This window comes from Cheilinus undulatus, linkage group 13, assembly GCF_018320785.1.
Source record: "Cheilinus undulatus linkage group 13, ASM1832078v1, whole genome shotgun sequence".
In the NCBI taxonomy this organism is placed as follows: Eukaryota; Metazoa; Chordata; class Actinopteri; order Labriformes; family Labridae; genus Cheilinus; species Cheilinus undulatus.
Genome location: NC_054877.1, coordinates 16,264,861 through 16,752,312, shown reverse-complemented (window position 1 = coordinate 16,752,312; position 487,452 = coordinate 16,264,861). Strand labels below are relative to the sequence as shown.

General features: G+C 39.0%; 17 protein-coding genes across 24 annotated transcripts; 11 read left to right on the top strand and 6 right to left on the bottom strand.

The window, feature by feature from the left end:
* Positions 1-1,330: 1,330 nt before the first annotated feature.
* LOC121520781 (peptidyl-prolyl cis-trans isomerase FKBP1A-like) lies at positions 1,331-6,253 on the top strand. Its single transcript, XM_041804397.1, has 4 exons — positions 1,331-1,578; positions 1,665-1,712; positions 5,093-5,205; positions 5,511-6,253. The coding sequence occupies exons 1-4, from the start codon at positions 1,542-1,544 to the stop codon at positions 5,634-5,636; spliced, it is 324 nt and encodes a 107-aa protein (XP_041660331.1). The 5' UTR covers positions 1,331-1,541; the 3' UTR covers positions 5,637-6,253.
* A 5,370-nt stretch (positions 6,254-11,623) lies between these two features.
* arhgef18a (rho/rac guanine nucleotide exchange factor (GEF) 18a) lies at positions 11,624-38,529 on the top strand. Of its 3 annotated transcripts, XM_041802323.1 has the most exons (22): positions 11,624-11,771; positions 20,433-20,492; positions 21,252-21,322; positions 22,985-23,123; positions 23,512-23,618; positions 24,405-24,545; positions 24,917-25,167; positions 27,192-27,317; positions 28,296-28,413; positions 28,554-28,805; positions 30,674-30,750; positions 30,945-31,126; positions 31,260-31,315; positions 32,850-33,029; positions 33,299-33,445; positions 34,138-34,250; positions 34,336-34,401; positions 34,508-34,555; positions 34,755-35,240; positions 35,654-35,978; positions 36,588-36,692; positions 37,654-38,529. In XM_041802323.1, exons 4-22 carry the CDS (start codon positions 23,056-23,058, stop codon positions 37,806-37,808), a joined length of 3,003 nt encoding a protein of 1,000 aa, XP_041658257.1. In that variant the 5' UTR covers positions 11,624-11,771; positions 20,433-20,492; positions 21,252-21,322; positions 22,985-23,055; the 3' UTR covers positions 37,809-38,529. The 3 variants fall into 3 exon arrangements, with proteins under 3 accessions (XP_041658257.1, XP_041658258.1, XP_041658259.1); XM_041802324.1 differs by lacking the exon at positions 21,252-21,322; XM_041802325.1 differs by lacking the exons at positions 20,433-20,492; positions 21,252-21,322.
* A 1,080-nt stretch (positions 38,530-39,609) lies between these two features.
* On the bottom strand, positions 39,610-58,560 carry sppl2 (signal peptide peptidase-like 2). Of its 3 annotated transcripts, none has more exons than XM_041802930.1 (15): positions 58,451-58,560; positions 55,350-55,466; positions 54,579-54,761; positions 54,351-54,440; positions 53,949-54,088; positions 50,477-50,619; positions 48,943-49,039; positions 47,868-47,984; positions 45,999-46,080; positions 45,819-45,893; positions 45,677-45,739; positions 45,439-45,538; positions 44,956-45,033; positions 44,026-44,186; positions 39,610-43,252 (listed from the first exon to the last, which is right to left on the bottom strand). In XM_041802930.1, exons 1-15 carry the CDS (start codon positions 58,496-58,498, stop codon positions 43,058-43,060), a joined length of 1,689 nt encoding a protein of 562 aa, XP_041658864.1. In that variant the 5' UTR covers positions 58,499-58,560; the 3' UTR covers positions 39,610-43,057. The 3 variants fall into 3 exon arrangements, 2 of the variants coding, with proteins under 2 accessions (XP_041658864.1, XP_041658865.1); XR_005992749.1 differs by having other exon boundaries at positions 43,124-43,252; positions 43,911-44,186; XM_041802931.1 differs by lacking the exon at positions 44,956-45,033.
* A 3,285-nt stretch (positions 58,561-61,845) lies between these two features.
* Positions 61,846-73,170, top strand: dapk3 (death-associated protein kinase 3). The gene is made up of 9 exons (XM_041803957.1): positions 61,846-61,909; positions 62,672-62,781; positions 66,071-66,431; positions 68,426-68,555; positions 68,704-68,752; positions 68,850-68,876; positions 68,985-69,137; positions 69,220-69,265; positions 71,323-73,170. The coding sequence occupies exons 2-9, from the start codon at positions 62,720-62,722 to the stop codon at positions 71,854-71,856; spliced, it is 1,362 nt and encodes a 453-aa protein (XP_041659891.1). The 5' UTR covers positions 61,846-61,909; positions 62,672-62,719; the 3' UTR covers positions 71,857-73,170.
* Positions 73,171-74,868: 1,698 nt separating this feature from the next.
* phc3 (polyhomeotic homolog 3 (Drosophila)) lies at positions 74,869-91,688 on the bottom strand. 2 transcript variants are annotated; one of them, XM_041803890.1, is made up of 15 exons: positions 91,582-91,688; positions 88,812-89,010; positions 87,949-88,104; positions 87,792-87,863; positions 87,545-87,703; positions 87,277-87,366; positions 86,847-87,066; positions 84,235-84,836; positions 84,017-84,143; positions 83,455-83,738; positions 83,064-83,223; positions 81,006-81,117; positions 80,235-80,364; positions 77,586-77,835; positions 74,869-76,044 (listed from the first exon to the last, which is right to left on the bottom strand). In XM_041803890.1, the coding sequence occupies exons 2-15, from the start codon at positions 88,971-88,973 to the stop codon at positions 75,890-75,892; spliced, it is 2,679 nt and encodes an 892-aa protein (XP_041659824.1). In that variant the 5' UTR covers positions 88,974-89,010; positions 91,582-91,688; the 3' UTR covers positions 74,869-75,889. The 2 variants fall into 2 exon arrangements, with proteins under 2 accessions (XP_041659824.1, XP_041659825.1); XM_041803891.1 differs by having other exon boundaries at positions 83,455-83,735.
* Positions 91,689-93,129: 1,441 nt separating this feature from the next.
* prkci (protein kinase C, iota) lies at positions 93,130-146,937 on the top strand. Its single transcript, XM_041803744.1, has 18 exons — positions 93,130-93,450; positions 112,472-112,593; positions 113,416-113,505; positions 116,419-116,469; positions 118,328-118,413; positions 118,727-118,864; positions 118,996-119,050; positions 122,997-123,049; positions 125,657-125,830; positions 130,031-130,128; positions 132,056-132,142; positions 132,435-132,570; positions 132,705-132,792; positions 138,473-138,598; positions 139,006-139,085; positions 139,409-139,498; positions 144,868-144,983; positions 145,105-146,937. Exons 1-18 carry the CDS (start codon positions 93,368-93,370, stop codon positions 145,190-145,192), a joined length of 1,761 nt encoding a protein of 586 aa, XP_041659678.1. The 5' UTR covers positions 93,130-93,367; the 3' UTR covers positions 145,193-146,937.
* Positions 146,938-161,564: 14,627 nt separating this feature from the next.
* Positions 161,565-200,408, top strand: skila (SKI-like proto-oncogene a). Its single transcript, XM_041802952.1, has 8 exons — positions 161,565-161,688; positions 162,969-164,258; positions 184,848-184,943; positions 185,624-185,712; positions 188,146-188,288; positions 192,249-192,619; positions 194,474-194,704; positions 196,032-200,408. Exons 2-8 carry the CDS (start codon positions 163,137-163,139, stop codon positions 196,290-196,292), a joined length of 2,313 nt encoding a protein of 770 aa, XP_041658886.1. The 5' UTR covers positions 161,565-161,688; positions 162,969-163,136; the 3' UTR covers positions 196,293-200,408.
* Positions 200,409-203,980: 3,572 nt separating this feature from the next.
* On the bottom strand, positions 203,981-205,782 carry gpr160 (G protein-coupled receptor 160). Its single transcript, XM_041803011.1, has 2 exons — positions 205,751-205,782; positions 203,981-204,989 (listed from the first exon to the last, which is right to left on the bottom strand). The coding sequence occupies exon 2, from the start codon at positions 204,932-204,934 to the stop codon at positions 203,981-203,983; it is 954 nt and encodes a 317-aa protein (XP_041658945.1). The 5' UTR covers positions 204,935-204,989; positions 205,751-205,782.
* Positions 205,783-215,550: 9,768 nt separating this feature from the next.
* Positions 215,551-232,969, top strand: nadkb (NAD kinase b). Its single transcript, XM_041804143.1, has 12 exons — positions 215,551-215,706; positions 216,720-217,013; positions 217,115-217,198; positions 217,767-217,896; positions 220,501-220,609; positions 222,044-222,129; positions 222,766-222,868; positions 222,975-223,132; positions 227,770-227,869; positions 228,166-228,323; positions 230,154-230,236; positions 230,653-232,969. Exons 2-12 carry the CDS (start codon positions 216,721-216,723, stop codon positions 230,810-230,812), a joined length of 1,464 nt encoding a protein of 487 aa, XP_041660077.1. The 5' UTR covers positions 215,551-215,706; position 216,720; the 3' UTR covers positions 230,813-232,969.
* Positions 232,970-235,165: 2,196 nt separating this feature from the next.
* On the bottom strand, positions 235,166-254,583 carry sec62 (SEC62 homolog, preprotein translocation factor). The gene is made up of 8 exons (XM_041803097.1): positions 254,500-254,583; positions 250,274-250,382; positions 249,222-249,327; positions 248,655-248,868; positions 244,636-244,731; positions 244,497-244,557; positions 244,286-244,405; positions 235,166-239,849 (listed from the first exon to the last, which is right to left on the bottom strand). The coding sequence occupies exons 1-8, from the start codon at positions 254,533-254,535 to the stop codon at positions 239,293-239,295; spliced, it is 1,299 nt and encodes a 432-aa protein (XP_041659031.1). The 5' UTR covers positions 254,536-254,583; the 3' UTR covers positions 235,166-239,292.
* Positions 254,584-257,119: 2,536 nt separating this feature from the next.
* samd7 (sterile alpha motif domain containing 7) lies at positions 257,120-265,328 on the bottom strand. The gene is made up of 8 exons (XM_041804357.1): positions 265,226-265,328; positions 262,489-262,612; positions 262,179-262,303; positions 261,991-262,072; positions 259,941-260,617; positions 259,743-259,858; positions 258,619-258,729; positions 257,120-257,359 (listed from the first exon to the last, which is right to left on the bottom strand). The coding sequence occupies exons 1-8, from the start codon at positions 265,326-265,328 to the stop codon at positions 257,120-257,122; spliced, it is 1,578 nt and encodes a 525-aa protein (XP_041660291.1).
* A 17,335-nt stretch (positions 265,329-282,663) lies between these two features.
* Positions 282,664-284,785, top strand: LOC121520699 (apolipoprotein D-like). The gene is made up of 4 exons (XM_041804274.1): positions 282,664-282,786; positions 283,019-283,140; positions 284,329-284,417; positions 284,544-284,785. The coding sequence occupies exons 1-4, from the start codon at positions 282,667-282,669 to the stop codon at positions 284,783-284,785; spliced, it is 573 nt and encodes a 190-aa protein (XP_041660208.1). The 5' UTR covers positions 282,664-282,666.
* Positions 284,786-287,235: 2,450 nt separating this feature from the next.
* LOC121519733 (apolipoprotein D-like) lies at positions 287,236-294,546 on the bottom strand. Of its 2 annotated transcripts, XM_041802584.1 has the most exons (6): positions 294,396-294,530; positions 294,240-294,261; positions 288,708-288,841; positions 288,453-288,574; positions 287,678-287,766; positions 287,236-287,576 (listed from the first exon to the last, which is right to left on the bottom strand). In XM_041802584.1, the coding sequence occupies exons 3-6, from the start codon at positions 288,825-288,827 to the stop codon at positions 287,332-287,334; spliced, it is 576 nt and encodes a 191-aa protein (XP_041658518.1). In that variant the 5' UTR covers positions 288,828-288,841; positions 294,240-294,261; positions 294,396-294,530; the 3' UTR covers positions 287,236-287,331. The 2 variants fall into 2 exon arrangements, with proteins under 2 accessions (XP_041658518.1, XP_041658516.1); XM_041802582.1 differs by lacking the exon at positions 294,240-294,261 and having other exon boundaries at positions 294,396-294,546.
* Positions 294,547-303,551: 9,005 nt separating this feature from the next.
* Positions 303,552-306,490, top strand: apoda.1 (apolipoprotein Da, duplicate 1). Its single transcript, XM_041804223.1, has 5 exons — positions 303,552-303,644; positions 303,822-303,951; positions 305,474-305,595; positions 305,710-305,795; positions 305,881-306,490. The coding sequence occupies exons 2-5, from the start codon at positions 303,835-303,837 to the stop codon at positions 306,114-306,116; spliced, it is 561 nt and encodes a 186-aa protein (XP_041660157.1). The 5' UTR covers positions 303,552-303,644; positions 303,822-303,834; the 3' UTR covers positions 306,117-306,490.
* A 1,973-nt stretch (positions 306,491-308,463) lies between these two features.
* On the top strand, positions 308,464-321,245 carry LOC121519663 (COP9 signalosome complex subunit 9). Its single transcript, XM_041802466.1, has 3 exons — positions 308,464-308,644; positions 311,394-311,466; positions 320,634-321,245. The coding sequence occupies exons 1-3, from the start codon at positions 308,549-308,551 to the stop codon at positions 320,669-320,671; spliced, it is 207 nt and encodes a 68-aa protein (XP_041658400.1). The 5' UTR covers positions 308,464-308,548; the 3' UTR covers positions 320,672-321,245.
* Positions 321,246-330,601: 9,356 nt separating this feature from the next.
* Positions 330,602-338,580, top strand: and2 (actinodin2). Its single transcript, XM_041803010.1, has 5 exons — positions 330,602-330,674; positions 334,116-334,160; positions 336,386-336,549; positions 337,067-337,963; positions 338,173-338,580. Exons 1-5 carry the CDS (start codon positions 330,602-330,604, stop codon positions 338,578-338,580), a joined length of 1,587 nt encoding a protein of 528 aa, XP_041658944.1.
* Positions 338,581-387,923: 49,343 nt separating this feature from the next.
* On the top strand, positions 387,924-482,657 carry LOC121520506 (RNA-binding Raly-like protein). Of its 2 annotated transcripts, none has more exons than XM_041803983.1 (9): positions 387,924-388,039; positions 423,428-423,702; positions 467,702-467,777; positions 474,469-474,516; positions 475,288-475,481; positions 478,890-479,003; positions 479,200-479,357; positions 481,260-481,297; positions 481,979-482,657. In XM_041803983.1, exons 2-8 carry the CDS (start codon positions 423,447-423,449, stop codon positions 481,290-481,292), a joined length of 879 nt encoding a protein of 292 aa, XP_041659917.1. In that variant the 5' UTR covers positions 387,924-388,039; positions 423,428-423,446; the 3' UTR covers positions 481,293-481,297; positions 481,979-482,657. The 2 variants fall into 2 exon arrangements, with proteins under 2 accessions (XP_041659917.1, XP_041659918.1); XM_041803984.1 differs by lacking the exon at positions 387,924-388,039 and adding an exon at positions 388,357-388,464.
* Positions 482,658-487,452: the final 4,795 nt, after the last annotated feature.

Sequence of the window (487,452 nt, the reverse complement as noted above, 5' to 3'; positions counted from 1 at the left end):
TTCTTCAACAATGGCTTTCTTTTTGCCACCCTCCCATAAAGCTTTGACTGATGAAGAACCTGGCAACAGTTGTATGCAGAGGCATTCTTCTCAGCTGCTAAAGCTTTTAACTCCTTCAGAGTAGTCAAAGGTAGCCTCTCTTACTAGTCTTCTACTTGTACAGTCACTCAGTTTGTGAGGACAGCCTGATCTCGGCAGATTTACACGTGTGCCATATTCCTTCCATTTCTTGATGATGGATTTAACTGAACTCCAAGGGATGTTCAGTACCATAGGATTTTTTGGATCCATCCCATGGTTTATACTTAGAACCTTTTCTCTGAGTTGCTTGGAATAGTATATTGTCTTCATGGTGTAATGGTTGCCAGGAATACTGATAAACCAGTGACTGGACCTTCTAGAAACAGTGTCTTTATACTGCACTCAGGCGATCCTCATTTCACTAGTTGTGTCTTTTTTATCTTGTTACTGAACTTTATATCTTTAGAATATGTTTGATATATTTGTTATACTCTATTGTTTATCATGCATTTTCCTTTATCTGCTTGAGGTCATTGTAAATGATGTCTAAATAAAGATTGTACATATTTTTGTTTAACTGACACTACTTTGTAGAAATATGTTTTCACTTTGACATTAAGGGGGGGTGCTTTTTTTTTCAGAAAATCTTTTTTATTATTTACCATGACTAATTAAAAAAATAAAATAAAATAAAATAATAACAAATTTTTTAAAAACAATACAAGGTTAATCATTCAATGGAGTAAATACTTTGTATAGGAACTGTACATCTTTTTTTTTACCCAGTGTGTTGATGATTCAGAACACCCTCTGTTTCATTTTTGTTGTCTTGTGTTGCTTATTTATCTTCTCAGGAAAAAAAAAAGAATTAATCAGGTTACGCTGAAATGTCTGAGAAACGGAGCTAAAACACTAAAAATGAACCACAAAAGATAATGGTGCATGTGTGATGCATTGCTCTTACATTCCACCATTGCTTACAGGGGGAGTGGACGGAGCCATTTTTACCTTTCAGAGGGGCGCTGGTCTGATCCAAGCAGTGTTTTTTTTTTTTTTTTTAATATATGAATAAGTTCGTATAAGTAAGCAAGTGTTTGAACGTAAGTCTAGGTGGTAACTATTTCAAAAGCACTAATTGTTGATAAGAACTGCCTTTTATCATTCTGTTCTGGGAAATTCGGGTACTGTGGCACCCCCGCAATTTATCAGCACCATTTCCCTCAGTACAACGCCCCAGCTCCCTTTTCATCTAGGCTAAAAACTATTATATAATTTACCTGACTGTTTCTGTTTAATTTAAACGGAACCGTCGTCAAGACCCCAAAAAACAGTGGCAGTTCAACAACGCACCGCGTCCGGGCTGAAAATCCACCACAACTATGTAACGCTATGCATCATACGCGAGACATGTTATAGTCCTCAGAACGAACCAATCACGTCTCATGTAACTGAACCGTTTATCACAGAGAGCTCGTGCGCCAGGAAGTGTGTGAGAGAGGGAAGACTGCTCGAGAAGAACAATGGGTGTTGAAGTGCAAACCCTAAAGCCTGGAGACGGTTAGTGTTATATTTTTCAACAACATGATATGCAGAAGAAATTTCCTCGTCAATATGTTAAATTTATGTTGATTTTTCCATTTTAGGAGTGAATTTTCCGCAGAGGGGGCGGACGGTTACTGTCCATTATGTTGGTAAGACAACGTTTTTATTGCCGCCTGACTTAAGTATTTTTAATTTATCTCTTTATTGTAAAATGAAGAACATTTATTAAATATGAACCAGCCGTCTGTTATGAGTAGCGTATTTTTTAGACTAACCCCGTCGTCTTGCATTTGAAAAATGGCGTATTCATGTTCTTGCAGTGAAAGCTAAATGAGAGGGTCCTCTCGTGTCTAAGCTGTGATATAAGGCCAGGCTACTGCTTCCTTAGCTTAGCACAAAGACTGGAAACAGGAGATGGCCTGGATCCGTCTAAGATAAATAAAATGTGAAAACCAGATCACCGTTACACCACAGATGAGTTAATTTATGGGAGGCCATAGTAATTGCCAGAAATTCCCAGAATTTCACTAGCTTGGACAAGGAAAGGCGTCCCCTCTCCCCCCATTATTGTCACTTAACTTTACAAGCTAGTCGTACCCATGCTGTAGCAGTAGCACCATAATGGATCTAATGGCGTGGATCTATAACGTGGTATCATACGCTCATGCCCATATTTACACCTGCTTCTTCGGGCGATTCAATGCTAGCATATTTAGTACCAACGACTGATTTCATTTTAAGATGCCTAGCTTGTCATGACCGTGTTAGAAAATAACCTGGTAAAGATACAATAGAAAAGAGTGCAATATACTGAAATCTGGATTGATGAATCTTACTTTTAAATGTACAGAGAAATTATCAAAAATTAGACGACTACTGATCTTTCTTTTTCGAAGTAAATCTTGCTTTCATTCATTTAGTTTACCAATATATTATTAAGACATTTGTTCTATCTGTGCTATAATATGGTGATGTTATTTAGGACCACTGCTCAAATTTTGCATTAATACCATTTCGAGTAATCAGACAAGTGCTAAGCCTTAATGATATGTATGAAAGCACCCTTGCTCTCACTGAAGTGGAGGAGCGGACATGATTATGCCTATGAATGTCTCTTTTTCACCTTGAAACAACGCAGACAGCTCAGTTGATGGGCAAAAGCATTTTGTGCTTTGAAACAATTCTCTTTTATCATTTTCTTAAGATGTTTTCATTTCCTGTGGTGCTGCAAGATTTGGTAATTATGTGCCATTGCGATTATACTGGACAATTTTGTGATTTGCGATTACAATATAATACATAAATGCTACAAAGTGTCTACTTGCTGGGTCATCAAGGAAAATTTAGAGAATAATGATAATTTTAAACTGTGTATTTCTCAACTCAAAGCATGCTAAGTAACAAGAAATACAAAACCTAGAATTTTTACATTACTGCTTTTCAAAAATAAAGTTACTTTATTAAATAAAGGCACTTCTATGAAGTGCAGAACTGGAAAAGTCGTGATTTTTGTTAACATCTGACAACACAGGAATGGCAGCCTGTCGTGCTTCAGGTCATATGACTTGACATTGCACATTCTGAGGATGTGACTATTGTTCATGTACATCGCCATCATCGTTAGATACTAGGGCTGTCAACAGATTAAAATTTTTCATCGCGATTAATCTCACAAATTCCATAGTTAAATCACGATTAATCACAAATTAATCACACGTTTTTGTCTGTTCTAAATGTACCTTACAGTACTATTTCTCAAGATTTAAATACCCTTATCAACACAAGTGGACAAAAATGCTTTCTTTATGCAAATGTTTGTTCATGTCAACAACCCAAAACAACAACAGATAAAGTCCAGAAAATTCTCTAGTCTGAGCTCAAAGATACTGAACGCTGCAAAAATACGCTGAGAGCATAACATGGTAAACTCAAGCCCAGCAAGCCACAGCAGATGGAGATACTGACCTTAATTTAACATTACTGAATAATACCACAATGTAGAGTCAAACTTTAGACTTCTAGAAGTTAAATCCTCTGTTCTCAGCAGCTGAACACCGAACAACAGATCTCATCATCACACATGGACATAAAGAAGTCAAGTCTCTGCTGAGAGCTCAGCAGTAAGGCACAGACACATATAATGGTGTTTCACTGTTCTGATGTGAGTAAGGTGGACACATCTGCCTTGCTCAAGAGAAAAAGCAAGTAATTACTTAAAAAATGTATGCTATTATTTATCATATTTTTACTTTCAAACTAAAAAATTTAGTCCAAATGTAAAATTAATGCTGACAGTAAGAAATGACTGAGAAATTTTAAGGTGTACAAAGAGGACTTAACCATCTCTTCATTCTTTAGATCATAGAAGAGCTACAGATTTAATCTAAAACCATTTTTCTTCCTAAATAAAGGAGACCTACAGTCTAATAATGCTTTCAGCTTATATTATGATACTCTACAGAGATCATTCGTTAACCTCTGCTCCCCTGTCACACAAGCCTCTGCTGCTCTGTCTCCTCGTCCTCATGATGCAGCTGTACATTCACCATGCATCAGACCATCTCCTATAGGGACTGCAGAGTCTTTGACAGTTTTGCAGCATCTTGATTGACTGTTATCTAAATTTGGCGTTTATTTACAGTTCCAGTTGATCGTTTCAGTAAGTTTAGTTTTTTCCGAATACTTTCACTTTCAAGCAAGAGCTGCGTGGGGATGAGAGCGGACCTTTAGGAGACGTGATTGGACCAGTCAACAGTAAATAGCACAGCTGTGGTGCCGGTTCATGGCAGATATTATAGCCTAAATAAATGAATAAATCATACTGGCCTATAAATGCGTCAGTACAGCGGGAAATGCCCGGTATGCCAGATAGCGAGTCCATCCCTGCAGAGTTGTCTCAGTGTCTCCGTTGTAAACAAATCCAGCATGGCGAAGGGGGACGGCTCTCTGCATTAGCGGTGTGCATGGCCAGTGAGTGGTGTGGGCTATATAAGACTCTACGAACTTCCTGTAACTCCGTTCATGTCGACAGTAGGAGAAAATAACTTCAGTCTTATCTGACACGATCTGAAAGCTGAACCTGTCATTCAAAAGTCTCTGTCCTTTATCCATTTCTGCTCACTTGTATCGCATCACGACAGCGCAACTTCCTGGTCTGGCAAACTACGGGATGGGTCGAGGGTCATACAGAACGAGCATCCGTTAATTGTGCGACAAAAAAAGTAGCGGCGTTAAAAGTAATTTGAGTTAACGCGATATTAACGCTTTAACTTCGACAGCCCTATTAGATAGATTATTCAGCCCTATGGCTTGAGTTTACTTGTCTGTCTTTCTGTTCCCTTTATATTGGCACCTTTTGAATGAGGGCTCTCCCTCAGTGTTCTCCAAGGGTTTGAACAAAAAAATTAACAATGTTAACTAAGTTCAGTCCATTTATGTTTAGAGTTTTACAAAGCAAGTAAGACAAGTATCGCCATTTGTGGAAGATTGACTTGCTATTTCTAATAATTGTTTTAATGTCATTTAACAGGAACACTGACAAATGGAAAAAAGTTTGACTCCTCCAGGGACCGGGCAGAACCTTTTCAATTTAAAATTGGTAAAGGTGAAGTCATCAGAGCCTGGGATGAGGGTGTAGCTCAGGTAAGAAAATTAGTTTAAGGGTACTCCACAAATTATTTACACATTATGATGAGCTTAATTATCTCAAGGTACTGTTTTGCTGAGATTTTTACTTTCTCCTGCAAAATGTATCAAATTGAAAACATCGCTTGTGCATCAAGATTTCTAAACCTTTGGTACTGACACTGACAAATGTCACTTTGATTTAACCCTGGGTTTCTCATCTTTATGGCTGTGTTTGTCTAACTGTGCCACTTCAACAGAGATGCCAAAAAGCCATTCAGTGTTTAAACATAAACACAGCATGTTTCTCATCTCCTCCACAGATGAGTGTTGGTGAGGTGGCCAAGCTGACCTGTTCACCGGACTACGCCTACGGCTGCAGTGGATACCCACCTGTCATTCCACCAAATGCCACTCTCATTTTTGAAGTGGAACTCCTGGCTGTTTGAGTTGAAGCTAATTTATCCAATTTTTACTTTCCACCCACATCTGACACAAATCATTTCGTCCAAAGGTGTTCCAGTAGCATTTTTGATATGAACAAATCATTGTAGAAAGAATTATTAAATCTTTGTTTGTTACATGAATTGGTTTATCAGGATATAAACTGTGTCTGAACCAGTGGCACTAAATTGGCAGAAATCTTAATTGTTCTTAAAGGTTGATCAGGATGTCTCTAAAATGGTGTGGCAATGATTATTAATGTCAAAAATGCATGTCAGACACCTAAATAAGAACAGGTTTTCTCCAGTGTCATGCCTTGTCTGTTAATTCCTCAGTAGATTTGTTGAGTTGATTGCTTCAAACTGACGCCCTGTAAACAAGCATCTCATGTGAAATTGTTTATGGTTTCATTTTTTCACTGCTACAATTTTAAATCCCCAACCCTCCCACTATTATTCTTTAATCTCTTTGTCATAGTTAGAGGCCTGAAGTGTCCTTGTGTTATGGCATTTTGCTTAAAATTTGTTTTGTAATGTTTTGTTTTTTTCATCATGTCACAATCCTTGGAAATTTTCGTATTGGTGGGTATTGCACTCTTTGATTAAAACAAGAAGATACAATATTTACGTGTCACTCCTCATTTACATCTTATAAAGAGGTTGTGATCATAAACTGCTGTACTGGATTATGGAATATTAGATTATTCAGGAACAATAAACTGTATTTGAAGCTCATTCCAGTGCTATAGGCTTCTAAGCCACTTGCACAGCTGAACAGAAGAAAATGTTGGTCTGTGATAATGGCATGGTTGTTTAACTTAACCTCAGTAAATATTTGCAGTGTGGGTAATGCAATGCCATGCCTTTTGGTGCAAATAAATAATAGCATTTTCATGTGATCTGGATTATGTCTGTGGGTTATTAGCAAACCGCAGATGTCTGCATAATTTACACCTAATCTCAGCAGCTAAAAGTTTGGCAACTTTGGTTTCTGCTTCACTTTTGTTGAATTAGTTCTTTAATCCTCACCATTTATTTGATACTTACAAGTATTTTTAATGGTTTCATTTCCTGACTATTTTCTCAACTTTTCTCAGACTGTTTTGAATAAATAAAATGAGCAAGGCCCAAAAGTTTTAATTCGATATTTGTATACAGGTGCATCTCAGGTATTAGAATATTATGTTAGAAATAATTTTTTTTCCTGTGATTAAATTGCAAAAGTTAAGCTTCCATAAGCTTCCTTAAATTGTAGATTTATCTGATACAAAGTGAAATATTTTAAGACTTTTTAATCTGGATCTCTGCTTACAGCCCACAAAGTCCAAAATCCACTTTGTCAAAATATTGTAAGTGTTGAAAATTTCCATTTGCAAAGGGTTCCTGAGCTTTTATGTCCTTACTCTGGTTCATGCTGACATGATGGCTGTCCAGAGGAAAATCATCATCCTCCTCCACAAAGAGGGTAAGCCACATAAGGTCACTGCTGAAAGGGCAGGCTGTTCTCAAAAGCTGTATCAAAGTATTTTCATGGAAATTTGTTAACCCAGCAGTGAGGAATGGCGACCTCTGCTGGTGGTTTGAAATAAAAGATGCTCATCTTTGCTGGGCTTTATCTTCAGAAACCAATCAATAAGAAATGTTATAATTTGAACATTCCCATTGATGGTTGAAATATTTTACTGAAGTGTTGATATAAAGCAGTGTTTCCCAACCATTTTCCTTTCGTTCCTTCCTTCTGTTATCATTGTAGGTCTCAAATAACTTTATGTGCATATCATTATTTTTTGTTTGCGGGGGGGGGGGGGGGTAAGGTATATACTGCATATACAGCATCAAAATGCACAGTTATGTGACTTTCATTGCTTAAATCTGAGATCAAAGCAGTGAGTTCTTGCGCTAATGCTTCAGTCCCACTTCTAAACGACTGCTGTAACTTCACCGTGCCACCAGATGTCGCTCTGATAGTACCCCAAACTTTTGAATCTTTTATGGCACAAATGGAGAGAAAGCCTCAGAACTTCACGTGGATTCATTCAACCACTGTTTCTTTTGCACTTTTAAAACTATTCAGTGGGGTGAAAATGTGATATAATTACTTAAAGTAATTTACTTGGTATCTGTATGTTTCTAGAAGTATCAGAACTGCACCATGTGGAAGTGTTGAGACTCTCCTTCTGTTATCATCTATTGGGTTCATGTATTTATATTTATATGGTTTAACTTTAAACTGAGATTCAATTGTATTTTTAGGGCAAGTTTTAGACTAAAACCTTTGCCTAAGTCCCTAAGTCAGATAAAAAAAATTAGATCCCATGCTGTGTCAAGCATGTTTCCATACTGACACAAACTATTGTCTGTAATTATCATTACTTTTTAAACTGGTTTGATTTTGGTATTTTCTCCACATTCCTACAAGTTGTTTAGAGCAGTTCTTATCTGGTGGGTTGGGACCTGAAGTGGCTGATGGCAAGTCATGAATTTGTACTTAGGGTCTGGCTTATACCTGCGAACATTTAGGTTTCAAAATACTAAAAAAAAAGAAAAGAAAAGAAAAGAAAAGAAACCCTAAAAAGATGCATCTATCTTTCCAACACACTTTTTAGTACTTGGCAAAGCACCATGATGCACAAGCTACCAAGCACAGGGTGCAATTTTTCAAAATCAGTGGAAAATTGTGAAGTGTGCCCTTTTATTTCAATCTGCAATTAGCAGTGAAAATACTATTTCACTCTGCTAATGGTCATGAAAATGCTAGCATTCATGCTGGCAATGTGCTCTTATATTTCACTCTGCTAATGGTAATGAAAAATAATATCAGTTATGTTGGCAGTTTGTTTTTCTAGTGTTTCGATGTGAATGAAAATTCACAACCTGACCGATTGAGGGTTCCTTTGGTCTTCAGGTCTGCCTTCACCCTACAGAGGGTTCTTTGGCCTCCAGACGGTCTCCATCCTACAGAGGGTTCCTTTGGACTTTGAGTTCACCTCAATTACAGGGGGTTTCTCCTGCTTTCAGCTACACCACCATCCTTCAGCAACTTCACAACACTATATAAAAATAAAAGCAAACTTTAAAAAGTGTGTCCAATATGGGTTAAAAAAAAGTCAAATGCAACCTTGCAATTCTAAATATTTATAGACCAGTCTTACCCTAAGCAACAGTCAGAACATATCTGTTTGTAGTGAAGAAATCTAAGAAATGTGTAAGCTTTCATTGTGGCCATCTAGTGGAGACATAGAGGAATTGCTATAATGAGGAATCGGTCTCTGTTGCATTCACTTGCTCCTAGTAATCATCAGTTGCACATTCAGTCAGAGAATTACCATTATAAAGAAAGTCAATATGTAAAAGTGATCATATTGTAACTAAGTAAATGTTCTCTTCCAACAACTGGTGTGCATTTTAATGTCACAAATTTCAACCTGGAATATTTTGATATTAAACAAAAAAATTAATTGCAGTAAACTTCCTTGTAGCAGTTTTTTTTTTATCAATGTCTAGTTCTTTTATGGAGAGGGAAAAAACACCCTTCACCCATGCTTTATGAACATAATAGTGATTCATTAGATCACAATACAAGTTTAACACTTGATTTTTAACAAGCAAAACTAACTCCTCACAGGGTTGCTGTCGCTGGATTGATAGATGAAGCTAACTCTGACTGGTTAAATGAAACTCAAGTGTTTTTTTTAAAGCAAGAAGCAAAACACTATTTAAATTAAAGATTGTTTGTGATTTGCAATGTTTGTCTCTTCTTCCTGTTTGGAACAGCTGCCCCTCAAGTCCATCAAGCTCCTGAAGTTCACAGGTGACAAAACCTTCATCTGACCCATTTCTAGTGAGGAAAAGTCCGCCTACAGGTGGGAAATGGGCCATCTGGTGACCTTTTAGTAAGGGTGCTGCCACCCATGCCTTTACCCTCTGTGACTCCCCCATTTTCTTCTGTGGATTTTTTCCATTTCCTGAGGACCCCCATCACCCAGGACCTCAGGGGAGAGCTGAACATAGCTCCCTCATCAAGAAAGCTCAACAGAGGATGTACTTCCTGAACCAGCTGAAGAATTTCAACCTGCCAAAGACAATAATGGTGCACTTCTACACTGCCATTATAATTAGATCCATACTTCCATCACAGTTTGGTATGCTGCGGCCCGGGCAAAGAACAGGAACTGCAGCATATGATCCGTTCTGCAGAGAGAGAGAGACTCTCAATGAAACCAAGAACCAGCACACAAAAAAAGCACATTTATACGGACTAAATGAGTTGCATTAACTCACACCAGACTCTCTGCTGTTTACAACTGCACATCGTGTTTTCTATATCCTTTGTAGAATGAAGTATAACCTAATCACCAGTATATCACCACATCTGTACAGTTTCTCCTTTTTTGCACCCTTGTACATATTTTTGTGATGTTTATATACTGTATATTATATTTTTATTTTGCCACTATATTTTTCTAGAATAATCCATTTAAGTTAACTTTATTGAAAGACTGTCAAGATCAATCTCATTAATCATGATTAATCAAGGTCCATGGATAGTGCACTATTTTATATGGCAATTAATCACATGCTTTATTCTCCCTTACTTTGGTCGAGCCACATCAACACATCCTTGCAGCCTTAGTGTTGTAAAATAAGTCCACTTCTGCTCCCAAGGTCTCATTTCTGTTTTTAAAAAACACAGCTTAGTGGACAGGTCAAAAGTCTTCTGTAACTTGTTATATCAAACATTTACCTTTTTGCTGTTCCCTTTTATTCTACAATATTACCCATTGGTACCTTATTTCCTTTTCAACCTATAACAAGTTTATTTTTCCATGATCACATTCACATGTTTGACCTCCCTGTGAAAGCAGGTCTGTATCCAAACAGGAAGCCAATTACTCCTTGTTTAAAAAACAAAATCCAAAATAACACAGAAACAGTTCTGAATTTAAAATAGTGGAATTCTAAAATGTGATTTAAAAAAAGGGTATGATTGATTGCAGTTAACCACAGAAATTCTGAGATTAATCGCAATAAAAGCATATTTTGACAGCCCTATTTTATTTCTAATTTTGGCCTCTCATTTAGATATTTTAACTTCCACCCCCAGAATTTAAACCTTTTTTTAATTTTATTGTTTTTACCTTTTTTTTGTTTTGTTTTTTTTTTTCAACATTTTTACTCCCCCACCACAACTTTTTGACTTTATTCTAGGGTTGCTTAGATTAATCTCATTATTTGTGATCAATCAAGGTCGAAATTTGTGCATTTAAAAAACACACTCTCATGTTTATTCTCCCTTACTTTGTGTAAGCCACATCAGCAGCTCCTTGCAGCCACAGTGATGTAAAATAAGACCACCACTGCTTTTAATGTTTCATTTCTGATTTTTAGAAACCCGGAGAAAGCTAAGTTGAAAGGTCGAAAGTAATCTGTTAACAATGATCATTTTCTGGTTTTCAATCATTTTCAACCATTTTCCTCTCCCTTTTAAATCCATAACAAGTTTCTTTTCCACTATTCAGTTCAAGTTTCCATGCTTGATTTGACCTAGTTTAAGACAGTAGAAAAATATACAAAATGATACAAAAACAGTTTTGAAAGCATAATAATGGAATTATACAATGTGGTTGAAAAGGATGCCATTAAAAGCAGAAACAACAGAAATAACAAATAATAATATTTTGGCTACCCTAGTTAATATTTTTACACTTATTGGGATATTTTCACCTTTTCCTATATTTTCCCCAATATTGTGCCCTTTCAGGGTGTTTCCCCTCAACATTTCTTATATATTTACACATTTTCCCTTCATTTTTTTTTTTTTTTTTCTTATTTTCTTCTTCATTTTTCGATACTAATACTCGGTAATATACGAAACGTTTGTGGACGCTCAAGTTTCCGAGCATCAGATGAGCCCGCGAATGCAGCCTTTAAATTAGGGAGGAGGCTGGGCCCCGTATGTAATCACACATCCCTCCTCTTCAGCTCCATGTTTTCTTATTCGTGCACTTGTTTCTCCTGAGACATCCTCACTGTCTCTCCCTTTCAATGGAAGTTGACAACACACCTTAGTTCACCCTATTGTCTTTGCCTGGATAGAAACTAAAAGTGCTTCTTTCTACCGCTGTTTCATTTCAACACAAGGTAAGATTGATTATTTGCTTGTTTAATTATTCAAACAAACTTTTGGGTCCTAATAAATAACCTTCACTTCGTTACGTCATTCTTAAATTTGGCTAAAGCGAGCAAACTTGATAAACACGTCCTGAAAACTGAATTTGTTTTGAGTCACTTGCTGCCCTTTAAGTGTGACTTCACATGTTAGACTGACACATTTATTCTCCTTTTAGTGAACTCCTGCCAGCTTTGATTAGCAGAGCCAACTCTGCTGGTCTGTTGGGCTTCACTGTGGTTTGAAGTTGACTGTAGAGACAGTTTTGTGGATTAGCCAAAGTAGGAAGCGTCTCCGTATATCAACAGTCAGCCTAGTGAACGTAGGGAGACATGTTGGAGTTATCACCTGTTGCCACTCCTGTCTTTACCTTTGACTACACACCGAACCTCGGAAGCTCTTGTATTAAATGGTAGCTAGTCTGACACTTGTTCAGAGAGTAAAATTATGAATCTAGGTCATAAACTATCACCTTCAGGTTAGCTATCAACACCTTTGCATTCCTTAAATTCCCCTTCCGCTTTTTAGCACACAAACCTAATGCCCTGTTGTCCAACCAGCTGTTTTATATAAACGTCTTTCGTGAATCACCAGTGCGGTGTCGGTTACTAGTGTGCTGTTGAACGCGGATTGATATGAAACCCACCTTTGAAATGAACGTTTTCACTGAAAGTAGTTCGCGATGACAGTAATGACTTCCACGACCGATATATTAATACACCTTAATGTGTAACGTCGAAATCGAGGTTGACAAGAAAAATAATAATAATAATATAAAACTAAATATTTATGTAGACCTCGGTTGAGTTATTCGTTTAAAAATATGTAGGGTGTATATATAATGTGTTTAAAGTTGTTTAATTTTGCTGAATCAAATTAATGCTGGCATCCAGCACACCTACTGATTTTCATCATTACCTGTTATTACCTGTTGATCTGTCAAACAAAGATGTTAGCAGTGTGGGAGTGTTGCACCATGCTGCTTCTCTAATTGACATAGCTGACAAAATTCAGACTTCAGGTTAATCCCAGTGTTAAAAGAAATGCTAACCTAGAAGTAAAGAGGCAAGTAAAGTGCTAAATTTTAAGAAACATTAAGTGCATTAAAGCTGGTATGATGAACCTCAAGTGAATATTAAACACATCATAGAATTAATGGATCTCTCTATATATGAACTACAAAAGCATACAATATCTGTCCAACAGTTTTTAATGCTTAAAACTTCTTCCAAATCACTTACATCTGTAGTCTTCAGACAATCTGCAACCTGCCTAAACAACCTTTTCATACCTTTTTCATCACGATGATTATTGATTGGTGATATGTTGGACTTTGAAAGGAGGCAAAACACTAAACACTACCATAAAAAGTACAGGACAAAATCAGCAAAGAGACGTGTCGTTATGTCCAAATGGCTCACGAAATTTGACACCATAACTGTCCTTACAAGAACTTTAAGCTGTGAAGCTTTTTATTGTCCATTAAAATCAATTCATCAATTAAATCAAACAGGAAAGCACAAAAGGAGTTAAAATACTGTGATAAAGAATTTTCCAGTGAATGACTGCTAATTTGTATGGATTTGAATACATTTGTCATGTAATAGTCAGTTTATCAGTTATTAAAAATTTATGCAAACAGAGTTAGTAATTGTCTACTTAAAAATGGGATTGATGATTTAAAATAGAGTGTATAATAGCATGTTTTTTGTGTTATAATTGATAACTGAGTTGGAATCCAAGCCACATATAAATAACATTAACACAAAAATATCAAAAGATCATGGCTGGACTATATAAAACAAATATCCTTAATCAGAAGTCATACACATTTGCCGTTCTCTTTTAGTTTCACACATGAATTACTTAAGGAGTAAGGGGTAACACACAAAACCGACTCTTATTCTGTTTTCAAACCACATCAGAGAGCTATAAGAAATGTAAATCGATCAAACTTTATGAATCAGCCAAGGCACAATTTTTTATTCATCCATGTTCCCTTAGCCTTGATTATTTATTTGAACGGAAAATGGCACAGATGATGTACAAAGTAAAACAGCTTACTTCATCGTAATATTAAGAGGCTGTTTGAAATGAGAAAGAGGTAGACTAAACTGGTGGGAACCGTTTTTTTTTTTAAAATAAATCAGCAATAAAAACAAAACCAGAGATGTGTTTCTGTCGGAGGGTTAACTTATGGGACAGCTCTGACAATTAATTAAAATAGAGATGCACAATATTTTTGGCATGACATTGGTGTTGAGAGATATTAGCTCGAAAGTAAATAGCCAAAATAGGCAGATTTATGCATTTAATTGGTGTATTTGCTGTAATTATTAGCCTATATTGGCTGTAATTATCAGTATGTATGAAAACAATGGTGGAGTTTTACACAGGGGCTACATCCCCTCAAGTCTTTTTCATTGTTCATCCTCCTTCCTTAATCTTTAAAGTGTGTTTTAAGGGCTAGAATTTTAGGCCTAAACTACATTTATTGGTATCAGTGTCAAATAAAATGAACTTGTAAACATTGTCATATTAGATATCAGCAAAAATCCACTATTGTGCATTCCTAAATTAAACATTTTTTGGATAAGAATAATACTTATATATATATATATATATATATATATATATATATATATATATATATATATATATATATATATATATATATAAAATGTGTGTGTGTGTGTGTGTGTGTGTGTGTGTGGAAACATATATGGAAACTCCTGGTTGCTCTAGCTTGGATTACTGATATGAAGCTTTATTTTCATTTTGATCTGTGTAATGCTTGAATGTTTCTTTGCTCCGAGGTGTCATGGTGTAACTCAAACCATATAGTACAAGAATTGCCTTACAGAAGTTGATTTGTAAAAAGGGTTGCCATAATAGGCTTGAGCTGGGCCTACAACTTTTTCGATCAGCTCAGTTCCTCATTGTACTTTATTCATGATGAAGGTAAAACAATTATGTAAATTATTGGTGATAAATTGTTGATACTGATAAAAATAAACTAACATTTTGTACAATATGATTTATACAATGTGACTGTCAGAAACATGGTTTATCATTTTTCTTTCCTATATGGCAGCAAAGACTTTGTTTTTAAAGTCTTGTAACCCATCAAAGTTTTGCATCTTTTTCTTGCTAAATTCAACATCACCTCAATCTACTGCATGCACTTCAAATAAACTGCATTAATACAAATGTACTAATAGCAACCTAAAATGATGAGAAAATCATAATTAAATCAGATTTTAAAAGCTTTCATGATAAAATCACACAAGTTGTAGCCCAAAAAGGACCTTGAGGCTAACCAGTCATTTACATGAGATGCAGTTCATTCATTATGAATGACACTGTGATTTATTTTCTTGCTAGTATAATATGTAAATTGCAATTTAACTGTCTCTCAGGCTTCAGTCTGTCACTCCTCTACCAGTTTTGGGACTTGGAAGGGCTTGGATTTACTATTTGACAGTGAAAAACACACAGGCATGCATTTACAACACACAGATGAAAACACAGACAGGACTTAGAAGTTAATGAGTAACTGTGTCAAGGCTGCATGATATGATGGTAACGTAGAAAGTGCATTCAAGATCTGTAACTGTGAGAAGGCAGCTGTTTTAGCCATGTGTTGTTCCTGCTTTTGACAAATAATACCTGTGTGATGATGTGAAACAAATACAGCCTACAGGGTTTATTTGGAACAAGAGCATCGCGGCTCATTGGTTTCTTTTGTGTTAGTCAGCTTTTAAAGCCTCTTCAGGCTAATGGGTCTAGTTTCACGCCTGTTAACTGTTGTTGTTGGCCTGGTTTCACTTCACTTACTATGACAGAATATCAGCAACTCTCACTTGTTTTAATAGTATTGTTGCTGCAGTGTTAAAATGATTAGTGCCTGAACGGCTCCCTAAGTGACACTTCTTTCCACAAATACAGTGTTTAGCACCTTTTCTCCTCTCTGTCCGTCCCACGCAGAAGACCTGCCAGACTCGCTTGTCTTGTTTTGTCTTCTGCAGAGAATGACCTGTATTTCATGCTTCTCTCTTCCATGTCCGCCCAGTGTGGGTGAATCATCTGAGGTGTGACTGTCACTCACAACAAGGGGCTGATCCACACAGCCCTACACTGTGGCTAATAACATACAGCAAGGCTCAGAAATAAGTCCCAAAAGAAAATAATATGATTCAGGTGGCTGGGAAAATTAGTTAGGCAAGAGGTGTAAGAAACATGCTTTTTCATTTTATCTGTAATCTATAGCATTTTATGAAGACATGTTTTAATAAATGATGGCAAAGTATGGGGAATATTTTAGTATTTTGTTCTACTTTTTTTTTCTTTGCAGGTTTTTAATTATCAGTTGGGACATTGAGATTCTCCTCAGTAGCCCAGTTTTCAGTTGCATGAAACTGAATGGTTAGAGAGCAAAAAAGATCTAAACATTTTGGAGATTTTGAGTTGATCAGAACTGAAATAAACATTTTTTGTTATAGCTCAACAGCTTAATCAGCAACACTTTCTATTTTGCATATGAATGCTGTTGGCCTTGATAATAGCAGTGTCAATCTTAAAGCTATCAGCCGTTACACTTTATGGTTCAGGCTATCAGAGGTGTCAAAAGTATTCACATTCATTACTCAGGTAGAAGTATAGATACTAGGGTTTAAAAAGACCTCTGTAGAAGTTGAAGTATCAACTCAAGCCTTTTACTCAAGTAAAAGTGTAGAAGTACTGGATTCAGAAAATGTAACGATTAGAAGTAAAAAGTGGACTGAAAAATAATTACTCCAGTAAAGTATAGATACCCAAAATTTCTACTTAAGTAAGGTAACGAAATATTTGTACTTTGTCACTTGACACCTCTGCCATGAAGATTTTTCCACAGTCATCTGTGTTCCTCAGATGATTTTTTTTATTAATTGCAGAGATTATTTGCAGAAATACTCATATTAATTTAGATGAATTCCTATGATCCTGACCCCATCAATTTTCATCCATTTGCACCATAAGGCCCAAATATGTGGTTTAAATCAAGTATTTCATTATGTACACCCCATTCCACATTATTATGCAAATTGGATTTTAGTGTCATAAACATTTAATTTTTTGTTTTTCAGTTGTACTCTTTATGGTGTTATATCTCAGGGCTCTCTGGATCACTGAAATCAATCTCAGACACCTGTGATAATTAGTTTGGCAGGTGAGCTCAATTAAAGGAAAACTACATAAGAAGGATGTTCAACATAATTAAGCAGGCCGCAGGTTTCAAACAGTATAGGAAAGAAAAAGGATCTCTGCTGCTGAGAAGTGTCAAATGCCAATGCCTTGGACAAGGTATAAAAGCCTTATATATTTTCAGAAAAATTAATCGAGATCATCGTACTGTGAAGAAATTTGTGGCTGATTCAGAGCACAGACAAGTTCATGCAGATAAAGGCATAATGAGGAAGGTTTCTGCCAGACAAATTCATTGGATAAGAGAGCAGCTGCTAAAATGCCATTACAAAGCAGCAAACAGGTATTTGAAGCTGCTGGTGCCTCTGGAGTCCCACCAACCTCAAGGTGTAGGATCCTCCAGAGGCTTGCAGTCGTGCATATACCTACTATTTAGCCGCCCTAACCAGTGCACACAAGCCGAAACATTTGCAGTGAGCCCATAAATACATGAAGACTCATTTTGAAACAGTCTTGTTTACTGATGAGAGCTGTACAACCCTGGGAGGTCCAGATGGAATATTAGTGGATGGTTGGTGGATGGCCACCATGTCCCAATAAGGCTGTGATGTCAGCAAGGATGTGGCGTAGTCATGTTTGGGCCAGAATCATGGGAAGAGAGCTGGCAGGCCCCTTTAGGGTCACTGAAGTTGTGAAAATGACCTCGGCAAAGTATTCAGAGTTTCTGACTGACCACTTTCTTCCATGGTACAAAAAGAAGAACTGTGCCTTCTGTAGCAAAATTATCTTCATGCATGACAATGCACCATCTCATGCTGCAAAGAATCCCTCTGTGTCATTGGCTGCTATGGGCATAAAAGGAGAGAAATTCATGGCGTGGCCCCCATCCTCCCCTGACCTCAACCCTATAGAGAACTTTTAGAGCATCCTCAAGCTAAAGATCTATGAGGGTGGAGGCAGTTCACATCAAAACAGCAGCTCTGGGAGGATACTCTGACATGCTGCAAAGAAATTCAAACAGAAATTCCAAAAACTCAAGAGTTTAATGGATGCAAGAAATGTGAAGGTGATATCAGACTATCCTATGTTAACATGTAACTTGGCCTGTTAAGATGTTTTTGATTCAAATAGCTTTTTATTTCCATTATTATGACCTCCTAATGCTGCAAATTCAACATGTTACCATTTTCAGTTATTTACAGCCTATAAAATATTTAGAAACTGTTGTGTGTAATAATGTGGAACAGTGCATTTTGAGTTTTTATTTTTGAAAAAAAAAAGTTATCATTGGGAGGTTTGTTTAATTGAATTTGAATCATGCTCTAACAGTTGATGACTTGGAAACTACACTGACTGTCATTTGCACTGACTATTTAGGAAAATCAGAGAAAAATATCATTTGCATAATAATTTGGAACGCGATGTAGTTTATTAATTACCTCACAGTTTGGTACAGCCACTTGGAATGATTAGTTGTGTCTTTGGTTAACCGTACTTTTTGTTCTCATTTGTTTAACACTAAGGATACATTTCCACCATTCTCGGTTGTACTTTCACTTTCACCATGGTTTTCACAGAAAACATTACAACAGCAGTATTCAGCATTGTAGTTGTGAGCATACTGATGTAAGGATTAGGCTCAAAGCGTGATGACTTCCCTGTGACACTCTCCTTGTTTTGTTTCTTGATTAATGTCCCACGTGATTAGAATATTACTATTCTAATTATCACAGTTGAGCTCAGTCTTCTCTGTAATGAGTGTTTGAGGTTAACCAAAAGAAAAACAAAAGAACTTAATGCATTAAGATAACAGCCAGGTCAACAGGTCATGATATGATTGAAAGTGCAAGAAAAAGGAGCATACGCTTCATTTCATGTGAAATACTGCAATGCCCTTTATGTTGTGTAATCATTTTCATAACTTTTCTGTAATGCATAGTAAGTCATTTCAATACTGTTATTTTCATTACTGTGCCATTAGGGATGACGGTATTGATGTTTTTCTGATATATGATATGCCTTTGTTTCTAAACTAATTTGATCTGATACTGAAACGCCCATTTTTATTGTAGAGAGCATCAAGTGTCTTCTGTGCAAAGAGAGGCTGGGTTAAGCAGATCTTAGAAAGGAATGGAGGAGTAGACAGTCTTGTTAGTTGTCTTACATTTGGGGCCTCGTTCAAAATGTTCAGGCGTCCTTGAGTGTGTGGCACCCAAGGGAAACATCAACACCTGATGGTAGAGTTGTACATTTTTGATCTTTAGGCTTCTATATGATGTATACTTCCAACACGTACAGCCGACGTGACTAAATACTGGCAGATAATGTCATATCTGCAAGTACCAATATTTAACTTTTTAAGCTAATATCTGAAAAATATCATGCCAATAATATTGTGCATCTCTATGTGTAATGCTTGTTTTGTATTATTACAGTTATTTTTATGTGCAGTATTACTCTTTGGGATTAACTTTATTTTTTGATTACCAAGCGCAGTATTCCTTTTCCATGTTGGGCTCTGTCTGTTCTTTATCATGTGAAATATTTCTTCATGTCATTGTTAACTAAAGGAGCTTTGGTCTGTGTCTAAGCAGTTTAATGCCAGTATATTATCATATTTTTTTACTCTCTTACTTATTTCTCTCTATATATATCCCTATTTTCAGGCAGTGTTCTTCCTGTATCCACTTAATTCTTTATAATACACTTTAGACTTATGATACTGGATTTATTTATAAACACAATTTATTTAATGGTTAAAAACACCATTTATTTCTTGTAGTAGAACTGACCTGTTATTAAAATAAATGATTAAATAGCAGGTTTATATTGTGATTCCCTAAGACAACACTGACAAAGTGCTTAAAATAACAATAAAAACATGTTTTTCTGAACTGCAAGAAATTAAACTAGGTGTAATTCAGAACTAAAGTTTTGCTAAGTGTTTCTCCAAACACTGATATATTGCTTCTGTGCTGTGTATGTGTCAAACACTTGAGCTAGAGGCTACTAGGAGCTACTCTGATCAACAGTAATGTGTATGTTTTAGGTGTGTTACCTGAGTGCTACTTTGAAACTCTCTCTGTTAAATAGAAAGGCTTTGATGAATTAAGATTGTAGGAAATGGTTGTTGTTTGTTATCAGTTGACTTGAGGCAGTTTTATTTTCATGTCACTTATATGTTGTTTTAATGTTAAGTGTATTTTGTCTATAGTTAAGTCACACACTTGGTTGTTCATGCCTTGTACACAACAGCTGATCAGCTGATGGGTCTTGTTGACCCCCAAGGGCCCGTTAGCATTTACACATTTACAGACCCTCAGAGACAGCCAGCTAGGTCGTCTGGAGCCAGGGTACCTTATATGAGACATGCTGCTTTCTGTTGGGGGCTGCAGCAGATTTAGTCCTTATTTCACAAGATTCTTCTCCCCTTTGTGTGTGTGTTTTAGTGGCACAGAGACTGTAGAGGACGTCACAGCAAGCATTAAGGAGAAGTATATGTAAACAAGGTGAGCCATTCTTTTCTTGGATATTGTTTTATTTAAATAATAAAATAAAAACATAAATTAGTGCTTATAAAGTTTTATTTGAAGGAAGTATCAGGGTTGATAGAATTTTGCACCTGCGTGTCATAGGGATACATTACAGGGAGAAACCTGATTAGGGCATGTGAAGATATGATTTGCTCTTGTCAGTTAGGACAAAAACAAAATCACACCAGTAAACTGTGGCATGAGGAGAATCCTCACCTTCTAGAGATCCAGACTTCCTGGTTATAAAAAAAGAAAATCCCCTTTCCCACTGCCCGCCCATTCTATCTCACCTGTCCATCTAGATACTTGCCATCTTGTATTGAAACTACTGATAATGCCAAAATAAAATGATTAAATTCTCAAATATTCCAAGTAATTACTTGGTAATCAAACTTAATCCTTAAGTCCATAAACAAAATAACAAACAAATAACTAAATACAAAAAAATCAAGTTACACAAAACAAAGTAAAAAGTTCCAACAGCCTGATTACATAGCTTATATCTCATGCGTTTTATTTTATGAGAAAACAGAGAATTTAAATGTATGGTATCTTTTGCACCTTTGCCACATTAACTCATGTTGTTTCTGGTGTTGAAGCAGTCCTTTTTGTTGTGTCTTTACCTTAGAGCTGGTTTGACTTGAGTTTCCTCAATTTGTCAAACCAGTTCCCTCTGCTTAGGGTTAGATTTCCATTGCTGCAGCCTGTTGTTTAGATGTTTTCTTTCTCTTGTAGGTACGACTGTCTGTTTGAAGGCTTGTGAGTCAGCAAAGTGGGGCAAAGTGCTTTCAGAAACAATAATAAAGGTGTGTTTATTATTTGTGCTGAAAAGTGAGCTCTTAATCCTCACTTAAGATCCAAAGATTGACTTTTAGTGTGGTGCTGCATGATTATCTTTGTATTGGCTCTGTATCAAGATCATCCGTTTGCCTTCATACTGTACAACCCCCCCAGAATATTAATTGTAGTTATTATTTTATCTATTGGAATGGCCTTGTCTAATTTAATGAATTATTTTTTAACCCTGGACAGTGCAACACAGGTCATTTACTAAGTGTTGATTTAAATATGAAGTGCATATTTTGCATACATTTGGTATTAGCATCAGCTGTCAGCCAAACAGCCAACTAGTCTCTTAATTACAGCCAGCTGCTTCTTATTCCTGTAATTGACTTCATGAAACTGTTTGACTAACAAGTTGTGACTCACTTGTCCTAGACATTTTAGATCAATTTTTAACTACCATCAACTTAAATTTATTTTAGAATTTCCTTTAACATAAAACGTATCTCCTTACTGTGATAGGAATCACTTGTCAAGATTAATCAACTTAATCATGATTAATCAAGGCCACAATTAGTGCACTAATTTCTTAAATCTCAGGATTTATTCCTCCTTTCAGCACACTTTTGTTGAGTCTCTTCAACATCTCCATGCAGCCACAGTGATGTAAAATAAGTCCACCACTGCTCCTTAATGTCTCGTGTCACTTTAGAAACTCACAGACAGCTCAGTGGACAAGTCTGAAGTCATCTGCACCTTGTGTTATTAAACATTTACCATCTTACTGTTCCCTTATTTTCCTGTTAAATCAATAACAAGTTTCTTTTTCCATGGTTAAGTTCATGGCACAATCTTCACTCTACCTTTAAAAGCAGGTCTGTATCCAGACAGGGAGACAGCTACGTTTATTTAAAGACAAAATGGCACAACAGTTCTGAATGCAGAACAGTGGTATTTTAAAATGCTATAGAAAGGGTGCGATTAATCACGATTAGTTACAGACATTCGAAGAGCAATAGGGATTAAAAAAATGTATCTTTTGTTAGCCCTGCTGATAAATCCGTCTGTCATCCAAGGTTTCTAACTTAGGTTTTAAGATCTGAAAGTCTTGTTTTTTAATTTAAGTGTTAAAAGGTGTAAACACAGTTATCTCAGGAGATTGAATTTTACATTAAAGCTTCAAGTGAGTTACATGTATGAAGGAGTAAAATCATTATTAATAATTGGTTCATAACTGTATTTTCCTTATAGATAAATTACAATGATGATTTTTGGCTTAACTATTTACCAAATTGCAGGAGACTGAATGCTGGATGCTCAATATTCCCTGGGGAAGGACCCCAGCCGCCCTCTTTTTACTTGTGCCACCCTTTATACCAGGAAACGGGGGACAAGCTTTTGGTTCCTCATAGCTAGCTACTTTTTTCTTCAGGTGGACTACTCCATATGTCTGGAAATTCCTGATTGAATACCAACTTTAAAAAAACCCACACAAAATAAACCATAGTAGTTTGTTCTCATTATTTTGTCCAGAATAGCTACACTAAAGAAAAACATTCTATTCAAATTAAATTTTGTTGCGTTTTTCCAATTTTAGTTTTAAGTTGCTTACAAAGTTTTTGTCTACATATCTGAAAGTCTGTTTCTCACTCCTCTCTTTATCTCTCTCTCTCTCTCTCTCTCAGAGCTTTGAGGAGGGGAGAGCCCTTCTCCCCCGTCCTCATATGGCCTCCCTGCATGCTTTCTCAGTTCAGGCATGACCGTCACCCCTAAAAACCTCAGTGCTCAGCCTGGTTCCTCCTCTCTCAACGACATAAGTTCCAGGTTGGTGAACAACCATTTCAAGAATATGACACAACGCTATGTGCCTTAGATTTCCTCATAAATGGTTCAGATCATTTTCAAGCTCAGAGTTGACAGCTGACATAGATACTGAGTGACACCTTTTTCTGGTTTTGTTGTTCACCTGATTGAGGTGTTTATTAAAAAATGGAATCTGACTCATGTGAGGGCTTTGGTTGATGTCACTGGTTTTCCACTGATGACATCAATGCTGTGAGTTAAACTCTACATCAGATGGATAGATTTAGGTCTGATAGAAGCTCCAGGGCTGAATTTAGCTACAGCACTGAGGGCTTTATTGTGTCAGTGCGTGTTTGTGCCCTGACATCACTTTTACCTGCTGAGCTTTATCTCATCACATACCATTTAGATCCGGTGCAGTGCAGATGGATGAGGTCGATGCCCTGCGTTTGAAGCTCTCCAATGAGGACTCTGTGTCACTGGCTCCTTCCCTGGCTGAGCCCATCAACATAGAAGGTCAGTTTGTCATTTTAACAGGATGAGAAACTGCTGAAAGCTCTTTTTGCGATGTTGTCACAACAAAACTTTGTTACTTTGTGTAAAATATCAGATGGTGATCTTTTGATATTGATTGCATGATATAAAACTTTTGTGAGGTTTTATCTTCTCCCTTGAAACATGTTATTTTGGACAAACATGCCAAGTAACCTCTCATACTGTTGAGCTATTTAAGGTCATCATCTCGTAAAATTCTCATTTAAAAGTGGTTAAAATTTTTGATGCAAGTAACTTGAAATGTGGCATACTAGTATAGATTTAATTAACTTTAGAGCAGCGGTGGGACAAAATGTCAATATGGCTATATGTCACCATCCTGTGTGATACAATTCTCAAATCCCTGATGCCAATAATGGGCTGCATGGCAGCATCAAGCCCAACAAATAAAGGGGATTTGAGTTGTTTTTTTCCTCTATTTTCAGAAAATTATATCTGTTGTTTAAATAAAAAGACTCTGGATAAATGAGATTCTGTAATATAAGACTAGGAGATAAAAATCAGCCCTAATGTTTATTAAGTTTTCATGTCGCTATAACAACGAGAGATGGCTACTAAAGATAAACTTGACTTTTAACAAAAATCCTTCCCCAGGATTTTGTACTGAGTGTAACAGCAGGATAATTCTAAACCAGGAACCTCAAACCCAAACTTTATTTAAACATAGTTTTAAACAAACCATGCATAGGCAGTGAGAGATCACACTACTAGTCCACAAAGCGTAACCCTTATTTATGCATCTTTCAGGTCCCCATTATGCTGGGCTGCGAGAAGACCTCGAATCAGATGCCCATAACCTGGAGGCTGAGTCCTGGAGCCTGGCTGTGGACCAGAACTACCTGAAGACTCTGAGTAAAGAGGCGGTTAAGAGACAGGATGTCATCTATGGTAAACAGTTTTTCCAGTAGCTACATAATGTATTAAATGAATGTAAACTGAAAAATCTTTAGACAGTGAAGCAATGATTGTAGAGGAAGTTGTATTATACTACTGTAAAAGTAGAGTTGATGGTTGTTACAGTCCTGACGGTGATCAGGCCTTTTTACCTCTAGGGATTTTTTCACTTGTAAACACAAACTAGCTGTCGCTAGCTAAGCAGCTTCCCCAAACGTCCATTTTATGGCCAAACTCTTTGCCTGTTTGTTTGTTCAACCAGGGGTATACAGATGTTGTTGTTTTTATATCCCTCTCAAATTTTTAAACCTGGACTTCTTTCAATCCTGTCAATAAATGGATCACTGAAACTCTTTCATTTCTAGAGTTTATGCAGACAGAGATGCACCATGTTCGCACCTTGAAGATCCTCCTCCATGTCTACATGCACGAGTTGAGGCAGGCTCAGCTGATTGAGGAGTCCAGGCTGGATCGGCTCTTCTTTGGGGTGGAAGCTCTGCTGGGTCTCCATCAGCGATTTCTAAACTACCTCAAAGTGCGCCAAAGTCAGAGTCAGGAGGAAGAAGGCCTGAATAACTACCAGATCACACAACTGGGGGATATTCTCATCTCTCAGGTAGGGTATTTAACGTATTTGAAACAGATAAAGGGGATTCCAGGCTCTTGATTAAAATGGGGACTTTGTTTAGGGGGCAGGCTTCACCAGAGTCAGATTGATGTTATGTATATTAACTTTAAATCTAAGTGTATGAAGTTAAAGGGAGTGCACATTTGAAGCTCTCTTTAAAAACATTAATTCTCTTCAAACAGATTGTACAACAAATTATAATGTTCTCACAGCAGATCATTAATTTATATTGTACCTTTCAGACATTTTTTTTTCTTTTTCTTTTTTGAGATTTTTGGGGCATTTTTGTGCCTTTATTTGATAGAGGAGTACAGTGGAAAGAGTAGGAAACAGGGTCGAGAGCAGGGGAGAGACATGCGGTAAAGGGCCTCAGGCCGGATTCGAACCCAGGCCGTCCGCGTACGTGGGGTGCCCACTAGGCCACCTGCGCCCCCCTTTCAGACAAATTTAATTGTAGTTTAAAGTGCTTTACAAGCAAGCGTACATTTATTCCATCATACACACCTTGATCTAGATTAGTTACCTCTTTACTAAAACTGCACTTTGTTTAAAAAAAGTCCAAGGTTTGAAGGATGAAACTCCATTGGAAAAACAATGCAGCCCAATGACATCACTGAGCAGAATGCACTATACAGAAAGTGAGATAAAATACTGAAAACCACAACATTGGGGTGCAGGTGGCCTAGTGGTTTAAGGCTTGCCTCATGCACACGGTCAGCCAGGGTTCAAATCCAGCCTGTGGCACTTTCCCAAATCTTTCCCCAGCTCTCTCATCCCTGTTTCCGACTCTGTCCACAGTCCTCCTCTATCAATAAAGGCATGAAAAGCCCAAAATAAATCTTGAAAACCACAACATTATTTAAAGTGCTAACTGGTGATACAAAATAAACATAAATGTTCATAAATGTAATTCAGTCACTTTGAAAGTGAAATTAGATTATAATAAATCAGATAAAATAATATTTGAATTTTAAAGTACTTCCTAAATTTATAACAACCCTTGAATCAAAGCATGTAGGTGTCTTTAACACTCTGTCCACACTCTACTCAAGTTACATATAAATATAATATATATTATTTGTAATAAAATGTGATGCTTTGTTTACATTGTATTGCTACTCTAAAATTCTGGCTGCCTGCTTGCTTTTTTATCTGTCATAATTATGTCCCAAGATGCAACACTGACATTATCAATATTGCGACTGGCACAAATGCAAGAACATGTTTGCTTCCTCAATTATCAAATGTATGATGGGTTACATAATTGTGTCTGTTGACCACCTGCTTAGCTACCTTAAGCTCTTCATCCTGTTTATTCATCCACTTTTCTCCACCACCATAGCTTGCTCTCTCTGAATATGCTGACAGCATGTACAGGTGTCTATAGGAATGGCTGGTATGTCTGAAACGCACTCTCAGGGACTGCTGATTGGTGTGTTTGCTTCATCAACCTAGGAATGGCGGTCTTACCTTCTTGTGGAGTTATTTTGACATCTGTGGTCAGACATTTTTCTGAGGCAACATAATGAAAGATTAAAGATCTGATACAGTTTCCAGTGACACTTAGAAAGTAAACAGAGGATTATGTTTCACATTTTTAGCTGCAGGCACTGTCATTTGACTTTAAGTTGTTTTTCTTTTTTTTTTTTTTTTTCTTTTTTTTTTTAAACAGAGTTGTTTAAGTCAAACCAAAACAGCTGTGCAATATAATTGGAATTCACAAAGTACAAATCTGTGCAGAAAGTAAACCTCAAGAGTAAGTTTGTAGTGAATTGGACTGGTTTGGGGTGCTTTTATGTAAAATCTAATGCACTTTGACACATCAGAGTAGGCGCTTCTTAAAAGTCTTATCTTAATGTTCTTATCAGTGTGATTTTTGTCTACAATAAATTGTCTAATTTTTTGGTTTGTACAAAAGTCATACAGTGTAGTGCCTTTCAGGGTTGGTAGAAGAATGATGCATTTATTGAGATCCTCCATATATATGTTGTCCGTTTTCTTTTGTCTCTCAGTTTTCAGGTGCAATGGGAGAAGGAATGATTGAGTGTTATGGTGTTTTCTGCAGCCATCACACTGAAGCCATCAGCTTCTACAAGGATCAGTTGCAGAACAACAAGAAACTACAGATTCTTACACGGGTAATAAACTTAAATTGACTAGTCAGTTTATTTTCAGGGATGAGATAGTGTTCAGGAGCTGAGAGCACCAGCTGAGCACATGTCTTGGTGTAACGTGACACTCAACTAAGAGCGCCAGCTGGACTTAAGCCCTGTTTGACTTGCACATGGGTGTAACTTTAACGCCTAGCTTGAGGCCGGTTTAACTTCAGAAAGTCAGACTTAAACAATGTAATATGAACAAAAAAACATAATGGTCAGAGAGAGAGAGGGAGTCATATAAGATTAGACAAACCTACAAAAAGTTTAATCAGAGTAAGTCAGTCTAAAGGCTTTGTTTTCACAGGTAAACCCAGTTTTAATAAACTGAATAATCTCCCCTCAGCAACAGCATGCATCAAACAGAAACATGGAGCTGTCCCGGCCCTGTGGGTGCTGATTGCTGAGAGTGTGTGCCCACTTTAAAAAAAAATCTCTTCCACTACTCACTGACACTCAGAAACATTGATGCAAAGAAAACAGTGATACACTGTCGCGTTAAGAAAACTTGTGGGGTGCTGACTTGATTAAAAGACTTAGAAATTCAAGATAGCAGAGCATGGGAGGCATGAGGGGTGTTTTTAAACACCATGTTTACTTGCAACACTAATTGCCCAGTGAAGATACAGATGAAAGTGCACAACCGTTGTTAGCGAGGCTAAATTTGAGTCTAAAAGTCTGTCATGGTTAAGTTACTTGTTAGGGATAACACTGACTTGATTTACACCCTGTTGGTGCACTCAGCTCCAGGACTCATGGCTTCAGGCCTGTGTTTGTGTTTTTTGGTCCCAAAGAAAATACGTAAGTATACATAAGAATGACGTGTATATTATGCAACCCTGTCTAGTAGACACAGTACAGCAGTGGATGTGATGATCCAGACAAATTGATACTCTTGAGAGGATACTAACTGTAATGTTGCACGTCTTGAAAATATGAATCTTTTATTTTCCTATACAGAAAATTGGGCAGCTGCCTCTTGTGCGAAGGTTAGGAATCCCTGAATGTTTTCTGCTGGTGACTCAACGCATCACAAAATATCCCATCCTGGTGGAAAGAATCATACAAAATACTGAAGGTAAATTATCAACACTCAGTCACCTGCATATGAAACCAAAGAAATCAAACTGCCACCTGCATCAGTAGAACTAGTGCAAACATGAAGGGCTTGTATTCGTCGGCCCAGCCTGCTAAATCTATGTTTTATGTTCTCTGCAGAAGATACAGAAGAACACCAGTCTCTGGTTCAGGCTTTGACTCTGATCAAAAGCACAATCTCCGAGGTGAATGATCAAGTCTGTGAATATGAGAAAGAAGCTCGTCTGAGAGAGATTGGTCTTCGTCTGGAGCCAAAGTCTCAGGGCCGGCTGAAGGACGGCCGGCTGTTACGCAGGGAGGATCTTCTCAAGGGAGAGAGGACGCTGCTGCATGAAGGCACTTTCACCTGGAAGACGTCTGGTAAACAGAAAGGTTTGTGACCACTCTATTGACACTATCAAATTTCAGGAACATAAACCATTAAGATACATGTTTTCAATATGACACTGAATGTCTTTGTGGCAAATATCATCACGATCTGTTGCATTTCAATTAAGATCTAAAGAACATGATCCTGGGTTTTCCACTTTAAAGTTCACATATTATTCAAAATACACTTTTTCAGGCTTTTCTAGCTACAGACACAGAAACGGCTCGTTCTGAGCACGACTAAAACACAGGGGTTTTTAGACATGCAAAAATCCAATACTGGAATTTTTTTTTTCAGCAACAAACTTCACAGGCATGTTTTCAGGACCGCTGAGACCAATCTAAACTTGTCTTAAAGGGGTAAAATATGTGACCTTTAAGGACTAAAGCCTTTGTACATGGGGCATACAAACTAACCACTAGACCAGGCGTTTTCAACCTAAACCATACTAAATCCATAAAAAATAGCCTCCCTTTTTAAAACATGTTAGAGTATCTTAAGTTGTATAGATGTAGTATTTGTATTGGTATTATTCAAATTCCCCGGGCACCTAGACATGTCTCAAGATTCACAAGTGCGCCTTGCCATGCCATTTGAGAAACACTGCACGAGGGCATTGCTGCCCCATGTGCAGAGGCTTTAGACCAAGAAGAGGGAGACTCAGGTAGTCTGACCTGTGAATCCCTTCACGAATGTAATTCCCAACTGTCCCTCTTGCCAATTTATGACCTTATCCACTGTTCTGTCTCTCCAATAAATGCATAAAAAGCCCCAAAATAAATGAAAAAGTCTACAGAACATGATGAGGTCCTCTAAGAACTTAATAGCTTGAAAGTAATGATACCAACAAGATAACTTTCACTGTGGTGTCCCCATCCTTTCCTGCTGAATATGTCACAGACACAAGTGTTTTATGATGGTGCCTATATCTGTTCACATTTCTGTCTTATATATTTGATTATTAACGGCTGTTATTAAAGGAAACTCAGTGTGACTCCACACCTGGCCCACTGTCTGTGTTGCCTCAACATTGAATCAATACCATTTCATCCAACATTATTTGTAGCCAAGGCCAGATGCATTGTGTTTTTGGGTTGTCCGTCTGTCTGTCCATCCATCCAACCATCCAGGCCATTCTTCGGAAGTAATATCTCAAAAACCATTTGAGAGATTTTCTTTAAACTTTTCACGAATGTCCACTCTGACTCAGGGATAAACTGATTCGATTTTGGAGGTTAAGGGTCAGGGTCATTGAGCCTATTGTGCTCTCCCCTTTCTTGTAAGATTTGAGGGGACTATATGACCACAGACACCAGCCCAGCCCCTCTTCTTGTACTTGTCTGGCAACTGTATACCTGGGAGAAGCAAACAGTCAGCTGTTTTTTTTTTTTTTAATTTCTTCATGAATAATAAATATTAAAATGACAGATTGCTATGGTTGCATTTATTACTGTCCAAAAGGCAAAACAAACCATACTTGAGTGTTATTCAAAAAGTTATAGACAGGGCTCTGGCAAAATCTGCAAAGCAGCTTCAAGTTGAATTTTGAACCCTAAAGTTTGCTGATGTATTAGTCGGTGTAGAAATATATGAATGTCAGAGAGATGATGCAAGTGTCTGCTGATTAAGCGGATTCAAGCTTAGAGTGACTACATTGGTTGTGTTTTCCTTTGTTTTAATTCAGCACATTTTTTATAGAAATGGGAATATTAACAGGACCAGACTAGCAGCATATTTTGTCCTAACTAGTGTCCTAAAGATTTGCAAACACTCAAAATGCAAGGTCCTCCTTAAGTGGCTTCTTGTGTGAAAAGATGTAGCACTAATTTGTTTTGATTGAATCCTGAAAAGTTCTTATGTGTCCCTGCAGATGTCCTTGCTGTTCTGCTGTCAGATGTGCTCCTCCTCTTACAAGAGAAAGATCAGAAGCTTGTATTTGCTGCGGTGGTAAGTTCTGACTAATTGCATTAAATCAAACTTAAAATGTTGCAGTCAATCAGCATGCTAATGAGCATAAATGTGTTAAACACTTCTGACACTGACTGATTTTCTGTCCACCATTTTACATGATATTAAACAAATCATACACGCTGACTGATGTTTTTTTTAGTCATAATAACACCTACTGTATTATAATGCAGGATAACAAACCTCCAGTGATCTCCCTTCAAAGGCTGATAGTCAGAGAGGTCGCACATGAGGACAAAGCCATGTACCTCATCTGTGCGTGCACCACCAGCATGCCAGAGATGTACGAGATCCACACCGGCTCCAGAGAGGAACAATTCACATGGACGAGAATGATACGAGAGGCTGTGGAGCGGTAAGCTGAAGACTGCAGAAGCATGAAATAATGCTATATGGTGCCAATTAATATAGTGGAGCAGAAATGTAGTTCATATATTGTCTTGAAATGATACATGATGGACGATACTGATTGAGGTGTCGGTGTTTAGTTATCCAGAAGAGGAGCTGTATCGTGAGCTGACTTTAAAACTCCAACAGTTTCAAGGTAAGAGAATCAAGAAACTCAGCCTTTTAACTTAAGCACACATAATGATAAATATGATAATTATATATATATATTAGACACCCACAGACTACTTCATTATTCCCTCTATGACTGCACATTAATGCAAATATGTAATCATCCAATCCCTTGGAAGCAACTAGTGCATTCAGGCATGTAGACATGGTCAAGACAAGGATCAAACTAAGCATCAGGATGAGGAAGAAAAGTGATTTAAGTGCCCTTGAATGCCCCATGGTTGTTGCTGGTCTGGTAGGCTTTCATGTTTATGTTCATACCTGACCCTACCAGTTAAATGTCCAAGCAGAAATGGCAACTCAACAAACCAGGAAACAATTCTTACATCACTTATTGCCTATTTTGGTGAGCCTGTGTATACTCGTTCTGAAAGAAGTGGAACCTAGTGTGGTTTTCTGCTGCTGCAGCCTATCTGCTCTGAGGTTTGCTGTGTTGTGTGCTCAGAGAAGCTCTTCTTGGTATTCATAATATTATTGGTATTGGTATTCTGTATTCATAATAAAGCTGTTGCTGAGTGTAAAATGTATATATAGGACGTAGAGTGCTTTAAAAATGGCAAAATAAATATTTTCTAAGATCAAGCAAAGCAAGGATTTAGAAATGGCAAACGTATCAAAAGACATCAAATTAATTTGAAATAGTGCTAATAAAATCTAGATGAAATGAGGAAAACTCAGGAAAGATTCTATGACACTGCGTTTCAGTATGTTTTGAGGAGATGTAGAAGGAGATCACTGACATGGCTCTGAAAAATCTTTATGTAACATTTTATTGTGGTGATTGCCGGAAAATATCACTGACAGAATGTGTCATAAAATCTGTAAATGACATATGCCAGGGATGGGCAAATTTTCTATTAATATTTTATCCACAGACAGTCCAGATGTGTGTCTAAGATCACATGCCTGTGATTTTTATGCTGTGTAAAATTTAAGGTATAAAGAGGCCCTAAAAAATGTTGTACTTAAATGAAATTGAAATATTAAAGTCTTAAAATGCCTAACCTGTACAAGACCTCTCACTGTGAACCCAGGGAACCCTTTGTTTTTATGAACGGGTTTTTTTTTTTCTTGTCCCTATGATTTAAGCTTTTTTATGTAAATGCAAGAATTTCGTGGATGATTTTATTGTATTTTTGTACTTTAGTGGCAATTGGATTGGGACTGGGCTGGTTGAGACATTAACCATGATGTGATTAAGGCCCAAAATTAACTTGTTAAATTGCTAATTAGCCATTAAAATTCAGTGATGATTGATGATTTAAAAATGTAATCATTTGAAATCCCTAATCTTGACATTAATAAATATGAATTAAAATTCGCTTTAGAATCCCAGGGCAGCTGCTGCCAGTCAGCTTTCCAGATAAAAAAAAGTTCACAGAATTTAATTATTCAAAGTAAATTATCGTCTAGACTCTGTTAGAGGTGGAGTAATATTTATAATTTAATATTTCCGTCTAAAATTCCTGTTATTAATCAATATGTTGTTTATGTTTCAGATATTCTAAAGATTAGGGATGATCAGATAAAACAAAGTCTGACAGAGAAGCAGCAGATCTTTGCTGCTCTTTATGAAACGGTGACGGAGCAGGAAACGCCTCACAAAGGTCTCCTCCTGAGAGGAGACATGACTGACCTCCAGCAGGGGGAGACACTGCTCAAAGGAGCCATCGATGAGGGTGAGAGCTGAGATGCAGTTATAATTTAATTTTTCAAGAGTTTGCTCCTGTTTTATCAATCACTTTTCTAGCATAAAGGCAGTATTTTGACTTCTGCTTGCCTTGGTTAGGAAAATGTCATTTGAATGTCAATATTTGTCATTCTGAAGATATAGGCCGATAAAGTGAAACTTCTCTGTCCTGTTTTCCCTTGTCAGCTAAGACAACATCTCAAGGCATGGATGTCATTTGAACTAGAGATTAAGAACATTTTTTACTTTTGTTTGCAGTTGAAAACCTGCAGAACCTGCTTTTCTCAAGGATTAGAGACCCAAACCTTTTAAATAATGAGAGAAAAACACAGGAGGGGCTGCTTCTCAGGAGGTCACAGACTGATGGAGTGGATGAAGATGGGCCTGCTGCAAGCGCCATTACAAGTAAGTCGACGTAAAGCTACCATGCTAGTAACATTAACATGAACATCAACTTTACATGCATAACTAATGATGAGCTTTAAAAAAAACGTTGTATGTTGATGCTTTTTAATACAACATTTTGACCGAGGTAGTCTTTGGATTTTATTTTTTTGCTACATTTATTACACATCCAATCATTCATCCTTGGAGTTTTACCATTTCTATCATAAATCGATTTAACAAGCCTTATTGGTTTGAATGTAAAAATTTGAAACAAACTTGAGATAATTGTTCCTGCTGAAAGGTTTAACACTTAGTGAAGATATACTGTACCTTAACCCAGTTTTACCCTTAATATTGGCTTCAAATGGCTCCTGCATAAAAAAAAAAAACACAACTAATCCTGGTGCCAACATTATATATGAAAAGATAATGGTAAAGAGAGCACAGGAGAAAATAGAAAAACTCAGAGGAAAGTCTGAAGACAGAGTGAAGGAAGAGGACAGGGTAAGTAGAGCCAAATTATGGTGTCCTGTTGGGGCTAAAACTCACCCCTGCCAGATCGGACAGTTGAAAGGCAAAACAGTATTGCCAAAGCATCATAAAATAAAACGTAATACTTTAAGTTGATCTTTAATTAGAAGATTGAATGCACCGTTCTCTCATCACAACTTCAGACCTAAAAGTCCTTAAGAAACCTTTCTTTTTGTCAGATGGAGACGCAGCTGATTGTCCTTTAGACAGCGAGGATTGTCCAGGGTACAACAGTCTCATTACTGGTGACCCTCAGCCACGGGAAGTTTACTCTGAGGGTCTGGAACAGTCTGTAAGTAAGACAGGTGTCAGTAGACCAAACTTTTTTTATTCTATCATGACATACAACACATTTTAACTGTTTATGTTGTGTCAAGGCTGATGATGAGACAGATCTTTCAAACTTCAGTTTAACTCCAGGATATTTGACCTGTGAGACAGAGGTAAGCCCTTTTAAAATTAAGTTTTCTTGTATTAGCTCTCTCATTTCCATCTGTATGATACCTGTAGAGTCACTGACATCTGTCACTGCTCTCCTGTTTTCTGTAGGTGTGTGACCGGGTGATAATGCTCGCTCAAATGCTGTACAGTTTGCAAGTAAGACATTTAAAACCTCTTTAAAATACATTTTTTATTTAGTAAAACCTCATCTTTTGAAATTTCCTTCAAAAGTGTATGCTTTTGGTTTAATTTGTGAGACAAAATGTTTGATTCATGAGAGGAATGATCATACAGTGATGAACTATATTTAGATTTCAAATGATACACAGTTATATATAAATTCTTCATTTTGCAGGCAATAGTGGCCCAGCAGGACAGCCAGATTGAGCTGCAGCACGCGTTTCAGTCAAAGACCAGGCAGCCTGCTCGTCACTACAGCAGCGTGCTGTTGGAGCGGGAGAAGCAGCGTAACCTGGAGAAGCAGAAGGAAGAACTGAACAATCTACACAAACTTCAGGCACAGCACCGAGAGGAGCAGCAGCGCTGGGAGAAGGAGAGAGAGCGGCAGAGGATCCAGGTTGAAACACTGGAGGCTCAGCTGCAACAGAGGGAGGACGAGTGCCGAAAGTGGGAGGAGAAGCTCAATGAGGAGAAGGCGGAGCTGGAGAGGCAGAAGGGTGACTATCAGCAGGACCTGGAGAGACTGAGAGAGTCGACAAAATCTGTAGACAAGAACAAGGAACGTCTGAACCAGGAGAGGGAGCGTCTGGAGCTGCTGCAGGAGAAGATCAAGAAGAGCCTGCAAAACCAGGGACATGCCAACTATGATGATCCTTCACAAGTATGGAAAAAGATTGTATTTATTTAAAATGATCATGTTTTTATCTTTTTACTTATTTTACATATTTTAAATACAGCATATATCCAATAAAAGCTTTTTTATCACAAATGACAATCTGGTAAACTCAGAAAGGTCTGACTAAGAGGTTTAAAGTCTTTCTAAGTTACAAAACAGACTTTATTAGAAGCAGACATGTTGGGAAAAAATGACTGTGAAGTTCACTAACAGACTATTAAAAATTTTATCTTAAATGTGTAAAGATATAATGAAAAAGTGTTAAAATGTTGAAATAAAACACGTCATCAAAGAGATGATCCAGAGTAAGGTTGCACATGTAAAAACCTAAGTTGAGTTCAGTTTAAAAGCCTGAAATAACAGAGTAAACTGTTAATCATTTTCTATCTGTCCTCTAGTACTGGGGTCTCTCCAGCTACCAGTCGTTCAGAGGAAGCATCGTGAATGGAGGAGGGAATCTGATCTTACCTCCAAAGCTTCATGTCTTACCCCCCTCCTCCTCGGACCCCAAAGAAATTCCTCCAAAGGTTCCCCCTCGGAGGGAGAGCATCAGTCCTCAGCCAGTCAAGCCCGATTTGCCCATCCAGCTGATCAGCACCACCAATCAGGTGCACAAGCCTGCAGCCCTGCAGCAGCAGATCCCCACCAAGCTGGCCACTGTGTCCAAGGGGAAGGAGAAAGGCTTCAAGACGAAGAGCTCCCACCACAGAGCGCACAGTGCAGGTCAGGACTCAGATTTGTTTAAATCAGTGGTGATGTTAATGATACTGTGAACTTCCAAGATTAAAGCTGAAATGATGGAGGGGAGTAAAAATGTTGAGAATAAAGTTGAAATACAGTTTTGAGAAAAAAGTCGAAATTTTGACGATAAAGTCAAACCTTATCAGACCATAACAAACCGCCCTATCTCGATGATCTCATGAAACTATACGTTACACAGTAATTGTCTACGATCTGTTTTTTGTTGAAGTCTATTAAGTTTTTACGTTACTATCAATATTTCAGCGTAATCGTAAAGAAGTATTTCAGCGTTTTTCTCCTTCACCCTTAGCCCTAATCCTCTTCCATATACATTTTTATCATGCATCAGTTGTTGTTATCAGAGGACATTAACTATCAGCACTGAATTTGAATCAAAAAACTAAGGACAAGAAATTAATTCATTTAAATTTATTTAACCAGGAAAACCTCATTGAGACTAAGAATCTCATTTACAAGAGTTAACATTCATATTCAAAATCTGTCATGATTTCAGTATTTTTGCACTTTCAAAGCTAGTTAAATACAAACTACCACCAAAAACTAACCCTGGTCCTGTCCTGCTACATCCAGCCAACATTGACGTGAATCAGGTGCTGCCCATCAGAGTGAATGGAAAAGAAGGAGGAAGCATGAGAGCCAAGAGGACCGCCAGTCCCCAAAAAAGACATCAATCAGGTACGGAAAATTAAACAAAAATAATGAAAAGATCATCTTTTTGTTTATGAGAACTGTTCCCATTTTCTACATTCTGGTTGCTATTTTTAACCTTTATTTAATTAGAACAGACCTCACTCGAATTTGAAAATATGTTTTCCCAAGAGTGTCCTGGCCAAGTCAGGAAGCAGTTACTGAGTTTCTAACAAACATGCAAACATGATACAAAATACATGATATATGGAAAAAGATGACACAACAAGTACAACAGCAAATATTTGTCAGAATCAACCACAATCAAAAATGCATTAGATGGATTATCTACAGTTGGATTTACCTGCTTCCAAGTTGTTTCAGATCAATCTAAAAGGACAAGCTTCAGGACTTCTTTTTAATCGAAAGTCTGTCTTAAAGTTTATCTTTTAAAGTCATGCATTGTTAGGATAACATCAAAAATAATATTACGTGCCGAAAAATCTTTGAATGGCACAGTTTACTTTTTTTGTGAAGACATTGTGGTCTGCTTGGATTTACATGGTTTATGGAAAAAAAAATGTAATTCAGACTCTTCCTTAGAAACAGATAGAAAATAATATCAGTATGTTCTTTAGGGTTGATGAAGGTCGGTTTGGGGTCATGAATATTTGAAGTACAACTCTGGGCATTATTAATTTGCTGGCAATAATTCCATGATGTTATCTATAGAATTCACAAGACTGTTTCAGGAAAGGGGTTTGGATGTTTTCTGTATTTTTTAGATAAATGCAAGAATTTTTCCTTTTAAATAATTATGGCTTATTAGCGACGAGGTGATACAAACTAAAAAAAAAAGATGAGTGAGAAAAGCCTGATTTATGTGATGCTGGCAACAAAAAGAGAAACCTTAAAAAGATAATGTGACGTTTGTGCTTGAGAAGATACTCTATGTTTCTACTTCTAGGCCCACTGTAACTCCATTTGTTTGTCTTCTTCCTCACTTCAGTTGCCTCCAATCTTCCAGCATCTGTTCAAAGCATGAGATCTACTCAATCCTTCAGCACACACAAGAGGAGCAGCAGCGATGCCTCACCTCCTGCCCCGCCTCCTTTCCCAGAAGACATTCTTGAACCAGCCAAAGAGAAGGTAATCTTCCTTTAACCCTAAACTACAGACTGGAGTTTGGATGAGGACTGGTCCATCACAGAGACTTTTTTAATCACGGAGAAACAAAAGAAGCTGCTGAAAACTCTGATTATAACTTCATGACATCACTTTGTGTCTGCTATGAAGAGAACTGTTTCCATTAGGAGAATTTAACACTGGAAAAGATTTGGACTTGACGAAAAGACGATGACGTCTGATGCAGAGGTTGCACAAGAATTTAAAAAGCTTGGCCTGTTTGTATATTGGGATGAGAATATTTTGAAATGAAGATGTCTCAAAAGCAAAATATCTTGCCAAAGACTTCAAGAGAAGATATTTTTAAGCATTTTTATTTAAAATGAATGTAGGTTGTCTTTAAACCATCTAGCACTCATGTCTTATTTCTTTAACTGACTTTTAAATTATAAACAACAGGTACAGGGGGAGGAAGTGGAATATTTTTCTGATGTTTGCTTCTGCTGTGTGCCAAGCACAAAGGTTTTGTTTTTGAAGGAATCAGACAGACTTGTAATGCATTCTGTGGTCCTGCACCTCTGTTGTAATGTAACTATATATACATGAGGTATGTAGACGAGACTGGCTGTTTTTGTTTGTAAATAGAATCAGCTGACATTCCCTGTTTATTCATGTAAAGACTGTAAAAACAAATCACCCATTTTATCTTTTGTCCAATGTAAAATTTCCTCCAAAATCCAACTGATGGGTCATGGAATAAAAAGACGATTGACTTATATGAAAGATGTTTTTTTAAAATTTATTTTATGTGACTGAGGAAATCCAGAAATGTTTTTATAATACTTTGAAAGAGACTATAAACTACAAGTGATTTTATGGTGTATTCAGATGAAATCATTTAATTTCAGAGCCTTGTATCTTAAATATAACACATGCTTTTAAAATTAAATAATTTAACAATATCTAATACAGGGATGGCTACTTAAGTAATCAATAGGGCCACACTGGTTTTAGACTCACTGCCAGTGGGCCAAAATTGTTACAAATATTCAGATACTCTTGATTAATAATTTTAAAAAATGACCTATAATTTTACCGAAGTAAAAATACATATTGTTCCAAATTATGCCTGAATCAACACTTTTTTTATACTCAATAATAATGCTTGATTTAATGACCTAAACACAAAAAGTCAAGAGTTTCCAGGATACATTACCCTGAAATTTCCCTGAAAGTGTCAGAGTTGTATACGTGACAAGGGCTTGAGTCAATCACTGGAGGAGTGGGGGAGGGGGAAGTAATAGGAAAATTTCTGTGTACAGTCTCTCATATCAGCTCAACTCCACTGTCTGTGTTCACACATGCAGTGTGTGAGTTTGGTGCAAGAGTAAATGAAGCTTTTCAGTTAGTGGTTCTTACTGTAAACTAACTTTTCACTAAGCATTAGGCATCTCACCTAAATTTTATCAACTCAAACAATATTGCCTTACCCTACATCTGGTTTGAGAATATATCTATACGTACATATTGCTCTACTGCAGCCTGTCCCTGCCAGTAAACAGAAAAGCATGCAGTGTACCAGATAGTGACTCAGTATGAAGAGGCCTTTACATTGAGTGACTGAGCTGCAGTCACAAAGCAGCTCTTTGTCAGACTGCTGTTCATTTGTAGAGCCTGAACAGCAGCCGACCTCTTCACAGCTGGAGGGGCACGATGAAAAGGCACATTCAAACTGAAACACCACTGCAGGCGGCTGAATTAGATTTGGCATCAACACGTTTGAACACAGACACAAAGATATGAAAACAGCCTTTGAAATATATTAATCACACATCAGATATGAGATACAATGTTTATTTATTCCATATATTCCTCCATAGAGGCATTAAAAACCACTTGGTGACGACAAACTATACTGGTGAATGGATAATCTCCTGGACAACACTGTTATTGAATCAGCGAGGGCACACATTCAGACCACTAAACGCTTCTCAGTCGATCAAATTGTTTTTACGTTTTGACCTTATATGTCTACACGAAGGCAAGATCTTGGTCAAAAGGCTGCTTACACATGAGAATAACACCCTTGGGTCAGAGAAACCAGGATGGATATAATTATATGGTGTTTCCTTTTTCTTTAAAACCATTTTAAAGAAAAGATTTATACATAAACGTATATAGACATGAACCAACACATTCTGTCAGCTCATAAATTCCAAAAAATTGTGCAAATGCTTCAAACTAACTAACCTAAAGACATCATAACCCATTATTCTCTTCTCAGCTCACACGTTAAACTGCAGCACATCAGCATTCAGGGTGCAGTACTCCTGTTTATCATAAAGCAACTTTGACACATTCGGCTGCAGCCCTGATTCAATGTATTTAAGGCCAAAACAAATTCTTAAGACAAAACGAGTAACGGCTGGGGGTTCAGATCTTCAGTGGCCAAGTTTTAACTGTCGCACCACCAACAATAAATACAAAATCTGAACTGTAGAGTTATACACTGGTTTTATATAAGAGGTATTAATGTAAATCATAGCATGCAAAAGAAAATACAGCAAAAGAAACATAAGACATAAAAATAGAGCTTTGGCTCAGTCAACAACCACGATAGCACCGCATTTTAAAGGGTGAGACTCTTTGCAAGAGAAATAAAGAGCTGAAATGGCTTCTGTTCTGTGCTTTTCAGAGTAAAGGTCTCAGTATGCTGAACAGGAAGACCTTCCAGCTGCCTTTGAACCTTTTTACGTATAGTTCATCCTAGTCTACAAAAGCAGGCTCTGTGCTTCACTTTCATGCGTACTTGATGTGGACAGCTATTTGCCTTTGGACACGGCAGGTGTCTGACAATACACACTAAGTGATCTGTATCACCTGCAAAGCATGCTTGACCCTCAGAGTCCAGTTTGTCTTACTAGTGTGACTGCTCAGTGCCTTGCCTAAGCATGGTACGCTTCCTAGACCCTGGCACAGATGGAAGAGATGGGCTTTGGCATGTTTCAGTTCCTCATATGTGCACAAGCACAGACATGGACAAGGCTGTGCAGCACAAACACCACCTGGAGTGTTGGAGGGCTGTAACTTACAAAAACTGATCTAACTAATCAGCTACCAAGTAAGTAAAATTGCAGTCATGCCAGTGTTCTCTGTGTTGTAGACTCTGAAACCACATCTCTTCCTGTTGGGCACCAAGGCCAGGCCAGCAGGGGACTGAGGAAGGGGGATAACCATCTTTTTGGAGAGATCACTGAACCTCTTCTGTGTTTATTGAACAAAAAAATCATTAGATACCTGCATTTTGAGCAAAGTTGAACTTATAAACTCACCAGGAGGCCACCATGTTTTGGTCTGCATTGGTAGTGTGATGTCATCTGGCCACAGAGCTCCTCAGCCCATACTATGTCTATGCAGTTTTGGCTGTTTCACAGCTGTTTCAGCTGAATACAAGACATGCATCTTGTCTGTGACATGGATAGATTTTCGGTTCTCTTGCATGTTAACAACTTTAAGCTGTTGGACTGCCCATGTAATCAATGCATCTCATGCCAATGATATGCATGGCCAACGCACAGAGAGTTTTAAGAACTGAGGTCTCACCTATTTCACCTGCAAACTATGAGTGGTTATTGGCCGGCTACTGCATTGAAAAGTACAGGCAGAGGAGTGGACCAAAACATGACAGCCTCCTGGTGAGTTTATAAGAGCAAAATGTAGGTATCTAATGAGTTTTTTTTTGTTCAATAAACACAGAAGAAACACATGTATCTATCCAATAAGGTGAAATTATCTGATAATGTTGGGTTCCTTTTAAAGCTTCTGTGAGGAATTTTCGGTTTGTGTTGTTTCAGCAACCCCTTTGGAGCCATGTCTTATCTTTTACTTGCTTTTGTCCTCTACCTGAGTGAGAGGTACTTCTAAACAAAAATACTGCCTTGCTTTCCTTCATCAGTCAAATACATCAATCATGAGGAATCTCTGCCTTGGAAAATAAACAAAAATAATGCTGTTGCAGCAGGTTGTAGCTTCGTCTGACACCTACCCCACAGCAGCAGTGTTTATAAGCTTTAAAAATTACTTTTGAAACAATAATTCTCGTGGCTGATAGTCTCTGTTGCTCTTGTAGGCCATAAAGAGATAAGTTTCAATTTCAGCATGTTTCATAACCAAATAAAACCTCTTATAGTAGCTTTAAAAACATTTCTTTAGGCATACTGAGACCTTTGAGGCTCTGTAACACTAGGAGTGTGGCTATGAGAAAAACAAAACACGTCCATAATTTAGGTTACATAGGGATAACTTGTCGAGCTGTTGTGTGGACTGTAGTAGATATCCACAAAAAAACTGCTGGTTTCTTAGCATTGATCTCTAACTGGCATGTTGTTCTCAAAATTAGTAAAAAAATATCCCAGAAGTATTAAAGCTCAAACAGTCCATTCAACATTTGTTTGTACCACTGAAACCTGTCTCTAAACTGCAGAGCTGCAACTATTTATTACTTTCATTACTGATAACATTGCTTTAATTTCATCTTAATTTTCAGAAAAAGAGGAAATACCCATGCAGATGTGTATTTTTTGTTTTACAGTTCAAAATTCAATTCAGTTAATTTTGTTCTTTATGAGCAGGAAAGCTTTCCTTGGGGAAGTACACTCAGCCAATCTTTGGCATTCTTTGCTTTAAAAAACATCTAAAAATGTGACTAAACTGTCAAAATAACTGCAGGTTCTGTAGCTCATTGCAGCTCTATAACTTCGTTCTTTGTGGAGCATCAGAGGAGGTAAAATCAAGGTGAAATAAGCAACACTGTTGACAAGTTATGATAGCGCCAAGTAAAAAAAAGGCGCCTAATTTGGTTTTTAAAAAGTCTGCTTCTATTAGTAGTTTTACTGAATGAATAAATAATGCTGTTTGAATGCTGCTGTGACAGAGCCTTCAGGGCTATTCAGCCTCAACTTAGAGTCATTGCAGGTTTTTTGCAGACAGATTGTGTACTTCCAGATTTGGCCTTCAGTTTCCCTTTTGATGTTCAGGACTAGAAGTTGTCAGGGCCGTGGTTCAGGTTTGGTACTTGTGTCTGTCAGTTTAATGCCTCGACCCCGGTCCGGTCCCAGTGCCCCGCCGAGCCCGCAGTTCAGGAAACAGACCTCTCTGCTGCTCTTCCCTTCGCACCAAGTGCAAATAAAAGTCCGTACTGAGGAAAAAATGTCCACTGACGGAGACACGATGTAGATAAAAAATCTAGACAACAAATAAAACATGAAATGAAAGTATTGAATGCTGTACTAGTTGTCCTTTCTGTCCAATTTGTCTTCCTCCTCGTTCTTCTCAGCTGTTGGGGTTTCCTGAGGTGGGGGCAGGGGTGAGTCTTCGCTCTGATTGGCATCTTCTTCGGGTTGTGGCTCTGGTTTTGTCGAGGGTCCCTCTGTCTGCGGTGCTGCAGTTTGTGTACAGTTGATGGGTGCGAGAACTATGGCAGGCTGCAGGGGACAAAAGAAGGGTTGATATAAGACTGCTGAATTGTTTGATTGCAGAAAAAATGTAACAACCACAGAAAACTAAAGAGCTGCAGACAAAACAAAGAATATACAGTCATTCCTCTGTCCACAAGCTGATTTAAAAACAAGTTAACCTTTTTGTTTTTTATTACATCCCCCCATTATCACAATTAAAGGAGCCTTTATGCTCTATGTTGTCAGAGGTATTCCTGTACATACAAAGTTAAAGAACAGGGAAGCATATCAAAGAATTCCCACAGAGGTTAGTCCCACTAAATCACAACACATGCTAACCTAAATTATTTAGAAGGTGACACAAACTGATCTACATCACTATTGGCACCCCCAGATAGCTTCAAAGATTAACCACTAAAGAATCAAAGCATCTACTCTGCAGGGAAACAACAAAAAAGGAACCTTAAGTACAATAAAGGTGTTTAAATGGTAGTGTATGAAGTAGCAAAGCCCAGATAGAATACCTGCAGTGACATTCACAGACAGCTGAGCCCTCAGCAGCAGACTAGCGCACACCCACAGTAAAATAAAAGGCCAAGAGGCAGCGATGGGAGGGGAGGCAGGGGACAGTAAAACAGAAAGAGGCGGTTGGTAATGGATGGAATTATTTAAAGGGGTTACTCAACTTAAAATTCTACTTTACTCTGCATGATATTTAACTAGGTGTGTTTCTGTTTTTTTTTTTTTTTAAGTCTTTTTCTTTCTTCGGCAGTAGGCGATCATATCAAACTGGTATTCACCACAAATCCACTTCCAGTCCAGAACTGGGACAACTCCCTGCGCCACAGGGCTACAGTGAGGCTGGTGAGCAGAGTGCAAGGCACCAGGTAGAGCAGGGCCGGCTGACCCATCTGCATCACGGCCAGGGCCACGAAGGTGATCAGTAGGCCAATGCCATACGCTGTCAGGACACAGAGATAGCACAAGGAAGGTCAGCATATGTACGAGTTTCGACCAAACAACACCCTAATGATAGAAAATTCTGCTGTAGAGCCCTAAGAGTTATTTCTCTCAGGATAGTGAAGTTCTTTTAACATCCTCTGAACTTGACTAATTTATTTGTGTTTGGGTCATTTTTGTACCCTATCTCAGCCCTAATTTCACCTCTAATTGCATCTAGATTTTCAGCGAATTCTGATGCCTTTGTATTTTAAATCCCAGTTAGATCTACATACATGTGGTTTTAAGTAGACCTTTGCAGGAAGATCTGCTTGTTCTGAGGGTGGTTTACTTTTTACTTTTCCACATAGGGCCAGAGGTAGGTTTGGATTTTTTTCCCCCTTAATAAATAAAATCATCATTTAGAAACAACATTTTGTATTTACTTGGGTTGTCTTTGTGAGATATTAAAATTGGTTTGATGATCTGAAATATTTAAGTGTGATAAATATGCAAAAAAAAATCAGGTATCACAAAGGGGGGCAAATACTTTTTATGGCGCTAAAAGTCATCTAGACAGGAAGACTGTAAATGTTCTTTATATGTTGTTTGGATCTGGTTTTTTTTTTGCTCCACACCAGCAAAATGTCCATCTTTCTTCCAGACAACAACTTATATTTCCCCCTCCACCCTCCCCTGTAATGTTCATCCTGTCTACACAGGGCCTAACATTACTCTGAATCACCATTTCAGCGCATCTATTCCTCCCAACCCCACTGCCGTATACGTACCGATTGTACAGGCCACAAAGTAGATCCTGGAGGATTGTGTTAAAATGTCAAACCTGTGGCAGTACGCAACCAGCAGACCTGACAAAAAAGATAAAGCAGATAATCAAATTGATCTAAAAAATACTGCTTCACTCAATAACATTAAGCTGTTCAAAGGAACCAAAGTGAATCTTATTCTGAATTTCTGAAGCCTCAGACAAGCTTAACTTAATTAAATGTGTCAAAAGCATTTTAGAAAAAGATATAATGGTCTGGTTTTTAGTTTTTTACAGCACTAAATCCTGTAATAGATGATCAAAAAGCATGAAAAGCAGCCATAAACCATGTGGCTGTCTGGCTTATTTGTTTACATAACTGAGCTTAATTTCAATGTTATCCACTCCTGTAAAAGTCTTAATGGGGTGACTGTGTTGGCTAAAAAAATGCCTGTTGTGAGCTTTAAGCAGCTTAATTTCCTTATGATGTAATGACACAGTTAATTACCTGGTACTAAGATATCACCGAAGCCCAGCAGGGAGAAAGGCCGGTCACACAGGGCCAGAGGAGAGGAGTTTAACCGTGGCACTTTGAGCACCATGGGGAGCTGGAGAAACAAAAACATTAGTGTTACTGTCAACATCTTTTCCTCCGGGCTTAGAGCAGCATTAGAAGTAGGAGTTTCCGTAGTTGGACTAAACTCCACCCTCACCCATGTGGAAGTGGAATTTGAAAACAAACTTACCTTTTCATGCGTGGAGGAGTCAGAGGGGCCAGCCGCTACCTCCACCATTATACTTTCACCACTCTACAGAGGAATGATCATAGGTTTAATATAACACAAAGTAACAGAGAGTAAGCATCATGTTTGAGCAGAAAGGGCGTACCTTTGTAAAGAAAGGTGTAATAAATACGAAGAAAACATCATACACAAAAAGCACCGAGAGTAATAAGGTGCAAGCCTGAAAAGCAGAGACAGAAGAATACATCAGATGTGTTTGTGAATTAATGCAACTTTTCATCAAAACAAACATTATCCAAAGTGTTATTTTCATGTAAATAACCACCTTAAATGTGGGGAGTCTGACTGTTTTGAGCATGTAGAGACAGAAGGCGATGCCCAGGGCGTCCTGTAACACCCACGCCCACCTGGAGGACACATAACCAGACTGTGAGTCAACCTGCACCATCATCATATTATGTAGCTACTATACACCAGCACATACTGACAGAAATTCTCTATTACATCACCTCACACAACAAGTGCTTACAACACAGAACACAACAAAAAAAACTTTGTGTTTAGAAATCATGTTTAGAAAATGTCTTTTCCAACTAGAGCAGTAATCTTTTTAATTATGTTAAATCATTAACCATTGTTATGATCCTTTGAATTATTAGTGACATGTCTTGAATTTACCTGGCCAACTGAAGCAGAATCACACTGTTAAAGACAACAATTTAGAGCCGGTAAGGTCTAATTAAAGTCAGTCTGGTTGAAGGTTTAACTTGAAGTCCCAAGTATGACCTCTCTTCTTGTTTCATATGTGCTGAAAGTCTGCTATGAATCACCCAATAAGACACAAGACACATGTGGTAAATGTGCCATTAGAGGCAGTCAATGAGGAAATATGTTACAGTCTGTTAGATTTATCATTGTGCTGGTTCAGTCTGAAAAATCAGCAAGACTGAAAATAAAAAAACCCTGACAGACACCAGGCTATTCTAGACATATTTCCCTAGGTATCAAACTTATTTTAACTTACTTAATGATTTTTTTTCTAAAAATAAAGTTTGAGACCAGTGCTTACCAAAGTGTGGGCCAAGGCCTAGAAGTACTGTAGGTAGGCTGCAAGAGCTCATTTAAATAACCGAAAATCACAGATATAAGAAATAAAACGAAATCACATTTTAAATGATCAGAAAATACTTGATTATACGTTATTCCTTGAACACTCATAAATAACAAAAATAGAAAGAAGTTTTAACTCACGTCACCTTTTTAATCATTTATTTTGTCTGATGAAAACAACCAGAATCATGGTTTAACTGACTGGTGACACTTCATTAAACATTTTACTATGCTGTTTGCTTTCCAGTTTTAAGAATTTATCAGCGTCTTCAGAGACATTAATGCTACTTGGAAAGAGTTTGCTGAGCCACAGAGAAAATTTAAAAACAAAAAATTTAAGTGACTTTGCAGATGCCTGATTAAAACAAAAATAAATGGCAGTGGCTCATTAATTTCCGTTTTGACTCCATCACACTTTCCAAGTGTTTCTAAAAGGAAATAATTCCCTGTTGATGAAACAAAAATACGATAAATAAAAGTGATATTTGATTCTCACGTTATGGTTGTACAAGGGTTTTGGTGGGCCAAGAAGTTTTTTCAGGTCTCAAATTGTGTTGCATCATACTGATGTTTGGCAAAGGGTGACTGACTCGATTTGAGGCTTGTCACGACCAATTATCTGTACAAGTAAGTTTGTCAAGTGTGTAATGTGTCATTACAAATATTTTACTACTTCCCATTAAGTCAGAGCCTTCCTGATCTGGATTCATAAAAATTATTGTACATAAATATTAAGATATTTGATACTGAAGATAGGTCAGGGTACCTCTAAATAGCTACAATAATTTATGACAGTGAGGAGACCTAAGGCATCCTCAAATGTTACATATTTTTACATCTTAGAATCATAAACAGAACTGTTCCGTCTTCTGCCAGGACTACATCTGCATTCTTTCTTTATTTTTGCTAGTGTGTGCATCCAGAGGTCTCTCATGTTTTTAAAATCCTCTACTGTACTGCCAGCTTATCTGGTGAACCTTACAGTTATAAAACATTATTGTAATATGTGAACAAAACACAGAAACTGTCAGATTTTCTCTGTACAAGCATGACTGACTGTGACAGAATTTCTCTTTCCACTTACTGGTCTTCATTGCGAAACACCATCCAGGTGATGCTGACACCGATGCAGATGGCCGACAGCAACAACATGCGGATCTGCGGCCGTTTGTGCAAGTACGGCAAGTTGTTCTCTGGAACCCTGTGGTAATAAGATCCAGACAAAGACATCTAACATCAGCAGCATTAGGGCTATAATTTCAGGTTTAACACTGACCTATTAAAATGATACCTCTGCAATTATACCTTAAGGCCCTATCTTTATCTGTCAGTGCATTAGTTGTTACTGTAAGATTCACAAATAACTTAGAAGAATGCTTCTGTATACTTTGGACTTTAAAATGAGCAAAACTGTATTGAACCCATGTCCAGAGGTCGGAGTAACAGGGATAGTGCTTAAAATGATTTTGGTTCTGGATAGGTTAAAGTAGAGCAGGCCTCTGAGGTAGGGCACTTTCAAAAGCTATCATTATTTTAGCCAATTTTTAATCATTTATTTAGCATATTTAATACATTTATTGGTGTTAATTCTTGCTTTAAAAACTTGATTTGTCTCATTTTTGTACTGATTTTCTATTCTTTGTTTTTAAACAAAAAATTTTTTAAAAAATACATCTTTCTGCCTTTTGAATGACAAAAAAATCATTCGAGGTGAGTCTGCTTGTCTGGCATTATGCAATTTGTTGTTCCCAAAGTCCAAAATGAGTTAGGAAAGAAGGCTTTTAGGTTTTCTGCACCATTGACTTGGAACTGTCTGCAGGCTGACTTTAAAGTGCAAAACTTGGTGTCTCTGAATAATTTTAAATCCTCAATGAAAACTCTTGAAACCAGACTTTCTATTAAATAAAACTCCAGTAGGAGTTTTAAGCAGCAGGCCATTTCTTCTTTCTCTCTTATCCATGCAATCTCTTAATAACATTTTTTCAAATTAGTCTGGGTTCATCTTGTTTTTTTCTTCCACAATGAAGGGTGACATTTTATAGAAGGTTCTTGGATACCACCCTAGGACTGCTTGAAAAGGTGAATTTAAAAACAAATTATTACATTAACAGTCGATGTTTGCACAGCTAGCACTACAAAACCATGTTGACGTATCTCACCTGCATTTGCAGAAAGGGAGTCTCCTCACAAAAGGCCACAGGCAGCTGTGGAGGCCAACAGAAGAGGCCACACAAAAGATGGCTATGACCCAAATGGCTAAACAGTGGAAGAAGAACCAGATTGATGTATATTATCGCATTAAATCCACTCAATTGCAACTGAACAACAATACTTTTAAGGACTTTGTCTTCGACAAAAGTGGGTCCTTAAACATTTGAATAAATGTTTCAGTTTCATCACCGTGTGGTCAGTAACTGAATTACAGCTTATCAGGAACAATAAGCAGTCAATCGTCATCCGCTTGCTTTCTTACCCAAGCCTCCAAGTTTACTTTACAGCATGTCCAGTCGTTATATAAAGCAGGTTCACACACATTTAGACCAGCAACAACAACCTCATTATGCTGGACAAAAGCAGCATCTTTTTACTCTGAAGAGTTCTGCGTTAAAGAAATCACACATTTTAATACACACTGACTTTACAAAGCAACACACTAGATTTCTAAATTTTGACAAAGAAATCAATTCAGATGCGGGCTGCTGTTGTTGTGCAGTGCACTCTTGATAGTGATGTCAGATGGCTGATTTGTTCTTCTTCCTGTGGAGTGTTATCCTTTAATGCTGTTCTGTTTTAACCTAAGAGAAGTTTAAGTTTAGAGGACAATAAAGAGGAATGTAGATTAAGGTATGTACATAAAGATGTAGAAGGCCATTATAGCCTTTTCACATAACTATCAAGAGAGCAGCCAGCACCTCCATGTCCAAGGCCATGGTTCTTTGTGGATTATTTCTCTGGGTGGGGAGTGAGTCTCTGCCTAAAAGTGAAGGAGTTCAAATATCTCAGGATGGATGAAGAGATTAATGGAAGGATGGATGGATGGATGGATGGATACAAAGTGCATTGCACAAATGGCAGCCAACATGTGAATCTGATTTCTTTAATTCTTAGAAATCTAGTGCATTTCTTTGTACGACATAAATATAAAAGACACTTCTATGGTCAGTGTCTTATTATGCAGGGTTGCCTTTAACAGTGGAATAAAATGGAGGAAGTAAAATCTCACTTTGTCACCAGTTTGATCAGATGTCCTTGGACAATGCGGACCTTGAAAATACTTCAAGTTGTATTAATACAGTTGCTTTGTTCACCAAGTTAAAATGGAAGAGGTGAATGGAAGTCTTGTGAGTACTACACTTGTGTTTTTGCTTGTTTTAAATCTGATGTGGCTTAAGAGGCCTTTGTCATAGGAGAAAAACATTGCTGGTTAAGTTTACACAACCTGCTGTATCCCAGACGAATGCCTCACTGAGTCGTGCAAGACCACAGCAAGAAAGGGGTGAATGACTGTACGAGGCTTACTACCAGCAATATATACTGAGCAGTCACGACTGAACCCAAAATTTATCCAAGATTCACTTTTAAGTGGATCAGAACAAAGTGCTTTCATTTCCTGTGTGTCTTAAAGCAAGTACAGCTTTTGAAGTGTTATTGTAATAGTGTATAGATCAGTGTGCATGTCTGTATGTTTCATACCAAGGCGATCGTAGAAAAAGTAGAGTAGCACCAGCATGCTGCAGCACATGACCACAAACACACAGATCATTATTGGTGTGACATCTACGGTCTCCTCGTCCTGCTTCTCTGCACCATCGTCCCGCTTGTGCTTCATGTAGCGTCTGCAAAACGAAGATTCAGATATGTATGCTGACACAAAGGGGAAAAATCAAACATTTCTTACACTCATCACTTAAGATAACTGCACTTTAATCTTGTTGTAAATGCTTATTAAGTAAAATAATCCTGTTGATTTTGTATTACATTTTAAACAGTAGTCACTAATGGTTGTTGATCTGCTAAATCAGCATGCATGAACATCTGACCATCTTCTTTCAATATTTACCATCATTTGGCTGCTTGGCAGTCATTTCCTTCCTGAGTTCAAAACACACACACACTAATTTTCCAAACAGTCATTTTCCTCAGAGCCATGTGCGTCAGACACCCCACATGACTGTGCCCTCAGTCACCTTGGCAACTCCATCAGGAAGGATAGACTCGGACGGATTGGCTTAAACCAGTGAGTCACTCATGCAGCCTCAAAATAAACAACAATGCCCTTTAGTGGAGTTGCAGCCGAAAAAATACAGCCTTCTCGGTTTGGTGAGAAGAAACCGATATGAATTCCTTTGTGAGAAAAAGACTGAGCTTGAAGTTTGTTGCCAAGAAAACAGTGACTAATTTTCCCCAGAGATGGCTTGCAGGATAAATTAACTTTGATTTAATTTTAGCAGTCAGCACTAAAAGGATGGTATGTGAAGTCAAAAGGAAACTCTTTGTTCAATGTGAAAGAAGAGTGGTAGAAAAGACAAAGATGGGTAAACTGACCACCATAAGTAGAACAATTATTGATAATTAATGACTGTGTTTAGTCATTAGTTTAAGTACATGTAGTCACAGTGCAGATGAAAAAAAAGGAAAGGTAGTATTCTCTGTTCTATAAGGGGACAGCAGAAGTCAGTCAGTAAGGACTGGATTTAGAGTAAGGACATAAATCCAGATGGTTGCTGGTTCAAGCCCTGGTTGGAGCAAGTCTGGAAATCGGCCAGGTAGCTGGAGAGGTGCCAATTCATATCCTAAGCACTGCCAATGTGCCCAAGAGCAAGACATCAGACCCCCAACCACTCAGGCAGCATTCCTTGAAACACAACAGCCCCCACTCTGATGTCTCTCCATGAGTGCATGTCTTGGATCCTTTTTGTGCATGTTTATGTATTCAGCAAGGGAGGCACAAACTTAGTTTTTGTTGGTATTTGATATTGATATTTTTTCCAAACTCATTTTATCTGGTAACAACACAAATGCGCATGCCGTTTTATTGTAAAGTGTCTCTTGTGCAAAGAGAGGCTGAGTCAAGAGGAGCTGAGAGAGGAGTGGGGAAGAAGACAGTCTTGCAGTTATTTTCCATTTGGGGCTTCATTCAAAATATTCAGGGCTCATGGTGGGCCTCTTTGAGATTGTGGTGCCCCATGAAACCACCAATATCTAATGATAGAAAGTTCCATATCTGGCAATGCAATTTTAACTTTCTAAGCTATTATCTACCAATACTAATATCAAGCCGATAACATTGTGCATCACTATTTTCAGCCTACTGTATTTGTGTGTAGCATGCTCAAGAACAGAGTGTAAAAACTGAATTTCCCCTTCAGGAATTAATAAAGTGTGTCTTTTAGGGCTGTCAATAGATTAAAATTTTTAATCATGATTAATCTCATAAATTTCATAGTTAACTCGAGATTAATCACAAATTAATCACACTTTTTTGTCTGTTCTAAATGTACCTTACTGGACTATTTCTCAAGATTTAAATACCCTTATCAACATGAGTGGACAAAAATACTTTCTTTATGCAAATGTTTGTTCATGTCAGCAACCCAAAACAACAACAGATAATGTCCAGAAAATTCTCTAGTCTAAGCTCAAAGATACTGAATGCTCCAAAAATCTGCTGAGAGCATAACATGGTATACTCAAGACCAACAAGGACAACAAGATAGAGATACTGACCTTAATGTAAGATTATTGAATAATACCACGATGTAATGTCTAACTTCAGACTTCTAGAAGTTAACTCCTTTATTTTTCTCAGCAGCTTCACACAGAACAGCAGATCTCATCATTAAACATGGACATAAAGAGCATGGTCAGTTTTTCTGAATACTTTCACTTTCAAGCAGGAGCGGAGTGTGGATGGGAGAGGGGGTAAACAGACCTTTAGGAGACGTGATCAGACCAGTCAACAGTCAACATAAAGGGACAGCTGTAGTGCCGGTTCATAGCAGACATAAATACATGAATAAATCATGCTGGCCCTAAAGTGAGTCGGCCCAACGGGAAATGCCCGGTATGCCAGATAGCGAGTCCATCCCTGCTTGCAGAGTTGTCTGAGCGTCCCCGTTGTACAGCATAGCTAAGGGGGCGGCTCTCTACATTCGGGGTGTGCTCAGCAAGCGAATGGTACGGGCTATTTAAGACTCTACGAACTCCTGGTAACTCAGCTCATGTCGACAGCAAGAGAAAATAACCAGTTTTATCTGGCATGACCTCAAGGCTGAACCTGCCATTCAAAAGTCTCTGTCCTTTATCCATTTCTGCTCGCTTGCACTGCATCACAGCGCCACTTCCTGATCTGCCAAACTACAGGATGGGTCGAGGGTCACACACAACGTGCATGCATTAATCATGCGACAAAAAAATTAGCGGTGTTAAAAGTAATTTCAGTTAACGTGATATTAACCCATTAACTTTGACAGCCCTAATGTCTTCTATAAATTACGCTTTATTTAAACTCCCAACAGGCACTGCACATGGCAGCTGACCCAACCTACAAGGTTCCTATTGTAAGGGAGGAGCTAACAATAAATTTGAGCAGGAAAGCTGCTTAGTTTTGTTGAAGGTGACTTGTACCTTGTCATACACTCCACTGTGAAGAGCAAAAGATGGCATTCTTGGATGAGCATACACTATATTGCCAAAAGTATTCACTCACCCATCCAAATAATTGAAATCAGGTGTTCCAATCACTTCCATGGCCACAGGTGTATAAAATCAAGCACTTAGGCATGCAGACTGTTTCTATAAACATTTGTGAAAGAATGGGTTGCTCTCAGGGGCTCAGTGAATTCCAGCGTGGTACTGTGATAGGATGCCACCTGTGCAACAAGTCCAGTCGTGAAATTTCCTCATTCCTAAATATTCCAAAGACAACTGTCAGTGGTGTTATTCCTTCTAAGTTATCACTTCAGTCACCTTGATTGATAACCAATCAGTCAAGTCAATGCACAAGTTTATGGCTTAGTGTGACACAGTGACCATGTAAAAAAACAAAAAAAAAAATCCTGTAGTCTGACCTCGGCTTAAATCTGTTTTTTTTTTTTTTTTTTTTTCAAACCTGTGGGTACCTTTGATTTCATGTTCACTCGCTCTCTTCAGTGTCCCCACTTACTTCTTGCGATCTCTGCTTCCAGCCCAGTAACCTCCCACAGCAACCGTTCCTACGGCCATCAAAAAGATAATCACCATGTTGTAGTCCAACACCGGCTCATTGGGCGCATACATCGCGACCAATCTTCCTTTCCCAAAGGTCTGCAGGAGTGAGAAACGCATAAGTTTGATCAGGACTGAAAGTGCTGTTCACTCTTTACTTAAGAAAACTCAGACAACAAGCTCCTCCTGGCAGATTATCATTAAACATGTATTATTTAAAATTTGGAAGAGATCCATTTTGTTTTTCTGCTTGTCTTCACACATTTATTGAGCTTTACCAACATGAGGAATAGAACTGGTGCAGCAGGAGCCTGCTGGCAGCCAGATAGCTTGTTAGATCAGTGAGTAGTTATCCTCTCACCTTGCTTATGTCCAGCATATCAGAGTAACTGAGCAGGGCCACAGGAATGTCAATCTCCTCATACTGAGTCTTGTTTCCTGCTGGTGGTGTCTATATTTCAGAAACAAAAAAAATATAAGTAAGCATGGATTTCTGTTCACTAAGCTGCCAAAAGCAGTTCAACCTTGATGTAGATGAAGTGAATATAAATGAGAGCGTTAAGATGTAAGAAGTTATAGGCAGGGTTACCAGTCTGTCCTTGCTGACAATGAGCAAGCCCTTGGCGCCATTAATCTGAGCCAGTCGGACTTTTTCGTAGAAAGTGCAGTTGCCTCTCATCACCATGGGGATGCGGTTTGGGAAGCCTCCCTCTGGGACCTCAGAGGCTGAACACAGGACTGATGTTGTCAAGTCATGGATCTGGAGACGTGACTACAAGACCAAAGGGAAGCAGGATCTTTAATGCCTGAAAATTAACCTTAGACAAACACTTGTATTGCTAATGAAAAAATACATGTAAATTCTATTTATAAAAAGGTCATATGCCATAGTTTTACCCATGTATTCTGTGAATCACTTAAATTGAGCTGAGACTTGTTACTAAAAGAAAGACTGAAGTCTAAACAGTCTGGTCTTTGATAGTGGATATTTGAAAATGTTGCTGTGTTTAAAATGCATGTGCTAAACTCCTGCATAAAACTGTTCTATACCCATTACTCAAAAACACGTAAACAATACAACTGATGCAATCTTATTCCTGTAGAGTGTATTTGACATTTACAGCAGGATCTGAAAGTAGGTATGCAAATAGGAATCCTACCAGGCACTGAAAGCAGAGATCAGATTTCGGCATCCTTTACAACACTTCCTGACAACATTTTATTGATTACTAACAAAGTGCAAACTGTGGTTATCCCCACTGTTTTCTGAGGCTGTAAAGCACTTTCTAAGCATTCTTTTTTGTAATCATCATTACAGTTACAGCACACAAAGCCTTGGCGACATCTCTCATTTCCTTACCGCCTTGTTGAGGTCCTGAGGTAGACGTGCCCACTGGGAGTTGAAGAAAATGCAGTAATCCTTGCCTTTGCTTTTACCCTTGTCACTGAAATGGGCCATGCCGTATTCTCCCACCACCTGCCAACACAACAACAACAATGTCTGAGTAATTCTGCATGTCTGAGAAATGTTCAGGATTTTGATTTTTGGACCACAGACTTGGAAGAATTTCAGCCGCATAAAAGAATTTACTTCTGTTTCATCTGAAGTCCTATCTCAACACAACAGTCAAGAGTATCAGGAAGTTGTAGTGTAGGCCTATTTCTGCTCTGCAGAACCATGTAAAATACAAAATTCTCTTGTAAACAGTCAGACACTTCTGGTCAAAGTAATGACCCCTATTTAAAATGAAGACTTTCTTATCCTGTTGCATTTTTTAACAGGCATAGAATCATCACATATTTTTAATAATGAAGCTTAAATTTTAGACTTGAGTCACCTCCTAAAGGAAATTAATGGGTTGGCCAAACTGCCTGTAAACAAAGGGGGTGAGTGGCTGTTCAAAAGATTTCAGTAGAAGAATTATCAAAACAAAGTTGGCTGCTCTACAGGAAATGCCTGTAAACAAGTAAAAAAAAAAAAAAAACTCAAACTACAGCCTCAGTAATGACAATGATGTTTAATTGACACCAGTATGAGAGAATGACTTCGGCACATGCCAGCAGTCAAATATTAAGTTAACATTGGCAGTGGCAAGTAAACAATGTTTGATCACCCAACTGCAGATTTCCTTCTTTTATAAAATATCCATGAAGAAATTCTGAAAACAAGGTAAAAAAAAAAAATCACCATGTGCTTTAAAATGATACAATCTGTTGTTTCATTATGATACAATAAAAATTATGAATTTATTTGTAAAGCACTTACAAAGCCAAGCATTTACAAAGTATTCTCAGGTGTGAAGAACTTAAAATAGGAATCAATACACACAAAACAAAAACAAAAGACTAAGACCAAAAAGAATCCAATAGAAAAGCCATATCAACAAAGCCCAGACAGTAAAAGAGCCTGAAAAACAAACAAACAAAAGTTTTAACCTTAATATCATACATCACAAGAAAATATGATTATTACATCTGTTGCCAATATCCAATATCTGAATTTTAGACAGTTCTGATAACAACGCTGATATGTAAATGTAGTTTCAGCCCCCCCCCCCAAAAAAAAGTGAAGTGTAAGGAAGGATGATAAAAAAAGAAAAAGACTTAAGATGGCATAAGATGACATTGGTCCAGCCTAAAATTCCACCAACGTATTTGCTTGCACAGCTAATATTTACCTCCGCCAAGGAGGTTATGTGATCGGGTAGGTTTGTTCGTTTTTTGTTTGTTTGTTCGTTTGTTTGCAACATAACTCAAAAAGTCACGGACGGATTTTCATTAAATTTTCAGAAAATGTCAGAAATGGCATAAGGAAGAACTGATTAGATTTTGGGACTGATCCGGATCACCGTCTGGATCCATGAATGTTTTTAAAGGATTCTTCACTACTGGGAGATAGGGCTAATGGCGGAGGCCTGCGCTCTCTGAGTGCTTTTCTAGTTACAACTGATATAAAGAGATTTTTATACCCACAATATTGGTTGTAAATAATAAGTGCTATTGTGATTTAAGATGTGATTTTTTTTTAAGTTCCTCATCTTATGTATTTTTTTTTACCAACACAAGAAATAAGCTGTCCTATATTACAACCAACACAATATTAGATAAATTAAACTGTGGCTGGGCAATTCTGAAAAATATCTGATTTTGATTATTTTGACTCACAGAACCATTTTGATATGAACTGTTGTACTAAGGGGAATGATCAAATTTTGTCATTCTCATTTTGATTAAGAAAAATATCTACAAACATAAGGAAAACAGATTTTATCTATGCAATCCTAAATAAATGACACTTAAATGGTTGCATGATGTGCAGGTCATATCATCTCTAGTGCTTAAAAAGTTTTTAACTGATGTTTTGTCTCACATATTAATGAAATATTGCTCCTTCTGCAATTTGAAAATGCAGCAAGCCATATTGTCATTTAATCTAAATTTCGGTTAATTGGCCAGCCCTAATTCCTATCAGATAAAGCATCAAAATGTGCCAAATTTTCAAAAAACTGCATATCTTCTGTCACTTTTTATCCAAAAGAAGCCATGAGAGCACTGAATAAATTGCAGAAATATATTGACAGTGGTAAAGTACTGAAATATTGCCGATGTGTTTGTGCAATTTAGACAGTGCACAGAAGTTTGCGTGCAAGTTTTAGTACCTAATCACAAGAAATGCTCACTATTGGGTGCTTTGGGCTTCTATTTTTGTTGCTGTGATTGACACAGTTACTGACATCATTAAAGTGTTGTGTGTGTTGTATTACGATCAGAAATAAAGAATAAAAAAATACAGTTTTGATTGTTGTAATACAACCTAACCTTACCACCTTTATATCGGTACAAGAAAACCAAAGAACAGTAGAAAGGAGGATAAATGGTTTCAATATAGGCAGCAGCACAGGGCCAGTGGTTTAGTACTGACTCCCGTACTTTATGTACCTGTTTATAAACCTTCTTTCTATGTGTATGAACAGAATTATTCTACTGTAATACAGACCACAGCTGCATAACTAAACTCTAACCCAGTGGGTCAAAGTACAGCTGATTTCAATATTTACTAAAGGACTGCAATAAACAGAGACATATTTCAATCTAAGGTTGCAAAATTCAGACGCATTAACACTAACTTATCGACCCTTATGTGAGTTGTTAGCTAACATTTCACGGTCCAATGTCTGCCTGTCGAAACCTAAACACAGGTGTCATGGACCGTGCAGTGGATTCAAAGATGGGGTGAATCAGCCGTAATCCTGCTAAGATAATGTTACATCAAAAATGTGAGTGATGTGTGGGTTTCTAGGGCCCCGCGGTGATCTCCGCAAGCTAACAGGCATAGCATTTAAGCTAATAATCCAGAACACGGCAGTAAGAAAACACAGTTTGTGTATCTGTGACGAGCCTCAATACAAAGTGAACGCGTGAAGGAGCATTTTCTGAAGAAATACACTTGGTCTCTCTCACCTTGTGGATGAGGAAAGCGGTCCAAATCAGTGTTTCAGGGACCCTCATGATGCCTAGCTTGTTGTTGCTTCCCCCATCGACCAACCAACCGCTCGGCTCGAGCCCCTCACACGAACCCCCACCAGCTGTTTGTCGAAGTCACGCCCATTTTCGCATTAGGGGTGTTTCATTGGCTGACGCAATCAGGAGCAGCTAAAGATTTGTGTTAATTGGTCCATGTGAAAGTCAGTCAAACAGAATTACAGTCCCTAGCTTTAACTTCATTAGATAAGTATTTCTAAGATAGTTCTGATCTGTTTTGAAAGTGTATATTGAAATAAAGTCACAATAAAAGTTTTCTTGATGAAGCTCTGAAATATGAGTTACAGAACAGATGGACAAATTCCATGTACATCTTAAGTGTAAATTAACCCTTCAGTATCGTTCAAATTTTGCTCCCTTCCACTCTAAAAAACATTGAAATTACTCCAGCCCCCCCTTCATATATTGTATAGAAATAACTCACCCTTTGTGTGAAAATTTATCAAGAAAAAAATCATGTCATATGCAATAGCACACACAAAATGCACAAAAAAAACAAAAAAAATCACCATATGGACAAAAATGTCCAGAGTAACACCAGAGCTTCATGTTTGTAATCAAACATTTGTGAAGAATATCTCAAGTTGATCATATCTGATTTTAAAAGACATTAAAGAAAGAGTTCACACACAGTAAGACCAAAAGCATCAATACCATTAAGTATCAGACAGTACAGTTTTGAGTGAAATACAACTTTGTGATAAAAACCTTCATTACCTGATAGAACATGAGGTATTGCAGGAATAAATTAATGTCAGTTTCTTTTGTATTTAAACATATTTTCTCTGTTTCATTTTTTTTTTCAATTCTACATTTCATTTAATTTATTCACATTTTTGACGCACTACTACACAGATATGTGCGTATTACTTGTTTGCAGTTGCTCCAGTGTTGTGTTGCCATCTCAGAAAGAGCAAGTTAAATTTTCATCAAATCAAAAACCCTCACTCCCCACATTCGTGGAACCACGTGACTTGTTGGACTCTTGCAGTCAGTTTCTTGCCAATTAGGCTGGCATGGCTGCAGTTGTGCTTTCTATCCCTTACTCTGTATTTTCGCTGTAATTACAGTTTACTGGAAAGCCTCCAGTATGTCTGCTAATCTGCAGCTTTTTGCTGTTCATTTGAACTTCGATTTCACTTCATTTCAGAGGGATGTATTGTACTCCTGACGTCAGTTTAATTGTTGTTTTAATAAATAATGTTGAAGTGTCAGGGTTAAGCATATAACACCTTTTTTTTTTAAATTGCTTGTCTGAATGATTTTGCTGGATGAACTGTTGTCAGACAAAACAAGTATGAAAACCAGCTGTTTTACTAGAATAAATGGAAACTTAACCATTATAGATTATTCCCATCTCATTTGATGCTTAGGATGTATCATTGTGATACGATGTATAGCTAGTCTGAGGGGCTATTGCATAGAGTTCAGTCACTTTTGATACTGTATTTGTGCAATGATATGTATAGGCAAAATGTCTACTTTAACTTAGATATAATTTTTTTTTAACGACTTCAAGGTACTAATAATGGAGCATTTACTGGTTTATTTGAAGAGTCTCACAACTTTCATTTCATTGGTGTATTTCCTCCCCACTTTATATTACCCATTAATTAATTTCTAACTAAATAACCATTTGATATTCCCCCAATTCATCTGGGATCAAGAAACAAATTAAAGAAAATGGAAATAATGCATTCCGTTGTTGGACAGGAGTTTGAAATTTGACTTTAAATGGAGAGAACTATCCTTAGTGCTAACCATTAGTGCTGTCCATGTCCATAACAAAGATATCACCTTTAAATACAAAACAGGTTATCAAAATATGAATGTTGTCTTATCAGAATTATTATTATATAACAGTTATTTCAGAGTGACTGCCTCACTCTTGGTGTGCAAGCAGACTGTCGTCAGTCTCTCTTAACTCTGCTCTGTTGCAAGCTTGATCTTGTTTTTCATTGACGTACTGCAGCAGCTTGATTCACTCGGCATGATGTCACTCCATATGGTCCCCCTTCTGCCCAATATTTACCTGCGGCACGCGACACATCACCGGAGCTGAGTCGATCTTTGCCTTCAGAATAAAAGTCCTTATTCGCGTTTGTACAATGAAGAGAGAGAAGATCTTCCACTCTTTGGTCGTTTATATTCAGTTGCACAAGCAGGAAGAGGCTTGATCCACTGTATCCTTGTGATAATGTGTCATTGCACCCATATTTAATCTAATACAGTTGTCAACTGGTGTAGACTCACTCAGGAGCCATCGCTACTTCCTTAGTGACAAATTTCTGGCATTTTGACCAAAGTTTCAACATTTTCAACCGCTCTTAATTTATTCAAAGGCATGTGCTGCTGTTTTCATTGGATACACACACGAAAAACAGTATTTTGGTATATCAAAACACAACATTTCAGCTCTTGCCTTTGAAATTATTCAACGTATGCTGTGGTGTGGCAGTGGTATCATACTCTCATGTGACAGCCATTTCCTGCACAGAACACACTGATGATTTTGTCCCAAATTATTAAAAAAAAAAAAAATCCTGAAAATTAGCAGCATAAAATCATCATTTACCAGCTGGTGGCATCTGTTGTATTGAGAATTAGCTACAACATCTGCGACCCATTACTAATGACTCCAATTTATGTCCCAATCCACCTGTTGAGAATCAGAGATATAAAACACAATACAGGCATAAGACCTGTTTGTGTAGACTTGTGCTTGTATTTACATCATTGATTGGGTTTGAGTTTTTCAATGATTTATAGATGTACAAAAGTGTCAGCTTAATTAAGTTGTTACATTATGACTCAGTAAAAAGAGTTTTTTCTTGATATGCAATAAATTAATCATACTTTTGGTTCTCACTTAACATATTGAAGACAATTTACCTTCCCATGCAATCAATAACTTTGCTCTTGAACCTTTGTCAATATTTGATTTGAAGACAGGACAGTATCAGAGTGACAAGAAGCATGGTAAATGGAAACTGTAAGATATTAAAACATAGATCAACATTTTGTGGGTCAACTTTTGCCTATTAAAGTCTGTAAACTGGAATATAACAACTCAAAGTTAAACTAATCATACTACTAATCATATTACCAGTCAAGAGCATATTTATGCTAACAAGTAATGTTTGGGAGATTTTTGAGTGCATTAGAAGCAAACACAAATGCAGAAATCGTCTGCAACTGTGTTACAGTAAACAGAACAAACGAACAGTAAAAACCTCAGAAATCCAAGTTATCACGATTGCGCTTTTATTTTGAAGAAAACCGGAAGTTGATGCTTCGCAGTGGCTACATTGACACTATAGACTCGGTATTCACTCAACTACTTTGAAGAGGAATGCAGCACTCGTAGCCAGCCGTACTGTAAGTACACTCCATGCAATACCTTTACACTTAATTTTTATTCGCTGTCTATTTTTAATTGTTATTCATTTGTGGTGGATTTTAAATCAAAAAATACTCGTCATAAATAGGGGAAGACGGTGTTTATACTGTACGTTAATGTTAGCTAGTTTCTGTTAACCAGCTAAGCTAGCTGTCCACTGTCGCCGGTTATTTCTTTATTTCTTCTCTCTGTGCCTTCAATCTCGACGGTTTTGATATATTTTATATGTAGCCAGGGCTTTTATTTCTCCTTTACCTCTGTGTTGTTATTATTATTTATTTTTCTCACGTAGGAGAACGTCTGTTGGCTACGTGTACTATTTTTACAGTACAGCTTTATCACTGCCCGTCATTCTGTTATAAACTACAGTCATTTATCGATCTGTATCTGTAATCGATAATGTATGAAGATATTAAATAGTATACATAGTTAACGTGGGAAAACTACTGTGTTGCATGGCTGAGTCCCAGACCCTTTAATTGAGTCAGATAGCTGGTCTAGAGCAGGAGATGATGTAAGTAGGACTGGTATGCAGAGGTCTGACATCAGCCAGAAAGTGTCTGAAAAACTAAAGCTGTGTTGACTCGGGCCAAATAAGGAGGAAAAGAAGCCCAGGTATTCAGGGTTAGAAAGTGGTAATAACTAAGGCTTTTATCACACTTTAGATAACGTGGTTTTGTTCCCTCTAATCATGGTCAGTATCTAGTGGTGGGTTGACATCTTTCTCCTTTTCACTGCAGTGAATCTCAAGGTGTTAATCCCATCATCATTATTCCAGTCAGCACATCATGGCTGGATTCAGGCAAGAGGATGTCGAGCTGTATTATGAGATGGGAGAGGAGCTGGGCAGGTATGTTTGCAGATTTATTGTCTCTTTCACCTCTGACAAAACACCTTGGAAAGTAAAACGTCTATTTGATAGCCATTCTTTTAGACAGGACAATGTTTACGCTGGACTTTAATCATGTCCTTGATATCCCTGTCAATGATGAGTTATAATACTAATGTGAGTGTACCTAAAAGTGTTGAAGTAATTAAAAATCAGCAATTTCTGAGTCTGTATTTGTTTTTTGTTTTGTTTGTTTTTTGTTTGTTTTTTTTTTTTTGTAGATCTGTTTTCAGAGCTTGTTGTTTCTCATAGCATGAGCATAAAATGTACTCAAATCCTGCAAAACTTCATGAGCTGTGTTTAAGATGCATTTTGAGAAGTAAGAGCTGAGAACCATTTGAAACATCAGATACAATAATGGTCGAAACATGTGTTTGCAGCATGTCAAATATTCATTTTTGTGCTTGGTGGCTTGTGAGCAAGTTTCCATATGTTAGTGCATTAAACTTTCTCCACCTGAGCTGTTGGTTTCTGCAGTAATGCAGCAAAAGTGTGACGTCACTGACTTTCAATGTGCCTTTCCACTTCTGCCGTAGTGTAGGAGAGAGTGCTGCGCTGTGTGTCTGTGTGTGTATGTAGAGAGAAATTGCTAGTTAAGCATACATTTTAGTACATTTAATTATCTGCACTATCATGTCATATGAAATCATACCTATTTATATCAACATTTCTTACATAATTTTGTTGTCATGTCTGTCTCCTTTAAACAAGACTCTTAACAAAACCCAGGCTGCACATATTTGTATTTTCGTTGTTTACTGTAGTAAAGACTGTTTCATGTTGCAAGCTTACCGTTACAACATGATGGGTCTGTTTTCCAGTTTATTTCCCTGCTACTTTGAAAACTAAGGACATTTAAATTCCAGCTATTTTCATAACTGATTATGCAATACTGCACGTTTCTCTGCCTGGGGGCCTGGACATGAGGGTTCTTAAGATTACAGCTTAGACCTCCTTGGTACCAAGTCATTTAACGCCCCAGACAGAGTCATTAACATTTCCTGAATTAACTGACCAAGATGTTGCACACAGTGTTTTTTATGAACTTTACTGTGTGTTAAATGTTATTAGCAATAAAGTGCACAGAACTTGTTGATATTAAAAGTAGGGATGCACTGAATGTAAAAATGAGTGCTGCTGCTGATACAGATCTTTGAAATAACAATTAAGGTGATGGCTGCTACCACTGTTTTTTTACTACTTCTCTTGGTGTAATACTCCCACATTGCCAATGTCATCTCACCTGTTTGACTATTTTGTCCAATTTTAGATCTCTCCTTTGAATCAGCTGTTAGGTGTGCTAAATGCATTTAATTGATTGGACATAACAGATTAATCTGCTACTAACACATGCCACATTATTTTCCCTTGGCTGATGTCTGTCCAAAGGGCAGATACTGATGCTAAACCAATGAATCTGTGTGTTTCTGATTAAAAGACAGTGACTAGATACTGTCTAGTTTTATTTTCATTTTGTGTGAAGCGGTGTTAATTTTGGCAGCTATTTTTAATTGTAGTCTTAGTCTTTCGATGAAATGTCTTCTAGTTTTAGTCACATTTTAGTCATTCTACCCTTTTTAGTTTTAGCTGACAAAAACTCAAAAACATTTTAGTCCAGTTGTTATCCACAAAAAATCTTCACGGTTTAGTCAGTTCTTTTATTCCAAGCATTTATTTTCTTGCCTAAATCTGGTACCAAATCATGGTAGTGTGTTCTCTGCACTCTGCCAAACCTGGGGTCCCTGCTTTCTACAGCTGAGAGGCAGAAGAGATACAGATGCATTGTTTTTGGCAGATTTACCTACAGTGGAGAAATATGGATTTTGAATGTCTGATGAAAACTACATTACGTTTTAGTCTAGTTTTAGTCATCTTGACGAAAACTAAACTTACTTTTTGTCAGTTTTAATCATCACTGATCTATTTTTGTTAGTCTTAGTCTATTTTTTTTCATGGAAAAAAAGGCTCTCAACATTTTTAGTCATAGTTTAAGTTGCTGAAATTAACACTGGCATGAAGTCCTTTCCTTCATGTCTCTCCCCCTCTCTCTCATCCTTGTCTGACTCTATCCACTGTTCTCATCTCTGAAATAAAGCATAAAAAGCCCAAAAATAAATCTTGAAAAAAATAAATAAGTAGGTCGGAATGAGATTTTGCCTTTATTAAGTGGCAAAATGAAGGCCATAGTCTTTGAAAAGGAATCACGACTAGAAGATTAAGATGATGTAAGTAAATTATATGACTGACCTAATCTGAACTTTTTTGAATGGATGAACAATCCAAAATTATGTGTTGAAATGGATGTGGCAGTGTGAGCAGCAGCTTTGCCGTCCTCTAGCATTTTCTTTTTGGTCTTTTATTGAGTCCCCCTCAATTTTGTTTTACTGATTGTAAAAAATCAGTAAAATTTTTTGGAGGTTGTGAAACAATCAGTAAAAATTTACTGATTTTTACTGACTGTTTCACAGCCTCAAATTAAAATGGGTAAAAGTTTAACTAATGCTGTTAAAATCACAGGATTAAAAATTATGGATCTTGAGATGAACAGATAATTCCATAAATAGCTGATTTTTTTTTTTTTTTACTCGCCTGCTTGTAATACTATCTACTGATTAATTGTCCGTCCCCTCCAGAATCAGACTAGTTAATACTCCATGGGTTTTCTCTTACTTGCCAGACTGATCCTCTTATCCTTTGATTAAGACTGATCCTTTCATCCATTTATCAAGTCTGATCCTTTTTCATCTTATCCAGTGTGTTTTTCAAACATTAATTTGTAAAAGTTTAAGATCTCAATTAGTATTTAAGGTTTTATAATTTGTTAGTTTTGAATCAATGCAGTCTGTGTTATTTAAACAAAAGCAGAAATAATACGTTTGAATACCTTAACTGCAAAAAAACTTCAGATCTTCTGGCAGATTTAACCAAAAGCTGCTGCATGCAGAAGAGAGTGCACTGTCTGAATTGCACAAATACGTTTGCAACATGATTCTGGATGGTAAGACAGAGTTTGAGTTGGGTTTTGTTGCAGTTGTGGTTTTCAAACAGGTATATTGATATTGGTTTATTACATCTGTGTGACAACCATGGTTTGTTGTTGTGCATAAGCTTCAAAACCAACCAGCCAAAGTTGGATTAACAAAGTTGATTGGTGAATTAAAGGACTAAACCTTTATAACAACATAAGGCTGGATAAAAAAAGCCAAGCAGCTCTATATTTTTCTTATTTTCTTCTCCATCCTCTCTACAGTGGACAGTTTGCCATCGTTCGTAAGTGCAAGGAGAAGAGCACAGGCGTGGAGTACGCAGCAAAGTTCATCAAGAAGCGGCGGCTGTCATCAAGCCGGCGGGGGGTGAGCAGAGAGGAGATCGAACGTGAAGTCAACATCCTGCGAGAGATCCAACACAGCAACATCATCACCCTGCACGACATCTTTGAAAACAAGACAGATGTGATCCTGATCCTGGAGCTGGTGTCCGGAGGAGAGCTGTTTGACTTTCTGGCTGAAAAGGAATCTCTGACGGAGGAGGAGGCCACACAGTTTCTCAAACAGATCCTGGATGGCGTTCAATATCTTCACTCCAAACGCATCGCTCACTTTGATCTCAAGGTCAGTAGTCTGTATGATTAAGGAGGCATCTTTATGAAGCTCAGGGACAGCAGTCCTAGTTCACATGTTAGGGAGAAGTTCTGGTGTGAGATATTTACTGTTCTCTGAGTTTGCAGGGAGATTTTTTGCCTTTGAGAGACAGGTCAGGGTGGTGGATCATGCTTTTTTCTTGTTGTGAAAAAGTTATCTTTGTACTAATACAATTTAGTATGCTACAAGTCAAGTATTTGTAATAAAAATGTCAGATAATTTTGATAAAAGTTTTAAACCATTTAAGAAAGATTTAAAGCTGCACAAAATAAAAATAAAATCAGATTGTAAAATGCAGTTAAGGCTCCTCTATGAAAGGTGTTATAGAACAAAAATAGAAAGACATTTATCAACCAAATATTTGCTGTATGTCTCTTGTCACTGTCTTGATTCATGTTTAGCAATGCTGTTGGCACTGCCTTAGGCATGATCACAGAGTTACACATTCATTTTAGTTTCTACAGTTTTTACATTGAAGTGATGCCAAAACTGAGAACAATGATGATGGTACAGCACTCAGGGTATTGTAGCACATTCCAGTTTTAGGTTTTATATCACTGATTAAAGAAGATAAAATAGTTAACATTATCAAGATCATTATGGTTATTAAGATTACTTTGAACAGAAACAAATAGTCTTTGTTTTAGATTTACCAAACTGAAGAGTTTACCAAGTGAATCATGGATATTTATGAAGTCCACATATCTAAAGAGAGAGTAGTTGGTGAAATGAGAATTTAAGCAATCCTTCAAACTAAAGAGAGAAATGTTAAGGCCCTCAATGGGCTCTACATCTTATTTAAAATATATAAGGTCATGTGCTAGCTCCTTTAACAAAACAGTTTTCCTGATTATGATTCAAATCCTGATATGAAGCTAATAAAAGTTTGCTAAATCTTCTGGTGTACCTTATCAAGTGCTGATTTTTCACATTATCCTCTCCAGTAGAAAGCCAAGAAAGAATGATATGATCCTGTTTTAGGTGTGTAAATGATCTTTTTTTCATCTCTAAATTGCTCTAATAATCAGGATTAGCATCTTGTCACAGTACGAAGTCCCAGTCTGACAGAAAGCACCAGAAGTTGTGCCCAGATTTCATGCAAAGTATCGTGAGAGCTAGGACTAAGGTGAATAATTGCCATCTACATGTGCAAGAGAGACATCCACTAGCATTCCCTCCTAGTAATGTACTGATCTCATTTTAAAAATGCAGATCACCTTGTATGATTATGAAATACTGTGTGAAACATTGCAAAAGGCAAGTGATGCTATTTGTGCATCTTTATAACATGCCAATGATAAAATTCTATCAAATGGGCAGAAAAAAATTAAACATACGGAAAAGAGGCAAGGCAGGATGTCTTCCTAAGTGCAGCGTCATTCCGAAAAAAAACATGAGTTCAGGCCAGCAGAGGACTGGGGAGTGGGGGTAGTCATGTCTGCACTCTGTGGTGCAACTGGGTCTAGTGGGAGTGGGAGTAAGTGAGTAATGTCATGTCCAGTACCAATATGCACTAGAATGAAAGGAAATAAGATGAAGTCATTATACACAGCATTTTTCCTGTGTTGCTTCTGTAATTTTTTGAAATATTTAAATTTTGGTCATTATATACACTCATGTACTAAAGCATTTTGTAAGTTAAAAAGGATGTTGTGATGTATAGCTCACAACAGTAAATACTAAAAAAAAAAATTAACATCTTAAAAGAGTATAAAACTCAGATTTTGATACATATAATCACATCTAATCACTTTAATAACATAAGAAACTTTTTGTCTTTGCACTGCTGAAACAGTAATTGATCAGGTAGCTACAGACTTTGATCACAATAGCAGATCTAAAGAAGTAGTTAAGTACCAGTGTCCATTTAAAGATCATATGTTTCCCTTTTATAGCTCTCTTTTTGACTTGTGCACTGCATTTAAACCTTATTTTGTCATTGTAAATGTTGTTTTCTCTTTCAGCCTGAGAACATCATGCTGCTGGATAAAAATGTCCCTAACCCCAGAATCAAGCTGATTGACTTTGGGATCGCTCATCAGATTAAAGCTGGAAATGAGTTCAAGAACATCTTTGGAACGCCAGAGTTTGTTGGTGAGATCAAGTTTCCTTTCTTGAATGTCAGGGTAAATTTTTTTCCACTGTGTGCCCGAGCTGGCAAGCGAGTTAAACCCTGTAAGTGGATGTTACAGATCTCCACATCTGGTTTGAGTTTAAGCGTTCATTCCTCTTTGCTTTACAGCGCCAGAAATAGTCAACTATGAGCCACTTGGACTGGAGGCAGACATGTGGTACGATTTCAACTTCTTTTGTTTATTTGTTTTTGTCAGTCTCAATATTTTCACTGGCCAGCATTTCATTCATGCTTGGTCCTTTTCTTCTTCATAGGAGTATCGGAGTGATCACATACATCCTGTGAGTAAATTTTAACATCTCAAATGACCAGCACTGACCCTTTTAGCAACACAAATCACTTACCCCCTCATGTTATAGATGTCATAAAGCATATTTGTGTTCCTGTAGGTTGAGCGGAGCTTCACCTTTCCTTGGTGAGACCAAACAAGAGACCCTGACCAATATTTCTGCTGTCAACTATGACTTCGATGAGGAGTATTTCAGCAACACTAGTGAGCTGGCTAAAGACTTTATACGTCGTCTGCTGGTCAAGGATCCTAAGTATGCTTTTTTTCAGATTTTCAAATACAAATGAGGGTATCTGATTAGTCATTTTCTTACTGGTGGGTTTTTCTCTCTGCAGAAAGAGGATGACTATAGATGACAGCCTTGAACACCCCTGGATCAAGGTGAGTCTTTTATTAAGCATTTCATTTACGTGGTGATATAGTCTCATATTTGTAATCAAAATATTAATCAAAGGAGTCTACTGAGGTGTAGATAATCTGCATCTGATCTTATAAAAGTGCTGAAAAATGCAGCAGTGCGTCCATGATTCAACAGCTAAACTCAACAGATATCAGAACTTGAGCGAAAGGAAATTTAGCACATAAAAGTATACAGAGCACATTTATAAATGCTTTTTTCCTGTCCCTTATGCCTCCATTCATGCTCATTCTGATCGGGCTACACATGATGAAGTCCTGTGCTACTTTTTTGCCTTTAAACTGCTGAGACCGGAGGTTTTGTTTATAATGCATTTTTAAGTTTCTCCCACTCATTTTGGATAAGTAGGACATTATAAGTTCAAAACATTGTCTTTTAACAGGAACAGTGTCTTACCAAAAATGATGTCTGCAAATCTCCGGAAGGTCCAGTTTTTCAGCTGTTCTTATGCTAAAGATAATTGACTTCCTGTTTAAATACAGACCTGCTCTTATAGGTAGATTAAAAATTATGATATGAACTTAACCATAAAAAAAATTTTGTTGTACATTGAAAAGAAAATGGGGAGGACAGTGAAAAGGTACATTTTTGATAACACCAAGGGAAGATGACTTCTGACTTGTCTACTGAGTGGTCTGTGAGGGTTTAAAGTGAAATGAGACATTAAGGAGCAGTGGTGGACTTAATTCTGTATCACTGTGGCTGCAGGGAAATGCTTACGTGGCTTTACCAAAGTGTATTGAAAGGGACAATACATCTTGTGATTAAAAAATTAGTGCACTAATTGTGGACCTTAAATAATCGTGATTAACTTGATTAGTCTTGACAGCCCTAATCCAAACAAATTACCTAAACTTCTATGGAGTTGCAGGACTATCATCTCAAAAATTCCAACAGCAGGTATTAATACTATGTTGTAGGGAAGCCAAAATGTAATGTCCTCATATATCCCTGCAGGGTCTTAGATCTTAGGAGGTTAAAGTGATGTTACGTCAAGGCAAGGTGACACTGCTGGCAAAGTGATATTTTTGCTTATATGTGACTCAGATCTGACCTCTTCTGACTTATGAAAGGCAGAAGTCACATGAAAGATGATCTTTGAAATTTTAGCCACCTTTATAAAAGTTGCTAAATCAGACATAGGTCAGCACTTAGGCAACCTCAGTCTGAACAACCAGGTCAGAATCGATGCACCTCTGACATGAATGATATGAGCTGTGCTGGCCAAGTCACCAGCTACAGGGGTGTGTTGTAACTGACCTGTTTGTTTTTTTTGGAAGCTTATCATGCAGTGTGTTACATCTTTGTTTTTCTTTCGTCCATGAAGGTCAGTTCAGACATGACTGTTTTATAAGGGAATGTGATATAGGCAACATTTAAGGGAATGTGAACAGCCGAACTAAAAAACAAAAAAAACACTGAACTTAACAATAAAGCTTGCAGTGTGGCTTAATCTTTGTTTTGGTACACCTGGTAAATTTTTTTCCTAATGATATAAAAATACACATTTCTCAAGATTCAAATATATTCCCTTATAGTTTTAGTTGGGGTCTTGCTTTTATTGTGGCTCTTAAATTATTTTCATTCTGATATTTTGGGTTAAAGCTTCATCCATTTCATTCGTTTTAAGTGTTTTTTTATCACCTTAAAGAGCTACTGAAGACCTGCTCTTTTCTCCATTGTCAAATAGAGGTAGACTGATAAATCTGTGGATTTTACTCACTGCAGATGCATCTTTTAGGTGTTTATGAAGGCTGATAAGTATCAAAATGTTGAATGATAGTAGCTGTGCTAATGTGATGCCAAACAGTTTCACATTGTATAGTTTTTAATTGGAGAAAAAGGAGAGACCTTTCTAAAACATCAGTTTCTGTTAAGTTGGCTGACATGTGTACTTGTTTTTTTATGGTTCAAGTAATTAAATAATCTTTCAACAGTTGTTGTAACCAGCTTTATAAAAAATCCAGTATCATTCAAAATTTCAGTCCTTATTAAGACTTTTAATTTTTCCCCCCTCCAGGTGATTAAGAGGCGAAATGTCCGCCAGGAGGAGCGAGACCACAAGACTGAGCGCCGCCGCCTGAAGACCACTCGTCTGAAGGAGTACACCATCAAGTCCCACTCCAGCATGCCGCCCAACAACACCTACGTCAACTTTGAGCGCTTCTCCCAAGTCCTGGAGGAGATCACAGCAGCAGAGGAGGGCCTGAAGGATCTGGAGCGCAATCAGCGCTCATGCAGGGAGGACGTGGCAGCACTCCTGTCTATCTATGAGGAGAAGGAGGGTTGGTACAAGGAGGAGAACCAGAGCATCTCCAGCGACCTGAGCCACATCCGCCAAGAGCTGCAGCGCACTCAGGCCCAGCGCAAGAAGAGCCAGGAGGAGACGCGGCTCACCATGCAGGCCGCAAACATCCTCAAGCGCAAGTTTGGGCGTCTGGAGAATCGCTACGAGGTGCTGGCTGAGCAGGTGGCATCTGAGGTCCGCTGGGTGGAGGAGCTGGTCAAGTCTATATCTGTGGACAAAGACGTGGGCTCTGGGAGCATGCCCTGAGCAGAGCTGGAGGCCAACAATGACTCAATGATCTTAAAGTATCGTCCTGCCCACCTTCTCTGCTTATGTGTCTCTGCATGGTGGAGTTTGAGTGGGTTAGTCCTCATCATAAGCTCTGCTGCTGCTGCTACCTCCCATCAGGAAAACACTCACCCTTTTTTTGTAAAACTTGAGAGAACCAGCAAGAAGCAGAGAGGTAAAATGCTAAACCCATTCCCTGTTGAAAAGGCTCATTCCTGTGTTTTATACATTTATTTATAATTTTAGAAGATTTTATGTACAGTTATTTCCCTCTCTTGCCTCAGATTACACCTTTATTTGCAACTATTTCAGCTCTTTTTTCAGTTGTCAGAATTTAAGATGGAAATTACACTCAGTCATTTTCTTTATTCGTTTATAACATGAATTTGTTTGAGAAAGCCATACATGTCTTCTCATTTTCTCTTGCCTCAGGTTATCAGCCAGCTTTGTGATGAACCTTAACAATATGTAGAAATGTTGTGAGGTTTACACAAAGTTCAGGGGGAGTTATTTATCTTTTTACATTTCATATTCAGATGCAGCTGATATTTTCCCTTACTTGATACGTCAGGAAGTATTTAGACTCTGAAGAATTGAATAAACCATCAGCTCAAAAAGAAGAAAGATTTAGGTGAATGCTTCATTTGACGGGTTTGGGATTTCTTGACAGTTTCCAGGAAACAATCAGATAGTTTTATAGGAGTTTTATATGCTGTTATAGCTCTCCTACATACAGAACAAATTAAACTGATCCTACCAGGAAACTTAAGAAGAATTTATTTGGGATTTAATCTGTATCAACAGGCCCTTCAAATAAAGCACGTTCACCAGATTGAGAATGTATGAACTCATCTCTTCAGTGCCTGTAAACTGATCAACCTTATTGCCTCTGCGACCGCTCATCTGTCATCGAGTTAATGACATTTCTATCACAATGATATCGCTAAATGTCTTAAACGCAACTACTTTTGCACAGTAGCCTTGTATACCAAATAGTGTGCATGGAAACCTTCTGTATAAACTCTTCTAGTGTTTTCATCTCGACCGTCCCTGCACACGTTAAAAACATTCCATCGATACCTTTTACATCCAGGCGACACATTCCCCACGTTTAGCATAGAAACTGTATGATATATTCAGTAGTATTTTCTGTAGAGAGATGTACTCGTTTGCACTTAAATGATTGTAGCAATGTTCCAAAATCTATTTTAACCCGTCTCTAATGTGTAACAGAGCTGTAAAATGAAATGATGTCTGAACTAGTTTCAAATAAACAGTCATCAATGTTAAACAGATTTATTCATGTGTTATTTTGTGAATGATGGGTTATGTTACTACAGCTTCATTCTGTGATTGTTTTCTGCAGTTTCAACAAAAATAACTTTATTGTATTATTTTATCTGTCAGTCAGGGGGTTTTAGGGGGGGTTGTGGAAACTTGTAAAGAAGGTTTTGGGGACAAAATTAAACATCAAGTTAAAAAAAAATTTCAAATAACATTTAAATATACACTATGTTTTTTGGTGTTAAAAGTCTTTGAATATCGAAATCTATTTGTCTTTCATCCTTGCCAGTCTTTCATTTTGCATGTACTGAATTAATAAGAGAAAAACTCTCAAAGATTTACCGCTGCCATTACTGCTAAATATTATTTATATAGAAATGATAAAAGCCTGTTTACAAAAGAAATGCACTAAAATAATTTATATGATCATAAAATGATTAAAAATATGGAAATATGTAGGCTGTAAGGCTATTTGGGGGGTCCTTGGCATAGCACAGTTTTGCAGCACAATCCTAAACATAAACATAAAGTAAATACTTAGTGGGAAGTCATAAACTCTTTATTAAAGCAAGGTGCTCCCTCTAGTGGTGGCCCACCAGAATACACTTAAAAACGTGAAACAAATCCTCTGAGAGTGCTGGCCAACATGGTCAGATAGATAGATAGATAATTTTTTCCTTTTTATTGATTATTGAGGAAGTAGTGTGGGGGGGGTGGGGGGGTATTGAAAGGTGTTCCTAATGTTTTGTTCCTATTATTTTGCTAATGAACCAGGCAAAATATCAAAGACACCTTTAAATAAAATACACTACTATGCCACCACCACCACTTGCTACAACTTCATAGATGAATATAAAGTAAAATAATTAGCTGTCTGACCATGTCAACAAAAACTGTAAATGTTAAAGCTTTATAAGAGGAGAAATAATGATGGGGCCGATGCATAAGACTACATAAATGGCCATCATGCCATAGCTCAACGGTGTATTTTGACATGATTTTGGAGCCTTATGCAGTAACTTCAGAACAAATGTTTGTGGTTTTACAGATGCATATTTACACTAATACTGTAAATACTTTATGTATTTAAATTTTGGAGAAGTGTAGATTCCTCATAAATAAGGACAAAAAATAAGGACAAGTCTTACAGAAAGGCTGTGACATCAAGCTTGTGCAGGAGAAGAGGAGGGAAGCTGGGTTTCTCTGAGAGGTCGATAGAAAAGTTTCCCTGTCTGATTTTGCATGGGTATACATTTTTTGGTATACTTTCAATTCATGTCATCAGTAGTGCTTTCCAAAGTTTTAATTAGGATAAGATATAATAATAATTTATAGATGAAATCAACGCTGCTGTTTCAAAAGCTTTGCTATTTAAAAGCACAATATTTCCAATCATTATAATACGATTAGCATCATATCTGTTATGCAATCCTGCTCACATTTGCAATAAATATTGGCCAATTAGTTTAAATACCAATTAACTGATAGCACCAGTTATCATTTATTAAAAAACATATGTATCTGCTGAATTTACTTCGCTAACTTTGATCAGGTTAATATTCAGTGCACCTCGACAGGAGGGATTTTGGCAACTTTAGATCAACCACACAACAGGCTGAAACAGTGAGGTGTTTTACTAGTTTATTTAATTTAGTATTAATAAATAATTCATAAATTACAACATTGCCATCAGTTTGTGTCCAGGATTCATTACAACTGTGTGCTAATTTAAGGTCAAATTTATCTAATTTAATCCATAAGATATGAGGCATGATTTATTTTGTAAACTTTGTGACTGGAGATGCAAAGGTAGAGTTCTTTTCTTTAAATTCAAATGTACAGAAGCCCTGAAAGGAAAAAAAACTGTTTCTGAAGACTAGGATGACAGATGTTTTGTCATCTGAGTTATGACTCAATAACTAATTTAAAAAACAAAAAAAATGTTTGAACTTTGACAAATGTATCCGAGAGACATGTGAGGGTTTATTTCCCCATGTTATTTGTCAACATTTTTTTTTCATTGTTGATAGCAAGTGAAAAACATTTGTACCTATCATCATTTAATCTGATCTGATAAGATACTTGGTTTTTGATTGTCCATGTGAAAAAATACCCTTTAATGTCAAAGAGCACATGTTCTGTTTTCAATACTTTAAATTAGATTTTAATGCAAATGTTTTAATTTTTACCTCAGGCTACTTCTGTAGTTTGAAATTGTAGATGCACTGAAGTGTGTGATAGAGTGGAGTTATGCACGGAGCATCTCTCACCTAACAAAGATCATTCTGTCATGTTCAGTCATAAAACAAGACAAAAACATTACTTAAATGTAGAATCTTTTTTTCTGGTTTTCCTCTCGGGGCTTCCATACAAATGTTAAATAAAACCCTTTTTAAACCATTTTTTAAACAAATGGATAACCAGAGTCAATCTACAATCACTACAATATTTTGATAAGAGGTGATAGCAGGAAATGTTCATGTGTGCAGAAATCAGCTGTGGCAGTGTGGAGTCATCTCTGGAGGCGCCAGGAGTGAAACTTTGGCAGTGCACGGTCTGGAGAAAAAAACTGCATCTGTGCAAGTTATTTTAGTTCAACATGATTCACTCCGTTACAGAATGATTCAGACAACATGAACAATGACAGAGCTTTTTATCCCTGCAGGATAAAAACACAGTCCTTCTTGTTTTCTTGATTCTGGCTCTAATCAAGAAACCATGAATTTTTCTATGCATCTTTCAGGGAATTTATGTGAGCACAGAGCTTCAGTGCTGGCCCCAGTTTGACGTTCATGGTGCTGACCAGGTGATCTTCTGTGAGGAGCAGAAGAGCCTGTCCATCGATCTCCTGAGAGCGGAACTCCTCGGCTACATCCTGACCACCTGGAGAAAAGAGAATGTGGATATTACATATTAAATTCCTTCTATTGCTAAACAGCAGCCTGCTCCACAATTTCTGGGTAATTGAATTACCTTTTCAGTTAAAAGATTTGGCAGCATTTACAAACCCCAGTTTTAAAAAAAGTTGGGGCATCGAAAAATGTGAATAAATCAGTAAACCTATCGAACTTATATTATGACGAATACAACACAAAGACAAGATGTCTAATGCTCAAATGTTGTGTGCACACATTCTAAATTTGATGGCTGCAACATGCACCAGAAAACCTGGATCAGGGGCATCTTTACAACCTGTTACATCAACTTTGGGACTGAAGACGCTCATTGTTGGAGTACTGAATGGGGAATTCTTTCACATTCTTGCTTGATGTACATCTTAAGTTGCTCAAGAGTGTGGTATTTCCATTTTGGCATTTTGTGCATTATGATATGGCACACATTTTCAATGGGAGATAGGTCTGGACTGAATGCAGGTCAGTCTAGTACCTGCCCTCTTTTATTGTGAAGCCATACTGTTGTGAATTGTGCAGATTTGTGGCTTGGCACTGTCTTGCTGAAATAAGTAGGGATGGCCCTGAAATAGCGCCATCTGGATGGAAGCATTTGGTGCTCCAAATCCTGTATGTTCCTCTCAATATGAATCATGGACTTCACAGATATGAAGACATTGGCAGTAATACACCTTTACACCATCACAACAATCTAGATGGTCCTTTACCTGTTAAGCCACAGAGGACACAACAGCCATTATTTCTAAAAACAATTTGAAATGTGGACTCATCAGGCCACAGCCCACTTTTCCACTTTAGGTCAGTCAATCTCAGATGAGATTGGACCCAGAGAGTTTGGCAGCACTTATGCATGGTAGATTGTTAACTTTTTAACTGAAGTGTTACTGAGCTAACATTGTAGTAGGCATCACTACTTTTAATGCAGTGCCACTTGAAGGGTCAAAGGTCAAACACATTTAATGCTGTTTATGGGCCTTACCCATTGCATGCAGAGATTTCTCCAGATTCTCTGAAGCTTTGGTTGATATTATGGACTGTAGATGGTGAAACCTCCATATTCCTTACAAATGTGTGTTAAGGAATGTTGTGACTGATTGTTGGACTATTTGCCCATTTAGTCTTTTACAAAGTTACACTGTTGATTTTAAACAACTTAGCCTTTCAAGAGTGCTTCTTTTAAATACATCATTATGGTACTCTCACCTGTTACCAGTTAAACTACTTACCTGTGGAATGTTCCCAGTGTTTATTTTAGGATTCCACAACTGTCCCGGTCTTTTCTTGCCATGTCCCAACTTTTTTTGGAAAATGTTGCCACAGTGCAGTATTTGCGTTTGATATTATACTGAAGTGGATTATTTGGCACAAACAGAAGCATCTTCAGTGACTTATGAGGAAATAAATGTAAAAGTGTGTCTTTAGGTGTGTAAATAATAAAACACCACCTGTTTCTGTTTTTTTAATGTACCACCTGTTCCAGTGTCAGAAGCTGTGCTCATGCAGCAGCAGTACCTGGCAGGGAGTTGATAAACGAGAACACTTGTTCCACGTTCCACTGAGACGGACAGTCGACGTCTTTCTCTCCATCAGAAACGTTGATTGTTTCCATCACCGTCTGCTCTCGCTCGGTCTGTCTCTCCCTCTCTCGCCATCTCTCGGCCTGTTTCCGGAGCCTGGTTGTCATGGGAACCGGAGGCTCATATTCCTCTTCCTCTCTCTGTGAGCTCTGCTGGACCTCCTCTGAACTGAAAGTCCTGGAAGTCTGAGGAGCACAAAGATGACCAGACAAATATTTAATCTGCTGTGTGATTAGGGAGTCTGTTTACCTTTTACATGTAATTCCACTGTTAAATTCTGTGGTTAAAAAATGTTTCAATGTAAAATATCATTACAAAAAGATTCAGTCAACCACAGGCTTTTGACTGATCATTTATGAGGGGTAAGTTTACCGTAATATGATGTCGGCTGTGAAGGAATTTAATCAGTCTGCATTCGAAGTATCAATATTGATTTAAGAATAAACATTTCTATATTTATTTTTCAAATTGAGGTCTTACAGTATCTGAAATATTTTACATTTTCAAAGACAGATAAATTCTTTATTTGTGTAATTGTAATGGGACGTGTCTTGTCATGGTGGCTGTCATTAACCTTGTAAAAGCTGTATGTAAAAGCTTTCTGGAATATCTGGAGTGACTGATGTATTTCAGAAAAATTATCAAAATATCCTCAAATGAATCTGAAGTTTCTTTCTGAAATTTCCCTCGCATTTCCTTGAATGCTTCTAAATATATATCTGTGAAAAATTAGAAATTCTCCAAGTTTTCCTGTGATTCAGCCACGAATTTGGATTCGCACGACTCACTTTGCAGTCGGGCCGACATTCAGTCAGATCGGGCATCGTTTGTCGTGCTGTGTACATGGGGGTACGATGGCCAACTACAGCCTGACTGTGACCCGACAACCTGCTCCTGACTGGCCAGGAAGATTTCTGGCATGTTTGATATTTTGGTCGTACAACCCTAGACACTTCACAGTGAGAGCAGAAATGGGAGCAGAATAAACAACTTTGGGGGATTGTTTTTCTTTGTAAGAATGACTTTTTGATGCACCCTGCAATGATAAAGGAAATAAATGAGCAGTAAATATTCCTATCCGTGGACCTGCAGCTGACACAGAGGTGATGCTGTTTGTGTGTTCGGGACAGAGAGAGGTAGTGGGAGAGAGAGAGCGAGAGTGCGTGAGAGAAAGCAGGAGAGATAGAGGGGGGAGAGAGAGAGAATATGACTGGAAACACTTCACCCTCAGACCCTGAGACTTTTTAAAAAGGAAACTCTGCAGGTTTCTGTCATAGTCCATCCTGACTTCAGTCGCACAGTGTGAGCACTCAGATCGTGCACGACCATCAGATAGTACAGTGTTAGCACACAACTCATGCACAATCGTTGTGCGTCGTAAAGGATTCAGTCGCACAGTATGAGATGACATTCTGCCATGACTGTCGTATGGTCGGCTTGAAATCGCACAGTGTATACCTGCTTAAGTCCGAGCTAATCACTCTACTCTCCACTCCACTTGTATACAACCACTCACAACAAGTAACCCTTTCTTCATAACTCTCACAAACTCATGCCAGAGCAGGTCAGCAGAGGAGCGAAAAGCACCTTTTCTGTCATGGAAAAGTTTTTAGTTTTGCCATCTGCACTTGTTTGAATAAAGAAATGTTGCCCAGTTTTGACAAAAGTCTGAGCTAATCGCTCTACTAGCAGCCATTGTGTACAAGCATTCACACAACAAGTAACCCTTTCCCCCATCACATACTCATGCTAAAGCAGGTCAGCAGAAGAGCGAAAACATCTTTCCTAACATGAAAAGCTTCCAGGGTTGTTTTTATTCTTTATTTCATGCATAAAACTTTGTCTGGTTCTAGTAAAATGGAACACAATGCTAAAGCTATATCTGAGGTATTTACCACAGTAGAGGCATCCATTACAAAGAAAATGAAATTTCAAAGAAAATAAAATGAATAGACAAAAACATAAATTTCCATTTTTATTTACCATAAGTAAACCCTTTTATGACTTTTTAAGTCTTTATAGTACATTTCAATAACTTACTTTGTCTACAAATGTTTTTCTAACTTCATTACCTTACTTTTAAGCTAAACCATGACGACTGCTTTCTCTTTAGTTTCCTTGTACTATTTTTAAAAGTTATCAACTTCACCCTGTGGATACAAATTAATGGGTTGTTGTTGCATAAGTCAGTAGGGCTTAAAAAATCTTTGTGTTGGGGAAGGCCAGAAGGAGTCACAAGATGAATTTCGCATTGTACAGAAAGTAAAGAGCCACAAGAAGTGTTTATCATAATCCCTACTCTTCTTTGTCTGAAGGATGATGAATTTATCTAAACATATCACCTGAAATTTGTCAAATAAAGCCAAAAAAGAAAAGTCAGCACTTGAGGCATCCCACCATTTTGAAAAAGGATTCCCATTTTATAAAACTTCAAACATGTATGCATATTTCACTGCTCTCCTTCAGAGCTCTGCTGCTGCAGGATGCAGCTGTTCCCCCGGGAGCGGCTCATCTCAGAGGACCAGTGATCCCTGCAGCACCTCAGCATGTCGCTGAGTGCAGCAGGTCACTGATGTTAACTGACCTGTCTCAGAAAATGTTCTCTGGAGGCTCCATTGACTCTGCTAGGGGGTCGTCCTCTCCTGCCCATTGGCCTGTGACCCCAGCAGCCTGCTCTCAGCGAGCTGATACGCTTGGTGCAGCTCACACTAAACCTTAACACAGACACATCAAAATATTCATAAACACTCCAATGCTTCATACAGTCCAGTGCAGATGATCACTTTGTGTTGTGATGGCCCTGCAGTCACGATGTCATTCATGAGGCCCTGAAGCCTTTTGGGACTGTTTTCCATTATTTACTCAGTGCAGATACAGGGTTTTGTTGGATCTGGACTCAAAGCTGTCCTCTCTTTAATGCCTCAAGAAGTCTCAAAGGGAAATCTGGTGCTAATTATACTCATGAGACTCTGTCTTTAAACCTAAATGAAGCCAAATAGATTCAAACTGTCAGATTACATGTTTCACAAACAATGAAATGGGCATTTTGAGAAGTAAATAAACAATAAAAACAACACAACATTGTTGATCATTATTAATACAAGTTATGCTCTTTATGGGCAAAATCCTGCATTTTTATTCATTAGATCCCAACCAAAATCTAGTGCCTTGCTTAAGGCCATATTTAGTCAGTCTGGGGTATTACTCATCATTTTTACACATAATATTCTAGAAATTGTGGTAAGTTTCCACTTAGGCACAATCCCTGATCAACAACAAGTTGAAATGCCCAAGCATCATAGCTGCTTTTCAAAACAATTATATTGAATGTGTGTGTGTGGTGTTTGAGATTCACCTTCGGACACATGCCATGGAGCAGAAGCGCTTGGAGCGCAGAAACGTGTTAGCATAACCTCGACTCCCACAGAACTCGCACTCCAGCACACCTGATGCACTCTCCACCAGATCTGCAACATTACGGGACCAGCCATTAGTCATACACTTCTAAAACACAAAGACACAATGGCCCAACTTACTGAAGACAGCATAACATAAAGAGAAGGACATTAAATGGAGTCCTACACAAATTAGCACTGTAAGATGAAAGGTAAGATGTAAATTGAATGTGAAATCAATAGAAAGAAAATGCAAGGAGGTCAAAGGGTCTTTGGGCATTTTTACAAAGTCTAGCTATTCAACTGGAATCATTTTGCAGCTATGGAAAAGGCACTGTCTTTCAGCAGTTTTTAATGTGGTCATGGCATGATTAAAAATAGCTTTATAAACTTTAAAAACATAGACCACACCTCAAACACATCTCATTTCTGTTGCCAAACATATTTCTCTGACTCTGCTTTTACTTTCACATCGCTACCTCCCAAATCCCTTTATTTTAAACTTAATTCCCTCTAGATACAGGAACCACTGTGGTTGGGACAAAGGGACAGTTTTTCTACCCAGTCTCGATGCCTCTGGTTTTCTACATTAGACCAAGATCAGTGGGCACCAGCCAGTCATCAGTCTCCTATGTCCACGTAACCTCAGAGACCCTAAACCGTCACCCTGTCATCCATCCATCCATTCATCCCACAACCCTTAACTAATCCCTTTATCCCTACATCCCACAACCCTTAGCCCATCTCTTCATTCCTCCATCCTACAACCCTCACCTCATCCCTACATCCCACAACCTTTACCTCATCCCTACATCCAACAACCCTTACCTCCTCCCTTTTATCCCACAACCCTTACCTCCTCCCTACTCCCACAACCCTTACCTTATCCCTCCATCCCCCAACCCTGACCTCATCCCTACATCCTACAAGCCTTACATCATCCCTTCATCCCACAACCCTTACCTCCTCCCTACATCCTACAAGCCTTACATCATCCCTTCATCCCACAACCCTTACCTCCTCCCTACTCCCACAACCCTTACCTCATCCCTACATCCAACAATCCTTACCTCATCCCTGAATCCCACAACCCTGACCTCATCCCTACTTCCATAGACCCTTACCCTAATTCCTTGATCCCTACATCCCAAGACCCTGACCTTATCTCTATATTCCATGACTTACCTCTTCCCTTTATCCATTGACCTATACCCTCATCTCTTCATCCCCCAACCCTGACATCATCCCTTCATCCAACAACCCTTACCTCATCTCTCATCCAACAACAACCCTTACATCTTCCCTTTATTCCTTGACTCCTCATATCTTCATCCCTCCATCCCCGAACCCTTACCTCATCCCTCCATCCCACAACAACCCTTACATCATGTCTTTATCCCCTGACTCTTCATATCTTGACATTGTGCTCTGTGATTTGCAGTTTGTTTGACCTGTGTTTTTTTAACTGTAATATTTCATGTCTGTGACTCTGTTCATTGTGCTGCTGCCCTTCTTGTTCAGGACACTCTTGTAAATTAGATTTTTGATCTCAATGAGGTTTTCCTGGTTAAATAAAATTAAATAAAATCTTCATCCCTCCTTCCCACAACCCTTACCTTATCCCTTCATCCCATGACACTTACCCTCATCCCTTAATCCTTTGTCCCTAACCTCAAACCCTCAGCTCTCAACTCTTACCCTCATCTCTTGATCTCCCCATCCCACAAACCTTACCTTATCCCTTTTTCCATTGACCCATACCCTCATCCCTCCATCCCACAACCTTTTACCACATCTTTACATCCCTGACCCAGTGCAATGATGCAGCTACAGATGTAATGTGTTTTTGTATGTTTTCTTCTCTTAGCCCAAGAAGTCTGAGGACACATTCTGAAGATGTTGTAAGCAGTGTATTATGTGAATCAACCCTTATATCTCTAGGTTTTTGGAGAGAGGATTTACAATTTTTCCCTTTGAAATGGTCACCTAGGTAAATTCACACACAAAGACCACCTTACCATCTGCAGTAGTTTCGTCATTTTCCATCTCAGAGTCCGTAGAGTCAGACAGGTCAGCCTCCAGTGGACTGTCATCTGCCGTTACATTGCCATTGGTTTGAATCTCCTGGGATTCAGGCAGGGAAGCCTGCTGCTCTGATAACAGCGATGTGGGAAACACCTGCATTAAGAGGTCAATTTAGACAATAAAGTTTTAATCACAGATATAGAAAAACACAAGCTTTTAGTATAAATAGTCAGAAAATAAATTCTGTTTATAAACCAATCTGATAAAAAGACCTAAACAGAAGAAGACAGTCAGTGCTGCTATCCATCATATTTCATTAGTAATTTATTTTCATTGATTCAGTGATGCAAAATTTAATGTTAATAATAAATGAGAAGTATATACCGGGAAAGGCTCCAGACCCTCTCTAATAACGAAACCCTCTACCAGGTGTGTGAGAACATGGGCTGTGAGGATCTTGTCAGGGCTCACTGAGGGGCTGTCTGGGGAGGTAGGAGGCTGGCTGGGGCCTCGGACTGCTGCTGGGAGGATGGGAGGAGGCAGAGGAGGAGATGGAGGAGGAGGGTTGATGCTGCTGCTGTTGGTAGCGCTGAGCTGGGACAGCTCTTCAACAGCTGGTGACTTGATGACTGAAGAACTGGATGTGATGAAGGAGTAGTCCAACACTGCTGTTAAAGACAGGAAAGATAACAGAGTGGGGGGTTTATAAAGCAAATCAGTAGTAGGTGAATTAACCAAAATCAGCTTTACTGTCCAGAAGTTTTGTTCAGGTTGCCTTGTTTCAGTAAGGTTAGCTTACACCTGACTGCAATCAATCCAACAAATAGAACAGGTTCTTATCTCTTGAGATAGATTTGGTTATGCATTATTGCTTGATTGATAGATTAGTTCCTGGTTGTAGGTCAAAGATTAAGGGTCAATAGGTTCTGTTTGCATCATATTTCACCTGCACTGTTATGCTCTGCTGGAGGCACAGGTGGAGGTATGGCGGTCCCTTCTCTCTGCAAACTGTCAGAACAATCATCTTTCTTCTCTGATGAGCTCAATCCATTCACTTTGGATGTTTGCCCAGGCTGAAATCCAAACCACAACAGACTCTTAATCAAAATCACACCCACTGATGACGAATGCTTACAAATCTGAACTACAAAAATGATCACTTACTGATGGGGTTTCGCTTGGTTTGACTGGATGAACTTTTAGGTCCACAGCCACAGTCTGAGGAGGAGGAAGGTTCTGGTAGGGCATCTGGACAAGAGCCTCAGCTACAGGCAACTCCTGCTCTGTCAGCAGCACCTGTCCTGACTGGACTGCTAAGGCCTGGACAGAGTGCAGAGAGAGCCTCTGGAGGGAGGCAGGGGGATTATGGGAGAGCCTGGGGAGAACCAGAGGTGGAGGGGGAGGCGGGGGTTGATTCAGCACTTGAGGAAATGAGGTCCGACGCTGAGGAGCAGCCACCAGAGGAGGAGGCTGAGGTTGGACAGCTGCTGCTGGGATTGAGGTATGAGTTGATGATGCAAAAACGCTGGTAACAGAAGAAGATGAAGAAGAAGCTGGGGCGTCATTGTTAGTTTGCGATTGGGTGCTGTTTGTGGTCAGTCTTTTAATTGAAAGAGAGAGAGGGGTGGAGTTGGTTTCTGGAGGTGCGACTCGGAGGGCGATGGGTTGAAGTTGGCGGTGTTGTTGAGTTCCTCCTGTTGTCTGCTGGAGGATGAGCTGGTGCTGGCCTGGCTGACAGGACAGCTGCTGCTTAACCAGAGAGTAAGCTGAAAAGAGAAGTGAATGAGACTATTACAGAGATAGTCATTGAACAGCATGTGAAAGAGTCTGGGAAGGTGTTTGACATAAAGCTTAACCAGGCAAAGTTAATATGACATCCACATTTACTGGTCAATTTCAGTCATATTTGGGACATGGTTTAGTGGTTGATATGAAAAGTATTTGGGTGTCTAATGTCCTGGTTTGGTGTGGTTGTGTCTTTGACCATTCCACATCAAAGGCTGTTGTTTCTAAGTAAAATCTTGACATAGTGAACTCTTGTTGTGAAGTACAGACTTTTTTTAGTTTATGACAGCATGAATAGACTGTGATGTCCATTGCCTGAAATTTGACTTAGTTTGTTCAAAAACGCCAAACATGTTATTTACATTAGAAGGATATTACTTTATTTTCATGTCGGGTCATACTGTACCATACCATATATTCTGTATCGTATTGTATCGTATCGCATCATATCGTCACACAGTCCCGTAGCACCCTGTATCGCATCATATTGTATCAGTCTTATTTTATGGTATGATGTAGTATGGTAGAGTATGATATTGTATGGTATCCTTTGGTATCTTGTTGTATCGTATCATACTATATCATACATACAACACCATACCATACAATGTCATGCCATACCATACCATACCAAACCATACCGTACTGTACCATACCGTACCGTACCATACCAAGCCATACCATACATACCATACAATGCCATGCTATATCGAGCCATGCCATACCATACCATACCATACCAAGCCATGCTATGCCATGCCATGCCATACCATACCATACCATGCCATGCCGTACCATACATACCATGCCATACCATGCCATACAATGCCATACCATGCCATGCCATACCATACCAAACCATAACATAACATAACATAACATAACATAACATAACATAACATAACATAACATAACATAACACACACAAAATCCTATCATGAGGTATCGCAACATATTGTAGAGTATAGACTGTGCTGTCCATTGTCTGAAATTTGACTTAATTTGTTCAAAAATGCAGAACATGTTATTTACTTTAGATGGATATTACTTAATTTTCATGTTGGGTCATATCGTACTATATCATATGTTCTGTATTGTATTGTATCGTATCGTATCGTATCGTCACACAGTCCCATAGCAGCCCTTGCATCTATCATGTTGTATCATTTCTTATTTGATTGTATAACAAAGTATGGTATAGTATGGAATCCTATGGTATCTTATTGTATAGTATCATATTATACAATACCACACCATACCATACCAAAGCGTATCGTATTGTATCGTATACCATACCATACCATACCATACCATACCATATCATACCAAATCCTATCGTGAGGTATATTATCTCACTGTATTGTATCATCTCCACTGATATAGTATCATACCGTCCTGTACCGGCCCGTGCCACGTCATATTATATCGTATCATTTTATTGTATGGTATGGTATTGTGGAGCAGAGGTTAGCGCTGTTACCTCACAGCCTCTGTGCATGCGTGGGTTCTCTACAGGTACTCTGGCCTCCTCCCACCACCAAAGACATACTCATTAGGTTAATTGGTGACTCTAAATTGGCCGTAGGGTGTGAGTGAGAGAGTGACAGTGCCTGGGTGTCTGTCTCTATATGTCAGCCTTGCGGTAACATATATTATTTCATCACACTGTACCTTATTGTACTGTATCATACTACATAACTTGCACCATCTTGATTATACTGTATTGTGTTGTATCATACTGTGCTGTATCATGTCATGTCTAATTGAATCATATTGCTCTGTACCTGTACTGTAATGCTTCAGTAATAAAAAAAAAAACATCACTTGTGAAGTCCACTGTCAGTAAAGGTTCACTATTGTTAACAGATTTTACCACAAGTGTTGAAAGAGTAATAGTTGATTCCGGTTACAGTGACTTACTACTTGAGCCTTTCACACGTGGTCTTTGTAATCTTTCCCTTAATCCTAACGATTTGAACACATTAGCTCACCTGGTGTTATAATCTTAGCTCCTGGGGACAGTTGGGAGACACCAGCAGGTCCTGTTTCTGTTAATGTGTCGGTCAGCTGGTTAGTCTTGGGAGCACAGACTGATGTCTTGGATAAGGTGGTTGCTTGAGACTGGGCAGATGGCTTTAAAATCACACTGTGGTGTGATCTGGCGGTGGCCAGAGCGCCAGGCAAATGGGCATGTAGGGCTAGATTCTGCACCTGAATACATGAAGGCAGAAAATAACTGTTTAACAAAGACAAATATATTCTCAATCATTTAAAAACCCGAAGAATGGTCTTTACCCTGTTCTTACCACTTTTTTTTTTAATTATAGATGTGACGTATATTCAAATGGTTTACTTAAGTCTATAATATTTGAGGTTTTGTGGCATGGCAGGTTAATCTTTTTTTACAGAGTCAGTTTTTACCTGAGAGGAGGTAGGTAGTGACGAGCAGGAGGTGACAGCTGGAAGGTCTGACTGAACTGCAGCCAATGGGGCTGCAGGCGTCAGGATGAGCTGACGAAAGAGAAGCAAAAAGGGGACAGATATGGCAAGTGGCTTTGAAAAAATTTAATCAGATAGAGACGAAAGCATAAAAAATGCATTCAGCAGCGAGAAAAATAGGGCAATCAATGCATGCAGTTCTATAGACCCAGTGTGACAAATAGCAAGCAAGATTTGAAAGGCTTTTCACCATTTGAGTGCGGAGGTACATCTGAGCTTGGCTACAGTTGGAAGGTCTGCTTCCCAGAAGCATGGCCTGTTGGGATATGGAGGTTGCTGCACTGGCGGAGTTAGATGTTTGGGTTCGACCAATCAGCTGGGCCGTTACTTGGGATGATGGAAGTGTTATCTAGATTCAGGGACAGTATGAGGAAGGGAGATGTTGAGGTTATATTTGTGCACAGAGCTGGATTATAACCTGTCACACTAATACTTACAGATGAAGCAACAGGCTGGTGAACCAAACCACTGCTAGATGATGAGGGTGACTGTCTCTGACGCACTGAAGCCTGAAAAAAAAAATGGAATGAATGTTACATATTATAGCTCATGTTAAAATAACTACCCATACTACACAGGCAACATCATCCTGACCTGCTGTATTGTGGCCAGACTCTGCAGGTGGGGGGAGTGCGGGTGCTGCTGCAGGGCTGCTGTCTGCAGCATGAGGTGCTGCTGCTGGGCTGCGTACATATGATGCAGGTACTGGGCTGCCATGCTCTGAGGTCTGTGGATGGCGTGCTGGATCACCTATTAAATCACATATTTGATACATCAAGCACTTAATTTAATTGAGGTCCAATATCTGACACTCAGTTTCCTCCCTATGAAGTCAAGCAATGGCTACAGGGGTTTAGAACTCTATTATTCAGAGTCCTGGGTACTGTCTACTACTTGGACTCATCTCAACTCACTAGTGTATACAGAAGCATAGCCCAAGGTTCTGACTTTTACCTGGATTGGATGCTGCATATACATATATCTATCTATCTTTATATATATATATGTGTGTGTGTGGGGGGGGGTGTGTGTGTGTGTGTGTGCACTATATGGACAAAAGCATTTGGCCACAGCTGTTAATTGCTGAATTGTGTACATTTTCCAACTTGTTTTTAGCGTCTTGATGCAACATCATTTTTTTCTGCTATGAACCTGACAATAAAGGAATGTTGAATTTTTTGCTTGAAATCATATATGATCATATTGTAGGTGCTTTTGACTACTTGAATTACCTTTGTGTGACATGAAATCATTGATACAGTGCTCCCTGCTACAATCAGTGACATGGAATCCTCTCAAAACAAAAACAAATGGCTGCACCAGTCCATAATACTCTCTATTTCTTGGGCTGTCTTAAAGTTCAGTACCTGCTGTTGCCCATGGATCTGTCTATCCCCTGGTCTTTTTGTTCAACAAATGAAACAGTGACTTTAAAGTCCCTAGGTACTGTCTATTACCTGGACAGCCTGTCTGTCTGGTGAGATGATGCTGAGGGAGGTAGAGGGCGCCGGGGCACACATGGTGCTGCTGCTGCAGCTGACTGTTGCCATGGTTACAGTAGCTGATGTGGTGGGGGTGGTGGTGACCACAGTCCTGTTAGCATCTGACTGTTTCTCCATCTCCCAGGTCACACACAGATTCAGGGGTAGGTAGATACTGAGAATAAAGGATGGATAGAAATTTGATAATAAAAGATCAAATAAATATGATTTAAATGCTCTTGAGTCAGGCTGATAGTGTTGTACTAATTTCAGTCATCTGCAATTTCTGACACAGGTTCCAATCCAGCCTGTGGATCCTGTCCCACTGGTTATTTTTCCACTCTATGTCTCATTCATTCCCCATTCCCTACTCCATCCACTGTCCTATCTAAATAAATACAAACCAGAAATACAAAACTTTAAAAAAGCACTTACCTGAGCTACTTTATCATGTTCTGTCCTCCTTAAATCATCAACATGCAGTATGCAACAAGTAAAATAGACCTGCCACAATTTTTAAGAGATATGATCCAGAAAATAATTCTTGATAAAAAAATATTTACACGAAAATCACAAATTTTCTTTTTCTTTCTTAAAAACTTTCAGAGAAAAGCAAACAAGTTTAAACTGATATCACAGTAATTGAGGTTTTCCACCAAAAGACATACATTTTTTTAACACAGTGGTGTGAAAATATAATCAGAGGTGGAGCTAGAAACCATAAACAACCAGGACTAGCCCAGGTTTAGAAGGGTCCACAGGTTATGAAATGTAAATTTAGTCCCTATAAGACAGTTTGATTCACTATTTTTAAGTCATTTATCATTTAAATGCAAGTACACACTTTTGTGCAAAGAAATGTGAACATAATTAGGGCAAAAATGATAGCTCCACTTCATTACATTATTAGACATTATATCTAATATCTGATTGTCCTTAAACTGTTTTTATCATCTGAAAATCTTAATAAAACATGTTAAATATCAATGATTTTTAGTTTTGCCTCTCATAAAGGGCAAAAAAGACCAGTTTTTTTCTTTAAAAAAAGGCTACAAAGCACAGGCAGGATTGGAATTTGGTGTAAAAGTTGTAGCTGGCATGAAATTTTTAAGAACATGAAAAACAAAAAGGAAGGTAACAGTTACGGTGTACTCCTGTGGTTGTAGACAATGTTTATATTTATGACAATATGTAATAAAAAAGAGCTTGGGAAAAAATACATGGTTATGTCTGATTGTCCTAAAAAAAATCCATGTCATGTGATGCATCAGCAAGGTCCGTCCAATAGTCATCATCTAATATTCATGTCTTTTATTCACCTGGAAATTCAGGGCTTTTGAGAAAACATTCTGACCTTCAGGTTCAGTCGGGGTCACTGATCTCTGACACCCTGGTTTTGGGGGTGGCAAGCAGGACAGTTTGGGAACCCCTGCTTTAGAGCTGTGGTACAATGGCAAACAACTTATGTGCAAATATAGCAGATTTTTAAATGATGAAATTATATGTATCATGGGAGGAGTTTAACACAGCCATGCACATTCACAGTTAGGCATTTGCAGACTTACATTTTAAGGATTTTTAAAACACTACTACTTCATGATTTCAGCATAAATCTCACCAAATGACCATGTTTTCATTTCAAATGGTACCAATCTTATGCATATATTTCTTCAAAAATGGGTAAAATACCAAATGTGAAACCATTTAAAAAATACTCTCTGTGATTTGGAAGGCATCTTGTGACCTCCTCTTAGTGTCTTGCGACCCTTCCAGGGGGTCCGGACCCCCACTACCCCCACCACTGCTCTAAAGAACCTTAGCTCTTTACATCACATCTGCAAAATTATCACTTTCAATGTCTCAGTTGAAATTTGTCAAGGCTCTTCTTTCAAGATGTTTACCAATCGTATTCACTTAAAACCATTTCTAAATTATCAACAATTTTTATATTGTTACCATTTTAATATTGCTTGCTATTTTTTGTTCTGTCTACTGTTTAATAGATCCCCCTTATTACACAAGTTGAGAACAAACTGATTCTGGTTCTTTTTCTGTTCTAAAAGTTATTCAAGGTTATAAACACAGCACTTGTGATTCTGAACAGTGTGCCATCAGTAGATTAGCATACATGTAGATTGTGGTATACAAATAAATATTTTTAATTCTTTCTCAATACCATAGAGATCATATGATCTCTAAAATGTCTGCTTGCATATTTCAAACCATGGCTCTACAAATTACTGAAACAATGTCATTTTAATGACATTTTCAGGTATAATACACTATTTTGAAAGATGGTGACACAATGGTCATCGAGAAGTATTAGCTCATCTATGAAGCCATTAAACATTAGTGCATCAATGCAGCAAGGTTTCGTTTATACTTGTATTGGCTGATACATATTACAATTCTGTTCATAGATTTTTAAGTTTATCAATCTTTAAAGGGAGTATTAAACTTAAGAAGTATCCCTGTTTTCACGAGGCTGAACACTATTGTCTTTCCTGCTAGGAAAGCTTGAATATTGATCACATTTTGCTGCAGAGCCGCGTTTCTCCAGCACACATTAGGGTATTCTCGATAAACCCCAACCTTTACAATCAGCCTAATGTTGACTCTAAGGTCTATATATGATACTCAGATAATACATTCAACAGTCAGGTTGTCTGTCCCTTAGCCTCCACTGTCTCTCTCTCTCTCTCTGCTCTTTATGCATGCGCAATCATTCACCTCTTGTCGGCGTTACCTGCCCGTTGTTGATAGACATGAGCCATCAGGAACTGCCCGTAGCCCGGCACATTGTCCCAGTCATGAAGTCTACATGCGTCAGTGCTGTCTAAGATGGAGATAAAAATAAGCATCGGACGCTGTATAGAAGGCGATAGCCTATATATTAATAAAAAAACAGATACAGCACCGCTCACAGTGCGGGAGGACCTTCCACATCCAGGGCTGCCCGCTGCGCTCCTGCTGCGGGGGGGGGGGTCCCGGGGATGTAGGCTACACTAGGCTACAACAGGTTACTATATGTGTTTATGCGCCTTACAAAACCGATCGTTACAAAAACGGTAGTAATCAGATAATTTGTATTAAAATATGAGGACCGGATTTTGACTTTCAGAGCTTTAAAGAGAGAACAGATACCAAAAAAAAAGCCTAAATATTAAACAGCTCATGGGCTGACAAGCATTTGGATATACGTGATCTATTATTTCCATAAACATCTATGTCTGTAAAATAGTACATTTAAAAAAAAAAAAAAAAAAAAAAATATATATATATATATATATATATATATATATATAGGATCAAATTATGTCTGCAGAGAAATGCTATAGCATTTCTCTGCAGACATAATTTGATCAAACTTTCGTCATAAGAATGGAAATAATGTGTGATAAAACTACTAATAATATTTGTCAAGATCCTACATGCAAAATCAAAGCAATAGCCTAAGTCCAAATCCAAATTTATGATCATATTTCTTTTTTCAATGTCGCCCTTTATTGCACGACCAAGCAGGCATTGACTATGGAGGGAAAGAAAGAAAGAAAGAAAGAAAGAAAGAAAGAAAGAAAGAAAGAAAGAAAAATAATATTCAATCTATAGACTGAGTTTAAACATTACAGATATGCCGAGTGGCTGATGGAAAAGTAGCACGTCAGGACAGTGGAGATTGAATTTATAACTTCTTTCATGTTGCTTTAAATGTTAGATATAACATCATTTGGTATTTTGTTAAATCAAGTGGTTAATCAGAAAAATAAAGATATTTAAATCAATGTAGAATACATTTTTTTGTGGTAGATCATCCAGTTACAACTTGTGCTCCCTTTATTTTGTTTACATGCCCGTTACGTTTACTAGACCCCTTTCATACGCCTACGTTAGTACGCAGTAGCTCACTAATTTCTAAAAATACTTCAAATAAAAAAGAAATGCATTTTACTTTTGTCACGGGTCAGTTTTGAAGTTATTTCCGAATCAAAGCACTTGAAAGCGCGACATGTCTTGAGGGTCTTCGTGATGTCTGAGCTCAGATGTTTGAACGTAAAGGCAGCACTTACCCACACGAAGGCATCGGTTGGTACAGTCGGAATGCTGCAAATGTTCAATTTAACTTTTTGTTGAGCCCCTCCTCCACATATTGGTTTGTTTAAATGTGTAAGTAGGAAAAAACACAGTGAAACGATGCGTCTAGATGATATGGATGAGCTATCTTTATTAACGTTAGTTTAGAAGTTGATATGTTTGTAAGCACCACCCCAAACATTCCGATAATGGACTCGTCCGTCGTTAGGCCTTTGCAGTAGGGAGTTGTTTGGCGGACCCCGCAAGTTTTTCTTTACTTTAGATGTTATTTTTGTTTCTCTTACGAAGGTTAAGTTCACCATTTTTAACCCCGTTGCCCTCGTTTGTTACCCGGTCTGTCGACCGACTGTACCAACAAAGTGTTTTGGGCGTGGTGTACAACTAGAGAGCCCTAGAAGGAAGGAAGGCATCGGTGACTCGGACTCACCGCGGCGGAGCTTATGATGCCGACGTTGCGGGACAGCACCATGTCCCACCCCGGCGAGAATTCCCACCAAGTCCGGGTGAAAGCTTATTATAAAGGGTGAGTAACCCCATTTTCTCCCACCATATAACAATTCCTGTTGATAAGTTTACTAGAAGCAGTTTCAGACTTTGAAAGATGGCTAACCACTTAGCTAACATTAGCTGAAACAGCTAACGGCTTGCTAATATTGGGTACCAGGTTTAGGTAAACTTGGCCAGACAGACAGGTGAAACTGTCCAGACGCATTGTCAGCGTCAAGCCGGACTCTCTATGGTATTTAAGGGATTTACAAGCTAGATGGTGAAGCTGTCAAGAGGGTTATATTCAATCAGAACCAGTTGTTGATCGTGCTAAAATATCTATTCTGGCACAGATTTGAGCCAGTCTTCTAGCTCTGCTAGCAAACAGAAGCTAGCAGTACTTGTTAGTTATACTATATGGCATTGATTATAACTGATGGATAATGCTTGTTTGGGTAGTCAGATCTAATAAGATTTACAACCACGCAGGTAGTTTAGTCACTGATTAACATTATCATCTTATTAGCAGTTTTAGCATGCCGTTACAAATTAATGCTATAGCATCTAGGGATGGACAAATGTCAACAGGAAACCACAGGAATTAAAGTATCATTACTAGTATCGATTCTTACCAAGTAGTTCAACTGCTCAAGTTTCTGGAACAAATCAAGTGTTTTGTTGTTGAAAATCAAAAAGCACTAACCTGTTTTGTGAGCTAATGCTTAATTATCAGTGACAGTAACCATTGATAGCCATCTCACACAGACTGATACCAGAAAAATCCCCCTTTCCCCCTCATATCTTTACTTAAACTCGTGACAGGTCTGACCGTTTCATCAACTTTTTTATTCAGTGATGGAATTCTCAGTCTATGAAATGTTAAAAGATTTGTAAAAAAAAAAAAAAAAAAAAAAAAAAAGCACGGCATAACTTTAGAAGGATTAACGTCTGTTATCAAGTTGTTTGTCTGGTTCAGCGCTATCAGATTTTGAGTTTAAAAGTAAGGGACACTTGGCACCCTGCCCTTATTGATACACTGCTTTGATCAGTTTCTTTTCACAACTGCTGCTGGTATATTTTAGTCCAAGAAAGCTGTTTCTGTAGTGCCTTGCTTTAACTTAAGTGAAGTGTTATGCAATCTTGACACAAGACAAACATTAATGTACTGTAGAGGGGGAGGCTAAGCCACATTAAACCCAGCAGAGGTAGGTCAGCTGTTGTAGTTTCTGTTTGGATTTGTTGATGGAAATCATTGATCACCCAGCTGTTTTCATACCACTCCCTGCCCCTCGGTCTCTGCCCGATGAAGCTAGTGATTGGAGCCAGGCCAAGACTTGAAAAACGTGAAGTGCAAGTCGCTTTAGCCAGACCTGTTATATTTCTCAGAGGCTCTGTGACACACCCCAAGTACTCTGTAATGTGTGTTGATCATTAGGTGTCATTCAACAGAACAAAACATCTCAAGTATTCATGAGGTTGCGGCTAAAGAATCTGTGCTATGTTGCTGAAGCGGGGAAATAGTCTCTTTGTCTGGCTATTAGGATGCATTAAACCAGGATGTTTAAAGAGTAGCTAGGGTTTCCCTGCAGGAGTTGGAGATGAGAGTCTGAGGGTTAGATGTATTGTATAAATAGCGAGACTGAAAAGCTGGGTGTCACATATCAGCAGCGTTTCTTCACTCTTATCAATCCTAGCAAAATTAAACATTGTAAACCTTGTAAATGAATTGAATTGAAATTGACAGTTTGAAATTAATCTTTCAATTTCAAACTCTCAAAAAATGTTATTAATACATAAAGTGATTAATACATTAGAGGTAAAACTATCAATTAATTAATTGACTAATTACTTAGCTTAAAAGTAGTTAATTCATTATTTCTATGATCCCCAATTAAATATTGAGGAACTATTTTAATTGATTTTAAAAATGATTTCCAACAATCGAGTAGCAAAAACCACTACAAGCTGTAGGCTTCCTTTTACACAAATGGCAGCATATGTTCTTTTACAATTGAGTCCTTTTAAGTTTGAGTCTCTACTCAGACAAAACAAGATATCTGAAAAAGATTATATGAAGTCCATGAACTTGTAAGTGGCATATAAATTGTTTGATCAAATGGCAAACTAGTTTGAAATAAAAATAATTGAAGTTGCAGTGATTCTTTTTCTTCAGTGCGAGACAAGGATCCCAAGAGTCTGCAGGTTTGTCTGCCATCAGTACACCACAGTTGCTCATTATATCAGTTTGAACTATTTCTGTGTTCCAAAATGTTAATCAATGAAAACACCATTTTGAGCATCCTTCAAACACAAAAACTCATCCAGACAGTAGATTAAACTTGGCTCTCTTGATGTCTGTACTCTGTGGTATTGTCCCAGCTCATCTATTTTCAGTAAAGTGTCATTTTTCAGTCCATTCTGTCTTATTTGCATGTCTATGGTTGGTCAGCGCCAGCAGGAGCAGCAGTCTGGTGTCAGCCTGTAGTAGTCTCGGCCTGTCACAGGCTTGTCTTCATCTTCCTCTCATTCAGGCTGACGGTCAATAGAGAGGGTCGTAAATGCACTGAGCACATGACTAGAGAGTGACAGGGATGCCAATGTTGTACGATGTTTATAGCAGGATTACAGAATAAGTGTGGGAGGTGGTAGATCTGGGTGATATGACTTGAAATGTATTTAGCATTTTTCTTTTTTTCTTTGTAGTAACTGCATTATATTGCAGCATCACAGAAAGGGAACGTGCATGTTCAAGAGCCTCCTTTTCTCCCTAAAACAATTTGATATATAGTTCACTCATGTCTGTGTAAAAGATCACCAAGAGATGCTTTGAAAAGTCTGTGTGTTCAGCTTTCACTGTGTTTTAGCCTGTAACTGAATCTGCATGGTTTTAAGTTTTATTCTTGTTTTCTCCTTCTCCTTTTGGTAGGCTGCAACAGAAAACAAACCATTTCCTGTTAGTTTTCCTGCATCTATAATTTGGTGGTGGCCACCACTGCCTAATTTCATACCACTACCAGTCCTCATCAGAGTCAACCATTTGGTTTTATTAAGAAAACCATCTTTCAAGGGCAATATTGGATGATATAGACACCTCTTTCTGTAATATTCCATATGCAGTGGTGGTGCGTTTGCCTCTAGACAACAGAATTGTCTTTTCTTTATTACACATTTACTACAAATACTATAGTTGCTTGCTTGTTGAGCCAGTATGAACAACACATGCATGTACGATATCCATAAACTTAGCACAAAAAGTACAGAAATTTGTGTTTGGTAGATTATTTCTTTGTTATAACAATGCTTCTTGGCAATAAATCTTATACCGTCAGAAAGCCTGTTTATTTCCCTTTTAAATGGTGCCACATTTGTAAGGAACATGCATTTGTTGGATGAGCAGCAGAGCTGAGTATGTGGGTTGGGCCCATAAAAAAATTTGCCATAACTTCTCTGCCAATGCCAAACAGCTTATTTTGCTGTTGCTATTGACTCTTTTCGTGAGCTTCTGATACCCCCAGGTGCTGCCAATCAGGTGCCAATCAGGACGTTCCTCCTCCTGAACATGTGGAGGAACGTTATGTTCAGCAATGGGTTCAGATTCTGCCTACGGCAGTTGGATTGTAGGGTCAAAGTATGGAGAAGATTCAGAGAACACTATGCTGATTGCTGCATTGATAGAGTAACATCTTTTGGTGGAGGCAGTGTGATGGTGTGGGGCAGTATCTCCCTCACTGGAAAAATGAGGCTTGTCATCATTGTAGGCAACCTCAATGCAGAGAGAAATCAAGATTCTGCAACCACAGTCTGGGACTGAACTCTATCCTCCAAGATGACAACGCTCGCCCCCACAGGGCAGGGTTTATCAGAGACTACCTCCAGAATTTGGGAATGGAGAGGATGGAAAGGCCTGCCAGCAGTCCTGACCTCAACCCCATTGAACACTTGTGGGATCAGCTTGGGCATGCTGTTCGTGCAAGAGTGACCAACACAACCACATTGACTGACTTGTGACAAATGCTGATTGAAGAATGGGATGCCATCCTACAGCAGTGTGTGACCAGCATGAGGAGGAGGTGCCAGGCTGTTGTGGCTGTGTAAGGTTCTTCCACACGCTACTGTGGCTCCTGTTTGTTAAATTACTAAGTTGTTAAATTGCCAGTATGTCTTGTTTCTTCAAACTTCAATCATCTAGTCCACCAAACATCAAACAAGAGTCAGTGGCAGAAAAAGCTGTTTGGCATTGGTAGATTTGGCAAATTTTTCATGGTCGCAACTTTACAGCCACTTCTTTGACCAGCTACACCATGCTTCCTGAATCATCTTAGACTTAAGAAAAGCAAATTATGAGTCAAAACACACCTTTGTATAGATGTTTGCACACATAAAACTGAGAAAGGAGAGAACACACGTTTACCTGATCACTATGCTGTAATTCACCTTAATTGTAAACACTGACACCTGCTCTAATACAAGGAGGAGGTGGTGCTGCTGGGTTTCTAAACACGTTGGTCCACCTGGCTCTGCTATTAAAACATCAGAACGAAACATGCAGAAGACTCGAGGACTCAGTCTGAGGCTGTCTGTCTAAAATCAATGTGTTATGCTATCATGGTTTAATGATGAGTGGCATCAGTCTTTTCTCATATGTGGGATCTCTACACTGCACTTGTCATCAGAAAATTTCCATGTACATGGGGTATGATTCCTACACTTTACAAAACTCTGATTTATATCACAGTTTAAATGATATAACAGGCGTGGAGGCAATCAATATCACAAATTACTCAGTCATGCATACCTCCAAGTGTCATCTAGTCAGATGAAGGGAGACTAAAGTCGTGAGGAGTCTTGTACTGAGCTAAGAGGCTAGCTGAGCCCCTATAACATATAGAAAAGTCCTCAAATATGCTTTAGTTGAAACAGAGGTTTACAATCAACAGAATAAACCTTGTGAGGTGTGCAACAGAGTAATGATGTGCCTGTGCTACGAGTAGCGCTTAATGTTAGCCACTGTAGCTAGCTCCAGTGTCTGCGTCAGTTTCCTTTCCTCCAGCCTATGTCGTTATTTAATCTACATTTAAAAACTCAAAACTGTTACCAAATGAAGAGCCGTTTGGGAGTCAAACAGCCTGCTCTACTGAGCTGAGCTTAATGATCTGGATCTTTTAAGACAGAACGATTTCCTGTCACAGTGAGCAGGTCAGTGAGACAGACCTCAGCTGAGGAAACACGGTTAAAACCAGAGTTTAATGAGCTAAACCATGAAAAAACTGTAGTGAACCAAACTGGACTGCTTGGTGGAAACAGGTCACACATGAGCAGCTCATGAAGGGTTTAGATGGAGGTTTTTAAAAAAAGTCCTGCCTCCTGTTGTTTCTCTGAAATTTTTTAAACTTTTTTTTTATTCTTGCCTGAATATTTCATTACTTTGGAGACATGAAGTAGCTTAAGAATTAAGAATGTCAGTATTTTCACACTTTGAATGCTTGGCATAGATACAAAAAGCTCTAAACATGGCCTTTTTAGCAGCATTTCTCAATGTAGAAATCACTTCTTGCCCCCAGTCCCCCCAGGGGATGACCGCAGATGACTGCTGCATGACGTCATCTGCAAAGAACTTATTACACTTAAGTCATAGTTTTCAGTCCTCACTTAAACCCCTGCAGGTGTACATTACAACCATTAAGGAGACACTAATGCTTCCGACTGAGAGTGTAAGCTTTCCTTTAACTGCCTGTATAGGTTGCCTCTCAGCTTGCTCTTGATTATCTGTTATGTATGGCTTCCTACTGCATGTTTACACAGTGAACAAACAAAAGCACAGAGATTGATGAACTGCCTTTATAAACCTTGATCCTGATCCTGCTGTTCAACCCTACATCCCCCTCTTAACCATACGTTGTGCCACAAAGTGAGGTACCATATCTCTTTAAAAGCAAGGCGATACTACAGTCTAATAGTGAGGGCATCTTCAGTGTTTGCCAAGGAGTTGGTCAGGTTTTTAGCCAAATATTTGTCTAACTGGAGGAATGTGTTGATGTGTGCAGAGGACAGCAATGTTCAGACACTTCCTTTTTTCCTTGTTTACCAGTCAGCTTACTGAAATGTGTCTCTTACGATTTTTTGCACAGATTTTTAACTTTTTGGGAGTAGTTCTGCAGACAGAGTGAAATAAGATAAAAAATTATGCATACATTTTTTTAAACTGATTCTGTTTTTGTATTTCAGTGTCTGTGTTTCATCATGACATGGAGGTAAAAATCATTGTTTTGCAGACATGCCAACACAGAATTGAACAAGGCTTCTTCGGTGCCAGATCTGCTTCAGGATTCCTGCATGAGGCATGTTGTTTGGCAGGAAACTGAGATAACACCGGCCCGACGGAGCAGCTCAATTATTTTACTCTTTTGAGGGAGCTGCTCCTGCTTTTCAAAGACTGCCATCTGCATCAGTGCTTCAAGGCTAGGCTTTGTTCAAAATATGGGAAGCAGCCCTTGTCTTGCCATTTACTTATTCTTTGAAAGCCCCTCAAGCACTGGAGCACAAAGTGACACACACACCCCCCACCCACCCTTCCTCTCTTCATCCATGATTGTAGCTAACGAGTAACACAGATTCTCCACAGCTTCAAACATGTCAAGAATCATCTGTGTTGTAGTGTCTACACAACCTGCACATTGTGTGTATTATAGCACAAGTATTGGCATACACGCGTCTGCCAACAGCGACCTCGTCTCAGGCTCAGCTTGAGTGTTTGTTTGGTGCTACAGTGCTGCATGGAGCGAGACGCCCTCCTGTGTCGCACCACAGGTGGGCCGTGTTGCCTGGAGACCACAGCATCCTGCAGTTTGCGTCTCATTCACCCTGACCTCCCGAGTGGGGGGTGGAGTTGGACGGTGCAGGTGTTTTTACGAGATTAGGTGAGCCTTTGTGGCTGTTTTGGTAACTTCGGCTTGTGGATATCTGCATGTTATTTCTGTGTTTGTGTGTATTTGCTTTTTTGCGACTCTGGAAATCCGAGTGTCCACTTTGGTTGTGCTAAGGTGTTTCACGGGGCACACTCATGCGTGGCACTGCTGACAGGGAGATGGATGGTCCTGGGTGCTCATGGAAGCCCAGAGAGGCACTCAGGCCCTTCTCCCTGCTTGAGCACTCACCAGTGACGAATGGCTTCATGCTGGGCAGATGGGGCTGCAGAGCCTCTACTCGCGGCAGTTCAGACGCCAGGGGCACAGGCCAGCCCTCCCTGCCTCCGCCTCCGCCTCCTCCTCCTCGTACTCCTCCCTCTTTAATTTAGCTGTACTGAAGGACGGAGCGGAGCAGAGGAATGCCAGGTCCGTGTGGAATGCCACTTCCTCCCAGCTACTCAGCAGTGACGAGCTCCAGTTGCTCTGTGCAGAATCCTTCTGCCTTAATCACCCTGAGGAATCCATTCAGCTCGCCTCTCTTTGTCACTCCTTTTTGAATAGAATCATGATTCCTGTTTGATGGATGTAAGGCCATGTTTCATTTTAAATGATTTGAATATGCAGTATTGCCCAATGCATTTTTTGGGTCAAAGGCAGCAGAGATGTTACCATATAGTCAGCTTGTCAGCCCTGTTGGTTAATGTGCAGTTGTTATTTTACTTTACTGAAGTTCACTTCTTATTACGGCAAATGAAACAGTTATTTTTACTTTTGCTTTAATTGTTCTTAACAATGAAACTGTAACCAGAACAATCTGATGAATAATGACTCAGAGGGATTCATCATTAATCACAGTTGGCATTGTCACAATATCAGATTTTATAACTTCAATATCACTCTAGTAAAAGTCCCTGCCACCATATTTGAGCAATTTAGACAGTACTCTCTCTCTCATTCACCTGTGTCAGCTTTTGGACAGAATAAAATTTGAAGGTTGTATGTTTCTAAGATTGATTATGTCTTTGTTTTGTCAGTAATTAGTCAAATTATTAAGATTGTATTATTTTAAAAAGTGGTATGAAGGGTTGTCGAAACACCAAACATTTGACAATCTTATGCCATTGATAAGTTACACTGGCCACACACTAGACAATTTCTAAAGCTTAAAAAGATTTAAAAAAAAAAAGACCCAGGAGACCACAGATATAGGGCTTAATATAAACAGCTTTTTAAAATTAAAATCTTCTGAAAACATATGAGACGACTAAGCCAGACCATGAGATCAAACGAGATCTCACAGAAATTTGCCTAATCAAACGTGACTTCAGTAAACTGAAGGAAAGAACTGAAAAACTGGCTGCCCTTCATGTTCATCAAAAATATAAAAACATGAAGGAAGATATTGGTAAAATCTTACCTGAAATAAAAGTATACTAATGTTCACGTCTGTGAGTTGTAAAAGTACATATCATCAGATTGGTGATGCTCAGTCAGTCAGTCTGTCAAACTCTATTATATAACACTTTTCATTCAAGACAATGTAAAACAAAGTGCTTTACAAACAGATAAATAAAAGGAAATATGACCCTAACCCACTTCACCTAACCCTCTAAAAGCCAGACTAAAAAGGTGGGTCTTGGGTTTGCCAGGTCTACTTTCTCTTACTGATCATTTTGGGTATTCTGTCAGAGGGAATCAGATCTAGAGTTGTAAATATCAAACGTTTGATATTTATGATTCAAGATCTGGCTCTATTGTTGCTATGTTACAAAAAAGGAATCCTGATGTCCTCAGTAGAATCTGTAACATTGTTTCAAAGTAGCTTTATGTCTTTCATATTTCTGTATTTCAAGGAATTACACAGAAGACATACAGACCATGTAAAGGAATCCTGTCTTGAAACAGACAGCAGCTGCACACCTGAAAACTATCCTAAAAAAGACAAAGACGAGTCAAATTGGTTTCTCCTCCACTATTGTCAAAAGTCCCAGCCCTTCTTAAGTTTGTTGGCAGGTGAGGAGACATTGACAAGCACAGTAATGTTTCAGAAGTGGAACGGTATTCAACTGAGAGCGCTCTAAGCACAGTGACAAAAACAGCTGAGGCTACGGGCGCTTTTTCAACGACTAAATTGGTTTTGAATTAAAATTAGTGCTGCCACGGTAAAAATGCAATGGAAGCAGGCCCTTATTGAGGATTGTTTGGACTAATAATTCTTGGTGACAAGCCTTCAAATGGCGACAGCCCCCTCAAATTTGGCCTGAAGTTGGCCCTGAATTGTGTAGTGTACAGCCAGCTTCATCAAAACAAATTAGGAAAATGTGGCATCACAAAGGTAATCCTGTAAAATCAGTTATATTTATTTGTATTAACTTTTAAGTCGATGTATTGACCAGACTCCATGCCTGTCATCTCATCCATCTTGCAAAAAACAATCTGATATGTTTTTTCCTTTCTGGGAATTGACCAAACAGTGCAATTTTAGGAGATCCAGGTGGTAGCTACAGGCGTGGTTTAAGTACTGCAAGCCTGTAAACAGTGGCTGCCGATGAAGTAATTAGCTCTGACATAGCTATAGAAATTGTTTTTGATAGAACTGGGCAGCCTTTCTTTCATAGTGTCAAGAACCGAACTGAAATTCGTTATGAAAAAGATATTTTTGCCCTTTTCCTGATGGGCGTCAGTATGAGTTTGATTCACCAACCAGCTCCACTGATGAATTATAAAGACTGTCTGTCAGTTTATATAAATTAGTTTACTTCCTAAGACTGCATGACTGCTACATCTTATGTTGTGCCACTCTGATTTGCCTGTAATGAATGTGACAGACAGAATGTCTGTCCAATCACCCTTTGAGATTATTTTTCAAAGGTTCTGCCTTTCCCAAACAGACTATCAACTGTTTCCTGGATGGATGAGAACATGCAGTGTTACCAAATCACTTTTAAAAGTTAGATCATGACCCTGTTAGTGTTAAGAAAGTAGATTCTTGTCTTCCTTGGACATAAGTTTTCAGGCCAATACTTCAAATGATAGTCAACACAGATAATCAGGAATGAGTTAGCACAATGAAGATAACAAAACTTGTTACTGTCAATTAATTAGCCTGTTTTTTCCTCTATTGCTTCTGCTGCTACCTTATAATAAGTATCAAACAATCCCCAGCACAATTTACAAATCAGGATAATGAATAAACTCTAATATGAGCAACAACAGCAACAAATCCTCATTCTTTATCGGATAAATCCGCTGAATGTTTGGCCTTTTTTGGCTGTAGGAAAAACTGCAATTATTATTTGAACACCAGCATAAGTGGAGATCGGTTACCAGAAAAATAACAGTTTTAGAGTAAGTTTTTACTTGAGCAAAATTTGGCTTGATTCATTGATTTTCATACAGCTTCAGCTTCTTTGTAAACTGAAAAAAACTGTGTGAAAGTATGCTGTGTTACTTCACCTGATTTATTTTAATCACTTTGAAGTGTCTTCTGTATTACTTGCATCGCTGCAGCCATTAGCGGAGCTTGTATCTGTGTCAAAGAGGATGTTGTGTGAGGCTACTGAGACGTGGCTAAACTTTAACTACAGTGTAGACTCACAGTGTTTAATGAACACCCACAGCTCAGGTCCTGGTGCATGTGACACAGTTAAAGTCACCTGCTGGGCAGTAATGCGCTGCCTGCATGCTCTGAAGTCACACTGTGGGAATCTTTTCGTTTCACATTTGTGTGTTTATGCACTCTTTATCTTCTGACGTTATCAGGCCTTTAGGAGGAAGTAGAGCTGGTCCTGGATCAGACTGTGGGAGGGAAGCTGACAGTCTTTTCCTCCTCCTCCTCGCAGGCGGTGATTAACACCAGCAGGATGGAGGAAGAGGGTGAGAAAATACAAGGAGGAGGAGGTGGAGGAGGCATCAGTCTCAGCCTTACGTCAGTTTGTTCTTAATCAGAGAGCCTTATTCGTTCACTATGTCTGATTTTCAGCCAACAGTTTAGTGTCTGCTGTGTGGAAGTTTTATATTTAAAGCTGTACTCTTGTTGAGTCTTGACATATGTGAGACCCAAAATAACAGCAGTGGATAGAAGTGGGACAAAATATTTACGCAGCAATATTTTGCAACCTGACCTGTGGGATATCATGATTGTGTCGCTGGTACCAATTATTTCTGTTCCACTTAAAAGTAGGAGACCTGCTCGTTTACCTCATGTCATGACTCACTACACCACAACTCCTCATGATAGAGCTAATGACATGAATGAAGCTTACTTAAGTGGAAGTTGATTGCTTAAAGAAGAAGTTGACAGCTGCATAAAAGAAGAAAAAAAATGGCATATGACAGTAAATACAGAAAATTCAGAGATGAGGCATGACAATGATAATGTATACTTTATGAGTTTGACTTTTTAAGGAGAATTTTGGATTCTTAAGTTAACCAGATATCATGATGTATCATTATATGATTATCTTGCAGTGGATCTGCAGAATTGCTGTATCAGGATAGAGGTTGTTTGCAGGATGATGTCAAGCCACCGTAGAGAACCCAGGTGCGAGGCAGGAAGTGATCTCTGAATAGAGATGTGCTGACAAAATGCCAGAGTTTTTGCTTTTTAGTACAGCTTTGCCAATAGGTCAGTTTGGGGGAAGAGAAAGAGCTACTTTTTAATCATAAATATAAAAAGATGCACAATATTATCAGCATGATAGTGATATCAGTAGATAGTAGCTTTAAGCAATTATTGTCAGTATCAGCAAATATGAAAATTTTTATTTACAGCAGATATATTGGCTGTGCATATTGTCAGAATGTAGTCAATTTACAAATGAGTTTGTTGAGTTAAAAGCAGAATAAACACACCTGCCTCGGATGAAGTTTTTTCCAACAATATCTGATTCTTATTTTTTGTTCTTTCTGTCGTTTTAAAGAAAAATCATTATTATTATTTTTTATAACAGGGCCAACTTTTATTCTGCACCACAAAGCTCACTGGATATGCAGTGATGTTTTTAGATTTCAAAATAAAATCATAAAGCATGGTTTTACTGTCTGTTACAATACATTTTCCATATAATGTACATGTAATACAAAGAAATGCTTTTTTTTTTGATCACTGAATGACTGTTATTATTTGCTATTTTTGTCTGTTTTTAAATCCAGTTAATAGATTGCCTTATTGAAAGGTAAATTCTAGTTCATAAAAGACTTTGTGTTCTGTATAATAAGAATGATCAGTATATTGATACTGATATCAGCTAGAAGAGTTTGGGATAATCTAGATACTGGGAAAAAATGTCTTGCATCGCTAAAGAAGTCTTTAAGGTTTCAAAAAGCTTGCAGAAAACAGCAGCAGACATGGATGAAAAACCTCTTTCTAAAGCTGAGAGAATCAGAGTTAGATGACTCTTGTGTATGCAGTGATCACTTTGTAATATATAAGGCTACAATTATTTATCCACTTAACTTTAGATAATAAAAATCTAAACGAATACAGACCAGAGTAGTAAGGATGCACAATGTTATCAGCTTAATGTTTGTATTGCAAGTATTAGCTAAAAAATTAATCATCTGTCTCAGCAGATATGAACATTTTCTTCTAATATTTACAGCCAATTTATCAGATGTATGTATCCCCAAAATAAATCGTATATCAGTCTTCAGTATCAGTGAAGTATACAAGGGCACGATCAAACATAGGTGGTTGCACATCCATGAGCCCTGAATGAAGCCCAAAACATAAAACCACCACCAAACCCTGCTTCTCTCTCACCTCTGCTTGACTCAGCCTGTCATGAACTGGAGACGCTTGATGTATTTTAAAATTTAAAAAAGGTGTTTATATAGCGGTGTTGGCTAAAATGAGTCTGGGAATATTGGCGTATTGAATATTCCAATAGAGTGGCAATATGTGCTGATAGTTTGTTCTGCATCTTGTTTTTTGCATCTAGATAATATAACTGAATCAATATTGATTCCTCAGCAGAATACTCATCTGCACAAAAACAAGACAGCAGTCATGCAGTGCCGCTTTCTATCTGAGGTCGTAGACCCAGCCACGCATGAAATAGTCGAAAACCTCAAGACTCGTGTACCCCCTCATCTACCAAGCTGTGTAGGAGGAGGTTTGCAGGGCTAAGCAATTTGTGACATGGATCGCCTCTACGCTAGGCGTATCGGTCAGCCTGTGGGGAAAAAGCACTTTTCTCTAAAGTGCAGGGATCACACCCGGTTTATCAAAAAAATATCTGATGATACAATCTAGAGCTTTTGTGTACTAACTTTCCCCATTCCCAACAATTCCCAAGTGGTGTTTTCACTTCCTTTCATGTGCCATTAGGAGCACCAAACTGCAAACAAGCTGTTGTCAAAATTGTGGGCCACATATTGTATCGCATCATATTGTATCCTGAGTCAGCTTGTGATTCCCACCTCTTACCATTAATACAGAAGGCTGATTAAAAAATCATAATTTTATCATCATCATGATATAAACTTTCTCAATTAACACATCTGAAAAGTCTGAATATATTACTCTAAAGAAAGAAATGTTTTATGCAAATGAGCAATGCTTTCTCTCTGCACATTTTACTGATTAGAAAGACAGTTGTCAGCTTTCCTCAGATTAACTTGAGCTAATTTAGTAGTGAAATAAAACTGCTGCTGGATTGATTTAGATTTAGCAGGTTGTAGAACAGTAGCACAAAAGTACAACAATATCTGCTGTGCAGCCAAATATTTATTTTCTGCATTTCACATTGTTATCGCATCATTAAATAATGTAATCATACAATGTTTATTTTTCTCATATCATGCTAATGTGTAAATATTACAGTCTGGTGCCGTCTTTGTATGTTTGCTGCTCATCCTACAGTGACCTACACTCTGTTTGTTGTCCTTGGACTTGTTCTGTAGACGTCCTTGAAAGTGAGCGCCATCGACTCAGTGTGTTGAGATTTTATCACCCAGCTGTAAAGCTCTCAAGTCGATGAAAAACCGGGTCCATCTTTGACGACAGCCGTAAAAGGAGCGACTTTTTCATCCTTGTGGGTTACTCTGTGGCTGGTGGGACGTATTTTACACATTATCCCCTCTTTACCTCCCTTTTTACTCCCCTCTTTACCGTACTTATCCCCTTGTTTCACCCATCCTGTCTCCTCTGATCCCACACATGAGCTCAGACTGCTGTCGCCTGCAGACCTGTAAAAGCTAATGTGTGCACCATCTCCATCCCCCTTTGCTGGGTTGTAAAACAAAGCAATGGCTGGCCAGAGGACTGAGGACAGACGACATCAATCTTCTGTGCCGCCATGAAGCAGGGATGGACAGATGATCCCAGCCACGGGGAGATCCTCTCGGTCACCCACCACTAGGCTCCTTATCTCCTGTCTCTCCATAATGTTTGTGTGAGCTGAGGACCTGGTAGAGAGTGATGGACTTGTTGATTAAAAGCAGTAAGCTGTGTGTTGAGGTTTTTTTCTCTGCTTTCAAGGAACTGATGGTGTGTAAGTGGTGGACAGTGATCCTTAACCACAGCGGTCACTACATGACTACAGCCGCCATCTCGTGTGATTCATTCTGCTTGACTGTGTGGCTCTGTCCCTCGGTATTTCATGGTCTTTCTCACTCTTTATTTTGCTCTTTTCTTTCTCACACCCACAATCATGCTGTACGGATGAATACACACGCTAATGTGACAGACTGAGAGACTGTGACTCACATACAGCCAAGTTTGGAAAAAAACTGATGCTCCTGTCCCTCTTTCTCTACCAATCAAAAGCCTGTTTGACTTCTTTGGTTCAGTGCAGCGGAAAGTGAGAGGAGTCTTGTCATTTATGGTCAAATGACAAATGCTGAAACAATCAGTGGATTAATCAAATTATACAGACTGTTCTCTGGCACCATCGTCTTAAACGTGATATTTTCCTCTTTATTTGCTCTATAGTTGTATTTTTTTTGTATAAGCCTTGTTTATACATCTACGTTGAATACTCTGTGTCCTGAAACCTTTGCAGAGGCCTGGGCATGTCACCAGCATGCACCTCCTCAAAATATATAACATGCATCCAAACGACGCAAACTCCAAGCCCTGTCATTAGCCCGTTGGGTACCATCAGGTGGTTGCTAGTCTCAGGTATATTGTGTGCACTTTATGGTGAGATAAAAGGCTGCAGACAGCATCACAACTTGTTAAATCTATTTGCTGCCTGCAGCCCGAAATATCAGCCGTGTGTTTCCTCACCCGTGTTTCTCTTAGTGCAAAAATTACCCCATCATCTCAGCCGATTCAGTAGGACACTTCTCCCCTAACGTCCTCTCTCTTTCGTCTTTGCAATGACTGCAGAAAAATCGACTGCTGCTCAGTTTTTATCAGCTCCTACTCCAACATAGTATATTTCATTTGCCATGGTTTACTGAGCACAAATAAGAAGGAAATATGGCGCCAGTACCAGGAAACAGAGCATTGTGGAGCAGCATGGACACGTCAACGCTTTAATGGCAAAGATTCGAGGCAGAAGTAATAGCATGGCTTGGTTTGGGGAAGTTATGACATGAACTCTGTTCACCTTGATGACATTTTCTACATTGATCTAATGGAGAAAATGTAACAGTCACACCCCTTTTTGGGTTTTTATTTGTTTTGCACTGAGGAGAGGCTTCTGTCTAGCCACTCTGCCATAAAGCCCAGATCAGTGGAGAACTGCAGTGATGGTTTTCCTTCTGGAACTTTGTTCCATCTCCACACAAGATCTCTGGAGCTCAGTAAGAGTGACCATCAGGTTCTTGGTCACCTCTCTTACTAAGGCCCTTCTCCTCTGATTGCTCAGTATGGCTGGAGAACCAGCTCTTGGAAGAGTCCTGGTTGTGCCAAACTTCTTCCATTTGAGAATTATGGGCCACTGTGCTTTGGGAACCTTGTGTCCTGCAGATTTGTTTGTAGCCTTCTCTAGATCTGTGCATTGCAGGCAGTTCTTTGACCTCATGGCTTATTTTTTCACTCTGATATGCAGGTGTGAGGCTTTCTATAGAGAGGTGTGTGTCTTTCCAGATCATGACCAATCAAGGTGTAGAAATATCTCAACAAAAATTGGGAAAAATGGGAGGAACCTGAGCAAAATTTCAAGTGTTTTTGCAAAGGGTCAGATTACTTATGTCAATGTGATATATTTTTTTTATTTTCATTACCTCTGCCAAGGAGGTAATGTGATCGACACGGTTTGTCAGTTAGTTTATTAGAAACATAACTCAAAAACGTATGGGTGAATGAAATTTTCAGGAAATGTCAGAAATGGTATAAGGAAGAACTGAATAGATTTTGGGAGGATCACTGTCTGGATCCAGGAATTTTTTAAAGGATTCTTTACTATTTGGAGGTAGGGCTAATGGTGGAGGTCTGCACTCTCCAAGTGCTTTTCTAGTGTCTTTTAGATTTGCAAATTGTCCTAAAATTCGGTGTTCACTTTGTCATGATAGGGTACTAAGTATAGATCAATTAGAATAAAAATGAACCTTTTTTGACTGTAGCATCAGGCTGCAACAGAACAAAATTGAAAAACATTTGGGGGGACAAAATACATTCTTAATGCACTGTTTATCAGTTTCCAATGTTTATCTGTTGTGTTGTATCAGTTTAATGGATCTTTATTTGAATGTGCATCCCTGTTCAAGCTTTATGATAATGATTTTATGACTTCCAAAATACAGCTCTGAAAACAAAATAACCAATGATTTTCAACAAATAAAATGCCTAAAAGAGTATATTTGCCTTGTAAATTGTGGGCAAGGTTATATGGTGAAACCTGTATTGTTCATTCTATTTAAACACAATCCCGTTAATTATAGAGAGCTGCAGAAAGATATCATTTTGCAGTGGTGTCTATTTTTTCATTACATTGTACCTAACTGTTTTTATTTTACAGAGTTTTTTGGAAGGCCCTTTTTATAAAAGCTTTAAAACACAGGCAGAGTACATTTGTCATGTGTACATGCTTGTCAGTTATGATACATTTAAAGAGGAAGAGTACCCTCTGTCTGTAGTTCTCAAAAATGACTAGAATATAAGTATTTAAATAAATATTAAAGTAAATTCCTTGTCTAAAATTACAGTTTGAGTTAATATTAGCATTTGTTTCTTTGACACATGTTTTGCCCTTTTCTAAGATGTACTATAAATGTATTGCTTTTGAGCAATCTCATCACTGTAGGCTTTTTTCTATGTATTCTTGCTTCCTTGCCTATCAGCCTTGGATTTCTGCACTTACTGAGTTTGCTTTAAGAGTTTACCAGAGTCTTTTATCAGAACAATTTCTTTGCAAGGCAATACAGTGTCTTGCAAAGAAATTGTTCTTTGCAAGGCAATACAGTGTCTTTGAATTGCTTTTAGTTTATAATCTGGTTGAATAACTGATAAACGGTGAGTGAAACAATGTAACCGAAACACGAAATGAAATTTTACTCTCGACATTAAGGAATAATAAAGCCGAAGTCAGACTAACATTTTCAGCATGATAAAAGCTCATTCTGACGATTCTAGGGATAAACTCCTGATATCATTTGAGTTTAAATATTAAGCCAATGTTAAAATTTATGGTGAAATAGGCAGATTAAAAAATTAATTAGCAGACTTAATATGCAGGGGAAGGATTATGATACGTTCATGGTCAGTTCAGTAAAAATGACAATTGGGCAAATTCAGGCTGAATAAAATGCTATGATCTGTTCAAATGTCACATCAAGAAAATGAAAAATTCAGTTTTTGACAAGAAACTTAATGAATACAGATATTTAGTCATCAAGACTATGAATACAGTCGTGCACATTTACATGCCTATGCTCATTAATGTTAACTGTTCCTTTCAGTAGATAAATAGATAAAATGAAGATGAACAACATGTTTTTTTTTTTTTCAGCAGTATAGAATAGATATAACAGCTGGAATCATGACCTTTGAAGCTTTTATCTCAGACTTTATTCAGCTTATATCACTTCTATTTAAAATGTGATTTCGTTTTGTCTTTCCCCAAACAAAGAAGTATTGAAAAGGACTCAGGTTTTGCAATCTGCAATTTTTGGGGTTTCTCCTGTTTACAGTGGGATAACAAGGCATCAATCAGATTTGATGGCATTCTTAACATTATTAGCCTGCTGGCTTTTTCTACTTAGCTGGAAATCACAGACACCTCCTACTCTGTCGAGATGGATATGTGAGGTCATATCGTTCCTCAAACTAGAAAAAAAAATAGATGCACAGTTCAGAGCTCAGTGAAGAGATTTTTAAAAACTTGGCTCCCCTTTCTGAAATATTATCCAAACCAATTTGATGCCAACACCCTAGATTAGTAACCTCATCATCTCTACCCTACCCTCTCCCGACTTTCTCTCCTCTCTGTTTTTTTAATTGAAGAATATTATTCAGTCTTTTTATATTTACTCATTATGCTGTTACTACAAATACGATGATCCCATGTGAAACTATGTAACATTTGTTTACTATAACACCAAAGTCAAAAACAGCACACAGGAAAGCTTTTCTTTTACTTTTGTTTACCCCCCCATCTATTACTTTATGCTTGATTGTGATTACTTTATTACATTGTACGACCAACAACTCAATAATAGTTGTTATAAAAAAGAATATCGAGATTTTTAAATGCAAGCTGAAGACTCATTTATTCAGTCTGGCTTTTATGTAGTACTTTATAATTTTTATGACTATATGTGCCATCACAATCATTGTTCTGTTTTATTCTGTTTCTTATCTTAGAACATTTTAAATCTAATTTAGGGTTTTTAGGCTTTTATTTAACTCTAGTTATGAACATATATGTTTTTAAGTCAAGTGCATTAATCTCTAAACCTTTTCACTATTTTACTTTTTTGTCAGTCACTTTTGTACCGTCCTGTAAAGCACTTTGAACTGCAATTGAATTTGTTTGAAAGGTGCTATATAAATAAAGTTTGATTGATTGATCGATTGAAAACGGTTCTATGATTGCCTACTCTGACATGGTCACCAAAAAATCCTACCCAGGCTTTAGGGTTAGCTGGTTGTACCTCAGTCAGATATTATTTAACTGATACAAATACAGATTCCTTTAATTGGATTGGTGCATCCGGTGTTATCACAAATGAATAACTACATACTTCATGTTATTTCTGCAGGGACATCATGATCACTCATTTTGAACCGTCCATCTCATACGAGTGTCTGTATGGGGAGGTTAGGGACATGTGCTCCATGGACAATGACCAGCTCTTCACCATGAAGTGGATCGATGAGGAAGGTATGTCAGTCAGATTTTAAACCTCTTCACCTTGTACTGCTTTCTTTCTAACTGCTCTCTAAGACACATATCTAAAACATTCTCCTAAAGTACAGTCATGGTTAAATGTGACATCAATAAAATGATCAAACAAAGTATGACTTTTTTTCCCTTGTTAGTTAAGAGAGATTTGAGCCCCCCTACTCCCCCAAATCAATTCCTTGTTGTCAGACATTTAGTCAGGCAGGAGTAACAGTGTCATAGGAAAGATGGAGCCGTCACATTGCTCTGCTCAGGATAAGGTCAGCCTGCCCAAACTCATTAGCCTCAGATCAGCACCCACTGGTGGCCACACACAGACAATCAGCAGAGTCATTAGCCTGTCTGAGAAAGAAAAGCTGCTTGATGGTCATTATGAAGCACTCTGTTCAGTGGGAGCTGTCTCACCTATGCCCCCGTCCATGGAAACCACACTGCTCTGCAATGTGAACTCACATCATTATCACCTTAATTAGAACATATACATGCAATTAATTAATACTTTGTAACCCTGGCTTAAACATCACCAACAGCTTTGGGTTCCTGTGATGTGCTCAAGAACTGAAAACTTTGTAATGTAACTTTTCCAGTCAAAGAGAAGCAACAAACCTCACTTTTGCTCTTAAAATTTTTTCTCCAACCGTACATCAATCCTAAAGGAGAAATATAATACAAGAAAATGTAGGATTTACAGAAATACAGTTTTGAAACAATTTTTGTTTTCCATCCTGTACCACATTTTCACTGTAATCTGTATTTTTATGTATATTGTGGTGGTTAACATCTTGTCTCCTCCACTGTTAGGTGACCCCTGCACGGTGTCGTCTCAGCTGGAGCTAGAAGAAGCTCTCCGTCTCTACGAACTCAACAAAGACTCAGAGCTGATTATCCACGGTGGGTCGAGTGTAAAATGTTTCACAATTTATTTCATGTATTTTGATTGAGAATAAGTCTGTGATCACACCAGGGTCTAGACCAGTGATACTCAATGCGTAGCCACATGCAGCTCTTTGTGATGACTTTTGGCTCTTTTAAGTCTTATTTGGAAAAATAATTCCCCCAGAAAATGTTAAAAAAGGGAAATTTTTACCGCAGAAATAATCCATTGCAATTCACATCAATCAGTTTGTTTCCCACTCTTACACAGAAGTCTTTAACTGTTAGATTTAATTGTCTGCCTTTATTTTTGCTCTGGATATTTTCTATAGGATGTGTGCATGAAAGAGCATGAAAGATAGATTTCACTGATTCTTCAGAAGAAATGGACCAAACATGTTCTGATCTTGACTTGGTACTTTTGTTTTACTACATTAATTTGAAGTGGATATTTTTGTTGGTTGAGGTCTCAGCTAACAGTTGTTCTAACTCAACATTTTTATTTTCAAAATGACTTTTTTTGCCATTGTTGTTTTGGTTTTTGTCAATTCTGTCAGACACACTAAAATGTATTTGATTTTTTTGTTTATTCAAGATTAATTTCACGTTATCAGTTATCTAATACTGATATTCAGTAATAATATTGAGTACTAAGATGTATTTTCACTTTTTCTCATTTTGTCACTCATTTGAAATCTCTGATCTATAAATTTTAAGATTTTTTAAACTTAATCTCTGATGTTAAACATATTAAACTAATCTTTTTAAAATAAATAAGCCACAATTGAATATAGATTTGCTTCTATTTAAACAAATAAGAAGAATAAAGTGAACAGAGGATGATGCATTTTTTGTAAAGTGAACAAAACCATCTGACGGGGTCTGATGGAGATAAAATGTGATGGCTTAAACTATCCTTTAAACACAAATAATTATCTAAATTGACCATAGATAAAGGAAATTAATGAAGATAAAAGGTGAAGCCAAGTTCTCTGCATTCTCTGATTAACATGTATATTTTAGTAATTATTAGAGCCACACTCCCAGGTTTTTATTGTGGCTCTTTTCAAGGTTTTTTCATCAGTTTGGCTCCTTGGTTGAGCAGGGTCAAGTAAAACTGGTCTAGACTCTATTTGGGACTTTTGAATACTGGTCATGTTTAAGCTACTGTATACAATTGAAGAGCAGAGCTAAAGCAAAATGCAGTGTTCATTTTGTCAACCAAAACTACGACTAAAAGTTCTCCTAGACAAATCTTTTTTTTTCCATGAGGAAGATAAGACTTAGACTAGCTAAAAACAGATCTTTGATGACAAAAACTCTGACAGAAAGTAACTTAAGTTTTCATCAGCAAGACTGAAAAATGAGTACTGAACTGTTTGACATTCAAATTCCATGATATTTCTCCACTGTGCATATACTGTAAATGTTAAAATACAAGTAGAGGATGAAGTATGTCAGTATTTTTTAGTACATTTAAAGTAATTTAAATATTGATAGAGCATTAACATGAGTGCTTTACATTTATATTAATTTTGAATATGGTAAATTACTCAGTTAAAAGAATCAATACTTAAGTGTGAGGACTTTTTATTGACTTAAACTGGACTAAATTTGAAATGGCTGCCAAAATAAATACTGGCATGTACTCTTGGTAGTGTGTTTAAACAAAACTAAATGGTTTAAAGCTGGGATTCCACCAACAAGGTTTCATGCCTATTTTTGATTTGCAAATAACAAAACCACGTTTCAAAAAAAAAGAAAATGTATAATCATATTGAAAAAAGGGTGTTTTACGTTTAGAAGAGGGTGAAGAGTTGGTAAAAAAATATGATGAAAATTCAACTTTTTGCAGTGAAAAAATTTAGGATTTAAAAAAAATGATGTCTAAACGGTTGAATAACCACATATGATTGTTTCTAGAAACCTTAGAGCATAAAGGTTTAGAAAAAAATGTTAAAAACTCTCAATTTTTGCCAATAAAATCCTCCTCCTTTTTTTTTTATTTCACCACATCTTCTAAAATATAAGCTCTGCTTCTTAGCCACTCTTCTGCAGTTTTTTTTTTTTTTTTTTTTAATTTCATTTTTTCCCATTAGTAGCACCACCTGCTGCTCAACATGTTGACTCCTAATACTTGCACAAAAGTAGATGGAAAGATGGGCAAATGTGCTTTTTGGGGACAAATTACTCAAAATGTTTTTACATTTTGAGAAATTGGATGAAAAAAGGATGGGAACCACTAGCTTATCAGACACTAACCTGTAAAATAAAGAACATCAGCTGTTTGACATCGATCTATGTTTCCCTGAGCTGGTTCACAGCTTTGTCTGAGCTTAGAATTCTTGACAACTTCATGAATCTGGAGGTCAGGGCTAACTCAGACGATGGGCGGGGGTTCTGTATGTGGAGTAATGTGCAACACTTGATTGACAGGCTGTTTGCGTAAAAGCATGTAACCTTAGGGTAGGGGAGCCAGGGTCTGCTGTGTGGTTAATATAAAGTTTTAATCAAATCAGAGGTGAGGGGTCGAGGGTATGCTTGATGCTAAAGTGACAGTAGAGGATGAACAGTGGAAGGTGGATAGGGGTCAGGTATGGAGGAGAGGATGTGACTGTGCCAGAGGGAGGGTCTCCAGGTCCGCTCGTTAATGAGCTTGTCAGCTGAAACCCACGCCTGGCCTCTGACTCATGCTGCTCCCACTCTAGCTTAATTCATCTTTTTTTCTCAGACATGTCTTCAAGATTGTGTCTTTTCTTTAGCTACTACGTCATACACAAAAACACACTTGCAGCGTCATAAAAATAACATGAGCGAGTTTAATGATGAATCGCCTGAGGCGGCAGGTCTGCTACAGGTTGCTGTGGTGACACACAGAGTTAGAGTCTGAAATAAAGTTTGACATTAAGTGTAACTTGTTTTTCTTTGCAGTGTTTCCATGTGTACCAGAGAAACCTGGCATGCCCTGTCCGGGAGAAGACAGTGAGTCAAATCTTTTTTTTTTTTTCTCTCAGTGTTCGACATTTGATATAAAATTTTATTCCCCTTTACATACATAGATGCATTTTAACCTGTTTAGGAAACAGGCTGAATTCTATACTCATGGTCAGCAGGAGCTATAAAAGCAAATTATATCAGGATTAGATTAAATATTTCTATACAGTTAATTGAGGCTGGGCAATGAATCTAAATTTTGATTAAATTTCTGTATGGCCTACTGCAATTTTCAAAGCACAGAGGGTGAAATATTTCTTTAATCTGAAATGCATGTTAAAATACCAGTTTAATACAACTTTTTGCAGCAGAGATGTTGTGCCCTAAAAATCATGCTAAAAATAAGGTGTCAATTCCTTCTAGAATAGTGTGCAAAATAATTGCAGTTCGCTGTTTTTCAAAATCATTCACCCCTACTCTAAATACAATAAAGATTGAGCACAGTTTATTTAACACAGGTAAACATCGACCACCAAATCACTTGTAGCCTATAGACTACAGGAAATATTGGATGAAGGTGAGGGACATCAGTGGTTTTGTTCCTGAAGGGAGCTGTTTAGGCCAATGTGCATTGGCTGCCATATTGAACAGAGGCTCACACTAAATTGAGCCAGCTGAGATGGCTCTTGCCTTAGAACAAACGGCTAATTCGTGCTTTCTTCACATCAGTCACATCAGCCATATGCCCCTGCACCGGCATGACATCTTCATGCGTCATTTTTGTCTCCTAATAGCATGAAAACAAAGCCTAATTTTTGCATTGCAATCACTTTGTGTGAAAAGGTGTGCTTTTTCAGCTCTCTTTTAGTTTTTGTTTGATGTCAGAACAGAAAATCTAATCATATGAATCTGAAAATAGATTTAACACATGATGAACTGTATTCCATACTGTACAGGATTGATTGTCTCATAACTTCAGTTTCATGACAAACAGCATTTGTATTCTGGGTAAAACACTACTTTTTAGCCTATTGTATGATATTTTACCACAGTTTAAGACATTTCCCAAATTTTAATGCTTTAAATGGCAACGTCATAATATTTTTAAACGGCATTTTTAAAAATCATTTTTTGATTTTTTTTGTTTATTTTTGAGTTTCTATATCAAATACAATAAGTTAAAGTAAGAAAATAGTTTTAATTTCAGAAAGTTGAGGTTGTGCTAAAAAATGACACAAAACATATGCATGGTAAACATTTCCTGAGTGTTTTATATCGTCAAAAGAAAAGTATTAACAAAATGGAAAAAATAGCCTGTAGACTATTTGCATGGATGGCTAGACACAAACTGACGCAGAATCATAACGCTGAAACATCTGGTGCATTTAAACCTAGCGCTGGCTTTCTCCTTGCTGCAAACTGATATTCACCCAAAAGCTAGGGGAGCAGTGTCTTCAAAAATCACATTTGTAGCATGTTTTAATGGAAGGTACAGGGGATGAATAATTGTTAACAATATGGAGGACCCCAAAGAGGAGCTGCCGTGTTTACTGTTGTTGCTAAAACAAAAAAGGAAGAGAAGATGGTCCGTACGGCCGCTCAATCAAGAGAGGCAGGACAAGGGGGGAAACCATATACCGCAAGAGGTTTGTAAATATGAAGAAAGCACTTGTTCTGGAAAAAGATGTTTGTTAAATTAAATTTTGACCGTCAGGTAATTCTAGAAATAAATACTAAAATGAAATGAAAATTCATCATACAGGATAATGAAGTGAAGGCAGTGGTCGATAGCTGATGCGTCCTTAAAATAAAAGTTATTCTGTTTTTGATTTCACCATAATGTTCAACAAGAAACACCACAAAAATGGTAAAGTAGGACTGAGTCTACCTTTTACTCCTCCCACAGAGTCAATATATCGGCGTGGAGCACGGCGCTGGAGGAAACTTTACTATGCCAGCGGTCACGCCTTTCAGGCCAAACGCTTCAACAGGGTAAGATGTGGTTGTGGTCTCATCTATGATATATTGAATATGATATACTTTCTAATTTTTTGGATGACCACATAATTTTAATGGAGGTGATTCTGCAGCACATTTCAAAGCTTAGAGTCTGTATTTAAAAAGTGAGACTTCTACCATCTCTCAGTAATCTGTCTTGTATTGATTGAAGGTGTTAGGAGGATGTGACATGAAACAATAGCCTCTGATAATCTTATCTTTCACCAGCATGTTCAGTAAGCCATCACAGCCTCTGACAATCTCCAGGGATATAATGTGTCTTTTGTTTGTGATGATGATTTTTCAGAGAGCCCACTGTGCCATCTGTGCAGACCGGATCTGGGGTCTGGGAAGACAAGGCTACAAATGCATCAACTGCAAACTGCTGGTGCACAAGAAGTGCCATAAACTGGTCACAATGGAGTGTGGCCGACCGATGATTCAGGTGAGGAGGACTGTGATGATTGACTTAATGTTGTAAAGTGGGTCACTTTCATCCATGACTCACACACTTTAAGACTGTATTCTGTGTGTGTGTGCTGATGAAACTGAATGATGGATGTTGTTGTCGTCCAGGAACCAATGATGCCCGGTCCACCATCAAGTCCATTAGATCAAACTGAACAGCCAGGTAACACACAAACACACACTTACAGCAGTATATACACACACTTCTGAAAGTGTTCACCAATGGTTATCAGATATAAGATACCCTCCTTTTTATCAATAGTCTATTATTTTTAAATGTTGGATTAAAGAAAACACATGAAACCTTGACAAATGAAATTAGAGGCTTTTTGTGCTGTATTAAGTTTTTATAATGTTAGTGCTGGGTGGTAAGCACTCCTGTTTGAATTTCATCCAGTTAGCACAAAGACTTACCCCTAAAACCCTCAGGATCTGTGTGCGCAGTATTCCGTCTGTGCCATGGTTTTGCTCCATCTGATGGCACGTGTACCTGCCTTCTTAATCTGTTTCTTAATCCAAGTCCAGCCCAGATTAGCTTGATTGCAAATTCATACATAAATAAAGAGAACTACATCCAAACATGATTGAGGTTGACCTTATCTGTCGGAGTATGATTTGCTGTTCATTTACCTCCTGTTTTAACATAATATTGACATAGTGATTGGATATATGATCAACCATCTATACATGGTGTTTAATTTTGAAATTAGATTCTGTATCTGTCTTCCTGTTTGGGTTGATCTGCTCTGTTCTCTTTGATTTACGCTCAAAGTGTCTTTGTCAGAAATAGATTCAGCGTGTATTTGACCAAAGCAGAGCAGACGCAGTTCCCTAGGGACAGATTGGGGTGGATTCTGTGGAAACACAAGCATCGATTAAAAAGGGCCCAATCAGCTTTGGAGTACATGGAATGGATGAAACACTGCCTAGATGGACTCTGTAGAAATAGCAGGATACATTGACTCTTCACCTAACAGTGTATGACCACTATTTAAAAAAGAAAAAAAATGGTTTAAATGATAATGTCAACAACTTGCACAAAAACACCAAAACTAGGAGAGGGTGAACTCTGACTTTTCTTGCAAGTGTGTAACACGATATCAGAGTTGATCTGTTCTTTTGGAATAGTTAAATCTTCAGAAACTGTTCACATATATATTGGATTTAAAAATATTTGTAAGGAAACTTTTTAATGTGTCTACAAATTACTCAAAAACAACAACACATAGCTTTAAAGAGGCATTATTAGTAATGGTACCTATAAAAACCCAGCCCTAGGAGGTAGCTAATTTAGCTGTACAACAATGAGTTTGAGAGAACACGCTAGTTGCAGGTTTTTGGTTTTTCAAGTGTAATTTACATTAAGTACCCAGAGCTGGAGAATCCGTCCAATGTCCAAAACTAGCAACACATTATTATCCAAGTGGATTTTAGTCGTTTGAAAGACTCTTTTAATCTGCAGTTTTTGCATTTCTGCATTTATGATACAAACTTACCATGAAATGTAGGGAATTTGTGTTTGTTAGATGGTTGCTTTGTTGTAACAATGCTTCTTGGCAATAATTCGTATACCGCTGGAATTTTTGGAATTATTTCCCTTTTAAATGGTGCCACATTTATAAGGAAAATGCATTTTTAGGAGGAGCAGCAGGGCTGAGTATGTGGGTTGCACCTATGAAAAATGTGCCAAATCTTCTCTGCCAATGCCAAACAGCTTATTCTGCTGTTGCTATTGATTCTTGTTTTAAGCTTAAGCCATAAGGCACTGACAATGAGGTAACAATGAGGTGCATGATTGTTGTTCATTGGAGGCAATCGCAATGCAGATAGATTTCAAGATTAGATTCTGCAACCAGTGGCAATCCCATATCTTCATATCTGGGACCAAACTCTATCCTCCAAGAGTGGAGTTTATCAGAGGCTACCTTCAGTATTTGGGGGTTCAGAGGATGGAATGGCCTGCCAGCAGTCCTGACCTCACCTCCATTGGACCCTTGTGGGATTAGCTTGGACGTGCTGTTCCTGCCAGAGTGACCAACACAACCACACGCTGATTTGCAGCAAATGCTGGTTGAAGAATGGGATGCCATCCTTCAGCAGTGTGACCAGCATGAGGAGGAGGTGGTGTGGCTGTGTATGGTTCTTCCACATGCTACTAAGGCTCCTGTTTGTAAAATGAATGAATAGTCAAATTGCCATTATGTCTTATTTTATTCTGCCTTCAAGCATCCAATCCATCAAACAAGAGTCAATGGCAGAATAAGCTGTTTGGCATTGAAGATTTGGCACATTTTTATGGGTGCAACCCACATACTCAGCTCTGCTGCTCATCCCACAAATGCATGCTCACTTACAAATGTGGCACCATTTAAAAGGGTAATAAACAGACTTTTCAGAGGTATATGATTATTTGCCAAGATGCATTGTTACAACAAAGAAGTAATCTAAAAGTTCCCAATTTTTCACTCAGAAATATTTCACAACTCCAGAACATTCCATGTCCAGAAAGGAGCAGGGAGAAGAAGAAATCTTATTTAACCTGTCCCTTACTCAAAACACAAGTGTTCCACAGCTGATCTGCCATGATACAAATAGTGAGAAACCAATATTACAGTAACATCCACAGGAGACGCAGACTACACCTGCCCTCAAAAAACAACATATTAATTGCCAATTTCATAAAGTCTAAGTATTCTCTTTTTAAACATTGTCTAATACTGAGATATATTCATGCAACTCTTCATGTCACTCTGTTAAGGATTCCAGTTTAACTCCAACCACAGAAATACACATCTGCTTTAAAGTTGTCCGTTCAAATTGATGCTTAGAATGACATTTTCTTCTATGTCCCTTATCCTCTGAACTAAAAATAAACAACTTAAGCAAATTTTCTACTTTCTGTAGCCATGTTGCCTGTCTGTGTTCTTTGGCAGCAGTCAGAGGTGTGCAAGAGTGTCAGAAAATGTTACTTAAACTGGTATAAGCAGCGAATCCAATGGGGAGCAGATTTGGTGTACTAGGAAGGATTTGCAGCAGCAGAGTGTTTCTGCAATTAACTCTAAATATACAGACACCGAAAAATGAAGAAACCACTACAAAGATATGTTTTCTCTGTTTCTAGTCTTAATATGTTTGTGTATGAATAAAATTAATTTCATTTTCTAGATGAATTCATCTAATTTGACAACTGATTAAAGAAGATGCAGTGTTTTGCAACCCAGAAAATTTCTTTATTTATAAAAACCAGAATACAAGTTTTTAACAGAGGAAGAGCACAGAAATCAGCCTGAAGCTGAATGTTTATTAGGGTTCGGTTAAAAAAATCTGTGTTTATTCATGCACCAAAAGAAAGTCACTGGTGATTTCAAAAGCTTCTTTGGAAATTGCGGAGCCTTATGAAACAATGGATATATCAGACTTTGAAAACGCACACAAAACTTGTTTGTGAGTAATTGTGGGTTTTAGATTTTATGGGATTTATGGGATTTACCATGAAGAGTAATGAATAAATTGATAACACTTTCTGTGCAGAATAAATACACGTAGCCTCCAGGCCTTGTTAGTTTAAGTACATCAGAGGCCACCCAGACTAAAAGCTGCGTTTGGGGTTTACATACAGCAGCAGACTTAAGTCCAGTCAGGTGGTTTGGAGGCTGACTGGAATGAAAGAGCTTAGGATTGTTGATTCTATTGTTAGCGAAGCTGTTGAAACCACTTTATGATGTTTGCAGGGCAATTTATACAAACTTAGACAACTCAGAGCCTCATTTGAAATGAATCTATGCTATAAATAAGATGGCTATGCTTGTTCTCTTCAATAATGTACAAATAACATTGTATTTATATATATATATATATATATATATATATATATTTTTTTTTTTTTTTTTTTTTTTTTTTTAATATATTCCAGTTTTATCGCACTGTTCACGGATGTATAAACGGGTATTTTCTAATGAAGCAGTGGGTAATGCCTCAGCACGGCGGGGCTGTGAACAAAGCGTGTGACTGTCTCTCACCTCCTTTTTCTCCCTCTTCTCTCCTATTTTTTCCTCCCCTGCCTCCCCCTCTCCTTCTGCCTGTCTGTCACTTACTCCTCTCTCTCTCAGGCCCACATAAAGACCCCAGAGAAAGCTTGCCATTCGACGGGGTAGAGAAAGAGGTGAGAGAGAAATCTTTTCAAACGGTGTTGATGTGTGACTCATAGTCTGTCAACCTGTCACTATTGTCTGGATAGATGAGTGTGCGTATATGTTTATAAAGAATATGAAAACTGGGGGAAAAGAGAGAAGAAGAAAGTCACCTGTAATTGGAAACAGGCCTGTTTTTCCCTCTGGAACATTTGGGTGATTTTTTCTTCTTGCACCTGCTGTGCATTGTGTGATATAAGGCACATGCAGACGTAGGCACTGTAGCTGTGCTGTGTGGGTATTGATTTCCTTTGCTGGAGCTAATAAAGTAACCTTTTATCACAGCTCTTAACACCAGAGGCTGATTAATGGCCAGGGATGTAGTTTAAGGTTGGAGGAATAGTGGGGGAGTTGTTTGGCCGAGCAGGAGAGCTGGCGATGGGAATGAAATGGATCGAGTTGGACACAGATAGACGGAGATAAAAGAGGGAGAGCCAAATGATCTTATCTTTGGGTGCATGTCTGTCTCTGGAGACGGGGGGTTGTCACGTAAAGGGAGGTTAGATGGATAGGTGGTGGAGAAGGTTCACTGAAGAACAGATTACAGGAGAGGAAGATAGGTGAGAAAATGGTGGAAGTGTAAGTCAGGTTTATCTAGAAGTTATACAGCCTGAAGTCCATCAAATCGAAATGAAAACCATTATTAATCAAAGTACAGGGAACATTTTTGTATATGTTCAAGCCATGTATACACTAAAATGATCCCCTGACAACAGAACCATTTATTGGTTTTGGTTTCAGAAAGGTCACATATTAAGATACAACTTTCTGATAATACCTGGTACTCACATGGATCCACAAACATGACTAAAAACACTGTAGTATGCACATGTGGACAAAATGGTTGGTACCCCTCTGTCAAAGAAAGAAAAACCCACAGTGACAACAAACTAATGAAACTGGCCTGGACACAATTGATGGTACCCATAGAAAATAATCAATTAGCATCACTGGTGTCTTCAAACTTGTAATCAGTTAGTCTGCCTATTTAAAGGGTAAAAGTAGTGACTGTGCTGTTTGCTATCATTCTGGGTACCACACTGACCATGGACCACAGAAAGCTGAGGAGGCAGTTGTTCCAGGAGGTTAAAAAAGGCAATAATAGACAAGCATGTTAAAGGTAGAGGCCATAAGACTCTCTCCAAGCAGCTTAATGTTCCTGTAACTACAGTTGACCATATAATTCAGAAGTTTAAGGTCAACGGGACCATAGCCAACCTCCATGCACGTGGCCGAGGAAAATTAATGACAAATTGAAGAGACAGATAATACAAATTAGAAAAGCACTCAGAGAGCGCAGACCTCCGCTATCAGCCCTATCTCCAAATAGTACAGAATCCTTTAAAAAATTCCTGGATCCAGACGGTAATCCAGATCACTCCCAAAATCTAATCAGTTTTTCCTCATGCCATTTCTGACATTTCCTGAAAATTTCATCAAAATCCGCCCACAACTTTTTGAGTTATGTTGCTAACAAACAAACAAACTAACAAACGAAAAAACCCACCCAATCACATAACCTCCTTGGCGGAGGTAATGATAACCAAAGAGCCCAGATCAACCTCCAAAGAGTTAAGAGGTGAACTCCAAGGTCAAGGTACATCGGTGTCAGAACGCTCCATCCATCACTGTTTAAGCCACTCCACTGTTAAAAGCAAATCATAAAAAAGTGAGACTGGAGTTTGCTAAATTCATATTGACAAGCCACAAAGCAGAATGTCCTTTAGACAGGTGAGAAAAAACTGGAGCTTTTTTGAAAAGTCACATCAGCGCTTTGTTCACAGACACAAAACTGAAGCATACAAAGAAAAGAACACTGTTGCTACTGTGAAACATGGAGGAGGCTCTGTTGTGTGTGCAAAGCAGCCGCTGCTTTGCTGCATCTGGCACAGGGTGTTACCATCATTTTTGTCCAGGACTGTTTCATTAGTTTGTTTTTTAAAAGGATGATGTCAAACCACAATTCAAAAGAAATGTCCGATTTTCATTTGATAATTTTCAGTAAATGTTTATCTATTATTACTTTTGTCAGTTTCAAGTTATTTCAGTTTCCATGGTGGGTTTTTCTTTCTTTAACAAAAAACATTTTGTCCACGTGTACACATGGTTGGCCAGTAGCTGATTTTGTGTGATTTTGTCATGAAATAACATGCGTGTGCATACATACGCATCCTTCCATGGAGTGGTGACTAAGCCACATGTATAAAAACCTTCTTGCGTATAGCTTTTGATTGGAGCCTAACCTGCATACATGTAGGTCTCTGTTTTCAGAAGGGACTCCTTATTGCTGTTTTATATGGCAAAGACAATGGAGGCACATGCAAAAGTTTGCTCACTAGAACCCATTTTCAAAACTTTGCATTTTTTTTGGCACCAGAAATGTTGTTGTCTAAACGGACATCTAAAACGTGACAAAAGGTCACCAGTTTGGAATCAAATCATTGTTCTTCAGTGTAAGACAGATTTACAAGTGACCCAAAGGGAATTGGAAAGCAAATCATGAGAAATCATTGCAGCAATGACTAAACGTTACCCTCAGTATTTGATATATCCTTTACTCTGTTTTTACTGGTCACCAGGCAGCCAGCAGAGATACGGGGAAATCGCCTTCCAGTCTGGGCCTGGCAGATTTCGATCTGCTGAGGGTGATCGGTAGAGGCAGCTACGCCAAGGTGCTGCTGGTGCAGCTGAAGAAGACAGAGCGCATCTACGCCATGAAGGTGGTGAAGAAGGAGCTGGTCAATGACGATGAGGTAAACAATAATGACACCATCAGAGTCAGATTGTTCACAGTGACAGCCATAGGTGAGGCTCTGCAGACAGATGGTGGTTTCATGATAAAATGATGTAGTTGCTTTTAATGAAGTAGTATAGGGCTTGCCTCTGATAGTCTGCTCCATTTTAGTAAACGGTTCCAATTTGGAACAGCAGCCTCAAATGTCTTATTCACAATCTCTCTTAGGTACAGGCTTCTACAAAGAAACCAAAACTGGTGAGGTATATAAATCAAATCCTAACATTTGTTAACAAGACTGACTGAACACGGCAAACAGCCATCACTAAACCTTGGATTTATTAAGACTCAGCTGTTCCAAATTATGAATACGCTTCAGCAAAAACACAACTAAACAAAAGATCATCCACGAATTTTGTGCTTGAATATTTACCCAGCATACATCGGGTTAAAAAAACAGTTGTAGCAGTTTTGATGACTGGAGAATGACGAGTGCTACTGTCACTGTTGCTGTGATCTGCAGAAGTGCAATAATGAGTTCACCTTTAGGTTTTGTTAAATGTGTCACAAATGCAGGGAAAGTCTGCAATTAGTTAAAAAGTTACTGTTTTCCTTTAGGAGATTTGCATTACTCCACAGATTTCCCAAAGAGCAAAGCCAGCTCTTGAAAATGATGGTGAAAGTATGGTGGATGATTTACAGATTTAATAGGAACACTAAAGCAGTGGTTCTCAACTGGTGGGTCGGGACCCAAAAGTGGGGCACGGAGCAGTTTTTAGTGGGTCGCGACAAGGTGTCTGACCAAAAAAAAAAAAAAAAAAATGGTGGCGTAAGTCCTGAAGTCCTTATTGGACATGCATTGATACCTTTTATTTTACCCTGTTTTACAGTGACATTGGGAAAATTTAAATGTTTGATCAATATTTCAACTAATTTCTCTCCTGTTCTTGCAAAAAAATGGCTACTTTTCCCATGATAATGAAGTAATTTCACAAGTTTTCTAGAAAATTGGCAAAATTGACACATAATGATGGGGAAAGAGGTATAAAATTTGTCAGTTTTATCCCTTTTCTTTTTTAATATCAGGTGTTTTGGTCCAATTATGCTCCAAACGGCAACATATTCAATTAACTTAACATGCATGGTTGAAAATGTATTGGAAATTGGGCCGCGATCTGTCATAAGACAGATTGGTGGGTCCTAAGGCCGGACCACTTGAGAACCACTGCTCTAAAGGATCTGAATTTAATTTAAAAATGTCAGTTTTTCTATAGCATTGTTATGACTTAAATGCTCTATAAAACAGAAAGTTAGAACAATAGGATAGAATACAATGAGAGGATACAATATGACATGACACAACACAATAGAATAGGATATGACATGATATGAAGTTGTAAGATATTACATAAAACCATATGGTTCAATGGTATGTACCTGTGATATGTTACAACACATGCTAGGATATGATGTGAAAGGATACGAAAGGATAAATGACCTACAGTATATGTTATGATTTGATACTATACTACTACACTGCAAGATACGACATGACACAATACAATAGGACAAGACACAAGATGTTATGATATGACATGACACAACACTACACAATACGATAATACGATACGGTAGGATATGATGTGATACAGTCTGCATTTTTGTCACCTTGGAGTAATCTGCCTCAGACTCCAGTGCTGCCCACATTGAGCTGACTCTACAGTAGAATTGCTAACAACAATGAGAAATGAGAATTTGTTTATATTGTCATTAAGAGCTTTAAAGCATTTAAAGAACATGTACTTAATTGAATGCTTTGTGATTAATTTATCTAAATCATCCCAAGCATTGCCTCACAGGTGAACTTGCTTAGTTTGCATTGCTCCTTTTTCCTTGTGGGTTATTATTTATTTCACAATTTCCATTGTTACTTTTTCTTCGCCCCATTTTAGTCAAACTGCTGTAATCTGCTTATCTTGCTTGCAGTTCTTTTTTCCCCACACACACCTTTCCCTCTGCTCTCTTGCTGCACACAGCGGCTTGCTCTGCCTTTCTCTGTCCCTCCCTGTCTGCATGCTTTTGCACCATGGGCAGACTTTAAATCATCATTGTGGTGTCTTTCACCAAGGATTTATTATCATAGTCACAGGTGAGCCAATGTGTGTATTTTCTGATGGAAAGTATCCACACCATCCAAAGAAACATGGTATTACCTTATCTGAATACATTCACAAATATACAGGTGCATCTCAAAAAATTAGAATATCATGAAAAAGTTCAATATTTTTGTCACTCTTCTCTGAAAGTGAAACCCATATATTGTATAGACTTGTTACACATCGAGTGAAATATTTCAAGCCTTTATTTCATGAAATGTTGATGATTATGGCTTACAGATAAGAAAACCCAAAATTGGGGAGCAGGTGGCCTAGTGGTTAATGTACGCGGGCGGCCTGGGTTCGAATCCGGCCTGAGGCCCTTTACCGCATGTCTCACCCCCACTCTTGACCCAGTTTCCGACTCTATCCACTGTCCTCCTCTATCTAATAAAGGCACAAAAAGCCCAAAAATAAATCTTAAAAAAAAAAAAAGAAAACCCAAAATTCAGTGTCTCAAAAAATTTGAATATTACATAGGATCAATAAAAAAGGAAATGTCAGGCTTCTGAAAAGTATGTTGATTTTTATGCACTCAGTACTTGGTTGGGCCTCCTTTTGCATGAATTACTGCGTCAATGCGGCGTGGCATGGAGGCGATCAGCCTGTGGCACTGCTCAAGTGTAATGGAAGCCCAGGTTGCTTTGATAGTGGCCTTCAGGTCATCTGCATTGTTGGGTCTGGTGTCTTTCATCTTCCTCTTGACAATACCCCATAGATTCTCTATGGGGTTCAGGTCAGGCCAGTTTGCTGGCCAATCAAGCACAGTAACACCATGGTCATTGAACCAGCTTTTGGTACCTTTGGCAGTGTGGGCAGGTACCAAGTCCTGCTGGAAAATGAAATCAGCATCTCCATAAAGCTTGTCAGCAGAAGGAAGTGTGAAGTGCTCTAAAATGTCCTGGTAGATGGCTGCGTTGACTGTGGACTTCAGAAAACACAGTGGACCAACACCAGTAGATGCCATGGCAGCCCAAATCATCAATGACTGTAGGAACTTCACACTAGACTACAAGCAATGTGGATTCTGTGCCTCTCCACTCCTCCTCCAGACTCTGGGACTCTTTTAGGTCCCAGTCATGCAAAAGGAGGTCCAGCCAAGTATTGAGTGCATAAAAATCAACATACTTTTCAGAAGCCTGACATTTCCTTTTTTATTGATCCTATGTTATATTCTAATGTTTTGAGACACTGAATTTTGAGTTTTCTTATCTGGAAGTCATAATCATCAACATTTCATGAAATAAAGGCCTGAAATATTTCACTCTATGTGTAACAAGTCTATATAATATATAGGTTTCACTTTCAGAGAAGAGTGACAAAAAACATATAACTTTTTCATGACATTCTAATTTTTTGAGATGCACCTGTACATTACCCTCTTAGTGAAACCATCCCTACAAGACAGACAAGTGTAACAGTTCAGCACCTCCATTTATTAAGATGTGTGGAGGTTAGTTAATTGTGCCAGCATCAGTCTTCTGTCACTGCCATGTATAATTAATACAATTAGTGCAGTCAATGGAGGCTGTTATTTATAGCATAACGAACACATGTCTCATGCTATTGAACATCCATCGTGTTTATCTCATCTGAAACACTTTGAGCCAAGTTGACAGACCTCTTCCAAGCCATCAGTCTCTTTAAGAAGGTGCAGATAAACCATCATGTCATCAAAAATTGATCCTGATGTACACATGTAGCAGCACAGCCACAGGCACTAGGGGTAGTTAGCCTTGATTAGATGCACTTAGCGTGATTGACAAATTGACAAGCGCCTCTCGATCAATGGTGAAGTGTTCGTCTGTCCCTGCCCTGTCAGCGTGAGCAGCATCCGTGTCCAGACATATTATCACCAAGCCATTGATAGCGGCCGCCTCCTGCTTCTACCGGCTCAGCCCTTTTCTCCTGTACTACGCCTCCATGCACAAAACGCAGCCTTTATGTGTACAGGATGGTCGATAAAGCACCATGCTTATTCAGCTTTTCTAAGTTCAAGGGTACCATGACTGAATTATCTCTGATGTACTTTTGGGTGTGTTCTTTGTGTGTTTCTGTTCCAGGACATCGACTGGGTTCAAACAGAAAAGCACGTTTTTGAGCAGGCCTCTAATCATCCCTTCCTGGTCGGCCTCCACTCTTGTTTCCAGACAGAAAGCAGGTGAGAGCTTCTTCCTAGTGCATGTCCCATGATTTCATTAATGGATACCCCTTGTCACAATAGGTTATATTCCAAAGAGAAATGTAAGCTGTTTTGTACCAATATCATAATTCAAAACATTAAAAATGCTTTTAAAGTGGGTTGGAGAGCTCTTTTCTTTCAGTGGGTTGTGAATGTGAGCCTGGGGTAAAAATAACTCTAACAAAGACTCTAAGGAAGCCCTAAGCATACATACAGTACTGTTCAGAACTTTAAGGCATAGAGACACTGGCCTAGGGTACCATCTGGGCAAGTAGTCAGACTGGATGAACCCCCCTGATGATGCTGTGTATGTCCCAAGGACCCGAAACTCTCGTGGTCTCCAGGCGTATTACCAGGCATATTACCAGGGGTGAAAAGGTCTGGGCAAAAGAATTCCATTGAATTTGACCTTGGCTGTCGAGTAACACACGTACCAAGCTTGACTGTGTACTCCCCTCTGCTCCAGGCAATAGCACATCAGCCCTGTGATGAATCCTTAGCGCCCTACATGCTTAAAACGTATGCATTTAACTGTACATTGGTATAGTTCAGTTCACATTTTTGCCATGTTATCAAGTATATTTTGGTTATTCCACCAAGATTATCTTGAGTTTTCCTGACCTATTAACTCCATTATCTCAGTATAACAAAGCCAATTTTCCCATGATGATGTGATAATTTCTCAAGATCTCCAGAAAGCAACCTAACACATCATGGGGAAATGGAGTAAAATAAAATGTATGCATGCTAGAGCTGAGTGATATGGCCTAAAATAAGTTTTTTTTCCCACACCAAAAGTGATATACAATTTTAATCAATTTTCTTTCCTGCTTAATATCTCAACATGTATGAAAAAGAGAGGAAAAATGAATAAGTCAACTAGTTTAATTAATCAAGAAGGTGTCATCAACAGTTTGTCGTCTCACAGTAAGAAGGTTGTGGGTTCAATCCCCAGCTCCTGCAGTCACACGTCGATGTGTCCTTGGGCAAGGCACTTGACTCCAATTTGTGCCCACTGCTGCATCAGTGGCGTGTAAATGGGTATGGAAGCATACAAATGGTATTAGCTAATACTGATGGCCAATTTTCATAGCAAGAAAAAGTCTATACACACATCCTAACCTTGGTTAGCAGGTGCTGAGCCGAAAAAGAGACTGATAAAAAACAGAAAGACCAACTGTTGGTGCAATAAATAATTGTGTTTTTGGAGCCCTGCAGTATGCGAGATGTCTTTCTGTTCTTTATCAATTCTCCATAGCAACCTCTGCCATCAGTGAATGAAAGTGTGAGTGAATGGGTGTGAATGGGTATGTGAGCCCTTTACAAACTCAAGTCCATGTACCATTTAAACAGTTCTGAGCAGGCCACCTGTGGGGGAAGCATTACAATAGTTCTGCTCTTCACTGCACTCCTGCTCATTGCATTTGTGTATTTATGAGTATTTAGAAGAGTCTGGAAAAAAGTTAATGGGTATAAAAATGATCCGCACAGTATGTTTCTTGTTCTGATTAGGCTTTTTCACCCACTTAGCTTCAACTGGTCAAACCTGGAAAGGTGCGGTAAAAGAGGTTCAAGAGTCAGTTCTGAGAAAAGAAATCTTGTTTCTTTATTGATAGATAGAAGTTAATTCTGATCACAAAAATGTTTTTGGTTCCCTTCAAGAAAGCAACATCGGGGGACTAGTTTAGCTCAGCTGGTAAAGTAGGTGCCTCATGTACCAAGACTACAGTGCTCGCTGCACAAGTCATCATTTGATGCACATCTTCTACTCTCTCTTTCCACACATCCTGTCCCTCTTAAGCTTTCCTGCCAAATTAGGACTAAAAAGCCCTTTAATAATCTTTAGAAAAAAGGAAATGGTATCATTTTTATGAGGAGAATATCTAACATTTGCTTCTTTTGACAGACTGTTCTTTGTTATCGAGTACGTGAACGGTGGAGATCTCATGTTCCACATGCAGAGGCAAAGAAAACTCCCAGAAGAACACGCCAGGTAGAATAATGCTTGCTGCCACTCTAAGTACCTTTATATGCAATCTTACTTCCACTGCTATGTTAAATGTGAAAATATGATTTGAAACAAGTGATTTCCGATAAACATTTTACAAGAATGAGAGATTATTCTGTTTTTAAACCATTCCTGAAGCAGCATTAGAACTGGGTCTCACATAATTTTGTGCATGCAAACATGTCCCACTATTCCTTTTCCTTCCCCAGGTCATAATGAAATAATTTAATGTTTTTGCAGTCATATGTTTTTAAGCACACCTGAATCTGTTTTTCAGATTCTACTCGGCAGAGATCAGTCTTGCACTTAACTACCTCCACGAGCGGGGGATCATCTACAGAGATCTGAAGCTGGACAACGTGCTGTTGGACTCTGAGGGACACATCAAACTCACAGATTACGGCATGTGCAAGGTGGGCTTTGTAGTTTTGTCTGTATGATGAAGACCCAGCCTCTTGTAATTATAAACAGCACTTTTAGAAATTATTTGTAGCTTAACAGCTTTCAGATATAATTTCACAATTTATAATGGTTTTGTTTTTTACAGGAGGGCTTAAGACCAGGCGATACAACAAGCACTTTCTGTGGTACCCCGAATTACATCGCCCCTGAAATACTGAGAGGAGAAGATTACGGTGAGATTTATGAAAATCACTTATCAGAAATGACAAAATTTTCTTGCTGTTTAAGCCAGTATTTGGTAATATCTGGGATGATGCTAAACTCAGCCGCAATTATGGGTATTACTCTAGTGATGTTACCTCACCTAGGTCATCTGTTCAGTTTAAAACAAGTCAGGTGAGTGAAGAAAGGGTTTTCTGGGCCTAAACTAATGTTTAAATGGACAATTTAGCCTACATAATAGGTTTTAACAGTTTTTTTCTTTGTTTCTTTATTCTATTATTCTGGAACACGTCTTACAAATTCCAAGTCCTTGACCTTTCTCAAAGATGCTTTTAGATTCCTACACTGCTGACATTTTTCTCAATATCAGCCATCAAAAAAACATCAGAACAGGTGATTTCTGCCCAAAAAAGTCTCTCTAGACCAGCATTTACATGTACTAGAAATCGGCATTAAATTTTTGCGACATAACAGGATACATATTAGCTACAAACATTGGTGCATGCCACCTTTAATGCCAAAGGGGCCTATTTGTCAAGATGGCTTACACTGGCTAAAAACGATGTGTAAATGATGCATCAGTACATCCCTACAATTTGGTTTAAATATAGGAAAAGGAAAAACAGGATGAAACTATGAAAGATCTCTGTAGTGTATGGGATGGTAGCGTACCAGTGTGTCACCAGTTTTGTTAAATAATGTGCTGAAATATTTAACCAAAATTTGTGTATATGAAATAGATACAAAATTAATGGGCATGTGGCAAATGTCCCTGCTTGATAGATTGTATTAATTTTGCAAATCAAAACACCCCATGCTTTAGTGCTTAAAGGTAGAAATTAGTCAAGTTTGTGTCGTTTTTATTGAAAAAAAATTTTAGACACTGAAATTTATGAGGTAAGATAATAAATTATTACTTACATGTTTTACTCCCTTTTATTCAAGGAGCCACCAGAAATGAAATATTTCTGCATTTTCACTTTGAGTTGTGAGTGTTCGAGTCTCTCCTGTTGCTAAGACACTGAAGGATCTGTTATATAAAAACCTTTTTGTTTCTCCTCACACTTTTTTTCTAAACAATGTTTCTGATGTTGTGATGCTCGTCTCCTTTTCAGGCTTCTGTTTCAGGTTTTGAACTTTAATTAGACTTCACGACATTATGCAGTATTCCTATTTATCTGTTGACAAAAGCTCTTCCTGGCTTTGTTGCGGTTGTTGATGTTAAATCTGATGAGTTATAATGGAGGACTTTTATTACTCTTCTACTTTTAACCTCTGTTTTTATGAATGCTTTTGATACCACAAATAGGTTATGTAGACCAAAATGAAAAATAAATGACAAACTTACAGGTGCTTACCAAGGGAAACATTGAAATGATCATCACTGATACTCTGTGATGATGTGCAGAGAAAAATAACAAGCTGCAGTCACTGTGTGGTGTGGGCATGATTGCTATAGTGACAATGAAAACCTTTGCTTGGCACAGTTTCTGTGGAGTAATAGAAAAATATTTTTGTGGATGGTAATCTTTAAAACATTTATTATGAAAGTACTTGTTTACCATGTTTTTATTCCTCAAAATTTGGTTAAAATATCATCCTTTTACCTTGGAATTTTTCTTGTGTTACAGTTTAAAAGGCTTACATAGTTATAATTTGTATTACAGGATTCATGTCATCATATCCTGAGTTTTCCAGCTGTATTTAAATGTTTTTAGATGCTGGAATACTTTTTATAGTATAATTCATTGATGCATACATGAAGAAGAAGGGGGAGGAAGGCCTGGGAGATTGTGAATGTGTGGTGGTATGAGTATGCATGTACACGAAGTGTATTCATATACCTAAAGATATATTCATTTACCTAATTGCTGCCCTGCTGCTGGGCCATAACCTCCTTTCTCCAAAATCACTTTTCAGGGAGTAAAAAAACACACAGCGTTGTCCCCAAATAATCTAACATCTTTTAGCTTCTTTTTGACTCTTTTCTTGGTTTAACATTTGTAAACCAACTGACAGATGTAAAGGGCAACCAAAAGCACTGATTTATGAAAAAATAAATAAAATAATGAAAAATGGAGATATGAGGTTATGGCCCAACACCAGCGTTATGCAAGTTGGGCAGAGCAAAAAGACAATTCTGAATTTTTCCTCATATTTTGAAAGGAATGCACAGATACATCAGTTTAATATTTTTCAACAGATTTTGGCCCTGGTGACAAACATTGGCCCTTTGCAAATAATGTGGCATGAACAGGTATCAGTTACCAGTATTTCTCTGTTCATCTGTTTATCAATTTAATGCTGTTGTCTAGTACAGTGGTTCCCAACTGGTTGAGCATCAGGACCCACCGAGAAAATGTGACCCAGATTTTCAGAGAAATCAATTCACTCAAGTTGACTTGATGACAGATGTTGCAGTGGGGAACTTATGAGACAAGAGAAAACATGTTTGACAAGCACATCACTTTAGAAGGACATGCAAGTTTACATTTTATTTTACTCAGTTTTCCCGAATGAACAGGGAAATTCTGGTAATTTCTTGAGGACTTGCGTCATTAACTTCAGAAAACCAGCTTTTTTATCCTTTGAAATGGAAAAAAAATGTGTGTACATTTTTGAGAAAAGATGAAAATGTAGCCATAGTTTTCTTAGTTAATAGACTTTCTGCCGCATATTTAGGGGCTCGGGACAACAACACGAGCCACGCTCCTCCTCATAGCAAAGCTATGGGAGGAGCGTGGCTCGTGGCTATGCCACGAGCCACTATTGTTCTTCCGTTTTCATCTTACGGACAAAAATTCGCCACGCTACTCCTCCTAGGGCTTTGAGAAAACCCCTGCAAATTATACATCAAAACGTGTGGTTTGTTCCCGATCGGTGTGCTATGACTTTTCTAAGAGATTCGCCAGTTTTTCGCAAAGTTATTTGCAAAAAACTGCGAAAAATGTCCCATCTGAAATGAATGGGGAGAGAGACAATGAAACCCCAAAAATAGGGTTTTTTACCACCCCTACTGCTTCGCCATACTTTCACCTACAGAGATCATTCAAACTTTAAAACGCAGGTATTTTTGTCTTGTCTTCAGGAATGTCTTTGTTATGAGGATGGGGTTTACGGTGTTCGATAGGCAAGTCTTCAAATCTCCTGTGCGTTGAGTGAAAATCATGAAAAATCACCCTGCTAGAGTGGGTGATGTCATCACCCCAGAGTGTGAGAGAGCCAACACATCAACTGAGACTTTTGCGAACAACTTGCGACTACGGCCACAAATCTAACACCACACACATAAAAAATATATCAAAATGGAGGAAATCTTGTCCCGCTACTGTGGAACCAAGAACCAAAGCCATATCATGTGCAGTTTTGGCGTGAGAGGACCAACTGTCCCAAGAAAATGGACATCTCGGCCATCTGCTGCAATGTTACCGAATCGGATCCATTTCATTTCAAAGTCAAAAAGATGCCCATTTTTAGATCACCCTCCTGGCCTCATTTCTTGCACAATCAACACCAAAATTACATCACAGCTAGTTCCAAGCCTGCAGATGCTCCCGCCGAAATCCGTTTGATGATACCATTTACGGTTTTCGCACACGGAGAGGAGAAAGAGACTGTGTTCACAAGCAAAAAGCTCCCAAAACTACTCTCTGCTGCCTCAGGTGTAACTGATCTGTAATCAGTGATGCGTAACCATGCAGGCATTAATTACCATGGCAACAGCAGCTCTGGTGCTTTGATGATGTCATCCTTGATTGACACACAGATACAGCCCTCAATGGGCTCTGATCACGAACACACATGTAGCTGTTCTAATAAAGCAGCCCATTTAAACAATGCTTTAACAGGATGGTGGGTGGCTTCTCATCCACATACAGTCCCCCATAAAGTCTTTGGCGACTGACGTCGCCAAAGACAGCCACACATATATCCCATATGAAGTGAATGGGAGAGATTGTTCATTTGTATGTGTGTTAGTGCGTGAAGCACGCATTGGTGTGTGTTTCTGTGTTCTCTTGACTTTTGTGACATCAATCAAAATAGCAACACACAATCCTTTCTCAATAAAAGTTTTTAATGTGTTCAAATGGAGCTGGAAATAACAAAGTTCATCTCTTCTGCACCTGCTCTCATCAAGACCTTGACAGGAACTGCATGTCTGTATAAAATTCAAATAAAGGACTCTATTTCATAGGGAGGGTCAACACCACCAGGTATGTCAAGAAAACAGCTGAGGCTCAGTTGCCAGGTGATCAGCATCAGCTAATCAGGCCACATGACTAAAACACATGAATGAAGTCTCCTGTCATGTACAGTGTTTCTCAACCATTTCACCGTGTCATTGTCCAGCTACATGCTGCTTCAGCTTGGACTTGGACATGACCTTGTAATGACAAGTCGGCTATTGTCATAAATGGCCTTGCGATGAAACCGGCACCGCCCCCCGAGCCCCTCTCGCGATTTCCGCTTGAGGAAATTGTCTAGTTTTCTTAGGCACACATTCATGACTCATTGGAAACGGCTTCATGACCCACTGTTGGTTCCTAGCCCACCAGTTGAGAACCCCTCATCTAGTACACCTAACTACTGAAACAAATAAAAGATTTTTTTCCTGTTCTGAAGACGTCACCTATTGGACCAATTCTTATCAGCGTTCACAGTCAAACACGGGAGAAAGTGTTGGTGTAGTGGAGTGTTAAGTCCAGTTTGTACCAAAGATTAGCGTCAAGACAAGTAGAAACTCTCTGCCTTTGACGGATCGCTCTACAACTTTCTTAAATTTGTCCGTTCATACACTTAAGACCACAGGAGACAATGAATAATTGCTATTGACTCTCAGAGTGACTCAGTTTATTATGATTTATTTCTTAAGTTACTGTGCAGTAAACCTGCCTCTACAAGGACAGTATTGCAGTTTTTTCTGTATCTTTGTCATCTTTGAAATGCAAAACATTAGCCTGATATTTCAATAAATATACAGTATTAACACAAAGAGATATAAGATGGGAATAATATTTGTTTTCCACAGACCAATTTAGCTACTAAAGCCTTGAATTTCTTATTTATTAGAGAACATTGCACAAAGCTTCCTGCTTACAAGCACAGTTGATTGAGGCGGGTTGAGGGGGATTGACAAGGGTATTTATCTGGCTGAATTTTTGGGGGGTAAAAAGTTAAAAAAAAAAATTTAATGATTTCCAAAATTGTAAGCATGATTTTTTTTGACAAAGTATTCTACTTTGTAGTATTTATCAGCATTTATAGACCATCAAAGCAAGATTTCCATTTCACATTTGTCACTTGCAGCATCCAAAAACCAGCAGCTTGAAATGTGATGAACTGAATCACAGGCAACAACATCAGACTAATGCAAACTGCAACTGTCCTCTGTGTAGTTCTAAAACTGTCTCATTTTGTTGCAAATCTGTGGTCTGAATTGGGCTTGACACCAAAAGAAGTGGTGAAAAAACATCACTATCAGCAACGGTATTGTCGTAATTCTCTCAATCAGTGCATCTCTTTTTTCTCTCTCCTCTGGCACTGTTCTTTGTTGAGGGTCATTATAGTGTGATGGTGTTATCATTTGGTAAATGTTGAAGGTTTCTTTTTTGCCCTTTGTCCTCTATACCACACAATGCTATTTTCAGAAATACTTCTAGTAACGTGCTGTGGGTGTATTTGTTTCTCCAGGGTTCAGTGTGGACTGGTGGGCGTTGGGCGTGCTGATGTTTGAGATGATGGCAGGCCGGTCGCCCTTCGACATCGTTGGGAGCTCTGATAACCCAGACCAGAACACAGAAGACTACCTCTTCCAAGGTAACAAACAAACACCCACACACTGCTGAGGTTCAAAGCCAGAGGGAAAAAAAAACTCAGTGGAAGCATGCACCACCTTTGCATTGACACCTTTCTAATTGCTGCCTCTCCTAGTACCAGACATATGCCATCTGCTGCACAGAATATGTGAATGACAAAATGAAAGTTTGTAGATTTGAATACAGCTGAAGAACAAGTCAGGGTTTCTGTTTCAGAGGAATTACCTCTAGAACACTTGAGGTAAAGCCATTCACACTTAACTCCAAGGCTTTTGGTTAGCCTATATCTAGTATCAGAATATCTGCCAGCGTTACACATACAACTGCAGTACTATCGCCTTGTCATTTCGGCCTCAGGAGGCCATCTGTCTTACCCTTTCTCCCCTCTTTTTCTCTCACCTCCTGCAGTTATATTGGAAAAACAGATCAGGATCCCCCGCTCGTTGTCAGTCAAAGCCGCCAGCGTCCTCAAGGGATTCCTCAACAAGGTATAAAGGGGTCAGATGGGTCTGGATCAATCTCAAACACTGCTGGCTGCTTCTGGCCCCTGAGAGTGACATTATTACAGTTTCTGTTGGAGTCAAACGCCATCACTCGCTGTCTCTGTGTTCACTTTCCCCCTCACACCTCTTCCATCATTTTTCTTACTCTTTCTCTCACCAAAACCCACTTCTCTTTTTCACCTTTCTTGCAAATGATCCCCTTTCTCACCCTTTCCACCTCTCCTCTCCTGTCGTCTGCCTCCTTGTCTCATCTCTTGCACCATCATCTCTCGCTGCCTCTCACCCTCCTCTCACCCTCACTCCCGCAGGATCCGAAGGAGCGTCTAGGCTGTCACCCTCAGACAGGCTTCGCAGACATCATGGGTCACCCGTTCTTCCGAAACGTCGACTGGGACCTTGTGAGTCTTCCTGTCGTATTCTCTCCATGTTCTCATGCCTGTCTCTCCTTCTCTCTGTCTGTCTACTTCTGGAGGTATCTTGTTCATCACAATTTTCATCACACTCTAAAATGATGGGAGTCGTTGCATGCCGTGCCAAATAGGTCAAAATCAATCCATATATTGACTCTGCAGGGAAGGGAAAAAAAAACAGAAAGCTGCTGCTAGACAGCAGAAGGTCAATTTTAAGTGCAGCCATGTCGTCCTCCCTGTGCTGCCCTGCGGCTGGAGAAGCTCTGTCGGAGCAGACGGTTGTTAGTGATGGGATCATGTGGTTACAGACAGACAGGTTGAAATAAACTGACCAGGCAGGAGACTGCCAACAGCACAGACTGATGGACCAAGATGGAGAAGGAGGAGAAATGTTGATATCTTGTTAAAAAAATGTTATTTTATTCATCTCTAGTTTGTTAAAACAGATTACATTTGACTTTCATTTCAGTTTTGGCTTAATTTTTCCTGATTGCTTCAGCAGCACTAATAACATTCAGTGGATACATGATGATAACATACTTAAAGTAAAGCCATATGAAGCATTGAAACTGAGCATGATTTTCATGGTACAAAAAAATACTCTGAATCTATGAAAATGTAACAGTTTTATAAAATCACATTAGGGTTATTTTTAAATTTGTGACTCAAAGTTGCCCATAAAATACTCATTGAGTTTCTTTATGTCATTTCAAAATATGAAGAGATATTTTTCAAAGATATTATGTTTAGGCTTTAATTACTTATTCAGATAAGTCAGTGGATAAAGTCAGAAATCAGGGATAGACAGAGGGGGTCTAACATCCAGGAAAGGAGTCATCAGCTGGACCAGAACCCAGGCTGCCTTTTCATCTTATAGTTAGCTTTTTTTACTGATCATCACTTCAGCCCTACTACTTCTGCTGACAGAGTGATAGATAGCATGGGAGGAGCATGGCCCTGGGATGCTGGGGATCATTGTTCAGCTCTCTGGAGGTGTTTTAGGACTAACTGAGCAAAACAGCAAAGTAGGGTTCCCACTTAACCACCCTGGCAAAGTGCTGTCCATCGGTCTGTGTGGTTGACTTGTGGGTGCCAATATGAAAGGCTTAATTAGGTAAAGGGATTTCTTTGCTGTGCGTCTTTCCTATCTGTAGGACACAAGTACGTATTTTATGTCTACCTCAAATGTGCCACTACTTCAAGGATATAGGTTAATTAAACGAAAATGAACCTTCCAGTCCCGGGGGAAGCATCATTGTCAAATATTACCCTTTTACTCTTATAGAGTTGCCTGCAAGAAAAAAAAAGAGCTAAATCCCAGAACATCAGTGAAGTCAACCTGACTAATTGAACATTAGATTGATGTTGAAAAACTAAAGAAATCTGGTATTAACCAAAAACTAGTGTTAATATTGGTAGCTATCATTAATGTAGTCTTAAATACCGATCACATGGGACTAGAATTACTGTTGGACCAAGGTAATACCAGTCCTGTGTGAGTATACGTTTTAGTTTTTACATTAAAATTACTTTCAGTTTAGTCACAAATTTAGTCATTTTTTACATTTATAGTTTTGGTTGACAAAACCTCAAAATATTTAGTCCAGTCTTAGTCAATAAAAGTCCTTACATTTTAGTCTATTCTGTTAGTCAAGGCATTGATTTACTTTTTGTTATTTGATTAGCCATATTTCACTAATATAAAAAGGCTAACTCTGTTTCAGATAACTGTCAAATCAACTGTCTCTCCAACCATTTTTTTTGTTTCTTATTTTTTGTTTGAACATAAACCAAAAAAATACAATGTCAGTATAACATATTCACATGCTTTTGATATGTTCCTATTTTCATTTTAAACTCCAGATGGAGCATTTACTCGTTTTTAGTGCACGCATACAGTTTATCACACAAAACCGACAGGTTAAGTTGACAAAAGACTATGAAGGTGGCAAAATAAAAATAAATAAATACGAAGAAATGGCAAAATAATCATGTGTAGGGATGTAAGTGGCCTTAACTATATTACATCACGCAAGCCCTCTTGCAAATATCTGCAGTAGTAGAGGCATACAGGTGCCCATCTCTTTAAACATTTTGGCGTCTAAAGCCATTTGGTGTATGTGATTTTTTTTCCATTTCATATAAGTTCAGTCCTCTCTGGAGCCATACATTATAGGAAGGGGGTTCCAATTTTCATGCACTAATTGCGATACATTTGATAGCTGCTGTTTATAGGATTTGGAGTAAATATGCATCATCTCTGTTAACATTTTCGGGCGTTCACCAAGGAGGACTACTGTGGGAATCTTTTGGTATTTCATGATAAATTTCCGACCTGTTTTCACAAGGAAAAATAAAATAATTTTGCCAAACTTTCCAAAATGACAAATTTAATTTCATCTTCGGCTCAAGCATAACAGCAGTTCAATTAAGTATCAAGTTGCATGGTGTTCTGATTGTCTAGAGAGCCTTTAAAATAGTCATAATAATTTTTTTTGCTGTTGTGGATGACATTGTGTTTGATATGATATGATCTGAGAGGAAGCAATGACCTTTAATTTAATTTTACACCTTCTTTTTAAAAAGTACATATAATGCAAAAAAAGGAGAAAATTGCACTGTGATTTTTTTTTTAAGTGTTGGGTCAGTTCCAAAATTAACAGCTGCATATCAAGAGTTTGCTAAAAGTTCAGACAGGTGTTAATGAGCAAGCACGTTTCTTCTCAGGCAGACAGACAGACAGACGTGACCTCAGCAAATGTACAGACATGCACTGCTGGATATCATGACTGACAGACAGATAGGGCAGCTCGCCAGGGATCTCCATGACCTCTTTTTCCCTGTTTGGTCTGGAGCAGAGGCCCAGCAGTCGGTCAGAGTGTCTGGAGGGATCAGCTTACACCCCTCTCTTAGCCTCGCCCCCCTCCCTCCTCCTCACACAGACACTATCCTGAAAGTTTCCCATGCAGTCTGTGTGCTTGCCTGCAGGGGGCGCAGTCGTTGGCTTTCACACCAGTAATGTAACAGTAGATTGACATGGACAGCACAGGGAGAAATGTAGTCCAAGGCACAAGTGTCACGTAGCTTTAAGGTACTGGTTTTTAAAGGAAATGTTATGTTACTCAGGTGTTGTTTCTATTAATGGAAGAAGATGAGATGTTGGGATCTTAAGGTTTTTACCCTTGTGGTATTTTCACTACATGTTGCACAAAAAGTAACATCCAAAGCTAACAGTTATTTCCGGTATTTCCTTTAAAAGTCAGTTTTCTAAAACATGCCTTCAAAGATATTGTTTGCAGTCTGAAATTAAAGGATGATTCAGCATTGTTGAAAATGACAAACAGCCATAAAAGCAGGCTTCAAATCCAAACACATTTGAGAGAAAGCCCAAAAATGTTCAATATTTTTGTGAAAGGAAGCGTGAATATTAAATTATAGTGTGAGTGCTGAGAATTATATTTATGATAAAGATATTCTAGTGTAAAAAAAGGCTAAGTAGTCACAGTTTCTAAAGCTGCTGTGATGATGATACACTCTGAAATAAATACTGATCTCTATTTATGACCTTAGGGTTGTCAACTTTTTCAGCGCAAAATGAGGAAAACATTTTATTTATTTACTGTGGAACAGCATAAGTAAGAATTTGCAGTAGTGTTCTCGAAAGAAATGTGTATTTGATCTGTAGTTTTACTAAAACATTATTACTTTATTTCATTTTAAAACACCACTCTTTGTCCCAAGTAGGCTCCTTGACTGAAAACCTGTCACAGACCTCCATCTGAGAATGATTTTAGATATATTTATTACAGAAAATGAATAAAACCATGACAATTGTGCATCAGTGAGGCAGCATGCTGTTCTAGGTCATGCTCTCCTCCATAGCCTCTGATGGCACAAATTTCATTGACTTCTTCCAACTTCTTGTTATGCTGTAGCTGCATAGTCTTCTCTTTTCATGGGTTTATCTATTTTTTATCCAAACACCAACATCCATTAAACCAAACTTATCTAAGCAGGGTTTGGGCTTCTAATGCCTGATGCTGTAGGTTTATCTGATACACGGGAAGGGGGCTGTGATTCAATTACAGGCGGCACTTGATGGGTGTTATCGGTGCATAAATGGGTACTGGCTCTGTCAGATCTGATCTCAGGGAAGTAACTTCAACATATGGGACAAAAGGGATCCGACTTGAGCAAAAAAATGTATAACAAAAGGTGTTTAGGCTAATATAGAAAGTTAGCAAAAGAAATCATCAGCTTTAAGATTTTTTTTCTGTGCAGCCTTTTTGATGCCTAAAACAGCTGCCAGGGTGTAGGTGTTGAAGGCTGTTGAAGTAGCCGTATTTTTATTTGTTGTCTGTTATTTTCCACAGCAGTGATTCTTACTGAGTAATTTATTTGACTGCTCAGTGAAGCCCAGGTGGGATTTTTGTTTAAACAAAAAATAACATTTCTTGCACGTGCATGGGAATAAGTCTGCCAAGAGAAAAGACGTGCCACTTTATCCACTGGAGGTGCCAAAGTCATCAAAATTAAGTGCATTTCAGTGACAGCACCATAATGAAGCACCGCTATCACCGCCTCATTACACACACATTGATCCACAGTCCAAACCTGGCATGTGGAGCAGAACTTGCCACATGTTTTGCTATTGAATTCCACTACATTAGAAAAAGTTTGATAAACCTTCTTATTTGTTATAACGTCATTGCAGTCAGTTTAGTTTTATCCTAAATTTTCAGACAGTATCTTGATAAATGTATATGGTTCTATGTGTGTGTTAGTTTCAATTTACCGTATGATTGTCAATTTCTTTGTGATTTTTTTTTTTTCATTCTGAGTAAATATGCTTTGGCAACAATTGTTTTGACCAGTCATGACAATAAATCATTTTTTTACTTGGAACTTGACGCAAAAACGTGATATTTGGTGTCCCTGATAGTCAATTCACATTGTATTATGGCCCTGCAGGAGCGCCAGAGAGCACAACACAGCGGGAGCTCCACATACACTCACTGTCAGACAAGCACATATATGCAGTGTTGTGACCCCCTTTGGGCTCTGCTGTTCCCTTCTTAACTCTGTAGCTCCTCTGTTACTACCTCTGAAGCTGACACAGGGGTGAGGGTGCGAGGGTGTCTTTTACAACATTCATAGTGAAGGCAGAGCATCACAGAGGGAGTGCCTGTCTCACCTTCAAACAGTATTGTGTATCAGCCTAATAATATCACTCATGCCTCATGCAGTAAACCTATCAGCCTCTCTTAGATGGATTTCTGACTCTGAACATGTGTTTTAATGTTGGGATGAAAATGTGAGCTTGTTGTGTCTGATTCCTTCACTGTTTGTTATTCCAGCTGGAGCAGAAGCAGGTGGTCCCTCCTTTCAAGCCCAACATCTCAGGGGAATTCGGCCTGGATAATTTTGACGCCCAGTTCACCAACGAGCCCATCCAGCTCACGCCTGACGATGAGTGAGTTATCCTTTTAATTTCTACCTTTTTCATCTGCTCATCTTAAATAGTGGATGTTGTTCTCCTTATATTCATACAATTAAAAAAAATATCTAACTTTCTTTTTTTTTTTTTTTTTAAGTGATGTGGTGAAGAAGATTGACCAGTCTGAGTTTGAAGGCTTCGAGTACATAAACCCACTCCTGATGTCAGCGGAGGAGTGTGTGTGACACAGCTCCTGCGCTCACACACTCATCATTCCCACACAACACACGCATACACTCACACACTCTCTATCATGCACGTGTAACGTGGCGTCTCAGTGTCTTCAAGCTGCATGGTTACGAGACAACTTGACGACATCAACCTTCTGTTTGAGGGCGACACATGCACAGTAGAACGCTTATTTGCCAAAACCAGACTCACACTCAGCCATTTATAACCACTTGCCCTTAAAGCCTACCTTCTTTCTTAATTATTTTTATATCATGTAAATCTGCACTGATATCAATCTTCTCATCGGGGCCTCTTTATCAGTAGCCGACGAGGCTACAAAGTTCTTCCAACGTTGCTGTACACGAGAGGGGCAGGGTGGGTCGAGACACGGCCCCCTAGACATGAACTGAACATCCTCTCCTTCCAGCTGGTGGGGTCATTTGGATGCATATTTTATTTGTACATATATGAATCTACTATTGAGGTTAAATGTTAGACAAGGCCTTTTTAGCTACAAGCCACAGTCGGACGAAAGCTGACAACTTAATCATCATAAGTCATCTTGATTTGGCTCTGTGGCGACATCCCTTCTGTAGAGGAAAGAAGAATCATAACACTAGCCTTTAAAAAAAAAGATAAAAATCTATATATTTTCTCATTTTTTTAATTTAACAACATAGCAGTCATTATATATGTTGTTCTGAGTGTTTAAATGTCCAGCCTGAGTTTCAGAATGAACAAGATTCAGGCTTTGTTGCTGTTTAAGATCGATACAACATCTGGAAACAGAAGGTGTCTGCTTTGAGTCCCTTCGCCCAGAATGAAGGAACATGAACAGCTGTGGCTTCCAGGCGACACTAATAATGAGTTACTGCTCTCAAACTGTGAATGAAAGAGCTCGCTATGCAGGGAAACGGGCTGGAAGAGTAGAACACAAACGCTGGAGCACAGGTGAAATGTTGCTGTGCAGGCCATCCATGAAATAAACATTAACACAGGACCAAAAATAAACATTTTTCTCAAAGATGTCTTGCTGGTACGAGTTAAAGGTACAGTAAACAAAAGGAAGATGTGCTGTTCTAAGTCATAGAATTTATATATTCAGATTTTTTTCTGCTCATTTTTAATACTATGCCTTTCTGAAACATGGTCTGTTTTCTTTTTTTGTACTTTCTTCATTCCATGTACGTCTTTTGTTGTAAATCAGAACACTAAATGATTGTTTAAGAGTTCTTTCAGCGGTCCAAAGCCATGACACAGTGCAGTTTTTGAGACTAAAATGTGGCTTTTAAACCTTAAGATGTTCTGCTATTCTCCATTTTTACCACATCTAATCTACTGTTTACTCTCTGAATAAGTTTTTAATCTGAAAGTCCTTCAAAGTACATAAAGGCACCGTAGAGCTTCTCTCCTCCTTCGGACCATATCGACACTAAGTGATGGTGCATTAACTTCACACTCTCGTCCAAATGAAGCTTCTCTAAAATATTTTTTGGGGATCACATGGTGACCAGAGGAACACTTTCATCTGTTACATTTTACTTTTGTTCAATTGTCACATTTTTTGTAAATCAGATTCGATTATGTTTTTTTAATCACTGCATTGATTCCAAAATGTTACTGGATGAACCCAGTGGAAACACTACTTGTTGTATTGGTTGTGTTTTGGGGTGTTAATCACCCAGAGGACTCTGCTGACCTTTGTTATTAGTGTGCAAATGAAAAAAACACAGATGGTAAAATAAACATTTTATTTCTCTCCTTGTGGTAATATGTGCTTGTGTCAGGTTTTGTCTTAGCTGTGCTCATTATTACCCATGTAGCCTTCTTTAAACAGCTGTGTAAAGAGAGAGCCTTGGAATATGACCCTGAAGTTATCATAGCAATGCCAGAAGGGCTATCTCAAGATCAAAAACAGAATATTGTGAAGCGTTTGGCTTTTTCTAGATAGGAGGTTACAAAAGACAGAAAGGCTGCACAAAAATGCTCTTGAATTGCATTATGGGAATTGTAGGCTCCAGTATCTCTGGAGGTGCCTTTACAACAATGAGTTGAGATCATGAGAAAAACTGCATTTTTACTGGTTTGGACTTTACATTTATACGAAAAATTTATGAGTGCATTCAGATTCTACAACCCTAATTCCTTAAAAGCTGGGGCGCTATGTAAAATGTAAATAAAAATCCAATACAGTGATTTGCAAATCTCATAAGCCTGTATTTTATTCATGATATAAAATACAAAAACAAATCAGACATGGACACATTTTACTATTTCATGAAACATATTTGCTCATTTTTAATTTGACGGCAGCAACACATCTCAAGAAACTAGGGATTAGGCAACAGAGGTTTGGAAAAGTTAGTTATACAAATGAAAAATGGCTGGAAAAGCATGTTCAATTAACTAGGTTAAATGTCAGCAGGTTAGTAGCATGAGTGGGTATAAAAGGAGCACTTTTGAGAGGCAGAGTCTCTCAGAGGTAAAGATGGGCAGAGGTTCACCAATCTGCAAAAAGAGTCTTAGAATTGTGGTACAATTTCAGAAAAATGTTCCCTAATGTAAAATTGTGAAGACTGAGTTCTCAGGCATACGGTCAATATTGGATGGTTGTGATCCTTGACCCCATAGGCGGGTCTTCATTAAAAACAGGCGTGATTCTGTGCTGGAAATCATTGCATTGGCCCAGGAATTCCAGAAATCTTTGAGTGTCAACATAATTCACCATGCCATCCTCAAATGCAAGTTAAAGAAGAAGCCATATGTGAACATTATCTAGAAATATTGCCATCTTCTCTGAGCTAAAAGCTAATTAAAAATGGACTGAGGCAAAATGGAAAACTGTTCTGTGGTCAGATGAATCTAAAATTATAGATTCATTTGGAGACCACAGACGCTATGTCCTGCTTACTAAAGAGGAGAGGGACTATCCAGCTTTTTATCAACACATAGGTCAAAAGTCTGCATCTCTGATGGTATTAGGCTGCATTAGTGCCTATGGCGTGGGCAGCTTACACATCTGCAAAGACACTGTCAGTGCTGAAAGTATATACACTATATTGCCAAAGTATTCACTCACCCATCCAAATAATTGAAATCAGGTGTTCCAATCACTTCCATGGCCACAGGTGTGTAAAATCAAGCACCTAGGCATGCAGACTGTTTGTACAAACATTTGTGAAAGAATGGGTCACTCTCAGGAGCTCAGTGAATTCCAGCGTGGTACTGTGATAGGATGCCACTTGTGCAACAAGTCCAGTCGTGAAATTCCCTCGCTGCTAAATATTCCACAGTCAACTGTCAGTGGAATTATAACAAAGTGGAAGTGATTGGGAACGTCACCCATGAAGTGGTAGGCCATGTAAAATGACGGAGCAGGTTCAGCAGATGCTGAGGTGCATAGTGCGCAGAGGTCACCAATTTTCTACAGTCAATCGCTACAGACCTCCAAACTTCATGTAGCCTTCAGATTAGCTCAAGAACAGTGCGTAAAGAGCTTCATGGAATGGGTTTCCATGGCTGAGCAGCTGCATCCAAGCCATACATCACCAAGTGCAATGGAAAGCGTCAGATGCAGTGGTGTAAAGAACACCACCACAGGACTCTAGACCAGTGGAGACGCGTTCTCTGGAGTGACAAATCACACTTCTCCATCTGGCGATATGATGGACGAGTCTGGGTTGCCAGGAGAATGGTACTTGTCTGACTGCATTGTGCCAAGTGTAAAGTTTGGTGGGGGGGGGGGTTATGAAGTGGGGTTGTTTTTCAGGAGCTGGGCTTGGCCCCTTAGTTCCAGTGAAAGGAACTCTGAATGCTTCAGCATACCAAGAGATTTTAGACAATTCCATGCTCCCAACTTTGTGGAACAGTTTGGGGATGGCCCCGTCCTGTTCCTACATGACTGTGCACCAGTGCACAAAGCAAGGTCCATGAAGACATGGATGAGAGAGTTTGGTGTGGATGAACTTGACTGGCCTGGACAGAGTCCTGACCTCAACCCGATAGAACAAGTTTAGGTTAGTGGAAAGCCTTCCCAGAAGAGTTGAAGCTGTTATGGCTGCAAAGGGTGGACCAACGTCATACTAAACCCTATGGATTAAGAATGAGATGTCACTTAAGTTTATATGCAAGTCAAGGCAGGTGAGCGAATACTTTTGGCAGTTTAGTGTAGATGTTGTCGAGCAACATCCACGTCTCTTTCAGAGAAGGCCTTGCATATATCAGCAAGACAATGTTAAACCACGTACTGCATCCATCATAACAGCACGGCTTCACAGTAGAAGAGTCTGGGTACTGAACTGACCTGCCAAGAACTGCTAATAGAAAATGATGCAAGTCAACCAGGAAAAAGAAAAGATTTTATTTATCTGGTCAATCCACGTGGATAAAAAAACACCAAACATGATCAACATCTGGCTTCTTGTGAGCAAAAGAACGTTAATAGCGTAAATTGAGTGTGCTTACATAGTGCTTTATCTAGTTTTATAGTCACTTAATGTGCTGTGACACTACATCTCACATTCACTCAGTCAGACTTTTATTTTGATACCCTGTGATGTCAAAGAAAATGTGGAAACTAAATGCGGGGCTAAAGGAGTAAGCTGTGAGGAAGAAGCTCAACAGTTGCTCTCACTAATTCACACTTATTCATACAATGATAGGAGAAGAAGTTATTTAATGCGCTAATCTATTACTAATCCCACTCTAATGGATTTACACCACCTGGTTCACTGTCTCATCCAAGGACACTTCAACACGTAGACTGCAGGAGGTAACTATAAAGATTTTTTAAACTCCTCTAAGGAATTTTCTTTAATGGTGACCTCTTTGGACAAACTGGTATGTTGTTACTTTGCTGGTCTTTTTGATATGTAATATGGGTTTTCAAACTGTAAAATTACTCTAACCAGTGAAATAGTCAACCATAATCCCTGTACAGTAGTGATTTGGATTAGAGGCCAGATTCCCGGCCTGAGTCCAAGCCCAGCCCAGATGTGGCCTGTGGCCTGTAGCCAGGACGGGTGTGTGGGACGCTCTTGGAGTCATTCGTGCAGGCCAGCCACTCCTTGGAGGGTTCCCCACTGTTCCAAGTTTTCTCCATTTGTGGATAATGGCTCTCACCATGGTATGCTGGAGTCCAAAGAAGGTGAGTACTTTTTCTCACTTATTTACTCTAACATGAATTTTACTACTCCTGTTTAGTACATGATTATTTCACATTAGAATGTTATAAAATAAAAGCATTATTTTATGAATAAAGCTCAGCGTTAGATCATGCAGAACATGGCAGTCATACACCCAGCTGTGATCAGCTGTCAGCCAGCTGATCCCAATTATCCCCTCCCAGCTCCCACAGCCTATCACAACTCCTTGTCTCAGCAAAGCAGTGTATTTGAATATGACGTACTTCTCACTAATCCTTGGTGGCATTAATGCCGACACTGCTGCTGGAAAAGCTTAACCTCCTCCACCCCAGCCTCCTCCTTTATAGCATAAATCTTGTTGCACCCTCATATTAAGAATTCATGCTACTATGGATTGATTGCTTTTGAACTGATTTTATTGTATTCAGTACGCATTGTCATTAATGTATCCATCCATATATGGGTTTCTAGCTATGTGTTCTCAGAAACTTTTTAAATTTACTTCAAAAATAAAAGAAGCATTTATAATGCAACTTTTGGGTATGAATTAAGTCCTAGACCTAAATAGTTTTCCTGCACAGAGCAGACCTGAGCTCTCAGAGTCTTTCCGTTGTCTGGATGGGGGGGGGGGGGGGCTGAGTCATTAAGCTTTAGCTTTTCCACTCCAGCTGCCTATATGTGTGTGATTGCTGGTCATGTGACCCCTGTGTGGCTTTTTTAGAAGACCCTAGGCATGCCTGGGGGTGAAAAGGTCACTGACACCATTGCTCCCCCCCTGCTCTGCCCTCACACAGCTCTGAGCGTTTAGAGGTGAAAGAAAAAAGGGTTGTGGAAATGATGATGTGTCAGAAATAATGAAATGGATTGATTTGTGCACTGCAATAACTCGCACAATGGTGGATAGAAGCCCATTGTGTGAGGCTTATGTCACATCCTGCACCACTAAACCATTGTATATTGTCTCAATCGAAGCAGATTTTGTGGAAAATTACTCCCCTTGTATGCCTGCACGAGACAAAAACAGCACGGCCGCACACAGGACGAGGATAAATGTCTTTGCATAATTCTGTATTCCCATGATGGCGTGTTTGACATTGTTCCTGCGCCCTCTGAGGTGGAGAATGGGGGTACGCCTCCCCAGGCACCGTGGCTCAACATCACCTTGTGGAAGATGCAGGGGAGACTAACCTTGTATAATTAATGATGTTAAAATGGAGGAGGATCTGAAAAACATCCTATTTTAATTGCTCTTATCTTGTTGGGTGTTTTATTCCGTCCCTGAAGGGATTAATTAAGCTGCGAGAAGAATCATACTTGCTGCTAAATGCAAACCCTTAGTAAAACACACACTGCAGTTTGAGGTGGCACAGTCTGCTCCACATTGCTGTGATCTTGACGCTGATACTGAGTTAATGAGATGTTTTATATGTGAACATCTGTAGTCAAAAATTCTTTTTCTGCTCTGTCGGTAATACAACATATTGCTTTAAAGAGGAGAAAACTCAAAAATACCTTGACTTAACCAGAGAGGATTCACCAGAATTACACCACTGAAAGGGCAAAAGAATGGCATAAAATTTCACATGGATCACTATTAAAACTTTATGAAATTTTAAAGAAGAAACCCCAGTCTATGTCTCTTTTGGTGATAAGATATAAGGTCAGAAAAATGATGCTCGATATTGAAAAAAAGACTGTTTTTTTTTTTTTGGTTACTTGATTTTTTAAAATCAAAATGCAAGTTGTCTTTTTAACAACCAAAAACAGCCTGTTAGCTTCTTCGCCTGCTGTGTTAAACCCACTAATGCTAGGGACACACTACAAGACAAACGTGCATATTTATCCCTCCCACCAAAGTCAGCAAACACCACTTTAATTGAATTATTAGTAATCACAGTGGTCAAATTGAGAACATCCAATAATGAGTAACAATTTGGCCTTTTGGCATTGATGCATTAATGCAGCTCTCTTGGAAATAAAAGTTAAATGAAAAATAAAAGTTAAACTTTTGTTTTTACTTTAGCTCATCACTTTTTTTAACCATCAAAAAGAAAACATTTAATTTCTCTATTTTAAAACAAAAATCAGTAACCAATCAGCTTTTGATTTCTAAAATGTTTCCTAACCTTATTTTCATTTACCAAAAGAGACGCAGACCAAACACATACTGAAAAAGGCAACCACTCTACAAAAGTGGGTTATTTTCAGTTGACTGCTAGCAGCATTTGGAAATCCCCATGATGATGTATCTGTCTGACACGTTTTGTTTTCACAGCTCAGTTTTTCCTTTTGGTATTTATTGTCAAAGAAATGCTCCAAAAACTTGAACATACATTTCTGGCATGCCATATGCACCATACTCTCTCCTGTCTTTCCTTTTTGTTCAGATCCTTTCCTTTAACAAATCCAGTGTAAAATATCTCAGACTTAATTTTCCATCCTTGTTTTAAAACTAAAGATTTGCACACACCAATCAATTTATTAGGTATACCTCTTCAGCTGCTCGTTGGTAAAAATACCAGCTACTTGCATGTCAGCAACCGATGTATTTAAAGTCATTTAGTCACATAATTCAACTTTCTTCCCTTTTTTTCATACTTAGTTTCAACTTCAGCATATGGTCTTGACCATGCCAACATGCCTTAAAGCATTGGTTACTGCCCTATGATTGGCTGATATATTGATGAGAAGCTCGACAGGTGTACCTAATAAAGTGGTCACTGAGTGTATTTGTTCTAAATTCTTTATTTCCTTTTCATTTGACAAACATTTTAGAGATAAATAGAGTTAGATTTAAAACTTTAACATATGACTGAAACTTAATGAGGTGACAAAGAGTTATAAGAAACCTGTATGACAGTTATCATCAACTGGCAGTCCGGGGGCCACATCTGGCCCCCCTCATCCTCCCATCCGGCCCCCAGAGCGTCAGGAAATTGAAAATATGTGCAGAGGAAAAGATATGTTGTGTGTGTTTTATTTTTAAATTAGGTCAAACGGCTGTTAAAATATCTCCAAAAACAATTGAGATTAAACAGTTTCATCAAGATGACTTTATGTTTCATCAGTTTTTTTCAGAAAACCACCTGTCAGACATTACTGGCAAATATGATGCATGTTAAACACAAATTTATCAGTGAGTTCCTGATAAAACTGCCACTTTTTATGTCAACTTTTGACTTCAGGAACATTCAGCTTAAATATCTTAATCACCCCCTTGTGGCTGGCTGTGAAAAATAGGACTGATCTCACTGTTAGAGCCTAACAATTACAAATATTTGAATGAAAATCAAAACATATAAACATAATTTTTTTAATGAGAGCATTTTTAAAATTTTTTAGTTCTTTTAAGAGATCAACCCCCAAAGTGCCTGTATAGGAAAAACTAGCCCTTGTTCAAATGTAGTTGATGACCCCTGCTGTATGAGTTGTTTACATGCAAAAGTCATCACGTGCAGTGCAGACAAAGATAGGGGGTCACCAGATGCCTAAAAAACCTAAGAATATCTTTAAAATAATTTTAAATTTTACATTTTGCCCATTTTATGAAAATACATGCATAAAATTAGTGAAATGTCAAATAAAATTTGTTTGATTTATTGGTGATATCATGTGTGATGCACATGTGTTTCATCAGTAGCATTGGTGCGAGCATCCTGAATAATAGTTGCTTAATTTTGGAGTGGAAAAGTGTGTCAAACTGTTATTGGGTTCTAAAGGTGAAAGTATTATTTATGCCCCTATTATTTGCCACTTTTCATCTGATTTTGCACAATTTGGATACATTTTTGCCTTTTTTTACCCACATTTTCCATTATAAACCAATTTTGCCAACTTTTAACCCATTTACATCACTTTCCCCCACCTATTTTAACACATTCTTTCCACAGTTTTGGTACATTTTTTGTCAATTTCAAACCCTTTCCACTACTTGTCTCTGCCTGTTTTTGCCACTTCTAAACAAAGTCTTGAAACTTCATGCCTATTGTTGCCTCTGTCAACCAATTTTGCCACTAGTAACCTCTCTTTACCACATTTACCACATTTCACTATTTGTCATGCCAATTTTTTTTTACCAGTTTAACCCATTTCTTCCACTTTTTAATTCCTTTTTTACCACTTTTTTCTGCCCATTTATGCCACTCAAACCCACTTTCAGCTAAATGCCTTTTCCACCATTATTTTTGGCCATTTCTAACCCATTTTAATACTGTTTTTAAGAAAACGGATTTATATCTTTAAGAAGGCTTTATACTGCGGCATAAGCAAATAATAAAAAGTGTGTTGGTTTGATAAGAGTGGTTATTATTTAGGGTAAATATAAAATATAGAATATATATCCAGCATAACTTTACAATGGATCATGATTTTGCTGACCTCCATGGGCTCCCAGTCTAGCTGGGTCCCAGAAAGCTCTCCCCTTTATCCCCCCTTATGGGCAGCCTATTCTTGAAAGTGCATGGCTAAGTTCAACCACCTTCAGGTACAGTGGGGGTCCCCGGTCTCTGGCCCCTTTATTTGGGAGTCGCGGGCTGAAAAGGTTGAGAGCCCCTGATCTAGAGTATCAGAGGTTGAAATGAGGAACCATATTTAAGATTTGTGTGTGCTTGTTGCTTTCTTTGGTATATGTCTGAGGTATTTTTCAAACTTTAACATAAACCTTTTTTGCAGCCTCTTCCTGAAAGAGTTAAAATTTCTGGTTACTTTGATGATTCACTGAAACAAGTTCACAATTTCTAGGAAACAAAGTTTGATGTCCACAACAATAGTACGTCATGGGAGACTTTAGAAACCTTCAAAGCCATGACAGTGTTGTAGATGTCAACACAGCCACTGACATTTGAGCAATATCATTCAACATAACTTTGCCTCATTTGCAACTTTAGAATACTTTATACAATTTTACTTTAGACAATTAAGATCTGAAACTTCTGATGAAGACTGGAAAGAAGTTTGCACTGGTGCTCATACTAACTATATCCATCTATACAGCACCAATGCAGACAGGCCTCCTGTACAGTATGTCACCAGAATATATTCTGTGATATCAAGCCTTCTTTTAGAGAGGATAACTGGCCTATAAAAGGCAGTCAGGACGAGAGTGTTCATGACTGTATTTCATATCTAATGCTATTGTGGAGAAAAAAAAAAAAAAAAGATTGAAGTGAACATAATTTAATTTTACCCTTAAACTAAAATTAACTACTAGTATAAACAGATGACAACTTGTTGAAATTAGTACAATGGGAATAAATCTGAAGATATTTCTTTAAAGGAGGACTAAAATCTGACACCATCCAATGAGACAAATGAACTGAACGTTGGCCATGAACTGTCTGACACCTCACACTGTGTTGGTGAAGGTGTGTGACCTCCGAGCAGCTCTTCAGCAAGCATCATTACCCCATATTACAGACACATCCACTGAACAACCACGCAGATATTTCGATATTTCCTCATTGATTCCAGACAGGATGTATGAAAATGACTGTGTGAGGTGTCTGCCCCTAGGGTCCACTTAGCAGTGAGTCCAATAACACTTAGACTGAGTCTGGTTTTATCAATGTGCTGCTAGACTGTCTGTGAACCCACCACTGCAAATACTAACTATATATACCTCATCCTATAGCTTTGTGCTTTAGCCCTAATGAACAATCAGTGCTGGTCACAATAAAGCAGATATGAGATTAATTTAGTCTCCACAGTACAGAGAGTGATGTTATTACAGGAAAATCAATGTCCCTCTTGTTGTTCTCGGGGGCTGGATAGGGTGTACGCACATCTGCTCTCATAATACAACTGCTGACCTTGCTGTCAGAGAGCGAGCCAGAGAAAGAGAGAGAGAGAGAGGCTGCAGAGAAACGTCCAAGCGTGTTGTTTATCAAAGCTTTATCAAGCCTGTGTGTGCCCACGGAGGTTTGACATCAGACTGTGGGTCAGTCAGCCAGGGTGCACTGAAAAAAAAAAAAGAAAAACTGCATATGTAGACAGGGCATGATAACCTTTACAGATCAAGATTTCAGCTATGAGACAATAAATCATATTTGATTCAGACTCAAGATGAAGACATGGCTTAGGATATCAGCCACCTGCAGATGAACATGAATGATCTATAACTCATAAAATCTCATTATTGACCTCCTCATACTCAGATTTTTATTATCTCCCACCATCACTGACAGCACAATGGACCGCTGAATGACCCCTTGCCCTTTTATTCAGTGGATAGGTCCATAAAAAGAGGCGGGGGGGAGGGGATGGACGCAGAGAGAGAGAAGTAGGAGCTTCACTTTTGCCCAGTTTTAGTTTGTCCTCGTTTACACAAAGTTGATGGAAAGCCCAAAAAAGGGATGGATAAAGATGCTGTCATGTCAGGTAATGACAGGACAAGAATGAATAAGGCTGTCAGTGATTCATTCCAAAAAAGTGTAAGAACATGAAAAAATGTCTAAAAGATATTACCTTAAAATGACAGGTTTTACAATTTCAAATGATTTACAAAAATATATATATTAATGGAAGAATTTTCTGATATTTTACTACAGAGAAAAAAAATATTAACAACGAAAAAACATGTCTAATATTCAAGTCTTCAATAGATGAGAGGGGTCTGGCTGCAGACCATACCTCTCTGACTGCCACCCTCACAGACCGTTCATTTGAGATGCAGTCTTTTCCAGAAAGGAGATGCATGCTAAAACTTCAGGAAAAAAATAACATTAAACTATTGGTTAGGTTAGAGTAAGGGTAAGGGTTAAGGTAATGGTTAGGATCCCAAAAAGTGAAAGTTTAAAAACCTTATTACTAAATATTTAATAAAGCAGAGTAAAAAGTCTGTTAACAAGGAAAAAGCTTGTCCTCCATGAAAACATTGTAACATAGCAAGCATGCTATGTAAGCTATGTTACCTACGTAGCTTATGTAGCTCAGTTAGCTGCATAAGCTACGTAGGTAACATAGCTACATAGATAACATAGCTAAAATAGCTACAGCTAAGCCCACAAAGTGGCTACGTAATCTACGTAACTACGTTAGCTTTAGCTACATTTGCTCAGGCTCACATTGCTAAAGCTAACTTAGCTACTTTGGCTTATGTTATAATGTTAACTATGTAGCTAGTGTAGCTATGTTTGCTTTAGCTAAATCCCATCACCGTTCACGTATCTCGTCTAAAAGGGCTCTATACATAATTTATCCCTGATTTAGGCCTCTGACCTTTTTCTGTTTTATTTATGAAATGCTGCTTAGTCTGTAATGTTTGATATTTTTTCACAAATGTAACTGCCAGACATTCATGAATAAAGTTGAAAACTTAATATGCTGTGCTGGCATCAGATGAACAGTCTGTTAGAGTGACCGTGAGAGATGTATAGTCAGGGGCAAGACTGTTTTGTGCAATAAATAGCAACAAAATAAAAAACAAAAGTATCAAAAAATTAAAGTCCTTTTGCATATTGTGGCCCACTTGATGTTATCATTCTACTGGATCTGGCCAGTGTATTGATGGATATCACTTTAAAGCACCTGTGAAGAACCCTTTAGTTTGTGGAGGTTCTGGTGCCCCCTGTTGACAAAAAAGCCTTAGCTAATCCTATAGTGAGTCAGTTATGGTTTAACAAAAAAATAAAGCTTAATTAACCTTTTTTAAGGCTTAGAGTTATTATTTGCTGTGAATCCTTGCTGTGGAAAATATAAAAAAGGTGATTTAAGCAGCATGTTTTTCATCATTTTATCTGATACCTACCACACAGTAGTGGATGGCGTTAATATAAACAACAGAGAAATGCCCAACCTTGTTAATGATGGTCTTGTTTGCTTTTGTATCAGTGTCAATTTCGGTCTGTGTTCTAATGTTGGACATTCAAAAGTTGTAGCAACTTTCAATTCGACAGCTTAACTTATCATATATCATAATATAACATGTGCTATTTCATATTTCTTACTTTTATTATAATCTTAATGATGATTATGATTGTAATCTTCAATGCAAACACTTTTCATGTTATCCTATGTAAAGGCTGGAATATATGTTACAATGTTGGGGTGTATCTAGTAAAGTGGTGTAAAATAGAGGTATTAAAGTAGGCTAACATAGACTTTACTGTAATGCTTGGAGTCATCATTCAACTACTAAATTTCAAATATTAAAGGGGACATATTATACCCTTTGAGGACAAGTTTATATTGTTCTCAGAAGACCCCAAAACATGCCTGTGAAGTTTGTTGCTGAAAAAACACTCTAGTATAGGGTTTTTGTATGTCTAAAAAGCCCTCTGTTCCACCCCTTCTCAAAACAGAGAGAAGGTCTGTCTGTGTCTGTGGCTTTAAATTCAATGAGCTGTCCGACTCCGCCCTTGACCACACCGCTTTCAGGTAATGGATGTGATACTCCTGATGTTACAATGTTACAGACACTTTTATCCAAAGTTAAGGCCCTGGCTGGGACCCAAACCACCAATCTCCCAGTCCCAAGTCAGTATGGTAACCCACTGAGTATCCAGCAGCTCATCCGACAGCTGAGTGGAGATCACAAGAAGAGGGTAGAACTTTCTTCAAAGCGGGGAGGGCTGACCTAACCTGGGGGCAGTGCTTACTCCCAACATTAAGTCATGAGAGGGAAATCGGAGAACGGCTTGTTTCAGCACACATTTTCTGAAAGGTGGAGAAAGAGAGGGTGGAAGGGAATGGATTATTCTGTTACTTGAGGGGATTGTGGACAGGCCAGCGGCACATATATTTGTTAGAAAAGCCTGAAAAAAGTGATTTTTGCATAATATGTCCCCTTTAAAGCTCCTGTGGATAACTTTTGAGTTATGTTGATTTTGGCGCCCCCCTTGGACTGAGCAGGGCAATCAGGCTTTCTGATGATCTTGATCTGTACAAGTTTTTGGAGCGGTTAAAAAATTAAATCTAATCTGATTCATAATGAACCTTTTCCGTGGACAATTTAAAAAAAAAAAGCTGTTGCTATTTGATGATAATCTGACACCTACCCCACAACAGTAGGGGTAACAGGCATACAAAACAAATATAAAGAATTTATCAGCCTTTGCAGTGGTCTTGTTAGCTTTTTGAGTCATAACGAGACATTGGTATCAAATTCAGTCTGTTTAATTATTAGCTAAAATAAACACATCATGGGAGCTTTAATGTAGGGGGTGAAAAGGGTGTGGCTAGTTTAAGTGTTTTATCTGATTTGCAGCTTAACCTGTGATAACATAATAGCCTTAATGTATATCATTTAACCTTTCTTTATCTTATGACACTTTAAATCTGCAATGCAGCCTCTAGGGTTAGCCCATCTTATCTATGAGGTGGAGTATGCGGTTAAATATTTATTGAATTATACATAAAATTAAGATTCTTAAATAGGCTAACATATGTGCTACAGCGCGTGTTTTAATCTGCAGTACTTGGATTGATCAGTCAACCAATCCAATAACGAAATTATGAAAAATATCGTTGCAACATGGTGGTGAACCTCTAAAAATGAACGCCGCTCCAGTGTTACTATCCTCTGTCTGACATGTATTTCTACCTCGAGCTGCTCTCGGCTTTAACTACAGCTGGAGGAAACAAATCCCTCTCAGGCTGTGCGAGACAGACAGACAAGCCGACAGACAGGGAGGCAGGCAGACAGACGAGAGACACCCCCGCATAGTTTCCGTCAGCCGGGTGACGTCTCCGCCTCTCAGCCCGTGTGCAGTGTGACGTTGCGGGGCTGTAGTGGAACCTCTAGCTGCATCTTGTTGACGGTCCGCCAGGCTTTTCCAGTACGGAGAAGACCACAGGCGAGTGAGGACCGATCGACACGCAGCGTTCAGGCAAGTCCCTTTAACCTTTGATAAATTGCATGACACACGGATAGGAGATTTTCTTTCAAATCAACGGTAGGTTTAATTTTATTAGCGATTCCCAGCGTGTAACGGTTAACGGTCGAGTTTTGAATTCTTGTGTTCAGTCGCAGCGGACGGAGAGGAGGAGGGGGCGAAGCTAACATGGTGTAGCCTGCTGTATCGCTCTCTATTTGGGGGTTAGCTTGCTGTGAACGTTAGAGCTCTCGGTCCTCTCGGTTAGCCAGATTTAATCGCTTCATATAACAGGATGACCTACGTAATATCAAAATGGGTTTATTTTCAGTGCTGTCAAAAACGCTGTGTGTTGGTTGAGCCGAGGTTGTCAGTCTTTTTTTAAATATCGCTCTCATTGCTGGGGTTATATTAGCCTGCTTGTGCTCTTGAGAGCTGGGTTAGCCTGTTTCATAGTAGCGATGTTTTGTTCGCGAACGAGTCGGTCTTTAGAGTTGATTCTTTCGTGTCAACTACAGGAGTTTCCGTTTTTATTTTAATGTTATTTTGTAGATCGAATTAAGGGGTGATCTTTTCTCCACACCACTCCACCACGGGTACATCACACACGGGGGATTGGTGCTTGATGCTATGGCATTAATGGTTTATGTCAGGGGTGTGATACAGTTCAGATGGTAAGCTGGTTTCAACCAGCCCAGTGTCTGTTTCAGATTGACAGGCCATTTGTGTACTGAAGATTAAAATCACTTAACTCAATGCAATAACTTTATTTGAATTTCTGATATTAATGGCATTATTTGATGTAAATTGATAATAAGTAGAATTCAAGAATGATACATGTGCCTTTATCCATCCTAGGCCACAACATTTCTTTAAGTGGTTGCTGTATCACATTATAAAATTGTACCGATAAAATAGCCGATAGTCTTGTCTTATTGCTGAGTTGAGTCAAATGGTCCGGATCACTGAAAAGAGACTGATTTCCCATCACTCCATAGCCCGCTGTGCCGGGGTAAGCTGGACGTTGCTACGCTAGCTAGCGTAATTAGTATCACCCGTTCAAAGACTGTATTTCTCCGTGGATTTCGGGAAAATACGCTTGGTTTTAGGGTTTCGCTGTACGATTATGTTGATTCCAGTTGTCATATATCCTCTTAGTATCGTTATGATAAATGTTACATTCAAATGCGTAATTTTTAATGGCTTGTTAGAAGCGATTTGACCGTTGGATATATCGGTACTGCACCCTGTATTTGTACATCTGACATACAGGCTGCTGCGGTTGTAGTTAAACCCTCACCGTGCCGTAACCAGGTCGGTGTGTGCGTTACGCTCGACCGCGGTGCCTTCCCAGACCAGACTGTAGTGTAGACAGTGAATGTCATTATCAGCGCTGTCTGCATACCAGTGCCGTCGTGGCGAGCCAGCAGAGGAGGCGAGGTACAGTTTGCAGTCTGGAGAGGAAGAGGAGGAGGAGGGGTTGTAACTGAGGATGGAGCAGAGCAGGAGCAGTATAATGTGCAATGTCCTTGCAGCAGCGAAGGAAGGATAACAGAAGTGAGGCATATTTTCTACAAGCTATGAATGGTTCTGAGTTGGTTTCGATGAATTTGATTTAGCATAGCACTTCAGTGCGTCTGGGATATCAACGCGAGCTGGTTGGAAATCTCTGCAACCTATGCGAAGTCTAAAGCATAAGAAATATTAGGGAAGAGCTGCCGCCACCTCCAGCCCCATTTATCTCCCCCTGATTTAATTTTGTTGTTTTCCGTTTCTGTCAATCCACGGTTATATTTCCAATGAAACGCATGTAAACGCCAACTGATGTCGGAATATATCTCGGGGTTTGCACCGCTGCAGCTTTTCAGTCGGTGAAAAACACAGGATGCCGAAATAGGCAAAACATGCAAATGAATTCACTGAGGTCATCTAACCTAATGTTTTTTTGACACGCTGCACTCTCTGTTTTTTGTAAACAAATGAGACAAAAATGCATGATCTTACAATTTCTACCGTTTAATAAATAATGTGTTTTCAACCAAATCCTCCGGTGCCATACTGCAGCAGTGTCCATTATCGTCAACGCAGCGTTTTAAATTGGGGATACCATCTTAGTGTTGTTTAGCTTATTTCAGTAGGTTTAGTAATTCCACTGTAGTGCACGTGAGTAAAAAAAGGGGAGAAACACTGCTTTCCACAATGCTGCATGTCAAGCTGTGAGAGGATTAAGAGTGGGGGGCGACTGCTGTTAAAGCCTTCATCAATTGTTTTTCATGGAGTTGATGGGGTCAGCATGGGGTAAGCAGACCTAGGGGAAGGCACAGTGTGGCAGGGAAGGGCACTTTCATTTGCAAAGTGAAATGTTTCTTCATCATTGTATCAGCTTTACATTAACAATGTAATGAGAGTGGGGCAGGGTGGTGGGGAATTTCACTTGGCTTGTCATGTCTGGTCAACTGGTTTCGCTTGTTAGAATTCTCACTTTGTGCCAGAGTTTGTTTGTAAAACCTTTGGTAAAAACCTGGATGTAAATTTCCTCTGGGGTTCAATTACAAGGGCTGAAAAAGCCTTGTGTTTGTGTGAAGTATGGTAATAGCCATTTGGTTTAGTGGTCCATGCAAACAGCCATTGACCTCCTCAGCCCCCCGGCTGGGACAGCTGCCATAAAACATTTAAACTCCTTATGGATATTTCCTTCTCCACAACATATTTATGAGATGATTTTCAGTTTTTTTATTCAACAAGAGGCAAGGGATTGATTGACTGAAGTTAAGTTGTCATGGAATGATTGTTCTGCCTACACTGTTTTCTAAATTTCCTTTCTTTTTGATGTTCAGGTAGCGGATCAGAACGTACAACAGAGCCAAACCGGAGTCATCATCATGCATGTGTCTAACTACCAGAAGATTTGTGTCATTTGAAAAGACTTGAGGAGAGTAAAAAGACTCAGAGGAATACCAGAACTCGGTCAGCAGACACCTACAACAATAACCCAGTACTTAGACATGGCCAGCACCCAGACCAGTTTGAAAACCCCTTTCAAAGACTTGACCTCATTCAAGGGCAACATGAAACGGCTTTATAGAGAGCGACTGGAGGACGCGCCCATCAAGAAGCGAGTGATGGCAGAGATCAATCTGAAGCGTCGCAGCCTAGACTCCCTCCCCAAAACTCCAAAAGTGAAGAGGGAGCACATAGAGGATCTGCACCACAACTCTGACATGGATCTGGAGGGCCGGGCTGAACTGCACGTGGTGGGCTCTGCTAAAGCCCTGGACCTGAGCCCTGGGCTCAAGCACACACTGGCTCAGTTCACCCTCAGCAGCCAGAGCTCCCTGGGGGGCCCGGCTGCCTTCTCAGCCCGTACCGGCCACGAGCATCACGCAGCAGGCATGCCCCCCCTTCCCTCCCCTCCTGTTCTTGGAGGGGGCCCTCTGCTGGTTCCCTGTGACAGCTCCACTGAACTCACCCACTCACTGCTGGAAGGAGAGTCTATCTCCTGTTTTGTCGTTGGAGGAGAGAAGCGTCTCTGTCTGCCCCAGGTGCTAAACTCTGTGCTCCGTGACTTCTCGCTGCAGCAGATCAACACGGTGTGCGACGAGCTCTATGTTTACTGCTCGCGCTGTGACGCCGAGCAGCTGCACATCCTTAAGGTGCTGGGCATTCTGCCGTTCAACGCACCATCCTGTGGCCTCATTACGCTGACGGATGCACAGCGATTGTGCAATGCTCTTCTGCGTCCTGGGGCAGCTCTGCCTGCTGACCCCAGTGGTAAGCTGTCGAACCAGGGTCTGCTGAAGGAGAGTGAATCCAGCTTCCAGGTGGAGCATCAGTGTCTGGGGAAGTGCCAGGGTCTCTTTGTGCCCCAGTTCTACACCCAGCCTGAGGCTCCATGCATCCAGTGTGTTGAGTGCCAGTTGCTCTTTTCACCACAGAAGTTTGTCATGCATTCACACAAGTCACCTGATAAGAGGACCTGCCACTGGGGCTTTGACTCTGCCAAGTGGCCCTGCTACCTGCAGCTTGCCAGGAAGTACCAAGGCACACCTGAGGAGCCAAAACTCAAGCAGCTTCTGGACGAAGTCAAAGAGAAGTTCCACTACAAACTCAAGAGGTCGCTAGACAAAGTAAGAGCATTTCTCAGTATTACACGTCTCTTTGTCTTTGCTTAAAATTAAATGTTGCCCATCATAAATCTTGAAAGAAATCCATTAAAGTTATTTTCCTTTAAATTTTAAACCTCTTTAATTACTTGGCTGGTTGGCCCTTCTTCTCTTTTGTGATCCAGTTTCATGTTCTGTGTATTCAGCAGGCTTGGCTAGACTACCTCATGGCTGGTGTTTTCCTAAACTAGTGTTGACCTAGTATGTGTGAAAATGGCCTGGGACAGGTGGTGACATCTGCCTGGCCAGGTCTGATCAGAGGAGGTTGCGCCAGCTGGCCACAGCTGAAGGGGAAGTGCATCATTTGTCCTGTCAGGTCACCTGGAGGTCATTGGGAATGTCACAGAACAAAAGGCCAATAAAGATGGCTCAGTCACAGCTCTTTTAACCCCTCTATTCAAACTACATATTAGTGGTTAATTGTTGGCTTTCATCTTACTGGAAAATAAAATACCCTAAGTAACACCTTTGCCTCTTTTTGCACATTCTTAAACAATTCTAAACAAATTTAGGTTGATTTTTTTGGCCTATTAGACAGAAAATGTCCTTTGTTGAAGAAGTATTTGAACAAATGATGTTCCAAGTTGTTCAGAAACTTGGATAACATGGTGAAAGCTTATTCAAGAAAAGGCCATAAGTAGTTTTAGATTGCTTTGAATTACAACGAGAGTCGCCCCAATAGGTTTCAAAACTTTTGTGATTCTAGTATAAATCAAATTTGATACCCGTTTTGAAACTAAGCCAACAAAATAGCTGATACTGACACTGAAATATAAACACCTTTTTATAGTAAAAACCATCAAGTGTCTCTTGTATAAAGAGAGGCTGAGTCAAGCAAAGTTGAGAGAGGAGCAGGGAAGTGGACAGTCTGTTAGCTGTTTTATGTATGTGGCATCATTTGAAATGTTCAGGGCTCACGGTCGGCCTTCAGCAGTGTTTGCAACCACCTATACTTGATGATACAATCGTACATTTCGGGTTGATATATGATTTACACTGCTGATATGTACAGCCACTATTGGCTGTAAATATCTACAGGAATGTTCATATCTGCCAATACCAGTAAAATGCAGCTAATATGTGGCATCCCTAGTATTTTGGTACCAAAATGCAACATATGCGATATATATATATTTTTTTTCTTATATACTGGCTGTTAATAAGACTAATATAACTGGTATTTGTATACAATATTGATTAAATGATGATTAAAATGTTACAAAAGATCTAACGTTTTAATAAAGCATTTGCACCTTTTGATACTTTCAGTCATCAAGTAAAAATAAGATTGCATCTTTGTGGAGAAAAAAAAAAATATATCAAAGTATGGAAAATGTTCACGACCTCAATAAATACAGCAGCATACTTCACAACAGTTTTACCTCCAGGGAAAATCTGGAAAAGATTTGTCTTCATTTCATTAGCAAAAGTTACCACAGGAAGCCAGAATACTGCAGTCTTCCAAAGGATTTATGATGATTAATGATTTTGGCTATTCTTTTTGCTCTTGTTGTGTAAAAAATGTCAGTGCAGCGTCTGTGGCACAAGGGCAGAAGCAGGCCTATTGTAAAGTCAGCATTCGGTGGGAGGAAAAGCTCTAGATTGTTTCCCTGCCATTGACTGGTTTTATGTCTCATGACCTCCCTCTGACCACAGTTGACTGCCCTTGTGTATTGTTTTATGGCCAAAGGGAGGCTTGTGGGTTTTGTCAGTTTGGTGATTTTTTGTGGAATAGAAGAAGGGAAGCATTGGAAGGTGTACCTGCTTTGAGAACAGACAGAAAGGGGCTCTACCTCATTTACTGGTAAGGTTTATTTGTGATTGCAGTTCAGCAGGTGAACTGAAAGGATTGCAGTGTGTATTCAGAAGTTTGAAAAGGAAACACAGAGCACTGATTATGTATTGTTTATGTGTACCTGAGTTTAAGAGATGTTTTGCTTTTTCTGGTCGACTTGGCCGGTGAGTGTGCCGGAAATACCGTCTGCTGTTTCGTCTAGCGTCTCCACCACATTCCTGTCTCGCCTCTTCCCAAATGTCCTCCTCCTTTTCCTCTGTCTCGGTTTAAAGGTATGCATCCCTACAGATGCTGACATTGTTACACCACAGAGGAAAACAGCAGTGTCAGACACTAACAAACAACAATGCATACAAACCAGACACAAACATGTATAAAAAAATCTACCAAAGGTGGATGATGAGTTCTACACTCTATATTGTGTCTGTGCCTGTGTGTGAGACACTGCCATCATCTGTGTGCGTAATAAGGTGGTAACTGGCGGCTAGTATGACACATCTTTGTCTCACACTTTGCCAGGCTCTCAGGAGCCGCTGTCTCACCACAGTTTCAGGTGCTGCCTTCTCTCTGAGGGTTGATCTCTCAGTCTATTTGTTTCTGTTATTTTTGTTGTTCTTTTGGCAGCTATGATCAGATTTGACCTTGTTTTTTTATTTGTGCAGGTGTGGCTTGATGGTAAATGGTGTTTTCGAGTTAACTGCAGAAGTGAGAACAGCAGAAGTTGTGAGGCACATGAAGTCAGAAAAGATCTAAATCCTGGAAACACCAGTTGCCTGTAAGTCTGCAGGAAACAGGTGATTTTTTTCATGAAAAGAGGATGGCAGTGGCACTACATCCCCTAAACCTGATCAGATGTAAGGTTGTGTGAAAGGTCAGTGGGCAGAGAACAAAGTGACCTGACGGTGCCCTGACCACCGTTTCCCCCAGTTATGACCCAGGGGCTCCCCTCTAAGTCCAAGCACTTTCTGTTTGTGTGTAATGAAAGTGTGTTTAACTGAACAGGAAGTGAGGCAGACGGACATGTCTCTCACCCTGAACATCCTCCAGACTCTCGGTGTCCAGCCGCCTCCACTGCACTGGCTGTGTGACTCATACTTTCCACGTCCCAGTGGATGTTACTGGGAGGCCGGCCAGGCAGCTTGAAGTCACACATGCTTTTTAGAAAGATTGCTCGCCCCTGTGTGTTGGTCTAACCCCGACTGCAGACTCTTTTCCCTAAGGCCCTTATTTACACACAGTGTCAATGTGCACGTTTACAGGCAGTTCATAGTTTCACCCCAGAGCTCTGGGACTTCTAAAAGAGAAGAGACACAAACAAGGGAGCCTTCTGGAAGTTTTTTCCCACTTTCTCCAATGGCTACTAGTTCCATATCCTGTTAGGAGTGTTTGGATTGTGAAGGTGCAGTTAAAATCTCCAGGACTTGCTCTCCATAAACGGTGCTTTGTGCCTCAAGGCACTGCTACCCTGTCTACTGATCCCTGCTGTGTAAATAGAGCTCACTTGACAGACGCCACCAACAGACAGTTACAAGCTGAGGCCTTATCTCAAGAGTTAGTTGAGTATCTGACAGACAATGACTTCATTTTGCCTTCAGGGTTTGTGACAGACACTTGTACTTTCCGTTGAGACATCATCACGTGTCGTCATTAAATCAGGGTGAATTTTTGTTCCAACATGATTAGTAGACACAAACTCTCATTGATGATTGATTTTTTTAAAGTTTGCTGGATGATCACATGGCATTTCATAAGGCGTTCTCTAGCAATTCAATATATTACAAATGTCTGTATCCCTGGTACTTTCTGTCATGCTATTGATTTCATCAACCAGAGTCATGACCTTTTCTTCATTTTCATGTCTGAGCGAGCTGTTTCGAAATAAGAAAGAACACCATGACCTACTATTTTAGTGAAGTGTATTTCCTGTCTCTAGCAAACAAAACAACAGTGAACATAGCTGCGTGTTCCTGATTTGCCTCGGCCTTGTTTGTTGCGTCGTGCTGGCCCAGAGTCAGAAGTGTCAGACAGAGAGAACAGCCTCCCTCTGTCTGTCTCCCTGGCTGGGCTGACACAGTGGCTGCGGCACAGACGGCAGACAGCTGCATCTCTCTGGCTTCCTCTATTTGCTATTTGGAAACCAGTGACTTCATTACCGCAGACCAGTGCAGCTGCACTCTCTGGCTGTCTCCTGGGCTGTCTGCTCTGTCTGTCAGTCTGTGTTCTTGTCAGTCATTCTCTTGGGCTGTATCTAATTGGATTTTGGCAGGCTTGCTAATAGTTCACTGTGCTGCTTTTTTGCTCTCTTCTTACCTCCTCTTCCTCTCCTCCATCTTGCCATCAGTTTTCCATCTGCCTTTTTTATTTTTGCTAAAGGTCTTCCTCCAACTTGACTTAAAGTCTTCAATCTGCTCTTTCCTTTTCCATTCATTCCTCATCATCTTTTCTTTTTTTTCTATCCCAGACGGTTCTGCTGTTGCCCACATGTGTCTGTAAACAGTCAATACCCCCTGGGCCCCAATCAGCGGACAGTAACAAAGTAAGCAGGCAAATGACCCGATAAGTCGATCGTTACATAAGCAATAAGACCACTTGTGTGCGTCTGTGAGCCGGATGAGAGGGAAGCCAGTGGCTATTGATCGGGTCTCCGACCTTGATGGATGTGGCGAGTTGTCGGGTGACACAGACACTGAGCAGAGGAGGATGGGCTGAGAGAGAGACAGGAGGCAGAAGAAGGAGAGTGAAACAGGGAGACTCAGTTACGGGGACCACAGCTGGTGTTGCATAAGTTCCTGTCTGTGTTCAGACATGTGCAATAACTCCCAAGTTAACCTCAACTCTGCTTCTGCTATTGACAGTCTACATTTTTGTAACTCAGAAGGCCAGACAGACAGAATAGGGTCTCTGTGGTCAGAAACACAACATTCCCCTAGGGGAAGTACTTGAGTAAATGAGGCTATGGCAACAAAGAGAGAAAGAAAGAAGATGAGAGACCGGTAGGCCTGGTTGTCTGAAGTTGTCTCAGTCACAAACTGCTCATAAAACAGACCACAGCCATTAGGTTGTTACAGAGAATGGGGCCCCAGCTCTTCTTCCCAAGAGTTGAAAATTAACCTCCACAAGACCTGAGCTGAACCACAAATGTAGCCTGGAACAGCCCCTCTTGGTCGTCCAATCACATGAGGGCTGTCTCACATTTCCCCAGCCAACACTCTCCCTTGCCTTCCACTCCACCCGTGCACATATTTCTATCTCTGTCTGTATGTCTTTGCATTTCCTACAGAACAATTATCCACTTATGCTAACTACACAGCGTCTTCTTTGAACACTCACTGGCCCAGAGTAACCTACAGTCTAAATGTGTGTTATGGAGCTCCATGTGGGAGACTGTCTGTGCTGCCTGTGCACAACAGGCTGTGGCTTAGCCACTGTTTGCCGCCTGTTGTAAAGGGCTAAATGGGGCCCCACAAGGTAGGAGGGGCTGAGCTGAGGGGCCTCTGGTATGTCACCATCAGGTCAGTGCCAGTATCACAGCTCCATAACAGCACTGCAGCACCCTGGAGGAACGCCAGAATCAGTACTCCTCTGTGTTCAGCTTTAACAGAAACAATTGTCAAGTTTCAGAACATACATTTGACAATGGTCTCATCACTCAGCCACACTTTGATTTACTTGAACCCAAATTTAAAAATGTGATGTTGGTGGGTTCCAGTTTCCCACCGCAGCAGCAGCAGCCTGTTATTTCAGACTGTTTCCTTCGCCTGGCCTCCTTTCCCACATCACCACCAGAAGAAGACAGAGATAGTGCACTGGCGTGGGACTCCTGTGAGCTAGAAGCCGCTACAGCCGGCAGTAGAGATAGGTTTGTTCAGATACAGTGGAGCCTCTGCCACGTCTGCCAAGTCTTATAGACTAAACAAACTGGCTGAGCCCCTCCTACCCAAACGTCCTGCAGGCTTTAAAAGAGTCGTGGATTGACAGCCTGTTTGCATGTTCGCTGTGCTCTGGTTCTCTCCCCTTAGGGCGCCAGACCAGTTTGTTGTAGGAAAATGAGAAGAGTGAAAGAGAGGGGGATATAATGGGCTACGAGTTCAAACAGGACTGTAAGAGGAGAGGGGCTTGGATCCTAACACGGCTGAGTAGCTTGCCTGGCTTGTTGCATGAGAGCAGAATAATGAAGAGTCTTGGTATTAATTAATCGATGTGTTGATGAGAAGATTAAGTGTCCACTGTCTGGTTTCCCTGGGAGACAGTCAGACAAACAGGTTGTGTGTGTGTTGGGGGCAGGGAGTTGGAGGCGAGGGAGGTGTACTGTAAAGAGGCTGTGGGAGACTGCCAGCCTCTGCGTGTTGTGTGCAAGCAAATAGCGTGGTGCGTTTGCATTTGAAAGACTCCTCTGTGCCGCGTTCCCGGTGGGAACGGTGATTAATGAAGATATAAATGGAGAGACCCAGTGACGGCGCTATCCATAGGAGAAGTATCTACACAGCAGATGAACACACATTACACACCATATAGGCACTTAGACTCCCCCTCTGTCATATTTTCTCCCACAGCCACAGTCTTTCAGACAGGGAGATAAACACAGGATATCAAAGGCGTGTCATGAGTCCCGCTGGGCTGCCACCCCGCACATCTACAACACATTGAGCCCAGCCACTACACTGATCAATTATTCATGGTGCAAACAGTGAAATCAGGGGGAAATAGTCAGCCTGCACAATTAAAGGAATCCCCATCTCTCCACTTTGCCAGCAATTTATTTGCATGTTTAGTAATGGTTCCTCGTTTCCATATGGAAGCATCTCTGTTTGCATTGTGTACACTTAGGTGCACGTTCTCCTTTTTATTAATTAGATTGCTGCATGTGGTTAATTGCACACAAGCAGTGTCATCCAAGTAAATTGTTACTTTGGCCCATGCTTGTTTTGACCTTCAGCCTACACACCAGATGAAAGGAAAAAAAATCCAAGAAAACCACAGTGAGATGCTAACCTGCCAAGCTTTGGAGGTGATTACTTGCCTGCCCTGGAAGTCTTTTATTTGCAGCTTCACCTTTGCTCCACTAACATCAAACACCCTCCAACTGTTTCTTTCCCTTCCACTGCTGGCGGCCTCTATACCCTGTAAATCCTCATCTCACTGGGGGCCTGACTGATGTTGCTCAGGGCAAAGCTGTAAAGTTTGCAACTGGGAAACAGACCACATTAGTGAAGGTGAAACAAATGACATTTTGCGGTTCCCCTGGTCTTCCATATCTCTCTGCTTCTGCCTTCCCTGCCAGTGCTGATGTGTTTATCTTGCAGCTTATTCCCACCTGCAGTGCTGCCGCTCATGGGAATCATCCGTCTCCCTCATATTTCTTTAGGCAGACAGACACGCTCATGCAAACATACAGCCGTCTTTGCCTTATGGCCCTCAAGGGTCCAAACCAGCTCATCAAGATCCCGTAAATAGGAGACAATCTCCCTCTGGATCCTCAACACCCTCTCTACTACTCTTCAAATCATAAACTAAGTAGTAGGCAATCCTCAAGGTCATTGACCTCTATGCAATTAAATATCTGATGACTTTCATGAAAGGTATATTGTGTATTTTTTACTTGAGTGTACTTCAGCTACAGTGCCTCATTAAGGGTTGCATGTGTTGAGACTGGTGAGTGTTCTTCAGCATCCTTGCATGCAAGCTAATAGGGAAGTCCCTCTTAAGTGTCCTTAAGCATCAGAGGGGTGTTTTCAACTTGTGTCAGGCATGTAGCACTGGTTTTGCGTGTCCAGCTCTTGGGTTGTGATTTTCTCTTATGAAAACAGCCTTGCAGCCAGGGGATTGGAGCATATATTACTACTGCCCTTGACTTTATTCTTTTAAAATAAAAAGAAGCTGGCCTTGTGGTTAACAGCCTGGCTAAATTATAACCAGTTCCTATGACAAGCAGCTTTGTTATCCCAGACATTTTCTGTGTCATCACTATCAAAATTTGGAGGCTGAGACACATCCTGATCCTGAATGAGGCCATATGTACAGTAGTTCTTCAGAAGTCTGACTCATGATGAGGGAAGAAATGTAGCCTTCAGGAGAATGATGGTGAAACTTTGGCATGGTTACCTTTGCTGTCAGCTGCACTGGCAGACAAACAAGCACGGTTAAAATATCAAATCTAAAACTGAAACTGTCTTTGAGTCCTAAGAAGTGTACGACAAATGGCCAGACGGTGACGTGAGCCGTTTTAACATTTCCATATGATGACAACCCTTATTAGAAAGATGACACACAGTAGCACGAGATCCTGTGCAGATGACAAAGCCCACAGTTCCACGATAAAAGGAGGTCAAACGGGTCAAACACAGCCAGAAACACAGCCAGACACACAAGACACAATCACCGCCACCGTAAGCCACTTCCTCCCGTCACCACGCCAACCCCCCTATCCTGCAGCGTGAGTCACTGTGCTCCATCAGCCCTGCAGTCTGCTTTCAACTCATCAGCGTCACTGTGGAGCCTGGACAAAGATTTATCACCGTCCCGCTCTGTTTGATCTACGCCCAGGTGTGTTCACTTAGAGCTCTGACTCAACCGTAATGACATTTACCAAACTCAGCCACGCTAAACTCAGGCTGCTGTCTGACAGAGACCATTTTAATAAAAGAAGTCTGGTGATCAGGTGGAGGGACTGTAAATTCACCTGCCATGGATTCTCATGTGTTCTTATCTTCTCAGGCAGGATAGTTAATAAATAGCCACCTCTGACCACATGCTTGATTTCTATGCGTGGGTTTTGAAGTCAAAGTTTTTCTCTTAATAATATACATTTTAAAGATTAAAAGTAGATGTATCTCGTGAATTCTGCAGCCCACAAGCTTTGTTAAAGAAGCAAGCAATGGTCTTCAGAGACTTGTTTTGAAAAGCAGAGTTGTCACAGAGAGAAAAAGAGAGTCATGGTAGCTGATGGATTTGCATTACTGGAGCTGTGTCTGTGTGTGTGTTTGGGTGTGTGTGCGTGTGTGTGGGAGAGACAGGCAAGCCCGAGGGGCCCGGACAGCAAAGCCAAGCTGCCCATGCAAAGACGAGCAGTCGAGGCTTCAAACAAGCTCCTGCATGTAATATGGATGAGAGCAGAGCTCCCTGCAGAACAGTCAGAAGACCCAGGGCTGGATTTAACTGTCTTGCTTTCCATGTGTCTGTGATATATTCAACCCTGCAAGGCGTTTTTGGCCAGGTGGAGCCTTCTTTTTGTAGGATTGGTACCGTATCATAGGTCAGCTCCCCTTTACCTTCACCCTTTCTCAACCCTTCATTCTGTCTTTCCCCATCTTATTCCTCTCCTCCTAGCCAGCCTTGTTGCAGACGGCAAGGACTGAGCAAGCATTGACATTTACTGCAGTATTCTACATTACGGCAGAGCAGCCTCCCTCTCCCATGCTGGGGTAGAAGTAAACAAACTACAGATCGATAAATGACTGCATACTACAGCCCGTGAGGAAGGGTTTAAGTTGGGGCCAACTCCAACTCCTGCATTAAAACAGCATCACTTATACACTGCCTTATTAAACTATGCTTTCTTGAATCTTGAATACTTGATTTTTTAGTGTGCAGCACTAGAATTGAGTGTTAATTTTTACAAACTACAAGGATATAAGAGAGGAAAACTAGCCATGAGATAGAAACCGAACTACATATGATGATGGGTGATACAAATAGCATTTGAAGCAGGTTTTTCTTCATATTTTGATGCATTTTAGCGGATGCTGGGTAAGGCACTGTCTGGGTTGGGCAGTGTCTCCATTTTGTGTTTTCTCTCTGTAGTGATAGCAGAGCATTGCTGGCTTGCTGACAGCCTCTCTCGGCTTTCAGTCTGCTTAGCAACGCTCATCCTCTCTCTGCAGCTCTCTCACTTCCCCCTGTCTCCAAGCACTCTGAGTTGTTTCCAGCATCCGAATAGTGAGCCGAGTTCCCTTATATAGAAATCAAGGCAGCCGAGTTGTGTTTCGGTGCTGAAAGCACGCCTCTTTCTCTTCCCAATTGCGGATTTTAACTAGTAACACACCTCCAACCTGCATCTCAAGGACTGCTAGGAAAGTTTCTCTTTCCTTTTTTAAAAGATGGTGAAAACACGCACAAACTGGCCGAGATAAAGCTCAAGTGATGATGCGTACAGTCATCCACAGACAAGGCAAGAGCCCACTGGCCTCATTTTCAGTCGACGCTTCCTCCTGGGAGAGCAAAGTGTGTCTACTTGTGTCTGTGTGCTTATTTGTGCACGGCAGTTTGCTTGCGGTGAAACTACGTCATTCTCTCCGTCCTCCTCCTCTGCTGTTCAATGCAGTTGTTTTAAGGGGTTGTCTGTTAACTTTCGTGTGCAGTTTTATCTGTGTCTGCTTCCCAGCCTGGTTGACTCACATAGGTGAGCCCCGACAGCCCTGGTAATTAACGCTCTGGGGGCACTAGGGAAGGAAAGTGGAGCACACATACACACTGAGCTGCCATGCTGGAGACGGTTAACTGCATATGTATATGCAGCTAGTATGCTCTCTTGCACATGGATGATTTTTAAATGCCCTTCACTGACTCAAACGCTCTGCCATTTCCTTCTGCATATAAACAGCATATGCACATCTCTGACTACGTATATCAGCCTGTAGTGCTTTATGCCAAGCCTGATGACATAAAGGGTGGGGAAGAAGGGGGGGCAGGATAGATTAAGAGTCATCATGGCGTCATAATCTCGCTTTGAAGACAGAAATAATGGACCGGGTAAAGAGAATACTGCCTGTGCTGAAGTTGCACTGAGAAGAGGAAATTTCAGTTATAAATATGTCATCCTACATGCTGTGCCTGTCCTCTACAAGGCTTTCTCATAAAACTGCATGATTAAAGCTTAAATTATCTTATTTTGCAATATACTTTGTCTGTTTGCAGCCATTAATCACAGTACATGCCGTTGACGATTTGATTAGTGTACTTCTAGGCTCTGGTGCAAGAATTGAGCTGCTTACAGTTACAGCATACAAGTGAGTAATGTTTCATTAAGTTCCCATTATGCCTGGCAATATTGATCCGTAAATCATAAAGTATGTGACAAGTTTCCATCTGAAGTTAGCAGAGATCAAGCAGATGTCTTTGCTCATTGAAACACAGAAAACAGCTGATTTTAATTCAGATGTGAATGTGGACAGATGAAATTTGTTTTAAAGGTAAAACCTGGAATAGTTTTCTGGGGTTTTTCCTTGATAAATGACTCCAAAGATTAACAATCAGAGTAGTTGTTGATTAATTTTGAAGCTATCCAATCAGCACTAATTGTCTCAGTAACAATTAGGGCACCTCCATGCATAAAACCCCTCAATCATATGCCCATTTAATTAAGTAAGGCACCTCAGAGAAGATAAGTAATCTGGGATAACAAATTTTGAATGATTTTGAATTTTAAAGGAAAAGTATTTGATTGATGGACATTTTGATTGCTTTTGATTCATTTTGTCAATTTGCTAGAGTGTACCAGTTGTAGCCCCTGAAAATCCGATGACATTTGTTTTCTAAGCCATCCGTGTTAAGCTGTTTTTAACTATTTCTCAAACTAAAAAAGACATCACACAAGACACCGGGGAATTTCAATTCACATTTAATATCCAGCCATCATAACACTTAACATTCACCTCTGTACAGTATGTCTGTGATGTAAAGAAGTGGGTAACCTTTGCCTGCTCAGTATATTCCAGTCAGACAATTTGTCCATTCATGAGGCAACATTATTACAACCCTGCTCATGTACTGCTGTGAATATAGACTGAAAGCTGCCGCCTGGGATTTGACTGTGAAACATGAGAAACAGAGGAGGAGGGGAGGTAGAGAGATGAATAGAAAAATTGATCGAGAAGGCTTAAAGAGACGTCATTTTCTGTGAAGGATCATAGAGAGAGACTGGAGCTGGTTTCCAAATTTAACTCCTGTCAGTGGTGAAGCTATAGAAGGTGAACAGATGGGGGAGATTCCGTACAATCACAGTATATCTCGCTCCATTTTCTCCCATAGTCCTGTTTTCTATGGCAATCAAGGCTCTGGTGTTTGTAAAATGACTGACTGTAGCCGTAAATGTAGGAGCTCAAAAACACGCTGCAAAGGGTGTGTGTGTGTGTGTGACGTGCATGTGATGACTGTCTAGACAGCATGCCCATGTGGCGCAAAAAATGTGCCCGAGGCCTGCAGCCAAAGCAGTTCAGGAGTGAACTTACCCTTATCTGCTCTGTGTGTGTGTGTCTGGCATGACTAGTCTGGCTGATGCTTATCAGTGTGCTTGTCTGGTTCTGTTCTTTCTGTTTAGTGTTTGGGAAGAGGGAGGAACAGGTGTGTGTAACTGTGTGTGTCTGGGGTAAAGGCACAGACAGACAGTCGCAGGCTGTCTGTTTGTCTCTTCATCTGTCTTGGCGGTCTGCCTATTTTTTTCCTTCCTGTTTACCTCTGTCACCTGTTTGTCTAACTGTCCACCTGTCAGTCTTCACCAGTTCCCTGCTGGGTTTTATACAGCTTCTATCTTTGTTCAAGGCTGAAGTCAAAGAATATACACACTGACAATGATCTCCTGAACCATACAGTAAAAGTAAACTCAATTAAGTGCTAAGTAAATGGTGAATCCATCAGAGTGATAAAGAAATGTACATGTAGTATTTCATTGAGCAGTTTTTCTGACTCTTAATCTGTGAATGATTTCACATCTTATTTCTGCAAATTTTAATTGCCTTTAGCCAAATTGTCCAAAGTCAAGGAAACACATTCTGTGAATCAGCTTAAAGATTTATAATTCTGGTGTTTTTAGCCTATTAATTTTGTGCATCCCTATTCAAAAGACGATGGTTTTTACAGCGTCTGCTAAATAACACTGTAACATCATACTGTGGAAACTTTAGCAATATGTGACACAACCTTTAGAAAAACAAGAACAACAAGGCATTGTTTAATTTCTTTTATGTTGTGATGACTGTGGGGACCCATAATCGCACTTGACTGTGAGCTAGCACCAATGGATATAGAAATACAGTAAAATCATTGCCACAAATTTAGCCAGCCCACGAGTCCTTAATATCATTTTATGCTTTAAAAACAGTCTTCGGGTCTAAGGCGCGACCCATGTACATGGGCGGCCAGGGTTCGAATCCGGCCTGTGGCCCTTTCCTGCATGTCTCTTCTCATTCTTGTCCTATCTCACTGTCCTCCCCTGTCAAAATAAAGGCACTAAAATGCCCAAAAATAAAATTTAAAAAAAGTCTTCAAAATATCATTTTGAGTAACTACAACCCTCTTTTCTTATTCTCTTGTTGATGTATAAGCAACAATCAATGTAGGACTCAACACATCTATTTCCATCCCATAGGAGCCTTTAATATAACTTAAGAGAGGCAATTTCACAGCAAATCACCAGTCAAGAGCTGAACGTGACGTCTCTGAAACCAAACCCAGTCGTCACGTTTCACAGTGCTGTGTTAATTACTAAAAAAAGTGTATTCCTTTAAATGCCCCACTTTACAGTCTGCTTCCCCTGTGGGCTGTTATTGATTTGGCTGCTGAAACAAAGTGCGGCTCCCAGTCCATGGATAAATGGCTTATTGGATTAAGACCTCCATATAAAGGCCTCTGGTGCGTGTGGTGTAGGCAACGGGCAGGTGGGATCACTACAGCACCAGTTAAACACTTAGAAACTAGATCCTAAAGACAGACTTAAAGCTCAGGCAGCACATCTACACTGCAGATCGCCACTTTTAAAGTCCCTAATGAGTAAAAGTTGAATGGAAGATCAGAGAAGACAAGGGGCTCTTTAAGTTTCTGTATCATTTTGAAACTTCAGTATAGAGCAGTTGAATGGTCTCTAGCCAGGAAGTATAGGTATCTACATAGCCGTAGCCTGATCTTTGACACAGTTGACGACTGCAGCAGAACAGGATGTGGTCTAGAAACAGACAGGGCGTGACTGACTGTCTCTGCAACTATGTGTGTGAGTATGTTCCTCCTTTCCTCCCTCGCTGTCTGAGACAGAATGAAAAGACACCCAAATAAAAGCTGTTTACTTCCTCCTAAGAGAGGAAAAAAAAGAGAATGAGCTGCATTACTCTATCCTCCTCGACTGCCCACCACCAACCCCTCCTCCATCCATCCTCCTCCTCCTGAATGCCAGCCTCATGAATGGCTCAGAGGGGGAGGAGGAGGAAGAAGAAGAAGGAGGTTGAGGGGAGGATGGGTGGTACAGTTATGTTTCGGGAACCCCTCTGTTTCTGTCCCATGAGTGAGATTGTGGCACTCGCCTGGGGGTTGTTTCCATACACGACTACTGATGCCTGGGTTTCAACAGATGTGAAGACAATTGGGCCCTACAGTGTTTATGTTAAAAGGACACAGAAGGGATTCAAAATAGATTTTGATAACACAACCACACACAAAAACACAAGGCCTGCTGCTCTGGGATGAAAGGTCAGAGTCGAAGTTTGTGCGCTCTTTATTGTGCCCTAGATAAGATTTGCCATCAGGCTTGTTGAGACTAGTTGTGTTTGTGTAAGTGTGTTATATCCTGGACAGGGCTTTACACTGTTACCATTTTGGTAGCTAATTCTAGGAAAGGTCTACTCATGCAAGGAAGGACGCTCATGGCAAAATGCTTGCCTGCAGGGCGTTAGTTTGTGTCTATTTGTCAAGGATTTTTTATTTTCCCATAAACCTTTTTGCCTTAAAATTATTAAAAAATGCCTGAGCATATTGTAATAACAGTTGCTCTAATGATGATGTGTCTCCTTGATGATTTCAAATGTTTCAGCATCATGTAAGCCTTAAAGTAAAGCAGCACCTTTTACATGTTGCTTGGTTTAATCAGAGCGGCATGTAAAGTTCATGATTTGTTTGGAAATGTTTGGTTGTTGTTTTTACAGATCATTATCCCAACCGAGTTCCCTCTGCTTCTAAATTTTTCAAACTAAGTGCCGATTTGCTCCATGGAAAACACAACGCTTTAGTGTGTACATGCTGGGGGGGCTGGGAAGCAGCGTATGTGTTTTATAATACATGTATGGAGACGACATGTGTATTTATAGCGTGCTGCTCTGTGTGAGTGTGTGCTTATCTGCTCTGAGACGGCAGTCATCTGGTGTGTCCATGTGACTGGAGTGGAGGAGGAGATCTTGACCTCGGACTTGTTTGCACTTTGCATGGCAGTGTGTCAGACTTTGTGTGTTTAGTTACTTTCAGTTCATATAAATTACATGAAGAGGAAGTGTGTCTTTGGATTTGAGTAGAGGCAGGCATGAGCTGAAAGAGACTAGCTTATATCTTCTGCTGCAGAGATGCTGGGTTTCTGTTGAATTTTTTTGTAAGCCTTCAGGTCTTCATGAATGATATGGTTGTGCTTTTGCATGCAGTAGTGTCAATTTGGCAGCTATTTTGAATTCAGTCTAGGTCAGGCAAAGTTTTAATAATATTTTAGTAACACAAAGATTGAAGGTATTTTAATCCAGTTTTAGGCCTTTTCCATACCTTCAAAAACGAAGGTTTGTCTATGCGTTTTGACCTTCCGTAAACACACATATAGCATACGTGCAGATGGGGAAAACAGAGATGTTGGCCTGTAACGTCCCACTCAATGCCAGCTTCTCCTCAGTTTGTTGTCATGTTATCACATTATTACTTTTGTTCCCATACCAGTAGTGTGTGTAGCCAAACTTGCTAACTTGACTTTAAATATGGTTACACATGCATACACAGCTGCATAAGTTGATGAACAGAGACACCTGAATGGCCTATGGAGCTCACTGGTGCTTCATACAACCCTAGAGAAACACAAACCCCACAGCCAATGTCTGCAGTTTGGACGAGACCCAGTTCTGGTTGATGTGACAACTTTGAAAATAAGATTGCCAGAGGCGCAGATGGACTAGTGGTTTAAGGCGTGCCCCATCTAGGGGGCGGCTGGGGTTCAAGTCCAGCCTGTGGCCCTTTCCTGCATGTCTTACCCTAACTCTCTCATCCCCTCTATCAACAAATGCACCAAAAGCCCAAAAATAAATCTAAAAAAGAAGGTAGGCATCATGGAGGAACAGCTAGAGTGCGTTTTTGCATCTTTATGTGGACAAAAGGGATTTTTAAACAGTGCATGTGGATGGTATTATTTTTGAATATGTATGAGGAAAACCTCGTGTTTTAGAAACACCTGCCTACATGTGGATGAAGCCTCAGTCAATAAAGAGTCTATACATTTTAGTCAGTCTTAACTTTTAGTCAAAACAGTTGTTGTCTTTGAAGCTATTTGATGAGCTTTATGGTAAAACGGATATAAATGTGAAACACTCATATTAATTAATTATGCTCTCTACCCATCTTTACTTGTCTTCAGAATAAGGTATGCATGATATGTGATTTTCCCTGATTCTGATATGCTGATATTTAGAAATGAATTTTATCCCGTATTAACATCAATGTTGAAATGTAGCCCAGGCCTAAAACTTCAGCCCTAAAACAAACAATTTGAAGTTTGAGGATGTACAAATTAATACATGTTGGTCCTTAAAACAGACTTTAAGGTGCAAGGAATGAGGATGAATAAAGGAAGACTTCAGCTGATGTAGGTCAGTTGGTCAAGCCTAAATTTCCACAAATATATTTCTTCATACAGCCAGTATCTACAGCTCATATAGACCATTTTTTACTGCCAATATAGCCTATTGGTTGTAAACATCAGCAGAAATGTTCAAACCTGCCAATAACAATAACTTACTTGTTAGGATAATATCTGTCAATACTTTTATACATCCCTGCTTCTGATTATGGGCACAGTGGAGGAGTATCCTAGATTTTGAATGTCCCACAGTCCAGCACTGACATATAAGTGTCATTTTAGTCTCCTTGATGAAAACTAACCATAGTTGACCAACATTTTTAGTCATAGTTTTAGGTCGACAGAAATAACACTGACCAGCACAATTAATTATAAAAGTTTCATCTGTAGCTAAGAGACTGAAAAACACATCACATTGTAAGTATAAGGACTTTTTTTCATTGCTCTTCAAAGAAGCATTCCCAGAAATGTCAGCATCCATTTCAAATACCTCTTTACTGTAGGTATACCAGCTTAAAAAGAAAAAGAGACTAGAGGCAACTTGTTTTTTCACCATGTAAATTAGATGTTAGTGCTTTGCTGAGAGAAGCACAGATGGAGGTCATGGTGAAAAACCACGGCCACAGCTGAGGAGCATTTACTCTCCTCCGCCTGCGCTTCCCAGACTGTGTATGGTAATGTACGGTCATGGATGTCTGTGTAGTAGAGTGCTGCTTGTTATTGTTGGATTTAACAGCACTCAGGCTACACATACACACACAGAAAAACACTTTCTGCTCCATTAATGCGTCTGCTTTAGAAATGTCACGTGTGCTAATGGTCTGGGGACCAAACTAAGGCTCTGGAAATGGGTCATTAAAAAAGTTCACATGGCTCTGTGTGTCTAGAGCTGTACGTTTCATAGCTGTGTAGTTGCAGCGGCAGGCAGACTGCTGGTGATTAGGAACAACAGGGCAGAGTTCAGCTGAGCGAGTGTGTGGAATGCTAATCCACATTGTCATAAGGCGAGCTTCAGCCTGACAAAGGGCTGGAGACTTGAGGGGTGAGGGGCTGTTTGTGTGTGGCTCAGACCCAGATAAGAGAGGTGCTTCATTATTGTAGATCAGGACGGAGCAGCAGCATGGTGTGTGCTAATAAAGCAGAGGGTGGTGGGTAGGTGGTGGAAAGGTGCGACGGGTAGGAAAGAGAGAGAAATGGGGGACGGGGAAAACAGCTGTGATGAAATGTGCAAACGTTTGCACCTGAACACATTTATTAAGGAATAAAGATCGCAGAGCTGCAGGAATAATGAGCAGGAGTGTTTGAGTGGATGTGTGTGGACGGGTGGGTGGTGGGCATTCAGCTGTCAACTGTCAGGAATTACAGGGAGAGACACAGGCAACCATTAGTGGAACATGCATGTGTGTTTTATATGTGGACACATTCACCTAAAGCACAAACACTCTCATGTGCGACATGCTTTCAACTAAACAGTCTAAGAATGTCCTTTTGTACACAAGCATGCAGACTGGCACAGAAAGCTACCTTTTAATGAGCTGTCAGTTGTCTCATCAGTGGAGCATCTGCTGCCATGGGGGTCAAACAGATGAAAGACCTCTGGATGACCTGGTGTTAATGTGAGTTTGGCTTCATGCGTGCTCCCTCTGCCTCCCTCTACTCAGGTACAGAGGGGAGATTCTAAAGGGGGATATAACAGTCAGTCAGTGCAACACATTCAAACAACCTTGATACAGGGAATCCAGCCAGCGAAGACCCAGCACTCCTCTGCACCACTGCAGTGGGTTTATTGTTGTTTTCTGTCAATTCAACCTTCTCTCTATCTCTGCCCTGTCCCATCACCCCCGCCTCCCCTCCTCCCTCCTCTTCAGTGCTGCAGTGCTGCCTTCAAGAGTGGAAAAAAAAGGAAAAAACACCAACCACAAGCGCTCATAAATGGACAAGCCCCTTTCTCTATAGACACCCACAGAAAGACACACCTGGCAACGCATATGGCTTCAGCCTGTTAGATTTGCATGCACAAGCTCATTCACCCATGCCTTTGTAAATAAGGGACTCTCCCTCACATACAGTACACATGACTTAACAGCCACAAATCAGGACTAGCTGTAGTTGTTTTGTTTTTATTTGAGACCTAACAGAAGCTTGAACAGATGTGGATGCAGTCAATAAAGTAACCATGATAAACTGCATATTTTACTTTGACTTATGCCTTGAAATTACCTTTTTTCAGTCCAAACTGAAAGTGTATTTTTTATGTTGTATTATATCTTAGTTTAGCTTAGCAGAATGACTACAAAAGCTCAAAAGTTTTCGATGGCTCTGGTTATGGAAGTAAAATCGCCATTCAAATCCTCAAGTGATATTCCTTGAAATCCTTACATCAACATCGTTAACCAAGGAACTGAGCTGACCAGCTACCCATGAAGTTATGGCGATGAAACTCGGCACAAAAACAGGACTGTTAACATATTTTTTGCAAGGATAAAGCAGCCATGTATCCCACAATCTATTGTGAGTTCTTTTGTTGATTAGTAATGATAGTTTTTCAAACTTTTAGGCTGTAAATGGACTTTCTTTTTACATTCATTTCTGTAGTTGACATAGTTTGCTTCTTTCTAAGGCGGCTTGTATTGTCATCAGCAGCAGCCGACAGTTGTCATTTCCAGATGCCCTTAACATTTCCGCGGTTACAGTAAAAAAAAAAAAAAAAAAAAAAAAAACCTTCTGTTTTATGTTCCACAAGCAAAACAACAACACCGGTGTCTAAAGTGCACGTACTTGTGCAACTAAAAAGGTGTGCATAAGTTAAAATGTAATGTTTGGTCATTAAAAACAAGAAATTTTCCTGTATTGTGTGCGTAGGACTAACAGTTTTATTGCTGTGGTATCAAAAGAAAGCTAATGATTTATAAAAACAACACTGCCAAAGGCTTTCACAAACGTGCTGCAAGGCTAATGTAACCATCAGGCAATTAATAGCAGGCTCACTGTAATCAGGTTTGTTTTGATGCTGTTTAGTAATGGTAATGACGGTGTCCCATCCAATACTATGCAGAGAAAAATCCTTAGGTCCAGCTGATGAAAGGCTCTTTGTTCATTATTCACCATTAGTGTGTATGTGTATGTGTGTATGTATTCTGAGAATAAACGTTTATAGATGCCTTTAAAAGCCTTGTAAGTCAATTATTGATGCTTGCTACAACCTCTATATCTCTTTCTCCCTTCCTTCTGCCTCCTCTATATTTTCTTTTCCTGTTTCCTCTCCTCCTCCCACGTTATCTCCTCTCCTCCCTCCCCCTCTCTCTTGTCTGTCTCTTTCTCTCTCTCGTCTGTTGCTGTGGGCAAGCTAACGGTTCATATTTTGCAGCGCTGGAAAGTCTTGTTGCTCTGGTGCCTGTGCTACCTGTCGGTTCAGTTGAAAGTGCGTGTAGTGTCAGGCCTGTCTGCTGCAGATAAGCATCAACTCCATCAGCTTGTGGCCTCTTGCTGAGCGTGTCCTGGATTTGCACAAAAAGACACACATAGATACACACAGAGACACAACTAGAGGCAGTGCCAGCAGTATTTACTGAACACACATGGCTCAGAGGACGCAAAGCTGACACAATGAATCATAAACATTCAACACAAAATACGTCTCCACGTTGAGCGAATGGCTGGCTCCTACTGCGTTTTATGTATACCAGTGAATCACACACACGGAAAGCACATGACAGGCCATGTTGTAGTGTTGTTGACTACCGGTTAGGCTTTTCTTCTGTTTTATTCATAAGCTTTCCTCAGTGGGCTCATTCAGCCTCTACTCTTAGCTTTTCCATTTTCCTGCTTCCTTTTTTCTCCCTCTCTGTACCACAGGCCATAGCTCACTTGTTCTGTTCACTTTTAATGCCATTTGTCTCCATTTTCTATCTCTTGGATGTCATTTGTCTCTATTTCCTTTCTTTTAAATGCCATTCGTCTCCGTCTTTCCCCTTCTGTGACCATGGTAGTAAATTTTCCTTCACTACTTTCTTCCCTCTCGTTCCCACGCTCCCCAGACAGCGTCGGTATATCATTTTAATTGTTAAGAGTATCCTATCATACGTGCTAAATGCTACTCTCAATCTCGATTGTGTTTCACTTGTGTTGGCCTGTCGTCCTAACCAACCCTCTCTCTTTTCTCTCTGTGTTTCAGAAAGCAGTGGAGGAGGAGGAGAGCCAGGTGAGGAAATCCTCTGCAGGACTCTGCTCCCCTGCCAGCAAGTTACCAGACTCTGACCCTGCTAGAAAGGTCAGTGGTCGGTTTCCCTCCATGTATCCATCCACCCATCCCTCCATCACCTCCCACTGCTCCAACATCCCCATCTTCTCTCCCCGTCTCCCCCTCTTCCTCCTTTACACACAGGTCATCTCTTAGGGTCACTTCCCCCCACCCTGACTGACAGACACACCCCTCCTGTTCAGCCATTCATAGCGGCACACTTCTCCTCTCTGACCTGTCAGGAAATATACTCATACTGCTGCTGAAAGGCTTTGCTCTTCGCCTCCCCCTACCGCAGCACACATACTAACTTTACAAGCACACACAGAGAAGAAGCTCTTTATCATGATTATCTTTTCTCTTCCAGCGTGCACACACACACACTCAGCTGATGGCTGATGGATGATCCCTCATCCACATGTACGCATGCATATATTAGCTTTATTAGATTATGGCTCCAGGAGCGCCATGTGCAGTACAGCACATTCCCTTCTTCTCCTGCTGCGTCTTTCCATGCATTCATATATTTATGCATGTCTCTATATGTGTGCCTGGGCATGCTTCTGATTACTATTCTGACATTTCATCCAGAAATTACATGAAAAGATCAATAAAGGTGGATGGAAGAGCTTTCTTTCTGTCACACAATGGCTTAAGAGGCAGTGCCATTTTTGTGGGTTATTTATGTGTTGTGTTGTTGTTATTCACAGGGGAAAACATCTCCACCCACTCTAGTCTTCAACCGCCTTTTCTCTGACATCAAGGAGGAGCCAGGACACCCCACCCTGGTCCATCCCAGGTACTACACCTTATTAACTATGATATATGTTGCCACCAGAAGCCCCATTTCAGGGCTGCAACTATCTGTTATTTTAATGATCTGTTTATCTCCAGGATATAAGCTTCAGTTTACTGTGAAAAATGGCAAAGATGGCTGTAACATGTTCTTATAGACCAAGCTGACGTCTCAAAATATCTTGTTACATTTGACAGTATTCACTCAAATAAATTGTTTTTAATCTAAGCATAAAAAATCCTTACATTTGAGAGGATACATCCTAAGAATGCTGTTAATTTGCTTGTTCGATGACTCTAGGGCTAAAATTGTTGTGAAAAAATATGAAATTAGAATAGGTTCAGTTTTAAGCGATTTTAGTTAATAATAATAATAATAATCGTTATTTGTATAGAACTTTGTAATACAAGAAATGAAGTGCTTTACATGACATAATTATTAAAATAAAGCAGACAGATAAAAGACAAAGTCATACAAAGAAATAAGCAAGCAGTATGAAAAGAAAAGAGTAACAAGAAAGATAAAACAATCATAAAGCCAGAAAATCGACCATCGGTTGGAGATCTCTTCTCTTGTTGTTCTTGAGAATAAGGAAAGATCATATTTTACTGTACAACTCCTTAGTAACTACTCAGTACTTTAAAGTAAACTAAATTATATGGTCTTTACTTTTACTTGAGTAGATTTATAGATGAGTACTTTTTCTTTTACTGTACTTTTACTAGAGTATAACAATCAGGTACTTTTTCCACCTCAGGTAAAATGAGGGACTGACTGATCTCCTCTGTTAGGCTATTCCAAAGTCTGGGGGCTAGTTTAGTGCTGCCACTAATGAGTATTTTATGTTTATGGTTAGTTGGGTTGCATAGATTCTGATGAAAGCTTCTTTCGCTATTTGAATTTATTCCACTTCCCTCAAGGATACTTTAACTGTGCAGGATTTATTATTACAGGGTATCGTTAAGTTTCAGTTTGACTGAAATGTCTGAATAAACCTGAAAATGAAATCCCCATCTCTAATTTGCTGCTACTGCACTCCCTCTTCACTCTATTTGCTCTCCATCCTTCGTCACGTGTGCCGCTCCTCTCACTCCCTCTTTAGCCTTCGTTTCCTCTCTTTTGCCTCTCTTTTCCTCCCGTCCTCCCCCCCCCCAGAGCGTACCAGCCTGTGTTTGGATATGGCGCTCTGATAGCTTGCACAGTAATCTGACCCAGATTAAAAGATGGAATTAGATGGTTTAATGGCGCCACAGCTTCATGTGACTGCCTTGACATACTGACTATGCGGAGGCGCGCAGACGTCAGTCCAGACAAACTGGCAGGATTAGAGATCTGGTCACCTACCGGCATCACATGACTGCCGCTGTCTAAAACCAGTTACAACTTGCACAGACCAGTTTGCAGCATGCCTTTTTTGCATTGCAGCATTAAAAGTATGAGAATTTACTGCTAGTCAACATCTACAGCACTTAACATCATATTTAGGTTACTACTGACATCCATTAGCAGAACATTTGTCAAATACAAGGCAGGCTTACATTATTCAATCACATCTTAGGCGTTTCATGTAAAGGAGTTTCAGATTCTCACTCAGGCGAGCAGGCAGCGCTTCATATTACATCCAGAAGAGAGAGGAAGCAAGGCTCGGCTGCTTTAGTTTTTCAGGCAGAGCCCCACTGAGCTGTCATGCTTAACCTAGTTCACAGCTCCAGCTCCAGCTCTGTCTGGAGGGGACTGCTGGTGGGGGAGGGGTTCAGAGCTCCTCTTCTCCTCCCTTCTCTCCTCTTCTCTTCTTTCCTCCTCTCCTCCATCTGCTTCTCTATCTCTTTGACTCTCTCAATTTCTCTCTCTCTTTTCTCCCTCCATTTCCCGCCGTGCAGCTAGAAATAGACCAATAGTGTTGGCTCAGTGGCTTCAGTGCATCTCCAGGCTCTATCTCTCTCTGTTACTACCTGGACATTTGTGATAAGCCCAAGGTCTGTTCAGTCTAAAATCCTGTAAACACATGATAAGAAATATCCATATTCCACACTGTGTTTTTCTGCCCCTGTCTTCAGATGGGGCACTTATTGTGGACAACAACAGCAACCGAATCACTCTTATTCTATTACTCAGATTTGGCTCTGTTTTATTGTAGTACAGGAGGTAGAAGTGCTATGTGAGTTATAGCATACGTATATGCTGTTGTTTATGTATATCTGCATCAGGAACACCCATAGCTTGTAACATTTTATGGTCTTTCTTGCAAAGGTGGGAGTACGTAAAAGGCAATACTGCTAGCATCACAGTTTGAATGAAACTCAAAACAGATGTCCGATTCTTTGTGTACTGAAACAGCAGCAGGAAAACTAGGATTAAATGTGGTTTTTTATATGTTTGCATAAATAAAGATTTATCTACAACTGAGGCCGTGTCTTTTTGTTTTCTCTCTTCTAGTTACTACCTATACACCTACGATAAGATGGTGGCTCCCAACGTGTCTCTGCGGAGAGAGGCGGAGATGAGCCCGGAGATGCTCGGAGCACTGCTCAAACACCACTACAGCCGCAGAGTGCTGGGCCACGACGAACCGCCCATGGGTCAGTAATAGGGGTGGGAATCACTAGTAGCCCCACAATACGGTATTATCACGATACTTGGGTCACGATTTGATATTATTGTGATTTTAAATATTTTGCAAGACAGTGAGTATTGGGACACAATATATTGCAATATATTGCGATCTGTACCATTTCTTCAACTGTTTAGCTGATTTAGCATTAGTCTTGCCCTCATGTTTTTCGTCTTTCCACAGTATTTTATTTTCATGTAGCACTTCTTGCAAGCCTCATGTATCATGTCCATCTCTTTTGTGCCCTGCTTGCATTCCTAATGTCCTTCCTCTGGTGCTGCCATGTTTGTTGTACCAACTTTGTCCTGCTGTATGACCATCACTCTGTCAAGCTCACAGGGCAAACATATTTTTCTATTAGCAATTAATTAAAAAAATCGATACTTGGTGAACAACACGATACGATATATAGCCAGACAAAATATCGGGATACTATACTGTATTAATTTTTTCTCCCACCCCTAGTCAGTAATGAGACACATTACTAAAGGGATGATTGTTGAGTTTATTCTATAAAGTCTAACTCAAAACTGCTTCTTCTCTGATTTTAAATTATTTTTGCCTTTCCAGTTTGAAACTTAGGTGAACATTTACATGAATATCTCTTGTTTTGATAATCTCGTAATGAATTCATGATGAACAAAATGGTCCACAAACAACTCTTCTTGCAAAATATAACTTAGATGATAAATTCTGTTGAAACAGAGGGGCTATGGTGTAGAAAAGTCCTCACAAAAGGAGTTGTAGTTATTACAGCTGGGAGATATCACTCGAGATTTATTCCATGTTTTTTTTTTTTTTTGCCTCTTAAGGCAATGGCATTATATCGTGGTATTACTATTACTACTATTACAAAATTGAAGAGATAATGCATTAAAATGTGTAATGAGGTGCTACAACCCTCCTTCTCCCCCTAAAGCAGTCCTTTGATGGCATCATTAACTCATGTCTGAGCAGTACATCACAGAAAGAAGATTTTAAAAGTCTTCTTTGAAACTGCACATGTAGTTTTTAAGTTTCATTTCTGTTCTGCTGCGATGTGTGAAGCTGCCATTGATGACACCACATTTCCTGATGTGGGTGTTCACAACTAAAGCACTCAACCAAAATAAGTAACAACTATGAACTTGTCAGAAAACGAGTCTTTAAAGTTATCATGAACTTAACGTAGCTTGAGCAGAGGTGCTGGTGAGTGTTTACAGCTGCTTCTCTAACCACGTTTAACGCTACAGCCCACTTCTTTAAGTTATCATGGACTTAAAACAAGCAAGTTGTGAGTAAAAACACACCTCAGCAGGTGTTTAAGCCATTAAATAGTAAATCACTGCAGTGCTGGGCTCAGGTCAAACTGAGTCACTCTTTTGCTGTATTATCTTTGCTTTTGTTGTTGCCTGGCTGCTCTTTAGGCCAGGTCCACACAGAGATGAATTCAGGAGTATACGCAAAAGTTTTTTGTTGTATCGGTGTTTTATCCACACGGAAACGCAGTTTCAGTCGTTTTCAGTGGTTCTGTGCTTACACAGAGATTTCCTGAAACGATCCCCTCTTTACGGAAAACTTTTCCAAAATGAAACTGCAATATATCATTTTCGTCTTGTGTGGACGGGGCCTTAGTGTCAGAGTGAACATGCTAAGGGCTGGACTCAGATTGAGCTGTTGTCTGTCACATTTCACTCTGCTATGCTAACGATGGCATCGATTCTGCCTCGTGCCTTACAACAAGGTGGTGTCAGTGTTGCAATAATCCATTCCATGGCAGAAATTTACAGATGATATTGATACTAGTTTACGACCTTACCTTACCTTAGAGCTTAAAATACTTAAACATGAGAGAAACTTGAGCTGCTTCTTAATTAAGAAAGTTCAAATAGTTTGGCAGATAAAATTGTAAAGCTGCAATAAGGAGCTTTCAGCAGCTAATGAAACTGATTGAAATTAATACTGACATTTTATCTTGCACTACAGAAGGAAAAGATGATCAGATGCAAGACTGATTATTTCTGTTAAGTAACTTTTAATGCCTAAAACCTCCACTTAGTGTTTGGCCTTTTTGTGCTTTTTCTACTGCAAATTTTCTTTATGAGTGATATATTTAAGTTTTCAAAGTAAGGAGGATGATAATTTCATCAAAAAACACTACCCACACATGCCCAGGTCTAAATCAGTTAAGATTTAAGGTGTACTGCTTTTTCTGCAGGGCTCAGAGAAGCTTTAATGACCATATCAAAATTATAAGCAGAATGAGCATCAAACAGTGTGTTTTAAGATTTCCAGTTAAGGATTTCTGCCTGTCTGTTTAGTATAGATGATGTTGGATCATCACCTATTAGTTATTATTTAATTACCCTGCTTTGTAAGTTGTATGTACATTACAGACAAACACGTCTGACACATGCTTACTATAAATACATGACACACATACAGCAAGCAGGAGCAGTTTACACACATACAACATAAACAGAAGAGACATGCAGATCATGTTAATGCAGCACAACTCAGACACGTGCTTACTGTAAACATACGACCTACAGTAAAATTCCATCAACACACAGACACATTAATGCACACACAGTTAACATTGCAGCCTGCAGCGAAGCACATAATCATGCATTGACCTTCACATAAAGACTCCGGGGGCACCTCACTATTGATGAACAAGAGGGGTGGAAGTGGCAGTGACCTCGTTCCTCTGCTGTGTATGTATTTTATGTGCACTCTAAAGTGTGTATTTAAGACTGCATTAATAGGATGTGTTTATACAGTTTATATAGAAGGAGAGAGAGGGAAGGAGGGGGCTCAGAGGAGTGGTTTCCGTCTACCATTATTACACCACGTCTGACTGCCAGGCTGTCTCTCTCTCTCTCATATCTCTCAGGCATTCTGCCCCCCTCCCCTCTTCTTTCCTCTCCAACCAATCTGTCTCTCCTGCCTCCATCCTCCCTCTCTTTTCCCTGGCAGCTATCTCCACATCCTTGCCCACTCCGTCCTCTGTCTGCTCTAGCACTTCCTTTTCCATCCGTCCATTCATCCATCCTCGTCTCTTTCATCCTCCGCCTCCCTCACAGTCTGCTGTCACTTTCTCTACCCCTCCTCCACCTCTTCTTCCTCCTCCACCTCCTCTTTTCTCTTTTTTTCGCTCATTGAATGCTTCCCTTTCTTACTGTCTGTGTGCCTTTCACTCTCTCCTTTGGCCCTCTGTCTCTCTCTTTTCTGCTTTTTTTCTTTTCATTCCACCACCACATTATCCGCTCTTGTGATTTGTATGCCTCTACTATCCTGTATATGTGTGTGCATGCCAGCTTGAGTCAGTACATGAGGGTTCTCTCCAGTGCCAGACATGCTGTGTGCAGAGCATGCGTTTTCCTATCACGCACATACAGTATGGGTACATTATACTGGTAAACACTGTGCTCATGCACCCTCTGTCACACATTTTTTCTCCTTTCTTCATCTATAAGCATCTGCCTTCCAACACAGTGTCATTACTAGCCTACACATGCTCCACTGCAGCATCTGTGGACATGTGAGAGTGTGACACTGCCTTTTTGATCCTTTTCCCCCCTTGATGTGCACCTTAAAGGCCACAGTAAAGGGACAGGCCAGAGTTTGAGCAGAGGAGGAGCCTCTGCAGCGCAGCACAGCTCCCACACAAGGACTTTTATTCCCAGCTATACTCATGCGCATTCAGAGAATCATTTCTGGTTAAGTGTTTGGCTCCTCAGCTGTTGCCATGCTGTGCCTATGTGCTCACTTTGACAGAGGTGTGAGCTTCTATGAGGTTGTGCGAGGGTGTTACTAAGCGTAGGCGGGTTAGTGTGCAACAGCCTGACTTGCACTTCCTGTCTTTCGACCAACTTTTCTCCCTTTTTATGAAAAAAGAATTCTGTTTTAGAAACTTGTTTCATGCCCCCTTTTTCTCCCTCTCCAGATCTCCATGCATCTCCTCCCCTTGCTGCTAGCGCAGAGGAGGCCAAATCCCAACGTGCTGCTGCTGCTGCCGCCTCGGCCACCGAGCGGGAATGCCAAACCCAGGCAGTTTCCATGGAGACAAGCAGCCTGAGCTGCAAGAAAGCCACCCGCAACCCCGCCCACACCCCTCCTCCTCCTCCTGCGTCGTTGTTGTCACCGGTAACGGAAGTAGTGGCTAAGGACACGGGCTGTGCAACGAGCAGTGCTGCAGCGGTGGTGGGGGGACTGGAGGACGACAAGGACAGGATTGTCGTGGAGATCATGCAGATGTACAGCAAGCAGCAGGAGAAGCTCAACTCCACCCTGCACAAACAGCTGCAGCTGGAAATGGTGAGTTTGTAGTTGGAAAAGACAAAGATAAATGAGCTCCTGAATACACCATACCTGTGTCCACCTATTAAAAAAGTCCTTTTGGTAGATGTGAAGGTGATGCTCACCTTTCAATGACCTCTCATTATCTTCATTCTTCTGTCTTTAAAAAAGAACTGCAGTCTAAATGTTGCTGGTTGCATGGTTCTTAAAACTGCATGCAAATCTTGAATTCCGTCCCTTGCAAATCCTTGTGTCTAATATAAATATGTAATATCTGATTACAACTTTAATTTTGGTTCAGTTCTAAGGACCTACATTCTATTGTAGTTGTGATTGTGACCAGCATGGCTGCCATATAACAAAGGTAGTGTGCAAGTCCCTAATGCTTTGTGAATCAAAGCCAGTGGTTCTCAACTGGAGGGTCGGGACCCAGAAGTGGATTGAGAAACTGTGTCTAGTGGGTCACGAATGTGTGCCAGGAATAAAAGAAACTGGCAAAAAGTGGATGATGTCTAAAAGTTCTAAGTGGACTACAGTACATTCATTCATTTTTTCTAGGTTTTCCGAAAATCATTAGAAAATTTTGGTCTTTTTCTCAAATTTTTGAGGTATTTATCCCCTTTCCCTGGATAACGAAGATAGTTTTCGATGGAAATACCTAAAGAAATAACCAAATTTCTGTGTTTTGGGAAAATGAGGAAATTGAAATAATCTGAATAAAACACAAGATACTTGTGCCCTATACAGAGGATCAGCGCTCAGTGAAGATATCCCAAATCCATTACTATCTGCCTCCACTAGTCAACCGTTCAGACCGATGGGTAGTAAGAAATATATTCATACATGTCCTCGTGTGATAATGTGCTTTTTCAACATGCTTGTTTTATGGTGTCTCTTTTCAATCATATTTTGTTCCAATTAGGGCCCAACAGCAACATTTTTCATTAAATACATTTGAGCAGTTGAACTTTTTGAACATTTGGGTCGTGATTTCATACATGGGGGTGGTGGGTCCTGATGTTGGACCAGTTGAAATCCCCTGATTTAGGCAACTATTCCAAATTTAGTCTTAAGTACTATTCACAAGAAATAGTATTACCTGTGGAGCAGGAAAAGCTGCATGGAACACAAAAAAAACATAATTACCGCCATAAATTACAGAGATGCCGATTAACATTGGATTCGAATAAACCTGGACCTCTGTGTAAGCTGAAAGATGGTTGTAAATTTGCCCTAATAAGCATGGATTAAAAACACAGACGTCCTGCATGATTGTTGCAAATTACCAGAGGACCCTAGGCAATACCAATCCTGTGCAAATATGGCATTAGTCTTTAGTTTTAGTCACAGTTTAGATAAACTTTTACTTTAACTTTAGTTGTCTTCAACAAAACCTAAAACATTATATTCTAGTTATAGTCTATAAAAAATTGCCGCATTTTAGTCTTTACTTATTTATGATGTTTATTCTCATTAAACTACTTTTATCAGTCAAGGTGTAATTGATTTAAGTGTAAAACACTCATACTGATGCACAATCATACACTGATGAAAATACTGACATTCCTGGATTTTGAATGTCCAACAGTTTCTTCGTCTTTGCCAGAATTTTTATTATCAAACATCTATTTTTAAGTGTACCAAGTGTCATCCTCATCATGTAACAAGTGTCATCCTCATCATGTAATAAAAGCTAGTCGACAAACGTTTTCAGTCGTTGTTTTAGTCAGCGAAATTATCACTGCCCTCATGGCATCAAAATGTGAACTCCCTCTGGAGATGCTTAATTATGTAGCATTTTTTCCTCTTCCAAAGTCTTTGAAGTATCACATTTGATTCGAATCTCCCTGAAATTAATCTGTGTGTCTTCAGGAGCTGGAGGCGTTGCGTGGGGGCGAAGCAGCAAGGCTGCGGGAGCTGAGCGCAGAGCAGCGAGAGCTGCGCAGCGAGTTGGAGGCGGTGCACAGTGAGCAAGCGCGACAGCTCAGCCAGGCCCGGCAAGAACAGCTGGAATTGGAGACCCGTCTGGAGCAGCTCCGACAGCAGGCCTGCGCGTGCGAGCCGGGGGCACAACGCCAGCAAGAGGCACACTACACTGCACAGGTATGGACAGAGAAGGTTCAAACATACATACACATGACTGAATTTGGCATCAAAATGGCCAGAAAAAAAACAGTGGCATATATTGTATGTGCTTTATCTGCATCATTGAACACATGCCTCATCTCAAAAGACATTACATTGCGGTATGCTGGTAGCTTAGTGGTTATGTCTATCCGGCTCATGTACTGAAGCTCCTTTTCTGCATGCTGTTCTCTTCTTCCTCAGTTTTCAACCCTATCCACCAACCTGTCCAAAAGTAGACATTACATTGTCAAAGAAGCATTAGGGCAGCGCTCAGCACTTCAGGCTGACACATTTTCTAAGCATTTACAATCAGTTATGACACTGTTTTTAATTTATTGCCATTTAAATGCAAGAGTTTGGTTTGCATTGAAAACAAAATACTTAAGAGTGTCATTGTCAGTGCATCATTCAGCCTTCAGGGTAGGGAAACTCATAAATTGTAAACAACACCAGACTGAAATTGAGTACTTTGTCAAATTGAAGGTCAGTGCTTATGTCAACAGGATATTTGATTCAGAAGTGTTGACTTAAGGCAAACACATGCTTGAAATAATTCTAATTTTGCCCTACTGCTAGAGAGAATAAAACAGAGCTCTCACCCACATATTTCCTCTGGAGGTTGAGATTGTTTTCTAGCAAAACCTTGAGAGCAGAGATGTGATAATATTTCCTGTGAGACTGAGAATTTTCCATCTGAATAATGTTGTGTGCCCTATGTGAGTTACTATGCTGTTTAAGAGCATAAAGGCACAGACTTTTAAGTCTTTGTTTGGATCTCTTCAGCCTTTACCATGTTATTATTACAGGTGCGTTTGTACATTAGGACATAATTACTACATGTGTCATCGTTATTCCAACTTATTGTTCAGTGGGAGGATGTAAGGAAAAGGGTTAGGTCAGCATGTAGGGCTTTGAATCAAAATCTGATGTCTGGTGGCTGAAAGAGTGCCAGCCAGTGTAGATTAAGGTCTCTTTAATCAAGTATTATCATAAGAGAACATGTACACTCTGTTATGATAATCCTTAAGCTAAGTGCTTTTCAGCTGCTATTTAACAAAATTTTGTTTGTGACTTACTGAAGCTTCTAAGTTTAACAACGAAAAATGTCTGAAAATCTTATTTGTGTTTAGTATTTTGCAGTGCTGAATCATCTCGTTATCACAGAAGCTTTTAGTAGGTCTAGAACTGAACACCATGACTTATGACAGGCTGTTGTTAAATGTGATAACGCGTTAGATTGAATGTCTTCTAATTCGCTGCGGGCATATGTTGACCTCATGTCTGTCTGTCTGTCTCCTCCCAGTTGTCGGAGCTGCGTCAGAGGTTGGAGCAGGCAGAGGCGGACCGGCAGGAGCTGCAGGAGGAGCTACGCAGGGAGCGAGAGGCACGGGAAAAACTGGAGCGCACGATCTCCCAGCTCAAGCAACAGATGGCCCAGTCTGGCACAGTGGGAGGCAGCCCCTCTCCTCCTCCTACCCCTTCCACCGGACCTCCTAACATCCACTCCCCGCCCTCCTCCTCCCCTTCCTCCTTCTCTGAGGCCCCATCGGCTGGCCAGAAGTAACTGCCATCCCTCCGGGCACCTCCCCTCCCTCCCTCACTCATTCCTCTCCCAATCACCCACCAACTCTACAGACACAAACAAATCAGCCTGAGGAAGAAAGGAGCTTTACATCCCCTCGAGGCTGGTTTTTTTTTTTTTTCAACTTGTGCACCCCTTCCTGTTGTATTTCAGCGTAGGACTGACTTTTGTTTGTAATTTATCATCACTTAAAAGAACAGTTTTTGTTGTGTTTTTATTCTTCTCTTTTTTTGCTCCCCTCTCTTCTGTTCAAACAGTATTTAAAGTTATTTTGAGGGGGCTTGTATGTTTTATTTATAATTTTTACTGAACAAACGGCTGCTTCACAGACAGGAGTTTGGTCAGGTACAGACCAACTCTACCTATTACCTTTGTTTTCTCCCCTCCACAATTGTTACCCCTTCTTCCACCACCTTTTGCTCGCTCTGGATTCTGGAGCTAATGACTTAGAGATGTCAGCTCAGACACACGGACTCGTCTCAGCTCCAGATGGATGTCTCTTAAAGCTACTACCTGGCACAGCGACTGGTGCCCTCGGACTCAAAATGGCACCTGGTTACTGTGCCCACTCTCCGTCTTTCTGTATGTACAGCCCAAATGCTCAAGAACCAGCGACATGGACATTTCAGTACTGTTTTTCTTTTATTTTGGCTCCTTAAAAAAACATAAAGTGACATGTAAAAAACATCAAATCTATACGGAGAAGAAAGACCTTTACTGTACAAAAAAAGACAGATGTTGTTAAAACCTCATGAAAATATGCCAATAGTGACGCTGAACTTGAAATTGAGTGTTTTGAGTGTGATCCCTACAAGGTATCTGGCTAGTAAATCATCTAGCCTGCCCTCCAGCTGCTTCTCACATGGACTAGTTTCCCTCTTTATTCTGCTGGGCAGCACCTGGACTCTCCTGCTGTAGACCAAACAGTCTGTCGGTTGATCCACCAGCTGCCTGGTGTCTTCTCTAACCTGCCTCCCCCTCCTCCCTGCACTCACAGGAGGCCTCACACCCTCCACCACTGTACGCTAGCACCATTGCCCTCTGCTGGGAAACACCTCCATGCCGTTGTTCTGCACCCACTTTGGCTTAGACAGGAAACGCTGTGCTGCTTTCAGGCCTGGCATGAAGAAGTTCACGAGCAGTGTTGTGCACTTAAGGCGCTCTCCTCCCCCAGAATCCCCTGGGAAAGGAATGTGTCTGGACATGGAGGCTGGCTGAGCTGCTGTAGCTTTTCTAAGAAAGAAGAAAGGCAAAGTCTCACATGTGCGGGTAGCTGTTCTGTGTGAGAATAATACATACGACATCAAGTGTGTCAGTGCAGTCCAGGCATTCAGATAGAACAATGGCCCCAGCGTTCCCAGCAGATGATCAAAGCTGCGGTCTGCCCCTGTTTTCTGGGCTTCTCTTTTTTTGTTCGATCTGACTTCATTGTTAGCAGACGTTTTCATCCCCACACTGTTCGACGCAGCGTCTTCGAAGAATATGGGCCACAGGTGAAAGCAGTTAGTCCAGGGTGGTTTGGGCCTTGAATTCTGCCCCTGCCTTGAGTTATTCTGCCTGACTGAACAAACAGCACCAGCTAGGGAGAGGAAGCGAGGGGAGGATTGAGGGGAGCGCTCAGGGGGGACTGGTGCACTCTTACCCGAGGCAGGCTGGGTGGCCCAGACGCTGGAGGTACAGAGGGAGCCCTTTTTGTTTGGTGCCGTCAGAATGGGGGCAGCTGTTGTTGTCTGGGGGCCTCTGCTCGCCTTCGGGTGAGACTGTACAGGAGCCCCCAATCTCTCAACAACCTCCCTCCTCTCCTCTCCCACAAAACAACCGTCACTTACTCCCTCTCACACATACCCGTCCATCCATCTCCAGTGCAGGATCAGCTGGGGGTGTGCAGTGTTTTGTAGATGCCCAGGAGAGCGAGCAGGCGTCCAGCCAGAGGAAAAGAGGACTTTATTGTGTCAGTTGCCAGGCAAAAGCGCTTTTTATTGCCACCGAGGAGATCCCTGTAAGCAAGCGTGCGAGTGTGTGCGTGTGTGTAAATAATTGTTTAAAAAGAGAAGGGGGATCGGCCTCAGCTCAACTATGAGCTTTTTTATGCATCTGCTATTAATGCAAATTGATAGACATTCCACTGTGCTCCATCCTGTCCGATGCAGAGTTTCTTATACAGCTTCCCTTTACAATAACAGACCTTAAAGAGCGGGCGGAGGACAGTTGGTTTGTTGATAGTCATACAAGCAGGTGCAGATGTGCAAGCCAGTAAAATCAAACCCATGCAGCAAATGTACACTCTACTGTTGTTCCATGTAAACCTTTATTAAAATTATGAAAGAAAATATTTAACGTATTAACTAAAGATTTATATTCACTTTGTAAATACAGTAGTCATTAATATATTAACTGTTCTTATATGAAAAATCTTCAAAAGGTTATATAAATTGGACCAGATTTTTCTTTCTTTCTTCCTTTTTTTTAAAGTGGTCTTTGCAGATATAAGAACTTGACTGTTGTCAAGTGCATACTGGGAAGTGAAACGCATGGTTTATTGAGATGTGATGCAGGACAAAATAGGAAAAAAAAAACTTTGTTACACGCTTACCCCTTTCTGAATTTTTTTGTGGATTTCATCTTGATGGACTTTTAACTGTGTAATGTAACATTTTTTCCCTCTTTCTAAACCCCCCACCTTGAAGCTAAATTGATGATTTGTTAAAGAAAAATTGCATTTTGGAAAAAAAGAAAACAAAAAATGATTTTGCATGTTTTGCTGCCCCTAATGTTTTGTGTCACTGGGCCATTCTATCAATCTGTCCATTGATATAAAAAAGAGGTTCCCCCCACATTACGCACAAACTATTGAGATGGCTCATATGCATGAACATTGATCTGTGCAAGTTTTATATCCTTATTGGTTTAGAGGACGGCTGAATACTAAGTCAGATAATGAAGAACATAAAATGTAGCCTCATTTGACGTGCGAGTGTGAGTAAGAGAGAGTGTGAGCGTGAGTGTGTTCATGGCCTCCACATCTGACTGAAGCACAGCATCTTTGAAAAGGGAAAGAGTGAAACTTGTTCACATTGCTCTGAATGTGTAGTTCTATTTTCTGATTCTGGTCATGTATCCTCGTCTGGATGTGTTAACATCACTCAGAAGATAATCAGTATTAAATTTAATTCCTAATTATCTGTTTGGCGGAGCATAAATAGAAAAAATCATTTAAATTAATCACATAGGCAGATGATAAATCTGCTTAGCTATTTTACTTTACATGTATGTTCCATTTTATACACAAGAGGGCACTGTTGAGCTTCTCTTATTGTTCACCCTTGTTGCAAAAAAATCATATGTAAAAGGATAGGGAGAAAATTGTCCCTTGTGAAATGGTTTGCTGGGCCTTTTTGCATTTTGCAGTGTTAAGAGAACTTGGATATGCTTTGTACAGAATTGTACTGGTGTGAAGTTTGACCAACAGATAGAAACGAAGTGAAACTTGGCGAAACAACATGATTTACATACCCATTACATCCTGGTTTACTGAAGACAGCCAGTAAACAAATCTGATGTTACCTTTTGTTGGAGTCCAACTTCAGCCAGTATATATTCTTCTCTAGTGTGGGAGACTGATCACACAGATCACTGGTTACTAAGAGGTACACCATGTTTTACTTTTCACACATCCTGTTATAGATGAAAAAATATATACATATATATATCCATGGCTTGGCTTAAAACGACCCCCTTTTCCCCCTTAATGCTGTTTATTAAACATGAAACACAGTGTCTGTGTATGACCATTGCATACTACGTTGCCAATACTACAGTGTGATGAGACTTTTGTTCTTGCATGAATCGAGGCACTGTTCTCCTACCTCATGTTGTGATATAAAAAGATGTTTTTTAAGCAGAAGACACTGCATCTCTGTTTATCATTGATATTTACGAGTAAATTACATACCTGTAAATGCTTTTAGCTAATACCTCAGTTGTATCTAGTGTTTGTTATTTTCTGTTTTCCCCTTCCCTCAATTTCAGATCTTGTAAATATACCCTGTATAGACAATGAACTTGGATCAAATTCAAGTAAAGTTCTGTAGTGTCAAACCAGTGGTGTCTCTTGCCTTTCTTACCCATCAGTTATGCTGATTTCCTGTTGATTTGTCTTTGTTTTGATACTTATTTAGCCAGGAAGGCTAACTATTTGAGTCTGCTCTTACTGAGATGAAAGCTAAAGTAGCCGGGTAACTACAGTAGTGCCAAGTGGACATACATTAATAGTTTTTACATTAGTTTTACTGTGAGAACGAAATGTCAAGTTTTCTTGAAGGCTCAGCTTGTTTATGATTTCGTGTCAAGATTAAAATGCTGGTTTCCTTGTGTCATCTACTCTCTAAAAAATTCAAGTAAACTAAACTGCTAGCATTATCACAGGAAAAACAGCATTTTTATCAGTTTACAACATAAATAAGCCAAGGTAGAGAAAATAAGCTAAATTTACTGTCATCATAGATTCCCATAAAATCAAATGACAGCAGAGTAAAACAGAATGTATAGATGCATGCCCTCTCAGGGGCCCACAATACCTGCTTATTAAGGTGATTTAAACTCATCTTTAAATGAGGTAAAATCATTTTACCTGAGATGATTTAATATAGTCAGAATTAAGAAAAGTATACTGATATCAATGTTAAGATAGTTTTGGTTTTTAATTTGTTTTTTTTGTTTTTTTTGTTGTTTTTTTTTAATTTAGTTTCTACTTTTTTACTCTCTCTGAGAGTAGAGCAGGGTGTAGAGTGATCATAGATCCTGATAGACCACAACAAACATCCGTGTTCAAATGATGCTTTCATACAAACTCACTGATGCCATTATAACGGGAGAAAAAATAAGAGAGAGAAATCCTCTAATGATATGAGGCACAGGTGGGAGAAATTACTGAACAAATATCTTTTAAAAAAGGCCTATTGATATGATGATAATAAAAAAATGCATAGAACATCATTTACAACTCAGATCGTTGGTCTAAACATTTGATAATTACAGATTTGCATCAACTTTGCACAAATGTAACTTACTATGATTTAAATAGGGACCTACAGAGGATGAAATACCATTTAAATAGAGAATGGATATCCTAAATTTCTTTCCTTAAACTCCCCCTCGTATCTCCACATCTCTGTAAGTTATAGTACAACAACAAAATTAATAATTAAAAGTGTTTTAAATATTCATTTTGTACAGTTAATTCAGAAAGGGTTCAGACTCCCTTCACTTTTTCATTTGTCTTATGTTGCAGCCTGATGTTACAGTAAAAAAATAAAAAAAATAAAAAAAAATTCTCATTTATCTACACTCAGTACCCAATCATGACAAAGTGAAAATGTATTTTTAGACACTTTGGCATACATTTCAAAGCAAATCCCTACAAAAAAATCAAATAAAATCCCCCCCCAAAAATGACAAACTATATGTTGGTATTTCCCAAATTTGCTTGAAGATGCCTGAAAATTTCTAACTAATTCCCCGAAGCATCCAAACAAACACTGCAAATTCCTGTAAAAGTACCCCCCAAAAAATAAATTTCACCAAAACCTTCCTAAAATTTCTTTGAAAATTCTTGAACATTTTTTACGGTAATCCATAAAAGTACCCTAAAATTTCTTCAAGTATTTAACCAAAAGTTTTCAGTGAATTTTTGTCGTCTTCACAAACCAAAAAAATTCTTCTCCTAAATTCCAAGGAAGATGTCAAAATACTATATTACTAGTAATATACAGAGCTTTAACTGTGATGCTCTTATAAGATGTGAAGAGAAAGTGTTGTTGTGATCACTGGATTTATACATTTCAGAACTGGGTATGTTTTGTAGTTCTTTGGCATTGTTACCTGAAAAAAGAAAGTTTCTTGATATTTTGCTCTCCAGTTACTTTTAGCTACAAAGAGAAGGCCTCATGTTTGTCTTTGCCTAGGACTTCCACAATTCTAAAAACACCTGACAACAAAAGAAGCAAAGAGACTGTTGATGATAAATTTGGACTGGGGGAAATTGATCAGTTATCATATCAGCAACAGCTTTAACACGGATGTAATGTGACCTGATTTGGAGAATATAATGAGCTATCAAGCTCCAAACTGATGTGGGGTTATTAAAGCCCTTGTGCACTGATTTAAAACACATCCTTTGGTCATGTAATGGCTGTTAACAGCCACTAACTTTAGCTGCTGTAAAACCATATCTGATAAAAAATCTTTTTTTCAGCTTTCTTTGCTCAAATCTCTTAATCCAGATCAGTCCTGATCAAAACAACTGAATATTTTTTTTTTAATTATGGATTTTAACCCTTTAAATGCCAATTTCGTAGGTGTGTCACTGATTTCGGTTAAAAAAAAAACACACAAAATGACCAATTTTCAATATAAAAAATGATCAGAGGCTTAAGATTTTTTACGTGTATCACATTCTTGGACATGTCAAAGATTAGTAACAACATTGGCTTTGATGCATTATTAGTTTTTACACAGCATCAGATTTGAGTTTTCACTTCCCCTTTACTCCCATTGTAACCACATCTTTTGAATGCACAGCCATGCATGCACGTGTGTGTGTTCAGCTGCAGCAAGACAACTTCCACTCTGGAGCCCGTTTCCAAACTGTTCCGTTTTCAGGCACCAAAACGCCATTCTCGTGTAAAAGGACAGCCAAAAGCCACAAAAGTTTTTGCCATTCCCCTGAAAACGTTGTGTAAGCAGGGGAAGCAACGCTGTGCTCTGTAGGGTTCTAGCTTCCGCAGCTTGTGTTGCTACCACTAGCAAGCACCCGATAAAAGAAATGACAATAATGCTAATATGTAACATACACATACGGGTTAAAATATTTTTTCTTTTTATCATTGTTTTATACACATCTTTAAGAGAATCAGATACCCAACTCTAAGTGCCAAGTTTATGCTGATAAATGATAGAAACAAATTGGAGGTAAATGCCAACAATTAACCGTGTTAGCATGAAAAAAGTAACATTTTTGGCACAACTTTCCATTTTACATGTATATGTATGTACTGTACAATGACTCGAAGAAAAAACATTGAATGCACATCTGGTTTAAATTAATATTATGATAAGTATAACAAAAATATTATCAACACAGACAGATAATCAAGAAACCTGAATAGGGTCCATACATAGTCCTGGTCTTGGATACTAAAACTGATCAAATGATATTTTTGATCAACAATAAATTCAAGTGGCTGTCCCAACAAATTTATCCCGTAACTTATTACGAAGACGCTAATTTTCTTTCACTTTTATCCCAGAAAAGTAGCCTATACATCTCAAGACAGAAAAATTATACTGATTACCAAAATCATCAATAATCATCGTTTTGGCACCATAAATAGCTAACAAACATAATATCAATCCAGCTTGCAAATTCTGAGATCTTTTTTTTTTTTGGAAAAGTGAAAATTTTACCTGGTGGTGATGCTGCATATAAAGCCAGGAGAGGACCAAAGTTATTTGGGTTTAGTTTAATTTGATAGTAAATCATGCAAGAGCTGGTGATTTGTTTTATGTGGGTCAGCTTAGTGGACTGATCAGTACAGCATCTTTTAGGCTCATGTGTCTAGGAAAAGTCAACTTTTGCATAGATATACTTTTATTTTCTGTCCTTGAGAAATTCAGGTTAGTTCATTACTTTTCACTTCTTCCTCCCTGTGTCCTGTGTGTATTTGCAAAGTGCACGTACTGCCCTCTGAAGCCAAGCTAAATTTAAATCTCCACTCACAGAAGCTGTCGGGAAGAACTGCTGGCAAGCCCTGTGCAAGCTGTGAGGCTGGACAGACTGCACATAAAAGGACTGCTATCAGGGTGCTGTTGAGGAAACTCAACCAGGCAACGTTCAGACCCAGGTATGTAGGTATTCCCACAGGCAGCAGGAGGATCACAGAAAGAAAAAACAGAAACCATGCCCAGGTGTTCAGGAAAATAAGCAGGGCTTGGCAAACAACATTTTTCCTGGAGAGTGTTTTTCTTTGGTCTGTGTTTTGGTCTTTCACTTTACGTGTGATGCACCCAGCATGAAATGCTGCAAAGACGAGAAGCAGGAGGAGGAACATGGCAATCTGCAGGATCTGAGAGGTGTTGAAGACCCAGCACTGGTAAATCTGGTTGTAAGGCACATCTTCTAAGACAGGATTGAAGTCAGACAGCAGGAAAACATAAAGAACAGTGTGAAACCACAGGAGGCAGGTCACAGATAGGTGGACGAACCATCTTGCCATCTTGGTTCTTGCTATGTTAGGTTGAAATCTCTGAGTGAGAGAGCAGAAATGGTCCAAACTGGTCAAGACTACAACAGGCCACTGCAGAGTGCTGTAGACTTGTCCAAGAATTTGAACCAGCAAACACACATGAAACCGGGTCAGCTTCAAGCCGAGGAGGAGGAAAAAACCATCAGTGTGGAGGTGAACAGTGATGACAAAGAGGGTCAGGGCTGTGTCCACAATAGCAAGGGAAATGCTGAAAACTCCCAGGAAGCTTTGGTGAAATCGGCTCCTCTGGATAACGACCAGTGTCCAGTTTAGCAGACATTTTCCTCCCAGACCGAGCAGGATGGAGGTGATGGAGATCATCGTGGTGTGCAGACTGGGAGAGCTTCTGACCAGAAGAGCACCAGCAACTCAGCTGCTGCAGGAAAGAAAGTAGAGTTTAAAAGCCTTGGTTCAAAATGCAGATTGAAATCAATCTATTTGTAGGTTTTTCAAGGGCATAATATTGATGATGACGTTTGACGTTTGTAGGATTTTATATTAAAGCTCCAGATCTTTATTGCATTTATGGTTTATTACGTTTGTAGGATGTTACTACTCTGGGGTCTGTGTTACAGACACCCTGGTATCACTGATGGCTAAAATAACTTAGATCGTATTATTTGAAAACACATGGTATGGGAAAGTATCAAATGTTCCCTCTCCTTTACACTGTCTTTTGTCTCCACAGACTTCTGATGGAAATATCTGTCTCTCTGGCTGTGTGATTATTCCTGCTTGTTGCTTTTTGTGTCCAATCTTGAATGAGGCGACCTGAAAAAGATGCTGTAAGTTTTAAAACCAACACAATGAGCTGAAAGTTAATATTAATTCCTAGTAATTCAATTTATGTTTTTTCATTAGCAATACAATATTCCTGAACAACCAGTCATTTGATCCACTGGTAATAAAAATCTATTGATCGTAGCTACTTCTCAGTTCAGAGGAAAACATTACAAGTTATTAATTATTCAGAGTTAGATACTCAAAACCTCATCAGGATACATCAGCTGTGCAAATGACCAAGTGTTGGTGAACTGCAACAAAGATAGTATGCAGGACAAATTCACAGATCATTATAGAAGACTCTACAATCAAACAGTTGATTTCTGTGGTGTATGCCACATGTTTTGTACCTACTGTTTACATCTCCTGCATGTGACACAGATCCATTTGAAGCATGGTACCCAGTCTCCGTCCTTAGTGTTTCTGAAAGTTCTCATCTTGTTCAACTTTTGCAGTAGAGTCCAGCCAGCTGAAACCACAAAGGCAAAAGATGTAAATAAGCTTCATAGCTAACTCTCGCTCAACAGTTTTGTTGTGCATGACCCCTGTCTACTAAACTAATAAACTAAAACAACTAAACTAAAAGTGATGAACTGCAGAAAAGTGGGGCCAAGCTTCCCTTAGAAGAGTTATGCTGAAATGTTATAAAATTCTTTCACTTCTTCTTTTTAAAACTGTCATTCAATTTGAAGATAATGGGGAGGGAGCATATTGTTAAAACACGAGCCTTCACTCAACATCCCCATACTGCCAATCCTGCTCAAGCCACTCCCCCAAATTTCCTCCAACCCAAGCAGGGGCCGGGAACAAAGAGATACCAGAAGTGAGTGGAAAATGAACTTTCCTCAATGATTGATCCACATTTTGATGATATGATAGCATCGCAAGAGATATATTATATTGTAACTGTTTCTTTGTTCAATTACCTTTGAAATGACCTTGTTTATTGAGGAATTAAAATACCTGAAGTGGATGCATTAATGAAGTGAGTTTGAAGGCCCTCTTTTGGCAATTAATTTAACATTAATGGACTTTGAAATTGTTCAAGATCTTTAATATCGTCTTTTACATTCTTTTGTTGCATACAGAAAAAATCATCCACACCACCTGCAAAGAAAACAAATGGTTAAAATGAGTTTAAATGTGCACACAACATAAGTGTTCTGTGAACTGATGGCAAACATCTGAGTTTTTTCATAGTCCTTTGAGCTGGATTGAACATTTATGTTGTAACATGGATCCAGATGCTGCTTGGCCAGAAGATAACCAGAAGGACAGAAGGCCAAAAAGAGAGAGAATGCCTCCGAGGTACCTGCAGAACTATCAAATTGAGTTTTATGGCCAGCCCCCCAAACAAGTCAGACAAACCACAGAGCATGCTCCCCAATCTTCAGAGGCTGCTTTATTAAGAGAGGAAGTTGCACCATTAAAGGACATGATTAAAACATTAAAGGAACAATTTGAACATTACAAACATGGATATTCAGAAGGAGATTCAGAAAAGGAGTTTGACCCCAAGGAAGGGTGGTAGGCTTAGACAGGGCCAAAACCTGGAACCTGACACTATACATCCAATAGTACTTGACCCTCAACATCCTTTAACACAGCTACTAATAAAGAATTATGACATGCAGCTCTTCCACCCAGGGCTAGACAGAATCTATGCTGAAATTCGGCGTGTCTACTGGATTCTTTGGGGCAGAGAAGCAATCAAAGATCATCAGTGGTCCTGTACTGAGTGCCGTAAGTGGCGAGCGAAACCTGTAAATCCAAAAATGGTAAATCTTCCTCCTTCCAGTCTGAGGCTTATTGAAAGCCCCTTTCTGGTCCACAGGAGTTGACTGTTTTTGCCCCCTAAACATTAAAACCGGCCGCAGAGTCAAGAAGAGATGGGGAATATTGTTCAAATGTATGACTACCAGATGCACCCATATAGAGTTATGAAACAGCTTTGACTCTGAGAGTTTCCATATGTCCCTCAGATGCTTTATTGCTCGAAGAAGACGTCCCTATGAGCTCCTTCCTGACTGTGGCACTGACTTCAAAGGAGGAGACAGAGAGCTTATACACTGGAGATCAAAATTAGAGAACAATTTATGAACACTTGATTTATTCCAAAATAATGTAATCTTCATTGCTCAACATTTGAAGGATTTTTTGTTTTGGCAATACCATGCTACTGGAACACTGTTTTAAAAGAGAGAAAGGAACTTCAACAAAAAATAATTCTTTTGTGGAAAACACAGTGATCAAAATTAAAGAACAGCAATGCATGTAGCACAAAGAAAGATTACAGCAAAATTTTCTGAAGGTTATGGCAGTCAAAAATTAGTAGGAAGTGTACAGGCCTTTGCTTTGAATGACTTGAGCACATCAACAGCCACAGGACGTCACCAGTCTCTCACACTTTTTTGGTGTGATTTTTGTCCGGTCTTCTTCCAGTCTCTTCCACAGTTCAATGACTGTAGTGGGTTTATTGGCCATAACTTTGTCGCCAAGGATTTTCCAGAGGTTTTCTCTTGCGTTTAGATTAGGACTCTGGGCCAGCCATTTCAATATTTCAATGTTTTGCTGGATGACATTGGGCATTGTCCTGCATGAAAATTACTGTCTGATTAGGTTATGACCGCAGGGAAGGAATCATATGTTGTCAAAGAAGGTTCTGATAAACATTTGCATTCACTCAGTCATGTAGCTGTACAAGAGGCCCAACTCCTGCTGCAGAAAACATCCCCCAAACCATGACACTTCCTCCTCAACTTTTCACTGACTTCTTTATTCACTTTGGGTTCAGTCTTTCCCCAGTTTGATGATTTACAGAATGTTTTCCATTGGATCCAAATCAGTTAAACTTGCTTTCATCACTGAAGTAAACTTTGGACCAGTTTTCTTCTGTCCACACAACATGTTCCTCAGCAAAGGTTAGTCTAGCCTTTGGATTCTTTCTGCTAATGAATCTGAGAGGTTTGGTCACTGCTGAGTGGGCTTTCAGTCCAAATGTTCTTAAACGTCAAGACACTGTATGATGAGACAGAGTCCCTGTTCAGTGATGAACTGGTGAGCAATTCCAGCTGCAGTGTTAAACCAATTGTCCATTGAGGTTCTCCATATTATTCTGTCCTCTCTTTTAGTTGTCTTGTGTGGACGAACGGCCTTCTCGGTGGACTTGAATGAGTTTGTGACTTTCTAAAGATGTAATAATCTTGAAATCACAGATTTAGAACAGCCAACTTCTCTTGCTATGGTTGACAGGGTCATCCCTTTGGCCTTCATCTGGATAACCTGCTGCCGGAGGGTTTCGGTCACTTTAGAATGGCTCACTATCTTGTGAAGTCAGTGAAAACTGGAAGTCAGACTGCCAGCTAAATAGGGTTTGTCAGATGAGTAAGGAAATTAGCACCAGGTGCCAGGCTATCACCGATTACTGGGAGGTATCTGAAAGTGTTCTCTAATTTTGATCAGTGTTCTTTTTAAATATTTCATTTAAGTTTTTTATACTGTGTTTCACATTATATGTAACACATGCAATATGCTTAAAATTCTGCTCTTTTACTCGTGTCTGGATCATTTTAAAACAGGGCAATTCAGAGAACTTGAAATGTAGGAAATTGTGGATTGTTCTCTAATTTTGATCTCCACTGTAGATGCATTTGTAGTAATGAACCCCAACCTGAGAGAAAAACTAAGTAAATCCCAGATTTATTTCCATTTTAACCGTCCCAATGCACCCCACTTTGGTGGAACATGGGAGAGAGAAATCTGATCCATTAAAGCTGCTCTCAGAATGACAGTGGGAAGCCAAACCGTTTCTGAGGAAATTTTGCACACAGTGCGTGTTGAAATAAAAGAAATCATCACTCCAAACCTATCGGATATGATCCTCTGACATAGCTGATTCTGACCCCATACCCCCAAATCTCCTTCTCATGATACTTTTCCAAATTCCTTTAAACAGTTTAAGAGTACTGGGATAGATGTTAGGGGATCCTTGATAAACAAAATAACATCATCAGCATACAATGCAATTTTAGAAATTTCTTCTCCATATGATATTCCTAGTATTTGAGGGTTTTCTCTTATCATTTGAGCCAGGGGCTCTATACTAATAGCGAAAAGTAATGGGGAAAGAGGACACCCCTGTCATTATGACAAGTTTTTTGTCTGTTTTTTTCCCTCCTGTATTTAAAAGTACGCTCCCTCCAAAACTAATTGCAACAGTGAGGCCATCTATTTGAAATCTAACTTTTCCAGAACTTTTTCTCACCTAAAAAAAATTATTCTGTTACAAAGAACGCTGTCTTCTAAAGTTGTGACTCAGATAAAAGCTGAAATGTTGACCTCTTGTCTCATATTCATCTTTTGATGTCAAACCCAAATGTTTTTAGTCTACAGCAAACATAAAGGAATTGGCCTCTCTGTTCCAATACTCTCAGTCTTTCTCTTCAGTACTGGGGATATTGAGTATTTTGTTCAGGCCAGTTGTACTGTTGTCTGTATTTGGCTTTTTCAATCACTGAATAATTGTTATCTCGCTTGTAAGATACATAAAGCAAGTCTACCTCAAAACAAACTCAGGGAACACTGTAGGAATGTAAAGAACTTGCTTACATAAGCTTAAACTACTAATAACTTTTCGTTTGAGTGAAATAATTCAACATGTTACAAACTGTTTAAATAAAACTTTAACATTATTTCTACCTTGTTTATGTCAAATAAGAACAAACTGGGGAGTGTTTTTAATTGTCATAGTCCAGCTTGGAGAATATTATTAGCTAGAGTTGACATACTCCACCTGTGATCAGATGATCAGATTTGGTCTTCTAGGGCGTTCCCGGTTGTATTCCAAGAAGAAGAAAAACATTTTCATCAGTGGATCAGCTGTCACTCATGGCTGTCCTATGGTTGGTAGATTGGTAGTTGGATCTTCAGCTTCTGTAGTCCACATGTCAAAGAGTCTTTGGGTCAGACACTGAATCAAGGGTTGCTGTTGAAGACAGCCATTGGTGAATGAATGATTGTGTCTGTGAAGGGATGAAATCCTTTTCAGCAGTTTGGTACTTTGCATAGCTTTGGCCGGTGTATGGATGGGTGTGGGAAAGAATTTGACTAGAAAGGGACGCAGGGGGAGAGAGTCTCTAGGAGATGCATTTTTAACTACTGGAATAACTTGTTGGTTTGGGTAGAACTTAGAGGAAGGGGAGGACTTTTCTTAAACAGCAAGTGTTGCGATGTATGAGACTGCCTAAAGTCGCAAGACTACCTCAAAGTGCAGAATAATGAAAACAAACATGCAAATCAGGAAAGCAGAAAGTAGTTTGAAGTGCATCGCTGTAAGTAGTCTGGTCAGTTTGCCATTTTTACATAGATGCAATTCTCCTCATTGTTTTTCTTACTTTCTTTTTTTTTGTTTGCAAGTTGTAAAAATGCAGAAATTCAGATAAATAGTTAATATCTCTACATTTCCTGATTGATCAGCAACCAAAGCAGCCAATTGGTAGTAAATGTCTGATTGTACATAAATGTTATTTTAAGCTGAAACAAATTTCATTACTCATAAGCCACAGCAGCAGTTGTTACCAAACATCATCATAGAGTGAACACTGGAATAGGGAAGACCAGAGACTGTAAAGGAATGCACATTGCTATACTTTGCTTCGGGTGAAGCCAAAAGAGCTACCTCTACTGACTGGTTGCAGAATAGATCATAAACCCAGCTGCTTTCATGTTTAACAGATGTGACATTAGTCAAAGTTTAAAATCAAAACACTCAATGAACATACTTTTCTTAATCCTTGCTTTGCCGTGATCACACATTAGTGTTGAACTCACCATTTTTCTGAGAATCCTTGTTTTAATTCATTAACCAATGTTACTCCTGCAGTGCTGTGTGCATCAGATTAGCAGAAAAGAGAATGGCGAGAGAAAAGTTAAACACCAAGGCACATATCAGACTGGGTGCATGATTGCTGCATGACACGCGCTGCGCATGTCTGCTCTAGCTCAGTGGGTTACACTGCTGACTTTGTTACGGGAGATTGAGGGCCCTTGGGCAAGGTACTAAAACATCGGGAACACCTATCCTAGATTGTAACATTGTAACCTGTCTAGCCAATGTATCTTTCTGGGAAGCAAGATGATTATAAATGCATAGTAGAAGAGTCTTGTTGCCACCCTGCACGCTAGACCTTTCAGCAACAACATTTGGAATATCAGAAAAGAAAAGTCAGGCAACACAGACCTAGGATCATTGAGCAGCTAGAAAGTAAATTTAAAAGTTGATAAATCGATGCAGCCAAATCTAAGGCTTTTAAAAGCATTGAAAAGTCTCATTTGCAAGACTAAAATGTTTTAATTTTGCCGTTATTTTAAATTACTTTTTTTTTAGCCCAGTCATCTGAAGAGGTTGTAGGCTAGTTTTTGTTTTTAATGTTTAGATTTAATCACACACAATTTTTTTGAAGCTCTTTGAAATTCTGACTTGAATTTTTCCCATACTCATGGAGCTGAATTATTGAAGTGAATACATCTTAATAACAATGAGGTATGGCTGATCAGCTGCAACAGATCGCTGACACTGATCACTGACATGTCACTGCTTTAAAATCAGAATGAAAGATTTTAGGTATCCTGAAATTGAAAATTGTACTTTGTTTTAATCCCTAATTGTGAGCTATTCATTTTTTTTTTTTTTTTTTTGTCTTTTAATGCCAGTGCTTTTTAAAAAGGTACGTCTGGATTTTAGGATAGCTTATTTTTAATTAAAACACAAAACCTCTCATTCACCTACCTTATGGGATCCGGGTCTTTTTGTTCGAAGTCTAATGTCAAAATGCTTCAAGAAAGCTCAACTTACATTCTACAACAAAAAATAATACTGTCATTTTCTTTTGTTTTTGTCACATTCTCGTCTTACATATACACAACCGTGTTGTTGTAACTACACTGTAAACCCGGATTTTGTTTCTACTTAAATTTTTTAGTAATCATTACTTATTCTTCCATGTTTTGTCAAAAAAATTTGACATTACTAAATCAGATTAGTTGTTTATACTATTCAACTGAAAGATGCAATGTAATATGTTTAGTTCTTTAAGGGGAGGGGCTATTTAAAAATTTTCAAAAAAACATGGCTGAGACTGTCAGTGCACCTGTTGGCACCGGCAGGCAATGCTTCCATCATGGTTTCCTCACGTGGTGAAGCCAGTGCTTTGCCTCATCACGTCTCCACCCTAACCAGGGAGGGAGTCATCAGCTGATCTGGAGCACTGTCTGGATCCAGAAATGTTATCAAAGGACTCTTCACCATTGGGAGATAAGGCTAATGGCAGAAGTCTATGTTCAGAGTGCTATTCTAGTTTCATATTGTGGTTAACAGTGATGAAGAATTGCTCCCAGACAAACTGAATGAGTTTGACAAGCTCTCACATGGGAATTGTGAGCAACACTCAATTATTCTGAACCACAGATGTGGTTGCATACAGACAGGGTGGTCTGCAACATTGACCCACTCACTCATGGTGTCACACTTCAAAAAAAACTTCTCACTAAAAACACAAACTAATACACTAAATGCAATGAACATCAACATTATAAAAACAGTAGAAGAACAAATTCTTACACACAAAGCACTCCCAGAAGTCCCTGCTCTAGGTGACTGCTTCCTGGATCGCCACAATATATTTTTATGTAAGTTAAACTTAGCATTATTTCATACAACTTAGTCTTCATTTATGTGAACTAATGATTTTTAGTAAAGACTACTAATATACACTTAATATGCCTACTGCATGAAATTAAGGTTCTATGTTAATACAACTTAACTGCTTTAGTTTTAGCTTGTGTAAAAACTTAAGTGGTATAAGGTAATCGGTTTACTTGTGCTTATTAGTAATGTCAACTAATTTGGGTTTAGAGTGTAGCTAGAAAATGAAGATTGCAATAAGTCTTAAACTGTATGAAAACACTCTTTAAAAAGTATTAAGTCCACTGCCAGAATTTCTGTCTAAAACTTCAGCAACTGTTCTCAACCTTAATGTTGATTTCACACATCTGTTATGGCAGTATGAATTGGCACTATCTTTATTGTATTTTTTAAGGCCTCTTTGGTCACTGATTTGTTCAAATTTGTTCACTGCTTTAAACTTTGAGTATGGTCTAATTTACCTTCATAATATTTATTGAAAAAAGAGAGATGCAGAAAAACTGTTAAGTATTTGACATCATATATAATAACTAAAGAAATTAACGATGGAGATGACAATGAAAAAAGATAAATTTAACATTTCACAAAAAGGAGTTGAAACCATAAAAGCAATCCTGTAAATGAAGAAGTAAATTGCCCTCAGGGTAAAAAACATAAACTAAACTTATATGGAGAATTTCCTCTATTACATGTTCTTCCTTTCACTGATTCACATCCCTGCCTTATTAGACCCTGTTATGCAGCTTCTTTGTTATCACTGAAAGGTAACAGCAAACAGGTAGGGCACCCTGAAACTATAGAAAGTGAATAAATATTTACACAGGAAAACCCAGATCACACATAGATGCACTTGAATGACAAGATAATCTTTAAATTTTAAGTTCTATCTCACTCATTTTATTGTACTTTTGCATGAAGTGAAAGATGACGTGCTAACTTAGTATCACAATCACACTGGAGACTTTTACAGCCAACCCCACATATTAAAACAAACATGAATAGAAGATATATACAACCTTTTAGAGCTTTTACCTGATGATGCAGTGATCTGTTAGATGAAGCCCTTGTGTTTGTCTCTGTATCCTTGATCCAGGTTACCAAACATACAAGATCTAGTTTCAGTGCTGCTGTAACATCAGAATGCTTCTCTCTGGAAGACGTGGTTATGTAATATGGCAAGCCACTAACAGCTTGCATTACAGCACTGATTCAGAGTTTTGATTAATCAATAAATGCTGTATTAAAAAGTTTTACATTTATTAAGAGAGCTGTAGGCTTTCTTGACATAAAACAATTCATAAAAAGACTCCAGCTTTGGTGTCTGGCAAAACAGGATGTGGTTTTATAGAGTGACTGTGAGAGATGGCACTATCTACTCCAACTTCCAGTCCCAGTATTCTGCCTTCATCTGTCTATGTGCATGTGTGTGCATAGTCATGTATGTGGGCATATCGCCAGTTTTTTACATTGTGATTTACAATTTTGATTTGCCATTTTGAATTGCAACGTTCAAACCTACAGAATCTATGTAACAGTTGACATTACATAAAGAGAATGAATGATAATGACAAGAAGACAGACACTTTTGCAGTAGCATTGTTAGCCTTTGCCCAGTCTATTGCAGTGTCATATTACAACTCATGAAAAACAGTGCATTTAATCCACGTTGGCAGCTATAAGTAGTTGGACAATGCACATGCTAATAGACAATAAAAGGCCTCCTATCATATTCAACTCAGTTTTTCATAAATATTTATTTTAAGTATTTCAGAATAATGAGCTTTCAAGAATAATGATAATCCTACCTATGTATCTACACAAACCTAGGCATTTTATTTAATTTAATTTTTTTTAAAACAAGAGAATCATTTTTGGGGGTTTTTAAAATACAGAAAAAGACTGCGATTTTCCTCTGAAATCACACCAGAGGTGAAATTTAAATAATTACATTTACTTACCCTACTGTTACTGGCTTGATGTATAGATCTGTCATTTTTGTTAAACCATTTGTGCCCAAAATTCCCAATATTTTGTGCCCAAAATTAGGTTAACTTAACCCCATATGAACATGTTCTGCAGTTATTTTCTCCATTTTCTTCTCTCATCACTTGAAAACCTATTTTGAATGAGTAGCAACTATTGTTGCCAGTAAGCACAACCATTTTGTAGGTATCACTATAATGGTTTAATGTGAACAACAGTGAATAACATGAAACTGAATATTTATCACTTCAAAAGAGTACCCTCAATAGGAAAAAAATATAGACAGCATATGTGACAAAACCCCATTTTTTTCATCATGATGTTTTTAATTTTATTTGTGCAATCTTTTTTATAGGCGAAGAAACTTGATTTCTATGTCGCCCTCCAAACCGATAGAGGCGCTGTTCCTGTCTGTAACCCTCCGTCTTGCGCACTGTTCTCCCCGTAGTGACTCTCATGAACGGTGCTGCAGCAGTGAACGTCTCCTTCCACTCCCGTCATGCGTGGATGTAATATTTTGTAACAAGGCAATTTTAGAGTTTAAAGGCGGTGTCTGTCTCTAAACAGCGTCTGAAAAAGCTCGAGTTCAAATGTAATATTAGTGATGTTACATCTTTCTGACACAGTAAGGATTCGTTTCTTTCAAGTGGTTCAGGTTAGCTTGTAAGCTAAATAGCTAGCTGATGTCGCAAAGTAGCGGTTAGACCAACGGTTACAAAAACCGTCAGAATGGATATTAAGCGTTTTTTCTGTGTCAGCTGGCTGCTTATCTGAGAGTTTGTTTTGTACAAAGACTGTTATTTGTATTTAAATGGATGCCAGGGGTAGTACAGGGGAAATACGGTGAATTTCACTGTCAAATTAAGCGTAAATGCTAAAAACAAAGTTGCTTCATTGGCGGTTGACTAGTTAATGTTGATTTATCTCCCTATTCTGCATTATTATGATCAGAGCAATTTTCGTTTGGCTTTTATTTTAAATATGTAAGTTACATATAAATTTGACAATGATTTACTCACTTAAATAGGTAATCTTCAGTAATGAAACTTTTTTTCTTGGTTAAGAAAAAACCCATTAAAGATAAACACTAACCCTACTGTGTATTCAGCCTTAAATAATGCCTTGCTAACGTATTGCTAACGGGGAAACCCGAGGAAGACATTATCTACAGTATTTATTTATGTGAGAGATAATATAGGTAATATTAGATATCTTTCTAAGGTCATTTAAACTTCAGCCTGTAAATGACTCATATACAGTGTTAGGGTATAAATAAGAACCATTTTTCCAGTTGTTTACTTATTGTATGGTTAGAATAATTGATTTAAGATTTGAGTGCTTTCTGCAACTAATTTGTGATGGACTTTGTTTCTTTAAAATGTTGCACATGCATATATTTCCTGTAGAATCCTTCTCACATGCCAAATGTGATGTTTTTATAATCTTTTTAAAAAATCAAATTTATAATGATTGAAAAGGACCTAATGATCCTCTTTTATATTAAACAATTATTTGCATTTTATGTTCATAACTAACTTTACAATAAAAAGTATTGAATCATTGTAGTTAATACACTTTATACACCTTTTAAAAAAATATTTCAAAGCTCTTTTAGCAGATACTTCTGCTTCATTGCAGAATGGAGGATCTAGAGTCTAGTCCATCACCAGGACCCCTGACAGTTTCAGACAGAGGTATGGCACAGCCTTCAGTACCCTCTGGTCAACTGTCTGAGTCAGCCAGACCCTCCAAGCACAGGGAGCACCCATCTAAGTCACCAAGGAGACGTAGGAAGGGAACCAAGTCTCAACGGCAGGGAGGCGGTCATGAACAGCTGCTGTGGGAGATTGAACGACGGAGGTTGCCAGGCCAACATGAGCACTTGGAGCCCTCTGGTTCAACAAGCGACACAGCAGAAAGCTCTCCTAAGAGGTTTGTGTTGCAGGTTGCCAGCTGGTCTGCCATGCCACTGTTGCCCCTGACATGAGGTGATAGTGTCTTGACTTGCCGCCTTTTTTCCCCCCTCCTCACAGGAGAGCACACTTTCTACATGGACCGTACCCAGCTACTCACTTCGGACCCAAAGCCTGTATTCTTCCCAACCCAACTTCAGTCATGTAAGCATGAAAGTCTCGAACTTTGTATGCACAGACTATACTTTGTTTGTCATTGAGGCCGTTGACACAGAAAAGCTTGCGTAATTGTTAGATAAGATTAAAGTGAGGACACTGTGATTGGATATAACTTAAAATGGGATGGGTAACAGAAGAGACTACAGATGCCTAATGTCACTTGGTCTAAAGAGTGTTTCCTTGGACTTGATCTGAAGACACACACAAAATGCCAGTTGTCCGATATGAAACGGAGGAGGGAGACAAACGGTAAAGAGGAGGGAGACGTTGTATTTCTGATATTTGGAGTTTGGACTTCTCTCCTCACTAGTTTCACAACATTTCAAGAATGACAGCAGCCGTTGATGTAAATAATCAAATTTTCACTTTGTTTTTTCAGATAAGGTAAGGCATGGTGATCTTGACTGAAGTTTGGATATGATTTCATGATGTAGCTGTTAGCTTTTAAAAAATATTGGTCAAAGTGTATTTGTCTGTGTCTATGTTTCTTTAAGTTTTGAAAACAAGCGTGAGTGTTTATTTACTAAGTTCTGTTTGTCTCTATGTGTCCTAGGCACATCCAGGACCCAGCCAGCCAGAGGCTCACCTGGAATAAACCTCCTGTCAATGTGCTTGTCATCAGGAAGATTAGAGATGAAAGTCTTGTCGAGCCTTTTAAAGAGCTTTGCAGGTTTCTAGTGGAGGTAGGATGTCACAGGACTTTTTATTGTATGTTTGTGAATTTGCTGTGAGATTAAGAGTGCCAACTTTCAGTCTGATAACTGATACTGAGGGGTTCTGTTGCACTGTGATGCCCTTTAATTTCTGTCATTAATCAGCTGAAAAACAGGCAGTCATTTTGTGATCCTACAAATTTTTGGTGCGCACACATACAAACTGAAAAACTTTTGCAGATGAAAAATGTTTCTCAAGCTGAAAGTTTCACTGCTGTCGAAAACAGTCACAGTAATTAACCAATACGATTCAAGTTACTGTGTGGAAAGGTAATGTTTGTCAAGCAAAAAATGCAGGAACAAAAGCAGCAAAAGCTTTATTTAGAAAAAAACCATAAGATGGACTGAGTGATTACAAAAATGTTAATTTTCTTTTTTCATCCTTCAAGTAAAAAATGAAGGAAACCTTTTCAAGGAAAAAAGAAATATAGCTAATTCAAACTCACAGGTTTCAAAAGAATGACAAATTATAGATTGTATAAAGATGACCTTCCTCTAAAAAGGAAGCTCATTTATGCAAAAAATTGATGAGATGTAGAAAATCACATTTTGTTTCTTTTCTATAGTATTTCATGTGAGTGTCCTGCTTCTTATGCTGGTCATGGTAATATAATTAGATACATTGTAAATTACTGTTTCCTGCTTGGATGACAACATTCAGATAAAAATGACTCTTTGTTGACGTCATTGGCCCTAAGCGTTTTCCATTACATTTCCATACTTGTGTAAAAAATATTTAATTTAATTTGATGAACCTTGTGGTGATTCTAGTTTTGATTGACAAAATGTTGCCTAAATCTGTTTTTTATATGAATGAATGAATAATTATTTTATTTCGATTACAAACCTGTTGGCAAAACAAACATTGAATAAGTTCATTTTACATAGAATGTGTCAGTCAGTAACTGAAAATGGAGTTGGCTGAAGCCAGTTGCTTATTTGGGCCTATTCTGTACCATCCAAAGAATAACCCAGAAAATTAGCAATACAAGTTTTATTTTACATTTTAACCTTTGATTATTTTACATTTTAAAGTATTTTTGAATACCAACACGAAGTTGCACAATTTCAGTTCATCATCAAGACCGTTGTGTAGCTTCCCTCCCAAGACTAACACACAAATCTCTATATCTGAGATTTGTTCTCACTTTTCTAGTTTCAAACATTAGCAGACCCTTTAAATCATAGATTCCATCTCGTAGATTAAAGAATAGTTGAATATAAACTGTAAGGTTCTTATTCATCACACAAAACACAACTTCAGTTGTGTTTGAGTTTACAATATCAAGAAATCTTAATGTGGATGGTCCTGCAAAAAAGTGATTGAGAGATTAACTTAGTTTATTATCCTAATAGCTCTTTTCTTCCGTTTAGTTCTTCATTCTATATTTAGATTAATTTTAAGGCATCACAAGGGACCACTATAATATATAAAAGCTGTTCTTTTTCAGTCAGTCCCTTGATTTGTCAAGATTAAAAATAATTTAGGATAATTTCCATTTTACATGTTCTACATGGGGATTCTAACAAAGTTTATCATCTAAAATGACTCCCAAAAACTTTGTTTTGTACTTTTTCAATTTCAACATTGTTTAAATTCAGTTTTACATCAGTCTGCCCTCTTACCACCAAACAACAAAAATTTTTTTTTACTTTCATTTAAATATAGAAATGAAGCAAACCATTCATTTAATTCTGTTTCAACTGATTTCAACAGTTTCTTAATGTTTCCTCCTGAACAAAATTACTGTCATCTGCAGACATTACACGTTTTAATGCATCAGTTACTGTACCAATTTGATTCGTACCAACTATACATAACTTAGGTCCCAGTACTGAACCTTGTGGAACTCCACAGACTGCTCTTTAAAGTTGAAATGTAGCATATTCAGTTTTCACATATTTAAACCTGTTATTTAAACAACTTCTTAACCAAAGTCGTGCTAAACCTCTTATGCCATATATATATATATGTATGTCGCTATGTCAAATTCTATTTCATGTATCACTACATGAACTACACTGAACTCTAGTAAGTATATAATCTGTACTGAGAGTATGAACTCCATCTTCAGCATTCAGAGCTGATCCGTTTACTGCCCTGATTCAGTAGAACATCTAATTTTTTGGTCCATGTCTGGAAGGTCTGTGGAGTTAGATTTACAGGTGGAAAACCTGCCGTAGTTTTCCAGTGTTTGTGTAATATTTCTGTTTAAGTGGATTGCCAGTTTTAATGACTTCCATCAGTTTTGTCTTTCTGAGAAATGTTTTAGAACAGTGAGTCAAAGAACAGACTGTTCAAAAAAAAGGGCAAAAAAGGAACATAGGAAATGACCCAGACATGTAGTGTGTCAGTCTGATTTCCTGCAGTTACCTCATCTTTCAACCACATGCTGGCAAAATTCATACATTGTGTAACGAGACAGACAAACTCTTATTTTCATTCCTTAGGAATGCTGTCATATGAAAGTACACATGTGTGGCAGATGCTCAACTTGGTTTTACAGAGAGTATGTTAAAATGTGTGTGTGCCTGTTTGGGGTGTGGTCACTAAAGTGTGTCTTTGTGTATCAGGAGAAGCAGATGATGGTGTATGTGGAGCGCAGGGTGGCAGACGATGCTACACTGTCCAAGGACGAGACGTTCGGCTCCATCCGCAACCAGCTGTGTACCTTCAGAGAGGGTGAGGCTTCTTAGTATCCCAACAGCTGCTACATGACACATGCACACTAATGCATCTGTAATGAATTAAAGTATAGTAATTAAAGTTCTAAAGAACAAAATCTAAGGCACTCTGCGCTTTTCTTGAGACTATTTTACTTCATCTAAAAGGGATAAGGTTTCTCTTTTTGCCTCAGAAAATTAATAAATAGCTTTAGTCGCTTCTTAATCTTTAAATCAAGATTTTTTTAAACTAAAAGTCTTGTTGTATGATAACAATGCATTTTGATTGTTTATGACATCATTTCAATATTTGTTTTATTCTCAGCCAAAACATATATTCTGAAGGTGTCAGAGGATTGATGGAAAATAATTTAAATAGTCAGGTTAAACATTTAAGATTTCCAGCTCAACAACTGTCAAAACATTTTAAACAACATCTTTTCGTTATTGTTTGGTTTGGACAAATTATAATGGAGATGCCATTGTTGAGATTTTTCCTCTTATTTCTAGGGATGCATAATAGTATCTTACAAAGTGAACTACTGGTATCAGAAGATATGAACATTTCTGCCGACATTTACAACAGAAGTTAATGGAATTTCAGGCTGGACCAACAGACCTATGCTAGCTGAAGTATTTTTCTTTATTCATCATCATTTTAAATTGTGTTTTTAGGACCAAAAATTGGTCCTTGCTTGTTTCGGAAGCTGTTTCAGTTAACACATATTCCTTTGGTTAGTTGCAAGCCTGTGTTATTTCTTACTATGTGTGTTGTTGTTGTATTGCACACTGTCTCTTGTGCTTCTATTTATTGTGTCGTTTATGCTGCTTTTATGATTGATCTGGATGTATGTCTTGACTGCTGGCGGTGAAACAAATTGCCCTTTACAGGGATAATAAAGTGAACCTTGAACCTTTGGCTACGGTAGCTGATTTAAGTCATAAAAGCTCAATGTCTCCTGAGAATTGAGGTCAGTTTGTGTTCTCACGTAAAAATGAACCGCACCAGACTGCAAATGGAAGCGGACCAAGACCAACCTTTGCAAGCGGTCTTTGCTGGGTTGTTTTGGTCCGCACCAATATTGTGCATTCCTTCTTATTTCAATGACATATCTTACCAATCTGAAACATAAAAACAACAGTAGCATCATGTCCTTCTACATGTGGTCACATTTTCCTTATGCAAGCCAGCAAGTCTTTTTGTCATTTTTTGGCCCACAATCCTCTGCCCACCAGATGACATGTTACATTGGCTCAGCTGCTCATAAAGCAGAGATGCTCTATAGGCTGTGACAGATCACATTTATGTTCTACAAAATATTTTGCTTTGTTTGGTCTTTGTTTTGTTTGTTGTCATTGCTCTGTTGTATATTCATTCATTTCAAATCAGATTGCGTGTAGCATAGTAACATTTGAATGTATCACTGCTATTGTTGTTTTTGTTCTCCTGCAGGCTATGATGATATCTCTGACTGCATAGACCTGATCATCTGTTTGGGTGGAGATGGGACTCTGCTCTACGCCTCCTCTCTGTTCCAGGTAATTACACTTGTATCAACTGATCACTGCAGACTGAAGCAGCTGCACTCAGACATATTGTACTGCATAAAATAACTTTAAAAGATAGGCTTCATAATGACTCAGTGTTTATTCTTTTAAAACAAATAGTTATAATTAGGATGTCTTCTTAAGGCAGAGGCTGCATTGCAAACGTTACCTTTTTCATGCTGACTCTCATGCTTTTTCATTTTTTGAAATAAGTTGTATTAAATCGCTTGTAGTCACTGAAAACGAAGGTAAAACGGATATGACAAGAATGATATGACATCTGTATTGTTTTAAGGCAAGCATGTGTAACAGTTAAACTGGTTAACATCATTTTAAGAAGTAAACACAAGACACAGCTATGGCTTAATATTTTAGGGAAATATATTATTTGAAAAAAACTAGTATATAACAATGAGCATTTTGTCTTTTTTATTGGTTCATACTAAGCTCTCTCATAAATGTCTGTCTGGTATACCATAATGGCTTTTAAACCAAATTTGTTCTGATTTTCATGTTATTTTGTAAAACCTTTAGCTCAATGAAAAGAAGACTTAATGGATCTGATGGATGTGGATTTTTAAAAGCACTCAAAGTTTGTGTGGACCGTCTTTTTTACACCGTCTATAGGGCAGCGTCCCTCCTGTCATGGCGTTTCACCTGGGCTCTCTGGGTTTCCTGACACCCTTCAAATTTGAGTCCTACAAGACTGAAGTAGCCAAAGTGTTTGAAGGTAGGCTGGAGCTCAAGTGAAACACCTATTTTAACCACTTTAGACAGAAAATGTTATAAAGTCAGAAGTGTGTGGCTATATTTGCATGTATTTTGTGTTTTTTCAGGCAATGCTGCAATCACGCTGCGCAGTCGTCTGAAGGTGAAAGTGGTGAAGGACATGCTTCAGAGAGCAGGCCAGCAGCAGCAACAGCAGGAACGTAATGGACTCCTTCTTCATGGTCACACCAACAGCGATGCCGGGAAGGTCACCCTGCAGCTACAGGTGGGAACAATGACTCATTTGTTCAAGCAATAAGGAAACAGGAAATTCAAAGTGCAAGGAGTGAATCAGTTCTATGACATTAAACCACTGAGTGTCCACGTGGATCAAAATGAATTAAGGTGTGAGGATCAGAAGGTTAACAGCGATTTGGCTTTTTATTTACTTAAATATGGTTTTAAGCTTTCTATCTCTATTATCACAATGTGAAAGTTTTTCAAATTTCCTTACTTCTTGTTTTAATTTTACATAGCAAGTAAAGATGCCTCCCCTTTTATTGCATTAACTTTTCAAAGTGGACCAGGAAGTGTTGGGGGAACACGTGAACTTTCCCCGTGTTTCTTCAGCGTTGCCTGGAAAGTCCATGCTTCAGGCAGCGTTTCCCCCAGAAATTATGGGATGCTGCTGCTGAGTCATTAACCAAACTCTTAGCTGGTTTTCCTCTTATCAAACAGAGTTGTCACCTTTTGTTGCACTGTCTTACTGATTGTGTGGAAGTAGGATTTATTTTTGCAAAGCAGTCATCACAGGCCTTTCCGTGTGCCTGATTTTTACTGTAACTCAATGGTAAGTCGAGCCAGTGAAGTCTTTTTAGGGCTTTTGAGTGGAACAGCATACAATAAAAAACAATCTACTGTTTGGGCTGAATTGAGATGACACACCTGCTGTGAGATTTTATTTATTTCACACATTTTAGCTAAAAGTCAATTAAAATTCACACTACGCTTCACACTACTGCAACAGCATCATGACTAGTGGAGAAAAAAACTCATGAAAAATAATATTTGAAATTCATTAACACCAGTTATAAAAAATAAAACAAGTGAAAAATATAAGAAGACAGTCCAAAAAAATACAGGCATTGAAGTTACAGTGCAGTGTTAGATAGCTGTATTAAGTATTAGGATAATGTATGAACATAGTTTAATTCAAGGCAGATTTACATGCTGAGTCGTCAGCCTGCATTAAAAGAAGGTCAAGGTTATCTTTATTATTCCTGTGAGAGGGCAGGTTGTTTTGCAGTCAGCAGTAAAGCATACATTTATACAGCTGATAATAAATGGATGATAAATGAGAGTCAGAGGATAATAAATACAATTGGTAGAGAGCAGGTGTTTAAAAAAACACAATCAGTCATTTACAAAGCCAGTGGCAGCTGGTCAAGTTTTGGTCTTTGTCCTGTATGCCTTCAGTCTGAATCTGTGGCTACACAGAGGCAAACTGAACTCTGAAGACAAAGGCTGACTGCAATTCACTGGGCCGTCTTTGAAGTCTGTGATTTGTACACCTGTGTGCCAGGGTTAGAATTGGACCTGCAATTCTTCCACACAGTTTAATGAACAGACACATCAGTCTGTTCAACTGATGTGATATTATACGATAGCCTGTTTCACATATCCATGGTATGGGATATACTTTACATCCATGGATATGTGAAACAGCTAATACAGTGTTTGGGAAGGGCAGAACCTTTCATAAACACAAAAAAATCACAGAGGGGGATTTGATATACAAAGGAGTAAACCACATAACCACATAACTCCCTCAACAGGGAGTTGTCATGTCAAACAGCACTCTCACTCTCACTGGAGCCAGTTGGTGAATCAAACTTGCTAAGACTGGTTGAGAGAAGAGAAGATAACATTGTTTGCACCAAGAAAAGCTTCCAGTGCAGGTCTTTGCTCTTCTTCTTCTTCTTTTTTTTTTTTTTTTTTTTTTTTTTTAAAGCGATGTTGACCAGTTCTTAATAAAATGCTGAGTGACGCATACCATGTAATGAAGGAAAACGTAAAAACAGATTTATGAAAACATAAAATGCATTTTTAGTTCCTCCCACAACTTTGGGATCAGTAGGACCTGATAACTTTGAAAGATTACTAAAATTTTTTCTTGTGAAAATTTGCAGTTATTCCTAAAGTATCACATAATAAGAATATCAACATTTCTGTAAATCTTCCCCAAAATATTTTTGCCATAAAACCTGATCATTCAAATAAAAAAAATACTTTAGAATTCCACATGGTTTTAATATTTTAGTATCTGAATATTAGCACACAAATTCCCACAAATTTCAAGGCAAATTTCCCCAAAACTTCTTTAGCATTTTGAAAAAACCCCTGAAACAAACAGACTGCCCATAACTCCATGAAATGTACAGAAATTTTCCCCAAAACATCCAAAGAAATTCCAATGAATTTACAAATGAATTTCCCAAATTTCCATGATAATGGCAAAACATTTCCAAGCAAATTTCCCCCAAAACCTCCAATTAGAACCTCTAAAATATGTAAACATGTTTCCAAAATTTCTATGAAAAAAGAACATTTCTAAGCAAATTCTCCAAATGTATATATAGTCCTCAAAACCTCCTTGAAACTTTCCAGAAAACTTCTTAAACTTAAGTGGGCATTTTGGACAATTAATTATTTCTATGTTGTAGTAAAGCCAAGATGTAATGTCCTCATAGATACATGCAAGGTCTTAGGAGGTTAAAGAAAACATTTTCCTTCAGCTTGAAGCTCTTTTGTCAGTTCATGGTTGATGACAATACTCAGATATTAATAATTCTGCACAGCCTTTAAAGTGTGTTTATATAACAACAGGAGAGAAGACTGAGGGATTTTTCCTGAAATACTTAATCGCTCTTTCCTAAAAAGAAGTAAACTGAACTGCAGCTTTGTTGGACTTAATTTCAGAAACATGAGAAAACACTGCTTCTTCATGTTTGGTTCTGACTCTGGGAACAGAAAGCAGACCAGTCACAGACGAAACAAGTGGTCTAAATGGTTCCTACTGTCAAATAAGCAACAGTTGTTTATGTTGGACTATACTTTTAGTTATTTTGCTCCATGTTTTTGACGTAGAGATGGTGCTAGTTCTGCTTGTGCTCAAATTTGCTGAGTCAGTAGTCTGAGACTACATAAAACCAAGCTCATGTGAGCGAGGGAGTGACCCGTTTTTATGCACTAAGATAGATAACCTTTAATCCTCATCAGGCTTTCAGAGCTTTTGGTGTGTTTCCATGTCTGGATTCATTCATTAATTTCCGATTTCACAAGCACACAGAAGTCAGATACCAAATACATAAAGATAACTCTGTTCTTGTTCATCCTGTGTGAAATTTGTGTCCTACACCACGTCATATTTCTTAATCAGTTATTGGACGTATCTTCATGGTTTCCAGAAGCAGTGGAAACACAAAGAGGAACATTTAAAAGATGACTTTTACTTGCTTGTTAACTTTGACGATGATTAAATCTATCCTAATTAATTCACAAGCCTAAGGAGATGTTGTAACGCTGCAAAATGTCAAAGATTATGTTTGTGTCATGCTGGGCATGCTCATACATCTGCACAGGTGTTTGCAGCACAAGTGAGTGAGCTTGGGTTGCTATGGTGACAGTCATAATAGAGGAGCATGTCCTGGTGAAAAAAATCAATTGTTGTTGAAGTTTTTAGAGCCTAGTTGCCATGGAAACAGTGGCATCAACTGTGCTGTCTGTACCAAATAGATATAAATTGAGCTTTGACGGGCTCAGTCTGAAACACTGTGTAAGTAAACAACATGCCTCAGTGCTGTAGTCACACAAAGGCAGTGCAGCTTCTGTCTTTTATCGACTCATCAGGGAGACATAAAGTGATTGTTGTGGTGTCTCTGTGATCCTGAGTTCGAGCTTACATTACATCACGTCTGCTGTAAGCAGCAGGATGTTTTCTCAGTGCTCAGCTGACGTCAGTACATCTGGCAGACATCATCGCTCAGCACTGCAGCATTGTGAGACTGGCTTGAATATGAAGCATGATTTAGGTGCTGCCTGTCTGAATGCCAGCTCTCTTCTCAGTGTGTACTTTCCAGCTGTAATGTTGGATTGTACTGCACTCTAAACCTGTTTCTGCTGCTGGCTGATTTATTAAGTGTATTGATTGAATTTAATATAATGTTTCCTGTTTGTGGAAGGTGATTACATTTTTAATGCTTTCCTGTAGTGCTTTGTACCACGTGGCAGTGATTGTGCTGCAGTCATCTCGGCCAGAGAGTTTGTATTTTGTTTTCTTTCATTGTCTATATGAGTGCAGAAATAAAATATCTTAAATAAATGAAATTGTTGTGCAAATTTCAGCCATGGGCAAAGGATAATCTACTGAAGGGGGATCACTTAAAAAAGCGCAACATTGGTAAAGTCCAGTCTGGTACTTTATTTTATCACCACATGGACAAGCCTCCCCCATATTCATTTTTTTTAGCCGCTCCTCCATGCTTTTGATTAAAATTCGGTCAAAGCTGACTTGTTTATTTTGATCAGAATCACTGATATCAATGATTTCATCCCCTTTATTTAGCTTTCTGCATTTTAAGATTGGCGAGGATGTGCTGAAACTGTTCTGGCATTTAGCCTGTAGGTGGCACTGTAGTAGCATGGTTCATTTAAATGTGGACCACTGGTCTTGTGTCGAACTTCTATGTTGACAGACCCAAGATAAATCTGTTCTAGGAATATTTTATCTCAGATCAATCCTTATTAATACAGGCTTGTTTAAAAAACTTCTGAAATGTCAATAATGAATATGATGCCTTTCCAATGGAGTTATGTTGTTTATTTGTGTATTCTAATTTCTCCCTTTCTTACGTTCATGTACAGGTGTTGAATGAGGTAGTGGTGGATAGAGGCCCCTCTTCCTACCTGTCTAATGTGGACTTGTATCTGGATGGACGACTTATCACCTCAGTGCAGGGAGATGGTGAGGCAGTCAATTGAATTCAGTTAGCTTTATTGGCATTGAAAATTGTTGCCCGTTTCATTGCCAAAGCAATTTACAAATTCATAATAATAAGAAAAAAAGTATTATGATTGATATGAAAAACTTTGTTTAACTTTAAATTGTGGTTAAGAATGTACAAATTCTATTTTTTATATGCAGAAAATCCATTTTGTGGTGGTGGTGTGACTGTCACACACCTAACACTTCACTCCTCACAATCTGAGAGAGCTGCAGATATGGTAAATAGTGGAGTCATATCTCTCTCTGTCTTGTAGGTGTGATAGTATCAACACCCACAGGCAGTACCGCATACGCAGCTGCAGCTGGAGCCTCCATGATCCACCCCAACGTCCCTGCCATCATGGTCACCCCCATCTGCCCACACTCGCTCTCCTTTAGGCCCATCGTCGTCCCTGCCGGGGTGGAGCTCATGGTAAGGAGCTGAGTATTTTGTGCTTATACAGATGCACATTTAAAGGGAAATATTCTCTGGTCAGCAAAATGTAGCTATGTAGCAATTAGTGGTGGTTCAAATGCAGTGTTGTGTTGTTGTACACACACAAGGTATAACCAATGTTGCTTTTAGTCCAGTACAGAGATGTGTGACTGACAATGGCTCAGTCTGACACAGTGGCTTGAATTACAATTTTACAGGCATGTTTTAACTGATGACTTGCTCATTTTAAGGACATGATGACTCAAGAAGCAGGCTGTGGCGTTAAATGAGGTCAGAGGTGCAGCTGTTTACAAGGTTGTTGATGGGTACCTCAGCTAAAGTGAAGTTAAATTAATGATAAACACAGTTTTTCAGACAAGCTCTTCAAAATTAAAGTCTGCAGTGAACATCCAAATCAGGAAATGCCCCTGTGGCTATGTGGTGAATTTTGAGCTAATTTAGTGATCATTAGGGATACATTTGCATTTTCTGTATCTCCATCCTGTATTAGGGTTTATCTTGTCGTTATTTGTAGCCTTTTTTTGCTGTGCATTTAATGGTTTTACTTGCTGATAGTCAAATATCCACAGTGGTTTCAACCTGTTTTTTTTCTCTTACTTGATATCACCTGTTGCACAGTGATGCAACCCAAACTCCTGAAGAGTGAAGATGTTTAAAAATTGAAATAAAACGTGAAAATCTGGAAAACTTTTAACCTTAAATGTGGAGACTGAGATTTTTTGTAAAATTAAAGGCCATCTTATTTTGACACCAAAGTAAGAGAATTGAAGTAAGAGAACATTGGTCTCAGTGGGTCCTCTCAGTAAAAATAAAGGATAAATTAAAAAAGGATGTGGAGAAGGGTTCACCACTTTGGGAAAGATTGTGCTTGAAAATATTGCATCTATTCTGAAAAGAAAAACCTATATATATTTTTCATTTTAAATTTGTGAAGTATCTGAGTCTCATCCACTGTACATAATATAATTAGAAGATTCTGACATTTCAAAGAAATCTCCAAATATGCATGGGACAAAGTGAAAAGTAAAACTGGATTGCTGTGGTCTTTGGGCCCTCAGACGTCAACATCAATGCATGGGCTGAGGAAGACTTCTAGAATTTATTGTCTGTATATATTTACATTTTACACAGAGTCCCAACTTTTCAGGAATTTAAATTTTAAATAAAATCCTTAAAAGTTGCTTCCATTACTAAATGCCCCCCGTCTCCATGTCATGGTTGTGTCATGAAGTTTTCATCCATGTTAATGTTTGACCCTCAGCACCATGTGAGTTTACTCTGCTGAGGTATAGTCATATTCAAGGTCGTCACTCTCACAGTGATGATACTGTTCTTTATCTGAACTCAGGTCCAACATATTATATTACCAGTCAAATACATTCTCTGTCTTAGAAATTTACACAGTCACTATTTAAGCTGGGCTAGCAGTGTGGATCAAAAAAGGTGATGTCCAATACTATCTGTCCCAGACTGAAATATTACAACAGCTAATGGATAGATTTAAGTGGAATTTCTTTGTTTACTTTACAATGACAGTATTTTCCACACCAAAATGACACGTACGCGGGGTACCAAAGTATTTTTTCCTGGCCATTGTGGTCTATATGGCAAACAATCTTCTTGTTTTGCAAGGATTTTCACATATTGTGGTGCCATGAAATTCACTGTGCTACCGTGAAGAATGAAGGGATAAAGTGTGCAGGGTTTCCCCACTTGTTAACATATTATTGTGAGAATGTGAGTTCTTATTTTTGCTGTTCAAAGATTCAGCATTGTTAAATATTTGGTCCTCTTTTCCTAAAACAGATCACATTATCCCCTGATGCCAGAAACACAGCCTGGGTGTCGTTTGATGGCAGGAAGAGACAAGAGATCCAACATGGAGACTGGTAAAGATTATTCTCACAGTACGACTTCACTGAATAGATCCAAGCTGTGAAGCAATGGAGAGTCATGCCCCTTCTATTCAATAAAATCTGAGCTCCATCAGGTTAACCGAATGTAAGCCATCATGGATGAACGTCACACGCTGAGGGAGAAAAGAAGGTGATGCCACTTTTAAAACAGCCTCCCTTCCTCAGTGTTGGAAATTCATCCATAAAATGACAATGGGGATTTAATTAATAGTATATACACGTGATTCAGTGCAGATTTTTATTTTTATTAAAGACTTCTCTATTCAAAAAAGCAAGTAAGCAGCAGATGTGGGCAGCATTTGAATGCATTCAGTAGACCTGTTCCATGAGCATTCCTTCTAAAGTTTTATTTCAAAACCATGAATTTTGAAAATCTTCTCCCTCAACAGTATAAAGATCACCACATCCTGTTACCCGGTGCCCTCCATCTGCTGTCATGACTTGGTGTACGACTGGTTCGAGAGCCTCGCTCAGTGTTTGCACTGGAACGTACGCAAGAGGCAGGCACGTCTGGCTGATGTCTCGGATTCATCAGATACAGAAAACTGAATCATCGGGGACACTAAATTTTAAAGACATTTCTTTAAAGATCTCTACAGCAGCCAGTTCACCCTGCAGTCTCTTCAATGACAATACTAACAATGTGAAAGTCTGAGCATGTGTGTCTGAGGCTTAGATAGTTTAAAATTAGCATTTGGATAGCATGTATGGTGAGTATACAGTGCTTACGGTATTTTATACATGCAAGTACACATCACATTACATTCCATTTCCTTCAAACACTCTGGGCTTGATGCACTAAGAATGGATTGCAACCGTTAATAACTGAAATTGGGCATCATTTTCTCCCTGTATCTTCTCCTTGTCAAGGTCTAATTCACAAAACATCCAGCACTAAAGATTCCAGGCACAAACACTCCCACAAAGTTGTCCTGCTCCATGTTTGCTCTTGTTTTGTGTCTGAATGTGGAGAGAAGCTTTCTGTACCTTTGTTCTGCACAGAGCTGTGCTCTGGTGTTGAAAAGGGCACTAGCATGCTCACATTAAGATCAGGAGCAAGGAGGGGAAACTTTTTAGGTGACTTTGTGGTCACTCTTGAGAATGTTGATAAAGGCCTCTCTGTTAAAAACAAGCTTTCACATGTGGATGAAGTGTTGAACCGCTGACAGCCCTTCACTCATGTCAGCTGGTTATTTTAATGACAGTAATATTTCAAAACTTTGTTTGCAGATACTTTATTTTCAAGTCATTCAAACTAATGTTTTCGTGATCACTGGAAAGTTTGTGCGTGTCATTCCATAAATACTCTAGTACAGTGACCTAGTCTCTAGAGATTTTTTCACAAGAACTGTTTGTAGCTGTTAGCCCCAGTTTTTGGGAACTAGACACTTTTTGCTGCAAGGACAGTTTGTATGGAAGGGGCAATTTTCCCTGCAGTGTTTGCTCTACAGCACAGTTAGGGTAACCCTTCAAAACTGATGGATTGGCCAGATGACATTTTTTTCATCATTGAGATCCATCTGAACCTGAAATGTGTGTGCCAGGTTTTAAAGAAATTACCAGACCAGTCAGCACTGTTTGAGGAGAAGGAGGTGGTAGCTGTGTGCATATTTTGGTTGTACTGCAAGTCGGTAAAAAATGGCTGCTGCCAGTGAAGCAGTTAGCTTGGATGCAGTGCCAATTTTTTTATCAGGACTAGGTAGCATTTCTGTTTTAATAGAAGAGCAATGGATCACACTAGAAGCTTTTTTTTTTTTTTTTTTAAATTACAGAAACAAAGTTTTTGTTTCTCTCCCAACCAGTTTAGGTACTAGTTTTATTCATCAACTGGCTCCACCATCTGTAAACAACACATCACGTTATGTAGTTAACTTAACAGAGCTGCACATGCCCATTACATCATTATGTCTTCTTGCTCCGACTGTCCCATAATGAAGTGGCTGAAAATTTATCCAAGAATTTGTTTTGAAAGCTTCTGTCCTTTCCAAACGGTTTGTATGGGCAGTTGCTAAAACGCATGTGAAATATATCCCATGCACTGGATACAGTCTATCCGTGTCTGGTCGCATTTAGGGGATCCGTTAACCCTTTACGTGTTTTTGGTGAATTTGACTCTTTGATTAATTTGGACAGATTTAGCGGGCACTTAGTCCGTGTGAGTCAGGCCCTTAGTCCTTGATGTACTGCTAAGGGGAAAGAACCAAAGCATGTTTTTAAACTAGAAATAAAAAAAAACTGCTGTAGCTTAAATTATGTCAATAGTCTGAAAAAGTTATTTTTTTGGACTTGAAAGACTTCATCATTGGTGTAATGATGAGTGTTTACCATTCAGGCTTTACAGATGATCAGTTTAGATCATGAAAATGACTGTAAATTTAAAATATGTACATATAGGATGCTGATAAATGTATTTTATTGTCATATTTATGTGATATTTATATATTTACACCATACAGGCTTTAAAAGGCTTAAAATGTTTTTCTTTACTTGGTCAGCTAAAAACTACTGACATGTGTGTGACTTTCTGTAAAAACACCCAGAGCTGTTCTAACTAAAGCTGTGCAGGATTTTATTGATTTGTTTTGTTTTCTTAAATTTTCTGCCCGAGTTAACATGAACAGAATTCGTCATGTGAAACAAAACCAAAAACTTTCACAGTCAAGCTAGTTTTCAATGCTCATCAATAAACTGCTCCATTTTTCTTTATTTACACAATTTCAGATTATTTAATCTTCCTCAACAGCACATACACTCACTGACCACTTCATTAGGTACACATTAGGTATGCATTTAGGCATGTAGAAAACAGTCTGCTGGAGTTCAAACTGAGCATCAGGATGGTGAAGAAAGTTGATTTGGGTGACTTGAAACATGCCATTGGTGCCTGACAGGCTGTGCTATTTCAACAACTGTTGATCTGCTGGGTTTTTCACACTCTAGCGATTAGACTAGTTCAAGCTGATAGAAAAGCAACAATAACTTTTAACAGTCAAGCTTTATTTATAGAGCACATCATACACACATTGAAAGCATGCAGTGGGGTCTTACCATAAACTGCCACATAACATAAAGTCTTTAATCTACTTTTTAAAGTTTTTAATGTTAAAACCCCTCTCAGGTCTTTAGGTAGGGCATTTTATTTAAACTGGCATAAAAACTGAAAGCAGCCTCCCCCGCTTTTGAATTTATAGGTAGAATAATCAAAAGACCACTGGCTCCTGAACCTGAGAGATCTAGCTGGTGTATAACTTACGAGCATTTCTTTAATGAGGGGTAAGGCCATTCAGTGCTCGCTGGGTAATCCCTGAACAGATGATTTTGGGATGCCAGTGGGTGAACCATTACAGTAATCTAGTCTATTATAAATACATGTATTAGCTTCTCTGCATCAGGGGAAGTTCCCAGTTTTGGAAATGTTTTTCAAATGGTAAAATGCAGGTTTTGTGATTTTGATATGACTTGAAATTCAAATAACTGTCAATGATAACACCAAGGTTCTTTGTTTCTCTATTGCAATTCAAGGAGATTGAACTGTGAAGGTCAGTGATTTGTGTCTGAGCTTTTAAAAAAACAAAAATAAGTAACTGTATTTCTGTTTTGTCATTGTTGAGTTGTAAAAGATCTTCTGACATCCATGGATTAATTTCATCAAAAATGTAAAAGATGGAGTTTATGGGGTCAGGATCATTTGAGGATAGTGAAATCTAAAGCCGTGTATCATCTTCATAATTCTGGAAGTTTATTCTGTGCTTCTGAATGGTGCGTAGTAGTGGTAGTATGTATTAAATAATAGTAGTCCAAGAATAGAGCCTTGGGGTACTCCATAATTAAAATCTTCATTATTTGATCTCCAGTGGAGACAAAAAAATCCTGTCCTGATGGTAGGTCTTAAACCAATGTATGGCTGTGCCAGACAGCCTCACCCATTCCTCTAATCTGTGAATTTAATTGTTGTGGTCCACTGTATCAAATGCTGCTGAGAGATCCACATGTACAGGAAAAGGTCATTTGTTGGAGTCAGTGATTGTGAATGTGTGGAGATCATTTAGTACTTTGATTAGAGCTGTTTCAGTGCTAAGGTGCGGGCAGAAAATGGCCACTTGTTACAACTGAGATATACAGATGGGCTACAGCAACAGAAGAGCCGTCAGAAAACAGGCTACGGCTCACACAGGCTAATGAAAACTGGCAATAGGTAATCGGACAAGCATTGTCTGGTCTGATGAGCCTTGATTTCTGCTGCAACATTCAAATGGCAGGGTCTCAATTTGATGCAATTACAAAAGCTCGACCACCAACAGTCATAGGAGTTCTGGAAATTTCAAGCAAGAAGACTGTTTCTACTCATTTATTAGTCACCACTCGTTTATATCTCTCCCCTTTCCTAATCTTTTCCTCTTCCCGCTCTGCTGATCAGCTCATCATGGGCATTCACTCTTTTATGTACTAAGCCATTCAGATTCTGCCACAACCTCGTTCAACCAATCATCATGCACCCTTCATATTTTAAATCTGTCATTCTCTCTATCACAGCCAGCCTGCTGTTTCAGTGACGCTGCAACCCTCCTCCACCCCAGCCACCTCCATTCAGTTCATCAACATCTAGTCACAGGTCTTCTGCTCATATCATCCTCTCTCACCCTCCAAGCCACTTCATAGACTTCTCAGAACTTTATTCCTCATCTGATCCTGCATATCATCAACACTACCAGTATCTAGGCTCCATAAGAGGGTATCATATTTCTTCCATTTGCCTCACTACCCCTTCAACTACATGAAGTCAACGTGATGGAGTCTAATCCCCAAAGACACTGCACATTTATCTTTCACTAAAATTTGTAAAATAAATTATTGTTAAACTTGTCTCTTAAAAAATGACATTTTTCAGGCCAGAATAAGTGGTCTAAAATAAGTTTTATTGTAAAGCATAAATACAGTTCTTAAAAAAGATACAGTAAAATATGACAACACTTTTATGCTTTCTATACTTTTATTGCAATGATAAGATACAGATATATTTCCAGACATCCAGTTTTATTAAATTATACTCCAATATTGCATGTGACAGTCTTCAGAATGACACTGACCCAGATGTGGACAACTAGGTGACCAAAAGACACGCTTATTTTTTATTTATTTATTTTTTGACCAGAGATAAAACACAGATGTTTAACAATTTCACTTTTATTTCCCCCAGAAATGTGCGATGAAAAGCAGCAGCGTAAAGAGTCATCATAATAATAATAATACTACAATATACAAGAGACCGATACTGTGCAACAGTCAAGAACAACTGGGAGAAGTTTTTCTCTTTTGTGAAATGCCAAAATTGAGAGTAGAGCAGCTGGCAACTCAGGACACAGAGATGCACTTTGCCTGATTAGGGGAAGAAAACAAAACAAAGATATTAGAAAAGGAACTGAGAGTTAGAAAGTCAAAGAGCTACAAGTCTCAGTGGGAGAATAAAGTACTGAATTCAGTTGAGGTGAGTTTGTTTTCCGCACCAGTACTAAGCCGTGTGAACATGTTCTCATAACGTTAGACTGTGCAAAGTCGGTTCAATTGAAACCAGCAGGATGTTGTGGATGATCTACTGGCATCAGTGAAAGAGACAAACCAACATCATCACACATTCAATGTTACAGTGGCAAATGTAAAAACTAAATATAGAAAAATGCTAATAAATCCCCCCTTTCTAACCTCAGATGTTGCCTTTAAATAACGAGTACATTTATTTGATTGTATAAAAACAAAAATGAGCATTATAAACATTCAAATACCTCCTAATACAAAAAGAAGAGAAGGGAGGGAAAGAAAATAGCTTTTCTTGATTTAGACTGTATGCATATATATGATATATCAATAGAATCCATATATAAATGATACATTTCTATTTTTCAGACCTTAATATAATCCTGGCTATGACTAAAAATATTTTGTATACTTATATATTATCCTTGCTGTGACTAAAAAGAGCATCTAAGATGTTTCTAGCCTGAAGTGGGTGTAAAGGAACAGCTCTGACCACAGGCTTCCACTGGAAATGTTACTGCTCTGAGCTGTAACTTAATTTAATATGTAATATGTTTAATATGGATGTTTAAGTCAGACGATTATTTTTACAATTAGTTTAGTCTTCATTTTTTAATAAATCACATTTTTTTAAATAAATCCTCACAATTTCAGAGGGACATCTTCATATTGCCTCATTATTTAAGTCAAACCTCAATGACTCTTTACCATAAATGACAAGAGAAGCAAATCTTTGCATTGTAGAGGCTGAAACTGTTCCACAAAATACCAAAAAGTTTATTAGAATATCAAAATAGTTGGCAATAATATCAAGTAATATATCTATTGACTAATGGTTCCAGCTTTAGTTTGGTCAGTGGAGCTGGATCACTAAAGCATCACTATTTCCACAAAAGAGCCAGTGCCCTCTAAATGGTTTCATTGAGACCAATAATCTTTTGTCATAGCTGAAACTTAAAGGAATAATCTGATAATTTTGTTGTTTGAGGTACTTGTCAGTAGTAAGTGTTATATCTAAAGGAGATCTAGCAGGCATGGAAGTAATGCTGTACGGCTATGCAGATGGGATCATTTGCTCCATGAAATTTAGCTTAAACAAGCTAAAAAGCAAATGGTAAAATGATGCTATACTGAAAAAATTCGCTTTACTTTTTCCCCTAGCAAGCCACTAAATTTCACAACTACTTTGGCACACCATGTACAGTAAAGTTTGCAATACAAGTCACTTGGCTATACAAGTCACAATCCGATTTCAAAAGGGAAAAAGGTTTGAACCACCCACCTGCATGTGATTTCTGTGCAGCTCTATTGCTTTTTTAGTACCATTTGTACATCTCTTAGCTGTAATACAGTAGTTTAGCTCACAGCCTGTGGTGATTATTGTGAGCCAGACTTAGCTCACTACCCTCCTCTGCCACTCAATTGATCTTTATCTGAGAAATGCTTTCAGTCTTCACAATCTCAGTTTACTTAACTGTATGCTCCCTGTTTTCTTTAAATGGAGGGTTATGACTTAACAACGGGAAAAGCGGTTTAAAAAGTGGCACCAACCCCTGCTTGTCTGGTCTGTTGCTATGTTTTCGGCTCTTCTTTAGAGGTGAAACAGCAGCTTGAAGAAAACAATGAATGGGTTGAATTTTTTTACTTGCACAAGGTCAGTTTGATACAGGGGGAAGCTTCAAACTTAAGGTAAAGCTTGCCTTAGCATACTGGTACATACTTTGTATAGGTATAATGAAATGCTGCACACTTGATCTAATCACAATTGCAATTTCAGGCTGTGAAATAACATAACTGCGTACAAGGCTTCAATTTTGTTTGCTTAAAGTAGTAGTTAAGAGGTTAGCAAAATGCCTGTAGAAAGGCCTTTAAATTCACTATGGTGCCACTGCATTTGCACTGTGGGAAGATTTTTGGAAAATGTAACTTTTTTTTTAAAGCAGTACTGCAAAAACTTTGTAGTTATTTAATGCTGCTTAATATTTGTATGTTTGAGTTGAGAAATCATAATTATCCTCGACATTTTCCGTAATAACCAAGCAAGTAGAGCCACGATACCTTTAATGCATTATATCGTAATTGCAATATTGTATGGTATAATTGCACATTGGTGGTGCAACACTAGTATAAAGGACGTAGCTAACTTCTAAGATGTGAAAATATGTATCAAAAGTGCATCTCGTACACCGGATTTTATGGTACATATGCCTTTGCCTATCTTCCAAGCCGGTTTCTCCTTAAGGGGCCGAGCTGACCGGCATCTCCTGCAGCCAATAAACGTACTACTGACAGATATCTCATACAACCTCATTTCACAAATAGCAAATTACCTCTTTGAGAATCTGTGCTTTTTCATCTTTATTTTTCCCAAACATTTGAGGAGTTATCACATTGCAGATACAAAATTCAACAAATTAACAAATGTAACTTTACTTTTAAATGTTGCCTGCTCGCACTTTTTTAAATCAGCATGCAAAACATCAGTATTAGATGTGTTTGGCACTAAAGTTAACTTTACGTCTTGGTTCCTGTTTGCAGATAGACTTGATATCTTCTAGTTTTAGTTGTACAACAAATGCAGAAATCTTTTTTTAAAAAAGAAAATTAAGTACGCCAGCTGTGTCCCAGTTGCTCATATTTACTCTTACAGATGAGTCCCACATTAAACATTAACGATACTGTGAGAGAACTGCACTATGAGCATCAGTCTTTTCAGAAAAACTAGATTTTTTTTCTTACTGAACATGGCAAGTACCTCAAAGAGCCCAAACACTCTAGCCAGCCACAATATGGTCGTTTTTTTTTGTCATTTCCTTTCGAGTTTTTTCAGGATTTGGTCCATCTGGCTTTAACGCTCAACAGTTTGCTTCACTACCTGCCTGAGAAAGCTATCAGACTCACAGGTGCTCCTGAAACAACACAAGGTGAATGAACAGAGAGACTGATTGTACCAACAATGTGGAGCTCAAAGACTACGGTGAAACCAGAAAAAAGGAGGAAAGAAAGCAGCACCAGTCTTCTCTTACTGCTCACTTTGAGCTTTTCTCCATCGTCTTTACCTTCAGATGTAGTATTAACAACATTAAAATATAACTAGGGGGCAGAAATAAAAGATTTGGGGTTGAAATTACACAAAAAAGCTACTTTATGACATGGTCAACTAAATAAGATGAGAACTGAAGTGTCCATCATCGCTGTGGAAGTCTGATGGTTTTTTGTTGACAGCTTCCTCGGGCAGATTTGTGATTTTGAGCTGGAGGAATCAGCTCCACCTTAAGGCTTCTTTATCGTACTATTTGTTCTCCTCATAATTGGAGCTGTTTGCTTTTCTCCGGTCCTGGACTGTGGGTGCTGTGTCAGTGGAAGAGCTCAACAACAAGAGATGAGGCGTCTCCTTGCAAGGAGTTGAGACGAACAGGTCCTGGGATCACAGGAGGGAGGGAGGGTGGGAGGGACAGAGAAAGAGAGAAGTAGAGAGTGATGGGATTGTAACAAGTTTATGTTTCAGCAGTCTGGCCTTTAGTCTCACTTTCACGCCCTTCTTTCCTCTCTTGTGTCTCCTCCTCCTCCTCCTCCTCCTCCTCCTCCTCCTCCTCCTGTTCTTCCTCTTCTTCTGTGTGCTGCTCCAGCTCCTCCCTGGTGATCATCTCAAAGTCGTTTCCGTTACTGTGCTGTGAGCCTTCATCTTCCCGCCGGTCGCTGTCTGTGTCTGAGTGCCGATCTGTCCCCTCCCCCTCCACTTCTTTACTCTCCTCTGCTGCCGCCTCTTTGCTCTCCTCCTCTTCCTCCTCTTCCTCATCATCGCCGTCCTTCTTCTCACTGTCGGACTTCTCTTCGCTGTCAGACTTCTGAGCCTTGGTGGAGCCTCCATTGTCCTTGTCGTCTGTCTTGTCTGAGCCCTTCTTACTGCTGGCTCGAGGTCCTTTGTACTCGTGAGTATAGAGCGGCCTGAATGAGTCGATGAAGCCCACGTCTGCTGTAAGGTTGGGGAGGAACCAGAAGTGATGGCGACCACCCGTCACCAACCAGATGATCAGGAAGAGGATACAGCGGGCTGAGGATAGATAAAAACAAGTGGATCAGTTTTCATTAAGATTAAAGTTTCCATTTTAATCCCTGCTGTTTGCATGATTTAACTTATTTTAAAGGGATACTTCAACATTTTGGAAAATTTGCCCATTGCTATAATTCCTATAGTCTTAGTAATAGGTTCGTTACCTTCAGTTGTCAGTGCAAGCTGTTTTTAGATCGGCGCTGCCGAGTTTGGACCTGCTGTGCCAACTCAATGTAAGCAGACGGTATTCCGGCTTTCCCTCATCAAACTCATCAAATACACAATCCAACAACTCCAAAATGCTCTCGTGGACAAGTTGTGACCTGCACATTCACCAGCTTTGCCAGATGGATTTGCCAGTGAGAAACAAGGAAACAGGCGTATCCATCCGCTTTGCAAGGTTAAGGATATCCTAGAAAATTAAGACAAAATTGTATCCAGAATCTAGTACGGATACATACACTGTATGGACAAAAGTATTCTGCCATCTGACCATTACATCACCAGGGACTGTAATGATACTGTTTTCAAATACATGTACTTTAATATGGAGTTGCCCCCGCTTTAACAGCTATAACAGCCTCCACTCTTCTTGGAAGGCTTTCCACAAGATTTTGGAGCCTTTCTGTGGGAATTTGTGCCCATTCTTTCTGTAGAGCATTTATGAAGTCAGGTTTTGATGTTGGACGAAAAGGCTTGGCTTGCAATCTCTGTTACAGTCATCCCAAAGGTGCTTAATGGGGTTGAAGTCAGGCCTCTGTGTGGGCCAGTCAGGTTTTTCCACACCGAACTTATCAAACTATGTCTTTGTAGTTGTTGCTTTGCGCATTGGGGCACGGTCATGCTGGAATAGAAAATGGCCTTCCCCAAACTGTTGCCACAAAGTTGGATGCATCGCATTGCCCAAAATGTCTTGACAAGCATTAAGACTGGCCTTCAGTGGAGATAAGATGCCTAGCCCAAACTCTGAAAAACAGCCCCATACCATTATCCCTCCTGCACCAAACTTCACAGCTGGCACAGTGCAGTCGGGCAGGTAACATTCTCCTGGCATCTACCACACCCAGACTCACTCATCTGATGACAGAGAAGCATGATTCTCTTCTCCACAGTTCAGTGTCGACGTGCTTTACACCACTCCAGCTAGCGTTTGGCACTGGACTTGATGATGTGAGGCTTGCATGTAGCTGCTCTGCCATGGAACTCATTCCATGAAGCTCATTCCATGAAGCTCCTGCCACACAGTTTTATTTTTGCCAGTGGAAGTTCAGAACTCTTCAGCAATGTAATCAGCAGAGTATTGGTGATTTATACGCACCATGTGCCTTAGTAGTCATTGACCCCCCTCTGTGATTTTATGTGATCTTCCACTTTTGCCAGAGCTGCTGTTGTTGTTCCTAAACCCTTGCCCTTTCTAAAAATATGAATTACAGTTGACCATGGATTATCCAGCAAGGATGGCATTTCACACACCATTTTATTACAAAGGTGGCATCCATCACAGTACCACACTTAAGGTCACTGAGCTCAACAGCAAATCGTGACTAGATTGCTAACTCCTTGATTTTATACACCTATGGCAACAGGCCTGATTGTAATACATGAATTCATTAATCAAGAGGTGTGGCCAAATACTTTTGTCCATGTAGTTTATCATACAGGGACATATTTGGACAGAAAATCAGCCTGGAACTTTGAGATGTAAAGGCCCTAATATCAGGGGGTACTTCACTGCTTCACACATAATCATTGCTGCAGTTTTCTAATGCTGCCATCAAGTTTAGATACTCAGGAAGAGTGGCACTCAGACTTGGTTAACTAAGCTCGTCATCAAAATCAAAGCAAATATTAGAAGACAGAAACAACCAGCTTCCAAGGTGTAAAGGCAGATAGATAGATATAACTTGCTCTTACAACTAATTCTAGGCATATCATAACTGCCTACAGCCCTGCATGTACGTGTACCTGTCAGTGTTCCTTCGCTGGTTTCTGCTCTGTTTTCCTCCTCATCACTACAACCTGACATTAATTGCCCCTCAGCACATCCAAGTGTGACTCTGGCCTTGACAGCTAAATAATAGCAGTATTCATTTCATGTATAAAGGACTGTTAAGTAAAGACAGTTCGTAAAATGTTGACAAAACATTAAATCAACATAATGGAATACAAAACAAGCAAAAATATACTGTGCAAGTAGTCCTAGAACTACTTTCTCTTAATGCTCACAAATTGTGTGTATTGAATTGAATAATGCCCTCTGAGCTGAGTGTTGTCATGGTTGTTTGATGTATGGTGCTGTCCATGGTGCTGATCTTATAACTGTCATGATTTCATGTGGGGCTTTTCCACTACAGATTTTGGCCGCGCTGAGCCAAACCAAGCCGTGCTGATTTGCTGTTCCATCAACAATTTGGCTGTGCCGAGCCACGCCAAGCCATGCTCAAATGCAGGGCCAAAGCAGGCCAGCCCCCCTCCAAGCGCTGCGCTGACGTCGAAGCGCTTCGCAGGGCCCGATTTGCTGGGGGGATTTCCCCCTCTGCTATGGATAACACCTCCATGATCAATTTTCATCCCACGGGGAGACAGGGGAGAAACGGTTTATCCCTGCCTCTGCTCCAGCTGTCCATAATTCTGTTACAGCAATGTCAGCATTTACTGTATGACTTAAATATTTATGACACAAGACCAAAACTTGAGATTTTTGTGCATACTACAGTCTGATATGCGCATGGCTTCTCACACTGACGAGTGAGATCAGGACGGACCAGGCGCAGATCCAGGAATACACCTTTTTCTGCACCTACTAATAACAAAAGTTTGAGCCTTTCCCCCTCTTACATACAAATAAATTTGAGCCTTTCAAAAAAATTAAATGCTGGAGATGTTTGTTACATTTCGCCCATGACAGAGTCAGTCTTTAATTCATTAACGTGCTAGTAAAGCATGCCGTTCTCACTGCCTAATCAAAATACGTTTGTTTTCATTTTCTGCTCTTTAGAGACCCACAAATCAATAATAAGGAGACTGTTACTTAGCTTAAATGCAGGAAAATTCTCTCCTTTGATGATAAGCGTGGACTATTGTTTGTTTACTGATCGCGGACAGAGAGAGAGAGGAAAAGAGAGAATGTAAAAAGAGCTGCTTGCAGCGCTGTCATAGTTTAATTTTTTTGCTTTAAAATGCTGTAGAGAGATCAAGGAGGGCTCAAAGCACTGCTGTCATCAGCTCAAGACACGCCCTAAAACGGGTAGCTTGGTTGTGGTGGAAAAGCAACCCCCCTGCTGTGCTTGGCTGCCGTGTCAAGTCATGCCGCACCACGCCATGTAATGGAAAAGTCCCAATGGTGTGATGGACCTTATCATACACTACATCCTGTCTGAGGCCTTAGACTCTTTATGCATGAACTAGGCTATCAAGTTTTATTGTTCTTTCATAGGCCACCTAACTGTGCTTCACTTTCAGTGCTGCTGCAGATCACAGGTGTGTCATGATGTTGTGCTGAACTTTGTTAAGGCAGGTAAACCTGTGGTGCATGTATCAGTCAGGGGCACACACTGTGAATTCTAAGTGGGTACATGCAGAAAAGATATACTGAGTGTAGCCTAATGTCTCACAGACAGTGTTCTGCACAGGGCCAGACTGGCTCTTGTGATGTTCATACAACAAATAGTCACATACAACCAGTCAGTTTGGCCTGGAACGGGATGGCCCTTCAGGAGTGGTCCATAACCTCATGGTGGCCATCCCGCCCCTGCTATCATCTCATGAGCTGAGTACTGATCTCTTACCGTCATGTGACTATCATGATGTCACTCACTAGAGTGTACAACAGAAGCACTAGTGTTGACATTAGCTACTACGAGTTTTAGTTGATAATTTCATTCAAGCTGTAATTTGAAGACAGAAAAGAAACAAAAGGTAACACAATAATATAAGCCCAATTAACAGTGCCAGTGACTGTCAATGAAGCAAGTCACCTTAAGGATGCTCACTGAGAACAGCAAAACCTGCGATGACCAACACTGATCAACACTGTCACTCTTTGACATGCATGCACAGCCAGCATATAAACACAAACAGCTGGCATGGCTCACCACTGTCAATTTAAAAAACAGATTTAATTCAAGCTGAAACAAACAGGAGCATAATTGAATACTTAAAAAGTACCATCACATTTAAGCATGTGGTGGATTTTCACAAAATTCTCAATGTTCCACGACACAGCTATTAAACCCTTTTTAAAATGTGTTGATGAATATTAATGCTTCATTGGGTCAGCTCCTTACATCAGAAAATCTGGAATTTCACATAAATCTCTTAAGTAGTATATCCCTGATAAAGAATTATCTTTGGGGGATATCTTCAGCCTATTTCATTAAAATTGCAACTGATGTCTTTCAGGAACTTGTTTGTTTGTTTCTATGTAATGTACTCACCAACAGCCAGGAGCAGTATACTGGCAACAAAGCAGCCTGCTGCTACACTTAGATAGTAAACTCCTACACGCATTTCTGCCGGCCACAGAGGGAACAGCGTGGCTGCAATCACAGCGATGACTGAAGGAAAGAGACAGATAAACTGGATGAGTAAAGATGAGCTTCCATTCAGTTTTAGACAATATAGCATGATTTTCACCAACTGACTCACCAAGTATCAGTCCCATGGCGAATGTCTTGAAGTGGACAGGGTCGTAAATCCACACATAGACCTGAGGAGGAGAAGACAGTTCCTTGTAGTAGGGTCCAAAACATGTCTATGACTTTCGTTTTGTTAAATCCACACTCACCTCATTTCCATCTAGAAACAGCTGATCCTCATGAGGCTCCAGTTTGAACTTCTTCTTCACTTCTTTCTTCTTCTTTGGGGTCCCAGGACTGTCATCCTAATAAAATTAATTGCAATACGTTTTTTTCTTTAAAGATTGACACTACTCTCATTTCTGTGTGGTAAATATAAGGCTTAAACTGTTGCATGGCCAGTTTAGCCTGGCATAAAGACGTGAAATACCCAAAGCTCACAGAGTGACAACATGAGCCCCATCATTTTTTTAGTTTTGTCACAGATGCGCTTGACAAAAACAAATAAAAAAACATAGCCCTCTAGTTCTGCATAAACTGATGCCTCAGTGTCCTACTAGTACCATGGCTTTCAAGCATTATCAGGCATTTTGGCTTCAAGAAGCTGACAGTGGGGACAACAGTATACAAGAGAAGGACATATTCACATTTAACTTTTAAGAAGATAGTAAAAACATGCAAACTGTGGCTTTATCATAACATGACTAAAACTAGAGCAACCCTTGTGTCAGTCAACACTGCTCCTGCACTGCTGCATTCCCCTTTCCACCTCTGGGACTGCAGTTCTTGGTTTACACTACTTGAAGCTGATCTATCTGATGGACTGAGGTCTAACAAGTAATATGGAACCAGTGAAAAATGACAATTTACATACTTTATTTTTCATTAACATTACTAGAAAAAATATCTAAGCTTAGTAATGTTAGGGTAAAAAATAAAACTTTTCCTTTAATTGTAAATCAAAGGAATGATTTGGCATTTTAGCCTATGTGCCAAACACAGAATCTTTAGGCTGAAACAGGCCCAGGTACGGATGGCCTAGCGTGAGTGCACCCTGATACTGACTGCATGATTTTTTTCAGACTGAAGCAGAGGGATTTATTTTTTCTAATGTTGGTATTTCTTCTTTTAAGATGAAGAATTAAACCACAGTGCACAGCTGCACAGACTCTCATAGAGTCCAGCCCTGCCTGCACCTCTTACAAGTTTTCTGCATCTCAGGCCTTAACAAAATTCAGAGGTTTTGGCCTTGTAAAAACAAACTTCTATCCCTGTGAAGGATTAAAACAGCTGCTCTAAGGATAGTAAACACTTCACCTGCGTAACAGTCCGTCAGCCACAAATGCAGACATCGTGTCTCGCTTTAGTGAGCAACTCAGTTCAATCTCCAGCCTGATATAATCACTAATTATAAAAATGTGTAACGCCAAACTAATATCAACTAAATTTATTTAAATATTATTTAATTTCACGTCAACAAGAGGTACAATTATGGTCTTGATCACTCACGTTTAAACGCCACATGGTTTATAAATCCTGTGGCTTATTTAACGCCAGGTCTCATCAAATGGTAAAAATTTCCTCTCGTAACAATAAAACAAATCTGGACACAGGCTGTCCTATGACATGAGAGGTCGGCATTTTTAGTCTTGGCGCAGCGCTAAAAGGCTTCAAAATTGCGCACAGAGATGCGCCCCTTCATGGCGCATGCAGTGATCTCAGGGAGATTCAGAGAGAACAGACATGCACATGAACAACTATTGTAGCGCAGACGTGTGTTTATAAGTCAAGTTTTCACTCAGTAGGTGAGGGTTTCTAGCTCTATCAGCAGTCAGGGAAACATCTCCACAGGATCCCCCCCATCTCCCTCTGGACGCTGTGTACTGATCCAAGGTCGGGTGAAATAATCTCAGGGTCAGCTCAGATATTGCGGACAATAGGTTGCTGTTTTAAAGGCAAAAACAGTCATGCTGAATGAATATTCCAGTTTTGTAAATTTAGCATCAGTGGTCTTAAAAATGTAGAAATGTGAAAAAATTACCACCTGATACAATAACAGCATATTTATGACTGACCTGTTAGGATTACTTCTAAGTACATCCTCTGTCTAAAGCAGCAAATTAAGCCATACTCTGTGTCTCTCTCTCTCTCTCTCTACCTCTCTCTCTCTATATAGATAGATAGATAGATAGATAGATAGATAGATAGATAGAGAGCGAGATGGAGAATGAAAAATGAATGGAAGGATGGGTGAGTGACTGAGTGAATGAATGAGGACAGGGGTGGGTGAGGGGGGTTTGGGATAAGGAGTGACTCGGGAACATTATGGTGATGATAAAAGGAGAGTAAGTGGGGATAGGACTCATAAAGCTTCTGCTTCTTCCTACTCCTTTTTTCGGACTCATGAAATACTTTGTGGGATGGACTATGAATTGTTTAATCACTGCTTTATTTTTTTTTATTGGTTGTTTGTCCGAAATAAATATATATATATATATATATATATATATAAAATTAAAAAGAAAAACAAACAAAAAAACCCCTCTAATGTCTGGCCCTCTGCTTTCTGTCCTTGAAATACTTTGGCCCTCAGGAAAATGTGACTGGGGAGCCCTGGTCTAGACCAGAGGTTGCACTGGACATTTTTGTTGTCCGTCATTTGACAGAAAGGGTTGTAAAAATTCCATCATCATTAAGATAGTACGCAGTTTTGAGGATATTTTTAATATCAAGATGTTGTAGTTTGACGACCATAGCTGATAACAAGTTGTTAAAAGGCTGCACCGTGGAGCTGTGCGCATTTGTCTGCTCCAAATGAGTCGTAATCCAAAAAAACGTCACGCACTCAGACCTTGCACACTGAGTCCATTGCGTTTGTATTTGCCTTGACTGTGAAAATTTGTAGAATGTGGCAAAGTTTTTTGTACTGCAAGCCAGTGTCTCTGTCACTCCTTCAAAATCCTGCTGGATCCATCCAGACAGAGAGCTTCATACAGCACACGCTCATGTGTCATAGCGCAGAGACAAGCTGGAGAGATGGAGGACAACTTTTTAATTCTGTCTCTGTTATGACCTTTGAGTAGGCTACAAACATATGCCTTTATCTGTTATATTTCCATGACTGATATCCACATAATACACGGGCAAACTACGGTGGATAAAGTGAGGTTTCAGAGAGACAGAAAGGGGGTAAGGGTCAGGCGGTGGTAAGCAAGCAAGAGAGAATAAAGCAACAGGAGCTGACCTGAATCATCATTCACCCTTTTTTTTGTTATATTTCAAACTTTGGTGTTTAAAGTGAAGTTTCGGTGGTGAGCAAGCGAGGTGGAAGCAGTGGGAACTCAGCATGCTGACCTGTGTACTGACACACCTGCAGCAGCCTCAGTGCGCTGTCAGCACGGAGACCAACGCGCTTTCATTAATCTACAATGTCGAGGTCAGAGAGAGAGCCCACTGGGTACAACCTTTTTAATAGATTAAATAACCTCCTTGATAGTCCATGTGTGCAAAGTGGTAAAGGTCTATGCATCTGTCTGTGTGTGTGTGTGTGTGTGTGTGTGCGCTGAAATGCAGGCTCGTCCTCATCATTCCAGCCCGTCAAAATGACAGACAGCATTCAAAATTATCCGTCATCCTTCAAAACAAATCCGTCAGTGACGGAGAATATTTGGTTGACACGACCTCTGGTCTAGAGTGTATGATGTAGCAGCTGATGGGGATGACATGAAGAGGAGAGTGGGATCATCTTAGCCCTCCCCCCACCTAGACCTATCCATGATATTATATAGGTGTTTTGTAATTCCAGGGTAGAGGTGCCTCAGCTGAACCTCTGGGATTTAGTTACTCTTTAAACGCACAATTTCAAATCATTTTGGTTTATCAGAAACTGACATGTTAGAGTTAACACTGTTTAAATCAGGTGTTCATATTTCCATTCATACTTTGAGCTTCCACAGACTCAGACTAGACACCCTGATAAAATATGAAGCTTCTTTCCTGCTGTTTCTTCTGAAAGCTCTGTCTCTCAGTTTTAAAGTCAACTATTTAGCCAGGAGGCCAAGCAGATCAGCAACTCCAACTATGTTTATCCTTCTGTATTTTTCACTTATGTGGCACGGCTGACCCAAACTGTCACTAAACAACATTTTCTTTTGCACATACAAAGACAATAAAGTGTCTCATGCCTTATAAAACACACACAAAGAACCATTGTTGTAGTCTAACTTACACTCTTCTCTTTCTTAGTTTCAGCGACCTCAGACTCTTTCTTCTTCTCTTTCTCCTTCTTTCCTTTTTTCTCCTCCTCTTTGCTGCTGTCCCCCTTGGTCTTGTCTTTCTCCTTCTCTTTTTCCTTCTCCTTCTCCTTTTCTTTCTTGGTGTCCTTCTCAGGTTTTTTCTTCATCACTTTGAGGGCCCGGTGGAAAAACTGCTTCTTTAGAAGTCTACAAAGAGAGACAAAGAATTATAATTAAGTTTTTATGTTACTAATGTAAAAGGGATCTTTGTCAGATAGCACACATTATTCGTGTTAAGGATCCTGAAATGTGATACCCTGTAAGACTGAAAATAAAACAGCTTTATTCAGAGTATAGTTTCAACTTCAGTGCTTCAAAGGTGCCAAACATGCAGTGGCTTTACTCTTGAAAATGATTTATGTTCACTCTTTATTCAATTAGTTGCAGAGGTAATTAGCAGTAGTTCTATTACAACTAATTTTTTAAAGATATGCTGAGATGATAAATTCTTCAATGTGCTATATATGATTAGATATCACAGGATGTATCACACAGCTTACCTGTTGCAGTAATCTACCACAGACTCTCTGGTGGTGAACAATGCCTCCTCTCCCTTCTTAGCCTTGGCCCACTTTGAGTCCAGCAGACAGTCCACTGCCTTTGAGGCTAAGTACAATAACAAAGAGGTGGTTACTGAAGACACTGAGAGTCAAAGTGAATGTGAAAATGTCATACAGTGATTATCCAGTAAACCTTGATAACAGTTTTATTATCTGTGTATGAGTTAAGGAGCATTTTTATGGCAGCAGATGATACAAGCTGTGAGCATAGAAATAATAAGTCATAATATTGATGTAGAGGGCTTGTAAGCCAAAATTAGATTGTTTCAACATCAAACAGGCAAAAAAGTTATCACTCATTAGTCAATGTTTTCAGACCACCTGATATATTTGGATTATAAAACTCAGTCTGACAGTGATGGTGAAAATGTTCCATTCTATTCACTGGTTGGCTACCACCTTGTATTTCTCTAAGGTGTTGCACAGACACTGAGCTTTGGGTCTATTAGACCATTTTTCCCTTCAATGCAACACTATCACAGAAATGAGAGCGAGGACGAGCTAAATTGATAGCCAGACAGCAAAGCAATGACCGTAAACTTGTAATAAATCTCCATTAAGGCAAGGGGAGCTGCAGACATAGAAGCAGGTTCACAAATGTCACCATCACAAGCCTTCAGATTTTTACTTGATACATTCTTATTATAAAAAAGATGATCATATCTCTTGGAATACATCAATTTTCCACTACAATTGAGAAAAAGGGTGTCAGACAGCCTCAGAATTAGTGCACAGAAAATTAGTGAGTAAACAACATTGTCCATAAATAAATGGATTCAACCACCCTATGAAACGAACACTAAATAAGAGCAATGTAGCTCAGAAATTACCTGTAAAAGACACACCACATCAGCCTACGCTGCTATGACAAAATTGAACCTGAAAAAACAATGTCTCTAATTTCAAAAGCTGAAGGTGGTGTCTGGAAGTTATCCCCTAGTTCACACTCAAGTTGCCATCTGCGTGTTGCTTTTAATGATCCAAGCACTAACCGATAAAGTAGTCGACTCTGTGGCCCATCATGTTGGTGGACTTTGTTGGGCAGTTGAATCGAAGGTACTTGGCCACCGCCTTCTCCTCCTTGGTGGGCTCGCTCACCTCCTGCAGGGTCAGAAAAAAACCACAGTATGACCACACACAATAAAAACATCACAGTCTGTCCTCAAAGGTTGATATAATGACATATCAATAAATTCTGACCTCTAACAACTAGCAGGACTAAAGGGAAGTCATACATCTGAATCTAAGATTGGATAATTATTCACAGCATCATATCACCACTGTCACACAGCTTTTATTGACCTACATTGACCTAAATTCAAACTGAGTGGATCAATAACAACTAAAGCCAAAGATCAAGTAATAGTCAAGGCTCAAAATATTTTCATTGAAAATTAGTCAAATCAGGGCAGCTATACTGATATTGACAGATAAGGTATCTTCACAAATGCACAGGGTGACCCTTAAATCCTCCTGACTTAGTCATTCACAGATGCGCCTCACAGCGGGGAGACAATCCCTGCAGCACAGAAGGGAGACTTGAGAGAAGGGACGTGTAAGAATGATGTGAAAATGGTAGATGAAGCAATGAAGCACAATGCTATGACGACAGCATTTGCCTTGATATTAATGTTGTGGTTAGTTTGACAGATTCATCTTGTCAACTAAAAAGCAGAGAATAACATAATGGAGAAGAGGGAAAAACATAAAGCAGCTTCATTATATCTATACCTCGTTACAAGTGCACACAGATTGCACCAGTTGCACACCTGCTGCAAATTATAAAATCCCAGTCACTTGAAGGAAAATGTCCAGAATTTTCCCAGATATTTCACACAACAGCTCACCTAACCCATGCAGGATTTTTCCTAGTGGACTGTCAGGAAAAAATCCAGGTAAAGTTTGGGTGGCTAATATGTGCATCCTAGCTTGCAGCTTATTCTAAAAAAATTCTGTGTTTCAGATATCTCAGCTGACATCAATATTTGTTAGCATTTAGCTGCTAGTTGTGTCTGCTGGTTAGAGAAGTTTCACCCCCAGTTGCCACTATCTGACAAATAGGACAATAGATCTGACTTCAACCTTTCAGTGGGAGGCTTTTCAAAGGAGACTTCATTGACATTTTTCGCAGTCTGGTCCGACTTCAGTGTGAACATTCAGGTTGTGCATGGCCATTAGACCATACAGTATGAGTACATTATCATTCGTGATGGTTGTGCATTGTAAATATTTCATTTCCACAGTTGTCATAACACTATGACTGTTACAGAGTCAGCCTGAAATCACACAGTGTACACTGGGCCTTACTGTCCACTGTCTGGATGACTTTATATCAGCTCATCTGAATCACAGATTTTGGCCTTTTGGGTATCAGACCTCTTGTCTAGTATGACAGCCTACATGCCAAACTCATGGCTTCCACTCAGTACTTCTGAAGACAATATTTGATTTCTTGTTGCCTATGTCGCTCTCAGACAGTGTCTCCACCTCTAGAAACAAGTGCACTGTCTGTCTACCTCCAGCTTCAAACACTGTATGTTCACCTGGAATAATACCAAAGAGAGACGATATCTTCCTTTAACACTTCCTCCATTTTCACAACATCTTCACTGTTTTCCATCCTGCCAGCAGCACTGAACCACATGCCAACACAGGGGGAATGAAAGCATCAGCACAATGAAATTCAGTGCTGCTTAAACCAGTCCAGCTGGCTCGGGTCGGCAACATGAGGAAGAAGAGGCCATCAAACAGGCCTTTGTTTAAAAAAGCAGGTATCAAGCACATGGCTCGATTTCATGAGACCCCTACATGAAAAAGACCCCCGTCACAGTCTACATGATCTACCTGGCTTCATCATGGAAGGATTAGCTGCTCTCTGCAAAATTACTGTAGCCCTTGTAATGGACAAAGCAGAGTATGGTTCTGTCACATTGAAGTGTGTAACAGTTTGGGCCCTATGTGTAGCATATTTAAAGAGCATAATACCTTGATGTTCAGTGGAATGAAAAAAACTTGTTTAAAACAAGGATGATTGTTGTGAAATGCAGAGTGATAATCATGGGAAGACTGTTTAGTTGTAGTGAACTTCTTAAGCAGATAACAGAAAGTGTCATTATGCAACTGAAATGGGACATTCAGGGGGGCTTCATGTTGGGTGATCTGGGCAGTTAGGGGATTTACGAGGAAAATAATGCATCTCAAAATAGCGCAAGTCAAGCATCAGCTAGGCCACAACAGCAGAAACTGTTTTGATTCATCTTTATGGTCATTCTTCAGTCTTCTTTCAAGCTGTTTGGGGCGCTTTTAACCCAGCTGTGTTCTCTTTAGAGTTATTGATAGTGGTTACTAAAATCTTTAAAAACTGTTTCAACAAATGCTGATCATCATAGCTGTGACCTGAGTAGAAGTCAACCAAGTAAACACTGAAATAACTGTCTTGTTTTTACACCATTATTGATCTTTTTAAAGGTTTTATGTCAAACACTGTCAACTGGCATGAAACAAGTGAGACTGTGGGTAATGCAGAGTATCACAGAGAAGCCTCTTGGCTGTGGTCTGCTTGTAAAGGAGATAACAGTGTGTGCTGTTACGCAATTGAACTCAAACAAGCAAAAGAACTTTCGAGCAGTTTCCCGTTTATGAGCACACCTAGCTCATACTCAGGCTAAAAAAAGCAAAACCAATGAATCCTTGCTAAATTAATATTTTTAACTTTTGTTTTGTTGGAGGTTTTCTGTTTGTCTTGATGAAAAAAATGTTATGCACAAGGCAACTAAGGCTGATAAATTGGCCAACAGTAACTAACAAATTGAAAATTTTAACTTCATAAATGTAAGCTCTGTTAACATTCAAATTATAGTGCATTGGTTACATTTTTATACAAAAATAAACAACAATTATTGAAAGCAGAGGCAAAGCTAAATCATATTGCATCAGTATATCATGATGATATTCTGCCCCTTAAGATTCATGAATGTTATCCAGTAGAACAGATTATTATGTCAGCCTGATACCCTGTAACAGAGATGTGAGACTTTCAGTGATCTACAATAACAACAGATGGAGTGAGAACAGTTCAGCCTAATTTGTCTCACACTATATGATGCAAATGCTGCAACCACCCTTTGTGCCATCATCATCAGAACACCCCCCAAAACAATTACAAAAGGTTCTTTATTGACCATTTATATTAACAGGGATTTTACAAAATACTTTCGTCTTCAGGTGACTATCGAACAGCATAGAAAACTGATTCCAGCCAATTACACAACCTTAGCCCATATTCAAAACAAATACCTTTCGTTTCTATGAGTACTGACATTTAACAACTTTACATTTATCCAATTTCTATTTGAACCATACAACAAATGTGCGTGTAGTTATGCCCTGTTAAAAATAGGTTGCTGTGCTCAACTGTGAGATGTCCCACAATCAGCCTGAGTCAACGCTGATCTGGATCACTGCACATGCGTCAATGGATAGTTTAATTGGGAACGATTTGTATCTTCTTCATCTGTACTTCCCACGTGATTTCAAGAAGTTTCATCGTCAGTGTTTCGCCTCAATATAAAACACAAAAGTCTAAAATGCCTTTATTTCGAAAAATAAGTCGACTGAAAGACATTTTCACGTACTTGAGGGATGCTTAAGATGACTAAAACATTAACAACTCTACAAGTTGTTGCTTTCACTGAAATCAACGTTACTGACTTTACTCCTTGAGCTACACAACTTACGTTACCTGCACGATTCGTTGAGTAGCATTATAATGCTCTACATAGACTCATTATTTAAATTCCCTCTGATTGCTTCACGTTATGTAAACACGTCTGAATTGGGCTGACGCAGCTTAGCCCGAAACGTTTACAGCCAGTTCAAAACTAATAAAGACGATCAACTAAAGACAAAGCTAATTGGTCCAAAAGTACAACATGGTTTCATTATGCACTTCAGCACATAATTATTGTTTCTACAGATATAATTTAACTGTGGTAATGTCTTATCAATATATAATTAGTAACATTTGTTTTTGCTAGCATGCTATTGCTAGCTGACCGTTAGCCATCATTTGGCTTAATCAACCGTCTGTTAACGGCTCCCTGTGAGGATGCTGCCATTAACAGACACGCTCTAGCATGTCAATGAACTGCATCACGTTTCTAAGTCATATTCTCCCTCATGCTCAGGTAATATTTTTTAAAGAATCAAGTGATGTTACCTGGATCCGTTTCTTGTGCCTCCTGCGCTCCGCCATGATCCTCCAACTCAGCTTCACTGACGTGCGCGAGGCTAGGCGCGTGCAAAGGCTGTATAGTATCGCGAGACTTACTGCTGACCGTTGGGGAAAAAGCTGTTTCGTTCATTCACAAATAAAACAGTTCATGAAATAACTTCTGAAGGTGTTTTTCGTGGTAATACGTTAAAGGTAAGCTCCTTTATACTTTAATATTTTAAATCTTTGGTTCTTCCTTCAAACAACAACTCAGTGGAAACATTTAGCTTTCACTCCTCAGTTGTTTGATAGCATCTTTAGCATGAATTGTGCTGCTAGAATAGGAGGACTTGTATGTACTTTCTAAAATTATGATGTAGTTTTATAACTAGAGATGCAGATATATTGAGCTATACCAAGAAATGAAAGGTCATGTGAAAAACGTTTGGGTTTTAATCATCATGATCCTCTTCTTTATTGTTTGCCTTATTTTTGGCGCCCCCCGTGGAGAAAACATTGTTTTCTAATTTCTGTAAATTTGCCGGTGATGTTGCTGAAAAATCTTATCCTGATTAATTTGGAAAGCCAGTGATTCTGTGAATTCTACCATACAAAATGTCAAAATAGACACCTTATCTGACACCTATTCTTTGGCAGTGGTTACATAGATTAACAAGAATCTATGGTTGGTTACAGTTATAGCTACAATTCATGGTGAATTTCTATAAGGTCTTGAACAGTGTTGTGGTAAAGTATTCCCCCCCTTACTAGTTTCTTTTATTTTATTTTATTTTTGCATATTTGTCACACTCAAATGTTTCAGATTGTCAAACATTTTTTTTAAAAATATTATACAGATAACTCAAGTAAATACATAATGTAGTTTCATTTATTTAAGGGGGGAAAAAACACCAACCCCCCCCCCCCAAAAAGCTAAAGGCTAAAAGCGAACCTAGAAAAGCAACTCTAAGGCTTTGGGACTTTTGGGACTCCAGCAAACCACAGTGAGAGCCATTATCCACAGATGGGGAAACTTGGAACAGTGGTGAACCCTCACAGGACTGGCTGGTCTGTCAAAACAATTCCTAAAGCACATCAACGACTCATTTAAGAGGTCACAGAAGAGGCCAGAATGACATCTAAAAACCTGCAGGTCTCACTTGACCCAGTTAAGGTCAATGATAAGAAAGAGACAGGGCAAAAATGGCAGAGTTCTAAGGCCAAAACCACTGCTGACAAAAACTTGTCACATATTTGCTAAAACATCTTGAGGATCCCCAAGACTTTTGGAAAAATATTCCGAGCACTAATGAGACAAAAGTTTAACTTTTTTGAAAGTGTGTGTCCCCTGACATCTGACATAAAACTAACACAGCATTTCATAAAAAGAACATCATGCCAACAGCCAAACATGGTGGTGGTAGTGTAAAGGTCTGGGGCTGCTTTGCTACCTCAGAACCTGGACGACTTGCCATAAAGGATGTAACCATGAATTCTGCTCCCTACCAGAAAATCATAAAGAAAAATGTCAAGCTGTTATTTTTGTGACCTCAAGCTCAGGCACACTTTGGTTGTGCAGCAGGACATAAATCAGCATGATAGTAACGAGATCCGAAATACACAGCAAGTCCACCTCCGAATGGCTTAAAAAAAAAAACAAAGTTAAGGTTTTGGGTTGGCCCAGTCAAAGTCTCGACTTAAATCTGATTGAGATGTTATGACATGACCTTATACAGGCCATTCATGCTCAGAAAACCTCCAGTCTGGCGATATTAAAACAACTCTTCAAAGAGAGTAGGCTGAAACTCCTCCACAGCAATATGAAAGACTAATTTTCAGTTATTGCAAATGCCTACTCAACTTGTTGCTGCAAAGGGTGCCACAACCAAGTATTTGGTTTAAGGGGCAATTACTTTTTCACATAAGGCCAGGTAGGTTTAGATGGATTTTGTAAATGAAAGAATAATCAAAAACTGCATTTTGTATGTACTCTAGCTATCTTTGTCTAATGTCAAAATTTTTGACAAAGGGAAACAAGAAATCAGGATGGGGGAAATACTTCTTTCATGTCACTGTATATTTTTCTTGAAATAGGGGATCATTGATTTTGACATATTTGTCCATTGACCTCACAGGAAGACACTGTTGCACAAGTTGATTTGTAGAAAAACCCTTTATTTACAATCCAACAAAAGCATAAATGTGTCTCAACCAAATAAAAAACTCTTTATCATTCAGTTACAAAACCAGTACCAAGTTTTATGGGCTACAGTAAAAATTACATTTAGCAGCATGTCAGGTTTATTTAAAGCTACAGTAACATATTTCCAGGCTTATGCCTGTCATAAAATAGAAGAAACTATAACCTACCAATGTGGTCTCACATAATTACAAGTTAACTTCAATTTATTGTTAAAAAAGTATACATCCATCCACATGTTAATGACAAAATATTTGACTGATACTTAGGCCTATAGTGTGAACCTCAGCTTTCAATGGCCAGATAGCAAACAGTAAAAAACCCATCAGTAATCAGTCAATCATTATGTAAACAAATCAACCACAGGAAACACCACGTGGAGCTGTAGAAGCAGACTGGGCCTGCTTATGAATGTCCTTTTTCTAATCAGGCTGTCTCACTGCTGGCAGATGGAGGGGAGTTGTTGTTTTCAGTCTCTTGAAGGTGCTCTGTGGACTTTAGGACATCGGGGTCTCTTGGACTCGCCATCATCTCCTCACTGTTGCAGTTACCAGGAGAGCCGATCTCTGGTGAGCGATCCCCAGGCTTCTCTGGAGTGGCCTGCAGGGCGCCGGTGGAGAGCGGGAGGTTCATCATGTACAACATGTTGCCCATGCGCCTGGACACCTGGATGAAGAAAGGTACTTATTTAAGGTTTCACCTACTAGTCTGGTTTAGTTCACTTCTGTGTGGTACATAATCTTTGCTTTTTCACTGTTAAAGTTGAGGAAAATTACTAAACTGATCTGTACTGTCCTACGCTTTTAGCATCCCTCTGTTGGGGCACTACCAAGTATGGGTATGGTTGTGGTAATGCACTATTAGACCATGGTCTTGCCTGATTCTTTTTCATATTTGCTAAATGAAAACTCTGTCTTTATATATTGTGCCTTAACCATCACTACTACTGTTGACACTTCACACATCACATTTTATCCAGTGATTTAAGTGCAGTTTTTCCTGACCTTATTTAAACTATCTACTGATAGAAGGTTTAAAGATTAATCACATTTATCCTGAATGATTAAGGTTCAGTTTAGTTGTAGTTTTTCATGCTGGTTTGTAAGTCTGTTTTTTATTTTTCAAAAATGCTCTGTCTTGGTTTAGTTTTTATTAGTTCTAGTGTTAGTTTTAGTTTTTCCAGCAATATGGGATTCTTATAGGGGGTGACGCGGGAGAGGGTCAGAAAAAGTAACCATCATACAGTTTTTAAAAACACATTCAAACAGGCTAGACAAAACTAAGGAGATTTTTTTTAGACAGAATTAAGTTTTACTTAGTTTTCATTTGATTGTGAAGCTTAGTTTTTTATTTATTTTCAGTTCTCTAAAATGATATTTACATTTTAATTTTTTAATCCATAACAAGGTCCTTTTTCCATGGTTAAGTTCATGTTATAATCTTTGATCATGTCTGTATCCAAACAGAAAGTGAGTTAGTTAAAGACGGAAAAAACCCAGTATGATACAAAATAGCGTAAATAAAAAAAAGGGGGGTTTAAAAAAACGCAATAAAAGCACAAGATTAATCATGATTAACTACAGAAATTCTGAGATTAATTGCAATTCAATCAAATTAATTATGTTAAACAAAGATTCTATTCTGATAGTTAGTTACTATCATGCTGATTATGTCCAAGTGCTAATTTTTTCTGAGTAGTTTATTAAGTATCATTATTATTAACAGTATTTATTATTTGATGAGATAAGGACACATTGTCTATAATATAGACCAGTGGTGCAGATTTAAGCCCATAACAATATTCCATAAGGTATGATGTATATAGAGTTACTTTGATAGGCATTTTAAGTGAAGAAAGCCATGATATTTTCTTTTTTTACCACTCGTTTGTAAGTTGTAAAGCTTTCTGAGTCAGTGTCCCTTACCTGTGAGCGGATCTTCAGTGCTGGTCCCAGCTTGAGCCCCAGTGTGTCGAGCAGATGTTCCTCTGAAAGTAGGGGCAGTGTCTCTCCGTCTATCATGTGGTCCTTGAACGTCTGTAGATCAGAATAACATTTTATTAGACAAAATTCCTGAGATTGGGTTTTAAAACGTGTAATGTTTGTTAGTTTTTGCCCCTTTTCTCATTTTACTGTCTACATTTGTTTTTCCTCCTTTGTAATTGACGCCCAGTGTTTTCACGTGTATTGTTAGTCAAATAACAGCTTTACATCAACCTATGTGTATTTAATCTTTGTTTCTTCCCCTCGGTGTCATATTGTTCATTTAACCTCCGTACCCATGTTTCTGTGAAGATTATTTGTGTGTGTCCCTCTGTGTACTTTGACTATTTCACTGGAGTTTTTGGACCATTTGTTGGACATTTTACTCCAAAATCTAACAGAGTAGGCTTTCTTTTGCCTCTTATTTATGGATATTGTTTTTCATCCGCATCTGCACCCTCTATTTTCATGTTTAACCTGAATGTGACATCCATTACAACTTAGAAAAGCTCTAAGAAATGGAGTGAATTTGGCTGGAAGAATGTGGTTCACTGTTTGCAAAACCACATAAAACCAACAATGCTAAAGACAGGACAGACATGTCAAAACCAAGCACATCTTTTAGACATGTCCACAAATTCCAAAAATCTTTGTTTGAATCTTTAAAATATCTAGGGTTACTGAATAGCTAAATATGCATTTAGAAAGCAAAGTATCAGTAAGGTATTAGTCTCTGCTTCAGCAAAGAAACGGTATAAACCTGAGCCCTAAGACGTAAACAAATGGATGTAAAAGTGAAAGAAGTACAAATAAATGGAAAACAACGATTTTCCCTAAAACTACTGGAGCAATCTCTGATAGGAAATGGGAGAAGTTCATCAACTTTAGTGCAACCTTTTGAACATTAATTGACTTTTGACTGACTATATGATGATAATTTTCAACTTAAGGAACCCTCATTAGGTGTTCTTCTTTTTTTGTCCTTCTTGATGAGGTTTTTCTTAGTCTTTATAAATTAGAAAACGGACTAATAGAATATCTCTTAAAAGGAAACTTTGGAAACACACCTGTGCATATTCTGAACATGTAGGTATGCTGTTGATAAAGTTGTACACATCATTCACCGTCCACTTCCTTATGTCCTCAGAGACCTCTTCACCATTAAGAAAGAGATTGGCAGGGCCTGAAAACATAACATATTTGTTAGTCCTAAAACATATAGAATAAATGGAAGAGATTAGTGAGTGATATCTGTTTGGACCCACCAGGTGGAAGAAATCCATTTCCAGGAACTGGGAACATGTAAGGCATGCCAGTGAGCGCTCCACCAGCAGAGGGATACATGAATTTCTCCTGGAATGCTGAACACTGGCTTGAAATGTCTTTATCATTCGTGCTGCTGTTGGCCACATCCGGACAACCATCCTGACTGTTTCCACAGGTTTTGCGCAGGCCAGGCTCTCCGTCTTTGTAGGTTTTCCTGCCCCCTGTGCTGAGCTCAGAGTCTGTTTTGGCCTGATGGTGTGTCTTGCTCGTAGCACACTCCTCTCCCATGTCCCCTTTTGCCTCCACCTCCTTTTCCTCCCCTGACGTGGCTCCGGGGCTCTGCTCCACACTTTTGTCTTCAGTTTGGCCCTTTAGGTTGGCCACATGGGTCTCTGAGGTCTTGTGAGTGGTCGGCCTTCTGCCTGCCCTGCGTCCACGCTCTCTGTGCAGTGTGCTGATTGGCGGGTAAGGGCTGGCTGACATGAGGAGGCTGTTGGAGTGCAGCTCATCCAGGGTGGGACGGTGGACGAAGACGTCGTGACCATCTGGTAGACGCTGACGACTCCTGAATGCCATGGGGTTGGAAGGGAAGGCCATGGAGTTATCAATTCCCATAAGTCCCTTCTGGTGGGCATTCTCCAGCTCTTTTTGATGCAGGATGGCGTTCATCTCCATCCTAAACCAGAGCACACACAATAAATTTAACACTCATTAAACCACATTTTGTTATAGAATAGACGAAATCACTGCAAAACCTCAAATCTTAGAGAATTTGTCTCATTTCATGTTAGAAATAAGTTCTTTCAATTATAAGATAAAAATGTTGTTTCAAGATCGCATAAGTGATAAAGTGATGTAAAAAGTAAATTAAATGCCAATGCAGCAAGCGAAATCTATCAAGTGTCTTGAAATTAGACTTACTATCTAAAGTCCCTGATACATCTTGTTTCAAAACATTCAACAAATAAACTTTCCTTTATAGACAATATATGGACAAAAGTATTTAGCCTGACTGTTGATTACTGAATACAAGTGTTTCAGTCAGACCCGTTGCCAAAGATGTGTAAGCACATAGCCATGCAGTCTCTATTTGCAAACATTTGTAAGTGATGTTGTAAGAAAGTGGAAGTGTTCAGGAACAACAGCAACTAAGCCACAAAGCAGAAAACCACATCAAATCACTGAGCAGGTTCAGTGACTGCTAGGGTGCATGGTGCGTAAAATTTGCTGACGCTCCGCTGACATTAATGTAAGCACAACAACTGTGGCAGGAGTTTCATGGAATGGGTTTCCATGGCTGAGCAGCTGCATGCAAGTCTCACATCACCAAGTCCAATTCCAAATGTCGGATGGAGTGATGAATCATGCTTCCCTTTTTGGCAGTTGGGTGAGTCTGGATTTGGAGGATGCAAGGAGAACAGTACCTGCCTGGCTGCATTGTGCCAACTTTGAAGTTTGGTGAAGGAGAGATAATGGTATAGGGTGTTTTTATGTGGTTTGGAGAGGGGCCCCTATCTCCACTGAAGGGCAATCTTAATGCTTCAGCATACCAAGACATTTTGGATAATGCTATGCTTCCAACTTTGTGGCAACAGTTTGGAGAAGGCCTATAGAGAAAAGACTGTAGAGACATGGTTTGATGAATTTAGTGTTGAAGAACTTGACTGACTTGTAGAGAGCCCTAACCTCAACCCCATCAAACACCTTTGGAACTGGAGCTGAGATTGTGAATCAGGCCTGCTTTACCAAATGAATGGCACAAATTCCCACAAACATGCTCCAAAATCTTGTGGAAAGCCTTCTGAAAAGAGTGAAGGCTGCAAAAAGGGGGCCAACTCCGTATTAAAGTGCATGTTTTTGAATACAATGTCATTACAGTCCCTCTTGGTGTAATGGTCAGGTGACCAAATACTTTTGTCCATATAGTGTATTGTCCAAAAATGAAAGAAATATGTAACTAGGTTTAAATTTTGAACAAGAGCAAAAAACATCTCAGTTTTTCAGGTTAATGTAATTTTTACTCTAGTATGAAATCTCTGCACAAACTACCTGGCTATATTTTGCTTATGAATGAGTTCCTGTCGCCGGGCAACTGTTTCCATGGGCTCTGAGGGCAAGAAGCCATAGCCAGCTGAGAGAAAGAACAAAAAGAGAGACAAGCTGTTAGAGCTCATTCACATTCCATGAGTGGGGCGAGGAATTCTCTCAGGCATGGACACGCTCTCTGCAATGCTCACCTGCTCCTGGGAATGCTCTCCCAGGCAGGACATTGGCATGTGGTGGTAAAGGGGGACCCAGGTGGGGTCCCATATGCATCTGTCTTGCCTCTGAAGCCACCATTTCAGTAGGGGGGACCAGCTCCCTGAGGATAGAAATGCAGTGAAAGTTAGCCATCTGGGTATTGTAACATTTGGCATCTGAAATAGGGTTAGCTACTTTTTTATGAATATGTAAGGTCAAGTTTGGTGACAGTAAATATTATAATCCTGTCCTGTCTCTCCTTTATGCCCTTTAGCTTCATATTGAACAGTGAATTCAGATATATACCTCTCCATGAAACGAGGTTCGAACTGTGCAGGGACTCCCTGTAACCTCTGCTGCCCCTGGGCGAGGATCTGTGGAGCCATAGCCATCTGGTTCCTCATAATCATCTCCTGTCTCTGCCTCAGCTCTGCAAGAGAAAGAGAAAAAGCTTCAAAGGTCACTGGGAAGTAAGTCTAGCTTCAATACCTGAGGCATGTTCTGACTATGAAAACTGGAGACAGTTTGCAAAAATTGATACATGTGAGACAAAGTTAGAAAGTTGGATTAACCAGTTTGGAGCTCCAGGCAGGACCCAAATGCAGGCAATTAAGAGGACTGGGGTCTCTCTTTTTTTGTATTGTATTTTTCAATACAACGAAAATGTAACACAAAGAAACAGTAACTTTATTTTGTTATGAGGAAATGCGAGGGGAAGGACTGAATTTTATAATGTCACAATAGTGAAAGGGAGGGATTAAAAGTACAGCACGTAAAATTAGGAGTATAAGTGGCATCTAACAGTGAGAGTCTAGACTGTAACACTCACTTCTGGTGGGGTTTTTAAAAATTGGCAACTGATATTTGGTCCCTTCTGTGATATTGTAGAAACATGGTGGTGCAAGGTGGCATAGTCTATGGGGGGTGCCCCTCCTAATGTATGAATAAATGATTTTATATATACAGGTAATCAAACTAATTTAAACATACTTGTAAATATTATTTTCTATTTTTACCAAGTTTATTCTCTTAAATGTTGGATTAAAAACTAAAAGGTTACAATAATAAAATAGAAGAGAATGATAAAACACAACCCTCCTGCTCACTCAAGTGAATTCAAAATATCCAAAAATTGTGCACATGAAGGAAATAATAATAATTAATAATAACAATAAAATCTGCCATGAAATCTGCCCCTATTTGGGATGATGAGTAAAACAAACAAAAATATATTCCCCCCAAGTAAATCCATCTAAAACTTCAAATTGAACACTCCAAAATGTACAAACATATCCACAAAATTTTTAAGGAAAATCCCTGCAAATATAAAGCAAATTCTCCAAACATTCCTAGCAAACTACTTAAAGTTCTATGGAAATTCTGGAAAATTCTCTAGAAAATTCGAATAGCAAAATACATTTCTTTCTTGTAAGAAAGCCAAAATGTAATGTCCTTAAATGCATATGCAGGGTCTCAGGAGGTAAAACAAATTAGAGATAGAATTGGCTGTATATGCATCAATAAATGCGTTTACATTTTTTAAAAATGTCGATATGCTAGTAAAATATATTGTAAATATCCAGTAAGCATTATGGTTGAATACCTTGAAAAGGTTGGCAGATTTAAAAAAAAAAAAAAAAAACTATTCTGTTATTTACAAATTTACTGATCATAAGTATACCACTTCAGCTGAAGTCTCTGATTCTCAGGATTCTGTCCATCGAAATCATTCCATGACAAAATAATCACATCAGCCACAATGAATGCATTTGTCAGGCTACAAACAAACAAAATAAAAGTGGGCCAGCTCACCATTAGAAGATTTTCTGTACTCTCCTGATCATAATGTTCCATCAAAACAGTCCTGCTACATCAGAAAGAGTCCTCACAATCTTAATCGAGTCAGATGTTTTTGTCCAGAAACAGGGTTACATCCATAAAGATCCATGGACTGGTTTTGTATAATATAATTTTAAAAATCCCATTGCTGTTATCAGTCATCCACTATAGTTGCTGTAATAAACTTTTTTCCCCCTGGCAATTACTAGCAATGCTGTAAAACAAAAATGTCTGCCAACCTTAATCCTTTTTGGAGTCTTCAGTTTTAACACACCTGAACTTTTCCTCAGTAAAACAGGTGTAAAATCTTTATCCTCTTCTATTGTTGTCAACTTTGAACCTAGACCAGCTTAGGCTTCATGCTTTAGTGCAGCTGAGCTTTCCAGATAATACTTCCCAGCTGCAGTCATCTACAGGCCTTAGTTTCACAACACAAATTCAGACAGAAAAAAAAAAAAAATTGTTGTATTACTTAATACAAGTGGCTACAGTAAGTCTGACAGTTTGGGAAGACACTTCAAAGGGTTACCTTTCTAAAGACACCTCGATTGTGATTGTACTCCAAATGGTTCAAATGCAGCATTCTATTTAGTTTGTCTAGGTTGGTTTATGCATTCAGATCAGTTTAAAATAGCTTAACTTCTGTGTTTAGATAATGACATTAAGCCAGACTACTTGCATTTGAGTTTCATGTTAAAATGAAATGCAATGATAGTCATATTTTTCCTTATGTTACATAATAATAACTGTAGCAGTTAAATTAAAAGTATTCTGCATTTTGTAAAGGATTTGGCCCTCTGGCAGTGAGCATAAAGAAATGTGGCCCTCTTAGTAACCAGAGTTGCCCATCGCTCCCTTAAAGTGACAAAAATGGAGTAAGATGACATTAAAATTATTTATGAGTAAAGTTACATGACATCAAATGAAATCCAGTTAAAATCCAAAGTAAAATGAAGGTTCTTAAGTCTGCTTTAAAAAATATTGACATTTTGTGGATGCCTCCTGTCTAACTGATTGATAAATTGACCAGGAAGATGTCTTGAAAAGTTTCATTCAAAAATTTCATAAAAAATTTTCTTACCATGTCCTTGAAATTATCTATTAGATTTTTTTTAACTTTAGTCCTTTCAATGTCCTTTTTTTGCGACATATTGGTTTATAAGTCGTGTTGCTGCTTCATCTCTTGTGTATTTTCAGTTCTCACCTCCAGCAGACATGCCGTTAACCAGTCGGTACCAGTGCTTCTCATCCAAAGCCCCCTGCTCTCCCAGCGCTGTCATCTTCCTCAGCTGGTCTCGTGGGGTCATGACACACTCGGTGAGCTTTGACCTCCACCTAAATGCTGAAACATTAAAGAAAAAAGGTAAATAATTGCAAGACACGAGAACCACACTGGGAAACTTGGTTAGTACTACATACATGACATGCTGTGGCCCTGAGAACAGAAAATCATTGCTAGGTGGATGGATACAGACATACATTTTCAAGGTCTCCATGTTTACCACTAGAGGGCAGCAAATATCTTTACGTTAAGAGCTATAGCTGCTCACTGAACCTTTTGCTAATGTGCCAGTCCTCAAAATGAATATACACCAATGAGTTGTTCAGTTCAAGAGCAGTACCAGTAGTTCTGTAATTAAGTTTTTATGTTTCACTTTTGATAACGTGGTATCTACTCCACTTTATATTTACACTACCATTGGAGTCCTAGAAGGCAGAGGAATACTTGATTGCCCTAAATTGAAAGGTGTTCCTAATATTTTGCCTGTCTTTAATACATATAGACCTACATAGAACAACATTTTAAACCAGGAACTAGAATAATACTTCTTTAGGTTTTCATGCTGACACACTGACACTGGTCAAATTCTTCTCACCTTTGCTCCTTAGCCTTACCTCTTACCTCTATCCAAGCTTTAAGCATTAATCTACCTTAACCCTCACACTCACCGTACCCTAATCCTAAACTTAAATTTAACACCTAATGCCAAATCCAAGCCTTAATACTAACCTGTTAAATTTATACTGATCAGCAGAAATAGTCCTTTAAGAGAATTTCCTCTTAAACTCTTATGTTTATTTGCTTGTTTTACATTGAGCAGCTAATGGACAAAAATGTATACTAAAATAATGTCGTTCACAGACGTGCAGTCGTGTACACAAATGGCAATGATATTCTTTGCTGTGCCAGCAGCTAGCGTGCACAATTACAATCGACTTAAACACCTCCAATTAGCTTCTATTCAGCAGAAATCCCATTAGAAAATATGATACTGTAAACCCCAGGGCTATAATCCAGTTGTGCTAATCCAGCAGCAGAGTGCAATATGTCTCTGATGTTTGAAACTGAATCTTTGCTGTATTATAAGTTAGAAATTATCCATAAATCAACCATGTGTCTTTATATTAATCATTTTTGTACTGATGTCTTTGAGCAGAGTTTGCACCTGCACTTGTCTACACCTTTTCTCACCTTCCCCTCCCCCAGGGGAACAAATACTGCCATAAGCTTTGCTCCGAGGCCTTGTGCATTATCTGCAGTCACTCAAGTTCCCTCTGAAGCCCATCTAATCTGAGGGCTGTAATCCTCCTCTTAGTCCTGCAACAGTCTGCTAGCTGCATCTGCTGACCTGCCTGCAGAGCACCCTCCCAGCCTGTCCCACCCCCTGGCCCCACCTTCTTCAGGCCTTCACCACCCCCAGGATCCTATTAGCTAAGTCCTGGCTATACAGCACTTTAAAGGGATGTGTTGGAGGTAATCCGCACGTTTAGAGTTTTACCCTCAGCAAACCTTGCCTGTAAGCATCCTGGACAATACACCCTAAGTGCTAAGCCTATTAGCCTCCATTAGCTCCCAGGATGTCCTAAAAACACCTTGGGGATAAATCTGGGGATTCAATCGGTTTATGTGGCGCTATGTGGTGTGAACACATGCACCCTGCCTCCACCTACTTGTCCAGTAAAGTTATAAAAATCAGTACTAGCAAATGAGAAGAAATTACATTAATTTCTCTGTAATACCCAAGTGGGCGCTAAGCCCTGGGCCCTTAGGGCCATGTGTAGCACATCACAGGCTCTGAGGATTTACTCTTTCAAGTGTTGTATGAACTGTTTTGCATGATTGTTGGACTGTTTCTGTTGTAGTTAAAATAGATGAAAAATTAAAAAGCTTAATGATTAAATTAAATTCTAAAAACATAAACTAAGGAATGAAGAGTGTGCTTCTAATGATGGCCTGTGCTCAGTCAAAATGGAACTACAAACTCTGCCGCCGCCTTAGGACAAGAGCCTGTGCTAGCATCAGAGTGCATGCTGAAGGCATTGGCCTTTAGTGTGCATAGTTTTAATATTCTGTTCTGTAATCTATAAATCTTTGTTTGATGAGTCCTACAGTCCCTGCTGCTGCTCAGTAACAACATCTCTATGGTCTTCAGTTCCTAGTCATTTTACAAACGTAAAAATATGCATTAAAATCTTGGATAAAAATGAAAGAGGTATGGCACTGGTTGTGCACACATACTATATACAGAGACTATAGTCCTAAAGTGGGATCGAATTCCGGTCTCGGTGCATGTGCCCTCCCCAACTCTCTATCCCCATATTTCCTGTCTCTTTTCAGCCGTCCTACCAAAAATTAAGGCCAAAAGCCCTTAAAATAATCTTATAAAATAAAAGAAGTATAACAAATTAACATTGATAAATACACAGATAAATGAAGAAAACTTAAAAGCAGATGCAACAAACTTTTGAGGAATTTGTGAATTTTGTGTGCAGAAGATTTTATGATATGAATAATTAAGTCAGCATATACATAAGATATCCCAAGGAAAGAGCGCTGCAGTAATGATTCTTAAATCCCAGAGATGTGTTAACATGTTAGCAGTTCTGTTTTCATTGTCACAAAGTCTATGATATTTTTGAGTGACTTTAGTTAAAAAGCCCAAAACAAGGTCTGTATTAAGCACACACTTAAGAGATTTTTTGACATTTTTCTGCAACATATAATACATCTGGAGGTGAATTCGTGGCTTGATAAAATGCAGCTGCTAATAGCTGGTTTGACTGAGGCTACAGAGTTTATCAAAGACATTAAACGCCAACAATCATGGCGCCCACTGCGGCTGATGTGCTACCCTCCCCACACCCCCATTCATCATTTATTCTGTTACCTTTCATAAGTGCAATAATTCAACTGCTAATACACCTTATTTTAAAGAGTGCATACATTTTATATATTCCTTTGTGATTATATTCATTTGTGTCTCTTTTAACTTCATTTTAAATGCATAGTCTATTATGTTGTCTTTTTGTGACTCAGTAAACGGGAGACTGGTAGAGTAAGTTTTTCATTGCATAGAGTAAGCTGTCTTTACTGTGCACATGACAAACTTAAATCTCCTTCATGTAAACTCAACTACTGTTGTCCTTTTCACCTGCTGTTTCTTGCAATAAAAATACTCTGACTCAAGTTTGCATTGGTTGGTCACACCAAGAGGAACGTCTTTTATAGTTGATAATGTGACACCAGACAGACTATTTCACATGTCAATTACATTGGATATTTCTTCTCCTTGTGAGCAACAGCCCATCAGCGGTATTTGGGGTGGGCAGAACCTTTCTAAAAAAACACTTGGAATATTCTGTCCCTCAAATTCATTATGGCCCAATCAGAGCAACAAAATAAATGACCTATAGCGGGGCACCAGTGACAAGGAGTAAACTAAACAACGCAAATTGGACAACAGCTGTTGTCATGTCAATACATCATTAGCCTGATGGCTTAATTGCCTAAGTCATTATTTTGGCCAAATTGTGATGTCTGCCTAACTCTAACACTACTGATTCATTGTGCCTTATTTTTTTGAAAACCTTAAAATATGACTTAGGCAATTGTGCTATAAGGCTATCGACAGGCTTCTTTACTATCAGTGAAGCCAGCTGTTGATTAGACTCTTGCCAGAGATAGTCAGGAGAAGAGCAATAACATATATTACACAAAGAAAAGCTTTCAGTGTCACCTAATTCTGCTTAAACTGTTGCATCCCACGTAATTTCTTCACTGGCTGCCATTGTTTACAGGCTAGCAGTCACTTCAACTAAACAGCGCCTGTGATGATGCTGATTGGTCTCACCATTCTCACACTGGGAACAAATGTACTTTGCAAGATGGATCATCCTGTTGACGTATATGGATGGTCCATCCATCAGTTCTACAAGGTTAGTCGAAGGGGGTGAAAGTGCAAAATTAAAGATGGAAGCCTGATGGTGGTGATGTTGAACTGCTGACTGGGCTATAACTCCTTTGTAGCCTAACTAGCAAAGTTATGAAAGTAGCTGTCACTTCAAAGATTACCTTCATAAGCAAAATGTGCAAATCCCATAAACGTAATTTCATCATAGAGCTTATTGTTGGAAAAAAAAAACTTTAACTTTAGTTTTTTGTTAATGGAACCCAGGCAACGCTAGCTGCGAGCTAATTGGCCTAAAAGCAGGTCATACCAACTAATCTAATGCTCTGATACTTTTTTAAGTCTAGTTTGATTGGTAGATTTGTTATTTCTGGCTACCATCTATGTGTCAAAATTAAAAACTTTGCATGTTTTAGCATATACCAGCTCAAATATGAGAGATAATGATTGTTCTTGTAGATATCTAAAATGGTCTTTAATGATTGCAAATCCCACCAAAGCAAGGGTCAGTTATGTTATCAGACCATTCATAAGTCATTTGATGTTTATCGTGCTTAGGTCATCTTTAATGTGTAGTATATAGGATGTAACCTTCTGGAAACTTCAGCCATTTGAAGAAATCCTTCATAAGACCTGTTCGATCACAGCTAAAACTTTGATTAGGTTTTCCTTTAAGTCTCTTAAGTCAAGTTATTGCCTGCGACTTAACGTAACCCTGCACGTCCAAACCTGACCTCTCACGGAATCCCTTTAGCAGCATGTCAGTCTCACAAACTTCACGCAGCTTTTATTCTTTTGTTTTTATTTTTTTCACCAAGCGTCCCTGTCATCGCAGGTGTGAGCCAGAGAAATGCTCGTCATATTTCCACAACCAGCAAGGGCCACAACACAGCTGCCAAATCCGGGGATTGGACTCGTTGGATTTGCTGTTGCCTGGTTAATCTCATTACAAGAATGAATTAAAGGGAAAAATTGCTGACGACTTAGATGAAGCCCTGAGGAGGTCATATCAGACAAGACAGAAGTATTGTCTAGTCCTTCCTAATCCCTCCTCACACAACAAACACATGCTAAACCGAGTTTATTCTGCCAGTTACAAGAAGCAGATTAGATTATACAAGCATCATAAATGGAGGTGCATTCCAGATGTATGCTTGATTTAATTTAAAGGCATGAACTCACATGACAAAACTGGTGAAAAATAACTTGATTCAGGAGTACAGGTTTAATTTGTAACATAAACTACAATTTTTACAGTTGGCAAAACCGTTGAGAAACTTGTCACTCTATTGTTTTCATTTCATCCCAGAATTTGGGCTAATTATGAGGGTAATTATCCTGATTTCAAGGTTGTTCCTTTAATCGCATTGGCCTTTAGTTTAATCATAAGCAAAAGGATATGCCTGTAATATGCATGGAAAGATTTACTGTTTTGAAAGTTTGGCTTGATTGAAAAAAGCGATCACATATCCCAGTTTTTTGGGTAAATTTCAAGCGTAATAAATTTTTTTTCACACACAATAAGGCTGTAGAAACAGTGCTTTTCCTCAGTGAAGTCATATAAAATAAACTACAGAATAAACTTGAAAGAAATAGAAATTAAATCTATTTTTTAACTTTTCAAAGAATTACTGTGCAGCTCAGTGCCGCTTAAACAAATCAGTCACACTAAAGCATGCTCCCAAAATAGAAAAGAAAGGCATAAAATATTAAAAGAGGAAGTTAAAGTGGACTTACCTTAAATTCCTGCCCAGGAGCTGAGCTTGAAAATGCTTTTTATTTCAATTCTGATGAGGGTAAAAGCCAAAAACTTAAAATAGTCTTCAGACAGCTCACGGAAAGTGTTTCCACTGTTCCCCCCTCACGTCTAACTGATCGGCCTCCCTCTAACCAGCCAACTGTCTGCTGCCAGCTAACTGCCTTAACTAAAAAAGACCCTTTAAATACCGATTCATTTCATCTCCATTAGCTGGCCTTATCTCCTGCGGTAAGCCCTCCCTGTCCTGACATCACCATGATTTCCCTTCCAACTGCTTGCTGCACCTTGCAACTGTAATTACTGCAGCAGCACTGGCCCTAAGCATGGAGTGCTAAACCTCTTTCATCGTTTACCTCACAAATCCCTTGTTAGTACTTTAGACCATGGTTAAGACACCTAAATGCTTAGCTTCCTTTTCCAGTGGCAATATGGCCAACCCCTCCTTAACTGCTCAGGGGCCACATGCAGAGCAGCTAAGTGATGCTGTGTGTAGATTTTATAAATCCAACAGATCAGCCTTGTTTTTGTGTTTTTTCCTCACGTCTAGTTTGGTTGTCACAAGTGCCTGGCTCCCCAGGGTGCCAAAAAAAGTTGACCCAAACATTCTTGGTGGTGATTTGCTAGAAATCCGCCTAAATTTTGGCCGGATCATCCTCTCAGACCTCTTAATCTGACAGTTTGTGCTCACCCCCCGCGTACATCATGCAGGCCTTTGAATGATGTTTTTCTTTAAACTCTGGTGAGCAGCAAGGTGTGCGCAACAGGGGGGCTGAGGGGAGGTTACTGAACAACAACCATTATTTGAATGGGGGGTCAAGGTAGTGTTTCTATCTGGTCATACCAGCAGCAAAACAACAAATAAATCTGTTTGATAACATACAAGTAAATGCTAATATTTTAAGGTTTATATTAGTGCCATCACATTACGAATCACAGTTGATTTTAGAATTTCTGTAGTTCATTGCCTTTTTGTCCTATTTTAGAATTTTGCTATTTTAATTTTAAACAGTTTTATTTTATTTTGGATACTCTTTCTGTCTTAATATAAGGGTAATTGACTTCCTGTTTAGATACAGACCTTTTATTTTGAAACATAATAAATAACTTTGGGTAGATTGAAGATTATGATATGAACTTCACAATGGAGAAAGGAACTTGTCATGGGATGACAAGGAAATATGGGAACAGTAAAAAGGTAAATGTTTGATATCACAAGGTGCAGATTAATTTTGACTCGCCCACTCAGCTGTCTGTGAGTTTTTTTTTTTTAATGAAATGAGACATTAAGGAGCAGTGATAGACTTATTTTACATGACTGCAAGACAGTCTGACAACAGACCCCAGCTCTCAGAGGCCTCCTAGTTCTAGACCGCTACTGTGAGATACTGCCTCTGTCAGCACAGAAATACACGCTACACTTTCAAAATAAAATCGGATTAAGCTTCAGCAGCAATGCATAAGCTCTGCCTTAAGTTATGGTGTAAAGTAGTATTGTAGTACCTGAGAATGGTCTTTTGAATGTCTTGGTCTTGTCTCAGACTCAAGAGCATTTTTACTTGGTCTTGTCTCGACTGGCAGGACTCGGGATTTTCTCGGTCTCGACCAGCACTGATCTGCTGATCTATTTTCTTGACTTCATGTTATAGATCAATTTTCTTGTGATAATAAGGAGAAGCACTTGCAAAAACAACAAATAGCTACACCTGCAAAAACTCGGACATCAGTCCAAATTAATTCTAGTCAGAAATACCTCTGAATACTTACTTTAGGCCTCATTCACTGGACAAATCTAGATAAACATCTCATTTTCATATATTTAAAATAGTTCGAGTTGTCAGTAGCTTTTAAAGACATACAAGGATTTATTTTTTACAAGAAGTTAGTTGAACAAATTTGGTAAGATTTGAGATTTTCACATGTTTTGTTTTGAAAGAGTTGCAGGCATCTTGTTTTTATCTGTCAAATTTATTAAAAAGAAAACTAAAATTAAAGAGAGAATGCTCTTTAACTGTTCAACCTTATCATGTTTTTTTTAAATTAATTTTTATTGTCTTGGTCTTGTCTTGGTCTTGTCTTGGTCTCAGTCCTGACTTGGCCTCAACCCCCAAAAGTCTTGGTCTTGTCTTGGTCTCGGTGCACTCTGGTCTCAGGCAAGTCTTGGTCTCTGATGGTGTGGTCTTGAGTACAGCACTAGTGTTGAGTCCACTCTAAACTCTACGTTGAAACCAGTTAAGTTATAACTGAAGTTGTGTTATTGTTTGGTTGCACCATAGAGATGTAGGGTTGATCTTAACTATTCAAGATTTACGTCCAAACTAACCAAAATATTGTGGCAGTTATAACATTTTCTCTTATTTTAACCAATCAGTGAAAAGCATTTGCTAACCCCATGTTTGCTACAGATGCTAAAAAGAACTTGTGCTGACTGCATCTGCAAGTGTGGATAAAAAATATGACAAGGCATTTTGCATATGTTAGTATTGAAGCCTATGCCCAAAATCTAGAGCTAGTATAAAATAACAACAGACATCGAGTGGTGAAATCGCTAAAAACACGAGATAATTTAACAGTAGAAATTATCTCCACTCATGGAAAACAACAGTGTTATTGATCATGGAGAACGCAGTGCTGACACTTAATTTCCGGTAAAATACTCTATCCCTCATCATCCTCCAGGGGGTTATCCCATCTCTCAGAACTATCACTATGACAACCATATTCTACTTTACACCTAGTAGGGGTTAGGTGTAAGAATTAAGTTATAACTTAAGCCAACTATCACAGCTTGTGCAACACCTTAAATTTTAGGAGAGCGTAAACTCTGTCATAAGTAAGAACTTATATTCAAACTACACAACGTTTGAACTTACAGACAGCTGGTGCAACCCATAGCTGGTTAGGGTTAGGGTAGGGGTTAGGATACCTAAAGGTAAAAGTCAAAAACCTGACCAAAACCTGATTACAAAACATTTAATAAAGCCGAGTTAGCAATCTGCTTAAGTACAAAGCTTGTCCTCCATGAAAACAAACAAACTAGCTAATGTAGCTAAGGCTAAAGTTAGCTACATGTACTGGGTTGGTAACAGAGCAACAGTATGTAGCTAGCATGTAGCTTAAGATAAAGCTAACAAAGCTATGTTAGCTAACAGATATAAATATGAAGTTAGCTAATGCTACGTTTTCCAAAGCTAGACCTATTTTAGAAGTAGTTGCAAAAACACTAACTCTCTTTAGCTCTATTCAGTAAAGCTAGCATAGCACAAGCCGACCCTCTGTTTGTGTAACTGATTCGAAAACACGTCTATACATAATTTAATCCTGGATTAGACCTCTACCTTTTTCAGTTTTATTTATGAAATGTTATTTAGTCTGTAATGTTTGCTATGAGGTTATTTCCTGAATGTAACTGCCACACTTTGTTAAAAAAAAAAACAAAAAACGAAAACATTGTACCAGCAAAATCCCGTCACTCCCATTCTGACAAAGGTGCCGTCACACAGTAGTTGTCTGTAAGAGGGGTGTCTGAGATCTGAAATCATTGTGGCTGCAGGGAGATGTTACAGTGGTTTGATCAATGTCTGCTGACAGGGACAATAAAGCTTGCAATTAATCATAATTAAAATAATTAAAGGCAAGCTTTCTGAACCTTAATTGTAGCACAATAAATGCATTTATGCTGACGGCCTTAACCTTTCTTTTATTTGAGTGCTGGTTTATGGTGATGTTCTGTCATGTTAGATGTTCATATTATAGTTTTTATGGTAATAAACTCGCCAGATTACTGTTTAAAAAAGAGCTGTTCACTACTTAAAAAATCTTACATATGATGACTGTGAAATTACCAAACTGTGTTTTCCTTTATGCCATTTTTCGATCCAGAAAATATTCACTAAATATTTAGCTGCTGCTGTTTAGCTTAGAAGCTGCAGAGCAGTGCAGATGTTCGTGTTGTTCTCTCACTGCTAGAAAGCTCCTGGTTTGAATCCCAGTTGGACAGTGCCTTTCTGTTTGGAGTTTAACACAATGTGCAAATGACTTTTGACATGTCTGTCTGTGAGTTTTAAAAATGAAATGAGAAAGGAGCAGTGGTGGACTTAATTTACATAAGTGAAAGACAACCCTGCAGCTTTCAGACACCCCCTCTTGCAGACCACCACTGTGAGACACCGCCTCTGTCAGGACCAAAATACTGCTAAAACTTTTAAAATATAGTTGGATTAAACTTCCGGTGAAGGGAAGGGTTATAGGTGCTTTTATCGTAGCTAATGTTATATTATATATTATACTAACTATTGCTGCACAAGTGCGAAACAAGAAAGATAGATAGCTGTCTTAACTACTGCAGATGTAAAATAAGCTTTATGTGTGAAAGTGTGTTTTATCAGCAGTGTAGAAATAATTTCCAGATATTAAAGCTCATTATTCCTCACTTTCCACTCTGATAGAATTACAGTCATAAATAGGTGCACATGATTCACAGTAGAACTGTGTGGGTTAATATGGGCCTAATACATTAAATGCAGTTTCACATTACTCCCACACTATGAAAATTACATTGTCCAGCAGCAGTGTGTATATGTGGGGGGGGCTATCATTCTGCACAGAAAAACTGTTTCATTATGGTGTGACCATTAAATATAATAACCTGGGTCATTTTCCCATGAACCGCTGCAGGATCACAGAAAAGCTGTTACTGGGACAAATGATCAGAACATGGGTAATACATTATATTGTTTTAAACAACGGAGGGAGAAGTTTTTAATCTGAAGCTATACCAAACTCTGTTGTAATTAGATTCAAGCCTATTTAAAGCTACCATGAGAAGGTTTTATCTGGATATGAAGTAGACTAAAATTGATTGTAATGTCTCTCAGTGGCCCACAAAAACAAATGCAATTGTCAGACACACGCCACCATGTTTTAAATATTTCCCACAGATTCTTCATGAGTGATGTGTTTGATTTTTTCAAGAAAGCAGGATGCATAATTTTATGAGAAAAATGTCTAACTGCTGCAGTTAAGCAGTTCTTAGATTTAATGTAATATGATTTCTAATGGCAATAGACATAAAGCTGATATTAGTAGTTGTAGCAGTTAGAGTCAGGCGGATCTACATGAACAGTCCAGAAGAACCTGCAACACAAGGGAGCTCAAGAACTCGCACATATGATTAGAAACTTAGATAGTTTATGTCAGTGGTTCTCAGCTAGTCTGGTATTAGGGCCCAGCACCACCTCCTTATGGGAAATAACAATCGAAAATTTAGAAAAATATTCAACCACTCAAAATCCTTTAACCCTTAGAGGTCCACTGGCTATTTTGTATGGAAGCCCGTTTCCACCAGATAGAAAAAAATTGTGAAAGTAAGGCAAATCTTAGTTATAATTATTAGATCAAAAGTCATAAATATGAGATAAAAATCATGAGATAAAAGATCATAATTACGACTTATCTCATAATGTTGACTTTTTATCTCATAATTATGACTTTATCTCATAACTTTAAGGTTTTATCTCATAATTATGACCTCAATATATCATAATTTCAACTTTTTATTTCATTGTTATGACTTAGGTTTCTGTTTTCTTTAATTGCCTAACTTCCACATTTTTTCTTTTTTTATGTCAGAAATGGGCTTCAATAATTTTGCCATTTTGTCAATAATTTTCTTTTGACAATATAAACCACTCAGTAAATTTATGTCATGCTTGTCTTTAGTATCATTTTTTTCTGCACTACCTCAACTTTATGAAATAAAAACTTTAAGTTTAATTTACTATATTAGATATAGGATCTCCAAAAGTTGCAGCCCCTCCAAAAATGGATTTTAAGAAATTGTTTTTAAAACAATATAATGTCATTTTTAAAAAGAAATTACAAAATGCTGAAATTATAAAAAAAAATACCAGTGCTCGTCCTGGACAGTAAGATCCACTATCCCCGATGTGTAAAATTATTTTTATATCAAATTCAAATTATATTTGCAGTTTTACTCGGTCTATCGACGTCAAACAAAAACAGAAATAAAGCTTAAAAATCATATTTTCCACATAAAGCAATTGCAATGCAAAATGTGGCTTTGATTTAATGTGACGAAAATAGTGGATGATGAAATCACACTGGCGTTATCATGGACTCCTAAGGGTCGAATAAAAATATTCTAAATAAATAACTGCAAACTTGAGAAAAGGACCAAAATTTACTTGCAATCACAGACCCCCCACCCCCCCCCTCCACACGCACACACACACACACCCACACACCCCCACACACCCACACACCTACACCCACACACACACACACACACGCACACACCCCCACACACTCACACAAATGCACAAGAAAAAGTATGGATGTGCTTAGGGCTTCAGCATTCAGTATGTGATTTAAAATCTTTATTTGGGTAATTGTAGTTAGAGGTAGGTAAACAGCTGTAAGACTGAACAACAGCTCCAACTGAAAATACACACGATTTTACCATCTTTTATTTGTATTCAATTTATTTGATTCTTTTAAAAATTTGGCCTTAGTTAGAGGATAAAATAAAGTGTAGTGTCTGAGGATAAGTTTATATCTCTAGAAACTTGATAAAATAATTTTAAAACATCAGGTAACAGATGTCTTTCTAGTGATAATGGCTCACCTTAGCTGCCCTCCTGCAGCACATCAGCAAAGTGCCTGCTTTGCAAAATGAGATGAACACAATAGGTTATGTATTCATACATAGTCAGTGACATGACATGCATATTTATGTGTCCAAATCTGTTATTTCCTCTTGAAAAAAATGTAGCAGTTCATTGCACATACCAATGTGTTCCACCAAACCTAATTTTTTAATACTTTTCCAGTGTTTTTTTTTTATATAAATAAATTCATATTTTGGCATTTCAAATTGTAGAAATGTCAGATGGTGCGACCGTCCGAGTAAATGAACAGATTACTGACACTGTTGAAAATTGCATTTGAATTGTGAAAAATTCAAATTAGAACACATTGGCATGATTTTATGGTTGGAATTTGTGAAGTAAACAAAAGTTATTAAATGAAATTAAATTTCACTTAACTAACACTGCAGTGTGCAAATGTTTTAGGCATGTAGGGCGCTAAGGAATCATCACAAGGCCTAATGTGCCAACCTGGGACTGGAAAGAGGGAGTGGGCAAAGTCAAAATAAAAACACACATGTCGATATGTGTGTTGCTCTAGCTCGACAGCATCTCTTTTGTCCTGGCCTTTTCATCCCTGGTAATATATGCCTGGAGGCTGCTGGCAGTTTTCGCACCCTTGGGGTATCCCAAGCATGACGATGGGCTTGTAACAACCCTACTACGGAACTGGATGGTAACCTAGGCCATGCTTGCTCATTACATCCACATCTTACTCCACCCTAGAGGTGCGGACTTTGTTCTTTTTTTTTCAACAGATTATTTTCCCATGCCCCTCATATGCAAGGACATCCAGAGCATGACCAGGACCGTGCCAATTCTTCCTGCCAGATGGTACAGATGCCTTACTTCAGCCTTAATTTGTGGCCATAACATACCTAAAAGCTCTACACAGTACTGTATATATTTTTAATGACTTGGAAATGAAGAGAATACACAATTTAACAAAAGCAGATGGGCCCTGCAAAGAAAGCAACAAGTAGCCTGCAACAAACAGTAGCTAAAAAAATTGATTGACAAATAATTATTTTCTCTGACAAAGCACTTAGCCAATCATAGTCTCGAATTTTGGAGTGACCAATCAGATTCATTGGATGGCTGTGGCCACCCCCTGGGTACACCCTTGCTTTAGCCACTCTTGCAAACACCCTACAACTTTTAACCATGCTTGAGTTGTGACAAAACAATTTCACAGCAATGGACTGAAAGTTTGTTCAAGCAGAATTAGTTGAACAATGACCTCTATGATAGAGGGTGGTTTGTCTGATGGGTTAGGGCAGTGTTTCCCAACCATTTTTCCTTAAATGATTTATAAGTGTCAAATGATCAGAATTGAAATCTAACTCAGGGAGGGCAATCATCATTTAATTGTATTCAGTTTTATTGTCTACACAGTGATATAATGACATGAGGCTTTGTGTTAGTCCTTTAAAAGGGTAGAAGATAGAAAACAGAAGTTGCAATCGTACAAAAACTACATTATGCAGGATAAAATTAGAACCATTGTATCTACTTCATTAGGGCGCTGTAAGTTTTTTGTCAAGAAATCAAGATTGAAGCATATGCTCCAGACAACAAGTATGCTGACCAATTTTACTGAAAAGAGACTGATAAAGGACTCAAGAATTAAGAGAAGAGCGCATTAGGGCTTTTAAACCTCTAATTTAAGACTCCCCTAGGTGTAAGCTTTTTATAAGGGATTTCAGTGCATGTTGTTTGCACCTAGCATTATAGTGTCACAGTGAGGCGAAGGGATCAGGGCAGGTTTAACCTCAAGAAACAGGTCCAGCTATAAATTCACTAAGTTGGCCCAAGCACGGAAACCATCCATCTTCTAATTGCAGTAACAATCTGGTATCCGGATCTCCTGGCTTTCCTGGATTCTACCCCATCAAATGGCAGGTGTACCAAAGCCGTAATCTCCAAGGTTGAGGAATTATGTCTTTTACAGTCGGTGGAAATCTTGTTTAGGTCTCGATTACTGCAAGATCCCTTATAGTAGGATTCTTCAGGATAAAGAAATCCTGAAATACCTGTAAAAGCTGTAGATCCTTGATGCACTGTGCTCATGGTGTAGCCAGTGAAAGGTCAAGTGCCACTTGTTTAAAAATGCTCAACAAATACTGTTTGGACTAAAATGTATTACATTCATTTATTCAGTTACTTCTAATTGAAAAATCCTTTCAGATTAAAGTTATTGGGATATAAAATAGGCATTCTAGGTTTACATGGTTTGTCATTAAATAACAAAAGTTCAGCTTAGGAAAAATAAGCTTCCAGTATACTAATGTCCTAGAAAGTAGTCTTTACATGTCTACGGCTTTACAATAAAATTACTTGTCCTGCAACAGTCTGATCAAACTCATGCTTCACAGCAGTATGTACTACAACATGATTTACAATCTGTCTAGAAGAAAAAAGAAAAGAGCAGAGCTGATTCAACAGTTTAGGTTCTAGTAGCTCAAAAAGAGAAGAGTCCACAAAAGTGTCTCTGAGGCTGTAGCCTGTTTCGGTACAATGTACTGAATGCTAATGTTAGCTAACATGGTCACAGTACAAAAATCAACATGTTTACAATACAAAACCTTGTTACTCCATCCATCCCTCCATTGTCCATTCTGCTTGTTCTGTTCAAGGTTATGAGGGCTGGAGAAGATCACAGCTGTCACTGCGTGAGGGGCAGTCAAACACAGGGCTGACATATACTTTTAGAGACAAACAACCAACCATTCACACATTCACACCAGAGAATATGTGAACTCTGCACAGGAAGTCCCTGTTCAGGATACCAGGAACCTACAACCTTTTTGTTTTGATGCAACAGTGCTAACTAATGCTCCATTGTGAAGTCTAAACTCAAAGTTGCAGTATCATCCCTAGTTAAAATGTTTGCCAATGCAGATATTTGTTAGGTTTCTGAAAGACGAGCTTTATGTTATTTGGCTTTGACTAGATTTAATAGGGTTTTTTTTAACCATAACTTACACAAAACACTGAATTTTTGTAGCTAACAACTGTGTTTACAACTTTCGTCATCTTATAGCATGTCCCAAATCGCATGCTTGTGTGTGTGTGGGTGGGGGGGCACTTGAGTGCATAAGTGCGTGTTCACACTGAGAAGCAAAGGAAACTCAAATGCAGTATAGGCTACTACTGGCACACAGTCCAAGAATTGAGTGTGTAACGATGGATACTTAGCACCCGCTAGAAACGCCATATTGGTGATGTAGTGGTTATTTTTTGGAACTGGGGCTTTAGTTAAGTATGCCAGCATGCTGTCTTGGCATAAAAAGTTAGCTGAGGTTTTACATAAGACAAGGCAAGCTTATTCCCCAAAGCATATATAAAGCATAAAATACACACAGTATTTTAATATAAGACAAAAAAGAAAGAAGTCTGACAATGAGCAAAAATAATAACATTCAAAATGTATAAAAGATCTTAAATGAAGAGAGAAATATTTAATTTTGTCAGGAAGACATTAAAAGCATATACTATAATAGCACATTTTTGAAGTAGAGATTAAGGCATAATAGCATCTGTCATTCATAAAGCTAAACTAAAAATAAGTGAAATAGTAACTAGAAAAGCACTCACAGAGCACAGACCTCCGCCATTAGCCCTATCTCCCAATAGTGAAGAATCCCTTAAAAATTTCCTGGATCCGTCCCCATGTGCCCCCCACCAATTACTCCCTCCCCGGTGGGGTGGAGACACAGTGAGGCAAAGCATTGGCTTCGCCACGGGTGAACTGTCAAGGTGGAAGCATTGCCTGCCAGTGCCAACAGATGCACTGACAGTCTCACCCATGGTATCACAGGACGACTAGAAGTCATGGCAGAGGGTGAAAATTCCACTATTCCTCCCAGCCTTGTGAGTATTCTTGCTACAATTCACTGTCTTTCTTTCTATTACGCTCCGACTCGTCTCCGGACGCACATCTTTCAAACTCTATAAACTCCAAAACTTTGAATAGAAACACGCAAAAAAATGCTGCTGGGATTAAAGTTACTCATGTCCGCCGTCTCCTGGTGTAAAGTGCTAACAGCGCAGACCTCCGCCATAAGCCCTATCTCCCAGTAGTACAGAATCCTTTAAAAAAATTCCTGGATCCAGACGGTGATCCGGATCACTCCCAAAATCTATTCAGTTTTTCCTTATGCCATTTCTGACATTTCCTGAAAATTTCATCAAAATCCATCCACAACTTTTTGAGTTATGTTGCTAACAAACTAACAAACCAACAAACCCACCCAATCACATAACCTCCTTGGCGGAGGTAAAAATAGGACACTAAATACATTATGTTTTTAAACATAAGAAAACTGAAAGTTAAATAGACAATTACAGTTAAAGGAAAGATCATGCATGATCACAGAATCTGAGCTGATGTTTGATGATAAATTAAAAGATTCAATGTTTCTTGACTACTAAAAATACTGTCTTCTGTTCACCTTGAGGGAAAAAATTGCTTTTTTTGCCAGTGCTTAAATATTAGTGAAGATTTTAACTTGCATGTGTAACTTACTATGTGCTTTAGTGTGCCTAGTATTAAACTCTAAATTTACTGTTGTCACAACTTTCCTCATATCCTCATATCACTGCAACATATTTGTGCTACATAACTAAAGAATTCCTAATATTAGATATTGTTTCCTAACCAGTTATTATTAGATTTATTTTTAGAAATTGTTATCATCTGCATCCAAGGTCTCTTACATGTTTTTACACTAAGCTGTCAGTCCTCTGTTTTCTGTCAGAGGCCTCTTTAAACACAAAACATAAATGTGGACAGGTGCCAGTTCTCACACTTTTTTCCCATCATCATCTCACATGTTAATGTATGGAGAGGAGGGCGTGCAGAACACGCGTGATAGATCTATATAAACGCCAACGACACTCACAACTACTACTTCCCAGGTAACACAGGTTAGCAGTAAGCAGAGGAGGCAACTCTTTGTGTCTGTAATTTAACCTACTTTTAAACCTGAATTTCTCTTTGTTCTAAATCGTTACAGGTTGTGGAGAAAAGATGAATGCCCTCCAGGTGATTTCCCTCACTCTGCTGTCCGTTCTGGCAGCCAACGCCCAGGTCATCTCACCTGGAAGATGCCCCAAGCCTGAAGTTCAGAAGAACTTTGATGCTGCCAGGGTGAATACCAAACCTCTTCATTATTTATCTTTATGACATGATACCCTGTCAGGAATACGGAAGCAATACTTTCCTGTCTAGGAAGTTAGTGAATAAAATAATCTAGGGAGACATAAAACAAAATTATCACTCCATGCCTTGTGACTCTGTTGTTTTAATCAGAGAAAAACACATTCCTGTGTTTCAAATAACTGGATTTCATGCTCTAATACTCCTTGTTCCTCCCCTGCAGTATCTGGGTAAGTGGTATGACATCCAGAGACTGCCTCATACTTTCCAGAAGGGTGAGTGCTGCACTGCCACCTACAGCCTGAAGAGCCCTGGAGTTGTTGGAGTCATGAACCAGGAGCTGCTGTGAGTATTTTGGCTACATCTCCAGTTTAAGTGAAGTTTGACCTCTGAAGTGAAGCGTACTTCAGGCATAAAACAAGACATTATGCAGTCTGTAGAAACTAGATTTGCGAATTCTTGTATTAAAATAATAAAAATAAACTATTAAAACCTCTACAACACTGAGAAGAGCATCTACTGGAGTTAAATTTTTTACACCAATTTCTGCTTTACGTCAAAAAAATCTTAGTGAAATTACGTACGTTTTTCAATAGAGAAAAGATAGGAAATTCCTTGGGGTCTCATGCCTCAAGAGGCCTCAAGATATCTTCAAAACAGATGAGCTTCACATAATGCAAATAAAGTTACATAAGTGAATGAAAGAGCTTCAAAAAGAATTTTACCATCCAAGAAACTCCCTGGAAAGGAACTCTGGCCCCTAGCTGCAAGGTCCAAACCCCTCAGAACACCCCAATTTCTTCATATCAAGCAAATTAAAGTTAGGTAGATACTTATAGATATACTAAAACAATTAATTTAATGGACTGTGTATGTTTAAATGGCATGTAATAAGTGAAAATGTATTATTTGAAACAGAAAAACAGATAGTGCACCAATATTAAGCATTTGTTTTATTTATCTAATTTAAATCTGGCCTTGAGGCATGTTAAGATAATTTTTGTTATGATATTCTCCTACGTCTGTTTATTCAGATTTGGGTATGTCCTACAGATGTGTACATTTGTTTTACCTGAAAAAAAAAATGCTTTAAAATGTTTTTTCACTCGCTACGAGTCCTTCAATCTAAATTGTGAAGTGTCTCATACTGGTTCTTGCCTGAGGCCTCCAAATTACAAAACATCCCTGGTTTTACCTAATTACAGACATAAACAGCTTCCATCTTAAGAAATATTTTATTCATTACCAGCAATGCAGGCCTCATTTTTTGCTTAGTGTTTGTGTCTTCAAAAAGCTTTTTGTCTGAATAGAAGATAGTCAAATACTATTGTTGTAAATATGTTTATTTTTTATGATTTCATTATTCATGTGCATTTTCATTGCCACCATTGAATACTTTTGGTTAAGTTACATTTGAATACAGTCATAGAGTAACTGTAACTGAGCTTATCTGCAGTGTGACACTTATATCTTTTGCTAAATACTTACTCTACCACTGGTGTCAGTGTTTCTAATCTCTACTGTTTCTCTCAGCTCTGACGGAAGCATCAGCACCATCAGCGGCTCTGCATGGGCTAAAGATGCCTCTGAGCCTGCCAAGCTGCTTGTCTCCTTCTTTGAGAGTAAGGGCCACTTTTAGAACTCTGGGAAAAAAGAGAGATGTCCATTCTAGCATTTCCAGTTAAGCACATGGTCTTACACTGGAGTAATTGTCAATTCTGACTGCCATGTTTCTTTTCCTCCTGCAGACTCTCCCCCTGCCCCTTACTGGGTGCTCTCCACCGACTATGACAACTACTCTCTGGTCTACAGCTGCACTGACCTCGGTGTGCTGCATGTCGAGTTTGCCTGGATCATGAGCAGGCAGCCCACCCTGTCTGAGGAGACCCTAGAGGATCTGCACAGCACCCTGACCTCCATCGGAGTCAAAGTTGACAAGCTGCTGACCACCAACCAGGACCCTACTCTCTGCAGCGCCATGCACCAGTAAACAGAGCAGATTCATCGTGCTGGCCCTTAGACTGATGTGTGGTGCCTGACATCTCACTGGACCTTTCAGTGGTGTAGTGCAGGGTATACATGGGTATATGGAGTATGTTCACTAACTTCTTGGTCTCCGTAGAGTATACCCACCTCCAGATGAAGAGTATACCCAGAAAAGAGTATATCCATTTACATTATACCCTCTTCTGCATACACCACTATACTGCATGTACCTATCATGCAAAGTCAATGTAATAAACTTATTTAAACAGCACTGCAGGCTTCTGTGTCTTTTCGGTGGACCTTTGAGAGGCTGGTTGTTGTAACATTTTGATAAATGATAACATGTTAGACAAAATAACTTTGCTGTTATAATTTACCTCCATAGAACAGCTGTTGGGTCAGTATTTAGCATATACAACAGTCATAAATAGCCCATGTCTAAAATCCATACTTAATGGCTTATAGGCCTTTAATTTTGCAGCTGCACCTATTCTTTAAGTCCCTCTTCCATTATTGCAATATTAGCACTAACCAGGGGCATAGCCAAGGATTTGGGGCCCCCAGAAATATTACACAGGGCCCCCTTTAACCAGCTAGCCAAGCAACAAATGTTGCATCATTTTTACAAATATCTATGCATTTAAATGTTTTTCTGACCCATAATTTACTGATGTGTGAGCAATATTTTTACTATGGTTGAATTAAATTTACTTGCATTATTTTGCAGCACTGGACTATAGGCCAGCAGGCCCCCATCCAGTATTGTATTTCATTCTATTTGATGCAAATTTCAGTCTGTTGATCAAACCATGTAATTACTTTTGATTTAATAATAACACTAATTACTAAGAATAAATAAATAAAAACAGACTTTATTACAGACTTCCCATAGGCCCCTCCCTACTGTGGGCACAGGTAATTAGTACCCTTTATCCCCGCTGTGCTACACCCATGGCACTAAGTAAATATTCCTAAATAGAAATTAAATGAAATACTCAGGGATGAATGCCTTAAGTATGAATAACCTGCTCAGTCATAGAAAACAGGAGGAAATGCATAAAAATGCAGCACACCTTTATACCATAAAACATACCAGTCCCAGTGACATCGTCCATTGGTTTCTGAAGAAGCATTTTGAAGCCAAACAAAGAAAGTCATGATATTTATAATTTTTCTCAACCTGACTTTCAAGCTGAGGCAGGCCTTAAGTCTCTGGCAAACAGGAACAAAATACCCACCTTGACTTTTGAAGCCAACCCATAGTGATGTCCCAACCTAACTAGGTCGGTCTTGTTTTCATGCTTTGTGTCATGTGACCCAAAAAACCCTATAAAAAATTATATATTCTGTTTTTGAACAGCATCTGTCCTAAATTGAGCTGACTGAAATACCAAAACAATGCATCATGCCTGCAACACTTTGTGTGTATTTGTCTGCATATACACTTACTGTTCACTTTATTAGGTACACCTTGCTAGTACCAGGTTGGACCCCCTTTTGCCTTAAAAACGGCTTTAATTCTTCATGGCATGGTTTCAACAAAGTGTTGGAAACTTTCCTCAGAGATTCTGGTCCATATTGACATAATAGCATCACGTATTTGCTGCAGATTTATCAGCTGCACATCCATAATGCAAATCTCCCGTTCCACCACATTCCAAAGGTGCTCTATTGAGAACTTCAGCAAGTGGTCTTGACCAAGACTACATGCCTAAATGTGCTGGGTTAGTTCAAGGTCAAGGTTACAAGGTCATTAATTTCACACAAACTTCAAATATGTCTATTTCCAGTATATTGCAACATGCTAAGTCATGTTAAAATGCTTGCTGCAAGCTACTTGTAAGCATTCTGCACACAGAGCAAACCAAGAAGGCCACTTGAAACAGATTTTCTCCCTCATTTTGTGGAATTCATCCATGAAACTAAAACTTTGGTTTACAGTTTAGTAAATACACCATATGGAAAGCAGTTTTCAATAAACCCCAAGCCACAGAGGTTGGAGAGCTGAGCAGTTTGAATAAACTGGTCTTGATGGAGCTACAATTTTATGAGGATGGGAGATGAAGTTCCAATGGAGCAAGATAAAGGCAGCCTCCAGAAGCAGTTCCACCGTATGATGTACCGTAGCAGTCATGGTGCTTCCATCATGATAAATTAACAAGACATGTCCCTTACTACTATAAAAGTATGAATTTCTCTGGCTTTGAAAACCGTTGGGAATATCTGAGTTAATGCGAGACCTTGACTACAAAAATTATATAACATAGGAATAGTCCGTTTTTGATAAATATATAAATTTCAGTACAAAAATGATATATCGTACCTTTAATGAGCAGTTGAGCCGGTTTACCTAACAAAGTGATCAGTGAGTGCATTTTGGACTCAGAACAACTTCCCCCATGGAGCTCAGAAGACACCCCAGCAATTAAAAAACAAAACACACCACAGAATGTATTTCTTTCTACAGGTTTATTGCTCTAACTTTGCATAAATAGGATGTTAAGTGTCCCTGAGTCACAGTCCTGTAGGCTGAAACAGGAGGATCTCTGGTTACTCGTTCATGGGGGCGCAGTAAGTCTCATCCTGGTTGGTGGGGACCATCTTCTCTGGGTTGACTCCAGCAGCGGACAGGATGTTGTGCAGCCTCTGCAGGGTCTCCTGGGACATGGTGGGCTCTCTGCTAAGGATCCAGGCCAGCTCCATGCGGAAGATGCCGAAGTCTGTACAGCCATAGACCAGAGAGTGGGTCTCGTAGTCGGAGGACAGAACCCAGTAGGGACCAGGGGGTGAAGGAACTGGAGAGAGGAGAAAGGGCGTTAAATCTGCGGGAAAATTCACTACAGTACAACTCAAAATGATGAGTGAATATCAGACTGTGTAAGCGATCAAGACTTACTGTCAGTGAAGGAGACCTCCAGCTTGGCAGGCTCAGAGGGGTGTTTGACCTTAGCTTGGCCAACAATAGAGTTAATGGATCCATCATCGCTAAAAACAGAGTTTAACCAGTCAGTGTCTTAATAATGACAATATTTATACAGTTCATTGAAAACAGATGATTACAAAGAGCTTTGACAGGTATTGAGAAGGAAGGGAAATAGCAAAATACAAACCAACTGTAGTCTATAAATTCAAATAGAACAGTTTGAACCTCATAGTACAAAATGTGACAGATCAAATGGAAAGGACAATAAAAAGCTTGTTTTATAGGGGTTTCATGGACTTTATAATGCAATTTTTGTTTACTGAAACACATTCATGACCACACCAACTGAATTATAAAGAACTGGAGATAAATATTTTATACAATTACAGAACAAATCTATATTTACTGAAATACTTTTGGGAGATTTGATGATGTACTAATATTTCAACTTTTTGAAGTATAATCCCCTTTAAAGTTCCTAGAAATATTGAGAATTATTAGTTTAGTTTTTCCTCAAATTATTTAAATTCGCTTTACAAAGCTGTTGACAGCCATCTGTGGACATTAATTTTCAAAATATATCTCATACTGATAATAAAAGGCCTTTTTGTTATGTAAAGCATAAGATCAAGGTCTGACAAGGATAAGCACTGAAAACTTAGTTTTAAATACTGGGAATATAAGTATTTATCTCTGAGTATGCATATCTATAAACCTATAAAACAAAAATGAGACATATTTGACTCACAGCAGCTCCCTGTTGAGGACTCCAACGACTCCAGGACTCTTTGGGCTGTAGGTGGCAGTGCCGCACTCGCCTTTCTGGAACTGTGTTGGCAGCTTCATAATCTCATACCACTTACCAACATACTGCAAAAGAAACACAGAATTTCACTGAGAATGCTGAGGAACTTTTGTTATAAAACAGGGCAGCAATCTTTAAATCTCATGCTGGTCAGTAGAAGATAAGCAAAAGAAACAAATCAAAAGGTCCATTATTCACCCTGTTGGAATCAAAGTTGGCCTGCACTGGGGGTTTGGGACATTTCCCAAACTTCAGGATCTGAGCGCTGGCTGCCACAACACACAGCAGAGTCAAAGAAATCACCTGCATGGCCTTCATCTTCACACGACGAGCTGCAGAGAACAAAAACATGAATTTCCTGAAGTCTGTGATAAACAGGATTTATGATTGAAGCTAACAAAAGGTAAAAGAAGAAGAGTCATCACGACTCTAGTCTGCTCACCTGTAAGTGACCTGAGATACTACCTGTATGCAGCATGGTCACCTTGAGGGTCTTTTATAGATCGAAGCGCCTGCAGCTTCATCATTGATCACATTGTTCCCTCCCTTCTCTCTTGTGTTTACACGCAAAAGCCATAGGGTGAAAGCATGTGACGAAGAGGTGGAGTGTGAGAGACAACACCTGATCAAACAGGCCTCATACCTTATCTATATTCAGAACTATTTCTGATTTATGTTATTCATTCCTATGGACACTTTCATCTCAATGAAACCATTTTACTATCGTCATTTCCCCCAATAGGAAAGTAATTAAAAAGCTTTCAAGACAAACAGGAAACACAGGAAAGTTAACCGGTGTAAAAATGTAGTTTTTAAATAATGATTGAATTTGTTAGGGGGAAAAAACATCCAAACCTACCTGGCCTTTTGTGAAAAAGTAATTGATCCCCACCCCCTTTTGTTAAATCATGAATCAAGTATGATTAACCACATTTTTTTGAAAAGCTGAGTTCAATTTCACAAGCTACACCCAGGTCTGATTACTTCGAGACCTGTTTAATCAGGAAATCCTTTAAATAGAACCAGTCTGACAAAGGGAAGTAGGCTAAAACATCTAAAAAAGCAACAGATCATGCTACAATCTGAAGAAGTCACTGATACTGTATATATCAGTCTGGAAAGGGTTACAGAGCCATTTCTAAGGATTTGGGACTCCAGTAAACCACAGTGAGAGCTAAAACAGCATACTAACAACACAGACAACAAACCATGTTCTGTCCAGCAAAAGCATGATGGGAAACAAGACATGATAGGCCTTCACTACATATTTTCCTCAGTGCCTACTAAACTGGCCATGGTGATTTATTTTAAAAGCTGAGTTGCTGCAAAGCAAAAGAATTAAGCAGAGATCCTGACAGTTTCTGAGCTGTTTTTCTCGTTCACGTATCACGCTGTCACCTGAGCTGTCTGACTGACTGACAAGTGGCAGCTCTGGCAGCTTTCTGCAGAAAACAACTGACAGAAAGAGAGAAATACGGAGAATATCCTGATGTTTGCAGGTTCTTACATCAGCTCATTTAGTGCTAAGCTCTCTGCAGCTGCTAAAAGTAAAGATTTAGAATCAGTGTTAACTAAGGGAGATGGATTCATATATGGACATATTTTATTCAAACTTTACATTACACTTAGTTAAGGATGTCTCAAGGATTTCCTGATGACATAACTTGAGCTTATCCAAAACATGAAACTATAATTTGGGGTGCTATTTTTGGAGCAAATTCAAAATGCATGTAAGTGGCAGGGAGAACTCCAGGACTTCGGTGTGGCTGTGCTCTTATTCTAATAAAGAAATGTGGTCGAGGTTTGATGAAGCTGCCGCTTTTTTACAGCTACATCTGAGCTAAACGCTACAGCAGTGGCAGACATTGTAAGCCTACATATCAGCTTACAGTACAAGTTAAGCCCACCCAGAGCAAGTGAAGTAGGTTGGGAAGAGGGCAAGATTTTCTGTCAAAATTTTTTTTTAAGTGTGGCTCTTTGCCCTTGTTTTTATGAAGAACTGTGGTCCAGTTCTGAGAAAACTGCCGCTGTGGCTACATCTGAGCTAATGGCTCCACCTGCAGCCATTGTAGTGTATTACTGACTCACACTACAACTTCCCCCCAGAACTATCGTACACTCATGCAGAAGCAGGGCAGGATAAGAGGAAAAGCTTTTCTATCATAAAAAGCTTTCAGTGCTGTTCTCCTCTCTGTATTTCATAAAGAACCATGGTCCAGTGCTGATAAAAATGCTGCTATACTATAGCTATGTCCAAGCTAAGTGCTACAGCTGTTGCTATCAGCTTTCAGAACGACAGCCTGTAGCTACCGCCTCATTCTCCTCAAATGACACTGATTGGTTAGAACCGCTTTTTTGGGTCTGGCACAAATGTTTTAGACTGGAGCTTTGCAAGATGAATTTTTCTGATGGCAGACCTGGAATCTGGACAGTCCATCAAGGTAAGCAAGGTAAGTTAGCATTGCGTGAGCAGCACATACAGAATCTTGGAGTCCACCACTCATGTTATAGTCCAAATACTCGCACATGACTATCAACTCGAACCCATATGCACAAATGTTCCAAATCTAATAATATGTACTAAAATAATACCATTTTGAGTGCATTAGTATGCCAAGTGTTCCCAGAAGAATGTGAAAATGTTGTATACTACTGGTAAAACCCCCGTAGAATTGAGTGTGAAATGATGGACACTTTTCATCTGCAATGGACGCCATATTCCACTACATCACACATTTCCCAACTTTGAAACTGGGGGAAAGAGACAGCAGCGACCTGGTGAATATCACTGCAGTGTAGAAATGTAAATTATGCTACATAACGTTTCTGCTTTAAGCACAAATAGCTGCTCTCTGTAATGTTTGTTAGGCCTGCAATGATTATTTATGCTACTGTTAGCATGCTGGCTAACATAAGTATACACTAGCTAGCTAACTAACATGCTGCTAGCAGTGGTAACACATTTTAATCAGGCATTGACCTTGTGGTAAGCATTTGGTTTATGTGTGATATATTGTAATCTTTATTGTAGAATAAAACGTAAGTAGTAAGCCTGCTTTCTGCTTGGCATATCTGCAGAGTCATGATGATCCATGCGTCAGCGTGATGTGCTGTAAAACATGATGTAAAAATCTTCAGGCATGGCCTTTTGCGGGGCTCCTGAGCAGCTAATTTTCACCGGGTTGTGCACATCTCCAAAATTTTTACAGATGCGGACGTGCCAGATGTCAAACATGCTACAGATGCGATTGTTAAAGATACGTGCCCCCTAGCAGTTGATAGAACATCGGTTTGCAGCAAGGAGGAAGCTGGTGCTGGGTATAAATGGACAAGATGTTTTGGCGTCACGATTCAGCATCAGTTTAAATCAGGGAGGCCATCCATACAGACATAACCAAGCCTTAAGATGTCAGAGTCTTGACAAGTTGTAAATGTTCACGAAAAAGCAGCAGTTAAGGTCCTTGCACAATGAGTATTTTTTTTTCATATGAAATTATTCCACATTAAAAAAGAAAAAAATTTTCATCCTTTTTTTTTTTTTGTTTTTTAGAAAAGGTATTTAACCTTGCAAAGCAGATGGATATGCCCTTTTCCATGTTTCTCACTGGAAAATTCATCTTGCAAAGCTCCCATCTGAATAGTTTGGGCCCAGTTAGAAAGTGGCAGGACAAATCAGCGACGAGGGGCAGTACTTTCAGGTGCGGTGGAGTCGTGACGTAAGCAAGCAGGAACAAGAGACCGATGCAATTATGGCGGAAGAGATAAGAGTGGATGCTGCTAAAGCGCCAGTTTTATCAGAACTTGACAACATTTCTTCATTAAAGGAAGAACAAAGAACAGCAGTGAGTTGTTTTCTTTTCAAAAATGACAAAAGTTGTGTACTGACGTGTCTACAATCGCTATGGTTCACGTTATGCAGTTCGCATCTGCAAAAGTCATTTACATGGGTGACTTGGTCTGTTCAAAAAAGTCTAAGAAATTACCTCCCAGGTCCTTTGCTTTTCACTTTTCCATAACCCGGTTGAAAAACGTCACAGGGTCAAAGTAAGGTGGGAGTAAGAGAATAGGAAAGGAGAATAGTGGTGATAAGGGAATCCAACCTCACTTTCCGTGGGCGGATGTTAAGGACGTGACGTGTGTCATTTGTGTAAAAACTACAATTTAACATTGATGGACTACATAATTCTGACTGTGAACATCTAGAACATTGGAAACGTTTCTCTTAATCGGAGCTCTCTCCCTAGTCAGTACAACTAGATGAATGATATTCAAGACCTTTTATTTTTTGCAACAATATTAAATTGTTTTGTTTTATTACCTACCTATTTTTTTTTCTTTAATTCTCTCATCTCTTAATTTTATTAGTCTATTCTGGTTCTGTCCTTCTTTCAGCTCATTATGTGAAAAGCACTACAAATCTTGTCTTATTGCATAATTATGATGATAAATATAATAATCACAATATGGCAACTTTATTGCTTCAATCGGTTGTGATTTAAAAACTATCACATTTTCTTTAATATTTCAAAATAGCAAAACAAATGCAGTTTGACATACTGACTAATTGGTTTACTGTTTGGATAAAAATAGAAATGAGAAGAAATGAAATTGTTGTCATAAGTTGAATGATGTAGTTTTCATGTCTAATATTTCTCTGTTCATCTCTGTTTCCTTCTGTTCATCACGTGATTTATAAGTTTGACAATGAATTTTACTGTTTAAATCTGGGCTGGTAAAGTTACAAAGTGATTGCATGTTTTGATGAGCGGTCAACAGGCGCGTCACTTTAAATGAAGTTTATGCAAAGAACTGTGGTTCATCTTTTCATCTCTCCTTTGGTAAAAGATGGTCCAGTGTTTCCTAGACTAAAGGAGAGAATAAAGGAAGTAATAAAGCTCCTTATCAGTTAGCGAATTCATACAGCCATTATCATGGCCAACAGTAAAATACTTCTGGGTCATGTCACTCAGTTAGGAACCCCCCCCTAAGCAAAGTGGACTATTCGAACATTGACATGTAAGATACTGAGGAGAGTAGTTGTCCTCCATCTCTCTGACTTGGAACAGTGCAATGATGTGCGAGTTTGTGCTATCTAAGGCTCTGTTGGGATAGACGGAGCCAGTATAGTTGTTTTAACGAGTCAAAGAGCCACAGAGCCATCGTCACTGATTCTTTTGATCGCAGTATTAAACAATTTTCCATGGTCTACAAATTTACAAATAAAATACAATAGTCTCAGTGTGCAGAGTTTAAGTGCATTACTTTTTTTTGTTTTCAAAAATAAGTCTGCAGAGACCTTTAGTGTTAGCTCTTGTAATACGGATGTCATCTGTTAGCAAATCGCAGTTAAAAAAGAAGTAGAGGAAGAAAGAAACATACTGTTTAACCATCAAATCTGAAGTGTGTGACCTGGTACAACTCTTCCCTGCCAGGATTAGTGCTGTGACCTGCATCGAAGTTTAGGGCAATAAAGTCTAATAACTGACATATGCCAATTGGAACAGTGTAAGCCCCCATACTCAGAGGAATTTCCACATTGCCTGTTTGTATGACAACGAAAATTGTGACATTTTCAAAATTTTGCACCCTGAATACACCCTGTTTTTAGGCACCCAAAACACTATTACTGTGTGAATGAACAGCCAAAATGCTACAGAAAGGTGCCTTTTTTGAATGAAATGGTGTAAATGTGGCCACAGTTTAGAAAAGAGAGTAGACACGCAACATTACCTGGTTTAAATGAAAGGACAAGCTGTTTGGATTTGGTCAAATTGTGAAGACATACAAAAGAAAGAACCTAAATTAATGTCCGATAACAGAATATATGCATATTTCTTTTTTTTACCAATGACACTAAAAGAACGTTCTTAATAAAAACAAACATACTAATTTCCCTTCACTCCTGCCGGTATGATTCTTCAGCTCTTCAAACACGAGGGCAGTCTCAGATGAGCATTTACTGAATCCTCCTGCTTTAAAAACCTCAGCTTCTTGTTTACTCCGAACCACTCAGGTTGTCAGTAAAGATTCATTAGCCACAGGTGCATCTGCTTTTCTTGATTGCGTCTCCTTCTGCTGCCAGATTTACTTGAAGTCTCTGCTGTGCTTTGACAGAGAAATTCAAGAGATTTTGAAACACTCTGACTGGAAAGTGAAGGAGTCTTGCGATTTATTTATTATTAGAGATGGAGGAAAGAAAATAAGAGAAAGTGCTGCAGGGCACAAAAATCACTAAGAGCAGCTAAAGTGCTGTTGCAAATATGATCAGAGAAAACAGACTGGCAGTGTTTGAATTTTCATGACCTTCAGTGCCTCATCAATATCCTCGTTTATGTAGGGGTAATAATGTTCAGGTAGGCTATTTGAGAATCAGATGCACAGATTTGTGGAGGAGAATGACACAGAATTACTTTTTTAGTGTGCATTATATCTGTAAATTGGCTTCTCTGCTTGTGTTTTCATCCTTTAACCACGCTAGTGTTAATGTGTGGCTAATACTGATGCCTATTTATGCCCTACAAAAAAGAAAACACAGCCACAAGACTGATTACTCATACCAAACATTTTTTAATACATCTACTGCCAGATGAAGTGTTAGCTGCCATAAACAGCCTTATTCAGAAATGGATTTTACATGGAAAATGTTCTTAACTGTTGTAAAGATTAATGAATTTTTTATATCTCAATGCTGAGGATAGATGTAGTTGGGTTTACTATGTTTTCACACTGGCCGTCAATCTGGCCATTCTTATGAATACGAACTCTCAAGAACCCTCTGAAAGATTTTCTTTTCAAGTTTTGCAGGAATATCCACTCTGGCTCAAGGATGAACTTGGAGGCTTGGAGGCCTGAGGTCAAAAGTCGAGGCATCATATTCATCCCTTGCTTGTGAATGCAATATAATACTAATTCTGTTAGGGATTTTATTCAATCTTCAATCAGGGCTGTCCAATTTGGGGCCCGTAGGCCAACTTTGGCCCATGAGCTGTTAATTTTGGCCCGCTGCCCATGTTCGAAATTTTTTTTTCCAATTATTATTTTCCCACTGCCAGCAGTCTAAATATTTTGTTCAATATTTATTTATTGTTGCACTTCCTCTCCTCACCACAAATTAACATTGTGTTACATCGGGGGTAGGGTGGCGCTGTTTGAGCTCCCGTCAGCTCAGATCTGGAAGCCCATGACCAGAGAGTGAGTCAGTGAGAAGATGCTGGGGTCATGGCAGAGATGGAGCGTGTGAGACAGTGGCACACTGATAAGAGAAACTTTAAAAAATAGTTGGGAACATGAGTACTTTTTTTTACTGAAACTGATTTCAAGGCAGTATGCCCAATTAGTATTTGAGCCATACGGATGTTAAGTAATTTCATGCTGTGAAACACAATAAAGAATAGTGTTATTCATTTTCAAAATTACTTTGTATGAGTTATTATTTTGCACAGTTATGCTATAGGCACATTTAATTTCATGCACTGCAACATGAATGTTTAGTTTTGGCCCGCGACCCTCCACCCCGATTCATTTTTGGCCCTTTTCCTGAAAAGAATTTGGGCACCCCTGGTCTAAATGTTGGGTAGTTTTATACCTCCTGGAGGAATGTAACTGCTAAAGAATAACTCTTGAATTAACAATATTACTGACACATGTACAGGACAAGACAGCCAAGAGATCTGATGTGCCGTTTTGTCTACAGGGTGCACCTAAACAGCCATAAACCAACAAATGTGCCTTACAGGAGCTTTAATTTCTCCAGGACTCACTTTATAGTGTGCTGTCATTTTCTGAACAATGCGATAATACAGCGTCATCTTTTGGTATTTGATTGCAGTGTGAACAGCCAAACAAACAAAAAAATCAGATCTGAGAAAAAAAAAAAAAAACAGAATTGAGCAATAAGGACTGCAGTGTGAACGTAGCCTTAGTTCTGTATGTACCAAAAACCTGAAGTCAACGGTGCCTGCTATTTCTGAAAACATCGGCAAGCTCTTCACAACTCATGAACTTCAGATAAACATTTCTGAACACTTTCAGAAAAATTCAACTTACTTTGTCTTACTGAAAACGGGGTTCTTGTATGGTCTTTTCTTATAAACAAAGTAAATCCAATCACATTCTGAGCCATTTAAGTCTGCAATAATGTGTACCACATTTCATAGAAAATATAAATGCCTGTTATTAGGGGGCTGAAGTTAATGTTGCATGTTTTCCTTTTTTGTTGCCAAATTATATAAAGAGGTTCAAATATTTTTCCTCACTTTATCTGCATTCCTTTGCTGTTGAATGAACTTCTTTAAAAATCCATTCATCTCTGTTGAAACATAAACTATAATTGATCTTTATTGTTGCAGATGAATGAAGGTCAGGTCATTTCTTCAGCAGTATCACTGATCTTTGATGAATCACATTGTTGCACCATACTTCCCTGTCATGACAAAGTGGATTGTACTTGGACATGTCCTCTTACCTTCCAGTCATGCTTGAATCCAGCTTTGATAAGTTATTAGTTACCTAATTTAATGATTTTTCTCTCAGCAATGTACCAACCCTTTACACCGACTGCACCCCTCGTACAGTAAAGCTGGTCAAATTCCAGGAAACATCTAGACTGTTCAAGGTTAAAGTTCAGAGGTGTTGTTGTAACCTCTGTTGTCCTTCAGCAGCAGGAAATATTCCCAAGCTTCATGTTTGTGACAGTTAGTGTAGGTGTGTGTACACAGGTGTCCAGCTCATACGTGACCCCATGTTTGGTGACATGTGAGTCTCTCATGTAGTGGTCACGTAATCCTGTCAGTCCTGTGTACTCATGGTTGAATACTACACTGTGTTTGGAGTTGATATATTTTTATGAAACATTTGTAAGTCATTGATAAAAACAACTGGGACTACTTCCAAGTTATTCAAGGTTTCCTTACTGTACACAATAACGATTAAGCAGGAAAACAATGACTTTAAAAATCTTACTTAGGACTTGGTTTATTCAGGATCGCATTAATTACTAAGATAAATTGTTAGTGTATTTCATGTCTCCACGGCTGGGAGGCATGTCCACAGAAATGAGTGAACTTGGAGGCTTCCCTATAGAGATGCTCTTATTGGCTGGTTAAGTTTATCAATGGGCAGCATTAGTAGTGATTGGCTTTGAAAGCAAAGGAAAGAGCCCCACCTAAAGAAACTCAGACTTTATGGCACAAAATCTACCAACACAGTCACGAGAGTTTTACAAAAACTGTTTTACTGTAAAAATGTACCAACAAAAAAGCCCTGAATAATACAATAAAACAAGGTCAAAACTAGTGTATCCTGTATCTCTGGTGAAATACTGCACTAGGGCCTCTCTGCATTATTTTCCGTGTCTTTAATATTCCCTCTCTTTTAGATATTTCTGAGCGAGCGCGCCAGAGCAGGTTGCTCCTGTCCTTGATCATGTACTGACCGGTCAGCCCTCATCCAGTGAAACCCACCACCTCGTCTTGAGGCAGGCTTTGATGTTTCAGGGAGCAGTTAACAAGTCATTCCCCTCTGATGTGTATTATGTGGAAATGGTGTCTTTTGATCCTTCTCTTCTCTCTTTTGACCTTGCTTCTAGCTGGGGGGCTTTGTACAACAGCAGAGAGCATTTAACCCTATTTAAATTGAATTGACTGTGTTTAGTTTTAACTTGGAGTGTTAGAAAGCTTAACAAGAACTGATCTTTACATGACAAGCTATGAAAAACAGCCAAATAATATTGGTACGTTATAATGCTATGTAATTTTGATGTCTCTGTTGGCTCTTATTAATCCAAGTCATGGTTATCCAAATTTTTGTCAAGGGGGCAACTGGACTTGGTTGAGGTTCTTGAGGTAATGTTGAGTTCATAATATTTTATTCACATTTCTTAAATGTGTCTGAAAGTTCTGATTTAAAAAACATCAGTCCACCAGGTTGAAAAATTGTCAGCTCTTACCAATCAATGTAGACTCAAAGCCTTTAAAGTAGACTGATGGATTTGGTTTGTTGCACTTTGGTGCCCACTGAAGGTCTCTAGGTGCAACTGCATTTGCACTTAGATTGGTGCTTTAACTAAAAATTGTGAGGGAAAAGAAAGATAAGCAACAGCAGTAATAATATTCTGATCTGGCCCGTTCTTTGAAAGTGTATATCAGTAAATAAATACCAGAAGAACCAAAGAATATAAAACTCCTTTTCCCATTTCACTAGGTGCAAAAGACATGTGGACCTTTCTAGAATTAAATCCAAATATCTCAGCCACAACTGGATGGATTTCTGTTCCCAAGAGGTTGAATCTAATAACTTTGTTGATCCGCTGACTTTTTATCTCATACCTCCTCCCGGCTGACATTTGATATTCAGATTGAAACATCTCTGCTGTTATTGGATTGCTGTCAAACTTACAATATGTATTCAAGATCCCTGGAGGATAAACTCCTCTGACCTTGTTGATCCTCTGACTTTTCCTTCACCCCACCATGAGGTTGACATTTTAGGCCTTTACAAATCTTCATACCTCAGCTATCAGTTGATGAGGAAAAATCCATAGGGGATACAGCAGATGCTCAGCTGGCTGCACAGGAGGCTGCGTAGCCAGTGAAATTTTCTGCTCATAGTTTGAGTCAGTGGTTTCCAACCTTTATCTGAGGAGCCCCCCCACTGGTATCTAATAAAAGCTGAGCCTCACCAGGACCAACATGAACAAAACAGACATCGCTGTCAAAAAAAATATCCATTTTCACATGAATTGCTTTTACTACAATATGCATTAAGCAATGTCCTTTTTATGGCAAGTGCTTAACTTCAGTATTCCAGCAGAAGAGGCCTTCACCTCAAGTTGTAGCCTCAGTGATGTCACCAACTGGTCCTGAAGTAGACTTCTGAAGCCTGTCGGAGGAGGTTGCCATATTGGAAAGGTTATCAACCAAGTATCATCTAGAAAAGCACTCAGAGAGCACAGACCTCCACCCATAGCCCTATATCCCAGTAGTGACAAATTTTTGAATAATTCTTGGAATCTGTCCCCATGTGCCCCCCACTACAACATTCACTGCTCACTCCCTTCCGGGTGGGGTGGAAACACAGTGAGGCAATTGATTTGCTACAGGTGGACTGTCACGGTGAAAGCATTGCCTGCCAGTGCCAACAGATGCACTGATAGTCTCACCCATGGTATCACAGGACGACTAGACGTCATGGCAGGGGGTGAAAATTCCACTATTCCTCCCAGCCTTGTGAGTATTGCTACAATTCGCTGTCTTTCTCTCTGTTACGCTCCGACTCGTCTCCTCGACGGGGCTGCGTCTTTCAAACTCTATAAACTCCAAACCTTTGAATAGAAACACACCCAAAATGCTGCTGGGATTGAAGTTACTCATGTCCACCATCTCCTGGTGTAAAGTGGTAACAGCACAGACCTCCGCCATTAGCCCTATCTCCCAATAGTAAAGAATCCTTAAAAAAATTCCTGGATCCAGACGGTGATCCAGATCACTCCCAAAATCTAATCAGTTCTTCCATATGCCATTTCTGACATTTCCTGAAAATTTCATCAAAATCCATCCATAACTTTTTTGAGTTATATTGCTAGCAGACAGACTAACTAACTAACAAACCCACCCGATGACATAACCACCTTAGTGGAGGTAATTAAAGAAAAGCTGCTGAAGCAGGACCCGCGCCTTAAAAAAAAAAGTACTGTGCACTCACCTGTCAACAAAATAAACTACACCCCTGCATAAAATAAGAATAGATGAGCTCTAAAATATTCATCCCTGTACAATGTGTACTCAGACCAAATGCACCTTTGAATGCATTTTGTACACATGAATATTTCTGCTGTATGTGTGACGACTGGCCTGGATTCACTAGTTCCTACCAAAGACCTACTCTGAAATAATCCAGTAAGTGTGATCATGATTAAAGTTAATATGTGGAAAGATGAACCACCTGAGAACAGAAAAAGCCTCCTGTAGACTCTGGCATGGCTTTATTAAAAAAAGATTATCTGAGTAGTGTTAAACTGTATATCCTTTTCATATTCTTATGTTCTCTAATATTTATGAACAAAGTCTTTCTATGGAGCACTATTGGTGCAAAAATGACTGTGCTCAATTGACTTGAGCAAATTTGACCCCCATATTGCATATTGTAAGTGCAATTGCTGTGCACAGCGAGCAACACCAGGCTTGGGGTACCACTTTTAACAGTTTTTCCACATAGGCGATTTAATACCCTTTTTAGGAGTGCTGGAGCACCCTTTAATCTCATCTTAGTCCTCCTAAAATAATCATGACTGGAGCAAGTGCCCCATTCGATTTTCTAAATTTGACAGAAGTTTTTGCAAATATCTTAGTTTTCAGCAAGAAAAACACTAAATACTAAAGCATGTTCCCCTGTCAGGAAAATTCATTCTTTTATGAATATAGCAGAAAAATCCCTAATTCAATCATGCAAAAGGTAGGTTATTTGGTGAGATAATTATTTTTAGGCCCTTTAACTTCACACAAACAATTTAAGTATGGGTTAAAAGCTTTGTTTAAGTGACTGTGAAAATAAAAAAGTGATAGCAAGTGGAAAGCAGAAATGCATTTAATTCATGTTATTTTATGGTGTAATGGTATTAGCATTTAACCTTGAAAAGCAGATGGATATGCCTGTTTCCGTGTTTCTCACTGGTGAATCCATCTTGCAGAGCTCCCCTCTGAAACGTTTGGGCCCGGTTAGAAAGTGACAGGACCAATCAGCTTCAAGGGACAGTACTTTCGGGCACAGTGGAGTCGTGACGTAAGCAAGCAGCAGCAAGAGGCCGGTGCAATTATGGTGGAATATGTTAGTGTGGATGCTGCTAAAGCGCCAGTTTTATCAGAGCTTGACGACATTTCTCGGTTAAAAGAAGCAGCAGCTCAGGAGCAACATTACGTGTTTTGTTGCTCTGATTTGCCCGTAAAGATGCGACAGACACGACTTTCAACCAATCGCCTTCTGAGTTTTTTTTCAAAGGCTCTGCCCTTTCCCAAACACTCTCTATTAGTGGTTTTCCAGATGGATGCATGAAACAAATCTATCTGGCATGCCAGGTTAATTAGCATTAAGATATAGCTTAACAATTAGTAGACCTATCGTAGGGTGGTACCAAAAATTTTTTTGTTTTTCATGACATGAGTGGTATACTGTAGCAGGAGGACTGAAAACTTGCAAGGAGCTCTCCATGTCACAATTTGATGTGGAGCTGAGCAAGGTCTGATAGGTCTGATTCTGACACCCCCAATTATTACATAATCATCTACCTGAAGAACACAACAGCATACCATAAAGTAAATTTTGACAGAAGACTCATAAATTCACTAAAACAAGTGACTAGTGAGGCTGTTGCAGAAGGAAGTAAACCATGGTAAGCTTGTGAGCCTGGCTAGGCTATAGCACAAACAAACCCATGTCAAACAACTGTTGAATGGCAAAAATGATGCAAAAGTCATTTATGGACAGTCAACCAACAGGGAGTCCTTCCTCAGCTGTGAATGATGAGCTGTTTTTTTTAATCTCTTAAAGCAGAAAACAGTTTTCCCTGCAATTAATATGCACACATTTACAACATGCATCTAAGGATCTGTAAGATTTGTGAATCTACTGCATTTACAGTTTTGCATCAAAGATATCTCAGTGTCTGATTGCTACTTGACACACTGCACTAACTTAAACTCCAAAGAGGGGAAGTCAATATTCTGTCACCAAAATGAGTGAATAAACAACAACCCATTGCTCTCCAGACATCTGTGATTCTTTTTTTAGACTTGATTGGAAAAAATAATCCCCCTAACACACTCAACACACCTGTGCAAGCCTGAATTACATGAGAAGGATTGATGTTGTCCAAAGTAGACTTGGCCTGAGTCTTTGTTTCCAGCTGCATTAGGACTAACAGGATGAGAGTCACCTGTCAGGCTGGCTGAAAACCAAAAGAGGGACAGACAGCAGTAACTGTTAACAGCACACAAAAGTAAACAGTAAGACACGGGCACAGAATCCATAACTGTGTGTGATGAATTACGAACCAAATACAGAAAACAATTCTTTATTCCATTTTACCTGCTTTGCTTCAGTCCAACACCTATCTGGAGGACCTGACATGGCTGCAGTACCCTTCCCACTTCTCCTCATCATCTGACCGCCCCGCTCGCACACTCTCATGTTCCTAATTTCCACAATCATCTTGTTTACCCATTTCAGTCTTGAGGACAAGTGAAACTGGACTTTCTCTTGACCTACTTGTCTCTTAATTCAAACCCTGAGATCAAATCTTGTCAGTCACTTAACCTCAGATATCAACCACATGATGATGCTGAAAGGAAGAGTCAAAGGATTACCAAAACTTTTTAAGCTTGTCTTGTGGGACCATGATGTCAACTCCTGGGAGTTCCATCCAGTAACCACTGAGACATTTCACTATAGCATGTCTAGCTGCAGCTGATAAATACATTGCAAACGTCATGAAACTGAGACACTGTTGAACTATTTGACTAAATAGATAGCTGTCATTTTTGTACATTACAAAAACAAACAAACAAACAAAATGAAGTAGACAGAATTTTCTTCAAGTATTGTGGCAGATCTGCTTGTATGGCTGATCTGACTACTGTGTCCTGTGATAGTCTACAGTACAGTGAATATGAGAAAATATAATTGAATTATATTCATCTATTAACCTCTAAATATAACAAGGATGTTATGAAATGTCCTGTGCAGCAAAGCAAGTACACAACTTTTTTTTTACAATCCTTGAATAGTGAGATATTTGGGTTTGTGAATGAAAAGGATCTATTTTTATAAACACTAAATTGGCATCTTAACTTAAACTTGAGCTTTTTGAGTAAAGAGAGAGTCCTAAAAACCCCACAAGCTGTCCTTCTACAGTTTAAAAAAAAGAAGATCCAGATTGTTTTATAAAATTTGCACTGGTATGCTCCCATGACTCCACTTTACTAATAGTTTACTTCATGTAATAAATAAAGCTGCCTCTGCACAAAGACGCCCATTCATGAGACACAAGCTCAGAGCTGGAACGTCTCACAGAGAGCATCCTCATTCAGATACAAGAGTTCATCCAAAGAAGGAAACTTAAATCTGAATCTACACACAATAAAGGTAAGACAACGTTTAATTATGATGTGTATGAATAGTAGGTAAATATAAAGGTTTATCTACTAGCTACCAATAAATACAATTCTTTGCCTTAATTTCCACCGTGCTCTTGTATTTGGAGAAAATGAGTTAAATAAACTAATTTGTAATTCTTCTAATAAAATTCTGCGTGTCTCACAGGCCCGTCTTCACCATGAGGTCATCTTTTGTTCTAGTTTTTGTGATTTTCCTCCCAATCATCACAGCTCAGGTGCCTCACTGGGGACCATGTCCAGAACCAAACGTACAGCCAGGCTTCACCCTTAAAGAGGTAAAGACTACTCCTATACTTTTCTGTTATTTTCTGTTAATTATCTACTAGAAAAATAGTTTAAAAAACTAGAAGAAAAAGTCAGGCACCCTAATAGTGCATGCATGACATGTTGTATTGGCAGGCCTTTGTTTGGGAGTTTAAATGACCAGTAAGCATATTTGTATTTTTTGTTAGTTTTAAGATTTTGTTGTCAAGATTGCATTAAAAATGAGTCAGAAGTGTGGCATATATTCAGTGCATGATTTTTTTTTCAAATAAATAATAAATAACAAAGTTGGTAAGAAGCATCCATGCTGAGTCACTCACTATTATGTGAACATTCTTTAACGATAATCCGAGTAGATCATAGCATTTATAAGATATTTATTTACATGTAATACAAGGAAAACTGACAATCATATTGCAGTTGTTAGCAGATTTTAGTATTCGTCAGCATAATTATAGATCACACTAAAGTTTGTCACTGGATGATATATGGCCCTTGCTGCACTGAGCATTTAAATGCATCTAATTAAAGACTATCTGAACGACTGTCCCTTAGGGTTGGGTATCATTTGGGTTTTTTACGATACCAGTGCTGAATTGATACTTTTTATACGGTACCAGTGCCTAAATGGAGCCTGAATCGATACTTTTGAGAGAAAAAAAGTGTGTTAAGAGTCAGCGGGAGAATAAAAGTTGTCTGGGTATCGTAAATGGTTTGCAGAAATATCTTTGTAGGGTGCTAGTCAAACATGGGATAGAAAAAGAAACTGGTGTATGAAGTATTGATATCTGTGTTGCAAATCGTTCCGGTAGGTATCAGATGTATTGGTACCAGTACTATGTCAATACCAGTTTTCAGCACTCATCCTTAATGTCTCTAAAAATGTGCACCATTTCCTTAATCCAGTATCCTTTTATAACTTGTTTTTTTCAGTGAAGTTGTTTAGCAATTCTGAGTTAAAGTACTTTATTTGTAAGAAGGTTATTTTTCAGGGTGGTTTTACCTAATTCCTATACCTTTTCTGTAACCCTTATGTTGGCTGGGTGGGCAGTATATTATCTCGTCCATTTATGCAGAAAATGACACATGGAGTAAATCTTTAATTTGAATCTTTTATCTTCTTTTTTGGGCTATAAGCAAGGAAAACACAAAATGACCCTGTGTCTGCTAAAAGTTTAATTCTAATGTTTATCATAACTTATTTACAACGTACAAATAACCATTAGTTGAATTTTTAAAATTAATTAGTCATGGGTGAATATCATTTTACTGCTATTTGTCAAGGTGACATCTTTGTGAAGCTTATTGAGGAATCATGTAGTGAGGTAAATTATTTGCAGCAAAAAACTGAAAAGAAATATGTTCAGAAAATACTGACTTGGATGTATTAACTTCCACAGTTGGTGCAGACTAGTCTTGATAGAAGCTGCGGCAGATTTTACTGACCACTAAATCATGCAGATTTATTCATACTCTTTACTTACGGTGTTATCAATTGTCTTTGAACTCTCCTGCGTATTTCTGCCCTCTCAGTTCATGGGAAGATGGTTTGAAATTGCCAGGCTGCCGGCCCAGTTTGAGAAGGGACGATGCATCGAAAGCAATTTCACTTTGACGACAGACAGCTCCATCCGAGTGGTCAGCTCAGAAATAGAGTGAGTCCTATCAGCAGTTTTTTTTTTTTTGCAAATGTGGAGTCAAAAGGTTTTCTTTGCACGGTTTGTTTTTCCCTTAATGCAACATGAAATGTGACTGTCTGGATGAAACAGTGAAGGGGAGCTGAGGAAAATTGAAGGGACTGGAGTCGTAGAGGATATTAGGAACCCAGCCAAGCTGGGAATAAGTTATTCCTACGGTGAGTAAGGCTTTATATAAAGAATGGCTGTAACGATTGTGATTTTCATCGTAGATAATCTGATTTTGTTTTTCTCTGTGAACAGTGCTGCCATATGCGCCGTACTGGATCCTGTCCACTGACTATGTGAACTCGGCTGTGATCTACTCCTGCACAGACATCCTGAGACTCTTTCATGTTGACTTTGCCTGGATCCTGGGCCGAACTCGAACCCTGCCAGAGTCAACAATTGAGAGAGCAAGACAGATCTTCGCCACAAACAACATAGATGTGAGCAGGATGGTTGCCAGCAGGCAGCAGAACTGTGATAAAACACTCTAAAAAAAAAAAGAGAAAAAGGAGGGAAACGATGTTTCAACATCTGCTCCAGAGAAATATTTTACTAATACTTAGGCTGTCTTTTAGCAGGAGGTACAACTCAGTAACTCAGTTTACCTATGTCTACAGTCTCTCTGCCTTGTTAAGATAGGTTGTATAGCAGTGTGACAAATATTAAGTCGATGCTAACATTATTATTTGTTGACATATCACTACTGATTGTAAAATAAATCTGAAGGCAATGTTTTACACAATTATACCCATTTAGACGCATTTTTGTCACAATTACTTTTTTTGTTTCACTTGCAGTGTGGTACTGAAGAATTTGATAGTATTAAAGGCTGTTTAAATACTCAGATTGGTTTATTGCCAACTGGAGGCAGAAGGATTCTAATTAAAGTTAATAAATGTATGAAACTTACTGTGTATTATCAGGAGTTTGAGTCTATACAGCTAGAACTCACTAGGGTGCTCACTTCATTTGCAACATTTTTGAAAGAAAAAACTTTATTAAAGATATTAAAACTATTTACAGTTTGACCTTGATTTAATAATGCATATATATGTCACAGGTGTTGCCTGTCACATTGCAAAAGTGTCATGCCATGTTCAGACCCTTTATTTGTATGCATACTAACATATTGCAGTATGTGCTATTTTGCATAAAATATATGGGACTAAAATGCTAACTTTAGAACATATCGATATGTCATGATATATAATTACACATTTTAATATAGATAAACTTACTTTAATAACACATTCCCAGCTGTGAGTAGGGCAGGCATTAACTTATGGAAATCCAAAGGCGTTCAGGTTACTGGAGACTTGTTCAAAGATGAGTGCCCTATATCCTTTTGTCAGCTTCAACTTCAACATGACCTGCCTGCAGAACATTTTTTGGGTTCTTACAGATATGCCACTTTACTAATGGGCAGTCTCCTCGGCCCTGATACCCCTAGAGTCTTTCTAATAAACTGTAAGTATTTCTCTAATTTTATCCCCTCCTTCTACTCTCTTTTTTACACTCTGTCCACCCAACTAGTTTGTATCTCATCCAACGCTAATGGGAAAGGGAACTTGACAATGAATACATGAGGACGACTGGCAAGAAGCTGTTGACTGTGTCAAAACTTTTTCTCTTGTTATAGATTAAGAGAAATCAATACAAAATCATCCACAGTTTACATATAACATCTAATTTTTAAAAAAATGATCCCAAAGTTATTCCCCTTTGTGCTTGAAATGTATAAGAGAAGAGGGACTATAACCAATATTTCTGGCACTGAAAAATACATTACTGTGCAGAACTTTTAGGCATATTTGAGTCAAAAATTGAGGCTGAAGTAAGGCGTAGATGTGAAGGAAACTCTGGGTGGAAAGGAGGATTGACACAATTCTGGTTGTGCTCTGGATGTCTTTGCATATCATCAGGGGCATGGAAAAATAATCTGTTGAAAAATAACAGAGTCCACACCTTTAGGGCAGCATAAGGGGTGGATGAGGTGACTAAGCACAGCCTATAGTACTGTCTGGGTAGCAATCGGGTTGCCATGAGCCCCTGGTTGTGCTGTGGATGTCCCAAGGGCCTTAAAACTGCTGGGGGCCTCAGGGCATATTACTAGGGGTTAAGAAGCCCAGACAAAAGAAATGTTGTTGCGCTTGACCTAACCCTAACCCTTGGCTGCCTAGTGGCACACGTGTGTCAGCGTGTGCCAACCTTGACCCCTCCCCAGCATTGCAGTGTGGCACATCACATCAGGCCCATAATGTACCCATACCGCCCTACATTCAGAGAACTTATACCCATAAATACCCATGTTGCAAATAATTATATCATTTAGGGTAAACAGTATTATTAACTGTGATTTTAAGTGTTTTTTTTAGTATCTCACTTTTACTGTGCCACCCTAATCTGAGTCTGTGCCCCTGCATTGCCCCCCTAACCAAAATTTCCTACACCCACCTCTGCTGCTGTCAAAAGGATTTTCTCATTTGAACTGGAAACCCTCAGGTTACCTAAAGTCAGACAAAGTCAATTAAAAGGTTTGTAGATGTGTAAAATTGGGGCGTATTAGCAACATCTAAAATCAGATGGTAGATTGTGACACTCACTTCTGACAGCAACCATTGCAACCAGTGAAATTTGTGTACTCTGAAGTAAATGTGTATATTGTAAACGGTTGTGTAATCGTTTGATCTTTGGAAAATCTAACAAAAATGTTTTTTTCACATATTCGTGACCATCATATTTTTCAATACGTTTATTTCATGACAGCTTACCGCACAACGTGCCAAGGAACCTTGGTGTATTTGTTTCATTTTCAGGTCGGATTTATTTTCAAGTTACGCCATATTAGCACTGATTTTGTAGCATCGTTTAGCAGAGAATTGAACAAAAGTTTGAAGCTAATAAGGGTTATTTTTGCTTATCCATGCCCCTGAAGGATCAGTCCAACTCGACCGCCATGAAACCAGCAGTGGATGAGATGTTTCCGGAGGGCGCGGGGCCGTACGTTGATCTGGACGAGGTCTGTTAGCTTATTAGCTGGTAGCTGAAGGCTAATACAGTAGCTTCCTTGGCTATGTACATTGCTGTTATCAAAGTTTCATTACCAGTTTTACTCCTTAGAATTTAAGTCACCGTCAGATATAACTTTTTGAATACAGTGAAGATTAAATAATACTGTTTCCGCTAATGTGAAAGCAGTTCTAACATGTTATCACCAGGTTATAACTCGATGGTTTTCATTGGTTCCTCAGCCGTTTGAATAAGAGAATTATAGGTGAGAGAGTAACGGTTCTAATATCAGCACGTAACATTAATTGTCTGTATTCTGTACACTTGGAGCCCCTGTGATGTTATACTCGATATTAGCACTTAATAAGGACTTTAATGATTCTTTTTACTTTTACTTAAGTACATTTATAGACCAGTACGTTTTCTTCTACTAAAGTAAAATTTAGCCAAAGTAACTACTTTTATTTGAGCACAATAGTCCTGTACTCTTTCCACCTCTACAAATTGGTGTTAATAACCAGCTGCAACAATAGCAGTAGTAGTAGTACCAATAGTTTTTATATTCAGTAATAATACAAACTCCAAACATTTTACACAGTACCGACATTTCAAACAAAGTCAATAGTCATATGTGGAGTAGTGACTGAAAAGGCACAGGCAGAAGCAAACTGCTTATAAAAGCCTATCCTTCTTATCAAATTAAGCTACCAACTTTCAGAAATGCAAAGAAACAACAGAAAATTCAGTCATACTTGTAAGCCTCAAAAATAGCTTTACAAACCATTTTATTGTAAAATAAATAATTATACATGTTCAAAATTGATGCTGGCATCATTTAAGAATTTTACTCCAACAACAGGAACATTTCTCCTTGTCATACCTTTGTTAGCTTTTCTTAGCTACACTTACAGCTTACACCTCTCAAATTATATTGACTCTCTTGAATTGAAATTTTGAGGAATTTAGAAAAAGTAGATCCGTGTAAGTGTAGCATCAGCCTTACTGATAATACTTGTGGCTCTTTATTGCAATTTTATTGCTGAATTTTTGGTCGTAAAGTTGAATCCCCGATATTCCACACAATAAGATATATAAGGAACAACTAGTATTGATATATTAGATGCAAAGCTGTGTAATTTAATATAGTTCTGGATCTATATGGATTAGCAACTGATTTTGAGATTTTTCCATTAATGTAATTAATATGCAGTTTCCATGTTAACTTGTGGTCAATAAAAACCCCAAGGAATTTGGTCTCCAAAACTCTTTCAATGTCAACATTAAAAATTAAAAATTTTATATTACCACCACTTTTCTTTAGAATCCCAAAAACCATAAATGTAGGAAAAAAGGAGGTTGAGCACTACATGGGGTCAAAAATGTCTAAAACTTTGTAACCAGAGTCAGGTGCTCTTCAGGATAAGAGGGCAAGGGTATAATGCAAAAAGAAAAAACAATGACTGGCCAGATTCCTTGCAAATGAAGTCCATGGTAAAAAACGCAGTCAAAACTGAAAATCTGAGGCACTGTGATGTAATCCTTAACATCCTTAACAGGGATGTCTACACGTTTGACCTCCGAGTCTCAATGATGCCCTTTTCAATGTTGTAGTGACCTTTGTCATATAATTGTGTCAGATGACATCTTCTCTGTATTTAAACACCTGTTTTTTTAAATCAGCCTGTTACGTCCTGATAAAGACTTAATGGGGTCAAAACATGTAGACATCCCTGTTAATAAAGGATTTTTATTTACATCAGAGTCTCTCAGATTTTCAGTCTTGACTGTCATTTTTACCATGGACTTTATTTGCAAGTGGATCTGGCATGTTTTTTTTATTTTGCACTAGAACCATGCATTTAGTTTTCTCAATATTTAAAGACAATTTATTGACATCAAACCAAGTCTTGAGATTTCACAGGTCCCACACAAAAGCTCTTTTAAATTCTTACCAGAGCAAAATAAATTTGTGTGATCTGCAAATATTAGCTACATAATTTTAAAACATTTGTAACTTTTCCAGATGTCATTGATATAAAGAATTAACAGTATTGGACCAATCACTGATCTCTGTGGTACTCCACAGCTAACCTTTCCATTAGATCAAGTACTTCTATGGTTTTTAAAGTGGTTGGCATCTGTGTAAACTGCGTAACCACCATAGCATAACACTATAGATTCTTCAATTTTGAAATCAAATTAAGTATCCATATTTTGTCTTAGTGTCTGTAGGAAATACCATTGGCTGTTGTCTTACAAATTCAATATTTCAGAATAATCAGAACAGAATGATCCAAATATCTTATCAGATTGATAGTGGGATTACTAAGGCTTTACACTTTTGTATCTGACTTTTGTGTGTGTTTTAATGAGTGTTTATGCAACAGTAACACTTGTATGTTTTAATGAACATGAAATAAACCTGAATATGTTTGGGATTCGTAAGTATTTTGTATGTCTCGGATATTTTTCAGTTTGAAAATATATTATATTTGAAAATATAATAATAATAATCGACTTTATTTATTTAGTGCCATTAATATAAATGTTCACAAAATGCTTTAACAGACGGCAAAGGCATAAGCCCAGGGAAAAATTAACATCAGCAATCAGACCAAACAGAGGAGGTCTTGTAAATTCAAACAAGAGAGTGTAAATATCTATCTGTTTCTTTAAACTGTTTTACAGGCTGGGTTCTTGGTGATAGTCTGTCTTTGGTTGTATTTGTGCCTCTGAGCTGCATGTCTTTCCTCTGGCAGGCTGGGGGAAGCACAGGACTGCTGATGGACCTGGCTGCCAATGAAAAGGCGGTTCATGCTGACTTCTTCAATGGTAAACATTTTTTTCAAACCTTTTCATCATGCCACGCATTACCCTTCTCAACCCACAAATTGAGATTCTCAAGAGAGGAACTTACCTTAACCCTCATTTAAAAGAAAAATACTTTTTATTTAATGAAATAAGACACAAAAATGTTGTTTTTGATAGCAGTTCAAAGCTTATTCTAGTGACCTGTACCAGAGGACTTTCTAAAAAATAGATGTACTTAAATGTTGTCTCAAAGTGGAAGTAAACAAGGCTTTTGAAAGCAAACTATAAAAAGTTTAGTGAGCCCTTATACAGGGAAAATGCTACTGTATCTGTGGTTCTGTAAAATATATGCCATGATACACAGGCAGTGTTTTGGGAAGTAACTCAAGATCAATTTTTGCTGCAATTCTGCCAACTTGGTTTGTATCCAGTTCTTTAACAATGCAGAGATGAAACACTTTATCACCCCAGGTATTGTTTTCACCTGGAACGAGTTAGGCCAGTAATTGCTGATGCTAACTCTGTTTTTACTCGCTCTGTTTGGACTTCTTCTCAGTAAATAAGCAGCAGGGTTGGTGGTGCCAGGAGTCGTTTTATTAATTTTGCTGCTAGAAGAACTGCACATTGAGGTTGTTATTTTTCTGCAAAATTACCACCTTCAGATTTTGAAGTCTAACTTTTATTCAGGTGGAAGTTACTGTCAGAAAGTGGACGTACTGAGGTAGGGGTTATATCCAAGGACTTGTCTGCAGAATGGCTGCATAGGCAGTTTTACTTTTAGGCAAAGGTAGCCTGTTGCCTGGGGGCTAGTGCTCCAAGGGGCCACAAAATATAGTCATTATAGATATGCACCATGTATGTTGTCTGTGTGAAAAATTACTTTGATTAAGGTGTTTATTTGGAATGTAAATGAGATGCCAGGAGTGCATGAAATAGTATCAAAATAGATTCTGACTAAAAGAGACCCCAGGGAGGACCCCTGGCCCCAACAGCTAGGTTCAAACCTGTCAAAAACCCCCAAATGTATCATATCAAGTAAATTATAGTTAGACAGAACCCTACTGGCACAGTGAAACAATGAAATGTTGGATTATTGTTTGGTAAGATGGCATGCAATAAATAAAATGTATAATTTATGACAAAAGAATGGATAATGCAAAAATAGTGAGCGTATATTTGTATTTTTTATGAGTTGCACCTGGCCTAGAGACATTTTGAAATATTTAGATGTGGTGAGTTTGAAGTATGATGCTCTTCTAAAAACTGATGAAGGGTATTTGGGTATTTATATTTCAGATTTTGGGTTCGCCTTTTAGTTCTCTGGCTTTGTGACCTGAAAAGAGATGCCTCAGAATTTTTGTTTACCTGCTATGATTGCTTTCAGCTAAATGGGGAAGGGCCTCATATTGGTCTTTGCCTGGGGCAATTACTAAAACCTTTCCTGTATGTTTTTTGTCTGTTTCCATTAGCAGCTGTACCACTGAGGATGCTGGTGATGATAGAACTCCTGTAATGGATGAAGGCCTAATATGTCCATTAAATAACCTTCAAAAAAGGGCTCACTGTTTAGAAAAAACTCCTAAGCCCAACTTTCCCATACACCACTCACTACAATGCCATGTATGTCAAAATGCTACAATTCTTCTTTCTGTGGGTAAATCGGTGATGAGAGACTAGGTGGAAGGAAAAGAGGGCACATGTACACCATTCAGGCTGTCTGCAGGGTTTTAAAAAGTATTAAAATCAACTTTAAAAAATTAAGGCTTTTAAGAAGTATTAAAAAAGTCTTGAAGTAAGACCATAAGATATTAAATTTTGTAGCTTCTTTCAGTTTCAGTTTTTATTTGTCCCCCCAAAAATTGTTGAAGGCTGGTTTTTCTTCAGAACTCCACCAGATCTAAAATCAGTCTGCACGCTTGTTTATACTCTGGCCTGTTGAGTTAAAAGCACATCCTTAAAGCTCCCCTAGATAGCAAGTAAACCATGTGATCGAGTGATGTGTGCGTAAGTGATTGATAAATACAAGTTTTCTGATAAGTGGTTGGAGGAGAAGGTGTTGGAGCTAAGGCTGTGGCCGATTCTTGTGAACATTTTCCAGGATTTTTTAAGTAAAAAGCAGCTCTGCAGTGGAGTGTCTGCTAGTGTTATGCTAGGACAGAGTCTGCTAATATTAGCACTTTTAACATCTCAAACAAAGTTTTATTTACATACTACAATGACAAAATAGTTCTTTGCTGATGATGTCATGCAGTAGCAGAGAATTCCCTTGGGGTCAAGTAGTTATTTCTACATAGAAGAATGCTATCAAAAAGCCATATTTTGAGCTGTTTATGACTATGCTAAGTATTCTAAGTGCAAAAATATAAACATTTTTAATTCTTAAACTGCTTAAGTAAAGAACAGAAATTTTTTTAAACAACCTTGGCAGCAGGCAGCAATGGACCTAGACAAGCAACACAATGCTCATGTATGGTCTGTAGCAATGTGAATTTCTGCTCTTTTTTAGTGATCCGGTCATTTGGCTCAGCTCAGCAAGAAGAGCTGGCCCTTTCAGCTCTCAAACGACTCCTCATTTGGGTAACTCTTGGGTAAAGCTTAAGGCTGTGGGTGCTCCCTGGCTGGGCTGTATGACACACCTGATATAAAACATTAATATTACACCATCAAGCACAAGTCCCTAATGCATCAGGGGAAAACAATCATCCCTGCCAATCAATCACACAACACAGAGATACATGCAAAATATAAATGCATTAAAAAATGAAATTTGTGACAGACATGAGACAAAAAATAGTCTCATGTCTGTCACAACAAGCCACGTCTCTTTTTAGGGATCTAGATCATTTGGCTCAGCTCAGTAGAGCGCGTTGTTTGACTTTCAAACAGCCCTTCATTTAGTAACAGTTTGGCTTTTTAAATGTGAATTAAATGACGACAAAGGATGGAGGAAAGGAAACTGGCACTCAAAGGGAAGCCAGCTACCATGGCTCACATTAAAGAGCTGTTTCGTACCATAGGCTTGTTTGTGAGCAGCACATCTGTATCTGATCCCTCACCCCACAAGGTTTATTTGGTGGCTAGCACTTCTCTATTCAATTTAAAAGATTGTTTGTGACAAAATGAGTTTTTTTTTTTTTAAATGTTCAAGGGGCTCAACTAGCCTCTCAGTACAAGACTCTTGTCTCCCTTCATCTCACTAGACTATGCTAGACACTAGGAGGTCTGCAGGACTGAGTAACTTGTTATATTGATTGTTTCCATGCCAGGCAAGTCTGTTAAACTGGTAAAAATCACTTTTTTTTTTGTTAAGAGTAATGGTCATATTCAATGGATGTAGAAATTTTGTGATGATAATTGCAGTGGAGAGATACATTTAGCTGTAAAGTAGTAACCTTCCTCTCTTCTCTCATTCCTTTCTAACGGCTGTCCCACACTTCTTGACCCCATTAGAACATCCAGGATGGTGTGATTGCAAACGATTTATACTATGTGCATTTTCTTGACTTTTGTATCTTACAATCTGTACAAAACATGCATAGAACTGTGTCATCAGTATAACTGGTTAGAAATTTGAGATCCAATGGGATCTTAAAATGTACTGAGAGAATCTTGACAAAGGTCTTAAAAAGCTTTAAATTTGCTGTCACATTATCTGTATACACCTTGCTGAAGCACAAAGATCTAGAAGAAAAAGAAACAAAATTTATTTGATTATCCGTCCTAATGTTATTCAGTTTACAGACTGAGAGATATGCTGTGACTATAACAAATTTAAAAGATTCAATGACTTGTGTATAGAGGTGCGTGCTCTACTCACTGGCAAGTGCTTGGTCAGAGCTGCTTTTTGTGTGATGTGATTTTTAGCAGTGTTAATGCTGAATACAGCAAAAAAAAAATGTCGAGGAGGTTTGGTGGTGTTAAGAATTGGATGCAGCCCAGTTCTACTTGGCAGGTGATCAGTGTTTCTCAGACAAACCACACGGTACAAAAAAAGACCACCAGGGCTTGTTACTTGTTAAAATATGACCTCCAATTGAAGATCATTGCTAAAGTTCTGACAAATTATTATTAGTGTTAATTCGTACAACATACTGTAGCTGTGTTGCTGAATTTTATATTGATTGTTTGAGTTTTGTTATTTTGTCCCCCATCTATGAGTTGGAGAGATCTTCTCAGGAGATATTGCAAAAGACTTATCAATGTAAATAAATTTTGTTTCTCAGGTAATCTAAAGCGAACAGAGGTATCTTCAGTGAAGAGGTTGTCACTTAGGGGCAGACTGAATCTATTAGCCTGTAATGTTTTTCCACCCCTGGGCGTCAGAGTGCTGCTGGTTCCACAGCAGGGAGCCTCTTTACTGGCTCTGAAACATTCCTGTACCCCTGCCCCCCTTTTTTACAAACTGTGTTTTATAATGTAGTGTGATCTCTGTCCCGAGGCGCAGCTACATCAAACAGCCACGGCTTCTTCCATGTGCGACGCAGCAGGAGCTCTGTGGGTGTGAAGGTATCAGGCTCCTTTAGGGTGGCGGGTTTTATCCCCCTTAGATAAATATGCGTGCCATTGCAGTGTCTCCAGGCGTATTGGAAGGAGCTCTCGGTCCCCCTGGCCTACATTTGTGAAAGGATTTTAAATGTTCATTCATTTAAACAATCACTGTCACATTGGCTCATTTCTGTCACAGTCAGGGAAGGAAAGCTGCAGTGACAGGTGGTGCTAATTTATGTCAGTCCCCATACTGGAGGGATTTTCACTCTCTGGCAGCTCTATGGAAAGAAAACCTTAGTATGATGTCATATGTCATTTTTAGGCAGAGTGCAATTTTTCAATTTATTTTAAAGAGTAACTAAACCCTCAGACTTTTTTTTTTTTTTTTTTTTAGATGAAAACCTAATTATATAGGTATTAAGTGGCACTGTTGGTCACTAAAGGTTTAAATCTGAACATTTTTACACAGTATTTAATATTTTGCATGAGAAATATGTATGCTGGCTGCCCTCTACAGGTTGATACCTGGCTACTGCAACTGAACTCTGCTACTGGCTGATCTGTAGGCAAGTGACAATGTGGTGCCAGCTTTCATTAAAGGCAAAACAAGCACACCCTCGAACAATCAAACCTCTTAACATGCAAAACAAACAAACAAAAAAAAAAACAATTACAAAATTACAAAGTTTATCGAGCTCATTAGTGAGTTCCCACTTTTTCCACAACTTTTACCTTCAGTAGAAGCAGCAGATGGCTGAAATTCATGGGTACAATGGACTCTAAAAATCACAGGTGTTGCAGTTGCACTGTAGGATTGTGGGTAGAGCAATTATTTTCCCCAAGATCACAAATAAAATATGTTTGGTAGGGAACTGAAAGGTTGGCAGCTCAAGTCCCAGAGCCCCTGAGCAGTTTGGGGTTTGGTGCCTTGCTGAATGGCACCTTGGCAGTGTCACAAAGTGTCACAAAGAAACCCTACCCTGACCCTCAGGTAGGCCATCTATTTAAAAACCCTCCTATTTTTGCCCACAAAAGAGCTAGTAACATTAGAGATAGAGTTGTCAGAGCAGACTGTTATAAAGCACCAGAAATTTCTTGTCTAATCTTCCTGGTGGTAACTTCCCTTGCTCCAATTGTGTGCAGTGTAATGCCATGTTGAAAGGAGGCTTCTTTTGTCACCCACATTCAGGAAAAAAGTTTCCAATAAAAACTATTATATCATGCAGGACTAAATTTGTAGTTTACCTGTTGAAATGCCCGTGTGGTTTGTGCTATGTTGGAAAAACCACCAGAGAACTTAAAACTCGTATATCTGAACATAAGAGCTCCATCAGGAATAAAGACGAGAAATCGTCAGTAGCCAGACTTTTCAATGAAATGGGACATGAAGTCTGTACTCTTAGGTTTCAAGGTATTGAAGAGGTCATAATCCCTCGGAGAGGAGGGAATAGGGACAAATTATTACTCCAAAGGGAGGTGTTCTGGATACACACTTTACAAACAGAACACCCCAGAGGTCTGAACGAGGAGCTCCTACTTGGATGTTTTTTGTAATAGTGTTTTGCGGTTCTGGTGTCCTCGATTTCGATTCAGGACATTTTATTAGTGTGCTTAGGGATGGGGGACTTTTCCTTGGTAGTGGTATTGGCCTAGCCACCACTACTATTAGATTTATTATCCTTCTTTTGGTTTGCTTTTTGTTGAATATAAAACAAAAAATCATTTTCTTATCTTACTTTTGCAGGTTAGCCTTTTCAGTTACACTTATATATATATATATATATATGTGTGTGTATATATATATATATATATCTTTATTTCTTTACCCTTTTTGTTTTTTACATTTTTCTTTTGTTACCAGGTTGAATGTTTCAGTTCTTTGTGGTTGTTTTGGCTTATAAAAATTCACAAAACATCTACCTCTCCTTTGATATTCTTGTATGAAAATGGAAGTGTACTTTAATTCATTTCAAAAAATGTTTAAGAATCTGTTGAAAAATCTTTTGAGGTATTTATAAGCTGAATAGATTTATTCATTGACTGACACTGTTTAAAGCATTGCATTAATTGTTTTTAAACAGACCTTTTGTTCAGTGACTCTCCTATATGAGTTATGTGGTTATCTTGTTCCTAATAAAATTAGAACCTTTTTTCAATTCTAACATTTTTAGCCACTAGAGGGAGCTATGAGCATTTAAGACTTATAAAAAATGTAGCTTCTTCTCTTGAATAATTGTTGCTCCCTTTTTGATATAGTGTTTTAAATACTTTGTCATTTTGAGTTTTTGACTTGCCCAGGGTCCGCTTAACACTTAATACTTGCAGCTACATTTATTTTTGTACTATTTTGGTATTGGTGTTGATAATGACTTTTGTACTGTCACTGCAAATGTATTTCTACATGTAAACTTACATTAATCTTTGTAAAAGGTATTGCTGTGCAGTAGAGCCCCTACCAGGAAGCCTATTATAGTTTTATTGTATTTTATTTTGATGGTTGTACCTGTGACGCTCAGCATACTTCCTGTATTTAAGGCGCTCTTCTGCGTAGTGTTTTACAACGATGAAGAAGACTTAGTCGAAACGCGTCCGTTGTGCCTTGGTTGCCTTTAATAAAACTACCTAAAAGGACATTTCGAGTGCTGACACCTCTCTTTTTCTAGTAAGTGCTCAGAAAGTGCCTAGCGGCTCTCCAGCCACCAAGTTCATCAAGTCCAATTTTATCCTTTCATTTATACCATTGTTAAATACATGGTATTTAAGAGTATAGAAAACCTCAATATATGGAAATGGAAATATGACAACATATTGAGAGGGGTTGGCTGCAGACTGCAGCTCTCAGACACCCCTCTTGTAGACCACTACTGTGAGATGCCGCCTCTGTAAGGACAGAAGTGACTAATTTCCTGGTACAGTGTATTTCTCTTTTTAGATAGGTGTTTTTTTTTTTTTTTTTTTTTTAAATTCCACCTTATTTATAAACAGGTCTGGCATATTGCAAACATTACAGAGTACGCAGCATTGCATAAATAAAAAAGGAAAAAAATCGTCAGAAGTCTAATCAGGGATTGAAGTATGTAGACCAGTTTTCTAGCTACATCAATAATGTTACCATGTAAGCCAGTGTAGCGACATTAGCTTCAGCAACATGAGCTATAGCAAACATAGCTGATGCTAACATAGCAACATTAGCTACACAGGTAACATAGCTATGCTGGTTTAGCAAATGTAGCATAAGCTAACGTAACTTCATTAGCTTCTATGTAGCTATTTTAATTGAATGAAATAAGGGTTTATGAGATTTGCACAACTGTAAAAGGTGTACAGCAATGTTACCTACCTACAGCTAATGAAACTAATGTAGCTTCATTTGCTTTAGCCTTAGCTACATAAGCTGTGTTGGAGTGTTTTTATGGAGGACAACTTTTTTTTCTTGTTTGATCTGCTTTTTTAAACGATATGTAATCAGATTTTGTAGGTCAGGTTTTTGATTTTTAACTTTTGGTATCCCAACCCTTCCTTAACCCTAACTCTAACCAGAAGTTTAATGTGATTTTGTTTTGAAATTTCAGCTTGTATTTCTGTCCTGACAGACACAGTGTCTCACAGTAGCAGTCTGCAAGAGGTGGCGTCTGAGATCCGCAGTCCACTGCCAAGCTGTCTTGAACATATTTGCACAATTTAGACAGCGTGCAGGAGTTTGCCTGCAATTTATGATACTTAAAACAATAAACTGCAAATTATTGGACATCTAGAACTTCTATTTCTCATGCTATGGTATCAAACAGGTTATAAATGCTTCGCAAATAAAATAAATACAATGATTATTCCCCATTGGAGTACCTGTACCCGTGAAATAGATCATGATGTGGTCAATAAGCATATTACTATTAGTGGTTCTTAATGTATGGAATATTTTTATAGAGCATTTGGCCTGGCATCTATATTTGTTTTTTTAAATGTGTTTTAATGTGTTCAAGATTTCACTTACCAATGGCCAGATAGTCAGAAGAAACATGTTATTCTGATGCCGCATAAATGGTATTAATATTAACAGAACTGTCTTACCCATATCTCAGTTGAAAGTATTTCTATAAAAACAATATATTGCTCAGTCATACCCTGAAGTAGAGCATGCCTGTCTTCCATTGTACTTTGTTTTGTTTCTTGAAGGCTTTAATTAGAGCCAAAATGTTGTTTTTCTGTTGTGTACTGTCTGATTTCTATGTTTTGTGAGCGTGATGACACCTTTTAAAACAGTCTGTCTGGTCACAGTCTGCATGAGGAGGATTTGTGGATAATAGACTCAGTAGCTGCAAACAAACAAATAAAAAACACAATCTACAGAACACAAAACTGGAAACATTTTCTCATCTTATTAACCGGTATCCCTCTGTCTTGTGTTTAATGTAGTCTACCTGTAGGAAGAGAGGATGTGGCACATATTCCCATGCGTGTTCATACAGTTCTCCTGTTGAGCTTTGACCTCACAAACTGTCAGACCCACAGGAAGGCCACTCAGCAGACTCCTCAGCTCTGACATTCCCAGATCCTTTTACTTTTATCACCCTGCACCCTTCTGACCCTCTGTCCTATAACGCTGCTTTATGAGAAAAGGCCAGGCTTCCAGAAAGGTTTGAAATACAGCATGTTGTTATGTAACTTTGGTGTAATGATTGTGTTTTTTTTCCCTTCCACAGATTTTGAGGATTTATTTGATGATGATGACATCCAGTGACTTGAGGCTAAAATGTCTTCAGAGTGAAGATGGATGATATTCACACAGCTCTGCACCTCTTTTTTCCCAACCTTTTTAGTGGGAAGCAAACCATCCATTTTCCATCTAATGACATACAATTTACTTTCATAGTTGTTCTAGTTTCAGGCTTTTTAAAACATCCTTAAAAGTCGACACCGGCTCCAGATGTTGTGAAATTCTTAAGATCCCAAGGATTCCTTCATATATGGTATTTTTAAATTATGAGCCTGTATCGGGCTCATGTCTCGGACTGCTTCTAAAGTGGATTGCAGGTTTCAGAGAGCAGGCGAACACCTGTTAGGAGCGTAATTATACTTATGATAGGCAGAGGCTCCTTATGGTGTCGCCCTTAAACATGCTGCAGGTGGCAGATGATAAATGATGGTCTGTTACAGTGGCTTAAATTATTTGTATGACAGTTAGTGATGGACACATGTGGGTTATGTCATATTTTGTACATATGTGTACAGCAGTAATGCATCCATTGTATTTTTGTGATGAACCTTATATGTGGCATTCTTAAAAGATAATAAACTGTATTTTGTATACATGACACAGAATAATGTCTTCTTTTGAAAACTATAAATATACTGTGTTTTTGAAGAAAATCAACATTCAGCTTTTATTTCATATTTTTTATATATATTAGTCAGGTTCTACAGGTATGGAGACATGAACCTGATTCTGATTGTATATTTTGAAGGCATTGATAGCAAACTACACAAAGTGGTGGGGTTATAGATAAATAATATTTATTTTCACATATCTGTTCATGCATTTATCTATTAAAGTGTTCTGTTTTTTGATACACTGTTGGATTGACAGTTCTAATCTTTGCACCACTCATCCAGGTTTCTTCTTCTTTAATAGCACAATACACAGTAATAGGTACAAACAAAAACCTGCACATTGATGTTTCTATCTGTAGTATACATGGAAAAAGCATGACTTTCACATGATTATGTAGTAACTTCTGGGGAAGAGTTTTTAAATTTTTTTTACAGAAACCAAAAGTTACTGGCAATATGAAAAAACCAGGAGCAAGTGCAGCAATGAAACTGATGCTTCATCTGAATCAATCAGCCAGGTGGTAACAGCATATTTTTAAAAGATTATTCTTGGGCTTTTCCTTTATTCTGATAGGACAGCTGAAGAGAGACAGGAAACATGAGGAGCAGCGGCGGGCTCAGGATATTTTAGGGGCAGGGGCGGAAATGATTTAAGAAAGGGCACCTGCTGTGCACCATCGTTCAAAACTGTCAAACATTTAAAGTGAAAAAGTTCAATATCCTGGTTAAGATTTATTTTCTTATAAGCAGACCTAATATAACAAAGTTAAACAGACAAGGAATTACAACTGATTTAGCAAAAGTTCACAAGGTAGGGTGTCAATGAAAAATTACTTTAAGACTAGGAGCTTATAGCACTTTACTGCATTATCTTCACTGTTAGACGTGTTTTTTTCCACTGAAAAAGGCCGTCCTGCCCACTGGAAGACAGCTTTAGAGGGCAATTTATCATGTATCGTTCATCTAGAAGGCAAGGCCTAGAGACCTTTGTCACATATTGTCCACTCAGATCTCCCCAATGAGGGCATTAAGCCAAATTTTATCAATGTAGAGGGCACTTAAGAAGGCATTTTGTTATTTTTGTCCATTCAGAGGCAGGGGTGGACAGTAACTAATTACATTTACTCAAGTTACTGTAATTGAGTATTTTTTGGGATACTTGTACTTTTTCAAGTACATTTTGAAATCATTACTTTTACCTCTACTTAAGTAAGTTTTAACCAGAATAACAGGACTTCTACTTAAGTTCAGTGCTCCTGTACTTTTTCTACCTGAATACACAGTAGCACGTAGCAAGAGAATGAGCAGAATTCCCCATCATGCCCTTGGGCAGAGTGTTTAGATGTATTTAATACGTTTTTAGATGTTGCCTGTTGTACAGAGATCTCTGCTGGGATTCTTCTGCTCACATTTCTCGTGAATTGTTTTGTTTTTAATGTGAGACACATTTGCACCATGAGTGAAGTTATCCACTAAGTTAGTGTTCCCACCTGCGACTGAAGGTTGAATTCTTCATCAGTATGCATCGCTTTGCAATGAGGTTGACTCTCTGCTTTGTTCTTTCTAGAGACCCATCGTGCCACGGATTTTCTAGAGTTACTTTGTCATATTGTAAAATATTTAACTCTTACAACTGTGTAGTGTAACTTTACGTAGTGTAGACCAAAAAAATACACTTCTAAAGTGTTAGATTTCACTTAATGAGTTAAATTAACAGTCAATTTTTGCTGTGTATTTGACTTTATTCAAAAGATGTGACTTAATCTGAACAACCTGGTTGGAGCTCTATTCTCTTGTTCTTGTCAATAAGGAAATATCATATTTTACTGTACAGCTCCTCAGTACTTTAAGTAAACTTCAAATTTAATGATTTTTACCTTTATGTAAGTAGATTTGTAGACCAGTACTTTTACTTAAGTAAATTTAAACCAAAGTAACTGTACCTTTACTAGAGAACAATAGTCGTGTACTTTCCAACCCCTGTTCAGAGGGCACTTAGTCAAATTTTGTCCACTTGGAGGGAACTAAAATGGGCACTTTGCCAAAGTTTATCTAATCAGAGGGCACTAAAGGGGCAATTTGTCACATTTTGTCAACCTAGAGGGCCCAAAGGGGGACCTTCATTGTGTTAATCTACCAAAGGGCATACACGACGATACTTTTGTGGTGATTTTTCAAACATCAGGGCACCAAGGGGGGCAATCATACCCCCTGCCCCCCCCCGAGTCCACCAGTGATGAGGAGAGAGAATTAAGGACCATACCAAACAGTGCCAGGATAAGGATTTAACCAATATGTCAATGACTGTAGCCTCTGCATATGGGTGTCTGCTCAACCAGCTGAGCCAGTTCAATCCATGACATTAAAAAAAGACAGTTCACATGTAGCAAATCCTTTTCATACAATAAAGAAATCCTTGACTGGGATTCAAACCCCCAATCTCCTGTGCCAAAGTCAGTGATATAAACCACTGATTTTTGTAATGCAACTTAGGGCTTTGTTTTTAGATTGAAATTTAGTAACAGTGTCTTTAGGCCTAATTGTCATCAAACCCAAACACCAACATAAAGGAAAAACAACAGAGAGAAATAGATGTTTGTCTCATGCTCAGCATACTGATAGCAATGAATTCCTTTATCAAACCTCTGCTGCATGTCTGTAAATTATGTCACTACAGTCAAAAAAGACCAATGTCTGAAACACAAGTCCATGCGGATCTGAAGTTTAAAATAATCCAATTTTTTTGGAAACAGCATATTTTTTGTGTTATTACCATTCAGCACGTGCTGAAGACAGATAAGAGGAATCTTAAGAGCACAAAATGCAGACTTCACAATTTTAACAGCACTCCACAGAGTCAGCAAAACAAAGAAGTGTGTGGTCAGCACAGACGTTTCCAACAGTTGTCTGCAAAACAAAAGTATTAACACTCAAAAGTCCATGGGGAGGAAACCAGCTGTAAACACAAGGAGGGATCCTGATAGGGAAATTCAAAATTAACCAACAGCTCTCAGGGGCCAATTAGCAAAACAATTACTATAGCAGTCTATTACAGTAACTGATCAGCTTTATTAAGAAGGGGTTTAGAAAATCAAGACTGGCACGTCTGGATGTGGTGTTTCCACAGACAAAAGAACAGAAATGTTTTTGCAAGATCAATGCTACTTAAGAAACCATTTAAGTAGATTATTTAACAAGAACATTGACTTTGGAGTCAGCCTGACAATGTAATGTATGTTACATTAGACAGTAGGATTCACCCTTGATAACAGTTGTGTTGAGCTTTACTGAGGCACAGTGGGGTTAGAGCTAAATGCTAATATGTAGACACGACAATTTTTCAGTGTTGAAAACTGAAGCCTTTGCAGAAACCTGCAATTCCTCAGTTGTCCACTTGAGGCTGGCTGCAGAAGCTCAAAAGTCTCATAAACACCCTTTCAAAAAGGCCTTTAAAAAGATTTATTTTTAGGCTTTTGAGCCTTTATTTAGAGAGAGGAAAGCAGTGGGTATAGTCAGAATCAAGGATGAGAGACACACAGGAAACAAGCCACGGGCCAGACATGAACCTGGGCTGCCCGCATACATGGGGTTCAACCTAACCACTAGGCCAGTGATACTAAACGTGTGGCTCTTTTGTGATGATTTGTGGCTCTTTTATGTCTTGATTTGAAATATTATTCCCCCAGAAAACCTTAAAAACGGAAATTCAGACCTCAGAAGTTATCCATTGCATTTCACAGTTAATGAGTATGTGAGTATTGATGAGTTCGGTTTCTACTCTTATGCAGTTGGCTTTATATGTCAACTTTAATTTTTGTTTACTTCCACTGCCCTTATTTGCAATTTTTTTGCACCTTTTTCCATTTTTTGCTACTTTTGTTCAGCTTTTACAGCTACAAACCTATTTTTTATCTCTTTTATCCTTTTGCTCTTTTTAACCAGTTTTTGCTTCTTTTTTCCTGCATTTTACTGTTTGCATTTTTTTTACCCCTTTTTTTGTCCTTTTACCACTTTTCACCCATTTAAGCTGCCTTTTCACATTTTTGCCACTCTGTAGTGCTTTTAGCCCATTTTAGTCACTTTTCACTCTTTTTTTGCCACATTTTTGTTTTTGATCTTTTCTGCCACCTGTAACTAATTTATTTGTCACTTCTCACCAATTCTTGCCACTTTATGCCTACTTTGCCCATTTTTACCCATTTTTGCCACCTTTTGACCATTTTTCCTACTGTTAACTAATTTGTTATTACCACTATAACCCGTTTTTGCCACTTTTCACCACTTAGATTGTGGCTCTTGCGAATGTATTTTTCAACAGTTTGGCTCTTTGGTGGGGCAGGGTTGAGTAACACTGCACAAGGCTATCTGAAAAAAAGTAAAGGCCAGTTTTTACAGCAGAAATAAACATGATTACAGCATGGAGCAGAATACTAATATGTCTTAATAGCTAATTTCTTGATTGTCCCACACATTCATTGATGGAAATGTTGGCAGAATGCTGTTGGTCATAAAGAAGTATTTCAATTTTAATATTTGAGACGATCACCAAAATACTTTTAATATTAATGGAGGATTACAAAATACAAACAATACAAACAATACCAACAATACATGTTAATGTATTTTTCCCCTAGAGCTACAAATGTTCATCTCATGGCAGAGCCAGGGGAGAAAATACCAGTATAATAAGGAGTCATCCGTTAGTAAACATGAACATCTGAGATTTTTTTTTCCAGCTGATTCTCCTCTCCTCTAATTTGACAACACTTCTTGAAGTGGTGCTTACATAAAAGCCGTTGACAGGCATGGTCATTTTTACAAGGGACTGTGTTTTTAATGAGCTTTTCTTTCATAAGAAGCATGAGAGGCTTTATGGGTTCTCAGCCTTAATCTTGGTTAAGGTGCTGTGAATTTTCCACACACATGAAGAGACAGACATCTCTCCTGTTGGCTGGCTTCTTAAAACAGAAGAAAACCACCATTTGTCTTTGTCTGTGACAGACGCCTCTATATTACTGTCTATGGTCTCTAACAGCATCGCTTATCCTGAAATGTGTAAATTGTAGGGATCATAAGAAAGGCTTGGTAATCATAAGTCATTCAAGAGACGAACTCTTAGGGGACAAACTGTACAGCAAACTCCACTAATGGGAGGAAATAATGCAGAATAATGTTAAACGTTGACATCTAACAATCACTAAGGCTGCTCAGGCTGCTGAAATAAAGCCTTAATAAGTCTGTTGCATACATCAGGTGTAGACACTCAAGAAAACAAACAGACAGGCATGAATTCAGATTAAAAATAGCTGTAACCTCTCAACATATATTACAATTAGAAGTGGGAAAGTAGGCTTATATAAAATGTTACACAGAGGTTTATACAAGTTAGCTACTTTCTATCATTGCCTTGCAAAAGGTAAGTACTGCAACAATTTCTCATAATGGATATTTGGCTGCTTAACTTGACAAATGTGTGCTAGCTTACATTATCTAGGCCTACAGACAGTTCAAAATACTGTGTAAGTAAAAAGCACTCATAAATAGAAAAGAGAAAAAATATATAGTAGATATAGATCACAAATTTGTTTTGAACTCGTACGTTTGTAGTTTCTAAGGTTAGCTTACAGCCAAGGACAAAAATACTAAATACTAATAGTTAGCTAAAAGTTTTAAAAGAGTTGTTAAAAGTCATGCTAAAGTGATAAAGAAAAAACTAAGACTTAAACAAATGGATTTAAAATTCTAAAAAAAAAAAGCTAGCTAAAGAATTAAATAACACTGTGGCTAATACTTTGAACAGCTACCATTAGCTAGAACTCACAGCCACATTGTTGAGGTGGTTAGCAAAGTTTTAGCTAACAGTAAAAATTGTCAAAGATTTTCTAAGCTTTTTGCCTTTAGCAAAGTTTTAGCTAACAGTAAAAATTGTCAAAGATTTTCTAAGCTTTTTGCCTTTATCGAGAAGGATAGCTAATGAGAGTCAGGAATGAGAGCTGGGTAGGGTGACAAGATGTAGCCCAGACATTTTTTTGGCGCGCAGTTCAGTGCTAATGCCAAATGCAGGCATCTCATGTAAGTAGTTATTGTTTCTTCTTGTTAAACAAATCAACCCTTATCCAAATTAAATGTTTGGTAGGAAACTGCAACAGCAGGAAATGTTTGGTTTTCAGCAGCACTGACTTTACGCAGCGCCATGGCAGCTCTTTAAATTATCATTCTGGATCCAGAATTTTTGGGGAAAAAATACAGGAGTTTAGTGAACTGACACAAGAGGAGGAAGAGTAGAGAGTGACTTATGACAGCTATGTAGCAGAGTTGTTTATAAACTATTGTATTTGATCACTGGCTCTTCAGTTCCAATATTTTTATTACTAATAGTTTGTTAACACAATACAATCTCAGAATAAAGCTGCAAGACTGTGTTTGATGCCTCTAGCAAAACTTTTGTCAGAACACATGAAACTCTAAGAGTCCCCATTTGGTGTATCATCATGATAGTATTTAGTGGTTTTTGGCCGCTGAACTGGAAATGTTCCCAGTTTTTAATTTCAGAAATCTGGTCACCTTAGAGCGGGGAAGGACATGCACCAAGCAGCAGAGTAGAACCAGGACTAGGGCCCGGATCTACATTATATATGTAGCTGAGTTAGCTTTAGCAATGTTTGCTAAAGCTCATGTTGCTAAAGCTAACTTAGCTATAGATAATGTAGCAATGTGGCTAACATAGCCAATAAAGCTAATGTAGCTATTCAGCTAAAGCTAAGCTCACAAAGCAGCAGTGTAATTACATTGCTACATAGGTAAGTTGTCTACATTGCTTACATAGCTGACGTGGCTAGAGCTAAGCTTGAAAAGCAGCTACGTAAGCTACATAGGTAAGTTGTCTACATTGCTACATTAGTTTTAGCTACACTTGCTAAAGCCAAAAAAAGGCTCCACCTGGGCATTACATCTGTTTTGAAGTATATAAGGTCATGTCCTACCTCTTTTACCAAGTGTGATAATTCTTATTACTGTGCAAATACTGACAAGGCACTTGTATAAGTTGTCGGAGGAAATTTGTAAGATTTTCCTGTTATTCCTCTGTGGTTAAAGGCAGAGTAATAATTCTGTTCTGTAATTCATTATCCTGTTTGAGGTGTAACAGATGACATTCATGTGCATTTTATCTCTTAAATAATCAGGATTAGCATCTTATATGCCCAGAAATCAGGCAAAGCATCATTGGGGAAAGGAATAAGGTTGTTAGAGTTGACTGAACTTAAATAATCCAACTTAAAACATCCAGAGGAGCTCATCTGGACCAGAAATAAAGACATCTGTGTGGATAAGGTTGTACACTATGTTAATCTGTTTCAGAGCTGTTTTACTTAAAGGTGGGTATAGTTTAAAATAATGCCTCTTCTGGTGTTTGACTATATTCAGTTCTTTTTTTTTTGCTAGTTTCCATAGTCCTATATATATACTGTATACTCCATGGACATAAACTTAAGCCTGAATGTGCTACGTGGCACTCTCTAAGCACTGGGAATCTGTACCAAACAAACAGTGGTGTTGGCATGCTGCAGCTCCTAATGGCTCCCCTCTCTCTTACAGCAGCAGCAGCCTCATTAGTGGTGTGTGCTGTATGAGGCCTATACTCACCTAATGACTCCAGCTTCTCCATGTGGTTGGAAAGAAAACTTGCATGTGCAACCAGGTAAGGAGTAAGAAATGAATGCTTATTTCCTTTCTGAAATTGTTTTGGAAAACTGTCACATTCTTTTTTGAATAAATGTTTAATTACCTTTAGTATAACTACCTTACTGGGTAACTTTATCCAAGCAAAAGAAAAATATCTGCAGACTTTTGACATGAAAGGCAAACATTAAGTTTGAAAAGTTTACAACTCAAAGGCTGGTGCAACTGCTGCTTCAGTACAGAAATGCACCAGTGAAATGAAAAGAGTCACGTTCATGTCATCTTGGACAATATTGCTCACACATTTGTCAATATAATGATGCAACTCAGGAGATATTTCAGAAATAGTTTTTATTCTTTGCAGAGACAATGTTCTGAAGCATGAGAATAAAAAAGTGAAGGTTTATTTTATGACTGATTCCTTCAGCTTTGTAGAATAATATTATTTACAGCCTCTTATTCATCACTAGAATCCTTTTGATGTATCTTTTCTTATTTTATATCATCAGTAAAGTAGTATGACCATGAAGACTACCTCTTGCAATAGTTTCCACTACATGTTTTATGAGTGCCACCTCCACAGTAGCTGCAGGCACTTCTATATAAATGTGCCCTCCTATAGCAGAGGCCTCAAACTGTCTGGATTTAACAGCTTACAGTTTTTGGGTCCACGCCCACTCAGTCGTTTATGTAAATTTTAAATCTTAAAATCAACTAGAGGTGAATAGATACTGTCACTTTGCATGCTGACCCCAAATTCCAAACCTGTGAGGAAAGAAACCTGGTGCTAAGTGGCACCTTGTTAATGTTTCTCCACAGAGAGCAGTCGTGCTGCTCACCTCTACTAATTACAGGACCCCTATTGGTTGGATGGATGGCAGTGCAGGAGCCAATCCTGGAGCGCCTACCAGCACGCTGGAGCCGTATGACATGCATTTTTGTTTTTAATGATCAAGAGGGCTCCTTAAAAATGTTTCCCTGCCGGTCCGTCTCATACAAGGGAGCAGAGCAGAGGTAACAACAGCTTGAACCGCCACAGTGCAGCGAGCCCCCCTCCTCCAAAGAAGCAGAGAGCCTCGCCTGATCACAGGAGGCCACGACTTCAGCACCTTTGCAGGTAAGGACTTATGTGCTTGCTGCAGTTACTAACACCACAGAAATTCACTTCAAGAATCGAGAATTGATAACCCTTCAGATTTATTCATGAGTCTCAAACTGCTGAAGACAATCTCTTCTTTGAGCACAGCAGCTGTAATTCAGCAGCCATCCATGCAGTAATGGAGGAGAACATTGTGGCTGTTCCTTACTTCAATTCAATCACTCTATTTGATATTTGATATTCATAACTAAAGTCTTATTTTTCTCCACAATCCCTGAAAAGCTGTATTACAGCATGTCCCCAATCCTTTCTGTTAGCTTCAGCCACTTAAAGAGCAGCTCCCTCTCTCTCTTTGTTCAAAGTGCATTGTTCTTTTATTTCCATTTCTAACAGTTTTGCTGAGAAACTGAAAAAACTAGAAGCAGGAGGATTGTAACAAGTCTGGCTGCATTGTGACAAGACAGTAAATGCCAGGAGTTCACACTGTGTAATCCACATCCACAGCAGTAATCAGTAAATGTTATTTCTATCTTTTTCTGCAGGAAACACATTAAAGTTAAAATGGCTCGTGCTGGACGACCATCATTTTTCCTGATCCACACAGGATTCCTGTTAGCTATCGTTTTATTACCAGGTGAGGATTTCTTTTCTCATTTTATCTGATTTATGATGTCTATGCAACTTCATCTGATACTTGTTAAACAAATGCTATCGTGCAGTAATGATAGTTCCTCTTTATACTAGCACATTCAGAGATCTGAGGCCACTTTGGAAATACAGGAGATTTTACACTCCTCTCTTTTAATGTAAAAGAAAATGAACCCTCTCCATCCGGATTTAACCAATCCATTTGTTGCATTAGGTGTTCTTCCAAAATGATCATTTTTATGGACAAAACACAACTTTGAAATGCAATGTAGACCAACAAGACCATCTGTTTCCCAAAAATTCCACCTATGAGAATTGTTATAAATCAGTTTCTTCTTGCAAAGTCCTCCTCATCGGCTATTCACTTCATTTCAGGAGTTCAAAGCTTGATGTTTCCATCAGAATTTTCATTCAAAGGATTTTCACAAGCCTGAGGAAGTTGAAGAAGCCAGGTTTCAAATTAAAAAGAAGAAACAGTAAGAAAAGTTAGCACTGTGAGAGAAAAGTGTGGTTGATTTTCACTTCAGCCCATTTAGTCATCTTCTTCCCTTTGAATGAAATCTACTCAGGGAGAGGATGATTGGCTCTAAAGGAACAAAGCTAAGCTCACTTACTCAAGTAACAGACTTGTAAACTCTGGCACATAAAATTCAAGATATTTGAACTTCAATAAGCCTTTTTCAAATTGAGAAACTTTTTTTAAAACTTTACCTTGATTTGATTGAAAGCCTGTTAGATCCCTTGCAGATCAATATTTAGTTAGAAAAAAGTTAGCAGCTTTAAACTTCACTATTATTGATTACCAACCAATTACTTATGTAAGAAAATGTTTCACTTTACCAACAATTAAAGTAAAATGCTTTAAATCTAGATACTATTCACCACAGTGGTTTATAATGAACCTTAAGTCCTTAGCTCATCATTGTATAATGTATAGTGAGTTGGTTGGCCTTCTTTCACCCTTTTTAGGCAAAATCATGGGCATATCCTTATTTATAAGGCCTTATTAAATATGCTTCTATAAGAATTGTGTGATTTAATTCATGTGAAAAGTGCTGGAGGTTAAAATCATCACCCTTGTGACTCAGTCACAAAATTTACTTTGGAAGTCTTGAAATGAATTTGAAGGCATTGTAGGAAGATGCATCAGGTTATAGATGTGTCTGACGGATGACTTTTTGCTCTATGACTCAGGATTTGTTGTTTTTTTTGTCAATGTCTTGGATAATTGTGCTGCAGCCCATCTTGGCCATGACACTCTTGTAAATGAAATACATATTCTCTAACAAGTTTTCCCAGAGAAATACATGTATTGATAAGTAAATAAATGTAACTTTCTAGGGTTGCCAAATGATTTCATTTTTAGATCCCTATTTATTTCAGAATTTCTATGGTTAATCCATATCTTTGCCTCTTTTAGTGGCACATTTTAAAATTTCACTATTTTGCATTTGAAACAGTTTGTGTTTCTTTTGGGATTTTTGATCTCTCTTAAACCAAGGGCTGCTGACTTCCTGTTTGGAAATAGACCTTTTATTTTGGAAAAAATAATAGAAGAAACTTCAGGTAGATAGAAGATTTAGACATGAACAGTCAAAAAATGAACTTATTATGGATTGAAAAGGAAATATGTGAACTGTCAAAAGATAAATGTTTGATAACAGAAGGTGCAGCTGACTTTTGACTTGTCCACTGAGCTGTCTTTTTTTTTTCTTTTTTTTTTTTTTAGTGAATTGAGATGTTAAGGAAACAGCACTTTAGCTGCAGGGCTGTAGTGGCTTAACCATAATTTGTTGAAAGGGACAATAAAGCATGCGATTAAATGTGATTAAAATAAATTAGCGCACTAATTGTGTATTGTTGTTAGTCGCAATTATGCCATTAATCTTGACAGCCTTACTTATTCTGTATCACTGTGGCTGTGGGGAGATGTTGCAGTGGTACAACCTTAGTGTCCTCAGAGGAACAAAGAAACATGAGATTAATGCGATTAAAAAAATAATGCACTTATAATGGACCTTGATGGCACTGTGATTAATGCATTAATTTCATTTCATTTTTTTCGTATTCAGCACACTTTTGCTGAGCCACAGTGATGTAAAATAAGTAGTGCTGTCGGAGTAATCATATTAATCCTCATTAACTATGATTAATGCATGCATTAACGCTGACAGCCCAACTACTTTCATTTAAGTGCATTGTCAAAGAAATGCAACTTTATTCATAGAGCACTAGTCATACAAAACACAATTTATAATACTTTACAGAGATGAGAACACAAGATTTAGGAAATAAACGGCATTTAATGATGAATTACAGTAAGCAAAAACAGGCAAATAAAATATAGCTTAAATATAAAATCAAAAGAAATGAAGAAATGTAACATTAAACACAAAATACATTGAAATGTGTTCAAATGGCCAGTTAATATTTAGTTAACCTCAACACTTTCCTAACTGTAAAAGAAAATAATAGTATAAATTGTTAAATTCTGTGAAGATAATATTGATAATATAAAAATATTGACTATACTAAAGTACAACAGCAACACGTGTTGCTTAATATCAGTTACTTCAAATAATACTTTAAATGCTGGTAATACTTTTATTCTTTTACTTTTTAAAATGCCATTTATAGTTTGTGATCTTTTTACCTTATATTTAACTCTTATTACTCAAATTAAAGATCTCAGAACTACAGGAGTAGTGGTAAAGCATGTACTGGTAAATTTGGACCCAGTTTGCTACACTCATGTGGTATTTTATTCATTTTATGGCACTATATTATTAACACATTATATCCCTTACCTCCTTCACACAATGCATCATGGGATACATGGGCAGCCTGTTAGTACAACAGAATCCCCCCAGAGTCATAAAAAGTTGTCTATCACCGCTCCTCTGGGAGATTTTTCCACATTAATAAATAAAAAGGTCTGGAAGTGTCTGCCATATTCAGCTGACCTAACTGTTTTTTCCTCAAAGTTGTAAACTTCTGAAGGAAACCCCTAGTGGAGCAGAAGACGCTCCACATGTGGAGACAGGGATGCTCATAGACATGTCCCCTCCCTCCCTCCCAGCGTCCACATTTACAGTGGCGGGGTAATTGGTTTGTGTGAGGGCCCACTCTTTGTAGTTTTACAGGTAAAAGAGGCCCCCAGTTTTTGCGCTAACTCCCTCAGTCTGGTTCAAAGCCTAACTGAGCCTATAGAGGTCTGGGTGGGGGTCTGCAGGAAGAGGTGGGGGTGTTAAATCTGCAGGATGCTGCCTGAGCCAGGGCGCCAGACCCCCAGCACCTGCCGTGTTTCACCCAGGGGCTTATTAGCAGCTCAGCGTTTTCCCTCATGTTAAGAAAAAAGCTCAACATCTGGTCCCAGTCAGCTAATGTCCCTGCTGCTGCTAATGTGGCTCCTGCTCCTGTTTTACAGAGTTTCTGGGGGCCGTGCCAGTGGAGCAGCACAAGGAGGAGGAAGGTGAGGACCTGAGACGTGGCATGTGGGGGACGTGTGGGCTTTTCAGTGTCTGATGCTAATGAAAAGAGCAGTACTTAAAATGGGATGAACACAAAAGTGGCCCAAATTTGCTGCTGACATCCCTCTAAATGGGAGAACCTTTTCTCATTTTTTTCTTAAATGGCACTCAAAAGAAACTTTGCATCAACAATTGCTTGATAGCTGTGAGTCTGTGCTGATAATATTTACCACATGTTTCAACCAGTTATTTAGTAGACCAGTAATAATTCAATTTATCTCAGCTGGTGAACTTTTGGGATGTTGTAGAGATCAAATCTCGTCTGCACTGACTCACAGACGAACCCTGTCAAAGCTAGAGTTTGTGAAGTTGTTTGATTTTATTGCCTGATATTTATTCAGAGTTGGTCCTCCTGAGATAAAGAAAGAATAACAGGAGAGAAAAAGCAATATGATATTCTTCATCTTTTCAAATCAAATATCAAGGAACACACTGTCCATCTTATTCTCAAATGAATCTCACCAAGAAGCAAACCAAACAGAAACATGATGAAAAATATTTTAAAGACAAGTCCACAAAGATGCCCAGCACATTAATTGCATACATGTTTTTGCTGCCATTGAAACCATCTGAGATGTATATTGATGCCTATATGTGACACGCTCAAGCAAACGAGGCAATTGCCCTTAAGATTGACTATTTCTATTGTGTCATTTTTATGATTAGGTGAAACTGCTGCTGGAGCTAGATGTCAGACAGCATGACTGACTACAAAATGCAGTCAAAACAGCCTTTTAAATAATCTCTGTGCTAAAGATTCAATGTCGCATACTGGACAGTAAGAATAAAGAGCGATGATTTTATTGTTGAAAACAGACAAGCTACACACGCAGGTCAAAATGGTCTTGTTTGACCACAGGGGGTGCAACCATCGGAAAAACTCAAGACAATCAGGCTGCAGACCCTTGCAGACCACTACCGAAAGATGATACCTCTGTCACAAGGAAAATACACCCTAAACTTTCAAAATAAAATCAGATTAAACTTCCGGATAGGGTTATGGATACCAAAAAGTAAAAAACCTGACCTTTAAAACCTATTTATAATATGTTTAATGAAGCAGAGGAAACAGTTTGCTAACAGGAAAAAGCTTGTCCTCCTTTTAACCACTCTAACACAGCTAATGTAAGGCTAAAGTAAAAAGCCATGTCAGCTGTGCAAGCTATGTTGCTACATTTTCTAAGGCTCACATAGCTACATAACCTAGGCTGACAATGTAACAATGTTAGCTTTTGCTACTTTTTGCAAAAGCTCACTTTACTTAAGCTAACGCTAGCATAGCTACACTGGCTTATGTACATCTGCAGCAGCTATTGCTATCAGCTTCTAGTACAGCTAAACCCCGCCCACAACTACCGACTCATTCTCCTCAAACAATGCTGACTGATCAGATCTGTTCTTACAATCGCTTAAGACTGGAGCTCTGCAAGATGGGTTTTCATGATGACAGCACAGCCGATCCGATGAGGGGCTTGGCTCTACTTGGATTGACTCTGCACAGCAGCCAAGTGCGGCTGTAGATTTGTATTTCCTTCACAACCGAGCTACCTGGATGCAAGGGCGCATCCAAAGCTGATGGCGTGGCGTTTTGAGTTGATGACATGAAAATAGCTGCATTCCAGTAAGCATTGTTTTACTCTGCCAGAAAAAGAAGAACAACAACTGTCTGCTAACATCATGCCTGTCCATGCTGTGTCGTGGTGCAGCGGTTTCTACTTAAACACGTCTGCAAGGCATTCCCACCCATTCTGTGCACAGCAAGGCGTGGCCAAACTGGTAATGGAAGAGTAAATCAACACAGCCAAAAGTCAATATTGGAAAAGCCTCAATTCTATACTTGCAAAGCCCTTTTCATCAATTTTACGCCTCACTTTAAAAGTTCAAAATTGATGTTTCCATGTAGATTTTTTTTTGTTGATTAAAGGGTTTTCACAACCCTTAGCCATTTTCACAGCTATCAAATTTTGAGCTCATTACCGTTAATCATAAAACAAACATGGGACATGACAACACATCAACTAAACAGAATTCCATGCAAAGAAATCCTTCTGTGTATTCACATACATAAATCAGTGTTGCTCCACTCAGCCTCTCTTGTACATGGTTGTAAACTCTAGCACCTGCACACTTCATTAGCCTCACTCTCTCTCCTCTTCTCCCCTCTCAGCGCCTGCAGAGTCTGACGATGTGAAAGCAGAGGCCATGGCCAGCCTTACCAAGCTGGTTCGTAACAGAAGGAACGTCCCTGTTTTGGCTGTGCCACAGTTTAAACGTGTGCCGGACTTCTGGGGATGGTACAAGTACTTCATGGACAGCCACAACCAGGAGGGAGTGAGTGGAGTTTGTTTCGAATTAATTATTCAGTTTCTCCCAGTTTAAAATTCTAAACCACGGCTTGTTTGTCCTTTTTAAATTGAGGCAACAATCAGGATTTTTCTCTTTGATCTTAGAAGTACTTCACATATTTTTATCAAACGGACTGATAAAACTCCTTTTTGATGTAGAATCCTTATGTTTTCATACATTAAATACTTTATTTCTACAACCATGGTCATATAAAAGTATTAATAAGCCATTACTGTCTTTGCTGAGGTACTCTGCCATGCGAGTCATGTTCGAGCAGAGAGAGCTCTGTGGTTTCTGAGTCAGCAGTGTGGTTGGAGTTATAAAACAGTGAGCTGAAAAAGTACATAGATTCCTCCTTAGAGGATTAGTGTTCTTCTATCAGGGGCTTTGTTTAAATTTTTACAGCTTTATTTTTAGTTTATTTGTGCTCTCTCTGGCATGTAAATGATTTGAATTCAGAGCAGATCTATTAATTTTGTGTCCTTCTTTTTTTGTATTTCAGGTGGAGGATCTAGATCGTCTGTACATGGCCTACCTGCAGAACAAGCACAGGTCAGAGGAGGGCCCCACCTTCAACCACTACCTCAAGCACCTCAGTGAAATCTACAAGTCCTGTGCCGACTCTGACGACCCAGACTGCATCTCTGAATCCACCAGCAAGCCAAAAGCCGCCATAGTGATGCCCGAGGCCATCAAGTCTGCTGCCGTCAGGATGTGCAACCCTTACCTTGACCCCTATTGTCTCTTCCCCCTCCTTCCCATGACCGCCCCTGAGCCTGAGCCTGCTCCAGCTCCAGCTAAAGTCCCAGCCCCCATCCTCACCCCCCTGCTGCCCATGCCACTGAAGAGTCCCACCGGCTTCTACTACTATGCCCCCATCCTGGAGCCTTTCCTGAGTGCTGAGCAGAGGGCTGAGCTGCTGAGGATCTGCAATGCTGAGGATGTAGAGTGTCTGCAGTATCACCTGAGGGCAGCTTATGGTTACCGCCCTGCTCCTGGCCCTGCCCCATCTTACTCTGCCCTTAAATGTGACCCCAAGAGCCCCTACTGCATGCCAACACTGGTCCATAAAGCCCCGACTGGCTTCTATCACCTGCTGTACCCCAGCTGTGACCCAGCAGTCGATCCTCTCTGTGTCACCAATGTTGCTCCTGCTCCCCTCGCCGGTGAGGAGCCTCCTAAAGAGCAACACTGCAACCCTCTCTTTGACGCTGGCTGCAACCCTCTGACCGCCACCAAGCTTGCTCAGCTCACCAAACCTGTGCTGGAGTACGCACCCAAAGACGAGCCTGCCCGTCCTGCTGCTCCTCTGTCCTGCGACCCTCGCGTTGACCCATACTGCATACTGGCAGCCGCCGCTGCTCTGCGCAAGCCCGCTCCAAAGGCCCCCGAAGACCAGGTCTGAAAAGCCCTGCTTCTTGGATTCAATATTTTGACTAATCTAGTGTAATCTTTCTTGTTGAACGGTTCTATTAATGTTTTCTTCCTTTCATTTGGTTTATTAAATGATGTAGTGAAATGAAATGAGTGTTGCATGATGCTTTTACTTGCTATCTTCTTTTGCATCTGTCTTTACAAAAAAAAAACACCAATCAATTAATCAATTAGGTCCGCTACAAGCTGGGCGTCCCTGGCAAGACCAAGGATGGCCACGACTGCTATGTGCACTATGACAAAGATTGCACCCCGGTGAAGTCTGGCTCTGAGGCCAAAGCCGACATCAAGGCTCCAGCCAAGCCCGCCTGCCATCCCTTTGACCCCAGCTGTGGAAAGTTCGCTAAACCCTCAGGTGTCGTCGCCTCAAAGCCCAGCAAGGATGGCATAATCCTGCCAGACCCTGACTGCGATCCAGAGTTCGACTACAACTGCCGCCTGCGACGCGCTGAGCCTGCGGAGGCTGCCGATGAGCCTGCAGCTGCTGAAACGGAAGAGAAGGCTGCTGATGAGCCCGCCAGGGAAGCCGCTGTACCCCGCTTTGAAGACTTCCTCCGAGGCGTCATGAGACAGCACAAGTAGATTTCAGAAACAACATAGTAACAGCAGCAAGACCTGCTCAGTGATCTACCTGCAAGAGATGGAGCTCTGTCTTTGTCCCTAAACTCTATGGACCACATCCCTCCACAATAACATGTAGTCCAAACTAAACAAAACACATCAGGATCTTTTCAACTCCAGGGGGGCTAGTACCATTTAACAGCATTATGCAAAACTTGTGAATTAAACACTTTATGTATGTATGTTTGTAGAAAAGAGTTGTATAGATGTGTGATAGTTTAGGGGTAGTTTGAATTTGTGTCATCTGACAGGAATTTCTCTCTTTTGTACATTTTCTGTTTCCATTGATTTACTCAGAGTGTATTTAATGTTGTTTTTCACATTTTTCTGTATCTCTAAAACTCATAAAGCCTCATCTGTTGAGTTTTTATAAAATTATGAATAAAAAAAGGGTTTTAAAACTTTAAAAATGGTCTTTACTGATAAAAATCATTTGCACACTGACCCATCCATCCACACCTTAACATTAAAATATGAATCTCCGGATTTTGGAATAAAACACACAGAAATGTTAACAACACTAAATAAATCCTACTCTTTTTATGCACATCATACTCCAGCATTATCACTCCCCAGATGTTGCAGCTGACATGTAGCATGTACCTGACTTTCACTGTCCCAGATGGCATGCTGCACATACACCAATTTGTACTCCAAAAATATAAGAATTTGTCATTGCTGGTAGTAATGTATGTTTTTTATTCAAATTAAATCACCATGGATATGTTTTGCATGGTAGTACATCATACTGCAAGATCCCTTATGGATAATAAATGCATTAATGCAGGTTTTAGTATGAATTTGCAGAGCTAGACAGTTAATACAGAGGGAGAGTGGGGGATGATATGCATGTTGTAACACTGTAGTATGTGTTTCAGTATATAGTCTCAACTAATGTCCATCTTTCCCATGTCTGAGATAAAACAAATCTGAAAAACTCAATAATTAACTATCCATACATTTACATTAATGCTGCTGCAAAACTCCAGCAACAGCGATAGTAGTCAACAGACATGCTCACCATTCTGCCAGGCCTTACAATGTTTTTTCATTGAATGCTAACATTAGCACGCTTAAGGCACTTTAGACAGTCAGCTCTGCATCCTATCAAACTGGCATAGCAAACTAGCACTAAAACACAAACTAGCCTGTCTACAGCTCTGTTTTTAAAGCACCACAATGGAAAAATCTCAAGTCTTAGCAAATTTGTTGCTCAACTAACTTCTTGTCAAAAATAAATCCTTGTATGTTTTAAAAAGCAACTGGCATGTTTTGAATATCTGAAAATCAGATGTTTATCTAAATTTGGAGGTAAATGCGTTCTTAAACTAGTGTTGTATTTCTGAATAGACTGGTTTGTTAAGATCTGAGATTTTGCAGGTGTCTGACAAATAAAGCACTTGAGTAGATTTCCAAGGAGGCAAAACAAACAGCAGCTGATTTAAGTCAAATTACAACATTTATTAATCAAGAACAGTTGTACTGAAAGTTACATCATATGCCCAGCCTGAACACATTTTGGTAACAAAATACTTAAAAATCCGAGCTCACCATTAACAAACAGAGATGTGGTTCTTCTTCTTCTTTTACATGGCAATTGACAGCAACTATAGTGCAGAGGTGTGTTTTCAGAAAGTTGCACTTTGCCTGTCGAGAGTGGCTTGCAAAAGTATTTTTACCCCTTGAACTTTTTTCTTCACGTTACAACCACAACGTAAATATAGATTTTTAATAGATGAACACAAAGGGGCACATAATTATGATGTGAAAGGAAAATTAAACATGGCTTTCAAATTTTTTAACAAATAAAAACCTGAAAAGTGTGGTGTGCAAAAGTATTCAGCCCCCTGGAGTCTGATACCCGTGAATAAAATCCAGTGCAACCAATTGCCTTCAGAAGTCACCTAATTAATAGAGTCCAGCTGTGTGTAATCTAATCTCAGTATGAATACAGCTGTTCTGGGAAGGCCTCAGGCGTATGTTAGAGAACATCAGTGAATGAACAGCACCATGAAGACCAAGGAACACACCAGATAGGTCAGGGATAAAGTTGTGGAGAAGTTTATAGCAGGGTTAGGTTATAAAAAAAATATCCCAAGCTTTGAACATCTCATGGAGCTCTGTTCAATCCATCATCCAAAAATGGAAACTGCGTGGCACAACTACAAACCTGCCGAGAAATGGCTGTCCACCTAAACTTACAGGCTGGGCAAGGAGAGCATTGATCAGAGAAGCAACAAAGAGGCCCATGGTAACTCTGGAGGAGCTGCAGAAATCCACAGCTCAGGTGGGAGAACCTGTCCACAGGACAACTATTAGTCATACACTCCACAAATCTGGCCTTTATGGCCGAGTAGCAAGAAGAAAGCCATTGTCGGAAAAAAAAAAAGTAGGGGGTCTCATTTGCAGTTTGCCAAAAGCCATGTGGGGGACACACTAAACATGTAGACGAAGGTGCTTTGGGACCAAAATGGGCAAAAATGTCAGTCTCTAGATGTGCAATTTTTTCAAAACTTTTCAGATTATTCCATTTTCAGGCACCTAAAACACTGTTCTCATGCAGAAAGCCAAAATGCAACAACAAACATTTTGCATTTTCACCTAAAAACGTCATGTAAACAAGGCTTTAGACAGTGGAGAAGTTTGTTGATCACAGACGACTTTCCTGTCTTGATTAAATGTTGAACAGGGACTACAATGATATACGTACTAAGACAGATAAAAACGTTGGAGAGAAATAGCAAATGGGGAGTAACTACTGTTAGCAATAGTGTCAAGCTGGTCTATCATTCACTGTAACATTTGGACAGACAAACAAACACAATATAGTATAGCTGATACAGTGTGTTTATTAACAGTTGTCTTTCTGAGTGTTGTCTAGTCCTGCTCCTCTTCCTTCACATCATCGCATCAGTTGCAATAACCAATACAGCACCTTCCTATGGTCCGGCATGTCTGGCGGTTGGGTCATGACAAACCAGCATGGCTCTGTGATCTCCTAATCTCATAGTGTGACTATTGTTAACCGAGAAAAAACGTTGGTCTGACCTCAGGAGAGGGAAGCAAAGTTTAGTAGCAACGACTTCCATTCCTGTGTTTAAAGAGAAATGAAGATGGCTGTGTCAGAAAAACCAAGCGCCAACAAACATTCCTAAAGCAGCTTAAAAAATGTGCTAAAAAGCTTCAGTGGTGCTTATGCAGAATCATACACTTCTGAATGAAAGTAGAAAACAGACAGATCCACTCGCTATCCCTGAGAGAACATGAGTTAGCACAGACTCCTGGAACCCAGAGGTGTTCAATTTAACACATCTGGTCCCAGTCAGACCCAATCAGTGGCACACACCTGACAGCACACTGAGACGATTCCCTCAGCCCAGTCTCTGAATGACCGTCAAGTGTGATCTTACTCACTCATACACTACTTTGTCAACTATGAAGACTTTGGCTGCATACTGGGATTTTTAATTCAGTATGCACTTCATACTGCGGCATCCTCCTTTTGACAGTAGTCTGTAGTATGACTGCCCCTGACTTAGCTGGTTTCAGGTCTTAGACAATGGCCTCAGTAATGGTGCAACAGTGTAGCATCCAACCCTAGTCTAAAACAGAGGTTCTCAGCAGGTTTAGCTTCAGGACCCAGCACCACCTCCTTAATGACCAATTGTGACCCAAATTTCTTACATTTTTTAACTAAATGTTTTGATGCAAACTGAGGCAGTTTGGACTTGAGATGGAACAAAAGATTTAACTTGCATTTGTTTGCATTCTAAATGCTTCTCTTGGTTTTTAAGGGGCTGAGCCAGTTCTGTGGGCTGGCTTGTGCATGGGTGGTTTTGAATGTATTGATCTATTGATTCCCTAAAAGCTCTGACGAGTTTTGTAATACATTTTTTTTGCCCTAGTGATGTGACAACCTCAAATGTAGCCTACAGTCTGACTATTGTCCATGCATTAAAATAGATTAGAAACAATATTTTGGTCATGCATGGGTGCTGAGAACTTGTTAACACTGTATCTAACACGCTGTATATCATTTTTGATACTGGATCTTAGTCATCTGAACAAACAAAAGCCTGTTAATTGAGCCTGTGGTTGATAACTGAAAGTGTTTTATGACCTTTATATACAGAGAACCGAATGGTGAAGCATACCATTTTCTCTTTTGAAGCCAAACTCTGATATTTCAGAAATTCACTTCAGTTTTACTGTTGTACAAGGACTGCAGTGTGCTTTTCAATCGCCACCTTCCTAGAAGCTCCAGCACACAGCATTCGCCTGAAGGAGGAAAACGCTGCTGCTGACAGTTTTACAGGCAGATAATACACAGCAGGGCCCAGTAATGACCACCTGAGCACAACATGCACTCAGGAAAGCCTTGTGGAGGTATGTTCCTAATTGTAGCTGCTGTTCTGTAAAGCTTGGACGTGTGCTCTGAATACTGATTGAAAATTATTAGATTGGTTGAGAAATTGTCATATTTGTACTTCACAAATAATAGTCTGTTTAACTCATGAGCAGAGCTTTGTCCATCACAACTCTGTCGCCCCTGATGGTTGGCAAACTGGGCCAAGAATTGGGCTTAAAATTGTCTATTTTACAGCCAGGCTGACTGACATCAAGGTTAAGAGGTGGACCTAAGGCAGGCCACATGAATAGGTTGGTAGCGGAAACACACCTATCTCATCTACCTCATCATCTTATTGTTTTCATTGTTTAAATATTTCAACAAAAAAAAGTCTTGTTTGAGGTTTTAGCCATATATTAATTTATACATTTGCATGGTCATATTTCTTTATGCTTACTTTTCCAAGTAATTTTTCTGGGAAATTTGAAGTAAATGAATATCTAAAGCTCACCACTGAAATTTCAGAATCCAGTACCCAAGATTATGGTATTGGACTTGAACTTCCTTTAAGGTCTTAAACAACCCTCTAAGTGGGATCTGCTTGCTGTTTCACCTTGTGATTGTGTATGTGTGCGGCTAAGTCTAAGTCTAAGTCTAAGTATTCTTGTAAATATGCTTGCCAATACTGGATGTGTTTCTAGATGATGCTTTTAGAGGGCATACCATAGAGCTCTGGTTATATACAGCCACTTGATGTGTGGGATGTAAACTACAAACACGGTGACACTCAAAGAAGTTACAATGAGGCTGATTCTGAAATCAGAACTCACTGTATAGTAATACCAGATCAGCTCAGACTGATGACCAGTGGTAAGAACACACTTCCTGTAATATGCTTCTACTCCCAGAATGGACTCATTGGTCCCAGTGTTTCTGTTCATTTAGTGACTGTGTTAACTGATGACCTTCAGGCAACTGCGTTTGTAGATGCTGTTTTTACAGCAGCTGATGAAAACAGAAAGACTCCTTTTGAATGCCACTTGGAATGCCAACTGTTTTGTTTTTCCATCATAATGTCAGAATATGCTCATCAGACATTTAATGAAAAACTAAACTAATACAACAGCTGTGAACTCAGCTGGCAGACACTTGTTTGCATGGTCACTTCTTGAACTGCAACACTGATGGTATTGCTGTTATTCTCACCAGGTCCAAACAGTGTCTCAACAACTGAATTTATCTACCGCCAGTTAGCTGACAGGCATAGTTGTCTTTGTGTAGTGATGGTGACAGAACATGTATGTGGATTATTATGTACTTGTGTTTCCAGTTTGTCTCTAAAAATTTACTCTACGATTGTCTCTACCCCAATAATGATGATTCTCACATCTGAGATGTGTTTATATTAGGTAAGGCCTATGCAGGAAACAGATACATGGGCTGTGCAGCCACCATGATGCATATGTGTAGTAACCAAAAAGGATGTCTCTGGCCTTGTTGGCATAGGTGGGAAGTTGCCTGAGGCCTCATGCACAAAGTAAAAGTGAAGATACTTGTCAAATATGAGATATACATTAAAAATATCTCAGTCAATTAAGATGAGTATTTCAAGTGCAGATAAAATAGAGTTGTCACAATAACTGAGTTTACATTTTCAATACAATACCAATCAAAATGGTCAGTGTATTTTCTGGCTGTTCCATATCTGGTTCAAATGAGCCTCAGAAATTAGGAGAAACTCTTACTTATTTTTTTTTTTATTTTGACAGAAAATGAAAAAAGAGAAAAAAAAACCAAGCTGTTTGTTGTTTTTGACAAAAATGGGAAGAAGAAAATGGAAAAACAAGCCATTTTATGTTTTACCTTTTTGATACAAAATGGAAGCCCCATTATGTTGTCATACCGAGCAAATTATGTCTATGGCAGGGGTGTCAAACTCATATTGGGTCCAGGGCCAGATTTGCTGCAATGAGACGTACTGAGGGCCAAACTATTTGGTCCAGAGGTGTCAAAGTCAATCACAGCAGGGGCCAGATACTGAATTTAGTCTAACCTGAGAGCCTGACAGGGTCATTTAACCATAAACTGTCAACCTCATTTTCACAAGTAATAAAATTTAAAAGAAATAAACGACTTAACACTGATTAGTGAATCATTTTAAGACTACAAAAAACAAAATGATAAGTTTAAATGGTCAAAATCTGAAGAAAAAAGTTGAATTTATTAGTTTAAAACAGCAAAACCTGAAATTTAAAGGCAAAATCATGAGTTTGAAGGTAAAAATATGGGATTAAAAAGCCAAACTCGTGAGTTGAACGATCAAAATATGGGATTAAAAAGTCAAAATCATGAGTTGAAGGGTCAAAATATGGGTTTAATCAATCAAAATCATGAGTTGAAAGGTCAAATTATTGGATTAGTAAATCAAACTCGTGAGTTGAATGGTCAAAATATGGGATTTAAAAGCCAAAATCATGAGTTGAAGGGTCAAAATATGGGATTAAAAAGCCAAAATCGTGAATGGAAAGGTCAAATAATGGGATTAAAAAGCCCACGTCAAGAGTTTAAAGGTAAAAAAATATGACTACAAGTTTTAAATTGTGAATCAAAAGGTCAAAATATGATATAAGAGGTAAAAATTAAGAGATGAATAGGTCAGAATTTGAAATAAAAAGTAAAAACACAAATTCATATCTTTTCCCACCTCCCTGATTTATAATCTAATAATTTTTACTCTTTACTTTTGATTTTTTTATGATTTAGTAAGGATATTTGAAATCATTAAGGTTAAGTTTACAAGTTTATACTGCAGGAAATCTTCAGACCTCATACCGAAGGGCCAGTTGTAATAAAGATATGATATGATCTCGCAGGCCGGGTATAACAGTATCATGGGCCAGATTTGGCCCCCAGGCCTTGAGTTTGACACCTCTGGTCTACAGTATCAAATGAATAATGTTGGCAAAATTTCATACAATGTTTTTTCTTGTAGAAGAACTGATATCACAGCTATAGTCCACATTTTGTATTTTTTGAGTTAGTACAGTTAAACTATTGCAATATTGAGACTTTGGGTCATTTGTAACTGATTTAAGAGGTAATGAAAGTAGTGCTTGCTCATGTTCTGCTGTTGTGTTGTTAACTGATTAAGTTGAACTCTTCTGAATTTTTGCCTAAAATGTTTACTTTGCTTTGCTTGGAGTCAATGGAATAAACATATTTTCCTGTAAAGTAAAATATATCAAAAATAAGATAAATCACATAAACGCAAAGATGTTTCAAGTTGATTTTCTGAGTGTGAGCCTCTATGTTTACTTTAAACTTCCAGCAGGTGGCTCTGATCTCCCAGAGCCCCCAAACACTGAGGCTTAATGCAGGTCTACCATCTGTCTGTACCTGCTGTCTCTGCTGTCTCTATCACAGTCTGACTGTCACGGCTGTTTAACTGTAATAAAAGTCAGACTGTGTATGGAGGAGATATCTGACACTACATTCTCACACATTAACCCCACAAAACACTCAAGATACAGCTTCATTTATTGTGTCAGCTGTACTCCCATCTCTTCGATACAAGCACAAACATCTTTTTCATAGCACCCTATCAAAGATGAGAGCTTGATACCTGCAGGTGAGGTATGTAAAACACTGCAGAAAGAGATGTGGTTCAAAATTGAATTTCATCAAAGGTCGTCTCAGGGGAGCAGAGATCAAACAGTGTGAGGAGGAGAAAAGAAAATGTTTGGAATCAATTTCACGCCTCTGTGAGAAATAATTGGTGTGGATTTTAAACATTATGATATTAAGATAAGGCCCGTTCATCCTGTCACAGCAGAACGCATCCAGTCTACTGCTTTATCAGCGCTGTTAATTACTAAATAAGTGATGAGTTTATCTGCCGTGAAAAACACTTTTTACTCTGCCTGCTGCCATCTGACAACCAATGACACAAAGACAGAGGCATCTATCTATCTATCTATCTATCTATCTATCTATCTATCTATCTATCTATCTATCTATCTACTTTTGGCGTCTTATTCGATGTCAGTATTTGAAGCTTTAGCGCTTATCAGTGGTACTTATTATGAAGAACAAATATGTTGTTTTTAGATGCAACTTCTTTACAAACTAAATCTAAAAAGCTGTAAAATCTTGGGAAAGGGATGTGTTTCATTTTCACCATCAAAAAATGTTAATAAAAGATCCATATGTATTTCAGTCCAATGTTTTTGTAAAGATATTGAAAAAAAGGCAAAATTTGGCAATCTGATCCTATCCATTATTGTGAACGCAGCATCGTGGCACACTGTATCTTATTGTGATGTATCATGACATGTAATATAGTATTTTAACGTATGCTATCGTATCATGTCATTTCATGTCGTATTGTATTGTATCATACTGTATCGTACCATACTGTGTCATTGTGTTGTATTTTATTGTATCCTATCAGTTCTGATCATATGGTATCATATTGTATGATTTTGTATTGTATCACATTGAATCATATTATATTGTAATGTAATGAAACCTATTGTAACGTATCATAATGTATCGTAACTTATCGTAACGTGTTGTAATATATCGAAATGTATCGTAACGTATTGTATTGCACCTTACAGATCATAATGTATCATAAGCATTATAATGTGTATAATGTGCATTATAGTCATCATAATATGTCATAATGTACCGTAATGTGTCATTACGTATCGTAATGTAATGCATCACATCATGTTTTGAGATGATGGTAGAGATGTAATAATACCTCTGAACATATTGAAAAATCATACATACAAAGAAAGATCAAAGTGTTTTTACTAAAAATATTTTTTAAAAGATCTTTTGGTTCCTTTTTTGAAAAAGTATTATTTTATTAATAGCAACTACTCATCAAAATTATAAAGTGTAAAATGTATCCCCCATTAATGATTATTTACTTCATCTGAAGTTAAAAAAAAAAAAATCATTGAAATCAATTAATATCTAGTAGGGCTGGGACGATTCACTTTTCTCCCGATTCAATTTTTTACGATTTTTTTAGGTGCCGATTCGATTTAAATTGCGATTCTACGATATTGCCGATTTTTGCAATCTTTTGTTAGCTCTTTAAACACCAGTGAAAAAGATTAATGATAATGATGCCTACAGACTATATCAGGAAAAATACACATCACATGTGTATAACGATACATCACAAAATATGTCTAACTAGAGAATACAAAATTGTTTTAAAATGGTCAGGTGCAGGATTTCTCAGTTTATTCACAACAATTTAGTATCAATTTCACAGAATTTGACACAGACTGAGCTAAATACTGAATATGAAGTGCATAAAGTCTATACATATGTGTGTAGTATATATATGTATAACTTATTATGTAATTTTAAGTTAATATCGAATTTAAAAATGTAGAATTAAGCTATTTAAAAAAATATATAGTCCTGCATCATCTCGCATTTTACCTATCTTTGTTCAATCTGAAGATGAGGATTTTCCCCATTTGTTGCACTGAATTAAAATGCTACCGTGATTTTTTTTTTTTAAGAAAAGGGGAATAAATTATTATAGAGTGAATGTACTCCAATCCTTTATATTTCATATTTTATCAGTTTTTTATGTCATCACATAATGTGTTTGTGGAGGGAGATTATGGGAGACAAGCTGATCGTCACGTCCAGCTTTAAGACTGATGGACTGTGTTTTGTGGAGGGCATGACGTGACAGGCCAGTATTTCTTTCTTGTGTTACCGAAGCCATCATTCTTAACGACACTACACGGGACAGGTCCTTACAATTAATACGACTGTGATTATGGTTGCATGAGTAGAGACCAGCAGTAGCTTCAACGGGCTTGTTTGTTGACGTTAGCCGTTAGCTGTAACGCTAACGCGATGATGCCTAACTAGTAGATTCGTTGTGTTGTCTCAGTATTTTACTCTGGCATGGCATATCTTGCAAACGACTGTCTAACTCCTGTCTAAGTTTGTGCTGTCTTTAATGTTTTGGAAGCCAAAATAAGTCTACACATCCATTATGAATGCGGCAGAAGTCGCTCTACTGGGTAGGTACAAGCAACTGGCTCACGCAGACCGGAAGTCTCGTGTGATCTCGCTGTCTCAAGAGAGAAGAGGCAAGAGTCAACTGCCAGCTAGCGATACCTGCCGCCAACTAGCGGTCAGGGGGTGAAATTACACCACAAACTACCGCACCAACAAAGTGAATAATTAGCTAATTAATAAAATATCGATACTGCATTTTAAAATATCGATACAATATCGCGCCAGGAAGGATCGCGATATTTCAGTGTATCGATTTTTTGTCCCACCCCTAATATCTAGTTTGTTTGTATGGATGTATGTATGAAAATGGAACATAGTAATAAAAGCAGGTCATGAATCAAGTATTGCAAATTATTATTATGATATCCTATCACAATAATAATAGGATATTGTGATATCCTATTGTAATGTACATTAATGTTTCGACCATATCATATTGCATCACATTGAATCCTATTGTATTGATCGTGTTGAATAGATCGTATCATTTTATTCCATTTCATATCCTATCACACATACTGTATCATTTTGCACAGCATCATTTTTGGCTGTCGTATGGTATCATACTGCATTACAGCACAATGCATTGTATTGTCTCGTCTCACCTTTTCTCGTCTTGTCTTGTTTTGTTTTGTTTTGTATTGCGTTGTGTCTGATCGTATCATTTTGTCATGATTAAAATAGTATGGTCTGGAGAGTTAAGTGGATGGTGGGGATGTGAAGATAACCCATGATGTAATGAGCATTACATACAAATATGGATAATTTAAACTGAGTGGACAAAAATATATATTTCTTTGTAAATCAGAAATGGGCACTACATACTGTTGGCTTCTCTTGTCATATGTCAGAACCTAAAACAAAAGATCTTATCAGTGTCTCTGTTCATATATACATATATATATGTTTATTATATATTTATAATATAGAGAGAGATAGATAAAGAATAGACAGGTGGACATTTGACTGCCTTGAATCAATCCATCAATATTCCCCTACCTTTTTCCTCTGAATAATTCACATCAGGACATTTACATCTGTGTGCTGCAGATTTACATACATTATGCATGAAGAGTCCGTGGTTAGCTTTACTTTTAGGATATAAGTTTAATTTAAAAAAATACTGTTTCCCCTAATAAACAAGCATACAGTGCAGTCTGGCCTTGATCATAACTCAGCTTGGACAACCATTTATGTCCTGTATCCATTCTTTATACAGAGACCTAATGGACGAACATGCATTAATAACTCTCCAGGAAATACACCTTTTGGTCCTGAATGGATCCCTGGGCTCAGGCTGGTTGAGTGTCACAGGCCCTGAGTGTCAAGTACCTCCCTCTCATAAGGGTCCACTGACTGAGTCTAAAATAGCAATAAAGCAATATTTCATTTCTTCAACTTATTCTCTGTATTGCTTTTTTTCTCAGGGTGAGGCAATATAGTAAGAAAAGGAGCAGTACAGCCATGAATTTACAGGGGCTTGTAACCAGCTGGCTGTCAATAGGGAGCACCTTTACTCTGGTGCTTTAGATGATAATTGTGTTTTGTGGACCAATCTCTGCTCTCTGTTCTCCATGTTATTTTGCTGTTTTAGAGAGAAAGAAATGCAAATCATTAGCAGAGTGGGAGGGTAAAAAGTTGCATGAGAAAGTGAGTGTGACAGGCGGAGAGAGTGAGTCATTTAAAAGGTCAGTGCTGTAAGCTCTCAGCTTGCTTATTTGAATTACTGTAATGACGATTTTACATAAACATAAGTGTGTTTTCATTTGGATTTAATTGTGCTGGATGTGGTTTGCATAAGAACATTGCTGTAGTTTTGCTCAGTTTAAATCACAGGCTAATTGTTTATCTTAAATGAGCTGTTTATGTTTTTAATTGATGATTTTATGTGACATTTCAAGTGGTCTTTTGCCGCAGTGCTGTTAATGAACACGATGTAGTGCAGCAGTGGTGCCTGCACTTCTTATCACCTTGTTGTCTGATCAAGATTCATTGTGTTTCAAGTCAGCAGTAGGTCACAGCCAGACCACAAACATGGAGAGAAACCCCACAGAGATTCTCTGCTGTCGAACAGTGGGGCCTGTGTTCCTAAAATCTGTTTTAGCGCACAAACATTCCTCCTTAATAAATCCAACCTTTAACATTTTTAAAAGAAAGTAAAAAGGCCTTGTAGCTTTTTAGCACAGTCATTAAACAAAGACTTTTGAAGAGCTTTTTTCCCTTGCCAAGTCCAGTTTTGTTTTATCTTTAAATTATGAGACAATTTATTGTTTTCATCAAAGTAATATATCTTTTTTTTTTTTTTTTTTTTTTTTTTTTGCTGTTATGTTTTTGCTGCCAGCATTTGAGGGATAAACCTGCCTTGCCACAGTTTGATAGACCACTGGGTGATGTTTATCTAAGCTTGACTGCCCAAAATCTCTAATGTAGCATTCAGATATGAGATCATAATTTTTAATGGAACAAGTAAAAATGGCATTTTGCATCTTAATTACCACAAGTAAAATTTATGAACAATTCACTGCACTATTTCTAATTCAACAGCCACAAGGGTTTTGTTGCCTCAGCATTATTTTAGGCTTGCATAGAGGCAATGGCTTCACTGGGCATGGCAGTGTGGCACTCCCAGTATCTGAGCATGCAGACTGAAGCCAGAGTCTTTCGGTGCTCCCAGTCTTACTATACTTTTGTGAGGCCTCGAAGTTGACTGATGGCCAGAGACTCAGGCTGGACTCCTTTGTGACAACTCCTCTTCTTCTTGTTTTTGAGTGTCACTGGCAAGACCATGTGCTTCCTGCTGTCATGCTTAGGAGAACGGGGATACCCCAAGACTGTCTGGCTGCAGACCGCATATCTCAGACAGACTTTGACCATTATGGTGGTCTGCAAGAAATACAAGCCAAAACTTTCAACATTAAATCAAATAAAAGACCCTGTAAAGTAAAATCCAATGTTTTTACCTTAACACACTAGAGATGCTGGAATATGGTTGCTGTAAACGTGAAAACACTGAGATCTACATGTGACTGAATTCTGGATTTGGACTGTTGGAAAGTTTTTCACCTCTTTCCTGGCTTGGTTTCATGTGGGTGGGGCCAATGTGTGGGCTCATGATGTCATGAGCCCACAGTAGGGAATGACCCCGCCCCTCTAACACTACAATATAAAATGACAGAGCAGTTCATCTCAGTACAGTCTGCTGTTAGCTGATGTCACTGACTTTATTGAAAGAAAACAGTTCAATGCTGTTTTTTGTTCATTGTGAGGTAAATTTACCAAATCTATCAGCCACGGTTGTCCATGGATCATTTTTGCCTTTTCACGCGAAAAAGCAAGGCTTAGCAACACAGGCTGATGACTTCAGCACTGCAGGAATTGAGCAATTCATTGATATCACCTCAGATTCAACAGTGCAATTGAGAGCCTGGCCACACTCTTTCCTTTTGCAACACCCTACCTGTGTGAGATAGCTGATTTTCTGCTGTTGATGCTATTAAGACAAAAAACAAATCAAAGCAGGGCGTGGATGGCTAGTGGCTTAAGGCGCGCCCCATGTACACAGTAGGACCCGGTTTGAACCTGGCCAGTGGCACTCTCCTGCACATCTCTCCCCAGCTCTCTTATCCCCGTTTCTGATTCTATCCACAGTCCTTCTCTATCATTAAAGGCATAAAAAACCCAACTATCTTTAAAAAAATCTTGAAATAAAAATAAATAAATAAATAAAAATTGGACATTGAAAGGGGCCTGAGATTGTCAGCCTCACAGCTGCACCCAAGCCTCAAGAGATCAGTAGCACCAAAAACGCCCACAGTAGTGGCAAGTCTTAAAGATGTTTGTTGATCTTCAGAGAGTCAGCATTTTAAAACTTATTTTCTAAGGTTTTATGTTGTGGTAAATTCTTTGAAAAAAAAAAAAAAAGGAATTTGTGTGCAAAAGTTGTGAATGCAAGTGTGTTGCCGTATATTTACATGTTTTTACATGTTGATATGTACAGTGCGGGTTAGGCAGGCCCCGAAAATATTTCCATCTGCCAAACAGGGGCCCAGCAAAAAAAGTTTGAGAACCACTGATTTAAAGTGTCGTAACAGAGATTTGAGCCAGAAAACTGACATTGTCGCTTCTCTAGCACAGAGTCAGGCAGCAGTGCTCTGATCATAAGGTCAACATTCAGATTTTAACATTTTTAAATTTGAGAGGATCATATTTCTGTTTCAACAGACACGCCCACACCATCCTGGAGCAGATTTTACTGCCTCATTTTTCATGATTTTGAAGCTTAGTTTTAAAAACTTAGGGATGTTTTATTTGACTGAAATTTGATTTAAGGGTTCATAACACAGTGACCTGTCATACAACAAACCTAAGTACAGATTCATTTTCACATTACAGGGTCTTTAACTTTTAGTTAGGTTGAAGGTAAGGATTAAGGTAAATTAAGTTAAAAGTCAAAGCCTGACCTGCAAAACCTAATTACAAAACTTTATATAAAGCTGAGTAAACAGTCTGATTACAGGAAAAAGCTAGTCCACCATGAAAACTTTCTAACATTGGCATAGCTGAGGCTAAAACAAACATTGGCTACATAGTAGCATAGTTATGTTGCTAAATCTTTAGCTAACAATCCTACTTTAGCTGTCAGCTATGTACATTAGAGATGGGCGATACCAGTGTTTTTTAATTCGATACGATACTGATACTTTTTTTTAATGTAATTTTATTGATACTGATACTGATACCGATACTTTGGAAGAAAGAATAAATATTGGACTTGCAAACTTTCAAAAGTTACACTTTTCAGGCAGTTAAAAGGCATATGCAGGTCATTCAGAAATTCATTTGGGGGGAAAATACAACAAAAAATAAAATGTTTTAGCAGGTAAAAAATAAAATAAAATAAAATAAAAATAAATAAAAAAGTAAACAATAATAATAATAATAAAATATTAATAAAAATAAAATAAACATCATATCATATCATAGCACAACCTTGTATACAGAATTAAAATAGCCACAACATAACCAATTTCTTTTCTTTTTTTTAAAATTCGGATAGAAAGACTATATTAGCCATCTATACCAACTAATTTGAAACAAAAATATAAGAAACACAAGTCAGTATTTTTTTTATGTTTTCTTACAATTTTAAAATTTTCTAAGGGACCACAATGAGTGAGAAAGACAGCCAGGTTCACATCGCAAACTATAAAATGACTACATATGCGAGCAAGTGGAGTTGTTTGAATCTGTTACTCATTAATGATTGGTCCTCAAAGCCTTGAAGTCACATAGTACGGCAGGATCGACATGTCATGTGGTCATGTCTGATTGATCCTTAAAGCCATGTGACACGGACGAGCAGGCAAGACATGTTTGATTGGTCTCCAAATTCACGTGACACGGACTGGCAGTAAAGCCAAAACAGTCTGGAAGAGAGAGAGGCAGGGAGGCGCTCAGCGGAGAAGCGGTTGTGAGACGTATTTTATAGTACTCATTTGGTATCGATACTTTGCCAAAGGGATCAATACCAAAAGAGTACTTTGTAAATATTGATATATCGATACTTTAGTATCGATACTCCCACCACTAATGTACATCATGTAGCTATGTATCAAAATCTAAAGCTAACAAAGCTACGTTGGCTACATAGGTAGGTAACGTAGCTTCATAACTGACATTGCTATAAAACAAGCAAAGCTACAACAGCTACATTAGATTATGCTACATTTGCTAAAGCTACAACTGTTTTAGAGGCTGTTGTGAGAATATTGGCTTGCTTAAGATTTGTTAGCTAAAGCTAAAGTATTCTGTCATTGACCATTAAACTGACAGGGACTGATGTAAAATTGTATTCAAGGACATGTTCTTAAATATGGAGGTACCCCCCTTTTGCAGATATAACAGCCTCTACTCTTCTTGGGAGGCTTTCCACAGGATTTCGGAGTGTTTCTGTGGGAATTAGTCCCTGGCTTGCAATTTCTGTTCCAGTTCATCCCAAAGGTGCTTCATGGGATTGCGATCAGGGCTCTTTGTGGGCCAGTGACGTTCCTCCACTCCAAACTCACCAAACCATGTCTGTCTAGTCCTTGCTTTGTGACACAGTCATGTTGGAATAGAAAAGGGCCTTTCACAAACTGTTGCCACAAGGTTGGAAGCATAGCATTGTCTAAAATGTCTTGGTATGTAAAAGCATTAAGATTGGCCTTCAGTGGAGATGAGGGCCCCAGGCCAAACCCTAAAAAACAGCCCCCATACCATTATTCCTCCTCCACTAAACTTTACCGTTGGCACAGTCCAGTCACATTCTCCCGACATCCACCAAACCCAGACTCACCCATCTGACTGCCAAACAGAGAAGCGTGATCCATCACTCCACAGAACACATTTCTACCGCTCCACAGTCCATTGTCCATGTGCTTTACAACATTTGATCCCAGCACCTCTCCTATTTGGTACCAACATGCACACCTACAGGTACAAAATTGTTAATTGAGAAAACGAAACAATACATCAGGCACCATGATTTTCTGGTATTTTGTGTCTATCAAGTATGTGGCTAATTTCTTTAATACACAACAACAGTTAATGAGACAAGCTTTGGCTACATTTTTCAACAACCCCTCTTTCCTACTATAAAGAACATATCGATAGGTGTCAGCTGATCCGATAAATGTTGTCTGCCACTTCTTTAATTCATTAAACATGTGGCGCATGGTCTTTCAGATGCAATCTAGTCTTAAATAACAGAGAGCCACCCTGACAGGCTTTGTCATCGATCTGTCGCAGCTTGGCGGCTCCGGCGGCAGAGATCAGGCCCATGAGTAAACCTGGAGACGCCCCCTATTCGTCAGCGTTGACTCAGACTGAGATGGACGAGGATGGAGACAGAGGGTGGAGGAAAACGGAAAGGGGGATGAGAGGGAAGGCTGTGGTTTATGTTGGATATTTGCACGGATATACAGTGGGCAGAAATAGTGGAAAGAGGAGACAGAAAACAGAGACAGACAAACACACATGGACAGATGGAGACTTAGTGAGAGACTGATGGGGGGTGGGAAGAGAGGGAAGTGACAGATATACAGGCAAGCAAAGTGTGGGAGTGGAGTGGGTGATGGTGTCAGAGATGGCCCTGAGGTATTGACCAAATCACAGTTGTCATTTTTCTGTGAGGCTATGTTCAGGGCGAGATCAGATTTTGTTTACTGTCCTGAGCTCCATACAAGTTTTAGGATAATCTTATGTAAATTCAGAGCATTTAGAATGATTATTCCATATTTCAACAGTCAAAAAGCTAATGAAAAGGACAGCTAACAGAGTCAATTAAGTGACAGTTGTGCCGTAACTAAAGTATAATTTGACAAAGCATTAGATAATCAGACAACAGCTAGCATTAGCATTAGCACTTCCAGCTATTTATAGCCTACCTGTTTTAGTCTGCTAGGCTATTCCTGAAGGCCTATAATAGGCTAACTTATTATTCATTTCAAATGGTGTCAGTCTTAGTTTAGCTTTTGTGTAAATTCATTTTTGTCCCTGCTAGTTTAATGTTAGCTAGCGTGTGGATTAGCATTAGCTGTTGTCTTACGGAGCGTATCAAATTTTGTTGTTTTGCTTTGAAATTTGAATCCAGCTAAGGGTTTTCACTCTTGTTTCTTGGATTGATCTCATTCCTAATCATTATTTTTGTCAAAACAACATAAGACAACAACTTGCAGCATCAACTTGAAAATACTACTGTTGGCTAGGGTTTGGCTGAAAGCTAAAATTGTCATGTAGTTTATGATTGTAGCCATTCTGTAGACTATTAGCCGGTGTGTTAAAGGAATTTACTTACTGCTAATGATATGTTAGCTTAGAAGAGGCTGATTGTATAGGAGTAGTTGGTGCCTTTCTACTACAATCACTTGGGACATATTCAGCGCACTCAGGTGACCCTCATTTCACTAATTGTCCGACTACTAGCACTAATTGGCTGGACCGCTGTTAAATTAGGTCAGTCACTTCAAAGGGGTGGAAATTTATGCAGTCACTTATTTTACATTGTATATTTTTGTTTAACTGACATTGCTCTGTAGAATCTGTTTTCACTTTGACATTAAAGAGTGTTTTTGTAAAAAAAACAAAAAAAAACATCAAATTATCTTGACCATAATTGATTTATAAAACCGATAAAAGGGTGAAACATCTAAGGGGTAAATACTTTTTAATTGCACTGTAAGACCTCAACCAATTGTATAGAGAAGACCCTACATGCCCCCCCTGTTCATCTCCAGCAAGCCTCAATCCCTTTCTGGTTGGCTGAAAAATAAATCTGACACAAGGCAGTTACACCTAGAGGCAAAACCAGGTCCTGAAGTGTCTAGCAGCCACCCTGGAGACTCAACAGACAAAGATCAATACCCTACCAACTCAGTCATTCCATCCTGCATCTGCAAGAGTGTTCATCTGTGAAGGTGCAAAGCAAGGCAAGGTCTATGCGACATCAGACTCTGCCTGCCATCAGCTTCCCACCTCGTGCTTTGGTGTGCCTCACTTCACACAGTGTACATCATAGACCTTACTGTGCCCTGGGAGGATGCTTTGGAGGAGGCCTACAAACACAAGAGCCTTAAGTACGCTAAGCTGCCAGCTGACACTGAACACAATGGATAGAAAGCTAAGATTTGCCCAGTTGAAGTTGGCTGCTGAGGCTTTGTGGGCATGTCAACAACCAGGCTGCTCAAGGACTTGGGAATTTGAGGTCAAGCCCAATGCCAAGCCATCAAAACTTTCTCAGGTGCAAAAGAGCAGGCAAGTTGGTGCCTCTGGATGAAGAGGCGAGATGCCACCTGGGCTCAAAAGGGACACCACTAGTGGCACAGGAGGTTAAGCCCTCTAAAGCTGTAAATCATCCCCACATACACAGCAGCACAGCTCCCATAGTTTCAGACTGTTGTAGTGAAGGGAGCTGAACTGGCAGACAAAGCTTTCAATTCATTGGTTGATCTTTGTTCCAACCCTGACCTTTGGTCATGACCTCTGGGTTATGATCAAAAGAATGAGATCCTGGGTTGAAGCGGTTGAAATAAGTTTCCTCAGGAGGGTGTCTGGGCTCAGCCTTAGAGACAGGGTAAAGAAATCAGACATCCGGAGGGAGCTTGAAGTAGAGCCACTGCTCCTTCACCTCAAAAGGAGCCAGTTAAAGTGGTTCGGGCATCTGACTAGGATTACTCTGGGACGCCTCCCTGTGGAGGTCTTCCTGGCATGTTCAACTGGGAGGAGACCCAGAAATCACTGAAGGGATCATATATCTCATAGAAAAAAAAAGGGACCTGAGCTGGAGAGCAAAGCTCTCAAGGTCGATCTTCCTTGCGAACTTCACGTATGATCAGGAACTCTGGGTAATGACTGAAAGAATGAGATCTCCTGTTCAAGCAGTTGAAATGAGATTGCTCAGAAGGGTGTCTGGGCTCAGCCTTAGAGACAGGGCGAGGAGCTCGGACATTTGGGAGTAGAGCCGCTGCTCCTTCACCTTGAAAGGAGCCAGTTGAGGCGGTCTGATTGGGATGCCTCCTGTGGAGGTCTTCCAGGCATGTCTAACTGTTAGAAGACCCTGGGGCAGATGCAGGATTATATATCTTAACTGGCCTAGGATAGCCACGAAAACTCCCAGGGGTGGCCTACTTAGCCTGCTGCCACCATGATCCGACCCCAAATAATTGGTAGAAAATGGGTGGATGAATAGTACTAGTCTGACTGTGGCTAACTTGTATCATGAAGAATTATGTCTATATCTCTTGCAGTTTTTCACAATTGTCTTTTCAAATGCTCATTAATGGAGGCAACAGGCTGCCATAAACTAATAAGACTTAAAACCATGAAAGCTCGCCCCCCCAGGGAAAGCTGGGAATAACTGCTGTGAGGTGCATTGGTGAAAAGCAGTGATAATAAGTATAAACACTGAACCCCATATTGTTATTCAGCTGGCGTTCCTCCATGTTTTATGGACATGATTTTTAGCTGACTTGCTACAAACAGAGCTCCTCGCTAAGTCCTGGCCTCAGAGGCTGGGTGGGAGACCCGGGCGCAGTGGGAGTTTTCTCCATGCCTCGAGTCAGCACGTGTGGAGATTTTTTTTGTGCTGACTATAGCTCAGCGAGGCCTCAGCACCCTGCATCTCCAGAGAGCACGAGTAATATCATTACCTCCAATCTAACCTGCAGACTATGAATGGCAATGAGGGGAAAAAATAGAGCTGGAGAATGAGCTAAGTGAAATTAGCTTCTTTGTACATTCATTACAGTGGTCGCTGCAGCACAGCCAAAGTCTGTACAGCACATTTTGGATTCAGCACACGGAGGGCGTCTGCTGCCTGCTCATCAAAAGTTTAAAATAAAAAGCTTCAGTTTGAACCCTGCTGTTTCAAAGTGAAGTTTTGAAATATTCATTTTCTGTATGAAACTTGAGAGCCGGCTGCATTTTACATTATTTAGACAAGAATCTTGATGGATAAAATCTGTAAATACAAAGTAAAGACATTCAGCAAAAACAGCAAACAGAGTCTTTGCAGTGTATTACTGTTGCATTTGATGTTCTGCTTGTTGAGTGAGCTACAGTCAACAACACAGAACTTGTTTGCTTGCAGACTTGTGCTGGAAAGAGTTGATGTCCTGGAGCTTGTAGATTCACAAAGTTGCTCTCATGGCATGCTCTGAATTTCACATAATTTTAAATGAAACAGCTAGTCAGAGCAGTCAGAAATGTTTGTAGCCTCAGGATGGCAGCTGTCAGAAAGTTTTAGGGGCGTCCTGCTGGAAATGTTTCCTGAAAAGCACACAGGCATCAACAAGAATTCAAAAAAATAAAAAAGGAGAGAAAAATCACATGGCATCTTCAAAATATTTAATGTAGAAAAGCTTTTGAAATCCTTTTGATACAAATGTTTTTGCTTTCAAAGATAGTGATGCTGTCAAAGTGCTTCTGTGCCGCAGGGTTTATTTATATTTAAAAATTTCAACTTTTTTCTATTTTTTCTTTAATATAAAATGGACTGGGACTCACTGCTATCATTTTCATACTTTTTTCTTTCAGTTTGCTTTTAAAATACAAAAGTGGACTGCATGAAAAGTCTGGAATTTTAAACTTCATCTCACCTCAGATTCTGATGTGTGCTTTCAGATCTTTTAAAGCATAAGAGCTCATCCTTTTTTGTGCATGAAGCATGTTTTTTAAAGCCTGCAGGAATGCTTCGAATCCCTGCCGAGTCCAGTCATATTGACCACATTAATGATGAAAAAACTCGCACACATACATACACTCTGTTAAGCATTTGCTTTGAAGCGTCTGCTGCCCAGAATACTCCTCACGGTATAAATTTCTCATACTTGTTACATCTTTAACTCTTGTGCTCTTGATGTTGGATATAAAACAGATTTCATAGGTCTGCCTCTGTGCAGCTCTTTGACCCAAATACTCTCACATTGCCATCAAACATGCAGAACGTTTATGCTGAACACAGGCCTGTGCAGTGAGACCGACGTTGAACTTGTTATAATCTCAGGAGTAGCTGATTCTATTTCCAATGAAGAGAAAAAGTAACATCTGCTGGTTTTGCTCTTAAACTGGGACAAAAACATCAGAGGTAAAAACGTTTTCCATGCAGGATTATGTCCAGCACACACAGAAGGTACATGACTCAAATTCTCATTCTGTATCCCTCTCTTCTGCCTTTTGTGTTTGAAATTACATTCACTGAAGGCCAATAGTTTGCAGCAGCAGAGTGAAAGAGAAAGAGGGCAAGATGACATATTGTCTGTGAAACATGCAATCGCCTTTGAGAGAGAAGGATAAGTGGCAAAGCCATCCTATTTTGCCATCCTCATTTCTGTGGCAGCAACCTTGGAAGTACAGACTCTGAGTGATTTTTTTGTTCACTCACAGTTGGATGACTTATTTAATGCCCCTGAGGTTCCTCTGCAGCATACACCGGTATCTGGCCTTTTGTTCTTTGCCCATGAAAGGTTTCACTGTCACACCAGTACAGTCTTCAGTACCACATACTGTGCACAAAAGAATAGCTCCTTTTCTCCTCATGAGGGACTGATCAACATGGTTTCAAATGCAGTATGAAAGATGCCGCCTCTAACTGGTGAATCATTATTAATTCCTTGTGAAAGTTATTGAAAATATTGATACCCCTCACCCATTCATAGCTTCAACGTCATCATACATCATACTGGAATAACCCTCTGACGGGCAAGAAAGATTTCCCACTGCTTTACACTATAGAAAAGGCTGATGGTTTCAGGCCAGTGAGTTTTCTGGCGGGTACATTTCCTGGTTGAAACCAGACTCAAAGTCGTGAGAAACTCTTGTCATTCAGTTTGTTTTTTTGTTTTTTTTAATTTTTACAGAAATTGGAAAAAACAAAGCAAAACAGAAAAATGAGTCATTTTATCATTTTGGTCACAAATCGAAAAAAAAACCCAAAAAAAAACAACTAACACATTTTCTAAAAAGGGTCCAATTCAATTATTCTGTTTTCTTGTTTTTATGAAATAATTGGAAAGGAAATCATGTGATCCATTGGGAAATGTGACCATTTCAAAATAAAAAAAAAAAAACCTCAAGTCAATATTTAAGCTTAAATAGCCATCTACTGTGTTTTACAGTAAAATGATAAGCCTATTTGTTCTATATACTGTATAAAAATAATGTCAGCAGTAAAAGTATTGGTGATTTAATGGACTACATTAATATTAGGACAAAAAGAAATATAAATAAGCCTGGACTGGTTGAGGTATTTATCCATGTATATACAGCAGTTGCAGATTTTCAATTCTTGATTTTATTGTTTGGTGGAAGATTTATCTGAGAGCTTTTATTCTGAAATGTTCACCTCTCCCAATGGGTCACATGATTTCCTTTTCCTGAAGTAGTTAATAAAAACAAATAAAACAAAATAACGGATTTTGAATTTATCTTATTTGTTTTTTTCCGTTTTTGTGACAAAAATTACAAATTTTTCCATTTTTTTCCCCTTTTTTGGTCAAAAATGAAAAACAAGGAAACAGCTCATTTTTCCATGGTTTCCGTTTTTTGTTGAAAAAAAAACAACAACAAAATGGTTAATTAACTAAGCCTTGGTTTTCTGTTTATTCCATTTTTTGTCAAAAAAAAAAAAAAAAGAAACTGGAATAATGACAGTTTCTTCCAAGTTTTGAGTCTGGTTTTAGCCGGGAAATAGATCTGCCAGAAAATTCACTGTCCATTTCGGTTGCAACCCAGTTTTATTTCTATTTTTCTGTCTTATACCTGTCTTCACAGGTAGTTGGTTGCACCAAACAGACTGAACTGAATCCTGTCTTCAAATATTGTATTAACATGTTCAAAATATGACCAGTGTCTCTGTCTTTAACCACAGCTACAAAACACCGACTGAAAGTGACAGCTGACATTGATCCTGACATGACTGCTAACACAATCTAGCTACTTAGCTAATCAGCTATGCTTTATTAATAAAGAATTACCTGCCATCACTCTCCAAACAGATCATTAATCAGATCATTTTTAATATCAGACAAAGATAACCAGAGTAAACACAACATGCAGTTTTAAAATGATCATTTCATTTATTAAAGGAAAAAGCCCCGTAAACCTACCTATCCCTATGGGCCTCCTAAACCTAACAACCGGTTGTGCCACCCTTGGCTGCAACAGCTGCAAGCAAGAATTTGCGATAATTGGCAATGAGTCTTTCACATCTCTGTGGAGGTATTTGGCCTACTCTTTAAATTCAGGGGGGGTTTCAAGCATGAACAGCCTGTTTATGGTCATGCACCATAACCCAAGTGTGCTTGAGCTTAAAGACATGACCTGATGGTCTGACATTCTCCATCAGGATTTTCTGGTAGATAGCAGAGTTCATGGTTCAAGGCTAACATTTATGACTAAATTATAGTCACATGTAATTTCAGCTACCTGCTTTTGGCAGAATCTATGACAGTGTATAACCATGGCAGATGGGAAACAAACAAGAAGCAGGGGATTAGGGCTCAGTCTGTTGGATCATTTGTTGTTGTTCAGACAACAAACTCTTTGTGTCCTGCTCCCTTGATGGCCACTTGAATCTACAGGGAAGAGAAGAGGGTGTAGCAGCATCTGTGGTGTGGTGTGAGAAATGCAGCATGTTCATTGTCTGATCCTTTTTCAAAGGTAACTCTCATGGAGATCTTTGGAGAACACAAAATTCTTTTTGTCATGACTGCAGCCTTACTGATACACAGCAGATTCTGTCAGTAAGATAAGCTGGGCTAGGTTGGCAACAGCTGAGATTGACTGATATGTACACTCAAATTAGTGCTGATCCTTGACTTGTGGTGCATTAGTGAGATTTTTCTGTTGGTTAAAACGGCAACAGCCTTGTCAGCAAGACTGATTGGCACACAGTGCTGTGAAAAAGCATTCCCCTCTTCCTGATTTCCTGTTTTTGCATATTTATCACACTTCAATGTTTCAGATCATCAAGCACATTTCAGACAAAGTTTAAATGAGTCAATACAAAATGCAGTTTTCAAATGATGATTTCATTTTGTAAGGGAAAAAGTCAAAAGCTGAACTTTTTTCAAGGGTGTGCATCCTGTTACATCTGATGTAAAACTAACACAACATTTCATAAACGAGCATCATTATGAACAGTCAAACATGGTGGTGGTAGTGTGATGGTCTTGGGCTGCTTTGCTGCTTCAGGATGTGGACCACTTACTGTAGCTGAAGGAACCATGAACTCTGCTCTTCTGAAGGAGAATGTCCAACCATCAACTCATGTCTTTAAGCTCAGAGACGCTTGGGTTATGCAGCAGGACAATGGTCCGAACCACACCAGCAAGTCCACCTCTGAATGGTTAAAAACAAAAAACACACAAAGTGAAGGTTTTGGAGTGGCCAAGTAAAAGTCGGGACTTCAGTCTGATTGAGAAGCTGTGGCATGACTTTGAATTCTGCAAAGAAGAGTTGGCCAAAATTTCTCCACAGGGATGTGAAAGACTCATTGCCAGTTATCATAAATGCTTGCTTGCAGTTGTTGCTGCCAAAGGTGAAACACCCAGTAGTAGAGGTCAATGACCTTTTCACACAGGGCCAGGTCAGCTTGGATGGCTTTTTGTCCCTTATTAAATAAAATTATTATTTAAAAACTGCATTGTTTTTACCCCGGATATCTTTGTTTAATATTAAAATCTGTTTGATGATGTGAAACATTAAGATATGACAAATTCTAATAAATAAGAAATCAGGAAGGGGGCGAAAAACTTTTTGCTGTATGTCAGTCATGTTGACAAGGCTGTTGCTTATGTAACCAACAGAATAACCTCACTAATGCAGTGCCTGACAGAGATATCTGGCTTCATTCATTGTCTAATTAACCTTGCAAAGCAGATGGATACTTGTTTCTTTCCTTGTTTCTCACTGGCGAATCCATCTTGCAAAGCTCCCATCTGCAGCAGAGTCGCGATGTAAACAAGCAGCAGCAAGAGCTGGTGCAGTAATGGCTGAAGAGATTAGCGTGGATGCTGCTAAAGCGCCAGTTTTACCAGAGCTTGACAACATTTCTTTGTTAAAAGAAGAACAAAGAACAGCAGTGAGTTGTTTTCTTTTCAAAAATGACAAAAGTCGAGTACTTACATGTTTATATTCGCCATGTTTCGCGTTAGTCCTCAGTAGCTGTGCACACGCAGCTTGATAGCGCCTACGTCACGTGTTTTATTGCTCTGATTGGCCCGTAGAGATGTGACAGACAGAACATTTATCCAATCACCCTCCGAGTTTTTTTCAAATTCTCTGCCTTTTCTCAAACGTTTCCTACTGAAGCTTTCCCAGATGGATGTGTGAAACAAATCCATCTGGCGTGTCAGGTTATTGTCCAATAGGAAGAGAGAGGCCAACTCAAAGTATTTACAGTAAATTAGAGAAAATAGCAGTACTTGTATTCCTTTAATGAAACATTGGGTGCTTCAAGAGATAAGGTGTGAGAACATTTTACTTTTACTCTCTCCTGTAAAGTACCACTTCAACTGCTTGTAGTCCTGATTTTCTTTTCTCTCACATTCTCATGTTTCAAATCTCTTTCTTGGTTGCTCATTATTTACTTCTTAAAAATCAATGCACTGCAGCATCTCTGGGCGTACAGCAATGTGAAAAAAAACAGGAAAATTGCAGAGTTGATCATTATCACAGTAGTAGGGCCATTTTATCTTCGAGTTTATGTGCTTTTAATTTGGTCTGTCTCTGCAGCACAGAGCTGACCAGTCTGCTGCTTCAGGAGGCGGAGGCACAGCAACAGATGCTTGGCAGATGTCAAGTAAAAACGTGCTCAGTGAAACTCACTTTCTGTTTAACAGGCTGTTGGGATCATGCCTTTAAGGTGTAGATAATAGAAGTGGGAAATAAGTGTGTTGAGGAGATACATGGCATGTTTTGGGGTTTATTTTGATAATAAGTGATCCCATAGGATGTCTACAGTGGCCTGGAAGTGCAATACAAAATTACAGTCAAATTTACAGACAAATTTACAATGTCTGATACAAAATTACAAAGTCTAAAAAAATCAACAAAACGATTTGCATTTCATGACACACATTTTTAAATTCAAAAACAGCATTTAAAAATGTCAACTTACTGTTTGCAAAAAAATTGACAAAACACTAACATGAGCTGAGATAAATTTACAAGTTGGAGAACGCTTTTACAACTTCTGAAACATTTTTACAAACAATGACATCTGACGGAAAGGAAATGATTCTGTTTTCCCCTGTTTTCATCCATTTCCCGTAGAGCAGACAGACTGAGCAGTCTGGCTGAATGGACAGAGCCGTCGGTGCGTAACTTCAACCTCAACAAGGTACATTTTTTTCCCCTGTTTTTTGTTAAAGTTTTTCAAGTGTTGTAAAAGTCTTTCAGACTTTGTTATGACAGATCGAACTTGGTACATTTCTTTGAAATTGTTCAAAAGTGTTTTAGACTTTTTTTTTTTTTTATCAGACTTGTAAGTTTGTTTCAAGTTTTGTAAAGTGTTTCAGACCTTGTAATTATGCATCAGAAAGACTTTGTTAATTTATTTGAAGTTTTGTGAAAGTGTTTCTGACTGTAGTTTTTTATCAGACTTTGAACATTTGTTTCAAGTTTTGTGAAAATGTTTCAAGGTTTGTTAAAGCATTTCAGACTTTCTGAATTTATCTCAAATTTGTAATGTGTTTTCAAGTTTCGTAAAGAATTTCAGACTTGTCATTTTTTGTCAGGCTTTTTCATTTCTTTTCAAGTTTTTTGAAAGTGTTTCAGACCTTGTAGTTATACATCAGTCTTTGTACATTTCTTTGAAGTTTTGAAAAAGTTTTTCAGACTTTGTAAATTTGTTTCAAGTGTTTCGGACTTTTGACATTTTTTGTATTGGATTTTTTTTTGTAGCATTTAAATTTGTTTTGTCATTTGTAGAAGTTTTTTGCTGATGGAATTTTATTTTCCATTAATTGTAAAAATGTAATGGATAATGTAAATTCATTTCAAGCTTTGTAAAAGTGTTTCAGACCTTGTTATTTTGTATTGCACCTCCAGGCCACCATAGATGAAATTCGAGTTTAAACCTTTCGTGTTAGTGTTCGTGAGCACAAATCTCTTCTTTACTGATGAATTTAAGACTTGGCTTGAAAAAAACAACCAAAGGTCTCCAGAGATGTGACTTAAGCACACAGTCATGAACTGAGATGACTCTTGCTGCTCTCTCATGCCTGGGATGGAGGCGGCTGGAAGCCGAGAAGACAATTATTTTTCAAGATTCATCTTAAGATGGAGCCCCACTGACTCAAAAAACATATGAAAGGACCAGCACTCGTCTTTTCACGAGCTACATGTGGGAGAGAAGCCCCAACAGGGAGCGAGAAATAGGCAGATCACTCTTTCTGCTGCTTTCTGCTCTAGGAGAAAAATCACTTGGGTATCTGGCAGAGAAGCTGAACTCTTCTTGATGCTTTGTTTGACAAAATTTTGACACACTTAGAACATATTTGCATACTGATTTTTGTGACTTTATTTAAAGGAGGTGAAACCAGAGGGGACTGATCAATATTCAGTGTAATTTTATGGGAAAAACATTATTGACTCTCTCTGGGAGGTTGCTGTGAGTGACATTTTGAGATTTAAAGAGACAGACGAGGAGGCTTCAGCTACTCTTTCTATCTCTGTCAGTAGCAACTTTTTAGCACAGCAGCCCTCCCATTAGCTCAAGGACTACCATTAGCTCTCAGCTACCCTCACATGCACAAACTTGTCTTGTGAGCTAATTTGAAGAAGAGCACAGCCTTGAATATTTGTTTACGTTCCCACCTGGTGTCTTTATATTTCATGCCTTTAATAATTTATCTGTTTTTTCATGCCTTTTGTTGTTGTGCTGCTTGACATTGATGCTTGCATAAACACGAACCGACTACCTGAAAATTAACAAGGCTGCATCATTGTTATGGAAAGGCAGGAGTGGGCACGATACAGTGAAATTACCCACCTGATGCTTTGCTGTGTACGCCACACACAGAGGGAATTGCTTTGCTCTTTGAGCATTTGATAATCAGCTGCAGGAGGAATCAGAATGGCAGACGAGAAGCCATAGAATCGTGTGCCCCTTGGGTGCACAATGCATGCAGTAAATATGAATGCAAATCATTCTCACTTCTTATCCTCAGCCAACCTCGCTTTACTTCTGTCGGTAACTGCTGTTGATTTATTAATACGTTCTCAGTAATAGCTTCAAATCATGCCTGTGTATTATGAGGCCCGCAGGGGAAAAACTCAGCTCTGTCCACCTCTCACACTGCGCCACCGCTCCAGGTCACCGCCAGGTCACTCAAACAGGACCTGTTCAATAATTCAAGCGCAGGACTGCAGGGCTGGGACCCACACGTCACACACAATGAGGAAGCACAGGACGCTTAACTCCAGCCAGGCGCTCACAGCTCATCATAAGCAATGGACAAGTAATGAGCCTAAATGACCCAACATGAGAGAGATTGATGAAGCACTGAGAAACTGGAGAGCATGCACAGAGGAGGGCTGGGTTTAAGATGACACCTTTATCCTTTACTAATGTTGATCTTGTTCTCTTTCATCTTAAAGGAAAGCTCAGGAAATGCCTGTTAAAATGTAAGTTGATTACCTATCTCTTAACCATGCAAAGCAGGTGGATCAGCTAGTTCTATGTCAGTCATAAGGCAGATCCATCTTGCAAAGCTTCAAAGAAATGATTGTACAAGGCCTTAGAACAGGTCAGTCAGCTTCATTTGAGGAGAATGAGGCGATAGTAGCAGTGGCTGCCATCAGTGTAGCGTCAAGGTATAGTAGAGTGCCAGTTTTATCAGAAGTGGACCACATTTCTTCCAAAATATGTAAGGTTAAAAAAAAATTATTGCATTAATATTCTCCACCTTCAAGTCAGTATTTAGGTGGCACCTTTGGCTGCAATCACAGCACTGAGGCCCTGTTCACATGGAAACGAATTGAGGTGTATACGCAAAAGTTTTTTGTCGGATCGGTGTTTCATCCACACGGAAACGGCATTTCGGGTGACTGTAAATTATACTTTTTGAAACCGGGTCCCAGAGTGCATACATCCATAAATGACTACCATTTCGTCTCCGTGTGGATGGCTATTCGCATCTTTCTTGAAACGATTATGTCACACACAGCGTAGCGCCCTTAAGGCGCCTGCACGGGTTAGGCCAAAACATTAATAGCGGACTACACGGTTGTGTTTGTGTTGCAGAAGCTACAGAGCTTGTTGTGGCTTTTACAGAAAAATCTAATGCTCCTTTACCACCACCGCGAAACGCATACACCATAAGTTCTTAAATCCAACGCGGAGAACAACCAGAACAGCAACTAAATGGAAGTTTGTTTTAGTTTTCTGTGATATTCTTCTTCTACTCTGGTGCATTTCCGTGGCAGCATTACAGCACCATATATAGGCTTGGCGTATATACTACAGCGTTTTCAGTCGTTTCAGTGGTTCCGTGTTCATGGGGATATTTCCTGAAACAACCCCGTCTTTTCAGAAAACTTTTCCAAACCGAAACGGCAGTATAGCGTTTTCGTTTCGTGTGAACGGGGCTTGAGTCTGTGTGGATAGGTCTCAATCAGGCTTGCACATCTGGGCACTGTATTTTTTACCACATTTTCTTTGCAAAACTGCTCAAGCGCAGTCTAGTTGCTCAGGAATCAGGCGTAAACAGCCCTTTTCAAGTACAGACACAAATTCTGATTTGAGGATCGAGGTCTTGGCTTTGACTCAGCCACTACAGAACATTCACCTTGTTGCTGTTAAACCATTTCTGTCTAACTTTCACTGTATGCTTCAGGTCATTGTCTTGTTGGAAATTAAATCTGCTCCCAAGCTGTAGTTCTCTTGCAGACTGAATAAGATTGTCCTGGATTTTCCTATATCTTGGCTTATTTACTTCACCATCCACCTCCAAAGGCCTTCCAGGGCCAGCTGCCTAGAAGCATGCCCACAGCATGATGCTGCCACCACACTGTGTACTTCACAGTAGGGAGCTTGTAACTCCCTCAGAGTAGTCATAGGTGTCTTGGTGCCCTTCTCACTAGTCTCCTTCTTGCATGGCCCCTCAGTTTGTGAAGACAGCCTCATCTGGGCAGTTTCACACATGTGCCATATTCTTTCCATTTCTTGATGATGGATTTAACTGAACTCTGGGAGATGTTTAGTACCTTGGAATTTTTTTGTATCCATCCCCCAACTTATACTTTTCCTTCAACTTGTCTTCAAGTTGCATGGAGTGTTCCTTTGTTTTCATGGTTTAATGGTAAACAGGAATACTGGTTAACCTGCCACTGGACCTTCCAGGCACAGATGTCATTTTACCTTACATATTTTTATTTATTTGATATAACTTTGTAGAAATCTGTTTACACATTTACATTAAAGAGTTTTTGGTCAGAAAAGCTGAGTTACATTGACCATGACTGATTTATAAAATTAATTAAAAATTCAAAGGGGTGAATACTTTTTATAGGCACTGTACATCCATGCAATGAATGGATGCATGCAGGAGATATATGATATATAAGAGTCTATCTGATGTGTCAGGTTAGGAGTTGTACCTAAAGCATGATTAACTTTGAGTAACATCAAACATTAAGTTGGAAGATTTACTGGTAAAAAATGCACTAAAAAAATGTGACCTCTTATGAACATGTTAGAAAATCCCAGCTAGACCTGTAATGATCCTCTCTGTGCTTAGAGGAGGGAAACAAGTGAGAGCATCAAACTTGTCCATCAGTTGAATTAATCAGAAGTCTAATAGGACTCTTTAGAGTGTATGCTAGCACAAAGGCTAATGACTCGTCTGAGCACAGCGTGTCCCTAATTGAACTTTAAACACTTGAGAAAGACGAGGGGCCTGGGATGAAAATAACACTGTGTAGTCTCCATACAGTGGAGGGAAAGTTCAGGTGAAACCTCGGTGGGGTTCAGAGATATGAGCTCCTGCTGTGGTTAAAGGTGCATTCAGACATTTCCTTAGGAGTGAGAGTCACGACTAATCCTCAGGGGTGTGGGGGATCATGTCTGTCTCTGAGCTGCTGCAGTGTTTTGAGTCTATTCTTACTGAATGGCCGTTTTCAGGGAATGAGCACTCATTGTGCAGTGAGACCTTCTTTGTACAATACGCACCTATTCCCCAGTGTGCCATAATACATCATGGAGTTTGCATAGCAGGCAAGTCGGTAGTTTGCATTTGCAATTCAAAGCAGCCCCCCCTCACATGGCTGCTGCCTGCTCTCTGGAGTAATAGACTCCTGTCATTGATGAGTCCCGAGGGTGCACAGAGCGAATCCTTTCTCACGTCTGTATCGATCAGCCTGAGAGTCCTACCTGATTTACATTGACAGGAGCACCAGGGTCCAAATGAAAGTAAGCATGTTTTCCAAATTGGAAACACAAGGGACACGTCTCTCTGCAAACAGACAGCTGAGGAGGTAAATGCTGACGTTACCTTGGATTGAACGCCGCTGAGTTAGCTACTTTACTGGCACTTCCTTGAGAAGCAGTGGTCAATTTAAACAAGGCCTCCTTACACTTGGAAACTCAAGGTGTTGTGTGAGAATGAGGAAGTTTCTATGCCAGCAGGGTTTTGAAGAATTTTTCTTTTTGGTGAGCACAAGAGGAGACATTTTTGACAAGAGCAAGAATTTATTTCAGACTAATACACTTTGTACTGTTTGATCATAAAATATGAAACATTTAGCTGTGCTTCCAGCAACAAACATTCAAGTCAAGTAAAACTTTATCTGTATAGCACCTTTCATACAAAAGGGCAACACAATGTGCTTCACATTCAGTGAAAAGCAAACAATCACAACACCGCTATCACTAAAGTATGAAGAAAAAAATAAGTTATACCAAACTCAGGGAAGAGTAATACATATACCAAAGTGTGCGCTAAATGTTCACCACACATAGGCCTACAACACTTTCAATTAAAAGGTCATTGAAGTAGAAGACAACTGATAATTAAAAGGATTCAGGTCTGCAGTGAAGAAGAGGAAGATTCACAGAGGGGGAACCCAGTTTTTCACTCTGATAGTGGGTGTGCTACTTACACAGAGGCCAGGACAAAACATCCGCACAATCTGGATCCTATGGGCGTGCTCTAATGGAGAGTTCAGAGTACGGGCCCTTCACACAAAAGAAGTGCAAGAGTAATTCAAGACTGGCTGCAGACTACAGCTCTAAGATGCCCCCTCTTGCTGACAACTGGTGTGAGATGCCATCTCTGTCAGAACAAAAATACACACTAAAATTTTCAAAATAAAATTGGATCAACATTAATGTAAGTGTGAGAGTAAAGGCCCATTTATACCCCCTTTACGTACGAAAACGTATACGTCCTTTTCAAACGATATTACTGTCACTGCTCACATACTTCCATGCGTCTTTACGCTGTCATGGATGTTAACCAATACATCCAGCGGGGGGCAGCCCAGCCCAGAGTCAAAAGTTTATGACAACAACAAACTCAAAAACAAACATGGCGACTGTGGAGGAGGTATTGATAATGTACCTCTTGCATAAAAGACAAAAACAGAGGCAGTGTTTCTAACCAAGTCGCACAACTTTTCCTCAAAAAGTTCCGCCATTGTTATTTCTTCTTCATGTCTCACTAGAGCTAGGTATCAGGTAGTGACAGCAACACTGCCCCCATGGGCATGCTACATTTGGCCCGTATCCGTAAGCTTTATGGAAACGTGCAAAAATACAGACGAAATGAATGCGGACAGAAGGCTTCGTCCATATCCGGATTTGTATTTAACGTTGAGCATAAATGGGCCTTCAGGGTAAAGGTATGTACTAGGATACCAGAAGTTAAAGTCAAAAACCTGACCTGCAGAACGTAATGAAGCTAACTAAGGCTAAAGCTAATGAAGCTATGTTAGCTACATAAGCTACTTTGAAAATGTAGCTACATGGCTAACATAGCTAAAACTTAAAGTTAACAAAGCAACATTAGCATATGCTGTGTTTGCTTCTCCTTTAGCCTTATTAGCTGCATTTGCTTTAACTACATTAGCTAAAGCTCACGTTGCTAAATTGGCTTACATAGTAGTGTTAACTCTGTTGCTAGCGTCACTTCATTAGCTACAGCTGAAGCTAACATAGCTATACAGTTTACATAGCTAAAACTTAAAGCAAACAAAGTGACATTACCTTATGCTATGTTTGCTTTTTGCTATAGCTACATTAGCTTTAACTATGTTAACTAAAGCACATGTTACTACTCTGGCTTATGTAGTGGTACTACTTACATAGCTAGCATAGCTATGTAAGCAAAAGCTAATGAAGCTAAAGTGAGCCATCACTGGTATAACTATTTATGAAATGCATCTTTACATAATTTAATCTCGAATTAGACAGAAAGTTTTAGGAAGTTCTGGGAGAACCAGGATTTGATTTCCTTTAAACATTGACAGAGGGAGGGTGGAGTTGGGTTTGGTGGAAAGGTAGAGCTGGGTGTCATCTGCGTAGCAGGAGAAATTAATGTTGAATTCACAGAAGATACGACCAAGAGGAAGTATGCAGTTAATGAATAGAAGAGGGCCCAGAACAGAACCCTGGGGAACACTGGCAGAGAAAGGAAAGGATATGAATGATTTAAGTTGTCTGAACTGGTGCAGCCAGAGAGATGTGATTTAAACAAGTGCAGAGGTGTGTTTGTAATCCCGATTAAAGCCAGTCTATCTAGGAGGTTGTGATGAGAAATGGTGTCAAAGGCTGCACTCAGATTAAGGAGGATGAGGATGGTTAAGGGTTCGGAGTCAGCTGCTATGAGGAGATTGTTGGTGATTTTAACCAAAGCTGTTTCTGCACTATGGAGTGGGCGGAAACCAGACTGGAATTGTTCAAAGAGGTGATTTTCAGATGGGTGAGTGTTGAGCTGACAGGTAGATGGCTTGGCTTTCAGAATGATGTCAGAGATTAAGTTATAAATGTTATCAATTTTATGGTGTGGTCCAAATTTCCTGCTTTCCTTCATGACATACTTTTCCCTCTCATGCCTGCAGCTTTACTTCCTGTAAGCCTTACCTTCATTGTTTTCACCTGTAACCCTTCCCCTCACCTTTCCACAACAGTGACTCCAAGTTGGCGTTATAGGCAGGTTCAACTTAAGACTTTTGTTCAACTTTGTTTTCTTGTAACTACTCTTGGGTTTCTTTGTTTGTGTTTACCTTGTTATTCTGGACCTTGTGTTGTGTTTTTGATATTTGTTCTCCATAGACTCAAAATCAAGGTACACCTTTTGTTTTGCCCTGTTTTGTAATACATTCATATGATCTGCTTTTGAGTTAACTAACACAAAACTTGATGGATGGGGTTTGATCAGGCACATGTGAAAAAAAAGGCAGAGGTAACAATCAAATCATCAAAAGTGGAAAGTAAAGAGAGATAAATGAGAGAGAAGTGTCAGTGACAAAGTAAAACTAGATAGGAAAATTTAACACAAAAATAAATGAGATACTGAAACTATTAAAACAGTGACAATATAAAACAGAGGACATGATTAAGATATCTATTTTCAAATTCAGTTATTTTTTTGCTCTGTTTCTGTGTCCACCAGCTCTTGAAAAAGTTGATTTTTTACTCTACAAATGTGCACAAAATTGTTATTCTGTTGTTTAGTGCTGAACAACCCAATCGACCGTAAGTTTTATGCTGAAAACGACCAGATGTAGAAAAAAAAAGCAGGACAGGTGTAGACTGTTTAGGCATTTTCTGACACAGTCATATCATTTCAGTTTGATGTCAGGATGTAAACTGAGCTCAACGTTAAAGGCTGATGATAAGACAGTCTGACTGTGAAACACTACTGTGAGGTTCCACTCCTGTCAGAAGGGGAAAACAACCTAAAACTTTCAAAATAAAATTGGTTTTACCTTCCTGTTAGGATAAGCATATCAAAATTTAAAAGTGAAAACCTTGACCTGCAAAACCAGTTTTCAAAACATTTAACAAAGCTGAGTAAACAGTCTGCTTACAGGAAAAAAATGCATCCTTCATGAAAATAACTTTAGCACAGCTTTTTGACCCAACTACATTAGCTACCTAGATAATGTAGCTACATATCTAATGTAGCTACATATCTAATGTAGCTAAAACTAAAGCTAACAAAGCTATGAAAGCTACATAGATAGTGTAGCTATGTTGATAATGTAGCTAAAGCTAATTAAGCTATGTAAGCTACATAGATTGTGAAACGATTATGCTTAAGATAAAGCTAACAAAGTTACACCATCTATGTAGATATAGCTATGTAGCTAAAGCTAATGAAGCTACATTAGCAAGGTAGAGAATATAGCTATGAAGCAAATGTAGCTAAGGCTAACAAAGCAACGTTAGTGACGTAGATAACATAGCATCGTACCAATCGTAGCTGAAACTAAAAGTAACAAAGCTTGGTTAGCTAAATATGCTACATAGCTAAGATGGCTCACATAAGTTAATCAAAATGAATCCGTATGAGCTATGTTTGCTTTAGCTGTAGCTACATTAGTAATGCAGCTACGTTACCTACATATCTATGCCAGTTGTAACTAAAGCTGACATTGCTTCATTGGCTTATGCAGTAATGTTGACTATTAGCTAGTGTATACTAGCTTAGCTTTAGCTAAAGCCAACATAGCTCCATTGGCTTATGGAGTAATGTTAACTACTGTATGTAGCTAGCAAAGCTATGTTAGCTTTAGCTAATGAAGCTTAAGTGATCCATCATTTGCAGGACTACTTCTAAAATGGGGGGGCTGAAATCTGCACTCTACAGCCAGACCCCTCTCAATAACTACCTGATCCATTGCTTCCAAATTTGTCTTTTTCCTAATTTTAGACAACTGCACACACTTGTGAGAGCAGAGCTACAAGTTGACTATCCAACTCCAAGGCTTTTGCAGACTGCTGCAGTGTCTGAAATCATGAAATCAGCAGACATGCATGTTTGTCTTCTCTCACCTCTCCAAAGAAATGAACAAGAGAAACACTGGCAGGAAATAACTGAGGACATCCAGATAATATTTGTTCTGATTTAACCTACAAAATTTGTTCGTGTTTGTTTGTGATGCTGAGTGTGACCATGTGAGAGTGCGAGGGTTCATGATTTGATCCATTTATAAAATAAAAATATTGCAGTACAGCGGATCTGTCTAATATAAAAAATGCTACAAAATACAGAAAAGTCAGTAGAAACAGTTTTCATGTGTTTCATTTTTTGTTTCCTTTTTTTTGCACAGATTGTTCTGTTTATCCTCTCGTGTCCCACAAAGAATGATAAAATCACGAGGGGAGGTTTGCCAGGTTAACTCACAGTGTGATACAAAGAACCAGAGCATATGGGCGGCCATATTGAGGAGCCAAACGAACAGATGGACTAAAACCCACACAGTCATTAGGTGTTAGGGCTCATTTAAGAGTCAGCACCATAGCCTGGGTGTGTGATTTAAAAAGCCAGTATTGCTTTTAAATTTCACCATGAGCCGGTCAGTGAACAGAAAGTAAATAATTTTTCTGTCTTTCTAAGACACACACTGTCACAAAGTCAAGACAGCTTTGTTCATCTGCATTTACAGATTCTACATAAAAATGTTAAATCTGTTCACAGCAGTCTGGATTTTCAGCATGGGACTTTTTATTTTGAAGGATATTTTACACTGAAGTTGATTTTCCTTTTTTCCCTAATGATATAAACTCATTCATTATCTGCAGCTCTTTCCTGTTTTTGTCATGGTCGCTAACCCGGGTCATGACGCCATAAAGACATATCTGTGTAAAAGTGAGCCTTTCAGTCAATTTAAGATCTGACATTTCAAACTGAACCACTAATCTGCTTGATGCTGTGTCACAAAAAATTGTTCAGTTTAGATTTCTTACCACAAACCCCATTCAACCAACTAGAATTTCAAATGCCAAACTTACAAACCCCAATTTCAAAAAAGTTAGGACGCTGTGTTAAACCTGAATAGAAACAGAGTACAGTGATTTGTAAATCCTTTAAGGCCTGAACTCAGTTGAGTAAAGCACAAAGATGATCTTTAATGTCAGAATTTATCAACTTTGTTCTTTTTGAGAATATACACACATTAAATGACTGCAACCCATGCCAAAGAGTTGGGACAGGAGCATGTTTACCACAGTTTTACATTACCTTTTCTTCTAGCAACACCCTGTAAGCATCTGGGGACTGAGGCAGTTGTGTAGAGCAGCGTATATGCAGGAATATGGGCTATATGGGGGTATATGGAGTTTAAGCAGGAATATGGGGTATACCCACTTGTAAATAGAATGTACACCCAATAAAGAGTCTATAAAAAAGAGTGTACCCACTTCTGCAAGGACCACTACACCACTGGACTGAAGACATCAGTTACTGAAGTACTGAAAACTGAATTCTTTCCCATTCTTGCTTGATGTTTATCTTAAGTTGCTCTGCAATGCATGACTTCCATTGTCATTAGGGATGCACAATCTTATCGGCATGATATCTGTATCGACAGCTTCAAAAGTTAAATATCAGGTAGTTATTGGTAGATATGAACATGTCTAGAGTGGCTGTATCATCCATACATATCAGCTGCAAGAATTATGGATCAGTCTTATATATATGAAAAATCTATAACTGCACCATCTGGTAAAGGCAGTTGATTTGGCCTCATTCAGCCTCTTTTTGCTCTTAAGAGACCTGGTCTTCTGTACAATGAAGAAGGTGTGTTTAATACAGCATTGTTTTGGCTTAGATGAGTTTGCAAATATTGGCTTATCAGATATCATCAAAGATCTTTTATTGTGCATCTCTAGTTGTCATATTTTGTCCTCAATAATGTGCCATGCATTTACAAAAAGAGAGTCATGGCCAGAGTGCATGCAGGCACATCTAACAGCTGCAGTGATTATCAGAGGCCATGCTGTTGTAACTCGTGCTGAGTGTGGCTTGACATTGTCTTGCTGACAAAGATGCAGTCTGGCTGGAGCATATGTTGCTCCAAAACCTGAACCTCTCCATATTGATGGTGCCTTTAAGGATGTGCAAGTAACCTATGGGTGCTAATACACCCCAGAACTGTTCCTGATGCCAGTGTTCTCTAAAAACAAAGGACACAACAGCCATTGTTTCCAAAAACAATTTGAAACCTGGACTAGTCAGACCATGGTGCTCTTCGGGTCAGTTCCAACTGAGCTCAGACTCAGAGAAGGTAGTGGCACCTCTGGATGTTTCTAAATCATGGCTTTTGCTTTTCATGGTTTAGTCTTGACTCAGATTTGTAGATGCAGCGATCTACTGTGTTATCTGACATGATACTCGGCATGAGCATGCTGATTGTTTGGCTGAATTCTCCCTTTCCATTAAAGTCAGCAAAGGTTTGGTTTTCAGATGGTTCTTGGATTATCTTGCCAAATTATCCTGTGATGTGTGGTGTGTGACAAGCGACTTTTTCCCTCTCCAACCTTATCGGAGGCGCTCCAACCAGAGATCGTAAAAATTAAATGTATCAGTATTTGGTATAAAGTCCTGTAGTGTGTGGTGAGCCCTGAGGACAGCCGAGCAGACGCGAGAATCGAATGTGAATTGAAGGTACATAATGAATACCCAGCCATGGTAATAATAGTATTGGAAGCATAAAGTTGGACAGATGTCACGAATGATGGAGAAAGTTGTTGATTTGTAGCAACAAAAAATGTGATTAACGTTTGTTGTAACACATGCCACAGATGAACGGACTTAACATGAAGCTAACAGCTAACTACAGCTTCTTCACTCTAAAGTCACGCGACATTTGGCATATTGAGAGACAAGACCAGACTGACACTCAGATAGTCAGTGAACAGAATCTGTTAGTGTCTCACATTTAATTTTTTTTTTTTTAAAGATTTTCAAAAATCTTGATGTGTGTGGTAGGTTTAGCCTGTTACCAATCAACCTATACGTACCTGTGCAATGTTCCAGGTGCCTTTTGAGTATTCTGCAACTTTCCCTGTCTTGTCTTACTGCCGTCCCATTTTTTTAGGAATATGATGAAGGCATCAAATTCAAAATGTGTGCATATTTTAAAAATACTATCAGTTTGGACATTAAATATCTTGTCTTTATGCGGTAATTAAGTGAGGTGGAAAAGAATTTGCAAATCACAATGTGCCAGCTTTTTGGAATCTAGGTCTGTATCCCTGTAAACTGCAAGAAAGTATGAGAAAACTGATTTATTTTTCACTACTTGTGACCCAAAGTGAAGCCATTGTCTAATGTTGAACAGAGGAATGGTTGCTGCTCCATGATGTTAAAGAAAATGCTGCACAAAAAAGGACATTTTTCCTTACAGTCAATAAAAGTAACTGCTGTCTTCAAGGAATTACACAGAATTTAATATCTCAGAGGCAAATATCGTCCGGCAGACAGTGATGGATGATGACAGCTGAAGGCTGCAGCTTTATCAGCACTTTGTCCAAGGATGACCAGGATGTAAATCTTCCTCCAGCATGGACAAGATCAAGATATGTCAGGATGACATGAACACAGACAGGTGGAACATTACGTCTTAAAGCAAACGCATGAATATAGATCCATATTTGGCTGGGAGCAGCTGAGGTAGCGAGGCTAATGTAATTACGCTGTTGATGGTGGCTTTGCGTGACGTGAAAGCCGACGGGGCCAGCAGCTCAGGGAAATGTGAGCCTTAAAAAATGTCAAGGGTTTAGGTTTCACAGAAGAATGCTACAGATCTTGGGGAAATGTCAACGTGTAAACACATTAAAAGGTTACGCTTCATCAGACTCATGCACGCCAGCGGCTGTGCAGACAAACACAGGATCTACACGAGAAGCACACTACACTAACGTAAACAGCGTCTGTGCCCGCAAATGACCTTTTGTCTAATCAGTATTTCTGAGTAAGCAGCACAAATGGTGTTTTCATGAATCTTGGAGACATTTAAATTACTTTCTTTTGCGTAATTTCTGCAGGAAATGGCAGCGCGTGCCAAGAAGTGCCTGAAAAATAGGACAGAGCAGAACAGAGGGGAGGAGAAAAACAAGAGGACAAGCACTCAGAAGTTCCTCTGAGCTGTAACTTAAGACACCATTAAAATGCACATTTTTATCCCCAGAGTCTTGAATAACAGCGGCACTGTAATAGCAGGACAAAGCTTATTGGATGTGCATATACACAAACCACTCAGCCACTTGCTTTCACTTCTTTCTCTACATATGCTAAATTGTATTAAATAGCTCCAATCAGTGTTGGATGGTGAATCCCTGCTGCTAATGCACTATCCGTGTTTAAAAAGGGGGACGCTGTGAGTGAAGCAGCAGTCCCTTGGCCATTAACGTTGCATTACATGTCCTGTTCCCCTCTATAATTACAGCCCTCGCTCTGCCAGAGTGCAGACTCATGACTCGACCTGAGGCGCAGAATAAATCCTGTCGTATCAGGTGTTATGAGGAAGAGACTCGCACACACATAGATGCACACCTCGCCTGCGATCACCTCCTCCTCCTGCGTGGCTAGGAGCTGGGAGTGTCAGCCAGAGTATCAGCGGAGAGGAGCTGCATGCCAGATATTGTTGGACTGTGCACACAGAGCTTTGGGATCGCAGCCAGAGAAATCACCATGTGCAGTGGGGTGGAGAAAGGAAGGTGGATGGAGATGAATAGATACTGAAATCCTCGGTCACACTGTGCAGGAATGGCATCTGCTCTGAGACTTTGGTGTGACACTGAGAGGAGAAGACTGCTGTGATTCTTTTTTGCTTTTAGTCGAGCTGACGTCTTGGAATGCTGTGATGAGCTGATGTAGAAATAGCAGGCCACAAATTTCCATATCAGGGCCGACATGCAACTACTGAGGCCAGCCTCAGCATCAGTTGATCCAGTTTGCATCCATCATTTAGTATGTGCATCGCTTTCAAAGTTTTTAGATACAACCAACTTGTTCTAGAGATGGATTTTAAAAGTTTAGGTTCACTGCAAGCTTGGAACCGATCTGCTATCATCTGACAGCAACACAGCCTCAGGGGACTGATGGCAAAGTTTTGGTGCCTTCACTGATTTTCTCTTCTTTTCTTTCTTTTTTTTCTTTTTTATTTTTTTACTGTCGTCTTCTTTGCATAGACAGTTCAGCGAAAAATCATAGACTGAACATAAACAAAGAGACAGTCCCAGTGAAATCCCCCAACTGGCTCCTTGAGTGAACTAATGAGGAGTAAATCCTAGATGTTTACTTAAAGAGGGGGTATTATACTTGTCCAATTTTTAAAACATAAACATAAAGTCACAATGTTGGGTGTCCATACTTCACGTATGCAAATTTTCAAACCACAAGATAAACGTATGTGGCAGAAATCTTGGAATTAGAGTGTAAACTGATGAAAACAGTTCGTTGGGAATCTCTCCAAGGTCTTCCAAGACGAGATTTCGATTGAGCGAACTGATGAGGTCATCGCAATAAGATCTCCTGACTGGTTCGTCTGTGCTGTGGAACAGACCGCCCCCACAAGGCCTTTTAGCCATTTAGCCATTCAATAACACAGTAACACTTACCAAACAGGTCATCCTGCTCTATTCTTCGCTGCTGCTGCTGGTTTTCTTCCCACTCTCTCTCCAAACAATCAGCGTCAGTCTCTGGGTCTAACACGTACTGCCCCTCATCACTGATTGGTCCTGCCACATTCTAACTGGGCCAAAATGGTTCAGATGGGAGCTTAACAAGATGGATTTGCCAGTGAAGAACAAGGAAATGGGCATGTCCATCTACTTTGCAAGGTTATAGCCAATCAGGAAGCAAAGAGACCCAAGAGGGAAGCACAACAAACACAGCCATAGCAATGATAGTAAAAGTAAATTGTGAAGTTTGATAGACGTCATAAATGTTGCAACTTGTTGATTTGTGGCATCATTGTGTTACCTTTAAAATATTCCACAAACTAACTGATGTGAAATAGCTACCATAATGGATGTAGCAGGTAGCAAATAGCTAGTTATGTTTAACTCATTTACTCTAAAGTCACATTTGACTGTGCAAGAATTCAAGTTTTGAGAGTTGAGACCTTTTAACCTGTATGCACAACAGGCTGTAGGCAGGTTAGATGACATGCCAGATAGACTGTTTCACATATCCATAGCATAGGATGAAAAAATATATCACGCTCATCTGGTCACCAGTCCATAGTCAAATGACATTGATTGGTCCTGGGAAAAAACATTTCAGATCGAAGCTTTTCAAAATAGATCTGCCTGATGACAGACGTGGAATATGGCCAATCCATGTGCTCTGTGAGGACAGCAGATAAGCGATTGGTCAGTTAATCTCAGATTACAAATGTATCACAAACGTAATCCAGAACACCTCCAGTCATAACCTCTGTGTACAGATTCATCATCATTATGAAGAATCTGTAACTAGACAAAAAGGAAAAGGTCATTAAAGAGATAGAAGGTGACTCTTTGTCCACAGGAGGCGCCAACATGGAAACAAACCGAACACTCCTCATAGGATCTTTAACCTCCTAAGACCTGAGCTTTTGTTTGTAATACATTTCATTTTCTGCCAATTATTAGTGATTAGTAGGGCCTGATAAGTTTACAAGCACAGCCTTGTGTGTGAACATGAATTCGACTTACACTAAAAATGACGTCCATAAATCTCCTGAAGGTCCTGTTTCTGCAGGAAATACAGCACTGGATATGTATTTCAGCATTTTGGCTGTGTTGGCATGTTGGTGAGCTGTTGGGGGTCTTCAGTCAGTAAGAAATGATGTCAGTCAGTAAGAGTCGGTCATTTTTCTTTTTATTGTGATGATGAACCGTAAGACTTGCTGAGACAAAAGATGAACAAAATTTCCTTTAAAAAATTATGGATTTTTTGAAAAATTTAACTTTACAAAATACTCATAAATTCCATTACATTTCAAAGAAATGCCCCAATTTATTCTTTAAAATATTGTTAAAGTACCCCATAAAAAGTTTTCCAAAGTTTCTTTAAATATTACCCAACTTTTTTCAGCAAAACTTTATCATAAAGACTAAACATTCCAATAAAAATGCCTCCAAAATTCACTGTAAATTCCTGATAATTCCCACATAATTTCAAAGAAAAAATTCCAATTCTCAACCAAATGACTATGAAAATACCTCAATATTTCACAGATACCCCCCCCCCCATCAAATCGAATTCCCAGCTACTACAAGTAAATTTCCAAAATTCTCATGAAAATGTTTGAAAATTTCCTCACAAATTTCCCCAGACACCGAAACAAGCTTTCTCATTTACCCATGAAAATGCCAGAAAATTTTCTAAGCAAATGCCCATTCAAATTACTTTTTTTAAACAAAGAAAACAAAAACAAAAACAAACAAACAAACAAAAAATACATTCCCCAAAATGACAGAAAATACCCCAAAAATTTCAAAGGAAATTCCCAATTCTAAATCAAATGTCCATGAAAATACACAAATATTTCAACTCAAATACTCCCCAAAATTTGAATCAAATTCCCAACAATTATGAATATATTTCCAAAAGTCCCATGAAAATGCTTGAAAATTTCCTTACGAATTCCCTCAGAATTCTAAACATATACCCATTAAAATGCAAAAAAAACAAAAACAAACAAAAAAAAAACTCCAAGCAAGCATGCTCAAGTTTCTTTTCAAATTCCCCCCAAAATAACAAATATATTCCCCAAATGACAGAAAAAAAATATCCCAAGGAAAAATGTCTGTGATAATAACTTAAAATGTCAAGACAAATTCACCCCAAAAAATGTTCCAATTTTTTTTTCCAAAAATTAAGAATATATTTCCAAATTTCTCATAAAAATGCTTGAAAATGTCCTTAAAATTTTCCCAAACATCCACACAAATTTTTCAAAATTTCAATTAAGATACTTTAAAATTTCCTCAAAAATTCGTACCTAAAACATCTAGTAAAACTCAAACATGTCCTCAAAATTTCCATTAAAGTTCTAAAAAAATTCATGAAAATCCCTAAAAATTTTAAAGCAAATTCCCCCCAAAGAATACAAATCAAATTCCACACAATTAAAATTTTTTTTCCAAATTCTAATGAAAATGCTTGAAAACTTCCTGCCAGATATGGAGGGGAAGTTGACATCAGAAGTAAATCACTACTTCTTAAAAAACACCAAATAATTTGTATTTCTTTATTCGATTTTGTTTGGTTTAAGTAATCATTTCTTCTTATGGACCAAAATCTTGTCTACCCTCTTTAACTTGTCAGACAGGATCAAAACATCACTGTAACCGTAGTTGTCAGCATATTAGTTCTTCATCCATTGTCTCATCCTCCTTTTTTCCTTTATGTAACTTCTTCTCTTGTCACGTTGTCTTACTGGTAACAGGAAAAAAAAAAAATTAATGTGTAGCCAGCTCTGAGTGATTCAAGGACAGGTTCTCTGTCACAACAAAATAAAAACCGGCAGCATTTTAACACCATCCTGTGTCACACCTTATAAACTCATCGGAGCACAGAAACACATGTGACGTATGTCCTGTGACGTCTGCCAAAATCTATTAGACTATTTTGTCCTTGTACAGAGAAGACAAAAAGCCCTGGTAGGAAGTGTTTTGCCCTTGCATCTGTCTGTCTGTCTGTGCCCATCAGCCCCCTTGAGAAGTCATTGATCCTTACAGACCCTTTGCTCATATGCCCAGCAGACGCTGCAGCAGCCACAGCAAAGACTTCTGCTCCTCCCTGACAGCACGACCACTCGAGTTTCCGTCAAGAGCGGGCAGGAACCCTGCAGCTGTCAACCTCACAGAGCGGGATCAATTGAAACATGATGACAAGCCAACAGGCTGGAGTTTAAGATTTCCTGTGCACCTTTAATGTCCCTGAGTTACCTTAATGATTTGAAAAGTGCTCACTCAATATTTCCTCTCACCTTTGGGCTCTATTTGAACTCAGTGCCTGACTTAAACTGAGCTTAAACTCTGTTAAAACCTGCCCTTAGCATTCACATCCTCACTAATGATCGGTGTTCCTTTAAGGCTTAATAGAAACTCTGCAGACTTTTCCTTTAAGTAGTTTTTAATGAGAGAGAACCCAGCGGTTTGAGTTGTGATGATACATTGAAACCTTCTTCAATCATTCAGTAGAAGATAACAGCCTTCAGCGACGGGAATAATTAGCAAAGGGGACCAAATTTATGTAAATAAAATAATGAGCATACTCGGAGCTATGAGATGAAAAATGCTGTTTGACTTAATTGTGACAAGATATTCCCTTTTATGTTGTTAGTTAGCTTTGGCTGTCATTTCTGTTATTTGGGACTCCGCTGAGCTCCCAAAGTTAATTTTTTAGAAAGGGGAACACGGAGACTAAAAGGAAGCGCGGGCAGTTAGATGATCAGAGAGTGTTTTAATGAACCCCTGGTCAGCCAAACTTATCTGGGAGAGCAGAACTCTGGCGAAGGCAATCTCAGTCGATCTGCTGTGAACAGACAGAAAAGTTTAAAGACTGGCTCTTTGGTTACACTTTGACCTACTTCACTGCTCCAGTGCAGCGTGGGATTATTACCAACATCTCAAGTGTTTACTTTTGATTGTGCCTTAAAATAACAGGCCTCTTACTGAATCAGGCTGAGCTGCTTGCCCTGCTACTCCTGTACAGCCTGTCTGATCAGATATAGCACTGTTAGAAGACAGCTGTGCTCCCTGATTACCATTATTACATATCTGAGCACAATAACGCCAAAATGAATGTAACTGTCTCTGCCTGGAGCTCACATGTACAGAGACTGGATATGTGGTGTGATGGCAAAGCTGTAGCAGCTGGGGACCAAATGGTAGGTCATGTGATCTATCATTAGGGGTAAATTTCATATTCATATGGAAACCTCCCACAAAGAGCCTTTAGAAGGTGATTGGACGAATGTTGCGTCTGTCACATTTAGTATAGGCCAATCAGAGGGGCAAGACAAAATGAGGTAGTAGACAAGCTCAGCAGGCGTAGTTTATGTGGGGCTTGTTGGTGGATAAAACTCATTCTGATACCACCAAGGAGAAGTAAATGATAAATAGACTTGAGCTTGTAGCTTTTCTGGTCATCTGACTACTCAAAGTGCTTTTACACTACAGGTCACACCTACCCATTCATACCCTTTACTCCTCATTCACACACTGATGGCAGAGTTTGCTACGAAGAATTGGCCATCAGTATTAGCTAACCCCATTCAATCACATCCATACCTATTTTCACACCACTGATGAAGCATTGGGAGAAAACTGTGTTAAGTGTCTTGCCCATGGACACCTCGAGCTGGGGATCAAACCCACAACCTTCCAATTTCAGAACAACTGACTCTACGTACTTAGCTACAGTCATCTCAAAAAGGGAAGTGAAGTGAAAAACATCTTCTCCATCTCCTCCAAACTTTAAGTGTGGCTCTTTGCTCAAAAATGACAATACTGCCGCTATAGCTACATCAGAACTAAACACTACACCAGCAGGCACTGTATGCCATCTTCCAGTACAACTTAACCCTGCCAGTAGCTTCCACCTTGTTCTCCTCAACTGGCACTCATTGCACATTTTCAGACCTGACACAAACAATTCAGATTGGAGCTTTGCATGATGAATATGCCTGATGACAGACATGGACTCCGACAGTCCTGGGTCTTCTTTTCATTGTCTGATGCTCTAATTGATTTTTTTTTTTTTATCAGTGAAAGGTCTGGACTGCAGGTAGGCCAGTCCCCTGGACTCTTCTACTTTGAAGTCATGCTGTTGTGATGGATGTGGTATGTAGTCTAGCTTTATCTTGCTGAAATATGCAAATCCTTCTCTGAAAGAGATGTTGTCTGGATGGATGGGAGCATTTGTTGCTCTTAAACTTCTACGCTCAGCAGTGGTATTGTCCTTCCAGATGGGTAAGCTGCCCATGCCACAGCCTCTGATGAAAACCCATACTATCACAGATGCAAGCTTTGATTGCAAGCTGGATGGACCCTATCCTCATTGGTCTACAAGAAAACAGCATCCATGGTTTCCAGAAAGAATTTCAATATCTGATTAATCTGACCACAGAACAGTTTTCCATATTGCCTCAGTCCATTTTAAATTAGCTTTTTCCACAGAGAATATGGCCTCTTATGCATGATACAGCGTTGACATGCATTTGTGGATGGCATGATGAACTGTGTTAAAAGACAATGGTTTTTGGAAGTGTTTCTGAGTCCATGCAGTGATTTCCAATACAGAGTCATGCTTGTCTTTAATGCAGTGCTGCCTAAGGCCCCAAGACCTTCCAACATTGCCCCTTGTGCACAGAGATTTTGCCAGATCCTCTGAATCTTTAATGATATTATGTTCTGTAGATGGTGTTATATTCAAAGTCTTCGCAATTTAATATTGAGGAACATTTTTCAGAAATTGTTCCACAATATTAAGACGCATTATATTTTGCAGATTGGTGAACCTCTGTCTGTCTTTACTTATCTGATATACTCCTTTTACACCCAGTCATGTCACTGATCTTTTCCCAATTGACTTTATTGGTAGCAAAATGCTCCCCCATCTGTTTTCATCAGTACCACTTACTTTTCCAGCCTTTTGTTGCCTCGTCCCTACTTTTCTTTTCAGATGTGTTGCTGCCATGAAATTCAAAATGAGCTAGTATTTTTCATGAGAACGTAAGATGTCAGCATCAACATCTGAGATGTTCATGTCCAGTTTGGAGTAAAACATGGGTTTATGAGATTTGCAAATGTTTGCATTCTGTTTTTATTTACATTTTACAAAGGTCCCAACTTTTTAGAAAATGGGGTTGTATCGAAATAATTAAAACAGGAAAAAAAAACGGTTTTTGTTTGTTTTTTAAAGGAGAGAAACATGGGAACTGGTATACTTTTTACTAACTTTTTATTTATTAGTTTTTTAAATCATGGTTTTCCTTTCCTAATAATACTGATCCAGTATACTTGTAACTTAGGTCATGTGCGTTTTTCATATAATTAATTTTTATTTTAGTAGTTTTAATAATAGTCTTTTTGCCAGGATAACTGCGCATTTAAATCAGGAAAACAATGATAATAGTAACAATAATAATACTAATAATTTGTCACCGAAAAAGAATGGAAAATATTTATTCCTAATTGTAGGCTATTAGAACCCATCAGGTTACCCTCCGTTCCCCGGATGGTCCCTGGACCATATTTTGAGGAACTCTGATTTGACAGTGCAGAAAAAATCAATACTATACGGGAGCAGCTCCTATCGTAACACCTCTGAATGCCCGCGCGTGCGACGCTCGGTCTGATTCAGAAACTCTGGCCAATCCCGCGTCACGTGAGCCAACCACCGGCAGCGACCGCGAACGCAAAAAGCCTGGACGCAGATCCTCGGTGCACAGCAGCCTGCACAGCAGCAGTCAGCACCGCTATACACGCCCCATTTCTTTTTAATTGAAACCTTTTACTCCCGCTCGGTGAGTACATCTCCACTGACATTTTCTCACGCATCTTTTTCTCCTCTTTTTCTCGCTTTCTTGTCTCGGTGTTGCGACATGGGGAAAGTGTTTTCTCCTTTTCTGCATGCAGTGATTGAAATCTTTGGATGCTGAGTGTTGTTGCTCCGGCGACATCCACTGAGAAATCTCCCTACGTGCTTGCGGACACTCTTGGTATTTTTTCCACTCTTTCCTCTCTCTGTTTCTTTCTCTTCTCCTCCCGAAGCAGCTTCTTTTCGAGCTCACTTGTTATCAACCTTTTGCTTTTATTTTCAGGCTTTTTCAGGCTATCATGGCTTGTTTTGGTGCTTTTCTCTGATCTTGCAGTGTTTCTCTGGTGTTGGAGACTGTGCGCAAAATGACAGTTTTGATTTTCGTCTTTGAGGATTTTGCTTTTCTAATAGGTGAGGAATTAAACTTTGTTGGAGTTTGTTTTGGCATTTCCTTTCTACTTCTTAACACAGCCTTAAAGGGAACTTTTTGTTTTTCTAAACCACCTGGATCTGTGCTGTTATAGTTTTACATCTTTGAACACAAATGTCTTTTAAACTCAGCTGATCATAAATATTCATGTTGCTTTTAAAGGACTAATAAAAATTGATGTAAGAAACCAAAGACAGCAGGATCTTTGCTCTTCAAAGTTGCCTTTCAGACACAATTAGAAACATTTCAAACAAGTGAAATGAATGCAAATCACTGCTGTGCAAAACAAAACACTGCTGTGCAACAACAGATTCCTGCCAATTGAACCAGACACAGCTGTGCTCCTCCGCCCTCTTTCTTCTCCACAAACACAAACCTCATTGGGTTTGTGAGTGATAACTTGCCGACACATCACTCACCCATACAGAGAAGCTTGGAAACTTAAACCTGCTGAATGAGTCAATGGTGGAGGTGGGGGGAGAGAGGAAGGGGTTGGAGTGGGAGGGGCAGGGGGGTTTAAGGCCTTGGCAGATATATTTTTTTTGCAGCGTCTCATTATGCAAATCAAGCTGATAGATTTTGATGAATATTTTGACCTTGACATGCTGCCAGAACTCACACACAAACCTGCAGGCGACAAATTAAAAACACAGAAAATCTCCCCCAATTATACCAGAGAATGAAATTTATTATTATGAAAAGGATGACCTCTTTGTCCACCTTAGGGCTGGGCGATAAAGACCTTGATCATTTTTACCTGATTGGCAAATGGCAATACACACCATACAGTATATCTCAATTTTTCTGAAATAAATGGGCAAAATACCAGAATTAATAAGTTTGAGGAAATTCTAGTTAAATTCCACCATAATGAGACCTGTGTGATACCTGGGCAACAAAAATAGAAGTCTCATCAGTGTGTTATTTTTCATTTTCCATTGTCAAAAATTGCAGAGAAACTCCTACACACTGTCTAAAATGTACAAGAACATTGGCAGCTTTTCCATGTATTCCAAAACTTTAAATTCCCCTAAATACCATATGTTTCAAAATGATAAAGTCTTCATTATTGTAGCTGTAGATGCACTGATATTACAGTTTTCCAGAAGCTAAACAAGTGCTAAGATTTGGCTATTGACCTTCACCAAGTACACTCATGAAAATGGAATAATACCAGATGTATGTTAGAATATCCCCAAACTGCAGACTTGACTCTAATTTTGCCCACCTACTCACTTAATGAAAGGGAACCATGATGCTGTAAAAGTGATATCTGTATACAACAGTTATGTTACGCTATGATATGCCTGCGATGCACTGCAGAGCAAATCATATCCTCTCTAGTTAATCGGAGCAGTTCCACTGCCTGCACTTCAGTCCAGCTCTGGCACAACCCACAAATGCCACTCTGCTTTTCTTTCTTTCTTCTTATTGGAAACAACCTAAGAATGTTACGGGACTGAAAACAAGTGTGATAACTAGCATAGAAATCGCACTGCTGACTAACATCTGTAACAGTGTATTGAAGAGCAATGTGGACACACCAGGGCACAAGAATGTCATGCTCACGATGGCGTACGCCACTCTAGCATGGATTCGGTGCACAGGCATAACTAAAGCTAAAGACTTAGGCATTCAGCACAAAGCCTAGCTCTCTCTAAAACAAAGGAGTGTTAATTTAAGAGATGCTTTTTGATGTGGTGGTCATTGTAGCTCTAGAGTCTAGACAGACCTATATGGTGGCAGCTGTTTAAACTTAAATGGCTAAAAATTCTTAATAAGCATTACCTCCAGATTCCACATACTCCACCTGTGTCGTAACTGAAGCGCTCCCCTTCTGGTCAGTCTTTGTAGCTCCACTGCAAGCACTCTGGTTCTTCTCTGCTGTGTCCCAGAAGAGCTGCTATGCTGGAGGTATGCACCCGGTCTATTTTCAACACCAGTTGCTTCCAAACTGCGTCAATTGGCATGGATGGGATTGATCCAAGCAGCCAGAAAAATGTGCAAGGGGTTCCCATCGATTTCAAAATATAACACAATGCGGCGACTGCTGATGGTAAATCATCACTAAATTAACATTATGTCTCATCCTGAGGTACAAGCACATGGTCATTGAGAGGTCAGTGTGTCACAGAGCTACTATGGTGCCATTGACAGAATTTTTGATGAAACCACAGCAAACAAAAAAAAATAAATACATGGAATCATGTCAAAATAAACAGCAAATCATCCCCACTAGGGCAAAACAATCTGCTGTTGACATAGAATTCCTGCAGGAACTTGTGGTTCTCCCATGATCTTGTGCCCTCTTGTCTCGAGCTGCTCAAGGCTGCACTGCGTTGCAAATTGCTCTAGACTCACTTCCAGTGTGCGAGGTCGCAGCCAAACTGCTGCACATCAGATCAACAGTGTTTGTATGAGTTTGAGTACTTGCCCACATCCAAATTAAAAAAAAGTACAAAAACTTAATGATATTCAGTGATGTTTAACAAAAGGAGAGAGGACCTTGTCCAGATTGTACTGATTACATGTGAAGTTGGTGGAGCTGGTGAAGAGCATGGGAAACTCTAATTTTTTACAAATCTGTTGACGTTTGGAAAAATGATTGGAACTGGCAAAGCGCTACCCTCACTTCTCACCACTTCCACCCACTTTTCAGAATACTGCCAACAGATTTGTACCATGTTTTCCTCCAAAGATCTTTTTTTTTTGCCCTGTATTTGGAAAGGACAGCTGAAAAGAGACAGACAAGGGAAGACGTGCATCAAACAGTGTCAAGACTGGGAGTTGATCCAACAACCAGTGCATTGAGGACTATGGCCTCTGTGTATGGACACCTGCTCTACCCACTGAGCTAAGCTGACACCCTAGATTTGTACAGTTTTATACTCTTCATTGAATCCATGCCACTGTGAGCACTACATACTTTAGTGCTGGCTTTTCTACACCATTTTGCAATACTCCACCCAAACGCTGCTTGGTAAAGAACTTTTTTTTACGCCAGTTCCTGGTGCTCTTTTTACACAAAGAGAGGAGACATCAGAGGAGATAGAAAGTTCAGCCCTTGAATCTGCTTAGGCAGAGGACAGGGAAGTTTTTTTTTTTTTTTGCATTCTCACTAAGAACCATGGTTTGGAAATGCCTGATAAAGTTGTATACCAAAAAGTATATTTGACTCGTTAAATAGCTTTCTGCAGCCATTTATCTCAGACTAGAGTACACACAATATGCATGCAACTTTATCAGAAACTGGCAGGAACCCAGTGCTACTAAGCAGACCAATTATTGTGCTTAGGGCTTGCGTAGGGTTCAGGGCTTCATGATTCTATGGTAACGCATCAGGCTTTAGACAGGGAGTAGGTGGCATACGTGTTAGGTCATGCCCCCATGTACATAGCAGCCAGGGTTCAAGTGGCTCCTTACATGCAGGTCATTCCCCACTCTCTTGTCCCTGTTTCTGACTTTATCTGCTGTCCAATCTCTATAATAAAGCCAAAAAAGCCCAAAATAAAAACTAATAGAAGAAAAGACACTGTGCAGGAGATTGCCTGCAACTTTTGACACCCAGTGCTGGGTGACTAGGACTTTGATTTTTGTTTCCTTCGTATCAAACAGGTATTGATATCATTTGATTTTGGCTTGATTCAGTATTTAAATACTTTACTGTTAGTGTTTCTTTCTTTCTGTATACATTGATTTTATTTTGAAATTAGCATCAACTTTATAAACTTGATATTAATAGTATTGTCTTAACCAATTGCTCATTTGAAAAAATATTACTATTATTATAAAAAAAAACCTCATTATCCTGACCTGCCATAGTTCGCCTCTTAAAAATCCCTCTCAGAGTTTGTTTATGTGCTCTGTTAAAAAAATAACCCTTTCAATCACTCTCAGCAGATCCTAGTGAAGGCATTTGACAGCTACTCCAGCCTTCAGACTTTGCAGGTCAGGGAACAGGTGGGGGAAGCCGAGCATGAAATGTGCTGCTATGCAAACAATACTTATCTCTGACTGAGGGATGAAGAGGGAGGCTGCCTCTGGAATAGCCAGCCTATATATGCATGCACTGAATCACATATGAGCCCAATGGAAGGAAGGCAGGGAGAAGGAAGGGAGGCATAAAGTTTCTGGTCCGGTCAGTAATCTGTCCCCTGCTCAGCCTTCTGCACCCGTGGGCCCTGGGATGATCACTGACCCTTAGCAGGTGTAGGACGTGGGGGCCGCCTCAAAGCCACGCACCACAGAGTCCATCTTTTGAAAGATACGGATGAAAAACATTTTTGAGCTGCTCTGGCTTTCAGACTTTAGGTCAAAGAACAGATTAGGGGAGCTGCTTCTCTCGCTTCTCTTTTTATATCCCTGCATGTGGAAGATAACTGAGGAGAAAAACACATGAGGGAGGCAGACAAACAAAAAGAGAAGGAAAACTGATGGCTAAATGGAGAAGGAAAGTCTTCTTTTTGGGTGAAAACTTGCAAAGCACCCACATATGTTAGTAACTTCTCACAGAACAGTTTTGTGTTACATTATGCATGTAGCAATACCCACCGCTCCTTATTAGATCTCCTATTCTTAGATTTATGGGCGAGCATCCACGCCTGCATAAATCATACTCAAAACATTTTCAGCTCTTTTATTCCTGCAATTTGGATAAACAACTGCCAAAGTGTACGCATGCACCTGATGCTCCGCTCCACTCTCTGTTGTGATTTGTGCCATTACCCCGGCAGCGTCAGTATCTCAGCACCGCGGCCAGCTCCCTTTTTTATTCTCCCTTCAAAGAGATTGTGCTTGATTTCAGCACCATGGACAGCTGCCAGTGCTTTATTGCTCTGGCAGCTGGAGCGAGCTGATTCTTGCCTGGAAGTCTGGAGAGTCTCTTCTCACTAACCCCTGCCCTCTCCACCGCAGGCGTCTTATTCAGTGCTATTTCAAGCTTGCTAGCCTTCATTCAAGAGGTTAAAACAGAGGCTGAACCTTAGATAAAGAACCCAATGAGAACGCCTCCACACAAGGACTTGTATATTTTAACCTGGTTGAGGGAGCCTTATTCAAAATTTTCAAACCTAAGCTGGCACAGTTGTCATGTTGTTATAAAGGGTTAGTATTTTTGTGTAGAACAGATACTTGCAAAATAACCCTTAAACATGAAAAAAAGACAGGTCAGTTGTTAGACACATGCCTCAAAGAGGTCAAACATAAGCATTATAAATGCACTTTTTATTGCATGAATATAGTATTGAACTGTGCTGAAAGGTCAGACTGATTGACTACAAAAGTGCTGCTATTTCACTGGCTATAAAGACCTTAGATGAACTCTTTCAGAGTCTTAGACTAGGTTGTAGGGATGAACTGATTGTGAAAGTCAAGGCCAATACTTAGACTGACATTTAAAACAACAATTTAGCTCATGACTGACTATGATGTTGATGTTTTTTTGTTTTTTTTTTGTCATCCCTCCTTTCTTCCTTTCTTATTTTCTAGTCTAAACCACCAAATTTCACCAAGGAGTATCCTGGAATTCAAAAAATGCCTTTAGAACATCACAGACTAGGGAGTGGGAGTGATATGTTGCACCAACTAAGGCCAGAGATATATTTGCTGTTAACTGTGCAAACATGGATGGATCTGCCTGCTATGCAGTCCTTAAATTAATGCAGCATGGACGAAAGATGCAGTATGCACATGACTGATAGAGGCAGTGTGACAGTCATCACAGCAACAGATACAATTACACCCAACAGCTTTCCAGATAAACTCAGTCCTCGGTTCTCCATTTGTACAATGTCTTATTGCCACTTTACTGAGGCAAACATCTGCCAAACTGGCACAAATAGTTCTAAATTTAGAAATTGATTTCAGACCTGCAAAAGTAATGAAAATAAGACAGGTGTTGCAGTTTAAAAAGTGCCTGTGTTAAGTGTTGACAGTCAAGTGTGTCCATCACTGATTTTATTATATAAACTTAAAAAAAAAAAGTAAGGAAATTTGTGTTTGGTACATTATTTCTTTGTTGTAACAATGCTTCTTGGTAATAAATCTTATACCCCTGGAAAGCCTCTTTATTACCATTTTAAATGATGCCACATTTGTAAGGATCATGCATTTGTGGGATGAGCAGCAGAGCTGGGTCAAACAGCCAAACAGCTTTTTTTGTTGTTGCTATTGACTCTTGTTTTGAGTTTCTGGCAACCCCAGGTGCTGGCAGCACCTGTGAGCATGGGCCCTGAAGAGAAGATTCGGCACATTTTTCATGGGCGCAACCCACATACTCAGCTCTGCTGCTCATCCCACAAATGCATGTTCCTTACAAATGTGGCACCATTTAAAAGGGTAATAAACAGGCTTTCTATTGGTATAACATTTTTTGCAAAGAAGCATTGTTACAACAAAGAAATAATGTACCAAACACAAATGTCCTTACTTTTTCTTTTATGTTAAGTTGTTTTTCATTAAATTAAAATGTGTTGAGGTCATTGTGTAACCTGACATGCCAGGCTTTCATATAACCATTCATCTGGTAAACCTCCCATACAAAAGATTTGGAAAGGGATTTTTCTAAGAAAGCGATTGGACTAACAATCTGTCAGCCACATTCAATACAGCCAATCAGAGCAACAAGACAAGGTGGTAGGCATACACAACTCCCATGAGTAACATGATCTTGGAAGGAGGGCTATCTGAACATTGGAGGTTGGAGGTGGATAAAACTTATGCCAAGGCCAGTCAGGACGAAGAAGTGCCAAACCATGTTCTTCACCAGGAAAGGCTTTTTACATGGTTCTTTGCCCCTCTTTCAAAAAAGAAATGATGTCCAGATCTGATAAAAACCTTGCTTGTAACTATTGCAAAATCATGTCAAAACAGGTCAGGAGGAGAGCAAAAACACCCTTTCAATGCTGTACTTTGCTCTTCTTTTAGTCAAATAAATATGGTTGTTTCTAATAAAACTTTTGCTATACTTTACATTTGTGCTAACTGCGACTCAGGCAGCAGCCATTGCTATCGGCTTTTAGTTCCACTAAACCCTGCTTGTAGCTACTGCTTTGTTCTCCTTAAATGATGCTAATTAGGGGGCTTTTACACCTACGTCGTTTGGTCCAGACTTTCGGACTTTTCTGTTTGGTCCGAACCAAAATGATAGGTGTGAAACCTCCCCTGGACCGTGGTTCGGACCAAACGGCCGAACCTTTGTCCGACCAAAAGAGGTGGTCTTGGTCCGTACCAAACGGAACCACAGTCTGGTTCATGCCCAGTGTGAAAGCATTATTTTAAAAGGTTTGGACCTTCGTATTAATGACAGGAAATTACGACATGACTACCAGCAAAGGAAATCCATCACCATAACAAAATGAGCTGCGGAAGAACCCACAACAATCTCATGGACTGAAATTAACCAGCAGCCTGGACAGGGTGGACTAATGGTAGCTGCTTTATGTTACGAAAGGAGTAGGAGTGTCCGTTATTATGTTAAATGGGGATTGGCCAAGCACAGATATTTCATAAAATTGTAGATAAAGTTATACCTTACTGTTGATGGCTCATTTTTTCAAGAGTTTTACAACACATACCTTCTCTCCCGAGTTGGTGTTGCAATGGCTCGCAGGATTGCATACTTTCTTCTCCTTTTCTGTTGGTGTCGATAAAGTTGTCATCTAATGACAAAACTCATAAGGTGAACTGGGACCAGCCTTATTTACAGCTCTTCGAGTTGTCGCTTTTGGTAGTAGAAAATCAACAATAATGTGATGGTAGGAATGACGATTTCATTCATTTTTTACAATACTCAAGACTCACGTTGTTCAACGTGTTGACGTCAGACGCCCGCCGGCCAAATGACCAATCAATGTGATCTACAGAGACACACAAACCACGTAGTTGATGATGATATCACTTAGGTTCGTCATGTACAGTTTGTTAGTCCGCTTGCAATAATGATAGTGTGAAACCCAAACAGACCAAACCAAATGTATACAATGCAACAAAAACACAGACCTAGGTCCGGACTTTCAGGTGTGAAAACACCTTTAGTCTGGTCTGTTTTCAGACCAGGCACAAATGTAGATTGGAGCTTTGCACGATGGATCTGCCTGATGACAGACATGGAATCTGGCCAATCCGTCTGCTTTGCAAGGTTGCAACGTCAATGTGATGGTAAATGTTTCTATAGAAGACACAAGTTTGTATGTCATCAACTGTTGTCAATCTTTTTCTTTTACAATCTCAGGGAAATAACTACCTACATATCCTGAAGTGTCACAGCAACGTTGCTGATTGATGAAGCCTTCTGTTGGTTGTGAATTTCAGTTACTGCTGTTTAGCCCTTTAACAACCAGAGCTGACTAAAGCTCTCGCCCCCTATGCCACTTGCATCTAGATCAGCGAATAGAAAAATTCCTTTAAGCGCTGCTGCTTCCTGAGATGCCACTTGAACAAGTCCCAAGGACTGTTAATGATCATTCTGATGGAGCAGTGTAAGTCTACCTGAAAAAATACTAAAAGTTCGCCTAATAGGTGACTTCTACTTCCTAAAAGTCCTCGTCTCTGGATAAGCAGTTGGTTATACTTGATTAAACTGCTACAGCACAACAGATAAACATCAACTACTGACATCGGTGTAAGCCACATTATTTCCTAATGGGCACTGGTGGATTTATCAGGAGTTACAGGTGGGCATTCATTTGGGGCCTTGTGCTTCACAACACTATAAGATAAGAAGTCATTATAGGCTCTAATCAAGCACAAGGTATACATTCGAAATAGCTCTAATGGTTAAGAAGCAGTTTTATTTTCTTTTGTAAATCTTTTTCTCCTGAGAGAGAAAGCCATCAGCTGTTGCTCCTTTAAATGTTTCTTTTATCAAAGTTTTCCACAAAGAACTTTTTCCTCATCAGAGTTGATTAAAGGTCTTTCATTTGCGATGTTGGAGATGTGTCTCTCATACATTTGTGAAATACTCAGATGAATTAGACCACAGGCATAAATGGATGCTAGTTTTGTGTCTTTCCACAAAAAGTCCACACAGCCTCTCAGCACTTCATTAAGTGGCTGTGTAGAGTGTTCTGGCAGCTTTTAGGGCTTTTAACTGGGAAGATTTCTTTCTGTCTCATGCAGGAGGCTGTACAATTTGTCCTGTTTTATTCAAAATTTATTATTAAATTCTATTTTATCATATTACAAAAAAAAAAAAAATTACAGATATGACGAGACAATCACAAACAGTTGACAATGAGCGTGTTTACATGGACTCAAGTATCCCAGTTATGATCAGGTTTTTTTTTTTTTTTTTTTTTTGCATGTATCCTGTTTTGTGTATGCATGTATTACAAACATGTTGGCATGGAGGAGAGGGTGTAACTTCTAGACCACAAAACACATTTAAAATTTGGGAGGTTTTGTATAATCTAAGAATTAAATGTTATTGGAAGATTCATCAAAAGGCTGAGCTGTTCAAGTCTGTGGTTTGAAAAGGGCAGCACTTAAAAAACACTCTGATAAAGGGATTGGACGAATGCTCCTTCACATTCATTACGGGCCAATCAGAGTGAAAAGACAAAATGAAGTAGTTGGCATTCGCAGCTCCAGAAGTAACCTGAGCGTGACAGAGAGGCTTTGTTGTAGTTTATGAATAGTGAAGCTTTCAGTGTTGCTCTTTGCTCTTGTTTTAATAAAGAAATGTGCCTCAGTGTTGATAAAACTGTCTCTATACTATAGCAACATCCGATCAAATTGCTACACCAGCAACATCCATTTTATGTACCCGCTTCCAGTACAACTTAACCCTCCAGCGACTCTCGCAAACCCTGTACCAGGGCTGTTCAATTAGTTGAGAGATATTGCATGATGCTGTGAAGAAGTATTCGCCCCCTTCCAAGTTATTATTATTATCATCATTTTTTAAAATATTTGTCATCCTGAAATGTTTTTGAACATTACAACCTACCTGGCCCTATGGGAAAAAAATCATCTTAACTTAATAACTGGTTGTTCCACTCTTGGTGGCAACAACTGCAAGCAAGCATTTGTGATAACTGGCAATAAGCCTTTCACATCACTGTGGAGAAATTTGGGCTCTTGCTTCTTAACAGAGTTGTTTTAATCCAGTCACATTGGAGGGTTTTCCAGCAGGCTTTGGCCACTGGTTTTCATGCTCTTGCACAGCAAATAGTGACACAAATACCAAGACTTTCTACATGTAACACTTCAAAAACTTTTGATAGTGAGTAAATTTGAGACAACTTTGTTTTGTGGCTCATTTTTACCAAAAACTCACTAAATTCCAGAAAGAAACTGTAGCCATCTGTTATGCTGTATAGCCTAACTTTTTGGCCAGTACAACCAGTTAGTCCACACAGAGATGAATTGGATACACTGCCGCTTCATTTTGAAATAATTTCCATAAACATGGATAGTTTGAAGAAACATTGGCGCAGACGACGGAAAATGCTGTAACATATAGGCCAAGCTTGTAAGTGGCGCTGCAACTCTGCCACGGAAATGCACAAAAAAGAGAGAAGATGGTTATGAGGTAATCGTTTCAAGAAAGATGCGGTTGGCTGTCCACATGGAGACAAAACGTTAGGTGTACAGATGTGTTCACTCTGAGACCCGTTTAAAAAATAGTGTTTACAACCTCCCAAAGTGCAGTTTCTGCGTGGATGAAATGGCGATATGACAGAAAACTTTTGCATCTACTCCTGAATTTGTCTCCATGTAGACCGGGCCTTAAAGGAGCAATGCTCAGAACTAGTATGGAGAAGTAGGCCATGGAGGTTTAGAAAATATTGAAGAAACTGTAAGACCTCAGTTAAAAAAATGACAGAGTTTAGGAATGGTCACTTTTCAAATCAATATAGATATTTAGGTGCAGAAATTCTACACACTGGATGTTTAAAGGGCCACTTAAAATGACCTTGGGGGCCTGATCTGGCACCAGGGTCTTCAATACCGAAGCAGGTTGGGAGAAGATCTTGTGGAGTACTGGTTAGACTGAAAAGGCAATTCAGGACAACTGACGAGCATTGTGACATGTGGTTGATGAATGAACTTGTTTTAAGAGCTGGCTTATTAATGTGAACAAAGTCAGCTGTTGTTTCTTTTTTTCCATTTTTGTTGTTACTTAATAGACTTTAAAACAGGCAAAATGTTACCAGTTAAAGAGCTGTTTAGGAGCTAAACTCTTATTACCAAGCTGAGTCGAATGATCTGGCTCTCTCAAAGGTGCTGAAATTCCCATCAAGACTGGACGGATGGCCAGAAAAATCAGGGTTTAGGTGCCTAATTGAAATAAGCCAGAGTGCTTGGTGGAATACCCTATCTGACACAGTCTCAGTATAGATTACAATGTCACACTTATTTCATGGATATTGGTTTGGATTGCGTTGTAAGGTGTAACTGTTATGAAATACTTGGGATAAGAAAATAAGGGAGCTGCTGTATTTTTGAGACAACCTCTTCTTTCTTTTGTCTGGATGTTTCACAGTCTCTAAGACAGTCGCTGTTTCCTAAGAGCGCTGTGTTTATTGTGTACCAGCGAATATTCACTCTACTGTCACTGTCTGTGAAAACGGTTTCTTATCTGTAATACAAGAAACTGAAAACACTCACAGCTTGTAATGTTTAAAAGCAGAACAAAGCAGATTTTTGTATTTGAATTGCAAATTGTTGCAAAAATGGAACCATTTTTTTTAGCCCTGTTGTTTTCTGTACCCACTCTGAGAAAATCCACATCGAAGCTTCATGCATAATAAACTCTGACGCCCATTTTCACCTTTGGCCCTTCAAAGCATCACCTCCATATGACTTTGCACATCACTCTGCAGCCTGCTCGTGCCTTAAAGCAGAAACCAGCTAATTACTCGCAGCTCTAGTGACCCACTTACTTTAGCCTAGTGGAGCGAATGCTATATTTGGCAGTCACACAAGAGGAGAATTAAGGAAATGGAGAAATTTGTCAGTGCCAAGAGATACGAAAAAGCATGGCACATGTTCATATACCCCCGAGCATGGCTGTGGACTCCCCTGCTACAAACACAGGTGGAGTTTTGTTCTCACTCAGTTTCCTTCGAAGGCGCGTATTGATGCAGGAGTAATCCCTCGTTTGGAGTGTTTTCCTCAGCGCGGGAAACAGGGAAAGCCTCCAGATAGAATAAAAAATAAACTTTTAAGAATGCTCAAAAGGCGGCACGGTGATGCAACAGGGGATTTCTGAGAAAAAAAGCTGGCACGGGCTGCTGGCAGAGAAAACAGGGTTAAAAATGTTCTCTTTAAACAATATGTCCCTGAGGAATCAACAAAGCAACATCTTAGGCACTGTTTGCCACCAAAGTGTCCTAGTAAGTTGCTCTGTGTATCACTTCTGCTGCTATTACAAAAGAACATGCTTGTACAAATGAAACACACTGACCTCCAAGATCAAGCTTGTGAAAGCATGAAGAATTCTTTGATTTCATGGATAATCAGGCCTTCTGTTTTTGCAAGATGCAATCTACAACCCGTAGCAGAGATATGGCTTCCTGCCGTCTCACTGTATAGGTCACATTGTGCTTTTATCTGCCTGCTGTCATCGCCGGTCGGGGCTATAGGTTGCTAGAAATCAGATTATGGTACAACTCATTTTAGGCCCGTTGGTCGTCTGCCCTCAGCCGCAACGCTTCACAGAGTCGCACATAAATTCACTTTGAAGGGGGGGAGGGAGAGGAGAGATAAAGCAGATGGAAATTGGAATGTATTCTCCATACAGGAGCTCTGTCTAACCACACCACTCACACGGCCTTACAGTTCAAAAAGTGGCTTCATTAAAGGAGTGGAAAATACATAAATGATAAAAGGCTGATAGCGCGGAAATATAAAAGGATGGAGTCAGAGTAATAATTTATAACAGTTCTACCTACCTGCCTACCTACCGCATGATGTATGCCTTCGCTTTCCATCTTTGATATTCTGGTCCGAGGCCGAGCTCTAAGCTCCTTGAAGATGATTGGCATTTCAAATGTCTTCCTCTCACCCTTTTTTTAAAACTTCTCTCATTCCCTCACTCCTTTATTTCTGTCTGTCTCTCTCCCTGTTGCCATTTTCCTCTCCCCTCTTTCCATTTGAACTCAAGACAGGTATTATGCAGGAGGTAATGGGGTGTTGGAACAAAGAAAAAAATTAGACCATAGTACTTAATGGTCATACTTCCTCGCTAAGATCCGCAGCAAAAATGTTTTCAAGAAATTCCAGGAACATACAGAGCAGTAAACAGGCCTCTGGGCTCATTATGTGAGTGCTATTCTCTATCTTCTCTGCACCGTTAGCTGGTATTTACTGTACAAGTCCTGCAGGAGAGATTAGATTCCACTGGGCCGCTCTGGGCGGGGAGCAGAATGGCCCAGCTAGGACCTCTATTCATTAAGCCCTTAATTGCTAATTGAGGTCTTTGAATGATTCAGCAATAGCCGTGGCTGTTGGGGCATTAGCTGAGTAATTTATGGCTGCAAGGGAGCAGGCAACAAAAATGAACAAGGGCGTGAAACTGTTATTAAAAAGGACATTGGTGCCTTTGCAGCCTGATTATCACACAACCACTTTATGTTAACCCTCTAAGGTGTGCAAATCTCTTTGTTTATGGTGGACTTTACCATTTTATCTGGTCACTTTAGTTTAATTCATTAGTTCTCTGACCAAATAGTCTGATAGAAAAATACTTATCACATGAGACTAGTGCAGAGGAGGATAATGTGTCATCAAAAAATAACAGGTAGATTACAAATGGCATGAATGGATGATTTTTTTAATCTTCAGCCCTTGTTTCCACCTATTTATGTGACTGATGTCCATATATCCATAAATTAGGGATGCGTGACAGTGGATATTGGCTGATATCAGATATTCACAAAATAATTTTATCAGATACCGATATCAATATTATATTAAAATGAAGTTCTGACCTAAAACCTCAGTTCATAAAACTCTCAATTTAGAAGTTTGAGGTGAAAAAATTAAGACATTTCAGTCCTTAACAAACTTAAAGTGTAAGGAATGATGATGAATAAGGAAAAAGACCTCAGCTGACGTAGCTCTGCTGGTTCAGCCTAAAACTCCACTAACTTGTTTGTTCATATGGTCAATATTTACAGCTGATACCGGCAGATTTTTATAGCCAAAATTAAGGTAGTAAGGTGGTCCTGATGCCCAACCAGCTGAGAACCACTGTTTTAAGGTATTCAGGTAACTGATTTCGATGCTGTAGGCATGTTAATTATTTTTTCCACCATACACAGAGATATAAAGTATAAATACAGAACTGTATCTCTTGATTATTATTTTTATTCAGTTCTCTTTGTGTACACTTGGAATTTAAATGTGCCAAGGTTCTTTGAAAGTGGTGTTTTCCTTCAGAGAGGATTAACCTGATATAATATATAACCTGTTTTCATATTAATGAGAAGCCTTTCTAGACGCCAGGTAAAGTTGGCTTGGCGGTTATAAGAGATAACACCATGGGCGTAGCACAGGGGGGAAAAAGGGTACTGATTACCTGGGCCCCCAGTAGGGAGGGGCCCTTGAGAAGCCTGTAATGAAAAATGTTAATTTATTTTTTCTTAGTAATTAGTGTCATTATTAAATCAAGGCAACTAAATTAATCGGTCAACAGATTGAAATTTGTATCAGATAAATTAAAATAAAATGGTGTAGTCCAGTGCTGTGAAATAATGCATGTAAATTTATTTTAACCATATTTAAAATATTGCTTATAAAGGGAGAAATTATGGTTCAAAAATACATTTAAATGCATGGATATCTGTAAAAATGACATAACATTTGTTGCTTGGCTAGCCAGTTAAGGGGGGCCCTGTGTTATATATTTTTTTTCTGGGGGCCCTAAATCCCTGGCTACACCCCTGGATAACACCTCTAAATAGTTTCTCAACAGTAAGCCTTGCTGTTTTGCTGCCATGTGTTGAAGTCCATTCTTTATATATGCTCAAAGAGAGGACTGAAGAGGAAGTCACAAAAGAAGTCCCTAAAGAAGTTTTCTTTCCACGTTCTGATGTTTATGTTCTTAGCAAAAAAAGACAGGGAGGTAATGACGCAACAGCTGTCCTCCAGTCAGTCTCCATGAAAAGTATGAGATCACTGAGGTCATCATAAGATGGTACACAGCGTCCATGACAGCCTCTTTAAAATGTCGCTCCATTTATCTTCCTATTATGTGTACTTGGAGTTTCTGTCCAGAGGTCCTATGAAGATATAGAGGCCCCTTTCATAGAGGAGCATCCGAGTCTTTGGCCTGTGAGTCTGAGGCTTTAATGTGAGGTGATGCAGTTATTGGTTCATGACTGTGGATGATAGCAGTGCCTTAATGATTGATGTCTTTTATTCCTCACGCCAAAGTCCTCAAAGTTAAACAGAGAAATTCATGCCTGTAGTTTTTATTGATTCCTCGCTGGAATTGCACCATGTTTCACTTGTGCTATAGCATTTATCATTATTAGCATCAGGAGAGACAGAGTGGTGTCCAACAGGGTTTTTAACATGGATTCAGTGTATAGTCTTCTACTGAGAACTCAATATATAAGAAGTAAAGGGTAGTGAATAAACATGTGATTTTAGACACAACATAGTGTTGATTTAGCCTAGCATTAGCATTAATGCTGGTGATAAGCCTGCTCTTTCTCCCACAAACTAACATCGCTTATACACAGTGTTCTTTTGAGAGTTACAACTGGATAAAAAGAGTGAAATAAAAGCTGAAGTAGTGCTTTTACATAGGAGTTTACCTCTGGACAGAAATAAAGACGACTCAGTGGTTTCCTGCTGTGCTGAAAGCTAACCTGCTGCTAGTCGGAGGCGTCGGAGGCGTCAAATAAATGCTTATAATTCCTTTTTATTTATAGCTACTCTATTGTTGGTCGTCGCTGAATTCTTAATCATTCTGTGATGTATGACTGTTTATGGTGTCTGCAGTGTCTTGAAGAGCACTGCAGGCACCAGTGAACAAGAAAGTCATGCTCATAATGTCGTACGCCAGTCAAGTGTGGATTGAGAGAGGGATAAATAAAAGCTAAAGACATGTGGCGTTCAGCACTAAAACTGACTCTCCCCATTAAACAATAAACTTTTTCGAATTTCGAGTGCTGATAAGAGATGTGGTGGTTATTGTAGCCCTGGACAGAGCTTTGAGTCGCTGGCTGCTGTAAAAATTTGTATGGTGGCTAAGCTAAATTGCTAAGCTAAATTGCTCTACCTGGCTGAAACTTTTTAGTTATGCATCAAAATGAGAACATTATCTCCAGTTTTAACATACTTTGCCTGTGCCCTGATCTGCTTGAGAAGCACACTGCTGAGCAAATCACTCTCACTCCAACCAATCTTTGCAGTTCCACTGCATGTGCTCCAGTCAGGGTTGCCAGTTCCTTGGTTTTCCTACAGAATGGGCTACTTTTTATGTGCTGCCACTGGTAGATTTTTTTGTCTGCTGATTGAGTAGCCATATTTCTGGAGTCTTGTGTATGAATATGTAATACCCATAGCAGAATAAACTACGTTATTTACACCCAAATAAAATAAAATTAACCGGCAGAGAAGCAGGAAAACATAGAACATAGCACATAATTTAAAAAAAGCTGTGCCACACTGGCACACAGACATACATGCCACACACAGAAGCAGCACGCCTGCATGCACACAACCTATATATGTGGTCCGGCTGAGGTTTTACCAGTGTTGCCAACTCATCAGTAAGGAGAGTAGCTATTGGCTGTCCTTAAAGTCACCAGAAGTGGCTAAATGACATCATCATAATTTGCATAATTGACTGTATGCATCTAATTGTAGTGGACACTGTAGGAGAGAGGAATAACGTAATGAGAGAGACAAAACGTGTGTAAAAAATACCCTAAATATGTTTAGAACTTGAAATGAAATTTCTTCTGTAGATTCTTGTTTTCATAAAGTCACAATTCCAACCCTCCTCTTTTATCTGGACTTGGGACCGGTGAAAATGACTCAAGACATGGGCTACTCTGGCAGAGTTACTTCAAGTTTTATTTTTATTTATTTATTATTCTATTTTCATACGTTTAGTTTTCTTAAGTTTGGTTTACTTTAAACCTTACGGTCCACTTAAGAGCATACAACAAATCACAGGGAAATATGAACATTTTTAACCATAACATTTATGGGTTTATTTAAAGGATACAATCTACGTTAACAATCTAAATAGACCGAAAAGAGACAATAGAATAAACTGTCAAGGTGCCTTCACGGCGTGGTTAATTTGCAGTCTGGATGTGGAGGAGTGAACATCTCCTGCCCTGACTGCAGCTGAGAGGGACTGCTGTGCGAGGACTGGGCTGCCTGTGAATGCTCTGGGATGGGGAGGGGCCAAGTTGTTGGCAACACTGGGTTTTACTGGCTTTTTTTTTAATTTCACCATTGGGCTTGTTTTCGGGCTGGTTTTGGGCTAGTTTTTATCGGCCATTGGGCTAGTTTTGTCACACAGACCTGGCAACCTTGGACAGAGACAGAAGCTCTGGCTTAGTGCTTAATTTCATCGCAGTACAAAACTAGAAAAGCACTTAGAGAGTGCAGACCTCCACCATTAGCCCTATCTCCCAATAGTAAAGAATCCTTTAAAAAATTCCTGTATCCAGACGATGATCTGGATCACTCCCAAAATCTAATACATTTCTCCTTATGCAATTTCTGATGTTTCCTGAAAATTTCATCAAAATACATCCATAACTTTTTGAGTTATGTTGCTAACATACTAACAAACAAATGAACTAACTAATAAACTAACAAACCCTGCTGATCACATAACCTCCTTGGTGGAGGTAATAATTTGCCACATCCTAAGGGTTTTTGCACAGAACACAAATAAAGTGCAACGGACTAAGTGTGCAGGGATCTGAAAATAAGGAACTCAGTGTGCAAAGACCTTAAGCCTGGCTCTCTCTCCATTAAAAAAAATTGTCTTGGCATTCAATAAATGGGATTTAAAGTGTCAATTATTAAAAGAGATGTCATTTTCATAGTAGTAGATCTATATGTCCCAAGCTGTTTTCAAACCTATGTTTGTACAGCTGCTAAGCTAAATTGCTCTACTTGGCTAAAACTATTTTCTTATGCAGTGAAATAAAAAAAACATTTAGTCCAATGTCCACAAACTCCACCCGGGCTGCAATCCACTCATGAAGCAAACAATTTGCTCTCTTTCTAGTCAGACTTTTCAGTTCCACTGCACATCGCAAAAGCTCCACTCTGCTCTGCTCTGTTTCCCTTTTTCACTTCCTACTTGATCATGGCAGAAGATATAAAATCATGAAATCATGTTGAAGTGAATGACAAATAAACCCCAGAAAGTTTTATAGTTTTCCATAATTCTTTGACCGGGGGCTGCTCAGGGCTGCACTCTTGACATTGTGCGAGGTTGCCCACTGTTGGTTGGAGCAAAACGCAAAAACACCCAGATTGCATCACAGGCAGAGTATGTGGAAATTGGAGGTCACCAGTCTTTGCATGATGCAAAAAGAATTCTAATTATATTATAGAGTAGTAGTATGGAGTAAAATGTGTGTTTTTAGCTAGTTTTCACCATTCATCAAGGTTTTTTTCTCTATGGTATTAAGATGTAAAACCAGCCTTAATATCCAGTCACTCAGTTCAAAACTGCTTGTTTTTACGTGTCCACCTCGCTAAAGCTTATTTTACTTTCAATGGTTTAACAAGAATAGCTGAATTTTACCATCCAATAGTAATTTTTCTTTACACTACATTCATTCCTTTCATTATATTATGATGAAATACAAGACCATAAGACTCATATCTTCTAAAGCCTTTTTAAACTGACAACTGTAGCACACAGATCAGATACTATCATTTATTATTTCATAAAATCACAATTCTAGTTCATCACTAGGGAAAATTTAATGCTACTTTCAGCTTTTATATAATTCACAGCACCTTCATGATAAATCTTCTATGCATACATGCTCAAACAGCACAAAAAGAAAAATAACTCATACCTGCCCTGCTGAACACTTCATAAATTTAGACTGTATAAAAATGTAATTAGATTTCAGTCCACATTTGTTCCCTTGTAATGCCTTTGGCTGTCATTCAAAAGTACGAGGCACAAAGAGAGAAAAAAGCTTATTATAGACGCATACTTCATTCTCTGAGAAACTATATTTTTTCCAGGGAGGCGGTTAAAGTAGAGGCATCGTTTGAGAGATGTTGGTCTCCTGAGCCTGATAAAGAAGAGGATGAAGCGTCAATGTCTCTGCAGGCAGCCTATGAAGATGTCTGCAAATTTGAGTCAGACCTGTTTCCCTCTATTGAAGACGGTTGAGGTTAGATGCTTTGGGTTGTTCTTTGTCAGAGTGCAGAAGATAAAACGTTGCAAAGCAACATTTGTAGAGAGGAGAGCTTGTTTGGCCTGAATGCAGCCTTCACATCCTGTATGCATTTGTCACTATGGATGAGGAGTTTTCATCTTTGAGCCCGAGTCAGCAAGGAGAGATCAGGGAGAGAGGAAGTGCTAAAATGATTACTTTCACCACTTCCTCGCTTCTTTATCTCAGGAGAATTCAGACTCTGAGGCCCCTGACAGACGGTGTGAAAGGACCAAAGAGGATCCATGAAATACTTACACTTGGAACCTTTGCAGCGCGGGAGGAGCTGCAGAAAATCACTGTCAAGCACTCACTTCTCTTTTTAGGAAAGACTTTCAAGGGAAAAACAAAAAGTCTTAGCTCTGAAAAACATGCCAGTGATGAGTTGGGACGTGTCCACAGTATCACTGATGCATGAAGATGTTATTTAGCATAAATTTCCAGAGTGTTAAGTATGCCAAGAAGAATCCAAACTCGGCTCTCTCCTCCTGTCTTTGCCTATCAGGCAGCTTTGAATTCATTGTGAGTGTTTTCTGGTCTGGGACGTTTTCCACAAGCATACGCCAACAGCTACACCACATGTTCTTCTTTAAAGGCTTCCATGATCTCATGAATACTGTAAAAATGGCTGTGGATTTTTTTTTTACAATTTTGAATGAGCTGGAGGAAAAATGGGAGATGCTATCCTGTGACCGTTTTCATTAAATCATGTAATTTAGGGCAATTTACAAGATTATCCTCAAGCATCTTCAGGATGTTAATCTAGGATGATATACGTATGTGTAGGAAGAAAAGCAGAGAGTTTATGGGAGCCTCAATGGGCTGAAGATTGCTTGAAGTTGTTTAATATACCAGCTGCAGCCTGTGGTTATTTAAAGCAGGAGTTCAGTGGTTGCTCAGTGACCGTTTGATGCTGTCAGCTACTAATACAAGTCTGACAAGTTTAGACTTGGTAGGAAACTACGAACCATTACACCGGCTAATGTTCTGTGTCCATAAATAAGTTTGCAGCAGCCTCAAAGTACAAACTGACATTGTTACTGCTTCATAACAGTTCCTAAGATACTAAACCTGGAGTCTTAAGAAAAAGTTTACTCTTATCAAACTGCTTTAGGCCAGATATACACTTTACATACACCTGAGTGCTTACCAAGGCCGCCCAAGAGGGGGGGCTAAAGGGGAGAGCTTTCTGGGGCCCAGCCAAATGAGGGGCCTATGAGAAGGCCAGCAAAATCATGTTTTTTTGCAAAGTTAATCTGTGATAACCACATTTTATATTTAACTTGATAAGTAAAACTTATCAGTGCAACAAAAAAATCAAATGTATTTTATTTTATTTATGCAGTAGTAAAATAAAGTTTTTTTTTCAAATGTAAACCTTTCTTAAAGCAGAATTGCCTTTTTTAGTAATATTAACAATGTGGATGGGTTCAGTGACTAAACCATTTGAAAAGTAATGTCAAGCTTTATGGCTTAGCTATGATGTTCACAGTTGTAAAAATGCAAAAAAAAAAAAAAAAAAAAAACAGTAGAAGGAAATAAGACTACTTCTAAGAGAAAAAGTAATTGAATAATTGCCAAAACATGGGTAAAAAGTGGCCTAAATGGGTTAAAAGTGGTAAAAATTACTTGGTGAAAAAGGTTAAAGACGGGCAAAAGTAGATTAGTTGAAAAAGGCACAGGGTTTAAAGTTGCAAAAAATGGCTGGATGCAGTAGTGAAAATGGGTGAACACTGGCAAAAATGTCTGGATTCAGTAATGGAAAGTGTTTATTAAGTCTTAAAACCTGTGAAGATGGCACTAAGGAGAACTAGCGAGCCCCCTCAATGTACCGATCAACATAGAGACGTCCAAGAGTGGATGCCTTTCTGGTTGTCTGATGTCTCATGCCTTGAAAAATGTCATCTTCTGGATCATGGATGGACCGAAATATATGACTGGACAAAACTAACAGATTTTTACACCCCATTTCCCCATGATAAAAAGTGTATTTTTGCTATTTTGTGGTACATCAGACCCAATTTTTAATCCTTAGCGCCCTACATACCTGAAACTTATACACAGTACTGTATGTGTTTAACACTAGGGGGGAGAAAAGCAGTTAAAAAGTGGCAATGTCTGCAGGAAAAGAAAGCACAGCGATGTCTGCACATCATCCTCACTGCTCTGTTTGTTATAAACAGTAAATAAGCCACATCTGTGTTACATGCTTCCATGGTGCGCTCATCAAGAACAGATTTCTGTCATTAAAACAAAAGTTTAACAGTAAAAGCTTCCTTATGAAAAAGAATTGTCACGTTACACTGCCACCTGTTGGAGGGCTTGGTGCACTACAATGCTAAGGAGACTGACCAAACACTAAGCTAGCTGCTATATCAAAAGATAAAAAATAATCACTATCAGCAGGTCTCACTCAAAGGGGATTGGTATCAACCGCCAAAAACAAAAGACTAGTGCATATAGTTTATAAATTCCAGTCTGTTTGATAACCAGCTGAAAAGTCCTCAGGGGCGTTGAGCTTTAATGCTGAAATAATAACTCTTATTTGAAATCCATAACGGAGGGCTTCCTGTGTGGTATCAGAAAAGAAATCAGTTATTCTAAAGCCACATTTTATTTCCATACCTCCCACAGTCTTTCTAACAAAGCAATCTTCTTTCAAACATTTGAACTTTTATTCAACAGTCAAGGCCAATTAAAGCCATTCTTGAGCTACATCCTAGCTCAGCATGGGCTTCATTCAGGACATTCAGATTTCTACTGTGCATGTGCTGAAATGTGCTGAAAACGTGTCCTTGCTTGCCCAATCAAGCGCCTAATGCCCTCACCTTTGTGCGTTTGCTGTGTAGGTCCCATTCAACATGCTCCACATCAGTCACTTAGCTGGTCAGAACATGAGACCAAGCTGTACAGCTGTTTAAAGGTGGAGGTGCCGTGAATGGGATTTGATTGGATTGGATTGACTGCTGGGCTCCTTAGTTCCAGGCTCTGTCGATAATTAAGTTACTCAGCTCCAGAGGACTCAATGATGGCATCCTCACATTACAGAGCTGCAGCAGCAATGCATTATTTTCCATTCTGTGAGGGGTAAAAGGACGTTTTTTTTTTTTTATAAGAACAGCACTGGAGATTTAGACAGGATTTTGTGTGGGTGTAGGCAAAGAATGAAAGTAAAGATCAGGTAGGATGGGGGAAATTGTGAGGAGAAGTTTGCCTGAGAGAAGATCAACTGTGAAGGGAGTATTTTTATGTGAGTGTGGGAGCATATATTTAGAAAATACCTGTACACATTATTACATTTCTCCATCCGTTCTCTGCACTCACTCACTTTGAGCTTTGGGTTTGAGCTGCAGCCACAAAAACTTTCTCAGATTAAAATACATTCAAAGTAGAGTCCCCTGTTCCACTGAGCCGCATGTGTTTGACTCACAGAGGAGCGCTGCACTGAGCTGAAAACATTTAGCAATTAAACAAGCTGTTTCTAAACATAAATTTAATTGGAAATTATAAATTGCTTCGTTCATTTTTCAAGCAAACACTCGAGCTGTTGCTTCTCAGATTTATAGGTATTATGAACAACATTGAAAGCAGCACTACAGCCATTAACAAATATATCCTAACTAAAAATATGGTTGAAATATGACTTTCCTATAATAGAGGGAAGTACAACTCATTCTGGGTTTGTTGTTTTCAGCTCCAGGTCCACACTGATCAGAGCTTTCATCAGCGTGACTCATATATGTCTTTGACCCACTGTTAGCCCTGCTGACAGGTGAGAAAAGAGAGACGACCCAGTTATACAGTCTTTCAAATATATCGATACATTTTCAAACTAGATATAGTACAAGGCATTATCTTAATTTATCTCTCCTATTATATCAGTATAGTTATATATACACATTGTTTAACAACTTTATTAGACCACCACCCAAAGTAAGGTTTATGCCACAGCTGCCTTAAATTAACAGCATTGGTAATTACCAAAATCATTTTTTATGTTTCTGCAATGGTTAATACACCAATATGTAGAAACTCTTTAACCCAAATTATATTTTTAATGCTAAAATATAATTATTATTGTTATCCATGAATTTTCAAATTTACTGATTTACAAAAAAAAAACTGAAAAAATAGTAAAGCATGTTATTATTTCTTGATTAATATGTCAAAATATAGTTATTTACTTGCATTCCTGAACAGAAAAATTTGTTTGCATTAAAGCACCTTATGATGCTGCTGTGGCATAAACCTTACTTTGGGTGGTGGTCTAATAAATTTGTTAAGCACTGTATTTATAAATGTTTCTTCTGTGAAGCCTCCGGCTCGTCCTCTTGTCTTGTCAAGGAGGATTCACATCCAAATACACATATGCTCACACATATTCCTATGCCCTGAAACGGACATTATCGTATATGGCAAGAAGAGACACAGGTTATTTAAAGATGAACAACTTTTGAAACAGAAATAGTAGCCACTTTCTTTTTCCTCTGGAAGCCATCCATGTGGCCGTTCTAATGACGCGATCCACACCTTGGTAGCCTTTACAGAGGCTTTCTAGCAAGTCTGGAACTTGAGTGTCTTCTAGGATTAAATCACCAGTAACTCAGACATTGACTGTGTTTTTATCTTTTTTTTATAATTCATTTTTCAATCATTTCTGCTGCTAGCCTTAGCATTAACCACCATATTGTTTTCCCGCAATGCAAAGTGACAGGCTGTGACAACCAATGGCAGGCTGTTCCATTGTCACGTCACGCTCAGAGGGTAGGAATGCTCTCAATCTGACTACAAACTGGACAGGGATGTATGATATTACACACAGGCTGTGTGTAATACTGTTTGCCTCATGGAAACGGCCGCACAGCTGTTTTAATGAGAGCAATCCATCATGGGCTTTTGAACTAATGTTTTACCATGATGTTCACAATGGGGATATTTCCAAAGAGCAATGCCTTCCTCTCTGCCGTTGTACTAGCTAGTGAGACAACTAGACAACCTGTAAAGGGACAAAATGTAAAGGGAAATAGGGCCTTTTTGTAGTAATTGGTTACTTCTATGGTTACTTAAAAAAAGGTAACTTGTAGCTGTTTTCATGAGCTGTTTTCACAGAGGCTAGGCTTCACTTCAGCTTAATCCTGTAATTTTTTTGCAAAACTGATACCACTCATTACAACCAAAATGTAATTTAAGTACTATAACGGATTACTCTGTAACACCTTGTCCCCAGAAACGACCATAAGATAACATGATTAAATAGTCATGATAAGAAGTGTGGCAGATTTGGCTGGCAGTTGGTTGCATAGTGCTGCTGCAGCTGCTGTAGCTACATCCAAGCTAATCTCTTTACAAGTGGCAGCAATTGTTTAGACAGCTGCAACTAAACAATACCCATGATTACTGCAAATTATGCCGAGGTAGGTGTGTAGAAGAACAAAATCATCTTTTCTGCATTAGCTTTAAGTGCAGTTCTTCACACTTCTTTAAAAAAGAAAAGTTGTCTAGTTCTTGCAATATTGCCGCTATAGCTACATCCAAGCTAATAGCTTCAGCAGCCTTTGTTTACTGGCTTGCAGCACAGATAAACCACACCCATAGCTACCACCTGGTTCTCCTCAAATTACACTGATCCAGTCATTTTTCAGAATAGGTACAATCATTTAAGACTGAGATTTGCAAGATGGATTTGCCTTGTGACATACATTAAAACTGGTAAACTCATCGCCTTTGCAAGGTTAAATTACTCCACACTCACACTGATGTTGAAAGCTGTTAAGGGTGGCTATCAGTGTTGGCTAATTTATACGCATCTTTAAGCACTCAAATGCCACTGATGAAGCAGTTGGAGTCAAAAGACACACTGACATTTGGCTGCAAGAGTTGAGGATTGATCATCTGATCATCCAATGAGAGAAAGCCAACTTTACCAACTGAACCACAGTTGCCCCAAACACAGAGGGAAGAGGGGAACAAAATGGAACAATAAAATACACTTCTATCATTGTCGTTATGTAACACTGCGTAACAAAATCTATTTGTTTGAGCAAATAACATTTATTTAGCTTGCCTCGAACCTCATTGCATGTTTCCCAATTAGCTTCAAATTAGTCCTAAATGTTCCAACATTAGGCTCCATAACACCTCATGTAAAAAGCCAATAGGTGTTGCAATGCCCATGCATGGATACGCCTCTAAATGAGCACTATGAATAAAAATATAGAGCCCAAGGTAAAATGTGTTTTACTTTATATTGAATACAATCGTTATCTACAGCATTTTCTGACATTAGTAGACAAAACAATGAACCAGCAGATCAGCCGATAATTACAGTAATCAGGAGCTGCAGCCCTTATCAGAGAGAGGGACATGCTTTAAGGTCATTTTAGTCACAATAAGAGTCATTAAAATGGAAAAAAAAACACCCAAGGTTTGTTTTATCAGGAAAACACTCAATACCTTAGGTAATAACAGTTTAAAATCACACATGAAAGTGCTACAAAACCCTGAAAGCACAGAAATAATATTTAAAAGTATGCCTTACTTCAGTTACTATCAAAACACATTGTGGATGTTAATTAAATTAATCCTTTCAGCGTACACATAAACCCAAATATTTTGCGGTGAGGTGACAGAGTTGAACACCACTGAGACTGGTGTTGAACATTTTTACAGATTGTTGCTTTTCCTCCAGCCTCCTGAGAGATCCTGCTGAGGTAATAATGTGTGAACAGTTTGTTGAATCTGAATTTAAAAGCCCCTCAGTGGGAAAATACACACATGTACACACACGGTCGCTGGCACACACGCAGGCCCACATGCACAGAAATCCTCACCTACGGGGAGGTTAAAAGGGGCATCAACCTGAGAGGTACTTCCTTCATCTGTGAGTGGATGTACCGCCATGCTGACGCTTCCTGATCCCCCTCCAAAGGACTACTGCTGCTTTGGAGGAAAGAACACTGCAGGCTGCAGTATGATTAAATATTTGCCTTTTTCTCTCCTTTTACCCCACATTTTTTTAATTATTTAACAGAAATAAAGCTTAAACCTGAGCTTTGTGTAATGTCTATTAAGGTTGCAGAGGTGGGAGAAGTATTGGTTGCACTTTATTTTAGTGGGCCCTAGGTACCAAGTAATTCTATAGTAATAAAATTTTATAGTTCTTTAATGAAACCTTCTAACCCTGACCCTAGCCTTTATCATTTGTCATATTATGGCAGTTACGTAGTAATTAGGTGGTATTTTAGCCTAACCCTAACCCTCTAACCCTAACTTTCATAATATTGTGGCAATTCTCAGGTAATTAGGTGGTATTTTACCCTAACACTCTAACCCTTACCCTAGCCCTCACCCCTTCACATATTGTGGCAATTCTCTGGTAATTAGCTAGGTGGTATTTTAGCCTTACGCTTACCCTCTAACCCTTAAATATATAGAAATTAGATAATATTTTTCTGCAGAATTTGCTTGATAATGCTAGTGTAGCTATGTTAGCTTTGGCCAAAGCAAATGGTCTGAAAGCAAGACACAGTTCGTGTTTCTTAGTCTGTAATGTTTGCAATGTGGTTATTTCATGAGTGGACTCATGTCTTTTTTCTATGCATGCACAACAACATATTATCATGTTATCGCTTATAGTTTTCCTGAAAAAATTGAACTCAGAAGTGTAGTGTCTGGCTAAAGGCAGGTATGCAGAGTAAACACTACTTTTTTCATCCTCAGTCCCATCTTCAATGATAGAAAAAGCAAAAAAAGCTATCTCAGTAGACTAGTGTGATGATTTGTAGGGCATTTCACCCAATACTGCAGATGAATATAGAATAGTTTGCTTAAATGGAGAATCATGTAGCTGTCTGAGCCTTTTTTTGGACCGGTGGTTATGGGAAAATTAGGACTTCTTATCTGTTAAATGTATAAAAACTGATCCTGACTTTCTGGGGCAGCAGAGGTTAAGTGACAATATGCGATTAAAGACCCATTTTTGGTGAACTTAATGTGTAAGATGGTTTTAAATGTCTTTGTTTCAGCAGGATGGTTATCTATCACTGCATGAGCAGTCTAAAATTGAAGTATAATTTGAGAGTATACCCACTTCCTGAGGCATCACTACACCACTGCTCATATTGTTCAGAATATAAATGATTTGTGTGTTTTAAACCAGGACAGTCTACACTCTTTTTGCTCTCAGGCTATTGTGTATTGACATAAGTGACTTTGTTTAGATCTGTTTCAAGCTGTAAGTGGTGCAAGGCAAGATCTTTAAACACAAGACCTCTTATGAAGGTTTAAAAGTAGAACCATCACATTGAAAATCAAATTGAAGAATAAGTTTCTCTAAAAAGGTTTTTTTTTTTAATGTAATTTTTTTTTCTCCTTTCACTACAAACATCTGCAAGTTTTGTGCAGCGACCTGTGCAGAATGTCTGAACTTCCCCGCGTACAATAAACATGCAGTGTGACAGTAATGAGTTGTTTTAGTCTTGTTGATGGCTCTACCCACCCACGGAGACCCCTGATCATAATTACAGGTTCACTGATGTTTTGGATTGTGGTGCTATGCTAATAAACTCTGTCACTTTTAATTAGAACTTTGGTTTCTTTTTTTTTTACAAATAAAGGAAAGAAACTGATGCAAAATTGACCAAAAAGCTGAAATTAAGAACAGCCATAACCTGAGAATGCCAGTGTACTGTAAAACTGAAACTATGTTTTTGCAGATCCGCCAAACAGCCTGAATGCTAAAGGAGGATCATGTAACTCTGAATTAAACCTCTGTGCTGGATTTTGGCCAAAATACAGTATGGATCAGCCATTCTCAGAACAGTTTGTTTTAATGGTTGGAGATCCATGGTAGCGATACCAGGTGAGGGGATGCTTTTATAATGGCTGATGATGTTGGAAAGAGTGTCTCAACTGACCATCAGATTATATGTCAGATAAAAGCAGACCTCAGACAAAGGACTGGGTTGGCTTATTTCACATTTTGTGGGTAGGATGATCAGATACCCAAATATAGTTGATATGCCAAATATAAATCTGTTGGAAAAAAAACCCCCAAAACTCCACACCTTTAAGCATGGCTGACTGTTACCACTATCCCCGATCTTGTCAGGAGGCCAGAAGGACCCGAAACCCACTGGCAGTCTCCAGATGTACTACCAGGCCTGAAAAAGCAAGGACAAAAGAGATGCCGTCGAGCTTGACCTTGGTTGCCGAGTGTCAAGCTTGACTCTGTCCCCCAACCACCTCTCCAGCCCAGGGATGTGGCACACTGGGCCTCATAATGAATCCTTACTGCCCTGCAGACCTAAAACATATGTGACCAAAGCTGGTAAAAAGTCCTGCAAGTCGTCCAAGGTCATTTTTGAGTTTTTTACACATTATGAAAGCGTAGATTCCAAGCTTTCAAATGGTGTATCATACACCTTAATCTGATCATATTTTACAAAGATATGCTCATATGAATGTTAACTTCTAGTTCCTGTTTGTTCTGAGAAAACCAGGCTCAAAGTTTCAGGACTTCTCCTACCTTCAGGCAGGCCGGGAGATGGGCGTGAACAATAGGGCCATATTTACATAAAGTCCACCCAAACCAAGCTTCTGAATCAGACTGGTGACGCTCATCAAAATATTCCCACAGGAAATCCACCTTCATCAAACTTTCACACTCGAGTAATCTTGAAGTTGTCCCAAGTCTGTTGATAATTCTTGCTAGTTCTTCATCGTCTCTTCTACTTTTCTTCGCTGCGGGGCACATCTTGAGGCTTGTTGTTAAAGGTGATAACTAGAAACAGCTGTAGCTACGTGCCGAGGGGGGTGGCATTTGAGCCATGCGGTGTTTGTTATTGTCCATCTCAATGGGTGAAACTGGGAACAATGGCAGACTGAGCTGCCAATTATCACCCCGCAGTTTCGCTTTCCCCTCCCCTCAATATCCTTGCAGCAACTGCAAGAATAGGGCATTTTAAAACACAAAATTAATGCTTTTAAATATCACATTTGTGTTCCTGTTTTCATCAAATGAGGAGTTTAAATGTCGGACTTGCATAAAATGAGAAAAAACAAAAAATTATCATTCTGAAGAAAATGACTTTGAATCCATTTTTCTCAACCACCAGAATGCCGACTTGCAGGAACTTTATCTGGCTTCGGTCACATATGTGCATGGCTGTATGTAAAAAAAAAAAGCCTAACAGACTGGGACTGACTTGTTTAATTATAAAAGTAAATTGTGCTGTACAAGTTTATAATGTGATTTTTATATTTTCTAAATGGTAGGGGGTGTTAAAAATGATCATCTCTGAAATGCAAATAGAAAAGAATGTATTTACTCATGCAGGCCCTTAATTTGATCTTATTTATTGTGCTGCACAATCAAACTCTTGTTAATACTTAGAACTCCTGAACCATGTCTGACCCTCATGTGAAGGGATGGCAAGCGTAAAAAAAGGGGGTGAAACAGAGGGTGAAGCTCTATGTGACCTCGGTGTGATTTTCTATTTTCAAACGTGAGAACACAGCTCCCTTTTACTGTGAGATTTACACTTGTGAATCTGACACCCTGACAGTTTTTCCACTCCTGTAGACACAAACCTCTTCTTTAAACAAGGTATTTGTTTGCTTTCCTTGTCCCCCACCACAGTAAATTGCCTTTTTAGTCTCTTGGGCTTTTAGTTGGAAAGAAAAGCAGCAGTTCTTTGATTCAACATAAATGAATCAACAGAAAATATTGGTAGTCTTTCAAAAAAACAGATCCATACTTGAATTCATACAGAGGCCTTAAGATGACATGCATTTCTATTTTGCATGTCTGCACATTTCTATTTACTCTATATTGCTGAGATAGCAAGTAATTTTCAATGTACAATATATGGAAGACTCTGCTGCCAGGGACTCTCAATCAGAACAACTAAACATGACCAGTAGAGACCAGTGAGGCTCAGCTACCATTTCTGCTGTTAACTTCTTACACTGAATTGAGGACTGGTCAACAACAGCCCTCCATAGGTGTGTTTAATAAACAGTAAACCCATGGTTTTGATTTCACAAATGAATTTCAAATAATGAGGGAGAAAAGCTGTTTTAAGTGGCCCTCCTGGTTCAATGTAAGAACTCAACTAAAGCCATGTGGACAAAAGTATTTGGCTGCCTGAACATTAGACCAAGAGTGTATGTAATGCAGCTCTAACATCCTCCACTCTACTTGCAAGGCTTTCACAAGATTTTGATTAAAGTGTTTCTGGGGGAATTTGTTCTAAATCATTCTGTAGAGCATTATGAGGTGTGTTGGACAAGAAGGCCTGGCTCTTAATCTCCGTTCCAGTTTATCCCAAATGTGCTTGATGGAACTGAGGTCAGTGTTATGTAGGTTGGTTCTTTCAAAAGAAAATAAACCCCGACCGAACCATGTCCTTATAGTCCTTATTTTGTGCACTTGGGTGCAGCCATGATGGATTAGAAAAAAGCATTCCCCAAACTGTTGCCACAAAGTTGGAAGCATAGAATTGTCCAAAATGTCTAGGTATGCTGAAACATTAGAGGGCTAGCTATGTACCCCCGTATGTCCACAACCCCCTGCAAGAATCAGAAAAATTCTGCTGGCAGCTGGGAGGAGGATCAGGTGCCACATCCATTAAGCCACATCTATTTCCTGAGGGGGGTGGAGTCAGTGGCGAAGTCGGACAGCTCAGAGACATTTAAAGCGACAGACACAGAAACAGCTCGTTCTGAGCAGGGCTGAAACAAAGTTTTTTAGACATGCAAAAATCAAATACTGGAGTGTATTTATCAGCAACAGACTTCACAGGCATGTTTTGGGGACCTCTGAGCAGTGGCGGCTGGTGCATTTTTCTTCAGGGGGGGCTACAACAAAATCCCAATTTGGTATGTTATGCATGTAAGGTATATTAACAGATGTTACTACACCATGAGTTACATTAAATCAATATGCCTTTTTTTACATCTGCATTTGTTTGATTGGTCAACAAATACTAAAACAAGACGGTTATAAAAAGGGTCATCAGCAGCCACATGTAGCTAACTTATCACAGTCAACTTAAGGCCCAATCCCATTTCTCCCCTTAACCCTCAATCTTAACCCTCAAGCTCAAGCCTCAGTCTTAACTCGACCCTCAAAACCAAGTGTAAGGGCCATCTCATGACTTAGAAATGGGACACCCCTAAATAGCAGTAACAATTACAGACTGTAGAGGGCAGTAATGTGCCAAAACGGTGTAGTCTGTCGATTCAAAGGAAGAAGAAGAAGAAAGAGAACATGTTAATATTCAACCAAATAACATATATAAACACCAAAACTACGGTCATGTTCAGCTGAAAGTCACAGTGTAATGCGGCAATTAGCTAACGGCAAACACCAATTTTGGTGGCCATTTCCACAGCACCAGAAAGGAGGACACACTGCAGCCCTTAGTGAAACAAGAATAGTCAAAACTAATAGGACTCTAGTGTATTCCCCACTACTATACAATTATGTCCATGATACTGATGATATCATGATACAGTGATTCTGAGATACTCTACTCATTGAAGGACAATTTGACCCAGGACCACCCCTGGCCAAAGGCCCTAAGCAGACTCTGATATGAGGCCCCCCACTATCACCCAAACATACTCACTGAACAATACTCAAAAGTATCTTAAAATAACTAAAGGATGTATTACTACAATAATGAGAAATAGAAAGTCATCTGTCTAAAAAAGTGGTTAATTATATTCATCATAACATTAATCCCACTTTATTAGGTCTCGACTGGGGTCTTCTCCTCAAAATAAAAATAAAATAAACCAGATGATCTTGCCCCCCTCACACCCCCTCACACACACCCCTGCTCATCTCCCCTTCCCTCACACACAGCAGCTCATCCGTTTTGCCTTTTTCCCTTCCTCTGCTTCAGTGTTATCATCTTTTGTTAAGTTACCTTTATGCAGGAATATGTATTGTCTTTATTTATTTTCTCCTGTGATCTGATTTTTAAAACAGCTGATCTGCGCGAGGAAATTTGACGTCATTCATTCCTGATTAGAACCAGCGCAGGAACTTCACAGAGTTTTATCATAAATTCACAAACTAAACAATGATAGAAGTTGACTTTTGACAAGAGAGGTCGCAGAATAACAGGTGAATTTACAGGACAGACGTGATGAAAGTTTCTGTGCAGCAAGTATAGGGAGAGGGAGGGCGAGATGACGTACGCACTTTATTGATCACGGATGGCACCAATATCCAAAAGTATATAACTAATGTGTGACGGCCAGGTGAAGTTTATGTTTGTTCAACGCTGTTTATACATTACCAGCATCATATTTAACATACAAACACTGGACTGATGTGCAGGGAAAGAGAGCAATGGACAACATGCTGCCTTATGTTCTCCAAAGGAGGACAAATAAGCGCCTGGCTTGAGGCTGAGCCGGACAGGGCATTGAAATTCCGGACACCCTCGTAGGCTTGTCCGCGCACGGTTATCGGCTTACGATCATAAAAAATAAAGGTAAATGTTACGCTACAAAAAGGCAAATAATCCATAAAATAACATTAAACTAAGATATTGGAGTGGTTCTCTTAATTTTTAGATCCCTATTAACACAGAAATTTACATTTATAGCTCGATTTCTTCCCCGCAATCGCCGCCATCTTTCTTTGAGTGATAACTCTTAAAACCAAGGGAGGTCCAGGAACAGATCAGAATTGAGCAAGATAACGCTCAATCTCACCCCTCAAGCTCAACTCTCGGGAGTATTGGGACAGCCCTTGCACTGCACGAGACTGAGGGTTAAGGGGAGAAATGGGATTGGGCCTTAATCTTTAACTTATCACATATTATCACAAATCAACTCGACAGGGCAATATTGTGTTAAAGTACCAACTGAATGTTTATTTTAAATAGAAACGTTTACAAAAGACATAAGGTTCAAGTAGTCACTGCTTCAATAGTGACTGGTTGAGTAAAAAAATATATATACCAGACCTGAATGCTGCAAAAATGTTAAATCACACAAAACTATTATTTATTGGTTGATTTACTGACTCACTATTATTAGTCTAATATGCCATCTGTGTACTTTCTCCCTTTGTCACAGCTTTGTTGCTTTATCTGCATATCTGGCTGGTCAGGTCCAAGCTCTTTAATTAAGTCTTCCCTCCAATGTCCTCTCTCTGTGCTTTGCGCCACTTCATCTGACTCTTGGCACTGGACTTAATGATGTGAGGCTTGCATGCAGCTGCTTGGCCATGAAATTCAGTGAAGCTCCCACTGCTTACATCAACACAAGTGGAAATACCAAACTCTTCATCTATGATCATCCACAGTGTTGGCGAAGCACCATGCGCCTTAGCAGTCGTTGACCCCGCTCTGTGATTTGACTTGGTCTTCTGCTCCGTGGCTAAGCTGCTGTTGTTCCTAAACGCTTCCACTTTCTCATAATAATAAAATCCCTTACAGTTGACTGTGGAATATACAGCATCAATAAAATTTCAAAAACCGTTTAATTGCAAAGGTGGCATCTATCACAGTACCATGTTTGAAGTCACCGAGCTCCTCAGAACGACACATTTTATATCATAAATAGATAATCATAATAATCATAAATGGAGACCGCATGGCTAGGTGTTTGATCTATAGACCTGTGGCAAAATATCTGATTGAAACACCTGAATTTAAAAATTAATAGGTGTGGCCAAATACTTCAGTAGGGTTAAGATCTTACAATTAGTTAGAGTTATTATTTTTTTTTTATCTCTGCTGTATTGCATGCGCATTACAACTGGGTTTTTAATATTTTGGCTTTTTGACCAAGATCAGCAGTTTAAAGTAGAAATACTGAGGATATCTAACAAAAAAGCAAAGAATGGACAAGCATGTTTTGTAGGGTAAAAAAAAAAAAAAATCTTTGGTAGCAATTTCTTAGATTTAAGAATTCTTTTCATGCCTCTTTCATAAAACAATAAATTAAACCTCTTTAAGATCTGTTTTATTTAAACAGACTGTTTGGCAAAATTTTGCACCCTGAAATGCCTTGGGTGTTTGTTTTCCTTGTTTTATTCTTTTAAAAAACTGTCTGAATGTCAGTGAATGGAGAAAATAATCAATATTCAATCAGCACATAAAGATAATCACTAGCTGCAGCTTGATTTTGAAGCCCTCACATTTTCCTTTGGATAATTGTTTCACATGTTGCTCAGTTTTCTGTCTTGTTTTGGAACAAATAATTACTGAGGAAATCTATTGTAGAAAATGATCAGTTGCGGCTTTTTATCACTCATGGAAATTGTAGCCTTCTAGTCTTTGTAAACAATAAGTCAAGTATGTTAGTGACATAGAAGGAGTCACAATCCCTTTTAGAGCTCCAGGAAGCACTTTTCTTGGTTGTGTGGTTTAAAGTGGATTTATAAGAAAAAAGAAGAGAAGAGAATCCTGTTATTATCTCCAACATTTCCTGCTGTTTACGTCTTCTGCTCCTCTCTGTTTGTCTTTCTCTGTCTAACCTCCACACTCTAACCTTCCCGGCTTTCTGAGCTCTGTGCAACTGTGTCTCCCAGCAGGCATTGCTGCAGGACTAGGATGACTGGGAAGACCCAGACCAGCAACGTGACCAACAAGAATGACCCTCGCTCCCTCAACTCCCGCGTCTTCATCGGCAACCTCAACACGGCCGTGGTAACCAAGGCCGACATCGAGGCCATCTTCGCCAAATACGGCAAGATCGTGGGCTGCTCGGTGCACAAAGGTTACGCCTTCGTCCAGTACGCCAGCGAGAGGAACGCCAGGGCTGCCGTGGCTGGGGAGAACACCAGGGTCATCGCTGGACAATCACTAGGTAGATCTGGTTTTAATGCTAACATCTGTAGAGGAGGCATTTCAACATAAAAGGGACTTTAATAGAAACTGCACTTTACCCACAAAGTTATAAGAGAGCTGTTTGATTTTACAGCCTCGACATAATAGACTTTACTAGAGTAATACTCTAACACTTATTTTCTATTGATAGAACATTAAAAAAAAAAACCTTGGTTTCTCTCCCTATTTAAGTTTTGGTTGTTAGAGGAATCCCAATAGGTCATCACTGTTTGCACACATTATATCATCACTTTTAAGACATGCACTCAATTATTTTCTTTTTGATTTATGTCCCAGACCCCTAATGACACCTCCATCACTGCAGCACAGTCAAACTGAACCCTTATATAACTAATAATAAAGAACTAGGAGGATCAAGCTGGGAAGAGATCTGCAGGGTAGCAGCTCACCATCAACCCCGTGCAGCTTATCAGTTGGTTGAAAGACATGCAGTTGTCAAAGGAAAGGTGAGGAGCTGATTCAAAGTATTTAAACAGAAAAAATCTCCACACTTCTTTTTCCATCCTGGAACAATTTTCAACAGCTTAGGCCAAGAAATGTTTTTTGGCCTGTTCGTGGACACATTCTGGTGAACAAGATATCTCTGAATCACAAAGATAGAATTCGATTAAATCCATCAAAATTCCCCCCTCACACTCAAGGAGGAAGTTACAAACTTGTGGTCAAAACGCAGCCATGACCTCAGGTTAAGCCTCTTTTTGCCAGCTGTCAGTCTACTCTGTTACAACCAAAGCTGACAACACAGCCATATATCCTGTTAACTATGAGTGTTAAGGTTTTTTTAAATATTTTTTTGCCTGGATGTTAACTTGAAAAACAACTTGAGAAACTGTAAACTTCCTATCAGTTCAGTTTCTGTCCAAATCGTCAAAGCAAGAGCATGCAACCTCATATACATTGAAGAGATTATTCAGAGTCAAAGTATCTCATGAACTGTGAGAATGACAGGTGGATTGGTGCAGCATCAGCAGTTTTGAGGGTGCTGTACCGTACCTTTGTGTTAAAGAGGGAGCTGAGCCAAAAGGCAAAGCTTTCAATTTACTGGTCTATCTATATCCCAACCCTCAACTATGGTCATGAACTCTGGGTAATGACCGAAAGAATGAGATTTTTGGTTCAAGCGGTCGAAATGAGATTCCTCAGGAGGGTGTCTGGGCTCAGCCTTAGAGATAGGGTGAGGAGAATGGACATCTGGAAGAATCTCGGAGTAGAACTGCTGCTCCTTAATGTAGAAAGGAGCCAGTTGAGGTGGTTTGGGCATCTGATCAGGATGCCTCCTGGGTGCCTTCCTGTGGAGGTCTTCCAGGCAAGTTCAACTGGGAGGAGACCCCGGAACAGACTCAGAACTCACTAGAGGGATTATATATCCCATCTGTCCTGGGAGTATCTCAGAACACCTCAGGAGGAACTGGAAAACGTTGCTGGGGAGAGGGACATCTGGGTAGACTTAGGGCCAATATCAATTCTACCCTCTAACCCTTCCCTTCATCTACCCGCTCCCCAGAGTGCCCCTTGATTGCTGTTCATCATCATACATTGCCAAGGAATAGCTGCGTCAGTAGAGGTGACAATAAAGCTTCAACCATTGCTTTCATACTATGGATCTCCATGTTGATTTTCTTCTCATATTTATACAGTTAATAGCCCTCGTCCTTACACGTTACATACCGTAAACACAATAAACTCACATTCCCAGTAGCTAAAAATTGAATATGTGCGAAAACACAACTGTTGTATTTTCTATAATCATTTATAAATACCGAAATATTTATATTTATGCACCTCCCTCGTAGTCCATTGGGCAGTGAGAGCAGTGCATGGGGGAAATTCATCATACCCCTTGGTTTCAAGCGTGGTCCTGAAAATCTTCATTTCAAGTGGCTAAGTAGCCCCCTTGGCTAAGGGCAAGGGCTATGTAGGGCTATTCAAAAGAGAATTGGGATACCCCTTCACCTGAGGTGAACGCGATAAAACCAAGGGGAAGGCATGTGATAATGGCTAAGGAGTAGAAATGACATTGACCCTTCTGCCACCGCGTCCTGACTTTTAGTGGATTTGAAGAAATCTGTGTACCTCTATGGATGTGTTGAGACGAAGACTTTTACTGGATTCACATGGCGGGGATTCTGTCTTATACTACAGGACCATTTTGTTGGAACATTATGATCAAAAGAGAAGAGTAAATCTTCAAATGGTAACTATAAGGAATCTACAAATCGATGTTAATTTGCTAGCGGTCTGGTGGAGGTTGTGGCCGCTTTGTTGGTTGCATCTTGGAAGAAGTTTTGCATTAGTTCATGCAGGACAGGTAGTCACACACCCAGCTGTGATCAGCTGACAGCCAGCTGATCCCAGTTATCGCTTCCCAGCTCCCATAGCCAACCACAGCTCGTTCTCTCAACACAGCGGTCCAAAAACTCTGGGGTACTTCTCACTAATCCCTGCTTGCATAAATTCTGATGCACCACACTGCTTAACCTCCTCCACCCCAGCCTCCTCCTTTACAGCACGAAGCTTGTTGCACCCTCATATTGAGATTCATGCTACTATGGATTAGTTGCTTTTGAACATATTTTATTTTTTTCAGCATGCATTGTCATTAATGTATCAATCTAATTAATTTCTAGTTATACTCTCCCTGGAAAGTTAAAGCATGCTGCTTGACTTGCCACAAAGTTGGAAGCATGTGATTGCCCAAAAAAAAAGTCTTGTCTGGCCGGGGCGCAGGTGGCAGAATGGATGAGGCGCGCGCCCCATGTACGTGGGCGGCCCGAGTTCGAATCCGGCCTGGGGCCCTTCACCACGTCTCTCCCCGCTCTCCTCCCTGTTTCCAACTGTATCCACTGTCCTCTCCTCTATCAAATAAAGGCACAAAATGTTCAAAAATAAACCTTTAAAAAAAAAAGTCTTATCTGGAGATAACCAGCTTAGCCCAAAACATGAAAAACAGCCCCAAATCATTATCCCTCCTCCATCAAACTTCCCAGTTTGGACAATGCAGTCAGGCAGGTAACGAGCTCCTGGCAGCTGCCAAACCCAGACTCACCCTTATGACTGCCATACAGAAAAGTCACTCAGAACACATTTCCACTGCTCCACAGTCCAGCGTTGGTGTGTTTTACATTACTCCATCCAACACTCGCCATTGGACTTGGTGATGTGAGGCTTGCATGCAACTGCTGAATTCTTCAGCTATGGAGAATTTTACATGGTCTTCTGCCCCATGGTTGGGTTGCTGTAGTTCCTAAACGCTTCCACATTCTAATAATATCACTTACAGTTGACTGATGAATGTCCAGCAGTGATAGAATTTCACAAACTGTCTTGGCTATACAGTGTTATCTCTTTATGTGGCCCTCAGTGGAAAAAGTTTGGACACCCCTGCTATAGGAGATGTAAGCTTTCTCTCTCTCAGCCCTCCTTAAATCTTTATGTAGTATTTCCAAATCATATAGAACTTATATATTGCAAATATTAAATGAAAAATGACACTTTGTTGTAGAAAAACTGCTTTTGTAACATAAGTGAGAGCCGGGGGCTTTCCAACAACAATACAGCGCTCTTATCCTTACACAGGTACTCAGCAAGTCTAATTTAATAATAATTTAATGAATCACCTCTTAAACTCAAGACTGTTAGCTCTTTATTCTCTAACCTTTTTCATTTCTTCTTATCTTGCTCTCGGAAATCTGTCACAGTCCATTTACTTTGTAATGATTGATAATTACAGTGCAATTTTGGGCTCTAATATACATTTTTAAAACGCATTAGTAATTTTTAAGCATATTTGTGGATTGTTGCAATGAAAACGTTTCATCTTCACAGATGGAAAATGGACATGCATGTTTTAGAAGAGCTGAGTTAATAATGGACTTTTAATAAAGCCTTGTTTCTCAACAAAACTGAGTATGAATCACAAAACAACAGGGCAAGAGTCATAAAAGTAGGATCAATAGGATGAGTGAAAGATCATTTTATTTAAGATGTAAATAGAAAACACTGATTAAGTCAGTCCAGGACCTCCAAGTATGTTTTTTCAGACTAAACATGTTTGAATCTCATTTTAATCAATACACCCCTCAGACCTCAGGCTACCATCTGGTTCATCGTGTTTAGAGACTCAAGTTCTGAAAGGAATCTTGATGAAAAACCTGAATTTGATTGGTAAGGTTAAAAAAAGCAGAAATAGAAGAGTATAAACAGTCTGGGGATGCTGAAAACAATAATTCATTTTAAAATAATATAAAGCTTCACAAGGACACAAAGCCAAGGCAGATCATCTGAGTGAAAGTCCGACAAACAGACAGAAAGAAGGAAACAATCAGAGCCGGTCCTGTGGAGCCTTCAGTGTATCCCTATAAATCTTCTTTATATTACTTATTGATTAGTCTCACAGCCTCCTCTCAGAGAGAATCAAAGTCTTCCCAGAGTCCAGCTCTCTCATTAAATATGAATCAGAGTGCTCTGGGGTCACATCTGTAATTCCACCTGGTGTTTGCTCGTAGTTTCATGCATTTTTGCCGTGTGAAATGACATGTGGGAGTTGTATTACTGCAAAGACTAGGTGTGTTAGGGCTGATTCGTCATATATACGGTCTACAGTATGAGTCAGGAAAGATTATAGGTGAAATTTATGACAAATTCTCTTTCAGTAAAAGTGGACTCATACTGCTGGTCAGAGAAAAGTTAGGTGAATTTTAAAACATTAGTCGTGGATTCCTCCAGTTCTGCATAAATATAAATGTAGCCTAGTTTAAAGGTAGGTTCTAACTTATGACAGAGTTTTTGCTCTACTTACAGCTGAGATAGTTCCAGTGTGTAGGCTTAAGTAATATCTAACAAGACCAGGTTAAACCTAGCATATGGCTAACCATAACTATCTGGGATGCCTGTTGAAATGCCTGACTGGATTGTATTGGGCTGTCCTTTATATCTAGGGCCTGTCAGCAGTAAACAGCTAACCTGACATGCCAGATCAACTCATATCCATTGCATTAATATATTTGACATACATCGGGAAAGCTTATAAAATAAACAACACTGCTTTGTCAAAATAATTCCCAAATAAATCAAACTCTACATGGAGCATGGGGAAAATAAATAAACCATAAAACTGAAAGAATGATTAAATTTAACAAAATGATTAGTATAAAAGCTATGTTACACAACCTGGTACCGTCCTTATTTATGTGAAATTTATTGTTACTGGTGACATAATTTTATATAGCTCCATTTCCTCCTGTCTCTCTCTCTGTGGAGACTGAATGGTACACGAAGCCCTGGGCAACGTCATCCCCCCTCCACTCCTGCTTCTTTGCAGCCAATCTGCTGATTGGCTACACAGAAGCACATGCTCCTACACAGACACATCCAGTCAATCACAGTTGTAGTGGAGAAATAAGGATTGGTTCGGTTAGGACACTGGTTGGATAATATTTCACTGGATTCACTCAGGTGTGTAAGCCAGAACACCACTTAACGCCAGAATATTCCAGAGTAGACAATAATGATCGTTGAGATTTGGTTGTGGATGTTTACTTCCTTTTCATCACAGTAACATGTACAATCTGCCAACGATCATGCAGTACAACTTTGCATTTGGGTCCGGCTGAGTTCTTGCTGTTGGTTAGCTTCAGGTTAGCTGTGGGCTAGCTGTGATTTAGCTGTGGTTTCTATAAGGACAGAGTATAACAAACAGAACTATGTGTAAGTATGCATCATCTTACTGCTACAGAAATAATAGAGTTAAAATAAGGATGCTATCACAAAGCTTATAAACATAAAGTCGTATCATGTTAGCTGAGGAAACATTAATAAACATGCCTGTGCTGTAATGTTGGCTAATTAGCATGGAGCTAATGCCTAAACACAAACTTTACCACACTTCACAGAACAATGTTAGCAAACAGAATTAACACAACATAGCTCTCATTATCACATTTATCACAGCATATCAGTGCTTACTCCTTTCATTCACGCACAGCGAACTGCTGATAGAGTTAATCCACAGCACACTTGCCACATGGCACTATGTACTACACTGCTTATTTTCCTGATATTATTTGCTAGTAGCCAGCAGGGGGAGCACTTTCCTGCTACACTAAGGAAACCTAACTGCAATCTAACAATATACTGAACAGCAGAACTAATAACTTTAAGGTAACTTTGGAGCCAGATCCGAGTAAACAGGCGTTCCTATAGCGACATCCAAGTTAACCACTACTGTGCTAGCAGACCCTGAATATACCAGACAATACTATCGTCATGATCGGAAACCTATACCAAAGCAGACCGGGAGTAGAGTGAAAACATCTTTTCTGTCACGTAAAGCGTTCGGTGTTGCTCTCTGCGCTTTTAATATAGACATGTTGTCCAGTTCAGACAAAACCGCTGCTGCAGGTAAGTCCCAGCTAACCACTCCACAGCAGGCCTTATATACCATCCCTCGCCAAAACAAACCCTTTCCCCATAACTATTAAATACTTGTGCCAAAGCAGGTCGGCAGAAGAGCAATAACATTGTTTTCTGTTACAGAAAGTTTTCAGTGTTGCTCTCTGTACTTGTTTTAATAAAGGAATGCTGTCCATTTCTGACAAAAGTGCCGCTGTGGCTAATTTTGAGCTAACCGCTCGACTAGCAGGCCTTGTATACAAGCACTCACACAACAAGTAACCCTTCCCCCCTTAACTATTACATACTAATGCCAAAGCAGGTCAGCAGAAGAGTGAAAACACCTTTTCTGTCACAGAAAGCTTTCAGTGTTGCTCTCTGCGCTTGTTTTTATAAAGACATGTCCAGTTTTGACAAAAGTGCAGCTGTGACTAATTCTGAGCTAATCGCTCCACGAGAAAGCTAAAAGCTTTTAGGGTTGTTTTGTTCTTTATGTCATACAGAGATGTGGTCCAGTTCCAGTAAAAAGGATGCAATGCTAAAGCTATAGCTGAGGTATTTCTAGCAGTGGAGGCAGCCATTAGAGGGCTTTCAGTATGACTAAACCCTACCCATAGTGCAACGCTGTATTTATGACTCTAGTTACCACAGTAGAGGCAGCCATTACTGATGGCTTTCAGTAAAAGCAAACTCAACTCTGTATGGTATGACACTGTAAGTGAAAGTAGCATCACTCAGTCAGTCACTCAGTCAGTCAGTAAGACACAGACAGACCCATTTGTAGGGCTGACCTCAAAAATCTAAAACCTATCTCATAGCAGGTGTACAGTCCTCTGTAGATGATTGTGATGTTGGTCATTTTGTATTTACAGTTTGTCTGCATAGAATAGACAGAAGTTACTTTCAGTCATTAGCCTGTTTAGAGACAATCCAGCACAAGAGGAATCACTGTAAAAATGCTAATCAAAGATGGGTTAATGGTGAAGTGTTTGCTATTTCAGCACTCTAGAAATATCCACAGTGCTGTCAACACAATCTCATCTCTCCTATCTGCATCCACTTAATTAAGCTCCTCTTACAGACTCACAAACAGCAGTATTTTATTTCCTGAGAAACACAACAGAAAAAAAATCTAACCCCAGTTCCAAAAAAGTTGGGGCACTTCGTAAAATGTAAATCAAAACAGAATGCAAGGATTTGCAAATCTCATAAACCCATATCTAATTCACAATAGAACATAAAAAACATATCAGATGTTGAAACTGAGACATTTTACCATTTCATGAAAAACAGCACATCTCCAAAAAGTAGGGACCTTGTTGCAAAAGTAGGGACCTTGTTGCAAAAGCCTGGAAAAGTAAGTAATACTAATGACAAAAAGCTCAAAGAGCATTTTGAAACTAATTAGGTTAAAAGGCAACAGGTCAGTAGCATGACTGAGTATAAAAGGATCATTTTAGAGAGGTAGAGCCTCTCTGAAGGACAGATGGGCAGAGGTTAATCAATCTGTGAAAAACTACATCTAAAATTTTTTTAACAGTTTCAGAAAAAAAAAATCCTTGATATAACATTACAAAGACTGAATATCACACAACCTACAGTATATAATATCATCAAAAGATTAAGAGAAATCTCTGTGCACAAGGACAAAGCCGAAGGTCAATACTGGATGCTCATGACCTTTTGGCAGCACTGCATTAAGAACAGGTATGATTCTGTGCTAGAACTCTTTACATGGGCTCAGGAGCATTTCCAGAAATCATTGCAGTCAAAACAGTTCAATGTGCCATCAAAAAATTCAGGTTAAATCTGTATCATGTGAAGAAGTCATACATGAACATGATCCAGAAACACCAACGCTCATTCAAAATGGACTGAGGCAAAATGGAGAACTGTTCTGTGGTCATATTGATCAAAATTTGAAATAATTTTGGAAACCACAGAAGTTGTGTCTGTGGACTAAAGAGGAGAGGGATCATCTAGCTTGTTATCACAGTTAAAAAGCCTGCTTCTCTGATGGTATGGGGTTGCATTGAAGTCTATGGCGTGGGCAGCTTACACATCTGGAAAGGTGCTATCAATGCTGAAAAGTATAGAGAGGTTTTGGAGCAACATATGCTTCCATCCAGACGATGTCTCTTTCAGGGTAGGCCTTGCATACTCCAGCAAGACAACGCTAAACCACGTACAGCATCCATCACTACAGCATGGCTTCGCAGGAGTCTGGGTCCTGAACTGGCCTACCCGCAGTCCAGACCTTTCACCAATAGAAAAGACCCAGGACTGTTGAACAGCTAGAATTCTACATTGGACAAAAATGGGACAACATTCCTCTCATTCACCTCCCAGATGTTTACAGACTGTTGTTAAAAGAAAAGGGTGTGCAATGCAATGGTATATATGGCCTATGTCCCTACTTTTTGAGATGTGTTGCTGCCATTAAATTCAAAATGAGCTCATATTTTCAATGAAATGGTAAAATGTCTCAGCTTAACATCTGGTATGTTGTTTATGTTATATAAAGAATAAAATAATGATTTAGGAGATTTGCAAATCATTGCGTTCTGTTTCTATTAAACACAGCGCCTCAACTTTTTTGGAATTAGGGTTGTAAAATAGCAGTGAGATATTTAATCACACAGAAAACTGCCCATCCAGCAGCCAAAGTGGAATATTCCTTTGCATAGTGTGGCATATTGCATGTTTAATGTCTGCCCTTCTATTATTGTCTGTGGACACAAACACAATAAATCCACTCTAATAAGAATGCACCATGGAGGTATGAAAGCCGTCTACAGTACAGCAATGTCTCCCTCTCCTCTTTTTTGCCTTTATTCTGCTGCCTGGATGAAATTTAACCCTCATGGTCATCATCTTTTAAACATGAACTTTTTATTTGATTAGGCTCGGGGACGATAACACCAGAGGTGGCTGAAGCCTGTACGAGAGATGAATTCTTGATGTTTCCTTGAACACATTCCTTTTTTTTTATTTTTTATTGAATTACACGCACAAAAGAGTGACACAAGGGAGGTTCTTTTAAAAGGTACGACATGTGACAGCTGGGTCACACACAAACCTGTAAAGTCCTGAGTACCCAGCATGCAGCAGGACGTCTCACGCCTGAGTAGATTTAATCGCCTGTGAGATGGTGAAACTCCAGAGATTGCTTTACTCGATTTAATTCGTTCTGACATGACTGGATTGCCGAGACAATGGCTTTAAGTAGTTCATGCAAATAAAAGTGACATTCAATCAGACTGGCTCTGGCCTCGGACAGCAGCTACTTAGATGCTGATGATGAAGATATCTGCCGGGGATGGGGAGGGCTTCATTCTTGGTATTTCTCCTATTCAGCATTTCTACTTTCTGCTGCTGTGATAAAATCTAGACAAAGATGTATTGATATTTTTAGGGGTCATTTTTTATAATCAGAGCTTGCTGTGATCTGCTTCCCAATCATCTTCACCCTCAAAGAGCGGGAGAGTGTTCATGTGTCAGTGCCGTCTCCTGTCTTTGAGCGTCTCTCTGTGGTTGAAACACTCACTGCACGTCATCAGAAATTGAAGGTATGAAAGAAGAATCATTCCCACAGCTCAATTACACATCAATAGGTGTGCTGTCTGTGCAGATATGGTGAATACAGACATTTATGTCAGTGGAGTATTCTGAACACTTATGTGTAAATGGTTTTATCTATGAGGCCTTAGCAGCTCTTAACTGCCTCTCTTTATGCTCTTACACCTTTGAAAATTGACTTGTACCACTGGGTTATAATCTGGCTCAGTGCTTTCCAAACACCATACAACATTTTCAAAAAAAATAGCCCGAACTTTTATTTATCTCAGTCTCTAAAATGACCCCACCTTTTCCTAAGATGGGTATCGATAGGACACATGACTGTAATAATTTGCAACCAAAACTCAAACACAGCAAAAATGGGAAGACTATAAAATTATACATTTTACATTAAAAGGACATTTAATAACATTTTAAAAATAATTAATTAAATTAGGATATAATATACCAGTAGGATACAATATACAAATTTAATTGTCCTTTGTAAGATGGCCCATCTACACAAATCTGTTGCACTGTGGGGGAAAAAGGAAGCGCATTTTTACAAATTATCATTTTCAATTTTTTATCCCATAATACCAACTTCTTTTTCATATTTTTAATCATATTTTAAGGAATTGGAATTTTTAACAATAATGACATTTTATCTCATAAGTATGATTTTTTTTTTTATCTTATAAATGTGACTTTTATTTCATAATATTACTCCTAATTTGGAGTTTTTGTTTCATTACATTCACTTCTATCATCTTATGAAATCAATCATTATGTATTTTTGTTTTATAAGCAAAACTTCAATGACTTTTTATCTCCTAATTCTGCCTTTTTATCACATGATGAAGACTTTTTTTCCTCACATTTATGACTTTACATCTCCTAATATGACTTTTTCTCATGTCAGTTTCTTGATCTTATAATAAAGACTTTTTATCTTACAATCATCACTTTTATATCTTTAGTACCACTTTTATCTTAAAACTGACATTTCACCCATAAATCAGACTTTTATCTGGTAATTTGGACTTTTTGTCTCAATATTTTGACATTTTCTCTCATGACTTTTTATGCAATAATTTTGACTCTTTGTCATAGACAGCAAACCTTTTTTATAACTCTGGCATTTATCTTGTAATTTTGTCTTTTTAAATCACATATTTCTGATTTTTTTTTAATCTCCTAATTTTGACTTTTTGCTTCATCATGCTGATTTTTAATTTCATAATTATGGCTTTTAATCTTTTTTATTTTACTTCTTTTCTAAAAATGACTGATCATTATTAGTGAATGTCTCATGGAGCAAAAATTTTTATGATAATGATTTTTTTCATCCCATAGTTTAGACTTTCTTTTAATCTCATCATGTTGATTTTTAAATCCAAACAATGACATCTCCTAATCTGACTTTTTAAAAATGTATTTCATAATTTTGACTTTTATCTTATCATGTTGATCTTTTAATCTAATCAATTAACTCTTCTTCTCCTAATTTTGACTTTTTGTCTCATCATGCTGGTTTTTAAACCTAATAATTATGACTTAAATCTTATTTTTTAACTTATTTTCTACAACAAAAGGTCTAATCTTTATGAGTTTATGTCTCATGAGCAAACATTTTTATAATTGTCAGTTTTTTTATCCTATGATTTTAACCTTTATCTTTTCATGTTGATTTTTTAAGCTAAATAATGACTTTTAAATCTGAATTTTGAGTATTTATTTCCTAATTTGGACTTTTTATTTCCTAATTTTAATTTTTATCTTTCATGTTGAATTTTTAATCTAAATAATATCTTATCTTAATTTTGGCCTTTTAGCTCCTAGGTTTGACTTTTATCTCACCATGTTGATTTTTTAATCACATAATTATGACTTTTATCTCCCAATTGGTATTTTTTATCTTATCATTTAACAAAAATTATGAGTTACCATCTCATAATCTCAACTTTTATTTAATATTTTATTTGCCATGATTACAATTTTTATCTCATAATCATCACTTCTTATCTAATAATTTTGACTTTTACCTTGTAATTTTGAAGGAGGATTTTTTCAGACAAATATTTGATCATTATTTCTGATCTTTTTTAAACGAACTTTTCTAACTGATGGACTCGGACTTGACTCAACGGCTGTGTTGGCACTGTTGCCTCACATCTGTGAGGTTCTTGGTTTGAATCTGGGTTAGGGCCTCTCTGTGCAGAGTTTGAATGTTGCATGCATGGGTTCTCTGCAGGTTCTTCAGCTTCCTCCTCCAGACCAAAGACATGCTCGTTAGGTGAGCTAGTGATTCAATATTGGCCGTAGGTGTGAGTGTGAATCGTGCCTGGTTGTTTGTCTGTACAGGTAAGCCCTGATTGACCAATGACAGCTGGGACAGGCTCCAGCCTCCCACGACCCCGACCCAGATAAATGGTATAGAAAATGGAAGGATGGATGGATGGAAATGGGCCTCCATAGGGAAAGAGACCCCTGCTTATAGAATCACTTGGTACGTCTACAAGCATGAGTAAAGCTGCTGTTAAAGTTCAATTACGCAATTTAACTTACTTTGACACTGACTCCCCAACCTTAAAACATCTGTTACACTAAGAACAAAGCATATTCATGGCTTTCCATGGATATTTGGAGTAATCAGCCCGTGGGAAAAGTGGCCAGTTAAGTAGAGGTCCAAAATCTTGCCTCCCAAGTTCATTTATATTCTTTAAGTACGGTGCAAATAATTAGAAGGCATCTGTCCTCCCCCTGGAGATTTTGAACAGCCATCACTTGATTCCTTTAGTCTTAGGAATATTTAAGCAACAATTTGTCTTGGGAGATCAATTATGTATAAGGAAAACAGTTCTTACCTGGTTATTAACAAAGAAGCTTAAGAAATCAGTGAGTCAATCTGTAGAAACTAGGCTATTTCTAAATGGGGAAACACTTAGGATAGAAGTCATTAGAAGTTCCAAAGTACAAAAAATAACAAAAACAATCCAGAAATAAAGTTTCCCTCCAAGATGGATTTTGCTGTGTATTTTAAAATGTTTAATTGTAACTTGATCACTATTTAATGTTGGCCTTAACTTTTTTACCCTGTTAACTTTGACATACTGTTGGATTTCTACTCGGTCCATCATGCATTTTTGCAGCAGTCATAAATCTTTCATCTGCATGAACACTAGATGGTGCTGAGAGAAAAGCAGAGAGGACGGCACCATCATAACTGGGACATCTCTCCTCCCTCAGCATGTATGATTCATTTCTATTCTCAGTAGGCAAACTCACGCAGGAATAGCCTACATGTTGTGCTGAATATTCATCACTCTTTTCTGTTTATGAGGCATTAAAAGTTGCATTTATTTCACTGGTGTCTGTGCTGTTTGTGCAGCTTGGAAGCCATCAACACATGGGCTGTTTTATAGTAAGAGTTGAGACTGATTCTGCCACTCAGTCTGGTGGTTAAAATGAGTATAAGCCCAAAAGAGCAAGTACACAGAGCATGGTTTATGTCTTTTTCTTTCCCTACATGAAATAATTAGAGCTGCATTTTTAATATTCCTCCGAAGATGTCAAAGTGAGACCGTAGTTTTTGAGCATATTAGAGTTTGATTCCACTGACAGGCTGTGAAATAATGAATGTGTCACACTCAGTTGTTATCTTTCAGACACTTTTTGTCTCTTGTCTCTTCTTTCCGGAGAACAAAGACGCTCGGGGACAATTAAGACATCGGACTGTATGCGAGACATTTGCAAACCCCTTGTTGGTGTAATTAGATATTACAATTACAAGGCTCCACGTACAGCAGAGCTCAAATGTGAGACAGCTGGGGAGTCAGGCAGCATCTCTCTCCTCCCCTCGGGTGCTCTGCATTCCCATCCATCTCTTAAGTCCACAGCACATCCAGTTTAAATCATATTCTAAAAAACAGAGAGGAATGTGAGATGGCGACAATAAAATGCTGATTTGCCTTTGCAGTGGATGAAAGACAAAGAAGTGTTAGACATGCAAGGTCAAACTGTACTTCTCTCCTGAGTTATCAGAATAAAAGCAGGATGTATTTTTAAATCTAACTATGAATATCAAACAAAAATGATTCACTTATGACTCTGACTGTTAGAGCTTTTGTTGTTAGTTTGACACAGAAAATGTTGGAATGTGTGATGTAGTCTGAGAGAATCGTAAAGCACGACAAACTTTAATGTGAGACATTTTATCTTGAGTTTTCTAATAATAATATAGAACAGCGCTTTCCTTTCTTCCTCTCTCTCCTTATTTATGTCTTATCAGCAAATACACTTTTAATTACGCGAGAACCATCATTTCCTTCCCTTTCCCATTACTATATTAACTTTACTCTGTTTTGTATGTGTTTTAAATGCACAGACAGTATGCAAATTCTGCTGCCTGAGGGCTTATTCAGATAGTTACAGACCCCCTTCACTTTTTTTCCGTGTTGTAATGTTGCAGCTTGATGCTAAAGTCATTTTCATTCATTTCTCTTGCTTTAATTTTCACTCAGTACTTTTTAATGACAAAGCGAAGGCAAAATCCTAGAAATTTTTGCAAGTTTATGAAGTACAAGAAACTGTAATTTCACAGTTTCTTGTACTTCATAAATTAGTACAAGAAAAAAAGTTTCATTAAAATTTTTATTGTCCTCCTGGAACAACAAGTAATGGTTATCCCAGGTAGGCCTGGGCGATATGGCCTTAAAATCATAACACGGTATTTTTCTTGCCTTTGACGATACGGTTTTATATCACAATCACTATATCTCCAAGTATAGGACCACAGAAAACATGTTTTATTTTTTTTTCAAGTCGCTCTAGGTTTACTTCTGTCTAACTGCACTCCAAGTTTCGCCTTTCATCTCTAACCTGATGAGGTGTGTTAAGCTGCTAATGACTTGAACATGTTTTCTAGTGAAGGTGTTCAGAATAAAAGCGTTTCAGAAAAATAACAGCCACGGACTTTTATTTTGAAGAGCTTGATGAAGGTACATTGAGTTAGCTTAGCTTTGGCTGCTGTTCGGAGAATATGGCTAGTTTACAGAAGCTTTTCTGACCTCATTTAACATCGCAGCCTGGATCTTTGACTCACTGTGGACTTAGAACAGGGTATATGCAGGAATCTTGAAGTTAATTTTAATACCTTTTCAAGACTTTTTCAAGACCTTCTCAATATTTTTTAATACCTCACCACCACTCCAAGCTGTAACCATTTACATCAGTGATATTTTAACTTAACAGTTTTAGTTTGTGATAAAGACTATAGACCACTATGACACAACAAAATTCAAATAGGCTGGGACAGTAAATCTTTGTGCTTCTGAATTTCCACCCGCCCGCTCGCTCTGGCACTCTCAGAGACAATTTACGAACGCACCCACAATAGCCTAGTTTTTTTATGTACCTGTTCATCTTTGTTTTTATAATTAAAATAAATAAATTCACACACTTTTACGATGTTTTTGGGACTCAAACTCTTGGACAGCTAATTCAGAAAAAAAACTTTCAAAATGTAAGACTTTATAAAGTCGTGATAAGACTTTTTAATACTTTTTAAGACCCCGTGGATACCCTGTAGAAAAGAAGTCATAAGTTAAAACAGACTTTTAAACGGTTGTTTCTGCCGTTGTAAGAGGAAGAGCTGCAGCGCTGGCCTCTGCGACCAGCCAAAGCAGCACTTAGCTTGTGTTAAAGCCCCAGGCAGACTGACAGAGACAGCACACAGACTTAGTTGTGGTACAGCCATCAGACTTTGAGAGGAGAAAACACGTTTTAGCCTGCTAACTCACACTGAGGCAGATATGATGACGTCATTAACAAGCGTCATCACGATTGGTCGGTAGAGTCCAAATCTCTACTGTAGGCCAAATTTATATCATTCATACCGTCTACCGCATATACCGCACACCCCTAGTCCCAGGAGGACACTGATCTCAGCTTTATGGCAGAGTGGCTAGATGGAAGCTTCTCCTCAGTGCAGAACACATGAAAGCCTTGGAGTTTGAAAACAGCACCTGAAGGTCTCTCAAACTGTAAGAAACAAGATTATTGTGGTGGCATTCACAGTGGTGGCAGCATCATGCTGTGGGGGTGTTTTTCAGCAGCAGGGACTGAGAGGCCGGTCGGGGTTGAGGGGAAGCTGAATGTAGTTATCCCAGTGTCACTAAACCCTGCTCAACCAAAGAGCCAAATTGTTGAAAAATACCTTTGCAAGAGCCACAATCGAAGAAGTGAAAAGTGGCAAAAATTGGTTAAAATGGCAAAATTGGTTAGAAGGGGCAAAATAGGTACAAGATGGCAAAAACTGGGTGACAAGTGATAAACCTTTTAATTTAAAGCCACAAGAATAACTTTTTTGCCTTTTGGAGGAGCATTCTCTCAAACATTGTAAGAATTCACTACTGAGGAACACAGGTGAAACACTTTAATAAACAAGTGAATAAAATAAGGTGAAGATTAAAGGGGCAGGTTTATCTGTGCACTTAACCAATTCATCCAAAGATGCATAATTTAATGCGTTCATCTTTGTTCTTGTTAAAGTTGCTAGAAACAAATATTGACAAAGGGGTGAATGGCATGGTGGGTTAGCTTCGTGTCTGCAGCTCTGTAAAGTATTTCACAAGCCTATACTTTTATGTTTTGGTTCTTTTAATTCTATCATTCTCAGTTAAAGCCATTATAAACCAATTTTTATGCTACCTCTTTGTGTGTCAATGGCTCCTTGACCTCTCTGACACATCCATAATTTTGAAGTTATCTGGGTTTTATAGCAACAAAAGTGTGCGCAAATGAATGCAAAATGACACATTGAAACTCTTGTGAGGATTCTTTTTAGCTGGTTATGAAACAGACTGTATTGTTGCCAAAGCAAAAGAGACCTACACCCTTTCTATAAGGTAATTTTGACACCTTGTGTTTAGACCGTTTTGCATGTGGGGTCCTCACCCACCCAATAGCAACATAGGGAGGCAGTGTCGTATTACAGCCTACTCTGTCATGAAGCTTTTGCAAACATGTAAAAAGCCTGTCAAATATAAAGTCTGCCTTGCTCAGTCACTCCTCTTCTTCATTGGTTACAGTCCTCTCCCATCTCTTAGACTTGGCTGTTGTATCAAACGGCTGCAGCCTGAAGCTGAGGGCGGATGTGTGAATTAAAGTAGCACCAGAAAGCCGTACACACTTCTTGAGAGAGAACTGTGGTCCACTGTGAAAGTTGTGAAAGTTACTAAGTGCTATTAGCAAACAACCAGGGTGCTCTGTGGAATTAAGACAGGCACCATTTTCAATGTTAAAAATGATTATACTGACTAACTTTGATACTACTGTTAAAATATGGGAAGGTTGCATATTGTTGGTTTAAAATGGTTTGCAGCAGCCTGATGCTACAATGGTTTAAATCTGTTTTTTCTCTCATTAAACTACAATCACATTTTTTTAAATAATTAATAAAAAGTGAAAAAAAAAAAATCACACTGACACACAGTCATTGACAAAATTATTGGCACCCCTGGAATTTTTCCAGAAAAAACACAATTTCTCCCAGAAATTGCTGCAACTACAAATGTTTTTGGTATACACATGTTTATTTCCTTTATGTGCACTGGAACAACACAAAAAAACAGAAGAAAAAAGCCAAAATTGACATAATTTTACACAAAACTCAAAAAAATTGGCCAGACAAAATTGTTGGCACCCTCAACTTAATATTTGGTTGTACACCCTCGGGGAAATAATAACTGAAACCAAACACTTCCTATAACCATCAAGAAGATTCTTTCACCTCTCAACTGGAATTTTTGGGCCATGCTTCCTTTGCAAACTGCTCCAGGTCCCTCAGATTTGAAGGGTGCTTCTTGCAACAGCAATTTTGAGATCTCCCCATAGGTGTTCAATGGAATTTAGATCCAGACTCATTGCTGGCCACTTCAGAATTATCCAGTTCTTTGTCTCCAACCATTTCTTGGTGCTTTCTGAGGTATGTTTGGGGTCATTGTCCTACTAGAACACCCATGACCTCTGAGGCAGACCCAGCTTTCTGACACTAGGCCCTACATCACAGCCCAAAATCTTTTGATTGTCTCCAGATTTCATGATTCCTTGCACACAGTTAAGGCACCCAGTGCCAGAGGCAGCAAAACAACCCCAAAACATCTTTAAACCTCCACCATGTTTAACTGTAGGTACTGTGTTCTTTTCTTTGTAGACCTCATTCTGTTTTCTGTAAACGGTAGAATGGTGTGCTTTTTCAAAATGCTTTACTATAGTCTCATCTGTCAACAAAATGTTCTTCCAGAAGGATTGAGGCTTACTCAGGTACATTTTTGAAAACTCCTGTCTGGCTTTTTTATGTCTCTTTGTCAGCAGTGGGGTTGTCCTTGGTCTCCTGCCATAGCGCTTCATCTCATTGAGATGACCACGTTTGGTCCGAGCTGACACTTTTGCACCCTGAGTCTGCAGGACAGCCTGAATTTGTGTGGAAGTTGACTGAGGATGTTTATCCACCATTCCAACTATCCTGCGTTGCATTCTTTTGTCAATTTTTCTCTTCCGTCCACGTCCAGGGAGATTAGCCACAGTTCCATGGATTATAAACTTCTTGATTATGTTAGGCACAGTGGACAAAGAAATTTTAGGATCTCTGGAGATGGTCTTGAAACCTTGAGATTGTTCATATTTTTCCACAATTTTGCTTCTTAAGTCCTCAGACAATTCTGGGCTCTTCTTTCTCTTTTCCATGCTTGGTGTGACACACACAGACACACAACAGAAAGGTTGAGTCAACTTGTATACATTCTGGCTGTTTTTGAATTTGCCTACTATACTAGCAGTGCGTACTGATTTGCCCAAAATGTATTATGCAGTATGCGAACAAATGCGAAAGTTGCAGTATGCCAAAAATACCCGGATGACGTACTGATTCGGAAAAATTTGACAGTATTCATCGGACCAGTCTGCTTCGCCTACTGTCACTCACAATGCAAAGTACCAGGTCAGAGTTTGTAATAGCAGAGAGCGGCGGAACTTTCACTGGGGTGGCTGACGGTTACAAAAAGTGCCATTACCTTTTATCTTTACCTTTTTAACATGTACTATAGTGAAATAAGTTGTAATAGGGTCACTGTTGTTTTTGTTTTGCCGTTATGGCTCGTAACGGCCGTAAAGGTGCTGTCAAGTGTGTCCTTTCACTGCACTATACATGCTAAGTTAAAAACAATGGCTATAAAAATCCCGAAAAATCAAATAAAAACACTTTACAAAATTTTTTCTGTATGTAAATGGATGGAAAACACTGTAGCATCGTTTAATATTGACCAGGGTATGAAATACTTCTGTATACCGGAAACCAGCTAAACCGGGCCAAGCATACTACACAATAACATCCAACTGGCAGTCATACTAACCTGACCAGACCTGGCCAGATGGATGGATGTGGTCCTGTCACTTTCTAACCGGGCCCAAACAATTCAGATGGGAGCTTAACAAGATGGATTCGCCAGTGAAAAACAAGGAAACGGGTGTACCCATCTGCTTTGCAAGGTTACAGTCATACTGCATACTACTGTTGAACACAGTACGCAGTGCACAATACTGCATACTGGGTTTGGCAGGAGTATGCAGTAGGCCAATTTGAAAACAGCCTCTAACTGGCTTCAGGTGTGATTTCTAGATTGCCAGCACCTGTTGCTTGCCACAGATTAGTTTAAATGAGCATCACATGCTTGAAAAAAAAAAAATTTACCCACAGTTTTAAAACGATGGCAACAATTTTGCCCAGCCCATTTTTAGTTTTGTGTAAAATTATGTCAATTTTGGCTTTTTTCTTCTGTTTTTTTGTGTTGTTCCAATGCACATAAATGAAATAAAGGTGTGTATACCAAAAACATTTGTAATTGCAACAATTTCCGGGAGAAATTGTGTATGGCATCTACTTAATTGAAAATGTTCTGGGGGATGACCCCCCAGACCCCCTAGGGATTTTTTTTATTTATTTCTGTGTGTTCTTCACAGTTCAGCATTGAATCTACATAGTTCTTGAGGATGCTGATCCTAACTACAAACTAACTTAAGTACTCTGTCTAGTTAGTCTGTTTTAAGGCTATACAATGTGCCACTTGCATTTAAACATGTCTAATGTGCCCTCGAAAACACGCAAAACTTAGTGCCCTCTTCAGTGGCGAGAACGCGCTGTATGTGCCCTTTTTTTTTCTTTTCGCCCTGCCCTTAAAAAAGTCTGTGCACGCCACTGCTCACCAACTTTAAAAAGTCACGGAGCTTTAAGTTAATTTCCTTTCCTATTCATTTTGAACTACTATCTAGCTATGTTATTATTATTTTACCATATTTAATGTTTGTTTTATAGTTAAACTTAACGTAGCTCCACATAACCTGTTCCCTGCGGCTCAGGTGTTTTTAGGTAACGTTACCAGCTCCTGTATGTATAGTAGACAGGAGTATTTAAAGAGAGAGCTCCCCCTGGGATAGTCTGGCAAATGGTACGGTCTGAAGCGGCTCCGCTGTGAGTCTGGAGTCGGAGATGCTTGCCGGCAGTCTGTCTGATTTCGGGGAGAGAGGAAGAAGAGAAGAAAGAGAGAAGCAAAGTCGTCTCGGCTTCAGCAGAGTTTCTATCGCTATTTTCCCGCTAGATATGACCATGTACAAAGGCAGACGTCGACACTACAGATGTGAGTAAAAGCCGTCAATCACTGATGACGACAAATGTTTATGTCGCTCAAGTTAACGAAGCTAGGAGTGACGTAAAGTTGATTAATTTAGTGCCTGTGCCACGTAGTCTTCTTCAGTCTTAGTCTTCTTATTTTTAAGAGTCTTTTGAAAAACTTGCTGCAAAAATGCTTGTGTTAACGATGTATAAAGGCGACTTTACAGTGTATTTGTGATGGCTGACAGTAGACTCTGTTTCTTACAGTATGTTCAAGGATTTGCATGTAAATTTGAACATTATAAGGGAAGAAAGTGAAAGCAAGCTGATGTTTTACTGAGAAATTATCAATGGAAATTGTGTCGAAGCTTTATGCATGTTAGATGAAATGAAGCTTACAGGGGTAAGTCATGCTGGGACAGTAATTTTCACACCCAAACATGAAATTTAACTTATCTTTAAAAAATATACTAATTCCATCCACTTCAATATGAGAACCTTTTAGCGCCTGTCTTTAAATAAACAGTGGGCTGCAGTATATAAAATAATAGTGGAGGTCTTGTGTGTCTGTAAGCAGACTGTCTGCACTGGTTGTTCTCACTGGTATGATAGTTGTAGCATGTACTAATCTCATATTTTGATTTTTTTTTTTTTTTTTTTAAATCCTATCCAGACTTGCACACACACCCTGAACATGCCCTGTATTAACCAGGTTAAGCTGCATGTTTAGGGCAAACAGCTGAAATTTTCCTCCCAGACAATTTCCTTGCTTGCCCCTCGGTATTTCTCTCCTCCCTCACCCCTCCCTTGCCTATTAGAGAAACTGCAGGAAACTTCCCGCTGTGAGGGACGAGTATGAACAAGCAAGTGATGTAATTTTCCAGGCAGTATACTAGTTGCATTTATAAAAAGTGCTAATAAACCAATTGATTGAACATTAACTTTCTGAAAGGCAATGTGTTCTGATTTTTTATCCTTCTGCTTGTTTTAACAGGGGTGTAATAGTGCCTCACAATGCAATAAATAAATCCACAAAACATGCACTCTTCAAAACAACTTGACAAAAAATATGTTGCAATACTATTCTTAACCAGCAGAGGGCACTACCCGCCTTTCACCACTCATTTGGCATTCATTTTTAATGCATTTCATTCACAGAGGTGGACTGTGGATAATGACAGAAAATGGGATGAGAGTAGGGGAGGAACATGCAAGAAAGAAGCCACAAATGGGACTTGAACCCAGGGCGCTTTGACATGGGGTGCACCTTTAACTACTAGGCCATCTGTGCCCCTGAATGGGATAAGCAGTGTAGGTAACAGATAAGTGAAAGACATCAAATTATCAGTAACTAAACAACTTTATCATAAAAAGATTGTTAAAATCCACCCACCCAACTTCTTCTGCTTATCCAAGGCTGGGTCCAGTGGCAGCAGGCTGATCAAGTTAACCCAGACATTACTCTAACCAGCAACACTTTCCAACTCCTTCTGGGGGATCTCGAGGCGTTCCCAGTCCAGACAGGATATATAATCCCTCCAGCACATTCTGGGTCATCCCTGATGCCTCCTACCAGCTCAACATGCCTGGAAGACCTCCAAAAGCTTCCTGATCAGATGTCCAAACCACCTTAACTGGTGAAGGAACAGCGGCTCTCCTCCTAGTTCCCTCTAGATGTCCCTCTAGACCTCCTCACCCTATCTCTAAGGCTAAGCCCAGCTGCCTTCTGGAGAAAACTAATTTTGGCCACATGTATCTCTCAGTTACATCAAAAGCTTTGCCTTCCAACTTAGCGCCTTGTTCCCCACAACGGACCACCACAACTCTCTCAGTGGGGCTAATGATGCACCAAGCGCCTGTCAACCTCACGCTCCCTTTTATCTACACTTGTGAAAAAGAACAGGAGATACTTGAACTCCTTCACCTGAGGCTGAGACTGACTCCCCACCCAGAGGAAACAATCCTCTGTTTTCCAGCAGTGAACCTTGGACATGTAGGTTCTGACCCTCATACCAATCAGTTTCATGATCATGGGAAGCCAAAAAAGAAAATGAAACTAAAATCGAGCATGTGAGTCCATGTAGATCAAGAGTCCATAGGAACAGTCACTTTATTTGACATGCTGCTCTTTACTCAAACATTGTGGTGGTAGCTTTTGCTTGACAAACACCAGCTCACTGAAGCCTTCTTTTCTTCTTAATGTGAGCATATTTATATTTACAAGCTTTGTTAATTTATTTATTTATTTTATCTTTATTTAAACTCGAAAATCATTGAGGGCGAGCCCTCATTTACAATGACATCGAGCATAAAAATAATGAAAATGCATATCAGACATATTCAAAAGACATAAAGTACATTAGCAAGTTAAAAAATACATCATATCAATCAGAAAAGGCACATCAAAGTCAGGTGACACAAGTGCAATCAGAGCACAAGAAATTCAGCAAAAATGATTTGAAATGCCCCACAGTAACCAGTTCTTTGATTTTTAAAGTGCTCTGCAGTTAGTTCCAAGCAGATGGTGCAAATAAACTAAAGGCAGATCTGCCAAGCTCAGAAGGAACTTTTGGAACTTGGAGAGTTAGCCAGTCACTAGCACAGGTGATATGCGTAACACATAACACCCTTCACCACTCTATACACATCATAAATGATGTGAGCTTACCAGTGCTAGGATGCCTTTTTTGAGTTACATATCCCGTACGGGTCACTGTAGCTGTAGTAAAACAGTTGTTTTTGCTGTACTATTGTTGTTCTATTAAAGCCACTTAGTGTTTACCTCTTTATTATTTTATGACTTTTGATTATTTCTCTCCAAGTGCATTAAGTTAGACAAACCCAAAAACTTCAGTTACACACGTAATGCTAAGTCAGTCAAATATTGCACCATGCACAGGTAATGAATGAAATCTATTAATGACTGTTACATCAAGCACTCTGATTGTATCTATCCCTACTGAGAACCAATTGTTTATTGTTAAAGCCGGCTCAGACCAAACCATTTTTTTGCTGTTTACGACGGCATGATGTCAGACTGTGCACCTAAAGTCTTGACACGTCTTGGCTGACAGATTGGCCACACCTACAAGAGTGATTCCGACACCTGTTGTACACTGACGTCGCTACTGCCTCTCTAAGATAGAGTCACATGCATATTCATTTACATAATCAAACGCATTTATGAGAGAGAAAACTTTGACTTGTCACATCAGGATAACTGAAAACAGACCTGGCCAATCAGCTTGATTTGAGGAGAAGGAGGCAGTAGCTCCAGGGGGGGTTTATTTGTGCTGGGAGAGGGTAGCAATGGTTGTCACTGGTGTAGCATTTAGCTAAAAGGTAGCTTCAGTATAGCAACAGTCTTATCAAAACTGGACCACATTAGCCCAACATTATAGCTTCTGCTGGCAGAGAGGTGTTTTCACTCTTGTCTGAACCGGCTTTGGCAGGAGTTTAATCCACCAACAAGCTCCATCGTTCATAAGCTACGACAGGTTACTACTAGAGCTTGACAGACAGGTGATGTGTTTTTGGAAAAGTTCTGCCCTTCCCAAACTCTTCAAATGGGAGGTTCACCAGATGAATATGAAATATATTCATGCCATGGAAATGTGAAACAGTCTATCTGGTGTGTCAGGTTAAACATAAGCAGTGACTGAATTTAAATTGCTGGCAGCTCACACAGCACAGGATCCTAAAGGATTTCAGTGATTGTATTATATAGAAGTGTTTTAGATACTGTACATTTAACTACTGAAGAATGTGAGGAAGTATACAGTGTAAAAACCAGAGTGTCCGTTGTGATCCTCCTGGATACCTGCCCTTATCTGGCCCTTCCTGCAATAACTCCTTTAATTTGCAGTAATCGATGGGGGCCCTTCAACATAACTGATCAGTTTGATGACCAATGATCTACCAGTTTTGACTTGAATAAACGCCGTCAGTGATGTGTGATGCAGTACACATGTGCCATTCTGTGTCTCTTCCAGTTGTAACTCAGCTCTGTGTTTTCTGCTCTGCGTTTCCACAGTCACCTCACGGATGACGAGGTCAGCTCTTAGCACAGATGAACAAGTGGTGTGAAGCAGGTGTCGTCTGCTGCTTTGTTTTCCAGTCGTTCGCTCAGATTTACCAGCTTGTGGTTTGGCTGAAGTGATGGACTGACTCATGGGGCTTAAAATGTTTCAGAGTGTTGCACTTAAGAGCCCTGTAGTTTCATCATAGGAAATAAACACCAAAACGGAAAAGGAAGAAAAGTGTATTAGCAGCTCAGGAGAGATGAAAGACTAAATGATGGTTACCTCGGGCTATATTCTCATTGTGGTTTAATGCAAAAATCAACATTTACTGATGTTAACATGTACCGCAGCTGATTTAAAGTTAACGTCTGTACCTCTGCTCTGCAGTTTAAAGTCCAAACATTCACCTCCTCATAGCTGATAATCCCAGAGCGATATATTAAACACTGTCAACCTCCAAATGTAACAATCCCACATCATGTTCCCCCTAATGGACCGCAGTCAGCAGGTCTTATTAAAATTATTTTATTAGGCGCTCAGGGGCTTGGGGACCAGCTGCCAAATTTATGCTCTGCCAAATTACCATTTTCCTTAAGAGGGCAAAAGAGCAAAGTACAAGGGAATCATTAGAGAAGGACAGGCCGCTGTGTAATTAATCTGAGTGTCCCCTACAACCATAACAAAACTGTAAACGCCTCGAGCTCCTCATCATAAGAATCAGTCTGAGCATTATACACAATAAAGATGCGTGTGGCCTTGGTTTATCATTCACAGTTGCATTATGTCTAAAGTGCCCTTCCTAGTTTGCGCTGTTGGTGATCCCAGAATAGTCAATACCACTTTTAACAGCTTTTCTCCCTTGTTATGTGAAATGCATATCCAAAACGCTGGTTTCTGTCTATTAAAAACAACTGAATAAGGGCTGTTTTTTTAATAGATACCTAAACCATAAGTTTACAGCAGAGGTGGGAGGAGGTGAATGCTGGTCTCTACTCTTCATCTTTTTTTATTGTTTTGACTGAGTGCCCCCTGGCAGCAGAATTTCCATACTGTATGTTTAATGTCTCTGAAGTCTCTAGAAAAATTCTTTTTAGGAAGCAAGTGGCGTGGTAGATTTTTAAACAAAGTGTCACCATTTAATTCAACACCAGTTCAACTGTGACACCAGTTGTGTAATGGAAAAGATAACAATGAATGATAACATGCAAGTTAAATCTTCTGGATGTGATTGTTTTATTCTTGAATATTAGAAAATAGGCCATATATGCAATTCAGTATTTTGAAATGTGATTTGAAGTGTAAAAACAATGTTTATGTGTTTTCTATTTTTTGTAAAGGACCTCCCAGCACCCACCTGCAGTAACTCCAGGTGTTTAGAGGAATTGATGTTGCCCCTCATAAGCAGAGGAAACACACTAACTACCTAGACTAGGGATCCAGAATATTACTGTTATGATATCGGTGTCAGCAGACATTGGTTGAAAAGTGAATTAATAATTGTTATTAACTTAAACCTCTGCCCTGGGTTAGCTGAGCAGTCACAGATTTCCAGGGAGCGTAATACTAAACGCTCCGTATGAGGGTGCAACCAAAAGCTTTAGGGTAAAAAGGAGGAAGCTGGGATGGTGGAGGCAAAGCTTTGCCATCAGCAGTAGCACAATGTGAGCATCACAAGGGCTGCAGGGATCAGGGAGAAGGAAGGTGGATTTAATTGTGCCACCAGTTCTGAGTACGAGCTGTGATTGGTTTGATTAGAAGCAGCAATGATTCAACCAGCAAGCAGGCAGCTGATCACAGCTGAGCTGTATGAATATTGTATGCTGCATGAACCATCACAAAACTTAAGAAAACGTATTACTTAAAAGTGACACAAGTTGAAAAAGGCATGGGCATAAAGAAATGGGCATGATAACACTGTCAGGAACTTCGATTTCATGTTAGTGAATACTGTTCATACATCAGAACCAGTCTTTACCTTGATTTCAGCCTGGTCCGATATAATTCCGAAATTTACCAAAAAACAACCAGATATTTCATGTTGAAATTGTAGTGGGCACCCTGACTCTAAAAATGAGATCCACTGTTATTGTTAGAACAGGTTTGGCTACAAGCATCTCTGAATTTGTCCAAATCAAACTGAGGAAACCAAAATTTTACTTTTCCACAAAATTCTAATATTTTGAGATTGTGGATTTTTGTGAGGTGTAAGCTGTAATTATCCAGATTAAAACAAAAAAGGTCTTGAAGCTTTTATTTTGTATGAAATGAATCTAGAATTTATAAACCTTAAGCTTTTCAAAGTGAATCAAGGGGAAAAATGACTTTTGCATAATATTCCTTTTTAGGGTACACCTGCATCTCCAGCATCTCTGACGATAGCCATAGACTGATCACAGTCCATGTTGTAGAATAATAAAGATTGATTGAAAAGCAACTATTAGCTCCAAAGTTCATGGCATGTTCGGATGTGGGATTTGAATGGCACTCTCACTGAAACTTCATTTTAAATTCTGCATTGTGTTCATGCACTCTGTGGAGTTCAACCTTGAACATGATTGAATAAAATTGCACTTAATACCACTAAAACAAGAAAGGCTTTTTTATCGTTTGGTACAGGTATGTGACGCACAAGCTTGTAGAAAATCCTGAATACAACAAGAGCTTTGTCTGGGATGGACCCGGTACTTTTTTCCTGTTGTCAAGGAAAGAAAGAACCACAACATCACCCTCACTGCTTTTGTCTTTTCAGTATGAGCACTTTTTGTCTCAGAGTCTCATAGTGAATAAAGTTATATTTTTGTCCCTGGATTACTATGTACTCTGTTTATAACAGAACTAATGTCAAAGTAGTCGTGTTCAATAGACCAGCAATCATTGATTCAGTATCATCCATGTCTGCACTGCAATAACCAGAGAAATAATTTTTCCAACACCTGTAGTGCTAAGGATAGAAAGAGTTATATGAATATAAATGTATTCAGTGTATGAATTAAGGCTCCTATTAGAGTGTCACTATTGCTATAACAGCTTCCACTCCTCTTGGAAGGCTTTGCACAAGACTTAGGAGTGTTTCTGTAGGAATTTGTGCCAATTCATTCTATAGATTTTCGAGGCTAGGCACTGATGTTGGACGAGAAGGCCTGACTCCTAATCTCTGTTCCAGCTCATCCAGTAGGGTTGAGGTCAGGGTTCTGTGCGTTCTTCCCCACCAAACGCATCAAGCCATGTCTTTATAGTCCTTGCTTTGTGCACTTTGTGCACAATCATGCTGGAATAGAAAAGGGCCTTCCCCAAACTGTCGCCACAAAGTTGGAAGCATAGCATTGTCCAAAATGTCTTGTAATGCTGAAGCAGTAAGACTGCCCTTCACTGGAGATAAGGGGCCTAGCCCAAACCATGGAATACAGCCCCATACCATTATCCCTCCACCAAACTTCACAGTCAAGCAGGGGATCTCCTAGCATCCACCAAACCCAGACTTGCCCATCCGACTGTCAAACAGAGAGGTGTGACTGGGAACACTGCGCTACAGTTCAATGTTGGTGAGTTTTTCACCAGCAGTCCCCAACCACCAGGCCATGGACCAGCACTGGTCTGTGTGTTATTTAGTATTGGGCCACACATAAGGAATACATAACTTATTTTATTTCTATTTTTTTTTTACTTTAATAGTCTGAAAGATGTTTGATTTTTAAAAACGACTGGACTGTCTTTTGTTATGTCATCTGACCGTGCCTTTTGACCTCTTGACACATCAAGACGTTGGTTTCTCTCTGGAACTCTGGTAACCAAAAAATAAGTCCACAAGCTAGCTAAACTGAGTAAAAACAAACATTGGAAAACTTCTTTGCAAGGGGAAAGGCTCAGTGAGGAGACAGATGTTGAGCCTATGAGTGCCAAGAAAACAAAAAAAGCTGTATTTAGAAGAGTCCTATTTGTTACTTTACTGTAACAAGCCCACTGATTTGGCTTTATGGTGAGTTGTCATTTTTTTCTGTCCTTTTTTTTTTTTCTTTTTCTTTTTTTTTTTTTTTTTGATCATTTTATTTTGGAGCATTTTCTCCACACACTGATCCCTGTCCATGAAAATGTCATCAGGGACTGTTGCTTTATGCCACTCCATCTGATACTTGGCATTGGACTAGGTGATGTGAGGTTTGCATGCAGCTGCCATAGAAACCAATTCCCCAAAGCTCACACTGCACAATTTTTGTGCACACATTAATGACAGTGAAAGTTTGGAACACTTTAGCTATGGAGTCAGCAGAGCTTTGGCCACCTTTACACATCATTTTACATTGCCTTCTGCTTCGTGGCTGTGTTGCCGTTGTTCCTAAACTCTTCCACTTTCAAGATCACTTACAGTGGACTGTGGAATATCCAGCGGGGATGAAGTTTCACAAACCATCTTAGTCCAAAGTTGGCATCATCACAGTACAACATTTGAAGACACTGAGCTCTTCAGAACGAACCATTCTGTATGGCTGTCTTATTAAATGTGATATAGATATTGTGTAAAAGACTTCATTAAATCTAAAAATCAATTGTGTATATTTATAATTACATTGACAGGAGATCCCTATTTCCAACTCCAGACACAAACACGTGCTCATACTCATCCCCACATTCTCGTCTCAACCCGTCACTCACCCTGCTTTGCTTGAGAAAACACACTCTCAGGTGTAATAAAAAGCTTTGGCTGTGGTACCCTTGAGCCGGGATCAGAGATTATTCAAGTCCTTGCTGTCAGATTTACAGGAGGCCGGAACACAGCTGAGATTGAATCTGCGATCACTGTCACGCAGGTTGTCTTTTAGTTGCACATTTGTATTCACACAGGCGCCTGGATGATCTCTTCATCAAACACTGCTCACCTGCTCTCTGGATGTGTGTTAGAGCAAAGTTTGTTCTGTGCCGCCAGAGATCTTCTGCCTGCCAAAGATTATGTTTAGGGATTAGTTCATGGAGAAACCTCATTCTGCCTTTTCTTTGCCGCGGCTAAAATCAGCTGGATTTTGGTAAAGCGCTCTTTATGCAAGGAGTCAATAACAAAGACAATTTTGGCACCCTGCAGGAGGAGGTTTTTAGGGCCTACAGCAAGGATATAATACACACAGCAGTGTGCACCAAAGGATCTTGAGAAGGGGGGACATTTGTTCCTGTTTTAGAGAGAAGATCAGGATAGGGTTGAGGGAGCCAGAAATGAGGGAGAGAGAAGTATGTCAGCCTGTTTGAACCCAGGTTCAGGTTGAGGACAAAACCACTCAGCCATTGACAACCCATTGATACCAGAGGAAGTTCTGTTTATTATTATTTTTGTTTATTTCTTCTACTATGGCTGCTACATCAACAGTGATGAATCTCACCGCCTGCCTTGTTGCATTAGCTTGCATCTCTCTAATACTTCATTAAAGCATCTTTTGATTCAGTCAGTATTCAGTAGATGCATCTTTGGCCACAATCACAGCGCTGAGTCTGTGTGGAAAGGCCTCAATTAGACTTGCACATCTGGACACTGAAATTTTATTCCATTCTTTTCTCCAAATCTGCACAAGCTCTGTCAGGTTGCACAGGGATCAAGTGCGAACAGCCCTTTTCAGGTTCTGCTGAGGTTTTCGGATTGAGGTCTGGGCTTTGACTCGGCCACTCCAGATCATTCTTTAAACCATTTTTGTGGAGCTTTGTATGCTTTGGGACATTGTCTTGCTGGAAAATAAATCGTCTCCTAAGTCGTAGTTCTCTTGCAGACTGAATAAGATTGTCTCCAGGATTTTCCTATATTTTGCCACAGTCATTTTACCCTCTACCTTTACAAGCCTTCCAGGGCCAGCTGCTGAGAAGCATCCCCACAGCATGATGCTGTCACCACCGTGTTTTACAGTGGGGGTGGTGTGTTTCTGGTGCTGTGCAGTGTTTGGTGTCTGCCAAACATAGCATCTTGTCTGATGTCCATAAAGCTCACTTTTGGTCTCATCAAACCAAAGAACTTTCTCCCACTTGACCATGGAGACTGCCACATGCCTTTTGGGGAACTCTAGTCCAGATTTGATAAGTTTTCCTCAACAGTGTCTTTCTCTTTGCAACTCTCCCATTAAGCTTTGACTACTGAAGAACCTGGGTAACAGTTGTTGTATGCAGAGTCTTTCCCATCTCAGCAGCTGAAGCTTGTAACTCCCTCAGGGTAGTCATAGGTGTCTTGGTGGCCTCTCTCACTAGTCTCCTTCTAGCCAAATACTCAGTTTGTGAGGACGGCCTGATCTAGGCAGATTTACACATGTGCCGTAATCCTTCCATTTCTTGCAGATGGATTTAACTGAACTCCAGGGCATGTTCAGTGCCTTCATTTTTTTGTATCCATCCCCTTCTCTGAGATCCTTGGAGTGTTCCTTTGTCTTCATGGTGTAATGGTAGCGAGGAATATTGATAGACCATACATATTTTTTATAGGCACTGTATCTCAATGCAAAGTTGAGCAGAGAGAGGAGCAGGGAAGAAGACAGTCAGGTAGTTTTTTTATGTTTTGGGTCTTTTTTCAAAATGTTCAGGGCTCATGGTGCCTCTGTATGGACAACATAATGGCTGTAAATATCTACAGAAATGTTCATATATTACAATACTTTTAACTTTATAAGCTGATACTGAATCATGTAGACAATACCATGCATCACTAATCGCAGCTTGACAAAATTTGTCCACTCTTTGTCGCAAAATGTCTCAAAATCTGTCACGCTGTAAGGGCATTTTCTGTGCAAAGCCCTCTTCCGGCCACCAAACAGATTGTCAGAAGGAATCAGGGCTGGGCTGCAGTGGGACCATCCTATAACTTTAATTTTCTTATAGGAAAACCATTCTTCTCTCGATTTGAATGTATGCTTTGGGTTTTTGTGCAGTTACAAGGTGAAGGTTCTCTTTGTCTTGAGCTAGTCTCTAGCAGATACCTGAAGGTTCTGTGAAGTTGAAGAGTGTTTGGAACTGTCCGTGGTGCTGAAGATCTGGGGCGTGTACAGGAAATGCCCTATGAGTGACCCTCTAAAGGCCTTGATACTTGAACTTGGTGTTTTTGGTTGCATATTTTCTAAGTTTGTGTGTTTTTTTAAATTTGCCCTGTTGAAATGGTGTGTTTACTGTTAATGCATTCTTTTTTTCCATGTCCTCCAGGTATATACTGTTTTGTTACTTTTTCTCAATTTGAAAGCTGTTTTTGTTTCATCCCTTCATTAGCAGTCTTTCTTTTGTATCATTCTGAATTTGCAGGCTGTTTAGTGGGATTTCTAATCCTGCAAGCCATTTTCAGTGTCATTTCCCTCAATTTGCAGGCTGTTCTCATATCATGTCTTTAATTTCAGGCTGTTTTTTATATAATACCTCAATTGCAGGCTCTTTTGTGTAATTTCTCAATTTTCAAGCCATTTTTTGCGTTATTTCTAAATTTGCAGGCTGCTTTTTGTTCCATTTCTCAATTTGTCTTCTATTTGCTGGTGTTCTTTTGTGTCATTTCTTAATTTTCTTCATTAGCAGGCTGTTCTTCATATCATTTCTTAATTTGTAGGCTCTTTTTGTGTTGTTTCTAAATTTGCAGGCTGCTTTTTGTTCCATTGTATAATTTGTAGCCCATTTTTTTCTTCTCTCTATTAGCAGGTATTCTTTTGTATCATTTCTTAATTTGTCAGTTGCTTTCATCTGTATTTCTTTTGTGTTGTGTCTAATAGCAGTCTGTTTTTTTGTGTCGCTTTTCAATTTGTCACTGTTTTCATATAAATTCTCAATTTTATAGTCTGTTTTTTGTATCATTTTCTAATTTTCAAACCCTTTTTTGAGTAATTTCTCAACTTGAAGACCATTTTTTGTGTCATGTCTCTATTAGCAGGCTGTTTTATTTTTCAATTTTCCACTATTTTCATATCATGTCTTTATTTGCAGGCTGTTTTTTTTTTACCATTTCTCAGTTTGCAGACTGATTTTTAATTTGAGTGTTTTTGTGTTACCTCTTAGTATACAGGCAGCTTTTTGTTCCATTTCTGAATTTGCAGGCCGTTTTTGTCTCATCTCTCTCTTTTAGGGGGCTGTTTTTTGTATCAAATCTAAATTTACAGGTTGTTTTTTGCTTAATTTCTAAATTTGCAGTCTAAATCTTTCATTGGAGTTATTCTACACTTTAAGCCACAGTATGTAACAGTGATTAATAATGCAGGGAATATTTAATTGCATGAAAATTGCTTACACTGATAAAAAGAGTGCTTTGGCTATACTGAAGCACAACAAAATCTCTCCAGTAGTTAAACTATTATTCACAGGTCTGTCCCTGTGGAGTCATTCAGTCAACATGTGTTTGTGCATCCATGCTCAGCTCTGGTTTTATGACTCGTCCACAGGTCCAGGGACAAAGAGCTCAAGGGCACAATGAGCTAAAGGCTCTGTATGCTACAACAGACACACATACAGAGGTAGCACTGCAGCACACACACACAGAGAAGTAATTCAGTACTACTTCATCAATATGAATGAAGTCAAACTGTGTGAGACGACCTGAGGTGGTGATGATTGCATTCTTCTGAAGGACCCAGTGTGGGTAGATAAATCTGTAAGTGGACTCAGCCACAGTGCTACCATAGGAGACATCTAATTAAAATAAGATGCAGTAAAGACTGAGACTGATGGTTCACTGATGAGGAGAGACAGCCATCTGACCTCATGTGTGACTAACAACACGACTGAATTCATCTCTATAAAGAGAGGGAAAGAGCATAAAACAGGATGGATAATGAAATCCATTAAAATGAACCCCAATTTAACCTTAAAGTAATCATCTTAAGAAGTTTTAGCTTAATTCAAAAGTGATTCAGCCAAGGCAGATGTGCTTCAGATGAAAAATTGCTGCAGAAAGAAGCTGCAAATACATAAACAATGTACATTAAGAATGCACAACCAGAAAACAGATGCAAAAAGGGAAAACAGAAGTCCAGACCTCCAGATGGATCTGCTAAGTAAAATTTAGTAGTGTTAGGGTAAATTATATGGAGGAAGTATAATTAGATGTTCCTCATACGCCCACTTATAGCTATCAAACACTGAGAGCTCTGAGAATTAGGAAACCGATGTTTACACAGGAACTTTGCGCTGTCCTTTTTCCATATCTACTCGGCTTTCCAACTGATGTGGTTAATCTCAGTTAATTCATGATTTAACAAGGGGGGCCAGGCAGTTTTGGATGGCTTTTTCTTTTAATAAATGAAATTATCATTAAAAAACAGTATTTTGTATTTACTGCAGTTATCTTTGTCTAGTGTGAGAGATTGCAACAGCAGTCATCTCAGTCATGATTACATGCACCATATTAAGTGCAACCAGGAAAAGTGATTTCTGGAAGTACAATGACAGCCTTGTTAGCACAGTAATTGCGATGATACCAGAGTGAAGACGATTAATTAACCAATAATGCTAAGTTTTTGGAGGGAGGATGCTTCTATGAGCTGGTGGACTTTGTGAAGTCACAGTCCAAGCCACTTTTAAACAGCAGCTATGAGAAAGGGAAACAATGAAAGAAAAGCACAGAGGAATTAAGGGCTAATTGTCAACATGTCAACAAAGTGGCTGTTACAGCAGACTGGTGGACAGCTCTTACCACAGACTCGTGTTCCCATCACTTGTCATTTCAAAACTGGAATTAAAAACTACTTTCCTACAGACACACAGCACTGATGAGCGGCATGATGCAAACACAGCACACCACTGGGAGGTCTGTGTTGACATACTTGAATCTCACAAAAAAAGAAAAAGTTCTCCAGCTGCCAACTTGTTTGTCAGATTTCAGCATAAAGTTACTTTTTCTATTCCTTCTCAACGTGATGCTGCCCACAGTTTACTGTATCAATCACGTCCTAACTGACTATTGCTTAGCAACCCAGCCTCCTCTATCTCCAGCTACAACCTTTTTATGGAGACAAACAAGTCGACCTCACGCACAAACACACATATCCATGCCCTTTTTTTTAAATATATGATTAGTATAATGACTGTAATTAATCAGAGGCACTCTGTGTCTGTCAAGGCTGTGTAGGGTTGGGGGTGTTTGTTTGAGCGTGCTTTTCAGTGCTCCGCTCTCTTTGATGACCCCAGCAGGGAAGCAGAGGAGAGAACACTTTACAACGTGAAATATTCCTCATGTCTTCCTGCAGCCTAATGATAATGATAATGGCACAGCTGTCCTCGTGCACCTGAGAGCTACCGATACATCTCCCATCCATTAGTCCATTAGAGAGAGAGCGAGAGGAAAAGGTAGAGGTGGTTAATATGTGAAATATTGTAAGATCTATATACAGGTGCAGCTGCTGCTGTAGGAAAAGGTGTGAGGAAGAAAAGCAGAGAGCTTGCATACTGCGATATCTTAGATTCTGTTCTGCAGAAGTCACTGTATATGCATTTAAAATGCATCCATGCACTTAATGGAAACGTGGCAGATGCCGGGCAAACGTTACCTGCCTGAACCATGGTGTCAACTGTGAAGTTTTGTGGAAGAGGGATAATGATATGGGGCTGTTTTTCAGAGTTTGGCCTAAGCCCCTTATCTCCAGTGGAGGGCAATCTTAATCCTTCAACATAAGACGTTTTAGACAATGCTATGGTTCCAGCTTTGTGGCAGCAGCTTGGTGTGGTGAAGGCTCTTTTCTATTCTAACATGACTGTGCCTCAGCGCACAAAGCAAGGACTATAAAGACATGGTTTGGTGAGTTTGGTGAGGTAGAACTTGACTGTCCCACACAGAGTCCTGACCTCAACCCTACTGAGCATCTTTTGGATAAACTGAAATAGAGATTAGGAGCCAGGTCTTCTCATCCAACATCACTGATTCCCACAGAAACTGTTGGAGGTTGTTATAGCTGCAAAAGGTGGGCAACTCCATATTAAAGTACATGTATTTGAATACAATATCATTACAGCTCCTGTTGGTGTAATGGTCTGGCAGCTGAATACTTTTGTCCATCTTGTGTATCTCAGCCTCCTCTCATTGTTCACCAGTGAAGCAAAAATACACCGTCTGATGCACATATGGAGCTGCTGACATCATTTAGAGTAAGAACGGCACAGTAGTTATCTACTTTTGGTGCTGCATTGATGTCCCTTTTTTGTACTAATATATAAGAATTCGATTCCAGTGATTCAATTATGAAACAATTTTTGATTCACAGTAATTCACAATTCACAGACACATAACCTGTTACAGAAAGATGCATTTTCAGCTTCTCCCCCAGTTTGCTGTGGGCCAAAAACTGCAAATTATTGTTTGACATAAAAAAGCACAATAAAATGTGTTCAAGATAATGCAGCTTTTAGTTAAGGTAGCAATTTTTTTCAGCTGGGTAGCTGTCAGTGTAAAGACACAGAGAAAAAACTCAAAACAGCATTTGTTTATGCTGACATTGCAAAATACTTTAATTTGAATAAAATATATGAGCTCGAAACCAGATGAGTACCAGTAAGCATTTAGAAACTTACCAACTAATATGATAATAAATTTAAAGCCTTGGCTGTTAATAAGGCTATAGGAGCAGCTTTTAAAATGTCTGCTCAGTACTGACTGGTAGATCCCTAAAGTGATGGTCAGCGGTTTTTGTCTCATTTACGTACAGGTGGTGGTGGATGATGAGAAATGAGGCGTTCAACTTGTTTATTTAATTTCATTTAGCAGACTTATGGAATACATCAGGTCATACTTCCTCTCTTCATCTTCACACTTTTCTTTAGTTAAAATTGGACAGGCTGCCTCACAGCTTTATAAACAGTACAGGCAACATGGTCAGACACTGCCATGTAATCATTACTGAGACAATAAGAATTAGCATGGCTAATGCTAGCAGTACAGCTAATGAGCCAGGACTGAGATAACACCTGCTGTATCTGTATATGAGGGGAGTTGAAGAAGAATTTACCAAGAAGCTAGGTGAGTGTAGGTCATGGCGAGCATAGCAAATCCAGGCTCATGTATTTTACTAATGGACTGGCATAAGCTAGCAAGCCAGGTACAATGTGTATGACTGATATATACCAATTACATGGATATTTCAGTATTTTTGAAGCTGGGATGTCTAAGGTGCTTGGATATGGTAGTGCAATTAGCCTCCAGAGATTTCAGTGAGCATTGCCCTTTATGCCTGATGTGCTTTGGGAAGCTAGTCTCTACAGCGCTACACATAGGTACAGTTGCTGCACGTAATTTAGTGAGTTTTACGTAAAAATGGGCCAAAAAAATGTTGGCTGAATAGTACACTCTATTGAAAATATTTGAAGCATTTTATTTTTCACCCAGAAAGCCTCTGTGTTTGGCACTATGTTGCAGTGCAAGCTTTGGCTACGTGTTCTTCCGCCTCAGTGTATCTGATCAGCCTTTTGCTTCTGTGGGCTTTGTCAAAGAAAACAACAACTAAACTACAACTAGTTTTTTTTTTTCAGCTCAGTTTTCACTTCAACAGCTAACACATTGTTTTCATAAAGTAAACATATTGTGTCGACTGTTGCTTGTTTGATCAACAGCCGTAAACTTACTTGGATGACAAATTTCCTGCTCCTCTGGTCAGTTTTGCTAATTTATCTTCAGAAAGTTGAAGATATCTGTGAAACACCAGCATTCACTAGGATGGGAACTCTGGATGGTGAGTGATGCAGGCTGCAGGTATCCATGAGCTGCTATTCTCTGATCAGAAATGTCCAGAAGAAGTATTTTGTGAAGTCCCACTCCTACACCACCATGTAACTCAGGATCTCTCCTGCAAATAAGTTGCCACTAAAGTTTCTCTCCTCTCTCTTTCTTCCTACTGAGTCTCCATCTGCAGAAGTTGTTCCTCCGTGTACTCAGCATCATAAGAGTAGTGTTGTTACGATTCCGATACCAATTTTGGAAACACGTCCGATACTGCTTAAAATGCAGGTATTGGTATCGGCAATTACACGAGTTTATGCACCAACCCGATACCATGTAGTTTAGTTTTATATTTTGCTTCATTTAGCCATGCTAAATGTTAGCTCTATAAACTGGAAATCAATACTTCGCTGCCGGAAAGCACTGCATGCAAGGGCTACCTTTTTTAGAGCAGTGTAGAAGAACCAAAGGACACACTGCAGCAGCAAAGAATGGTGGCTGCATGACAGTTTTTCTCAGAATGTGATTGTTAAAACACCTTCCAGACCAGTGCTGTCAAACGCAACAAGAAGTGACACAGTATATCAAAAGTTAAATAACTTTTTAACCATAAATACTTGCCTCTTACTTGTTTTTTCTCTCGAAACTAGCTGCTGTGCCTTCCCATTGATGCCTTTGAATCCCATGCGGCAGCATTTGCAGCAAGCCTGGATCTCCTATTGGGGACTTTAATGATTAAATCCACACTAGTAAACCCGATATTGTACATCCATTTTAATCAAATTCTGATCATTTATTACCGCTAGCTTAAATGCTAGCTCAAATGCTGACCGCCATATTATTTACCCTTTGTCAGGGTCAGTCAGCCAATAGCAGGCTGTTTCATCAATCACGTGATGCTAGAGCATCAAGGAGAGAGATAAAGAAGCCTGTGAGGCAGGCCCCTGTACTACTGTTATTTTAATATTTAGGAGTAAAACTCTATAATCAGCAGGAAAACAACTTTAGGGTCTCAGAGATGCTGTACATTGACATTCTATTTGTTGAGCCATGTTCTGAGTCAAATATAGGTCTAAAATAATTTGCTAGTCTGCACAGTTTGTCCAGAAAGTTCACACTAGTATCGGATCAATACTCGGTATCGGCTGACACCCAACACCTTGGTATTGGAATCATATCAGGAAGGAAAAAATCATATCAGAACATCCCTACATAAGAGTATCCCCTCATATCCACAGCAAACAGCATGTCATTGCCACTCCAGTCATAGTCGCTCATTTTAGTTTTGTTTTAACTTAGTAGATTGTTCATGTTTCCTCTGAACAGTTGAAAACAGCTGAACAGTTTCAATCAGGCGGAAGAAAACTGAGCCTGTAGCCGAGACATGCATTGCAAAATAGTGCCAACCACAGAAGCTTTTTGGGTAAAATATAAAATGCTTAAAAAAATTTGCTATTTCTTTCAATTGAGCCAACTTTGTCTTCTGGCCAATTTTCACCTAAAACTCACTCAATTACACAGAGAAACTATATCCATCTGTAACACTGTATAGCATAGCTTCCCCAAGTATGTGCTGAAAGGGACAACGCTCACTGAAATCACTGGAGGCTAATGATACTATTATTGCCAAATACCTTATACTCAATTGAAACACTGAATCATCCCTTTAATGCTAGCATACAAATTACACAATACTAGAGTAAACCTGCAGAGTAAACCACCCAGCAAGACAGATTATTTATTTATCAGTTGTGTGAAAAATCCCCCACACAAGCCAACTAGACAAACCCAGTGGAACGGTTGAGTTCAGTGACTTAATTAGCTCAGTTAGCTGACAGATAGCAGCAACAACCTGTCACTGTAAACAACCACCAAACTAATAATGCAGAACTTGAAGCTTCAGTCTAATTAATGGGATTGGGTTGTGTACATTTTCCCTCCGTGTTATCATCTTGAGCAGTTGGGAAGGAAAAGAGACTTAGGCTCTGACACTTCAGGTGAACGTCTTGGCCTCGGCTCCTGTCATGACATTAGTTGCTGCATCATCCCCGAGGCGGTCGATGCAAAGCAGCAGTTTTATCCCTACAACTTTGTGCAGTCATGGAAGGTGACTCATCCATCAGACAGGGATCCCTCCCGCTTTGTCAGTGCGAGCGTGCGTTTGAGAGAATGGGAAGGTGGTGTTTGATTTTTGTTTATGTTTCCATGTATGACCTTGAGCAGTACTCAAGGCTGATTGAGTTTAAGCTTGAGAAGAAACGGCGCCGACAAGCTGACAGACTGAGCGCAGTGATACCGGCGTGGTGTGCTGTGCGGAGCTTGGCAGGTAGAAGCGGCTGTCAATCATGCCGTGTGCTGCGTACAGATGAGTCACTAGTGTCTGCTAATGCTTTTGAAGTGGATTTCTTTTTGCTGGTTTGGCTAATTAAACCAAAAAGTAAGAACCTTGTTTTTAACAACTAATGTCACTGTTGTTTAAAAGCTCTCGAAACATTTTAACCTCTCTGCTCTTCTTTCTCTACGGCTCTGTCCAGGATTAAGTGGACTGAAGTGAATTCTCTAAATGAATCAATGCTTTCTGCCCTAATTCACCCGGTTAATCTCATTACAGAACTCTGCAGGTGCTCCATTAGCAAAATCCTCTGTCAGCTACAGATACAATCTGAGACCCGGAGCAGTGACCAGAACTGGACTGAGGGTTCAGTGAGCTGATGTAGCTCCTCTGACTGAGTTAAACAGAGACTACGAGGAACTGTAAAAACTGCATCTTATGACAGAAATGCACAGGGTGCACCCCAAAGAAGGATATCTTCTTTAAGAGTCCAATCATTTATTGCTGCATGATATTAATTGCAATTGCAACTGAGATTGCAGGCTGTGAAATTACATAATCTCATAAAAAGCTGTGAGTATTTTTGTATTAAGTAGTACATGAAAAGTGTCTGCAGAAAGGCCTTTAAGTTTAGGAGCCTGCCACTGCATCTGCACTTTCTAGACGTATCTTTTTTTTTTTTTTTTTTTTTAAAGGGAAAACTCATATGTCTTGTTGATAGGTCACTTTGAAAGCAGTACAATACAAAGGTTTTGTATTTCTTATGCTATTCAATATTTGTATGGTTTGAGTTGAGAATAACACAAGATTAAACGCTATCATTATTCTCTGCATTATCCTTGATAACCAAGCATGTAGACTCATCATATCATTTATGTATTACATCATAATCACGATCGCAAATTGCAATGTTGTTCAGTTTAATCACAATCACACATTATTACCAAATTTTGCAGCACTACCCCCATTACTTAATTTTCAATAACTGTTGTCATAATTTTTCTGAAATTTTGAAAAACATATCTGAAGAAAGGTTTGTGGGATTTTTTTGAAAACAATCTGAATTCCCTCCTGGCAGTGGGACAGTGGTCCTCCTCTTTAACCCTGCAGAGCTTCTTGAGGCAGCACAGGAGTTCGCTCATCCAGCCTACATATATTCTGGATTTGAAGATGGCTTACAATCATGTCCCTCAAGAAAGCGTGTGGGGCACTGCTGGGAATATGGGGTTCGGGAATGAAAGTACTCCATTGCGGTAAGCCATCAGGTCCCTCTATAACCAAAGTGAGAGTTATGTTTTTCACATTCCCAGTGCATGGTGGCTGCCCCTTATCACTGATTCTGTTTGATTTCATGGACAGGATCTCAAGGTGCAGTCAGGGGGTGGAGGGTTTCCGACCTCACAATTTCGTCACTGCTTTTTGAAGATGATGTGGTTCTGTTGGCTTCCTCAGCTGGCGACCATTAATTATTGGGGTTGTTTGCACCGGATTGCAAAGCAGCCAGGATGGGGATCCTTCAAGTCTGAGACCATGGTTTTACTTCTGGAAAATGGTGGATTGGCCCCTCTGGTTGGGGAGTGAGTCTTTGCTCCAAGTGAAGTTCAAATTAGGGGTCTTGTTCATGAGTGAGGGTAGAATTGACCGTGAGATTGACAGATGGACAGATGTTTCAGTGACAGCAGTACTGCAGACGTTGTGCATGCCTGTTGTGGTGAAGAGAGAGTTGACTCAGAAGGCAAGCTTTAAATGTACCAATTGATCCACTTCTCAACGCTACACCTATGGTCATGAACCACTTGAGATTGTGGATACAAGCGGCCAGAAAAACCTTTCTTCGGAGGGTTGCTGGGCTCAGCCTTAGAAATATGCTGCGTTCTATTTAATTTGGAAGTCAGATGGCAGGAGTTTGGGATGATGTCACACCTAAGCTGAATGTGTTCCATCAGCTATGAACTCAACTTTCTGAGATGGAATTACAAGTTCCCCCCTTTTTATGACAACAACTTGGGTATCTGGGTTCTGAGAATGAATGTAACACACCAAGAGAGTAAGTTCAGAAATCCGGAGGGAACTAGGAGTAGAGCAGCTCCTACTTTGCATTGAAAGGGATCTGATCAGGATGACTCCTGGGTGCCAGCCTTTGAGGGTCTTCTGGGCACATACAATTGGGAGGAGACCTCAGGAAAGACTCAATGCACTGGAGTGATTATCTATCCTGTCTGGTCTGGGAACACCTTGAGAGCCCCAGAAGGAGTTGGAGAGTGTTGATGGAGAGATGGATGTCTGGGTTAACTTGCTTACCTTGCTGCTATAAGAAGAGATAAGCAGATGATGAGCAGAAGAGGATGGATCGATGGATGGATGGATGGATGGATGGATGGGTGGATGGATGGAATTCTTTGAATACATTTTTTGGGTAAAAAAAATAATAGATACATTCTGATGACATTTTTCAAATTTCTCCAAAAGTTTTTACATTTTTGGGGGGATTTTTTTACAACAGACCTCCGCCATTAGTCCTATCTCCCAATAGTGAAGAATCCTTTAAAAAAATCATGGATCCATCTCTATGTGCCCCCCACCATGACATTTGCCGATTACTCCCTCCCCGGTGGGATGGAAACATGGTGAGGCAAAGCATTGGCTTTGCTACAGGTGCTATCAGATGCACCCATGGTCTCACCAGATGACTGGAAGTCATGGCAGAGGGTGAATATTCCTCTATTCCTCCCAGCACTGTGAGTATTCTCGCTACAATTCACTGTCTTTCACTGTTACGCTCAGACTCGTCTCCTCGACCGGACGTGCATCTTTCAAACTTATAAACTCCAAAACTTTAAAAGTTTAAAGATTAAAGTTACTCATGTCTGCCTTCTCCTGGTGTAAAGTGGTAACAGCCTGGAACTCCGCCACTAGCCCTATCTCCCAATAGTACAGAATCCTTTAAAAAAATTCCTGGATCAAGACGGTGATCCGGATCACTCCCAAAATCCAATAAGTTCTTCCTTATGCCATTTCTGACATTTCCTGAAAATTTCATCAAAATCTGTCCACAACTTTTTAAGTTATGTTGCAAACAAACAAACGAACAAACCCACCCAATCACATAACCTCCTTGGCGGAGGTAAAAACTATTTAAACATTACTTTGGGGTAACCTGAAATTTCAGTTTCAGCACAGAAAGCTGAGGTCTGTGAGTTTCCTGGATTTCAAATGTTTATGCTAAGTGCTCCTGTCTTGTATAATTTAACATAATCTGGGTTTTTGATGCATGTTGAAATACTGTTATTTTTGTTGTAGTCCTCATAAAAGTTAGATAACAAATCTCATCATTTATTCCTCTTGTGTATTTTGTAAGGCACCGTCATAACACATTTTCTTCATTGATCTATTGTGAAAGTTCAGCCGGGAAAAGTTTCCCTCATGATATCTATTCCTCTAAGAGTTGAAGAAAAAAAATCCTGCAAGGTTAGGAAAGAGGTGATATTTATTAGACAGACAGAATGAAGTCTGTTTGATGCATCACTGTCAGAGAAGTGGTTCAGAGGAATCAAGAGTTTGTCAGCAGCGCTCTTCCTCTAATCTCACCTTGCACTCTCATCCTGCTCAAAAGAAAATCCTCTAATAGGAGGTGTCACTCGTCTCTGCAAAGTTGCGACTCTAAAAGTTGCTCTGTGAAGTTTTGTGTAACGTTTGCCTAAAAAGAGGGCAAATAATGTTCAGTTTTTATGGTTTGCAATCTGTCTTTATGTTGCTCTTGGATTTCTGTAGACCAGTAGATTGGTGTCTGACGAAAAAGGCCCTGCCTTGAAGCATGTGATGGGACGATCCATCATCTCCCCTATATATATAAAAAAAACTCTATCAAGCTGTGGTGCAGAAATCCTGAAAGGAGGCTAAGACACATTCTAGTAGTAGAAGCTTTGATATATATACTTTCTCTTCTGTTGACAATTTCTTTCATCACTTTAGATTTGATGTTATTGTGTTGCATTACAGTTAAAAATTGTTCTTCATCAGGGCAACTGGATTGTACAGTCTGAACTGAAGAAAGCCAACTCAAACAACCTCAAATAGTTTGTATTTCATCTTCAGTAATTGTTTTTTTTTTTATATTTTGTCTGTAAAATGATTTGAGGTATGAATGATGAGTATTGTTGGGAGTATGAAAAGGCTTCTTGTCAGGGGAGACAAATCCAAGTTGACGGCAACAGTGTTTTACTGCTTTGAATGTCAAACCGTTTATTATGAACATTTATTCTGCCTTTATCCTTTACAAGTAATTTTATTATACAGCCTCTCAAGTTTACTGTATACTATGTAACCTTCTGCATATCCTTGTTTTGTTTACAGATATCAACATGGCTGGAGAGCCAAAACCGTACAGGCCTAAGATGGGCTCCAAGAGGCCTCTCTCATCCCTCTACAGGTCTGTTTGAAACATGTCATTCCTTACTGTGACAGCAAAACATTTCTTTGCTGACCTACTTTTTCTCTCTCTGCACTTACCTTTCTGTAAAATGCATGCTCCCGATCCTCCCTGGTTTCACTTGGTTGTAGAGGAAACAGCCAGTTGTCTACCTGTGCCTGCTAGCATTTCAGAGGCTTTTCAAAAGGAAAGAAAGCCAGCACACAGGAAAGGACATACGTAGCTGGAATACCAACACATAATGCAAATTAGATGTTAAACTGCAAATTTGAAGGCATACCGTAAAATACCAAATAATAGCCGGGGCGTTTATTTGTCTCAATCCCTGAGCAGACCAGGCGTTTATTTGGGAACAGGCCGCTATTTGGAACAGGCGTTTAATTCCTTTTTCACAAAAATCTTGCTTAGCAAAAACTGGAAAAAAATGGTAAATTTAATCAAACTATTTATTTACACCAGTATGAAAATCACCTTTACATTTTTAAGACAAGATTACAGTACCATAGTTATACTTTTGTCTTCTTCTGTCAACTCAGCTCTCTCTAAACACTTTAAATACTGGTAAGGAACTAAACAAACACAAAGTTGACGACACACAGTTTAAAGTTAATGTCGTACTTTTATTTTTTTGGTGCAACGGGGCATGGCGCTGCAATCTCACTTGAGAAAACCAGCAAGGGACAGGGGTGCCCCAGCCAATGAGGAGGCTAGTACTTGCATCCAATCAGGCTTAGGTCAGAGGGAGCGTTCCTATTGGCCGCTGTAGCTTCCGTATCTCAACTCAATGAGAAGTTGATTCAATGGCGAAATTAACTTAATCGGCTAGCTACATGCATAAAACACAGTGTCAGCAACAAAATCATCCTGATTACATTATTTCCTATTGCAGGGGTTCTCAAACTTTTCAGGCCTAGGGACCCCTTACAGGGCAGAACATTTTCCAAGGACCCCCACAAAATCCTCACACTGAGAAAACATACAGTATTGAGTGCCAGCCCTTTTATAAAATGGAAAGTGGCTTGTGCCAGCATTTTTGGCCATTTTGAGTCATCTTTCAGGACCCACAGAATATTTTGTACTATGACTCTGAAAACACTAAATAGGTCAAATGAAAGAAGAAACTCTCTATTTCATCATGGAAAAAAAAGTGTTTTTGCACCTTGTTCCATTCTTGATTTATCTTAAGTTGAATAGAGGCTAGTTTCACCAAAAAGACCACTTATTTTCTAGAAAGCTGAGAAAATGCATTTTTGTGAAAGAGAGTCTGTCAAGCAAAACGGTGATTTGAATGTTATAACTTTGCCTTCAAGGACATAAAAAACATCTGAAAATTGTATTACAAATGTTATTTTATTGTTAAATAAATAACAATGCTTCCAGTCACTGTCATGCCATTCACACTCTGGAACTGGACGGCCTCCACGTGACCCCCCCACGTCCTCTCCTGCTTGCATGTCCCCTGGCACTGCCTGTAAATTATAGAAGTAATATAATATATTGTATATTATATATACAGTGCTTAACAAATTTATTATAACACCACCCAAAGTCAAGTTTATGCCACAGCTGCCCTAAATTAACAGCACTGGTAAAAATTGTTAAAACCAGAATCATTTTTCATGTTTCTGCAATGGTTAATACACCAATATGTAGAAGCTCTCCAACCGAAATGATATTTTTAATGCTAAAATATAATTATTATTGTTATCCATGAATTTTCAAATTTACTGATTTACAAAAAAACTGAAAAAATAGTAAAGCATATTAATATTTCTTGATTAATATGTCAAATTATAGTTATTTACTTGCATTCATGAACAGAAAAATGAGTTTTAGTGGTTGAATGTTATGCTTGATTAATTTCTGACCTCTCAGAGAAGCCCAGCGAGCCAGCTCAAATTTGGGTTTTAAAAGGTGATTTCAGTTTGAAATTCCTCATTCCTGTTCAAAATGGTAAAACGTGGAGAGCTTACTGAAAATAAAAGAGTCCACATTAAAGCACTGCATGATGCTGGATGGTCTCTGAGACAGGTGGTCTAATAAATTTGTTAAGCACTGTATATAATCAGTGGGTTCCTGATGTTAACTTACCTCCATCGCTCTGGGATGGAGAACAAGATCCACTCTGCTCACTTGGCAGCCATTCTTCAGAGTCTGGGTCGGAAAAGTCTGTCTCTGAAGTGTCATCGCTGTATGCATCCAGCTGGGGAGAGGCTGCCTTTATTCTCCAACGCACGGGGGAGACCTCGCGGCATTCTTTAGCCTCTTGCCTGGCTGAGGCAGATGAATGATGTGCTGATCCCTGGATTCGCTGTTGTTAAGTTCAGTGTCGGTTTCAGTGAGTAAGCAATTTCTCAGGCAAAAGTTTAAAGTTTCTTCCAGCGTCTATTTTAGAACTTTTAGCTTAGATTACCTCCATAACGATCGCTCTGCTCTTTGACCCCAGGGTCTCCACCTCTGATCTCTGTGGCTTTGATCTACCGCCTCTTCTGTGTTCTGACTACATATCCTAGAAGCCCCAAAATTACTCACAGGGAGCGTGAGAGAACCCCCTTGTGCCAGCCACCTAAAAAAACACTTTGACGTATATATACGTCAAAGGCACTCAAGCACTGGCTTTTAAATGACGTATATATACGTCAATGGCACTCAGTGAGTTAACTGCCATTATTACTCCTAGGTGCTGTATTTTAAACTCTTCAACCTTAATACAAGCTCTTGTCCAACTGAGTGTGGCTTCTTACTTTCTGCGATCTTTGAGCAGCCAAATAAGAAGCCCTTTGTGCTTTTTCTGAGGTTATGGCAGGGTTTCCTCCAGGTGCTTTTGAAACTGTGGGGGAGGACTTGTCCTGCCCATACCATAAATTTTACCATAAATTACAGTTACATTTCCACTGTTAGAGATTAAAAAAAATCATTGGGGTCCCTTAATTAACAAGACTAGGTAAAAACCTAGTATATGGCTGCCCGCAGCTATCTGGGATGCTTGTTGAAACGCCTGACTGAAATGTGTGTTCTGGCAGAGTGATGTTGTTATGATTGTTAGTAGTTTATTATTTTTAACTAATGGTATAGTAAGTGGTTACTGAAAAGTAAAAAGCTACATGTTGCTCTTCTCTCTCAACTGCTCCTGGAGGAAATGAACCCTGAGCAGCATCATCCCCCCTCCCCTCCTGCTTTCTTCTTCCACATCTGATTGGTTAAACACAGACAAACCTCGGCTCAGCTGCAGGGGAAAAGATGCTCTCTGCATTCTTTGCTATTACTGCACGGATGGTAGACAACACTACAGGAAAAGATCAGAAAGCCCTACTCTGCAGAAGACAAGCAGTCGGTGTGGCTGTGCCCTGATTTCAACAACAACAGTGCCTAGGTTGGATTAAAACGCAGTGGTCCTACTGCGAAATCCAAGCTGACAGCTAATGCAGCTAATGGAGTAAACAGGACAAGCTCACTGCCATGATCAGAAAGAAATGCTTAAACAGACCGGGAGTGGACAGAGAACATTTTTTTCTGTCACAGAAAGCTTTCAGTGTTGCTCTCTGCACTTGTTTGGATTTAGACACGTTTTCTCGTTCAGACAAAAGCTCCGCTGCTGCTCAGTCCCGGCTAAAGACAGGCCTGCTAGTGCGGTCATCAGCTGGGACACAACAACTCATTAACTGTATACAACAAGTAAGCCTTCCCCCATAACTATGACACTGTCATGCCAAAGCAGGGGGCAGAAGAGCGACATCTTTTCTTCCACAGAAAGCATTCCGTATTTCCGCTAGCTGTGATGAAGAAATTTGTTGTTCTGGCTTAAGGCCGAGCTAACGTTATTCAACAAGCATTCACAAGTTACCCTTTCCCCTCAAGTATCACATAATAATGCCGAAGCAGCTCAGCAGAGGAGCAAAAAACATCTTTCCCAACCTGACAAGCTTATAGGGTTGTTTTATTCTTGGTCATACATAAATGCGGCCCAGTTCTGGTAAAACAGGCTAAAGCTATATCTGAGTATTTAGAGCAGTATGCTAAGGGCAGCCGTTAAAGTACTGTCAGCATGAGTAAACCCCGCCCATAGAGCAACTCTGTATGTATGAGCCATACATAAATGATGTTAACTCGAGCCTAGTTCGTGGAGGCAGCCATTACTGACAGCATTCAGTCCAAGCAAACGCAACTCTCTAGTATATGGCTCATGATCATACAAAACCATCACTCACTCAGTGACAGACAGACAGAGAGACTCACTCAGACACAGACATTGCCATATGTAGGGCTGCCCTCAGCGGTCAGCCAAAAATTGAACATGGATATTCCAAAGCTGTCAAAATAATGTTTGCGTTTAAATGTCTGCATTCTTAAAACTAAAAGAAAACAACATTTTTTTTTATTTCTGTTGTTAAATTAGATAACTTGAACATGCCACAGCATAACACACTCAAAAAAAATCCAAAAATGAAATGATACTTTTTACACTTTTACTGTGCCTCCCTTCTTACAAACATACATAAACAATTTAAGATCATACCAATAACAACAGCCTGGGGATATGATTTGAATGAAAGTCTATTTTAGTGAGATTCTGCTTTTATTACATCCTCTTGCAATTATTTCATCCCAGAGGAGCCACAGATAAGCCTCAGCCTCTTAAAGTTATTGATATTATAACTTACAAACATTTATCACTCACGTATTCAACCACCCAACGTTACTTTGTTCATGCTTGTTGTCAGACTGACCTGCACTCAAGGACGGACACACAAACTATCTCTCCTCTGTCACACACACACACACACACACACACACACACACACACACACTCAACTGCTCCTCTCTCCTGTTTTATTGTACAGTTAGAATGCAAAGTGGGACAAATATCATGGATTACATGAAAGCCTGACAGTCCATCGCTGTTGTTTTTATCCAGTCTCGTATTGTGACGAAAACTAAACTTGAGTTCCGCCGGAGTTTTTGAGACTACGAGCTAGTTTTAGATTGCTAGCATCTCATCTCCATTGTGAGACACGGTTGATGATGAATATATCTACTCAAGTTTACCGCTTATTGGATTATGATCAGGGAAGTACTAAACTAAACGAAAGTGAATTATCAGCCGTCCATGTGTGACAACAGACAAGAAGTTGAGGATCTGGAGTTCGTCTTTCAAAATTAAGTAACTTGCAGAGCAGTGTCACATTTCATGATTACAATTTCAGACTCCTATTATGGTTTGTAAATGTGCACAAATATAGACTATATGTTTCTATGGATCCATTCATACAATATAATTTACATTTTTAACATCTGAAATAAAAGATAATTCTGAAGGCATGGCGGCTTTTATTTTGGTGTGGCGGTGTGCCACAATCAATTACATGTAGCAGAAACCCTGGTTGTGGTTAGGTTCACCATTCGTGTTATCTGGCAGATGTATTCCTCACTGTATTGTTGGAAAAAATATTTTATTTTGTCCTTAAACTGATGCTTTAGCTTGGCAGGCTTCATGGATTCACATGAAGACACACAACACATTTTGGTCTCCCGTTGCTTTGATAGATTTACGTGATATGTCACAATCATATCTGAGTTTTTATTGGCCCAAAGCTGACTTATGTGGGGGTCATTGGTGTAATAAGGTTGTTTCATGGCGCTGTGGTCTCTATATGTATTTATTTGCTTTTTAATGACGTGGCATTACTTTAATAATTTATTTTGAATTATTTCGTGGACCCCCAAGCTATGCCTTGCGGACCCCCAGGGGTCCCCAGACCTCAGTTTGAGAACCACTGTCCTATTGTACCTTGTTGCATTACTGCATTATATAATGAGAAAAGTAACTCATTATGTTAGAGTACTTTTGCATCACCAAAAATTGAAACCTTTAAAAGTACTTTTTCCACATATTGGTTGCAAAAATGACATATAGACAACTGTACATCTACCTTTGAATAAGTCACTTCACAACCTAATTTACACCCATGATCTTACACAGTCTTGAAACAGAATAACAAATGTCAACCTTTACAGCTTTTTAATATGCCAACAATCTGACAACAAAGTGTTATGCAGTATTACACATAGGCTGTGTCTAATACAGTATGCCTCATTTAAACAACTCTTTAGTGCAGCCATATCAATGAAAAAAAGACAAAACATGCTTTACACTTGCTCTGATGTTTTTTTTTTTTTCATTTAGCCAAAAAATTCAACACACTCTGCACAATCTCTGCAATACCACTAGCTTTATCAGCTAGACTACCTATCTAGCTGATAAAGCATGCACTCAAACAGGAGGGATTGTCAGCGACAAAATCAGCCTGATTACAATGATTCCTATTATTAGTAGTATCTTGACAATATGCAAGCAATGCATTGCGATGCATTTTTTCCCCTCTGTTGACCTGTTCCCATGTTCCTCTCTTTTGCATGAGATAGGGAAGGAATAAAGAAAGAGACAACAATGTATCAGGAGTGTCGGACAGGAAAATTTTCTCATTCAGTAGAGCTTGTTAGCTCATTTTACAAAGTGGAGATAGTGGTGCATTATAGTAATATCCAAGTCCCTGTTGGAGATGCTATTCTCTGACTTGGGTCAACATGGAATCATAAAATGAATTATTCAGTTAATTTATGTACCTTTATGTCTAAATTTCCTGTGACTCTTCCTTTTGTTGTGTTAAATATGACTCTCTTATCTTCACAGTGGCTATGAGTTTGACTATGACTACTACAGAGATGATTTCTACAGCAGGTATGTAAAAACTGTTGAACATAAAACAGCACACTCTGGTTGTAATTTTCCTCTTTTTAAACTCCATGTATTGTTTTGAAAGCCTGCTTTCTCCTGATGTTTTACTCTTCAGTGTGCCCGCACTCTTTTCATTTTATTTCTGAGTCAGCTACTTGGCTAAAGTTGACTCTGAGCAGAATGGCCCTATTTCCATCAGAGGCAAAGTAACTACATTATCATAGACATAATGAATGTCATATTGGGGAGGTTTTTATTCCTCTCCGTTGGGCTTACTAATGATGCTTTTATCCACATAGACGAGTACAGAATGTCAGATAGTCCCCCGGCTGGTCATTTGCACTAGTGAGGCAGAAAATGTATCTTCCCTCTGACATTTTCATTGGTTTGTTTACTTCCTTTACTTTGCAATATCACAGAGAGTCTAATCCCTCAGTTTTGAGTCATTATTGCTATTTTGGCAATTTGTTGTGTCATAGGGAACGGAGGAAAGGGTTTGATTGAATGGCTGTGGTGCCGTTCAATATGTACCACTTTCATTCAAACATCTTTTGCAGCTTGTCCATAAAGTGGTTTGTTTTTGCTTTTTTAACCAGGAAGAAAGATAGGCTGCTAAGTGACTACTGGAAAGAACAACAACAACATGATGACTCAAAATCCCCATATTAAATCCACAAAAACACCTTCAATCTTTTTTAAAAATGTGTTTTTCTACACTTTTTTATATTGTGACATTGCTTTTGCTGTTAAATCGTGTTTTTCATGTGTTTTCAGACTCTTTGAGTACCATGGTCGTGTCGTGCCTCCGACCCGGGCTGTGATTCCCATCAAACGTTCACGGATAGTTGTCCCCTCAACACGCAGAGCCAAATCCTCCTTTCCAGTCAGGGCTTGTTCATCCTCTTCCTCCTCTTCATGTTCCTCCTCCCGAATGCTCAACATGGGCTCCTCCATAATGTCCCCTAAACGTACGTTTCTCTTCTACCTTTACTTTGCTTTATCCTGTCTAAAAGAAAATGTTGCTTTTTCTACCCTCATCTCTTAGAACCTTGGCTTTCTTTATAGTTTTACATGACTTGATATCTGGCAAGTGGCAGTACAACAGAAGCGAAAAGAAATTGTTCAGAGAGATTCAACATGTTACTGTTAATCGGATCAAAATTTTAATATAAAAAACGCAAAAATATCCACATTTAAGAAAGTGGAACACATGAATGTTTGGCTTCTATTTTTTAATGAATTACTTTGACAGCAAACATTATTTTTAAGAAAACAATAAAGCGATGTAATAGGCAGATCATTATTGACAGCTACAACAACAAAGTAATCAGATAAAGCAGTTGACCAAGAGACTGAAAGGATTTAAACACAATAAAAAGATTATGAGATGACATTTATAAGAACACAACTATAAGAGAGGTGACATCATATCAGAGGAAATAAATCAATTTGGAGCAGAAAGACAAATCAAGGATAAAGGAATAAACAAATAAATGAAAGCAATACAACTGTAATGGAAAGAAAGAACAGGGCATTTGAAAAGGGCTGAAGAATAGACTCAGAGCAGTCGAAGATATAAAGGAGAAAAGAAATATAAAGAATGCATTTCTTTAGGTTGTATCACATAAAAGCAAATCTTTAAAAGTCAGCTGTTGCCGTGTCATCTCTGTGTTTCCTTCTCTTGTAAGATAACAGTTTAATTTTTAAATGTCCTACTGAACTGATGAAATTATGGGATGTTGATTACATTGTTTGGCTTAATAAGAGGTTTGTTTAAAACAACTCTTAGTCATCCAAACCAGCACTTCCCAAACGGTGGGCCATTAGACTTTAAATGAAAAACAGAATCACAATCAGCTTTATTCAAGACAGTCTGGCTGCAGCTGGTTTATTTCTGATGGCCACCCTCACGACCATTCACCTGAGGCACAGTTTACCTCAGAACAGAAATACACGCTAAAACAGTCCAAAATGAAATCAGATAAACTTCCGTCAGGGTTAGGACACCAAAATTTAAAAACCTGACCTGCAAAATCTGAGTACAAAACTTTTAATAAAGCCGAGCAAACAGTCGGCTTACAGGAAAAAAGCTCATCCTCCATGAAAAAATTCTATCACAGCCAGCGTGGCGTACGTATTTCTGTTAGCTGATAAGCTATATATTAAAGCTATATATCTAAATTATCTGTGTAGCTAAGTTAGCTACATTTGCAAAATCTCACGTTGCTAACTTGGCTACAATGGCTTATGTAGTAACTTTGATTACATAGCTAGCGAAGCTATGTTAGCTTAAGCTAAAGCTAATTAAGCCAGTTCACTTAGCTAATTAAGCTAAGTGAGCCAGTTCATGTAACTACTTCTAAAAGGGGTTGATCCATAATTTAATCCCTGATTTAACCTCTGACCTTTTTCTCTGTTTTATTTATGAAATGTCACTTTGTCTGTAATGTTTGCAATACAGTCCATTAATGAATGTAACTGCCAGACTTTGTTTGTGAATGAAGTGGATGAAATTTTAAAGAAAAATTCTACAACCAGAAATGTGTTGTACCAGCAAATAACAGCAATTCCATTCTGAGATATACAGCGTCTCAGATTAAAAGTCTGTGAGAGCTGTCTGAATTGCATGGTCTGCAGCCAGACCTTCCTCTCACTTTATTGGACAAGTATGCCTTATTTAACAAGGAATTTGTCTAGTTTGTCAAATCATGTACATTGAGAGCATTTTAGTTTTTCTCTCAATGTATAGGAATTAAGCATTAGGCACCAATTCAACCCCAGACCATCAGAGATGCAGGCTTTTGTCTGTAGTCTGCAGGACACAGTGTCTGTGGTTTCTGGAAAGAATTTTACATTCTGATTCATCCAACCACAGAACAGTTTTCCATTTTGCCTCAGTCCTTTTGAAATGAGCTTTGGCCCAGAGAAGGCCGCAGAGTTTCTTCTTTGCATGATACAGTTTTAACTTAAATTTGTGGATGGCACAGTGGACTATGTTGATAGACAATGATTTCTAGAAGGGTTTCCTGAGTCCATGCAGTGATTTCCAGTACAGAGTCTTGCCTGTTTTTAATGCAGTGCTGCCTGACAGACAAAAGAGCATCCAATGTTGACCTTTAGCCTTGTCCCTTGTCCTTTGAGCACAGAGATTTCTCCAGATTCTCTGAATCTTTTGATGATAGTCAGTACTGTAGATGGTGGGATATTCAAAGTTTTCCCAAATTTGTGTTGAGAAACATTGTCTGAAATGATTCCATAATTTTTAGACACAGTGTGTCACAGATAGGTGAACCTCTGCCCATCTTTACTTCTGAGAGACCCTGCCTGTCTAAAATGCTTCTTTTATATCCAGTCATGTTACTGGCCTCTCGTTTATTAACCTAATTAGCTTCAAAATGCTCCTTAGGCTGTTTTTCAAGAGTATCATTTACTTGTCTGGCCTCTTGTTTTCCTGTTCCTACCTTTTTGAGATTTATTGCTGCCATCAAATTCAAAATGAGGTAATATTCTCCATGTGCTGACAAAATGTCTCACTTTGAACATCTGTTATGTTGTATGTTCTATTGGGAATAAAATATGGGTTTATGAGATTTGCATTCTGTTCCTAATTACATTTCACACTGCGTCCCAACTTTTTGGGAAATGGGATTGTATTTTGCTGCCAGTTAGCCTGATATTCTCTCAAGAACACAAGATCTCAAAAACAGGTGAATTTGTTTCATCTGCATATTGTACATTCAGTAAGGTTTCTCCTGGTAAGCTTTACACAAAGACTGCAAATAAGGCTAACAGCTTCCCTGGCTCTATCCACCTTCAAGCATTTTAATAATTAATGATGTGTTGCGTCTTATCTGGCAAGGTGGAAATTCTGAGACATCAGGAATTTCAAGTCAGAAACTAGGGGGACTTCAGTAACCCTGAGTTACAGGAATAAAAAGTCAGACTTGACATTAATTGAAGCTCAGAAAAACAATTTTTAAAGTGAATGAAACACACCACAGGGTTTTTGCCTGAATGTGATAAGCACATCTGAATGATTCATAATTTTTCCTTTCAGTTTGTGAGGACATTATGTTCATTTTTAGTAAGAGAAATGGTGGCCAAAAATGCTTTAATAAATTCAAGGTTATTCAATTTGTACATTGTGGAGTGTTGACTAGCACTTTTTCTTTCTTTCACAGCTACTATTCAATATTTTCCCCACAATTCAATGTAATGAAATACCAAAAACTTTCACAAGTATTCAGTCTTTTCACTTCTTCCGAATCCGGCAGTGAACTATCAGACTTGTCGGAAAAGTATAGTAGCTGCTTCTGTTGAATCTGTCAGACGTCACATTAACTATGCTTTCTAACTTTATTAATGCCTGCTCCCAGTGAAGACAGACCAGCTCCTCACAATCAAAAAGGAGCTGTCACAGATCAAAACCAAGATTGACTCGCTGCTGGGAAGGCTGGAGAAGATTGAGAGGCAACATCGCTCTGATGCCGGTAAGATTTGGCAGCAAGGGGTGGGGAGGATTAGTCAACATGCACGCAGATTCTCACAGGGGAGAGACGGAGAGTTTAACTACAACAGGGCTGAGTGATAACATTAATGCTTTATGAGTGACCTAAAACAGATCAATAGTTGTATCATGCTCTGACTTTAACTGCGAGTCTCTTTTCATCTTTCCTTTTTTTTCAGAGTTGCAGAGGAAAAAAGAAGAGGTGTGCGAGTGTCTCCATGGCGACGCAGTAGACCACTCTGGCGGAGAGGAAGCGGAGGGGACAGCCGAAGTGGAGGCGGGGGAGATGACGGACGGTGGCGAAGACGACTTTGAAGATGAAGGCACCAGTGATATGGTGAGTGAGTCAAGTAGCCATTTACAGCCTGAACAAGGAGACGACTGGAGGATTGTGGGTGTTTGAATCTCCTGACTCTAATTTATATTCAGTCACTTATGTTTGTTGCAGACACGTGTTATTTGACAAGATTAAATTCATCTTGAAGTCAAAAGAGCAGTCCAATGTTTTAGTAAAATTCTGAGGGAAATTAGATCAGTCCCAATCTAACGTCTGTTTAAATCTAAAGCTTCAGTCTGTATAAAGTTAGCTTAGCATTGCATTAAGACCTGAAGAATGAGAAATAAGCTAGCATGACTCCATAGAAATATAACAAAGTCCATCCACCTGCATCTTCATACTAACCTTGCAAAGCTGATGGATTGATTGGCCTGATTCCATGTCGGTCATCAGGCAAAGCCATCCTGGAGGCGTGATCAATCAGCAACATTTGTGGAGATGAGGTAGCCATGGGCGGGGTTGAGTTGAATTGGAAGCCAGTAGCAATAGTTGTCGCCTGTGCAGCATTGAGCTCAAATGTAGCTGTAGAATAGTGTAAGTTTTAAGAGAACTGGACCATGATTTTATTTAGTAAAGTGTAAAAAACAGTAATGAAAGCTTTTCATGATGGAAAAAGAGGTTTTTGCTGTTCTACTGACCTGCTTCGGCATGGGTTTATAATAATTACAGGTTATACTTTAATCTGGTTTATACACTAGCTGCTGCCAATGTAGCAGTTAGCATTGTTGGAGCTATTATAAAGTGGCCATTTAGTCACAACTGGACCACATTTTGTTATTAACAAGAGAAAAGAGGCAGCACCTAAAGCTACTCTTGATGGAGAAGATTTTTTTGCACTTCTCCCAACCGGCCTTGGCAACAGTTTTATTAGGGTGTGATTGTTAAAAAAACCAAAGGGAGGGGAAAATTTTCTTTCAAAAAAATTCAAAAACCCATCTTGCAGCTGGTCTTTAATGTATAGCCAAGCATACACTGTGTGCTTTCAAGCCTTTTAGGATCTGAGTTTTTAGTTGTGCAACTGATTTGCGGTGTGTAGTTTGTGGGGACTCTTTTTTTTTTTTTAGATTTATTTTTGGGCATTTTTGTGCCTTTATTAGATAGAGGAGGACAGTGGATAGAGTCAGAAACAGGGTCAAGAGTGGGGATGAGACATGCGGTAAAGGGCCTCAGGCCGGATTCGAAACCGGGCCGCCCGCGTTCATGGGGAGCGCCTTTAACCACTAGGCCACCTGCTCCCCGTGGGGACTCATTTTTGACTCTGACCCGCACCCTACCATCCGTCAGTCATGGCAGCCCTATGAGACCAGAGATTGGCTGCATGCAGTCTGTTCTAGTCTGGGCAGAGAGCCGTCGGCCATATCGTCCTGCAAACCTCGACTGCAGATTTGTAAAAGACAGTCCACAGTTTCTCAGTGCTGACAGGGTGGGGAAGCGGTCTGCTTGGGGTGTTGACTTTATGAAACACTCATTTAACCGTCTGTCCCTGACATCCCCGTTATGTGGAACTTGGTCTTTCGTTTGGAGATGGTTTTAGGGATCACTTTAAATAAGCAGACACTTGCTGACCACTATAGCAGGCGTAGCTCACAAACTTAGCTCTGCTGCTCATCCCACAAATGCCTGTTCCTCACACATGTGCCATCATTTAAAGGGTAAATAAACAAGACTATTAAACTGTAAGAAGCACTGTTACAGCAAAGAAATGATCTACCACACACAAATTCCCCTACTTTTTGTGCTAAGCTGACCTATTTGTAAAGATGCTAGCTTGGCGATTCCTTAAAAAAAGCTATACAAACATTATTTATTATTCTATTTGAAAAATGTGGAACAAAAGGAGATCTTTTTGGCCAAAAATTGGATTGAACTGTGTATCTCACTGATGTTTCTTTCTAATTTCAGATAGAGAACCACATATCAGACATCGACAACTGAGAAAGGTCAGTATGTAATCTCTGCTTTGAACAGCTTTTGTTGTATGTGACAAAATTATCCATTTAGGATATACGGTGTGACAACTTATGCACATTAACACAGCACATTTTCTCCAGCTGCAACATGAACCAAAATGAACTTATGGTTACTCTTCCACTATTAAGCAGAGCCAGAAACACTACCTCAGTTAATAGTCTGTCATTCTCTGCATCTGCGAGCGTACAGGGAAGCAGCTTCTCTGTAGTTATTGCTGATGACTGTCTGAACAGCCGCAAAGATAGGACTTTGTCTCATCCGCACTTTCCATCAGAGAACATTTACATTCTGTGATTTTCTTTGTATGAACAAATAGCTGTGAGATTTAATTTGCCTCTTGGCTGACATTTCCTTCCTGCTGTCCTCAAGTGCCCGATAACGGAAATCATTTTCTGCCGCTCTGAATGAGATAGATCGTTGAGATGATGGCATAATGAACTGTGAGTTGCGGGTATTATCAGGAGCACTGGTGTAGTTTTAATGCTCATCACAGCCTGCACACCTTCTGTCTTCCACCTGTGTTGCAAAAATGACTTGTAAATAAGTATCTTAAAAATGAAGCCTCCTTGTGCTGCATAATGTGAACGAAACCTGCCTGAAAATGAGTTTTCACCACATTTTTTCTGTTATTTCCTTCTTTTTCTCCAAAGCTGGCGACATGTATCTACTGTACAAGAAATTTGAAGAACAGATACCAGCAAATCCTTCTTCATCAAGAGGGTGTATCTAAAATGAGAAAGCTATGAAGGGAGTGACTGGCAGCTGAAGAGGATTTTTTGTTTGTTGCTCATTTGCCTCATTAGAACACAACTCCCCTGTATCGACACGCTGGTTATGAAATTATCTCCAGACTTCTGCAAGATCCGCTGCACAGAGAAATCAATATCCCCCCTTCAAACTGATTGCCTCTCCAAAAATATGGACAATATATTGTGTGCTTAATATAATCTAAACTGGTCATTGAACTCCTTTCAATGTTTGTTCTGTTTCTGTGAATACTGTGATGAGCCGTGACACCGGCAGAGAGCTAAATATGAATGTAAGAGGAGCAAAACTTCTCTCACACTTGGTATTTAAGTGGTTTTGCTTTGTTTGTACATTTTAAATTAAATGTACAGTATGTTATTTACTCACATCGCCTCCAAGCCGTATTGTAAGCATATAATTTGTTAGAGCATTAGTTGCTTGTTTTTAACTCTGTTTTTTATTATCAGCATGTTAAATTGTGGCTGTTATGTATTATTTGTATTCATTGCATCTGTTGTAAAGCTCTAGATGATCTCAGTTTTTGAGTAAACCAGTTCCTCAAAAGAAAAAAGTAAAACAAAAACCCACCTGCCTGAGTGTTGCATCTTTGATTTTCACAAACAATGTTGCAAAAGAATATTGCACAGTGTGTGGATGTGGGGTTTTCTGCACATTTTACTAACTCTGAAAACTGGGAAAGTTACTCGCTCATTTTTTGGCAATCTTGTATGATACGACAACAGAGTTAGAAAGTTCTGGGTCCCTTCATTGTCAGAGTTTTTTGGACTTCATTGGAACATGTGTCCATATGTTCTCACAATGCTGTAATGAAACTCTGCCATCTCCACGCCTGCAGACATTCATACTGATACAACAAAGGGACAATGCTATGTTTCCCCATCTGTCAATTCAAACTACATTTCAGCAGAGCCAATATGCAAGCAAGCATTTGTGATAACAGGCAATGAGTCTTTCGCATCACCATGGCAGAATTGTGGCCAAATCTGATGGCCGGACATTCTCCAACTAGTCCTCTTGGTAGGTTCCATGAGGTTTAATTGTAAGTGGTCCAGATCCTGAAGCAGCAAAGCAGGACCAGACCATCACACTACCGTCACCAAAAGGAGATTGGAAAAACATTGCCTTGTCTGAGTCTCAATTCCTGCTATAGCATTCAGACAGTAGGGTCTGACACTAACCTTGCAAAGCAGATGCATGCGCCCGTTTCCGTGTTTCTCACTGGCGAATCCATCTTGCAAAGCTCCCGTCCGAACCGTTTGGGCCCGGTTAGAAAGTGACGGGACCAATCAGCGTCCACGGGCAGTACTTTCGGGCATGGCGGAGTCGTGACGTAAGCAAGCAGCAACAAGAGGCCGGTGCAATTATTGCAGAAGAGATTAGCCTGGATGCTGCTAAAGCGCCAGTTTTATCAAAACTTCAAAACATTTCTTCGTTAAAAGAAGGACAAAGAACAGCAGTGAGCCGTTTTCTTTTCAAAAACGACAAAAGTCATGTACTGACATGTCTACAGTTGCCATGGTTCACGTTATGCAGCTCTATATGGAATTTAGTCCTCAGTAGGGGTGCAGCTCGATAGCGGCCACGTCACGTGTTTTGTTGCTCTGATTGGCCCGTAATGATGTGACAGACAGAGCATTCATCCAAACCCCTTTCGAGTTTTTTTTCAAAGGCTTTGCCCTTTCCAAAACTCCATCTATGAGTGGTTTACTCATTTCACACATCCATCTAGTGTGCCAGGTTAGTCTGACACAGGCCTGCCCACAGATTTGGCTGGGCGCCTGACAAACCCAGTGAAAAGGCCCTCCTTAGTTGTGACTTACTTATGGTATAAATGCATGTGTGTTAGATCAGTGGTGCTAACCTGGCTATCACTTGATGAGCACTGATGTTGAAATTATCTGTTTATGACACTTTTTAGCCAATTTTCCCACCCATTTTTACCATTATAATCTGCCACTTTTCATCCATTCAGCGGAAGTTTTGCCAAATTTTTTCTCTTTTAACTCATATTTACCACTTTACACGATTGTTTCCCACATTTGAACCCCTTTTCATCACCTTATCTGTCAATTTTTGCCACTTCCCATTGCACCACTTTTACCGCCCATTTTTGCCACTTTTAACCAATTTTTGCTACTTTTAACATCCCATTTCACCACCTTTTTTGCCACTTCTTGCCATTTTTGGTACTCTTAAACCTTTTCTATGTTTTCTTCCCATTTTTACCATGGTTGGCCCACTTTCCATCTATTGTTGCATCTGTGGACCCATTTTGACACTATCAACCCCTTTTTAATCACTTTTATGCCTCTTTTTTTTTTTTTTTTTACCACATTTCACAATTTGCTAGACCCATCACTTTCCATGGCTCTGTTATTTAATTTGTGATATTTTTAAGTTAACATATTTTTTTCTACTTTAAAATCACATTTCACTACCTTTTCTGCTGACAGTCCATTTTAACCTCACTCAAAATTTGTCTTTTTTCAACAAAATATTCAAAAAATATTACAGGCATTGAAAATTAGAGGCAGATTTGTTTTAAATCATGTTCTAAAAAAAAGAGGAGTTTCAGGTAAAACTAAAGACAGACTTACACTTAGATTTTTTTTAAAGAATTTCCTTTGATCCTACTCTCTAATTAGGTATAAGACTAAAGGTGTTTTTTGCACAGTGGCCTTGCAAACTCCAGCCAATGAGAGATAAGTGGTGGTGAAGCAGATGGCATTTGTAATTCACTCACTTCATTAGCACCAGATCATCATTTGCACAGGTTAAGGAGGGCTGCTGGCTGGGTTGCAGGTATAATTGCTGCTGTCATTGCTGGCGAGCAGCCTGTGAGTACAATGATCAGTCATGCTGTTCCTCTAATATGGACAATGTTCAGTGTGTGATGAACTAAATCAATCACCGGACGGTAGCTGCTGGAGGAATTAGGAGTATAAGAGGGGTCAAGATCTTTTCTAATACATCTCTGATTAGCCGGCATGGAGAGAGGATGCACAACTCGCAGCTTTGTTTCATAGGCCAGTAAGTCAAAGAGTGAGATAATGCTGGAAGTTGTATTAATTATTTCTTAAAGGGAAGACAAACATAAAAGTATATTAAGCTTATACCTTATGAATAAGGCCTCTATGTTTTTATGGTCGATTTCATCTTGACTGTAATGCTGTCCTGAGATGTTTCTATTTTTCCACTCATTTAAATACAGTTTACCTTAAGTGCGTATTACTTCTTCCTGAGGCATCTGTGTGTTGTGATTTATCCAGTATTCTAACATGAAAGGTGGCACAAGAAACCATTTTCCACCTTTAGCACAGTTGCCTGGGTCTACTTCAAATGTCTGAGCTGTGCTTTGGTCAAAATATAAATGGATCAAGCACCAGAGGAAGTTTTCGACCCTGCACAGACAGCTCTTTCTCAGAACACTCATTTTTGGTGTTTGTCTGTTTAAATACAAATGAGCTCCTTCTCACCTTGCTCCTCTCTACCATGGGATGTATCAACAAAAGCACAGCTGTGTGCTCCCATGTGTGGAGATAGCAAAGAGCAGGTACTGTCACAATGACTCCCATTACAAGATCTGCACAGATTCATGATAGCCTATCAGATTTCATGTTTTCAGACATACACTGTATGGACAAAAGCATTTGGCCACCTGACCATTACACCAACAGGGACTGTAATGACACTGTTTTCAAATACATGTACTTTAATATGGAGTTGCCCCCCTTTTACAGCTACAAAAGCCTCCACTCTTCTTGGAAGTCTTCCTATGAGATTTTGGAGGGTTTTTGTTGGACTGTGTGCCCATTCATTCTGTAGAGGATTTATGAGGTCATCCACTGATGTTGGACAAGAAGGCCTGGCTTGCTATTTCTATTCCAGTTCATCCCAAAGGTGCTTGATGACCAAAACTCATCAAACCATGTCTTTATAGTTCTTGCTTTGTGCACTGGGGCACAGTCATGTTAGAATAGAAAAAGACCTTCTCCAAACTGTTGCCACAAAGTTGGAAGCATAGCATTGTCCAAAATGTGTTGGTAAGCTGGAGCATTGAGATTGCCATTTAGTGGAGATAAGAGGCCTAGCTCAAACCCTGAAAAGCAGCCCTATACTATTATTCTTCCTCCACCAACTTCACAGTTTCAATGCAGTCAGGCAGGTAACATTCTCCTGGCATCCGCCAAACCCAGACTCGCTCATCTGGCTGCCAAACAGAGAAAAATGATTGTCACTCTACAGAACACGTTTCCACTACTCCACAGTCCAGTGTCAGTGTGCTTTACACCACTCAATCCTATGCTTGGCATTGGACTTGACGATGTGAGGCTTGCATACAGCTGCTCATCCATGGAGACCCATTCCATGAAGCTCTCGCCACACAGTTTTTGTGCTTATATTAATGCTAGTGGAAGTTCAGGCACCCAGGGCCAAGCTTGACACATGGTGACACTCAGGTCAACCTCGATGGCATCTCTTTGTCCAGGCCCTTTCACATCGGTAATATGCCCAGAGCCCAGGGGCTCATGGCAACCGTACTACTACCCCCCCCCCCCGGACAGTACCCTAACCCATGCTTACTCACCACATTCAGCACCTTTCTCTGCCCTAAAGGTGTGGACTTTTTTTTTTCTACAGATTATTTTCCCATGGTTCTGGTAACATGCTAAGACATCTAGAGCATGACTGAGGTTGTGTCAATCCATCCTAATGGTGACTTTAGGCCGCCTACACACACATCTACGCCTTACTTCAGCCACAAATTTTTTCCTAAACATGTCTAAAAGTTCTGTATTTTGTATAACAAATCTTCTTTCAGGTTTGAGGATTCTGGTAAATACGTCACAAGATAACGATATTCCCTTTTGGTCATTTGCAAATGGAATTCGTCAACAACATTACTTACTTTTAACCAAAGTGTGTTTAATTCACAGACAACTGACAATTTTGTTTGTGTTACAAAAATTGCAGCCTCAATCATAATGCCAAAGATTCTGTATTTGACAGGCATGAATTGTTTTTCATTCGACATGTTTGTGCCATTTTTTCTGGTCTCAAGCTGCAAACTTTAGTCACTACCACATTTTTGTGTGAGATTGTTGAGAGAAGCAGCTGGGACTTTAGAATAAATCAAGCATGGAGGTTTGAGAAACTGGAAGGAGGCCAAGGAAGATGTACTTCTCTCAGCTTCAAGGGATGTAGACATACTCAAAGCAACAATGACAGTCGACACAGTCAACAGTCAACAATGAATGCAAAAAAACATACCAACTGTAATTATGTGTCTGGGATACACACTATGTGGCTGGTTAAGATAAACATAATGTTTAAAAATGCAAACAGGGTATTTGAA

What these genes read in the sequence shown, in the direction of transcription:
- LOC121520781 (XM_041804397.1), top strand. Translation starts at nt 1,542, where the DNA reads ATGGGTGTTGAAGTGCAAACCCTAAAGCCTGGAGACG. An exon ending in GGTTACTGTCCATTATGTTG is followed by an intron (nt 1,713 to 5,092) that starts GTAAGACAACGT and finishes GTCATTTAACAG; the next exon opens with GAACACTGACAAATGGAAAA. An exon ending in GGGATGAGGGTGTAGCTCAG is followed by an intron (nt 5,206 to 5,510) that starts GTAAGAAAATTA and finishes TCTCCTCCACAG; the next exon opens with ATGAGTGTTGGTGAGGTGGC.
- arhgef18a (XM_041802325.1), top strand. Translation starts at nt 23,056, where the DNA reads ATGACCGTCACCCCTAAAAACCTCAGTGCTCAGCCTGGTTCCTCCTCT. An exon ending in AGCTTGTATTTGCTGCGGTG is followed by an intron (nt 30,751 to 30,944) that starts GTAAGTTCTGAC and finishes ATTATAATGCAG; the next exon opens with GATAACAAACCTCCAGTGAT. An exon ending in AAATGCTGTACAGTTTGCAA is followed by an intron (nt 34,556 to 34,754) that starts GTAAGACATTTA and finishes TTCATTTTGCAG; the next exon opens with GCAATAGTGGCCCAGCAGGA.
- sppl2 (XM_041802930.1), bottom strand. Translation starts at nt 58,498, where the DNA reads ATGAGGGTCCCTGAAACACTGATTTGGACCGCTTTCCTCATCCACAAG. An exon ending in GTGTTTCGCAATGAAGACCA is followed by an intron (nt 46,081 to 47,867) that starts GTAAGTGGAAAG and finishes TGTGTCCTCCAG; the next exon opens with GTGGGCGTGGGTGTTACAGG. An exon ending in TTACACCTTTCTTTACAAAG is followed by an intron (nt 45,740 to 45,818) that starts GTACGCCCTTTC and finishes ATTCCTCTGTAG; the next exon opens with AGTGGTGAAAGTATAATGGT.
- dapk3 (XM_041803957.1), top strand. Translation starts at nt 62,720, where the DNA reads ATGGCTGGATTCAGGCAAGAGGATGTCGAGCTGTATTATGAGATGGGA. An exon ending in ATGGGAGAGGAGCTGGGCAG is followed by an intron (nt 62,782 to 66,070) that starts GTATGTTTGCAG and finishes TCCTCTCTACAG; the next exon opens with TGGACAGTTTGCCATCGTTC. An exon ending in TCGCTCACTTTGATCTCAAG is followed by an intron (nt 66,432 to 68,425) that starts GTCAGTAGTCTG and finishes TTTCTCTTTCAG; the next exon opens with CCTGAGAACATCATGCTGCT.
- phc3 (XM_041803890.1), bottom strand. Translation starts at nt 88,973, where the DNA reads ATGGAGAAACAGTCAGATGCTAACAGGACTGTGGTCACCACCACCCCC. An exon ending in CACTACCTACCTCCTCTCAG is followed by an intron (nt 87,067 to 87,276) that starts GTAAAAACTGAC and finishes TCATGTATTCAG; the next exon opens with GTGCAGAATCTAGCCCTACA. An exon ending in TCCATGGCATGTGTCCGAAG is followed by an intron (nt 80,365 to 81,005) that starts GTGAATCTCAAA and finishes GTCTGTGTTAAG; the next exon opens with GTTTAGTGTGAGCTGCACCA.
- prkci (XM_041803744.1), top strand. Translation starts at nt 93,368, where the DNA reads ATGATGCCGACGTTGCGGGACAGCACCATGTCCCACCCCGGCGAGAAT. An exon ending in AGATCAAACTGAACAGCCAG is followed by an intron (nt 119,051 to 122,996) that starts GTAACACACAAA and finishes TCTCTCTCTCAG; the next exon opens with GCCCACATAAAGACCCCAGA. An exon ending in TGTTTCCAGACAGAAAGCAG is followed by an intron (nt 130,129 to 132,055) that starts GTGAGAGCTTCT and finishes TTCTTTTGACAG; the next exon opens with ACTGTTCTTTGTTATCGAGT.
- skila (XM_041802952.1), top strand. Translation starts at nt 163,137, where the DNA reads ATGGCCAGCACCCAGACCAGTTTGAAAACCCCTTTCAAAGACTTGACC. An exon ending in CCCACCCTGGTCCATCCCAG is followed by an intron (nt 185,713 to 188,145) that starts GTACTACACCTT and finishes TCTCTCTTCTAG; the next exon opens with TTACTACCTATACACCTACG. An exon ending in AGGCACACTACACTGCACAG is followed by an intron (nt 194,705 to 196,031) that starts GTATGGACAGAG and finishes GTCTCCTCCCAG; the next exon opens with TTGTCGGAGCTGCGTCAGAG.
- gpr160 (XM_041803011.1), bottom strand. Translation starts at nt 204,934, where the DNA reads ATGATCTCCATCACCTCCATCCTGCTCGGTCTGGGAGGAAAATGTCTG.
- nadkb (XM_041804143.1), top strand. Translation starts at nt 216,721, where the DNA reads ATGGAGGATCTAGAGTCTAGTCCATCACCAGGACCCCTGACAGTTTCA. An exon ending in CCCAACCCAACTTCAGTCAT is followed by an intron (nt 217,199 to 217,766) that starts GTAAGCATGAAA and finishes TATGTGTCCTAG; the next exon opens with GCACATCCAGGACCCAGCCA. An exon ending in TTTGCAGGTTTCTAGTGGAG is followed by an intron (nt 217,897 to 220,500) that starts GTAGGATGTCAC and finishes TTTGTGTATCAG; the next exon opens with GAGAAGCAGATGATGGTGTA.
- sec62 (XM_041803097.1), bottom strand. Translation starts at nt 254,535, where the DNA reads ATGGCGGAGCGCAGGAGGCACAAGAAACGGATCCAG. An exon ending in GGCACAAGAAACGGATCCAG is followed by an intron (nt 250,383 to 254,499) that starts GTAACATCACTT and finishes CTGACCCTGCAG; the next exon opens with GAGGTGAGCGAGCCCACCAA. An exon ending in TGTTTCTAGATGGAAATGAG is followed by an intron (nt 244,558 to 244,635) that starts GTGAGTGTGGAT and finishes TCTCCTCCTCAG; the next exon opens with GTCTATGTGTGGATTTACGA.
- samd7 (XM_041804357.1), bottom strand. Translation starts at nt 265,328, where the DNA reads ATGACCCCACGAGACCAGCTGAGGAAGATGACAGCGCTGGGAGAGCAG. An exon ending in TAACGGCATGTCTGCTGGAG is followed by an intron (nt 262,613 to 265,225) that starts GTGAGAACTGAA and finishes TTTCTCTTGCAG; the next exon opens with AGCTGAGGCAGAGACAGGAG. An exon ending in CACTGAAGATCCGCTCACAG is followed by an intron (nt 257,360 to 258,618) that starts GTAAGGGACACT and finishes TTCTTCATCCAG; the next exon opens with GTGTCCAGGCGCATGGGCAA.
- LOC121520699 (XM_041804274.1), top strand. Translation starts at nt 282,667, where the DNA reads ATGAATGCCCTCCAGGTGATTTCCCTCACTCTGCTGTCCGTTCTGGCA. An exon ending in AGAACTTTGATGCTGCCAGG is followed by an intron (nt 282,787 to 283,018) that starts GTGAATACCAAA and finishes CCTCCCCTGCAG; the next exon opens with TATCTGGGTAAGTGGTATGA. An exon ending in GCTTGTCTCCTTCTTTGAGA is followed by an intron (nt 284,418 to 284,543) that starts GTAAGGGCCACT and finishes TTCCTCCTGCAG; the next exon opens with ACTCTCCCCCTGCCCCTTAC.
- LOC121519733 (XM_041802582.1), bottom strand. Translation starts at nt 288,827, where the DNA reads ATGAAGGCCATGCAGGTGATTTCTTTGACTCTGCTGTGTGTTGTGGCA. An exon ending in CCAACTTTGATTCCAACAGG is followed by an intron (nt 288,575 to 288,707) that starts GTGAATAATGGA and finishes TTTCTTTTGCAG; the next exon opens with TATGTTGGTAAGTGGTATGA. An exon ending in GGAGGTCTCCTTCACTGACA is followed by an intron (nt 287,577 to 287,677) that starts GTAAGTCTTGAT and finishes TCCTCTCTCCAG; the next exon opens with TTCCTTCACCCCCTGGTCCC.
- apoda.1 (XM_041804223.1), top strand. Translation starts at nt 303,835, where the DNA reads ATGAGGTCATCTTTTGTTCTAGTTTTTGTGATTTTCCTCCCAATCATC. An exon ending in CAGGCTTCACCCTTAAAGAG is followed by an intron (nt 303,952 to 305,473) that starts GTAAAGACTACT and finishes CTGCCCTCTCAG; the next exon opens with TTCATGGGAAGATGGTTTGA. An exon ending in GGGAATAAGTTATTCCTACG is followed by an intron (nt 305,796 to 305,880) that starts GTGAGTAAGGCT and finishes CTCTGTGAACAG; the next exon opens with TGCTGCCATATGCGCCGTAC.
- LOC121519663 (XM_041802466.1), top strand. Translation starts at nt 308,549, where the DNA reads ATGCCCCTGAAGGATCAGTCCAACTCGACCGCCATGAAACCAGCAGTG. An exon ending in CGTACGTTGATCTGGACGAG is followed by an intron (nt 308,645 to 311,393) that starts GTCTGTTAGCTT and finishes TTCCTCTGGCAG; the next exon opens with GCTGGGGGAAGCACAGGACT. An exon ending in TCATGCTGACTTCTTCAATG is followed by an intron (nt 311,467 to 320,633) that starts GTAAACATTTTT and finishes TCCCTTCCACAG; the next exon opens with ATTTTGAGGATTTATTTGAT.
- and2 (XM_041803010.1), top strand. Translation starts at nt 330,602, where the DNA reads ATGGCTCGTGCTGGACGACCATCATTTTTCCTGATCCACACAGGATTC. An exon ending in AGCTATCGTTTTATTACCAG is followed by an intron (nt 330,675 to 334,115) that starts GTGAGGATTTCT and finishes CCTGTTTTACAG; the next exon opens with AGTTTCTGGGGGCCGTGCCA. An exon ending in GCAGCACAAGGAGGAGGAAG is followed by an intron (nt 334,161 to 336,385) that starts GTGAGGACCTGA and finishes CTCCCCTCTCAG; the next exon opens with CGCCTGCAGAGTCTGACGAT.
- LOC121520506 (XM_041803983.1), top strand. Translation starts at nt 423,447, where the DNA reads ATGACTGGGAAGACCCAGACCAGCAACGTGACCAACAAGAATGACCCT. An exon ending in AGAGATGATTTCTACAGCAG is followed by an intron (nt 474,517 to 475,287) that starts GTATGTAAAAAC and finishes ATGTGTTTTCAG; the next exon opens with ACTCTTTGAGTACCATGGTC. An exon ending in CTCCATAATGTCCCCTAAAC is followed by an intron (nt 475,482 to 478,889) that starts GTACGTTTCTCT and finishes GCCTGCTCCCAG; the next exon opens with TGAAGACAGACCAGCTCCTC.